This window comes from Mustela lutreola, chromosome 2 (genome assembly GCF_030435805.1).
Source record: "Mustela lutreola isolate mMusLut2 chromosome 2, mMusLut2.pri, whole genome shotgun sequence".
Taxonomy (NCBI): Eukaryota; Metazoa; Chordata; class Mammalia; order Carnivora; family Mustelidae; genus Mustela; species Mustela lutreola.
In genome coordinates, this window is record NC_081291.1 from 54,795,089 (window position 1) to 55,258,383 (window position 463,295).

Genomic DNA, 463,295 nt, shown 5'->3' on the forward strand with positions numbered 1-463,295 from the left:
CAGCTCAGACTTAAGGAGTGTGAGAAGAGCTGCAAAGTTACATGCAAATGGACATGGACACAGGCAGGGGTGAAAAATTGGGGCCATTTCTGCATCCATCCAACATACACACAAAAGGAACACAAAGGAGAAAGGCCAGCTCTTAACAATCTAGCCCATTCCAAGAGCCACAGTGGTTGGACTGCAGAGCTCCAGGGGGAAACAGGCTGCATGAGCCACACTCAAGAGGTCAAGCATCCCTTTATGGGCAGTGGAGAACTATGAAGGGTGCTAGGTGGCGGAGTGCTTTCTAATTTCACTTTAGAACACTTTGATGGCCATTGCCTCTCTCAATTCAGACATCTGGTCTGGAAAATCCCAACAATAAAGAGACTATAGGGAGAAGAATGCAAGTGGCGTTTTAAACCTGAATCCTCTGGGTGCCTGGGTGGCTCAGTTGGTTAAGTGTCTGCCTTCAGCTCAGGTCATGATCTCAGGGTCCTGGGATCAATCCCTACATCAGGCTCCCTGCTCCCTGGAGAGTCTGCTTCTCCCTCTGCCCCTCCTCCCACTTGTTCTCTGAATCTCCCTCCTTTCTCTCTGAAATAACTAAATAAACCTGTGTCCTGCAAATCCTACACCCTCCTCAGAGGTAAGCACTACTATTACCTTGGTGTGAATCCTTTCAGACCTTCTTCTGTACCTTCACTTACACACACACACACACACACACAGATACACACACACTCATACGCTCACACACATATTCTCTCTTCTCAGAAGAGGTGGCAGGGGAGCGTATTCCACAGACTCATTCCGGTTCATTCGTTTTCATCTTAAAAATTTATCTTTCTATCTAGGGGCGCCTGGGTGGGTCAGTGGGTTGAGCCGCTGCCTTTGGCTCAGATCATGATCTCAGGGTCCTGGGATGGAGCCCCAAATCCTGCTCTCTACTCAGCAGGGAGCCTGTTCCCCCACCCCCAACCCCGCCTGCCTCTCTGCCTAATTGTGATCTGTCAAATAAATAAAATATTTTTTAAAATTGTCTATCTATCTATTTATTTATTTAAAGTAGGCTCCACACCCGATGTGGGGCTGGAACTCACAACCATGACCGAGAGCCGCATGCTCCACCGCCTGAGGCAGCCAGGTGGCCCTCTGGTTCACTCGTTGTCTCTGCCATGCACTCCTCTACCAAGTGAGTGGACCATGGCTTATGCGTTCTCTCTTCCCCGGCTGCGGATTCTGGTTGTTCTGGACGTGCGTGTGAGCCCCCCATATCTCTCAGAGTGAGAGTTTCTCTCCGACTTCTCCCTGGAGCAGAGCTCCAGGGCTGGGACGTGGCCCAAATCTGTAGCTCTCCTTGTGTTAGATGTCACCGCGCTGCTTCCCAAAGCGGCTCCCCCTCCCAGCAGCTGTGATTTCTTGACGGCCTGGCTACCCAGCATCTGCATGAGAGAGACGTAAATACCTGTCATGCCAGCAGGTGGGAAAAACCACCTGTGCCTGTACTAATTCACCCATCGCTTCAAATGGCTGCACGGTATTCGGTACTCAGGGAGTACTTCAGCCAAACCTCGAGGGATTCTTCTGGTAGTTCTCTCTCTCTCTCTCTCTTTTTTTTTCTTTTTCCAGATAATGCATCAGTTGTTTCTTTTCTGACTAAGGCAATTCTAGGACAGAGAAGGGGAGTTGCTGAGTTCAAGGGAATACCTTTCCAAAGCAGGCTGCCCCCCAATTCCCTCTCCTGGTGGAGACACTGGATGCATTTCCTGCATCCTTACCTACACTGCCTTTAATTTTAGTCAGTTTGATGGAAAAGAGTATCTTATCGCTGTTTCAGTGTGAATTATCCTGAGTGCCAATGAGGTCAAGAAACACCACTTCTTGAGAAACCAAGGGTGGCAGTGGCCTGAGAACAGGAGCGGCATTGAGGTAAGTGGGCCTGGAGGCCTCAGTGGCTACTTCCACGCCTCAGGTGTGCCCAGTTCCCCGTCAGCCTCTCCAGGCCCTGTGGGGGTAGAGGACGCAGGAGGGACCGTCATCTCAGCGCAGATCGTTTTGCCATGGGAAAAGTCAAATGAAAAATCAACTGACTCACCCAAGGTCACATAGGAGTGGGGTGCCAAGCTGGGCGTCCACGCACAGGGCAATATTAGAATGCCCCATCCCAGCCCTCCTGCCCCAATCAGCAGCCCACACAGCCTCCCAGCCCAATCAGGGGCTAATTGGAATAGTGGGGCTGGGCTGTTGATATATAAGAGGAACGAGCAGCCCTGGAAGTTTCACGCCTTGGGAGGGGTCTGACCATCAGCGTCTGTGTCTCCGTCTACCCATGCAATGGCTCCTGGGAGCTTTGCCTCCAGCGACATCTCGACATCCTCAGTGTCCTCAGCCCCCTTGCCCTCCACAGTGGGGTCGTCCGGGCTGTCTGGGTCTGAAGAGCCAGGTAGGTCCCCGCAAGCCAGTTCCTTGGGTGTCCTGGACCCTCCTCGTGGCACCCAGCCTCCTCTCCCAGCCCAGCACCAGCTCCCACCCTAGAGGCTGTGGACTTGAGGTGCTCATTTGGCAGAAGAGTTGATGCCTGGACTTAGCAGGGGCTGGGGAAAGGAGCCAGGGTCTGGGGACTGAGGCTGGCCCAGCTCAGGGGAAGAGCGCAGAGCGAGCCTCCTCCGCCGCTGGAGCCCATTTCCTGTTGGGGGAGGGCTGGCAGCCACACTGCAGCTGAGGGCAGCTAGTCGGAGGAAGGGTTGGGGGAAACCAAGAGCAAGCGTTTGATGCTAGGCTGGGCCTTGGATTTAGGGCTGTGTCCCAATTTGCAATCAACAAACAATGCCTCAGGGTTTCTCTGGATATGGATAGGTCCATTCCCACCAGGAGCTCTTGGTCTGATGGGGAAGACTGCCTCATTAATGGATGCCATTTCATAATGTGGTACGTGCTCTGACGCCAGGAATGCAGAGGGCTGTAGGAGCCCCAAGGAGTCGCTAACCCACACTGGGAGGTCGAGGAGGGCTTTCTGGAGGTGGTGACCCCTGAAGGATGGTCGCCTTTCAGGTGGCCTTACCCAGAAGAAATGGGGGTGAGTAAAGTCTCCTTCAGAGAAGGTTGGAGGGTGGGTTCCAGGTGCTTTGGAGCCTGGGGCAGTGTTGCTCACCAGTCCTTGAGAAGTCAGGGCAGGTGTCCAAATCATGGTACTGCATGGGCCTTGAAGGATGAGTGAGGGTTACCTGAGGGACCATGGGGGACAAAGGCCACCCAGGCAAGAGAAGAGCACAGGCGAAGGCCCAGAGGTGAGGGGGTTGGGGCAAGCATCCGGGGAGTCACAGGTCCTCCTCTGGCCAGGGGCAGGGGGGCGGGTCAGGAGGAGGGGACAGCCAGGACCTGCCAGCTGAGCCTCCAAGACTTCACCAGGGCCTTGGGCCCTTTCCACTGAGGGCAGTGGGAAGGGCAGGGAGGAGAGGTGCAGGGGGAAGAAGGCTGCGGTCCTTGGGATGGAGAGGGGGGAAGTCTATGAAGAAGGGGTGGGGAAGAGAGAAGAAGGGGTGGGGAAGAGAGGTCCAGATGTCCTCCAGGTTCTTGCTTGGGTGTCCAGGTAGGTATGGTGGGTGCCATTCCTAGGAGAGAGAGGATGGTGGACAAGTTTGGGGAGCTAGGAGTTCTTTTCTGGTCATCCCAGGAAATAGCAGGCGTTGAATAATGCAGAATGAGAACTGCATTCAGCTTCAGGGAGTGGGGAAGAAAGAGACTTGGGGTGGCTCCCTGGGATAGGGCCTGGTGTAGAGGAGGCAGGGGAGGGGTTAGAATTGTCACTGCAGGCCAGGCCGAAGGACACCACAGCCGGGAGGGTGCAGACTTTCTTAGACACCCCATCCCCACTGTACAGAAGGGAAGACTAAGGCCCAGAGAGGAGAGTGAAACTCCCAGGGTCCTGGGTGTGGCTACCAGCAATTCCACCCATTCCCAAGCTTTTGGCCCAAAGTCCCCAGACAATGGGCTCTTCCTGACCAGGAGGCAGCAACAGTTGAATTGGATTAAGTCTCTACAGTTCTTTTGCCTTTTTTTCCCCTTCTACTTCAAAATGTGTTTTAAAAAAACATATTTTTTAGCCAATCAATTCCTTTTAAAAAGTCTTTCATTTTTGCAAATTGATCAGAAGCCAACATTTCTAATCACCACATTTAAATCGGGCTTCATATTTAAAACACTTTCATGCCCCTTATAGTGACCAGCAGCTTTTCTTCCCTTGATCCCATTTTCTTTTACAACTTAAAAAAAATAAATAACAGATAATTGAGATCTCAGGAATTCACATACCATTCAATTCATCCATTTAAAGGGTGCAGTGGCGGTTCGTATATTCACAGCTGTGTATCCATCTCCACAGGCAATTTTAGAATACTTTCATCCCCTTAAAATAAAACGTGTAGCCCTTAAAGTCACTGCCCCTCCCCACCTCAGTTGCTCCCAGCAACCACTAATCTACTTTCTGTCTGTGATTATCCCATTCTGGACATTCATATAAATGGCACCCAGCATGTTTTCAAGGAAGAACTTCATTCCTTCTTTCAGCTGGATGATACTCCATTTTATGGCTAATATCATGTTATGTTTATCCAATTCATTAGTTTATGGACATTTGAGTTTCTACTTTGGGCCATTATAAATAATGCTGCTATGAACATTCGTGTACAAATCTTCATTTGAATATGGGTTTTCATTTCTCTTGAGTTTACGTACCTAGGAGTGGGATTCTTTTGTAACTTCTTATGTATGGAAACTTCCGAACGCATGCAGAAATAGACTGAGTGGCATAGTGTGCCCCCCCCTCTACTCCCTTCCCTGCGCACCCATCGTCCAGCTTCAACACTTATCGGGTCCTCGGTACTCTTTTTTCACCTACTGTGTCATTTCATAGCAAATGCCAAGGTTATCATTTCACCTACAAATAGTCCAGCATTTATCTTTGTTATTTTTAATTAAAAAAAAATTTTTTTTTTTTTTTGAGGGAGAGGGGTAGGTGTATGTGTAGGGGGTGGCAGGGAGAGCGAGAGGGGAGGACAGAATTGTAAGAAGTTTCCATGCTCAGTGCAGAGCTCGACCCAGGGCTTGATCTCACAACTCTGAGATCATGACCTGAGCTGAAATCAAAAGTCAGACACTTAACTGACTGAGCCACCTGGGTGCCCCACCTTAATTTTTTAAAGCTATTTTTAATTGATATACAATATTATATTAGTTTTAAGTACATAACCATACAAATTCATTATTTGTATGCATAATGAAATGCCTACCATGATTAAGTGTAGTTATCCTGTTAGTGCTATCAAACTGTCTGACTTATTTCACTTAGCATAATACCTCCTAAGTCTACCCCATGTTGTTGCAAATGACAAGATTAGGGCTGAGTAATATTCCACTGGATCCAAGACTATGTCTTCTTTATCCATTCATCTATTTGTGGACATGAGTTGTTTCCATATCTTGACTATTGTCAATAATGCTGCAATGAACATAGGGATGTATATAGCTTTTTGAACTACTGCTTTTGTTTTCTTCAGATAAATATGCAGAAATGGAATTGCTGGATGGTGGGGTAGTTCTATTTTTCAGTTTTGAGGAACCTCCATACTGTTTTCCAGAGTGGTTGCATCAGTTTACATTCTCACCAGTAGTACATAAGGGTTCCCTTTTCTCCACAGCCTTGCCAACACTTGGTATTCTTGTCTTTTTTTTTTTTTTTTAAGTAGCTCCATGCCCAGCATGGAGACCAACACAGGGCTTGAACTCACAACCCTGAGACCAAGACTTGAACTGATATCAAGAGTCCGATGCTTAACCAACTGAGGCAAGCAGGCACCCCTATTTATTTCATGTCTTTTTACTATTAGCCATTGCAACAGGTGTGAGCTCCTGCCTTCGCTGTGGCTGTGATTTGCACTCCCCTGATGATTAGTGATATCGAACATCTTTTCCTGTGCCTGATGGCCATCTGTATGACATTGGAGAAATGTCTATTCAAATCCTCTGCCCTCTTTTTAATCAGATTGGTTTTTTGGTTACTGAGTTGTAGGAGTTCTTTATATATTTTAGATATTAACCTCTTATGGGATATATCATTTGCAAGTATCTTCTCCCATCCAATAGGTTGCCTTTTCATTTTGTGATGACTTCCTTCGCTCTCCAAAGATTTTTTTTTTTTTTAGTTTGATGTGATCCTAATAGTTTATTTTTGCTTCCGTTTCCCTTGGTATTTACCTTTCAAAGAAGAGAGCTTCTTCCAAAGTAACTGTGCTACCATCAGCAAACCCCCCAAAACATCACCCTAATGTCCCTGAACTTCTCCAATCTCACATTTATCTGTTTGCCTCCCCTCCCCCCGGTTGGCTCATTTAGGTCCTGTTCTGAGTTTGAACAAAGGATCCCACGTTGCATTTGCTTGGACGGGCTCTGCAGTGTCTTTATCTCTAGGGCTCCTTCCCACTTTTTCTTGTCCTCCTTGTTTATTTGTAGAAGAAGCTGGGCTGTGCATCCTCACAGGCTGGATTTCGCTGATTTCCTCCCTGTGGCCCTCTCGCCGAGCCCCTGGATTTCCTGTAAACGGGTAGTTAGGCTTAGACAACTGACCTGATGTATTTGGTTTTCTAAAAGGACTATTTAGTTCTTTCAGTGAGGCTCTAAGGAGTGCCCGGTGTGGGCCCAGCCTGGCGCCAGTCACTGGGAGCCAGTGGCCAGACAGGCAGCCTGCCCCCCCCCCCACCTTGGGCTGCTCACAGGCCAGCAGGTGGGGCTACCCACCTTGGGTGTATCTGATCCCCTCCACAGACCCCGCCATGTGGCATGCCTGGTGGGTGCTCTGCCAGGCAGGTCCATGGTCTGTCGGGCCGAAGTGGGGATCTGGGCACCAGGTGACGTGCCACTGTCTGCCCGCAGGCCCGAGTCGCAGCGCCATCCGAGGGCCTCGCCGCCACCCGCCTGTGCTGCGCATGGTCCTGGAGGCACTGCAGGCGGGAGAGCAGCGCCGGGGCACCTCTGTGGCCGCCATCAAGCTTTACATCCTGCAGAAGTACCCTATGGCGGACAGCCTCCGGTTCAAGCACCTGCTGAAGCAGGCCCTGGCCACGGGCATGCACCGCGGTTTGCTCATCAGGCCCACCAACTCCAAGGCCAGGGGCGCCACTGGCAGCTTCAAAGTGAGCCGAGTGGGGCTGGGGGAAGCCGCAGGGTGGGAGGGTCTGGGCCCCAGACTTTGAGCTTCAGCCCAGCTCCTCCTCCCCATTCCCCACCCCTGGAGGGCTGGCTGTTCCCCATCTTCTCTCCTTGTCTTCCTCCTGTCTTCTTGGAGATACCCTCTCCTCTAGGAGGGTGGTGCTGTGCCTCCGTCGAGAGCTCCAATTCACCAGCTGCATCTGCCTTCATCCCTGTCCCGTGTGTCCTATGACCCGGGACTATCTCAGCTGTGTCCTTAGTGCGCACAGCACCTGCCTGGAATTCTCCATCATGGACAAGGCACACCCAACCATGGGCTCTAGAAGGTCACAGGTTTGCACCCCACACTCTCTGGCTCTAAACCCCAGGTCTCCAGACCAGGGCTTGCACCTCCCTAAGCCACCTCATCCTCTTCTTTCAAAGAGAAGGGTCCTGGAGGGGAACCATCCAGGGATACCTAGAGCTGAGGGCAGATTGGGCATAAAATCCAACCCCAGCATGTGATTGTCAGCTGCAACCAGGGAAGTCTTGGGGACCTGGACACGGGGTCTGTCTTGTCATTACTGGGCCCCAGCACATGGCAGTTGCTCTAATGTAATCATAGAACACTGTGGAACTTTCTCAAACTACCATGTTCCGGTCCCTGTGGTAACCAGGTGGCTGAGGACAGCAAGTTCCTCACAGAACTCCCAGGCGAGGGTCAGAGCTTGGACACAAGCTATGGCAAGTCCAGGGGTACAGGGCAGGGGGGGTGAAGGAGAGCAAGACATGGGCACTGAGGGTGCATGTGGCTGGGTTAGGCTGCAGGACCTGAGAGCCCAACCGTAAAGTGGGCTGTGAGGAGGGGAGGCGAGGAAGGGAGCCCCGAGTGTTGTGGAGTTAGGAATGTGTGTGTGCTAGGTGGGGAGGTTGTTTCTGGTCATGATGATAATGAGATTTGGGGAGCAGAGGGAGTAACATCACTAGAGGCAGGCTGTAGAAGGATGAGGCTACCTGTTTGCCAGGGACCCTCACATACCCCTGCCCCTCACCTACTCCCTGATGGCCCCATTGTAAAGATGGGAAGACTGAGGCCAGTGAGAGACCAGAAGACTTGGCTGAGTTCCACAGGAAGTTGTGAGCTCTCAGCTCTCTGACTTGGAAGGTCCACCTAATCTGCCCTCAGCTCTAGGTAGGGAGGCATGGAGGTATGAGGCATGAGGTGAGGGGCAGGGCCTAGGTAGGGGGAGGAGGGGGGGAGTCAGAGCCATGGTGCATGCGAAGGTGTATGGGCTGGGCGGTCGAAGAAGATTTGTAGATTAGCATATCCGAGGATGGGTCTGGACTCACAATGTATGCTGCGCAATTTACTCCCAGGAGCCTGGTTTTGAGCCTTCCAGACTTCGGGGGCAGGAGGGGGTTTGCCTATGCCCTCCTGCCAGCCACCTATGCAGGAAGTAAGAGAACCTAGGATGTGTCTAGGAGACTTGGGCCCCCCAGCTATCAGTGGCAGCACCCCTCCTCAAAGAGCCGTACGGGGATAGAATGTGTCTTTGGCATCTGGCATCTGGGACGTGCTCATGCCCTTGACCACCTTCTTCCCTCTTTTGGTACAAGGCCTTCTTCTCTGAGTCTCGTGTAGTGTGTAGGGGTGCGAGACCCTGAGAACTTATGTTCTCAATTCCACTCCATTCCCTCCTCCACCAGTTGGTTCCCAAGCATAAAAGGAAAGTCCCACCCAGGAAGACATCCACCAAGACCGCCCCCAGGAAACCCAGTGAGGCCAAGGAGAAGGTGCCTAAGAAACCAAGGGAGGCAAAGAAGGACCCTTCCAACCCAGCTGAGGTGAAAAGGGGACCGAAGAAGCCTCGAGAGGCAAGGATGGCTCCTCCCAAACCAGGTGCAGCCAAAGAGAAGGCTCCCAAGAAAGGTGGCCAGACCAAAGACCAAGAGGCAAGAGTGCGTGAGGCCAGGAAGGCCTCTCAACAGCCAGACAAGGCCCCATGGGCTCCTCCAAGTGCCACTGGGCTCAGTGAGAAGTCAAAGGTCAAAGGCAGAAGGAAGAGCCAAGGTAGGTGTGTGAGGGGGCTGGGAGGAGATCCTGGGGACAAGGGTTTGTGGCAGCTGCTGGATATGAGGTGGGAGGGAAGGAGAGGCCTGCTCTGGGGAAGGGGTTCTTTAATACATGTGGCTGAGTGCTTGGCTTGACCTGGAGAATTGGAGAACTCATGGTAGCTGGGGGTCGGTGGGTAGGTTTAGGGAAGGGGAAACCCAGAGAGAAGAGGAGCCTGGCTCATCTGAGAGGAGTCAGGGGAAGTTTCCTAGAATAAGTGTCCTAGGGAGGACAACAGTCTGTGCAAAGGCCCAGAGGCATGAAGAAGGTAGAGATATTGAGGAAGTGCAAATTGTTCTGTGTGCAATGTGGGAAGTAGGAGGGGGAGCCTGTGAAAGGCAACTGGGAGTCTGGACCAGATCTGGAGGACAACAAAGATGTGGAAGGACTTTGGACAGGGAACAGCTAAGGTACAGAGTATTTTTAAAAATCTATCACAGCTGCCATATGGAAGGCAGCCTAAGACTAGAGACCAATAAACCAGTTAGGGATCTTTGGTGCGGGTGAATACAGAGCAAGTGGGGTGCTCTGCCTAGTGCCTTGCTCAGGGTGGGGGATGGTGTCCCACTGTCCAGTTAATTCCCCAACCATCCCATGAGAGAGATGCTGTTGGGCACCCAGGCTCAGAGACCTACTGAAAAAAAAAAAAAAAAAAGATACCAACTTCCTTGCCCCAGGTCATAGCCAATAAGGACTAGGGCCCCTGAACCTTCAGCAGCTCCTCCTGAAAGGGCTCCTTCCCACATGCTCTCACCTACCCTCTGACAGGTGGTGAGGCCCCCAGGAAGACAAAAGCTGGGAGTCAGAGTGTAAAATCCACGGTCCCTAAGGTAGGTCCTGCATGACTTCCATGCTCTGGATCTCCATGCTGAGCAGGCCAGAGCTTGGGCATCCTGCACCCGGCCCCTGGGAGGGTATAGGGGAGGGAGAATTTGTGGAGAAGAGAGTAATTTTCTTTGATACAAAGTTCTGTTCACTTCCATCTGGCCTTCCTGTGCTCTGAGGATCCTCACCCCTGTTTCCCACATAAGACCTAGGCTGAGGTTGGGGCCCCTTGTCCAAAGCCACCCAGATTTCTCCCCAGCTTGGAGCCCACTGGGATTTCAACCCTATTCTTGTGGGCTCTAAGCTATGCGTCCAACCCTGCCCTACTCTGTTCTTACTTATGGTTTGCTTTCTTTCATAGGGCAAGAATGGTGTTGCTTCTCCAGCCATAAAGAAGGAAAACCACATCCCTAAAGAGGTCATTGCCCATGTGGCCAAGGAGGGGTCCAAAGCCAAGGCCCCTGCTCGTCCCAGGGGTGGTGGGTCTAAGACGGTACCTGAACCCCTGGCCAGGAAGATAGAGGCCTCCAAGGGCCCGAGGAGGCCGGGCATGCCCACCAAGGCCTCATCATCCAAACTGGCCAGTAGGAAGGCAGAGGCTGAAAGCTAGAGCTGGGGTGGAGACACGGAAATCCTACCCGAGTTTTTATTCCCCCCCAAACTGTCACTCTATTTATTTCATTGTAACCTATTTATCAATAAAGACTTTTTTCCGTCACAAATCGGTGTGGGTGGAGGCTGAGGTCTAAGGATTTTGGCCACCTGCGGCTCGAATCCACATAGGAGAACCTTCCCTGGCGGGGGGGGGGACAGGCTGTATGACATAAAGGGCTGCTGTGGGGGTCCAAGCCATGTAGGGGCCTGTGGAGGGACAGGAGGGGTGTTAAATCCAGCCTGAAATCTGGATACTGCTTCTCAGGAGGTGGATTTTGGTCCTAAAGGATGAGCAGGAGACAGCCGAGCGGGGAAGGGCACTGTAGGCAGAGAACCCAGAATGTGCAGTGGGACTGGCCAGTATCAAGGAAGGAGGGGGTTTGTGGCTCTGAGAGGAACTCAGGATGGGGGGAGGGTGGGCGATGGGTGGATGAGGGGAAGGTAGATAGCGGGAGGCGGAGCTGGGAGGGTTATGGGCAGGGGAAAGATTAATGTGGTTAGTGTGTGTTTAGAAAGAGCCCCCTGGGGGTGCCTGGGTGGCTCAGTCAGTTGGGCACCTGTCTTTGGCTCGGGTCATGATCTCAGGATCCTGGGATCGAGTCCCATGTTGGGCTCCCTGCTCAGCAGGAAGTCTGCTTGTCTCTCTGCTGCTTCCCTTGCTTATTCTATCTCTCTCTGTCTCAAATCTGAAAGAAGAGTCCTCTGGCTATGGAGAGGACCATTCAACAGCTGGTTACTGAGCAGGGCCCTGCTCTAATCAACAGGAGGAGGAGAGAGTGCAAAGGCCCTGTGTTAGAAACCTGCTTGACAGGTGCAAAGAGCCTCAGGGAGTTCCATGGGGCTCGAGTCCAATGAAGAGGGATGGCAGTGGGAGATGAGATCCATGGTGCTTTAAAAACATGTGTGACCCTCTTCCCAGAGGGAGGTGGAGTCTGTGTCCCTGCCCCTTACATCTGGGCTCTGTGATTGCTTGAATAGTAGAATACCGCAGAAGGGACATTATTTTTATGACTGTCTCTGGGCCTAGACCTTAGGAGACTGGCTGCTTCTGCTCCCTGTGTGTCCTGTTTATTTTTGTTTTTGCTCTTGGAACTCTTCCACCTTGCTGTGGGAAGGTCCAGGCAGCCAGTGGAAAGGAACAGAGGTACCCCGATTTTTAGCTCCAGGTGCCATCCCTGACTAATCTGCCAGCCAGAGGAGTGTGCTACCTTGGAATCAAAATTTCTAGATGCAGTGGAGCTGCCTGGGCTGACACTGCATGACACAGGGACATGTTTTCCTTCCTCTCTGAACCCTGTCCCAACTTCAAATGCACGAGGAACGTATGGTAGAGCCGCCTTACCTGTGGTTTCATTTTGCTTGGTTTCTGTTATCTGTGGGCAGCCCTGCTCTGGAAGCAGGTGACCCTCCTGATGGATCATCTAAGAGTTGAGAATAGCCTAACACTAGGTCACAGTCCCTCTGCCCTACCCCTCGTGGCACCTCCTCGTGCAGACCTTGTATCCTCTCCTGTCACAAGAAGGGTGAGGACCATACAATAAGTTACTCTGCGAGAAAGAGCCCGCAGTCCCGTGATTCTGATTCTAGTACCTTATTACAGTTGCTCGATTTCATTACTACTTGCTGATCTCTTACTCTGCCTAATTTATAAATGAAATTTTTCGTGAGTATGTATGTCTAGGAAAAGACATAGTACATATCAGGTTTGTACTGTTTGTGGTGTCAGGCTTCCACGGGTGTCTCCCCGCGGAAGTGCGGGGGTGGGGCATAAATGTAAATGGTTGTTTTAAGCCCTGAGGACTGGGGTGGTTAGTAACGCAGCAGTAGGTCACCACACAGAGACTGTAGGCTAAAGCTAGATCAGGAAGGGTGTCGTCAGCCAGGGGAAGATCCCTGGGTTTCATTTTAATCATGAGGAGGAACCATTAGAGGCCTGTGAACAGCTGAGTGCAGCAGGGGACACGGGCAGCAAGGAGGCCCCGCCATGGTCCCGGTGAGGGGAGCTGTTCACGGAAGGAGGGCTTAGAAGTGGTGCGTTCTGAGTAGAAGTTTCAGCAGGGTGGATGGGGTCTGTTGAAGTATTGGGTGGAAGAAAGGGGTCACAGAAGAGTCCACAGTGTGGGGTGGACACAACCTGGTGACCCCACGGTGACCATTTCCTGGGGTGAGGACTCAGCCCAGGCAGGAGGCTGCTGAGAGGGAGCCCAGTCGAGGGGTGACAGCTGAGGCAGGGAGGGGCAGAGAAGGAAGGGGTGAGGAAGTGCGCGGAGGAAGGTAGGAGACTGGACGGGACTGGGGAAAGGGGGCAGACAGGGCACAGAGGGAAACCGATGTAGGCCAGCACGGAGCATTGGGCAGTTCCTTCCTGCCCCTGCTCCCTCAGCCCTGTCCTCACTGCCTCGAATCCCATGTGAGGCTTTTTCTAGCTGTGCTACCAGCTTCCCTGGGGTATCAGTAAGGAGGCTGCCAGCTGCGCCCCAAGCGTACTGTGAGCAGACAGCAGGGGCCTGGCTGGCGCTTCCCATGGAAAGGGTCTGCTTGTGCCCTTGCTTCTTTCACAGTTTGGTAGGAGGTTGAGGGAGGCACCTGGTCGGACTCCTGGGTGGCATCCCTGGGCCTTGCGCCTCCGTGAGCTAGGGGTGGGGGGGGACAGCCTAGGCGGGACAGCATCCAGCACCCAGGAAACGCGGCCAAGTGTCCTCCCTGCTTGAGGACATCATGCTGAAGTGTCCATGACCTTCCATGACCTTCAGAGAGCAAAGGGGCACCTGTTGCTGCACGGCAAGTCTTCAGGTCCCCAGGTAACTATGGGTGGCTCACAGAAGTTGCCCACCTTCTGTTGAGAAGTGATCCCCAGAAACTAGAGAGATTTCTTCCACGTGCCAACGTGTTTCTTTTTTTTTTTTTTTTTTTTTAAAGATTTTATTTATTTATTTGACAGAGAGAAATCACAAGTAGATGGAGAGGCAGGCAGAGAGAGAGAGAGAGGGAAGCAGGCTCCCTGCCGAGCAGAGAGCCCGATGCGGGACTCGATCCCAGGACTCTGAGATCATGACCTGAGCCGAAGGCAGCGGCTTAACCCACTGAGCCACCCAGGCGCCCTGCCAACGTGTTTCTAAACTTCAAGAAGGAACTGTGTGTTCGTCAGGCGTGACAACAGGCTGCAGAATATTTAATGCCACGAGAAGATGTCATGACATATGGTTGCATGGGGAAAAGGCAGGTTACGGAACGGTGCGTACACCCTGGTCCCAGATTTACACAGCCCACAGCCCAGGTGGGCACACGATCCGGGCCAGTGTTCTCTAGGACGTGAACTGTGGGTGGGTTAGGAGAGCTTGGATATCCTGACATTTCGGCAGGAAACATGTATTCATTCTAAAATCACACTAAAAAAAAAAAAATCCCTATGAAATGTGTCAATAACTTAAATTAGAAAATCTGCTGCTTAATGAAAAGGAATCAGTGCTCAGAATAGAAAATTTGAAAAGATAAAGAATCTGTCTCCACCCAGAAGCCCCTACAGGAAAAGGCTCTTTATAAAGCTAAAAATTGTTTGTTTTTCTTTTCTTACTTCTCTGTTCTCATTAATTCTAGAACTGTTATTTGTGGGATTTTGTTCGAAATAATATGAATTTTTCTGTCCTAGTTCTTGATAAATGGGTGCTTTGCTTTCTCCCCCATTATGATGGAAAAATGATTAACTTGAGTTGTTTCTAAGTTGGAGCTAGTTCTCTAATGACCTTTTCTTGGGGAACAGTGATGAGCCTCACCCCCAGCTCAGGCCCAGAGCCTGTTGGGTGGGCTGGGGGTTCTGTGGTCACGCTGACCCAAAGGTGGACTCTCCTGAGGAAAGGACTGCCCCTCTGGGAAGAGTCTAGGATTACACTGACCTTGGGGAAACTCACATTTCCTCACATGAAAAAAAAATGGGGTTTTCAAAATTGAGGAAATATTTAGGGGGCATATGTAAATATCAGTTTTCTTTCTAGGGCTGTCCCCTTGACCTCCCCATGCATATGGGGGCCATGGTGGCACCTGCCTGGAGGAAGCACAAAATGGACATGCAACCTGATTTAGGTTCCCACTTTGTTACTCCTTGGCCTTTGAGGATTCTTCCACTGTGCTGAGGATCCAATTCAACATCTGTAAAATGGGTATCATGTTCCGTTCCTCACTGGCCTATTATAAAGGTAAGAGGAGCAGGGCCTGCCCAGGGGTAAGTGGCACGTGGCTGCCATGACATCTTCCTGGAGGGCCCATGAGAGCCCTCCAAGCCCAGGAAGGTCAGCTATGGGCCAGGCCCGGCCAAGCTGACTTTGTCCCATTGAGCCCTGCCACTGGCTCCCCAGGGCTCGGTCTGGTACATGCTCCTTCTCATGCAGGAACATGGCTAAGGCAGGGCTCTACCCGCCGCCGCCCTTCTCCTTTTTACTACGAGCACACATTTCCCTCCTTGGCCATCTCAGGATAAAGGCTTGAGCCCACAGCAGGTTTTCCCATCAGGCTTTTATTATAAAGAAGGTTCCAGAGCGTCCCAGCCACCCCCTCCAGCCCAACCCCCACAGGCTTGGAGCCAGTCCCAGCACTGGCTGGGTGTGCTGCAGGGGGAGCCGGCCCAGCCACGGAGGGTGGCTTCTCACAGGAACAGAATGGGTGATATTTTTTTTTCATGGCCTTAGGTGTTGGGGGGGGGTTCTCTGCCAGGTCTGCCTGTTCTCTGGAACAGTCCTTTCCAGTGTTGTGGTGAGAGCCCCTGGGGACCCCTCCCCAGGTCCTCTGCACAAGCGGCAGCTATTCACAGTTGGCGCGTGATAAGTTTTTTAATATATAAAAGCTTTAAAAAAAAAAAAGTGGTGCTATCTTTAGAAACACTTCCAGCAAGATCAAGTAGCCCAGCTACAGCCTTGGTACAACATAAGCCCCTCTCCCTCCCTGCAGCCCAGCAGCGCTCAGCACCTGTCCCCTCGTGCTCTGCCCACCCAGCTGGTGGGGGAAGAGCCCACGGAGCCTGCCCATGGGCAGCCGCTCCAGCGACCGACATCTGACGCCGCCGGGAACCATGCGTTGCCAGGATCCTCTCTGGGTGATCAAAGATAGAGGGAACATTTTGATGGTTGAAGCAGAAACCACTCGAGGGCTGGCTCAAGGAGGCCTCCTCTCCGCCACATGGGATGAGGTAGTGTTTCTGGCTGGGGCCTGGGGGCCAGGGGCTCATCTCCGGTGGAGGGCCCTGGGCCCTGGGTGGTGGGGCTCACAGCAGCGGTGGTGGTGGCAGAGCTGGGGGGGTGGGGGCTCCATCCAGGCTGTGCTTGGGGGCGGGTGGGAGCCTTACCAGGGGTGGGCTGTGCCTTTCAGGTCCCCAACCCAGAGATCAGGTCTGGGGGCTGGTGGGAGGGGACAGAAGTGCCCAAGGGGCTCGGGGCTGGGGACTCCTCTGCCTGGCGCAGAGAAGCCCCTTCCTGCCCACCACCCCCCCCCCCCAGCCTCCCCGAAGCCGACCCTGCTCAGTCCTTCCCCAGCCAGAGTCCGAGGCACGGGGCACAAAGTGCGGTCACGGTCGTGTGCGTCCCCAGGCTCAGGCCTCGCTGTAGCACTCGTAGATGTTGTCCTCCATCAGAGCCACCACCTGCTCAAACTTGTGCTGCAGCTGGGTCCTCCGGGCCGTGGGGTTTGCCTCCAGGGCCGTCATGATCTGAGAGGGAAGCAAGGAACAGCTGGGTCCCAGCCCATGGCCCTGGCCCCAGAGGCCCCTACAGCCCCTGCCACAGAAGATGGGGGGACAACACTGCCTGATTGCAATAGTTGGCCACCGGCAGGTGAGTCCCTGAGCAGGAGCCTCTTCTGGGGCTTCCCTGAGCAGAGGGGAGGTGGGCAGGGCTTCGTGGGGATCACCGTGGGCCCCAGAGTACGTGCCTCCTGTCAGGGACCCACCTGCGGGCGATACCTCTTGGCGTATTTGTAAATCTCAGCCATGGCCACGTTGGTGTTGAACTCGTTCTGGTATTTCTAGGAGGAAGGAGGGGGGAGTGGGGAAGGGGTGGTGAGCTGACCCCTGGAGACCAGCCCAGCCTGGGGGGTGATACACAAACCCCCAGCTTCTTCCAGCCTCTCCCTGGAAGTCTGCGACCCCCAACCCCACACCCACAAGCCCATCCAGCGCCAGCCGCACCCGCGACTCCTCGGCCAGGTGTGCGTTCATCTCCTGCTCGCTGAGCGGAGTCATGTCATGGATCTGCTTGTAGTAGCGCTGCACGATCTTCCGGTACTCAGGGATCTCCTTGGCGTACAGGAGCTTGTTGGTGGGCGAATCCTGGGCAGAGAGGAGGGGCAGGGATGAGGTGGCCAATGGAGACCAGACAGACCTGTCTGCTTCTGGCCCAACCCAGGTCCCCATGGCCACACCAATAGCCCCATCATAGCCGGCTTCAGTCCAGGCCAGGGCTCTTCCTCCCCACCCCTCCCCAGGCTGCCCTTTGGCACGGAACTCCTGCCCTATTTTCTAGGACACTGTTGGGAATGACCTGAAGCAGGGGGACCTGCTTCTTTTGGGGGGAAAGTGCACAGGCTGTAGGCCAGCTCTGTGTTGCACACAAGCTGTTTCATTTGGATCCTTGCTTAGGGCTGTGGGTCTTGGTGGCTAAGGTTGCTGGAAGCCTGATTGCTGGCTCAGTGGAATATTTCCCACTGTAGGTTTCCAATGCCCGAAAGCCAAACGTGCCAAGTATACTTGCAAGGCTTTGTCATAGGCATCCTGTCTGCGGAGACTGTATGTGAGAAGTGAGGGCATTCTATTTCTCTCCCTCTCTCAGCCTTGGAAAGTCCGGGGCTGGTGGAGAGGCAGGGTCATGTACCCACCATCCTGCAGCGCTGGGTCTCATCAGACCATCTCCTCAATGTTCCCAGCATCCAGGCTTTCATATCTCCCTGCCCTTGGCCAGGTAGGTCCCTCTGCCTAGAAGACTGTTCTCCATCCTCTCCCCACTCAAAAGCCAGCCGGATCCTCTCCCCACAGAGGTCTTGGGGCTATCCCTCCTGTGTGCAGCTCAGAGGTCTTGGTCACCTGCCCCCTCCACCCCCACTGTTACTCAGTGACCACTTGCAGGGCTCCTGACCAGCAGGACAGCTGCTGGAGACTGGCTGGCTCTCAAGATGTCGCACCTGCCCACGCTGGTTTCCCACATGGATAAGGGTGTCCCAGGGTCTGGCTCTAGGGCCCAGATGGTGAGAGGTGGTGGTGAGCACAGCTGAGGCGGGTGCAGGTTTCTGACAAGGGCCAGGTTCTGGGAGACTAGACGCCCCAGCTGGAAGCATGCCTGAGCTCCTTGGGTCCCCCCCCCAAAAGATCCGAGACCCCGTGCCCCACTGTGGCCCTGTCTCCCCGCCCAGCCCGTGGGCAGTCAGCCCCGGAGCCGCAGACCTTGCCCAGCTGCAGGTCAGAGATGGAGCAGGCATCAATGAAAGCCTGAGCAATGACGGACAGGCAGGCATCAATGTGGTCCGTCTTGTCGATGTCGAAGACAAACTGGGGGTTTTTCAGGATGTTCACCCAGAACCGGAGAGGAAGGCTGTGGGAGGGGGTGATGGAGGCACCATGAGCCCACCCAGAGCATGGGGCAGCGAAGAAGTGGTTGCTGGGGGGGGGGTTGTCACAGGAGGGAGGCAGCCAGGCGCCAAGGACAGGCTTGCTTTCCCCTGCAGGCCAGAGAAGCTTCAACCCAAGATGGAGCCTCAGTTTGCTCATTCGCAAAGGGCGCTGAAGACCATCCCTTCTGGCTGGGGTGGTGGAGAGGCCCTGAGCCGAGGTTGCGGCCTGCAGCAGGCCAGGCTACCTGCACGCCTGCCCCCCAGCTCCTACAGCGCCTTCTGTTCTCACAAGGAAGCCTCAAACCCGGTCCTGGTTCTCATTAGAAGAACCCTCCCACCCCCGCCCTGCCTGGCAGCACACGGCTCCTCCTTCCAGCCCTTGCACGGCAGCAGGAAGTCCATATTAGCTGGGGCCACGGAGCAGCCAGAAAGGGCTGGGGAAGGGTGGGGTCTGGATTTTTGGCCTTGGCCTCCGGACGCCAGAGAAGATTGGCAAAACCCCCACCCCCAGGGCCACCCAGTGACTCAGCAATCTGGCGTGCATGGACACCCTCCCCACCAAGAGCTCAGAGAAGCCCCTGCAACTGCGCAGAAACTTCTAGGCTGTGTCACTTCTCCTAAAGTTCAGGCTTCAGTTCTCAACAAGTTGTGGGGTTCTACAACCCAGAAAGCTAAGAAAGACAAGCCTTAGAGGAAGGCTACGAACAGGGTAGGGGAGTCAGAGCATGTGAGTTGGAGCCTGGTTCTGCCCCTGACATTGGGCAGGCACTTCTCTGTGAGCCTCATGTTCTCATTTGTAGAAGGAAGCTGATGGTAACCACCTAAGGAGAGTGGAGGACAGAGAGGATGCTGAGGCCAAAACTACCATGCTTCTGGTTAATTCTTACAATTAAGGTGGATTATTTTTTATCCCTCCGGTTTTATAGGTGAGAAGAGTAAAGCACAGAGTGGTGAAGTGACTTACCCAAGGTCACACAGCTAGGAAGTAGCAAAACAGGGACTGAATCCAGTCAGGCAGGCTGAGAGACCAGGCTCTGAACCCCTGCCCTGAGCGCCATCCACAATGAAACAACAGAGCCACACATCCCTTCCTGCCCGCCCACGGCCCACACATCCGTGGCCCACCAACCTGTTGGTCTTCCAGATGTGCAGAGTGTCGGGATCAGAGATTCCCCTCTTCTCCGCCTGCTCTTCTAGGAAGTCGAAGAAGTACTTGACAGCCAGTGGGGGCTTGTCTTCTCGGATGCTCAGGATGGCCTTGAACAGGTCATCCAGAAACTTCTGCAGCGTGCCCTGCAGAGGAGTGAGGGGGCTGCCATCAGCCCAGGGCCACTTGGGGAGAGTGAGTGGGCAACTCTGTGCTTAGGCTGGTGAGTGGGAAAGCCGTGCACCATCAGGTTGGTGCCTAAACTCTCTGGTCCTTCATTTTCTTGTCTGTGAAATTGGTTAGCAAACTCCTCTTCTCAGGGGTATTCTAAGGACTGACCCAGATACTGAGGCAGAGGGGGGGAGCTGGCAGGGCCAGGGTGCTGACTAACCCCTCTGGGCCTCTGCTGCCCTGTCATGCTGGCTAATACAGAAGTTGTTTGGGGGCGCCTGGGTGGCTCAGTTGGTTAAGCGTCAGTCTTTGGCTCAGGTCATGATCCCAGAGTCCTGGGATCAAGCCCCAAGTCGAGCTCCTTGCTCAGTGAGGAGCCTGTTCCTCCTTCGCCCTCTGCCTACTGCTCTCCCAACTCTCCCTCCACCCCCAGGCACAGGCACACGGGGGAGGGGGAGAAGAGGCCAGGCCCACCTTGGTGGACAGGAGGCGAGTCAGGTAGATCTCTGGGAGCACCTTCTTGCGGTGGCTCTGCCGGTGGGACTTCTTGGGTTCCGCCAGCTCGTCCGTGGGCAACACCTAGGAGGCCGGGACAGTGGTCAGTCTAGTGGCTGGTGCCCGGCACCATCCTTGGCCGTCCTGTGGGAGGTCCTATCCCAAGACCCACAGGTACGGGGTTCCATCTGGTTCCACAGATGCTTTGTGGTGCAAAAGGGATGCGGGGGATTCTGGAACCCATCCCTGCTCTCCAATCCCTGGCCTTTCCCAGGGCCTGGGAATACTCTGCCCAGAGCCCCAGGGTGGCAGGAAGCCAAGTCCACACCCAGTGAGGGCGGGCACCCCCAGGGCCGGAGGCCGGGCACTTACCAGATGGAAATACTTCTCTGTGTCCAAGTCTTTCACTGTGAGAGGGAAAACACAATAAATAAACAAGAGAGAGGAAGGGGGGAGAGAGAGAAAGACAGAAATGGAGACGGAAAACTGGAGAGAGGCAGAGAGATCCAAAGCAATACCTAGAGAAAGTGAGAGAAAGAGAGACAGAGCAGTAAAGAGAAATAGGCAAGAGAGATCCACACACAGAACGAGACTGAGAGAAAAAGGCCATGAGAGAGAGATGACCACCAGGAGAAAGGAGAAACAGATGGGCATGCGGGAGACCCCAGAGGGGACAGGATGGCTGCCCTCACCCTCTCCACTGCCCAACCCAGAGCTCCTGCCAACCCAGACCTTGTTAACGGCAGGGAGAGACCCCAGATCATGCTCCTGACCTTAGCAGAAGACCCTGAGACCAAAGGAGCCTTGGACCCCATGCCTGGCAGCTGGGCAGCTAGGCCTGGGAGCCTGAGGGTGTGCATGGAGGTTGGGATGAAGGCAGGGATATAGCCCAAAGCCCTGATGGGCATGCCAGCCTCCCCCTCCAGCCTGGCAGCAGCCCAGACCTCTTGAAACCACATCCCGCCTTCTTGGGGCCTCTCTCTGGCTACCCACAGGATCCCAGCCTGAGGAGGCCTGGCGGCAGGCCTTACCCAAACAGTACTGAGGCAGAGGGGCCTGGCCCAGTTCTTGTCCCCAAACAAGGAGACCAGAGCCTGGCCCAGCCCTACCTCTCGAAGCCTCGGTTTCCCTACTAGGGCTGCTCAAAAGGGGCCAAAGCCTGGCCTGACCCCCTCCCCGTGTCCACCAGTGCTACCTCGGCCCAGTGTGTTGTCCTTCTTGTCTGTGAGGCTCATGGCCAGGGAGGCACCTTCAGGGATCTGACAGGAGGGGAGAGGCTGAGATCAGAGGTCAGAGGTTAGGGAGGGTGCAAGAGGGGGATGGGTGGGGCTGGGGACCCCACCTTATAGTGCGCCAGCGTGTTGAGCTTCTTGCGGCCATCTTCTACCACTGAGGTGTCATCCAGGTCCCGGAGGATATAGCTCTGTGTGCTCGAGGCAAACCACTCTGGGGACAGGGAACGGGGTGTCAGGGACAGGGACAGGCTGGAGGGGGCAGCACCAGCCTGGCCCACCCAGGGAGAGGCCTCTCACTCTCTCTGTGGAACCTAGGGCAAGCCTGCCTCTCTCTGAGCCTCTATTTTTCCATCTGTAAAATGCAGAAGAGGAAAAAGATCCAGAAGAGAGGGTTGTGGTGGGCACAGAGCAGGAGGTCTGGCAACGTCCTCACCCTTGAGGTTGTTAATATACTGTTGCTGATGAAATAAGAAAAAGTACCATGTGCGAAGGGGATCATATACTTTCCATGACTCTCACTGTTCTTAGGTACTGACTCTGCCCTTCCAGGCTCCGGGTGACTGAGTGCCTGCCCAACCTCCTCTCATAGCCTACCCCGGCCCCTGCATGCCAGACCCAGGGAACCCCCTGCTCTGAACAGTCAGTCACTGTGCCCATTTATCATCAAAACCTGGTGCTTGGAACAGGGCTTATGATCACAGAACAAAGGGCAGCTTTTTGGCCTAACCAGAACTCTTATTCATCCTTCAAAACCCACTCTAATTTCCACTCCTTGAGCACATCTTTCGTGAATACTTTTTACTGTTGTCTGCAACTTGCTCACTCTGCAGTACCCATCTCTCTGCCAGAGCAGGAGCTCCCTGGCAATGGGCACCTTGTCTGATCATCTCCATGTCCCCAGGGCCACAATCAGCGTACATTTCCTGAGTGAAAGGAATATGCAGCCAAAGCAGGAAAAAGTTCCCGCTGGAGTAGCCCAGTGCTGAGGCCCGTCACCCCACTCCTGCCCACCGAGGTCAACGTCCTCCGCACGTGGCCACTGAGAGTAGGGCACATTCTTGCAGAAGGCTTCCAGAATCTTCTCTTTCACCTGTGTCAGCGTGTCCGTGTCCATGGCCCGCACACTCAGCGAGTCCATGCCGCAGCCCTGGAAGGACACGTTCAGGTTCTGCGCAAGAGAGGAGGAAACAGTCAGCAAGCCCTTCCCATCCCTACCCTTGGCCCCAGGCAGGGCAACCACCTGCCCAGGGCGGCAGAGTCGGGATTAGAGTCAGGCTGCTCTAGGCATGTAGATCCCTCCAACACCTGCCAGCCTGGGAGGGGGCTCCCACCTGGCTGCCCAGCCACACAACTCACCCGGGGCTTGGCCTCAATGTTCTCCCGCAGCAGCCACTCCTCATTGAGTGTGTAGCGGGCCTTGCCTGTGATGGCATCAATGGAGCCCTTGTTGATCTGCTGCTTGATGGCACACAGGAGCAGGAAGAATGGCTCCCCAACAGTTTCCTGGGGTGGGCACAGGGCTGTCAGGGGCCGGGGCCCAGCCTGCCAAGCCCAGCCCCACCCTCCATGGTCCAGCCCTCCAGCCTCTGGCCATGACGTGGCCCCCATGTGGAACACTTTCACTGTCCCCCACCCCCACCAACACCTCCATGGCTGCCGAGGTAACACCCCCTCTGGGATCCTAGTGTCATTCTCCCCACCTCCCCCTGCCTCCTGTCCCTGACCCCCAATGTCTCTGTGGACTCCCAAGGCGGAAAACGACAGGCTGTGTGCAGGTACATTCATCTGGTCATCTCAGCAACTCTTGCCGGTATGGGATAGCATCCTCACTGCTGAGGCTCAGAGAGGACCATCAACCTGCCCAAGGTCACCCAGTGAGGAAGTAGCAGAGCTAGCCTTGGGCCCCGGATCAGCTGGCTCCCAAGTCAAACTTTAGCAAGTTTTGACTCTGCTAAACCACCCAGGGTAAGTTTAGGTGGAAGCAGAACACAGGATCTGGTCTCCAATCCCAGGCTGTTGACGGGACAGCGTCTTGGGCCAGGCTGGGCCTCATACTCCTGCCCTCCTACAAAGCCTTCAGACCAGAGTTTAGGGCCGCCTCTTCCAGGAAGCCACTGTGAACCCTCCAGTGGGGTCCAAGGCCTCAGAGCTTGAGGGCCACTGTGTGGCCTTGATTGCTCTGTATTTGCTATTTCCGCCTCCATCTCTTCTAAGCCTGGAGGAGTCTTAAGGGTTAGGACTGGGCCTGAGTTATGGTCTGAACACCGAGCGGGGGCCCAAAGGAAGACAAGGCAGTGGGGCAGGGGTGGGGGTTGACGACTGAGAAAACAATCTGGAACAAAGCCGCCTGAGCATGCTCTGGGCCTGCTCCCTGAGCCCCTTCCACATCTGTGCAAAGGGCGTGAGGACCCCTCCCAGCGGAGCGGGGCTACCCAGTGGCACTGGTCCTGGGGGCGGGGGTGGGCCGGCCCCGCCTCACCCGTAGGCAGCTGTACATGCAGATGGACATCCAGTTGGTGAGCATCTTCTCGACCACGGACTCCGTGCGCCGCAGCATGAGCTTCGGGTTCTTGGCAGCTGAGGCATCGATGAGGTCCACCAGCAGCTCCTTCATGATGCCCGTGTAGTACTCGAGCTTGCCGTGGAGTGCGATGGTCAGCAGCGAGGCCAGGCTGCACCTGCGGGTGGACAGGCACATCAGCCCCAGGGTCCAAGGCGTGGCTGATGTGGGGGCTCTGGCGTGGCCCCACGGACCTGGTGGCCCCACGTCCGCCTGGGTGGGCAGTGCAGCTCAAACCCATCTGCAGAAAGAGCCACTTTCTCTAATGTCCACAGCCACCGCTGTGCCTGTGGGCCCCCGCCTTAGACACCCAGGCCCAGGAGAGGGAGGCACGTGGGGGCCCAGAGCCAGGTGGACACCCTCTGCCCAGCAGGCAAGGTAGTTTGCAAACCACCCCCGGCATGGGTCCAGCTAGGCCGAGCCCCGACAGGCTGTGTGGCCTCCTGCGGGCACTTGCCCCTCTCCCAGAGCCTCACAGCCTGACCTGTCACGCACTGCGAAGTCCTTCTGCTGCTCCAGCGCGTGCACGAAGACAATGAGGAAGTGCTTGTTGTTGAGCAACGAGGAGAACAGGCTGATCCCCTCTTCCATGTTGGGCCGGCAGCTCTCCGGGATCTGCGGGAGCAATTGGTGCTGTCCGCAGGGGTGTGGTGCCTCTGCCTGGCATTGAGGGCAGCACCTACAATGCCCTGAATGGCTCTGTGCATGCCTCCTGGGATGGTAAGTTTACCACCTTTTCATGACAGATATCTCTTAACCCCCCATGATTGGGAATAATAGCTCAGTTGAGTTGGAAAGGGGGGCTCAGAGAATGTCAAGGGAGGTATCCCTGTGCCTAGGACCCTCTTGCTTTCCATTTCCTAGGCAGCAGGTGGAGTGGGATGTCCAGAAAGGCCTAATCCTCTCCCCTTGCCTCCTTGGCTTGAAGTCAGAACCTCTAACTAGCCTGAATGGGGTTATTCCATGACTGCCTCCTGGGATGGACTCACTGTCTTGCAATGACTGATTCCTCCCAACTCCCCACACTTAGGATCAGTGGATCAGATGAACAGGAAAGTGAGGCCTGGGGGGGTGGGGTGGCTCTGAGGCATCCCTGTGTGTGTGCACACACATGCATGGGGTACTCACCTTCCACTCTCCCAGCAGTGGGTGGGTCTCCTGCACCGGGGAGCTGCCCTGGGAGTTGAGGGTCTGGGAGGGCAGTACATAACGTTCTTCATAGAGGGAGGAGCACTGTAGGGGTAGACCACCCCCCAGCATCTCAGCAGGGCTGTGGTCTCCCCGGGCTGGCAGGCAAGGGCCGCTCAACAAAAGCAAAGGAAGAGAGGCAGCAGGCCATGCCCAGGGGCTTTAGGGATCCAGAGACACAGGGAGGGGTGGCCCAATGGGCTTTGTGGGGGGAAAGGAAGGAGTAGAGCCTTCCCTTTAGATGCAAGGTGTGCAATGCAAGAAGGCACAAGGCTTAAGATGAAGCAAGAGAAGCTGAGCAGAGAGTGGGGGAAAGAGCAGAGAGGCCAGCGAGGACCATGGGTGTGGCCTCGTTCGGGCTGCTGCGTGGAGAGCAGTGTGCACAGGGCAAGAGGCAGACCACTGCCACCAGCATACATGTTCTGGCTAGCCAGGGAAGGTGAGGACAGGGCAGTAGCCCCTGAAACACAAAGAGGGGTGGGAAGCTTGTGGCCAAGTCCAGTGGGCAGGAGAAGGAAATGCAGAGACCAAAACCCCTGAAAGGGACCCAGCACTGAGAGAGGCTGGTGGGGCACCAGGGGCCCAGGACAGCGTGGACCACCTCTGCTCATCCCCTCAGTGAAGGGAGAAGCAGGCCTTACACCCCAGGAGCACAGTGGGGTTAGTAGCCGGCTTCCATATGGACAATCAAACATCAAACAAGTAGAGAAGAAAAGTGAAGGGAGAAACTGGGCCACCTCCCTTGGCAGGTGAGGGCAGGTGGCCAAGGCTGCCGTGAGCGTGCATGCAGGTTACGCACTGCTCAAGGGGCCCATGGGGAGCCACGTCTTCCTCTAGGTTGGCATGGCTCAGAATGAGATCAGGGAGCCCCTGAGGTGGCTGGCAAGGGTGCGGGCTGACCTTAGGGAAGAAGGTGCGGGTCACAAAGTGCTTATACTCCAGGAAGGGGATGCCCTGGCTGCGGTTCAGCTCCTTGGTCAGATCAGTCATGTCCGTCTGCAGCTCCGCAAAGCCTGGTGGATTGGCCCCCGGGGAGCTGTAAGTGGATCTCAATCCCATTCCCCAGACGGCAAAGCCAAGGTCCACAGCCCTGCACAGTCCTCACCCAGTACCTTTCCGGATTTCCTCTCGGATCTGAGATTCCATCTCCTCCATCTGCAGCAGAGTCTTCTGCCAGTAGCGCTCCGCACGGCGGCTCTTGGTGCAGAAGACGAACAGGGCTAAGGGCGGTAGAGAGGCAGGTCAGGCCTGGAAAGCCCTTTAGAAAACATTGGTGGGCACATGGCCATGCACAGGACCCAGGCCTAGAGGGAGAGGTCCTGCTGGCTTCCTCTCCACCTGCTCTGGGCAGGGTGTGGGAAGGTGGATGGGTGCCCTCAGCCCACAGTCCTCTCCTCCCTGGTGGGCTGGAAACTCTTATATGGTAAAGGGTTTGAGAGTACCCAGGAAAATACTGCTGATGTCCCTTTCTCACAAATAGTTTGTGTTTAAGGGGTGCCTGGGTGGCTCAGTGGGTTAAGCCCTGCCTTCGGCTCAGGTCATGATCTCGGGGTCCTGGGATCAAGCCCCACATTAGGCTCTCTGCTCAGCAGGGAGCCTGCTTCCCCCCTCTCTCTGCCTGCTGCTCTGCCTACTTGTGACTTCTGACAAATAAATAAATAAATATTTTAAATTCATTATAAAAAAATAGTTTGTGGGGTTTTTAAAAAATATTTTTTTTATTTATTTGACACAGAGAGAGAGAGAGATCACAAGTAGGCAGAGAGGCAGGCAGAGAGAGAGAGAGAGAGGGAGAAGCAGGCTCCCCACTGAGCAGAGAGCCCGATGTAGGGCTCGATCCCATGACCCTGAGATCAGGACCTGAGCCGAAGGCAGAGGCTTTAACACACTGAGCCACCCAGGCGCCCCTAGTTTGTGTTTTAAAACAGTGGTAAACCTTATAAAATAGTGTGTTTTAAACCTTATAAAATAGTGTGTGCTTTAAAATAGTGGTAAACCTTATGAAATAAAGATGGTGGGTCAAACACTTATAAAGCAAGTGTTAAGGTAAGGCAAAGGTAGGAAAATTCATTAAAATATGATAATTAGTTAAGAGATACATAAAATACACAAGTAAAATGTGGTCATCAAAAATATAAAACAGTGGAGAGATGTGACTGGGTCTTGGTTTAAGCATCTTGGTTTAACCCAACTCTTGGTTTTGACTCAGGTCATGATCTCAGTGTCGTGAGATCAAGCCCTGCATCAGGCTCCATGCTCATTGCAGAGTTGGCCTGAGAGCCTCTCTCTCCCTCTCCCTCTGCCTCTCCTGGTCTTGCTCTCTGAAATAAATAAAATAAGTCTTAAATATATATATATATAAAACGGGGGGGGGGAGTAAAAACATAAAGTTCTGTTCAAAATTAACTTACTATCAACTTAAAAAAGACTGTTATATACCTAAGATATTATATATGAACCTCACGGTAACCACAAAGAAAGAACATAAAATACACAAAAGAAAAGAAAGAGAAAAGAGGAAAGAAATCTAAACACACCACTAAAGAAAACTATCAAACCACAAGGGAAGAGAGAAAGAGAAGAGAAAGGAACAGAGAAAAACTACAAAAAGAGCCGAAAAACAACTAATGAAATGATAGTACAGCTATCAATAATTATTTTAAATATAAATGGACTGAATTCTCCAAAAGACATAGGGTGGATGAGTGGATTAAAAATAACAACAACATCAGGCACCTGGGTGGCTCAGTGGGTTAAGCTGCTGCCTTCGGCTCAGGTCGTGATCTCAGGGTCCTGGGATCGAGTCCCGCATCGGGCTCTCTGCTCAGCAGGGAGCCTGCTTCCCTCTCTCTCTCTCTGCCTGCCTGTCTACTGTGATCTCTCTCTGTCAAATAAATAAATAAAATCTTTAAAAAACAACAACAACAACAACCAGACCCATCTATAGGCTGCTTACAAGAGACTCACTTCAGATCTAAGGACACACACAGACTAATACGAAGGGGGTAGAAAAACAAGTTTCATACGAATGGAAATGAAGAGAAAGCTGGGGTAGCAATACTTACATCAGACAAAATAGACTAAAACAAAGACTATAATAAAGACAAAGAAGAGCTCTACATAATGACCAAGCGGTCAATCTGACAAGAGAATTATAACATTTGTAAAGATCGATGCATCGAACATACCTAAACATACAAGGCGAATGTTAACAGGCCTAAAGGGAGAAATAGACAGCAACGCAGTAAGAGCAGGAGACTTTAACACCCAACTCACATCAACAGATCACCCAGACAGAAAATCAATAAGGAAAACATCATCCTTAAACGACACGCTGGACCAGATAAACTTAACAGATACATATAGAACATAACATCCAAAAATAGCAAAATACATATTCTTTTCAAGGGCACATGGAATATCCTTCAGATAGGTCACATGTTAGGCTACAAAACAAGCCTCAACGAATTTAAGAAGACTGAAGTAATATCAAACATTTTTTTCTGACCTTGTGGTCAGTAATTAATTAGAAGAAGAAAACAGGAAAAGGCACAAACATGTAGAGACTAAACAAAATGGTACTAAACAAGCAAAGGGTAAATGAAGAAGTCAAAGAGGAAATTAAAAAAATACAGAGAGACAAATGAAAATGAAAAAAAAAAAAAACCAGAACAAAATTCTTGGGACGCAGCAAAAACCATTCTAGGAGGGAAGTTCATAGTGCTACCTCAGGAAACAAGAAAAGTCTCAAATGATCTAACCTTAAAGGAACTACAAAAAGAAGAACAAAACACAAAGTTAGGAGAAGGAAGGAAATAAAGATCAAAGAAGAAATAAATGAAACAGACTAAAAAACAATAGAAAAGATCAATGAAACCTAGAGCTAGTTCTTTGAAAAGAAACAAAATCAACAAACCTTTACTTAGACTCATCAAGAAAAAAAAAAAAAGGACTAAATTAAATCAGAAATGAAAATGGAGAATTATAACTGATACCACAGAAATACAAAAGGTAAGAATACTATACAGTTGGCTACACCAAGTCAGACAACCTGTGAAAAAAAATGAGCCAATTCCTAGAAATATACAATCTTTTAAGACTGAATCATGAAACAGAAAATCCGAATAGACTGACTGCTAGTAATGAAATCAAATCAGTAATCAAAAAAACTCCCCTAAAACAAAAGTCCAGGTCCAAATGGCTTCACTGGTGAATTCTATCCAACATTTAAAAAGGACTTACTACCTATCCTCTTGATATAATTCCAAACAACTGAGGAGGAAGGAACAATTCCAAATTCATTTTATGAAGCCAGCATACCAAAACCGGACAGAGACATTACAAAAAAAAAGAGAACTACAGGCCAGTATCATTGATGAACCAAGGTCCAAAAACCCGCAACAAAATTTTACCAAACCGAATTCAACAATGCATTAGAAGGTTCATGCACCATGACCAAATAGGAGTCACTGTAGGGATAAGAGGATGGATTAACATCCACAAATCACACAACATGATACACCACATTAACAAACAAATGAAGGACAGAAATCATATGGTCATCTCAACAGAAGCAGAAAAATTATTTGACAAAATCCAACATCTACTTATGATAAAAACTTTCAACAAAGTGGGTATAGAGGGAATGTACTTCAACACAATAAAGGCCATGTAGGACGGATCCACAGCTAATATTAAACTCAGTGGGGTAAAACTGAAATTGTTTCCTCTGAGATCAGGAAGGATGCCCATTCTCACCAATCTTATACAACACAGCATTTAGAAGTCATAGCCATAGCAATTAGGCAAGAAAAAGAAATAAAAGGCATCCAAATTGGAAAGGAAGAAGTAAAACTGTCACTCTTTGCAGATGATATAATATATTCAGAAAACCCTAAGGACCACCAAAAAAATTATTACAACTACTAAACAAATTCAGTCAAGTCGCAGGATACAATATTAATACACAGAAATCTATTGTGTTTCTATACAATAATAAAGAGCTGAATAGAAAGCAAAATAAGAAAACAATATCATTTACAATTGCATCAAAAAGAGTATAATACTTAGGAATAAATTTAACCAAGGAGGTAAAAAAAAGGTGTATTCTGAAAACTAAAAGACATTGATGAGAAAAATTGAAAATGGCACAAAAAAATGGGAAGTTATACCCTGCTCATACATTGGAAGGAATTATTGTTAAAATGCCCATTCTACCCAAAGCAATCTATAGATTCAATGCAATCCCTATCAAAAAATATCAGTGGTAATTTTCACAGAACTAGAATCCCAATATGTAAATGGAACCACAAAAGACCCCAAACAGCCAAAGCAATCTGAGAAAGAGAACAAAGCAGGGTATCATGCTCCCAGATTTCAAAATATACTACAAAGCTATTATAATCAAAACACTATGGTACTGACATAAAACCAGGCACACAGGTCAATGGACTAGAATAGAGTCTACAAATAAACTCACACTTACAAGTTCATTAATCTTCAACAAAGGAGGCAAGAATACACAATGGGGAAAAGACAGTTTCTTCAATAAATGGTGTTGGGAAATCTGGACAGCCACATGCAGAAAAATGAAATTAGACCACTTTCTTACCCCATATATAAAAATAGAGTCAAAATGAATTAAAGACTTAAATGTGAGTCTTGAAACCATAACATGTTTAGAAGAAAACATAGGCAGTAAGCTCTTGGATATCAGTACTGGCAATATTTTTCTGGATATGTCTCCTCAGGCTAGGGCAACAAAAATAAACAAATGGTACTACATGAAACTAAAAAGCTTTTGGATGGTGAAGGAAACCATCCACAAAACAAGAAGGCAGCCTACTAAATAAGTGGAAGACAATACTGGCCAACGATATATTCAATAAAAGGTTGATCCCCAAAATACATAAAGACTCATACAACTAAAAAACAATCTGATTAACAAATGAGCAGAGGACCTAAATAGACAATTTTCCAAAGAAGACATGCAGATGGCCAACAGACACATGAAAAGATGTTCATCATCACTAATCATCAGGGAAATGCAAATCACAGCCACAACGGGATATCGCTTCACGCCTGTCAGAATGGCTGGTATCAAAATGACAAGAAATAACAAGTGTTGGTGAGGCTGTGGGGAAAAGGGACCCCTGGTAAATTGTTGGTGGGCACGTAAATTGATGCAACCATCATACTGTGGAAAATATTATGGAGGTTCCTCAAAGATTAAAAATGCAAATATCCTAGGGCCCAGCAATTCCACTTGTAGGTACTTAACTGAAGAAAACACAGTAATTAACTCTAAAAGATACATGCACCCCTAGGTTCACTGAAGCATCATTTACAATAGGCAAGACACATAAAGTTACCCAAGTGTCCACAGATAGATAAATGGATAAAGAAGTCATGGTGTATTGATACAGTGAAGTATTACCCAGCCCTGAAAAATATCAGGGCCATCTGTGACAGCATGGATGGACCAAGAGGGTATGATGCTACGAAGTCAGACAAAGAAAGACAAATGCTATGTGATTTCACTCACATGTGAAATCTAAAGAACAAGACAGAACAGAAACAGACTCATAGACTCCGAGAAAAATCTGGGGGTTGACAGGGGTGGGAGGTGGAGGATTGGATGAAATAGGTAAAGGGGATTAAGAGGTATAAACTTCCACTTATAAAATAAATAAGCCTCGAGGACCTAATGTACAACATAGGGAATATAGTCAATAACATTGTCGTATCTTTGTAAGGTGACAGATGGTAACTGAAGAAAAACACTGAATCACTATGTTGTATACCTGAAACTAATATAATAATGTATGTCAATTATAATTCAGTAAAAAAATGGTAAACAGTGACTTTCCCTGGGTGAGAAAATGATGGGTGATTTCTGTTCTCTGTTCTTTATCATTTTCAGTTCTTTCCACAATGACCAGGCATTAACTTGTGAAACATTTAAAAGATCAAAAATTATGAAACACAAAAGATTATACACCAGTATTATATCATAGTCCCTTTCTGGGGTAGGGAAGGGGGAAACACACAGACACACACACGCAGCCAAACCTTGTACAACTGAGTTTGAACTGTGTGGGTCCATTTCGACACAGATTTTTAAAAATAGATACCGTAAGAACTGTGTATTTTTTCTTCCTTACTACTTTCTCTTTTTTGAAGATTTTTAAATATTTATTTATTTGTCAGAAAGAGAGAGAGAGAAAGGCAGGCAGAGGGAGAAGCAGGCTCCCCGCTGAGCAGGGAACCCGATGCAGGGCTCAATCCCAGGACCCTGGGCCATGACCTGGGCCAAAATTCGCTGCTTAACCGAATGAGTCACCCAGGCACCCCTCTTCCTTATGACTTTCTTAATAACATTTTCTTTTCTCTAGCTTACTTTAAGAATGCAGTATGTAACACATGTAACATACAAAATGTGTTGACAGTAAGGCTTCAGCCAACAAGAGGCTACCAGTGGTTAAGTTTTGGGGGAATCAAAACTTACCTGTGGATTTCTGACTGTGCAGGGTCAGCACCCCAAACCCACATTGTTCAAGGATCAACCATATCACCTTCATAACCACTATTTTAACAGTGGGGCTGCCTACCAAATATGTAGGTTAATCTTCCCTGAACAACGCTCTTTTAAGTTTCCTCAGTAGCTCCTTAGCACCTAGAGGACAAGGTTCCAAGGTCCTGTGCCTGGCACTCAGGGCCCACAGCCTGGAGGCAGCACATCCTCCAGCATCTACCCACTTCTGCCTGGATGAGCCGTAGCCAGGGCACACCTGGTCTTTGCACAGGCTGTGTCCCCCGCCCATCATGTCTTTTCTCCTATGTGCCAGTCTTCAGAGGGGCTGGGACAAGATGGGGCAGGTCTGGCATGGCGTCATGAGAGAAGGGCTCCTTACCAACCACAGAGAGCAGCAGCAGGACACTGCAGATGACGATGGACACAATGATGGCCGTCTCACTGCCCCCCAGCTGCAGTGTGGCAATGGTCTGGTTGAAGTTCCCAACCTGGATCTGTATGGAGGTGGAGGGAGGGGCTGCAGCTTCCCTGGACTTGTGCCTTGGCTCTTCTCCTCCCTAGCACTGGGGCCCCAGGCAAGACACCTAACCTCTTTGAACTTCAGCCGCCACATCTGGAATGCAGAGATAACCACGCCCACTTTCCCCGAGTTGCCCTGAGGGCTATATGAGAGGCTAGAGAGGCTACGTGTTCAGTACACGGGGCTGTGTTCATTATTATAGCCTGGCAGGAGCCATGGAGGAACCAGACACAGGGCAGTTCACAGGCCCTGGCTGTAGCCCACCATATCTGGAGGGCTGTTCAAGGACCCAGGGAGCAGGCGAAGTCTGAGGACTCAGAGGGCATAACTGGGACCGGGGTGCAGGTGAAAGGGAGTTTTTCTGGTCAGAGTTTGCCCATTCCGGGCATCACCAGCTGCCTGGGAGGGAGGGAGCTCCCCACCCAGGAGGCATGCAAGCAGGTACAACATAGAAAAGGTCCCATTTCTGGGCCCTCTCTGCCCTCCTCCTGTTTCCCTCCCCTCTGTGACTCTGCATGGTGGGGGAGGCCCAGACTCCAGGGGGAGCATCAAGTCGAACAGGGACAACTTCTTTTTTTTTTTTTTTTTACTTTTTTTTTTAATAAAACTTCTTTTCAGTGTAACAGAATTCACTGTTTTTGCACCACACCCAGTGCTCCATGCAATATGTGCCCTCCTTAATACCCAGCAACTGGCTCCCCCAACCTCCCACCTCCCCACCCCTTCAAAACCCTCGATTATTTTTCAGACTAAGGGCTCTGAAAAACAGGGACAACTTCTTATGGCCTCTGAAGGTCCAGCCCCATCAGGCCTATCCCACACCCATCACTGACCTGGAGCAGGTCCCTAAGTGCTGGGGCCTCCTCTGTCAAGTGGGGATGTAAAGCTCTGCTTTGCTCCCCTCGCCTCATCCACTGAGCACAATGCTTGGCACCGGCATGGCATGTGGAGAAGGGGTTGGCACTCAAGCAGATGGGGCAGGGCTGGGGGCCAGGGCCACCTCCACCTGCGGCACTGTTTACTCACTGTGATGGGCAACTGGCCCTCGGCTGTGCCCAGGGACTCGTTGACAGAGCAGTGGATGACTCTGTCCGAGACGATCTGGATGTCACAGGCCACTTGGCCTATCTTGATCCGGTACTCGTGGCTCTGGAGGCCCAGGCTGTCCTGCTCCTTCTGCGGGAGCAGAGCGGGGGTGCTCACCAAGGGCTATGGCGGAGCCCGGCCCCGCCATGTCCTCCCCTGCTGCCTCCCCTGCACCCCTGGGCACTCACATGGATAACCAGGGTGAGCGGCTCCCCGGGGTGGTGCTTGATCCACTTCTCCCTCTTGGCCGTGGAGAACTGTGGGTCAGGGAGATAGTCGAGGCGGAACCTGCCGCCCCGCCGCGCCTCCTCGGGGTCCAGCAGCTCCTCGGCCACGGCCACCTCATCGGCGTAGGCCCGCCCGTTGATGAAGAAGTCCACGGGGGCAGATGCATTGCTCAGGGCCCCCGGGGATGGGCAGGTGATGAGGGTGGAGTTGAGAACCTTGCAGAGCTGGCAGGGGAGGGCCAGGGTCAAGGTGGGGGACAGGCAGACAGATATGGAGAAATGGAAAGAGATGATGGAGGTTTTGGAAGACAGAGAGAGAGAGAGAGAGAGACAGAGGCAAGGGAGAGGCAGCAGAGTGAGGCCTGGGCAGTCAGGGCCACAGGCTGCTCCCCACCCGCCTTGGCCCTGTGCCCCCTCACCGTGGGCTCCCGGCCAATGTGGTGCACAGCCATGGACACATTCTGCACCATGTGGAAACGCTCGCCAGCCACGGTGATGGTCCTGCCGCCACTGCGGGAGATGGCAAGCCTGTCAGACCCCCTGCAGGTCCAGAGAGCAGGCTCAGCCTGGGGTGGGGCAGGTCTGCGGTCTCACCTGACAGGGCTGCGACGGGGACTGATGGCCGTGATGACGGGGTTCTGCATATAGTGGAAGGTGAGGTTGCTGCGCACACAGCCCCGGTGCTCGAAGCGCACACACACAGACACAGGGGCTGGCAGGGTGCCCTCGGGCACCGTGCAGGTGATGCTGGTGTCCGTGCGCCTGCGGAAGGCAGTGCCATTGTCAGCACGGCCCCACCTCCCCCCAGGGTCACTCCTGCCTGTCCCATCCCCCAGGGCAGGAGCCTGTGCACTTGGCTTGGGTTCCAGGCCTCCTCGGCAGGGCCCCAGCCTGGGCTTCTGACCCCTTGCACAGAAACCTGTTGTTTCCCTATTTCCACCACCACACCTTTGCTTGGGCTGTGCTCCCCACCTTCAACACCCTCCCTTCTCCTCAAACCGTGCCTGTCCTTCCCAGTTTTCCGCCCCATCCCACATCACCCAAGAAGACTTCCCAGAGTTCCTCTCTCAATGACCATCCCTGCTGTGGAGTGATTCTGAAAATACTGATTTTTCTCCCCATCTCAGATGTTTCTATTTCCTGTGGGAATATCTGCTTTCCCCTGCTGTGACTGTACTGCACTCTTCTTGGTAGCCACAGCAATGCCCATCCTTGGGGCCTGGTATGCAGTAAGTACATGATAAAGACAAAGGCATTTCACCAAGAGGTTATGGACCACACCCCTGCTGGCAGACACATCAGAAGATCTGAGAATGTGTACAATCATCACCATTCTCACTGCAGCTGTCACTTATGAGGTGCCTACTGTATGCCACAGTATTACTCATAACTACTGTTCTTACCAGATGAGGAAACTGAGGCTCAGAGAGGGAAAGGGGCTTGGCCAAGGGGACACAGCCAGTGGAGACTCAAGTGATCCTTGGTGCAAGGATGTCCTTCCACCCCTCTAGCCCCCCAGCCTTCCAGTTACCCTGGGCTAGAAGGGATGGCCCAGCCCAGGGGCTTACACGAGCTCTGTGCAAGGCTCTGTGTCATTCACCAGGACTTGGAGCTCAGAGCCCACATGGAGGTCGCTCCCGTGGATTGTGATCCTGGTGCCCCCAGCCTTGGGGCCCTTGTCAGGCTCCAGGAACTGGACCAGGGGCAGCTGTGGGAAGAAGAGAGGTGGTCAGGCCTCAGGCCGTTCCCCAGGTGTGTGCCTGGTGGGGTGGGTGGGAAAGTGGACATGGCCTCTCTTACCACATAGGAGAAGCGCTCCCGGGACTTTCCCTCCTTGGAGGCATTCACTGTCACCACATCTGAGAATGCCCCTGGCGCTGGCCCTGTGGCACACACAATCCTGGGGGGAGGCGGCTTTGGTCAGCGGAGCAGCCCGAGGATCTCAGGAGCTGGGTATCCTCCCTCGAATAATGTCCCCCAGTACACCCTGATGGTGTGGGAGCGCCCCACATTTGCCCTCAGCTATCAGCCCTGCCACTTACAGTGGGCGCAGCCATGTGGCCAAGATACCCAAAGGCATTACCCACATCAAAATACTGAGACCATTCCCTGTCACTTGGCAAACAGCCATTCTGAAACCCCCCATTGTCACCCTGATGCTAGGCTCTTCCCCAGGACTCTCCCACAGTTCTGCAACCCTATGAAAAAGGGGCTGGGTAAGATAGTCTCTTTGGACCCAAATGTTCTCCAACCATGAGAACATTGGCTAGGCTGGGAGACTGATGGTCTTTCTGCAAGCTGGCCTTACAGTCCCCCAAAAGGAAATCCAGCTTAGTCCCTGCTTTTGCAGAGCCCCTCTGGGCCGACCCACAGCTGCAGGCCCAGACCTTTGTACCACACGGGCAGCCCCACGCTTTGTTAATTGCAAGGTTTTTGTTGTTTTGTTTTTTATGAGTGCAAGGCTTCTGTGGAAGGGGAGCTGGTCTAGGGGCACCTGGGAGGGCTTCCCAGAGCAGCAGGCACTGAAATGTGAACCTGAAGGGTAAAGACGAGTGGCCGGAGCAGAAAAGGGCAGGACGCACAGGGAGGGGGAACAGCTTGAGCAAGGTCCAAATGGCGGTGGGCCATTTCTGGGGAGCTGCCGGCTGCCGAGAAGATTGGGATGGCTGAGGGGAGGGGGAGGGCAGAGCTATGGCTGGCACTGTTGGGGGCGGGTTGCTAGAGGTCATTCAGAACCGCCCCAGGGACTGCCCACTACTCACTCCTCGGACACTGTGTATCTGTCAGCCAGGGGCTCACAGGCCACGCTGCCAATCCACACGCCATGGGCCACGTCGCTAAGCCGCCGGCCTAGGTTCCTGCCTCGGATGGTCAACAGGGTCCCGCCATCCAAGGGGCCACTCAGGGGCTCGATCTGCCAGGTGACAGAGGACGGATGAAGTTCTGAGGCTGGGACACCAGCAGCCTTCCCCTCCTCCATTACTGACCAGGGGGAGGCAGGACCATGCCCACCTGCTGCTCAGGAGAAGGTTCTGGTTCTAAGAGGGCTGGGACCACCGTTCACTTGACAGGTCCCTGGGACTGCCAGGGAGGGTGTGCGCGTGGGTTACTGAGCCCACATGGGTGTGGGGATGAGAGTGTGTGTGCACAAAGTCAAGGATACTTGGATGGGGTGGGGGGTCTCCTGGGGACAGTGAGGTCCGCTCCCAGATGTCTGACCACAGGATCTTGCATCCCAGCCAGAGCAGGGCACCTGACGCAGGCTAAGTCCGTGACAATCCTGACCTAAGACTTTCTTTCCTAAAACTGAGGCTCAGCGATTATTACCAGTTATTACCACCCTATCGGCAAGGTTTCCCTGACCTCACTATAAAAACTATACGCAAGCCCCAGTGTCTCTGCTATTCCAGCCTCCCCCCTTTACTCTGTTTTTCTCCATAGCGCTCACCATCTTCTATATACAAGTTATTGACTTCCTTACTTATTACTGCCCACCCTGCTCCCCAACGACACCATGAGCTCCAGGTCGAGGGTGCCGTGTGTTGTGTTCATGGCTGTGTCTATGGCACGGAGGGAGCCCAGCCCCCAGCAGTGCTCAGGAGGTCACTCTGCACGCCCGGCCATGTGAAGCACAGGAGCCACAGGTCTGAAGGCCCAAGCAAGCAGCCGTGTGTGTCACACAGGCAGGCCCGTGGGCACGATGGGCCCCCATGGCTGGTGGGGGGTTTACTTACCGCACGGATCTCAGGGGCAGGGCAGGTGCCAAGCAGGGGCTGCAGGGGCCCCCGCAGGCGGCAGCCGTCACTCCACACGCACAGATGTCCCAGGTCCTCCCGACCCAGGCACTGAGAACAGTCAGGGCTGCCCATGGCGCAGTTATAGACCTCCACTGGGATAGACAAGGGGGCAGCATGGGTCAGGCCCCTGCCCCATGACCACAGTGCCCTCAGCACCCTCCCTCTCGCAGGGATGACCCCCCCCACCCCTGCCAGAGGTGAGTCCTTGTCCTCCAAACCCTACAGGGCCTGCACTCAGCACAGTGCAGCCACAGCCTCATTAAAGTCTGTCCTCACCACAATTCAGTCAGCGGGGAGCTCTTTACTAGCCCCAATGGACAGATAAGAGACTGACAGTCGGAGGGGAGAAGTGACTTGCCGAAGGTCCCACAGCCCATGAGTGGCCGGGCCGGGATTCACACCCAGGCCTGAGTGGGACTTTTCACCCACCACTGAGCAATGTGGGCTCTGTGGGCGCCAGGGCCTCAGACGCTCGGAGGGGCCCAAGAGGGAGCACAGGAAGGGTTCTCCAGGGCCTTGGGTATTCAGGCTGGTGCTGGGGTCTCTCTGGGGTCTTCATGGTGGGGATGGGGGCCCCCATGTCCATCAGGGGTGGCCGAGGCTCCCCATGGACAGGTTCTTGGGGAATTGATTCAGTCCATGTAGGAACAGCAAGGACACCGGCCACAATCTGGGGGTGCTATGTCCCAGACATAAATGTAAGATCTGTGTGCATCATCTCAGCAAATCCTCACCAAGCCTTCCGTGAAAGGGTCTGTGCCTCATGTCCCATGGGAACGATGAGGCTCAGAGAGTGACGGCTAAGCAGGGGCCCACAGCTGCACAGCCGTTAGCACAGAGATGCCTGGCCCAGAGGAGCTGCCCAGTGAATGAATACTGAGCCAGTGACCAAGTACAGATGGGCAAGGCTCGGTTCTGAGAACCTGTGTGTTAGGGAATGACAGGACAGGACATCTGTGACTGTGCAGTGAGCACTCGCTGAGTCCCCCAAGGGAGAGCCCCACCCATTAAGACTGAATCCCCTGTGGCCACATGGGGTAGATGGGGGCCCCCACCTGTCATGGGGGCAGGGCTGTCCAAGTATCGGGCTGGCTGCCCCTTTAGCTGGAGGCTGAGTGGAAACACCTGGCTCTTCTGGGTCGTGTGCAGCTGCCAAAGGACAAGAAAGAGCATGAGGGGCATGAGTGGCATCTAGGTCTCTGCTGGGGGAGGGGATGGTTGTCCTGGAGAGAGGACAGGGCAGGGATGTTGAGGATGGGGGGATCAAAAAAAGGAAAGGAATAACGTGGGAAGGAAGGAGACAGCATCTGGATTTGTGCAGGCCTCCCCCCACACTCCTACCCCACCCCCACACACATCTGAGCCATACCACTCACCACCACTTGGTTGCAGTGTACAGTAGATTCATTCACCCACATGGCTTCAAAGATCTCCTCTGGCCCGAAGCTACATTCTAGGGCTGCGCCCTGGAAGACATGGGGGCGCCGAGGAGTGTGGGATCAACACTCATTACCCTCTGCCTCCATCAGTAGCACGTCATGGCCTACTGCCCTGAGGAGTGGGCTGAGTCCTACTCTCAGGCCCCTCCCCGCCGCAGAATGTCCTTCCTGGTCTTCATATCCAATGTTTAAGGGAGACAAGGAGTACATGAACACCTAGAACATTGGCCTTGAGCTCTCCGTGCCATTAAAAACCTTACCAGCATCCCCCAATGGCCTAAACCAAAGGCCTTTTACTCAGCTCATAAAGTCCTGACTCTTGAGCATGGCTGGCATTCAAGGTTCAACCCAGGGAGACTCCACCTGCTCTTTGAACCGTAAAAACCCCCCTCCTCTCTCCCACATGCTGATGCCCAAGCCATGGCAGGATGCTTTTTGACATGGCACAGGCCGCCCTGCCCCCGGGCCTTTGCCCTGTCCATTCCTCTCACCCAAATAACTTATCTCCCCTTTACCCACCCAGCGCAACAACACAGCCTTCAGAATGCAGTTCAAATGCCCCATATTGCAAAGATTTCCCAGTCCCTCCCCTTAAATCAGGTGGATGCCCCTCATTTGATAATTCATTCATTTGGCAGGGGGTTGGGTGCCTGTGGGGACTCTGAGAAGTTCCTAAAGCCTTCCCACACCCTGTATACTGAGGACCACCCTTATCCCCCTCCCCAGGTTCTGTTTACACTGGTGTGTAAACCCTGGGGAGGGTTGGGGCTGTGTCTCAGCCCCTGTGACACCTCCAAGGGCAATGGAGTTCAGCGAGTGAGCTCAGGTTCCATCGGTTTGCATCCCACACTCTGCTACTTCCTAGCTGTGCAACCCTGTGCTAGTGGTCCTCCTCTCTGAGCCTTGGTCCTCTAAACTTGGCAATAGAAACAGGCTTCCCTGCTCTGTAGGGTTGCTGGGGAAACAGGAACTGATGTATCTTTAGTGGGTTGCACACTGTTGGTGACTAATATATGTGGCTCTTAGTATGCAGGAGGTGCTCCACACATGTTTGTTGACTAACTAAACAGGGCCCAACCCCCCAAACTCATCTTGTCCAGCAAAGGCGTCCAGGAAACAGTATCGATGAATATTTGCTGACTGAACAAGCCAGCCTCGTGGCAGGACTTCCTGTTTATGTCCCTGTTGTTAGCAGATGTGACACCCTGAGGAGAACACAGGTAAACAACCCCCTACCTCACCCCCCCACCTGCCCAGTCTCCCCATTCCCAGGAAGGTGGCTGTTGAGCTCATCTGCCCATGCTGAGGTTGGCAGATGGTGGTGGTGGGGGGGGTCTGTCCTCTTGAGTCTCTGAACCCAGGTCTTAGCCACTCAGGACAGCAAGCCCAAACTGTCTTGGGGCTCCTCAAGGGGTAGGCCCAGAAAACAGGCCTGCTGCAGAGCCCAGGTAGGGGGCTCTGCTTGCCTCTACCCTGCCCTTCATGTTCTAGAAGCAGGCCCAGGTCCAGGAGTGCCGGGATCACTTAGGCACACTGAGGGTAGACACGTGTCCCCCAGGATCCCCAGCTGGGAAGCAGCAACCAGGATCCAAACCCAGGGCTTGGGCCTCCCCCTGCTGGGCTCCCATAACCCCAGGGAGTAGCACTGTCCTCCACACCAGCCCAGGCCCCTTCTTGTCCCAAATGTGGCAGGGTGGAGTCAGAGGGTGCCTGCCCCCCACAGAGCTCTGGCCCCAGCCACGAGGCTGCCTGACACATCCCAGATGCCCAGCACGTGGACCCCACGTGTGACAGCTGTCACAGGCCTCCGCTCCCCCTTGGAAGCAACAGATGGTGACTCCCCAGGAGCTGGGGAGGGGGATGGCTGGCACACTTCCAGAACTCGTCAACGCTTCCCACCCAAGACACTCTTCCAGGAGGGACCCAGAAAGGAGCTGCATCTCCTCCTCCCCATGTGGGGGATGGGGAGGGGAAGGCAGATGGCAGGGAAGAGCACTGTCTCAGGAGTCCAGGGCTGGGGTGCAAGTCCAGCCCTACGTCATGTATATCTACTTCCACTTTCCAGGTCTCCTTTTCCCCATTTGGACAGTGGGGAATGGGGCACCACAGGGCCACTCTTCGGGCAAGACAGGCCAGCCAGAACTGAGGAAGTGTATCCAGAACCACATTTCAACCTGGGGCAGGGTGGGCCGGAAAAGGACCAGGTCCACCTGTGGGCTGTGGCCCAGCTCTGTTGGGAGAGCTTTGGAGGGTAGGAGAGTCTGGGCGTCCCCCACCAAAGCATTTCCATATACAGTGGGTCCTGGCCAGAGTTTCCCTCAGGAGCTGTTAGCAGCCTGCCGTCCCTTGGACTGGGCCCTCACCACCTACTTCTCATTCCTCCAACCCCCTGCAACCACCCTGGGCCTTTCTCAGACAGAACCTGGAAACTCAGAGACACAAAACCAGAGTGTGGGTGGAGGGCCCAGAGTATGGGTCCCCATCCAGGACGCGTTCTCCCCAGCCTCCCACCCCGCCCGGGCCTGGCCCCCACCTACCTGGAAGGCAGCATTGGCCAGACGCACGGGGATGCTCTGGGAGCTGCCTGTAGGCACGGGTGCCAGGGCTGAGGGCAAAATCTGGGGGCAGTCCTGAGGGCTCTGCAGTTAAAACACAAGGAGGAGAAGGTGACGCAGGAGCGTTTCAGAAGGGACAGGACTCCCCGCAAAAGTGCCTGCCAGCCTGCGAGGTAAGAAACACCAGGAATAAACTCACAACAGCTGCCACCCTAGAGGGTGACGCGGCACCTCCCACATACCATCTCATTTGATCCTCAAGACAAGCATAGGGGCAGGAGACTTTACTGACCCCATTTTACAGATGAGGAAACTGAGGCACAGAGCAATGAAATAAACTGCCCAGTGAAGGAACCAGTGCCCCCGTGGCTGCTCCGGGGCTGGCCTCCCTCCCCATCTCTGAGCCTCATCTCTTCTGACTATAAAATGAGGGACTGCACCCACTCTCTAAGACTCGGCTTCTGGGCTCACACATGTTAAATGAGTCAGAGAAAAGAAACTCCAGGCTTCTAGATGTCCCGTGGGAAACGGGCTCTGAGGACCCTGGTGCTACCAGGTTCCACACCCCTCCCCATAGCCTCAGGCAAGAGTCACAGCCTCTGGGCCGAGGTGCCAGGCCCCCAGAGTTCCAGGGCAGGCCTGGGCATCAGCATTCCTGTGTGGGCAGTACAGCCACTGAGGCCTGGTAGAGCAGGAGCTACCTCCAAAATGGAAGGGATGGAAGGAAGGAGGGCAGGTGGTGATATACCTGAGTTCAAAGGGCAGAGCTGGTCTTTGAATTCCTACTGGCTGCCTCCCAGGCCAGAAACAGGCCTGAACCTGAGTCTTAGGGTGAGGGGCAGAGACCAGGGGTAGGGCTGTGCCCACTCTGCTGCCTTAGTGAACTCACTGAGCTTTAAGTCTGGAGTCCTCACCCTGAACTAGGCTCTCCCGACCTGGGGGTCCCTGTGGGCTGTGTCCTGACTCCTCACACGCCGAGCCCGACCGCCAAAAGCCTGAGAGAGAGGAAGACCGAGGACCCAGCAGCAGTCACATCGCACCAAGGCCTGATCACTCTCCAGCCCAGAGGGCTTCCTGCTCTGCCTTCCTCCTGCCCAAGTCTGGTTGGGGACAGACTTGGGGACACCATGATCCACGTGTGTCCACCTTGGGGTCACCCAATCAAGGCAACGGCCTCTGGGGATAGACTTGAGAGACCTCCCTGGGGGTCTTTTCCCCCTATTGTTAATCAGACAGGGAGCTCCTTAAAGGGCACTCCAGGGACCCAGCATCCCACCGAACCTCAAGGTCAATGGGTGCTCACCATGTCAGCATCAGTGGAAGCCATGAGCTCACACAGCCCTCACAGTGCTCCTGGCTGGTTCTGAGCACTCCACACTGTATTGACTCACCAAATCCTAACTCCCAACAGCCCTATGAGGTAGGCACCCATTTTATGGAATGGGCAGCACCGGAGCCCTCCTGGTTATCCCAACCGTTTGCTGACCACCAGGCCAGAAGCCTCGCCTGGACTGGTCTGTTTCCCCAGGAGTGGCGCCTAGTGCAGACCGCAGAGGCCTTGGCTGAAACAGCAGCGTGGCCAGGCCAGGGCGAGGCCTCCTGGGCGATGTTTCTGGAGGGCCAGGAGGGAGGAGCTTGTGTCCAGCTCAGTGGGAGCGCACACAAACCTCTGTCCCTCTGAGCTGCTGTCTGGCAGTCTCGTATGTAAACCCCATGGAATTTCAGAGAATGGAACCCACATGTTTGCAATCAGTCTGCATGGCCGCTGACAGTTCTGCCTTGCAACTGGCTGGGGGCTCTGTGCTCTGTCCTCCCAGCTCCACCCCACCAGTGGGTCAGTGGCTGACAGGAGGGGCTGGGGAGTGAGGGTCAGAGGGGCAGCTTCCACAGGAGGCTCCCCAGAGGGAATGACATGGGACTACCCCCAAGGGCCTCCCATTCTCCTTGATCCCAATCTATGATCCCATGGCCACTTTGATGTTTGTAACCATTCTATGGAGTGGAATCAAGACTAAGGGTCCTGGCACACCTTTGCCCTCCTTCGGTACCTCCTCCCCACCCCACCCCGCGAGTTGGCTAACCCTCCATGGGGCCAGCTGGAGCGTCTGCTACTAGCCTCCAGCCATCTGTCTCCAAGTCTGGCTTGGCTTTTGGGGAACTTCCCCCACAGGCCTGCGGTTTGGGAAGACTGACTCTACTCCTCAGCCCCAGGGATAGGTGGGTGTCCCAGGCCTGCCCTGGCCTCAGCAATTGGTTCAGAGAGCGTAAGTGACCCTAGTTTAGCCAGTAAAAGTCAGCTGCGGGACTCGTATAGAACCAATAAGAGAAAGAAGCTCTTTTTGTTTTCTGGGGCTGCCAGGAAATCAGGAGCCTGCCCGGAGCTGCTGAGGCTGTCTTGGCTACCAACAGAGAGGGCTGCCAGAGCATGGAGCCCGTCCAGAGGGGCAGAGAGCCCCGACAACATGGTGGGAACCCCTGGGTCCAGCTGTAGCTGAAGGTGATGCAACCCCCAGACTTAACACTCATAAGTCAATTAATTCTGTTGGTGCAAGGCCAGTTTGAACTAGGATTTCCTCACATGCAACCAAAGGACAGGGGCCTCCCTGTCCCATTCCAGGCCAGGCCATGGACACGTCAAGAAGAGACTGGGTGGCTTCTCCCCTTTGCTGGAGTGCCACCTGGGGCACCGCCTGCAAGTTCAGGAAACCACAGCTAACTGCCCGCACTCTAACAGAGCTGAGAAGGTGGGACACCAGGAACAAGGACAGAGGCTCGGTCGGCAGTGCTGGGAGGCACCACCAACCCCGACGGAAGCCCAGCATGTGCTGGTTCACAGAGGGTCTCACCTGTCCTCACAATGGGACTCACAGACTCTCTTGCCGTCTCTCCCAGGCTCAAGGGTCAAGAGCTGGTGTCCCAATACACGCCTGGCCCAGGGGCCTTGAATCCACCACACAGGGTCCCTTCCTACCTCTCTGTACCTTCACGGCCCCCTAAGCTCTCTCCTGTCCCTACCAAACCACTCTCCTCAATGGCTCCTAATGAAGTTCAGGTTCACAGATGCAGCCACGCCACCGGAGGGGCCTGGCCTCCCACCTCTTGTCCCCTCCACTTTCTCCTTCTGGTGCCCACTAGGGAATGGGAAAATAACAGGAGACTCAGCCTCTGGCAGCTCCCCAGGGACACCTCCCTGGCCTAGCGCAAGCCCTACTGTCTCCTCCCAGCGCTCAAGGGGCGCAGGCAGATGTGCAAACCTCCCAGCCCACCACCTGACCAGAAGCATGGCGCCCGCACGGCTGAGATGTAATTAAGTGCCAACTTCAGTATCAGAGCCTTCTGCAGGCCTTGGGAGGGGCTGCCTCTTCTCTTCCTAGATTATCGTAATGCTCTAAGACAGGCCCTCTCTGTGCTCCCCACCCCAGTTGCTGGTCCCCAGATCAGAGGACCTGGGGGGGCTGGTTTACAAGATGCTGCTGCAGAAACATTTCCAGGCTGGCGAGCTCCTATGCATCTGTCAGGACCCTGCACAAAGGTCCCTTTCCCAGAGAAGGGCTCTCTGGCCCACCCAGTAAAGCGGCCACCAGCTCTTAGGTAGAACAGGGGCCTTTTAGGGAGTACCTACAATGGGCCGCGCATGGAGCTAACTGTACTCCCAGGTGCAGTTGCAGATTCCCAGCACAGCGAAGGAGGGCCATTTTAAAGAAGTAAAATGGACAACTTTACAGCAAGCAAAATAGGTGATGGGGGAAAAGGCACAGAGAGATTCAGTAGCTTGGCCAGGATCACACAGCCACAACACACACCTTGGGCTCTTGACTCATGATGGGGAGAGCAGAATTATGTCTAACTGGGTCCTGCCCACTGCCTCGTGCAGACTCAGGCATACAAAGGGTGCCCGACCAATGCTGAACAGACCATGATAAGGTGGGGTCCTCCTCACCCCACCACTCCTGTAGATTAGAGCACAGGACTCCGGCTGCCAATGCATATGCTGTATGTTCTCATTCACTGAGTCCCTGCTCCGTACTGAGCCCTGGCTGGGGGCTGGGACATGCGGACCCCAAATGAGAACAGGAGTCCCGGTTGGCCAGGACCAGAAACCTAGTGTTCACTGCAGAGGCCTGGGGGCCTCCCCTATGGTTTGGGCACAGGACACCCCTGGAGCTCTCCCCCAGTGCCAGAAGGCCCATGTTACTGTGTCAGTCCTTTGAGTTAAACTCCTGATGACTCTTCTGCAAAGCAGTTTTGAGGCTCAGGCAGGAGGTGCAGAGACCAGAGGATTCCAGGTGTGGGCCATGGAGCCCCCACCCCTTGCACCTGCACACTGATCTCTGCACCTGCTTGGAGGATTCCTGATAAGCTTCTCTGAGCCCAGAGTCAAGAGGCTGGGGCTTCAGATGCTCTGGGGACTGGGGCTGCTTCACTGGGAGGCATGCCCAAGGTGACCTCCTCCTATTAGGAACCAGGGTTCCCAAGGCCATACTGGCTACTTCGGTTGCACCATCTGAAGAATGGGGCAGGAACATCCCCTTCCTGGAGAGGAGCCTCAGGCAGGGACTCAGTGCCTTAACCTGACCCCTCATAGCTCTCATACAAGACAGAGTTTAAAGAGGGCATGAGCTGTGGTCTCAGAACCCTGGTACCAGTCTAGCCATCCCACCTGGCTGAGCATGATGGTCCCAGCCAAAGCCTCGGGAATCCCATTTGGTCATCCCTGGCCCGAGGCTGGGGTGGCCTTAGAGGCTTTTTGGGCAAAGGCAGGAGGCCACCGTGTGAATAAACACCGCAGAAACCAACCAGCCATGAGTTATGTGGCATTTTCATTTGTATTTTGCCCTGTCCCCCAACTCTCCCCACCAGGCCCACCCCGGTGCAACTGATTCAATCCAGCCACTCCAGAGCACCCAGGAGGGCCTGGATCCTGGCCAGCTGCAGGGCTCAAGGGACTGGGAGAAGCAACTGGACCTGGAAGCATGTGGTTCCTGAAGCCAGCTCACCTTCTCTGCCCAAGGAATCACCCGCCCTTGGGTCCCCAGCACCCATGCGGAGACCAAGGTGAGGGCCTTTCAGCCCAACTCCTGACCTGGGGAAGACAGGAGAACATGGGCTCCAAGCCAGAAGGGCTTAGACTCGAGGTCCCAGTCTGGTACTTCCTGGCCTCGGGGACAGATGCCTTGGATCCCGCAGGGTTGTTGAAAATGTTACAGGTGAAATTTAAAACTAGCCAGTCCTGGGGTGCCTGGGTGGCTCAGCCAGTGAAGCGTCTGCCTTTCACTCAGGTCATGATCTTCAGGGTCCTGGAATCGAGCCCATGTTGGGCTCCCTGCTCAGCAAAGAGTCTATTTGTCCTACTCCCTCTACCACGCTCACTCATGCTCTTTCTCTCTCTGTCCTCTCAAGTAAATACTTTTTTAAATATATTTTTTAAAAGATTTTATTTATTTATTTGACAGAGATCACAAGTAGGCAGAGAGGCAGGCAGAGAGAGGAGGAAGCAGGCTCCCTGCTGAGTAGAGAGCCCGATGCGGTGCTGGATCCCAGGACCCTGAGATCATGACCTGAACTGAAGGCAGAGGCTTTAACCCACTGAGCCATCCAGGTGCCCCACAAATACATAAGATCTTAAAAAACAAAAACAGAAACAAACTAGCTGGTAGCAGCAAAATGTGCAGAAAGGGACCCTCCTACTCCAGGTGGAAGTTTAACCAGGCTCAGACTTTCTGGAGGCAGTTGAGTTAAAGGTGTAAAAACATCATGGCCACACTTTCTCCCCCGAAGTGCCATTTCTAGAACTGGCCTCCAGGGATTAATCAAGGACACACACCATGCCTGGGCTATTTTAGAACACAAGAAGAAACGGGAAGTGATCCGTATATCCAACAATAGGGGATTGGTTAAATGTGCTGTTATGTGATGAACCCAGCACAGCTGTTAGATCTAGTGCCAGGAAGAAAATTTAATGACGTGGAAATGTTCTCAACATATTAAAAAAAAAACGGTAATGAAAGAGGCAGGGGGGATCCCCCTCAGGCCTGACTTACCGTGGGATTTGGTGAGGCCTCACACCGTGACTGGTTGGAGACACAGGCATGCTGCTGGGTGCACCAGAAACAAGGCCACTGTGCCGACAGGCAGCTGGTGCAGCTGGAAGACAAGGGACCCCTCACACACTCAGCTCCCCACCCTCACTTCACCCTTGCCCCCGGGAACTGGGACCCAAGAGGCAGATCCCAACGCAGAAGGGAAAGGTCGTCTTTTTTTTTTTTTTTTTTTTTTTTAAAGATTTTATTTATTTATCAGAGAGAGAGAGAGGGGAGAGAGCGAGCACAGGCAGACAGAATGGCAGGCAGAGGCAGAGGGAGAAGCAGGTTTCCCGCCGAGCAAGGAGCCTGATGTGGGACTCGATCCCAGGACGCTGGGATCATGACCTGAGCCGAAGGCAGCTGCTTAACCAACTGAGCCACCCAGGCGTCCCGGGAAAGGTCTTCTGCATCATCAGGGGCTTAGGCACTCTAAGATAGTGAGCTCCCCGCTGCAAGAGGTATGCAAGGAGCAAAGAGACAAGCAGGGCCTTTAGGAGATTAAAGTAAGTGTGGTGAAAGCCCTTCTCTCTGCCCCTGCAGCCTGAGTGCCCACAGAAGCCAGGCAAGGGTTTGCAGGTGGTAAATGAGCTGGCAAGTAAACAAGCAAGGATCCTATCTGCCTCCAGGACACCATTTTTCTTCCAAGGGTCTTCCTGATAGCAGAGACTCCACCCCCCACCCCGTGCCCCTGCCTACTGCCCAGGGGCACGCGCCTGACCCACTCACGCAGCATGGGGATACACTTGTCCAACGCGGCCACAGTCGTAGATGGTGAAATTGGCTCTGACGATATGCCGCCCGTTGACCCTCACAGACATCTCAACAATCACGTGATCTAGAATGGACCGGGGAAATGGACCGGGGGTACCAGGGAGAGGACAAAGGGGTCTGGGGTCTCCACCAACCTCACAGGCTATGCCGTCAGGACACCACCCAGTGAGCAAGGTGCTTACCCTGCTGGGGCGGGAACGGCGGGAACTGGGCCCTTGGCAGGAGGTTGCAGTAGGCGATCTGGTGGCCAAAGGCAGGGCCTGGGACCCGGGCCACGGTGCGGATGTCGTTGCCATAGTCACAGGCCATCTCCATGCCGCTGAGGCTGGGCAGGCTACCTGAGATCTGCAGGATCATGCCCTAGGGGCCAGGGCCCCTCAGCAAGGGAAGCGGGGAGCAGGCCTTCCCCCTCATGGCCCCACTCCTACCTCAACAATCCTGGGAGAAGTGAGGACAGGGGGCCAGGACTCTAGACCAGAGGGCTATATCTACCTCGGGCTCCCTAGGCCTCAGTTTTCCCAACTGCACAATGAAACGGACCACCTGATAACAGTCCAGGAGGCTTTGCAAGATCTGGTCCCCGAGACTCCTCTGACCCACTCCCCTGAGAGTCTCTTAAACCTACCAATCTGTTCTCACCACCTGGTAAGTTCCCTTCACTCGGAATGCTCTTCCGGGAGACCCACCTGACTCACCTACTTCATATCTTTGCTCAAAGGCAACATTCGCTGTATGAGGCCAGCTCCAACCTGGTCTAAAATGTCAACGTTCCTCCACTCGTTCCCCACTCCTCTCTTCTGCTTCCTTTCCCAACATCGTACTTCTCACTGTCTTGACAGCCTATCTTGCCTACTCCCTCACCCCCAACAAGCTTGTCAGCCCATCAGGGGCCGGGTCTTTGTCTTACTCAACGCTGCATCCCCAGAGTCCAGAACTGCACTTAGCATATAGTAGGTGCTCAAGAAGACATTTGATGAATGAATACATGAATGAATGACTAGATGGATGGATGGATGGAAAAGCCTATGCCCAGTCTGCCTGATGAGATAAAGCATGTGAAAAACTCTAACAGAGAATGATGGGGAGAGGGCTGCAGAGGAGCCCCAGGCCCCTGGCCGTTTAGAACCATCTGTTGATGGATGTAGGATACCAGCCTCAGAGAAGTCACTGAGGGCAGGGCCGAGGGGGACCCAGGCCTGTCTGTCCCTTCCTGCCCCCACCCCCATGCCATACTGCCTGGGATGGGTGGGAGGTGGCTGGAGCGTCTCTAGGCCTTCCCGGCCCAGGCGGGGAAGGGAGTCACTTGCCTCCAGACTGTAGATTCATCGGTTTCCGAGAGCAAGAAATAGTGCCCTGGCACTTGGTGGCCCCTCTGCCCTCTCCCCATACTGGGGCCGGGAAGAGGTGGGGGTTGGGGACTCACTCTCCTTCTACTCTCCAACCTGATCCCTCCCTCCTGAGACTCCAAAGCCCACCCACTTGAGTTCAAATCCTAGGTCCCCTAGTCCCTAGCTGTAAAACGGTGAACAAGTCATTTTCCCTCTCTGTGCCTCAATTTCCTCACGTGCACAGAGTTGTGGGAAGCCTGACAGAGGGGAACATCACGTGCAGAGCGAGTGCTGACATTCAGTGAGCACTCGGCAGAGCCCAAGTCATTCTCATTATTTGCCCTGGGGTCCTTGGGGCACCATGAGCAGGAGTCTCTACCTTGGGGGACTTGGGGGCCAGGTGAAAGGTGGCTTCCCACCCCATGTTGCCCCCGAGCTGAGAGCCGGCTCCCCCATGACTCACTGGGTACTCCTGGTGCACGTCGATCTCTGCAGGCAGGACTGTCATGGTGGGACAGCGGCCGGGGCCCTCGCTGGCACTGGTCCAGAAATGTGGCTGGTCGGAGTTGGCACAGTCCTGCTGCAGGGTGCACCTGGAGCGGCAGGGCACAAGTCAGGCCCCCAGGGGGCTCCTCTCCCCTCCCACCCTGCCGTGGCCCCCAGGCACAGCCTCTGCCCCAGGGAGGCTCACCGTGTCTCCAGTGCACACCAGCCACAGTAGGCATCGGCGGCCCCCACGCAGTCCCCACAGGTGGCATGCACGGCACAGGCAGCAACCTTCACCCGGGCCATCTGGAGGCAGAGGTGAGGGCCCAGCTCCGTGGGGCACCAGCCACGGCCAGGGTCCTGAGAAGCTGGGGAAACTGAGGCTCAAGGCTGTAACATGGAGCATGTGGGGCCACAGGGCTTCCCCTGCAGAGGTGACGACCACACTGGGAGGGGAAGGGCTAGCTGACAAAGGGGCTGGATGACAGAAGGTGCTCCTGCTGGGCAGAAGAGAGGAAGAAAGCTTGGGTGTCTGGGGACCCTGTCAGGCTGGGGCTCTGGCCTTACCTGGTGGGATGTCATCAGATAAAGGTAACCGGGGTCTGCTGGGTCGAACTGCATGACATGGTGCACGGGCTCCCCATAGGCCACCGTCACCACCCGCCGGCTCACCACCTGCATGCTCTCATTCAGGTTGATCTGGGGTGGGGGGGGCAGCAGGGTGTCAGGGGGACTCTGGTGCACCACGACAGGGCCCATGGCGAGGGACATGCGCCTGCGGGTGGGGACTCGACCCAGGCTTGGGGTCTCAGCCTCATCCTCTTTCCGGCCTTCCCAGGTGGGAAATCACGGACATGCGAGGGAGAGCTGTGGGTCAGACCTCAACACGCATGCCTCTGCTGGGCCCCCACCAGGAACTCCCTCCCTGAATGATGTTCCCCAACACATCCCACCGTGTGAATACATAGACACTTTACAGTTTACAAAAGATTCTCTGGGAGGCTGTCTGGCATCACGCCTAAGAGCAGGGACGTGGGTTTGAATTCTGGCTTTGACATTCACAAGCTGTGCACATGTACAAGTCGTCACTCCCCTCGTTCACAGCCACAGCTTCCTGACCTAACGGGACTCATGATGGCATCTGCCCCTCATGACTGTGGTGAGCACACACAGAGAAGATGCCTGCAAAGTGCTGATGGGGCCACACTTCTCATCCTTCCCCTCTTATACCCATTTCACAGATGAGGAGACCAAGGCCCAGAGAGGCTACAGACTTGGTGAGAGTCATATAATGAAGACACTTCAGGGGTACAACCCAAGCCCAGGCCTGTCTGACCCCACAGTCTAAGGATGAGGTGAAGGGGTGGGGTCCAGAGTCCTGGCAGGAGGAAGACCAGGACTAGTGGAGGCCTGAAAGGTCCTCTGCTTCTGAGAGCCCCCTGCGTGTCCTCCTGAGAGCAGAGCACCCACCAGAGCTGCATCCAGCCTTGTTCTTTTTCTGCTGGCCCCTCACATTCCCAGCATGCTGCTTTGTTGTAGGCCCTGCTGGGCCAAGCTGGGACCAGCAGTCTAGAAGCCTCCCTGGGCCAGCTGCCAGGGGACTCCTACTGCCTGGCCCTCCTCTGTGGGTGCCTAACTTCTGGTAGCTCCTTCCTGCTTATAGAATAAACTAGTTCTGGCATTCAAGGCCCTAACAAGCAACCCCAGCTTATTCCACCAGGTTCATTTCCACCGACTCAACCCAACTCTAGCGTTCTGGCCTCTAGGCCTTCATGCACACTGTGCTCCCTGCTGGAGTGTTTCCCTTCCTTCCCCTTCAGCGAAGATCCGTCTTCCTGGTGCCTCCTCCAGAAGAGCTTCTCAAATGCCCTCCACACACCAAATTGAAATTACTCTCTTCCCAGGCTCCCCCAGCCTGGGTTTCAGCCCCCGAGCTATAGCCCATCCTGGGGGACCTCTTGGTGGATTCTGCCCAGGCAGGCAGGGCCCCAGCTCAGTCTCTGACCTTCTCCTCAGGCACCCAGCAGACACTCAGCTTATTTCCACTCCTTCAAAGGTCTACTGAGCACCTACTGTGCTATAGAGCCGGGGCCGGGTGCTACGATTGAAGCCGAGAGCCGGGAAGCGCTGGTAAAAGACCGCGCACAGGATAAGGTGGTAGGTAAAGAGGTCTGGGTCAAGGGATCACATGCTGGGCTCCTGGTCAGCTGGCCCTGACTTCAACCAGCTCTCACTGTGTGACTTTGGGGCAGTGTTCTCATCTGTGAAATGGGAATCCTGGCACTACCTCCCTCACAGGGGACCGCAGACTCTGACCCACAGTCTGGGATGGTCCAGCTAATTTCCCCCATGACAGAGGAGGAGATGGAGGCTCAGGGTGATAAGCAACCACCCCCAGGCCACACTCCAGGGGCCAGGAGAGCCAGGATCTCCATTCAAGTATCTGACCCCCTAAACATGAGTCCCATGGTCTAAGGACCACCAATGCGGCTTCAAAGGCTGAGGAGGATGCCCCCCACCACCTCCCTGCTCCTATACCAGGCACCTTCCTCACCCCTGCTAGGGGACCAGCTGGGGTCCGGGGACCAGGCAGCCAGGGCTCCTATCCCCAGCCCACCCCCTGGCCCATGGCGTCCGCCTGGGCAGCTGAGGGAATTAAGTTATCGGATCTGAGTCAATTAGGCCAGGGCCTGGTACACCCTGGAACTGGGCCAGGCGGCCGACTTTCCTGACAGGCAGGGGTTGGGAGGGGGCCAGGAGGAAGCTGGCCCAGCCCCTCACCTGGGGGCCCAGGAAAGTCCTTCCCAGTCCACAATGGTAAGAGTCCTCTCACCTTTCCCCAGCTCCAGGAATCACTACCTCCAGAAACCAGTCATCTTGATGGGGGCGGCTGAGGGGAGGGGGAAACTTCGGAGGGAGGCCAGCGGGGTGGGGGAGGAAATGGCAGCGAGAGCCCCCGCTTGCCGGGCTGCAGCCTTCCCCTGTCAGAGCCCAACAACAGTCTCCAGAGGCAGGGCTTACAGCCCTCCACAGATGGGGAAACTGAGGCCCAGAGGGAGAAAGTGCACTGTCCAAGGTCAAGCAGCCAGCAAGTGGCAGAATCCAGAGACTCTGGTCTCTGCTTCAAAGCCCGAGTCCTAGAGACCCAGGAGAAAGGCCTCTCTCAGGCCTGGTTTCCCTCCTCTGCAGGACAGGGTGCTTCTTGTTATAAGCAAGAGTAGAAGAAATGGATGTGGAAAATGCTTTGTAAACTGTAAGGTGCTAGGCAAACCGGAGAGAATGAAGTCTTATCTCGGGCCTGTACAGGCCATGTGTACACCCTCCCCAGACTCAGCCTCCCCTCACCTCCTCCACCCCTTCAGCCTCCCTAGTCCTGGCCCCCAGCCCTACCTTGAGCAGCCGCCCACTGACAGTGCCCAGGAAGACCACGGTGTAGTTGCTGACCGTGGCCACAGCTACGGAGGAGAGGCCTGGGGCTCGAAACACAGGCGTGGCCTTCAGGGGCTGCAGGATGGACAATGGGTGCTGCAGGTGGGCAGCCCCACAGTCCAGTTGCTCTGGCTGCAGCTGGAAGAGAAGCAGGATGTCAGACCTTGGCTCTAGAACCTTCTCTGGCTCCCTGCCCACACTGGAGGTCAGGCCTCGGCATCAGAGCTTTAAAGTCCTGCGCTGCTTTATATGCCCAGGTTGGGGCTGAGGCCCAAACACAAGCAGGACCCCATCCCTGACCACAGGCTGACCCCTGACCTCAGCGTTCGTCACAGAGCTGCGCCAAAGACATGGTGTTTCAGGTAGGTACACAGCGTACAGGAAAAGTTATATGATGGAGGCAAGAAGAGCTGGCAGTGGGACAAGGACAGGAGGCCAGGGAGGTAAGGACAGGGTGAGGCCCACACACCCTCATGGACTTGGAGTTGTCCCTCCTGGCTGGTCATAGCCAGGCAGAGCAGAGGAGCCCACACCAGACCTCCCGAGGCCTCCCGAGCTTACCTGCTATCCAAGAATGTCCCTCCTATCTTGGCTGCGGGGTTCCCCAGGACCCCGGAGTTTCTCGGGTCCCCTGCTCTGACCCCAGCACCACCATCCAAATTCCCAGTGGCTCACCAGACCCCAGACTAAGGCCTCCCCACGCCGAGGTCTTCCCTTTCTCCCACAAGCATATACTCCCTACATCTGCCCACATTACAGATGGGTAGACCAAGGCAAGGTGTGTCCGAGTGCCCAGCCCTGCCATCCGCATCAGCTCAGTGCCACCCCAAGTGGCAGATCAGTCCCACCACATGTTGGGATGAGACAAATGGAGCTAGTGACCCCAGCTCCCAACCATTCCCTGGACTCATCCCTGCCCTTCCCTGGGTCTTGTGGCAAGGTTCCTTCTGCAATTTGCACAAAAATGCAAAACAGACCTCCAGGAAGCACCTTTGAGAAGATAATTGTGCAAATCCACAAGGATGCAGACAGGAGGATGGTTTAGAAGAGTGAACAGGGATACACGGCCTCAGGGTCCTGCAGGACTGAGCATGAAGATAATGGCACCTCATCCAGGAGCGCTGCCCCCACCCCTGAGTGACATCATGAATCCCTATGGATCAGGACACAAATATACCCAGCTGAGAAAAGTCACAGGACGTCAGAGGGCCATTTTGCTAACCCTGGTGCATCCACAATAAGGTAATAGTCATGACAGCAAACACAACAGGCTGTGTTTGGAGCGCCTGGGTGGTTCAGTCGGTTACATGTCTGCCTTTGGCTCAGGTCATGATCTCAGGATCCTGGGGTTGGAGCTCCCTGCTCAGTGGGGAGTCTGCTTCTGCCTCTCTGTGTGTTCTTTCCCCTCTCCCTCTCTCAACTAAATAAATAAAATTTTTAAAAAGGAATAAGAATAACAGGCTGCACTGACAGAGAACTGACATTGTACCAGGCCTGGGCATCAACTCCCTACATCCTGGCAGTTCTATGAGGTCCCACGTCACAGATGGGGAAACTGAGGCTCAGAGGAGAAGGAGCCTGCTCTAGTTCCCCAGCTGCAGTGTCAGGCCTCCATGAATGAAACTGGCAATGGGGGCACCTGGGTGGCTCGGTTGGTTAAGCATCTGCCTTCAGCTCCGATTATGATCCCAGAGTCCCAGGACTGAGTCCCACATCAGGCTCCCCGCTCGGCAGGGAGTTTGCTTCTCCCTCTGGCCCTCACCCCACTTGTGCTCACTCTCTGTCTCTCTCTCTCTCAAATAAATAAATAAAATCTTAAAAAAGGAAAGGAAAGGAAGAAAAGAAGAAAAAGAAAGAAAAGGAAGGAAGGAAGGAAGAAAGAAGGAAAGAAAGAAACTGGAAGCAGACTTGAGCCCCACCTAGGCACCCTAGACGTTGGGCCATGGGCAGCAGAGGCTCTGAGCGGGGACTCAGAAGGTCACCAGCATGTAGCATCAGAACCAGATTAAGGGTGCAGCCTTAGAGTCTTTTTGTTTTTTGTTTTTTGTTTTTTGTTTTTAATTTCTCACTTGTGCTTTTTGCAAGCCTAAGCTACTGATGATGCGCCCGTATGCGTTTGCTCAAACTCAGCTAGTTTTCAAAAACAAAAAATACCAGGTTCACCTATCCTCAGGTGAATAAACACTGTTCCAGGCCCCACAGGCTTCTAGGTAAGACCTGTATCCCACAGCGTTCTTGGGGGGGCTGGGTGCCGAGCCCAGAGGTGCGGTGGGGCTGGGGCTGCCCCTGGGCCAGAACCCTTGAGTGGATGGTCTTCCACAGGAGGGCCGGGTGTGATAAGACAAGTGAGTTCCCATTAGATACATCTCTCACCCCCCCTCCCAAGCAGTGGGAGGAGATCCTGGCTAGGAAACACTCCCGAGGTGTTAGCTGACTCCACTGCCATTTCAGATGGGACTGTCACTCAAATATTAAGAAGTGGAATTTGGGACAAATCATGCCTACCTAGGAGCCCCTTAAGGCAGCCTCTCACTTGGGAGGCTCTCCCAGCCCTTCTCTTCTGGGTCCACTCGAACCTCAACATGTTCCCCTGAACACAGCTGCCAAGTGAGCCCTTTAAAAAGCACAAAGAAGGGCGCCTGGGTGGCTCAGTGGGTTAAGCCGCTGCCTTCGGCTCAGGTCATGATCTCAGGGTCCTGGGATCGAGTCCCGCGTCGGGCTCTCTGCTCAGCGGGGAGCCTGCTTTCCTCTCTCTCTCTCTGCCTGCCTCTCCATCTACTTGTGATTTCTCTCTGTCAAATACATAAATAAAAAAAATAAAAAAAAATAAAAAAAATAAAAAAAATCTAAAAAAAAAAAAAAGCACAAAGAAGCCTCCCTAGGCTTGATACCCTCTGATAGTTTACATAATACTCTGAATAAACACTGAATCCTAAATCCTCCCATCAGGGGCCCTGAGCCCTTCTAAACCCGTCCCATACCCTCCTCACCGCCACTCCTCCACTCGAGCCACAGGAGCATCTTTTCTGTTCCTCCAACACTGGGCCCTGCCTCAGGGTCTTTGCTTGGGCTGTTCCTTCTGCCTGGACTGTCGTTCCCCAGACTGTCATATAATTGGCTCCCTCTTGTCCTGCAGCTTTAGACCTACCCTGCCTGACTTCATCCTGCGTGTGCCCAAGTGGGGGGACAGCTGTGTAAAGGGAGTGCTGGACCATTTCCCCCAGAAGCCTTTCCCAGTCCTGGGCCCACCCCTCAGCCATCCTACAGCAGCAGGGAAGAGGTGAGGGGGGTTCTGTCAGCAAGTAGGCAGAAGAGTGGACACTTGAGCCTGAGGTCTCCCATGGGGGATGCTTCTCCTAGGGTTACATAACTTTTCTTCACTGAATATGGATTACTTGCGTCATAAAATAATAAGCTGTTTTAAAATTAAAATTGTAAACCCTTGCCTGGAGGACATGATTTTCCGCCCTGAGCTCTGGGAGCGGGGGGTTGGGAAGGAAAGACCTGGGAGGCCCCGGATGACACCCTTAGGTCTTTTGGCCTTGGGCCCCACAATGGGGGACCCCAGCCAGTCCGGAAAAGCCGGATGAGGCACCCCGAGGAGGGTGATTTGTTGGCCCGGCGGCAGAGAGGATGAGGCAGGAACACGCAGCAAATCCAGCTCTCGCCTGCCCGCCCTGACGTTCACAAGCCATTAATTCTGTACCGAAGGAATTTTCTAAAAAGCCTTTTCTCCAACTTTTTTTTTCCTTATCCTAAAAATAAAATCTAAAAAAAAAAAAAAAAAAAAAAAATGTGTTAAAGGAGAAGTAACCCCCGTCAGCTGCTCTGGATGGTCTGTGCTCTGAGGGGAAGCTGACTCCGGACTGCTGGGGGATCACAAGGCTGAGAACCCACTGGAAAGTGGAAGCTGGGACCCATGCCCACGGAGCAGGCAAGAGGCGGGAGGTGCTTCCCCTGCTGGGGGAGGGAGCTGCAGGCCTGGGAAAGGGGGACAGTGCCCTTGGGGACAGGGCAGCCCTCCCAAGCGTGGCCTCTGCCCAGCTTGGTCTCTAGGTGCAGTTAGCTCCACAGCCCCAAGGTACCACCCTGACCGTCTGACGCTGCCTCAAATTCCTCCCTTAGCACCAGCCTTCCTTTAGAGTCTCACTTTCAAAACACAAATTCCCCTGGGAGCAGGGGAGGGCTGGCCTCTCCCAGCAGCCCCCTCCAACCGAGTAGAGGCACCTTGTGAAGCACAAAACTGGTTCACTCCTCCCTAGCATCAAACCCTTCTCCAGCTCCCAGCTATCCTCTGGATCAGACCTGGCATTCCAGGCCTTTGTGATCCGGTTCCAGCTGCTCAGGCTTCAAGTCTCGCTTTTTTCTTCTGTCCCACCCTCTACTCTGACCACATCAGCCTCTGCAATTCCTCCCATGTGGCCACACCTTCCCACCAGGGCCCCTGATCCTTCATAATGTTGCTCCCTTAGCAGACAATGCCATTCCCGCCCCTCTGCGCCCTCACACTTCCCCTGTCCCATCAGTCCCCCTTGTCTTGACCCACGCTAGTCCCTTTGCTAGACATGTCCAGGCAGCAAGTTCTTCACCAGCTTTCAAAGGTGTGATGCAGAAAAAAATCTCCCCTCCTCTGGACGGCACTGTGCTGGTTACCACTTTCATTTATCATGGTAGCATAAACACGAGCTTCTCCAGGGTGGAGACTGTGCTCCAGGGTGAATGTTTACTAAGGAAAGGAGACTAATTTTGACTAAAGTGTGATTGACTATATTCAGCTGCTGCTTTTCCAAACAGAGATCGAGAACACCACTGCCATGCTGACTGCTGGAGAACTAGAACATACACACCAACTGTATACCTACTGTGTGGCAACAAAGGGCAGTCAGGTGGTCAGGCCCAGGAAGCACCCAGCTACTACTTTTGGTTCCTCTAAGAATCTCCATGTACCCTTCTCTGAAATGGGCCGAGCAATAGCTAGCCACTGTCTCCACTTTCTTCTGAGAGCAAGACATACCCTCTTACTCCAGATAGCTGCCTCCTGGGGCCAAAGCTCAGCTCTGCCCACTTTCCCATTAAAACTCTGACATATTGATTTCACTACCAACTGTAATTGTGTTGCCTTTCTCGCCCCAGGAGGCTGGCTGCAGCAGGAACTTCAGGAGCCCAGTTTCTCAGGCCTCTGCTTCCTGCCTGCAGACCCCACCAAACCTCAGCCCCACAGTAGGTGGCATTCTGAGAAGAGGGAGAGGCGTCCATGGTGCCTGGGTAGCAGGCTTCAAGGCCCAGCGGTTCCATCCAGGGATAGAAGCACCGGCTTCTGGGGCTTTGTGCTCAGGAACTGAGGGCACTTTCCCACTTGAGGTGTTTGGCTGTTATCAAACCAAGGTCCCAGGAAAGCCAAGTTTCACCGTGAGGAGCTAGAAGCACACCGTCACTGTGGGTTGTTAAACAAAACAGGTGGGCTGGGACTGGACCAAGCCCCCTCTTCTTCACCCTTTACAGAGGCCAAAGGGAGCTTTTAAAACTGTAAAGCACTAAATGCAACATGGGAACCCGGAAAAGAAAAAGAACACTCACAGAGTAAAGTCTGAAGTTCAGTTGAGAGTAAAGTACTCATGATGGTTTCTTCGTTTTGACAAATGTATCATGGGAATGTAAAATCTTAGCAATGCTGAAAATGGAGGGAAGGATACATAGCAACGATCTGTCCTACCTTTGTAACTTTCCTATAAATCTAAAAATATTCCAAAATAAAAAATTAAAAAAAAAAAAAAGCAACCACAAACCAGTCTGTGTCCCCTCTGCAGCTCAACAGCCATCAATGGATCCCCAGTGCCCTCAACATAAACCTAGACTTTGCTCCTGGGCCCTCAAGGCCCTGCTCTATCTGGCCTGGCCCCCTGAGGAAGCCAACCCCTGCCTGGGAAGGAAATACCAGCACCTCCCAGTGGGTGATCAAGATGCTTATTTCCTGGAGGGGGAGGCGGGGAGAGAATGTGCAACCCGGCCACAGAACAGCATCCGAGAGGCCTGGCTCTGAGCCAGAGGGGAAACCAAGGTACAGAGAGGGGCAGAGACTTCCTCGGGACACACAGCACCTGAAAATCCCCTCCTTGACCCCAGGCTGCCTGAATGGGGGGTGGCAGGCAGTGGCCGGAGTTGGGGGGGTGGACCAAGAAGTAGCAATGGACATGGCAGCTTGTGTAGGCCCTTCCAGAGTTTCAGACACCTACCTCTATTTCCCTGACCTCCTCTCTGGAGGGGTGTGTCCCTCAGCCACAGAGCACTACATTTAACCAGGCCCACTGAGCGTCATCTGGAAGGGTTGCGTGAACCAGCCAGCCAAGCCATTCTGAGCATGATCTGTCTGTCTAGCCACAACTGGCACCCTGGGCTCTGCCACCAAGCTGGCGGCAGTGAGGAGGGACAGCCCTGAGGTCAGAGGCCCGACAGGATTGCAGACCTGCTGTGTGTAGGCCCCAAGTGAAGCTGCCTCACAGCCACACCCCTGTTGTATCCCCATGTTACAGATAGAGAAACTGAGGCTCCTGACATAGCAAGTCTTGTGGCTCATCACTCAGCATGGGATGCTGCTTCTACCTGAGCCTCAGTCTCCGCATCTGTAAAATGGGGACAATAACAACACCCTCCCTAGAGGGCTGCCACCAAGGGCTCAGCTCACTGCAGCCCTCAATATTGGCCCCTGCAGATGTTCAGTCAATGCTCCCCATTAGCTGGGAAGGTCACACGGAGCCCCCCAGGACCAGCCACTCCACCACATCCACCCTCATCCACGATGCACATTGGAAGCCCAGCCGAGGCCGAGGCCCACTCTGCTCAGGCCGGCCTGGGAACTCCTACCACAGCCGCTGACTCAAGCAGCCATTGTTTTGTTAGCTGGACACAGCCCCCCCCAGACACTCAGCTCCCCCTTCTTGAAGCTGTTTCTCATTCTGGCCCAGCCTGGCCCCATTTCCAGCCCTTCCCCCTGGGGTCCCAGAGGAGCCCAGTGTGGGATGGGCAGCCAGCGACTCTTCCCTGGCCAGGGGGAAGTCACGCCCGCCCGCCAGCTCTAATGGGGGGCAGGGCGGCAGAGCGCTGCGGCTCCAGCCCCTCCTTTCCCTGGAACAGTTTCTGTCCCAGCCTCTTCCCCTAGAGGGGATGTGGGCCAGGAGAAGCTGAGAGCTGCAGCTGCCTCTCTCTCGGGCACATTTGGCCTTCCTCCTCCTGGGGCCAAGGAGCCCTGGGGACTGGAACTCACACCCTCCTCCCATCCCCTGGGTGCTGGCCTCCGTCCCAGAGTCATCATATAACTGATTGTGGGCACAGCGGAGGGGACGGGGCAGGCTCGGAGGCCCCAGCAAACAGCTCTGGTCTGGGTCTTGTGTTGGGGACATGGAGGTGACACGGGTGTCCCTCTCTCTGGCTGCCCACATTCCAGTTCAGAGATCACCCCCAAGTCGGGAAAGGACAGCTTTAAAGTAATAACAATACAGTAGTATCACCAACACTATAATAAGTTGGCTTTGTGCCCCGGCCTGTAGAGCCTCATTTAACCCTGAGAAGATGGTGCTACTTTACAGCAAGAGAAACTGAGGCACAGAGCAGTGACTTGTCCAGGGTCACACAGCCAGAATGGCCAGATGTGAGCCTGAAACCTCGGCAGGCTGGCTCCAGAGTCCTTGCCCTTAACTCCAGCCTCTCTGCCCAGTGCCAGTGCCAACAGCTGCCGGGGGCCTGGCTGCATGGAGCTGGAAAGGCCTGGGGTGGCAAGGTAGGGAAACTGAGGCCTGTCAAGGGGACGGTCACTTCTGGAGGACTCCTTCACTGCAAACACAGATGCTGGACAGGCTTGAGAAGGGCACGGGGGCAAAGGTGACTGCAGAGCCTCATTTAGCTCCTTTCCTGGGCCAGGCCTCCACTTCAAGGCCTCTGCCCACTGCCCCCCCATTATTTACCGATCAGAGCAGAAAGCACTACATGATTAACGCCCCACTGGGGCCTCGCTGGGACTCATAATGGAGCTTCGAGCTTCCTCCCTCCTCTAGCGTGTGATTTATCGTGTTTCAGGGGAAAGGACGGCGGACGGGGAGGGGCCAGCCCCGCTGGCCCAGCAGATCTCTGATCTGGGTGGCATCAAGTGTCAGTGGGGGAGTGGGGGGTGCAGGGGCCCCTCCAGGCAGCCTGTTGGGTTCGGCACTGGCCCAAACACGGGCTTTGAAAAGAAGAGACTGGCCACACTCCGGGGGTAGCCAGCATCCAAATGCACGCGGCTCGCACCAGGAGACTTTCCAGGCCTGTCCCCACGCGGCACCGGCTGGTTTCCATGGCAATCCCCACACCGTTGTCAGTGCTGGAGAGGCCCACGGGAGTCACCTGGTCCAGCCACAGTGGGGGCCCTGGGACAGAGCCTCCTGCTCCTGCCAGCACCTAGCAGGACTGATAAGGGACCAGCAGTTCTGGAGTCCCTTCTAGAATTAGATCAACCATGCCTCACTCTTCCCCCAAACCCTTGCTGGCTCCCCACAGCCCACAGGAGAGCATCTAAATCCTTGGCCCGCACCCCAGACCCCACACACTCTCAGCTTCATCTCTGCCTGCTACCCAAGCCACGTTCTACCACATCTCTGGGCCTTGGGCAGATGGGCCTGGAATGCCTTCCCCAGCCCCATCTGCCCAAGTCCTTCTCCAACATCCCCCTCTTCCAGGAAGCCTTCCTGGACTCCCTCAAAAGAGGCTGGGTGGAATGCCCTGGTTGCAGCATATCTTCCAACATGATCTCCTCCTGGACTGTCTAGGAGCTCCTGGAAGGTAGGGGCAGATTCATCCCTTTCTGGGGGCTGCCATGTAATTGTGGGGCTGTGCCCCTTCCTCTACTGCCACATTCTAGCCTCCACCAGGCGCAAGGGCAGGCAGGAGATGCTGGGCTCTGGTGGGTGAAGGCGGAGGCAGCTGCAATCCTAGGGATGAGGCCCCATGCCCAGGACCACGCTGGGCACTAGGGCTCACTGGAAAGCTCTTGCTCCTTGTCACAGCAGCCCCAGCAAGGCCAGAGCGGCCCTGAGTGTCTGTTTCCTCACCTGTAAGATGGATCCATCCACCTCTCCCCACTGTGACCTTGAGGGCCCCTTTGGATCACACCCCTTCCATCAGTGTTTTGGGAGGAACCAAGGAGTAAAGGGGATGAGCACAGGCTCTGCAGCTAGACACCTGCTCCACATTTTCCCCACTGCGTGACCTGAGGCAAGTCATTTAACCTCTCTGGGCCTCAGTTTCCCCTTTCTGTAGATTAGGATTAACACTCATCTCATTCCATTTCCAGGGGGATTAAAAGATTAAAAGCTGTCCTGAAAGCGCTCTGCGATATGCCTGACACAAAATCCTGAGAAACAACAGCAGTAATAGCAATCCCACTGGGACTGGCAGAAGCCATTCCCTGCCAGCGAGCACTCCCTTGCCACCCCACAGCCCAACTCTGATCCTAAAACTGAAGTCCAGAAAGGGGACAGGACCCCACATCACCCAGGGCTCAAGCCCTTGGGCTCTTATTCCATAGACACCATGTCTGTTCTCCCTCCAGCAACCAGGGCACAAAAGCAGGCCTGTCTCCTGCATGTCCATGAAAACCAGCAGTCATGGGCCAACAAATCTGAGTCTTGTGGAGTATTTTTGCAGGGGCTGATGCTGACTCCCACAGCCTCTGGTGAACACCAGGCTGCTCCCGTTCTTCCCAATGCTGAACCCACTTTACAGATGGAGAAAAGGAGGACCAGAGAAAGTAAGTGACTTTCTGAGGCCCCAGCTAGGAAGGCACAGCAGCAGGATTTGAATCCAGGGTGTCGGTGCTGGGGTCCAGCACGCATGTACCCTCTGGGCCTGCCTGGGTAGGGCAGGTCCTAACTATGGGTATGGTCAGGACCAGACAGATCCTCCATCCCTTCTCCTAACAAAACCTGGATGGCACCGTACTGCCCTGGAGGGGAGGCAGCCTCCCAGCCCCAGTACTCAGCCAGCATTGGTCCAGGGATGGGGTCACTGTTGAAAGAGATTTGTCAAGTCATTGTTCAAACTGTCAGCATCCTTCACTTGCATACTTAAAGGGCCAGGAGGCTCACTCCTTCCAGAATCCAGAGGATCACATTTTTAGACATGAACACAACTCGTACTTCCCGGCCTTCCCCACTTCCTCAGAAGGCCTGACCAGCCCCAGCCTCGACAGATACCCCAGGCGGCCTCCCCCTACTCTGGAACTGAGTCACTGCCCCATCAGCTCCCGGTTGCCATTCAGGGCCTGAATGGAGGTGCTGTCCCAGAAAAGGGTTTGTACAAAGGGCCTTGCCCAAGTCTCCCTGGGGCAGGGTAAGTGCAGAACTCCCAGCCGAGAGCTCACAGCTAATACTAGCCATCGCCTACCATGGACTCTGGTGCCAACCAGCCAGTCTGCAAATCCCCCTTCTTGCTAACCAGCCATGTGACCCTGGGCCTCAGTTTCCCCATCTGTAAGATGGGGATAACAGTACTTCCTGCCTCGTGCTGGGGGGCTGTGAGATCAAACACACTGGTGCTCATGAAGGGCCAACACGGTGAACCCACTCAGAACTGGGAGCTCAGCAATGTTTACTATCCAGCCCGAGAGTTGACGGGGGACCTACCCTCCACACACCCCTCGGGCCCACCAGAAGCTCGGTGCCTGCCCCATCAACAGCAGGGAAAACATGCCCACTCTCTCCCTGTCAGCTGCTGCCTTCCTGCCTCTGAACTCACTCAGTTGGGGTAGCCCTGGACCCGCCCCCGCCTCACCCCTCTGTCTCGCCCAAGTCACCTTTAGGACCTGGTGTGCCTCCATCTTCTCCAAGGACCTGACCCCCTCCTCTGCACACTCCCTGCTCTGCTGGCTCTCTGACACATGCTGAGCACATTTTTTCTCAGATGTAGTTTTTCCCTCCTGTTACTAATACCTCTACCTGTCATTTCCTGGGCACTGCATATGAGATTTTAATCTGCCCACATCCTCGGAGAGAGACGCTGTACCATCTTACAGTGAGGAAGCATGAGGCCCAGAGAAGGTAAAAGATCACCCTGGGTCACACAGCATATGGGGAGAAGAATGGGACTCAACGGCTTATCCCTGGGAGTTGGGACATTCCCAGTGTGGGTTGGGATATTAACTGTCGCCTGGCCCAAGGCCTGTCTGTCTCTCTAGGCCAGAAGGGTATCCTGGCCAACAAAGGTGGAACCCCCTGAGTCCCAAGTGTCTGCTTATACCCTTGGCTGCAGGAAGCTCACTCCCAACCCCCAGCCCAACTCCAAATGTAAAGCCCATCTTGGAAGTTCTGTCTCCCTCCACCTCCACCCAGCATTTCAGCCCCTAAATTGGTTCAGAAAACGCCTTCTTGACGATGAGCACCCACCCACAGCATGCCAGTTTAAAACAGCCTGAGGGTTTTTTTTCCACCTTTACTATAAAAAGACACCTTGAAAATGCAGCATTGGCATTTCCTTGTTGGTTTTCTTTTTTACTTAAAAAAAAAAATACGTATATCATGGTCACTCAAAGGTTAAGAGGAAAGATTCTGGGCAGAGGATTAGACTCAGCCTGCCCTGGGGAGGCTGGCTGGGTAACCCTGTGCCTCAGTTTCCCCCATCGACAGCACACAGCAACTTCCTAACTGGCTTTCACCTCAGACATAAATTAAGGAACGGGATCCAAGCTACATGCAATAGAGGATAATTTTCGCACTTGCTTTCGCTCTCAAAATTGTGCAACGGCCCCAAGTATGCCAAAAATAATCAGGGACAAAGTTGGGGCCCTCCAAAGCCTGGCAGGGTGGACAAGTTTCCCTGCTTCTGACCTTGCACCTTGGCAGCTCCTCCCTTCTCCAGCAGATTCCTGGCTGGAAGGTGGCAGCGGAGGTTAAGGCTTCATTGTCATAAAGGTGGGTGGCCGAGGACAGAGTCCTCCAGGAGAGAAGCTGGGATGTCTGAGATCACTCTGAGCTAGGGGCTGGACCTATGGGGTCAAAAGAGTCCCCAAGCAAGAGTGGAAACCTGGGCTTCCAGAAGCCCACCCCAGCCACCTCACTTGAGGGTCAGATATCCCTAGAGGACAGGGTCCTGTCTCCCACGTCCAGCCCCCCTGAAACCACCTACTGCTAGAAAAGTCAGACCAGAGGGCTCTGTGAGAGAAAGATATTCCAGATGCCTGGAACTCCAACACCCCCAGATCAAATCGATTCTCCCCCACGGAAGCACCCTACCATGTGCTCTACTCCAACAACACCAACTTCCATCCTGAGGCTGGACCAGACTGGGCCGCTTCTTGTTCCTCCCTGTCCAGCCCCAGGATCAAGGCTGGACCTGCTGCCTCCACCGCCATGCCCAGCACCCACCACGGGGCCTGGCACACAGTAGGTGCTCAAGAAATATTCGCGAATGAGTGAGTGAAATGCTTGACTGGAAGACAGCACCACCCTCCAAACACTCTTTCTGCCTCTCATCTTCCCTCTCACTAGCCACTTAGGGACTTTGTAGAATAATTACACTAAAAATAATCAGAGTTCAGTTGACCTTTGAACAACGTGGGTTTGAAGTGTGTGGGTCCACTTATGTATGGATTTCTTACAGGACAGCACTGTAAATGTATCTTCTCTTTGTTCTGATTTTCTTCATACCATTTCCTTGTCTCTAGCTCACTTTCTTGTAAGGATACACACAACACACACAACACACAAACCACACGTCAATCACTGTTCGCGTGACTAGTAAGGCTCCCAGTCAACAGGAGGCTATTCTGAGTAGTTAGTGATGTTTTGAGGGAGTCAGAAGTTATAGGCACATTTTTGACTGTGTAGGGGGTTTGCACCCTGGGCCCCTGAGTTGTTGAAGAGTCAACTGTAATTACAAATATGTGTGCCTGGCACTCTACTAAGAACTTTACAGGTGTTAGCTCTTTTTTTTTTTTTTAATATTTTATTTATTTGACAGAGAGAGAGATCACAAGTAGGCAAGGAGGTAGGCAGAGACAGAGAGGGGGCAGGCTCCCCGCTGAGCAGAGAGCCTGATGCGGGGCTCAATCCCAGGACCCGGAGATCATGACCTGAGCTGAAGGCAAAGGCTTAACCCACTGAGCCACTAAGGTGCCCAGGTGTTGGCTCCTTTAATCCCCACAACTCTCCTGCGTGGTTAAGTACCTTCTTATTGCTCCTATTCGACAGAAGAGGAAATCGAGGTGCTCATTCAGCTCACACAACTCCTCTGGCTAAAACCCTTCATGGCTCCCACATCTCTGGGATAGAGTCCCAATTCCGTGATGCAGACTCCCTATACTTGTAGGCCATGCCCCCCTCCCCCAGCCACTTTCTCACATAGCCTCCCCCATCATCCCCCCACCGCAGGGACCACCTTCCATTGTTCTGGCGCTCTTGGTGTTTCCTATCTCCAGGCCCTCGCACAGGCTGTTCCCTCTGCTGGAACCCTTTTGTCTTCTCGTGCCAGCTTCATGTGGCTAAACCCTGCTCATTCATCCACCTCCACATTGATAGCCCCTCCCCCAGAAGCTGTCATGTCCCCTTCTGGGGCTCCCTCTGTCCAGGATCTCTTATTACCCAACCCTAGGTGCCTGGCCACATGTCTGTCCTCTGCTCACCTGCATGAGCCACGAGAGCAGAAACTGAGTCACCATTGGTCTCCAGCACACAGCGCCAGGCTAGGGCACACAGTGGGGGCTTAGGAAATGTCTACTGAGGCCTCCATCTGTGGCAAGAGGTGGGAAAGTGTGGGGTGTTTGCTGCTTTAGGAGCCAAAAGAGGTCAGGGCTGGCTGGGGTAGAGCCCAAAGCCTTGTTAATAAGCCCCCCCGGGGTAACAGCAGGAAGAGCAGGCAGCTACCAGGTGCTACTAGGGCCAGGCATCACGTGCTTCTCATTAACGCATTAATTTAGTCCTTGAAGCAATCCTTAGGGATTTGTTTTTAGTGTCCCCACTTAGTGGAGGAGGAAACTTGAGGCTCAAAGAGGTTAAGTCACTTGCAAAGGTCACACTGCTGGAAATTGACGGAGGAGGATTTGAACCAGGGTACAAGTCCAAGTTCTTGGCCTGTCACTGGGGAGCTGGCAACAGCCTGCAGCAGGAATAACCGTCCCCCGCCCCACCCCCACCCACAGCTACTCTAGAGACCCAGACCTTGTGGCCCTGGATGCATATGGGAGACATGGCCTAGCAGCCCTGTCCTGTGCCCACCAACTAGGCATGGGGAAGGGGAGAAGGGTGTGGGGGAGGACATAGGGAGAGTGGCTGAGGAGGGCCAGAAAGCCACCCCACCTTGGGGTGGGGAGAAGGCCTATGGCCACTGTCCCTAGGGCTGTGTCCCCGGAGAGGCCCTGTCCCTCTAAGGAGAAAGAAGCCCCAGCCCCCTTCAGCAGAGTGAGTCACTGCACCAGGCCAGGCTGGGGACCGTGGGAACCAGGCCGGTTCCTGCCAGAGGGGGATGGGGGATACTGCAGTGGCGGCCTGAGGAATCCCATGGATCAACCCACACCAAGGGCCTGGATGGACACACAGGCCCTGGAAAAGCCGAAGGCAGGCCCAGGGGCTGGCCTGACCTCAGCCTGGGCCAGCACGGTAGGGTCTTCCCTCCGTAGGACAGGGAAGACTGTCCCCACCCACCTCCTCTGGCCCTGAGACCCCCAAACAAAGCTTGTACCTCAAACACACCCCTTTGGAGGATGTGGCTCTGCTGAGGGGAGTGGTAGATGTCCCAATCACCGGACTGGGCAGCCAGCCCTGACCCGGCCAGCCCTTGTGGGTGGCAGTCTGCCCCGCTCACCCACCATGCCCTTTATCTTCAGGGCACCCAGCCAGCTGGTGGTGGGCAGCCTTGGGAACATGAAAGCGGAGAAGGAATCTGCGTTTTCTCAAAGCCCCAGTGTTGGGCACACCCACGGGAATAATTAATCTCATGAGATTTTCCCGCAGCCTGAAGACCATGGAGAAGGCATGGGGCAGGGCCACGAGGGGCCTCGCCCCAAAGAGGTCTCCCAAGGAAAAGGCTGAGTTCAGCGTCTTGCTTAGGGAGAAACTGAGGCTTCCTAGGTATTGAAATGGACTTCCCTTCCTCACACCAGGATGCAGAGTGTGGAAAAGACATAGGGTCCCACCTTTTAGGGCCCCCTGAAGAAAGGACCACTTGCTAGTGGGCTTTCTTGAGGGGACCTGCACAAAGTTCCCTTCTACACCTGTGTCATGTCCCCTGCAAGGTCAACATACACAGGGATCCTCCACCTGGGACCCTCATCTCTGTCTGACCCAGCCCAGCTGCCTGGGCCCCATTCCTGCCCAGCCAGTTTGCTGCCGAACCTGATTCCTCCCCATTCCCTCCTGAGCCCCTGGCCCCCTCCTGCCCCCTGCACATCCTAGTGCTGCACATAGTCCTGTTCATCTCCCTCCACTCCCCCCGGCTCCCGCACCTCCCCACACCAGCCACCTGAGAATCCTCCAACACACTTGCGTGCACACACACACATACACACACACACACTGAGTTCCACATCCATGAGGCAGAAAAGGAACAGTGGTACTAAGAACACAGATGAACACAGATGAGGCCAGACGGCTAGGATTCAAACCCTGCCTCTGCTGGTTCCCGGCTGTGTGATCTTGAGCAAATTATTGAACCTCTCTGTTCCTCAATTTCTTCATCTATAAAATGGGGAATCAGAGTAGAGCCTACCTCAGAGGGTTGCTGCGAAAACCAAGACAGTTACGCCATTTGGTGCACTTAGTAGGCATTCCACAAAGGTGGCTGGCTAGCCCACAGCCCCTAAGCCTGGTCTGTGCTAAGTGCTCAGTATATATGTGTTGAATGAGTGAATAAAAGCTGGCCTCAGGAACACACCTCTTTGCCAACCAGGGGTCTCCACAGAGTCTCTACTGATCCCCAAACACCTGTGTTCCCTGCCACACACATCCCACTGCATACTCAGGCCCACCCTGCTGCCCGTGTCCCTCTGGGACACTTCTACCTGCCCTACACTCCTGCATGACCAGCTCAGTGACACACAAATCTGGTGCATACACCCCCTCACTCTCTCCTTGCTGCCCCTCACACATACCTGCAGGGCCCTGGAGCACACCTGCATGCCTCCCTGCACAGCTGCCACACCCAAGCACACAATTGCCAACTCCCAGGGCAGCCCTGATAGGCTCAGGCTGCCAGCCTGGGACACGCTTTTGGGCGGATATGCACTCGCTTGCTCGGGCACTCTGCACACACGTAGGACCACTACGTGCACACCTGGCCTATATACCGGCCCTCAGCTCTCTCCAGCGCACATGTGTAACCTCGACCCCTCCCACACACCTATGTGCTCACCTGTAACTAAACACTCCCTTGAGTGGCAGCCGGCGCACACCTATACCATATTTGCACCAGTGCCCCCACCATGCCTGACACCTGGGTCCCAGCAAACGCACCTGTGGCCCAGAGTACGTACCTGAATCTCCACACACACGTCTGGGTGTCACACATTGCCCCCTGTGTCCCGCTCAGCACACAACCCGCCCGGTTACCTGCACGATCTCCCTCCCGTCCCCCCCGGGGCGGGCGTTCCGCTCCCTCGGCATACCTGGATGTTGCGCTTGCGCTCGCAGGCCGGCCCTGTGCCCTGCACCACGCTGTCGAGCACCGCCACCACGTCCGGTGCGGGCTCCACGAAGCAGGCGTTGCGCGCGGCGCGGATGGCGGCTTGCACGTCGGCGAAGCGGAAGGCGCACAGCGCTGCCGGAGTCGCGCGGGCCGCGGGGGACCCCTGCGGCCGCTCGAAGACAGCGAAGAGCAGCTCTCGCGCGGGGAAGACCGACACCAGGCGGCTGTAGAGGTCGCCGCGGCCCGCGCCGCCCGCGCACTGCAAGCCCAGCTGGATGTAGGATTCGGTGAGCTTCTTGGCGTCGCCGCCGGCGCCGCGGGGCAAGCAGATGCGCGCCAGCAGGCTCCGCGCCTGGCTCTCCTTGTCGCCCGCGCGCGCCTCGCTGTTGAGCGCCAGGTATGCATAGGACGGGGCGCCCGGCGGCGGGTCGGGCGGGTGCAGGAAGGCGCGCACGAAGCCCAGCTTGTGCTGCTCCTTGGCGCCCTGCTTGATCTTAAGAATGTTGTCGTCGGAGGGGTTGAGGTCGAAGGTGAAGAGCTTGGCCAGGTCGCCGCGTGCATCCAGAGAGCGGATGGCGATCTCGGGCGTGTTCTCGAAGCGGTGGTCCTCCAGGCTGCGGTTGCGCGGGAAGAAGGCGCTGCCGTAGCCGGTGTACGTGGCGCCCACGAGCAGGCGGCTGCCCCCCGTGCCGGCGGCCGGCGGCAGCACCAGCCCCACCGTGGACGCGTTCGGGTGGTTGGCCGCCACGTTGAGCATGCTGGGGAACACCGTGACGGGCTCTGCGGGCGGCGCGGCGGGCGGGAAGCGCACGGCCACGGCGGAGATGTTGCCCCGGCGCCGCAGCTGGCAGAAGCCCTGGTAGATGGACCCGCACACGACCACCAGGCCCTGGCCGGGATCCAGCTGAAGGATCTTGTTGTAGTTGTCGGTGAGGCGCCGCGGGTGCTCGCACGAGGCCTGAGGCAGCTGCGGGGCGTGACACAGCGGGCTGTCGGCCACCGGGCCCACGGCCGCCTCGGCCTCCAGGCTCAGGTTGGCGCCCGACAGCTGATAGAGGCGGTTGACGGCCGCCAAGTACACCGTCCCCGCCGCGCCGTCCAGGGCGAAGTTGTTGGTGGGCGTGGGCGAGGGGAACCGGCGTTGGATCTCCAGGGCGCCGGCCCGCGCCGCCCCCAGGAGCAGCAGCAGCGGCAGCAGAGGGCACGGTGACGGGGCCCGGAATGGCGAGCGCGGCGGCGGGGGGCTGGCCGCGGCGGCCCGAGCGCTAAGGGGTGCGCCGCCCGCGGCGCGACGAGCCATCCGGGCGTGCGCGGGCTGCGCGGCGCGGCGAGTGCATGGGGCGCGGCGCGGCCGGGAGCCGGGAGCCCGGAGGCGGCAGGAGGCGGGGGGCGGGCCCGGGCCGCGAGGCGCTTCCTGCCCGCGCCAGCGGCCCCCGGCCCAGGCGCCCCGGCCGGGCTCAGCCGCGCCGCGCAACCCGGGGGCGGGGCGGGGGCGGCTCCGCTGCGGACACGCCCTCGCGCCCCGCCCCCGCCGCGCCCCGCCCGACCGCGCCCCGCCTCCCGGGCCCCCCTTCCGCCCCCGGCCCACCTCCCCAAGCGCCCCGGCCCCCTCCCCCCGGCAGCCCGCCGGCCCCGCCCGGCCCTCCAGTCGCCCGGCCTTCGCTCGGCTGTCGACGGGTCCGGCCGCCCCGCGCCCTCCAGGACTCTCCCGCGCAGCGCCCGCGGCCCGAGGCTCGAGGCTCCCGGCGCTGCCTCCGCCTCCGTCGCTCTTTCCTCTCGCTCGTTCCTCCCTCTTGGCCGCTTGGCCTGTCTGGCTCGGGCTTGTTTCCTTTTTTCTTTCTTTCTCCCGGGTCTCTCTCAGTGTCTCCCTGCCCGTGTCTCTGTCTAACCCCTGACCCCTCACGGCCCCCCAACTCCGTGTGTGTTGTCTTCCCTCTTTTTCTCAGCCTGTGGCTCTTCTTCCCTCTCTCGGACTCCCTCTCGTTCTATCGGTTCTGTTACCACCACCCGTTTCCCCCCTCTCCCTTCTGTTTTTGTGTGCCTGGCGCTCCCCCTCTCTCCATGACTCCCTCCTTCTCCCGCGTCCCTCACTCCGCGTCTCTGTCTGCCCCCAGTCTCTGCCTTCCTGATCCACAGCCCTCGCTAACATACCCCATCTCACACTCAGAGGCTCTCCCCTAACACTCGCTTCCACCAGACGCAGTCCAGCCCTTCCCTGGGCCATTTGGGCACAGGGCACTGCCTCCTCAGACCCCACCATTGGCCCCCCAAAACTCAGCCCCATAAAGGAGGTTTTACAAGTGTCAGGGACAGTGGGACAAAAGCTCAAGGGTCAGACATGTAAATGAGGAAAACAGAGATTGAGGAACTATTTCAGGCATGTGCCAAGCCAAGGGGCAGGCTGGGCTGGGAGGGTGACCCAGAGTGAGGCTCTGGCCCTGGGGGAGAGGGGAGTGGCTCTGGGAGGCCCACCCTTGCCTCTGTGGAGACCCAGCCCTGTGGGCTGCTGCCCTTCCCCCCACTGCATCTTGCCAGGCACTTCCCCTTACTCAGGACTCTGGAAGGACCTAAAATCTTCCCAGACTTAGTGAAAGATCAGTCATGAGCCAGCTGGCACTCAGGCCTGCTTCTCCTTTCTTTGAGCCTTTCTTCTTTCACCTGGAACAGGTAGGCACTGAGGTCAGAGGCAGGCCGCCATGATTCTGAGGTCACAGAGCCCCTGGGAAAAGCATCCACAGCCTCTGGCCACGGTGGTGCCCGAGCAGTGCCCTGCCAGGCATGATGCCAAGTGCTTTACTTGTACTGCCTCACTGAGTCCTCACAGACGCCTTCTGAGGCTGGTGCCCTTATCATCCCACCTTACAGATTTGGAACCTGAGGCCCCAGAAGTGAAGGGACTGGCCCAATATGCCCACCTCACCGGGAGCAGAACTACCAGACTTGAAAGCCGGAAGCCTGTTGGCCTTGAGCCTCACCCAGATCACTCCCAGCCCCACGGCTAGCTCTGGCCGCTCAGAATCAGGGAGCTCCCATCAGAGGTCGCACTTCTGGGATGGTCTGGCCTCAGGATGGTCTTTCTTTCAGGATGCTTTCAGGATGGTCTGGCCTCAGCTCCTTTGTTTCCACCTGGCCATGAAGGAAAGACAGAGGGTTTCTATGTCCCAAAGGGTAGGCGGGAAAGGCCAGGTCTACTGTCCACCACTTGCCCCATTCAGCACTTGTCTTCCTGCTGCCAGCCTCTGGCACCACACTTGCTTTTTTATGACCCCCTTGGTCGCCCCCTCTAGCCACTGCTTTGGCAACCAGGAGTGTTCAACTGTAGGGAATCAGAGGCTCTGTTTCTGGTGTTCTGTCCCCCTTGGCTCAAGGCCATTCGAGGGACAGCTCAATAGGCTGCCCCCCCATCCCTGGATGGGGAGGGCTCCTGCTATGCCACCTGTGGGAGTGGACTGGGGAGCCCCACAGGGGTACTGGGGTGTCAGTGCACTCCCCACTTCTCCTCAGAGTCCCCCCATCAGTCCATCTGTCTGCCTCCCTCCCACTCCCCACTCTTATCTTTCTCTAGCCTTCCCCTCCCCATCCCTGTTTTTGTCTGTCTTCTAGCTCCTCCTGGTTACTCTCTCTCTCTTTGTCTCTCTCCCGGTCTCCTCCCCTCCTTCCACTCTGTCTCTTTGTGTGCATATCTCTGTGTCTCTGTGTGTGTGTCTCTCTCTGCCTGTCTCCCTCTCTATCTCCCACCCCTCTCTCCCTCTCTGGCCCCTCCTAGCTTCCTTCCTGTCTCCGTGCTCATCTTACTGCATCCTGCAGCTCCCCCCACTGAACCTTGAGGAAAATGCTCAATGTTGTCACAGCTCCTGGTTCCTGGCACTTTGGACAGAATCTACCCACAGAGCAGAGCACTGGGAGCTCGGGAGCTACCCTGGGCTAGGGGTATGCAAGGCGAGGTTAGACTGCAGAGGGCCCAGGCTGGGTCCACGTGTCCTCTCAGATTGCTTTGTTGACTGGGGCAAGGCACTTGGCCTCTCTGAGCCTCAGTTTCCTTGTCTGTAAAACAAAACAATCATAAGGGCATGCAGGCCCCTGGGAGGTTGTAAGGTGTAAACAACGCAACTATCAGCAAGTGCATTGCCAGGTTCATGGCAGGCACAGGGCAAACCACAGTTCCTTCCCCACCCCACACCCTGCAAAGAGCAGTGGCTCACAGAGCCCCACTTTCGGCCTCGAGTTCCACGGCCGCTGGTGGAGCCACTGTCCACCAAGGGCGAAGTGTGTACCCAGCACTGCGCTGCAAAATCTCATCCCACCCTCACCACCCACAGACAAGGCCAAGGTCATGAAGCCCATTTCACAGATGGAGAAACTGAGTATTAGCAAGGTGAGAACTTGAGCCCAGTTCTGTCGCCGGGTAGTGGGTTTCCTCCCCTTGGCCCATTAGCTGGGAGTTCCTTCAGATCAGCATGGGTCACATGGCAGACTCCTGGACCCCTCCCTAGCTGGGCAGAAGAGAGGAGGTGCTGATAACTTTTGGCGGAAAGAAGGAAGGAACAAGCAAGCAAAAGAACCCACACCTTCCCTGGCCTTGCTAAGATGTGGGAGGGATGTCCTCCCAGAGAGGATTTTAGAGGAAACTGAGGGGAGATGGAAGGACTCCAGGAGGGTGGTTTAGGTGACACCCAGCGTTAACTAACTCTGAATTAACTAGCCCGGACTAACCAATTCTAGACTGACGACCAGCTAATCCCAAATCACACCAAGACTTGGTTCCTTTCCAGTTTTTGTTCACGACTTGTGATCCTATCAAGGAGAAGTTCTCCGTTTGGGGCTAATGTGCCTTTAATGCCTCTCTTACATCTGTCATTGTCCATTTTTAATAGAGAAAAGGTCTTAAGCTGAGTGCCGTGGACAATAGGATTCTAGAATTTACTTAGAGATCCGTATTTTCTTTAATTTGCAATTATGTTCTGGTTTTGGCAAGTGATACTGGTTTCCAAGTACACTCATGATGTAAAAGCTTGCTTGATAAATGCACATATTGAAATTTTTAAAACGATATGCGTTGAAGACAAATATGGAGTAGGTTGTAATCCGTGCGGGACGACACACCAGAAAAATGGGCAACATGGATTTCATCCAGTACCTTCTTTAGATGAGGACATGGTGGGGCAGATGGGGCAGGTCCTTGCTCACTGAGCAAGCTGGCCCCCAGACGGCAGGTCTGGGCTCCCACTACTGCCTGGGCGGGGGCTTCCCCATCCTGCCCTGTCCATCCTCAGCGGAGCCATGAGGAGGAGGAAATGTTTTTCTTCTTCAATTGGAAAAAATAACAGTGGGGCCAGGGCTGTGCTGGGAGGGGTGCCTCCTGCCCCTCTGTCCCTTGGGCCTGGCCTAAAAGAATGCTTTCCCTGCAGGAAATGCTCCTGACGCGCGCTGACTGCCCTGAATGCTGCTCTGGTGACAGGAAGGTGCTGGAAGCAGAATCCTCTGGGACAGCACAGCACCACCAGCATGGGCCTAGATAGTGCTGGGAGCTATCAGTGCAGCTTCTGAGGGCCTTTACCCATCTTCTTTCCTCCTGAAAGGAAGCAGTAGGTTTTCTCATGCCTGTTTTACAGATGGGGGACACTGAGGGTCAGGAAGGTGCCATCACTCACCTATAGCTACACAGCTTACTGGCCTCCAAACCCTGTACTTGGCCACTGCACCCCTCTACTCCTTGCCTTGCAGCTGAGAGACCTGAGGTCCAGGCCCACTTCAGCCCCTAACCACCTGTGTGACCTTGGTGGTGCCACCTCTCTTTGAGCCTCAGTTTCCTTATCTGAAAAAGGCGAATATAATCCACCTCACAAGACTACTGCAAGGATAGAAAAACAGAGGCATGTCCTTTGCCCAGCCTGTTGGGAAGTATCCATTGCCTTTCCAGCTCTGAAACATGGGATTCTCTCCCTCAGACTCCTCAAACTGATCACCTGTACCTGACTCAGGAAACCCCTGCCAGACACAGATCATGGTATCATCCCCATAGTGGCTGCCACAGAGGGGTGCCTTGCTGGCACGACATCACCTTGTTTAATTAACCCTCCACCAGGTCTCCCCCCTACTCATTAACTGGAAGCCAGGGCTCAGAGAGGTCTAGGGGCCTGCCTGAGGTCACACAGCAAATAGGTGTGCCCCCTCTCCAGCCAGTCTTGCCCCTCCACACTGGATCGCCTGTCATTGCTACCATGTCCTACTGGAGTGGCCCGGGAGGGACCAGGGTGACCCTAGAGTGGCCTCACTGACAGGAGACACAGATCCCATCACACTAATGTGTTTAAATTACAGACGGTTTGTGCAGCTGGGGCAGCTTTGTGGACGCTTCCCCATTGCAGATGCCATGGAAAACTAGAGGGTTTTACCCCCTACCCCCCCCCCGTTGGTGTTTGGGAGTACACCCTCCCCTGCCTCCAGTGGAAGCCACCCTGGGAGTGGGGTGGGGAGGGTGACCCAGAAGGTCCGTTTCAGGGCTCAGGAGGGGTGGCCTGCCCTTGGCTGTCAGGATGAGCCCCTGGTCATCGCACTCTGTCTTTGTCTCCCCGTGGGGCTGGAGGAAATGATTCTCATTCCTGTGCGTGAGAGATGCCCTCTCCCAACTCTGGGCACATGCTTGCCCTCTGTGGAGCAGACATGGCAGGCTGGGGTGGGGACATGGGGCCCCCATGCACCCATCCCGGGCGCCTGGCCTGCCGAGCCCCCGCGTGGCCCCTTTGTGCTCTGTGAGTGGGATAATGGGCGGCATTCTCAGACGTCCAGTCATGGGTCTGGGCCTGTGAAAGGACGCAACATCTCCACACTGAGGCCTCTGTCCAGCGGCAGCCAGGGAGGGGCAAGCCGCCCCAGGGGGCCCCACCCACATTCCCAGGCTGCAGCCATACCCAGGGGACAGCCACCCGGGGTGGGACAGGCCTGGCACAGGTGATTCCTGAGCAGACAGCAGGTGCTCCATGAATGTGGCCCTGAGGCCAGGAGCCACAGCGAGGCAGGGAAAGCCCAGAGTTGAGGATGATGGGGAGTCGTGTGGGCTGGGCACCTACCGTATGCTAGACATTGCCCAGCCGGTCCTTGCAAAAACCCCACAGGCCTGTGCTGCTGATCCCATCTGATGGATGAATAAACTGAGGTTCAGAGAAGGAAGGCAGTAGCGTCAGATTTGAATCCAGGTCCATCTGACCCTGCTCATTCCAGCAGCTGTTGAGTAAGCACCTACTGTATGCCTTGGGGACACAGCAGTGACTATGCCCTTAGGCAGCAGGGCTGAGGGGATACATAGAGGACATTTGGACAACCAGGCCCATGGGAGCAAGCAAGCCAGGCTTCCCAGCGGAAGTGGCACCTGAGACAGGTTTATGGAGTGCTGAACATTACTGAGTATCCAACATGTCTCATGTCTTCATGCTGCAGAGACTGTGAAGCTCATGTACATAGGGGTAGACTGAGGCTCAGAGAAGGGAAATGACTTACTCTGGGCCACCAAGCTACTCAAGTTAGAGCTGGAAATTTCACCCAGGTTTGGCTATTCCCTCTTCAGGAGTCACCCAGTGAGAATGCAGGGGAATCCCGGGCAAGGCTGTGGAGTGTGTCACCCTCTGGTCCTGGGACCTGGGTTCAGATCCCAACTCTCTGTTTCCTATCTGCGTCCCTTCAGCTCTCTGGGTCTCAGTTTCCAAGCCTGTGAAATGGGTAGAAGCCTGTCCCTTATCTCTCCTGGCTGTAGGGATCAAATGAGATAATCCCTAGAGAGTGTGTAGCCGGCACCTGGCCCTTGGTAAATAATCAATGACATTTATTGTTAAAGACATTGATGGTAAGGAGGTGTTGGTCCTACAGTCCCCCTAGCTCAGACATTTGGAACGTCCTGCCCTTTCCCTGCCCAGAGCTGGCTTGGGTGTTTGTCAGATGCCCACTTCTCCCTGTCCTGCCTCCTCCCCCCTGCAGCCAGGGCCTCATCTCAAGAACCTTTTTCTACCTCTCAAACTACACCCTCTTCTGGGCTTCAGTTTTCCCTTCTGTAAAACGGGGTGATGCATCGGCCCCCTCAACAGAGCCAGCCAGGGATATTTGGCTGCTGCTCAGGGTGGGAGCTGGGTCTTTCCTCAGTGGCTCCCTGAAATCTGGTGCTCCTCCAGACACGTCCCCTCCCCCGTGCCCCCACCTCTCCCCTTGCTGAGCAAGTGCCTGATAGATAACAAAATAACAGTAACTGCCATTTCCATACCCAGACCACAGCCGAGCCCAGTTCTAAGCACCTTGCATCTATTCCTTTATTGAAACCTTACAACAGCCCTTCAAAGAAGCTGCCATTATCATACCCATTTAGTGGGGGGGGGGGGGGACTGAGGCACAAGGACATGCAGTGACTTGCCTGAGGTCAACAGCTGGTATTTGGAGCCTGGATTCCAGACTCCTTGTTCTTAATAACACAGGGTGTAATGGAAAGCTTGGCACAGATGAGCAGGGCCCGGTTGTACTGGCCCAGTGGCCTATACAAGTCTGAAAGGAGAAATGAGTGTCCTGGGGTGCCTGGGTGGCTCAGTTGATGGGCATCTGCCTTTGGTTCTGGTTGTGATCTTGGGATCCTGGGATGGAACCCTGAGTCGGGCTCCCTGCTCTGCTCTGTGGGGGGAATGGGGGGGGGACCCTGCTTCTTCCTACTTCCCCTGCTTGTGTTCCCTCTCTTGCTGTCTCTCTCTTGGTTAAATAAATAAATATTTTTAAAGAAAGAAATAAAGAAACAAGTGTCCAGGGAAGATGTGTTTCTGGTCCTGTTTTCTCGGTGAACTTCTGTGTATCCCTCAAGACCCAGCTCAGATGTCACTTCTGAAAAGTCTTCCCTAGCGAACTCCTAGGCATCCCTCAAGGCCTACTCTAAATGAACCTTCTGAGTGGACTTCCACGAGCCCTGAAGCAATAGTAGAAGTTCCTCCTATCAAATCAGTTACCAGTGTGAAAGCACCGTCTCCTCCAGTGGACTGAGTGATGCCTGGATCTTCCAGCGTGAGACACAGGGTCACTACATGGGGATGGACGGATGGCAGTAGCACCACCCTAGGACGTCTGCCAAGGAGACAGAATAGTCCTGTGTTTGGCTGGAGGCCCCCTCCCTGGGCATTGCTGGACAGACTGCCAAAGCTGCCTCCTGACCCTTATTTTGTCCCTGTGGCTACAAGGACCACCCACCTTCACAAGAACAGGCCAACTTGCTCTGCCCACTTCAGCCTGGAAGGCATGCTGGCCCTTCGAGTGACTCCTCACATCTGATTCCTGGGGCAGGTCTGCCCCCTCCATTCCACCTCCACACACAGGCAAAGCCCTGAGTGGAATAAAGCACAGGGAACGGAGCCCTTCCTTTCTTTCTCTCTTCCTCCCTTACTCCCCTCTGACTAAGCACCTACTGTGCACCAGGAATTGAGACTATTACAGGGACCCACAGACATGGTCCCTATCCTCAGCTCAGTCCAGGTGTCCCAGCTGAAGCTGGAGGACAGGCAAGGCCTGGGAGAGCCCTCTGTCCACACTGCAAGCTTAGGAAGCCATAGATGGTTTCAGGATGCCTTTCAGAAGGAGAGGGGCAGGATCAGAATAAACTGAGGGACACCAGGGCCAGGGCTTCTGCAGACATCCAGCCAGCTGATGCCAGGGGCCTGAACAGGGGCTAGTGGAGGCAGCGAAGGAAAAGATGACCTGAGGGCTGGGTAGGAGTTGGCTTGCCGGGCCTGGGGTACCTGGTGAGGGTGGCGGATGAAGTGAGGGAGGCTCCAGCAGGGGAGTTCCTGAGTCTTGGGCGTTCGCACCCTGGGGTGCCTCTTTCTGAGTCAGAAAGCACCGGGGAGGAGCTGGTAGGTGGGTGATCCACAGCTCATTTTGGGGGGTAAGCTTGAGGGGCCCCTCTTGGTCACAGGGAACTCCACAGTCAGTGCCCTGCCGCCTGTCTTATACTCCCGAGCTGGGCATGTACCACCCCAGGCTGCTGGTCTGCAAGGAAGGGCCTTCTCACAGACAGCTGCCTGAGAGCCTGGGGCCTGAGCCCACTGGCCCTGCCACCAGGAGAGAGGCACCAGGGGCCCCATGGGGCTGCCCTGTTAATGAGCTTCCCCACAGCCCACACCAGCCTGTAGGCCACCCTGTGTGGGGGTTCCTGGTTTGTGTGTGCATGTCCAGTGGTGGGGAGATGGGGACATGTGCAGAGATGTGAGGGGACATGCACTTAAGCAGGGGTGGGAGTGTGTGTGCGTGTGCGTGCCTGGGGTGCACATTGGGTTTGTATGTACAGAAACGGGGTTCAGGAACATGTGGGGAATGAGTGTACACCAAAGGTCTACTTGTCCCTTTGTCTGTGTGATTTCCGATGTGGAGGGATGTCCCTGGGGGCTGCTCTGAGATCATGATCTATGGCGCACAGTGGGGATTCAGGGCTTGGAGGACATCTTAGGTCCTGGTCTTGCTGTTCCATGAAACTCCATGATTGTTTTGACCAACCTTCAATAGCCCAATCTCTGCTTTGTAGAGTTCAGCCTGACCTTGGCTGGCCAGGCTTTGACCTTGGATGGTCTAGCTTCTGACCATGGGTGGCCAGCCTCTGGCCTTGGATGGTCCTGCCTCTGGCCTTGGGCAGTCCAGCCCTTAACCTTGGGCAGCCCAGCCTGTGAATAATTACTCAGCCCAGCCAGAGTCCCCTCTGTTGAGGAACTTGGAATTGGTTTTTTAGGGACTTTTGGGTGACGCCATTCCTCATCTTACACAAGAGCAACCTCCACTGACCACAGCTGCGTGTGTGTCGGCATGAGCCACCATCCTTTGTACTCCCCCCTCCCCCGCCAGAGTCTCTTACCCTTAGTCTGAATCTGAGACCCAAAGGCCCAGCAGCCCCCTTGCCTTACCCTCTTGTCTAAGTCGCCAGGGTGTCCCCAAGACATGGCTCTGGCTGCTTCTTCCAGGCACCCTTCCCAGACCTCCCAGCCTTGGTTAGACTTCCTCCTCTGGACTCCCATGGTGACTCGTGCTTCCACTGTCACAGCCTACACGGGTGACAATCCTTGTTGCTTTGGCTCCTGCACCAACCAGGGGGGATCTCAGGAGCGGGATCTTATTGGGGGCATATGTCACCAGGCAGAATGTTAGACTTAAAGCAGGCTCACAAGGATAAATGAATGAATGAATGAATGAATGAATGAGAGAGGAAATGAACAAATGTTCATCCATCAGTTCCTGGGCCAGTGCCCACTGCATACAGCTTGGGGCAGCCTTGACCCTCTCTTCACCCCACTCCCTGGCGTCTTGCAGATGTCCTCACCTGCGCTCACCCACCTGCCAGGAAAGGTCAACACCCCTTGCTCGGTCCTGGGGAGAGTTTGTGTGTCTAAAATGAAGGTTCTCCAGTGAGGATGTGACTTGGCTGGGTTAAAATGTATAGGGCAATGGTACCAGCCTCACCTCCATTCCTCAGCTCAGGGCCATGGCAGTGGAGGTCCTTGTGGGTCCCTGAGCAGAACAGTGTGGGAGGCTGTGGGGCTGGAGGGATTCCAGTTCACATTCTGCTTTGCCACTTCTCAGTTGGGGGACCCTGGTCAGAGCCCTTCTGTCTCCGAGCCTCTGTCTCCCCATCTGCCAAGGGGAGGGGGTTATGAGGTTGTCCCTCCTGGACTCACATGAGTCTTGTCACTCCTTGCACAGCAGAAAGTCAAGACCTACAAGGCCTGAGGTAGAAAAACACCTCTGGAGTAAAAGCAGCTGATATTCATTGAGGCCACCCGAGAGCTGACACTTCTCTAAGAGCATCGCAGGGATTTTTGTATTTACCACCTTAGAGGGAGGCACTTTCATTCTTTCTTCTACCGATTTTACAGAAGGGTGAGATGAGGCATGGCAAAGTTAAGTGACTCATCCAAAGTGTTGGAGCACAGGAGCGGCACAGGCCGGACCCAACCCCAGGCCCCCACTGCCATGCACACAAGGGGGAGCCTAGGAGATGCTGCCTGCTCTGTTCCTTCCTCCCACGCCTCCAGAGGTCACCAGCTAATCACCCTCCATCAGTTCAGGTCTCCTCCTCCCCCAAGACTACTGTATCCATCCAAGCCCCACCTCCTCCTGCCTGGATGCTTCCTCCCACTCCTTCCTCTTCCTCTCCCCAAATCACTTCTCCACGCAGCAGCCTGAGGGATGTTTTCACATTGTAAATCTGTTCGTGTTGTTTTTCCCTAACTTGAAACTCTGCAAAAGCTCTTGGAGTAAAGTCCCGTTCCTTGTCCACAGTCCCAGTGCAGCTGTCCTGCCACACTCCAAACCTACTCTTGCTTCTGCTGGTCCCCCCCACACCCCCACCTGGGTGGTTCTCCCTCTTGCCTCCCCACTCGACTTGAAGGGGTTGGACTCCCTTGCACCGAGCCCGCACAAAGCTCGCAGCTCACTAGTGACCAGATTTTTTTTTTTTTAAGATTTTATTTATTTATTTGATGCAGAGAGAGAGATCACAAGTAGGCAGAGAGGCAGGCAGAGAGACAGAGAGAGAGAGAGGAGGAGGAAGCAGGCTCCCTTCTGAGCAGAAAGCTCGATGCGGAGCTCTATCCCAGGACCCTGGGATCATGACCTGAGTCGAAGGCAGAGGCTTTAACCCACTGAGCCACCCAGGCGCCCCGTGACCAGATTATTTGATGGACGTCAGCGGACGACCCAAGGTCACGTCCTCACTTGTCCTGTCCCCTGATACTGCCCCATGGCCAGACCCTCCAACTGGGTGCTGCTACATCCCAAAATGAGTGATGGGAGGCTCTTTGGGCTGGTTTCATGTCCAGCAGAACCCAGACTGGGGTGATGAGCAGCAGGTGCCCAGGCCTGGGTGGGGGCACACACTGGCAGGGACTTGGAGCAGCTGCGTGGGGGAAGGAGTCCTATTTCCAGCTCCGGGAAACAGGAAGTGAGTCAGGGCCTGAAGAGGCCTGCCGGACACTCGGCACCTTGGGTGAGATTGATGAGCGCCTGGACAGAAGGGCCGGCCACGCCTAGGGAAGCAGGAAGGAGCCCAGAGAAAGAGGATAGGAGGGGAGACCCTCTCCCCAGCAGAATAAGCAGCCCTGTGGGGTCCCAACGGAAGGGGATGAGATCATCACAGATGCAGCTTCCCAGCCCATTGTCCCATCACACCTGGTGTGGCAGAAGTGGCCATGAGACCCAACCCCACAACACAACTGACACCCATCCTGGGTCCCTCCAGGGCGGGTGTGAACTTCTTGCACTTATTCCCCATCTGAGCACAAGGTCTCACTGGCTCTGTTTTATAGGAGGCCAGAGAGAGGCAGGGGCTTGCCAGGGCCACATCAGCAAAGAAGGCAGCATGAGATTTGAACCCAGCTCTTTGTGGCCGTGAGGATTTGCATGGAGATACAGGGGTGGGGAGAGGGAATTTGGGACAGAGCCGGTCCAGAGGCACCCATCAAGAAATTCCAGGGCAGTTGTCTGAGGCCATGGCTGGACCAGGCCAAGGTTCTAGTCCTGGTTCTACTTCTGCCTAAAAACAGAGCCAATCAGGTGCTCCTTCTGCTGGCCTCGATTTCCTGGTCCTCACTCAAGAGGCTTGGCTGTTCAGGCCTATTCAGGCCGGCACCAAAGTCAGGGGAGTAAGGTTGGGAAGGTCCTCCAGACCTGGGGCTTCCTGAACAGGGGGCCAGGGGACCCCTTCCTCCCTGAATTACAGTTTTGCCTGGATGCAGGGGGCACTACTTTGGGACCCTCCAGACAAGGGCACTTGTCCTTGTCTGGAATAGACACTGGCCCCCTCTGTGGCCAGTCCTGTCAGAGATAGGAGGATTCAGGGACACTTTCACTTCCTCAGGGGACCTGTGTCCCTGCCTCTGCATTCTCACTTCCCCGTCAGTGCCCACGGGCAGAAATGGGCACCCCCTGCCAGAAAAGGAACCGAGGGCTTCCGCAGCCTGGGGTCGAGCCCCAGGACGTGAGTTTGGACAAGTGGTACAGCTCCCTGAGGCTGTGCACCCCCAGGTAGTAGGGTCTAGGAGAGGCTGAGTCAGGCATGATAGATTCAATGCCTGGCTAGGTGGGGTGTGCGGAGGGCTGAAGATTTTCATGTCGGAATTTTCTAAGTCTCCTTAACAAATGTGTATTGCTTGCGTTAAATATAAACATGGGGCCAAAGCCATGGGCAGGGCGATGTGGATTCCGGTGGATTTTTACGAGAATCACAGACCAAAAGTGCAACACCTACGAAGGGAAGAGTGATGGGGGGTGGGGAGGGAGTTGGAAGGGAGGCACTCAGACTGCCCCAGCCCAGTCCAGGAGCTGTCACCTCCCCACAGCCCAGAGGGACAGACTCAGCTCCATCCGGCGGTGGGGACACAGAGTCACCTGTCTGGGGTCATGCACCCCAGGCCCTCCCCTCCCACACAACTTCCAGGGTTGGACTCAGTTTGAAAGGCAGCATTGGTGGAACCCCAGCTCTGCAACTTCCTGGCAAGTAACTGCTTCTATCTGTGCCTCAGTTTCCCCTGGTTGTCGTGGAGCATTAACTGGGGGAAGAGCCGGACCCATGGTGAGAGATGTGTAAGAGTGGGCTGCCATCTGACCAACACTGATCACAGTGTCCTGTGCACGCATAAGAGCCAGGCTGGGCAGGGGGTCAGGGGACAAGATACTTCGCATTGGGGCCCGGTGTCTGCGAGTTACTGTCCACAGACAAGCCCCCATTGATAATTCTGCCAGAAAGGTGCAGGTGTTTTTCCAGGAGCTACCTCCCTCTGCCTCCTCCCCCCATATTCCAGTCCTTCTCTCCTCACCAGACCTCAAGGCCACCAATGGCTCTTCGGCACAGGAAGCCCAAGCCGGAGCCCCAACACTCTGGACCCCCTTGTGGCCACCCAATGCTACCCCGGCATGACCGGGGAGAGGCCAAAAGGTTAAGTGAGGAGTCTGAGAAGAGGCTCGTAAATGCTGCCGTCCCAGTATGATTTACAGCAGGTTTGAGTCCCCCTCCCTGCCCATAATTCACTTCTATTTGCAGGACCCTTGCCCCTCTCTTGGAGGATGCTGGGAGAAGGCAGGAGGGGGTGGTCACGTTATTCTTAGCACCAGTAGCTGAATAGTCCGATATGATTTATCTGTCTGGGGCTCTGCTTTCACCCTCATGCCCTGAATCCTCCTGCCAAAGACCCCACCACCTGGGCACCAACCCCAGCTCCTGCCCTCACTTAGCTGGTTAAAACACCTGCAGCACGACCCCGAGGCCATAGGCTGGTACCAGTGAAGTTAGTCCCACCAGGTGGTGCTGTTCTCCCCATTTTACAGAGAAGGCAACTGAGGCACAGGGAGATCTCAGGGGCCAGAGTCACAGCACGAAGTTCCCACACACAAAGTCCAGCCCTTGTAAACTGTCCCATCCACATCCCCATCGTGCCTGTGCCGCCTACCCTGACCCTGGCCCTCCCATCTGAGTCTGACTCTCCTTCTGCTTTCTCCCCTACCGCCTTTCCCCTTCCAGATCAAAATCCCTGAGCAGACAGTGAGAACCACAGGGCAGGAGCTGGGCCCCCTTTCCTTGCTCAGCTCAGGTGGTATCTACCAGAGGGCCATCTTTAGGACCTATGCTGAGTTCAGAGTCTCCCCCGGAGGGGAAGGCTACAGTGGGGAGGGAACTAGGTTAATGACAGCAAGAAGGTGCTGACACCACTTTAGCTCTGGTGTGGGAGGTCAGGGAGGGCTTCCTGGAGGAGGTGATGTCTTGTCTCAAGGAGGCATAGGGGCTAGCAACCTGGACAGACACTGAAGTAGGGAACAGCTGGGCAAAGACCCAGAGCAGGAAGAAGCACATCCCATCTTTCCCTACTCCTTCCCTTGCCAAACCTCCTCCCTCCCCTTCCTTCTCTGACCTCCACCCACACCCATTCTTTCCTGGTGGCTCCTCCAAAGACCAGAAGGCGAGGTAAGAATCTAATCCCACAGCTCTCAGATGAGGAGAAACTGCTCCAAAGGGGGGAAAAAAACAACACACACACACATTAGCTCCATTGTTTCCGCTTCCAGATCCTGCCTGAAAAACAAAAACAAAAACCAAAATCAAACCCCAGCTGGGGAGACCTTATCTGGCAAAGTTTTCAACTAGTGGGGGTGTTGAATGGTGGATCCTCCCAGGCGCCCCCCACCCCCACCCCAACTCTGTGAGGTGGAGAAAGGGGACCCTGTCCCTCTTGGCCGCAGAATGGGAACACCCACGAGCCCCTCGAAGTGCATACCATAGCGGCTCCCAAGCAGCCACCCCTCTACATTCAGACACCTCGGGGGCTGGTCAGGCCACAAAGCTGGTCTTTCTGATCCCAGAACCTGGGTCTTTCTGATCCCAGAACCCGCTAGTTTGTCCACTTGGTGCCCCACTCCAGGGGCTCTCGAAGCTGTTGAGGTGGACTGTTGGCAAGGTCCCCTCCCATGATTCCAGCTGCCCCTGCTCACACTCCTGGGAAGGGGAGCTCACTTCTCACTACTCCCATCCTTGTCATTTATTTTACCTTGTCGAGAATGTCCACTCCAGACCCAACCCACGCCTGGTTCCCAGTCTCTGACAGGGACTCCAGGAGGCTCTGAAGTGACAGAAACAGGCCTAGAGGGGCACACCATGGGACACTTCAGAAAATAGGAATAAGAATAAGGGGGGCACAGGAGGGAAGGTGTAATCTGCCCCCCACCCCACACCATGGTCCTGGGGGATGGCGTGGAACCTTTCACTCTCATGCCCTATGGGCAGTGCCACCCTCCCTGGGGCCGAGCTCAGTCCTGGCGCTTCCCGTGTCCCCTACAGCCCTCTGAGGTGGGTATACTTAAGCCCATTTGATGGATGGGAACACTGAAGCCCACGCACTGTTCTGATGGTTCCAGAAGAGGCAGGGGGACCCCCCCCCCCCAGGGCAGGCCAGGCAGACCCCTATGCAGGGGCTGGGTGCCTCCTCCTTCCCACTTCTCTCCGGGTTGACCTCAACAGCCCCTGGTTGGGCTTTTCCCAGAGCCAAAGCCGGAAGCACAGGTCCCGAGTGTTTGTTCAGGCCAGGCTGGGGCTCCGGGCAGGCGAGGCGGAAATGGCCGCAAGATGTTTGTCCAAGTGGGGGCTCAGGCTGTGTTGCCAGGAGGAAGGAGGAAGGGCCAGAGGAGCAGAAGGGCCAAGTCAGCATGCCACATGGCCTGGTTCTTGCCTCCAGGCTTTGCCCTCCTTACCCGCAGGGGCTGAGCTGCACACTGTAGGCACATCGTGGATAAGCAATCATGCCTGAAGGCGCCGGGGTCTCCCTGCCCCCCAGGCCCCAACGCCAGCCCCCCTCCACTCCTCTTCTGCCCCCACTCCCCATCTATCCTTCAAGACCCCTGCGGCTCACCTCCCAGACACAACAAAACTCTGCCCCTGCCTCCCACTTGCGCGACCACCCAGGTCCAGCCACCAGCGCCCAGCCTGGATCATGGCAGTAGCTTCCTCACTGGGGTTCCCCTTCTCCCCTGGCCTTCTAGTCTTCCCTCAGCCTTGGTGCCAGAGGGATCCTATTAACATGCAAATCAGATCTTGTCTGTTCTGGCTCAGCATGGTACACCCAGGCCCCCACTTCCCTGGGAGCAAAAGACATCTGTTAGGTGCCAAATTATGTCCCCCGCCCCAAATTCTTAGGTTGAAGTCCTACCCCCCCCCCCATGACTATAGTTGGAGAGAGGGTCTTTTCCAGAGGTGATTAAGTTAGAATGAGGTCATATGGGTGGGGCCTAATCTAACAGGACTCAGTCCTTATAAGAAGAGATTAGGATGCAAGCGGGAACTCCCACAGAGGAAAGGCCTCGTGAGGAGGCCAAGAGAAGGTGGCCATCTGCAGGCCAAGGAGAAAGGTCTCGGGAGAACCCAAAGGTGCTGATATCTGGCTTTTGGACTTCTGGCCTCCAGAACTGTGAGAAAAGAAATGTCTGTGGTGAAGCCACGATACTTTGTTAAGGCAGCTGGAGCAGACCAAAACACCAGCTGACCCCCTCTACCTCGCCAGTTTCAGCCTCTTCTGCTCTCCCCCTTGCTCTCTGCTCTAGCGACCCTGGCCTGCTCACTGGTGCTTGAGCGCCCTAAGCATGTTCCCAGTGTGATGTAAAAGATGGGGTCTTTGAGAGGTGGTTAGGTCATGGAGGTGGAACACTCATGAATAGGATTAGTTCCCTTATGAAAGAGACACCTGAAAACTCCCCTGTCCCTCCTGCCATGTGAAGGCACATTGAGAAGGCAATCACTTAAGAGCCAGGAAGCAGCCTCTCACCAGACACCAACCTTGATCTTGGACTTGTCTTGAACTTGTATTTGTCTGGAAGGAATCTGGATGGCCCAGCAGGTAGGACTCAGGTTGAACCCCAACCCCCTCGCTTTTGACCTGGGGACTCAGGGCCAGTTCCTTCCCCAAGGGCTGGGAGTCTGGGAAGGAGTCAAGCACAGGAAATTCAGGGATGATGGGTCCCGGCAACAATCCACTAGGATCCGCTGGGCTGACTCTGGCCACAGGACCCATGCTTGCCCCTATACACTGTTTGAAAGGCTGGGAAACCACTGGGACTTCCTTTCACTTGCTAAAGGTGAGGGGTGCTCTGAGTGTTTGCTTTTTTGTTTAGTTGATAAACACTCTCTTGAGATAATTCCACAATCGCCAGAATGGCTGGAACTTACAATTGGCGACACGAAGAGATGACAAGGATGTGCAGCCATGGGGAATCTCACCCACAGTTGAAGTTTGTTTGTGTGTGAAATGGGGCAGCCCCTCTAAAAACCCATGTGGCAGTTTTTAAAAAAATCAGTATAGACTTAGGCAACTCAGCAGTCCTAGATACAGAAACATGAAAACACACATGCACACAAAAACCTGTACACAAATGTTTATAGCAGCTCTATTAATAGTTGCCCTCAACTGGAAGCAATCCAGATGCCCCATAACCGGTGAACAGATAAACCGATGGAAATACAGCCATACAGTGGAATAAAAAGAACCCTATTATTGATGGACACAAAAACATGGGGCGAATCTCAAAGCCGTTTCAAGTCTCCACACTGTATGATTCCAATTATAGAACATTCTAGAGAAAGCAAAGGTGTAGAGACAAAAAAAAGAAGAAGAAGAAAGTACCAGCGGCTGTCAGGGGCTGGGGTTGGGTTCAGGGACTGGGAAGGGGGAACCGGGGACCAGGGAATTTTCTGGGAAGCTGGGAATGTTCTATCCTGTTGTGAGAGTTGGTAACAGGATGTATACACGTGTGAAATTGATAAAACTTCACATTTGAGATCAGTCCATTTCCCTCTATGTAAATTTTACCTTAATTAAAAAAGGGTGGGGGGTGTTGAAAACCATGTCTGCCCTCGCCAGGCCTCCAGGTGGGCAGCGTTGGGAGCGGAGTTGGGCGGGAGGGGTGGACCCCTGGCCTCCAGGACGGCCGCCGTGGGAGGGTCGCAGGGTGTGGGTTGGGGCGGGGGAGCAGGGGCACCGGCTCTGCACGGAGGCTCTGGATCGCCGCCGGTCTGAGCCCGGGTGTTGGCGACCTGAAGCAGCGTCACCTCCGCGTCCCACTCATCCGCCCAAGCGGAGAAAGGCCGGACGCGGGCCGGCCAGGGAGGGCGGGGGGTCCATTGTCCATACGTCCGCTCCAGCTCCGCTCCTGCCATTGTCCCCGGGGTGGGATCCTCGGCCGGAGCCGGGATCGGGCCGGTGGGCGCGGCAAGGAAGCGGGCTGGGGGAGGGGTGTCTGGGTTGCGCCGCTGAGACTTGCGCGCCAGACTAGTGGTCGAGAGCCCCACCGCGGCCCCGGCTCTGCCGCTCCCGCAGCGCCCGATTCAAGCGGCAAGCTCGCGCCCCCCACCCCCTCCACACACACAGGGCGAGGCCACCATTAGCGCGCTGCCGGTCCCCTGCCTACACTCATTTTCCCCTTCCCGGACTTGGGCTCCTCAAACCACAGATGCTCCGGGAAGGGACACTCCCTCGCGGACGGTCACCTGGGAGCGAGGCCGGGACTGGGGATAAAGGAACCAGGGACCAACATTCCTGCTCTCTCCAAAGTTCCCGTTCTGTTCTAGGCAGCGTGGACACACCGGGAAAGCGCACAGACAGCGTCCTGTCTACAGGAATCCCCCTTCCAGGGAGAGGGAAGAGGGGTGCCCAGCTACAGGTCAACGACAAATAGATGAATGCATTCCTAGGGAGACTCTTGCGGGAGGGCTCGTGTAGTTGGGGAGTCGGGGTGAAGCGCTGCGCGTGCAAAGGCCCTAAGGCGAGAGAAGGTGCCGGGTGGGTTTGAGGCCCGCGGGCGGAGGCGCGTCGGGAGTGAGAGGTGAGGTCAGCCAGCGCTTTGTGCGAGCTCAGACTTAAGCGGCGTGGCCAGCCTTGAAGGTCAAATCTAGTGAGTGGACGGTGGGGCGTGGACCCCCCCGCTAGCTGAGAAAAGGAGGCAGGAAGACTTTGGTTCTAGTCAGGCTCTATCTCTTGCCCTCTCCGGGCCTGTTTCCTTCGGGGGAGAAAGCACGTGATCTGTGTTGGAAGCTCTGAAATTCCGACTTCTTTCAAACCAAGATTAGTGTGACTTCGTATTATTTCGCACAAGAATTATGCCACAGCTGTTCACAGGACAGATGGATTTAAGCGTGCAGGGAAATCAAACCGGCACAGCCAGGGACGCCCTAGGCGGGACGGGTTGCGGGAGGGGCGGCTGGACCCTGGGAGGTTGGGAACCGCAGCCCGACGCGGGGTTTTGGAAGGTTTCGGGCACGAAGGGTGCGCCCCCCATGCCAACCACAAGGGGACGACAGAGACCAGGCTTGCCGCATCAGTTTGTTTGGAAATTGATTGAGTTGCAGAAAAGTTGTGAGAATAATATAGAGAACCCTTGGATTCCCTTCTTAAACCTGATTCACCAAGTTTTAGCATTCTTACCCACTCTCTGCATATTTAAGACCCCCTTCAAGCACCGGAGAGTAAGTTGCAGACGTGTCACCGTTGAACCCTAAACCCTTCAGTGAGTACTTAACCAAGAACAAGGGTATTCTTTACACAACCACAGCAAAGTTTTCAAGATCGGGTGATTTAATCATGATGCAATACTATTATCTAACCTGCAAAACCTTATTCAAATATTGCCATTTGTCCCAAGGAGGTCTTTTTATAGCATGCTCCCCTTCCTCAACCAGCACCTCTGCCCACCCAGGATCCACTCCAGGGCATTTAGTTTTATTCTAATTAATTCTAATTAATTTTATTCTAATTAATTGAAATTTATTCACTAAGCTTTCCTGGGCTGAAGTAATCACCGTTCTTAACTGAATGACCCTTTGCAGGTCTGAAACCCTCTCCACTGAAAGTGCCAAGTTCTGGGCAAGAGGCTGGACGGGGCAAAGAATGCACCTATATTCTGTAATGGAATCTTTCTTTCATCCTTGGCCTGACCCATTTCCCCAGTCTCTTGGTCAAGGGGTCCACCATCTTCACCCACCACAGTCTTCAAATGGAGCATTGACTCTTTGAAAAAGTAGCTTCTTGTTTTGGGAAAGAAAGGCAAATGCCTCCAACCTGAGGCCAACAAAAGGCCGGTTGGAAGTCCTGCCTGGGTGTGGAGAGGAAAAAGGGCTGTAAGGGGTCCAGAGATGGGGAGAAAGCCTTTGCCAGTCAGGTAGTTCCCATGTTTTGCCGACAACAGGATGCAGGAGGGCCCATTCTCTTGTCAACCAATAGAGACTAAACATTTAATTTTTACTGTGGGAAATGTAAACATACACAAAAGCAGAGACACCAGTATAATAAACGCTCATTTACCTACCACCTAGTTGCAACAAAAAATAATGCTCGATGATGGATTACTATTGACTTGGTGTAAAACTCAAAAGAAGTTAAAATAATTTTAGTTACATTGCTCCAATACTACTTCCTTTCTTTCCTGTTGCCTATTTATGTGACAAGACCTCTAAGTGCTTATATATGTAAAAATGAAAACTAGGAAGAGATGAAGCCGGACACTGTCTCATCATGGATGTAAGGAATATTTATCCACTGGTACCCCAAACCAGGGAAATTCAATCAACTCATTAAAAATGCATCCAAATAACATTTTGTTTAATAATAAGTATCAAAATTTGTAACATATTCATATTGTTTTGATCAGTTGCATTCCAATACCATTTGTAATGATAACTTTCCAGAATGACAGTTTTTAAATACTTAAGTAACTTACAGAAAATTTTAACTTTTGAAACTTTACATCCATAGGCTTTACTACAGAGAAGTAAGAGCATGTGATACGGCAGAAGACTACAGTACCCTAGGCTGAAACCTTGTGGGGACTGTCGAATTGAGTTCAATTTCAAAATATTAATTAATATTCAACATATTCAAAAACAATGAGGTAAGGGGTGCCTGGTTGGCTCAGTCAGAAGACCTCTTGAACCTTGTGAGTTTGAGCCCCACATTGAGTGTAGAAATTACTAAAAAAAAAAAAGATAATAATAAACAAAATAAACAGTGAAGTAAAACTGCATTAATAAAGAAGTGCTTATGTGTATACTTTACTGTGGATGATGGTCAGTAAACAATCACTGTGCTCTTTAAATTCACTGGAAATATTACCAACAGCGATGAATCACAATGTCAATACTTAAAATATCCTGGCAAGTACATTCTTTACATCAGATTAAACTTTAAAATACTGTAGATGTCGATTTAAAATTGTGTGGGAAGGTGCACAGGGTTTCCAAATTCCTTTTGGGGCCCTCCTGTAAATTAGTTTGTGGTTCTCCAATGGGTGGCACCAGGGAGCTGGGGCTGGAGTATGGGGACCCATTGCATATGGGCCTTCCTCTAGACTCAAGTTCTCTGGTACTTGTGCCATTGAACTGGGAGTTCAATCACTGTCCATTTCATGCTAGATACCTCCCTTTCCAAAGCTGGGAGCATCCTAAAGTGCCCTCATGGGATATGTGTCATCGGCTCCAAGAGCCCCAGCCATCATCTATCCACTGAGGGGCTGGGAGGTTCCTGAAGAGAGGAACCCAGCCCCTCCCAGTGTTCCCCTCATAGTCCGAGGGTGGGGGGGCCTGACAGACGTGTAAATGCATAACCACACTCAGTATGTAGTTGTTGCAGAGGCCCAGTCCAGCTGGCCCTAGCAGGAATACCCAGAAAAGGAAGTGAAGACCACTTTGCTGGTCTGTCTGTGGCACGTGGCAGGGGAAAGGGGTTGATCAAGGAAGTCTTCTGAGAAGAGGTGCTCTTCGAAGGAAGAATAAAAATTTCCCAAGTGGACCAAAGGATGAAGAAGCAGTGGGAACAACAAGTCCAAAGCTGTGGAGGAACATCAAGTGGCAACATTCTGTCGGGTGTAACAAAGGGTACACATGGGAGTGGGGCTTCCAAGTAATCACAACACTAGTTAGATTCCTTGAGCCTGTGCTGTGTCAGATTCTCTTCTAGGGACTTGGATGGGTTCATTCATGAAGCCCTCATCACCTCATGAGACTGGTGTGTTATTACCTCTATTTTCCAGCTGAGTAGAGAGTCAGTGAGAGGTGAAGTGATTTGCCTGAGGTCACCGGGAGTCAAACTTGGGCAGACAGGAAGACAGGCTGCCTGCTCTGCCTACACTGGATGCCTTCACAGAGACTTTTCCCCAGAGGCTCCATTGTTCTCTCCACTGACCGTCAGTCTTTGCAGGATGAACCAGGGCCCGAATGTGCTCTGTTGTTCTGGTACACATGCCAGATTCCCAGGGGTGGCAAAGATGCTGTTGTCCAGCTGCGGCCGGTCTGGGCTGAGCCCGGTGGAAAGCAGTAGGATGGGCCCCATGGTGAACCTGCAGCAACTCTGCTCGACCCTGGTGTGTTTGTTGAACTTCGGGAATCTTGGCTTCCTCTGCTTTCAGCTGCCCACTGAGCAGAGGGCAGACAGGCAGGACTGGGGCTCTGTTTTGTGGCTTTCTCTTTCTTCTCACTCACTTATGCCTTTTAAAAATCAAGGCCTCATCTTGCCCATCAGTGCCACCATTTTTTACCTGGCTTACCTTGGGCAAGACCCCAAGTCTCCCTGGCTTAATTAGCAAGATAACATATATATTGATTGGACCACATGAAATTGCTGAGTTTTGTTAAGCCAAACACAATTATGGAGTACTGGAAATTTCTCATGGTTCCATCTACTTGTATCTAATAGGAATGCTGGGAGGATTAAAAAAAAAGATGATTCATAATAACGTAGCTCCTAGAATGGATGAGCACCAGACAGAGTGAGCTATGTGTCCATATAGGTGTCCTGCCAGAGTGCGGGGCTGGTATTAAAGGCATAGAAGTGAGTAAGACGTGGTTTGTGTCTTAAGGAGTTTATGGGAGACACATGAATAGACGGTTAGATCAGGCCCAAAGGGGGGTTAGTTTGAATTATGCTGGTTTATCTTACATGTCAATCCAGGGCGAGGATAGATGGTGCTGAGGGTAGGAGTAGCTGGGGCCAGTGCCCTTGGCGCTGTGGCATGTGTGGTCTCCCCTCTTCTTGCTGGCTTGGGGTCTCGCTGCCAACAGCTCTTCATATGAACTTCACACTTAGCTGCTCCTATGACCCCAAAACTAGGACTGACCCTCTCTTGGGCGTTAGCCGGACAGTCCCAGACTGAGAATAATGGTGTCATGCAGCCAGCAGGGCTGAAGCTAGGTGGGGGTGTGGTTCCACAAGGAAGGGTATTGTCAGACAATCCCTTTAGGGGTCAACCTTTGCAATGCTCTCCTGGCTGCAGGTAAAAAAAACCCAACTCAAAGAGTTTTAGCAGTAGAAATTTAGCAGCTTGTGCCATTGTGAGGTTCAACAGATGAAATGGCTTTAAGCATGGCTGCATCCAGGAGTCACACTGGTTTCATGAAGAACCTATCTCTTGTCTCCTTTGTCTTGGCTTTGTCTCCCTCCCTCTTGACTTCATGCTTAGTTAGGCAGGCTGAGCTTGGGACAGCTCTGGGCACAAAGGACTCTTGTAGAAAGCAAACCTACAGGTACAGCCCTTCTTTCCCAGCGCAGCCTGCAAGAGCCTCAGAACTGACTCTCACTGGTCTGGCTAGATCACTTGTCCATTCCTTGAGCCAGGGGACATATGGGGTTGGTTCTACTTTAACCAAGGGGAGTGAGAATGGGGAGAGTGTTTCCTGAGAGCAGACTCAGTCACAGGACGGGATGTAGTATGGTAATACCACACATACACCAACAGACATCATCGGTGAGGTGGGTGCTGTAACCGCGACGGCAGCTAAAGTCGGGACGTTCGAGTGTATGAGGGAAGTCAGGGCAGGCTTCACAGGGGAGTGGCAGCTTCCGCCCTCCAATATTACACACTGAATTACCACATGACCCAGCAAGTCCACTGCCAGGTGTGCACCCCCACAGAGCTGAGAACAAATACTCAAACAAGTACACGTACACGTGTAGCTGACTTGTGGAGCAGCTGACTTGGAACAGCCAAAAGGTGGAAACAACCCAAGTGGCCACCGACTAATGAATGGCTCCACAAAACGTGGTCTGTTCACACACCAGAATATTGTGCAGACATAAAAAGGAATGAAGTGATTGATGCCACGTGCTACAATGTGAATGAACTTTTTAAACATTACGTTAAGCCACCATAGCCAGACACAAAAAGTCGCATACGGGATGATTCCATTTCATCCCTCTAGCCTGCACCCCAGTCCTTTAATCATCACCTTGATGATTCCATTTAAATGAAACATCCAGAATGGGTAAATACTCAGAGATAAGAGTCCAGAATGGTGACTAGAGGAGGGTAGAAGGGGGAATGGGGAACAACTGCAGACTGGCTATGGGGTTTCTTTTTGGGGTGGTGAAGCTTTTCAAACCAGATAGACAGTGGTTTCACATTATTGCAAGTGTACTAAATGACACTGAATTGTTCACTTTAAAATTTTGGTCAGTTTTATTATCTGAATGTCATCTTAATTTAAAAAAAAAAGGAGCATTTGACCAGAAATAATAAAAAAATCAAAACAGAAAATACTGTCTACTATCTGGTGTGTTTATAGATGGAGTTTGAGGGGAGAGGGGGGTGGTGAGTGGCCGGCAAGCGCAGATGAAGCAAGACTGGCTACAAGTTGGTAACTGTGGATTTGGGTTCATTACACTATTCATTTCTTGCCTACCTTAAATTAAAGAAAAAGAACTTGCTAGGCAGACAAATGAGGAGGGGGTGGTGGTGTCATGGCAAGGAAAGGGAAAAGCACAGGCGAAGGGGCCCGAGGAGTGAAGGGGCACCAGGCAGGACCCAAGGAGGTGAGACACCCCAAGTTCCAGGTCACACAACTAATGGGAGGCAGAGATGCCTTCTTGCCTTCTTTCCCCCCCTTTCTTTTCTCCCTTTCTCTTTCTCTCCCTTTCTTCCTTTCTCCTTTTTCCTTTTTAAAAAATAAACATCTTGATTTTTAAGGAGAAAGCGCTTCAAAGCTGTTACATCAGCAATCACGACATCCAAGCACATACCTTACTTATTGGTGGGGTCCCATTCAGAAGCCATGTGATCTTATTTTGGACATAACTGAGTCAGGATGTATGGGATCCCACCCCACAGAAGATGAGATGCAGTTTTTAGAGGGAAATGGAACCCTTTTAAGGAAGGCAAGCACTTGGGCAATAATGAAATGTGACAGCCACAGCCTGGGTTGAAAGGCTACAGGTAGGAAAGCTAATGAGAAGATGCATTAGAATAAAAATACATACTCATCAAGGAAATGCAAATCAAAACCACAGTGAGATACCACTTTACACCCATAGGATGAGTATAATTAAGAAGTCAGATAATAACAAGTGCTGGAGAATGCAGAGCTTGCTGGTAGGAATGTAAAATGATTCAGCCACTCTGGAAACAAGCTGATGGTTTCTTAAAAGGTTAAACATAGTTACTTTATGACCCAGCAATTCCACTTCTAGGGAAACGAAAACACATGTTCGTTCAAAAACTTGTGCGTGAATGTTCACAGCAGCACTACTCTAATAGGTAAAAAGTAGGAAAAAACCCTAATATACAATGATGAATAGGAATGTGGTAAATTCATATAATGCAATATTACTGAGCAGTGAAAGGAATAAAATACTGAAACATGCTACTCATAGGGACGAAACTTGAAAATAGTCTAAGTGAAAGAAGCATCTCAAAGGACAAAATATTAAAGAATTCCATTTGTATGAAATGTTCCAAGCAGGCAAATCTACAGATAGCAAGTAGATTAGCGGTTGCTTCATGCTGGCAAGAATGGGAGAAGAGGAGGATGATAGATGAGGGATGCAGAGTTCCTTCTGGAGGTGATGAAAATGTTCTGGAATCAGTGATGCTGGATGAGCAACTCTGAATATACCTTAGTAAATATACCACTGAATAGAGAACACTGTAAATGGGTGAATTGTGTGATTATGAGAGTTCTATCTCAGTAAATTTTTAAAATTTTATTGCTAATAAAAAAAGAAAAAAAAGGTGGTCTGGGTTGTTTTAGTGCAAGGGCAAGAGTGTCACACTAATAATCCAAGTGTGGGGACACCTGGGGGGCTCAGTTAGTTGGCATCTGCCTTCGGCTCGGGTCGTGGGATCCAGGGGTTGTGGGATCGAGTCCCGCACTTGGCTTCCTGCTCGGTGAGGAGCCTGCTTCTCCCTCTGCTTGCTGCTCCCCCTGATTGTGCTCGCTCTCTCTCTCTCTGACAAATAAATAAATAGGATCTTTGAAAAAACAAAATAACCCAAGTGGGCTCTTCTGGGCTGACAACCTGATCATGGCTATTAAATGGATTTCAGCAGGAAGTGTGTCATATGTTTTGGAAGATACCTACTGAAAATGAGTAAGAGAAAAAAAAGGTTCCAGTGCTTAAAGCAGTGTGAGTCAGGGGCTCAATTAAAAGGAGGTTATCAAGGACTCCCCGGGCAGGCAGAATGACACTTCGGGTGGTTCAAACACTTGTGAGGTCAACTTTTAACATGTATAAATTACACATACTCTTTAGTTTAATTGTCTGAGAAAAAGGTTCATTGCTAAGTCCAAATTTTATGTTTATTCTGAGAAGCAAATAAATCAATAAATGAAAAATTGAACTACCTTATTTGTTTTTTAGGGCATTTAAAATGGACAAAAGCATCATTCCTTGATATTTGAAATTCCTACATTTTATACTTGAAATATCAACTATTAAAATACATTTTCTTAGGGGCACTTGAGTGGTACAGTTGGTTAAGTATCCAACTCTTGGTTTCAGCTCAGGTTGTGATCTCTGGGTCATGGGATCAAGCCCCGTGTCAAGCCCTCTGCTCAGCGCAGAGCCTGCTTAAGACTCTCCCTCTCCCCCTCCTCGCCATTCTCTTTCTCTAAAATAAATGAATAAATCTTTTTTAAAAATATGTTTTTAAAAAGGACATGAGAAAATTTTAAGCTGCCTGCAACTACTTTTCTCAGATAACCCTTAGAGGTATAAGCCTTCAATCATTACAGCAAATGAGTAACTAAATGGGATAGAACTGTGCTACTTTATTTTTCTTTTGAACATTGGTTTTTGAAGTACCAGTGATGTCTTGATGTGCTCTGTAAGAATTCTGACCAGCTGAATACAACTTGCAGATCTCTTGAATAGCACACTGAGAAGTGGCCCCATTATCATCCTCTTAATGCTCCCATTAATGTGCTATATATGGGAACACCATGATACTTTACCTAATTTTTTCTTTTAGATCAGGAAATAATTCATACAGAAAGAGAACAGAATGACCATGGGCCCACCGTCATGCAGACATCCTGTTACATTTGCTTCAAACCGCTTCCCTGGCTTCCTGCTCCCACCCCTCTTCCCGTATGCATAAGCCTATTATGGTCATATCCAGATCTCAGCTGCAAATCTCCACTTCATCCTGTCTCAATATTTAACCCTTTCAGTGATTATGACCAATGCTCCTAAGGAGATCATGGGCTGGGCAACAAGTGCTATGAATATCATTTTATTGCTGGAAGAGAACTAAGGTAACTTTATAGTAAGGATACTGGGGTCTAGAAAAACTGATTTGCCTTCTCAAGGCTACACAAAGCCTGAAATCCACATATCTTGATTCATTGTCCAGCAAAATGGAGGAGTAGAAACAGTATAGGCTCTAGAGGCAAACTCAGCTGAATTCAACTTCTGACTTTGCCATTGATGAAATGACCTGTTCATAGGGAAAAACCCAAACACTTATCTGAGCTTGTTTACACTGGCAACATGGAAATTATACCAGCTCCTCTTCAGAGCAGGTATAAGAACGGAAAGTAGCAGAGGTAGGACTGTGCCTGGCACAGAATAGGAATTCAATAGTGGTTTTTAAAAAGGTTTTATTTATTTATTTGACAGGGAGAGATCACAAGTAGGCAGAGAGGCAGGCAGAGGGAAGGGGGAGGCAGGCTCCCTGCTGAGCAGAGAGCCCGATGCAGGGCTCGATCCCAGGACCCTGAGATCATGACCTGAGCTGAAGGCAGAGGCTTTAACCCACTGAGCCACCCAGGCACTCCACAATAGTGATTTTTGAATTCCACTTTTTAATGAGCACCTGTTAATTATCAGGCATCATTCCTGACACCGAGAACATAGCCATGAACATGACAATGTCCCTGCCACCATGCTGGTTAAGAAAACACTTGTAATGGGGCGCCTGGGTGACTCAGGGGGTTAAGCCTCTGCCTTTGGCTCAGGTCATGATCTCAGGGTCCTGGGATTGAGCCCCGCATCAGGCTCTCTGCTCAGCAGGAAGGCTGCTTCTCCCTCTCTCTCTCTGCCTGGCTCTCTGCCCACTTGTGATCTCTGTCTCTCTGTCAAATAAATAAATAAAATATTAAAAAAAAAAAAACACTGGTAAAATCAATAGCCAACTGTATGAACATCTGTTTGCAAGTAGTTTTTTTTTTTTTTTTTAAATCCCTAGGGCTGTATTCCTTTTTGTTTGGGTTTTCTTGACACATACTGATTTTTCCATTCCCCAAACCAACTCCAGAACAGGGCTGGCCAGGGATTACCGAGTCTGGTTACTGAGCCCCTCGTCAGGTGAGAATGGGCGATAGGATATATTCTGAAGAGATCCAGAGAGACAGGTCCCTGTCCTCAAGGAATTCTTGGTCTATTATATTAAGACCATTTGTGGAGCACTTACTTGAGGTCAGGTGCTGGGCAAGACACTTTACAATTATTTCATTTAATCCTCAACCATCTCTTTAAGGTATGGTTTTCTTTTCCTTTTTTTTTTTTTAAGGTTTTATTTGAGAGAGAGAAAGAATGAGCGCACACAAGCAGAGGGGAGGAGCAGAGGGGAGAGGAAGAAATAGACTCCCCAAAGAACAAGGAGTGGATACAGTGTGGGGTTTGATTCTAGAACCCTGAGTTAATTACCTGAGCTGAAAGCAGATGTTTAACCAACTGAGCTACCCAAGCACCCATTGCTGTTGTTGTTGTTTTTAAAGTAATCTCTGAGCCCAACGTGGAACTCGAACTTACAACCCCAAGATCAAGAGTCGCATGCTCTACCGGCCAAGCTAGCCAGGCGCCCCTGCTGTACTTTTTTTTTTTTTTTTAAGATTTTATTTATTTATTTGACAGACAGAGTTCACAAGTAGGCAGAGAGGCAGGCAGAGAGGAAGGGAAGCAGGCTCCCCGCTGAGCAGAGAGCCCGGCATGGGGCTCGATTCCAGGTCCCTGAGACCACGACCAGAGCCGAAGGCAGAGGCTCAACCCACTGAGCCACCCAGGCGCCCCCTTGCTGTACCTTTTAGTAGTCTCAATAACTGCTGAAATGAAGTTGTTGTCTTCTTCTTCCTTTTTTTTTTTTTTTTAAGATTTATTTATTTGCAGGAGAGTGGGGGTGGGGAGGGGAGGGAGGGAGAACCTGAACAGGCGGAGCAGCAGGCAGAAGAAGAAGCAGGCTCCCAGCTTAGCAAGGAGCCTAATGTGCGACTAGATCCCAGGAGCCTAGGATCATGACCTGAGGCAGAGGCTTAACTGACTGAGCCACGCAGGGGTCCCTGAAATGAAGTCTTCTAAAGGAAAATCTGATTGGACAGCTTAAACTGAAGTTCATCAAGGCAGAAGACTAGATTTTCGTTTAAGATTTTATTTATTTGGGGCGCCTGGGTGGCTCAGTGGGTTAAAGCCTCTGCCTTCAGCTCAGGTCATGATCCCAGGGTCCTGGGATAAAGCCTTGTATTGGGCTCTCTGCTCAGCAGGGAGCCTGCTTCCCTTTCTCTCTGCCTGCTTCTCTGGCTACTTGTGATCTTTCTCTCTCTCTCTCTCTCTCTGTGTGTGTCAAATAAATAAATAAAATCTTAAAAAAAGATTTTATTTATGTATTTAATTGACAGAGAGACACAGCAAGATAGGGAATACAGCAGGGGGAGTGGAAGAGGGAGAAATGGGCTTCCCACCGAGCAGAGAGCTTGATGTGGGGCTCGATCCCAAGACCCAGGGATCATGATCCCAGCCAAAGGCAGATGCTTAGCGACTGAGCCACCCAGGCACCCAGAACACTAGATTTTGTCAAGTACTCTTGCTCTAGAACTGAAGGATTCTGATGCCAAAAGTAACAAAAGTTTTTTTTTTTTTTTAAAGATTTTATTTATTTGACACAGAGAGACATAGCAAGAGAGGGAACACAAGCAGAGGGAGTGGGAGAGGGAGAAGAAGGAGAAGCAGGCTTCCTGCCCAGCAGGGAGCTGGATGCGGGGCTCAATTCCAGGACCCTGGGATCATGACCTGAGCTGAAGGCAGAGGCTTAACCGACAGAGCCACCCAGGCACCCCATGTTTGTTTGTTTGTTTTAGGTAAGAATTGAGATCTGAGAGTGCCTGGGTGGCTCAGTTGGTTAAGCAACTACCTTCAGCTCAGGTCATGATCCCGGAGTCCCGGGATTGAGTCCCGCATCGGGCTCCCAGCTCCATGGGGAATCAGCTTCTCCTCTGACTTTCTACCCTCTCATGCTCTCTCTCACTCTCTCTCTAAAAATAAATAAATAAAATCTTAAAAAAAAAAAAATTGAGGTCTGAGCTTCCTATATCCTCAGTTCTCATACATCAAATAACAATTTGAAGCTCCTCCTATTATAGGATCAAAAGGCAAAAGACCAAATACCTTGGGCAGCATTTCTCCCTCACCCGACTGACTTGGAACTCATGAAAAGGAGGCTACTGGTTTCTTTTGAAATTATGACAATTGGGTGCCTGGGTGGCTCAGTGGGTTAAGCCACTGCCTTCAGCTCAGGTCATGATCCCAGAGTCCTGGGATCGAGTCCCACATCGGGCTCTCTGCTCAGCAGGGAGCCTGCTTCCTCCTCTTTCTCTCTGCCAGCCTCTCTGCCTACATGTAATCTCTCTCTGTCAAATAAATAAATAAAATCTTAAAAGAAAAGATGTTAAAAAAAAAATTATGACAATTATTTTTAAATACAAGGCTGGGTGACTACACCCCCCAAGAACTTTGATGAAACTTCAGCATGGCATTCTAGATTTCTTACAACCTACCCTCCCCTCCGTCCCCCCCACCCCCATCGTTTTTAACTTTGTTGCTGATTCACACATTGTGCTAGGCAGCCTGCCAAGTCACTCACAGCTCATGGCTGGAGCCACTCACCTCCGGCTTTTTCACTTCCACACTTTAATACTGTTTCTTCAACTTGCAACACCCTCCTCACTCACCTCCACTCATCCCATACTCGTCCTCTGCCATCCCAGATACTGCTGCCTCCTCCACTGAGCCTTTCCCAACTGCCCTGTCAGAAGTGCCTCCTCCTCTCCACTCCCACACATGGCCTCTGACTCTATTATAACATGTATTTCATTCTACCCAGTTCCTTTTCTCTTAGCCATCTCCATAGCCCAGTCCTGCCCACAATGGCTGTCAAATGCTGCTGGATGAGTGTGGGGCTGAGCTGAACAGGCTGAACACGCTACTACTGTTACACCTCTCCACACTTCCCCTCTGGCAGCAAAACAGCCTTTTGACCACCAAGCCTGGAAACCCAGGCTTCCAGAAAGGCCAGTAGATGGGCTTTATTTGGGTCTAGAGCCCCTTCTAGGGCAATCCTAAAGAAGAAAATGATCTATTATAATCTGGTATTAGAAATATTACCAACTCTTCTCATTTCTCCACAATGGACCTATCATTTTCTTTTTTAAAAGTTTTGATATCTTTAATTAAAAAACAGACAAATGCATTTTGCATTAGAGAGATTCGTACTTTATAGGCGGCAAGTGAGAAGGCCTCCACACTTGGAGTGACTACCTGGGGACAACTCAATGTGCAGTTTCATTTCTAGAGACTTACATACATTTACACAAACAAGAATATTTTTGCATGAACAAGGAGACAGTATACTTACTATTCCACAACTGGCTTTTTATTTTATTTTTTCATTTACTGTACTGATTTACACATGGGGCTGAACATTTTCTTCTGAAAGTTTATTGACCATTCATTTCTTTTTCTCTGAACTACTTCTTCATAACCTTTCCCTACTTTTCTGAGTTGTTTTCTTCTTGGTTCATATTAACTTATACTCACATTGTAGACACTCATCTTTTGTTATCTATGTTGCACAAACCTGTTTTCCAACATGTTCATTTACCATTTACCATTACATGTTCAATTACCATTACATTACCATTTCCTAACAGTATAGTTTTGGGCAAGCCATTGAACCCTGGGTTCTCTCCTTACCTAGACAATGAGGACACTGCCTGTGTGTGACTGTGAGAAGTGAGAACTGCATGCCAAGTACTAAGCATTATGCCTGGCATTCAAGAAGTACTCAATAAATGTTAGCCACTCTTCACTACCTAGACTCGAGATCACCAGCTGGCTAGGTTTAGACTTGCCCAGCATTTAAAACCAATACACTTGAATCCTTTAGATGAGACATACATTCTCTGGTTGGCCATACACTCATGTGCCTCCCCAGTCTGTTTTCACAACTGCTTCTCAGATCTGTTACCAGCCTTCCACTCTCTCAAGTTCTTAATGAATGAAAATAAAGCAGGCTTTGAGATTATTATATATAATTATTATAATCAGGCCTGCTCTTTGTACCATTAGGCACTGCATAACACTTGGATATATTGTTCACAGTGTAGCCTACTATAGCGTTGGGCAATGTACAACCTGCACATCTGTACATGGCAGCCTGGTCCACATTTCAAGAAATTTAGGGCATTCTTACTGTGATTTAAAAAGCTTTCACAGGGGGCACCTGGGTGGCTCAGTGGGTTGGGCCTCTGCCTTTGGCTCAGGTCATGATCCCAAGGTCCTGGGATGGAGCCCCACATCGGGCTCTGCTCGGCAGGAAGCCTGCTTCCCCTCCCTCTCTGCCTACTTGTAATCTCTGTCAAATAAATACATAAAATCTTTAAAACACAAAAAGCTTTCACAGAGGCTCTTTTTATTTTCACAACACCCACTAGGTAGGATCAAGGTGGGAATGACATCTCTAAGTACAGATAGGGTAGGAGGCAGAGCTAGTAAGCCAGAAGTGTGGGCCCAAATTTCTCAACATTCAAATTGTAGTTATGAAGAACCAAGTCATCAGGTCCCTGCTTGATATCCTGTCAAAGAAAGGTAAGATGAGAGCTTCTGGATTTCCAGAGGCTTCCCAGAGATCATCAAAGAGAAACCGTATTAAAAATGACTGCCCCTAGGGCTGGCTCAGTCAGTAGAGCATGTGACCCTTGATCTCAGGGTTGTGGGTTCGAGCCCCCAACTGGGCACAGGTATTACTTAAAAAAAAAAAAATTACTACCTCTGGAACAAAACCATAGATGGGATTTGGCTACATAAAAACCCTTACATGTATCTAGAACTTCAGATGTCAAAAATTTTACAAAGTGTATCTATATATCCACCACAACATTTGTTTATTAACAAAGCCTTGTAAGAAGGGACAGGGATTAGGGAATATAATCAATGGTATTGTAGTAGCATTGTACGGTGACAGTTGGTAGCTACACTTGTGAGCATAGCATAACATACACACTTGTCGAATCACTATGTTGTGTACATAAAACTAATGTAACATTGTGGGTCAACTGTATTTCAATAATAAGAAAAAAGGAGGCAGGGATTATTATATCCACTTGGGGTTGTGAGATGAATTTGAGGTGGGGGTATACCTCTAAAAAACTCCCTCCAAAGAACTAAAAGGCAGTCTTACCTACCAGTTGAAAGGAATTGTGGCAAAGTGAAATGATTGTGGCAATCTGAAATGATGGGTATAAAATCCTGGGAGACAGAGACAGTCACCCAGCTATCAGTTATGGTTTCAAGATACTGACTACACGCACGCACGCACACACACACACAGTTTCTAATGTACAAACTAATGGAAAGATTTCAGACTGACAAACTTGTCATGGAAACTGAATATGCAAAAATAAGGAGCAAAATAAACCCGAGTCCAACCACCTCGTTAATAGCTGAGGTCTTTATTTCAATTTGTATGTACAGTAAAAGTGCTGCTGAGAATATGCAGCAACCAGACAAAACAATAAATGTAATTCTCTCTCAACAATTAGCAGCTTAAGATCTATCAACTACAGTGTTAACGTTCACGCGTTCACAAGTGTCATTTCTGTACTTTTCAATTCGTGCAAGTGAGTTTTTATTCTGACACACTTTGATAAAACACACTTACAGTCTAGTAGTCAGTCCTACTGAGGGTATCACCTAGCATACACAACACACAGAAATGTTAACTCTTAGAGCCACGTTCAAAATCCCCAGTTTCATTTGGGGGTGGGAACCATAAATTTTGCCTGTGTCAATTTGTCGATTATAATATTTGGTTTTGTTTTGGATGCATATTTCCCAAAGCTGAAAGGCAGCTCCTCACTGGAACTTACATGAAATTCAGCATTTCATCTGACTGTACCTCAAAGGAATATGAAGTCAGAAACAAAACCAAATGCAGTGAAGACCACATAAAAATATGCTCAGTATTAGGGCATGGCTAGCAAGGAAGGCTTGATCCCAGTGTTTTTCTTGGTATCGGATTTTTACCTCAGTTGGGTGGCGAGGGTACAGGGGAGAAAGGAGACCCCAGTCATCGAAGTGTAAAATTTAACCTACTTTTTCTTCTTAGGGAGCCAGTGGAGTAGAAAGCCTTCCTTGCTAGGATGCACTGAGTATATACCAAGGAATTGAAATTGGAGCAGACAGAAGTGCCCTTCAGTTGAATCATAAAAAAGGTAAAATGTTAGTTATTCTACAACCTGAACAAGAGTCACCCAGGCTACCACAGCCAGCCTCAAGCACCAGCACTAACAAGTAATCCAGGAATGCTTTATTTCAAAGGGAATGCACGTATTTTTTAAAAGAGAAGAAGCATTAAAGCAAGGGGGAAATTACCACTCACAGAACAATTGTTAAACAACCATTAGAGTGAGATTATAGAAGAGCTTTGACTAGACCAGAATTTGGGAACAGCCACAGTGCAAAGAAACACAAAGGCAACAGGTGTGGGCAGCAGGAAGTGGGGGAAGGCATGGAAACAGATGCATGGTTACAAATAGCATTAAATGCAGACAACTGTTGGGCCTGGTGAAGAATCAAGGGACAAGACAGCGAGAAAGCCATTACTGTGACTGACCTAGCCTGAAGCTCCTTCCTAAGATAGTTTGAGAGAGGATGGTGGACAGTTAGCACAGGCCTGTTTGGCTGGGAGCTCAGGGGGCTGTCCAGAGGCGAAAACCTTCCTTTGATAGAAATTGTCCCATGGCAAATAGGAACAATTTCAATCCATCTATCACAGTGACTTCTAGTGCCTACAGAACTTAGTAGCCTCTACACGGTTTAGGGGACTCAAAGGTTCTTAGAAAAACTAGAGGATGGTGGCCATAGCCTCTGATAACTTTGTGGGGCTCTCTTCCATACTCGAGTGATTAAGCTAGAGCAGAAGGTTAGGAGAAACTATGCTAGTTTGACAAGGTCACGGTGTCCTTTGGCACTCCTGCCTAAAGTCACTGCAGTATTTTTAGGCAAAGTTAACATTTAAAATACATAGGCATGGGAACAATTTGTTTTTGGCCTGAACGTGAATTGGTTCCAATTATTTTTTAATAGAAAAATCATCCCTGTGGTCCCTGCTCTGGGCACTAATTTTGAGAGGTCAACAGAGCTAACAGGTTGTACTACAATCATCTGGGGATGGAGTGAAGATTGGGGTACCTGAGTTAAAATATCAAAATGATTATGGAAACAACATGCTGACTCTGAGAAGGCCAGCCTGCCAAAGCCACAGGAGGCTGGAGCTGTCATGTAAACCATCCCCTCAGACAGAGAAGGCAATGCTAACCTAGTTCCAAAAGAATTTCCTGGTGTGGGAAGAATAGGCAAAGCATGCTTTGCTATTCTCTTCAGGGCTATTATGTGCCCCTTGCTCATCACTTGGTTGCACAGAACTGAGGCCAAGACGGAACAGCATTTGGGATTCAATACTATGAATATGGAAAGATTAACCAAGCTTTCTAGATATGCTCTAAAAGCCCAGTTCCATCCTGGTAGAACTGGTTACAGCATGGGGAAGAAGGCTCAGTCCTTTTTTTCTAAACTGTCTATAAAAGTCCACTGAGCATAGGTATGTTAGTAAGTCAGTCTAGATGAATAGGAAGTGGATAACAATTTACACCCCAAACTTGGGTCCTTCTAACCTGACAGATCCTTTTCTGTTCTTTAGGGAGAATCACCTTCAGTTGATTCTCTCAGGCAGACAGAATAAAGCTTTGAAATTAAGGATGCTGTGGCCAAAATGCAGACGAAAGATTCCACATCACTTTGGTTTCAGTAATCAGGGGGTGTTAAAAATAAATTAAGGAAACACAAGGAATTATGTATGACTCTCATAATATAGTCTCAATTCTTCCTCAAGACAATCGATCCCAGTCCAAAGTCACTGGGTGAACATTTTCTTGGGGCAAAAAAAATCTCTATCCTATCATGCTGGTTTGTGGAAACAGCCTCCTGCTCTCCCTGCACACCCCTTTCCTCTCCAACCAAGCCAAGCCCATGAAGTGGCAGGTGGGGGTGGCAGGACACCAAAGAGCAGCAGGAGCCAGAGGAGGGAGTCTAAGCTGCATCTCAAAACAAGGGCTTCAGAGGAAAGCATTTATAGCAAGTCTTCCCTTACTCAAACTGTTTCAAGACAAGAGGGAGCAGCACACTTAAATATCCACACATTTCTTCATTTAAAAACATCACTTCTTTATTTCAAAGGAAAAATAAAAGACCCTCCCAACCCTTTCCAAAAAAACCCAATAATAATAATAACAATAATAAAAAATCCTATTAGAAACCATAAGGAAGCACTGAGAGTTTGAGTATTACATTCTTCAAGTATGCTGTTCGGATTTTTTGTTTTTTTAAGTTGGTGACTATACACATATTTAAAAAAACCTTAAAAGTGCGGCCAAGGGATTTTGCTTCAAATTAAGTATTTAGAGGGCTACTTCAAAATACTGTAGTAGGGCTTTGCAGTGATCCTTTGGGGGCATGATGCTCTCACTTTTGTATCCTAGCAAAGGTTAAGGGACCAGGTTCAAAAGTGATCATACTTCCAGGGTTAGCATGAGTGGCCAACTTGGGTGAGAAAGCCAGGGAGACATCCATGTGTTCTTCCACGGACAAGGACAATCCACCCTGAATCCAAAAATTCAGACATGGAATGTGGCAGGATTTCACAGTAAAGTTAGTCTGGGAGGGGGAGAGGTGGTGAGCCCAGACGAGGCAGGGTGTTAGGTTTAATTGGTTTCCCCTAATAAGGTTTTTGCATCTTTTTAGTGGGTTTTAGTGCAGTCCTTCAAGCCACAATTTAGAATGCCCTTCAGTGTGCTCCAGATTGTTGGTTCATAGTAAAGGACTGTTTAAGATTTGCATCCCAAGGAAAATCATGCTACATAAAAATGATCCAAGATTTTTGCCCAAAAAACTTCTTGGATAAAATCTAAAAAATACTATTGCAATTGCGTCTCTTGAAGAAAAAAACATTATTCTAAATGTAAACAGATTCACTCAACTCTTTTGTTGTTGTAGAAAACTTCAGAGTAGGTAAGTTGCTGTCTAATTCTTCGCTGCATGCACTCGCCAGAGGGTAGGGGAGCACTGCTTTCTTGTGCCAGCATCATCTGGGGGAGGAGAAGAACCGTTCCACATAGCTGAAGAGGGCATCCCAGTGCTTCCAGAGAAAGGCAATGAAAACCACAAGGAATAAAGTGCTGAACGTCCTGTTGCGAGTTTTCATGAGAGGAACCACGCAGTTGGCTACCGTGGAGACAAAGACCAAAAGGACCGCCATGACTGCCAGAAGGATGTTGATGAGTTTGCCCAGAAGGTTCCGGGCAGTCGCATTCTCCAGCCCTTCCAGCTGTACCACCTGCTGCTGCTGCTGCTGCAGCTCCATCTTGGAGATGCGGGTCTGGCACGCCTCCAGGGCCTCCTGTGGGCCAGAACAGGGAATAGTTAAGCCTTCTGCTTACACTACTCTGAATAGACGACATGCACTTTGGGCAAGCCAGACGCATCTTGAGCTATGCCAATGATTTTAAATATGTGAGAGTCTTGAATACGAAAGGCTCAATGCGTAAGTCATTATTCCAGCAATTATTATTCACCTAAACTGCCCTCCATGGCATTCCTCATGGGATGGCTCACAGGAAGTAGCAGCCACATTTGGAATTGGTCTTGAACATTTTAATAATAAGACCTCAAGTATATCATTTTTTTTTCCATTTAAAAATTACTCATTTAATTGCACAGGACAAGCATACTTCAACACTTCAAGGAGGATATATAGTCTCTCTTGATATTGTCCTTAAATCCAGGTCTTGGCCTTGAAGTAATACTGTCACTTTGACATGTGTTCATACTTTCACCTATGTTTAAATACATACATATTTAAGCCTAGGGAAATGTATGGAATTATTTTTAACTTCCTATCTTAATATAAATAGTGTCATACTATAGGAACTAATGCGTAAGTCCTTTTTTTTCTCACTCAACAGTGGGTCCTGCCGATCCTTTCCAAGTCAATGTGTAGAGATTTACCTCATTCTTTTTAATTGCTATGTAGCATTTTGTAGTACAGATAGATACTCCTACAGTTTATTCAGCCAGGTCCCTGCTAGAGAGATTTAGGTTACTTTCAACTTTTTCACCGTAATAATGACATGGTGAACATCCTCTGGACATCCTTGTATGCACTACCTGTTGTTTTCCAAGTGAAGTAAATCACAGACATCAGTGTAAATAAAGGGCTCTCTGATCTGTCTTCATAAGAAGAATATACTCCCCCTACTGCCGCTTTAAAGGTTGATCTTTGTAAGGGGGACACTATGCCCAAACACTAGACCAAACATTGTAAGTGATATGCTCCCTTCGAGCCATGATTTATATGAAATTAACCCTCAACATTCAGAGGACAGAACCTATTTCCTTAGCTATGGTCAGGTATGCTCCAAAGTTCAGCAGTGGTGGAAGCCCTAGGTTTTTCTGGTCTTGGTTTCAATGTATCCTGGTTTCCTGTGATTTGAGATGAAGGTGAAGCAACTTCAGACTGAAGCAAGCTAAGGAATGGACAGTGAATGCCCAGAATGATCATGGGAAAAAAACTAAAACATAAACAGAATTCCGGAGTCTGGAGAAGATGGCAGCTGGGCAAATGATCCAGACATTCCCTTAATTCTTTTAGGCTGTAATACAAGACTCCTGGACCACTTCCCTTCCCTAAGACTAGCTTATTTCAAGATACTTCTTTGTGAAACCAGCAACTGTTCCCTTAGAAATACCTCCCAACTGGAGTAAGAAAAAAGTTACATATTCTATTTCCTCATAGCATTAACTAGAGAGCCTTAAACATAACTGCCTCATGTGTTATTTTCGCAAATGGCCTGGCAATGTGCCTGTAAAAGGTTTGAATTTGGCAACTAGGATAAATGCCTCCTTTGCTATAGCAGAAGACAGACAAGATGGCCCTGAGTCTTATCAGAGCAGCTCCTGAAGTGATAACCAAAGGATATAATTAATGCAGGTGGTCTATATACCGAGACCTGTGATCCTCAGAACATTTCCTAGGAACACAAGCAAGCACCCTACATGGTACAGCCTTTCAAGAAATGCACATCATTTGAAGGGTAGGTATATTACTTGGTATAACCTTCTCTTGATACTCTACAGTCCTCATCTTTTTTCCTAAACTTTTCATTATTATGGTAAAATATGCCTAACATTAAATTTTAACCATTTTAGAGTGCACTATTCAGCGGAATTTAGTAAATTCATAATGGTGTACAACCACCACTTTCATCAAATTCTAGAACACTTTCATCACCCCAAGAAGAAATCCCCTATCCCTTAGCTATTACTCCCTATTTCCCCTTCCTGCAGCCCCTGGCAACTAACTGCTCAGCTATTTTCTGTCTCCATAGATTTGCCTGTTCTAGACATTTCATGTAAATGGAATCACATAATATGTGGTCTTTTGTGACTGGCTTTTTTTCACTGATCATGTTTCCCAGATTCATCCATGTTATAGCATACATCAGTATTTTATTCCTTTTTCTTCTTCTTCTTTTTTATTGTGGTAAAAGACACGTAACATAAAACCTACCACCTTAATTAACCTTTTTTAAGTGTACAGCTCAGTGGTATTAAATCCATTCATAATGTGGTGCAGCCGTCACTACCATCCAACTCCATAGCTCTTTCCATCTTGTAAAACTGAAACTCTATGGTCATTAAACAAGAACCCCTCATTCCCTTCAACCCCCGGCCCCTGCCAACCACCATTCTACTTGTTGTTAGTCTTTTGCTTTTACAAACGCGAGCCTCTGTGCTAACCTGGATGTCCCGGGCCCGTTCATAGGACTGATATGCAATTTTCTCTTCCATGCTGGCCAACTCCTGCTTCAAGTTTAAGATTTCATTCTGATGGAGTTCCGTTAGGTCATTTAGTTGTTCTTCTAATCGTTCACATCTAAGAAGGTGGGGGGACAGTTAGAATTTAATGCATTCTATATTTTTCCTGGTATAATTCACATATAATCCCCAAAACCCATTCTGCAAAGGAAGAAAACAAAAGCACAAAGAAATTAAGTCAGTGGCCTGGGATAAAAGGGCATGCTAGTGGGGACAGCTCTTAGTTCCTGGAATGGACAGCTTGTCACAAGGCCATATCATAGCAGCAACATGGTTCTTCCACAATCTTCTCAACACACAGTATTTGCAGCAATGCCAGCAGCCCTGGTTAGCTTGGAGCATACTTATAATAAATGAGGGAGTTCTTACTCCATTCTGAACAGCAAAGGGGAGAGGCAAAAACTAGAATACAATTAAGAAGGTTTCGTCACAAGATAAATAGCACATAAATGAAAACTGACCTTCTAGCATCACCAGTAGCTTATCCTGATACTGGACAGGTCACTCACCTGGATGTTCATGGTTCAGAGACCTTCATCCCCATGGCCAAGCACAGTGTCTAGTAGGACATCTCAGTCAACAAATATTTACTGAGAGTCTGCTGTGTACCAGGTATGTTCAAAGTACTGGGAATACAGTGTGGTAAGCAACACAGAATGCCTGCCCTCAGCAGTTTACATGCTAAGATGTATGTGTGTTGAGGGCAGGGGGCAGAAAAACCAAGACAACTGCAGGTATGGATAAGTAAAATGAAGATCAATAGGGGTATATATATGACAGAGTGCCCGGTGGTTGGTTAAGCTGGAATAGTCAGAAGAACTCTTCCCTGTTCAGTGTTCTCCAACGATGACAGATGAAACTTGAATGATGATACAAATGGACTTATGAAGATGTGGGGGGAGGAGTATCTTAAAGCAGAAGGAATACCAAGTATCAAGTTCTCAAGATGAGAACTAGCGTGGCAGGTCTGAGGGACACAAAATAGGCCAGTGTGGCTATAACTGAGAAAAAACCAGGAAGAATGGTGGGAGATAAAGTTCCTTGGGAGCAGGCCATTTAATTCATCTTGTATCTCTAGTACTTAGGGCTACCTATGAGAAGGTTATCTACTTAAAGGTAGAACCCGGGCTGGGTACCTAAGGACCAGTAGGGCTGAAACAAATTTTAAGGACAAGATCAGAGATTTTAGGTAGAAAAAGAACATGGGTAAAGGATAGGAGATAAAAATGGAAATCTGGCCTTAAGAGGTAAGTATGGGAGTTGGATTTCTGGAACAGATAGTAAATGGGCCCAAAGCAGATTGCTGATGGGGGAGGGATGACATGAGGAACATAGCATTTTAGGAATATGGGTTATGAAGAGGAGAAGAGGACAGACTGGGGTAGGCTGTGTGTGGGAATTCCAGGAACCAGACAAAGAGATACGTAGGTAGGAGGATAGTTGAACACTATACATTAAAACAGACTAGAAAGGGAATAATAAACACATCTCTGGTTTGTGGTGAATAAAATGTAAATCTCTCAGTCAGATAGAGGGCTCAGGTCGACAGGAGAATACACTACTAATGAACACTACTGGGGCAAACACACACCCAATGCTCAAGAGACTCTGTATGAAAAAAATAAATAAATAAAGACGACATTTAAAACTACCCTCCCTTTCCTTGTTTTTAATCTCACATACAGCATACCAACTTTTAAGGAATACAACAGAAGTTTTCTGTTTAAGGTAATTCTCATACTGCAGCATCACTGATATTCTCCCTCCCAATAATTATATAATGATTATATCCTACACTCCATTCTTTCTCTAAGAAACAAGTATTTTTATTAAAAAGGCACAATCTAACTCTTTTCACTGTATTACTGAATCCTACTGAGTTCTCCTTTATTCTTAATAGGCATCTGTATTATTTTCTCTAGCACTGAAATTCTGTTACTGAAGTGACGGAACAGATCAAAAAGTGTTTCCACCCGTTACCTGTAACTCAGGCCGTATTCTCTGTGACTGTCTTTTCACTTCATCTGCTGCCTAGGGCATGTGCTCAGAAACAGGCACCACCTCTAGAACTGATTTTCTATCAAATTTTAAGTCTACCAACTGCCATAAGAATATGTGGACATACTACTGCCTTTTCAGGTTCGTCCTATTTTATTTAAATAAGCTCACTATTCTGTGCTGTTTTTAGGGTTTGATGACTTCATCATTCTTTCTCCTTACCAGAGATGGGACAGAGGCTTTATAAAGGGAGTGTTCCAAACTCTCAATCCCTTGAGATTTAAGGGAAAAGTGGGGCCTAGAAGCAAATAACCCTCCTAAGCTAAGGATTGATGCTGGGTGGCAGGAAAGGGAGCATGGCAGTGGTGACAATCAGTCTGCTGATGAGAACAGACCCACCTGTGACATTTTCACATGTGTTCCATAATTTGTATAGTATTTCAGGAATGTTGGAGAATATATGATATAAACATGGCTCATGCATACCATTAAAACAGAAAAGTAACAGCAGCTGCTGCCATTCATTTAGTGTATACTATATATCCAAATTAATTTTTTAAAAGTTTATTTATTTATTTGGTGGGGGGAGAGGCAGAGAGAAACTCAAGCAGGGTCTGTGCTGAGTATGGAGCCTGAAGCAGGCTTGATCCCAGGACCCTGAGATCATGACCTGAGCCAAAACCAAGGACAGCTGACTGCACCACTCAGGCGCCCCAATCGAAATTCATTTTTAAAACTCCAAGAGGGTAGTAGGTATTATCTTCACTTTACAGATAAGGAAACTGAAGCTCAGAGAGGTAAAGTGACTTGTCTAAGGGCACACAGAAATAAAGTAGAGCAAAGATTCAAATCCATGTATCCTGACTTTAAACCCAAGTTTTTAACCTCTGCACTGTGATGCCATTTTGAAACTACTGAAGAAGCCCAGATGAGCTAAATTCCCTTTTGTAAGTAAGAAATCTGAGTCATGTCTATAGTTGATCCAAATTACATAGCCACACAGGGAGCTGGACCAAACTACAGAGACATGATTGTTTGGAGCCTGATGTCAAGGTGGAGTCAACAGGAGGAGGAATGTAGTAACTCTATGTACCTAGAATCAAAAAGAGGATAATAAGAAGTGTTCGGGAGGATGTGAATAAATTTGAACTCTCATACAGCTGGTAGGAATATAAATGGTGTCTCAAGCTTTGGAAAACAGTTTGGCAGTTCCTCCAAAAGTTAAATATAGAATCACTGTATCACCCAGAAATTCCATTCCAGGTATACACTGAAGAGAAATTAAAATGTATTTCCACACAAAAGAGTGTACACAAACATTCACAACAACATTATTCTTGATGGCCAAAAAGTGGAAACAACTAAATGTCCATCAACTGATGAATGGATAAATAAAATGTGGAGCAACCGTACAATGGAATATTATTTGGAAACGAAAAGAAATGAAATAATGACACACGCTACAAGATACATGTATATATCTTGAATACATTATTCTAAGTGAAAGACACTGGTCAGAAAGGACCACAAACTGCATGATGCCATGTATATGAAATGTCCCAAATAGATAAATCTATAGAGATAAGGATTAATGATTGCCAAGATCTGGGTGTAATGGGAAGATTGGAGGGCAATAAAGATGCCCTAAAACTGATTATGGTGATAGCTGTATATATCTGTAAATACACTAAAAATCACTGATATGTATACTTTCTTGTTGTTTTTTAAGATTTTATTTGAGACAGAGACAGAGAGAGAATGAGCAGGGGGAGGGGCAGAGGTAGAAACAGACTCCTCACTTAGCAGGGAGTCCCACATGGGGCTGGATCCCAGAACCCTGGGATCATGACCTGAGCCAAAGGCAGACACCTAACTAATTGAGCCACCCAGGCACCCCTGATCTGTATACTTTCAATGGGTGAATTCTATGGTATATAAATCATATCTCAATGAAGCTGTTAAAAAAGATTATGGATGTCTGCAATTTACTGTGAAATGCATTTAAAAAAATGAGAGGAAGGCGGCACCTGTGTGGCTCACTCAGTTAGGTGTCCGACTTGATTTTCGCTCAGGTCATGGTCTCAGGGTCGTGAGACGGAGCCCATGTTGGCCTCTGTGCGCAATGCGGAGTCGGCTTGAGATTCTCTCCCTCTCCCTCTGCCCCTTCCCCCACTCTCTCTAATAAATAAATAAATCTTTTTAAAAAATGAGAGGAAGGATGGATAGATGGGAAATTATGTGAGAAAACACAGCAGAATGTAGAATCTAAGAAGTGGGTGGTATGAGTGCTCACTGTATAACTGTTTTCAACTTTGCAGCATATTTGAGGTTTATAATAAACACTAGGGAAAAATGATTATAGCCAGGAAAACTTGGGTTTGAGTCCTAGGTCTGCCTCTCTTAAACTGTTAGTTAAGTTAGCTTGCTTTTCCAAGCAAGTTCCTTCATCTATAAAATGAGGGTAATCATTTTAATCTTTTATATTCATGTCAACACAAAAGCATTGTTTAAAAATGTCAGTTTGTTCTCCTTTCCATCTTCACAATGTACCCAAACATAATGGCCCTTTCCTTCCTTCCTTCCTTCCTTCCTCTCTTTTTCTTTCTGTTTTACTTATTTATTTGTCAGAAAGAGAGAGAGAGAGAGAAAAAGCAGGGGGAGTGGCAGGCAGAGGGAGAAGCAGATTCCCTGCTGAGCAAGGAACTGGACCCAGGACTTGATTCCAGAACCCTGGGATCATGACCCAAGCAGAAGACAGACACCCAACAGACTGAGCCATCCAGGAATCCCACATAAAGGCCTTTTTGAAAATGTTTCTACTCATTAAAGAAGGCATCACTTGAAAACATGCTCCCTGAAAGGAATTCAAGGGCAATTTCAAAAACTTTTTAGCCAGCCAAGTATTTCCTGTGGTGACTAATTCATGGCCTTAATCTCATTTTAGGCTCATTGCAGTCCACATCACTGTGCTAACTATACAATAAATCCAAATATCTCACACTCGATTTTACAGGTCTCAAAGATTATCACTATCATACACCTCCCTATACATCTAGAGCTGTTAAAATCAGTATGTTGCGAAGAGAAGTATACCACAAACATTTGAAGTATTGTTTGAAAGATAACATAGGCTCCCTTAAAAGAAGGAATCTTAAACTCTGGAGGCTAGAAAAGATCTTAGAAATCTAGTTACATCTCTTTCAACTGAGGAATTATTTCTATGACACCCCTGACAAGCATTGAATACCTCCAGCGGCAGGGTTTCATTTTTCTTAAGGCAGTGTTTTTCACTATTAGAGAAGTTCTTTTTAAAACTGAGCTAAAACCTAGCTATTTGTAAGTCTCACCCCACAGTCTTTGGAGCCACAAAAACAAGCTACTCCCTTGCCTGCATTACCTCTGCTACCCGCATTCAGCAACAGGAAGTAGTTTCCCCATATAATTCTATAGGACAAATCCCTGGTAAAGTCTTAACTGCGCTTGCATCTGTTAGTGTCATTTTGAACTCAGTCTGCTGATGGTGGTTTCTTTCAGCACTCTCTCTGTGCACATATTTGTAAAGATAAGCCTGTCTTCTATTGTCTTCATCCTGGGTGAAGACACAGAGGCCCAGAGAGAGGGCAAGGCCAGGCCAGAGCTCACAGGTTGCTACGAGAGAATATTCCAGCCCCTAGGCTAGGCAAGGGTGACATATACTTTGATGTGCATTATAAAAGACTGGGTGAAAAGACCTTTCTGCCCCACCTCTTCACCAAACTATCAGCAGTAGCAAGTCCATGTCGGGGGACCAAGGTTTAAGTTAGCCTATTCTGTCATTTTATCTGTGTTTAGGAGTCCCATAGCTACACATCTAGTTGAAAAGAAAAACTGCATTCACATTTGTGTTTTATTTTTCTAATGTTTCTGTGAGCAGCTACTGACTGAAAGGGACAAGAATAAAGTGAGCAGAAAGATGCCAAGTGCCAGGCAGATTAAGGTACAAAATATGTTTCTTCCCCCAAAGTTTTAACACTCCTTTTTTTTTTTTTTTAAAGATTTTAATTTTGAGTAAATGCTATACCCAACATGGGGCTCGAACTTAACTCTGAGGTGAGCAGCCACATGCTCTACTGAGCTAGCCAGGTGCCCCAACACTCTTAATATGCTGTTGAAATGCTATCCTTGAACCCCACGTTCTTTTCTAAATTTTAGATCCAAATTGGTGTAAGACATTCAGATTTTTTTTTAGTAAATATAATTTTAAGTCCCTATTTAATTAGAAAGTGCATTACTGACTTCTTTCACCCATTGTTCGAGTTTTTCTCCCCCTTCTTGAAGTATATCCTTTAGTATTTCCTTCAGCAAAGGTGTCCATGAGTGGTAATTTTTGTTTACATATGTCTGAAAGTTCTCAATTTCACTCTCTTTCTTGAATAATAAATTAGGTGGACCCAGCATTCTGAGGTCACAGTTATTCTTCCCTGGCACTCTGAAGGTATTATTGCTTTGTCTTCTGGCAGTATAATCTCTCGCTTGTTTGGTCCATTTCACATTGAGTTTCTTTCATCATCTGGATTTCCCTGTGCCATCTGCAACTTTTGTTTGACAGTATTTTATGGAGTTCCCTCCTACATGTATCTCTTTCAGGTTCCTTTCTGGACTATTTCATGGCTTTGGGTTGTGATAAAATAGGTTTTGGATACTTTCACTTGTGAATACCTAAGAGGATTTATTAATAACACTTCAGGCTGTCCCTCAGATTTTTATCTGTTTGTAAAGAGGGAAATTCTGTAGTTATGCAATACTATATGTAAGTATGTAACACTGTATATGAATCACAGAGTACTTACAAAAGTCCTCAGCACTTGTTCCCAACATTCTTGAACCTTATTATAAGCCAATGTTTATCATAAAATGGTCACTAACATGACAAAGGTTCTGGAAACTATTTTCACACTGGATTTGGTTTTTCTTTAAAAATTTTTTTCTTGGGCACCTGGGTGGCTCAGTGGGTTAAGCCTCTGCCTTCGGCTTGGGTCATGATCTCAGGGTCCTGGGATCAAGCCCTGCATTGGCCTCTCTGCTTGGCGGGGAGCCCGCTTCCTCCTCTCCCTCTGCTTGCTGCTCTGTCTACTTGTGATTTCTCTCTCTATCAAATAAATAAATAAAATCTTTAAAAAAATTTTATTTTTTTCTTTAAAAGATTTTTTTTTTTTTAATTTGAGAGCACACACACATAGGAATGGGGAGTGGAGGGAAGAGGGAGAAGCAGACTCCTTGCAGAGCAGGGAGCCCAAGACAACGGCTGGCTGCAGGGCTGGATCCCAGGACCGAGATCATGACCTGAGCCAAAGGCAGACAGATAGCTTAACCCACTTAGCCACCCAGACACCTCTGTTTTTATCCAATTTTTACCAGCTGATAATCTGCTCAGTCTGGGTTTTGGTTTCAAACCCTGGCTGTGCAACCTACCAGTGTGGGTGATCCTGTGAAAAGGCAATCTACCTACTCCAAAGGGCAACTGTGAAGTTGAACAGAAGTTAGACGTCAAATGCCCTGCACAGAAATGGAGCTCAGTGGGGAAGATTCATCACGGGTATATATTTGGTTTCATTTTTGTCTTTTACGATCTTCCCAGGTCCCTCCAACAATCCCTAGTGAGAAAGTTCAAAAGGACTGCTTGTTGACCTCAAGTGCTGTGTGGCTCCAACATTCAAGGCTTCCCCCTTCTGACTTTTTCCCCCTCTAGTCCTCCACTTCTTTATCTATCACTATACCCTCAATTTTACATTTTCTAAAATCTTCACTGTTCCCGTATACTTTTTCCTGACATCTCACAAATGGGTTTTCTGGGTACATATTCTGTCCTTCTCAAAAAGGACAAGAGAGGCACAAGCCTCTTTTCTTACTTGCTCATCAGGAGGGCCAGCACATACAAACGGGTTCCTGCTATTTCCCTGACTCAAGTTTGCCAAATAACTAAGTCCATTCACTGGCCTGTTCCAAACTTTCCTTCAAATTGATGAAACTGTCCTACCTACCTTCCTTTCATGGTATGTGTTTTGTATGTGCGAGAGGGAAAGTATCTCAAATAAATTTCATCGGATCTTTGCAAATCTCTGGAGAGAGCTGAATAGAAACTGCTAATCCTCACTATGTTCCTGTGGAAAATGAAGTCCTTCAGAGATTGAATAATTTACTCATGGTTACATGAGAAATTAACAGCAAGACTTCCTCAAGCTGAGAATCTTCTCAAATGAGAAAATACACTACTGTTCCCAGAGATAGTACTTAAAATAGTGAAATAGCATTTGGGTAAGTAGAATGCACTCCATTTCCCTACAGATGAAAACAGACCAACAGGTTAGGAGACTTATTTATCAGAGAGAGTGGGCGAAAGAGCAAGCACAGGCAGACAGAATGGCAGGCAGAGGCAGAGGGAGAAGGAGGCTCCCGGCCGAGCAAGGAGCCCGATGCGGGACTCGATCCCAGGACGCTGGGATCATGACCCGAGCCGAAGGCAGCTGCTTAACCAACTGAGCCACCCAGGCGTCCCTCACATGTGATTTTTTAAAATCAAGAACTCTAAGGGATTTTTTAATCTATTGATATGATGCCAATTAGAGCTCTCTGGACATGCAGTTGGGGGGGGGCAATTTTTGGTCCTACAAGTATATGATTTTGGCACATGCTTTCCATGAGACTCCAGCTGGATCACAGAAGAATATAAGATTAATACTCATTTTGAGACTTTTTACTCAAAAGTCCTTCCCAAATCATTATAACTCAAAGAAAACTTAGACATTTGAATAAGGTTTGAGTTTAACTATTAGTGAACAGAAAGCCTTAAGACTGTGAGATCTTTTTTCAGTATAGGTTATGTCATATTTGGCATGTGAAATCCATCTCCCATCACCAAGCAAAATGTGCTTTATTTACAAGATATAAAAAAGACATCTAGATTTTGTTGTAGGTAAACAATTAATAAATAATTGAATAAGTAATTGAATAAAATTAATAAATAATTGAAACATTAATAAAATGTTTCAGCCACTGGAGGTCAACACAGTAGTCAGCTTAGATTAAAGATAAGCCAGGGCTCTTTTGTGTCAAATTCCTGATGAATGAGAAACTGGATGAGTGTCAGGCTGGGAATGTTTCATCAAGTGCATCACTCTTTGGGTGTGGCTTCAAAGTTCGGAGCCATCTCTGAGAGCCGGGATAGGGAAGTGTGCTTCCCTAATTGGGCAATAGGTCAGTAGGACAGGATGGCTGAAGAATCTTGTAGAGTAGGTACTGAGAGAAACAGAAAGAACCAGATCCCAGGGCTAACACCAACAGGAACCTGAGGCAACTTCTGTCAGGGTTTGACTAGAACAGACACAGCTGGGGTAGAGGTATGACATGTGGTGGGAACTTGAATATATTCCTGGCTGAATTGGGGAAAGTGGATGTTCCTTCTTTACCTTTTGTTACGTCATTTGTGTTGAAGCCTGAAAAGAGGCTAGGAAACACTGAACTAGCCTGTAGTTGGAAAGGAAAAAGCACAGCATCAATCCCTGAAATGTTCAGGGTAGGCAGTACATTACCTTAAAGACAAGAAACAGCAGATGCCTATAGCATAGAGGGAATAAATAAAAGCCGGGGGAGAGAAGGTTTCTAGGCAATCTGAAAACTTGGTAATGACAGATTTCTTTCTTTCTTTTTTTTTTTTAATTAACATATAGTGTATTATTTGCCCGAGGGATACAGGTCTGTGAATGGGCTTACACACTTCACAGCACTCACTATAGCACATACCTTCATACCACATACCCTCCCCAAAGTCCATAACCCAATGTTCATAACCCCTCCCGACGGCAACCCTCAGCTTGTTTTGTGAGATTGAGTCTCTTATGGTTTGGGTAATGACAGATTTCTAATATCCTGTCACACTACACACCATACTAGGTGCTTCACGTATATTATTATCTCCTTTAATAATCTCAACAACCCTGTATAGTATTTATCGTTATCTTGTTTTATTTATTTATTTAAAGATTTAATTTATTTATTTGACAGACAGAGACCACAAGTAGGCAGAGAGGCAGAGAGAGAGAGAGAAGAGGATGCAGGCTCCCCGCTGAGCAGAGAGCCCAACCAGGGGGGGGCGGCTAGCAGGCTCCCTGCTGAGCAGAGAGCCCAACACGGGGCTCGATCCCAGGACCCTGGGATCATGACCTGAGCCAAAGGCAGAGGCTTTAACCAACTGAGCCACCCAGGTGCCCCTTATTATCTTGTTTTTATAGAGGAAACTGAGGCTCAGGGGAATTACACACAGTCATACAAAAGAGCTGGCAAGTGAATGCAGGTTTGTCTAACCTCAATCACTTACTGAAGTGAGTAAGTTTTCTCTTCCTCTCCTCACCTTCCCTTCCATTCTTCCTCCTTTAACTCTTCAGTGGCTATGTTGGGAAGAGCACATCTGTAAATCTCTTTTATGGAAGGTCTTACTTTTCCTAAGAATGTATCTCAATTGGGCTTTATTTCTCTATAGGAGCTAATTTGATCCAATATTTTCAAGTTTCTATTTCAAACTCATTGTCCAAACCTAGTCTACATATACTCTGAAGACTCTCAGATCAATTTATAATTGACACAGGTCTAACACCTGGAATAAAGGGGCCCAAACAGCGTCTCTGGTGATATTTTTCTTTTTTAAGATTTTATTTATTTATTTATTAGAGAGAGAGAGAGAGAGAGCGCGCGCGCGCACGCATGAGAGGGGAGAAATTCAGAGGGAGAAGCAGACTCCCCACAGAGCTGGGAGTCTGAAGCAGGACTCGATCCCAGGACTCCAGGATCATGACCTGAGCCCAAGACAGTTGCTTAACCGACTGAGCCACCCAGGTGCCCTGATCATATTTTTCTAATGTCTAGTGATGGTAAAATAAAACAGTATTTAACTGATCATTTGTTTAGTTAAAACTCCAATGGCTTGCGCCTAACTGGGTTAGCCTAGCTACCTAAAGTTGTGCTGCATGTGACAACTACTCTGGTGACTGCCTTATTCCGTATTTTTGCTCTTATGACTCAGGGCAATTTAAAATATCCCTGGGCTTAATACAAACAGTATCAGAAGCTGATTTCCAAAGGACAGCAATCCCCTTAAAATAGAAGCTTTTAAAATGGCACACTGCTCCTCATCAGGCGGAGGGTTTTTAGCCTGCCTACCTGACACTGCCACACACGGGTAGCAGCTGAATAGGATTCCCAGCCAGATTCCTGAAGGCAAAAACTACAACAGGAACCTGTAAAACTGTCAATGAATGTTTTCCTATTTCTCTCCTATTTTCAATATATTTTGCCACAACTCAACTTTTTCCTCTGGTAGCTCAGTAATATATTATACACCCTATGGGAACAGAACCAGTGTTCCAGTTTTTAGCAGATTAAATATATGTTAACAATTTTACTGTGTGACTTGGCAAAAGTCACTTTATCTTTCTGGGCCTCGGTGTACGTGTAAAATGAGATTAAACTAGGCATTGAACGTCCCTTCTATCCCTGAAGTACTACATGAACACAGGTTCTACTAATAAACCTGCGATAGTCCTTTAATGGAATGTATAAACTACCTACACAAGTCAGCACAATCCCATCACTAGAAAAACTGTCTAAACCTTGCATCCTTCTTTCCCAAAATACATGCTCTCACTCATATCTGAGAACCCAACAAACAACTCAAAGACTAAATACCTAGTTCCTGATCAAAGGTTGAGGTGGAGCTCACATCCAAGCTGTTACATCGGCTTCCTGGGCTGAATGCCTGTGGGTGCTGAAGACTTACTCAGCCATGGTACAGTTTATGGGGGTGACGAGAGAGATTGTGCTCCACAGGCTTCTGAATGTTTCTTTAGAGTAAGTAGACGGTCTTGGGTAAAAATCTTAACTTGGATTTACTCACAGGTAGAGAGCAATAGAAGGACATTAAGTGAGTGACAATACTGAAAAGGGACTCTGCAAACTGGGAAATAAGGGTGGTAGTGAAAGTTTCCTTAGTAGGTTTCCCCTATTACCGACATTGCTGTAGAAAACCTTCCAGAGTTTGTGCAGTTGTAGATTTTTTTTTTTTTTGCATTTACAGAATTTTATAAAGTATGTTAGGAACAGTGGCTCAGCTTTTAGTGAAACACACTTTGACCTGGAAATGGCCCAATACCCGATGTAGTTAATGGTTCCTAAAGCTAGACTATAGGCTAGTCTTTGAATCAAACAGACTTCAGCTAGACTATAGTCTTTAGATCATAACAGGTTTCTGGGTTGAGCCTGGGGGAAAAACCCTGTCCTGAAATAAAAACAAAACAAAACAAAACAAAAAACCACTGGCTTTGGATTCACATTATTCCTGGCTTTACCATTTACTAAGTAACTGTTTGGCAAAATGTAAAACCTCACTGGGCCTCCATTTCCTCACCTGTAGAATGAGGAAAATACAGTCCACCTAAAGGGCTACCATGAGGATTAGCAAACATATGTAAGGTATCTAGCATTATGCACACCGCAGGAGTTAAGTAAACGCTAAGCTGTAGTGTTTTCCTCCCCCTCATTTAAATAACAAGCAGCAACACTGTACACAGCCTGCCTCCTGTCAACTCACATATCAGTAAAATAAACTAAAGCACAGAAAATAAAGTGAAATGGATCTAGAGCGGCCATGTATGCTTCAACTGGTTCTTGGTCACAGAAGAATCCCTTAAGTCAATCCCCAGCTAGCCTACTTTCTTCTTAGACAAAAAGCCAAACCTACAACAGTGCTCAAATAGAAATTAGTAAAGAGAGGCTGTTGCAGGCAGCTTAGTAACAGTGTGGAGATAGGGAAAGGAAAAAGAACAAATTTTATAAAAAAGCCAGACAAAAGAACTTTAAAGAGCAAGCTGTCTTGGACTGTTTACTGCATAGGCACATAATCATACTACTCTCACTTACCTGAGAGCATCACTGAGCTCGAACACCACTGTACTATTTCCAATCAAGTTAAGATTCAGTGTGCTACTCTATTAAAAGAAGGTAGGGCACCGGGGTGACTCTGGGTTAAGCCTCTGCCTTCGGCTCAGGTCATGATCTCGGGGTCCTGGGATTGAGTCCTGCATCGGGCTCCCTGCTGAGCAGCAGGGAACCTGCTTCCCCCTCTCCCTCTGCTGCTCCCCCTGCTCATGCTCTCTCTCCTTCTCTCACTTTCTGTCAAATAAATTAATTCTTTAAAAAAAAAAAAAAAAAAAGAAGGTAGAGACATTCTCTAAAAATGCTTAAAATGCAAAAGAAAACCTTTGATGCTTAAGAATAAGCTTCAGGGGCGCCTGGGTGGCTCAGTGGGTTAAGCCGCTGCCTTCGGCTCGGGTCATGATCTCAGGGTCCTGGGATCGAGTCCTGTATCAGGCTCTCTGCTCAGCAGGGAGCCTGCTTCCTCCCCTCTCTCTCTCTCTCTCTGCCTGCCTCTGCCTACTTGTGATCTCTCTCTGTCAAATAAATAAATAAAATCTTAAAAAAAAAAAAAAAAAGAATAAGCTTCAATGTGTGGGAAAACTTAACTTATATGAAATGGTCCCTCTGGACCATATACTTAACAAAATTAAGTATATTTACTGGTCAAAAACATGTAACAGAGGAGAAATTTCTAACTGCTCTATACATGGAAATATATGTAACAAAATAGCTAAGTGAAGCAGTTGTGACATTTCTGGTGCCTTTAAAGGCTTGCTTTCTTCAAGATTCCACTTTAAGGATAAAGATAATTCTAATAAATAAATAAAATCTTTTAAAAAAAAAAGGAAAGATAATTCTAAAGTTTAAGTGATATGACAAAAGTCAGATTACACATTATATGTCTTCCCTGGCTCTCCAAGTTTTACCTCTGTTTTTGAAAATTCTTAAGTTTTCTTTATTCTCTATTCCATAAAACTAATCATTCACTCACCACAGAGAACCCAAAATGCAATGAAAGAAATGCACTTCTCATTACCTCACAAGTGGTTTGGACTTGATTCTTATAGTGAGGTGATAATTACCAGCTAAAAGTTCTGTCCTGTCCCTGGATTATTTTAAATTGGTACAAAGGTGGGCCTTGGGAGACCCGTTTTTCCTCTCTGATTTTCTCGTATTGGTCTACATCTGACTTGAAGACATAACGAGCTATGAATTTTAAGCTCTGAAAGAATTTAAAAGCTGGAATGTTTTTAACTGCCCATTCAAAATAAAGGGGTCAAATCAGGCAACTGGGTTTTTTGTTTTTTTGAGCATCTGACTGTGGGAGGCCTGGGTCTCCATGTTTAGGGGGTCTCCTCTGATAGCAGCAGTAGCAACTGCTACCTAACATCAATTGAGCAGTCACAGGACCAGGCACTGAGCTATGTGCTTTACATAAAGTATTCCATTTCGATGTCACGATAACTTTATGAAGGACTGTTACTACTCCTATGTTATAGATGAGGAAACCAAGACTTCGAGAGGTTTAGAAACCTGCCCAATTTTCAAGGTTAGCAAGTGGCAGAACTAGTATTTGAACCTGGCAGTTAGCTTTCATGCTTTACAAAAGATCAGATGTTTTATTTTTAGAGTCCATTTGAATATTTGTTAGATTGTTCATGACTTTAGATATTGTCTTTTAAGTATATGAAAGAATATATAAAACACTGAAATAAAAAATAGTAATATGTTTGCTTTTAGAACTACATTTCTCTCTTCCACACTCACTTTTCTTCTCCCTTAAAGTCTTAAGTTAGAATTGAATGACAGAAGAATAAAGAGGCAGGGCTGAATTACTAATATTTTCACCATCTGAAAACAGCATGCTACTGTCACTTCTCTCAGAGGTTAATGGATACCCATGAACAATTTATTTCAAGCCCTGAGATTATCTCATAAAAACAAACTTAAGAAAAAAAAAATCACTGTTTTTTTTAAAGAGGTGAAACGGACCTTAAGAGATCTTCTGTTCAACCCTTGATATTACAGAAGTAGTGAGGATTCTGACGAATTAGTATTTGGGATAGGACCAAACCCAGATCTTTCAAGGCCTGCCCTGACCTGTGGCTTCTGTAAAGCTGGCCCTTAATCTCTATCAGTGAGGTGGCCAGTGTCTGGCTGACAGTTTGGATCTGAATGAGTACTCTGTGGGGGATATTATTTCTCTCTGCATGGAGTAGAAACAAGGTGGAAAAACATGTTTTTAGAAAACAACCAACATGAATATGGAATATAATATGAAACAGAAGACCAGCTTCTCTACCCTTAGCACAGATTATGACTCAAAGCAGTTAGCCCTTTGAGAATTCTCTAACGACTATTGAAACATTTCATGTTTAAGTCCATGCCCATTCAAACATTTGCCAATTCATAACAAAGGTAACAGACGTGCTTATCTGGATCTTCTTTCAGTCTAATCTCTCTACACCAATTGCTCACATAAGTGTGCTTAAGGTCAAATTCCTACAGTATTCATTACATTTTAGCCAGGCTATATATTTGATTCTTCTTAGATTTCTTGGATTCAGAAGGTTATAGATCTTTTGAAGTCAGTGTAGTATAGTTATAGGTTGCAATGATTTGTGGTTCTGTGATTACAAATAAATAGGTGGGATGCCTTAGAGAGCTTGGGCTTCATGTCAAAGTCCTAAAGTGCAATGGAAGACTGGAGAGCTACAGTAATCGTCATCCCTTGACTCCCAGTGCTTTATTGGTGTATGATCTCAGGAGTCATTTAACTTTGCTGTGCCTCTATTTTGCTCTCTGTGATAGAACTATGCAGGTGTTATATGACATGTCAAAAGTGCTCTGGATGCTATAAAAAAAGACACTCTACAGAGAGCTTTTAAAGCCACCTTCCCAGAGCCAAAGTCAAGGGAACTGCAAAAAGAAATAATTCAGAATTTTAATTCCATATAACTTACCTATATCGCTCCTCTTGTAAGGCCTGCATTATTAATGAATAGTCTCTCTGATAATGTTCCTTGAGAGTCTCAAAGGATTCCTCTAGTCTGGCCTGTGTTTCCCGGATCTCCTGGATCTCATGTAGTAGTGCATCAAATCCTGAGCTCTGCATGTCCAGGGTGTTTGTTTTGGAGCTGGACGCTCCTACAGCAATGCCTCCAGTGGTGCTGTTGGCTCCCACTGAGCCTGAAGTGGCACTAGAACAATCTTCCTCACTACCATATTTTGGGCTTGATTGAAAGTTTGAAATCACCCCCAAACCCTTTCCCCCATCATCCACTTGCCCTTCCTCTAAAGAGTCCTTCAGGTTAGGGATATTGTCTGCACTGCCAAATTTATTCCGAATTAGTGAGGCAATCTCTCTGGGTTTTGAGACTACAGCCCCTGCTGCCGAATGGGTCGCTTGGGAGAAGCTAGAAAGTCCACCTTTGACACTGTCCACCACACCTTCGCTGAAGCCAGTCACCTTTGCTCCCACATCCTTCAGACCTTGGTGCATGTCCCTGAAGACATCCTTCGGCTGCCGGGGAATCCCATTCTGCTCCACCTCTCGGAGCTTTCTGTGGTAGTGCTCAAGCTTCTTTTGTAGCTGGAGGATGGTTTGGGCAGATTTCTGGTTCTTCTTCTCAAAGACCTGCTTGATGCGGGCAGCCTGCTGCTTGTCTGCACTGTTGGCAAGCTTTAAGTACTCAGCAACGTTGTCGTCCCTGGCTGTTTGTGCAATCTTGATCTGTTCTGTGAGCTTCAGGATTTTCTGCTGCAGGTGAGCAATCGCAGCCTTTGTGCGCTGAGGGTCTGGTGTTCCATCCACAGAGTCTGTGTGGATGCTGCCATCGGTGCTGGAGGCCACTGCACTGGAAGTCTGGGCGAGGCTGCTTACTTCCAACCGCTCGATCTAGTGTATAAATGAGAAGTGGATGTTAGAAGGAGCCCAAGAAGACGACCTCTCCAGAATAACTAGGCCAAATATATTGAAAATTTATCTACTCTCAGACCTCCGCACCAATAGTTGACCTAATTCCTCCCATCCTATACAAGCCCCATCTCCCTTTTGGATACTGTCCTTATACAAGTATACTTTGCCTTACACAAAAAAGACATATGAAAAAAGATCTGCACAAGATGTAAACTGGGGGTATTCTTCCTTTGTTAGAAAATTTATTACAGTATTTTTTTAAATAACAAAGCTCCCCTAGTTGTTTATATTTTTTTAACAAAGATTTTATTTACTTGAGAGAGAAAGAGAGAGTGAGAGAGTGAACACAAGCAGGGGAAAGGCAGACAGAGAGGGAGAAGCAGACTCCCCACTGAGCAGGAAGCCCCAATCGGGGCTTGATCGCGATCAGGGCCTGAGCTGAAGGCAGACGCTTAAGTGACTGAGGAACACAGGTGCCCCTGCTAATGGCTTTATAGCATGACTTCATTCACAAACATTCTTCACACACACTTTTGTGAAACAGGTACATCTGCATTTCAATTTAATTACATGAAAATCATTTTATTATTCAGACATTGCTATAATTCCAATCCATGCTCTCAGATTATGGTCATCCAAAATGCTGGTGAGAATAGGTTATTTTACTGGCTAGATATAAAAATCCAATTTTTATCACAGTGTCTTTTTACCCAAAGTATGTCAAGGATAATGGGATTATTCTCTCTCTAATAGGGACACTCAATTGGTAGCTGGAGACAGGTGAAGGTAAGAATGAGAAGGTATTGCTCCAAGTGCCAAGGTTGAATGTGGTATACATTATTATTATTATTATTATTATATATTAGGGTTAATATACCAGGTCACAAGTAACTATGATATACCTAGGCGAGAAAAGTGAATACTCAGGGGGAGAGACAGTAAGAGGTAAGAAGTTAATCAAGTCAGCAAGTAAGTTCAGGCCTTCTGGAGCTCAGCTTCTTTGAGTTCTATTCAGTTTTTTTTTTTTTTTTTAGTGAGACAAGGGACTGCAAAACACAAACAATGACTATCCTTCATATGGGTGAGCGACCATTCGAAGGAGATGAAGAAAAAGACAAGTTCCTCATATGTGAAAACTGAAACTATCCTATTTCAAAGCCATTAGCCAAAGCTAGAGAGAGGTCAGGTTTCCCTAACTCAGGAGAGAAAAACCCTCAGGTTTGGCTTGTCATGAACTGGAGTAGGGCTCACGCAAAAAGTCTGTAGAAACTGCTCTCTACTAAGCAGTAGCAGAAATAAATAATAAAAGAACCATCTCGGGACATCTGGGTGGCTCAGCTGGTTTAGCATCTTTCTGTCTGCCTTCCGTTCAGGTCATGATCCCAGGTTCCTGGGACTGAGCCCCACATCAGGCTCCCCACTCAGCAGAGAGTCTGCTTTCTCTCCTTCTGCCCCTACCCCTGCCCTGCTCTCTCTCTCAAATAAATAAATAAAATCTTAAAAAAAAAAAAAAACCCATCTCAGGGTAATAAAAATGGCCAGTATGAGTGTCAAATTATAAATTTACCATCTTGGAAATTAAGATCATATCCCTTTATTTGGTCCTCATTCCAAAATCTATAGCCAGCAGCAATCTGATAGAAAGAACTGTATAGGGGGGTGGGAGATCGGGGTACCAGGTGGTGGGTATTATAGAGGGCATGGATTGCATGGAGCACTGGGTGTGATGAAAAAATAATGAATACTGTTTTTCTGAAAATAAATGAATCAATTTAATTAAAAAAATTAAAAAAAAAAGAAAGAACTGTATATAGGTTACCCTCATATTTTAGAAGTGTGAATTACATTTTTGTGATAATACACCAAATCTGAAATATTCGTGAAATACTGGTAATTAACTTGTCAGTCTTTTTTTCACCTCAGTTTTATCTCCTCAGTTTCCCATCTGAGAAGGAATTATGGTGATCTCTAACTCCAAAAATATTAGTTCATTAGTGGAAAGTTCATTACTGGAATTAATGTATTACTACTGATGTGAATAAAAACATATTATTTCTTTTTCAGATGAACAAATGAGAAATAATGTACATTTAAATAAAATCAAAAGATAATTTAAAACTGAAATGAAGAGCAAAATGACATTATGTTCATTCCACTAATTAAAAAAATGTCCAGAATAGTTTAGGGACTAGCACAATAATTCTTTTGTATAACTTCCTCCATCTGCCCCATTAATTTTAGGTACAAGCTAATAAGCAGTGAAAGGACCAGAGGGAAAGCAGCAGAAAGGAGAATGAGCCAGAGTTCCAGAAAACCACGTTGCCAAAAGTTGAAAAAGGAGCTCCCGGAAACCCACTTTCTTCAGTGCCTTACAGTCACTCTCTTAAGTTGTACAGGGTTTCCACTATGTGACTTTCTTTCTGAAAGGGATTTCAGATCCCACAACTGTAGTATGCAATAGATCAGATCTCACAACTACAATATGTAATTCAGGGTATAGTATGTACCCTGATTATGTATTCAGTTAACAGCTCAAAATATACCACAGGAAAGGAAAGCAAGTACAAAGTATCACTGATTCAAGACTACAAGCTCATGTATTATCTAGTTTTCTTAGGTTCTTTGCTATTAATTTGAATATCATCTTACATGTAGTCTATTGTCTAAAGAAGTGCAGATACAGAAGTCAAGTTTAATTATTACTCAGGGAACATAAATATGGATCATACTGGTGAAAATATAGCTTTGGTACTAGAATCATAGTTTTATTATATTTCTAAATTTGAAAAAAGAACAAAATTTCTATGTAATTTTTTACAAATCATGACAGTTTAGTTCTGATTTTACTTCCCTACACAGTGGCGGAAGAAGTAAGCCAGATTATCTTTAATCTGACTTCTGCCCTACCTAGGCTGTTTGGGGCCACACTATATTCCACCAGTATATGACTCCCACTTAGAGTCATCAATATCCCTGCAAGAGTACATCTGACAGAACCCACTGTTCTCAGCCTCCAAAGAAAACTAACCCACAGCTTCAGCAGGAGGGTAGTTTAACGCCTGAAACCATGAATCACTTGATGACTCAGTGACTCTTCCAAATTTTGGCAAGCACTATCCTTAAAAAGGAAGGAGAGAGAAGAGGCAGAAATTGTGAGAGGCAGGGAGGAGAAATAAAAGAGAGGAAGAGGAAGAGAGGTGGCAAGAAAAAGATAATACTGAACTACAGAATTATAGCACAGGGGCTGTGAATACCCTCTGGGTATCTTCTGAGCTATGAACAAAAGCTTTCAGAGACAAGAATATTTAAGCAGTGAGTTATACATGCACCAACTGAAGAGTGGTTCTCTTTTTCAAATGCCTTTGCTGGCATGTTAGGCATCTACATATAACAAAATAAAATTAGATTCCTATCCTCATTCCAGACAGGTAACTAAACTGCAGATGTTAAAAGCAAATTTTACAACTTTTGGAAGGCAGTATTGGAAAATACAGCGGGGAGGATTTTCTTAAACATATAAGAAAAGGCACAAATCAGAAAAACAAAATTACTGACTATGGCTACATTTAGTGTAGTAGTGAAGCATAGAATCTGGCATGAAACTGCTTGGGTTCAAGTCTAGCTTTGTTACTTACTAGTCATGCGACCCTGGCTGGGCAAGTTAATTAACTTCTGCATCCATTTCATCAACTGTAAAATGGAGAAAATACTAATACCTATTTCAGAAGACTGTTTTGAAGATGAAATAATAAACATAAAAACACTCAAAAAATAGTCCTGGGCACAGAGTAAGCAGTTAATACTGGCTATTATTTTTGTACCATTCTAGGTGATTATTTTAAAAAATTCAAATGTTAAAAGATTCTAGAATCTTTCACATTTCAGGCATAATCATAGGAGACAGAGTCTAAACCAAAGGAATAATGGGAATAATTAATTCAACATTACAGTAAAAATAGTAATAGTCTCCTTCCTTCCTTCCGCTTTTTTTTTTTTTTTTAGTATTAGTCAACTTTCTTGACTGTTGATCTTGTGGCTAGGCAGCTGACTAGCCAGCTAGCTAATCTTCCAAAGCTCATAACAACCTTATGAACAGACATTGCTATCACTAATTTACAAATCAACTGTGAGTTACTTCCTACTACCTTTATAACAGGGCAGTTTGACAACAGCAGCAGCAGCAGCAATATCACCTACTCAACAGGGCTTCATGTGATCATAGCCTGAGGGCTTTCATGAGTGATCATACCCCCCAGTACAGCAAGTCCCAGTCACTCAAGGCTGGGGATAGAAATAATTTGTATAGAAAAAAGAGAGGCCCAAAACCCAGGTAAATATACTGTGACTACTTATTGTTAGCTACGCAATGTGCTCCACAGCTAGGGGTCTGGTCAGAGCCACTGTTCATTATCTAGCTGTTGCTATAAGAAGCAGATAAGGTGCTTTGCCTGTACTTTGTCTTTTCCTATTAAGAATTCATTTGCCAGAGGGTGCCTGGCTGGTTCAGTCGGTAGAGCATACCACTATTGACCTTGGGGTTATGGGTTCAAGCCCTATGTTGGGTATAGAGATTACTTAAAAATAAAACCTTAAAAAAAAAAAAAAAAAAGAATTCATTTGCCAGGCTTAAATTATCTATTAACAGACCTGAATTAATTGATCAGAAAAAAACCCAAGAGAAAATTTAAACAGCAACGCCTCAAAACACCAATTAATCAGGAGCAGAGTAGAGCCAACTCGAGAACATTTCACAAAGTTTTATAATGGCTTAAAATTTTCATTTGCAAATGCATTTTATTTACTTTCTGAGTGTATGAAAGTGTCAGAACATGGGGGCACCCAGCTCTGAGAACAATCATATGAAGAAAAACGGTGGAAAGAGCAGTGACAGGAGTAGGACCTGGGTTCAGACCTGGTTTTGCCACCTTACTAGCTAGGTGTCTTTGGGCCACCTTCTTGTTTCCTTGAGCCCAAGTTTCCTCATCTATAAAATGGGGTTATTTTCTCATGAGATTCTTTGAAAAAGTGTTATTAAACCTATGTTAAATCAGATTATGCCTGCCAAACATGGTGAATGTTCAAGAAGTCACCCTTTTTCTATTCCTTACTTGGTTCATTACTCAAAATCCAAGCATATATTTGTAACAAGAAGAGATTCAGAAATCCCTGACTTGACATCACTATCTTCAATAAATGCCAACAGCCCAGTCCTGTCTACTTAGCAGAATGAAATAATTTTATCTATGCTTTATAGAGTATCGGCTCTCTTTCAGGAAATCTCTGCACCATTTATTTATACTAAATAATTCACATCACTTTGGAGAAAATGAAGAAGGCATTTTAAGGTAAAAGAAGGAGGAGGTGGAAAGTGGGGAAGTCTTTGTAATTAATCTGAAAACAAACAGAATCTGGACTATTTTGTTTTTTCTGAAGGTGGATCTTTACCAAGGCCAATTTCATTGAATGGGTTGTGCACCAGCTTTTGCAAATTCACACTCAGGCACCTGCAGACCCAGGTCCACTGTTCTTCCAAAATTTCTACCTCACAGATATGAGGCCATGGTTTTGAACCAAAACTGGAGTGTGTGGCTTAATTCAAGTGCACTTAGTGGGGGCAAAAGGATAGAATGTTTGATTTTGGGGAGACTACCCCCCCAAATCCAATACAAATCGTAATCCCTAGAGATTCATAATGCTGGTCTTAAGAACGGCACAGAAGTCTATCTTTTTCTTCTTCTTCTTTTTAAAAAATTTATTTGTTTGACAGACAGAGATCACAAAGGCAGAGAGCCCAATGCGGGGCTTGATCCCAGCACCCTGAAATCATGACCTGAGCCGAAGGCAGAGGCTTAACCCACTGAGCCACTCAGGTGCCCCCAGAAATCTATTTTCTAATCAATGATAAAAGATGCTCTGGTCTGTCATATAAAGTTCTATTTTTCTGCCAGGCAGATTGTATTGAGAAGGTACAACAGAAGAAAGAGTACTGCCTTGGAAGTTACACAGCTCTGCCTTTGAATTTTGTACCATCATCTCCTTGAGGTTTGCCTTTGCCAACATCCCCAACACCTTACTCTTAACAAAAAGAAAAGAAATCCCACAGTCTATCAGCACTTTCTGCACAGAGTTATATATTCATTATGGTAAGACTTTTCATCTATTTCCAGTGTCTCACTGTAGAAATGACATGCTGTTCCCCTCTCACAGTAAGCACAACTCTGTTGAGCAATTCTCTTATGTGTAATTCAGATTGACGTTTAGTCTGCGGTGGAATGAAGAGGAATCTCAAGTGGGAGTTGCAGAAAAGAAAAATGAACTAAGTTCCACTAGCCCATAACCAGCAAGCTTTTCCTCTACCCATTCCATTTTTACTTTGGAGCTAAAAATCAAGATTTGACATACAGTCTTAAAAACAGACCTTTTTACTTGTCACAAAGGCTTTTTCTCACTTGATAAATAATCTTTGGACAGAATGGAGTATTTCCTGTAAGTTCTAGGGATCACTTTTTCATATTTTTATACAGAACTCTTGTTATATGCAATAAAAAGGCAATAAAAATAAAAAAATAAATAAAAAGCAATAAAATAATGTTTTATTGCTTAATTTTAAAAAGTTTAAAAAATAAAAATAATACTCATGATGATAATCCTGGCCACTTTTAAATCTGGCATGATAGTCTAGTTTCTCAAACTTCCTTTGTGACAAAGAACACTTAGGCCCCACATGTTTTTCTATACTCAGCACTCTTCAGGCCCACTTTTCATAAAGAACAAAGTTTTAAAATCATCATGGGTGATACCACATGTGAAAATGAGTAGAAGACATGCTCACTGAAATGCGAATTCTGATGGAGTTTGCTCACTATAGTTTTGTGGCTAAAGATCCTACCACATGTCTCAGCAAAATGATTAAAAAAAAAAAAAAAAAAAAAAAAAACCCGTGCAATGGATTCCTTGGGAATAACATAAACCTTACATTTAAATCCACATATGCTAAGGGTCACAACTGTAATTTGGTTCTTCTGACATGGCATGCTGTTTCACACCTCTAGGCTTCTCTCCATATATTCCAGGGCATGTTCTGTTCTTTTCTGGCTAACTTCTACTCATCCTTTAAGGCCCAGTTAACATGTAACCTCCTCCAGGATATCTTTCCTGACAATCTCCCTCTCCCAGCTGGATTAATGGCTTTCTTCATATTCCCATATAAATAAACATACACCTCTCTCAATGTCCTTATTACATTATGTTGAAATGATTGTTTGGGTGTCTTGCCTCTACTGACCTAAGTTCCTGAGGACAGGGATCAAGTCATATTCCATCTTTGTACTCCAAGAAGATAGCATAATGCTTTGTGCAAAGATACCCAGTAAATGTTTAATATAAATGTTCACTAGCATCTCCTTAATATGATCCTCCTAGATCTCATATGTCATACAAGTGACTGAGCCTATGTTACTACAAATGGAATAAACGCCAGTATTTTTATAAGAAAAACAGCTTCCAAGAGATGATACGCCTCCCTCCAAGACTGCTGAGGAAAAACCAACTGTGTTGAATATTAGCTTAGGTTATTAACATCCTATCTGGCCCACCCTGCTCCAACCCAACTGCAAAATATCCATTATAGGATCTAGGACTGCTACTTAGAAATGCTTTGTCACAGGAGGGCTGGTTTCCTGGCTTACGTGAAAGACATCATTGAGGATTAGCACTGCCAGGCTTGATGTTTGGACTTAATGGATTCATGTGAGCCTGGTCAGATGATTTACTGTCATTTTAATAAACCTTAGCAGAATGTCTCCTATATACAGACAGGGCCTATGTTAGGCACTGGAAGTACAGGGAGAAAGCAAAAAAGCAAAAAAGCAAGCACTTAAGGAAAGTCTGCAATCATAGTAGTGATGGTATAAGTTGACAATAACATGCTGCTTTGTTATGTTTATTAAGTCTTATAAGTACAGTTTCTTTGAGAAGGAACCTAAGAGATCATCCAGTTAAGAAAATCTGTTTTATAGATGAATAACAGATTCTGAGATATTTCTCCCTGACATCTAAAAGAAAAAAAATAAGTAACATACAATGAAAATAAGGAGAGGTGCATTGTTCAACTTAACCAGGGGGTTTCAAGTATCAGTTCATGTATGCTACTGGAAATATCCAACCAGAGACTTCATGCCTGAACATCAAAAATGTCGTATGAGGATATACTGATTGACATTTGCAATAAATGATCCAAGTTTCCTTCTGAGATTATAACTTGTTAAAAAGAAATAGTGATTTGAGCTATGGATTATTCAAAAATCATTCTTACATGACTTCAGAATGAAGAATGATTAGTCTGAAGCACACAAATTGGTTAATACTAAATTTAGTATCTATTTTCCGAGCATGCTCCAACCAGCAAAAGGTGACAAAGAAATGTTTTCACTGCTGAGGATTTAAAAAAAAAATCCATGTGTGGATTAGCTGATTTGTAAAATTTGCCACCAATAGCTCTCCTTTACATGGTAATTCACTACAAATACTTTTATGACACAAGTTTCCTTAAAACAAAAGATTTCTAAAGCCTCAGCTTAATCCTATTTGTTTCACTCAATTTTGATAAATTGCTAAAGCAATGAAACAATTTGGAAAATTCCACAGGGTTTGTGATAACCTGGTTATCCCTCAACTTTTTTGGCTTGTTCAGTAGCTTAAAGAATAGAGACTCTAGGGAAGGGCTATACATCCCTAAATACTCTTCTTTCTCTTAAAATGGTCTTAAATACCATTTCTTTGTTGACGACTTCCAAATGTATGCCTCTAGCCCATACCTTGCTTAACTCCAGATCATATACTCAACTACCTACCTAATATCTCTTCTTGGAGATGTCTAACAGTCATTTTGAATTTACTACATTCAAAACTTAGTTCCTGATATTGCCCAAACCTGCTCTTCCTGCAGTCTTCCCCATCTCAGCTAATGGCTACACTTCATTAATCCACATAATCCAGACAGTCTGCTTACAGAGTCTATGCTGATACCCTCTGTGTATACTACATTGCTCCAGCAAATGTTTTGGGTTCTAGTTGCTAAAAAGATGCAGAATCTGACCACATCTCACTGAATCTCCACTACTGCCACTCTAGCAAAAGCCACTATCAACTCTCGCTTGGACTACAGCAATAGGCTCGTAACTATCACTGGAATAATATTTTATCATCAGTATTTTATCATCAATTATTTGTACAGCAGCTAGAGTGATCCTTTAAAAATGTATCAGGTCACAACAGTTTTTTACACCTAAAACTTGCTAGGGGCTGTCTGAATCAGAGTAAGCCGAAGTCTTCACAATGGCCTGAATAACCATGATCTGGCACCTGTCAGATCCAGTACCTCCTGGACTATAACTCCTACTATTCATTCCTTTACTCCACTGCCACCTACTAGAAAGGTCTCCCTGCTGTTCTTGGAATGTACCAGGCACGTACCCATTCCGAGCCTTTTTTTTTTTTTTTTAAAGATTTTATTTATTTATTTGACAGACGGAGATCACAGAGAAGCAGGCAGAGAGAGAGGAGGAAGCAGGCTCCCTGCTGAGCAGAGAGCCTGATGCGGGGCTTGATCCCAAGACCCTGGGATCATGACCTGAGCTGAAGGCAGAGGCTTTAACCCACTGAGCCACCCAGGCGCCCCTCAAGCCTTTTCCACTTAGTGTCTCTCCTGCTTTTCCTCAGATGCCCACAGGGCTTACTCCATCACAACAGCTTTTCTCTAGCATAACCTTAGTAGCATCTCTTAGGTGTCTCCGACATCCTCTAAGGATGCCAGTCCTTCCTGTCTTGGCCACTTTTTTTCCACAGGTAATAAGCAATAGCAAGATTTCAGCTTTTCTGATAAATTACAAATAAAGTAAAAGTATCTAATGAAAATGACTAGTTCAGGGATTTTGCATATGAAAAGAAGAACATTTCTCTGATGTATCTAGGTATCTGCAGGGTAAAATGGAGGGACAACCTAGAGAAAATTAGGAGTATAAAAATGGAAGAAGGATATGGTGCTATGATACTAAAGAAGCAGACTATACAAAAGACTGAGGTTTCTACTATTTAATTCATTTTGTAATTATCCTTTATTTTCCTTATATAAAGCACTGAAAAAAGGTGAATCTCTGCTCTCAAGAAACACATGATCTAGTTGGTTTGAGACGTGAAAATGTTCGACTGAAATACAGGTCCAATTAAGTAAATGATATCGTACATATGAAGGTTAAGTACCTGAACACAGAAAGGACCCACGCATTCAGAAGGCGGCAAAGGGGGGTATGCCTGGGTGGCTCAGTGGGTTAAAGCCTCTGCTTTCAGCTCAGGTCATGATCCCAGGGTCCTGGGATAGAGCCCCGCATGGGGCTCTCTGCTCAGCAGGGAGCCTGCTTTCCCCTCTCTCTCTGCCGACATGTGATCTCTGTGTGTCAAATAAATAAAATCTAAAAGAAAGAAGGAGAAGGAGAAGAAGAAGAAGAAGAAGGCGGCAGCGGCAAAGGGAACAGAGATTTCTTGGAGGTGTTAAAGAAAAAAAAAAGAAAGAAAGAAAGAAAGAAATGAGGGCACCTGGGTGGCTCAGTGGGTTAAGCCTCTGCCTTTGGCTCAGGTCATGATCTCAGGATCCTGGGACTGAGTCCTGCATTGGGCTCTCTGCGTGGCAGGGAGCCTGCTTCCTCCTCTCTCTCTGCTTGCCTCTCTGCCTACTTGTGATCTCTCTCTCTCTCTCTCTGTCAAATAAATAAATAAATAAATCTTAAAAAAAAAAAAAAAAAGAAAAGAAAAAGAAATGAGCCTTGAAGAAACAAGTTTTTGGTAAGGAAAGGCATTTTAGGATGACAACCCAGTATGAACAAAAGCCCATAAGAAGGAAATGTACTAGCTTTTTAAAGATAGTTGAATAGGAGAGCCTAGGTCGGTTAGGCACCTGACTTCGGCTCAGGTCATGATCCCAGGGTGCTGGAATTGAGGCCCCTGTCAAGCTCTCTGCTCGGTGGGGAGACTGCTTCTTTCTCTGCCTACCACTCCCCTGCTTGTGTGCTCTCTCTTAAATAAATAAATAAAATCTTAAAAAAAAAGATAATTGAAGGGTTCATGAAGCTATAAATATAGGGCTCTGTTGGGAGATCAGCTCCCAAAGCAGGTCTAAACCACTGTTTTGCACTTTATTCCAGGGATATTTCTGAAAGCTTCTCAATGGTAATAGTCTCCTTTGGAATCTAGACTTAAAGATCCACAAGCTACCTGACAATACCAAAATCTATATATCCAAAACCTGAACACCATGATTCTCTTGTAAACCTGGTTTTCTTACAATGTTCTCTATTTCAGCAAAAATACTACTATTCATCAGGTTACTAAACAAGCCAAAACCAAAACCAAGCCCAACCAAAGCCAAGGAATAATTCTTCACATCTTCTGCCTTTTACCCCTATTCAACACTAATCCTATCTATTTTACTTTCCAAATTTCGATCAAATTATAATACTCTCCCATCCATCTCTACTGCCACAACCTTAGGACAAACTCTTGTCTCCTCTCTCCTGGAACACTGACTGATCTACCTGCATTCAGTCAGGCTTTCAGTTAAGCTGGAGAATTTTTTTTTAAAAGAAGTCCTGGGGTGCCTAGTTGGCTCCGTCAGTAGAGCATGCGACCCTTGATCTTGAGGTGGTGAGTTTAGGTCCCATGCTGGGCATAGTTAGTTTATTTTTTTAAAAGCTGGTTTACTTAAAAAAAAAAAAAAAGAAAAAAGAAAGAAAAAGAAAAAAAAAAGGTAAAAAGAAGTCCTTTTTTTTTTTTTAAAGATTTTATCCATTTATTTGACAGAAAGAGTAAAAGCAGGGGAAGAAGCAGGGAGAGGGAGAAGTAGGCTCTCTGCCTAACAGGGAGCCGGATGTGGGCTCAATCCCAGGACTCTGGGAACATGACCTGAGTCAGAGGCAGATGCTTCATTGACTGAGCTACCCAGGCACCTCTGAAAAAAGAAGTCCTAAACCACTCAATGCTTAAATTCTTTTAGCAGCTTCCCACAATTACAATAAAGAACAATTACCTGAATATGGTCTATCAAGTCAGTCCTATGTGATTAGGCCCTGGATCTATTTCTCTAGATTCATCTTACAGCATGCTTCCCCTACTCTAGTCAAACTCGCCTTTTTCAACCCCTGCTGCTCATCCTTTCTTCTCATAGCAGGGCCTCTGTAATACTGCCTACTTAGCCCTTCTTCAACTTTCAACCAGACACTTTGCTAGGTGTTTGGTATATACTGATGAACAAAACACGGTGTCTTTGCATTCATGAGGCTTAATGGTTGAGTGGAGAAAAGGAGAGATGGATGAACCAGTAATTAAAAATGTAAATTGAGAGAAATACTACAAAGGAAAAAAGAAAACAGAGTGATGTGAGAAAAGGAATAAGGAGGGGAAACCTACTCAGACTGGAAGTCAGAAGAATTCCTGAACAAGGATTTGAATTGAGGTCTCAAGATAGAAAAGGAAGTTACTTTAACCAGGCTATAAATGAGGAAAGGCATTATTACTGTGAGTTTTATGTGCCAAGAGAATACAGAATTTGGCATTTCATCAAAATCCAGATGAAAATACAGAATTAAAGCAATTCCAAAAAAGAAAAAAGATTTGTCCATTCACATCTTAGAATTCACTTGGTAAATAATTGAGACTATGTTACCAAAAAGGCTTAAAGGAAGGAGAAGGATGCTAAGATAAGAAAAGATAAGTAAACAGGAAGGGGCCCACCTGCCCCTAATAGAGTATATGGATAACTGTATTTACAAGGCTTATATAACCAATGAGTCAGCAAAAAGTCAGATGTCAATGGGTCTCTTCTGTGCCCACTCTAAGCAGCTGGCTCTCTCTACTGGTTTAAAGAGGGGTCCAAGAACGAGATCTCAGGTTAGACTATAAAAACAATCAACATATCTTCCAGCAATACTTGCATAAGATAGGGTGAGGAAAAGTAAACCTTCAGGCTTGGAAAAAGCCAAGATACAGATCTAACTTAAAGTAGATTAGAGCAAAGTGATTCCTGTAGGATTTCACAGATCTAATGCAACCCATTTCTTTAACTTGTCATAAAATGCTTGTTATAGATTCCAAAATCAAGACCCCCAAATCTGCTGAAAACCTTCATTTTAAAGAGAAAAATGTCCTTATTTTCTTGTGGCCCATAAATATTTCAGGGTTACTTTCTACAACTATCTTTTCTCTAATAAAGGCTAGTATGTATTAATGGAAACAGAAAAACTTTTCATAATGACAGAATTGGGTCTGGCAAAGAAAAACATACAAAATAGAACATAAAGGGATTAAATCACAGTACAGGCAAAGAGATACAGCACTAACAACCACTTGATATTGAACAGCAACGATAATGAACCCAAGACAAACACCCACCAACGCACAGCTATGAAAATAGCAGACTCTTCATTTTGCCTTCCTCCACCTCCATACTTATGTTCTCAGCCTATTACTGTTCCAGTGGCAACAACTCAAAGCAGGGAGCTTTTCTCTTTTCCACCATTAGGCCATAGGGAAAGCTAGGGGAAAAAGCAGGGCGGTGGGTGGGTGGGTGGGGGGAACTGTAACTGTTCAAAGAAAAGAAAGGATATCTGTTAGTCAGCATTCTTTGCTCTGGAAATTCCTGGTTTCTGCCTATTCATGGACATCTGAGAAAACTTGATGATTATCTCTGAAGGTCACAACTGAATGATCAAAAATAATGTTTTCCTTTTTGGCTCCTTGGGTCATCCCTCTCCCTCAAACAGCATTCTGCAAAATGTTTTTGTTATTGCTAAGAGGCAATTCTATGTAGCTGATACAGAAAAGTACAAATAATAGTTAGAAAAAATCCAAGAATCCCTCCCCACCCCCTGCCCCCCAAACACAAGCAATACATTTATCTTACCAAAACCCCCTGTCAGGCAGTCTGCTGATTTTGCTTGCCACAAAGCTCATCCTTCATTGTGTACTGCCAGACCAAGCTTGGACAGTGAAAACAAATCACAACCTCTCTTGACTATGTGCTCTTTCCATTTGTCCCAGCTTCCAAACTGCAGAGGAGCTGTGGCATAGTCTGTCACGGCTGCACATACTTGGTTTCCGAGAATAACGCTGTAAATGAGGACAGCTACCACTGGGAATGCATTCCCCTACCAAAGAGCGAGCTGAAATGAAGCTTCTAGTGGATTCCCTGGGCTTCTCACCTTCACAGCCTCAGAGAAGTGCCTTTCACAGAACAGGCAGGTACAGCCGCACCACATCAACATCCCCGCATAGCCAATCCTCCGCAGTGCCCACCTCAGACTATGTACAGTTCCGGTTCTGTCTCGTCCATCAACTCTTAAAGCTTTCTACATCTGGGAGCCTGGGAGGACTCTGTGCTGAATAAACAGAAAGCTTCTGCCAAACAAGCATCGTGTGTGTGTGTGTGTGTGTGTGGTTTGCTAGAGCTGCTAATGCAAATGAATAGTTTTACTCTGAGAATGGAGATCACAGACAGTATCTGCCTCTCTTCTGGAGCTGTGAGCATCTTTTATAAAAAACAAAAGCATCAAACTGGTTGAATTTAAAGCTACAGGGCATGAATTCACCATTCACATCTTTAGTTTAAAACCAGATAAGATTTACAAATAGCTTAAAGAAGTTTAAAAACATTCTAAAAAAGTGTTTAGGTAGCCTGCTTCAATAAATACAAAGAAAAAACAATCCACCCATGTTTGGATAAAGGATTCAAAGACTGCTGAAACAATTTCTATGCTTTCCTAATATATCTTCTCTTATTTTTTATTTAAGATTCACAAAATAATTTAAATGAAAACTGAGCAAGAAAAAACTGAGCATGAGATGCTAAAGTCTTATTCACTATGGATGAAGGGGAAAAACACTTCTGAAGGAAAAGTACTGGAATTGTTTGAAGTCTACACAATAGATTGAAACACCACAAAGTTAAGCCCAGGCTCGGCTCCCGCATCATATACTATTTACTGAATACCCATGATACTGTATGAAAGAACTGAACATCTTAAAGAGACTGTTGCTGCACTGAAAAAGTCACTTTGGGATTTAGACAAACTATCAAATTTGAGTTTTATTATTTCATTTGTAAAAGCAGTTCTGTGGAATGTGCACAAAAAGAACTTCAGGGATATAAAATATAGTGTAGCACGTGTAATGTATAATATGTAGAAACATTTCTCGGAGGTTAATACCCAGAAAGGGATCGGATAAGAAGACAATTTGATAAAGGTCAGTGCCTAAAGCTGTGATAATTCTGTACTTCTACTTAAGTATGGAGTTGGAAGCTCAGCCCAGCACAGGTCAAAGAAGGTCTTTCCATCAGCATTCACCAGCTTCACATAACTTCCTTCATTTAAATCAGATGAAGCCCTCTGAATGAAATCTGAACCACCTTAAATGAATTTGAAGAAAATTCTCAGTTGAAACCATAGCTCCAGAAATTCCTCTTCTATCTCTAGAGACACAGAATTCTGGCCTTGACTCTCCAGAACAAATTAATAAAGAATTTAATGACTAACACAAATTTTGTCTTTGCTTAAAAATTAAGTTGCAAGGTTTCAACAGAGTATTTGTTTCTACAAAAACAACAGAAAAAACAAGCCCTAGTGTCAACACCAGTGAATGTTTGCTTAACTCTCTTTATTACTATTTTTAATACATCTCCTTTCATGACAATCATGGTTATTTTAGAAAATTTTGAAAACACCAGTGGGCATAAAAGAAAGCAAAAATTATTTGTAATCTCACCACTTAGAGAAAACCAAACCAAACACTAACATAAGGTTCTTTGATTTTTTAAGATTTTATTCATTTATTTGACAGAGAGAGAGACTGAGCATATGCAGGGGGAGCAGCAGAGGAAGAGGAAGAAGCCGGCTCTCCACTGAGCAGGGAGCCCAATGTGGGGCTCGATCCCAGGACCTTGGAATCATGACCTGAGCCAAAGGCAGATGCCTAATGACTGAGCCATCCAGGCAACCCGACGTAAAGCTCTTCTATTCTCATTTCCTACCACTGGGATTTTTCTTTTTTAAAGATTTTATATTTATTTGAGTGAGTGAGAAAGAGAGCACGTGCATGTGTGGGGTTGTGAGGTAAGAGGCAGAGGGAGAGGGACAAACAGACTCCACACTGAGGACAGAGCTCAACACTGGGCTCAATCCCATGACCCTGACATGACCTGAGCCGAAATCAAGAGTTACGACGGTCATTACCAACTAAGCCACTGAGGTGCTCCCTCACATGCTTATTTTGCAAGATAGTTATTATTCATTCCCTCCATCCAGTTTTCTCCCTGAAATGCAAGTTATAATTGATATAGGTGGCTAGAACTATAGTAGGAGCGATAGTGATAGAGAAATACTAGTCCTTTTGTTTTCAAAGAAAAAGAACATTTTTGTCCCAAATTGAAGTGGCAGTCTGTTCCAAAATTTCAAAAAAGGACAAATCTTAGAAAGTGAATTTGATTTCCCTCGGTTTATATTACTGCCATCTGAAAAGAAGCCATGAATATGTTCAGATTTTGGCAAATGTGATCAGTTTTGATGAGCTTACTTCCTTGACTTACAGATTAGTGCCTTCATCTTACAACATGAAGATTATTTTTTATCTTTTGTGTAATTTTACTTCATAGCAGAGTAACATTCTGGCTTTATGTTTGATTTATTATATCCTTAATGAATAAAAAACAAAACAAACCAACCTGAAAAGAAAAAAAAGTTCTTTATTGATGAAAGAGCTAATATTATTTACAATTTTATCCCTTTAACATTTATTATAATGTTTTATTGCCATTTTGGCCAAATAACCAAGTACCATTTCTCACCATGATCCTGTCTTAATCAAAGATTCAAATCTCCTTTGCTGACTCTTTTGATTTCTCTTTCCCAAAAGTGGATCCAAAATCCAAAAAAATAAAAACTTTTAGAATAACTTTTATACTAGGCCCCCCGGGTGGCTCAGTCCTTAAGCACCTGCCTTCGTTCGGCCCCAGGTTCTGGGATTGAGTTCTCTGCATCAGATTCCCTGCTCAGCAAGAAATGTGCTTCTCCCTTTGCTTCTCCGCCCTGCTTGTGCTCCCTCTCTCACTGTGTCTCTGTCAAATAAATAAATAAAATCTTAAAAAAAAAAAAAGGTAGTATCTTAAAAACAAACAAACAAACAACAAAGAACAAGACTCTTAGGAACATGCTTCTAAGCTGGTTATCATTTAAGACGACTTTAAGACTATACCCCTACACTGCGTCAGGATGTCTAGGATGCTTTTTAGTCCAGAAGCAGATGTTGCACGGAAACAGACTGCTGACCCAAGTTCCATCTGAATGAAATGACAAAGGGAAATTTTTTATTGTAGTTATTTGTGCAGAATATAGTTGATGTTACCTTTATGTTCTATTTTTTGTGGCTATATGAGGAAGTCCTTTCCCTTTTTCCTTAAACTATTTCCAAGACACATTTTAGTAGATTCTGTTTTTATGATCTGAAATAAAATATTAAGTGGTATCTAATTTTCATTGATCCTCAGCATTCAGGAATGTACTGAGTTTTCCTTAAATTTTTATGGCAATACAGTTATTTTGCATAGGCTTGGTAACACTCCCATCTTCTTTTTATCAGGCTATAAGTGGGTTTTGTAACCATATGTACCTGTAATGTTATATCTGAGACTGATTTTCATTTAGTCAGACATGAAAAACCACATTAAAGAACAACAGTCAACTTCATATATGGCACAATGCTTCCAAAAAATCCCCCCTAAGAAAACTGACCTGATACTTGGTTACAGGGTCCTCTGACTTACAGATGCTGAGCAAGGTCACTTACTTCCACACTGCAAGCCTTAGAGCAAATGCTGGGATATTTGGTATTAACTAACCTCAATTTATCAGTAAAGCAGGTGAAATTTAGTGAGAGAGTTTCTTGGGCATGGTTGCCTAAGCTTGGGATAGTAAATGAAAAAGGTGTTCAAAAGTCCAAGCTAAGATTCTTTTTGAAAACTTCTATACACAATTTTGTAGCTCAAAACTAACAGCTCTGGATTTGCAAAGAAAACTCAATGATGTCTGTATGATTTGAGCATTCTTATTGTACCTACGTAAATACGTCAAAAGTAATGAGACCATTTTATGGTCAAATATAGTCTTTGAAAATTATTTATGATCAATCACAAGAGAGACAAGAAACTGTCAGCAAAAGCTGTGAAAGACTAAAATGATAAAAATTTCAAGTGTCCTTTCAAGGGAATGTCCACTATTATCTACTGGATCCTTTGGGATTATGGGACTGCAAAAAAGTCTTCAACTTTGACTTTGGCTAGGTTACTCTGCAACTCTGTAGAAATGGAAATTATCTATGGATGGTGTTGGTGATGCAATGCAAATGAATTCTGTCTTGTAGGGAATATAAATTTCCTGATTTCCTTAAGTCCAGTTCTCATTTGGACCAATTTTAACACGCTACCAGTTCCTAATAATTGGTTAATTAGTGAGTTAAAAAAATCTTTGTGCATGTATTCATTTGGTATGGGAGTCATAATTTTACCTTTAAAAACAACCTTTAACATTTGGATCCTTACCTTTTATTTCTCAAAGCATCTAATTAAAAAGCAATTGTACAGCTGGAATTAACAAGTTACAGCCTTCTGCCTATTTTTATAAGGCTCTTACAAAAGAGCTAAGAACTATTTTTACATTTTTAAAGAGCTGTAAAGAATAAAAAACATGTAACAGAGCAAATGTGGCCTTCAAATCCTGAAATATTTATTATACAGCCCTTTACAATAAAAATTTGCCCATCTTTGCTTTAGATCAAAATCATAGCATGTCAATTGACATAGACATTTTATTTTTTTTATTAAAGATTTTATTTATTTATTTGACAGAGCGAGATCACAGTAGGCAGAGAGACAGGCAGAGAGAGAGAGAGAGAGGGAAGCAGGCTCCCTGCTGAGCAGAGAGCCTGATACGGGACTCGATCCCAGGATCTTGAAATCATGACCTGAGCCGAAGGCAGCGGCTTAACCCACTGAGCCACCCAGGCGCCCGACATAGACATTTTAATATGAGTGACCAACTAGACAATATAGAAGAGACTGAGGATTAAGTCAGCATTTTAGCAGCAGCAAAGTTACGTTAGGACCCAGATTAAGAAAATAGGCTCCTTAACTAAAATACTATTCAGAGATGTATCAGGCATACTGTATACGGAGAAACTGTTTAATACTATTTTTTCATTATTTTTCAGACTTCTCAATACTAATTAAAGTTTGCTTGAATGTGTCCTTGAACAGAAATAAAATCAAATATGTTTCATTAGAATGCAATTAATGCAATAAATTTTCATACTGTTGAATAAATACAATATAATTTGGACATTAACAGATTAAAAAAAATAATGTGCTAAATTCAGAATTTATAGACAAGAAAATATTTTTCCCCCAATAATACAAATCTAAGAATTTTTATTGTGTTCAACACTGCTGAGTACTGGGGGGTGTGCTGAAAATTTCAAACCTCTTTAATGTGCAACATAAACATATATAAAAGTGAGGAAAATGAATCTTGTATACTCTTCACCCAACTTCTATTATTAACTCATGGCCTGCACTTCTCCTTCCCCTGCAATTATTTATACGCAAATCCCAGACAAAAAATGTTCTTTATAAAAACAAAGGCTAGGGGCGCCTAGGTGGCTCAGTGGGTTAAGCCTCTGCCTTTGGCTCAAGTCATGATCCCAGGATCCTGGGATCAGGCCCCATCAGGCTCTCTGCTCGGCAGGGGGCCTGATTCCTCCTCTCTCTCTGCCTGCCTCTCTGCCTACCTGTAAACTCTGTCTGTCAAATAAATAAATAAAATCTTAAAATAAAAAACAAATAAACAAAACCACCACCCCCCCCAAAGGCTAATTCCAGAGGCTTTCCTATATTATTAAAGCCTATCTTAGCTGTCAGAACTTATGAATACACTACTTTATTTTTTGGATAAAATGCTTAATGTTCTCCTTCGCTTTTACACTTCACTATATTTTATTCTTGAAGGATCTACTGGGGTATAATGTCCAAAGACCACGAACTTTGTTCTGTTCCTAGACTGACCTTGATGTGGATGCCTAATGACTGGTTAAGTTTTTCCCAAAGTGGCAAGAGATGGAAAAAGTTGAGTCAAAGAAGAAGAAAGATAAATCTAATAAATCAATTATCTCTCGTCACAGATGGCAAAGAAAAGATTTGCAAGCAAGACTGTGAAGTTAAGGGGCACCTGGGTGGCTCAGTTAGTTGGACATCTGCCTTCGGCTCAGGTAGTGATCCCAGGACCCTGGGATCCAGCCCTGTGTTCAGCTCCCTGCTGTTGAATAGGAAGACTGCTTCTCCCTCTCCCACTCCCCGTTTGTGCTCTCTGTCAAATAAATAAAATCTTAGGGCGCCTGGGTGGCTCAGTGGGTTAAGCCGCTGCCTTCGGCTCAGGTCATGATCTCAGGGTCCTGGGATCGAGTCCCGCATCGGGCTCTCTGCTCAGCAGGGAGCCTGCTTCCTTCTCTCTCTCTCTGCCTGCCTCTCAATGTACTTGTAATTTCTCTCTGTCAGATAAATAAATAAAATCTTTAAAAAAAAAAAAAAAAAAAAAAAAAAAATCTTAAAAAAAAAAAAAAAAAGACTGTGAAGTTAAAATGTGTCACATCAGCTGGCTGTGCATTTCTTAATGTCTCTTCTGCCTTCTTCCACCAAGCCACTAGTTCGGCTAGCATTAACCTCCCAGTGGGATTCAGTAAGAGGTAGGTTTTCTTTAACTCCAGCGGCTCTCCTTGTATAAAAGCAACCCCCCATATCCAGCCAGTGGCTGGAGGAGCAACAAATGACAAAGCAAGGAACTGGTAAGAAGTTTAAAATCTCTTGAGATGAGTACGGTCATATGAACTTTAAAGTACTTTCTTTTACTGCTTAGAATGAATTAGTTCAGAAAGGAAAGCAAGAGAGGCTTTTGTTTAATGTCAAAGCCAATATCAGAATCATGAGGTTTCAGGAAGGAAGAATTTAAGCATTGACCTTCTTTAGAAACTAACTAAATTACCTGTCTAGTTACCTGAGACACTTAACTTAAAAAGTACAATAAGCAGAGAAGGTTGCTCATATAGGCTCTGCCTATCTCAAAGGAATCATGTACTACCATGTCATCTACCAGCTGAGGGGCTCAAAGGCGCTGTGGGGAGTTGTTTCATAATTGCAAAGCATCATAAACCCCTGATAGGAAGATAATCCCCTTACTCAAGGAAGAGCCATGTAACCCACAAGTATTGCCTATAAAGCAACCAACGCAAATCATACAAAAATTTATTTCATAAAATAAAATGGTATAATAAAATAATATTTTTTATGTCATGAGACATAGTATAGAATAGTGGTCTCCAACCTGAAGTCCACAAAAGGGTCAAGTTGTTTTTAGGACTTCTAAAGGCCCAATGGAAAGTGTACAGTCACCCATAATAAAGTTGTATAGGCAGATTAAAATGAGAAATATTTAATTTTGTCTGGGATTATGACTACTCCAGGTAATGCCTATTCTTGTATCATTCAGAAACGATGACTGGAAAAAAGAGAGAGAGAAATAAATAAATAAATAAATAAATGACTGGCTCTTAGCCCTTGATTACTTTTCTTTTTTTGAAAGGAAAATAACATATGGTGTTTGTAAACAAATATTTCCAAAATAGCAGACTCATGAGGAAAAAATATATAGTCTTCGGTGGGACCAAGTTGATTTTAGTTCCTTCAATGTTAAAAAAACCTCAAAACCAAAACAAAACAAAGAAACAAAACAAAAAACTCAGAAATTAGAAAATATAAAGTAAATCATTAGAATTTGCTCAAGCATATTTTTTGTCTGGAAAACTACCACCTGGAGGCAATATATAGATAATGTTGTATTGTTTTAGAAAATGCTTTTCACCACAGTGAAGAGTTCTCTTGCTATACTTCATGAATGTCAGAGCTACATAAGCCATCTCTTGAAAATCCTTACTTGATCTATTTTATACTTTCCAAATCCCAGGTGAACAACAGACCATACTGAAGTTCTAAGGAATGAAACATAAGCATACTGTTCACATTCTCAAAAAATATGAAAACTGCTAAAAATGAAGAAAAATGGCATTCAGTGGGCCATTGGTCCATGTAAGGAAAACAGTAATTTATCTCAAATTATTTTTTGCAAAATATTACTAGCCACAGATGGTGGGGTAGAGGGGGTGGGCTGCAGGAGTAGGTGGGAGGTACATATGAAGCTATTACTTTTTAAAGTAACCTGTTCATTATTCTTTGCTATTTAATTTTCCACTAAACTGCACAGAGTCCTAGTGGTTCCAAATACTCTTTAAGAATAGCCAAATGACTCTAAAAAAGAGATATAACCAAGAAAGAGCAAGAAGCTAGATGAAGACATGATACTACAGGTATTGACTACTTATGAAAACATAACTCTTCCCAAACTTCTTAGTTTGTTATTAAAAAATAGACAAATGGTCAATTTCTCATTCCTTTACCCTTTCTCTTAAGAAACCATTATGTTATATTTCTACATTATAGAAACCACTATAGTATGCTATCATTAACACCATTAAGCTTAGACAACAGACCTTATTATATCCCTAAGCTGAGGTTGGAAGGTTGCTAGTCTGCAGAGGAGATGGAACTAAATCTTTGCATTGGCATCCATCGGTTGTGGACTTGTGTGATTTATGGAGCTTAAATCAAGGCTTAGTACCTATGAAACAGGACTGGCACTTGCAGGGTTAAGAGTTAGAGATGAAAAAACAGAGAAAGCATAAATAGGATAGTTGAGAAAAGAGATGAACTGTCAAAGGGGAATGAAAAGACAGTAAGTATAATATTTAGCTATTAACACCAGAACAGAGCATATACTTGATAAAAACTGAAATTTAGGACAGAAGACAGAAAAATTTCTCTCTGTTGTAGATTAGATGATTTCGGGGTTAATGTCCATTTGCCTTCCATTTCTTCCTGAGATACTATGTTTTAAAGGATTGTTTTCAGTTTCAGTAGTTTTAAGCTGAGTGGTCACAAGCTTGAAAAAGGTGAGAGGCCAGAGGTAAGACACTGAAGCATGGTAAAGACTGGAGTAAAGTGGTGGCAGAGGAAATGCAAAAGAAAAGGCCTAGTGATTCTTCTGAAGAAGGAACCAATAGGATCTGCTGACTATACACTGGAAATTAAAGAGAAGAAAGAATCAAAGATGAGGCCCAAGTTTCTAGCCTAAGAGAATGATGATGCACTTCCAACAGGGAAGATTAAAAGAACAGTTCTGGGGAAAGAAAATTATGAATCAAATTCAGATATTCTGAATCATAATAAGGAAAAAAAAATCAGAAATAGTTGGAAGGAAAGTAGAGCTGAAATTCTGATCCAAAAAAATTGTATCTCCAAGATATATTTCTGTAACTAGTGTCAATATTTAATAGATACCAAACATGAAACCAAATATTCATATGCTCTTCAGTTCAAATGTATTTACACTAAATGTAAATAGCACATATAAGTGAACAAGTCAAAGCAACTAAATTTTCTGAATTCCAAATTCCTATCAGGCTTAGAGTAATCAAAATGGCTGAATGAGAATCTGCAGTTCCTGAAAAACAGCACAAGCACAGGTTCACTGTCAAAGCTGAAGTTAGGAAACAACTCACCCCTAAACTAGATCAGTGCATACACAATAGATATATAGTAGTAGTGACTCTAGCCATAAAAGAGAAAAGAAGATAAGGAAGATAACATGATACCTTCTTCTGGGGTCAATAAATATGTTCTAATATAGAAAGTATAAAGAATTAATATCCCTTTGGATTCTAATTTACATACCAATGTTTCTTCAAAGGAAATTCCTAGCTATAAGAGGAAATGGCACCAAATGAGTGCTGTGCTGAAGGGCCTAAGTGTACTAAAGGCACATTACATCCCAGATGTCTGTACAGTTTGGGGTTCTCACTTTCTAATGAGGAAGGAAAAGGAGAAGAAGGAAGAATAGAAGAAAATATGCCTGCAGACTGTGCTCCCAGCCAAGGTTACTCTTGACATTTTGGCCATTAAGGCCTTCATGGGCTCTATGAACTAAATGCCAGCATCACTCCCCTCCCCAAGTCTTTGTGACAAGCAAAATACTCTCTCACATTTCCAAAAGCTGGGAAGGATGGTTGGGAGAAAAGGGGATAGGTTCCTGGACATCCTAGATCTGAGAGAATTTTACAATTCAAGAATTTTCACAAAAGATAATTCATTCTTTAAATATCTGCAAGACTTCAATCTTGATTTTACTTGTCTGAATCCAACAAAGATGCCTTCATGTTCACCAGCCTGATTTCCTTAGACTCAACCTATTTGAAATACTTAAAAACAAAACAAAACAAAAAACTAATATAAGGGTGTCTAGATGGCTTAGTTAAGGGTCCAACTCTTGATTTCAGCTCAAGTCATGGTCTCAGGGTTGTGAGATCAAGACCTACATCAGGCTCCATGCTACGCACGGAGCCTGCTGAAAATTCTCTCTCCTCCTCTCCCTCTGTGTACCCTCTCACTCTTGTTCTCTCTCTCTCAAAACAACAACAATAATAACAAAAAACACCAAAGCACTAATATAACAATAAAATTACTTGTTCCAAAGAAGAGAGAGGAGACCCTATTCTGAGGTTTTTGTATTCCATTGCAGAACACAACTTGTAAAGTGTTCGAATGGGTAAATTAACATAGCAGACCACTAAACTCTCAACAGTAAAATAAGGACCTATGGACACAGGTCAACAATCTGTGGTCCTAGTCAAGCTACTGATAAAATAAGGCTAACTAAAAATTATATAAGGCCAATTCATTTATGATTATTTTATGAAAATAAGGGGTGACTGCATATGGAAGGCTCAGCAAATATTTACTTCTGGTTCTCCAGAGCAAGGCAGACAGTGTAGCTGTATCAGTAAAAAATAAAACCATGTATCTTATCCCCTCAAATACATGCTTATATTATTTAAGTATAGCTGGTTGTGGCTGATACCTGAATTGGAATCTTCCATTTTTTGTATTCAATGTTTTACAGAACCACTTTTGATTACTAGGCAATATTTGTTTACAAATTAATTTTAATTCTCTAAAGATTGAGTTAATTTCTGAGCTTCTATAATCATGTAAAGATAATTACCAAAAAGAAAAAAAAATTCACAGAATTCTAAATTAGAGTTGTAGAAAACCTTAAAACAGTCTACCCCATGACTGAGTGAATTTATTAGAAATGTCTGAGGGACAAATTTCTCATATAAGGCTAAGAAGCAATAAATATGGAAGACCTCTGTTTTTAAGCCATTATTTAGAAAATCAGTATGGAATTGTTTCTAGTTTGTTCCTGACTAGAGCAGCCACTCAGGAAATAAACATCTTCTATCTTTACATGACGCTTTTTGAAAAAATAACTTTTATTTCCTTATGATTTGATAAAAATAAGTTTGTAAAACACCTGAAGTTAACATTGAGGAAACTGCTAAGGCTTTTTTAAGGTATTACAGAATTTGCAGACTGTAATCTAGGGAGTTAGAAAGGAAAAGTCCTAAATACAATTCCTAATAGCCCAGTGCTTGTTTTAACCTTAAGTGGAAAACTTTAGTCAGACAAATTCGTCCATAATCGATGGATAACAATGTTCTTTTAGTGTCTCTTTGTAAACAAAATTGAGATGGGGATATTGTTAGACATTTCATTTATTCTTCTCTGCTCTCAGACTGTTTCATGTTTTAATCATATTAACAACAATGTTTCTGATACAATATTCTAAGGTAAGGTACTAAGGTAATATTAATAATACTTCCTTTCTAGAACTTTAATTTCCAAGAATGACTAAGACCTCCTAATTCTAAACGTATTGCAATGTAACAGGAGCTGTGTCTGATTTAGGTTAATTAAGATCCCACTACGCAGCCTCTTTTTGGTGCAGTACCTAAATCACTTTGTTAAGTGTTAAGAGATTTGCTAGAGTACCTACCTAGTCATAGCATTTAATTTAGTTCCTGTTTGCTTTCTCTTCAACTGAAAATGGTGTTAAGAACAGTTGCCCTTTCCATAAATTATATAAATGTGGTACAGCTGAATCACATAATGTGATGACTTCTGCTCTTCATTTGAGAATACCAATGGATTCCAATTCATTGCAATGGCTCAATGGCTCAAATTTTTAATTATTCTTTTCAGCTGCTTGATATCTTCAACTCTGATTAATCACAGCAATCTCTTTCTCTTTCGTCAAGGATTTAAATGAAGAGGTTGAACGGAACAGGAAGCATCCCGCACCAAGCCATCAGAGACTCTGTTCCAGGGTGATATTTATTCTGAGTTAGTATAATTTTCATACCTTCATTCACTTACTCAGTTAGGAATAATTACTTATAATTTCCCCCTAAAGATATCATGAAAAACGCTGTTAAAGGCACTCCTAAAATCTAGATACACTGTGTTCAGAGTACCTCTCATCTACTAATATAGTAATCCTATTAAATAAGGAAATGAATTTACTTGGGGGTAACTTAAATTTAGAAAATCTGTTTAGTACCCTAGTAATTAGGGCTTCCTCTGTAAAGTACTTTTTTATGTGCTGCTAACCACTAGCCTTTAATGGCAACAATTTAGAGCTAAGCAGACTGAAAATCTGTTTTTCAAATAGTAGCACCTAGAAAACACGTTTCTAAACCCAGTTTTTTTTTTTAATTTTTTTGTTCTTTTAAATTTATTTGACAGACAGAGATCACAAGTAGGCAGAGAGGCAGGCAGAGAGAGAGAGAGAGGAAGAAGCAGGCTCCCTGCTAAGCAGAGAGCCTGATGTGGGGCTCGATCCCAGGACCCTGGGATCAGGACCTGAGCTGAAGGCAGAGGCTTTAATCCACTAAGCCACCCAGGCGCCCCTAAACCCAGTTTTAACATTAATAAAAAAGTGAACTTAACCATTACAGTTTACCTTAAGACTCTTTTTTTCTTTTTTTTTTTTTTTAAAGATTTTATTTATTTGACCGAGAGACATAGTGAGAGAGAGGGAACACAGCAGGGGGAGTTAGAGGGAGAAGCAGGTTTTTGGCTGAGCAGGGAGACGGACATGGGGCTTGATCCCAAGATCCCGGGATCATGTGTATTCATGTACATGATATTCATCTGAGCCTCCTAAAATGTGAAGATCTTGAGAGGTTATCCTGTGAAACAGGCTTATGTTACAGATGAGAAATAAAAGGTCTGGCATGTTAACTGAATTCCCCAAGTTCCTACCTAGTCATGTAGGGCTGGTACTATAAACCAGGTCTCTTGAGTCTCAGTCTCTTGCTAGTATCATTCTTCTTTTTAGAAATAACAATGCAATCTAGAGCCCTTGCCTCCAAGGTGAAAACATTCATGCTGATCAGTCAAAACCACAACCACCTGGTCAGTAAGAACCAATAAAATTTCTACCTTACTCTAATCCTGCTTTCATGCTCCCGAAGAAAATATTAATGGAGTACAGTTCTTTAGATCTTGCTTATTGTTTGAGGTATGAACTGCTGCTGCCTAGAGGTCCTGCACTTGCCATTACCACTTCTCTTTATCGAGCTCCAAAACTCAGAGGTAATCTGAATTATAATTAATTCAGTGGAGAATAACAGTCAAATGATGTAAGCAATTTACCATGGCCCATACAAGTGAAAACATTAGATAAACAGGCAAAAATTGGATTTTTTTTTCATAAAATGAACTATATTTGATAAAATATGCATGATAAAATGTATGCATGGTAAATGTAAACGCAATGATATAAAATATAAAAGCAGCTTCAGTTTAGGAAGAAGTATGTAATAAAAGTTCTCTCTTCCTTTCCTCTCTCAAATTGTGTGAACTCACTGGCAGTTTGGTTCTCCAAAATGAAAATGGACCTCTTAGAAATTAAAAGAATTCTCTGAAGACAAGAGTTCTGGTAAACTTTCTCCAGACTACCCACTCCCCCATTTCTTTCTTTCTTTCTTTTTTTTTTTTTAAATATTTATTTTATTTTATTTATTTATGTGACAGAGATCACAAGTAGGCAGAGAGGCAGGCAGAGAGAGAAGAGGAAGCAGGCTCCCCACTGAGCAGAGAGCCCGATGTGGGGCTCGATCCCAGGACCCCAGGATTGTGACCTGAGCCGAAGGCAGAGGCTTTAACCCACTGAGCCACCCAGGCACCCCCCACTCCCCCATTTCAATCTCACATACTAATCCATGTAGTCTTTACTTCTTAAAGATTTGTGTTCTAATTAGTGTCTAATTAGTATCTTCCTACTGTTGCCAATTTTGATCTTAATAGCTCTTTGGTGTGACTCATCTTGGAGTATTTTTTTTTTAAAGATTTTATCTATTTATTTGACAGACAGAGATCACAAGTAGTAGGCAGAGAGGCAGACAGAGAGAGAGGAGGAAGCAGGCCCCCCCGTGGAGCAGAGAGCCCGATGTGGGGCTTGATCCCAGGACCCTGGCCTTCAACCCTCTGAGCCACCCAGGCGCCCTTCATCTTGGAGTATTTGATCTCTCATTCTGAACACACCTCATCTCTAGTGACCACCATTAACAGAATAAATGAAAAGCCTTAATTTCCAGGAAACTTAAAATTTTCTTGATAACTGTTAAATAGGATAATATGGGATCTAGTTCCTTGTTAAGGAAGAAGGCTGCACCATCTTTGGGCTGGAGGGAGATATCAAAGATATTTAATGTTGTGGCACTTCAAGTGGGCATCAAAATAATTTCTTCCCATTTTTAAATGACAACACTATAATGTATTTCTGTATATCTTGGTAAACTTCTGTGGGTATACTAATAATGTAAATTCCATCAGCGTTATCAGAGAATGTGATGTTTTACACTTTGGTAGAGATTACCAAATTACCCTTCAGAAAGATTACAGCAATTTGCACTACACCAACAGCGTGACTGTGCCAGCTCTAGGGTATCGAACTTTTGCATCTGATTACTCTAAGTGAAAATAAAATCTTATTTTAATTATCAATTGCATTCCTTTAATTAAGGATAAACTTGAACTTTGTTTGATTTGTAATTTGACCACATGTATTTTTTTTGTGAGCTCTTCTAGATCCCCATAAGAATCTTCTTGCAATCAGGACATAATTAAAACATGCCTACATTTTATTTATTTATTTATTTATTTTTTATTTTTTTTTAAAGATTTTATTTATTTATTTATTTGACAGAGAGAAATCACAAGTAGATGGAGAGGCAGACAGAGAGAGACAGAGGGAAGCAGGCTCCCCGCTAAGCAGAGAGCCCGATGCGGGACTCGATCCCAGCACCCTGAGATCATGACCTGAGCCGAAGGCAGCGGCTCAAACCACTGAACCACCCAGGCGCCCCATGCCTACATTTTAAAAAAATATATTTATTTATGAGGGGATGGGGAGGGAGAGAAAGAGTGTGTGTGTGCAAAAGCAAGTGGGGGGAAAAGAAAGAATCTCAAGCAGTCTCTGAGCTGAGTGCTGAGCCTGATGCAGGGCTTGATCTCAAGACCCCTGAGATCATGAGCTAAGCTGAAACCAAGAGTCAAGTCCTTTAACCAACTGCCCCACATAGGTGCCCCAGAATGTGCCTAGATTTTTAAAAAATAGACAACAGAGGAACCACCAGAAATAAAAAGCCAACTTGAATTAAGCTTCTACACTCTCCAGAAATGATTCTCTATAAACTTTTCCTCACAGGTTTCCACCAAATATAAAATACTTTCTTCCACCCAGGTATCAATCTGAACAGTCTGTATTCTCTACTTATACACAGACTTCCTCAGACTTCCAACAACCACTACACTTTTCATGAAGAGCAAATGAGAATTAAATGACATATTCTAACCGTATTTCCTGGGCTTACACATCTCAAATTTTCCTATTTTACTTATCTGAAAACAGTAATCTGGATTGTTCCCCAAACTATATTAAAATCCAAGATAAGCTCCTAAATATATCTAATAGAGTCAAATAGAGGACTAATAGAAGACTTCTTGTATTTTAGGTAGATGCAAAGGCAGTTTGCACATGTACACTCACACATGTATCCCTCTCCTACCGCCTTCCCCCCTACATATGGGGATTAGAAATATAAACATGAAGATGACAATTATGGCAATAGAGAAGGGAGTTCTCTATGGTTGTATTTTCTGCCCTCTTGAAAATATATATTGAAGAGAAAATGTTTTCCCTCCTACCTCAAACCCTGTCCCCAGTCTACCTTACAACACACACATTCCTGTCCATGCTCAAGGTAACAATATATAAACTGAAGTCCAAATGAACCCTACCTTTAGTTTAAAGGCCCACTGTTATTTAACTGGAATCAAATTATGGACACTCCTTATTCCCCGGCTGAAAATACTCTCCCTTTTCTAAACTTGTAAACAATACAGCTTTTCTATTTTGTATCATCTTCCTATTTTTAATTATTTTTGCAGGTTTTCATATTTTCTAATACAGACCATTAAGTCCTTAAGTCAAAGATGTGTCTTATGCATTACTGAACTCCTGAGACCACCAAGCACAATACTTTTTACTGAATGGCCAGTCACTGTTTCATTCTTATAGCAGGTGAGTTAATATTTGTAAAGTGGTTTGAATAGTGCCTGCACATGTAAGTTTATTAAATAAAATAAAAAAATGGACCAATTTTCCCTTTCTGAGTTTTTCCCATCAACATGATTTTTCCTATCTCCCACCATAACCTTCTTTTTGATCCCATTTCCTCTACCAGTTCTCTGCTCCCTATTGAAGTAAAACACATTAAAATGGTCTAAAATTTAGTCTCCAAATTCCTCTCTTTCCATTCTCAAACTTACTCAACTTGTTTCAACCTCATCATTCTACCAAAAAAATGTTTGGGAAGATGACCAATTATCCCTACATTACTATATCCAAAGGTGAGCTCTTAGTCCTTACCTTACTTGACCTATCAGCATCATTTGACAGAGCTGCTGTTTCTCTCCCCCTATGAAGAATCCTCGATTTTTCTTATTCATCATGGGCCACTATTCCTCCTCCTGCTCTTCTCAAATAGGATTATTCAGGGCTTAGTTCTTGTTCCTCTACGCTCCTGTATTTACATTCATTCCCTTTCTTGTTAACTTCATCTAGTCTCTTAACTTTAAATACCATCTAAATTTGATATACCTCCTTCAATTATATTTTCAGCCCAGACCTCCTAAATTCAAGACTCATATAGTCATTCTCAGACATCAAACAGACATCTCAGACTTAACTCTTGCTCTTTCCCACAAAACCTGCCCCACCAGCAGACTTTATATCTCATTATGACAAATCCATTCTTCCAGCCATTGAGGCTAAAATCCTTGTAGGCATCAATTTCTCTTTCGTAACTTACATCCAAACCACCAGAAAATTCAGTTGGCTGTACATTCAAAATACATCCCAAATCCAACCACTTCTTATTATCTTCACTTCTGCTATTTTAGTCTGAGCCATGATCATTATCTTGTCTGGGTTACTAGAATGGCCTCCTTACTGGTCTCCCTGGCCACCGTATAATCTATTCTCAGTACTAAGCCAGAACGACCCTTTAAAAATAAAAGTCAAATCATGTCACTTCTCTGCTTAAAATTCTTCATTGTATTGCTTTTACATTCAAAGAGAAAGCTAGTCCTTAAAAATGGCTTCAAGGGGATTTCTGATCTGGCCTTTCTCTTTACAATTTGACTTTCTCATGCCTTCCATCAAAAAGTGGAATCAATTTCTCCATCCTGTGACACTGGGTTTGGTCATGGACTTGGCTTCAGCCAAATGAAACATCAAATGTGGCACAACAGAGACTTGAAATGTGTTTGTATATCGAGGCTTGCTCTTGCTGCACTGGGATCCCCAGTAGGCTTTACATCTCAGTTAATGAAAAGTCCATCCTTACAACTGTGCAGGCTAAAATCCTTGTACCACAAGGAGACAGTCTCCACTAACAGCCAGAACCAATTATAAGGCACGTAAGGGGGACCATCTTAGACCACCAGCTCCATCTAAGCCACCCAGCAATGATACTGGCTTCCACGGAAGACCAGCACAAAACCATCCAACTAATCCCAGCCCAAATAGCTGACTCACAGAACTGTGAGCAAATAAAATAGTTGTTTTAAGTCACTCAGTTTTGGAGTGGTTTTACAGTAATAGACAACTGAGAAACTCTTATTACATCTTTGACACCCCAAATCCTACCACTCTTTCTTCCCTCTTGTTCTAGTTATACCAACTTCCCTTCCATTCTTTGTATATAATCAGGAACACTCCTGCTTTTGTTCTGGCTGTACCCTCTACTGGGAATGCTCACTTCTCAGACAGTTGTATGGCTAACCTGCTTATTCCTTTTAAGCCCTTCCTCAATGTCTCTTTTTTAATAGGCTTACACTTACTATCTTTTTAAAAATAGCAGTCTACCCCCAGCCCTTCTAATCTCACTTACCCACTTTTATTGTTTTTATAGCCCATCCTTCTCTAACATACACCACAGTTTACTTATTATGTTTACTATGTGTTGTCATCTTCCCCAACTAGAATGTAAGGTTCAAATGTGAGAGGAGTTTTATTTTATCTTTTAAAAGTTCACTGTTTGGAGCCCCTGGGTGGCTCAGTCATTAACTGTCTGTCTTTGGCTCAGGTTCTGATCCCAGGGTCCTGGGATTGAGCCCCACATCGGGCTCCCTGCTGGGCGGGAAGCCTGCTTCTCCCTCTCCCACTCCTCCTGCTTTTGTCTTTGTTCTCGCGGTCTCTCTCTGTGTCAAATAAATAAATAAACTCTTTAAGGAAAAAAAAAATTAAAAGCTCAGTTTGATACAGTGACAGCTCAATGTAAATAACACTTGTTAACAAGGTAAAGCATCTATATATGACCAAGTGATTACACATGTATGTTCTGAATTGCCATTATAAATTCTGGGCATTTGTATAGAAAACTTAAGCAACATCAACACTGGTAAGGGATTGTCTGGACTTTCTCCATTACATATATGAGTTAAACATACAGATGTGTGGTGATGCAGGGTTATTAAGAAAGGAAAAATGGAATTATTCGTCTTTAAAACTCATCAAATCTGGAGATACTGTAATCTCATTTAAAAAACAGATGTTAAAGTTCAACATTGTCCCGCTTTCTAAAATTCTCCATTTATTACCTAAAGTCAGAAGCATTTCTCCCTCAAATCTTCCTTCAAAATATTCATTCTGTAGTTTAGAATGAACTCTTAACAAAGCATGTTACAATCTCATGTAAGGAGGACATATATGAACCCCAATCTATAGCAGTTTGATGTACCCACATAGTCATATTAAGAATTAGAGATGCAGAGCAAGTACTTCATTTTTGAATATTTTAAATCATTGTTTCAATGACAGCATTTTAGTTCACCAGAGTCAATGAATAGTTTGTTAAGTGAGAGGGAGACATGGGGAGGGAAGCAAGAAAAGTTTCATCTACAATCTTTTAAGCAAATTTTCTCCACTTATGAATTAATACAACCATGGAGAAAATCAATTAAGAATGTTTAAATTATATTTCATGTTCCCCACCTCCCTGTCGACTGTCAGTAGGGGGGAAAAGAGTTAATTTCTGTTTTACTACCAGTCTCCACCTCCTATCCTTTGAGGGCTCTCCCACGAATTCTTTCTTTTTGACCAACCCATTCAACCCGAGCTAGCATTCTTAATAAAATACAGATAAGTAAACTGACCTTTTATAACCCCAGAACAAACAGAGATGTGCCAAGGTTTTAAAATCCAAGATACAGAACAAACAGAAAAAAAAAGGGTACAAAGCAGAGCCACAAATCTCTTAATGAAGGCAGTTTTAAATTATTATCCATAAATCACAAGAGAGTAATTTAATATCAAATTTCAGAGTAAAAAATCTGGACCTTAAATCCAATGGCTCAAGGGCAAATAGTATTAATGTATATCTATCTTAAAATCAGGTAAAACTATAAAAAAATCTGTTTTGCTTTAGTATTATCTCTTAGAAAATAGATATACCATTTATTGGCTCATTTATAGAACCAATTCAAAAAATCACGGTAAAATCAAGATCTGACCAAGTTTTCTACTGAAGATTACAGAACAAATGTGAAAATGGGGGTTGTGTTGCATAAAGCTGGATCATCTTCCTATCCAGTTGTATCTCAGAAATTTGTTCTTCTGATCTGAAGACATAAACTTTAGCACTGAGATACGTGCACACTGCTTTACAATTAGGAAAATTGCCAAGTCTTTGGGAAAAATACAGTGAAAACAAGTAGCTGAATGATAAGAACCTTTGTTTTTAATGTGAGAAATATTTCAAATGGATCTAATCCAAGTTCTTATTTGTTATGCATGCCTAGCATCTTCAAATTTAACCCAAGCTTTTCCTAAGCTGCCAAAGGCAAATGAACTCTCTTGTTCACCGAAGGAAACACTTATTTTCTGATAACTTTTCTGCCTGAGAGAGTGAGGCTGACATTTACTCTGCACTGAAGCAGCCCATCACACAGGAGTCGGAACACTCCAGTATGATCTGAGCATGCCCACACCGTCAAAAGAGTGCTCTGTACATTCCGCCCAAATAGCTTTGGGCAAAATGAACAACTGGGAAACACATAACATGCTTCTTGATTATTGCAACCTCACACAAATCAGTCCAAAAATAGCAAATGCCCATGGCTGAGATCTACTACTGAAAAATGCTGAGTTTCAGCAGCTCAAAGCATTTCCTGTGTCTATCTATTCAACCAGCCCCCACTTAAAGCTGTAGAAATTATAGGATTAAGGAAGAGTTTTTTAAAAAAAAGACAGATACACACACATATACAACATACGGTTTCCGAGGAGAGTGAGGGTTCCATGCTTGTAAGGGAGAAAGAGGAGGAATATGCCGAATAACCCTCGGGTTTCTCCCAGATTTGAACATGCTGTACTGTGGCATGAGGTCAGCAGAGACTGACTCCAGCCCTGTGAGGCTGAATTCTACCCTGACAAAGCAGTATCACTGTAATATGAAGCAAAAGGATCCAGGGCATGTTGGCAGCTGTACAGAGTGGCTGTTCTAGAAAGTAATGGCAATTCTAAAACAAGAGATCTATGCTGTCACATGAGATAATCTTCAGCCCAGTTAAGCAATAAGCACCAAAAATACTTGAATCCTAAACACAGGCAGCTCAAAATATTAAAAGGTAGGAAAGAACTTTGCTCCTTAAACCTATTTTGTATCTGGAGGAGACGAACAGGAAGTGGGAAACTTGAAGAGCTATTGGTTGATTTGATTTATATCACTAATATTATATTGATCTTGGTCTGGGTTGAGGCACAGTCTTCTGGACACTGTGACCTAGGTGAGAAGTCCCAAACCTTCCCTGTTTGGGAGCAGGGAAAATATCTTGAAAATATATTTTTGGTAATGCATATACACCAAAATTGAAGATAAGGTAAATAATCTCATTTCTCACACATATCCAGAAGGCAAAGGTTGCACAAACCTAATGAACATTATTGTTTTTCTTTAGGTCACCAAGAATCCATGTAAGTGTACTTGTTAGAAATTCTACCCTGAAATAAGGGGAATACTAAAAAAAAGTCTTATGCAGGAAAAGGAGCCAGAACATGGTATTTCTGCCAAGAGAAAATATGAGACAGTGCACATATAATCCTTTAAATTTTGTGGTCTCCCTTACATTATAAAAGTTCTACTCCAGACCAGAAGTGACCCAATTGTTTAATAAATAAAATTTAGCCAGGAAATAGCAGTAAACACAGGATACAGAGACAAAACAAAACTGTATTAAAGTACTACCACAAGGTAAATTAAGTTCTTCAACAGTTCAGTATTAGCATAGATTAAACGAAGTTAGAATTTAATTTTTTTTAAAGTGGGCTGCATGCCCAACGTGGGGCTTGAACTCACAATCCCGAGATCAAGAGTCACATGCTCTATGGACTGACCCAGCCAGGTGCCCCATTAAACTAAAATTTTAAGTAAGTTGAAAATTTACCTTATGGCATACTACTGCTTAAAAAAAAGTCTTTCAAAATTCTCTGTTACTTACATAAAAAACAAACAAACAGCCAGGCATGCCACATAATGATCCTGATGATTAGGTCTCTTCCTGCTTTTCCCATTTTATCTCCTCTGTGTTCCATTCATTTGAACTACCCATTACTGTCATTTTACAGGAATAGAAATAGAAAAGCGGGAAGGTTAATAACTTGCTCAGACTTAAATGGCTAAGGCTAGGATTTAAACTACATATACAATTCTCACTCCACACTCTTACCTATTACGCAAATTATGTTTACAATAAGAATTCTATATTTAAGGAATCAGTAGAGACAGAATATGAGCACCCACAATAGAAAAGTGAATCACTGTAGGTTGGAGAAAAGTTTCAAAGAAAGAGGTAGAACTTAAACTGAGCTGTTCATTCAAATACTTGAGGCACTGTTCTGGAAAAGCATCAAAGAACAAACATATGCCTCCATGCTAGCTGGGGAAGATAGACAATAAACAAATATAATAAATATATATCCATTGGTGATGAGTGGTATGAAGAAAAATAGAGCAGTATAAACAGGACAGAGGATGACGGGCCTCTCGGATAAAATAACATCTGACCAGAGATCTGAATGCAAATATGCAGATATCTGGGGAAAGGTAGTCCAGGGAGAGACACCAAGTTCAAAGGCCTTGAGGCAGGAATGGATTTGGTGTGCACAAAGATTGCCAAGGAGGATGAGACTAAGGGAGGCTGAAACTAAGGGAGGTAAAATAGAAAATAAGGACAGAAAGGGTTGGTGGATGAAAGCGGACTGTGTATGACACTGTAGGCTACTGTAAGGAAGTCAATGGGAGTCTTGAGCAGAGTTAGGAAAGGTTTTAGGTTTTAACAGGATCACTCAGAGTAAAGAACAGACAATGCTGGAGTTAAATGAGGGCTGGGGCATGGGAGAGTGCTTAGGAGACTATTAAAATAGTCCACACAAAACAACTTAAGTCAAGTACCTATGGCATGTTATCTGACATCCACTGAGGGAGCAAAAAACAGGTTATTAACAAATACATAATGCGAGTAGGGTGGGAGGGTAAGGAAGAAAGATATAAAGGCTTTTCACTTACAAGATACACTAGTTTTAATTTTGTAAGTATTAGGTCACCAATATTGGACTTAAAAAGGAGATATACCAGATTTGATTATTTATAGGTTTCTAGTTTCCAATCAAGGTTTTTTTGGATGTATACTTGTACCTGAACACCTAATAGGTGATCTTACCATTTCTAATACAATTTTTCCATTCATTAAGAATTGTACTTAAGATGTAATTCAACATCTTACTAAGTTTAGGAAACTTAAAAAATAAGTTGATTAAAAATAATCACCAGGGCACCTGGGTGGCTCAGAGGGTTAAGCCTCTGCCTTCGGCTCAGGTCATGGTCCCAGGGTCCTGGGATCGAGCCCCGCATCGGGCTCTCTGCTCAGTAAGGAGCCTGCTTCTCCTTCTCTCAGCCTGCTACTCTGCCTATTTGTGATCTCTCTGTCAAATAAATAAATAAAATCTTAAAAAAAAAAATTAAAAAAAAAAATCACCAAATAGGAGAAACTATTACTGGATAGTTTCAGAAGAGGTGGTTTTAAAATACTGGATATTCAGCTTTCCATATTAATAAAATTTTGCTTTAGATAATTTTACAGGGATTTCCGAAAGAACAATTTACTTTGAACATGAGGTTTTGTGTTGATATCTAGACTGTTGAAGGAAATTTTGATTCCTGTTATAGGATATACAGGGAAGTGCCCAGAGAGGTCATTATCAATTGAAAAGGAATAATTGTATGTTTTGGAGTTCTGAGCTTTTTTCTTATGATCTAAACAGAAAGTCAACAGAAAATACATTTGAGAGGGCAATAAAACATTTCTTTGGTGGCTTTTTATTCCACCGTGAAGCTAGGAGACATGAACTAATGTTTTTTATTTCCTTCTATGAACCAGAACAGGGACAGAAGGAAGAATCTGATAAGTTATATAAACCTGTACAGATATAGCACTATATAGCTTCAGCCTTTAGGCCAAAAATGTATAGTCCATTAGTAGGGGGACAAAAGAAGTTCAGCATTCATCATACCTCATCTACAAAGGAAATATGTGACTAAAAAAGGGATGAAGCTGTTACACCCCTAAATTACTCTCCAAAGTCCAAAACAAAATTTTTTGAGAGGAGAGACGGATCCTGTATTAATTTATTAAATAAGTATTACCATGTGCCAGGCCCTGTTTCTGGCATTTAGGGAGGAAACAGTGAATAATATGAACAAGTCTTGCTTGCTACTGACATTAGAGATCACTTGCATTTTCTAGACTACAATATTTCTCAACATTTTGTAAAAACTCACACCCCTCTTCAGTACCTTCTCATTCTATATACTATGTACTCTCCCCAGCCTAGAATCTTCGTTTTGATTTCTGTAATTTATATTGCGGAAACAAGAATTGTACTGACTTCTCCCCTCCCTTGCAAGTCATACATCTCCATCAGAGAGCCTGGTCTCTAAAGCCTTCTAGGGATGTTATGAAGCACTATTCAGATCAAACACCTCATTTGTGGTATGAAAGCCAAGATACTGAAAGAAGTGAAGGGTGCGGTAGTGGCCAGATCAGATCTAGAATCCATCTCTTCTACTTCTCTGTTTATGTTCTTTCTACTACACCATGCTATTGTCCTCTTACCATCTTTTTCCTACTTCATGCATTCACTCCATAGTAATCTGATTTCTTGTGTTTACCACTGCTTAAAAACAAAGGAATAAAGAAATGAGCAAAAAACAAAAGCACCCTCAATTTCTGCAATACTCATTTTGTAGGCTGTTTCTGGTTTAGTATTTGTGCCTTATATCTTCACTACATAAAAACCTCATGGAAGCTTTTTGTTTTGGACAAATTACTTCTTCGGATGCTATCTGACTATGTGTTCAAAAAGGTTCCTTTCTATTCCCAAAATTAATCCCAAGGTTGTCTGCAGTGCTATGTGAGCTCTTTTGTGTTTTTTTAAAACTGATATAATCAATACATATAACATTGTATTAGTTCTAGGTATATAACACAATAATCTGATATATGGATATGTTGCAAAATGATTATCACAGTAAGTTAATTAACATCCATAACCATGTATGGTTACAAAAAAATTTTCCTTCTGATGAGAACTTTTAAGATCCACTCCCAGCATCCTTCTTGTGAGTGCTTTTGGAGCCCCATTCCCTATACGGAGAGTCAACTAATGATAGAGTTATGGGGGAAAGTAATTGGGTGCACAAAGAATAAATTCAAATCTCTCTCAAGATGTGGGTCTAGAGGGCACCTAGGTGGCTCAGTCAGCTCAACAGCTGCCTTCAGCTCAGGTCATGATCTCAGGGTCCTGGGATCAAGCCCCCATCAGGCTCCCTGCTCAGCAAGGAGTCTCCTTCTCCCTCTGCCCCACCCCCCACCTCGTGCATGCGTGTGCTTTCATATAAGTAAGTAAATAAGTAAATAAATAAATAAAATCTCTTCTAAAAAGATGTGGGTCTATAATCGTTGACACTTAAAGGAAAACAGCACACTTTCAACATACTTCAATCACAGTTTACATTTTTTTAAGTAACAGACCATCTTTAATTTCTCCCTCTTAGATACTGGAGTCTCAATGTTTTTGTTGAAGGAGTATGGATAATCTGGAAGGAAAGGTTTTTTGTTTTTAAATAAAACAAAAAGCACTCACCATGTGTGAAAGACATTAATTTGGAGGCCCCTAATGAGCCAGCACTCCTCATATTAATGCCCTGTACCTTCCTACGCCGAATCTGGGTTTGGTGACAGGACTAGTACAACAAATGGGGCTTTAGTCAGCATGATGCAGAGACCTGTTAAGTGCTTGGAAACTGGAGACTGTTCTTTTGAACACTCCATGGAACCCACTGGCCATTCTGCAAAAAAGCCCAACCAGCCATATAGAATACTAAGAATGGAAGAATCAAGGTTGCTGGCCAAATGCCAGAGCTAAATTCTAAGCCAATGGCTAATACATATTACTAGTCATGTGAGTGAGGCCATTTGGACCTTCTGGGCATCTCAATATTCCAGTCAACACAAAGGAAAGCAGAAGAACCACGTGGTCAGTCCACAGAATCATTACATAAAAATAAGTTGTCACTTTATGCCATTAAGCTTTTTAAAAATGTTTTAAATTAGCACTATAAAATTAACTTTTCAGACATATGTACAGTTCTACGAATATTAAAACAGGCATAGATTCACGTAACGATCAGCATAATCAGAATAAAGAGCAATTCCATTGCTCTAAAAGACTCCCTTGTGAAAAATGTTCAGCATTACTAATCACTGGGGAAAGCAAATCAAAACCACAACGAAATACCACCTTAAAACAGTCAGAATGGCTAGTGATGAAAAAGGAATAAGTGCGGGTGAGGATGTGGAGAAAAGGAAACCCTTATTTACTGTAGTGGGGCGGAGCGGGGGGGTGGGGAGGAGGCTGGCAGTGTGTAAACTGGTATTACCACTGTGGAAAACAGTATTATAAATAGAACTAAGGAGGTTCCTGGGTGGCTTAGCTGTTTGAGCCTCTGACTCTTGATTTTGGCTCAGGGCTATGGGGTCAAGCTCTGTGTAAGGCTCTGCACTCAGTGCAGAGTCTGCTTGTTCCTCTCCCTCTGCTCCTCCACCCCCCTCAAATAAATAAATAAAAATCCTAAAAAAACAAAAACAAAAACAGAATTACCATATGATCTAGTAATTCCACTACTGGATATTTACCTAAAGAAAACAAAAATACTAATTCAAACAGATATATGTACCCCTATGTTCACTGCAGCATTATTAACAATAGCCAACATAGGGAAGCCATCCAAGTGTTAAATGATCAACAAATAGATAAAGAAGATATGGTACATAAATACAGTGGGATATTAACCATTAAAAAAAGTACAAAATCCTGCCATTTGCTACAACATGGATGGACCTAGAGGGAATTTTGTTAAATGAAATAAATCAGACAAATATCATATGATTTCACTTATATGTGGAATATAAAAACCAAAATGAACAACAACAACAAAACCCAAAAAACCAAACAGACTCTTAAAATACTCTTAGAGAACAAACCAGTGGTTGCCAGAGATGAGGTAGTGGCGGGGTTGGGGTGTGTGTGTGTGAAACAGATTAAGGGGTACAAAGTTCCTGTTATAAAATAAGTCACAGAGGGCGCCTGGGTGGCTCAGTGGGTTAAGCCGCTGCCTTTGGCTCAGGTCATGATCTCAGGGTCCTGGGATCTAGTCCCGCATCGGGCTCTCTGCTCAGCAGGGAGTCTGCTTCCTCCTCTCTCTCTCTCTGCCTGCCTCTCTGCCTACTTGTGATCTCTGTCAAATATATAAATAAAATCTTAAAAAAACAAAAAAAACCCTACTTTAAAAAAAAATAAAATAAGTCACAGAGATGAGAAGTACAGTATAGGAAATATAGTCAATGATACTGTAAAAATTGAAGGGTAACAAATGGTGACTGCACTTATCACAGTGAGCACTGAGTAATGTAAAGAACTGTCGAATCAATATGCTGTACACCTGAAACTAATGTAACACTGTATGTCAGTTATACACCATAAATAAATAAATAAATAAATGGCTCCCTTGTATAGTCACACCTAACTCCATCACTAATGCATAATCCATTCTTTTCACCATGATTTTTTCTTTTTTGAGAATGTGATATCAACAGAATCATATAGTATATAACTTTTTTTTTTTAAGATTTTATTTATTTATTTGACAGAGAGAAATCACAAGTAGACGGAGAGGCGGGAAGCAGGCTCCCTGCTGAGCAGAGAGCCTGATGCAGGACTCGATCCCAGGACCCTGAGATCATGACCTGAACTGAAGGCAGCGGCTTAACCCACTGAGCCACCCAGGTGCCCTAGTATATAACTTTTGAGATGATTTCTTTTACTCAGCACAACGTCTGTGACACACATCCAGGATACTGTATGTATCAATAGCTATTTCTTTTTATTGTTGAGTAGTAGTCCACTATATGGATATGCCACAGTTTGTTTATCCATTCACTTGCTGAAGGGCATTTGGATGGTTTCTACTTCTTGGCAATTATGAATAGAGCTGCTCTAAACAGTGGCATGAAGAATTTTGTGGAAATGTAAGTTTTCACTTCTATAGGTTAAAAACCTGGGAATGGAATTGTTGGGTCATATGTTAAGCATACATTTTTTTTTTTTTTTAAAGATTTTATTTATTTATTTGACAGAGAAATCACAAGTAGATGGAGAGGCAGACAGAGAGAGAGAGAGAGGGAAGCAGGCTCCCTGCTGAGCAGAGAGCCCGATGCGGGACTCGATCCCAGGACTCTGAGATCATGACCTGAGCCGAAGGCAGCGGCTTAACCCACTGAGCCACCCAGGCGCCCCTGTTAAGCATACATTTAACTTAAAAAGAAAATCACCAAAATGTTTTCCAGAGTAGATGTACCTTTTTCCTTTCCTATAAACAATGCATTAGGGTTATTTGCCTGTGTCCTTGTCAGTATCTGAAATGGTCAGTTTTCATTTGTGCCATTAGACCAGTAGTATCTCATCCTGGTTTTAATTTGCATTTCCCTAAGAGCTAATAATGCTAAATATTTTTCATTTATTTATTTACCACCATACATCTTCTTTGGTAAACAGACTATTTAAGATATTCAAATTCAACAATTTTTCAAATGGGTTGTTTTATTCCTGGTCAGTTTTGACAGTTTTAAAAATATACTCTGAATATATGGTCTTTGTCAGATATGCGATCTGCAAAATTTCCTTCCAGGCTATAGCATGCCTTCTCACTCTCTTAATAGTGTTTTTCATCATTAAAACAAATTTTTTTTTAAATTTTGTTAAATTCCTTTTTCCTTTTTATTTTTTAATGTTATGAATTGCACTTAAGGTGTCATACTTAAAAACATTTTGCCTCATCCTTTTCTATGTATTCCTATGAAGGTTTTATGTTTTACAGATGGATTTATGAATTATTTTGAGTTAATTTTTATATAAAGTGTAAGATCTACATAGAGGCTCATATTTTTGCATGTGGATGTCAAATTTGTCCAAAATCTTTTTTAAAACACTAGCTACTTTCCATTGAATTATCTTTGCATTTTAATGAAAAATGAATTGGTGATATTTAGTGGTTCTATTTTTGGACTTCCTATTCTGTTCCAGCAATCTATCCTTTTGCCAATGTGATACCATCTTGATTACTGTAGCTTTGTGATAAATCTTGAAACTGGATAGGATTAATTCACTCAGCTTAACCTTCTTTCACAAAATTGATTTGTCTACTCTAGTTCCTCTGCCTTTTCATATAAATTTGAGATAATCTTGTCTATAATTACAAAAAAATTTTGCTAAGATTTTTTTACTGGAATTGTATAAATCTATGAAACTGGACAGAAATGACATTTTTAGAATGCTGAGTCCTCCAATCCATGAATATATCTCTGTATTTTTTTATCTTTAATTTCTTTCATCAGTGTTTTACAATTTCAGCATAGAAATCCTGCAATATGATTTTTATACTTATACTTCAGTATTTTTCTCTTGACGCCAACTGTTCACTGCAAGTATATAAAAGCTCAATTGTTTTGTGTGGGTTGGCACTGTTCTCTTTAGATCTTGCTAAACTCACTTATTAGTTTTTAGAATTTTTTTCTGGATTCCTTGGGATTTTCTATGTAAGCAGTGCCGTAGCTATGAGCATAGACAGTTTTATTTCTTCTTTTTCCATCTGTATGCCTTTTATTTATTTTTCTTGCCTAACTGTACTGGCTAGCACTTCAAGTACAATGTTAAAATAGTAGTGGTCAGAGAGGACATCCTTGCCTTCTACCCACTTTTAAAATTTAACGATTCAGGGTTAACCATTATGTATGATGTCAGTTGCAGCTAAAAATTTTTTTTGTTAGCTGCCTAATCAGTTGAAGAGATTTCCTTCTACTCCTAGTTTGCTGAGAGTTTCAAATAATGAATGGTTAATAAGTTTTGTCAAATGCTTTTCCTGTATCAAATGAAATATGGCTTTATTTGGGTTGTCAATATTGTGAATTATATTGTTTCATTTTCAAATTCTAAACTAGTACTGCATTCCTGATACAAACTATATTTGGTCATGATATATTCTTTATATACATTGTTATGTTCAATTTGTTAGTACTTTGTGGAGTATTTTCTCACCTATGTTTATGAGAGATATTGGTCTGTTTTGTCCTCTTGTATAGCTTTTGTCTGGTTTTGATATCAGAGTAATGCTGGCCTCATAAAATGGAGTTCTTGTCTCTCTTATTTTCTGTAAGAAATCACAGAGAGTTGGTATATTTCCAGAAATGTGTGGTAGAATTTGCCAGTGACTTTATGTAATTTTTTTTCCAGAATGTTTTGAACTACAAATTTCATTTCTTTAATAGTTCTAGAACTACTCAAGCTATCTTTTCGACTTAGATGAGTTTTGGTAGTTCACTGAGAATTTAGTCTCCTCCATTAAGTTGCTGATTTATGTATTTCAAGTTGTTTATAGTAGTTCCTTATCATCTTTCTGATGTCTGTGGGTTTATAGTGATATCTTCTCTTTCATTCTGGACTTTAGTTCTTCATATCTGCCATCATCATCTTGCTAGAGATTTATCAATTAAAAAAAAAATTTTTTTAAAGATTTTATTTATTTGACAGACGGAGATCACAAGTAGGCAGAGAGGCAGGCAGAGAGAGAGGAGAAGCAGGCTCCCTGCTGAGCAGAGAGCCCGATGCGGGGCTCGATCCCAGGATCCTGGGATCATGACCTGAGCCGAAGGCAGAGGCTTTAACCCACTGAGCCACCCAGGCGCCCCTCAATTTTTAAAAAAAATTTTAAAAAGATTTTATTTGAGAAAAAGAGAGAAAGAGAGAGAGCGCACGTGAGCAGGGGGAAGAGAGAGAAGCAGGGTAGGGAACCGGATTTGGGGCTTGATCCCAGGCCCCTGCGATCACGACCTGAGCCAAAGGCAGATGCTTAACTTACTGAGTCACCCAGGTGCTCTGAGATTTATCAATTTTATTAATCCTTTTTATGAGCCAGCTTTTATTTTCACTCCAATGTTCCTTCGTTTTAAGTTCCATTGGTTTCTACTCTTATTTTTATTACCTCCTTCCTTTGCTTGCTTTGGGTTTATTGGTTTTTTTAAAAGATTTTATTTATTTATTTGATAGAGAGCGATCACAAGCAGGCAGAGAGGCAGGCAAGAGAGAGAGAGGAAGAAGCAGGCTCTCCACTGAGCAGAGAGCCCGACAAGGGCCTCCATCCTGACCATGACCTGAGCCGAAGGCAGAGGCCTAAACCACTGAGCCACCCAGGTACCCAGGTTTATTGTTTTTACACTTCTTCAGATTTGTTAAGGCTGGTGCTTAGATTGTTGATTTGATACCTGTTTTCTTATGTAAGTTTTTAATGTTATAAATTACTCTCTACTACTTTAGCTCTGCCCTCTGCTCAGGTCATGATCTCAGGGTCCTGGGATCCAGCCCTGCATCGGGCTCTCAGCTCAGCGGGGAGTCCCCCCCCCCCGCCCCACCTCTGCCTACTTGTAATCTGTCAAATAAATAAATAAAATCTTCTAAAAAAAAAAGACTGATTGAAAGCACGCATGCAGTGGGGAAGAGGAAAGGGAGAGAAAAACTGAAGTAGACTCCATATTCAGTGCGTATCTGAGGCAGGGCTCCATCTCACAACACTGAGATCACAACCTGAGCCTAAACCAAGAGTCAGACGCTTAACCAAATGCGCCACCGAGGCGCCCATCCCCCAAATTTTTACTATGTGTTTTTAATGTTTTCAATTTCTCTCAGCTCAAAATACTTTCCAATTTCCTCTGAGACTTTCTCTTTGACCCATGAATTATTTAGAAGTACGCTATTTCACATCTAAATGTATTTAGGTATCTTCCTGTTATCTTTATGTTATTGTTTCCTAGTCTAACTCTCCTATGGTCAGAGAACATACCTTATTTCAATTCTTTTAAAAATTTTCAGGTTAGTTTTATCATACATGATAGGGCCTATCTTGACTGGTACCCGGGGACTTGAAAAAATATATATTCTGGGGCTGTTTTGTTTAAAGTGTTTCATACACATCAACAGTGGAAGGTGCTACTTGGCTCTTTTTTCAAGATTTTATTTATTTATTTGAGAGAGAGAGAGAAAGAGCAGGGAGAAGGGGTGAGAAAGAACTAGAGTCCCCCTGCTGAGCAGGGAGCCTGACACAGGGCTCAATCCCAGAACCCTGAAATCATGACCTGAACTGAAGGCAGATGCTTAACTGACTGAGCCACCCAGGCACACCTAGTTCTTTTATATACTTGCCAATTTTCTGCCTACTAGGTTCTATAGATCACCGAGAGAGGAGTGCTGAAGCCTCTAACTGTAATTATGGATTTATCTCCCTTTTCAGTTCTATCCATTTTTTTCTTCCAGTATTCTCAAGCTCTCTTATTAGGAGAGCATTTAATATTTTATGTACATATACAGTTTTAGAGCTGTTATGTTTCCTTGGTGAACTATTTTTAATCCTTATGTATTATCTTTATTTCTAGTATTTCTAGTAATTTTCCTTGCTCTGAAGTCTACACTCAAGCTTTTTTTTTTTTTTTTTTTTTAAAAAGATTTATTTATCCTAGAGACAGAGAGAGAGAGAGACAGAGTGTGTGACTGCACGTGCAGGGTGAGGGGCAGAGGGAAAGGGAGAGAGAGAGAATCCACACATAGACTTTCTGGCTGAGCATAGAGCTCAGGGCAGGGCTCATCCTAGGACCCAGTGATCATAACCCCTGCTGAAACCTAGAGTCAGCTGCTCAACTGACTGAGCCACCTAAGTGCCCTGAAATACACCTTTCTCTGCCCCTTTTCCTGTAACTTATTTACATCATTATATTTGAAGTAAATTTTTTAAAGAAGCAGGAGATAATCAGAGTAGTTTTTTTTTTTCATCCACTCTGGGGGCACCTGGGTGGCTTAGTCAGTTGAGCTGCCAACTCCTGGTTTTTGGTTCAGGTCATGATCTCAGGGTTGTGAGAATGAGCCCTGCAACTGGGTTTCACACTCAGCATGCAATCTGCTTGAGATTTTCTCTCTCTCCCTCTGCCCCTCCCTGCTCACACTCTCTTTCTAAAATAAATGAATAAATCTTTTTAAAAAATCCACGCTGATAAGCTGTCATTTACTTGGCATGTTTACATCATTTACATTTACTGAAATTACCAATATGTTTGAATTCAGGTCTCCAATTTTATTATTTGTTTTCTGTCTGTCCATCCTCTGTTTTTCATTCCATGTTTTTTTCTCCCTTCTTGGTCTCTTCTGGGTTATCTGAACAGTTCTTAGTATTTAATTTAATTTTTTATTAACATATACTACTCGTTTCAGGGGTACAGGTCTGTGATTTTTAAGTCTTACACAATTCACAGCATGTACCATAGCACATACCCTTCCCAGTGTCTACCACCCAATCACCCCAACCCTCCTACCCACCATCCCCCTCCAGCAACCCACAGTCTTAGTATTTCATTTTAATCTACTGGGTTTTTTACTACATATTTTTGGGAGGCCAGGTTTTTTTTTTTTTTTTTGTCGTTGCTCTAGGGATCACAATATATACATGTAACTTTCACAGACTACTTAAAATTAACATTTTACCACTTTAAGTTAAAGTACAAACCTTATCATCATCACCATTTTAGGTTCTTTTACCCTCTCTTCATACGTATTATGTATTTATATATAGTGAAAATCCTATTATTGATTTAGAATTCTTTGCTTTCTACTGTTAATTGAAGAATTCAAGAGAAGTATAAATATTTTACAGCAGGATCTAGTAGCTGTAAATTCTTTATTTTATCCTCATCCGTGAGAGATACTTTTGCTAGACATAAAACCTTAAGTTGATACCTCTACCACCAGCACTTTAAAAATGTAATTCTACTTCTTTCTGTCATCAAGATTTCTGATGAGAAATATGAAGTCATTTGAACAATTGTTTCCCTGTAAGCACTACATCCTTTTTCTCTGCTTTTGAGATTTTTTTTTTCCCCTTTGGTTTTGGTGTCATGATAGTTTTAGTTATTATGTGTTTGGGTGTGGGTTTGTCTTTATCCTTTTTAGGATTTCCTGTATCTATAAGCTTAAATCTTGAATCTATAGGTTTAGGTTATTTGTCAAATTTGGGAAGTATCTAAGCATTGTTTCTTCAAATAAATTTTCTGCACCACTTCTTCACCTCTCCTGTTGGAACTTTAATGACATGAATCTTAGACCTCTGTCATTATCCCACAAATCCCTAAGTTTCTCTTCAGTTTTTTTTCTCAATACTCCCCCAAACGACAATTTCTACTTACTATTTTCATGTCTATTTTTTCTCTGTCATTTTTTCTGCTGTTGATCCTATACAGGGTTTTTGTTTTTTCATTTACTGTATTTTTTGGTTCTAAGTTGCTCATTTGATCCTTTACCTCTTTTATTTCTTTGTTGAGACCTTTTATCTTTCTATTCAAGAATGTCTGTCCTTACTTGCTGGAATATTTTTAGAATTGCTGTTTTAGTTTTTGTCAGCACTATGTCTGTTTTTTTGGCATTGGCATCTTTTGACTGACTTTTTCCAAGTCAATTGATTTTCCTATTTTTTTCAAACGCCAAGCAACCTTTTTATTGTATCCTGGACTGTTTGGACATTATTATAAGATTTTATCTAGGTCATCTTAAAATCCTATGGAGAATACTGATATTTTTCTTTTAGTAGGCAATCAACCCAGTTTTCTTCAGGCCATAGTTTCTGACCAGCCTTCTGTGGATTGTGGTTTCAATTAAGTTTTTAAAGTCTTTGCAGTGGTATTTCGATCTGTCCCATATGTGTACCACTTGTTGCCATTCTGGTACCTAAGCAGTGGTCTAACCCATACTTCATTTTTCAGAGAGTAGATGTTATTTGGGGTTGAATTTCTACATGTACAGCACATGTGTAAGCCTAGGAGTTCATAATAACATTTTACTAAAGAGTTTATTTATTTACCTAGCTTCTCCCTTTCAAAATCTCCCCAGTATTTTCTGGTTCATGAGAGTTCCCCTTTCCTTCACATAGCCAGAAAGCTTGGGTTTTATTTACTTCACTCTCACACAACTTCCACAATGCCTGTGTCTGGAGCCAAGCAGCTGAAGGAGAGAGGAAAAAAAGCAAATGGGGATATTCTACCTTTTTGGGACTAAAGCTCCACTAATCAGAGAGAAAGTTTCCCTGCCCCCAGGGCTTTAGGCTCTGGTCAGACCCCAATCTGCTGCCACCACAGAACCTCTTGAAGTTCATGGCACAAGAGGAGAGAGAAAAAAAGGACAATAAGAGGTTTCTCTACTTTCTCTGAGCATTAGGAATATCACCTTCTTATTCCTTGCACCTGAGCTGATGGTTTCTCCTGGAGTTCTCTCTATTAACATTGGTGCCCACTTCTGTGTTTTAGGCTGTGCTGAATTCAGGCCTGAGGATACCAGAATGGGAGAAATCTGAGTTTAACCTTAGTTCTACAGCACTTCAGGATCTGCTTTTCTTTCCTAGTCTGCCTATTACAATCTACCTTTCAGAATTTTCAAATAGCTGCTCTATGACAGGTTTTAAAAACTGCATTCAGTGGGAGAGACTGGGTGAAGTGTACCTGCTCCATCTTACTCAGAACCAGAATTTTACACTACTAAGTTTGGAGGTGATTTGTTACACAGCAACAGATGACTGGTACAGAATCCAACTCAAGAACCAATTATGTAAATGCAATGCACATTAAAAAAACACACATTCTTTACACATTTTTTCTAGAAAAGTCAGCAGATAATTATCAGTTAACTATTAATTACTACAACTAATTAAGTAGTGGAATATTCTAGGCTTTCTTAATTTGGTTCCTAAGAAACAGATTCAGTTTCATTATTGGAGTAATCAAAATGATAGCAATGAAAAACTGCGAACACTTGTTTCTTAGAAGTGGGTTTATTCTGCCGTCAGATGTAATTTGTCAATAAAGGACTGGACATCTCATTCTTTCATGCCCTTGCTAATCATCAGTCAGAAGAACTAAGAGAATCATGGAGGAAATTGGAATGACAAGGATGAATTTGGAAAGTGAAAACATCTTATGAGAAAGATGTTTTCTAAAAGGTTTTTTATACTCTTGAAAATAAAAGTATTTTACCAGCAGGCAGCATTTCATTCAGAATACCCTACTAAACTACATAATCAAGAATAAGATGTTTTCGGGCGCCTGGGTGGCTCAGTGGGTTAAGCCGCTGCCTTCGGCTCAGGCCATGATCTCAGGGTCCTGGGATCGAGTCCCGCATCGGGCTCTCTGCTCGGCAGGGAGCCTGCTTCCTCCTCTCTCTCTCTCTGCCTGCCTCTCTGCCTACTTGTGATCTCTGTCAGATAAATAAATAAAATCTTAAAAAAAAAATAAGATGTTTCCTGAGGGAAAAATCTGGGATATCAATCAGCTCCACTGTCTCTTCATAAGCTCTGTCCAACATAAGCAAATTACCATGAATAAATTAGCTGTATAGATACCATTTCACACCCACATTCAGGCCAAATTTTCAAGAGTCTGTAAAGATGTGGGGTAACAGGAACTTTTAAACACTGCTGATGGGAGTTTAAATTGGTAGAGTCATCCCGGATAACAATTTGGCCATGTCTAGTTATATTAAACATGAATATATTGCACAACTCAATAATTCAATTTCTAGATATATATACTAGAAAAACCCTCTTGCATATGTGTGCAGGGAGACATTCTGAAGAATACTTATTGCAGCACTTGTTTATGAAAAGATGAAATAATGGAAATACCCTTTATACCTATTAATAAGAGAATCAATCTAAGTTGTGGTATATTCACCCAAAAAAATACTTATAACCATTAAAATAAATAGAACAGAATCGTATATCTCAGTGTGAGTAAATTGCGAAAGGATGAAACTGGGTGAAAAAAGAAGTTATAGAATACTATGTATTATTTATGAATACATGTATACATAATAAAATTACATAAAATATGTTCATGAAAAATACTAAATTCAGAATAGTTATGTTCAAAGAAGGGGGAATGGATTGAGGAGTGGTACACACAAATTAAATTTGCTTTCTCTGAAGCAAATACAGCAAAATCAGAAGTCTGAAAAAGCCTGGTAATGGTCCTTGGACACTATGTTATTCTCTTTCTGTTTGTTTGAAATATTATAAATATGACAAGCAAAAAAGAAAAAATTATGAGAATATACATACCAGTTACATTACTGTGTAAGCAGTTACATGAAAACTCATGTGTTTAGTGAAAAAACATTTTTTAAGCTTTTATCTGTTTGTCTTATTATCCTTTTCTTCTTTTGTGCCATGAACCTCAGAAGCACAAGCAGGGGAAACAGCAGGTAGAGGGAGAAGCACTCAATCTCAGGAGCCCAGGATCACGACCTGAGCCAAAAGCAGACCCTTAACCAACTAAGCCACCCAGGCATCCCAAAAAAGTAAGATTCTGACAATACATTAGCCACACACACACACATACAATAAAGACTGTTTAGGAAGGCTGAGGAGCTCCTAGGTGGCTCAGTTGGTTAAGCATCTGACTCTTGATTTCAGCTCAGGTCATGATATCAGCTCTGTGAGATCAAGCCCTATGTCAGGCTCTGAGCTGGGCCTGGAGCCTGCTTAAGATTCTCTCTCCCTCTGCAACCCTCCCACCACCTCCCACTTGCATGAGCATGCACACACACCTCTCTGTTACAAAAAAAAAAAAAAAAAAAAAAAAAAGGATAGCTAAGAGAACCAGGGGCTATGAAGGTTTAAGTACATTTCAAAACGAGAGCAAAATGAGAGCAAGTGATGTGAACATGTGTAAGAACCCTAATGACCAGGCTAGCTTCTGCTATGTCTTAAGTAACGATCTCATCAATCAAGAGTCTAAGGAGAGCTAAGCTGTCTTTTTTTTTTTTTTTAAGATTTTATTTATTTATTTATTTGACACAGAGAGAGAGAGAGAGATCATAAGTAGGGAGAGAGGCAGGCAGAGAGAGAGAGGGAAGCAAGCTCCCTGCCGAGCAGGGAGCCTGATGTGGGACTCGATCCCAGGACCCTGAGATTATGACCTGAGCCGAAGACAGAGGCTTAACCCACTGAGCAACCCAGGCGCCCCAGAGAACTGAGCTGTCTTATGATCTCTCTGCTTTCCCTAGCTATCATCTGCTACAATACAGTAAAGCAGGTTATTTGGCATATGTTGTAGTTGGGCAGTGGTTCTACTCAAAGATGCGGACTGGTAGAAACCTATCTACTACCTGAGGGTGCTTTTCGAACCTCTGGGAAGGGTACCATAGACTGAGTAGGGCCAAAGGACTTGCTCTTGCCTGTAGAATTCAGGTATACTACAGCCAGAGCAGCAACTATACCCTTTTGTGCTAGCTCTTATATGACTCAGTAGGGAAGGGGGTAGGGAATGTGTCTTTCTAACCATATAAATGATCCAGAAATCTGCCAAGTCATCTAGGCTGAGGCTGCAATTTCTTACAAGGAAGTGCGGGCAGGTAACATGCTCCAGAGTCTTTGTTCATTTGGTACCTACTAGCAAAAACGCCAAACTATCTATTGTACTGACTCCTCTGCAGTTATAAATGTAACTGGCAGGATATGTGTAGAACCCCCAGGAAGCCTGCCAGAATGCTACACTGCAGTCATTCAGGACAGATAAGACTGTAGCAGTTATTTTAGCACACAGTTGTCACACTTTAGACATATCCCCTTATGTTAGTAGTACAATGTTGGGCAAAAATAAGTCCAGGCAGTTAAATCACTGTGATAAAAATTTTCCTCCTTTAAAATATGAGGGTTGGTCCAAGTACTGATAACCATTCTTTTGGGTTTCGTGTTTTGTTTTTGTTTTTTCCTAGGAGTGAAACACATGGCTTTTGCCATATGCTTTTTTTTTCTTCCAAGTTTTTATTTAAATTCTAGGTAGTTAACATAGAGTGCAATATTAGTCTCAGCTCTAGACTTTAGTGATTCATTACATAGATATAACACCCAGTGCTCATCACAACAAATGCCCTCGTTAATGCCCATGACCTGCTTAACCCATGCCCCCACCCATCTCTCCTCCAGTAACCATCAGTTTGTTCTCTATATAATAACCATTCTTTTGAATTCTGAGCAGCCTTTACTTTCAGTTACAAAAAATTTCAAAGACAGAGAGAAAGAGAATGTTATAATGAACAGCTATATATCCACCACCTAGATTCAACACTGTTTACTACTGTATTTTGTCTTTACACACACACACACACACACACACACACACACACACACACACACAGCTAAACCACTTAAATTACATGATACTCCACACTAAAATACTTCAGCATCTCTATACAAAACAATTTTTTTTTTAAAGATTTTATTTATTTATTTGACAGAGATCACAAGTAGGCAGAGAGAGAGGAAGAAGCAGGCTCCCTTCTGAGCAGAGAGACCGATGAGGGGCTCGATCCCAGGACTCTGGGATCATGACCTGAGCTGAAGGCAGAGGCTTTAACCCACTGAGCCACCCAGGTGCCCCTATACAAAATTTAAAGCCATTTGCCTAAATATCTACAATACCATTATTCTGCCTATTAAATTTACCTCCACTTTCTAATATCATCTAGTACCTAGTGATATTAAGAGATTAAAATATATACAAACTTCCTAAGTGAAATAAGTCAGAGAAAGACATGATTTCACTCATATATAAAATTTAAGAAGTAAAACAAACGAAGAAAAAAGACAACAATAAAACAGACTCTTAAACCACCAGAACAGACTAGTGCTTATCGGAGGACGCTGATAACCTCCTTGGGGGGTTGGGTGAAATAAATAAAGGGATTAAGAATACTCTTACTGTGGGGGCACAGTAAGGTCAGGAAAACAAAAAAACAATCCAACTCCATAACTGTACTTCTTTTTCAAAAGAAAGAATTTTTAATTTTCACATCCCACTCAGATGCTCCATTAATTAAGAATACCGAGGACTGGAGTGGATCTCTATATTTTATTACACCATTCTGTTGCAATACCAATTACTTCAAAATCTACCTTACTTCCCAAAAAAGTGAGATGACTTGTAAAATTTATGCATTTTTTATAAACTCAATAAAAATAATGAATAAAGGACAAATATCTTAGAGGACAGGGAGATAAATAAATGAATTAGAAATATAAACTAAGGTTAGTTACTGCAATTGACTACTTCTGAATTTTCTGACAAACACAGCAAAAATGAAAATACACCATACTTTTTCATTAGCTATATATAAGTGCTTAAGAAATTATCAGTATACTTAATTGGAGGAGAAATATGCATGTGAACTCTTTTATAAGAAAAACTAACAAAATTTTAAAAAATGATTTCTACAAGAAATGGAAAAGCATTCTTTGCATATGATTCTGACATCCATTTGTAACAAAAATCAAGGGCTTACTATAAAATTATAGTTCATTGCTTCTTGGCCTTTTGGCTAATAAAATCAAGTGTAAAGTCAGAGTTCAGTGAGTGAGTTTCTACAAGGCCAGGCCTGCAGGTTCCTAGTAATCTGACTTGATATGGGAGAAGGCTAGGATAATCTAAGGGACACATGTGGCATCTCCCCTAGCACACTGTTGCCAAATATCAAGGATCTAATCTGAATTTTTGACAGAAGTATGTGATCGACAGAATACATTATAAGGTTGAGCTCACGGGTGAGTGGTCTGGCAATAAGTGTATAACCTCCATGTATTAATAGCCTATGAATTTTTTTTTTTAAGATTTTACTTATTTATTTGAGGGAGAGTGCACAGGAGCGGGTGGGGGGGACAGAGTAAGAGGGAAAAGCAGGCTCCCCACTGAGCAGGGAGCCCAATGTGGAGCTTAATCCCAGGACCCCAGGATCATGACTTGAGCAGAAGGAAGCTGCCTAACTGACAGAGCCACCCAGGTCCCCCTAACAGTCTAAGAATTTTACCCCCTGATTCTGTTTCCTTTCACGCCAAACAGGTTCAGTATCCTGTGTTTATAAGGCGTGAGGAGTCTGGCATCACCTTATTGCATAAAGTAATGAAAAGAGGAAAGATGCTGGAAACCTAAGCATTCTAACTTCAGATCCCTGCTTTTTTTTTTTTTTTTTTTTTTTAAAGATTTTTATTTATTTATTTGACAGACGGAGAGCACAAGTAGGCAGAAAGGCAGGCAGAGAGAGAGGAAGAAGCAAGCTCCCTGCTGAGTAGAGAGCCTGATGCGGGGCTCCATCCCAGCACCCTGGGATCATGACCTGAGCTGAAGGCAGAGGCTTTAACCCACTGAGCCACCCAGGCGCCCCCAGATCCCTGCTCTTAAACACTACATAAGAGAGGGGCAAACTAAACTTAGCAATCATATGTTTAGTTGCTTCTTTTCCTACTCTCCATCATTTATTAAATGCACACATGGTGGCAAAATGAGCATTCAGCATCAGCTTTTGCTAAAACAATGTTTCTCATCTCAACTGTCTTTTCTTCAAAATCCCAGCCCTGTCATTTCTGAGAAGCAAAGCCGTGTAAATGAAAAGAAATCAGACCTTTGTGATCTCTGATACCCTTATTTCACCTTCAAGTGCTTTAGACTGCCTCACAGAGAGTATGGGCTCACTATGTATTAGCTGTCTTTCTTGTCCATACTTTCACCTTAGGTATACTCTTAGAGACATCAATCACCATAAATTCAGAAATCGAAAGTTTGCAAATCAGAATTAAGAGTTCAAAGTCCTTTACTCCCCTTGTGCCAGCTGATGACATCTCCAACAGCTCAACTCCATCAAAGAGTAGCAGGTCTACTGCTTGATAATTGAGTAGCAGCAGGATAACAACTAAAGCTTGAACTTTGTACTTGTCGTCAAAAAGATAATGGCACAGGATAAATCAAGGAACAAGAAATCGTTCTGCTCCTTTCTTGTACTCCTTTTGGTCTGACTTATATTCCCAAATAATGTTTCTCAACTCAACCATGGGGAAGATAAGATGTGTGTAAGGGGTAGAGAGGTAAGAGCTATGGAGTACTTAAGAATACCTAGTTCCCCAACATCTGGAGCTTAACCACAGGCATTTTATTGGTGGGTGAGGAAAGTCTACAAAGGGTATGAATAGGGAATTAATTCTAAGAAGTAACCCCTTTATGGTTTAAAGCAAAGTCTATCCACATCTATAAGCTGTAGTATTATTCTGGCCTCCTATACTTACCTCTTCTTTCCATCTTGACTTCATTACTTCACTGGATGGTGTTCTGTCTTCCCTCTGTCTTTGGCTAAACTATTATATGACTGTGCTTTATAACATCTAGCTCTTCTAGGATTTATAGATTAATCAAAAGGGATATACCTTTGACCTTATTAGCATACGGCTCTGTTCCACCCCACCCTCTGAAATCACCTATCTCAGGACTCATCAGCCTTTTGGAATTATATTTTAACCTTTCATATAATTTAACAATTTATTTTTCTAATAATTTAAATCTCACCGGTGCTACCCTCCTCCCTTCCCTTCCTCTACCCATCAGGATCTATAGCCTTTCACACTAAAGTCAAGGTGGTGTAAAGAAATCACGGCTTAGTCAACCTTCTACTTACCGATTACTAATTGTATAATTTTCACAATTGTATAACTTTCACAACCACTGAACATTAGTTTCTTCATCATCAAGGTAAGAATACGGCACACCTTATAGAACTGTTCTGAGTACAAACACACATACCATCAGCTGCCTGCTACTACTATCACATGCAATAATCCCCAAATTTCTATGTATATGGCCCTTTACAAGTTTTCAAAGTAATTAATTAGAGACATCATCTCCATTTTACAAAGTTTGATGCTTACACAAAATCCTGAATGTGGTAAAGCCTCAGTAAATGTCAGCTAGTATTCTTTTTTTTTTTTTTTAAAGATTTTGTTTATTTATTTGACAGAGAGAAATCACAAGTAGACGGAGAGGCAGGCAGAGAGAGAGAGAGGGAAGCAGGCTCCCTGCTGAGCAGAGAGCCCGATGCGGGACTCGATCCCAGGACCCTGAGATCATGACCTGAGCCGAAGGCAGCGGCTTAACCCACTGAGCCACCCAGGTGCCCTCAGCTAGTATTCTTAAGGTTAAATGACTTATTCAAGGTTACATACATAACATAGGCTAGGATTAGCACCAAGGAACTCTGACTCTTCACTAACTTCTTTTCACTACTTTACCATTCAGTTAATTGCTTCTACTTCTTTGCTTTCGTGTCATTTGGAGTTAATAAAATTATGAATTATATTTCTCATGCTCTGTTCTAACTACTTTTATTTTTTTCATATTGGGTTTCTTTATTTTATAAATTTACAGTAGTTTTTCCAACTTAAACTTCTTCCAAAATTCCTCTATACATTCAACCTAATAGCGGAAGATATCATGACTTATTTCAACAGAAGAGGTTGAGACTATGAGGTCATTTCTTTCCCACCTCCTTTTTTTTTTTTTTTTTTTTTAAAGTAATCTCTACACCCAGTGTGGGGCTTGAACTCAGAACCCCAAGATAAAGAGTCATGATTTCATGATCTACCACTATAACTGGACAAATGACATATTCAAACTTCTTCCCGACAGATGCCTCATCTGTTACTTAAGGTTTCTAACTGTCAGCTACAGGCACATGACTTTGTGATCTAAATATCCTGACCTCACACTCTTCACGTAATTTACCTAGAAGACAAATTAGAATACTTTTATTTGTGCCATTTACATCTGTTCTTCAAAAGCAGTGCTTAAGAACCATTTCTGTGCCAAGACAACTCAAAAGAGAAAAGAATAGTCTTTTTAACAAATGGTACTGAGGTAAGTGACTATCAACACACAAAAGAATGAAGGTGGGCCCTTCCTAACACCATATATAAAAACTCACTCAAAATGAATCAAAGATCTGAATGTAAAAGCTAAAACTATAAAACTCTTAGAAGAAAATATGGGTGTCTTGGATTTGGTCAATGATTTCTTAGATATGACATTGAAATCATAAGGAGCAAAAGAAAAAAATATATTACATAGACAGTCAGAATTAGAAACTGTTGTGCTTCAAAGGGTACCACTAAGAAAGTGGTGAGACTGGAAAAAAAAAGAGAGACTGAAAAAAAAAATTTGTAAGTCATATCAAAGACTTGTACACAGAATATATAAAGAACTATTACAACTCAGTATTAAAAAGAAAACTTGATTAAAAATAGACAAAGGTCCTGAATAGATATTTCTTTAAAGAAGACACACAAATGGCCAATAGCATCACTGGCCATTAGGGAAATGCAAATCAAACCCAAAATAAAGTACCACTTCATACCCTCTAGGATGACTATAATAAAGGAGATAATAACAAGAGTTGGTGAGAATGCAGAGAAACCAGAACTCTCATAGACTGCTGATGGGAATGTAAAATGATGCAGTACTTTTGGTAAACAGTCTGGGAGTTCCTCAAATGATTAAACATAAAAGTTATCATATGATATAGCAATTCTACTCCTAAGGATATATCCAAGAGAAATGAAGACATATGTCTACACAAAACTTGCACATAGGTATTTATAACATTAGATATTCAGCATTACTCATAAAATCAAAAAAGTGGACACAACTCAAATGTCCATCAACTAATGAATGGATTGAGTGTGATATACCCACACAATGGAGTATTATTTGGCAATAAGAAATGCTGGTCTATACTACAACACAGATGAATCTTGAAAATAGTGTGTTAATTAGAAGAAGACCCCATATTGAATGAATTCACTTAAAATAAAGCATCTATAACAAATCTATAGAGGTAGAAACTAAGTTAGTGGTTGCTTTGGGCTGGGGTGAACAGAGAGATTCGGCAGTAATGGCTAAGATGTATATGGTTTCTTTTTGGAGTATTAAAATGTTCTAAAATTGATTGTGGTGATAGTTATAAAACTTTGTGACTATAGTAAAAGTCATGCAATTGTGCAATTTCAATGGGTGAATTATAATGTATATGAATTCTATTTCAAGAAGCTATTAAAATTTGTTAAACTTATTTAAAAGCTGTTAAATCTTTAAAAATCACTCCTCCATGGAATCTTTTTTTCCTTTTTCTTAAAGATTGTATTTATTTGACAGACAGAGATCACATGTAGGCAGAGAGTCAGGCGGGGGGGAGGGGGTGTGTGGCGGGAAGCAGGCTCCCTGCTGAGCAGAGAGCCCGATGCAGGGCTCCATCCCAGGACCCTGAGATCATGACCTGAACTGAAAGCAGAGGCTTTAACCCAGTGATCCACCTAGGCGAACCCCTCCATGAAATATTTCTAACAGGACTTGGTTCTCTCACCAGCCACACCAACTCTTGGGCTCCATACAGATTTACTACATAGATGTACTTGATTAGAGACAATGATATAAACTAAAGAAAGCCCTAGACAAGGTGAGAAGAAAATAGAGATTGAGTCCTGGTTTTGGCACCAATTACCTGTGTGGAAAAGTCTCACTAGGGCCCAGTGTCCTCATCTCTGAAGGCTCTTATGATAAAAATTCTTGGCTAAATCAACTGAGAAAGATCTCGTACTCTGAACAAATTTAATGAGCAGTTAAAAATTCTAGGGCTGGGGGCACCTGGGTGGCTCAGTGGGTTAAAGCCTCTGCCTTCGGCTCAGGTCATGATCCCAGAATCCTGGGATCAAGCCCCACATCAGGCTCTCTGCTCAGCACGGAGCCTGCTTACTCCTCACTCTGTGCCTGCCTCTCTGTCTACTTGTGATCTCCGTCTGTCAAATAAATAAATAAAATCTTAAAAAAAAAAAAAAAAGACAGAAAAAAGAAAAAAAAATATTCTAGGGGTGGGACTATCATAAGGGATGAGGAAGGAATTAACCATTGCAATAGAAGACTTCTCTAGGAAAGTGTCACCTGTACTCCATGATAACTGCTACAGTAAATCTGTGGATTAAGCAGAATTCCCCTATATATTTATATAAAATATTCAGACAAAAAACTAAATCGTAAAATCAGAAGACAAAATTATAGTCACATTTCACAAATGACACTGTGCAGTATGTGTGACTAATACCAGAATTAGGAAAACTTATAAACCTCAGTTATGCTGCAACACGCCATGGATCCTTTTAGATAAAGAAATATCTCTTCACCTTAAACAATGTATTACTATTTTCATTACAACTACTACTATCAAAGCCACCAATAACGACCTTTGTATGTACTGTTATTCATATATTTTACTTTAATTTAATCTGCAAAATAACCTGCATTCTAGTTATTTATTTGGCTTCATTTTTAAAGCTGAGAAAATTAAGGCTCAGAGAAGGTAAACTACTTGCTTACTTTCTCTATTCAACTGATCTTTGATGTTCTCATAGTCTGACCAACTTCAAACGACAACCCAAATGCCAAGGGAGATGTCTCATTTTATTCTACTTATCCTTAGGAAGGCAGTAACCTTGTTAGTTTCATTTTTTTCCCTATGTCTTTAGAGCCACATTGTGACAGGAACTCAACAAGATGGCATGGCTTATAAACCACATATAAGACTCATACGGTACCATCTCTGGGTACTGGCTCCTGTACTCTCTCACCCTGGTATGCCCAGCTATGTCTCTTTATCCAAGATCACTCTGATCTTCAAGGCTCAAATGCCATTGCCCTCATGAAACTTTGCATTCCCTTTGTGGAGATTCTCTTCCTCTTCCCAACTCTCACAGTATTTCATGAATGAATAACTCTGAGCTAAATCCTCTGATCGGCACTGAGTTAGTTACAAAGATTTACTATGTTTTTCAGACCAAGGAAATTAATTATATGTACATTTCAGTCAGTGTCTAAAAACTGGCAAACAGGTTAATCTGTCTGCAAAATGCCCTGTCCTGCTAAAGAAAAAATCATGACTCACAGCTTCAAATATAAACATAATTAATAGTGTGAGAGGCATTCTCAAGTTCAGTTTCTAAACTCTAAGAAAAACTTAAGACACACAATCTGGTTGCTATTTATTAACTTATTTTTCCAATTCAAATTTTTAAAAATACCTTTACTGTTTCATAAAACCCAAATCAAAGCTTTTGTGTTTGATAGGTTTCAACTGCCAAGTTTCATTTGTTTTAAAAAAACAATTACAATATAACAGCATCTAATGAAACTGTTCACAGTGAAAAGCCTCTTTAATTCTAGTGACGCCAAAGAGTATGACTTTAAAAGAGTTTCTTATAAATTACCCAAGTTTCTAGATTAGTTGATTTCACTAATACTGTGTTCCATATACCAAGTTGAATGCAAAATGAGTACTTACATTGCTGATACTTAAATCTTACAATTTCACCTTTTAACTTTAACAAGTAGGTGTCCTGGGGTAAGAGAGCTCGTAATTACAGCCGTTTCAGAGGAAGATGTAGGAGGATGCAAAGAGGCTGATTTGCTGTAGGGAGTTCTTTAAAAATTTATTTATTTGAGAGAGAGACAGAAGCAGAGGGGAAGGGAGGAGGGTAAAAGAACCTCAAGCATAGTCTATGCTAAGCATAAAGCCTGGCCTGGGCTACATCCCACAACCCCAAGGTCATGACCCCAACTGAAATCAAGAGTCAGACACCCAACTGACTGAGCCACCCTGGTGCCCTATCTTTTAACTCTTTTCAAGGATCTTTAAGAGATTTCTCCATTATCACCCAGAAAAAATGAATATAATTTCTTAGAAAATATATACTTCACTGTCATGAGCCAAATTAAATTAAACTGGATTTCAAGGCACCAGCTACCACTGCTAGAGGCACTATGCAATCTACTAGTAAAATTCTTTTATTGGGGAGTACCAAAAAAAAAAAAAGAGGAAAAAAAATTTCCCAACAGTTTAAAATATGCATTTATATTTTTTAAAACTCACTCTTCTCTTTGGCTTGTATGATGAGATTCTAAAACATTTTGTTGTCATGTCCTGCACGAACTCCACACCTTCTCTGGTGGGCTCTTAATAAGAATAACACCAACAGCATCTCAGCTCCAGTGCTAAAGCAGAGCGCTTCACTCCGCAGCTCAACTTCTGCCAAGAGCAGCTTCACATTTCTCTAAGCCTAGTTGTTTCCACAAGAATCCTCCCCTTCAGAGCAAATGCCCTGATGGGAAACCCTGTATGTCTACAGCTGTGGTGTGTAGCCTCTAGGGCAGCGTTGCCAAACATTCTGGACCCTAAGGGTTTTAGCCTCTTTCTCTTTCTCCATTTCAGTAGCACAGAACACATCGTTGCTACCGAAGGAGAGAGATATTGCTGAATCGCTCTTCTTTTTGTCTATTTTTAAAAATCAGTGAAAGGGAGGAGAAGAAATTAAGTATTCCTCAAGAAGATTTAATACAGATACATGTAGTTTTAAAAACTTTTAATTTTTTCTAACATGCACACTGATGATCACTGTGTAATATCAAGTATTAGAAAACCAGATACCAAATTGATACCACTAACAGACTCAATGAAAGTAAGACAATCATATTTACACGTATCCTCATTTGTGAATTTGCATAATATGGGTTTTTTTTCCCATAAGGATATGGGAGGCTAAGGAAACTCAATAAAATATTGCCAGCAATCTTACAAGAGAACATTGATGACAATAGGGAATATCTGAAATAATTACATACTCACTAGTTTTAAAATTAGAGGAAGGCACACCAGTTTTATAATTCTGTACACTGGGTTCCCTCACCTTCTTTTTGAGAGAGAGGGAAACAGAAGCCAGTCTCTTGTGTTCAACATTACATCACCAGCACCCTGTGCAATGCCCAGTACATAGCAGGCAACTTGGTTGGAGATAATGTTAATGGAAGAGTAGAAACACTTGCTTCTTTCTTCCTGGGCCTCTTACCTTGTAGCCCTGGGCAAGCTTTTTAATTTGAGTCTCAGTTTCCTCATCAGAATATAGGAGTGATCTTTACTTTGAGTGTTGTGAGAATGAAATGGATTAATGTACCAGAGCTTTTTCTTCTGAGCACAAAAGGTACTCAATAAAATATTAATTCCCCACACATGTAAAGCTTAATCTAAAACCTAAATTTAATTCTGTAATACATGCTCCATTAATGTTCACTGCAAAAAAGATTCTTAAAGTTGAATTTATAGAGGACTCTGGGGTACCCATTTTCTTTTAAAAAATATGATACGATGGTTCAACCTTTTTTGGGTCAAATACTTGCTTTGAGAATGTGATGAAAACTATGCATTCTTTCTCCGGAAAAAAAAAAAAAAAAGGTACACACACACACACACACACACACACACACACACAGATTTATGTATAATCCTAAGAAACTCATGGACTCAAGATTAAAATCCCTGCATCTGACTTTTTTGCTTTGGATACCAGGGAGCACAGGGCCTGAATTATAATTCAACTTTATCAGGTAGACCATCTATGTTCTCCTTGCCCTTTCTTTAAAAACGTCTACTAAATGCTCAAGGGAGTTTTTGTGTATATAACAGGTATACTTAAAGTATTTTATTTTAGATTTTTTAAAAAGATTTTATTTATTTATTTGACAGAGATCATAAGTAGGCAGAGGGAGAAAGAATTCCAGTGAGAGGGAGGCAGGGAAGTGAGAGGGAAGCAGGCTCCCTGCTGAGCAGAGACCTGATGCGGGACTCGTTCCCAGGACCCCGAGATCATGACCCAAGCCGAAGGCAGCGGCTTAACCCACTGAGCCACCCAGGTGCCCCCTATTTTAGATTTTATAATATTCAATTTATAAAGCTGCAAATTCAAAAACCAACGCTTTTCCTTAAGCTTGTAGGACTGACTTAAAATCACATCATTCTTTCCAAAGCGTACAAAATTTTGGCAATCACTTTTTAGACGTATGTTAAGTAATATCTGGTCCCAGTTATCAACTGAAATACCTTTATTTTCAAGTTACATTTTAAGGTGTAATTTTTATTTCATTATTTTTAAATTTTAAAAATTTGAAATATTCCAATCCAATACCACAAGGTTCATAGTCTTCTTTCCAAATTTGGAACTCTTCTCTTATAGTGAAAAACCTGGATTCCATTATCCTCAATATATCTACTTATTTTATCCAGCCCCTACCTTACTGTATGTAACCCATCTCATATCTCTGCAGCCACCTCCTCCCTGGTGTGGGCACCGTCCTCATCCCACTTTGGGTTCTGACATCCTCATCTCACTTGAGTACATCAGCCCATTATGGATGCACTGTTCACCCTATTTTGGCTCTGACACATTTTATCTGGACAGAGCATCACCCCTTCCCCACATATGTTTCCTAGGCTGATGAACTGCAGTATCATCCCTACCCCCACTCAACTCTTACAGTGGCCAGAACATTCCTCTCTCTTATAAAAATTAGGAAGCAACCTTTAGACTAAAAAGTCTGGAATGTCCTTGGAAGTATCTGGGAAGAGGACCTGAAGAAAAATGAACTTTATACAATTCTCACATGGGATGAGATTTGGAATTGCATTGTTCTGAATATGTAGGAAAACAGTCTTACTTGGCACTCCAAGGGAATGAACAGGTCATACTAGATAAACCTAAAGAAATTTTGAGCACATTACCTAAAGATACCCTGTGGCAAAGAGCCTATGGCAAACCCAAAGCCAGATCTGTCTCAAAACTGTATTAAAATAAATGGCCACAACATTATGCCATCTCTCTGGTATTATCATTCAGTTCTTACCTCCTACACACAGATAAATGAATGAGATTTGTTTAAAAAAACAGAAGTGCCAATCAGGAAGTAAATTAACTTTTAGGTCTAATTTCATATGTTTCATAAATCACTACAACAGCTACTGCTTACTAAATACCTACTATGTACCAAGACCTGTACTAGGTGCTCTGTATGCCTAGCAAATGTGCATTTCTACAACCCAATGAGATCCTTGCCAAAAAAAAACAGAGGTTTAGAGAAATACTTACCTAAAGTCGTCTTAAAAAAAAAAAAAGTTACTCTACATATTTAAAATATACTAGTAAGGAATTTCAGTAAAAATCAAATCTCTCAAGTCTAGTGAAACTGTTCAAGAATAAAAGACCTCTGGGAAGTGGTTCTCAAATATCAAATATGAATAATTTAAGTGCTAATGCTATACAGAAAAAATCCCAAAGAAGAGTCAGTCTACTACTTATAGTTAATGCTATTAATAAGATGAGAATAAACTACTGCAGTTGTAATATAGGCATTAAATACAAAATCCTTCTAGCCAACTAGGAATACAGAAACCAGAATAGGAAAAACAAAACAAAACAAAACAAAAACCAGTTTGGGGCTCTGGCATTTTAAGACAGGTACAGGATGTACAGTTTTGATCTCTTAAAAGGAAAAAAAAAATCTTCAGTGTTTGAGAGAGGAAAATCGTAAAGTGTTTTAATATGAAAAGTAAGCTAATTTGGTGTTCTTGATCTCAGCTCATAAGGCATTTAGATTAACCCTGAATTTGGTTTGCCAAGACTATTTTAACTATCATTATAAAAGTTTATTCTGGAGTAATAAAATCAGGTAATAAGGAGAAAGGAGTATTTAATATGTAGCTACATGATGTTTTTCTCATGTGTTTCTATGTACACAGAACAAATACTTTATCTCAATAAGGCAAATGAATGTTCCATAAACACACACACACACAGAGGGACAGAATGAATCCCGCGCTTAGACCATCTCAGCTTTCTAATGTGATGATTTTATGATTCAAATATTTTGCATACCTACTAGTTGCCTGTTTTGAATCTTGCAGCAAACCTCTAAATGTTACCTGGCTCTCCATCAAGTCACTTTTTTACCAGGATACAAGTACTACATTATGATAAAGCTTTTTAGAAAATAAACAACCTGCTCCAACTGACAGCTTCACTGACCTAGAGGACTATTTTCTCTTGTATACAAGAAGGGTATTTCATATGTCTCTAAGTCTTTAAAAATATACATAGCCTTTGAACCAGAGTGTCCATGTTTTTAAAAGCTATTCCATGGAAATAGATCTAAGAACTTGAAATTTTTATAGAAGATGTAGAAAAAAAATCCAAAACTTTGTAACATATTTTCCATCTTCAACATTCAAGTTGAAGTCTCTGTAAAACTCAAGCTGCTTGTCTTCTTCTATTTATCCTTGGGGCGGGGGTAAGGCCTTAAGTACCCCTTGTTCTGAAACCTAATTGCCTTTGCATGTATGAGAGGGGGCAGTAGAGGTTATTTATTTAACATGCATAATTTAAAAAGTTTGCACAGATTTAGATGGAAGTGACTGCTTTCACTATAAAAGGACTATCTGAATCTTTACTCCTCAACACAGCAATCCTCTATTACCCAACTGTCAGCAGTAACCAATGCCAGTTCTCTAGGTTGCATTCTGAAAGGAGGAATGATCTTATCAGCAAGAATGCTTTCCCCATGATCCTCTGAGTTAATATGACTCTTTCCTTCATGCTTGGAATTGGATTGTTAAACCCGTCAGCCATTATATTAATATCCCCATATTCACTGGCTCAGAACTGTCAGGGATTCATTACACATATCCCAGCAAAGGATTTAATAAAACAAAAATAACCTGAAACAGTCATTAACCACCAGAATCAATCAGAACTATGTTCTCCTTGGGGGGTTATACTTTAAAGCTTCCATTCTGAACTGAATATATCCCAATTCTTCAGCCATTTGGATATCATCAGTGATTGGTGATAAGGTATACTAATAAAGTTAATTTAATGCACTAAAATAATAAGCTCCAAATGTCTGTATCAGAAAAAAAATCAATTTATAAGAAAAAAGCACCAAAAAAAAAAGAGAGAAGTTTTTAAAAAAGAATAGAGAAAGTCACCTAAGACACACTATAAATTAGTAGCCAAATATCATCTCTCGAAAGAGGGGACAGTTTCATATTTTTTGTCAAATGATTACCTAAAAATGTACAATTTTCCAGATAACTCAGATTTTTTATCTGAAATCCTAAATACATAGAGCCAATTTTTCAAATTATGACATGAAGAAAAAGAATGAATTTAGGAAGGCAGTAACAAAGATATTGCCATCTCTAGTGCAGTTTTTTATAATTCATATCAAAAGATATTCTGGAAGTCAATTTTACTTTTAAAAAGCAACACATAAGCAAAATTGCTTAGGAAATTAAATCTAGCAATATATAAAAAAGATAATTAATACATTACAACTAAATGGGATTCATTCCAGGAATGTTAGGCTGGCTCAACACATGAAAATCAATTGATGTAATTCACCATAGTAATAGGCTGTATAAGAAAAACCAGATGTCACAGCAAGAGATGCAGAAAAAGCTTTCATTAAAATTCAACATCTGTTCATGATAAGCCTCTCAGCAAACTGAGAATAGGAAGAAACTTCTTAAACTACAAAGGGATATTTATAAAAAACCTACAGGTGGCATCATACTTAATGATGAGAGAATGAATGATTTCTCCTAAAACCTGGAACAAAATTAGTCTTTTCTGATAATTCTTATTCAACACTGTACTAGAAGTTTTAGCTAATACAAGAAAGAAAAGAAAAAGAGAGAAGCAAAAGGCATTCAGATTGGTGGGATAGAAATACTTCATTCATAAGTGACATATCTATTTAGAAAACCCCAAAGAATCTACCAAAAACAAAACAAAACAAACAAACAAAAAAACCCCAAAAGCAATGCACAAACCAACAAAAATATACCAGCTCCTTGAACTAAAAAGGAGGTTTAAGTTTACCAAGGTCACAGGATACAAGGTCAATATAGAAATGTCAACTGTATTACCATGTGCCAGCAAAGAACAACTGGAATCTCAATTTTAAAAAATACCATTCACAATAACATCAAAAAAACCCCCAACAAATGGTGCTGGGAAAAAAATCTTTATAAAGATTTTACTGATTTATTTATTTGAGAGTGGGAGAGGAGCAGAAGGAGAGGGACAAGTAGACTCTGCCCTGAGTGCAGAGTCCAGTGCAAGGCTGGATCCCACAACCCCTGAAATCACGACCTAAGTCAAAATCAAGAGTCAGATGCTCAACAGACTGAGCCACCCGGAAAAAAATTTTTTTAAGAACTTTGATACAGGGCACCTGGGTGGCTCAGTTAAGCATCTGCCTTTGGCTCATGTCATGATCCCAAGGTCCTGGGATCGAGCCCAGCATCAGGCTTCCTGCTTGGTGGGAAGGAAATCTGCTTCTCCCTCTCCCGTTCACCCTGCTTGTGTTCCCTCTCTTGCTGTGCCTCCCTCTGTCAAATAAATAAATAAAAATTAAATTAAAAAAAAAAAAGAACCTTGACACATACTTTTATCTTACATAAAAATTAATTCAAATGGCTCATAGGCCTAAATATTAAATTCAGTTTTAAAAACTGTAAAAAAAAAAAAAAAAAGGGAAAAATCTACTGGACCTTAGCTTAACAGTAAGGTTTGACATGTAGCATGGAAAGCACAAACCATTAAAGAAAAAAGCTGATAAATTATACTTCATTGAAAACAAGTATATTAGATATTATCAAAGTTAAAAACTTTTGCTTTGCAAAAAGCAATGTTAAGAGAATAAAAGGACAAGTCTTCTGTATTTGCTTGGTAGAAAACATATGCAAATCACATTTCTAGGACCTTTCTAGAATATATAAAGAACTGTTAAAAAGCAACAATGAAAAAAACAACCCAATTTAAAAATAGGCAAAAGAGGGGTGACGGTCTGATTCATTAGGAAGAGCATGTGACACTTGATCTTGGGATCATGAGTTCAAGCCCCATGTTGGGTATAGAGATTAAATACATACCATAAATACACCAACAAATTTATAGATAATAAAAATGGGCAAAAGATCTGAAAAAATACTTCACCATAGTAAATATATGGAAGGCAATCAAGTAAAAAGATATTAAAATCACTACTGAAAATGCAAATCAAAACCAACAGATATCACTACACACATGACAGAAGGGCTAAAAAAAAACACAGAGTACCAAATGCTGGTGAAGATGTGGAGCAACAGGAACTTTCATTCAATGCTGGTGGGAATGCAAAATGGTACACTTTATAAGAAACTGTCAAACTGTCTCCAAAATTAAACACGGATTTACCGTATCACCAAGCAATCAGGCCCCTAGGTATTTACCCAAATGAACTGAAAAGTCTCCTTATAAATATTTGTAGTAGCTCTCTTTATAATTACTAAATAATGGAAGCAACCAAGACATCCTTTAATGGCAGAAGAGGTAATCAAACTATGGAACATCCATACAACAGAATACTATTTGATCCAACAGGCTGGATGAAATCTGGGGGTACCTGGCTAGCTCAGGTGGGTGGAGCATGCAACTCTTGAACTCAGGGTTGTAAGTTTGAGCCCCACATTAGGTGGAGAGATTACTTAAAAATAAAGTCTTAAGAAAAAAGGATGAGTGAATCTTAATGTCATTTTATTAAATGAAAGAAGCCAGACTCAAGGGGCTATATATTGTCTGATTCCTATGATCTCTGGAAATGGCAAAACCATAGGGATGGAAAGCAGATTAGACTGCCAAAGACTGGTAGAAAGGGAAGTGGTGGATTAAAAATGGAGGTGGAGGGGGAACATTTGGAGTGTAGAAACTGTTGTGTACAGCACTGACAGCTATATGACTGCATACAATTGTCAAAATTCATAGGACTGTACACCAGAAAGAGAAGACTTTAATGTATGTAAACTTAAAAAAAGAAAATCAAGAATGAAAAACAAAAACAAAAACAAAAAACCCAACCAGGCTATGTGTATCTCAGAATGGAATGAAGACTGTGAAAACTGAAATCCAACTGCATTACAAATACATGATCATCCCCACTGAAAGGAAGGCAGTTGGGGGGAAGACCTAAGTAACACTGGAAAATGGTATTTGGGCTAGAAACTATAAAACCAAAGACAAAAGAAACTATATAAAATCTATACTTCAGTCGGTAAATTTGTTTCTCTCACAGGTAGGGAGATTCATAATTCTGAAAGTGCTTTACAGGCGTACTATGGATGAAATAAGTAAAATGGATGACGGATGGTTACATTCAGATGTCTCACTTGTCAGGTAGGGGAAGTTACAAATAAGCCAACAGGAAAGGCTAGAATGAATCTCATCACACTGGATTAGAAGTGAAGACCTCAGAATGAATGCATGTTCTCATGTTTAGCTTAGAAATTGTACAGAGGGAATAGATACAGAAACAATTACAGATATGTGTATACCTGGGTTAGTATATAGCCCAGGTATACACATATATAATAGTACATAATATAATACATAAAGTATGTATTTTCTAGGTCTTTTAGCTGAGATGCAAGGACACTCCAGTAGCAATAAGCACACACAGCTGGCACTCAGACCTTGCTTGCTAAATCCAATGAAAGAACCCAAGACTCCTTGGAGAAATGGCTGATTCCTAGAACTGGGACAGGGGAAAAATAAGATGAGTCTGGAGTGTCTTAGAGTATCACAAAGTAAAAAGTGCTCAAAAATCAAAAGGATAAGGCATGTCAAAGGGACACAAAAGACAAACTGAAAAAGCTTCCAGGCGCCAAAGCTGAAACAATTAAGCAACAAAATAAATAATGATAGTATTGGACTAAATCCAAAGTATAAAATGCACATACATGAGTTTATATGATATGAACAAATGACTGAATGAGTAATTAGGGAGAAGAATCACATCTTTTGTATTGAAGAATCCCAAATATACATAGATAATACCCCCCTCCAGGAGGTAGAGGCCTCATGTATCTTGGCCTTAGCAACTCAGTCTTGGAAAAATAAAGGGGAAAAGAGTAATTTTACAACCAAGAAGCTGACATACACTATTTTAACTAGGTAACCAAAACTTAACATAACCAGCGACACCATGTGCTCTTTGGCATTCTCTTTAACCTTTGAGAAGCTTAACAATAGTCTGATTAGTGAGAAAAACAGACAAAGTTAAATTGAGGTACAGTCTATAAAATACCTGATGAGTACTCCTCAAAACAGTAAAGGTCACACACAAACACAAACCTCCCCCCAAACAAAAAATGAAAATAAACCACACAACAAGTAAAGATTAAGAAACTGTCATAGACAAGAGGAGACTAAGGAAATAGGACAAGTGAGTGCAATGTGCTATCTTGGATTTGATCCCAGCAGAGGTTAGGAGGGAGTGTGGGGGGAGGGAGGGCCATTAATAGAAAAAGTGGTAAAATATGAATAAAATCTGGGCTTTAGTTAACAGTAATGTAGCAATGTTGATTTCTTAGTTTAGAAAAAATGTACCATAGAAATGTAAGAAAATAATGTTAGAGGAAACTGAAACACTTTGTACTATATATTTTTTACTTTTCTGTATTTATCTATTCCAAATAAAAAGTTTGCTTTTTAAAAATCAGTAACTCTTAGGTCTGACATAAAGCCTTTCTGTGACACAAATCAGAGGTGTAAACTACAGGCAACAGTAAAAGTTAAGTTTTTTAGTAGCCACTTATTCATTCATTCATTCATTCATTCACTCAACACTTACTCACTGCTACATGACATGCTGTGTTAGGTACTTATAGAAAAATGAGTAGTACTCATGTCTGGATATAGAAGTGGTGGATTAATAGGAAACTTTTTGTTGGTGTCTTACAATGGGAAGGATCCTCTCAATTAGCAAAGCCTTAACAGAATCACAAGAGGAAGTAGAGATATTAGAAGTTATAACAAATACAAGGATGAAGACATTAGTATTTTAGCCAATTCACTTCAGTTGTCTCATATAGAAAATAAAATTAACAAGAGTGTACCCAGACTGAAGTTAGAGACTTGTATCAAAAGACCCTGAAGGCCCCTTAAAGTGGTTCTATGGTTCTATTAAATATTCAGATCTAATATTTTTTTTAAAGATTTTATTTTTTTAAGTAATCTCTACACCCAACATGGGGCTTGAACACACAACCCCGAGATCAAGAGTTGCATGCTGTACTGACTGAGCCAGCCAGCTGCTCTCTTTGTTTCTGTTCTTAAAGCTACCACTCTGGATCTATCTAGACAACTCTAACAGAATCCTAACTGGTCTCCCTGCTTCCAGTTCTGCTCTTCATACAGCCACTAAAAATGAACCTTCTAGAGTACACATTATCCTAGGGTTCAAGAGTTTATATGAGAATATGATCTGGTGTCTAGAGTTGGGTCACCAGACCTACTTAACTAGCTATTAGAAACTCATTTAATACCTAAAAGCTTAAGGTTCCTTACCTGTAAAGTAGGGGTGCTTTCCTCACATGGTTCTGGGGCTCACATAGGATAAGGAAGTAACAGTATTCTGTAAATGTTCATGATGATGATTATTTTGAATATCTCAGGACTACAAAGTCAAATTTAAACAATTTATCCTGGCCTTTTAAGCTTTCTTTTACTTAGTTATATCTTGCTTATTACCTGTATCTCTTGGACACTCCTCATTAATCACCTATACAATCTTCTATCCATCTAAATCCTACTCACCTTTTAAGAATCACTGCAAATGCCTCTTCACTCTCTCATGAACTCTAGTTCTTCTTACTGATTTGTAGTAAATGTCTTCAAAAATAGTTTTCATAATTTCCCTTCCCTTAAAAACCTACAGGTTTCCCAACACCTTTAGCATAAAATCATGCCTATAAATTAGACTGACTGAAAAGACAATGGCTTGTTTTGTTGATCTTAGTGAATGAGCCCTTCTGAAATGTAATTAAAGAGAATAGTTTTACAGTTTATTCTTGTTTTTTATTTTAATTTAGTTGAGTTCATCCATTAGTTTCCAAATGATTTCATGTTGTGTCCTTCCAAATGAACAAATCTGTGTGGTTTATTTTCAGTTTCTGAAAATTGTGGTAAGAAACTCCTAACATAAATAATGATACAGATATGTATCATTACCATCTTAATCATTTCTAAGTATACAGTTCAGTAGCGTTGAGTATATTCACACTGTTGTGTAACAGATCTTCAGACCTTTACCATTCTGTGAAACTGAAATTCTGTCCCCATTAAGCAATACCTCCCCATTCTTCCTTGTCCCAGACCCTGGCAACCACCATTCTACTTTCTGTCCCTAGGAATCTGACTCTTCTAGGAATCATGCAGTATTTGTCTTACTGTGACTGGCTATTTCAATTAGCATAATGTCCTCAAGGCTCATCCATGTTGTTGCATGTATGGGAATTTTCTTCCTTTTCAAGGCTAAATAATAATAGTAATAATAATTATTATTATTTCCTTTAATGTATATACATTAGTCCCCCCACATCTGCGGTTTCACTTTTCTCACTTTCAGTTACCCACATGCAACCAAGGTCCTGTATTAGATGATCCTCTTTCTGATGTATCCTCAGAATGTCACAGTAGCCTAAGTGATTGCCCTGGTTTCATCTCACTACATAGGCATTTCATCATCTCACATCATCACAGGAAGAACAAGGGTGAGTACAGTATAATAAGATATTCTGAGAGAGAGACCATATTCACCTAATTTTTATTGCAGTGTATTGTCATAATTATTCCATTATTAGTCATTGTTAATCTTACTGTGCCTAATTTATAAATTTAATTTTATCATAGATATGTATATTTATACTATACAAATATAGTATATAATGGCTCAGTGCTATCTGCAGTTTCAGGCATTCACTGGGCGTCTTGGAATGTATCCCCTGTGGATAACGGGAGACTACTGTACTCACATTTTGTTTACCCATTTATCCATCAATGGATATTTGGTTTGCTTCTACCTCTTGGCCATTGTGAATAGTGCTGCTGTGAGCACAGGAAGTTTGATGTTTTATGTGGTTGAAAAACCAATCAAACAAAAACACTTAAATTTACTTCTCTAAAATACTAGCTCTTTCAATTCTTGCCCCAATATTATTTGTAACTGTCTCTAAGTTCCACACTTGGAACCTGACATATAAATCATAAAAATCGCTACTTTAATACTTACACTTGTCTAATTTATGACCATTTTTGAGATTTGATTTTTAAATTATATTTTACATACAATTCCAGCAAATGTCACATTTCTCACCCTTTAGGGTCAGCCTGAGTGTGTCGTGAAGACTTCAGAGACAATATTCCTATATCTCCTACTTTCCATTTAATTTTATTATTTAAGCCTTAGACGAAGAACAGAGCCTCTAAGAACAGATAAAAACAGCCAAGATTACCGGGAGAATGAGGTCAGATTCTTAAACTTGTCCTCAAAGAGTATTTGGTATGCTTTCCTTTCCCAACTTTTCATTTTAAAAAATATCATGCAGTGCTCAAAACACTAAGTGAAAAAGAGAGAAAACACATTATTCTGGCAATTCGATTCTTATAATACTCTGAGTAACTATGCCAAAGAGCAAGACAAGAGAGGAGAGAAGAAAAGTTAGTGAGTTTCCCTTTTTCGTCACCACTACCACAGCAGCTAACCTTTAGTGAGAGCTGGCTGTTTGCCTGGGCTTTATTTTACAAGCCTGTGTGATCTGTACAACAACCCAATAAAAAAGTTCTGTTATTAACCCCATTTTACAGATAAGGAAACTAAGATGTAAAGATACTAAAGAATTTCCCCAAATCACACACCAAAGCACTAAAATTTTAACTCAGACCCTGATTCCAGACCGTCCTATCTTAACCATTATTCCACAGAACCTCTCCATTTGTCTATTTTCTTCTCTCATGTTCTACTCTTACGTCTTTTACATTCTTCAGATGGATGTTGGCACAACAGTTTATCCAAAAAGGTACATTAAAGTACAAAAATGGTACATTAAAGTCTTCAAGATAATGAGGATACTTTTGGTGAGGTGGTGGTGGGAGCTGCCACAGTCTAAGAAAAAGGAAAAGTTTAGATTGGTTTTTTGTTTTTGTTTTTGAAGGCTCCAAGGAGCTTCAGCAGGTTAAGGCCATGAGATGCCTTTCCTTTTAGGGGTTTCTAAATTCCTAAATTAATCTGAGTTAAAAAAACTTTGTATTTTAGCTAAAGAATATCTAAGATGTTTATTCTGTTATCTTTTTAATACAAATTCAGTATTCTTCTATGGATAAGTATTTTTATGCCATTATCTCAACCTCATCAAATAATGCCTTCAACAGTTTAATTATATTGCTTGATCACACGAACTCTGCTACCTTTTTTTGTTACTCTCTCCCCTCTTCTTACTTCTTTTCTGAGAGAAAATATCTAGAGTTTCTAGATATCTTACATGTTGAGTGGCTTCAAGTGCTCAAGGAAACACTGAAAAACACTGGGACACATGGGTGGCTTAGTTGGTTAAGCATCTGCCTTCGGCTCAGGTCATAATCTCAGGGTCCTGGGATCACACCCCACATCGGGTTCTCCCTCTTTTTCCACCCCCGCCCCCCGGATTATGTTCTCTCTCTTTCTCTCAGATAAATAAATAAATAAAGCCTTTTAAAAAATGTTATTATCCTTATCTTGATTATTTAATATTTCATAAATTACATTCAGAACATAATAAGCCAGACACTGTGGTAGGTACTACTCACATATTTAATTTACTCTTTATAACCATCCCCGGAATTATCCCATTTTAGAGATGCCATCTCTAGTTAATGTACTATTCCCTCATTCATCCATAACAAAGGATGACAAAGTTTTTCTGTAAAGATACAGAATGTAAGTTCTTCAGCTTTGTTTTTGTGAGTCATATAGCCTCTGTCCCAACTACCCAACCCTGCCCATGCAACACCATGCAAAGCAGCCATACCAATACTTGCAGGAATAGGCATGAAAGCAGCCTTACAGACAAAAGGTAAATGAAAGGGCCTGGCTGTGTTCCAACAAAACTTTGTTTACAAAAACAAGCAGTAAGGCCTGCTATAGTTCACTGACACCTGATCTTAAAATCTTGAGTTCTGCAGTTCAGAGACAGAATCATATTGACTCATTAAAATTTAGCTGTCCTGGGGCGCCTGGGTGGCTCAGTGGGTTAAGCCACTGCCTTCAGCTCAGTTCATGATCCCAAGGTCCTGGAATCGAGCCCCACATCGGGCTCTCTGCTCGGCAGGGAGCTTGTTTCCCTTCCTCTCTCTCTGCCTGCTTCTCTGCCTACTTGTGATCTCTGTCTGTCAAATAAATAAATAAAACCTTAAAAAAAAAATTTAGTTGTCCTGCTCCCCTTTGATGATTAAGCAGCTTCCAGAATTTGTTCAAGGTTCAGCGCAACATGAAATCTTGAACTATTCACTCATCAAAACAGTTACTGCAGACCTCAATATGACAGGCACAATGCCAGGAAAAAAGCACAAGTCTTGGCCTCACAGAGCTTATGGTTTAATGGCAGACATGTACGTAGACAGACCATTATTATAAACAGATGGATACATACAATGTGATGTGGGACTACAGAGAAGGACTATACAATTGAGAAAAGAAAGGCAACTTAAGTCAGAGAAGGCAGTCAAAGCAAAGCAGAGAAATTAAAACCCAGTTAAGTTCTGGGTTCATAATCCAGCGATGAGCTAAACAACTAAGCCACAGAGCCCCAAGTATTTTAAACTGACCGAACTGTATAGAGATTTGTGTTTTGGGGTATCAACATGTACCTTGTAAGAATTTTAGTAAAGTACCAGGCTTATTACTTTTTTTTAACTGAAGTATAGTTGACACACAATGTTATATTAATTTCAGTTATTATTTAATTTTACCCAACCTATTTAACATTTTTAATAGACGGTTTAGAATAAAAAACAAAAACAAGATAATTAAGGATAAGAAAATATGTATCATGTAAGAAAGTAGAGAAATCATTCATAAACTTAGACTAGAGTATTACAGTACCTACTTAAAGTTCAAGTCAAAATCTTCCTTGTAGATAAAACTAAAAGCAAAACATGATGAGCTACTTATTGCGTAAGTAAAAACTCTTAGGGATTCTTTATCAAACTGGAGTGCTTTTTTTCTTCCACATTTACCATCTCCACTGTTTTTGCCATATCTATAAAGGTAGCATTGTTACTCAGCTCCTGATTAATGGAGAGCAAGAAGCCCTGATGATTTGCCAGGCCTCAAGATAAAAATTACAAAATATTTTCTCCTCAGACATTATTTAAACATAACCAGCTATCATGGTAAATAAAATGGGGCCACAATTTCCCTGTCTCTACTCACTGATATTCCATACAAGTCTTTGACTATTTCCCCACTGCTGTCATATGATTAAGTGCTTCCTTCTAGTTTGGTTGTGTAGAATAGAGCAGAATTTGTCACTTCCCCAAAATAACAATATATTAGATGCTATAGGGAAAGGAGGCAGATACAGTTCTTGTCAACAGAACTGTAATCAACAGGTGGGGGAGAAAACTTTATTTTAAATGGAATTATAAATTACTTAGCAATCCACAAAGAAAATTATCCTTTTCAGATAGTCCCAAATGAATTTTTAAATGATCTCTGGTTGGCATAGCCCATTTTACATGAAAGGCAGGAAAAAAGGTACAACACGCAACAGCATTACTGATTCTATTCCAAAATGTCAAATACTCAAAAAACAAAACAAAAACCTGGGTCTGTATTTAAAAATGGGGGTATTTCAAGAGGAAAAATAACTACTACACATGATACTGAGCAAGAGTTTTATTAATGATACCATTAAAATAGCACCTAAAGAAATCAGGCACAAATTATTTTTTTTAAGATTTTATTTATTGATTTGACAGAGATCACAAGTAGGCAGAGAGGCAGGCAGAGAGAGAGAGAGAGAGAGGAGGAGGAAGCAGGCTCCCTACTGAGCAGACCCTGACTCAGGGCTCGATCCCAGGACTCTGGGATCATGACCTGAGTCGAAGGCAGAGGCTTTAACCCACTGAGCCACCCAGGCGCCCCACGCACGAATTTTTTAAGTGAGGAAATGGGAATCTATTATTAAAAAAACAGCTATGTCTTTAAAACTCTAAGATATGGAGGAAAGAAAAAGAGTAGGAAAAAATACCTTTAATATTGATATTTTTCAGCATAAGATCCAGTATTTATTGGCAAATAACTTTTTATATTCATAAAAATAATAACTGGTGGTAGGGGAGACCCTATAGTCTGAATGCATATGCCTTTCACCAGAATTCGTGTGTTAAATACTAACCCCCAAGGTGGTGGGAAGTGGGGTATTTGGGAAGTGATTAGGTCATGAGGGGTGGAGCCCTCATGAACTGGAATAGTGCCCTTACAAAAGCACACTAAATAGAGGGCAGAGAAAGCTTCCCTGCCTCTTCTACTATGTAAGGTTGCAGTAAGAAGATGGCCAATCTATGCGGGAAGCAGGTCCTCACCAGAAACTCAATCTGCCAGCACCCTGAACTTAGACTTCCTAGACTTCAGAATCATGAGAAATATATTTCTGTTATTTATAAGCCACTCAGTCTGTTATAATAGCCTGAATGGATTAAGACTGAGGGCTTTATGGTCATCATTGCAGTTTTCAAGATTTTTAGAATTCTAGAAAAAGAAGAGTTTACTTGATTCAATACCTTTTTATAAATGATGTCTACAACATGGTCTGGCAAGTCTGGATTAACTACAAGTGATGAATAAAACTGTAATTTTTTGTAATTAGCAACACAGACTATGAGAGAGGCATCTTCCAGATAACTCAGAATTCAAAGGAAAATAGTATTATGCTGTTAGAGAATTTCTACCATAGGCCATTGAAGTCATGAGGATTTCAGAGGGCTCTGGGTTGCAGAACTGAACTATATTTGTGAATTTAGTCAGCATCCAATGAATTTTCCTAATTTTCTAAAAATAAGAAGAAACTGGGCCTTTACTGAAAAAGTTTGGGGATCTCTTATTTCTATTACTCTGAAACTGAAGAAAATATATAGGAATTATCACCTGTGTAGAATATTTTGAGAGGAATTTTCCTGGACTCTCATTCAGGCATACTCTAAGCCAAATTTATTTGGGGGTAATGTGTTCCTTAAAAGAAAGCTCCTTACAGAAAGCTTAAACCTCTCCCACCCAGAGTAAAGACTGAAAGGTAAGGATGGGTTACTGATAAGGAGCAAAGAGAAGGAAGGCAATGTAATAAATTTCTTCCTCTTCCTCACTTCTTTGGAAATGGCAAAACCAAGTCAAAATAAATTTCCTATTTGATACAACCACTAATCCCTATGTGAGCTGGAATTTCTTGGTAAGTCTAAGAGTAGACGGAGAGAAACAATGAGAAAGCAATGCTCTGATGTGCTGGGATGCCATGCCAGAGTCCTAACTAAATTCATTCATTCAAATATTCATATACATAATCATCCACACATATATTTTAAGTTTATGGCATTTTTAAGATTCTGTGCTAGCATGTGTGGAAAATACAAAGGTGACTATGTTGATGAAAAGAACCCCACTTCCTAATTTTAAAAATGAATAAATATCTCAATTTGTTTGAGGTGTGTTATACTTAATAACAGATGCCAGGGCACAGCTCTCCTTCATAATCTAGTTCAAAAATACTTCATAACAAAATAAAATTTTAGAAGTCCAAAATTCAAACAACTTCAGAAAATCATTTTTAAATGCTTACACATTTAGGAGCATCTGGGTGACTCAGTGGGTTAAACATCCAACTCCTGATTTTAGCTCAGGTCAAGATCTCTGGGTTCTGAGACCGAGTCCTGCATTGGTCTCTGTGATGGGCATGGAGACTGCTTAAGATTCTCTTTCCCTCTGCCCCTCCTTACCTCAAATAAAAAATGCTTACATATTGGGGCGCCTGGATGGCTCAGTGGGTTAAAGCCTCTGCCTTCGGAAAGGTCATGATCTCAGGGTCCTGGGAAAGAGCCCCGCATCAGGCTCTCTGCTCAGTGGTGAGCCTGCTTCCTCCCTCCCCCTCCTCACCTGCCTCTCTGCCTACTTGTGATCTCTGTCAAATAAATAAATAAAATATTTTTTAAAAAATGCCTACATATTTAGACATATGGACCTTAATGTGTCTGTGAGTTTATTAGTAAAAAAAACCTAAAAAACAAAAAATAAGCTTAGTGAGAAGTGTCTAGAGAAAGGATTTAAGCAATATATGTAGGTATTTTGTTTTCATTTATCATAAATCCTACTGATAAAATGTTTCTTCCCCTCTCTCATTGTCCCCTACCCTGAGAAATATGACTACTCATTCTTTTTCTAACTCAGGAATAGGATTTGGGGCTAAATTGCAAAGAAAAACATGGATCTGTTCCTAAATGAAATTAATTTGTCCCACATGAGAAGATCAGGATAAAATACAACACTGCTATTTACTTAGTTCAAAGTATTTCTACTCTCACATTTAGAAGAGTCAGGCAGGCAGGGTTTCTTCATCTGTAAAATAAAGGGTAAGATTATGTAATATTTAAGGTCTCTTCCCCGTCAAAGAGACTACGATTTTCTCTTTTATCAATACTTCTGAAAGCAGGCAGAAAGAGCTGTACTATGACTTGCCTGGGGCTAAACAGAAGCTTGTCAGCAAGGCTAGGGTTCCTGATTCATCCCTGCATTCACTAGTGATACAGAAAAATCAGACTCAGCTCTCATGTAATGCAGTTCACAGTCTAGTAGGGGAGGAAAGACAAGTGAACAGTAATGGACGTGACAAGAGTTTTAGGTCCCAAGCCAGGAGAAGGTAAAGGGGTAAGACCTGGGAATTTTGTCTTTTCTTCTTTCAAGGCCTTCATATCTCTCTGCCAAATATGATTATCTTATGAAGCAATGTAGGTTAGACCTCATACACTTATGCTCTTAAATTAACATCTGGAAATGATGTAAAGTTTCACATTTTTACTCTTGACCAGAGGTAAAAATGAGCCAAGAATAATTAAACCATATTTCTCTTCTACCACATATACTATTAAAGGGAAGAGAGGAATTACAATACTTATTTTTTTAAATGCTCTTCATTATTAATAACAAATTCTCCCTGAATCAAAGCAATGAAGAATATCTCATCTACTTTTTCCCTTAGCAATTAAAGATTTTTCTATAAGGTGATGACTACCTAAAGATTATTTTAGACAATATACTCTTTCTCATTTTATTATGTTTGTAATGAATTCAAATGAGCCTATCCTAAACTGCATTTTTGGTGCAAAATGGAACTTTTATTACCTTTATATTATTAAAGGGGAACATGCTGTCCTTGGCAAGCAAACAATTTTCTCTGAAGCTGATAACTATTTGGGGCTCCAAGGGATTCTATAATTATCTCAGGTCCAACTAAATGAAAGAGCAGAAAGTTAAAACTGTAGACACATTTTTTTGAGGCATTTTATCAAACATCAGTTTGATAAAATATTTAAAATTTGTAGCTAAGGAGTGTTTTGATAGTCTTTAAATTTAAAACCTTATCAATTTAGAGAATCTGGAGAGTGTGAAAATTTCCCCACATCCACAGGAAACACTCTCTGAATTTGGGCTCAGGGATACTACCACACAGTAAAAACTGAATTTGCAAACGCAATCTGCACACTTGAAGAAAAAGCTGGAGTATGATCAGATTAAAACTAAATTTCTAGGGGCGCCTGGGTGGCTCAGTGGGTTAAAGCCTCTGCCTTTGGCTCAGGTCATGATCCCAGGGTCCTGGGATCAAGCCCTGCATTGGGCTCTCTGCGCGGCAGGGAGCCTGCTTCCCTTCCTCTCTCTCAGCCTGCCTTTCTGCCTACTTGTGATATCTGTCAAATTAATTTTTTTAAAAAACCTTTAAAAAAAACAAAACTAAACTAAATTTCTAGTCCCCTAAGCAGTCATAATTATCACTCTAATGAATATGAAGAAATGTAAAAACAAACTATTACTGGCACTGCCTTTAGGAGATTAGATGAATCAATTCAGAAAGGGTTTTGGAGGGGCAGGGGTAGGAGGTTGGGTGAGCCTGATGGTGGGTATTAAGGTAGGTACGTATTGCATGGAGCACTGGGTGTGGTGCATAAACAATGAATCTTGGAAAAAAATAAAATAAAACTGAATACTAAAATAAAACACAAAAGTAAAAAAAAAAAAAGAGAGAGAAAGAAAAGAAAACAAAACACATACTATTAGTTTTCTGTCTTTGTGATACTACCAGAATACAATTTATCAAAATCTCTAGATATCTGATGCTCTTCTCTTGAATACCTCCCTAATTCTAATGGTTTCCAAGTAGATTACTCTCAGAAATCAGCCTGATCACAGTGAGAATCGTGGGAAGGGCAGAGGAGAAGTATTTTAAGGTAGTATCTGATCTTGGCTTAAAGAATGGGTAAGATTTGAATAACATGATTGGGGTGGGCTGGGAAGGGAAAGGGAGGATAAAGTGATCCAGGCTGTAAGAAAAACCTAAGTGAAAAACAGAGTGAGCAAATACAGAGCCTACATAGTAAACAAAGAAAAATTCAATTTGGCTGAACATTAGACTCCCTGGCTAATGAAGTTAAGCTAACTAGTGCTAACTCATGAAGAGGCTTAAGTAAGTAGTAAATTGAGGAATGTGAATTTCACTCTGAGTACAAAAGGAGCAGTTGAAGGTTGTATGGAAAGAGAAAGACAATAGGAGACATAGTTTAGAAAGATTTATGTGAAGTTTGGGCAAAACAGATTAGTGAAAGACAAAGTTGGAGATGGAAGCGGGGAAGAGTTATAAGGCATTGTAACTGTCTTAAAAGAAGCGGTGCTGGCCTGAATTAGATTATTGGACAATGTGAACAGGTAAGAAAGTACAGATATACGAGACATTTCAATTATAGCAGTACAATAACTCCTCAGGTGTACAGACAAAGAAGACAATATTAAGAATGTAAAAAATACCTGCAATTCATTTAAAAGAAAAAAGGTTATTTTCCTTCCGAGATAAAGAGATCTACAACCATATAGAGATTCAGTCATAGGGGGAAAAAAATATAAATAGTCTAAAAACATATGAAAAGATGCTCAACACTGCTCACAATAAATTAAAATTACACCAAGAAACCATTTTTCACTAGATTAATACAAATTAGAAAGTTACAACCTACTAAGTTGGTAACATAATAATGAATCAGGCACTCTCAGATACTGTTTGTGGGAATGCAAAATAGCGCAATCTCTTTGGTAGGAATACAGAAGCTAGCAAAGTTATTCTCATTTCTAGCAACCAAGCCCAAAGACATACTGGTAAAGAATATGAAAAGGTGATTTACTGCAGCAGTATTTTTAATAATAGTAAAAGCCCAGAAATAACTCAAATGTCCAAAAAGACAACGCTGGATGAATAAACTATAGTCTAAATACCATGTAGTTTCACAAAGGAAGGAGGATTGTCAACATATCTTATTATAGTGAGGTCAAGTTAAAAACAACAACATCAGTTAATCAGAAGAGTACACTAACATTTTTCTAAGAAGGATGTATTCAGGAGCACTTGGGAGGCTTGGGTTGGTTGAGTGTCCAACTCTTGGTTTCAGCTTGGGTCGTGGTCTCAGGCTGTGGGTTTGAGTGTGGCAACTGTTTGGGATTCTTGCCCTCTCCACCCTCCCCCACCCAATCACCCGCACCTTCTCTCTAAAATAAATAAATTAAAATCTTAAAAAAAAAAATAGCGTGTATGAGTACACATGTATGTTTGAATATGGAGGTAAATATATTTACACATTTGTTTATGCTTTTTAAAAGAGGAAAGCTAAGGGGCACCTTAGTTGCTCAGTTGGTTAAGCATCTGACTCTTGATTTCAGCTCAGGTCATATTTCATGTTCGTGGGACCAAGACACCATCGAGCTCTGTGCTCAGTGTGGAGTCAGTTTGGGATTCTCTCCCTCCCTCTCCCTCTGCCGTTCCCCTCAATCAGCATACACACAGACACACACACACACACACACAGAGTCACTCTCTCTCAAAATGAATAAATAAAATCTTGAAAAAATAAAAAAAAAAGGAAAGCAAACTTCCCCAACTCCCCCTAGGTTACTTGTTGAGGGAAAAAATAGACAGGTGGAAGGGACAATTAAAGCAACCAGACTTCTTTGAATGTATCTTGTTTTGCAGATTTGACTTTGGAATGCTATATATGCTCTATGTAAGTATAAAATCAAATTAAACCAAAATGGAAAAAAAAACTCCCAAAATGTTTGAAATGAAATCGGCCTGTGTCAAGTTTGTAAATTAACAACACAGAGAATTATTTCAAGTGACTTTAAAACATATTTTTACCTTAAAGACAAAAATACTACAAAGAAATATTGTGCTATTTTCAGTTGTCATACTGGCGTACACAGAAGCAATGAGCATACTTAGTGTTTAAAATGGTACTGTTTCCCACCAAAAAGAACCAGGGATCCCTGGAAGAGCATAGCTGATTCTAGGTCTGGAGAAGAAAAATTTCTTGGCTTTTCTGATTACATAAGGATTACTGGGGCAATACAATGTCAAAAAGTTTATGGGCCACTTCCAAGAATAACATTATTTAGGGCACTGGTCAGTTTATTATTTAGCCAGAGGTACTGATTTATTATAAACTATATACATTGAATATTCTTTCTATAAAAACATCATTACACTGAATAAAATCTTCATATTAAAAATGCCATGAATGTTCTATTAATATACTATCTTTCTTACCACAGATCACCTTCAACAAATGTATATTAAGAATCAAGGGACAGGCCACCTGGGTGGCTCAGTGGGTTAAAGCCTCTGCCTTCAGCTCAGGTCATGATCCCAGAGTCCTGGGATCATGTCCCGCATCGGGCTCTCTGTCTGTCTCTCTGCCTACTTGTGATCTCTCTGTCAAATAAATAAATAAAATCTTAAAAAAAAAAAAAAAAAGTCTAGGGACTCCTGGGTGGCTCAGTCATTTAAGCATCTGCCTTCAGCTCAGGTCATGATCCCAGGGTCCTGGGATGGAACCCCATATCAAGCTCCCTGCTGGGTAGGGAGGAGCCTGCTTCTCCATCTGCCTGATGTTCCCCTTGCTTGTGTTCTCTCTGACAAATAAATAAAATTAAAAAAAAAAAAAAAAAAAAGAATCTTTAGAAGCTGTAAGTGAAATAAGTCAGATAAAGACCAATACCATATGATTTCACTCATATGTGGAATTTAAGAAATAAAATAAATGAGCAAAAGTGGGGGAGGAGGGAAAGGGCAACCCAAGAAACAGACTCTTAACTATAGAGAACAAAGGGAGGTGGGTGGGGGGAATGGATGAAATAGGTGATGGGGATTAAGGGGGGGCACTTGTGATGAGCACCAAGTGATGTATGTATGTGTTGAATCACTGAATTGTACACCTGAAACTAATATTACAATTGTACGTTAACTAACTGGAATTTAAGTAAAAACTTAAAAAAAGAAGAATCTAGAAGCTGAAAATATGATGGTGAACATGGAAGATAGTGCCCCTACCTTTATGAAGCTCAGTCTAGTAAAAAACAACAGCAATTCAAAATACTGAGATGGTACCTTAGTGGGAGGTAGTAGAGGGTGCTAAGAGAACATAAAACACGGGCAACTAAGAGTTGGAGGATCAGAAAGTCTCCCTGAAGACATGACATCTAAGCTGATACCCAAAGAACATTCAAGAGTTTTTGTATGTTGCTTGTTTGTTGGGGAGTGAGCAACAAGAGGGTTAGGAAAACAGACAAGTGTAATGAGAACTACAGTGACTCTCTGAGCAACAAATGGTAATTCAGTGTGGCTGGTAGAGCAAGGGTGAAGGGTGAAAGAATAAGGCTAAAAGAGGCAAGCAGAGGCCACGTCATAAAGAATTTCTACAGATTATGTTATGGGAGTTTCAACCTTATCCTCAGGGAGCCAATGAAGAATTTTCCGGAGAGAAATGTCTTCCTTCAATCTGTCTACAGCATCTAGAATGGATTAGATAGGGGTAATAACATAGGAAGCAGGGAGACCAGTTAGAAGCCTGATACAGAAATCCAGGTGTGACACTGGATAGAGACAGGTACATTTCAGGGATCAAGTCCTGCACCCCGTTGCCCGATGAGTGGGAAGTCTGTTTCTCCCTCTCCACCCCCCCCTTGCTTGTATTCCCTCTCTTGCTGTCTCTCACTCTCTCTCTGTCAAATAAATAAATAAAATCTTAAAAAAAAAAAAAAAAAGAATCAATGGCTTTTACTGGGGGTGGGGGAGGTATGCGGGAAAAAGAATTAGAAATGGAAGATAATGCCTAGGCTTCTGTCTTAAGCAAATGGGTTCATAGGAAGTGACATTTAATAAGAAACACTAGAAAAGGGGCACCTGGGTGGCTTGGTTAAGTGGCTTTGGCTCAGGTCATGATCTTAGGGTCCTGGGATCAAGCCCCGCATTGTGTTGGTCTTCCTGCTCTGCAGAGTCTGCGTTCCCCACCCCGCTCCCGCTCCCTCCACGCACACACACCCCAAGCAACCCCATTCCCAACCCCATCCCCTGCCCACGCTCCTGCACCCCCCATCCCCTCCCCACCCAACTCGTGCTTCTTAAAAACACTGGAAAGGAAGTAAGTTTGGGGGAAAAAAAGGGAGAGGAAAGGAACTTCAGTTTTGACCATGTTAAATATTTGGTGACTCTGAAACAACCCAAAAAAGATGTCAAGCAGGCAAATGATTCTTTTTCTCATTTTCCGCATTAGAAAATTGTCAGGTTCACCTTCAAAATATAGCACAGATCTGTCTGCCACTCTTCATTACCACAGTTAACCACCCTACTCCAAAGCATTATTATCTGTCTCCATCGTCTCCATGTATTCACTTCTATTTTCTAGTCTTCATATGGTAGCCAGAATGGTTTTTTAAAAATAAAAATCAGATCATGTTAATCTCTGTTTTAACCCCTGAAGGGTTTCCGATGAATTTTGGAATAAAAACAAACATCATAGCCAAAAAATCCCTCCATATGTATCCTTTTCCATCTTTTATTAATTGCTCTCACCCCAGCCCTACCTACACTGACCAAGTTCTCCCCCCCTTTCCAGAGTTTCTCTTTTTCATCGGGGAGCTAACTCACTTTTCTTCATTCCCCTATCCTCCTGCAACCCTCAAATCTTGCTGCTTGTCTTCAGACCTCAACTATCACCTCTTCAGAGTTCTTCCCTAACCACGCTCCATCACATTACCTTGATTTACTGTCTTTGCAACACTTACTAGAATTTATTTATTCCCTTCAACATAAGGGCCACGAAAACTGAAACCTGTTTACCTTTTTCATTGCTATACTTTGTGTAGATGGTATACAGTTGACAAATGTTTGCTGAATGTATTAACAAATACATGAATTTTAAAAAATGGAACTGAAGCTCAGCTCACAAGAAAAATCTTGGCTGGAGCTATTTATTTGGGTATCTTCCACATGTGAATAAGAAATAATGTCAGTAAAATAGACATTCCCCATGGGGAGTCTAGAGAGAGACTTAAAGAGGGCTTAGAACAGAGCACAGAGGACATCAACATTTAAAGGATGAGCAGAAGAAAAGAGGCATCCCAAAAGAAGCAAGAAGCAAGGGCCAGAGAAAAAGGAGAAAAAGCCAGCTAATATTCCCAAAGCACTAGATGCTGTAGAAGGACATTACTAAAAAGGCTTTAAGGTAAAGAATGTATTCCCTGGAGTCAGATATATAGTCAACAAACACTTCTTAAGTGCCTACCATGTACCAGGAACTATGCTAAGGAGTTGGGATATAGGAATATAAAATTAAACAAGAAAATAGATGACACACTACTTAACCACTGTTCAAAGACTGACACAATCTTCCCTAAATATGCTATGAGGAGCAAGTCTCAATTTGAATCTTAATTATCACAACTGTTGAGGATTAAATGAGATCTTGTTCATAAAGTGCTGAATTTAATATCTGCAATACAACAGGCACCCAATAAATCACACCTACTGCGATAAGATGATCTTCCCTTCACTGATGAAAAAAAGTAAAACAAAACAAAACAAAACCCAGTATATTATAGCAATTTACAGTAATCTTCCTAGGGGAATTATCTGAGTTAAAAATCTGTATCTATTCTGAGAATACTAAAATAAGTAAAAGGGGGAGCCTGGGTGGCTCAGTGGGTTAAGCCTCTGCCTTCAGCTCAGGTCATGACCTCAGGGTCCTGGGCTCGAGCCCTGCATCCAGCTCTCTGCTCAGCAGAGAGCCTGCTTCCCCCTCTTTTCTGCTTGCCTCTCTGCCTACTTGTGATCTCTCTCTCTGTCAAATAAATAAATAAAATCTTAAAGAAAAAATAAATAAGATAAGCAAAGGGATGGGATTTTTATGGGGAACTACTGAGAGGTACCATCTCAAGGTTTTTTCTAACATTCCAACATTCCATTCAGCACAGGCCCAGAAGTATTTAAGTGACTTAAAGTAGGTCAACAGACTCACAGACTTCAGTGCACAGCTGCTTCTTTAGCTTCTCCCCTGATCCCAGATATGACTCAAAGAAATACCACATAACTGCCTTCCCCTCAAAAGACAGGCTCTTTGGGGTTTTCTTATTCTAGAACAAGACTTCTGGACTTTTCTAAAAGTAGACAGGTTAGAAGCACATCACAGCCCAATTATATCTCATCTTTTGTGCTTTATTTTGTTAGATTATATTCTTTAATTATCCCCATGAGTATCAAGAGATCTGCCTGTTTTTAAATAAAGAACAAAAGTACACTAAGCTGAAAGAACACAAATTCCTCTGAAACACTAAACAAGAAAATGCCAGAATACTTCTCACTTAAATTACAATTGGGAACATGAGGCTGAAATACCACTGATCAATAGGAATCTTTATTTTGCATGCTATGCAATCCAACCCCCAATCCAAATGCCTCCTTCCTACCAGCACACACTACTTTCCATTGATTTCCCTCTACTTTGGTTGTTGCCTCAACTCTAGCGATCAAGGCTCCAGTGATTATCTTCTGGCCAAAGGAAAATTATTTTCTTTGTTTCTCGTTTGTTCTTCTCTAACAGACTACTAGTTATTTCGTCCAGACCATGTGGGCAGCAGGTCTACAGGCCTTCTGCCAATCATATATGCTTAGCAAGCAAAAAGTAAACAAGACATTCTTCTAGGCTGAAATGTTCTAAAAGCAAACTGCAGCATTTAAGTTTCTGAATATTCTCAGGTAGTCTATGTACTAGACCGAGTACATTAATAGACAAAGGTCTGGAGTAAACACTAATTCAAAATTTAAACACAGATCTAAGTTTTCCTTTAATATTAAGACCAAAGAACATGAAATTGGAAAGTAAGTGATATCCTCTGTTAAGGCTAAAGATACTTTTTCCTTTTCAGCCTTCAGTGAAGGTAGAATTTCATAATATCTCATCTCTTTGCAGTATAGGACAATTGCTACTTTCTCAAGATAATATGGTCCTTTTTAAAAAATTATTAAAACTGCTTAACTCCATCCTAACGGGTTTTGTTTTGCTGTTCGTGGGTGGTTTTTTCTTCTTAGACTCTAGCATTAAACAACTATTTTTTATTTGGCAATTTATTCTGAATTTAATGACATATTAGAAATACATCTTCCATCATAATATACAGAGACTACCTAGCAGCAATAAATCAAGTAAGTGGTTGATCAGGAATGAGTTGGTAGGAGAAATTAAATACCAAGATGTAATTTCCAGCTTCAAACCCTTGTCAGATTTTACTTCTAAGGCATCACTATAAAATTTAAAATCCTCTTATATTTTAACTTCATTTTCCACATAGGGCTCAAGCCAAGGAAGTCTCTTGAGATAACTTTTTCTATAAAACAATCATAATATAAAATAATCTTTGGGTCCTTAACAATCTTTTTTTTTTTTTTTTAAGATTTTTAAAATTTAATTGACAGAGATTACAAGCAGGCAGAGAGAGAGACAGGGAAGCAGGCTCCCCGCTGAGCAGAGAACCCCATGTGGGGCTCGATCCCAGGACTCTGGGATCACGACCCAAGCCGAAGGCAGAGGCTTTTAACCCACTGAGCCGCCCAGGCACCCCTTAACAATCTTTTTTTTAAAGAGAGAGCACGCACGTGAGTGGTGGGGGTGGAAGAGCAGGGGGAGAGGAGAGAGTTCAAGAAGGGTCCACGCTCAGCACAGAGTGGAGCCCAACGTGGGGCTCAATCTCAAGACCCTGAGACCATTACCTGAGCTGAAATCAAGAGTCGGACGCTTAACCAACTGACCCATCCCAGTGCCCCCAGGGTCAGTCTTAACAATCTTAAATTTTTTCTCATCTTCCAGGTTGTATTCTCATCACCTGTACTCACCATTTCACTAAAAATTCTCTTTCCAATATGGTATCCTATTTTAAAGATGTAAATAGGTATCATTTGTGGTATATTTTGGTGGTGGTGGGGAATCAGAGAAACCTCTCCCCTTGAAACCAGCCCAGCTATGAGATATAATTCACGTATTATGGCACATTTAACTTCCCATAGTAGTTGGTTCTTTAATATCATGGTAAATATCCTCAAGCAATGGTGGTTGGGTAATTATTACAAAAAAACACACACTTTTCATGCTGAAGATTTGCCTCTCTGAATTCCTTTAGGTCTTAGTGGATAAATGGCCTGAAGAACAGGAAATATTATGAAGTCCTACCTTTCCAAGTAAAATGCCAATCACACCAACAATCTACATCTTGAACCAAAACAACAATATGCAATAAGACAGGAATCTTTTTAGAAAAAAAAAAGGTTTCATCACTTAATAGTTTCAGTAGACCTAAGGACTATTTCTGGCACCAAAGATGATATATCCTACAGGTCAATTACTTCATCTCCCAAAGCAGCAATAAGAGGAAGATAATACCACTTTGGCACTTTTATCCTTTGTCATGCCAGAACAGTCATTCAATGACATTTCTGGAACCAAAATAAAACTTTGGTCTGAGTTCACTGCCTCTTTCAATTCAATTTCAATTTCAATACAATTGCATATCATTTCAATTCCTTTTTCACTGCCAGGTTTCTCAAAGAAGATGCCCACACTTACTAATTCCATTTCTCCATCCCATTTTCTACTTTTTATCATTGTTATCTAGCTTCCATTACAATCTACTGAAATTTCTCAGTAGAATTTTTGTTTTGCCAACATAATGGGAAAAGAAGTAAATTGAAAGGGTCAGCAGAGAACTTAGGTTCAAGCCGTGAACTTGATATTTATAAGCTCTGCATATTTAAACATTTCATTTCACATCAGCGAGCATCACTTTCCTCACTTGTAAATTGAATGGATTAGAAGACAATCTCTAGGATATTTTCCTCTACTAAATCTACAGTTGTATGACTAAGTTCAGTCAATCTTCACTTTAATTCCTCTTTGGCATTTGACATTCATCACCACCTCCACTCCTTTATTATCTGCTCAAAACTCACACTCAGGGGGTGCCTGGGTGGCTCAGTTGTGAAGTGTCTGCTTTCAGCTCAGGGCTGAAAGGGATCAAGCTCCATGTCAAGCTCCCTGGTCGGTGGGAAGCCTGCTTCTCCCTCTCTCCTCCCTCTGCTTATGTTCCCTCTCTCGCTGGGTCTCTGTCAAATAAATAAATAAAATCTTAAAAACAAAACAAACTCACATTCAGACTCCACTCATGACTTTAAGCATTACCTCTAAAATTACAACATGACCATTATCTAACCAAAAATTCTCTATTTCCAAATGCGAAATCTCTCTACTTAGCCAATCTTCACCAAATACGTAACATACACACTGGAACTTGCACCCAAACCAACAAATGACCCATCAGCTTGACCCAAATCTCTTATTTTCTTAACAATTAAATTCCTCATTACCCAGAGTCTTGGCTTAAAATCTGGTCTTCCTTCTTTCATCTCAGTTTCATTAAATTCTGTTGATCTTTCTTCTAAACAATGGATAGTCTCCCTTTTTAAATTTCATCATTCATGCCTGGATTACTCTAAAAGCCTACTACTTGTTTTCTCAATCCTAATCTGTTCATTCTCCAAATTATTCAATATTCTCTTGCACTGTTCAATATGGCAACCACTAACTAAAGGTAGCTATCTAAATAAAAAATTAAGGTATATTTAAGATTCAGTTCCTAATTCATACTAGGTACAGTTCAAGTGCTTAACAGACATATGTGGCTAGTGACTATTATGATGGACAGCACAGATATAATCCCATTCCCACAGAAAGTTCTATTGTAAGGCTCTGTTACCTTAGACAAAATTTCTTAGCACACTATTTATATCATGGGTTTCTTTCTACTTAAGTGCATGGCCTAGATTATTAACATTTCACTAAATCAGTTGGAAATATTTATTCTGGCATCTAACCCCTCCAGACTTGGCTTCATAAGATATCTTCATACATTTTCTTTGCTAAATCTGTTGGCCAAGCAGTTTTCACTAATTATGTAGGGCACTATGCTCTCATTATTACATTCATTCCTTCAGTAAATAAACGGGGGAGATACTTACAAGTTTGAGGGATACTGAAGAGAAGAAAACAAATAATAATCCTTGGACTGATTCATTGTTCCCTCTCCTCTCACTGGTTTTCTGCCCTACTGTCTTTCAAAGCCCATCTCCTTCAAGCTCTCCTAGCTTACCTTTCCCTTGTTAAGCTCTCAGAGCACTAGTATAGGCCACATTTGCACACAATTAAATAGAGATTAGTTTTGTCTTCTTTCAAGCTTTGTCTTCCCCACTAGAATTTAAGTTACTTAAGGAATTTGGCATTTAGTACCCAAAACAAGAGATACTTCTTTGTTAATGTCTACTGAAGAGTTTTAAGAAACACTGAAATCTTACGTATCTACAAAGTGGGACAATAATTATTTGACCGATCTATTTCATAGGATCAAATTGAGTGAAAGTTGTGAATAACTTGGATTTTTTAGATTTTTAAGAAATCTCTATACTCCATGAGGGGGTCAAACTCAAAACTCTTGAGATCAAGAGTCACATACTCCACCAACAGAGCCAGTCAGGCACCCTTAACTTGAATTTTTCTTGTTAGCAAGAAGAAATCTCTAGGGTTTTATTACAAAAAAAGAGAGAAATAAAGACTAGGCAAAAGATTTGTTCTGTTTTGTTTTTGGTTTCATACAAGGGAAATGACAAAATCACTTCAAGAAAGTTAAACACTAAGATTTCTGTTTGATAATAAAACATAACATTCCATGGAATATAAAGTTTTTCATTCAGGATGGCTTTTTTCTTCCATTTTGTTTTCAAAAAGTGTTTCATTCATGTATTCAATAAATAGAAACTAGGCATCTACTATATTCTAGGTGCACAGGACACATTAATAAACAAAACAGACAAATCCCTCCAAGATTTACATTCTTGAGGGAGCAGGAGAGAAAAAGATGGACAAAATAAATGGTAAATGATATAGTATATATGAAGTTAATAAATGCTAGGGAAAAAAATAAAACAAGGGGATATAGTGATTTTAGAGTGCTCAGGGAATGTCTCACTGAGATGTTGGGAGAAGATGACTTTTAAGGAAAGATGTGAAAGCAATAAGCAAATGAAGGATGTAGCTATATGGAGGAAGAGCCTCCCAGGCAGAGGGTAAAGCACATTGCAAAGGTTCTGAGGAAGGAGTATGCTTAGTATATTCCAGGAACAGCAAGAGGACCAGTATATCTAGACTGGAAATGAGCAAATGGGTGAAGAGAATATGATGTCAGAGTTAATGGACAGACAGACTGTGTAGGTGACATAGGGGAAATGAGAAAGGAAGACACTGAGGAGGTTTTGTTTTTTTTTTTAAGATTTTATTTATTTATTTGACAGACAGAGATCACAAGCAGGCAGAGAGGCAGGCAGAGAGAGAGAGAGGAGGAAGCAGGCTCCCCACCGAGCAGAGGGCCAGACGCGGGGCTTGATCTCAGGGACCCTGGGACCATGTCCTGAGCTGAAGGCAGAGGCTTTAACCCACTGAGACACCCAGGCGCCCCAACACTGAGGAGTTTTGATCATAGGAATGACATCATCTGGCTTAAGTTTTATTAGTATCACTCTGTCATTTATGATAAGGATAAACTCTAATGGGGCAAGCTTAGATGCTGGAGGACTACTTAGGAGGTTAATGCAATAATACAGATGAAAGACAATGGCAGGAGAGACCAGAAATAGGAAATTCACCAAAAAAATGAATTTAAAAATATGAATATCTATAATTCAAGAACCAGAATAGGTTCCTAGTTTATCACCATTTCTGATTTTTAGATTTGTCTGCTATCTAGGGAAGAAGATAACATTAGCAAATATTCAACAAATATTTATTTGGTGTTTACTATATGGCAAGTCTTATCCAACATGAAATTATTCTGCAGCAGAAGGGAGGCTGGAGTAGAAGTGCCCTGGGGTGGGTATGGTGGCAGGAGAATGGGAAGAGAAAGAAGTAGACAAGGAGACTAGCCACTCTTTTTTTTTTTAAACTGTTCTTTATACTTAACTTCATTCATGAAGTGAATACTTATTTAGCACTTACCAGATACCAAATACTATTCTATGTTCTTGCACCTGAACAGAATAAGTCGGTCATCCTTATCATAAAGTTTACATTGAGGGGGAACACAAAAGTAAGAAAAATATATAATGTATCAGGTAACGTTAACTACACTGGAGGGGAAAAAAGAAAAGAAACTAAGTAAGGAGATAAAAAGAGTTGGGGGAAAGGTGAGGGTATAAGTAGTAGTTTTGCTATTTTAAAGAAAGTAGTCAAAACCTTGCTGAAAAGGTGACTTCTGAGCTGTTACCTCAAAGATTACAAGAGCAAACCATGCAGATACAGATCTTCCTTGACTTATGATTGAGTTACATCCCAATAAATGCATTGTAAGTTGAAGATACTTCAAGCCAAAAATGCATTTAATACACATAACCTACCAAAAATAGCTTAGCTTAGCCCACCTTAACTGTGCTCTGAATGCTTACATTAGCCTAGAGTTGGGCAAAATCATCTAACACAAAGCCTATTTGATAATGAAGTACTGAAGAGCTCACGTAATTTACTGGCTATCTACTGTACTGAAAGTGAAAAACAGAATGGTTGTATGGATACAGAAGAGTTGTATCAATTGTTTACTCTTGTGATTGTGTGACTGACTGGGAGCTACAGCTGCTGCCACTACTCAGAATCATAGAAAAGCATCATACTGTGTGTATGGCTAGCCAGGGAAAAGATCAAAATTCAAAATTCCAAGTACAATTTGTACTGAGTGTGTATGGCTTTCACGCCATCATAAAACTGAAAAATCATAAGCTGAACCACCTGTATTTGGATGAACAGCTTTATAGGCAGAAGGAAGAATAAATGCAAAGGAACAGAGGAAGAACTGTGATACATTTGAAAAATAGCAAGGAAGGGGTGCAGCTAGAATGATATGTGTAAAGGAAATGAGTAGTAAGAAATGAAATAGATGTTCATCTTTTTTTTTTAAGATTTTATTTATTTGTCAGAGAGAGAGCACACAAGCAGGGGGAGTGGCAGGCAGAGGGAGAGGGAGAAGCAGGCTCCCCACTGAGCAGAGAGCCTGGATGCAGGTGTTGATCCCAGGACCCTGGGACCTGAGCTGAAGGTAGATGCTTAAACAACTGAGCCACCCAGGCGTCCCAGTGTTCATCTTTATATACCCATTTACTATGTTCCAAGTTCCTTCCAAGTCAGAATATACATAGAATGTATATTATATATGCTAAAATTTCTGAAGTCCTAATGGTTGGGTGTTATCAAATACAATGACCAATAACATCCTAAGACTCAAAACTCAAATCATCATTCACCATTAACCACTGAGTAGAATGGGTCACATTTCTAATTTTGTCCAAAGAGAATCTGTTGAGACTAATCTTTGTGGCTAGTTTCCTAAGTCTCTAAACAAATATGCCCAACATATGCTATACCAAAAAGAGAACCGGTGTTTTTTGTATAACTTCATTGTATATCTTCAAATAATTAAAAGGCAGGGGAAGAATACTAGACAAGTATATTAAGAGTCTGCAGTTAAAATTCCACATACTAAGCGATAATATTAAATGATCCACATATATTAACTCAAAGATAGTTTTATAGATTACCTCTCTGTTCTCTCCATAGAAGTTAAGCCATTTAGGCTGGAACCCCATTACCTTGGTTAAATTTCCTCATAGAAAATAAAAACTAACTCTCAGATTAGATTTTTGAAAGGACGTTCATATTAGAACTCCCTAAAAGTAACAGGTATTAAAATTTTCAGTAAAGACAAAGTGATGTGCTTCTTATAAAGCACTTGAAAGAATAAATTGAATGGAAATTTTCTGTGTTACCACAGGCCAAGTCCATCTGCCTTGTCTTCTTTTTAATCAATATGTTTTGCAATAGGATTCTGTTACAGGTTCATATATAAAGCAGAAGCTAAGTTCTATCTAACCCCAGGGTGTCCAAAAGAATTAATTTTTCTTTTAATTTTCTCATGTAAACCAGAATGATTAAGAACAAATCAGAATATTTCATAATATTAAGTATTACATGCATCTTCTATATACAGATATAACAAGTAAAATGTGTTCCTGACTTTATACACCATCCTTAAAACATGCTTTCAGTATAGTATGATTAACTTAGCCTAAACAAATTCATTTAAATAATTCTTAAAAGGTTAGTGATTCTATACTACAAACTTATGTGTTAACCATGTTAACAACAGTTATCTTCAGTCTGTGAATAATAGCAGAATGGTTGGGAGAAAGTACCAAATCCAGAAGAATATCATCTTTCAACCATTAACCTTTAAGTAAACTATTAGCAATGATTTTCACTGAAAAATAATGAGCCTGAAATTCACTTCCACATTTTGAAGTTTTTGTTCTTGCTGTTCATTTGGTGTTTGTTTATTTTTTGGTTTTCCATTTGTTTACTTAGGCATGTGATGTACCTTATGATACAGGAAGCAAAACAGAGGGGTACTTCTTGTTCCTACATTCCCCCCTTGTGATCAAGTTCTTACCATTAAATATAGTTTTTTTTCTTCGTCTTCTTTTTTGATTCTATTTTATTTTTAATTCTTTTAAATCAACATATTATGTATAATTGGTTTCAGAGGTACAGGTCTGTAATTCATCAGTCTTATATAATACCCAGTGCTCATTATATCACATGCCCTCCTTAATGTCCATCACCCAGTTACCCCAGCCCCCAACCTCCTCCTCCTCCCCTTTAGCAATTTGTTTCCTATGAACTTTTAACACGTTTGACAAGAGCTATTATTTCAGAAAGTTATGTATGTGGTAAACAGTTTTAAAAAGCAAGTCTATCTCCCACACTCAATGCAAGTGTCCCAGATCCTCTTTCCAGAAGCATTCATTGTTACCTATCCAAAGATGGCCTATATGAAAGAAAGGGAGGAAGGAGGGAGGTGGGTTTGTGTGTATTTTAAACTATGGTTTTAAATAACAATCACTTCTTTTCAAAAATATTTATGGATAATAGGGCATCTGGCTGGCTTAGTCAGAGAAACATGCAACTCTTGATCTCAGGGTCATGAATTCAAGCCCCATGTTGGCTTGAATTAAATAAAAATAAATAAAAACTTAAAAAAATACTTATGGGGGGCACCTGGGTGGCTCAGTAGGTTAAGGATCTGACTCTTGGTTTCAGCTCAGGTCTTGATCTCAGGGTCGTGAGTTCAAGCCCCATGTTGGGCTCCACACCCAGCATGGAGCCTGCTTAAAAAAACAAAACATAACAAAACAAAAAATTTATAGAATAACAGAATAATGAAAATGCCATCACCTTAAATTCTTAAATCAATATAGTACTTTACAGTTTTCAAAGCACTTTCAAGTGTATCAGCTCACTGATCTTCAAAACTAACAGCCTTTGGTAAACGTATTTCTACCTCAAAGAATCATCTAATTGAGTCATTTACTATATCCATCTCTCTCAGGTAGATAAAATTCAAATCAACACCAAATGAGAGCAGCTGTGTACTTAAGAAACAAAAAAAGCAACACACTTCCCAAGGAGGTTAACTATCTTCTGTTGGTAGCATATTTCAATTTCTTGAATCTATTGTCTGTAACTTACTGTTAATTTTTAAAATTTAAACTGCCATCAATATCACAGAAACATTTCAGAGTTACCATATATCTATTTCTAAATTAGTTTCTCTATTTTGGACTATTACTGCCAATATATTTGAATAAGAAAGCTATTCTCTATTCCTTACCTATTCTCATTACATCCATAATATACAGAATTGGTCTTATTAAGGGTCTCGTTTCATTAACAGAAGAGCAGTTATCAGTCTTCCTATTTTGATTACATAATACATAAGAACAACCCTTCAATACATGACACCACTACCTGATTTAAGGAGGGTTAATAATTCACAGGAAGACATAGCACTTAACTTCTGGCTAAATATAAACACCAAACATCATATTTCCAAGTATGAAACCAGTTGATGTCTGAAGTAACAGAGACAAAATAAAAACAGCATAAAAAGAGACATTGCACACATTTCCATGACTTAGTAGTCATCCAGTACAAAACTCCCTTGCATATGTTTCTGAGGTTGTAAATTACATATAATACTTCACTGTACCCATATAGTACTTAACATTAAAAAGGGTTCAAAAACTTATTTTAAAAATTGTGGTAAAATTTAAATAAAATTTGTCACTTTAGCCTTCAAAATACTTTTAAAAGACCCTACGTAAGGAAGTGAAAGATCCCTCTTCCTTTTATTGATAAGAATACAATCAGAGAAAAAATTAAGTAAGTCGTATATATTATCCCAAGACATAAACCCAGTGCTCACTCCAGCAGCACAGACACCAAGTCAGAAACACAAAAGAAATCAGAAAGAAACTCAAAAGAAGGGATGTCTGGGTGGTTCAGTCATTTAAGCATCCAAGTCTTGATTTTGGCTCTGGTCATGATCTCAGAGTTGGGAGATCAATCCTGGTGTCGGGTACGTGGAGTCTACTCTCCCTCTCATGTTGCCCCTCCCTCACCCCTCACACATGTCCACTCTCTCAAAAAAAATTTTTTTCCAGAGAAACTATTTTTGAAAAAAGGGTTTTATTATGAATTCAAATTATGATCAAATCCTCCCTAAATCTTAAGTTTATGTTAATACAAAACTGATAATAAATAATAGGACCCTATGAAATGTAGGAAGGACAAGAATAACATTTTTAGATAATCATATTTTCAAGGGCTCTCCATGTCTGGATCAAGTGATTTCAATAAATCGGTGGGAGAACTGGGGAGGGACGACCCAGAAGTCCTATTTCTCAGCCATTAATCTCTTCACAGGCCAACCCAAGATATACTGATATGATTCTTATATGTTTTTCACCATATGAAAAAATTTTTTTAAGATTTTTACTTATTTATTTAAGAGAGAGCACAAGCACACACACGAACAAGAGAGGACAAGAAGGGGAAGCAGCAGAAGGAAAGAGAGAGGCAGGCTCCCTGCTGAGCAAGGTTCTTGATGGGGGACTCTGACCCTCGAATCAAGACCTGAGCTGAAGGCAGATGCTTAACAGACTGAGCCACCCAGGTGCCCCTGAAAAATTGTAATATAGTAAGAGAAATCATTCAAACCAAGTAGGAAAGAAATGTGGTATGAACTGAAAAAGAATCAAGTCATCATTAATTTGCTGTTATTTTAATTATCTTTGATATGGAGAGTACCTTCTGTGTTGCTATACCTATCCTAAGAACTTAGGCCTCCCATGAAAATATTAAAAACAAATGTGAACCCCGAACTGATAAAACTATTTGTTTATTTATTTACTGAATATTTTATTTATTTATTTGACATAGAGAGAGAAAGAGAGAGAGATTACAAGTGGCAGAGAGGGAGGGGAAGCACGCTCCCTGCTGAGCAGAGAGCCCGATGCTGGGCTCGATCCCAGGACCCTGAGATCATGATCTGAACGGAAGGCAGAGGCTTAACCCACTGAGCCACCTAGGTGCCCTGATATAACTATTTAGATCCGTATCTGGAAAATTAAAGTCCAAGTTATCTTAGAACAAACTGTACAGAATTTATCTTTCATTTTAGAGGGATCAGGAAACCTATGTTCACATTTTCTTACATATGCATAAAAAAACAGTTGAAGGATAAATAAGAAACTGGTTACCTAAGGTGGCAGGGATATAAACCAGTAAAAAAGACACAGTTGGAAGCAAAATTTCAGTTAGGTAATTAAAAAAATAAAAAAGATTTATTTATTTGTTGGTAGAGAGAGAGAGGATAAACGGGAGGAGCAAGGGAATTGGGCTTGACCTCAGGACCCTGAGATCACCACCTGAGACAAAACCAAGAGTGAGACACTTAACCAATGGTGCCACCCAGGTGCCTCCACAATTTGGTAATTTTTAATTCTGGACTTATGAAAATCATTACCATTCAAAAGTAAAAGAAAAGGGTATAATATTTTACTGGAATAATCTATCTTAAAACCACTTCTCAAAGCCTCCTAACTTTTATCAATACCTGCTAAAAAACTGAAGTTCTTAGAAAAAAGGAAAAAACTGATTTTCTATTACCCACTTAAAAGATAGGGGAGGGAAGGTTAGAGCCAAAGTGACTTAAGACCTTCTGGATGTGTAATTCATTATATTTCATCTCTTAAAAATTATTATAGAAACTTAAGAGTAACTTTCTCTCTTTAACAGAAGTTCTTTAAAAGGCAATATAGTCTAAAGATTCAAATAAATGCATACAGTAAACTTCATACTACATTTAATATGACTTTATTAAATGAGCTATCTTATTGAAATCAATATTCCTCTGGCCAAAGAAAAAAAACTACAATTGCAAGAGACACTTAACCAAGTTCGACTGGTAAATTAAAACCCTATCGGACACTAATTTCAACTGCAGGGGAAAGAGCTGCTTTAAGGAAGTTACCCAAGTTAACTTACTATACTGTTTTCTATAACCATGTATAAATATGGAGAAACATGAGAGATGACAGTAGGATGACTAATATACCAGAAGCTTAGGAAGACAGTTGGTGTGGGTAAACAGAATAGGTTTGGAACTAGACCTAGTCTGAACCTGACTCTATCTCCTGATTTCGACAAATGACTTAACTTCTCCAAACCTGTTTCTTTAAAGACAAAATGAAGCTGATACCACCTAACTTGAACATTTGTTAGGAGAATTACATGGTAAGTCCACATAGGCAGGTTCCAGACTATTCTGACTAGCTCATACAGAGGATGCAGGGCAGAAAGAAAGATTTCCTTAGTGAATATTTTTTGAAGTCACATGTGAGAAAACCATGCAGAAAGAAAATAATCTAAAGTGGCAAAGAAAAGAGAAATTTTCTGGGAGTCAGGTAACTAGGATCTAGTCAAAAAGAAAGGTAACTAGGATCTAGTAAAAAAGAATTATGGAATATCTCTTTTTAAAAATGAAGATTTTTACTACATCTATTTCTTAATTCACTTGCTCCTTTTACAAGTTAGGTGTGAACATTCATTAGCCTAGAGGAATCATTTGAATACTCTAGGGCAAATATCCATGGTAAGTAAACACGGCTATCAAACTTAAGATAAAAAGAATCTAAATTGGGTATTAGGTTTAAAATCACTGCAAACATTTACATTTTCTTTCACAAAACTTCAACAGAATTTATACATGATCACATGAGTATCCTTTTTGTTAAAATAGGAAATTGCTTTTTATTTTTTTTTTAAAGATTTTATTTATTTATTTGACAGAGAGAGATCAGAAGCAGGCAGAGAGGCAGGCAGAGAGAGAGAGAAAGAAGCAGGCTCCCGGCCGAGCAGAGAGCCCGATGCGGGGCTCGATCCCAGGACCCTGGGATCATGACCTGAGCCGAAGGCAGCGGCTTAACCCACTGAGCCACCCAGGCGCCCCGGAAATTGCTTTTTAAAATAAAAGATCATCTTCAGACAATTCTATACTTGTGGAATATTATTTCTTATTGGCAAAAATACTTGTTACTATAGTTGGAATCATAGAAAATTGCACGCAATTTCTAGTCAACTGTTTTTGACCTACAAAAACCTAATTTCACTTTCAGTGTTCAATGTGTGCCAGAAATACCATATACTGGGTTAAGACAGGTCCTGTGATCTCAGGTAACATATGGGTTTAGCTGAAAAAAAATAGAAGAGAATAGAATAGAATGCATTCACTGAAATTCAAAAAAGAAAACTTATTGACTTAACTATTCATTTCTCTTTCATATTTCAGCACCCATACAGACTGAAACAATTAAGAATATTATTTTTTCAAGGCATTACTGAATATATTCTATATTAAGGCCATTTGACAGAAAACCAATTTCCTTAGAATGGGTCCTAAACATACAGGACCTAAAAACCAAGTTAAAATGGAGGGGAGGGATGACAGAAAAAAAGAAATTAAAAGAGGTTACCTCTTTGAATATTTTTATATGATATACCTTCTATTTCTTCATGTTATAGAGAAGATATGCTCCTAATTCCCCCGAAGTGTCTTTTCTATAAATCACTACAGGGTATATAATATATAGTAAAAAGTGAAAAGCATAAAAGTTCAAAAAATAATTTGGGGAGAAATATTGGGAGCAAAATACCTAGAATGAAGTTATTTGCTAATTGGAAAATTATGGCTGGCTCTGAACTATTTCAGGCACTCTAGTGCAGAAAAATTACTGCCTTGAGAATCTACATATCTGCTTTTTAAATGTACTACATATTTGGAAGTATATAAAATAGAGGTTGTTCAAAGAGAAACAAAAATTATTCTTTTTAAACTGTTTAGAAGAAATTTGGGGGCTTCTTGGCCCACTACCCCTAACACACATAGCTAGAGTTGGGAGAAGAGAAGCAAGGGAAATTTATTTTACTACTTCTAAAAAGTCCCTGTTAGGCTCAGCGATCCAAGAGATGAAATTTGTTGTGTGGATGGACACAAGAGCTTTCTTTGCTCATTTCTGCCTGAGTGCACACATTTTACACTGAGGTCGCCTATGAAGAACTAAAAGGTTTTCCCTTAAGATAATAACACATTTCAGGATTTAACAATTCTGACTACCAACCAAGAAGTGAAGAATGCCTACTGATTTACTATTCGTTTAAGTTTCTGCCTGCAGGGAATGAACTGTGACACAATTCAGCCACCAACTACTATCTTTTTAGAATAGGCTTTTTAAAGAACAGAATTATTTTTTGAAATAAAGCTCAACTCTCAGCACACCTCTTTCCAAACGTGTTCCTGCACCAGTTAAATAGAGAGCTCGATGACTGGGTCGAGAGAGGGCTGGCCACAGCAGGGCAGATTGAGAAAATCCGCAGCCCCTCTTCCAGGAGAGGCTTTTTTTAAAGTTTGAATTTCTTAGGTTAAAAGAACTTTTCCCTCAAAGCTGCACAAATGGAACCTGCTTTTCAAGCAGAACTCTATAAAAAATTGCTTCATGAGCCTTCTGGTTACTGCTTTTCACACACTCCTTCATTAACTATGCAAATTTCTTTTAACATTTTTATGCAGGTATTGCTCTTTGGACTACTTTATGGACATTTTCCCCAGTTTAATACTAAATTTTATAAACAAGCACCGATTCCACAGACCAATAAGGCTTTCTCATCTTGGTCAACAAGCTGCCAGATTAATTGCTAATTAAAGATGCACTTTTTCCCACTATTCTTTTTCATGCACACACACCCCCTTGGAAACTGTATTTCAGAAGCAAACTATAACTTTCTCCAAATTCACAGATGACAGCTTTGGTCTTAGGGGAACAAAATCTGTAGTTGCCAGTGCAGTCAGCCTGAAACCTTTGTGTCTGTCAGAGGAAAGAACAAAAGGCAGCGCTTCCTCTCCCAGCCCCTCCTTAGCTCTGGAGGAAGGCAGGCTTGACAGTACAGTTCTAGAGAGAAAGGAAACCATGCCGAATCTAGTGAGAGTTTCCCCTAAACAAACACACAAAGCTACCCAAGCTACCCACCTTGGATAGCTGCCTCCTGAGGCTAAAGCGTTGAACCATGGTCACCCTGAGTAATCTTCAGACAAAGCAATCCACGAAGGGAAGGGTTTTGTTTGGTTTTGTTTTTAAAAAACAGCTTCTTGGAAAAGTCGGTGGCAAAACATTTTGAAGACTATCACAGAGGTCCAAAGAATGTCCCTGGGAGTCTTAGCAAACTTGGAACCACTTCATTGTTCCATCGGGAGATACTGCAAAGCCTACGTCCGAGAGGGCGGGCAGACCGCGGCAGGGAGGGGCAGAATCCTGGAGCTGCTTCGCCCAGTGCCAAGCTCGGTTAGCACTTCCTGTGAGTCAGCCGAGAGGGGTCCAGAGTGAAGGACCACCCCTTCTCTTTCCACCAAATCCTCAGCCTAGGATGCCGCTCTGGTGCCACCTGAGACTCCGGGGCCAAACCTGATATTCTGGTCTGTGTGGGGCGAGGAGTGGCGCACTGGGGTTAGAAAGCATCAGCCTCAAGCGGAAACCTGGCAACTGCAATTCTTCCCAGGCTAAAGCCCTCCCAGTGGAGGAGGTCCCCTGCAAAGAGTGACGCCCCCCTTCTCAACCTCCCCCTCAGGTAATCTGCTGGGTTAAATGGTGTGAATAAAAGGAGGTGGCAAAAAGCCCCTGACTGTACCAGCTATGCTCCCAGGAGACTCCTCCCACCTGGGCTCGGCAGCTGTCCGGCTTTGTCTAAGGTAATTGGCCAAGCCTTTCCCCTTATTCACCAGGAGGAGTCCCGCCTCAGGAAGGAATGTCAGGTGCAGAGTGGCATACTTCGAGGGTGACTTCAACTTCGTTACAGGGTGACTTCAACTTCCTTACCAAGTTAAAGAAACTAAGGCTGCCTCCTGAGCTAATTTACTGCTCTCAGAACGATGTAATTTTAAAGTCTACACACATAACAAAAAAAAACCCCAGCTCAGAATGAATAAATGTAGGTAAAAGGTATGAAAATGACAATCCTGAGGCCAGCTGCAAAGATAAAAAATATTTTACTATCGTTTGCCAGTCTCTTCCTATTTGATTCTGCTGCCAACACCCAAGGCTTCATTTTCCTGAAATTTCCACTCTACATGCTCATCTCTGAATTGTTCATTATTCCTAAATGATTTTAAAAACTGACCAGGGCAGAACTTGTTGGCATATATGAATTTTCCTTGCGCTAGTGATTCTCAATTCCCTGTAAGCATGATTATGTTACATATAGCCTTTGCTGGAATAAACCTACTATGTGAGATCATTGTGTTAGACATTTCACATCTACTATCCTATTGATTTCTTAACACCCCCCCCCCCAGAAATATGTATTAATATCCCAATTCTTCAGATAAGTAAAGCAGGAATATTCTAAGACATCAGTATTATCATTAGGAAATCATACAGTGTTACTAACTTTTCTCTTTTTGGTGAGAAAACTGAAAAATGAATTTCAAAAGACAGATCTTTTATACAATGGTTATTCTCAACCATGCCCTTGTCACACACTCCATTTTCCAGTTATCATCCAAATATAGTGCACAATTTTTAAAACTTCATATAATAAAATATCACACACATATTTCACAACACCTTAGGAAGCATACAAAAGATTTACCTACGTACCAGATTCGAGTAAGTAACAGGATGCTATAGCTCCAAAAAATAATCACTCTGACCAAAATATATCTATTTTTACATATAAATATATATTTATATATTACATATAAATATATAGAACCCACTTTATATATAAAATATATATATTCTATATAAAATATATATTTATATATTTACATATATACATATATAAAGCCCACTTTATATATATATTTTTGCTTAGTGATTATTTATATATAAATTATATATAATTTATATATCATATTTATATATTTATATATTATATATTCATTTATACATAATATATATTTATATATTATATATTTATATATAAATTTTATTCCAAAAACCTTAAGTGGAGAATGGTTGAACATAATGAAACTATTTGTGAAATTCCAAAGCTAAGAAAACTTTAATCAACAACTATGACTAAAAGTAAAGTTCCCTCATATCAAGGTTCAGAATACGCAATGTAACCTAATATTTAAACTGACTGAAATTTAAGTCCAAGTGGAAGACAAGCTGACAGAGAACCCGAGTTCTGTGTGTTTTCTGTTTTGTTTTATTTTTAAAAGCTAAGAATACCAGTACTTCCATATTTTTCCTACACAATGAAACTGAATACTCAGAAAATTTCTCCTGGTAATGAAAACCTAATGAGATGCCGGTGTGGAAATACTAAAATTCCTTACAGAAAGACATACTGTTTTGTTTTTTTTTTTTTAAGATTTTATTTTATTTATTTAAGAGAGAGACAGTGAGAGAGAACAGAGCGAGGAGAAGGTCAGAGGAAGAAGCAGACTCTCCATGGAGCTGGGAGCCTGATGTGGGACTCGATCCCGGAACTCCAGGATCATGACCTGAGCCGAAGGCAGTCGTCCAACCAACTGAGCCACCCAGCCGTCCCACGACATACTGTTTTAAGTATAAACATGAATTGCTTCTGATATAATCAACTGGAATCCCAGATAACTGCTAGACTGCAAAGAATTGCAAGAGTCTTTCTAACCCACCATCCCAAAGAAAGGAAAGAGGAAAAGGAATTAGAAAAAACTGTCAAGTCCACACACCTAGATACACAAAAAATATCAATCGTGAATTGAACAGGATATATATATCCTCAAAGTCCCTGATATATATAAAAAGATTCACGGATGAAACAAATAGTGTTTTCATTCTAGGAGGAACTTACTCATTTCTTACCTATTAATATAAGGATAAACCTCTAATTGTTCAAATGCAACAAGACCTGTTAATAATCATTTCAGTGTATGACTGCAATCCAATCCTTGATGACAAAGAACTGAAAAGATCGTCAATAAATAGCTGTTAAGAGAAAAATTAGAATCTCTGAATATGATCTATTTTGAGGTGTGGGGCAGCAAAGGATGACTGCAGTAGACCAAGATCAAAGTTTACAAAAGAAGAGCTAGAAAGGCAGAAGTGTATAACCTAGAGAAATATCAACAGCTCTGCAATCATTCTTTTATTACTCCAAGACCTGAATAAATAATGTCCTTTCAGTAATCTGTGATTGAAAATCCACAACCCCCTTACTCTATGCAGAAACAGACAGGACCTGTCCACAGGGTTCTTAATCTTTTTTGGATTACACACTCTTTAGGGATCTGTTAAAAGCTATGAACTCAGTCACTGGAGTGAGGACATAAAATTTATGAATGGACATACACAGTGTTTTCGACACAATTCCAAATAGTCAATGAATTCCCCTAAAGCTTGTCCAAACACCCCATTTTAAGAAATTGGTTAAGTTCCCTTGGGGTGCCTGCGTGGCTCAATGGTTAAGCACCCAACTCTTGATTTTGGCTCAAGTCATGATCTCAGGGTACTGAGACTGAACCTTGGGTCAGGTTCTGAGTATGGAGCCCACTTGAGATTCTCTCTATCCCTCTCTCTGCCCCTCCCTACTCTCACAAGCTCTCTCTCAAACAAAAACAAAAACAAAAAAACCTCTTGACCCCATCATAACTAAAAAAGAGATGAACATCAATCACTAAGCAATCCTTAGTCAGGTCAGCATGACCTGACCTCTGCTTTCTACCAGAGTTAAGAGTTTTAAGTAGATTTAGGAGCCAGAAAAAAAAGTCTGCCTTTAACATGTTGGCCCCAGCTCCCCTTACATTTTCCTTATTTGTTTGCCAAATAATAATCTACTTCCAAAGCCACAAATAATCTTCAGTAAATGGCATTTTATTTGCTTTAGTTTTTATTATCTTTGTAGAAAAAATATTTTACTCTCCTTATTTTATCTATCATATATAACCCTACACTAGGAATAAACACAAGCAGGCAGAGAGAGAGGAGAAAGCAGGCTCCCCGCTGAGCAGAGGGCCCGATGTGGGGCTCGATCCCAGGACTCTGAGATCATGACCCGAGCCGAAGGCAGCGGCTTAACCCACTGAGCCACCCAGGCGCCCCATATAAACACATTTTAAAATAAATTGATATTAAAATTGTATATTACTGAATATCATGCAATACAAACTATGCTTTTATAGAGAAGTAAACTAAGGTTCAAAAAGATTTTTTCAAACTTGCCCCTAAATCACAGAGTTGGTATTAGAGACGGAACTGGAATCCCAAATACAAATTTCACTACATTGCTACTTCCATTACATCATGCTTCCTCTTATTCTTAACAATTTAAAACGCACTAAAAAACAAACGCTACTTAAGATATTCATGCAATAAAGTTTTTCTGAAACTGAATAATTATTCTTTTTTTTTTTTTTAATGTTACCCTTTACACTTTAAGTTGAGTGAGTCTCCTTGAAGCTTGGCACAACTGAAGAACTCTTACACAGAGTTATATTAAATAAATCATGTTTAAACATCATTGTGGATTTTAACCAGAGTCCTGTAATAACCCAGAAGTAACAGGAGCCAGAAGTAACAGTGCCAGCTAGCTATCAGTCAATAAAACTAAGCCTACGAATTGAATAGGCTTTCATTAAGCAACACATCATTTCAGAAAGCCCCCTTTCATTCACGCACTAAACAATTATTCATGACACCCTTTACTTTTAAGGAAGTCACAATCTAGTAAGGAAACAAAACTTAAACAATTGTCATTAATATGGCAAGTGCTATAATACCAGGAACAGTAATGACAAAAGGAGTGATGAACTTTTATGGGAAAAAGAAAGTCTTAAATCTGGAGTCTTTAAGGTTGGAGAGGTATTTTGCAAATGGACAAAAAAGGGAAAGGGAAAGGCATTACATAAAGCAGAAAAAATACAAGTTAAGGACACAGAAATGTGATTCTAGTGGTAGGTAAAACTTTGTTTTTCACAGTAAAATGCAATATGTTTTTAGCCTATAGTGTTCAGAATATTTTTTGTGGAAATATGTTTGTGGAATGGGGCTGTAGGCTGTAACAAAATTCAGTTATTCCTCCTTTCTAAACTGCACATTATTTGCCACTTTTATATAAATGGCCCAAATGGGAAGAGCCCAACATTAATAAATAATAATGTGATAGGTTCTCTCTTTATAGAAGCTATGACTCTTTTAGTTACTGCCTCCCTTTAAAACAAGGAAGAAGGAAATCTACTTTCAAAAAAATTAGTAAATAATGCTGTTAGCTTTGAACTCCTCTGGCAACTAAGGTCCCTTAAATGATAGGAGATTACTATCTTGCAAAAACAAATTTCATTTGGCAATCCCACAACAGGTAACAATACAGATACCACATTTTACCTACATAGAATGGATTAAGTAATTTGTGTAGTTATTTATAAAGGTCCAAGCCACTGTCAATATAACTAACCCTGATGGTAGTACATTTTACTAAGTAGCAAAAAGTTAAAAGATGATAATGATCAAAAAATCTGAATACCTCTTGTATTTAATTCCATAAGTAACTCATTGTGATAGCTGATTTAAAGAACAGTTAAGGGGCGCCTGGGCGGCTCAGTGGGTTGAGCCTCTGCCTTTGGCTCAGGTCACGGTCTCGGGGTCTTGGGATGGAGCCCCGCATGGGGGGGGGGTCTCTGCTCAGCGGGGAGCCTGCTTCCCTCTCCCCCTCTGCCTGCCTCTCTGCCTACTTGTGCTCTCTCTGTCAAAAATAAAATAAAAGAACAGTCAATCACATCAAATAGCATTTTTATTTTAGTGAACTGGGCATGGCTCTTTCAAATATGCTAAACTAAGGTTGTCCCCTTCTATATCAGCAATATTTTAAGATTTGCATTTATTTCCCCCCAAAAAAACTCATGCCGTGCATCACCTGCAGTAAACACATACATGGAAGAACAAAAGAAGAAAAGATAGAGAAGGGAGAGGAAAAAAGTGTATTATATGAATACCAAGTGGCAAAAAACTAACAAGACTATTATTTACTATGTTGCAAAGAACACTCAGTAAGATTATAAATATAGAATAATTAAACACCACAAAAACAAGTCCTTAAACCAGTTTACAAGGTGTTCCAGGTGCTGGTCCCTGCTTTCCCTCTCTAGATATCTCATTCTACTTTAAACTTAATTCCAAATTTCAGCTTAAAGGTCCGTACCTTTTGGAAAGCCTCTTCTATATCAGCCCTCACCAAACCCTTTCTCCACCTTACCAGTTGATTCTTTCTTACAACACTGTACAGTAGTCTCCCCCTCATCTGTGGAGGATTCTTTTAAGACCTCCAGGGGATGACTAAAACTATGGATAGTATTGCACCCTATATATGCAATGTGTTTTCCTAGACATACTTACTTATGATAAAATTTATAAATTAGGCAGTTAGAAATTAATAATAACCAGTAATAAAATATAACATTATAACCATATGCTGTAATTAAAAGTTATATCAATGTGATCTCTTTCAAAATATCTTCTTGTACTGTATTCACCCTTCTTGTGAAGATCTGAGATGATAAAATGCCTACATGAGATGAAGTAAGGTGAATGATGTAGGCATTGTGACATATCATTAAGCTACTACTGGCCTTGGGGCACCTGGGCATCTCAATTGGTTAAGTGTCAGACTCTTGATTTCGGCTCAGGTCATGATCTCAGGGTCATGAGAGCAAGCCACACATCAGGCTCCCTGCTCAGCAAGGAGTCTGCTTGAGGGTCTCTCTCCCTCTGCCCCTCCCCCCAATTGTGCATGCTCCCTCTTTCTCTAAAATAAATAAATCTTAAAAAAAAAAAAAAAGCTACTACTGACCTTCTGACTATACATCAAGAGGATTATCTCCTTCTGGGCTACAGTAAAAAGCAAAACCATGGTTAAGGGGAACTGCTGTATTGTAATCTGTTCCTCTTCATCCCCTTCATCAAAACATAAGTTTCTTAGGGGCAGGGACCCTAATATGCTCATAGGGGTATTCTGATACCTACTAAGTCCTTAAATATGTATTGAATAAATGGTTTCAAAATATAAGGCAGTGTTCAATGGCCCTATACAAATTCAAAAGTTTCTAAGACATTCTGGAATTCCTTCTCTCTCCCCTCAACCATCTCCCATACCCCCAAACTCTCTGATCTTTCTGCCTAATTAAATTTTACTTACTCTTCTATTCCATTCTTGTAAGGATTAATTTTATTAACCATTTGTCAATTATTTCCCATTTATGGAGTACTTTTTGTGATTTAGTACTTTCCAATAAAAAATTTCCTATGAAAATTCAGAAAATAGAGTAAAATATAAAGAGTAAGAAACTTTGTTCAAAATTGTCACACACAGAAGTAACTATTACCATGTTTTAATGGATTTTCATCTGGGATTCTTCTCATTCTTTAATAAGTAATGTATGAATGCTTAATAGTTGTAGCCACTATTATCAGTTTATCCTTCTTTTACAATGAACTTCTACTACTTACCTATAAAAGTATGCAGTATTATCTTCAGTTAGCTTGGTTTGTTTCTTAACCCAACTAATATCATAATTACATATTAATTAGAACTTCCTTTGCTATGGTCTGAATGTTTGTGTTCTCCCAAAAGTCATATGTTGAAATGTTAAAGCCTGATATTAAGAGGTGGGAACTCTGGGAGGTACTACATTTATCAGGCTTGATTAGTGCTCTTGTAAACGAGATCCCACAGAGCTACCTAGCCCCTTCCAACATGTGAGGACACAACAAAATGTCTACAAACTGGGAGAGGGCCCTCATGCTATGCTGGCACCCTGATCTCAGACTTCCAGCCTCCAGAACTTTGAAAAATAAAATTCTATTGTTTATAAACTATCCAGTCTGGTATTTTGTCATAGTGGCCTAAACAAACTAAGATACCGGCTTTTAAAAATTCAAGAATTTACTCAGAAAAATTTGTCGGGATATACGGATCTCTACTGTTGTTACATAATATTCCATAGTACAGACAGAACAGTTTATTTAGTTTAGTTTTTTATTTAGTTTATTTTTCTTGATGACAATTTAAATTATTTCTCATTTCTGCTAGTAGAAACAACAGTGCCATGCACATACCTACTTTTGGACACATGATATTTCTTTCTCCAGGACAGATACTAAGACATGACCCTACCCATTCAAACTCATTTTCTTCAGAAGACAACCCTGTCCACTTCAGTTCACTGTCATTTCTGCTTTTGTATAACTCATAGTGATAGTTCTTACACTTTGGTATTTGCTATTCAGGTCCTGTACTGTTATTTAGTTTTTTAAGCATTAAGCATAGGATTCTATCTTGTATTTTCTGTATGCTGATTGTATAGTATCTTAAACAGAGCAGACAGTAAGTATTTATGAAATGCCCTGAAAATCTTAAAAGAAACATTAATCTTGTCTGATAGGATATGTAACTGTCCTATTACCTTATTTCCTTATTCCAATATAAAAGATTATACAAACTCTAACACTGAACTACTACTGCTTTAGATTTCATTTTCTCCATTTGTAGACCTCACAAAGGAGAAAACCAAATGCCTTACTCAAGTCCAAAATCTAACTCCCTTTTAATTTCATGTCTCATGAAGAGAAACATTATCTGGCAGAACTTATACTTCAAAAAAATTGATACTAGGGAGACTTACATCAACAAATTGGCAGACTAGATCTAGGCCTTCCTTCTCCCATAGAGGCACTAAGTTAACAATATATGGACCAAAATACTGCTACAAAAACTCTAGAGAATAGGTGAGAAGCTATTGCGCCCACACATAACATGATGAACAAGACACGGTAACAGTGAAACTTGTGGTGTCTGGTGCACACATTCATGCTACTTCCCCTGCAGAAAATAATATGGAACAACCTGAAAGAAACACCCCATCCAAATGTTTCTCCCTCAGAAACACAAACAGAACAGACTAAATGTCCTATATTCTGGTTGTCTGAGGGCTGCCTGAGGGACTGGTTTCTGTCTTGGCTGACTCAAGCACGGAAATGACAAGAATAAGAGTTGAGAAGGTGCTGCAAGTAATAGGTAAGTAGCACCTTAGAGCTGCATATCTGTAGGCAAATACCAGGGGGGAGCTAAGATCAGAAATGGTTCGAGAAGTTCTAGAACCTCGAGCTAGGCTGATTAGTGAAGATATCCCCACGCAGAAATTTAGTATGCAAAGACTGGTTATTTTTTCAAATGTCCAAATCCCAGCATCCCCACCCCTCAAAAAACAAAAAGAGAAAAAGCAAGCAAACAAACAGGGAAACGTGGTCCAATTAAAGGAACAAAATAAACTCCAGAAACAGGCCTTAAAGACCTATCTGAAGAAACACAGACCTATAAGGTGCCAGACAAAAAAATTTAAAATAAGTCATAAAAATGTTCAATCAGCTAAAAGAGAACACAACTAAAAGAAAACAGGAAAATGATGCATGAACGTAATGAAAGTTACCGACAAAGAGACAGAAACTATACAAAGAAAAATTCTAGAGCCAAAAAATACAATAACTGGATGGAAAATTTCACTGGAAGGGCTCAAGATCAGAGCTCAACAGGCAGAAGAACCAGTGAACTTGAAGGCAGCTCATTTGAAATCAGAGTCAGAGGAGCAAAAAGAATGAAGAAAAGTAAACAGAGCTAAGGGACTAATGGGAGGGAAACTATCAAGTTGGAAAAAAAAGTATTATATATATATTATATATATATATAAATGGTCTCTAGTAAAGAATAATACATGGAAAATATAGTAACCTGTACTACTATAAATTTGGTGCATAGAATTTTAATGACAAGAACAAAAAAACGTATAAGTCTATGTTAATGGGTATACAATATATAAATATGTAATTTGTGTTCCTGGATGGCTCATTCAATTAAGTGTCTGCCTTGGGCTCAGGTCATGATCCCAGGGTCCTGGGATTGAGCCCTGCATTGGGCTCCTTGCTCAGCAGGGAGTCTGCTTCTTCCCCTACCTGCCAACTCTCCTTGATTGTGCTTGTTCTCTCTCCCTCAAGTAAATAAAATCTTTAAAAAAATATACGTAATTTGTGACATTAATAACATAAAAGGGAGGGTGGAGCTGTGAAGCAGTAGAGCTTATGTGATTTAAATTAATGGTTTAAAAAATGCTATAACTTTAACATGTTTTATGTAATTTCAGTGATAACCAGAAATAAAGTATCTACAGAATATACACTAAAGGAAAAAAGGAGGATATCAAAGCACATCACTAGAGTAGTCCCTCTTTATAAGTTTCAGTTTTTCAAGGTTTCAATTACTGTGGTCAAGTGCAATCTAGAAGATGATCCTCCTTCTGATGTATCCTCAGAAGATCAATAGTAGCTAACTGCTACATTACAATGCCTTTGTCATTCACCTCACTTCATCTCATTGCATTTTATTATCGCACATCAGCCCGAAAAGAAGGATGAATACAATACAGTAGGACACTTTGAGAGAGACCACAGTCACCTAAATTTTATTATCATACATTGCTATAATTGTTCTATTATCGTCATTGTTAATCTCTTACTGTGCCTAATTTACAAATTAATGTTTATCATAAGTATGAATGTATAGGAGAAAACAGTGTATTTTGAGTTCAGTACCATGCACAGTGTCAGGCATCCACCAGGGGTCTTGGAATGTATCCTCCACAGATAAGGGAGTACTAATATACAAAAAATAAACAAAACACAAAGGAAAGCAGTGAAAAAGGAGAGGAGAGACCAAATAACAAAACAATAGTTAAGTCCTTCCCTATTAGTAATTACTTTACATGTAAATGCATCTACACAAAACCTAAATATGGACATACAGAGACGCTTTATTCATAACTGCCCAAACTTAGAGCAACTCAGATGTCCTTCATTAGGTGAATGGGTAAACTGTACTATATTCAAACAATGGTATATTATTCATGATGAAAAGAAATGAGGTACCAAGCCACGAAGACAGAGAGAGAAACCTTAAATCCATATTACTAAGAAAAGAGGACAATCTGAAAAATTACAAATTGTACAATTCCAACCACAGGACATTCTGAAAAAGGCAAAACTATGAAGACAGTAAAAAACAAAAACAAAAACAAAACAAAACAAAAAACTGTGGTGCCCAGGGGCTGGAGGTGGAGGCGAGGGAAGGGATAGACAGGCAGAACACAAGATTTTTAGGGCAGTGAAAATATTGATACTTTAATAGTGGATACATGTCATTATACATTTGTCCAAACTCACCACGTGTACAACACCAAGAATGAACCCTGATGCAAAATATGGGCTTTGGGTGATTTTGATGTGTCAATGTAAGTTCATCAATTGTTACAGATGTAGTGGGGGATGTTAATAATGGAGAAGGCTATGCATGTGTGGGAGTATGGGAACTCTCTGAAATTTGCTATAAACCTGAAACTGCTCTAAAAAAAAAAGAAACCTTTTGGGGCACCTGGGTGGCTCAGACAATTAAGTGTCTGCCTTTGGCTCAGGTCATGACTCCCTGCTCAGTGGGGAGCCTGCTTCCCCCTCTCCCTCTGCAGCTCCCCCTGCTTGTGCGCTCTCTCTCTCCCTCCTTCCCTCTGTCAATTAAATTAATAACATCTTTAAAAATAAATAAAAATGAATAAATCTCAAAAGATCTAAATGGACTAAAACCACAGGATCTAACTATATGCTATCTACAAGCAACTCACTTTGGAGTTAAGAACATACATAGGCTGCAAGTGGAAGGATAGAAAAAGTCCATGAAAAGTGTAACCAAAAGAGAGTAGAAATGGTTATACGAATACCAGACAAAATAGACTTCCAATCAAAACCTGTAACAAGAGACAAAGGAGGATATAATGACAAATAGGTCAGATCACCTAAAGAAATCTAACAATTATAAATATTTATGCACCAAACCTCAGAGCTCCTAAATATATAAAGCAAAATGAAAGAACTGAAAGGAAAACTGCCAGCAACACAAGAGATTTCATACTCTTCTTCCAAAAATGGATAGAACAATGAGATAGAAGATCGATAACAGATGACTTTAATAACATTATAAACTAATTAGAATGAAAAAACATAGAACACTTCCACCCAACAACAGCAGAATATACATTCTTCTCAAGTGCACATGAAACATTCTACAAGACAGATCACAGGTTAGGACAACAAGTCTTAACAAACTGAAAAATTTTGAAATCATACAAAGTTATGCTCACAATGGAATGAAATAGAAGGAAAACCAGAAAATCTACAGTTGTATGGAAATTAAACAACACACTCTTGGCCAACCAATGGGTCAAAGAAGAAGTCACAAGATAAATAAGAAATACCTAGGGACGCCTGGGTGGCTCAGTTGGTTGGACAACTGCTTTCGGCTCAGGTCATGATCCCGGAGTCCCGGGATCGAGTCCCGCATCAGGCTCCCAGCTCCACGAGGAGTCTGCTTCTCCCTCTGACCTTCTCCTCGCTCATGCTCTCTCTCACTGTCTCTCTCTCAAATAAATAAATAAAATCTTTAAAAAAAAAAAAATACCTAGAGACAAATGGAAAAGAAAATACAACATATCAAAACTTACTAAGTATAGCAAAAGCAGTGCTAAGAGGAAACACTGCAGCAGTAAATGAGTACATTAAAAAAGAAAGATCTTAACCTAACTGTGCACCTAAAGAAACTAGAAAAACTAAATCCAAAGATGGAAAGAAATAATAAAGATTAGAGCAGTAATAGAGAACAGAACAAAAGAAAAAGATCAATGAAACCAAGAGTTGCCAACAAAGTTAACAAAGCTTTATTTAGCTAGACTATGAGAGAGCATGAGAGCCAGCATGTGGGTGTGTGAGCAGGAGAAAACTAAAATCATAAATGTAAGCAGGGACATTACAATCAAGTCTACATTATAAAAAGAATTATAAGAGAATACCATGAAGAACTGGTAAGCCAACAAAATGGCTAAGAAAAAAAAATGCACAAATTCCTAGAAATACACAATATAACCAAGGCTGAATTGTAAAGAAATAGAAAATCTTGAGGCATCTGGGTGGCTCTGTTGATTCAGCATCTGCTTTTAGTTCAGGTCACGATCCTCCCCTGCAATGGGGGGGTCCCTGCTCAGTGGAGAGTCTACTTCTCCCTCTTCCTCTACCCCTCCCCCTCTGCTCATGCTCTGTCTCTCACTTTCAGTCTCCCAAATAAATAAGTAAATCTTAAAAAAAAGAAAAAGAAATAGAAAATATCAACAGATCAGTAACAGGAAAAGAAAATTAATCATTAATCAAAAGGTCTCAAGAAAGTAAAGCTCAGGATCAACCAGATGGCATCGATGGAGAGCATTCCACCAAACCTTAAAAAAAATTACCATAGATCCTCCTAAAACTCTTCAAAAAAGCTTAAAAGGAGAGAACACTTCCAAGTTCATTCTATAAGGTCAGAATAATCCGTTTCCTCAAGCCAGACAAAGACACTACAGAAAAACTACATTACCAATATCAGTAATGAATATCAATGTAAAACTCCTCAAAAAAATAATAGCAAAGTGAATTCAACAGTACATTAAAAGGATTATACACTACAACCAAGTGGGACTTATTCTAGGAATGCAAAGTATTTCAACATATGAAATGTGATTAATGTAATGTAAAATTAATGTGATAATGTAAGAAGGAAAAAAATTACATGATCCTCTAAAATTGATGCAGAAAAAGCACCTGGCAAGACTCAAGACACTTTCATGATAATAACACACAAAAACATACAAAGGATTAGAAGGAAACTACCACAACAGAAAAAAATAAAAAAGCCATTAATGGAAAGCCCACAGCTGACATCATACTCAATGGTGAAAGACTGAAAACTTAAGACCAGAAAATAAGGCAAGGATGTCTGCTCTTGCCATCTCTATTCAACATAGTGCTAGAAGTCCTAGCTAGAGCAATTAAGCAAGAAAAATAAATAAAAATGAATAAAAGGCACCCAAATTGGAAAGGGGAAAAAAATTATATCTGTTCACAGATGACATGAATTTATATAGAGAAAACCCTATCGATTTTACACAAAAAGATGTTAACACTAATAAATGAATTCAGCAAAGTTGGAGGACACAATATCCACACAAAAAAAAATCAGTTGTGTTTCAACAACTAATAATTAATAATCTGAAGAAATTAAGAAAATAATTCCATTTAAAATAGCATCAAAAAGAATAAAATATTTAAGGGGCACCTGGGTGGCTCAGTCTTGGTCGAGATCCCTGGGTCCTGGGATCGAGCCCCCGGTCGAGCCTGCTTCTCCCTCTCCCACTGCCCCTGCTTGTGTTCCCTCTCTAGCTGTGTCTCTCTCAAATAAATACATAAAATCTTTTTAAAAAAGAATAAAATATTTAAGAATAAGCCTAACCAAAAAGAAAGACCTGTACACTGGAAATTACAAAACACTGGAGAAGGAAATTTGAAAAGACACAGGTAAAAGGAAAGATATCTTATAGTCAAGGATTGGAAGACTTAATATCGTCAAGGTGTCCATACTACTCTAATCAAATTACAGACTCAACAAAGTCCCTACCAGTATCTCTGTGGTGTGGTTTAAAAAGTTTTGTTTTGTTTTTGTTTTTTTTTTTGCAGGAACAGAAAAACCTACCCTAAAATTCATATGGAATCTCAGAGGCTTCAGAATAGACAAAACAATTTTGAAAAAAAAACATAGAGGACTCATATTTCCCGCTTTCAAAGCATTTTACAGGGGTGCCTGGCCGGCTCAGTCAGGATAGCATGTGACTCTTGATCTCAGGGTTATGAGTTCAAGCCCCACACTGGATAGAGAGATTACTTAAAAATAAAATCTAAAAACAAGACAAAACAAAAACCAAAACACTTTACAAAGATGCAGTTATCAGAACAGTACTGGACCGGAATAAAGACAAAGATCAGGGATGCCTGGATTCCTCAGTTGGTTAAGTGTCTGTCTTTGGCTCAGTTCATGATCCCAGAGTCCTGGGATGGAGTCCCCCACCAGGTTCCCTGCTCAGTGGGAAGCCTGCTTCTCTCTCCACCTGCTGCTCCCCCTGCTTGTGTGTATACACACACTCACTCTCCCTCTCTGACAAATAAATAATCTAAAAAAATACCAAAAAACAAAGACCAGTAAGACAGAATAGAGAATACAGAAATAAACCTTCACGTATATGTTCAAATAATTTTTTAACACAGGTGCTAAACCCACTCATTGGAATAAAGAACAGTCTCTTCAACAAATGGTGCTGGGAAAACTAGATGGTCACATGCAAAAGAATGAAATTGGAACTTCATCTTATACCATATAAAATATTTAACTCAAAGGAAACAAGAAGCAGAAAGAGACTAATATAACTTTATTAAACTTAAAGACTTTTGTGTAAAGCAAACATCAGAGCAAAAAGGAAATCTCCATAATGGGAGAAAATGTTTACGAATCATGTATTTAATAAGGAGTTAATATCCAGCATATGTAAGAACCCTTACAACTCAACAACAAAAAGCAACTTTTTAAAAAGTGGGCAAAGGATTTAAATATTTCTCCAAAGATAATATATAATGGTCAGTGGTCAGTAAGCTAAGAAAAGATCCTCAAAATCACTAATCCTCAAAGAAATGCAAATCAAAACTATAATGAGGTTATCACCTCATACCCATGAGAAGGGTTACTAACAAAACAACAGAATGTAAGTGTTACTAAGTATGTGGAGAAATTGGAACCTTTGTGCATTGTTGACTGGCTCATAAAATAGTAGAACTACACTATCAGTAAAATAATAGAATATGGTATGGCAGCTCCTCAAAATATTAAAAATAGAAATACCATATAATTCAGCAATCCAATTCTGAGTATATACCCAGAAGAATTGAAAGCAGGGTCTTGAAGAGGTATTTGCACACCTGTGTTTATAGTGGCACAAGTTACAAAAGCTAAGAGGTGGAAGCAAACCAAATATCCACAAAAAGATGAAAGATTTTAAATGTGGTTATAAATCAAAGGAATATTATTCAGTCTTTAAAAAGGATATCCTGTCACATGCTACAAAAAAGAGGAACCTTGAAGACTTCACGCTCAGCAATATAAGCCAGTCAGAAAAACACTAAAAATGCATGATTCTACTTTTATGAGATATCTAATCAAATTCAAAGAAACATCAAGTAAAATAGTGGTTACAAGGGGCTGGGGAGAGGCGGTGAAGGGAGAGTTTTATAATGGATACAGAGTTTCAAATCTGCAAGGTGAAAAAGTTCTAGAGATCTGTTTGCCAACAATGTGAATATACTTAATATGTCTAAATGGTACACTTAAAGAAAGTTAAATTGTAAATTTTGTTATGTCTGGTTTACCACAATTTTTTTAAAAAGGGATACTAATTATATTTCTATTTCTAAGTATGCGCCTTGATTCAGCACTTTTATTTCCTTAAACTCTTCTCTCCTTTTCTTGCATTTAGGGATGTAAATCAACCAACAGATGTCTTTTTCCAGGAAAATGGGTTCTTCTCTAAATAATAAGACATTCTCTCCAGATAGAAATGAAGAGTTTTTACAATAACACATCACTGCAGAGCTTTAAATAGCCAGTACCAACAACAACAAAAAAAGGCTTATTGTCAAGAATCCTTATAAATGAACAGACAACTACTCCTTTCTGGTTTGTTCTTTAGAATACCTTATTACTTATTATCACATGATGTTAAAAAAAAGTCTTTAAAAAGGAATCCGTTTCTTTAGTCTTCATTTACATTTTACTGCTCATAAGCTGGCATTTTTAAAAGAACAATTACATTAAAAATAACTGCAACACTAAATGAAATAATTATAATTCTGAAGTTTTGTTCTCTCAAGTGGTACCCCACACAATTATTTACAATGCCCAGAGCATGTTGAATATGACAGTACCACAGTCAGAGAGACAAAGGAACAACTCTTCCCTCACAGACTAAAGAAACATCTCTAGCAGTAAAAAATGAGAACACTGGTCCATAGAAAAGACCCAAAGACCACACATATGAATGACTGGCAAACTAAGCAACAAAAGAAGGTTGTTCAGGATTATTCTTTCTATTGAGAGAACCACTTTAGCATTATGCAATGTCATTCTTTATCTTTAGTATAAATACTTCTTGCCTTAATATCTAAGTTATCTGATATTAACATAGCTTAATCATCTTTCTTTTGGCTAGTATTTGCATGGTATTATCTTTTCCTGTCTTTAGTTCCGTCTTGCTATTTATTTTAAATTTATCTCATGAGTTCTTTAGTCTTTTCTTCCTGCTTCTTTCCTATTAATCAACTATTTTTAATATTCAATTTTATTTCTTCTATTTGTTATACATTTCTGTATTGGTCTTTTAGTGGTTACCCAGAAAATAATAGTACACATTCCTAACTTGTTATAGTCTACCTTAACCACATTCCAAACAATACAAGTCCTTAACAACAATATGACTCCATTAATTCTCCATCATTTTTGCTATAGTTATTTTATTTCTACAATGTTTTAAACCTCTCAACAGTCATAATTTTAAAGCTCAACTATTGGGGCGCCTGGGTGGCTCAGTGGGTTAAGCCGCTGCCTTCGGCTCAGGTCATGATCTCAGGGTCCTGGGATCGAGCCCTGCATCGGGCTCTCTGCTCGGCGGAGAGCCTGCTTCTTCCTCTCTCTCTCTGCCTGCCTCTCTGCCTACTTGTAATCTCTGCCTGTCCAAACAAACAAACAAAAAAAAGCTCAACTATTAACTTAAAGAAATATATGCAAATTATATACAAAGTCAACAAAATTAACCAATACTATTCCAGCTATTGATATTTACTGAAATCCTCTACAGATAATACAGCATGGCAGCCAGGTCTTCAGGTAGTGTGTGTTAGTGTTCATATCCACAGGCCTTGTGTACCAAAATGGCACTCCACAGAATTTATAGCCTCTTGGTTCAGTAGTGTGGAATTTCTAGAACATAAAAGAGACTCTGATGCAGCTCTAGAACCTAGAAGTTACACTAAATGTGGACTTCAACTCTCCCTCTTATATAGCATTAGGCTGCCATTTTATTCATCCTTTCCTCCCACTGGAATGTTTCCAAGAATGTTACAGAACAAATTTCTAGGGGAACCTAGGTGGCTCAGTCTCAACCGTCTGCCTTCAGCTCTGGTAATGATTCCCAGGTCCTGGGATGGAGCCCCGAATTGAATCAGGCTCCCTGCTCTCTGCCCCTTCCACTGCTCCTGGTCTCTCCCTCTCTCTCAAATAAATACAAAGGATGCCTGGGTGGCTAAGTTGGTTAAGCAGCTGGCTATGGTTCAGGTCATGATCCCAGGATCCTGGGATCAAGTCCTGCATTGGGCTCCTTTGCTCAGCGGGGAGCCTGCTTCTCCCTCTGCAGGCTCTGCCTCTGGCTTCCCTTGCTTGTGCTCTCTCTCTCTGATAAATAAATAAAATCTTAAACAAACAAAATCTTAAAAAAATTTTTCTACATTAATCAGAAGGGTCTGTTAACTAAACTGCTGAGGTTCTTTAACTCTGTTATGCTGAATTACACAAAATTACCATTTCTTAAGCTCAAACTGCTCAAATTTTGTCAATGTCACATGGTCACAGGGTTCAGTTAAACTTAATCAAGATTTCCTTCACCTGTATCAAGATTTGTAGTTTAATTTCTAAAATCATATTTTATTTAAGAGAGAGAGAATGAGCACAAGCGAGAGGAGGGACAGAGGGAGAGGGAGAAGGAGACTCCCCGCTGAGCAGGAAGCCCAATGAGAGGCTTGATCGCAAGACCCTGAAATCACCTCAGCCAAAGGCAGACGCTTAACTGAGTCACCCAGTTCCCCCTAAAATCAAATTTTAAAAAGATTATTCTGTCAACACTCTAGGCCAATGAAGTTCATGTTTGGCTATTCAATAAAGAGAATTTGAGACAGAAGATAACTACAAAGGTGATTTTGCTACAGAAATGCTGTCCAGACACACCAGGGTAGCACAGTCAGTTAAGCCTCCAACTCCTGATCTTAGCTCAGGTCATGATCTCAGGATCATGAGATCAAGTCCTATAGCAGGCTCTGTAACAGTATTTGCCTTTCTCTGTTGGTATAATGCCCTCAAGGTCCATCCATGTTGGTACATATGACAAGATTCTGTTACTTTTTATGGCTAATATTCTTTATATGTGAAATACACACACACATCACATTTTCTTTATCCATTCAATCACTGATGGACAGTTAAAGTGTTTCCCTATCTTGGCTTTTGTTAATTTCAAAAATGAATGTTTTTATGACTTCTACTTTGAGAACAAAGAAGACTTTAGAGGGCATATCTATATCAAAGTCTCTCAAGTTTCTATTCTAATAAAAGCCTCTTTAAAGGGTAATTAATGGAGTAAACATGAAAGACTGAAGACACTTACCCTGGCTTTCTACTAAAATTAAATAATAAAGTGCATATATCCACAAAGGCAGAGAAAACTATAGAGGACACAGCAGTAGATAAGAGATGTCAATAAAATTTTGGAAGGTGAAAAACAGATGGTTCAGTAATAAATGACTTAGCTTTCAGCTTTTCTCAGGTCAGGTAAGTGTTTGGCAGGGTAGTAGGGGATGTGAGGAAATCAGTAAGAACAAGCCAACTTATGCTAAAAGTACAGAAATGTCAGGACTTAGACAAGTATTAGGGGCTCCTTTAAAAGCAAGGCCATAGAGTTAGGCATGAAAATAGAAGAACTGATTAAAATTATTTATAAAAAACAGTCGGATCAGCAGATCATTCTTCTAATACATAGGTGATCAGTCCAGAGGTGCACCTTCTGATGAAACTGAAACAAGGGACCAGAAAGATTTGAGACTGAGAAACTCTACAGGCACCTGAGGGCTGAGGACTGGGGTGAAGTACCATTCTGAGGACAGGATTAAACTGACAGATGAGGATTTCAGTCCTCTTCCCAGGTTTCTAGAACACATGCAGCCAGGCTTATTACCACTGCCATCATCCACCCACCCCCAAAGGCAAGAGTTTGAACAATTCCTCTAGAAAAATTGACTAAAAAAAAGACCTATACACACTGACAATTGGAGGGGCCTCTAATAAAAGGAATCTTTGACTAATTACTCTATGGTAAAAACCATGAACCTACAAAAGTCTTCACAAAGGACAGCTTCCCAGAGCATTTTAATGCCTCTCTCAAGAAGATAAAGCCATGGATGACTAGACTTTTGAGAAAAGCTTCTAACAAAGAAGACAGAGACTTAAAAAAACAAAAACAAAACAAAACAAAAAAAACCCAGAAAAAAAGAAACTCCAAAGAGAAAGAAACAATATAGGAAGCAAAAGATTTTCAGAGACAAAAGAAAACAAAATCTATAAAACAAGAACAGGATATAATGAAAAAAGTAAGTATTCATAGAAGAGGAAAAAATATTTAAAAATTGAAAAGAAAAAATATTTAATAGAAGGACTGGGAAATAAGTTTTAAGGAAATTTCCCAGGAATTAGAATAAAAGAAAGAAAAACTAAAGAGTACATCAGGAGATTCAATCTTTGACTAACAAAAAGAGCACAAACTAAGTACTGAAAAAGATTAAATAATGTAAGTGAAATATGGCTAGATGCAATAACACAGATCAAACTCTGGCATGTTATTTTTGAATAAAAAGTAAGTCATACAAGACTACATAAACCATAATACCATTTTATAAAGTCCCCAAACAAGTACAACTAAGAATTGTTTAGTGTCACACACACACACATAATTAAATACCTTTTTAAAATTAACTACCTTTTAAAACTACCTTTAACTACCTTTTAACTACACTTTTAAAACTACCTTTTTAAAAGTGAATGAAATACAAAATTTTGGACAATAGGAGAACCACATATGGTTCCAAGAGCATGGCGATGGTAATGTTCCCATGCTTAAATTGTGTGGTCAGTTAAAAGGCATTTGTTTATTACTGTGTATCACAGCTTACATAAAGTTTTTAAAATATGACTGCAATTTTATATAATAAAAATTTTAAACAAAAACAGCTTTTCACCTGTCAGATAAGTGCTTGGCAGGTTAGTAAGAGGTGTGGGCAAAATAAATTTTTGGTTTTGATGGAATAAAAATTAATACAAAATAGATCTCTAAAACAAATGTTTCAAGATCCAACCTTCAAGTTTTCCAGATTAAAAGGACCCACAAGTATCCAGCCCAACAAATATCAACAAGACTCACACCAAGAACATCTTTGTAAAACTTCAAGACAATAAAGAGAAGACTTTTGAAAATTCTAGAGAAAAAAAAAAAAAAGATGCTATCCAAAGGATCAAGAATTAGTATGGCATCAGATTTTTCAATAGCAATACTAGCAACCAGAAAATAAAGACACAATGCTTTAAAAATTTTATGGGGAAATTATATCCAACATAAAATTCCACACCAAGTCAATGAAGTATTACAGTAAATGAAGTACTAGAGTAAAATAAAGGAATTTTGAAATGGGGCATAATTTTTCTTTTTCTTTTCCTTTTTTTTTTTTTTGTAGAGAGAGAAGGTGTGCATGAGTGTGCGCACGTGGGAGAGGAAAGAGGGGAAGACAGAGAATTTTAAGCAGGCTCCACACTCAGTACAGACCCCAACAAGGGGCTTGATCTCATGACCCTAAGACCATGACCTGAGCCAAAGTCAGGTCAGACACTTAACTGACTGAGCCACCCAGAAGCCCCGAAATGGGCATATTTCTAAAAAATGATCTTCTATGCATCCTTTTTTTAAAGGCTCCGGGAGAATGTGCTTCATGAAAAGAAAGGAATAAAGCAATAAAGAACACAACATTAAATCAAAGAAACAGGGAATCCATTATTTATTAACAGATGAAAGGATTCCCAGGACAGAAAGTGTGCAAAAGTCTTACAGTAATCCGTTCAAACTGGAGAAGTGAGGGCATCAAGAAGAGGAAACTGAGAATACACAATGTTTTTGAAAGTATTCAGAGTATCTGTAGCTCTTTCAGAACTTGGAAATGACCCAATTATAGCTAGAAAGAATAATCAAAATTGAAGCAATTAACTCCAGAGACAACAAAAAACTATATAAAAAGGAAAATATAATCATATTGTACTTAAAAGGTTCAAGCTGTTGGAACACAGCAAAATTTGCAATCCACAATGTGTCTCTTTGGCATGTGGATGATTCTAGGCTGACTATTTTTAAGAATCAGAGGTCACAAAGGAACTTTGGCCTTTCCCCCAAAATGCCTAAAAGAACTGAGATAGAGAACCTGCTCCAGGAAGGGAGCTATCACCACAAGTAACTGCAGTATAACCTGAACTTGGTATGGTAGACAGGGAGGGACTTAGCAAAGTCTTGTTTGTTACAATTCCTCTCTATGCCCCACTGGATCTGTATGATCTAGCATACGTTTGTTCAGCAATTACTCTTTTTCATCTTCCTATGAATTGTCTTCCTTTCCTTTGAAGTCCCAGACCACTACCCACTTCTCCTTAGTTCTGGATGGTATGTCTCAACTGCCTGCCTTCCTATGGGCCTCATATTCTTATGGAGCCACCTTACTTAAATAATCAAGTATGATTTTCTCCTGTTTATCTGTCTTATGTCAATTTAATTCTTAGACCAGCCAAAAGAAAACTCAAAGGACAGAGGAAAATTTTCCATTCCCCAACAACATAAAAATATTTGCCCTGACATATGTAAACAGTTTATCAAAATTTAACTAAAATTTTAATAAGATGTGGGCAGGAGAGATAAGAGAACTTAATCATCATCTTCATGATAGAAAATCAAAGATACTATCTACAACAGAAACAAATAGCACAAGCATGTTATTTAGAAAAATATTTAAATAAATTCCAATATAAAAAGTTAAAAGTTTAAAAATGGTTGCCTGGTAAAGGAAATAGAATATAGAGTTCTGATTGTTAGAACTCTGTAGTGGCTGCTGCTGCTTTTTTTTTTTTTTTAATGTTTTAATGAAAAATATAAAGCTTAAAATAAATTTTCCTAGGGTTAGATATGGTGAAAAAAACTTTAGAAGAGCTCTAAGAATCTGAAAAATGGTAGTATATGAGTCTTATGGAAACTCCACAAAAAATTTAAGCAAATTCATAAGCAAGCAGTTTTGTTTTATACTTCTAATTGTGTTAAAAAGCAAAGAGATGACTTTTAAATTCTTGGTTTCAACAAATCTCTGAAAGACTGAAGACAAACTTCTATATCTGAAATAATATTAATTTCTTAACTTAATTTGTTCCTATAGCTTATTGTTGGTGTAAGGTCACAATTCAGTCTTCCTTTGTCAAAATGCTTTTCAGTGTTTCCAGCTGTGATTTCGAAAAAACAGTACAATATAGAATTGTGAAGCTACAAACAACAAATGGTAAGAAATAAATGCTGAAACGAAGAAAAAAAATCCAAGGGTCCTTGGAGGAGAGAGAAAGTCTCTATAGAAAAATACAGATTTAAAACATTCTATCACACAAAAAAAGGAGGACTTTGACATTTTCACTTTGAGCACATGATATGTAATAAATATACAATTTGCAATAAATATTTTTTAGTCTTCTATCTACAGTTATTGACTCATAGCTCCCCAAACTCTTGGAATTTCTAAGCATTAAGAGCAAAGGGAGCATCTTTTGTTACAATATTTGGTCTTTTGTCCTTAGATCCCAAAATAGCTTTGAAGCGTAACAGGGATATATTATTCAAAACAAGCTCCCATTCAAGCACACCTGATTTTGTTTATGAGGTGACTTGTGGAAAGCCCCTAGTTAACCATAGGCTGGAAGAGGGGTGCTAAGGAAACCAACTATATAATTAGAGTTGGAACTTTCAGTCCTACATCCCCTCGCCTCCAAGGAGTAGAGAGGGACTGAAGATTGTGATCAATCACCACAGGCCAATGATATAATCAATCATGTCTATGCAATAAAGTTCCCCCCAAATCCCTTCATCATGGGGTTCTGAGAACTTCCAGGATGGTGAATACATGGAGATTCTGGGAAGGAGACACACTTAGAGGGCATGGAAACTCTGCCCCTCTTCCCACAGACCTTGCTTGCCCTTTGCCTCTCCTGGCCCTTCTGGAGTTCTATCTTTTTTTTTTTTTTTTTTAAAGATTTTATTTATTTATTTGACAGAGAGAGATCACAAATAGGCAGAGAGAGAGAGAGGAGGAAGCAGGCTCCCTGCTGAGCAGAGAGCCGGATATGGGACTCAATCCCAGGACCCTGAGATCATGACCTGAGCCGAAGGCAGCGGCTTAACCCACTGAGCCACCCAGGCGCCCTGGAGTTACATCCTTTTATAATAAACCTGTAATCTAGTAAGTAAAATGTTTTCCTGAGTTCTATAGGCCACTCTAGCAAATTAATAGAGCCCAAGGAGTAAGTGGTAGGATCATCTGATCTATAGCCAGCTGGTCAAAAACACAGGGGAAAATCTGGATTTATCAATGGCAGTTGAAAGGGGAGGGGAGGCGGTCTTGCAAGTCTTTGCCCTTAATCTGTGGGATCTGAAGCTATCCTCAGATAAGGTCAGAATTGCATCAAATTGTGGGACACCCAGCTGGTATTGCAAAGAAGTGCTTAGTGTTGGGGTGGGGTGGGGGGGACCGCACATCTGGTGAGCAGAGGTAAAGCTCAGTGTATGCTGTAGTATAGGAAGGACATAGAGGAATGTTTTTTCCATATATAAACATCAATTCCTCTTGCAAAGATTTGCTTTTTTGCCAGTTTCAACAGCAGCTCATCCTTTTTTACCTAGTGTTTAGGTAAATCTTACTAAAAGAAAAAAAAAATAACTACTCAGTAAACGTAATCCATACGTGACAAAGGGTAACCACTTTAAATAAGAAAATTTTTTAATTAATTGATTTTATTTAGTAAAAACACTAGAGCTACAAATCCTTGTAACAATGAAAACAAGATACAAAAGCCAAACTTGTCTTGGATTTCTGTGCCAATCCACAAATCTCTGTACCCGAATGCAACAAAAGATAAGGACACAGAACTAGTAGCAAAAAACAAGGGGGGATATACATCCCAAACCAGTATGTAGACCCAAGGCAGTTAATTTATACTGTGGCCTAAATCTCCTGAGCTGTAATCAGATCATAAAATCTTTTTTTTCCATTCTCACAAAGCTCAATTTCTGACAACAGAAAACAGCCTGAATTCCATCTTTTTGCCAAGAAACTTAAGCACGATCACCTTACACTTCAAAGAGCTCTGGGGGAACATTTCTTTCTTTTTTTTTTTTTTTTAAAGATTTCATTTATTTATTTGACAGAGAGAGATCACAAGTAGGCAGAGAGGCAGGCAGAGAGAGAGAGAGAGGAGGAAGCAGGCTCCCTGCTGAGCAGAGAGCCGGATGTGGGACTCGATCCCAGGACCCTGAGATCATGACCTGAGCCGAAGGCAGCGGCTTAACCCACTGAGCCACCCAGGAGCCTTGGGGGAACATTTCTAAGAAGAATAAATTAACCTCACAAGTATTTATCTGCTTAAACTTAATTTGACTCTATGGTTGGTACAACTCATCACAAATTTTGTAAAGGCACTGTGACACCCAAGGTATTTGGAAAATGGAAAGAAGCTTATCAGAGTAGTGTTTCCAATCATAAACATCAGTTTCAATAACAAAATGGGTAGATTGTTTTCTTCAGCTGTTTTGCATCTTTGTACCAGATAACAGTTAAGCAAAAGAAAACATGGACACTGTTCTTTAACTCTGAAGAATGTATAGTTGTATCCTAAACAATCTACAATCACTGAAAATGAGCTCAGTGTTGTTGAAAAGCCTCTAGTGAGCTGAAGACAGAAAACAATGTTTTCTATAATGATATTTCTACTGCTACACTATGATAGGGTGATTATTTAGATGTGTATCTGCATAGCTGCTTAACATATGAGACTTTTATTAATAAGCCAAGCATATGCTCCCTAGGACTGTACTATGTTCTATAACCTTCTATTTCACTAATGTTCTAGAAAACACTTCCCACAGAACATCCATATAGAGTAGGTTATATGGATCTTCAGTTCCTGTGATGTACTACTCCATTATTAAGATTTCTATAGAGAAATGCTCAGAAATAAACAGATCAGAATTAGGCACTCTTACTTTTATGGCCATTCATTCTGTGATTTTTATATTTTAAAAACAAAAGTGCTACTGAGAAGGAAATCTCAACAAATGCAGGATTAGCCATTTAAAAAAATCTCAAGTTCTGGTGATTCCAGCATCTGACATTCTTAGACTCACTGGAGCAGAAGGACTTCTGCCTCTTTGTGAACAATCAGAGAGAACAGGGTATTTCATAAACCAGGAAAGAAGAAAACCACCGCCACAACAGAGAAACCTAAGTAGGTACTCTATAGCACAATACTCAATCACGCATAATGAAAAAGCTATTAAGTTTACTGCTGGCTTATATCTGCTACCTGGATTTCACAAAGCCATTCCCTCACCAAAAAGAAAAAAGGAAAAGGAAGAGGGGTACTGGATTTCACAAAACTATCCCCTCACCAAAAAGAAAAAAGTAAGGGGTGGTATGGATACTAAAGTTTTTGTTTTTATGGTGAAACAATTTTAAGCTTAAAAAGGTGAAGCTATTCAATTGTACTGCAGAACAAATGATTTTTAAAAGATTTATTTATTTATTTATTTGGCACAGAGAGAGAGAGAGAGATCATAAGTAGGCAGAGAGGCAAGGGAAGACGGGGAAGCAGGCTCCCCGTAGAGCACAGAGCCAGTGGGGCTCGATCCTAGGACCCTGAGATCATGACCCAAGCCAAAGGTGAAGGCTCAACCCACCGAGCCACCCAGGTGTCCCAGAACAAATTATTTTTAATGAAACAGTACTTATATCTTTTAGAGGGAATTTATTTACTAAGTCATCTAAGATACTATACACTTTGAAATAATTGTTCACTCTAAACTTGCTTTCATATTCTCTTTCTCCCTGTTTCTCTTTTACTGGCATAAAGAAACAGAGTAAAAGTTGATAAAGTTATTTTTGGAATTCCTTACTTACATATTTATTCTCCCATATAGTCAAGCTATAGGCTTACAAGAGGCCTTAAAACTTTTTCCTATGTGGAGACAGCTTGAGAATCAGAAATCATCAAATTTCTAAAGAAGACAGCAGGAGAAGTCCTGAGCAGAAGGTCTGGATGTAGAAGTTGAACAATTTCCTAATGTAATCCTGTTTCTGATCTTCATTCACAGGCTAAGTTTCTTACAGTGTTTTAAATTTAAAAGCTCCACCTATGAATTCCTATCTACAGTCACAGAATTTAGGAGTATCAAAGGCTGTTTAGTCCAGCTGGGCTCCAAACTGGAATCACAGATATTTCCTACAACATGCACGATATGTGGTTCTCCAGCTTTTGCCTGATCTTCCCAAGAGAGCCTACCTCAAATTGGACAGTTCCATTGTAATATCTGGTCTTATATTGTGGTTAGCATCACATTCCTAAGGTAAATATAAATGATTTTCATTATTATCCAAAAGTTCTTTAGAGGAAAGTTATTCTAATTTTTAATCTTGATCTAAATATAGGATACATACACCACAATATGTATACAAGATAATCCAACAGACTGTGATAAGAAAACACTACAACTTCCATTTATATTACTATCTCAACCTTTTTTTGTTATATGATGCATGTAATTTATAGAAATAATTATACGTGCAAGATTTATAACATAAAAATATCTGAGATACATTAAAGGTGTGGATGAGCAAAATAATTTGGAGGCCAACTACTCTAGACAGTTAATGTCCTTCCTTTTATTATTATTTCTTAATATTAGGTCATAGGGAACCTACCTATATGATTATGGATCCAAGGTAGATATTAAATGCTCATCAACACTGTATCATGAACCATATATAAATAAATATTCAGCATGAGAAATTAATGGCACCCAAATAAGCTTTCAAAATAAAAAATAATAAACATTCTTTTTTTTTTTTAAAGATCTTATTTATTTATTTGACAGATCACAAGTAGGCAGAGAGAGAGAGGAGGAAGCAGGCTCCCCACTGAGCAGAGAGCCCAATGCAGGGCTCGATCCCAGGACCCTGGGATCACAACCTGAGCCGAAGGCAGAGGCTTAACCCACTGAGCCACCCAGGCACCCCATAAACAGACTTTCTTGGCAAAAGAGTACAGAGCAATGGATTATTCAGCTCTCCAACAAGTCTACTGTGCACATGACAGCTGTGTGGACACATATACATACACACACACACACACACAAATGAACCTATAAGGATATCTTTCATTATCTTTCCAAACTAAATTGAAAAGTTAAACCTAATTTGACTAAATTAACCTACATTTATTTTTTTCTAAGATTTTATTTATTATTTATTTGACAGACAGAGATCACAAGTAGGCAAAGAGACAGGCAGAGAGAGAGAGAGAGAAGGAGGCTCCCTGCCCAGCAGAGAGCCTGATGCGGGGCTCGATCCCAGGACCCTAAGATCATGACCTGAGCTGAAGGCAGAGGCTTAACCCACTGAGCCACCCAGGTGCCCCGAAAATTACCTACATTTAAAGGCCTAAACAGGATTCCTCAGAATACTAATATTGGAAGTGATTCTAAGAAGATACCGAGGTCCATTTTAATTAATGTTTAATTTATACTGTTGTCCTTGAAATTAGCTTTTCAGTTATAATGCTATTTAGAGCATACTACCAAAATGCTTCAGTAGAGTCAGATATAGGAAATGCTTTAAGTTATAAAAGAAAATGTTCATGTTACAAGTAAATTCTAAAAGCAAGGCAAGGGAATGAAGACTGAATCTCTGGAAAGCTGCTGTATCTAGGGTCCTTTAAAAGGCAAGCACATTGGGCGCCTGGGTGGCTCAGTGGGTTAAGCCGCTGCCTTCGGCTCAGGTCATGATCTCAGGGTCCTGGGATCGAGTCCCGCATCGGGCTCTCTGCTCGGCAGGGAGCCTGCTTTCCTCTCTCTCTCTCTCTACCCGCCTCTCCATCTACTTGTGATTTCTCTCTGTCAAATACATAAATAAAATCTTTAAAAAAAAAAAATAAAAAAAAAAAAAATAAAAAAAATAAAAAAAAAAAAAAAGGCAAGCACATTTACATTAAATTAGGTTTTCAAGGTACCTCTTATTTAAAACCAAAACCACCTTCCTAAACAAAGTAAAAATCCCATTATTTACTAAACATAAGAGTTTGCAAAGTTCAGAATTTAGGCCAACATTCATGAAGAGTTTCATAACCTGGCTAGTAATTAAAAATAAGACTTTGGGATTGTATGAAGAGGTATATACATCCCTATGTTCACTGAAGCATTATCTACAATAGGCAGGATTCATAAGCAACCTCAGTGTTCACGGATAGATGAATGGATAAAGAAGATGTGGTATATATACAAAACAGAATATATGCCACAAAATAGAATGGAATCTTACTATTTGCACCAACCTGAATAGACCCAGTGGGTATTATGCTAAATGAAATAAGTCGGACAGAGAAAGACTACCATATGATTTCACTTATATATGGAATCTAAAAAACAAAATACACAAAACAGAAAACTGACTCACTGATACAGAAAACAAAATGCTGGTTACCACAGGGGGAGGGGTAAGGGGGGCAGGCAAAATAGATGAAAGGGATTAAGAAGTACCAACTTTTAAGGACGGAGCCTAGGTGGCTCAGTCCTTAAGCGTCTGCCTTCGGCTTGGGGCATGATCCCGGGGTCCTGGGATTGAGCACGCATCAGGCTCCCTGCTCGGTGGGAGGCCTGCTTCTCCCTCTCCCACTCCCCTTGCCTGTGTTCCTGTTCTCACTGTCTCTCTCTCTGTGTCAAATAAATAAATAAATAAATAAATAAAATCTTCTTTAAAAAAAAGGTACAAACTTCCAGTTATAAATAAGTCATGGGGACATAATGTACAGCATAGGGAATATGGCCAATAATATTGTAATGACTCTGTATGGTCACTAGACTTATCATAGGGATCATTTCATAATGTAAGAAAATATCGAATCACTGTAATGTGCATCTGAAACTAACAGGATTTTGTAAGTAAATTATACTTCAATAAAAACAAAAGAATTAGTTCCATAACCTGGTTGATAATTAAAAATAAGACTTTGGGATTACATTAGTATTAACCAAGAAAATTATGTTTTGTTTTGTTTTGAAGATTTTATTTATTTATTAGTGAGAGAGAGCATGAGCGAGAAAATTATGTTTAAAATATACTGCAAGCAGTAAGAATCACTAGTATAATACAGAAGAATTAGTGTGTTATTTCATCAAACGTTACTCTCAGCAATACAGAAGATATCAGCAGAGGGCTTCTAGAAATCTTCCTAGTAACATCCTTCCCAAGTAAACCAGGAAATGAATTAATTCCCTGCTACTGATATTTGCTAAAATGATTTATGTTCAAATTAATTGCCAACATCTGATTAAGATTCTATTCTAGCTCAGAAATCAAATACGAGAATTACTCTCCAACTAAAAAATTTCACATCCAAACCAGGAAAGCAATATTCAAATGTCAAAAACTGCTTTCCAGATTACAACTTGCACTGTAAGATCAAATTTTTCTAAGCCTCCATGAAAGTGCCAATACTATTTTTTTAAAAAATCTCTGTAAAGTATAAGATCATGACATCACAAATGACAGGTAAGCAACATTTATTATCTTACCTCCCCTAAGAGAAACTAAATGGCTAACAAGAATTTCTTCCTCTTTGTCCCCTACAGACCTAGACCACTCCCCTGTCATCACATCTGATTTCCTGACAGACACTTTAGTGCAATCCCAAAGACGACTTCTATTGCAGTAGGCTGAAATTTCTATTATTCTGAGCTGGGAATTACTGTTGTTTTTTTTTTTTTTTTTTTAAGATTTATTTATTTATTTATTTGACAGACAGAGATCACAAGTAGGCAGAGAGGCAGGCAGAGAGAGAGAGAGAGAGGGAAGCAGGCTTCCTGCGGAGCAGAGAGCCCGATGCGGGGCTCGATCCCAGGACCCCGAGATCATGACCCAAGCCAAAGGCAGCAGCCCAAACCACTGAGCCACCCAGGCGCCCCTGTTTTGTTTTGTTTTTAAGACAAAACCTCTTTGGATTTCAAGTATAACCAAACAGACATTAAAGAAGATAATGTTAGGGTGCCTGGGGTGGCTCAGTTGGTTAAGTATCCGACTCTTGATCTCAGCTCAGGTCTTGATTTCAGGGTCGTGAGTTCAAGCCCCATTTTGGGGTCCATGCTGGGCATGGAGCCTACTTTGAAAAAACAAAACAAAAATAAAAAGAACTGAGCAATGACTTAAAAACAGAAATTCCTGAAGATCTAAGTATAAAAATGACTAGATTATTAAACACCCCACAAAACTCTTGATTATTCTCATTTGATCATGTTCATACATTAAATAATACTACAAATATAAAATAAGAAAAAGTAGGTTGCAAGTGTAGGAAATATTAAGTGACATTCCCCACCTTTAACACTACATTAGAAGATATAATTTGAAAGCATCTAACTCTTAAAAGCAAATATTTTAGAAGTTCTTCAGAAAAGTCTTTTCTAACATTCCCAAAGTTACTAAGCACCTGTCATGCTTAATTTTAATTGCGCTGAAATAAATTCTATGGATTTCACCAAATGAAAGTTAAAGATATGAAAAATAAGTCAGACTGCAAAAGGGTAAAAAATTTCAAAATGGAGGTGTATACATTAGAAGAACCAAACAGTACCTTAGAATTAGGAAAGTAATAAACAGCTCAGTTCTAGTTCCTACCATATCCATTTCTGGGCATTATGTTGTTCTACAGACTAATTTAAGAGGATTACTAAAGAACTAGAATAACCAAGAGTTGATAGACCAGTATGACTAAGTATTCAAAAACCATGATATGGAAGAACGCCCGTGCTTGCTTCAGCAACATATATACAAAAATGGAACAATACAATTGATTAACATGGCCCAAGCACAAGGATGATATTCAAATTTCTGAAGCATTCCATATTTGTCATGGACTTCTGGAGTCCTTAGTGAATTGCTGAAACCTCAAATTTAGATATAGATCTAAAGAATCTACCTGCTGTGTTGTTTTCCAGTGGAGTCCAGGAGGCTCCCAGTTCATTCAGTATCCCAAGAATCCTGACTCGCATAGCTAGAAAGTATTTTTAAGCCACTCTTTAGGTCAACTTTCTCCTTGACCTATCTATTCTAGACTATTATGGATGGCAGCTATGAGGTTATCTTAGCAAAACCCACAACAGTAGTAGTGATCAAAAGCACAACTTCTGGAGCTAGAAAGGCATGCTTCTGATATCCAGTAAACTTCTAACCAACTGTGTGAATCTGGTAAGTCATTTCAACCTCAACCTTCTGTTTTCCTCACTTATAAAATAGAGATAATAGAATTTCACAGTACAGCATTTATACTAAGGATTCGCTATTGCATTCTAGCACTTAGAATGCTTGGAGCACTAAATATTTGCTGAATTAAAAAATAAAACAGAATATCCAGGGCACCTGGGTGGCTCAGTCAGTTATACACATGCCTTCAGCTCAGGTCATGATCCTAGGGTCCTCGGATAGAGCCCTGCATTGAGCTCCCTGCTTCTCCCTCTCCCTCTCTGCCTGCTGCTCCCCCTGCTGGTATACGTACTCTCTGTCAAATAAATAAATAAAATCAAGGAAGATAGGTAGGTTAAGTAGGAAGGGAGGGAAGAGAAGGGGGTGGAGGGGAGGGGAGTGGAAGACAGAGCAGGGCAAGGGAGGGTAGAGGAGGAGGGAGGAAGCCCCAAGGATTAGGAATTATTTACCTAGAAAAGGGATTCTTCAGAAACACTTTCTGAAAGAAGCCCTGGAGCACCTGGGTGGCTCAGTGGGTTAAGCAGTGGCCTACAGCTTAGGTCATGATCCCAGGATCCTCGGATAGCGCCCCACATCAGCAGGGAGCCTGCTTCTCCCCTAACTGCTCTTCCTCCTGCCTGTGCTTGCTCTCTGTGTCTCTCTTGCTCGCTCTGTCAAATAAACAAAATCTTTAAGAAAGAACGGGAGGAGAGGGGAGGGGAGAGCAGAGGAGGGGAAGAAATCCCCCTCTGTAGAGGCAATATATACGAACTGGAAAAATACAATTTAATATAGATTTCAGTTTAATATATTAGATTTGTCTAACAGAGGAACCTATAGAAGAATGGGCTTCTTTGGGAGATTCTGAAAGGGAAGATAACCACTTGGGGAGAATGTTACAGAGAGCGAATAAAATAACTGTAGAAGTCCCTTCCAACCTAAAACATTGTGTTAATGAAAGGTCAAAAAGGTAAGTGGAACTTCCTTTAGGACAATGCACCAGAATTCTTGTCTTACCTGTCAGACAGCTGTAGCAACTTGGCAGGGGCAAAACCCTAAAAGCAAAGAATTAAAAAGAACCATTGCTAAGGTACCCAGGTGGCTCAGTTGGTTAAGCATCCAACTCTTGATCTCAGTTCAGGTCTTGATCTCAGGGTCATGAGTTTGAGTCCTGTACTGGGGTTCTTAAATAATAATAATCATAATAAATTTAAAAAATAAGAATCATTGCTACTACTGGGTTACCTACCCAGTCAGATTACCTGAAGGGAAGATAAATAACCTTGTACTTCCTACTTTAAAGCCCTGTTTTGAGGTTAAGATTAGTGGCTTCTGGATTTCCCGCAATTTCACTGTAGTATTTTGACAGTGGATGTGGAAAGCAATCGAAAACTTCTACTCCTATATCTAAATCTCTACTTATTCATTTCTACTATAAGAGCTAATTATTGGACTTCAAATCTTATTTTAATTGTTAAGACAAATTGTTTAATTTTTTTTCTTTAGGTGTTTCAGGAAAATTAGTTTCCTTAGATGTGGGCATCCAGTTGACGTGTTTTGGCAGTCTAGATCTTTCTAAGATCTTCTATACCCTCTGCCTTTCTATTACACACACCCTTCACACTAAGTACATGATAAAAATGTACAATATTGAGGCATCTGTGCTATAGAATGAGCACAAAAAATTAGATTTAGCCATGTACTAGCTCTCTAGTCTTAAGCAAGTTTAAAATTTTCCCTAAGCTCTACTTACTTCATTTGTAAAAAAATAAAAATTTTTAAAAAGGGAGATCAGAACTACCTCAAAAAGCAGACATGCAATGTAAATTACATCATATACATAAACAAGATCTTGCATACATTAGATACTCAATAAGCTGAGTAGGATCCCACATAATACATTAAAACAAATTCACCTCCACACACACACACACACACACACACAAAATCCCTGCAAAGATCACTACCAACTACATGGAAAAGAGTCTCAATTACTGAATGAGTCACTAAAATTCAATATTCTCAGGGCAGGTTTCTTGGTACCTTAGGGTAGTAAGAAAGATGATAAGAGGGATGGTTCTTACCTTCATTCCCATTACTTAACTGCAATTCTCCAACATTATTTTGTGGTTAGTGTGAGACTACAATGAGCTCTCTTCCACCCCACCCTCAACTTCCCAATGCAGAAAGAACTTCACAGAGACTGTATATTTAACTGGTTATCTCAGTAAACAGAAGCAGCCTTATCTTAGGCCCTGTAAATAATTACTCCATTTTCTTATTATTTTGTTTAGGTATGTGAGAATCCAGAAAGTCACTGCTCATATTTTAATGATGAATAGTATTAAAATAACTCTAAGAAATCATTGCAGTACTTTATTTCCATTATTACTCATCTGAAAAAGAAGACAAGAATTATTTAAAAGTAATAGCATAAGAAACCAAACAGGTAGAATGAAATCAGTCTTTGTCACTATTCTTAGATTTCTGCCCTCATTCAAACAAGCTGATCCAGTTGCTAGCTGAGAAAGGAAAAAAAAAAACCAAACAACTTTATTTTCTCCTTTTCTTGTCTCTTGCTTGACAGAACTGGTATTCTTCAATTCTCTGACAAGATCAAAAAGATAAAAAGGCAAGAATGCTAATAAACACAGAATTAGAGGGGACACAGGGATCTGGAACCAGTATAATTCATAACTAGCTGTATAACCTCAAACAGGTTTTAACATCCTTGGGCCTGTAAAATGAGGAGTTTAGTTAAGACTGTCCCTAAAGCTTAGCAGTCTGAATCTTTGCTAATCACTTCGCAACAGCCAGGACCTACTGGCTGAAAATCATTTGTGTTGCAAGGGACTCATTTTGTAACCCAAAGTTTCTAAATTCTTCACTTCCTCATTATTACAACTTTGAAATCTGAGTCAGGGCTCCTCATCCCTGTCAGATGTTACTATGCGTTTTTCAGTTCTTGATAAATATTTGACTTGATCTTTGGCTGGAAGTGTGAATATTCTTATACTATACAAACCAATAAACCCTTGCTAACTCTTTTTACAAAGAGACTTGTCATAAGATAAAAATTATTTTGAGGTGGGGAGAGGCAGAGGGAGAGAGAAAGAGAGAGAATCTTAAGCAGACCCCATACTCAGTGTGGAGTCCAATGCGAGGCCCAATCTCACAACCCTAAGATCACGACTTGAGCCAAAATAAAAAATCAGATGCTTAACCAACTGAGCCACGTGCCCCAAGATTAATTTTTAAAATCAAACATCTGTTATATATCTAAAATGATTCTATTTAGGAAAAGAGTATTTTCAAAGTCCATCTATATATAAAATAAGAGACACAAATCAATGTGAATATATACTGTGACCCTAAAGTATGAAAGGACCAAAGTGAAACCTAGTCTGCTTTTATTGACTGACAAGATCACAAGTCATGATGTAGTATCAAAATAAGTCAATTTTTAACAAATACTTGCTAAGTCCAACATTGTGCTAACCTGCCAAAGTTGCCTATCTTTCTTGAGATAAAATGTTGTACTATGATCTCTGGAAGAAAAAAAAAATCAATCTGTTCTACTGATTACCTTATATAATACATAATCCTGGTCTGTCCTTCTGTCTAGATTATCTATTTATCTACCTATGAGTCTTTGGAAACTAATGGCCACAAGAGAAGACAATTTAATAGTGTTATGGATAAACAAAAGAGTAACGGGACCCTGGATGCCAAAACTACCTCCCACAACTAAGATTCAAGGCTACTGATAAAGTACACAAATCCCTTGTGAATAAAAGGGAAAAGCAGAAGTGAGGTCATGTATTATGCTCCCTTGGAGATCTAATTACTCTGAAGTCTATACCTGTTTAACAATGTAAAGGAAAAGGAGGTTAGATCTAAAGTGAAGAGTGAACTCAACATTGCTTTATGTTGAGCCTTCATCACAAAAGCTGCTGTTCTAAAAAGAGGAATATAACTCATATTTTTAAAAATATAACCCAAAGAAAAAAAGAAAACAAAACAAAACCTTTTAGAGGCATCCTTAAGATAACTTTGTAAAACATATTTACCAAGTTCAAGAACACCCTAGGTATACCTTCAATTTCACCCTTATGACAACCACATTAAATGTCAATATAAGATCATTAAGCATAATCAAAATATCTCTTGGATCACCACATAAATAACTATATTAAAAGAAACATACACATTCTGGACCTCTGAACTAGGGTCAATAAACCTAAAGGTTACTTATTTTGGCAAACACGTTTTGCTCTATAAGGTACCTTTAACAGAAAATAACTAAAGAGCTAAAATATATCTCCATATCTGGCTTATTCCTACTTTTCCAAGTTCATATTATTTCCTTGACAAGAAAAAAATATCCCCTTGACAGTGTCACCTACCTGACCCTAAATACACAGAAAACAGAGATCTCTATTGGTGCTCCTCATAAATTTTAATTTTTCAGCTATTTTGTAGAAAATGGACATTATCTTACTACTTCTCCCAAACAAATCTTTAGGTCTTAATTTTTTTTTACCTTTAAGATTTTAAAATTCTAACTTCATTAAGTCTTACCTAAGTCTTCTATTATCTATTCATTTCCATAGTTATCATTTGTTTGATATTTACAAATGACACCCACTATGACTATATCATAGTCATCATACTTAATCTAGCTCATATCCTAATGATATCCTGTGCTAGTTACTTCTCAAGTCATAATCCTTTATTTACTAATATCTTGTCCACAGGACAGCGAGGACAGACACTTTCACCTGCTGATCTTGGCCTAGGGGCACCACCTGGTGGTTAGCAATAGGCACTACCTCTCCCACCACCTCATTTCTGCACTTGAAGAACAGTACTCCTGAGTTTCAGGTTGTGCTCATAGAGCAGCTAATTCAATCTTAGAGATCTCCCTTTAGGGAGTGCCTGGGTGGCTCAGTTATTTAGATATCCCAATCTTGATCTCAGCTCAGGTCTTGACCTCGGGTGTGGAGCATACTTAAAAACAACAACAACAACAAAAAACAGGCTTTCATATGAACAGAGCTGGATGCCATCCTGCTGTGATTTACCAAGGAGGCAGAATCCCTTATTTATAAATTCTAGGTAAACTTCAAATTCTAAATCTACATATTATCTTAATAATTTTAAGAATAAGATTGAGAATGAGAAAGAAAAAGGGGTTTGGAGAGCTAACCCAAAGATGGACTTCAGAGGGGTGCCTGGGTGGTTCAGTGGGTTAAGCCTCTGCCTTCGGGTCAGGTCATGATCTCAGGGTCCTGGGATTAAGCCCCGCATCAAGCTCTCTGCTCTGCGGGGAGCCGGCTTCCACCTCTCTCTCTGCCTACTTGTGATCTCTCTCTCTCTGTCAAATAGATAAATAAAATCTTTAAAAAAAAAAAAAAAATGGACTCCAGAAAGCAGCAGGCACTGAGCTCTCTGTGTCTCAGCCAGTGTTGGCCTTCCACCTTGTGGAGATATGGGCCCAGGAAAGCAGCCTGAAGCTGCTTCTGCTCCTGATTTGCCAGCCTAGAGGCAGAAAAAGCAGCTGGGACAGTGCTACATGGGACCTCCAGTATGGGGAAAGGCAGTGCCTTTCCCTTGTCCTCTGCCCAGAGCTGTCCACTTCTGTTTCATGGAAAATCCATATGCAGACCTGGAAATCATGATTCTGTCAGGTTGATTCAGTCTTTTCAGTGTGAAATCATCCCAACATTTGGGCTCTCGGCCACCAAACAGAGAGGATTACCAGAAGAGTAATTCTACCTTTCCTTTCCACCCTACCTGCCTGTCCCAACCCCTTCCAGCCAATATTACAAAAAAATTCTCCTTCTCTCTGTCCATACTGTAAGTAGCCCACAAAACTTCCCTAACTACAGCCTAATAAAATATACCTTTTTTCCTAAATTCACCTATTAACAGGAATATGATATAGTGAGCTCTGAAGTGATAGTAACCTTAACAGAGAACTAGGATGACTAACTTTGAACTTTCCCTTCATTAGCTTCCAAAGTTTGCATTACCTTCACATTTCCCTTTTACTAAGCTTATTCTTTCTCAGAATTAATGGCAAAAAAAAAAAAAAATCTCATTTATTATTACTGTTTTATAAAATAAGGAGTATTTAAACAACATTAATTAGTATTTTTTCACTGTTTAGTCACCACAGTAATTGTGAAATAGTGTATAATATTTCACCTAGATTTTGGAGGAATGGAATTTGGTGGCCGGTCTAGGAATCTATAAACCATTTAAATTTTTAAATTTTTTTATAAACATAAAATGTATTATTAGCCCCAGGGTACAGGTCTGTCAATTGCCGGGTTTACACACTTCACAGCACACACCATAGCACATACCCTCCCCAATGTCCATAACCCTACCACCCTCTCCAGACGGCCCTCCCTCCAGCAACTCTGTTTGTTTTGTTTTGTGAGATTAAGAGTCTCTTCTATAAATCACTTTTTTTTTAAAGACTTTATTTATTTATTTGACAGACAGAGGTCACAAGTAGGTAGAGAGGCAAGCAGAGAGAGAGAGGAGGAAGCAGGCTTTCTGTGGAGCAGACAGCCCGATGTGGGGCTCGATCCCAGGACACTGGGATTCTGACCTGAGCCGAAGGCAGAGGCCCCAACCCACTGAGCCACACAGGCGCCCCTATAAACCACTTTTAACACTGACATTCAAAAGGACTTTTCCCATAGAAATAAACAATTAAATCTTGTTTCAGAAGCTGGTAGATGCTTACACTACATGATGCTTACACTATGCGCGATCTCTCTTTCTCTTTCTCAGCTGAGCTCCCTGATACCTTAACTGTTTTTTTTTCCTATTTCATTCCATCTTGAACATAACTATTTTTAAAAATACATTTCACAGAGGTCTCCCTCTGACTACCACTTCATCTGCTTGTACTCTGTCAAATAAATAATTTAAAAAAAAAATAAAACAATAAAAAATTAATAAATACGTACATACATTTTCAATATGCAACCACCTTTCAATCCATACTGAGGGCTTCTTATTTCCAATCACATCATCCAAATTAGTTTTGCAGTTATAATACTAAATCAAACTCCTCTCCCCTAAAGAGAAATTTTAAAAAATTGGCTATACATAGTTATACACTCTTCCAATCTTCTCTTATTACTTCCTCTAAATGCTTTTCTAGACCTCATAATGGTTAGAGACTTAGGGTGCTAGGTAGGAAATAAAGATAACTAATACATGGTCCTAGCCCTCCAGAGACTCACAACTGGGGTTTTTGTTTTGTTTTGTTTTCTCCAAGAAGAATAAAACTCTAAAGTACATCTCAGGCACCTGGGCAGCTCAGATAGTTAAACATCTGACTCTTGGTTTTGACTCAGGTCATGATCTCAGGGTCGTGAGATCAAGCCCCATGTTGAGCTCTGCTCTGGGCATGGAGACTGCTTGGGATTCTCTCTCCCTCCCCCTCACCTCCTATGCGCGATCTCTTTCTCTTTCTCATAAGCAAACAAACAAGCACATCTTAGCTATTTTGAAACTTGAAATTCACATTATGTTGTCTTAAGATGGAGAAGATCTCTTCTTACTGTGCCTCATATTCCTAAGACAACCTCCAAGGAGCACATGCTCTATAAAGTCCCTATCAGTAACACAAACCTGTACTTAGCTCCCCCCATCTCTGAACTTCTATGGCCCTTGACTCAGTAACATAAGATTTTATATTGTCCTCTCTATTGAAGCTTTTAACCACAAGGATGGGTTATAATTATGTGGTAGATACTAACCAACTCAGATCTTCAGGTGGCCAAACAGAGCCTAGTGGGACCAGATCAACTACCCTGGCTATGAACATGTCATCACTTTATCTTGCTGTGCTGGACAGATATTTTAATATTTTAATTTTCTTTTTTTTTTAAGTTCTTTTTTTAAAAAATATTTTATTTATTTATTTGACACAGAGAGAGATCACAAGCAGGCAGAGAGGCAGGCAGAGAGAGAGGGAGGAAGCAGGCTCCCTGCTTAGCAGAAGCCTGATGCAGGGCTCGATCCCAGGACCCTGAGATCATGACCTGAGCCAAAGGCAAAGGCTTTGACCAACTGAGCCACCCAGGTGCCCCGATATTTTAATTTTCTATGTGTGCCATGAAAAAGACTATGAAGTACAAGTTTAATTTGTGGCATTTTCAAATTAGAAGTGACTTATTATAGTACAATGACCTCATCTGAAAAATGAAGGAAATGAAACCTATGGAATTTAATTTGTTTAAGGTTACACTGGTATTTAATAACAGAAACAAGTCATTCTCAGAATCTATAACTGAAGGCCCCTGACTTTTGGGCTTGATTACACCACATCACTCTGCTTCTTCAGTTGCCACTTACATAAATCATAAAACTTGCCACCCCACAAGACTGTAAGCAATTTGAGAATAAGGCTGTAACACAATTTGTATGTAGCTCTCATATCTCTTAAAGTGCTAATCTCCAACTCAGGAGTACTTAAGAAATAGTTATTGGTGGAATAAAAAATCTTCAGTATAAAGAAATGTCCCACTTAATGAAAAAGACAACTTCAAGTTCCATATTTAGAAATGTGCCTGAATAGTATAAGTATTTATGTATATTCAAATGTGTACATAAACAGAATGTGAAAGAGTGGACAAATATACTTTGGGAGAAAAGGTACTTGAGTACCTGAAATTATACCTGAGAACAGGCAACTGACATGACTATTCTAAAAACCACATATATGGGATCTAAGTTTGTTAAAAACAAGACAACTGGCTCAAAATGGAGTCACATACATTAAACCCCACGTTATCAACCTGAGAATCTAATTACAGTCACCTCTCCCAGAAAGGTGCTCTTTAAACCAACAAATCAGGAATTACCTGATCAGGATTAGTTAGGTAATCTGCCTAGTAACTCCTGAGATTTCCCTTCAGGGAAGGCAACACCATAATATCAATCCAATTTTTGCCTAGTGAAACATTCTTGTATCTGGTCCTTTCTGTCTATAAAACTTTGTATAGCTCTTCAGAGCTCCTAAATTTGCTATAATGGACGATGCCCAAGTTGAGAATTGTTGAATAAAGCCAGTAAGATCTTTAAATCTTAACCAGCTGAATTTTTCACAATGTGAAAAGCATTAGCATTTAAACCATACAACATAAATTTAATATACATAAATGAAATCCTTAGCAAGACCCATTCCAAAGGTTGTTCCTCACCTATCTGGCATGCATAGATAAGAGGTTATAACTGATGGCCTTGATGTGCATTACCAACCCCTCCCCCCTTAACAATGCCAAGAAAAACCAATTTCACTAAAATTTATTTACAGCAGCAGCTTTTAGAATTTTTCCCTTTGCTCTTCCCTCTGCCCAGCTTGCTTTTCCCCCTAGATATTTCTTTGGTTTCCTCCCATCCTTCAGATACTTGCCCACGTATCAAGAAGTGCTTAAAATTTCCTGCTCTAGAATTCATCTCCCATCACAACTGTCATATTGTATAAAGATTTCTCACACTATCCAAAATACAGCATTCATATGAAAATTTCTGTAAGCTGAATGATGTAAAGCAAAGAAACAATTACCATTAATTTATGTGAAAATATTTCTGATCATCCCCAGACTCAAAAAGTAACCTCTTAGGCTTTTCGGATACGCTAGGACATATCTTAGTAACAGATGCACAAAATAAATTGAGATAACACACAGATGCTAAGACACAGTTCAAAGCTATAAGAGGTTAATGCTGAGATGCTGAGTGTGGTTAAAAGGAAAGGAGTTTGGCAGTGCTACCTTTACTGCTAGAAATGTGCCCTCTGTAACTGCTCGCTGCAAAAGAAACACTGAATGCTACTGTCACTTTTCACCTTTGTTTGTAAAACCAAAATTCCTCTTCAGATTTTTTTTTCCATTAGCCAAACAAGCATTAACATAGGTCTTTCATGAAAGCAAAAGCTTAATGTGAACTTTTGAAAAGCAGGGGATAACTATTTTATTTACATTTTTATTTACCTCCTCTTACTATATAGTAAGCTCCACAAAGACAAATATTCTTTTTTTTAAGATTTCATTTATTTATTTGACAGACAGAGATCACAAGTAGGCAGAGAGGCAAGCAGAGAGGGGGGGGGGGGGACAGACTCCCTGCTGAGCAGAGAGCCTCCATCCCAGGACCTTGAGATCATGACCTGAACAGAAGGCAGAGGATTTAACCCACTGAGCCATCCAGGTGCCCCACAAATATTCTTTATTTGTTTTATTCACTCATATATTCTTAGTACCTAAGACCAGGGTAGACAAAGTATGGACCATGGCCCAGATACTGTGCAACACAGCCATACCCAGGTATCCATTTACACATTGTGGGTGGCTGCTTTCATGCTATAATGCAGAGCTGAACAGTTGCAACAGAGACCAGACAGTAAAAAATACCGCTATTTACAGAAAAAGTTTGTAAAGCACTGACCAAAAACAATGTTAGGTCAAATACTCATAAACATTTACTGAGCAAATGTATGAAAAACAATAGGAAAAAAAAAACTTTTCTGATCCCACAGTGCTTTAATAACAGATATAAAAGAAGAGCACTTAAAGAGAGACATCACCATGGAAGCTTTCAGTGTGCTCACCCAGGTTTGCATTTTCATCTGTATAGTTAGTTTTTCATATCCTACACCATGAATTCAAAGAACAAAGTTGGCAAGAGCACTAAAATTCAGATAGTTAAGTAATAAGCTTGCTTAAAATCACTCAGCTAGTAAATGCCAAATCCAGGATAGAAGTCCTTTTCTTCTTAAATTGTTTTCTGTTATAATCAAGCAAATTTTAAGGTGATAATTATTTTCTACTCTTCAATTTGAGGATTAAAGACTCTCGAATCTGACTTAATAATCTTACAAGTAATCTGAGTGTTTCAAAGTCTGACTAACCACAAAACAATGATTATATGTAAAAAACTTGAGGGAACCAAATTAAACTATTCTGAATTTGAAGGCCTCCTTTCTACCCTGATTCTACTGTCCGTTTCTTCCCTTGGTGTTACTTTATTGCTAAACATTAACAGCATCCTAATACTGAGGCACACTTATATACTACACTGAAATGTCAAAACACTTACTCAAATAATCTCAATTTAGGGGCGCCTGGGTGGCTCAATGGGTTGAAGCCTCTGCCTTCAGCTCAGGTTGTGATCCTGGGGTTCTGGGATTGAGCCCAGCATCAAGCTCTCTGCTCCGCAGGGAGCCTGCTTCCTCCTCTCTCTCTGCCTGCCTCTCTACCTACTTGTGATCTCTCTCTCTGTGTCAAATGAATAAAAAAAAAAATCTCAATTTATACCATAAAATGTATACTGACTTCAGGACCACTATGAATGTTACCATTGCTTTAAAACATGGCCTATCTCTAGCCTATAGGCATGAAAACAAACATTCCATAGCCATCCTAAGCTTTTATTTTTTAAAAAATATTTTACTTATTTATTTGTGAGAGAGAGAGAGTACAAGCAGGGAGAGCTGCAGGCAGAGGGAAAAACAGGCTCTCCACAGAACAAGGAGCCTGATGTGGGACTTAATCCCAGCACCCTGGGATCATGACCTGAGCCAAAGACAGATGCTTAACCAACTGAGCCACCCAGGCATCCTTTAAGCTTTTATTCTTTCATTGGGTCTTTCTTCTATTGCAATAACTTAATAGTTTTAATGAGATATTTTATGTTCTTGCATAAAATTTACATCAAAGCTCATTAATCCTTTTTTTAAAATTTTATTTATTTATTTATTTGACAGAGATCACAAGTAGGCAGAGAGGCAGGCAGAGAGAGAGGAGGAAGCAGACTCCCTGCTGAGTAGAGAGCCCGATGTGGGGTTCGATCCCAGGACCCTGGGATCATGACCCAATTGGAAGGCAGAGGTATTAACCCACTGAGCCACCCAGGCGCCCCTCATTAATCCTTTCTTCATAGAGAACCCTTCTCTTGCTAATCAACTCGACTTGCCCTCTGGGAAAATCCTATTCAGGGCCTTCAAAAGGATCATTGTTATTCTCTTGTTTTGATCTGACAGCTCTGTTCAAGGCTGCTAAGACCCTGGTTTCAGCCAATCATCATTTCTGGCCTAGATTCTACAAGAGACTCCTACCCATTCTCCTTCTAGACTCCCCGCAGTCTACTCACGTGGCAGTCAGAGTGATTCTTTAAAAAAATAAGTCAGATGGAAGTACCTAGGTGGCTCAGGAATTTAAGCATCTGCCTTCGGCTCAGGTCATGATCCCAGGGTCCTGGGATGGAGCCATGAGTCAGGCTCCCTGCTCAGCAAGAAGCCTACTCCTCAACCTCTCTCGCTCCCTGTTTGTGTTCCCTCTCTGGCTGTCTCTCTGTCAAATAAATAAAAAGTCTTGGGGGAAAAAAAAAAAGACAGATTATTATACTTCTGCTCAAAACACCCAATGGCTCTGCATTTCATTTAGTCCTTACAATGTTTATGAAGCTCTACCTGATCTGGCCACCTGTGACCTCTCTGATCTATCTCTTACTATGGTCCCCTGCTCACTCAGCTTTTTCACACTGGCTTCCTTGCCATTCCTTTGACAGTCAGACAGGCTCCCACCCTCAGGTTACTTCATTTCCCTTGAATACTTATCCCCCAGACAGCACACCACATGACTAACTCTTGCATCTTCTGAAGTCTTCACTCAAATATCACCTTCTTGAGGAGGCCTACCCTTATCGTTCCACTTCAATCAAAACTGCAACTCAGGGGCACCTGGGTGGCTCAGTGGGTTAAGCCGCTGCCTTCAGCTCGGGTCATGATCTCAGGGTCCTGGGATCGAGTCCCACATCGGGCTCTCTGCTCAGCAGGGAGCCTGCTTCCTCCTCTCTCTCTGCCTACTTGTGATCTCTGTCTGTCCAAAAAAAAAAAAAATATATATATATATATATATATAAATATATATATATATATATATATATATATATATATATATATTCTTTAAAAAAAAAACAAAAAACACTGCAACTCACCTCCCCTCCATACACACTCTGGATCTCTGTTCTCTCATTTTATTTTTTTCCATAATACTTATCATCTTACAACATAAAATTCATTTATTATATTTATTGTATGCTATCTCCTTCAATACAAAGAAAACTCCATAAGGGCAGAAATCTCTGCCTGTTTTGTTTTCTGAGGTACCCAAACTACCTAGAACATTGCCTAATACATAGTAGTATTGAATAAATATTGATGATAGAATGAATGAAAGCTTACTCCATTTCAAAGATTTAGCCATGTACTAAACTCACTAATTAGATCTCAAACTCACTAATTAGATCTCCTTTCTTGTTCTCTATGTCTAAGTACTATTCACTAATTCACTGAACATATAAACCAAGGGCAGAAGCCTTACTCATAGGGAATATAAGATACCCTGTCCTCACATATCTCTTGTCTTCACTTCTACCATCAATCCCTTGATTTAAATTACTGTTCTCTCTCACCTGGACTGCTATAATAGCCTTCTGGCTCATCTACCTGCATTCAGTCTAAATCTACTCCAATCCACTCTTCATGCTGTAAGCACAGTGCTCATCTATAATCACAAAGTTCATATTACACTCCCCCTGCCCCCAAGCCTTGCTTAAAATTCTTTGATGCTACTCATCCTTCTTAGGTGGAGAAAACCTGCTTAATGTTGTCTGCAAACCACTGTATGAACTGCACCTACCTACCTCTCCAGCCTTAACCAGTATTCACTCACATGCATGCACACACACCAAGTATATACACCTGCCATTCTATCCTTCATATGCAGCAAAACTCCTCCCTTCTTAGGGCCTTCGTACCTGCAACTCAGGTACCTCATTCAGATAAACGTCAGTTTATCCTGTCAATCTCTTTCAACCACGTCCTCGGGAAAGTCATACCCTGCCTTTCTTAAGTAGGTCAACTGTCCCTATGACAGGCTCCAGTAGCACTTGTCACAGCTGAAAATTTAGACTTGTGTTGAATGATTCTTTAATATGTGTCCCCATCTGATTATAAACTCCATGAGAGCAAGAGTCACATCTGGTTTTGTTCACCATAATATCCAGTGCCTAGCACATATCAGATCATATATATTTGCTAAATAAAGGACTAAAAGTATTAACCATAATATGGAAATACAAAAACTGCAGAAGAATAAAAACTGTGGGAAACAAGGGCTAGGTTCTGTAGGAGGCAGGGAATGGCGTGAGATAAAGAAGTCCACATGGCCTAAATCGTGGAAGGCCTTGCATGTCATTTTAAGGAACTTTCTTTACTCCTCATATAACGGTGGACCCAGTGAAGGTTTTTAAGCAGTGGAAATGGCACAATTTGCTTTGTTTTAGGTAGTTCCCAGAGGCTGCATGCAGCACATAGAAAGGATCTGAGAGGGCAATGAGATGATGGATGGAGGCCCAATATAAGGCACTAACTTAGGAATGGAGAACAGGAGCCAATTTGGGGATTGTCTGATTGCGGACTGAAAGAGATCAGAATAACTCCTAAGGTTGCCAGCGTGGGTGACTTGTGACTTACAAAGTCAGATCTAGTGATTCTCAAACTCATGGGTTGATTGCACTAGAATTATCTGGGAGCTTGATTTAAAGTGGGATTTTCGGGGCACCTGGATGGCTCAGTTGATTAAGCAACTGCCTTCCACTCAGGTCATAATCCCAGGGTCCTGGGATCAAGCCCTGCATCGGGCTCCCCACTCAGCGGGGAGCCTTCTTCTCCCTCTCCAACTCTCCTGCTTGTGTTCCCTCTCTCACTTTCTCTGTCAAAAAATAAATAAAATAAAAAATAAATTAATAAATGGGATTTTCCAGGCTCCATACCAGACCTCCTAAATCAGAAATTCTGGGAGTAGGGCATAAAAACTATATTTTCAACTAATGTTCTAAATGATTTCTTCTGTATCCACATAAGTTTGGAAACAACTAAGAAAACATAAAAGAAGATAAAAAGGTTTATGAGAAATGATGATGAATTTAAATTTGGAAATGAAAAGGTTGAATTACCTAGGCAGATAACTAACAGACAAGGAGATAACTAATTCTGAAGATCACAGGTTTCCAGTTGGAGACCAATTTTTGGAGGAAGCTGAAAATATGACAGCATTTAAGTTCACAGAAGAGTGAAAAGAGTGGTATAGTTACGGCTAAAATTTCAAAGGATACAGTACTTAAGATGCAGAGAAAAGGATTTGCTCATTATTCAAAAAATACCTTAAAATGCTATTTCTGCATAAGATATTTGTATGCAAAATGGTGTCCTACTAGAAGTCGGGAGGGATATCAAAGCTAAGATGTAGCACCTCTTACAAGCCGTGTGGACAGTTCTAGGCCTTCTCTCAACACATCAGCCAAAATGTCACAGACCTTATCATTCAAGTCCATACACCTTGAAAGAGTGCATGTTTACTAAGAAAACACTAATTACTTTATTCGCAAGAGTCTTTAACATAGAAGAGTCTTTAACTCACTCTCCATTACCCACACCAACATCCTCAAGCTCTTCTTTCAAAGCTTTCCCAGATTCCTCTGGACAGAATTAATTACTCCTTCCCTAAACACACATTTTTATATTGCTTGTGGCACTTAACACATTCTATCTTATCTTATATATGGGGGCAGCAGAGTGTTAAAGAAAGAGAACTAGTCTATAGAAATCAAAATCTTCACTCCTTATTTACAAGTTGTGTGACCCTGAAATCAAGTGTTATGTACCTGTGTGTCCACCACAGCATTTATCAGAATTTACCTTGCATAAAACAAACACTCAGAAGTTTGGTCAAATATGTTGAATAGATGATGAGAGAAAAAAAGAGACAAGTTTATACTCTCATTCCAAAAAGGACCTGAGGCAGCTGACATGAATTTTTCTTTGACCACTCTATTAACTATCCTGCCAATAAATTTTATTTTCCTTGTTCATTCCCCTTTCTGAAACAACCCTTTCTTCTATCCCCCACGTACTCACATATCTAAATCCTATTTCTCCTGTAAGATCCAAATCAATGCAGCTACCTCCTACTCCTCCTCTAAGCTTTCTACTCACTTCAAACCAGAAGGATCTTTCATCTTCTCAACTTGTCCCTACACTTATACAGATACTCTTTTATTTGTTTTGTTTTTAAGATTTTATTTATTTATTTGACAGAGAGAGATAGCAAGAAAGGGAACACAAGGAGGGGGGAACTGAAGAGGGAGAAGCAGTCTCCCCACTGAGCAGGGAGCCTGCCAGGAACTTGATCCCAGGACCAGGGGATCACCACCTAAGCAGAAGGCAGATGCTTAACAACTGAGCCACCCAGATGCCTCCAGATAATGTTTTATACTGTTTGTTATTCCTCCAACTAGACTGTAAGTTCACTGAGTCTAGGATCAGAAATTTTTCAGATACTCCGGAGAACTTTAAAGGTGAACAGCAGGTAATAGGAGAAACAATCTTATGTAGTAGCCATTTTTTAAAAGTCTGAAGGATTTCAGAAGGATCTGAAATAAGATCATCTTTGTGTAAGAAATGCTAACTACAAATTTTCATAAATTTAGTGCCAATAAAAAATTTAGTGCCAGTAGCTGATTGTTTCTATCATATTATCCATATAAAAGAAGTTCACATTTTAAACTACAGAAAGTAAAAGTACATTTTTGGATCTCCCAAATACTCAGACCAATATCCAGCATATTAAAATAGAGAGATCATCTGTTATTGCAGGTAAAAGCAGCTTTTGAATCAGATAATGCCTAGAACACCGTAGTTACTAAAACATATCTCATCAAAATGTAAATATAAATGGCTTACATTAAGTATTTAAGTTCTGAAACCATGGTATACTCTCTCTATGCCTCTGCTACTTCATCAAAAAAAAAAAAAAATAGAGATGCTTTAGAATTAAGAATTTGGAATTAAACAGCATAATGTGTTTAATTTTTTTTTAAGATTTTATTTATTTATTTGATAGACAGAGATCACAAGTAGGCAGAGAGGCAGGCAGAGAGAGGAGGATGCAGGCTCTCTGCTGAGCAGAGAGCCCGATGCGGGGCTTGATCCCAGGACTCTGGGGATCATGACCTGAGCTAAAGGCAGAGGCTTTACCCACTGAGCCACCCAGGTGCCCCAATGTGTTTAATATTTTGCCTGCCACATAATAAGCACACAATGAACATAACTATTGTTATCATTATTACCACTCCTAAATATCTCTTGATTAATAAGTATTCCATGTAATATTCTACATAAAGGAAATCACACTGGAAATTTAAACATTTTCATTTATCTCCTACTCAGTATATAAAAGTAGTTACCATAAACTATGGTATTACAACAAACTATGTTATAGTATTATGTAATCAATAAAAATCTATAAAAGAATATTTGCGGGAGCGCCTAGGTAGCTCAGTCAGTTAAGTATCCAACTCTTGGTTTTGGCTCCGGTCATGATCTCAGGGCCATACTGGGCTCTGTCCTCACACAGAATCTGCTTAAGTTTCTCCCTCTCCCTCCCTCCACCCAGCTCTCACTCTTTCTAAAATAAATGTTAAAAAAAAAAAAAAAAAAAGAATTATTTACGGATATCCAAAAATGTTCAAGATAGAATGTGAATAAAAAAGACATAAAATTATGCATTTAGTATTAAGATTCTGGTTTTACATTCTTTAATTTTTAAAGATTTTATTTATTTATTTATTAAGATTTTTTATTTATTTATTTGACAGACAGAGATCACAAGTAGATGGAGAGGCAGGCAGAGAGAGAGAGAGAGGGAAGCAGGCTCCCCGCTGAGCAGAGAGCTCGATTCGGGACTCAATCCCAGGACCCCGAGATCATGACCTGAGCCGAAGGCAGCGGCTTAACCCACTGAGCCACCCAGGTGCCCTTTATTTATTTATTTGACAGACAGAGATCACATGTAGGCAGAGAAGCTGGCAGAAAGAGAGGGGAAGCAGGCTCCCTGCTGAGCAGAGAACTCAATGCGGGGCTCAATCCCAGGACCCTGAGATCAGGACCTGAGCCAAAGGCAGAGGCTTAACCCACTGAGCCACTCAGGCAGCCCATCTGGTTTTATTTTAAAAAGCTAATCTTAACGAAACTAAATTAAAATTTTCTCCTATATATTTTTTCATATTTAAGTAAGTAGTATATTAAGAAAACATGCCAAATATTGGCAATACTTATTTTTGGTTTTTCCTTCTTTTATTTTTTTATATTCAATGTTTTCTACATTAAACATGGTTTTTTTTCAATTCAAAACATTTAATTTTCAAATCACAAAGAACTTACAGAAAAAACTACCTTTGTGAATATGAAGATGATCCTTCAAGTGATACAATTTGATCAACTATATATGGCATATATTTATTTATTAAGTGCCCATATATTTACTTTTTAGAGGAGAACACATTTCAAATATTGCAGCAGACTCGATGTGTAATAAGATTTTTCTATGGAAAAACACACTCACTGGAAAATCCAAAAAGGAAGGGAATAAGAACCTTCGTGTTCAACATGTCATGATTGTTCTACCCACGTCTCATTTCTATCATGAGGTCAAAACCATGCTTTTTACATATTAGGCACAAATAATATTTGCCAAATCTGAGTTTTTTAAAGATTTTTATTTATTTGACAGAGATCACAAGTAGGCAGAGAGGCAGGCAGAGAGAGAGGAGGAGAGTGGGCTCCCCACTAAGCAGAGAGCCCGATGGGGGGGCTCAATCCCAGGACCCTGGGATCATGACCTGAGCCGAAGGCAGCGGCTTTAACCCACTGAGCCAGCCACCCAGGCACCCTCAAATCTGAATTAAAAAAGAATCTAGCTTAATGGCCAAGACACTACTTTAAAAACTAAACTGGTTATGTGGTAGATGGCTAAGGCAGACACAGGTGGCTTTCAAACACAATGGATATACTGGAAAATCAATTCCACATTTGTCTTAGGGTTATGTATGTACACAGGTACATGTACATGCACGTCTATAAGAATGTTAATATATATGGACAGAAATAGCAGTGTACTGGGATGCCTGGGTGGCTCAGTTGGTTAAGCGATTGCCTTCGGCTCAGGTCATGATCCTGGACTCCTTGAATGAGTCCTGCGTCATCTCAGTGAGAAGTCCACTTCTCCCTCTGACCCTCCCAACTCATGCTCTCTCTCTCTGCCTCTCTCATTCTCTCTCAAATAAATATATCTTTAAAAAAGAAAGAAAGATCAGCATACTTAAACAATTATCACCAGTATTAAAACATTTTATCCTCAGACATTTGAGTTTAAAAAAAAAAAAAAAGACAAAAATACAGAAGCCACTGGGGTGCCTGGGTGGCTCTCTGGGTTAAAACCTCTGCCTTTGGCTTAGGTCATGATCCCAGGGTCCTGGGATCAAGCCCTGCGTCAGGCTCTCTGCTTAGTGGGGAGCCCACTCTCCTCCTCTCTCTCTGCTTGCCTCTCTGCCTAAGTGTGTGATCTCTGACTGTCAAATAAATAAAATCTTAAAAAGAAAAAAATACAGAAGCCAGTATTTAGAATTTGAAACAATCTCTCTCTCTTACTAACATACAACAGAGTAGGTCTCCAGACTAATCTCCACTTAATCAACTTGCTGTATCACTCTTAAACTTTCCATTTTCTCTGAAAGATATGCAGACTTTATATTCACAAGATAATCAATGTTCATGGCTGGTACACTTTCATATACATCATGCTCCCACATCATTTTGTTATATTCACTATAATTAAACGGTTTCATTAAATACTATATAAATCAATAAGAGTATAAAAAGGGCTCTTGTTTCATAAAAACTAAGGTGCTTTGGAAAGACTCAAGAAAAGCACATTTTTTAAAAAGCATAATTTTTTAAAAAATGAAGTTAAAGTGGGCAAGGCTTTCAAGAGATTATTAAAATCTAAGAGTCTGGGGGAAAAAAAATCTAGAGTCTGTCTCATGCTGCTTCCCAAGTGTTACCAGGTTATCACTCCACTTTACAAAAATTTTTAAAATAGAGATTATAGTCCATGCAATGAGCACAAGAAAGGTATAGAAGCCTAATCAATAGGTTTGTATTTTAAAAAGTTAAGGCATTGGTTTTAAGTTAAAGTAATTAAAAATAGAACTACCATTGGATCCAGTAACTGCATTCCTAGGTATTTCTTCAAAGAATACAAAAATACTAATTTGAAAACATATAGGCACCATGTATATTGCAACATTATTTACAACAGCCAAGTAATGGAAGCAGCCCAAGTGACCACTGACACTTGGATAAATGGATATAGAAGATATGGCATATACACACGATGGAATATTATTCATTCATTTAAAAAAAATGAAATCTTGCCACCTGCAACAACATGGACTATCTAGACAGGATAATGCTTAGCAAAATAAGGCAGTCAGAGAAAGACAAACAGCAAATCATTACACTCATACATGGAATTTAAGAAGCAAAAGAACAAAGGGGGAAAAAACAAACTCTTAACAATAAAGAACAGTTGGTTGCCAGAGCGGGGTGGGGAGATACAGGTGAAACAGGGAAAGGTGGTTAAGAATACATTTATCTTGATTAGCACTGAGTAATATATGGAATTGTTGAATCACTAAATTGTACACCTAAAATTAATGTAACAATGTATATTAACTACATTGGAATTAAAATTTTAAAAAATCAAATTGGTGGGTTTTACTGTAAATACATGTATTAAAGAAACAGTTTTTTAAAATGTTCTCCCTTGACTCTCTATGAAGTTATTGTCGTTGTTGTTGTTTTAAGATTTTATTTGAGAGTGAAGAAAGAAATCATGGGGACGGGGGGACACAGGTACAGAGAGAGAGGGAGGGATAAGCAGACTCCCTACTAAGCAGTGACCCCAACTCAGGGTTCAATCCCAGGACCCAGGGATCATGACCTTAGCCGAAGGCAGATGCTTTACCCACTAAGCCACCCCTCTATGAAGTTTTTCAAAACAATATAAATGCATACAATATGCTTTACTTATAATTTTCTTTTTAACATAAAAGTCTATAATCCCAGAATCACTAGTAAAAAAAATTTCTTAAGGACGCCTGGGTGGTACAGTCAGTTAAGCATCCAACTCTTGGTTTCAGCTCAGGTCATGATCTCAAGGTTGTGAGATGGAACTCAGCATCAAGCTCCGTGCTCAGCATGGAGTCTACCTGAGACTCTCTCTCTCTCCCTCTGCACCTCACCCCCGCCCCATGCTTGAGCATGCATGAGCATGCTTGCTCATTCGCTCGCTCACTCTCTCTCTCTAAAATAAATAAATCTTGGGAAAAAAATGTCTTCATGTTCCCTGGTACAGATTAATCTGAATTATATAGCTGCACTGTTTTTACTGTCAACATTTTTGTCCTTTGTCAAAGACCAAACATCTTTTTTATTTCGAAGATAACTATGATGCACATAAATTATGTATTACTTTTCTGCATTTATACCTTTAATTTTAATGATCTAATTTCTTTATTCTCCTGATTCTGTTATTCTGGTAGATATGTTATCTGGATAGGCTTAACTTCTTGAAGTGATTTACTGTCCATTACTTGTTTGCTTGTTTTTAGTGTCACATTTAAATAGGAGACGTTTAAAGGTACGTGATTCAATATTTGGATTTCCAGGCAAAATGTCCAGTAAAATAAATTTACCTGTGCCAGAAACAAACACAGAATGAAAGCAACTGACCAATCAAAACCTGAAGAAATACATAAAAGTAAAGCCAAAGAGAGCAAGATGGCAACTTATAGGGCAGACCTGGGCCATAAATGTGTTTGACTTCCATAATATGTCAAAAATCAAGAGAGTACTAAGCTTTCAAGTTTCTCTTGAAAAATAAGAAGGCCTGACAAGACTGGGCTCATAGTCCTGAATCACAACAATCAGGTAAAGCTAAGAAGATACTGCCCCTTTAGACAGCACTTAAACTCTTCAGTTTGTCCAAGTCACATGACATGAGTTCACTCATTGTCATTACCTGCCCCACTACATGTACGTGTTTTCAAACCCTAGAGCTATTTGCCTCAGCTAACCATAACTAAGACATGAAGTGAAAGTTATATGAAAAGAGTTTCCCCTAAATTTGTTAAGCCTAGTTGTCCCACCCAGGCAAACCTAAAAAACCTGTTTATGAAGAGTAAATTATAGGGGCACCTGGATGGCTTGGTCGGTTGAACGTCACTCTTAGTCTCAGCTCAGGTACTGATCTCAAGATGAGATAAAGCCCCACGTCAGGTTCCATGCTCAGTACAGAGTCTGCTTGACTCTCGCCCACCCCCTCTACCCCTCCCCCCATTCATGCACTCATGGTCTCTCAAAAAATTTTAAAAATCTTTTAAAAAGTATAAGAATGCATATGCTCTGCTACAGAATGTAAATATATATTGAATGCTGATGACGTGATACAGTGAAAATTACAAGCAATTTAGTATCTATCTGTGCTTTGCACAGAAAAACCCAGATTCTAGAACTTTTTTTGCCTTCATTAATGTTAGAAAGTCAAATCATGTGCAAAACCAAAACAAGAACAAAGCAACTTTGCTCCTCTACCATAAAACTAAGCCTTTTAACATAAAAAACTGAAGCAAAAATTTTAGCAAAACAGTAAAATAAGATATACCAATATGTTAGGAAGCAAACAGGAATATAATTGTAAGCATCCAGTCATTAGTCAGAATAAATATTTTTTTAAAGATTTTATTTATTTATTTTACAGAGAGAGATCACAAGCAGGCAGAGCAGCAAGCAGAGAGAAAGGGGGAAACAGGCTCCCTGCTGATCAGAGAGCCCAATATGAGGACCTTGAGATCCCAGGACCTTGAGATCATGACCTGAGCTGAAAAAGTAAAGGCTTAACCCACTGAGCTACCCAGGCGCCCCAGCCAGAATAAATATTATCACCTCATTTATTTAATGAAAAGAATAAATAAAACTATTTTTTACCACAACTTTGAGGTACTTGCTGAGATATCTCTTTTTAGTTACCGAAGATAAGTGCGGAGAATCCTAGCTCGAAGAACTGTAGTTTGGAGAAAAAGGAAATCTAGCAGACTTACCCGCTCTGCAGTTGCCTCATCCCCTGGCAGACATGCAGCAGCAGCAGCACAAGCTATTTCCATCATAGCAGAACTGGTTGGAGCATCAGTTGTGGATGAAGACCTGGGTCGGCCTGACTGCATAACAGTTGCCATCTCCTGGCCAGATTTCCTGTTGATTTGGGGACTTCCCTTTGGGGCCTCTGGTTTGCCCCGCCTACTATGTAAGCTCGTCCCCCTCTTCATCTTGGGTGGCACTCGGATCTGCTGCAGGACACGATTCAGAGCTGTGGGGTGGGTGGGGACACCATCAATCTCAGCACATGCGTTCTGGCTTTCCAGATCCATTTCAGGTTCTGGATCTGCCTGAATTTGTTGCACATCGTGTGGAGACACTGATGACCTCCTGCGCTGGTGCTGGAAGAGATGCTTCAAGCCTTGGCCAATCACATTAATGTTCTCCAAAGCATTGTGGGTCATTTTAGACAACTTTTGTTCTGATTCTGTCTGCTTTCTGGCCTCTGCATCTTGGGATTTGCCTCCAGGATCAGGGTCCTCATATAACTGTTCACTGCCTGAAGGCTCCATCAGTAGATTTAATACGCTTATTTGCAAACTCAAAAACTTTATAATACACCAAGACTGTCAAATTAGGTAGGCATTTGCTTCAACAGTAACTACACATGCAGCTGTGAGACGGAGGCTTCATGCCTATCTAATGTTAAAAAAAAAAAAAAGAAAGAAAGAAAGAAAAGAAAAGAGCCTCTTATTATAAATCCATGCAAAATCTCCAGTGTTAAAGAAAAACATGCCATTAGCCAAACATATAGGCACTATCATTAAGCAATCTTTAACCAGAAGATTAAAAGACAGTGTTCTAGATGGTGGGTAATGATTATTTTCCAGAATAGGAGAAAAATCTCAGAAACAAGTACACAGCATATGAAAACGCAATGTTTAAAAAAAAAATCCCTACAAGTTTCAATATATGAAGAATCGGATACTAGAGGAGTCATCCTGGAATGGAAACCATAATAACAGTTGAGAGAACAGCCATTACTTGGGAAATCAAGAGGGAACAGACCATTCAATAGGTACAGTATAGCTGAGACAATTTAATTCCTCTCACTCATAACCACAGTTAATTATCCATATGTTGAAACTCAGCAAAGTAAATTCAAAGAATAATAGGGAGAAGTGGATATCCTATCCAACTGTATATGGATTTTACTGGAAAAGAGGAATTTCTTGGTATCATTCGTATTTATCAAGTTCACTGGTAAATAGGTATGACACATTAGCTCTTTGCAGAAGAAAATGGAAATAAAAATCTTGTAAGCTGAATTCTCTGCTGAAGCACAAACGATAGTCTGGCACCATCTGAGCAAATGATCCAGACAGAATCTGTCTTCAGAGAGACTAGAGTTTTTGCTCAGTACCAGCTATCAGAAAAGAGATTTCAGACTCACTCCAGAGATGCGGAACAAGAGGCAAGATAGTTTACATCTCAAACAGACAAGTGTTGGACAGTTGGGAGTTGGTCCCCGCCCCACCCTACCCTACAAAAAAAGAAGAGATTCAAAGATATCCCTTTCTCTGAATAGTATCATCTCTGACAGAGTTTATCACATATCCACACAAATTCAAAAGCAAAGAAATAACACAGTAACTGGGTGTGATGGAAGAGCAGAGAAAAAGAAAGGTTAAAATGCAACCACACACCAATATTAAATGCAGGAAATTAAAAGGAAGCTGAAACTAAGAGATATAAAGTCGACGTAACTGCCACGGTTATGGAAATCACATGCAAAAAAAAAAAAAAGAGGAGGGGAATATAGTAGGGATGAGGTTTTTCTTAATGGAAAGAAATAAGTAGTATTTTTGTATTGAGTTTTTGCAAATATATAAATTTGTATTAATGCACAGAACCTGCTAGAGAGGACAAATTATGGTATAGGAAGTTATTTCCCTATTTTCCCTCAACCTTTTTGTTCAACAAGCTTTAAAACTCCCTTCACTACCAAGTACTTCGAACAGCCTAAGTCACTACAAATGAGGCCCTCTGGTGGTCATGTTCTCGGGATATGGTGACTCCCTGCCACCAAGTAGCCATCTAAAAGGCATAAATTAGCTAGATTTAAGAATTCACTGTGAGGGGCTCTGGGTGGCTCAGTTGGCTTAGCGGCTGCCTTCAGCTCAGGTCATGATCCGAGAGTCCTGAAATGGAGCCCTATATGGGGCTCCCTGCTCAACGGAGAGCCTGCTTCTCCCTCTCCCTGCTGCTCTGCCTACTTGTGCTTTCTCTCTGTCAAATAAATAAATAAAACCTTTAAAAAAAAAGAGAGAGAGAGAGAGAGAGTTCACTATAAACACAAAGCTGCTGAAGTTGAGAGGGATAGGCACGCAAACCTGCTAGAATCTTCCTCATGGTAACTACTCTAAGAGGACCCTCTTAACCATGTATATGGTACTGTCACTGTGGCTCGGCTGTCTGTATTTTTTCTGGCTCGGCTGTCTGTATTTTTTCAACTACTTCCCCACCTCCTTACTTCTTCATGATTCAGGAACATTAAACATTGTGACAGACTTAAAGACATTTGTCACTCACCAGTACCTTCCTGCTTTTTAAATATCACAAAATTCTTTGCTCCCAAATATCACAAAATTCTTTGCTCCCAAATGAATAGCAGTTGAGAGAATGGGAAATTTCACTGCCTTTTGCTCAAATTATTTGTGGCCACGCTGAAATCCTGCCATACCACTGGGGCTTCTTACCCTTGTCCTGATTGCCTACTGCTTTTGTTTTTTTTCTCTTCCCTTTGGGGGAGCCAAGAAAGAATCCCTTAATCCTTATTAGGTTAATGGCTGTCTTGGTCTTTATTGGAATTTTCTGGGGCTCGTTGAGGGCAAAAATGTTGCCAAAAGTACATGTATTTAATTATACTCACCTTCCCTCATGAGTTCATAGAGCAGACTAATATTTATTGAATTACTTCCATTCTGCAAAGCATCGAGCTCCTCAGAGAATAAGAGCTATGTAACCAAGATAATCCAGTAACTAATCTCTTGTGCTGGGCAATTTAGACCCTAAGAAGATGGGAGGATGTGAAAGCAGCAGACTGATAATAAGGAAGTAATTTAGTATTTTCCTTATTTGTATTGTATTAGCTAAACAATAAAACTGACTTTGTTGTTTTTGAAACAAAAAGTATAAAATCAATTCCTCCATGAGATTAAAAGATACCACGATTAAAGGAATGGTATCAAGGTTACTATTTGGAAAACCAAAAGACCTACTTGTCTTGTATATAAAGTTTTTACCAGTAAACTTGTTTCTTTAGGCAATGTTATAAACGAATCAAGCAGGCATCTGCTTCTTATTTTAAAAAAGGAAAACATAGTATATTTTAATTATCAATAACTTCATTTGAGATTTCACTAGCAGTTGTACATTATTTTTATTTTCAAGTAACTGAAAGTGATGATTAATTACAAATGAAAAATGCCAGCATTCCTAGGAAAACCTAGAAATAGTTGTCAAGTCAAAGCTTACACAGGCCATCTATAGAGCTGCAAAGGTTATATACTAGAAAAGTAATGAATTCTGGGATTTGTAAAGCCAAGATATTCCTTAATTATACTAACCAGCAGAGGCTTACTTAGCATGGAACCCTAAAGAAACCTAAATTGAGCTTTAAATATCAAGTTGTAAGATAAGAATTTTGAGAAACAAACAACCTGTTGCATTTTCTCTACAATGTACTAGTACTTAAACTTGTAGCTATCATCTGCATTATTGCTATGATATCAATACAAACAAGTAATACGGTCAAAATTTTGAAGCTTGCTAAAATTGTCTGTAGGCCAACAGGAAAGCTTTAAAGTTACCTTTCAACAATACGCCAAATATTAAGGAACATGAAATACTGTGCTCAAAATACCAGTGATGATGTAATAGTTAACTAAAAACTGCTGACAGTAAGAATGCAAGCACTGAATGAATTCAGTAATGCCAAAATTTTTTAGGTCTCCTAAGGAAAGCCCTTTTAATTTTGACCCTTTTCCTCCACAAGCAAGCACATGGGATGCCCTACACTGCATACCCACTTCTCATGACCTTTTGTCTTAACTATCAGAGAGGCTGCCCCTGGTTCTGCTGTGGATCGTAAGCTGGGGGCTCTGACCTGCCTGAGTCACAGTGAAAGTGCTTGTTGTCAGTTGCATATACATCTGTGAGTTAACCACTATTTAAATGATGCTGCTTTTCCCACTTTTTTCAAAGTACAATAGATTTTTGAAGTTTCAGGTAACTGGAAAATTTTCAATTTTTGCATTTAAAAGTGTTTTGGAAAGGCTGAAACAAAGTGCAGACATACAAAACTAATCATTTTTGCTTTGCAAAATTACACATTCTGTAACCCATTTATATTAACTTCAGGAATACTTATTTGAAATATTTTTTTAATCCCTTTAGGGCTTCTGGCTTCTGTCCTATCTTTGTACATTCTAACAAAGTTCTGTGGAATGCTTGTGATGGTATTTTCTATACCATCAAAATGTACTGCACTGAAGACTAAAGACAGAGCACACTTTTTTGGAGGCTTGAAACAAATTTTTTTTTTAACATTTTATTTATTTATCAGAGAGCGAGAGAGCAAGCACAGGCAGACAGAATGGCAGGCAGAGGCAGAGGGAGAAGCAGGCTCCCTGCGGAGCAAGGAGCCCGATGCGGGACTTGATCCCAGGACGCTGGGATCATGACCTGAGCCGAAGGCAGCAATAAAAAGGCAATTTTTATAATTTTTTTAATAATAAATACCTATTTTGAAAAAAAGAGGACTCCTATTTTCTTCTTTAAGACAGGAAATTCAAATGAGTAACCAGTTGCTCAGTTTATACAACTTTCCAAATAATATATTGAGATACCTGGTTTAATACAAACAAATTCAACTGCGAAGTTAAGTGTACTTCCGTATGAAAGAAATGTTGGCTTGTCTTTTATTCACTCAGCTTCTCTGAAAAGTAAAGTTCTTAAAGTTCTTATAAGTAAACTAGAAAAAGTAGACAAAAAGAAAAGGGAGCAAAAGGGTATGGGGGAAAAAAGGGTATAAGGAGAAGGAATACAAAGTAGGAAAAAGAAAAGGTAGCTAGCTACTTACAGAGCAGGCATTTCAGAGAACTTGTTAAATTATCAGAATTTTTAATAATTTTTCTAGAACAGTTTCACCGAAGACATATTACACCACTACTTCATAGTCAAGAAACAAGCTACACTGAATGAATATCAGAGATAAGTTTAAAAATTGTTTTAAAAGTCTGGCAAATGTTTAGGAGGGTGCTTTGGAAAACCATTCAAATTATATACAAATTATCTTTTTTTCTTTTTCTTTTGATAAGGTGATCAAAGTTTTTGTTATGGCTATGAACCAAGTTATTTTACTAACCATTAAGAGTTTTATATACTTGCCTTTATCACTCTTCCTCAAGCACTTCTAAGGTGTACAGGAATCCTTTTAGGACAAGCTGAAAAGCAAACATTAAGAATTATAAATTGAAAAACTGAGTGGGGAGAAGCTATTATATTTACATAGAAAAAAATGAGTTTATGTATAACAAATGTTAACATTTATCTTTCACTGGTAGGTGTAGGGTAATTTTTTCTAGTATTTTTCAGTATCCTCTAATTTTTTTGAAAATATAATCAAGAAAAACTATAAACAACATAGAAGATACTTTAGAAAAAAGAGTGTTAACTTGTTAGTACTTAAGGAAGTACACATGTCATTAAGTAGCAATGAATAGATTTACACTATGATACTGAATTAGGAATGGCGATTAATTCTAATCTCAAGTAACATGAAATGCAAAACAAGTACATAAACAAGACAATTTTATATGCAAATATTTTTTCAAGTACCTTGGAATTCTATATCTGCAATTTTGTATTCAAAACGAACTCTAAAAACTATAACTACCATGAACAACTGAGAATCAGGAGGCATGAGAATTCAAACTTTTGTGGAAAATGATCTGACACAGCCACTACCAGAGAGGCAATTTAATTAGACAAGTATTTGGGGGGCATTTGCTATGTTCTTAGCATTACACAAATGAAAGCATATCATCCTGCCCTCAAGGAACTCACAATCTGGGACATAAAGTAAGATTTACATACCTGAAACTTAAGGAAAATAGCACAAAAGAATATCATTAAAGCTAAAAGGTGTAAGGAAAACTGCAATTACCATTAGAAGATCAGTTAAGATTATATTTGTTTGGGAAAGCTTCATTATGAGAAAGAGGCTTAAACTGAGCTTTCAAGGTTGAGAAGATGAGTAAGCAGGAAAATTATGGACCAAGACTACCAGCTGGAAGACCAGTAAACACAGTATGTTTGGGAGCCAGTAAAGTGGTAGATGGGGGCACCTAGGTGGCTCAGTAAGTTGAGTGTCTGTCTGCCTTTGGCTCAAGTCATGATCCCAGGGTCCTGGGATCGAGCCCCTCATTGGGCTCCCTGCTTCTCAGGGAGCCTACTTCTTCCTCTCCCCCTGCTTGTGCGCACACATACATGAACTCTCTCTCTAAAATAAATAAGTAAATCTTTAAAAAAAAAAATGTGTACTGGTGGTTACACATTTCCTGAGGCAGCTGAAGAATGGGGTGGCTGGTGGGTAAACATGAGGCAGGACTTCCTATCATATAATCTTTTGTACCTTTTGAATTCCATGTCTTATGACTATTATTATGTATTGAAATATAAACATTTTTTAAAAAAGAATAAAATACATATTTCAATCTCTAGGGTAAACATTTGAAAAACAGTAAAATAGTATTTAATTACTATGTTAAATAGAAAGAAAATACAGAATTAAAATGCCCAAATGAATGCAAAAAAAGAGCAAAAGAAAAATCACAGAACAAGTAGAACATATAAAAAGCAAAATGTAAGAGGTCAAATCTAAACCCAAATATTCCAGTAATTACACTAATGCAATCAGATCAAAAGATAAAAATAATTACACTAATAAAGAACAAAATTCAACTATTATGGTGTTCACAAGAATCACACCTAGGATACAAAGATAGAAACAGTTAAAAATGAAAAGTATGGATGGGGCGCCTGCCTGGGTGGCTCAGTGGGTTAAAGCCTCTGCCTTCAGCTCGGGTCATGATCTCAGGGTCCTGGGATCGAGTACCGCATCGGGCTCTCTACTCAGCAGGGAGCCTTCTTCCCTTTCTCTCCCTCTGCCTGTCTCTCTGCCTAATTGTGATCTCTGTCTTTCAAATAAATAAATAAAATCTTAAAAATAAAAAATGAAAAGTATGGAAAGGTCATACAAAAAAGAAAAGCCTCTCTAGTCATATTAATAGTACTCAAAGTAGACTTTAATACAAAAAGCATTTGTAGGATTCAATGTGTAACTTATCAGTAAGATATAACAAATTAAAATTTGTATGCATGTAGTAACATAGCCTTCAAATATATAAAGTGAAAGTTGGCAGAATTACAAGTAGTAAATATATCAATATAATTGTAATAAGGAAACTTTTAATACCAGTAGCTGACAGAACAAATGACCCAGAAAGAGGGAAGAAAAAGATAAAAAGAGATTTGAATAGCATGATGAACCAGACCTACACTACTAAGTAAATGCAGAATAAATATTGAGTACTGAGAGATCATTTATCAAAACTGATCATATACTGAGCCCTAAGGTAAGTCTCACAAGTTATTCTCTGACTACAATGTGGATTCCTAATGTTCAGCAAAAGGAAAGAGCCACACTCCCCCTTCCACCCTCCATTTTCTCCTGATCCAACCTTTAGGCAATACAGCAGGGATAGGAGGTTGGACAAAATGGGTGAGGGGGAGAGGGAAATACAGGCTTCCAGTTCGGGAATAAGGCATGGAAATAAAAGGCACAGGATAAGGATACAGTCAATGACACTGTAATAGCAATGTAATGGGACAGATCGTGGTTACACTTGTGGTCAATGTAGCATAATACATAAACTAGTCAAATCACTAAGCTGTACGCCTAAAAATAATGTAACACTGTACGTCAACTACACTCAAAAAAATATACATACTTACATACATACCCTTTAAAAATACAACAGGGAGCAACATAGAGGCTGCACAAGCTAAAACCCTGGAGGGAAAGCTTTCTTTTTGACTAAAGGAAATACTGTGGAGTTAGGAGGACTTAAACCACAAATTTTGACAAACGGCTTAAGACTGAATGTGGGCTAACGTGAGAGCCTAAAGCCCCTGGTGACTACAATGGTAAGAGTGTTCCCAGCTGAGGCTTTTTCTCCAAGAACCTGAAAAGAATCTTTAATGCAGGGGGGATCTGAGACAATGCAGAAAAAGCTCCTCAACTTGCCGTCACTCACCCCTATGGAGTTAGAAGAGTAGAATAGGCAATGCCCATCAGCCCAGACCTAGTTCCCCCAATCTCCCTCTGGAACAAAAGGGTTAATCTACAAAGAAAAAATCATCAAGGCCTGTAACCCTGAGAACACTGGGTGAATTCCACTATAACTGGGGGGGGAAACAAAGATGAAGAATACTGGCACTCAATCTTCACAATCTAAATTAACAATGACCTTTATGCAGTCTTTAGTTGAGAGAGCTCTAAAAACCTTAGCTAGGGGAATCTGGGTGGCTATGACTCTTTGTTTCAGCTCAGGATATGATCTTGCCAGTCGTGAGATCTAGGCCCGAGATGGGCTCCATGCCCAGTGTAGAGTCTGCCTCAGAGTCTCTCTCTCTCTTTCCCTACCTCATCTCCTCCCACCCCTGCCCTTCTCTCTCTTGATAAACTAATGAGGTTTTTTTTTTTTTTTTTCAAATCTTTAAAAAAAAAAACAAAACAAAAACAAAAAACACCTTAGGGGCACCTGGGCGGCTCAAGTCATGAGCTTAGGGTCCTGGGATCAAGTCCCGTATTGGGCTTCCTGCTCAGCAGGAGTCTGCTCCTCAATCAGAGAAAGACAATTATCATATGATCTCACTAAGAGGTGGAATTTGAGAAACCAGGCAGAGGATCATAGGGGAAGAGAGGGGGGAAAAAAATGAAACAGAACAAAACCAGAGAGGGAGACAAACCATAAGAGACTCTTAATCTCAGGAAACAAACTGAGGGTTGCTGGAGTGGAGGGGGATGGGAGGGATGGGGTGGCTGGGTGATAGACAATGGGAAGGGTATGTGCTATGGTGAGCACTATGTATTGTGTAAAACTGATGAATCACCTTCCTGTACCCTTGGAACAAACAATACATTATATGTTAATTATTTTTAAAAATTTTAAAAATAAAAACAAATTTTTAAAAATCTTTAAAAATTAAAAAAAAAAAACCTTGAGGGAAACTGGGTGGCTCAGGTCATGATCTCAGGGTCCTGGAATCAAACCGTGCATCAGGCTTCCTGCTCAGCAGGAGTCTGCTTCTTCATCTCCCTCTGCTCCTCCCCCTTGCTCATGCTGCTTCTCTCAAATAAATTAAAAAAAAAAAAAAAAATCTTGAAAAATTAAAAAAAAAAAAACTTGGCCAAAATAAGAGCTAACAAAATTACCCTAGATATTGCAGTTGGGTAAAAAGAACAAGGGGAAGCTCTACCCAAGGAAGTGGCATGTAAAGTTTTATGAAGGCCAAACTTCTGAGACCCAGGTTCTAGTACCTGGCTAATCTGAAGCTTAACAGACCATCACAGAACTCCTCTTACCCTTCATCACCATGCTAACAAGCTCTAACAATAACAGTGAAAAATAGCTGCAAGAGACAGACTCTGAGAAACAGCACCAAAGTAAAATCCAAAGCCAAGCAAGGAGATAAAAGACACTTGGGAGACAAGGGACAGTAGGAAAATACGAAGTCTCTGGGCTCCCACGGCGAAATAAGTATCAACTCTGGTAACCACAGCAATAATAAATTTCAAACACAGCCCAAACCCCAACAAGTTAACACAAATTCCACCTTAAAGGACTAGCAGAAGGAAATCTGCAGTCTTCTCTAAGCATATAAAATATTACTTCAGGATTTCCTGTCCTATACATGGTCCAGCATTCAAAAAAGAATTATAAAGTATGCCAAAAACACAGCTTGAAGAAACAAAGCAATCATCACAACTAGACTCAGATATGACACAGATTTTGGAACTATCAGGTAGTTTAAAACATGCTTAATATGTTTAAAACTGTAATGGAAAAGGTAGTCAACATGCAAGATCAGATAGGTAAATTCGCAGGGACATGGAAATCATAAGAATCAAACAGAAATTTAGAAATAAAAACACACAAATAAAAGATTATTACTAGACTTCAAACAGCTGAAAAAAGAACCAATGAACTTGAAAAGATGCTAAGAGAAACACCCAAACTGAAATGTAAAGAAGAAAATATAGTAGGAAAATAAAATAGGAGAGAATATATAAGAAATGTGGGAAATTATCAAACAGTGTAACATACAGATACTTACTTAGAATGTCAGGAGAAAGAGAGAATGGAGAAAAAATATTAGAATGCCCAAGAACTTACCAAAATTAGTGATAAGATACCTAATTACAGACTTAAGAAACTCTAAAAACAAAGAAGATAAATATGTCTTCCCCCAAAAATACTTGCACCAGGGCATATCACATTTAAATCGCTAGAAGGCATTAAACTGCTGAAAGGTAGCCAGGGAAAACATATTACACACAAAGGAAAAAAATAAGATTACAATAAACTTTCAGTCAGAAGTTTTTCAAGTTCAAAAGACAGTTAAGTGACAACTTGAAATGCTGAAAGAAAAAAACTGCCCAAACAGCACTCTACATCAAGTGAAAACATCCTTCATAAATGAAGAAGAAATACTCTCCCAGACAAACAAAAACAGAATTCATTGCCAGCAGATTCACCCTGTAAGAAATATTAAAGGTAGTTCTTTGGGCAGAAGGAATATGATAAAGGTGAGAAGCTTGGATTAATACCAAAAAAATGAATAAAAAGGTAAAATAAATGATCTTCTTTTTCATATTTTTAATTGCTCCCAAATACAATTGTTTAAAGTAATGAACAATGTACTGAGTATTTATAGCATACACAGCAAAATATGTAACGACAGTGAAAGGAAAATTTAGGAACATACACTATTGAGATATATTCACTACATGTGAAGTGGTATCATTTGAAAGTTACTCAGGTTATTTTTTTAATTAATTTAGTCTTAATTTTATTTTTTCACTGTTCCAAGATTCATTGTTTATGCACCACACCCAGTGCTCCATGCAATACGTGCTCTCCTTAATACCCACCACCAGGATCACCTAATTCCACTACTGGGTATTTATCCCAAAGACAGAAATGTAGTGAAAAGAAGGGCCATATAGTGTATTAGTAGTTTCAGAGGTAGAGTTCAGTGATTTATCAGTTGCATAAAACATCTCATGCTTATTATGTCAAGTGCCCTCCTTAATACCCATCACCCAGGGGCGCCTGGGTGGCTCAGTGGGTTAAAGCCTCTGCCTTCGGCTCAGGTCATGATCCCAGGGTCCTGGGATCGAGCCCTGCATTGGCCTCTCTGCTCAGCAGGGAGCCTTCTTCCTCCTCTCTCTCTCTCTCTCTCTCTCTCTCTGCCTGCCTCTGCCTACTTGTGATCTCTGTCAAATAAATAAATAAAATCTTTAAAAAAAAAAAATACCCATCACCCAGTTACCCCATCCCCCCCACTTCCCTCCAGTAACCCGCAGTTTGTTTCCTATAGTTAAAAGTCTCTTATGGTTTGCCTCTTTCTCAGTTTACATCTTATTTTATTTTCCCTCCCCTCTCCTATGATCCTGTTTTGTTTCTTAAATTCTTTTTTTTTATTTCTTTTCACCGTAACAGTATTCATTGTTTTTGCACCACACCCAGTGCTGCATGCAATACATGCCCTCCCTAATACCCACCACCTTGTTCCCCCAACCTCCCACCCCCCTTGCCCCTTCAAGACCCTCAGGTTGTTTTCAGAGTCCAGTCTCTCATGGTTCATCTCCCCTTCCAATTTCCCTCAACTCCCTTCTCCTCTCCATCTCCCCATGTCCTCCATGCTATTTGTTATGCTCCACAAATAAGTGAAACCATATGATAATTGACTCTCTCTGCTTGACTGATTTCACTCAGCACAATCTCTTCCAGTCCCGTCCACGTTGCTACAAAAGTTGGGTACTCGTCCTTTCTGATGGAGGCATAATATTCCATAGTGTGTATGGACCACATCTTCCTTATCCATTTGTCTGCTGAAGGACATCTTGGTTCTTTCCACAGTTTGGTAACCGTGGCATTGGGGTACAGATGGCCCTTCTTTTCACTACATCTGTATCTTTGGGGTAAATACCCAGTAGTGCAATTGCAGGTCATAGGGAAGCTCTATTTTTAATTTCTTGAGGAAATTGGATGCACCAACTTGCATTCCCACCAACAGTGTAAGAGGGCTCCCCTTTCTGCACATCCTCTCCAGCACATATTGTTTCCTGTCTTGCTAATTTTGGCCATTCTAACTGGTGTAAGGTAGTATCTCAATGTGGTTTTAATTTGAATCTCCTTGATGGCTAGTGATGATGAATATTTTTTCATGTGTTACTCAGGTTATTTTTAAATGAATACTGTAAAACCAAAGGCAACCACTAAAAGCCATTTTTTAAAAATGTATTTATTTATTTAAGAGAGAGAGAGAGAGTGAGTGCAAGCAGGGGCAGAGGGAGAGAATCCTCAAGCAGACTCCCCACTGAGCACAGAGTCCAACATGGGGCTGGATCCCATGACCCTGAGATCATGACCTGAACCAAAATCAAAAGTCGAATGCTTAACTGACTGTGCCACCCTGGCACCCCTAAAAACCATTTTAAGTAAGCAAAAATAAGTCAGGAGGGAGGATATAAGAATACTAACAAAAATCTCAATTCACACTACACAAGGCAAAAGAAGAAAAAACAAAGAAATGCAACAAATAGGGGCACCTGGGTGGCTCAGTCAGTTAAGTGTCTACCTCTGGATCAGTCATGATCTCAAAGACCTGGGATCAAGCCCCACATGGGGCTCACTACTCAGGGGGAATTCTGCTCCACCCTCTCCCACTCTGCCCCTCCCCCTACTCATGATATTTCTCTGTGTCTCTAAAATAAATAAATACAATCTTTTTTTAAAAAAAAGAAAAAAATGCAACAAATGGAAAATAGCTCACAAGATGGTAAGTTTTAATCTAACTATATTAATAATTACTTTAAATGTGAATGATCTAAAAACACCAGTTAGGCAAATTGTCAGACTGGATGAAAAAGCATGATCAAGTTAAATGCCATCTACAAAAGCCCACTAAACACAAAGATTAAGGTAGGAAAAGATAAAGCAACAGAAAAAGATACCATATACTCATCAAAAGGTTAGTAGAACCAAATCAATTTTAAAGTAGACTTCAGAATCAGAAAGACTGTCAAGGATAAGAGGGCCACTACAAAATGATAAAGGGGTCAATTCTCCAAAAAGGTATAATCATCATAAATACATCCGCATCTAAAAAAAAAAAAAAAGAGCTTTGTAAGAAATGGCAAAAACTAATGTATCTAACAGGAGAAACAGACAAATCCATAATTATAGTTAAAGACTTTCAACTCAATAACTGTTAAAACAAGTGGACAAAAAATCAGGAAGTAGACCTCAATAGTATTACCACCTAACTTAAGTGACATTTACAGAACACTTCACCCAGCAACTGCTGAACATACATTGAGTGTATATTCTTTTCAAGTGTACTTTATACATTCACAAAGATATTCTGGGCCATAAAACAAATCTTTTTTTTTTTTTTTTTAAAGATTTTATTTATTTATTTGACAGAGAGAAATCACAAGTAGATAGAGAGGCAGGCAGAGAGAGAGAGAGAGAAGCAGGCTCCCCGCTGAGCAGAGAGCCCGATGCGGGACTCGATCCCAGGACCCTGAGATCATGACCCGAGCCGAAGGCAGCGGCTTAACCCACTGAGCCACCCAGGCGCCCCATAAAACAAATCTTAAAAATCTTTTTTTTTTTTTTTTTTTAAGATTTTATTTATTTGACAAAGAGAGTAAGCAAGAGAGAACACAGGGTGGGGGATGACAGAGGTAGAGGGAGGACCCAAAGCCGAAGGCAGATGCTTAACTGACTGTGCCACCCAGGTACCCCTTAAAAATCATTTTTTAGGGGCGCCTGGGTGGCTCAATCGTTAAGTGTCTGCCTTCAGCTCAGGTCATGGTTCCCGCGTCCTGGGATCGAGCCCTGCATCAGGCTCCCTGCTCAGAAGGAAGCCTGCTTCTCCCTCTCCCACTCCCACTACTTCTGTTCTCTCTGTCACTTTGCCTCTGTCAAATAAACAAATAAAATCTTTTTTTAAAAAATCATTTTTTGGATCCCAGGGTCCTGGGATCAAGCCCTGCATTGAGCTCTCTGCTCTCTTCTCTCTCTGCCTGCTTCTCTGCCTACTTGTGATCTGTTTGTCAAATAAATTTTTTAAAATAAACTTTAAAAAATCGTTTTTTAAAATGAAAAAAGTACATTCTCAGACCACAATGAAATTATATTAAAATCAATAGCAAAAGATCTGGGAAAATTTCCCCAAATATCTGGGTATTAAACAATATACTTTAAATAATCCGTGGTAAAAAAAAAGTCTAGGAAAAAAAACTTTTTTAGACAGTGCACGAGCAAGCACGCTGGGGAGGAGTAAAGGGAAGAGAAATCTTAAGTAGCCTCCACACCCAGTATGGAGCCCAATTCAGGGTTCAATCCAGGGTTGAGTTCAAGCCTCACGCCTGGTGTAGGGATTACTTAAAAATAACATCTTACCAAAAAAACCAGAGCAGAAATCAATGAAATTGAGAACAGAAACACAATGGATTAAAATCAATGAAAGCAAAAGCTGGTTCTTTGAAAAGATCAATAACACTGATGAACTTCTACTTCTGGCCAGGCTAACCAAGAAATAAGAAAGATAAATTACCACTAACAGGATGAAAGAGAGAGGACATTACTGAAACAACAGCTATTAAAAGGATAATAAATACAAGGAACCCCTCTAGGACCCTAAGTCTGACAGCCTAGACGAAACGAAGCAATTCCTTCAAAGCTGACACACAAACTACAAAAACTATACAAGGAGAAATAGATACCAGAATAATTGTATCTAAACAGTGAATCTGTAGTGGTAGCTCCTCAAAAAAAGGAAAACTCCAGACTCAGAGAGTTTTACTGGTTAATTCTACACAATCTCTTGCAGAAAAGAGGAGGGAACATTATATTTCATGAGGCCAACAATACTAAACCAAGACAAAGACATTACCAAAAAACTACAGATCAATACACCAAGCGAACATATACATAAAAACCTCTAACAAAATATTAGCCCCAGCAATCCAAACCTAACTGAACACTAAAGAAAAGCAATGAGTGTAATTCACACTATCAGATTAATAAGAAAACCACATGATCATAACAACAGATGCAGTAAAAGCACTCAACTAAAATTCAAACTTCTATTTATGACACTCTCTTAGCCTGATTATCTATGAGTAGATAATGAGTAGATACTCATTATCCTGAGTATCTATGAAAAGTCTACAAAAATCTAGAAAAATAATGTAGGTTTAAATAACACACTGTCATGAATTTAGGAGTGAATGAGGATACAGGAATAGACATGCAGAATGTGGACTACTTGTCATGTTAGCAACCACACAGTTTATATTAGTTATGTCTATACAAAAAGAACATAGAAAAAATGTTTTTGAAACTTACAAATCCTATGCATATAATGCAGATGGAGGAATAAATTCAGACAATACCCAACATTAGGGTTGTTTTTTTCAACTTCATTTTCAGGAACATACAAATCAAATTCAAGGTGTGCACTGGTAGTTTTTACCTTGTATTCCTGCCTCTTCCCTCTTCTTTTACCATTCCTGAAAGGTGTCCGTAAGAACAACCTTGGTTAATTCTGCCTTGGTTCTAATACTACTTGTGCTCTTAAAATCACCTGCATGTTTTGATCTGCATCCCAAAATATGGTATAAGAAGGTAGCTGATATAGAATCTTTTATTTCAGCTTTTGATTTAACTCATAAACTAGCAAGAATGAAAGCTCTTCACCCTCAAAGTACTTCCTTCTTTGATGCTACCTATGATATAAAAATTAGATCCCTCCCTTTATTCTGAAGACATATCCTGGTCCCTCCAGAAAAGAAAAATGGAGAGAAGAGAAGATGTTTATGAGGCTATTCAGCACAGGTACCCTGTTTTAAAAGCAAACCTGTATTATGAATCACAGTGTATTTAGAATGTTCTAGAACTCCTATATGTGTCAGGCCTTAAGTCTCATGTTGTATGTGTGTGCGCGTGCGCACGCATGCCTGCTAAAGATGTATAAATAACAGAGAATGAAAAACAGAAAAATCATTTTAACAGATAAAAAACTGAGGGAGAATATCCTGATGAACTACAGATAATCTGTACATCTGTCTGTTTATAGATATTCTCACCAACTCCCAAAAAGATTACTCTCTACTCCCATGGATAATTACTATCTCAAGACGAAGGCGAGGAAAGACAACCAGCTTTCCTAAGAAGCCTGTAATTCCCAAATACTTTTTGAAATAAAGATAAATAAATACTATAAAGTATAAATCAGGTATCTATTATCAAAAATGAATAGTTAATAACCAGTAAAGGGGAGGAGGTAAATCCTTGCCACTGAAGCTGAAAAAGGGAACATTTGATCACCCAGTCAACTCTCACTGATACAGATTGAAGCACTTTAGGGTTCCCAGAAAGAGTCCTGAGAAATGTCCCCAAAAATCTAAGAATGCACAATGGCAAGAGTTCTGAAATATTAGGGGGAAATAGCCTGAAAACCCTAGAAAAACATCATGAGACATGTGAGGAAAATTGAAGGGCAGGGAATCAGTGTCTCCCAAATACTTTGGTGTGAGGACAACGAAAAGGGGGGGGAAATTTTCTCTTCTGTATATTCATTTCAAACGAAGAAATTATTTTAAGTTTCCTCCTGTGGCAATCCTCACTCTCTCCCCAAAAAAATCTATAAGAAATTTAAATATCATATACTTCAAGTTGTTTTTCATTTTCATCACAGAATACTCTGAACAATGTCAGCTACCTCATACTTACCTTTACAAGGGACTGCCTTCTGAGAACCAAGCATAGAAAAGACTATCAAAATAAAATTCCTGATAACCTCAAACAGCAGAGGAATAAGAAACAGAATAAATGACCAAATGAAGAAAATTCCTGTTAAGATCATTAAAAATAAAGAAAAAGCCAAAATATTGGGCACCTGGGTAGCTCAGTCGGTTAAGCATCTGCCTTCAGCTCAGGTTGTGATCCCAGCGTCGTGAGATCCAGTCCCACAATAGGGCTCCCTGCTCATCAAGGAACCTGCTTCTCCCTCTTCCTCTACCCCTCCCCCCGTTCGTGCTCACTCTCTCCTTCTCTTTCCCTCTCAAAATAAATAAATAAATAAAATCTTTTTAAAAAATGCCCTTGGTGAGGAAGACAAACCATAAGAGACTCTTTAATGTCACAAAACAAACTGAGGGTGACCTGGGGGAGGTGGGTAGGGAGAGGATGGTGGGGTTATGGACATTGGGGAGGATATGTGATATGGTGAGTGCTATGAAGTGTGTAAACCTGGCAATTCACAGACCTGTACCCCTGGGGCTAATAATACATTATATGTTTATAAAAAAATTTAAAATTTTTTTAAAAAATGCCTTTGGTATGTCAAATTTTGTTCACCTGCCCCAGAGCCAATCTTAAATCTCTCTAGAAAAAATGAAAAACACACAGTTTAGAAATAAAACTTAATCATGTTTTTCAGGTTTAAAAAGTCTCCAGTTTATGCTCTTTCTCCTTCACTGTAGGTCATCTGAGATGGTTTCAATGGTAACACATACTTTATGCTTTGCTACACTGAAAATTTATTCAACAGTTATATTCTTGAAGTCATTATTTCTTCTCATGCTTCTATTTTATAAGGGACAACATTTTTCAGCCACCTCCTAAGGGATTTAGCAACATCTTTTCCCAAGCCAATCATTTGCACTCAAAAGAAAATTTTCTGTTGACTTCCGTGTTTTATACATCACTACTGACCAAACGAATCAATAAGAAACCCAGGAGTTGAGAAAGACATAATCAAGTAAGCTCAGTAGACATCTACCAGAGGAGATAACATCCTCTCCTCAGTCACACAGTTTTACCAAACTTCCTGGTATTACTCCATAAATACGGCCAAAGAAAGAGGACCTTACTAAAAGCATGGGGACTACAAAGAACAGGTAGGTACAGCACCTTGGCTTAAGCGACTTCGCATGCAAACCCAAAAATACAAAATACTAAGAAACAGTGTCACATAAAGGTGAAAAATAGGATCAAAGTGAGAATGGCCAGTGAGCACCTGGTAGTAATTCAGGGATTCCTCTCATAGGTTATATTTTATTTAAAGTCTTCTACTTACCACCTGACTTTTAAAAATTGTTATATGCTCGCAAAAATGCTTAGAAATCTCTAGCACTTCCAATTCTAAGAAACTTTCTCTTAATGAAGATTCCTTCAAAAAGAATAAAGTGTTACATAGTAATTTTCCAAAAAGGGGTCACATATATTTATGCTAGAAAACAGATTCTCCTAGGCTAATGGACATTTAATGGGATATTTGTTTTTTTTAATGCTGGACAAGACTGTCTTATTAACAAAGAGACAATTTAGCACAGCGGTTAAGACCCTGGTCTTTGGAGTGAGCCAGTTACTTAAAGATACTTACTAGCTGTGTATCCTTGGATGAAGTCCTAGATGACAAGTCTAACTTTCCTCATAGATAAAATGGCAATGAGACTTACTTCCTAGAGTTATGAAAATTAAATATAATAATGCACAGAACATATTTTTTCACAGTTCCTAGAACTAATAATTGCTCCTTAATGGTATCTAGTAATAACAATAAGAATAAAAGAAAAAAATTAAAATACAGTGTTCTCCCCCTTTCCTACAGACCACCCTCACGCCCTCTCCAGCATTTCTGCTGCGCTCAACCCAACCACAAGAAACCACACAAGTATATTAAAAACACCTAAATATGATAACCAAGAAGTTACAAGCCAATTAAGAATTCTAAGTTTCTGGAGCCTGGCTCAGTTGGGTAAGCACCTGCCTTCAGCTTGGGTCATGATCCTGGGGTGCTGGGAATAAGCCCCCACTGGGCTCTCTACTTAGCAGAAAGCCTGCTTCTCCCTCTCCCTCTGCAGCTTGAATTCTCTCTCTCTCAAATAAATAAATAAATAAATAAATAAATAAATAAATAAAAAGAATTAGAAGTTTTTGGCCCAAAACATACCAATTATATTTCCGTATTTTTTTAATTCTATTTCACTTCTCATTAATACCTTAACTAGATAAATTCAACTCAGGCAATTCAATTCTCTTTTTGATCTAAACCTAGTATTTATATATTTAGTGAGCTATAGAAATCACTCTTCAGGAATGTTCAGGCTCGGGCACCTGGATGGGTCAGACCTGCCTTCAGCTCACGTCATGATCCTGGGGTCCTGCCACTGAGATCTACATCAGGCTCCTTGCTCAATAAGGGAGTCTGCTTCTCCCTCTTCCTCTGTCCCCCTCTATGCCCTCTCTCTCTCAAATAAATAAAATCTTAAGGAAAAAAAAAAAAAAAAAAAAAAGAATGTTCAGGTAGGGGCGCCTGGGTGGTTCAGTCCATTGAACATCACTTTGGCTCAGGTCATGATCCTAGAATCAAGTCCCACACAGGGCTCCACATTCAGCGATGAGTCTGCTTCTCCCTCAGTCGTTCCCCCTCAAATTCCCCCTCTCTCTCTCTCAAATGAATAGACAAATCTTTAAAAAAAAAAAAAAAAAAAGATTGTTCAGGCAAAGAGGAGCAATATTTTCAATAGGGAGCATAAAACATTCTAAATGTTCAAAACATTATTATTTTAAAATATAATTATATGGGCACCTGGGTGGCTCAACCGGTTAAGCTTCTGTCTTTGGCTCAGGTCATGATCCCAGGGTCCTGGGATTGAATCCCCCACTGGGGTCCCTGCTCGGCGGGGAGTCTGCTTCTCCCTCTGCCTCTCCTCCCACTTGTTCTCTCAATTCCTCTCTCAGATAAATAAAATCTGAAAAAAATGTAATTATATAGCTTTCAAGAAGTGCACTTGTCATGATGAGCACAGGGTGATGTATTTAAGTGTTTAATTACTATACTGTATACCAGAAACCAATATAACACTGCATGTTAATTAACTGGAATTGAAATTTAAAACTTTGGAAATATATAAATAAAATATAACACCTTAGATTAAGTATCAGATTAAATTTAGATTAAAATATCAGAATTCTAGGCCAAGAATATAGGTACTAATTAAAAGTGCAGAGTCTTTTAAAAATTCTAATAGCAACATCACCAAAAAGTACCAGGTTCTTACCAAGTTTGCTAGGACTCATAAAATCCAAGAAAACACCGTGTAAAAATTAAAAAATCTAACACGAAAAGAACAATAGTAGTAAATAACAAAATAACTGACAGACCTCAAGCAATGATTTATATGCTAATCATTATATTTGAAAGCATTAAAGAAATGTTACCATGTTCTACTAACTCCATTATTCTGCTAGTTCCATTACAGTTTAGAGGAATAATAGATATAAAATAAACTGTACCTATTTAACATGTATACACTTTGACAAATTAACAAAATATTTATATCCATAAAAACCATCACCATAATGAAGAAAACATTTCCATCAGTCCCAAAGGTTTATTCTAATTGTCCTAGTACAATTTGTTGAAAAAAGTGAAATTCACGGAATTAAAATGACTACACTTCCATTCTATTTAACTCTTTCCCCTAAAACAAGTCCCTGGCTTAGATTTCATGGAACATCATTATCAACATTCCCTTATACATACACTCAAATTCCAAGGTCACCTTCTTCCAAGAACTCAAACAATCAGCAAAACCCCAATCTCAGATAATTTACCTCTGCCTGTCTCATATTTGAACTCTTATAGGAGAAAATGACAAGAAAAAGTCATGCTTCCAAGCTTAACAATGACATTACAAATTAATGTCCACTCACCTCAAATGGGCATTTGATTCTGTAACTCTCTTGTACATTCACTCCCCCATTCTCACAGAGGATGATTTCATACTTGTTAACTCTCTTCAAATCTAACATACCCCTCCTATCCTTACTCCCCTAATGGTGATCAGGAAAATCTGTGTTCTAAGGTGGCCAACCAGTCCAGCTGGGGAATCTCAGCCCCAGCCCCAAGGCCATTCTGGGTTTCCCTCCTGCCCTGCTAGCTGCAGGCCCAAGAGAGGCACAGATAAAGGAAGTAAAAGTGTATAAACTACCTCCTTTGTTTGCACTCAGGGCTCAGAGCTTGGGGAGACTACTCCCCTCTGAGCCCACCAGCATTAAATAAACTCCTATCCCCAAGGTTTCCGAGTGCTGCTTTGTTCTTCCATTGGGCAATCCAGTCCAGGGTCCGTAACAATGGCTTACCTTCTGGTGTCACTGAAAAACTAAGTATTTGCACATACTACTACCACATCTACTTGTCAACTGGCATCTGAGTCCATACAATCAGGACTCTCTACTGCTAAGTAAAGATGAAGTGCTGGTATTCCTACCATGGTCAACTGCTCTACTTACACACCAATTCAAACATATCAACTATAAGCAGTTCTCTCTTCTCTCTAATCCATTTTTCTCCCTCTCTATTGAATTAATTCCCATCAGCATACAAACATGCTACAATTTTTCCCACTAAAAGAATATACCCCTTGACCATACAACCACCTTCCAGCGAAAGTCTCATTTCTCTGCAAACTACTCCCCTCCCAAGTTCCCTCAAAAATAATATAGCTATTTGGATTATCTGATGGTGTTCAATTTTCTCTTCTATAAAATGAAGATACTGGACAAGAATTCATCTCTAAATATCTCTAGAATATTCTGGGGCACCAGGGTGGCTCAGTCATTAAGCATCTGCCTTCAGCTCAGGTTGTGATCCCAGGGTCCTGGGATGGAACCCCGAGTCGGGCTCCCCGCTTGGCAGGAAGCCTGTTTCTCCCTCTCCCAATCCCCCTGCTTGTATTCCCTCTCTCGCTGTCTCTCTCTGTCAAATAAACAAACAAAATCATTTTTTTTAAAGATTTTATTTATTTATTTGACAGGCAGAGATCACAGTAGGCAGAGAGATAGAGAGAAAGAGAAGGGAGGAAGCAGGCTCCCCGCTGAGCAGAGAGCCCGATGCGGGGCTCGATCCCAGCACTCTGGGACCATGACCTAAGCCAAAGGCAGAGGCTTTAACCCACTGAGCCACCCAGGCGCCCCCAAACAAAATCTTTTTAAAAAAATAAATAAAATCTCTAGAATATTCTGTATACATCAGCATCTGACATATCTTTAATGAAAAGGAAAATAAATTAGTTGTGTAGCTAAGCTATGAGAAAAATACTTACTAGCCTAATGAGGAAGAACCATGAAAAGAGTCAACCAAGTAACTCAAAGTTTGGAAACTTCACCATAGGGAAGAATACAAATTATTATTGATCACAGGAAAGAGAAAGATAACTGATCTCCTGAATTACAATCTGAGAGTTCATCTGATGGTTCTTAAAAGTATTTTACTTCTTCCAAAGGAACGAAAAGCACTGACATGGATGAGAATGCCCACCAAAGCAAGTTAACCACAGGAACTTTTCCAGAACATCGTTAAAGAAATGCAGTCAACTACCTGTTTTAACAATTTTTTTTCAAACCAAGGAATAAAAGTCCTAACAGATCTCACCTAACTTACAACCAATTAGAACAGCTGTATATTTTCCTAAAGAGTCAAAACTACAGTGTTCTTAGGCACCCCAAAAAGGAACAGCAAACTAGAGAAAGTAAGAAACACCAAAGAAAATAAACTGCATATACAATTCAAATACTCTGGGTAAACAAAAATGTTCAAACATCAAGTTTTTTTTCAATAGTTATTTGTAACTTCCACCCAAAATGTTAGTCATTCCTCTCAAACTGAAAACACCAAAATTTTTTTCAAGTACATGCAAAATTTTAGAAAATTATACATTTTAGAGCAAGAGTCTTAGCAATTACCAGCCTAAACACTTTCCCCATGAGCCCATAATTCCCTGGAGCACAAAGAACTTCAGTGACTTGCCTGCTGTCATACAGTTTATGATGTCTGCTGCTACATCAAAACCCAAGTTTCAAGAGAGGATTCTGGGAAGATGGCAGAGTAGGAAACACTAGGATTATCTACCACCTAGATAACAACTGCATGAGCAGAATCTGTCTGATGTAACTATTTTGGAACCCTGGAGTCTATTTAAGGCTTGCAAGTCCAGGAAGAGGCTTAGACTGTTAATTGCAGTTAATTTCAATCAATTTCAACTCTTAGCACAGTGGCAGCTACCCAGCCCCCACCTAGCCACATGGAGGGCAGCTGTGCGAAGTTCTAAGAGCAGCCTGCACATAGCCTGTAGGAGCTAGGGTAGGAAAAAACAAAACAACACAAAACCCTGTTCTCCAAATTATCAGGGAGCTATGCCCAGATCACTGATTGTTGTTTCTGACGACAGATGTGGCAATGAAGCAGGTGCCCATCTTTGTTGTACTTCCTCACCTCTAAGCTGTCACGAGGCTATAGCTATAGTAACTTCCAGCTATAGTAACTTCCAGGGCATTTAAAGGGCTGGTGTCATTTTCCTTCCTCTATCATTTTTCTCTTTTTCCTCTACTGGGAGCCAGACACTAAGAACTAAGACATTCAAAAGCAACCACATATATAGGGAAAAGCACTGCCCCAGAAAAGAACTGAGAAGACCTTAAATTTTCACCTCAGGATAACCCCTGGCACAGAGAGCCTGGTATGGTAAAAATAATTAAAACAAAAAAACAGCAACCCTTAGGGAAGTGGGAGAATTGGATTTCAAGAATTACCACACTACTTGATTCAAATGTCCAGTTTTCAACAAAAGGATCACAGGCATACTGAGAAACAGTAAAGCATGACCTATTTAAAGGAAAAAAAGAAAAGAAACTGTCCCTGAAAAAGACCTAAAGGCAGAGCTGGAAGCAGTCCTGGGATCAAGCCCCACCTTGGGCTCCATACTCAGTGTAGAGCCTACTTGAGATTCTCTCTCCCTCTCCCTCTGCACCCCAACCTGTGCACTTCTCAAAATAAATAAATAACTCTTTAAAAAGGGGGAAAAAAATAAAACAGTGATGCTTGGGTAGTTCAGTCGGTTAAGCAGCTGCCTTCGGCTCAGGTCATGATCCCAGGGTCCTGGGATCGAGTCCCACATCGGGCTCCAAGCTCAGTAGGCAGTCTGCTTCTCCCTCTACCTACTGCTCCTCCTGCTTGCACTCTGACTAAAATAAATTTAATTAATTAATTAATTAATTAAATTAATACCCTACCATCCAGCAATTACATTACTAGGTATTTACCCAAAGGATACAAAAATACTGATTCAAAGGGTTACATGAACTGAGATGTTTATAGCAGCATCATGAACAATAGCCAAATTATGGAAAGAACCCAAATGTCCAGCAGCTGAATGGATAAAGATGTGGTATATCCAATGGAATACTACTCAGCCATAAAAAGGAATGAAATTTTGCTGTTTGCAATGATGTGGATACAGCTTGAGAGTATTATGCTAAGTGAAGTCAAAGATAAATGCCATATGATTTTCCTCCTATGTGGAATTTACCAAACAAAATAGATGAACATGGAGGATAAAGAAGAGAGAAAAGAGGCAAATCAGGAAAGACTCTTAACTGTAGAGAACAATCTGAGGGCTGCTTGAAGGGAGGGGAGTAAGGGGATGGGTTAAGTGGAATGATGGGTATTAAGGAAGGCACTTGTGATGAGCACTGGGTGTTGTAAGTGATGAATCACTAAATTCTACACCTGAAACTAATATTACACTGTATGTTAACAAACTGGAATTTAAATAAAACTCAAAAGAAAAAAAAAAAAAGCTTTATCATAGGTATGTGTATATATAGGAAAAAAATAGTAGGTATAGAGTTTGGTACTAAACAGATTTTCAGGCATCCACGAGGGGTCTTGGAACATATGTCCCAAGGATTTAAGAGGGGACACTACTATTTATAGTCATTATAAAGAAATCTCTTTACAACTTACATGAAAGCATCTCCAAGATGCAGCACCATGTTAAAAGAGGCAAAATGTAGAACATTTTGTATAGTATGCTGACTTCTGTGTAAAAGGTGAGGAAGGAAAGGGAGAATATTTATACAAATTTAGTTTGTATAGTAAATGCCTTTGAAAGGGTTTATAAGAACCTAGTAACAGGATTAGAGGGAGATATCTTATTGTATACCCTTTGGCACTTGTTAAATACAATCTTTCATGATTAATACTAAGACATTTTTTGCCTTTTCCACTTTCATCTTCTCATGAGGATAACATGACATAATGTGGTCATGTTCCTGGGGCTAATAGGATATAAGAATTTGCCTTCTACTATGGCAGACATTAAAAAAATTTGTAAAAGTGTAAAATAATCCCACTCTTCTCATTAAACTATAGCTGTGCTATTTGTTAACATGTGACTTTTTACTTTTCAAATGAATTAAACATTTTAAAAATCTGTTTTAATTGCTAATACAGCAAATATCAATAGATATAACCCAAATAAATAAAGCCTTTTTGGGGTCCTCAATAATCTGAGTACAAAGGAGGCTTCCCACTAATTTAAAAACCATTGGTCTAACTCATGAAAGTCAAGGATAGACTGAGAAGTCACCCCAGATTAAAGCAGACAAAGGAGATATGAAAACTAAGACATGTGTGACTACACTGGATCCTGAGCCGGGGCGGGGGGGGGGGGCGCCGTGGGGAGGGCGGGGGACGGGGATGAGATAACTGCAAATTTAACCAGAATCTACAGATTAGATAACAATTTGTATTGATGTCCATTTCCTGATTTGATAATTGCACCATGATTAGTAAAATGTGAACTTTGTGGAATTTGGGTGAGAATTTGGAGAATTTTTTGTATTACTTTATTTTTTTTTTTTTAAGATTTTATTTATTTGATAGAAAGAGAGCAAGAATAGAAAGGAGGGGGAGAGGGAGAAGCAGACTTTGCTGAGCAGTGAGACAAATGCAGGGCTCAATCCCCCAGAACGTGGGATCATGACACAAGCCGACAGCCGACACTTAACTGACTGAGCCAACCTGGTTCCCCTCTTTGTATTAGTTTTGCAACTTTTTATTTTTTAAAGATTTCATTTATTTTTTCGACAGAGCAAGAGAGTACAAGCAGGGGGAGTGGCAGACAGAGGGAGAAGCAGACTCCCCACAGAGCAGGGAGCCCAATACAGGGCTCAATCCCAAGACCTTGGGATCATGACCTGAGCCAAAGGCAGCTGCTAACCTACTGAGCAACCCAGGCATTCCCCCACTTTTTTAAAAAGATTTTATTTGTCAGAGAGAGTAGTTTCGCAACTTTTTTTTAAAACTAAAAATTATTTCAACAAAGTTTAAATTCTTTTTATGAAAAAAAGTGATCTTAAAAAACTGCACAAACTAAGTATTGGAGATGATATGGAGCAAATGGAGCTCTCAGACACTCCCAGTGAGAATGCAAAATGGTACAACCACTTTGGGGAAAGGCATGGCAGTGTAGTAGGCAGATGTGATTGAGTCAAGGATTTTGAGGCTGGGAGATTATCCTGCATTATCCTAGCGAGTCCAACATGATCACAAGGGCCCTTTTAAGTGAAAGAGGAAGGCAAGAGAGTCAGAAATGGGGACGCCTGGGTGGCTCAGTTGGTTAAGCAGCTGCCTTCAGCTCAGGTCATGATCTCAGCGTCCTGGGATCGAGTCCCACATCGGGCTCCTTGCTCCGCAGGGAGCCTGCTTCTCCCTCTGCCTCTGCCTGCCATTCTGTCTGCCTGTGCTCACTCTCTCTCCCTCTCTGATAAATAAATAAATAAAATCTTTAAAAAAAGAGAGAGTCAGACATGGGACAACAGAACCAGAGGTTGGTGGGATATGACTGCAGTTTTAAAGACAGAAGCAGGTGATAGGGACACCTCGGTGGCAAAGTCATTGAGCAGGGGCCTTCAGCTTGGGTCGTGATCCCAGAGCCCTGAGATCTAGCTCCACAACAGGCTCCTTGCGCAGCTGGGAGCCTGCTTCCCCCACCCCCTCTGCCTGCCACTACCCCTGCTTGTGCTCTGTCAAGTGAATAAATAAAATCATGGCAGGGGGGAGGTCAGGAACCAAGAGGTATGGGCAGCCTCTAGAATCTGGAAAAGGAAAGGAAAGAGATTTCCCCCTCAAGTCTCCAGGAGCAGAGCCTTACCAATATCTCCATTTTTAACCTAATGTAACCCATTTCAAACTTCTGACCCCCTAGAAGTTAATAAATATGTGTTGTTTTAAGCCACTAAGTTTGTGGTCATTTGTTACAACAACAGGAAACTAATACAGCAATTTTCTTAAAAAATTTAACAAATACCTACCATATGACCCATCTATTCCATTCCTAGGTTTTTACCCATGAAAAAGAAAACATACAAACACGCAAAGACTTGTACACAGACATTTATAGCAGCTTTATTTGTAATATCGCTAAACTAGAAATATCCCAATGTCCAGGGAAATGGATAAACAAATCCAGACAGTAGTATACTGTTCAACAACAGAAAGGGGAAAAAAAAAAAACCCTATCAATACATGCACTAACATGGATGAATTTTAAAAGCATTAGACTGAGTGAAAGTAGCCAAGCAAAAAAGAATACAGACTTTATTATTCCATTTCCGTAAAACTATTTATATAAAATGCATTTATATGTATGTCTACATATAAAACTAATCTAAAGTGGTTAGTTATAGTGCCTGTGGCTGGAATCGAAGGGAAGAATAGATTGTAAGGGTTACAAGGGACATGAGGAAACTCTTGGGGTTGATGAAAATGTTTATCTTGATTATGGTGATGGTTTTAAAACTGTATACTTGTGGGGCACCTGGGTGGCACAGTCAGTGGGCCATCTGACTCCTGGTTTTACCTCAGGTCATGATCTCAGGGTCATGAAACTGAGCCTCAAGTGGGGCTCTGGGCTCAGCATGGAGTCTGCTTGGGACACTCTCTCCCTCCCCCACTATCCCTTCCCCTGTGCTCACTCTCTCTCAAATAAAAATAAATCTTACCAAAAAAAAAAAAAAAAAAAAAAGCATATACATACATGAAAACTCATTAAACAATTTAAATATGCGCAGTACACGGCATGTTAACTATACTTCATTAAAACTACAAAACAAGGAGTGCCAGGATGACTCAGTGGGTTAAGCCTCTGCCTTCGGCTCAGGTCATGATCTCAGGGTCCTGGGATGGAGCCCCGCATCAGGCTCTCTGCTCAGCCGGAAGCCTGCTTCCCACCCTACCCCCGCCTGCCTCTCTGCCTACTTGTGATCTCTCTCTCCCTATCAAATTAAAAAAAAGAAAAACACAAAAACTATAAAACAAATGTAATGAAGTGATAAACATTAGTTTGGGGGCATCTGGGTGGCTCAGTAGGTCAAGCAACAGACTTATCCATGATCTCAGGATCGTGATGCCGCAAGAGTCAGGCTCTGCGCTCTGCGCTCAGCACAATCTGCTTGTCCCTCTCCCTCAGCTCCTCTCTCTTCTGACTTTCTCTCGCCCTCAAATAAATCTTAAAAAAAAAAAAAAAAAAGAAAGAAACGCTAGTTTTGAACATCTACACACTCAACAGTGAGCCCAGAGTTGTGAGACAAGAAGGAAAAAAAACGCAATCAGTACGGAATAGGAATTAAGAATCTAGGCATTGAATAAAACAGCCCTATATTTGAGTATTAGTTTCAATAACTACCAGCAAACAGAGTCTTGACTAAGCCTCAGTCTCATTTTCTATAACAACAGGATAATAATATCAACTTCATATGGCTGTTGTAAGGATTAAAAGAAATAATACATAAAAATCATGTCAGCCATCTAGGAAGTACCCAATTAATAGCGGCAATAGTAACTATTAATAGTTAATATTAATAGCAATAGTTTCTTTTTTCTCCCAGAATCTAATAGACTGCATGTTTCTTTACAGGAGAGGTCTATTTAACTCTTGATTTATATACAATTCTGACAAGTTTATTTATTTTAATAAAGGGAGGATTATAAGCAGTGCATACAAATAAGAGAACTTGGAGCAAAGGAGAAGGAAGAAAGTATTGCATTAAAAATTAATTGATGGTCCTAATGAAAGCCCTGAGTTAACAAGAACAGATTCCATTATACATAGAATACTATCTTTAAAAGGGTGAAAAAAGGGGCGCCTGGGTGGCTCAGTGGGTTAAGCCGCTGCCTTTGGCTCAGGTCGTGATCTCAGGGTCCTGGGATCGAGTCCCGCATCAGGCTCTCTGCTCAGCAGGGAGCCTGCTTCCCTCTCTCTCTCTCTGCCTGCCTCTCTGCCTACTTGTGATCTCTGTCAAATAAATAAATAAAATCTTAAAAAAAAAAAAAAAGGGGTGAAAAAATTTTTACTACAAGGCTAAAAAGGAACACACATTTTAGAAAAATTATTGTTCTAGAACAGCTAATTTCTTTCAAAATTATACTTTTCAAGAGGTAAACTTTACTAATCTGGAAATACTTATATCCCTGTAATTCCCCTCAATAATGAGCAAATGAAACATTAAGATTAAAACAAAATAGATTTTCTGTAGCTCTAAATAATTTCTTTTGCATAATCCTCAACAATTCTAAAGATATAAATTTTTTCAAAGCTGAAACAAAATGGTATACTGAAAGTATATGTTTATACAAAAATTTTCAGTATTTCTTAAATGAAGTAGAATTTTTTTTAAAGATTTTTATTTTATTTGAGAAGGAGCACAAGCAGGGGGAGGGGCAGAGGGAGACAGACAAACAGACTCCCTGCTGAGCGAGGAGCCCCATGAGGGGCTCAATCCCAGGACCCTGACATCAAGACCTGAGCTGAAGTCAAACACTTGACTAAGTGAACCCAGGCACCCCAAATGAAGTAGAATTTTAAACATGCAATACTTCTGCTACTATGGCTCACTCACCTACTAATTATGGGTCCTTGAGCTATTACTTAATTTATCTCTAAGGTGTGGATTAAAATATTTCTCATTCCACAGAGTTATTGTGAAGAATAAAAGACTCTGTATGGAAAGCACTCTACACAGTGCCTGGCACAAAATAACCAAACACTAAGTGTTAGCTGGTATTACTTTTTTTTTTTTTAACTACTGATGAAGATATACCATATCATGGTCATAAATTAAATTTAGCAGAGTAAGATTTAGGAAGGATTATATTTAATATACACATATGCACATATATACACATATATGAAAATGTATATAGACATACATACAAGCACATTAGAAAGAACTACATTTATTGCAGAACTGTAAATTCTATCTAATTAACATTCAGATTAGGTAACATTTCAAGACTACTGGTATCTACTGAAATGTCTGTTATTTTTTTTTTTTATTAAAGATAGGTGTAAAATCTGTAACAAAGTCTAAACCCTTAAAAAAATGTAAAAGGATCTCCTACCTCCTCAATTGACGTTCTTCTACCTACACTGTTCAAATATGTAATGTCTTACTCTTTTGTATATCCTTTCTTACAAAGCAACTAAAGTTACAAATGTTTGAGTGCCTTAAAAATGTAAGACACTATAATATCTTAGTCCCTAAAACCAAAGGAAAGCCTAGTTTATATCCAACACACATGTTAACAATATCTGCTTAGGCCAGAGCTAAAATACAGATACTTAATTTCCCATTTTGTCTTCCTATAACACAGAGTACATTCGTGAAATAACCTGCATCGAGAATATGGCATTTGCTGCTGAGATGAAGCAAAAGTTCAATCACTAGATAGCATTTGCAGAAAATTAAACGAGTGAACCTAAGACCTGTTCAACAGTGGGGTTTCTCGGGGTTGTTTTGTTTTGTTTTGTTTTGACCCCTCCCAGAGCAACCTAAGCAACAATTTTCCAAACTGTATTCATAATGCATCCATTCCCAGGTCACTACTCAGAAGCATATAAATAAACCACTGCACAGCTGGAGCCAACCAAACCTATTTTGACAGATCCAGGCCAACTAATTGCAAAGATTCTAAATATGCACTCCCACGGGCCTAGGTAGCACCAGCCCTTGGCTCCAGCATATGTTCCTTTCCTTCCTATATGCTAGTTCTGGCTTTTGAGGAAAAAGAAATAAAGCTGTCAGTTGAGTGGATCAAACATCCAGCAGGGTGAGTAGAAAAAGACTGTCCTATAAATTCTGTCCAAAAAAAATCAACTCAGTTGAAATGGAGGCAAATTAGCTATAAAAGAAAACATAACAAATTCAGTATAATTAATCTTTTAATTTAAGATTTATTTATTCGTTTAGAGAAAGAAAGAGAACATGCACATGTGCGCACAAGCGCAGGGAGAGAGAGAGAGAGGGAGAGAGAATCTCAAGCAGACTCCCACTGAGTGCAGAGCCTGAAGCAGGGCTCGATCGCACGACATTGAGATCATGACCTGAGTGGAAATCAAGAGTTGGACATTTAAGCAATTGAGCCATCCAGGCGCCCCCCACAATATACTTAATCTTTTTAAAGATCAAAAGAATAAGAAAATATTGAGATCTACTTCATCGCATTATAAAATGGACTAGCATAAATACAGAATATAACACAAAGTCAAATAACAGTTTATGTTGATTCCATTAGACAACATGCTTCTGAGCAATAAGGTAATTTGCACACTTTGTAAAATTCTAGTATAAAAACAGAAGGCATATTGAAGGGGAAGACATTGATGGGGATGGGGAATATAGTATTAATTAACTGCAAATCTCAATTTAAAACATAGCCTTAATTATTTGTCCACACACAGGAAATATGAGGAGAACAATATTTCTGGAAAGCACTAAAATTACTGATTCAATCATTCATCCAACAAGTAATCATCCAATACCTACCTATTCCTTGGTTAAAACTGTAGTATATAACCTATAAACCTGTAAAATTATAGGTGTAAAAGGATAAGAAAATTACCCATAAGCATACCTATATGGAAAAGCAATTTCCACACAGGTATCTTAAGAACAAAATAATACAAACTAAACACAATATAAATCTAAGCCAAGAGTTCTCTCCTTCACTAATGTATCTTTTAGCTATCACCATAAGGTACTTCAAGTTCTATACATCTAACACCTAACTCATGACCTTCCTCTAAAAAAAAAACTTCCTCTTTCAGTACTCCCTTTCTCAATGAAAGGCACTAAGTTGCTTAAGCCAGAAACCTCTGAGTCCTCACTCTCCCCCTCATATTCTACCCATCACCAAATTCTGCTGTCTCCTAAATATTATTGAATGAATTCCTTTCTATCCTTTCAACCGATACCACTCTTGCTAAGTAAGCTAACATCACCTCTCACCCAAATTAGAAAACTTCCTAAGCAATAGCCTGCATCCACTCTGGTACCCCTTCAATCCATTCCCTTGCAATAAAAAATGTTCCCATCAAAAGCATGTATGACCCCTTCCTTTATTGTTTAAAACCCTTTAATGGGGGGGGGCGCCTGGGTGGCTCAGTTGGTTAAGCGACTGCCTTCAGCTCAGGTCATAATTCTGGAGTCCCGGGATCGAGTCCCGTATTGGGCTCCCTGCTTGGCAGGGAGTCTGCTTCTCCCTCTGACCTCTTCCCTCTTATGCTCTCTCTCTCTCTCTCTCTCTCTGTCTCTCTCAAATAAATAAATAAAATATTAAAAAAAAAAAACAAAAAAACCTTTAATGGTTCCTCATTCTTCTTCTTAGAATAAAGGCAAAAACTTCTCAACATTATCTATAAAAACCTGCATGGGCAGGCTTAACTCTCCAACTCGAAGCATGTTCCTTCTCCCTCTGGCTCTTGGTTCTCAGGCTATGGTAACCTTAATTAAGAGTCCTCATTTTGCCATTTTCCCTTCGACCACAGGACCTTTGCACCTACTCTTATTTTTGCCTGGACAACCATCCCTCCTCTCTCTGCCAAGTTAACATCTATTCTTCCTTTAAATCATAGCACAAATATTTCTTGAGGATGCAGTTTCTAATCTGGTCAAATTTCATTAATATCTTCATTTATCCCACTATCACAGTTTTAAGTTAGCATTTAATTTAGTATTAATACTTATCCCCTCCATTGAGCTACAGGTTCCATAGGTGATGGTATCACATTAGGTTGTGTTACACATATCCCCAATGGCTGGGTAGTTCAATAAAACCATACAGCACAAATGAACAAAAATATGAACGAAGTACAAGAATCACTGAACAGCATCTAGGCTAAGTCAAAGTTCAGTTGCCAACAATCACAAAACATTCAATACAGATCATGTTCCCACCACCATAATCCTTACTATATTTAATTTCCTTTAGCAAGGTACCGTTAGCAGGAATAATGAAGTTTATTTATAAGAGTCTTCTTCTACTGACTTCCTATTTAAATGAGAAAACCATCAAAAAGTCAAACTCAATTGAATACTCTAAAATACAGCAATCTAAATTGATCAGTTTTCATAAAATCACTGATTTTTTTCACATTTCATTGTCAATTCCTAAAGCAAAGAAAATCTCTAGTTTATCTTGAATCTGAGACTCTTACTCAACTTATCTCAAGACAAATTACTGAAAATAAAAGTCTACTAAAAAATAACACTTAATTTAAAACCTCTAGACACTTAAAAAAATGTTCAGTGAGAAAAGCAGAAGAATGCAAGGCAATGTTTGGATGAAAACCCTTTTCCACCATACAAAACAAGAAGACAGACATCTTCCCCATGAATTTTGGCAAGGTCAATTCCTACCCTTATTCACAAAATTCTTGGATAGCTTCCTTGGCCTAAAAAAAACCCCACGCTATTTCACAGTGACTGAGTAAAGCCCGAGTATGGAGATGGTTACTTAGGGGACTTGCTTATTTTGATGGTAAGCAAAACAGTTCCCTATGGTGTTTCAACAATTCTAGGTCATAAAAACAGTGGGTATTATAATTCATGACAAAACAAAAAGCAAATAAAGATACCTTGTTATAAGCAGAGTCTACAGTATCAGAAATTGTTAACAATTTAGGAATGATAAACATCTATCAAGAAATTATGAGAGCTTCGGGCACCTGGGTGGCTCAGTGGGTTAAAGCCTCTGCCTTTGGCTCAGGTCCATCATCCCAGGGTCTTGGGATCGAGCCCTGCATCAGGCTAAGCAGAGAGTCTGCTTCCTCCATTCTCTCTCTCTGCCTGCCTCTCTGCATACTTGTGATCTCTGTCAAAATAAATAAAATCTTTTAAAAAAAATTATGAGAGCTAAAGAAACACTAGTTATTAAGATTCCAAAATGGCCAAATGACTTAGCATGAAAATTTAGTAACAAACCTTCCTCATTCTCCAAATTTTTAATCTCTTCAAAAAAGGTCAACAAAAAGCTGTCAAAGCAAACAATCTAGAACTATGATTTTATTCTCCTGAGAGAAATTGTACATTCTGTTAAAAACAACTATATCAATTCATAATTGATACATCATCAATGCATGATTTTTCTTAAATTTTGGGCATTACCACTTTTTTGATAGAAAAAGAATGAACATGTGGCGCCTGGATGGCTCAGTGGGTTAAAGCCTCTGCCTTTGGCTCAGGTCATGATCTCAGGGTCCTGGGATCGAGCCCCACATCGGGCTCTCTGCTCAGCTGGGAGCCTGCTTCCCCCTCTCTCTCTATGCCTGCCTCTCTGCCTACCTGTGATCTCGGTCTGTCAAATAAATAAATAAAATTAAAAAATTTAAAAAAAAAAAAAAGAATGAACAAGCAATAAAAAAGTATTAGTGGTCTCATTACACTGCTGGTAGGAATGTAAAATGGTGCAGCCATTATAGAAAAGTTTGTCAGTTTCTTATAAAATTAGACATGCAGTTATGATACCTAAAATCTCTCTCCTTGGCATTTATCCCAGGAAATGAAAACATATGTTCACGTAAAAACTTGTATATGAATGTTCACAGCAGCATTATTGATAATACCCTAAACTGGAAATATGAATGTCTCTGAATAAGTGAATGTTTAAAAAAACTCTCGTAAATCCATACCATGGAACACACTTAGTAATGAAAAGGGAGAAGCAATTGATATTAATACATGTAACAACTTGGATAGATCTCAAGTGCATCATGCTTAGCAAATAAAAAAGCCAATCTCAAAAGATCATATGACTTCCATTTATACAGCATCCTCAAAACAACAAAACTACAAAGATAGACAATTGATTATTGGTTGTCAGGGGACTGGGATAAGGACTGTATGGAGGGAGTTTCCCAAAATAAAACAATGTTTTGAATTTATACAATAAACATTAACTGCCCTTGAACTTTAAAAAGTTTTAACTCTGGCCCTGTCTCCAGTGAAATTATTTGGTAACTTTCCCCATTCAACTAGCTGATTCACTAAATAAGCAGCAGCTAGTAAGGCAAAACATGGCAAAGAGGTACTTCTGTGTCTGAGTCATTAAGATATTCTTACAGGATGTTTAAGAAGGACAGACAGGGAGGTGCAAAGTTAAGTCTCAAAACCACAGCAACTCCATTCTTAGCTGGTTAACACAACATCGGGCTGTCAGCACCAAACGGAAAGTTTCTGCATAGAGGCCAAGAATGGCACACTGACAGTGGGTGTTAACCAAAAAATAAAGTCAAATGGACTAAACATTACTGCATTTTGATCCTAGACCTTGTTAACTGATTAAAAAGCACACCTTACTTGAGTAACCGTTTTTTTCAAAAAGCAATAATACCATATTAAATGCACACAATTTCAAAAAAAATTAAAATGTAAAAAAAGCATTCCTTTAAAACTGACAAAGTGGGGCTGGAGGAGGAGTCTGCAGTGGCTCAGTGGGTTAAGCATCTAACTTCGGCTCTGGTCATGATCTCAGGGTCCTCAGGAGAGCCTGACTCTCCTTCTGTCCCTCCCCCTGCTCATGTGTGTGCTGTCAAATAAAATTTTTTTAAAAAATTGACAAAGCAGGGGATTTAGGAAATAGCTCCAGTGTACATAACCAACACCTTTCATTTATTCCTAATTTTTCTAACTCAGAGTTGGACAAAAACAGTACTCCTAGACTTTACTTACCCCAAAATCTGTCTGGTATTTCTAGAGGCAATTAAATATAATATTTACAATTAACATATTGCTGAAAGCTAATAGCAGTAATTTTTGCAAAGATGTGCTAAGAATGTAAGCCTGAGCACTACCCAAAAGGAAAAGTTTCAAAGTACTGCGGCACCAACCATCGTAACTAATTTGCTAATCTTCAGCTTCCTCACAGGTTACCTTAGTACCTACCCTCACAAAATCATTATGAAGATTAAATGTTAAATACTTTTAACAGGGTCTGGTATGCATGAACATTAATAAAGGGAAACCTCATTAAATTGGAGTCAGGAGGCCAGTAGGGGGAGCTCTCATTGGCCTACCACTGGTAGTCAATTGCACACCCAAGAGGAAGAGGTACCTTGCAAGCCCATCACTATCCCAGCAGAAGGTTTTTCTCCTGCTGCAGAGGATAATAATAAATAATTATTTATTGAGCCAATGAGAGACTGAGACAACCCAGCCAATGAAAAGCCACTACACTTTGAACTCCCACTGGACTTTCTACTCCAATGGACTTTTTGTTTTTAACAGCGCTCTCACTCTTCCCTGTCCCTCTATAAAGGAGTTGAGATTCTCTGCTATTCCCAAATAAGTCCATTTTTGCTGGTAAAATAACTGAGTTTTCTTTTTAAGGTTAACATGCAGAATGAGTACAATTTAAGTATTAACTAAAAACAAAACAAAACAAAACAAAAAACTGGGAGCCCCTGGGTAGTGCAGTCAGTTAACAGCCATCTGGGGTAATGATCTCAGGTTCTTGAAATCCAGCCTGTGTAGGCTCCAAGCTCAGCAGAGGGTCTGCTGAATTTCTCTCTCCCTCTCACTCTGCCCCATCCCATGTTCACGCACTCGTGCGCACACACTCTCTCAAATAAATAAATCTTTAGTAAAAATTACTTTAGGGGCACCAATGGGTGGCCCAGTTAGGCGTTTGCCTTTCAGCTCAGGTTATGTTCCCAAGGTCCTGGGATCAAGCCCCACATTGGGCTCCTTGCTCAGCACCTGCTTCTCCCTCTCCCTCTGCCCTGACCCCCACTCATTCTAACTTTGCTCTCTAATAAATAAAATATTTTTAAAAATAAAAATAATTATTTTAGGAAATGCTGGGCACCTACATAGACAGGTGCAGCAGCATCTTAACTCCTACTAGGAATGCTACAGCAGGTGTTTCTCATTACCCTGGGCACAACAACCTTAACTTCTTTGATGGGAGTTTTTGCCACTCCATTTTTTTTTTCTCAATTTGGTAAGAAAAGGAAATCACCAATCAAGCCTAATTATAAATTTACAAGAACCTGGAAGAATCAGTAAATTGAAGACAAAACACAGTAATATGCAACTACTATTCTTTACAGATTTAGAGACCTCTTTTTATAGCATCACCTCATATTTGTATACCACATTGTAGTTTCAAATTCCTTCTTTTTTTTTTTAAGATTTTGTGTATTTATTTGACAGAGATCACAAGTAGGCAGAGAGGCAGGCAGAGACGGGGGGGGGGGGGGGGAGCAGACTCCCTGCTGAGCAGAGAACCCAATGTGGGACCCGATCCCAGAACCCCGAGACCATGACCTGAGCCAAAGGCAGAGACCCAACCCACTGAGCCACCCAGGCGTCCCTCAAATTCCTTCTTAACACATTATCTCATTTGATCCTTACAACAATCCTGTGAGATCCTTGCTGTTACTTCACATTTTACAGATAAGGAAAATGAGGCTTAAGTGATATGTTGAAGGTCACACAACCAGCAAGTAGAAGAGCTGGAATTTAAACCTCTCAACTACGCGACCACAGCTGCCTCTCTAAATGGTGATAAGTTTTACAATGCTGACATTATAATTTTTTGACCAGCATCCTCCATATTTCAGCAAATCATTAACAGCTTCAAGGCATAATGAAAATTTAGAGTAAATACAAGAATCACAGGACTTTAAGAATCATTTTAAAGTAATCTCTTTATAAAAAGAAAATGTTTCTAGTAGTCAGGATAAAAAAATTTTTTTTTGTTGTTTAATGTTCTCATGTTTCAATGCCTGCAAGCATTTGTGGAAATCAAGGGGCTGAGGAAAAGAAGAAAAAGATTAAAAAATACAAACCCCAAGTTACCCTCTGTTATGCCTGATTACCTCCTTGTTTCCAATTTATTTGTTGAGAGAGGGGAAAAAGACTCTTATTGATAGGCATACTTCAAATTTAAGATTTTTTCTGATAGTCCACATAAAAACTTGTATACAAATGTTCCCAGCAGCACTGTTCATAACAGCAAAAAAGGGAGTCAATCAAAATGTCTATTTACTAATACATAAATAAAATATGGTATATCCATAAAATGGACTCTTATTAGGCAATAAAAAAGAACTGACACATACTACAGAATGGCTACACTATGAAAACATGCTAAGTGAAAAGAGCCAGTCACAAAAGACTACATTTTATTTAAGTTGATTTATATGAATGTCCAGAATAGGCAAATCCATGGAGACAGAAAGTGGTTAGCTTACCTAAGGCTAAGACAGGGGGCGAAAATGGGAAAAGACTGCTAAATATGTACAGAGTTTCTTTTTGGGGTAATGCAAATACTCAGAAAATGGTTGTACAACTCTGAATATAATAAAAACCACTGCCGCGTACATTTTAAATGGGTAAATTCTAACGTATGTTAAATATACCTCAATGAAGCTAATAAAACAAGATGTTAAGAAAGGGAAATAGGTACTTGGTATACAGAAACTCTGTATATTATCTTTGCTTCACTTTTCCATTAATCTAAAACTCCTAAAAGAAATAGATAAATTAGTAAATAAAATTACATAGTAAACAGCTGAAGTATGAGGTGCAGACTAAAGTAGCACCGCAAAACTTTAAAAAGATTCATACACAGTGTCTCAGACAAAAAAGTGAATAAATATTAGATGTAAAAAATGAGGTTAGGCCTTGTTTACAGGGTTACACAATAGCACAGGTAGAGGAACAAAAGATCTCACAGACCTGGAAAAAGTTCATCATTTGGCTAAACACCTTCCTCTTCCCCTACCTACATACAACTTTCCAAATAAATTTACTTTCAAACACCCCAAAAACTTCTAGAAACATGTCTACACAGAAAAGAAAATGCTGGGGCACCTGGGTGGCTTAGTGGGTTAAAGCCTCCGCCTTTGGCTCAGGTCGTGACCTCAGGGTCCTGATCTCAGGGTCCTGGGATCGAGCCCTGAATCAGGCTCTCTGCTCCACCTCTCTGCTTCCTCCTCTCTCTCTCTCTGCCTGCCTCTCTGCCTACTTGTGATCTGTCTATCAAATAAATAAATAAAATCTTAAAAAAAGAAAAGAAAACGCTGGGAAACAACACTGCCACCTTATCAGTGTAAAACCACTTCCCATTCACTATGGATCAAAAGCTTTTATTAGAAAAACATTTTAAGGGCGCCTGGGTGGCTCGGTGGGTTGAGCCGCTGCCTTCGGCTCAGGTCATGATCTCAGGGTCCTGGGATCGAGTCCCGCATCGGGCTCTCTGCTCAGCGGGGAGCCTGCTTCCTCCTCTCTCTCTCTGCCTGCCTCTCTGCCTACTTGTAATCTCTCTCTGTCAAATAAATAAATAAATCTTTAAAAAAAAAAAAAAAAAAAAAGAAAAACATTTTAACACAATTGTGCCTTATACTCTCTATAGATCAGACCTTAGAATAGGGTTCAAGACTCAAATTACTGATAAAATGTAAAGGATGTCAAGATTTGTCATATTGGCTTCTTAAAATAATATAACACTCAAATTGTTTAAAAAAGGATATTGACCAGAAAGAGCATAAAGAACTTTCTGAGGGAAGGAAAATATTCTACATCTTAATCAGATTGGTGTTTATAATTATATATATATATATAATTATATATATATATAATTTTATATATATATATATACAGCTACATGCATATGCAAAAATTCACTGAGCTATGTATACCTCTTAGACGTGTGCATTTACTGGAAATTATACAGTTTTAAAAATGGAATTTAAAAAAATAGTATTCCACAGAATTATCTCATTATCCCAAAGCATATGATGTAGTAAGAGTCAGATTTTCATCTTCTTTTAGTAAAAAGAATCAAGCAGAGATAAGTAAAGCAATCTTCTCTGGTATCTCAAAATCAAGAAGAAAAACAGGTCTCCCAAGTCTGTTCTATCATCAATCTAACCTTTGTGCTTCAACGACAATGACACTGAATCTTGAGACTCTTCTGAGAGAAAAGAGGGCAGAACCAATCCTAGTTAAATCAACATACTCAACATCTCCAAATGCCATATCCTTATTCTCCAAAAAGAAAATTATTTTAAGTAAATTCTATGCCCAATGTTGGGCTCAAACTCAAGACCCTGAGATAAAGAGCCACATATTCTACCAACTGAGCTAGCCAGGCACCCCAAGAGAAAATTGTTTTTATCTAGAACTGGTTATGAAATAATACAAAGAATGCAAAATAAGTTCTCGGGTTCATACTCCCTCCAAAAACTATCATGATACGACCTTGTGCTTCATTCTGCAGTTTTTCCAAGGGAGTTCTAAGGCACCATATTCTCCTACCTTAACTTTTGGCCATTTACATGTCTAGCGTGAGAAAGTAAAGAGTGGACAGGTTAGGCCTCAACGGACTGAAATGGCTTTTATTTCAGTTATAAAATTTTGGCATAGGACTAGATCTGAGCAGCCAACTATTTATTTAATAAATAAAGGAAATAAATCCAAAAATAGTTGAGACTTGCCCTAAGATTTCACAGCTAAGAAGTGGCAGAGTCAAAGCTGAATCCAGCCTTCCATTCACCATACCACACCTAGACCTCTGCCCAGTTAGAAGCAGCATACTATCTTACCTAAAGTGTTAATTACACTCAGGGGGAAAAATAGTTCATATTATCCAAATTCTCATGCCCAACTGTCTCATGGCACTAATATTCTAATTTATAACCAGAATTACAAATTAATTATCAGAATTATAGCTGTCATCCAAGTTAGAGTAACTTCTTTTCTCAGCTGTAAAATTCCCTTGGGATTCATATCAAAAGGTTATTTCGTACATAAATAAAGCAAACAGAGAAGGATGGTTTGTTTTTTTGTTTTATTTTTTATTTTTTTTGTTTTTTTGTTTATTTTTTGTTTGTTTTATTTTTTTAAATATTTTATTTATTTATTTGACAGCGAGAGCGAGAGAGAGATCACAAGTAGGCAGAGGCAGGCAGGGGCGGGGGGGTGGGGGACAGGCTCCCCGCTGAGCAGAGAGCCTGATCTGGGGCTCGATCCCAGAACCCTGAGATCATGACCTGAGCCGAAGGCAGCGGCTTAACCCACTGAGCCACCCAAGCGCCCCCAGAGAAGGATGGTTTTATTTATTTCTTTTTTTAAAGATTTTATTTATTTATTTGACAGACAGAGATCACAAGTAGGCAGAGACACAGGCAGAGAGGAGGCAGAGAGGAGGAAGCAGGCCCCCTGCCGAGCAGAGAGCTTGATTCGGGGCTCAATCCCAGGACTCTGAGATCATGACCTGAGCCGAAGGCAGAGGATTAACCCACTGAGCCATCCAGGTGCCCCGAGAAGGATGGTTTTAAAGAATATATGCATCAAGTTCTTCATAGAATACCATCTTAGTTCACCAAAGACTTTCATACAGTCATTTATCCAATCAGCAAATATTGAAATGCCTACTAGATGTCAGGCACTGTATCAGACCTAAGGAAAACAAAGATATAAGGGACTTTGGTTTAGGTAAGCAGACAGAACAGATTATGGTAAGGATTATGATGGGACAGCCAAGGTGCCACTGAAGCCCAGAGAAGCAACATCTACTCTAATCTGGAGGGTCAAAGAAGTCAGACCAGCTTCTTACTCTCCCAAGCAATAACATTTGCTCTAGAAGCTCAGGATTCTCACTCTTGAAATATACTTTTTTAAACACTGGTCTCTTATTGACATAAAAGTCTCCAAAACCTATGTCTGAGAAAAAAAAAAAAAGAGCCACACACACATAAAACCAGCATTACAATATTAACCTGTTTATGTAAAATTGTGTTACATTCATATACCCATACGTGCATATATTTTCAAGGGACATGTATGGAAGGATATTTACAGAAACTTTAATGGTAATCATTCCTGTGGGTTACAATTTCAGATTGCTTCGCCTTCTTTAAACTTTCCTGCATTCACTTTTTAAAAATACTCTTTCCCACCCTAAAGGGATGCCTGGCTGGCTCAGTCAGTGGAGCATGCAGCTCTTGACCTCAGAGTCAAGAGTTCAAGCTCCAAAATGGGTGAAGAGATTACTTAAAATAAATTTTAAAAGAATACTGCTCTAGTTGTTTATTCTGCTGTAACCAAGGTGAATAGAAGAGGGCAAGCACACAGACCAGAGATGAATAAACTATCACTGTACTTAGATCAACCTGCCTCCCCTATTCAGAGTATTATTTGTCACACGGGGGACACTAATGCAACACACTTGGTACCTTTTATTTACACTTCTAGGAGGGCCACTTTTGGGACAGTTTCTGGAGAAACAAGAAAGGTAGATGGGGACCAAAAATAAATAGGCTATAATCGCAGTGCTAATGTGTTTAGACTTCATTCTGTGGATGACAGAAAAACAGAGAGGTTTTCTAAAGACAGTCGGCTCCACTTCTGAACAAGGTATCTGGTAGCAGCTAGAATACATAAACAGGAAATGACATAAAGACAAAGAGATGTGCTGAAAAGTTGTGGCTCTATGTTTAAAAAAAAAAAAACCTAGAGAAATGCAAATTTTTTCAGCACTATCTCTGGTGGATGAGAACAGAGGCAGTCTCCTACTTTCAGTGTCATACATTTCTATAATCCTTGCACTTCTTAAAATAAGTGTGTATTATATTTATAACCAGAAAAAATAAGAATGACTTTCACAATAATTCAAATGGGATGCAGGGAAAATGATGAAAGCCTGGATTATAAACTCTATAAGGGCAAGAAACTGATCTATCTTATTTACCACTATGTCCCAAATACCTCGTACAGTGCCTAGCATATATTAGGTGCTCGATAAATGTGCCAGAATAAATGAAAGAATAAATGAGTGAACCAATGTACATCCTAAAGTTTCAATAAAGAAGAAACATTTCAAAAGTAAAATACACATTTGCTGGTCAACATAAAGAGCAAGAACAGAAAGAAACTAAAGATAACCCAAGTTTTACAGACTAGTTGGCTAAGTGAAGGATGAACCATTAATTAAGATAAGTAAAACTAGAGGTGGCATAAGTATACAGGAATGCAAAGAGATTGTGACAAAATGTCAATGAATTTGGTAGAAGGCACTAAGTTTCAGGAACCAGTAGGGAGTGTAGGCTGAAGATGCAGATTTGGGAGTCATTCATATGAAGCTACATCAGCGATCAGAGCTATCAGAAACCCATTACTGACTTTGATCTTCTTAACAGCAGAAAAAGAGAGGCAGATCAAAATAAAATACACCCACTATTCTGGGGCCCTTATACCCTGACTTTTTTTTAAGATTTTATTTATTTATTTGAGAGAGAAGGAGCACAAACAAGGAGAGAGGGAGAAACAGACCCCCTGCTGAGCAGGGAGCCTGACCTGGGACTCTATCCCAGGACCCCGGGATCATGACCTAAGCCAAAGGCAGACGCCTGACTGAGCCACCCAGGCACCCCTATACTCTGATTTTTGCCCCAATTCTTAAACCTAGATTCTGAAATAAAAAACACCTTGGGCTTCCAGTCTTCATCTCTCATTTGCTTCCTAATAGCATACAAAGGCCCATAGCTGTATTTTTACTATTTGCTACAAAAAAATTCTGGGCTTAACAAATCCAGGCCAGATCAGAAATCCAATACACTTGGCATTATTTACCATAAACATACAAAATTCATATGCTGGTTTTATTCAATATTAACCACTAGCAAACTAATATAAAGTAATGGTTTGTCACTGAATTTTTAAAGTTTTGGATTAAAACTTTTGAAAAAAATTAATGTTTTGGGAGAGTACTCTTTATCAAAAGATGTTTACAGATGTTTATTCACACACTGGGACAATAAAAGTTATTTTTGAGTATTTTTTTCTTCTTATTCCATGACTACAACATGATACTTCCAAATTGTCCTCAACTATGCAAGTCTCTTCCCTCTCCAGCTCATTCTATGAAATCAAGTCTCCCCATTTCCTTTGTTTTAGTCCCACCCAGAGAAATCCATCCTCCCGATCTCAAACTGCCTTTATCTAAAAACTAATTTCAAAAGGTCAACAAATAGGTTAGGCTAGTCTCATAAATGTAGAGATACAAAATATAAGACTAACTTGTCTCCATGCTTTTATTCATGTTATTTTCCATACCTGCAGTGTAATCTAACCCTTTTTTCCAACATTTATCCAAATAGAAGCCGCAGATCATATCCTTCTAATCACTTCAGCACTCACCTAACCTACTCTCTACCTTCTTTAAATTCCTATAATACAAATTAATGGCCTTCAAAAGTTAACTATGGGGGTGCCTGGATGGTTCAGTCAGTTAAGCATCTGCCTTCAATTCAGGTCATAATCTCGGGGTCCTGAGATCAAGTCCCACATCACCTCCCTGTTCAGCAGGGAGTCTGCTTCTCCCTCTCCCTCTGCCTACCTCTTTCTCTGTGTCAAATAAATACATAAAATCTTAAAAAAAAAAAAAAAAAAAAAAAAAAAAGTTAACTATGTTTTCCTCTATCTACATTGGGAAGTAAGCTTCTACATTGGGAAGTTGGCATGCAATGAATACTTATAAATCAATGGTGGCTCTGAATCTGTATCTTAGATTTTTGGCTTCCCAGCCCTCCTTTGCTTCCACAGTGCCATATACCAGAAATAAAATATATTATTTTGATTTTAATTTTACTAACAGATATTAGACTATCTTAAACCTAAATTTATTTTATTTTAAACTGCCAGGTCTGTCACCTTATTTTAGGACCATAAGAAAGAAAAGCTTAGGGACACCTAGGTGGCTCAGTCAGTGAAGGAGCTGCCCTCAGCTCAGGTCATGATCCGATGACCCTGGGTTGGAGTCACACATTAGACTCCCTGCTGAGCAGGGAGCCTGCCTCTCCCTATTCCTGCTGCTCCCCCGCTTGTGCTCGCTCTCTTTCTCACAAATAAATAAATAAAATCTTTTAAAAAAAAAATCGTAACTGTTAAAACACTGTAAAAGAAACCATTATTTTTGCAAAGTAAAAAAAAATTAAACTCTAAAATCGTATTAGAAGTTTGACAATCATAATACTGTACACTTCTTCAGTGTATTTACATTCTTTGCCAAAATATGACATAAAACACAAGGAAAAAAAATTTTCTTTGTAAATTATTTTATTCAAGAAGGTGGGAAAAACAGACATGGGCTGAGCTGAGCCCCGAGTCTCTAAAATTATGGAACACTTCACCAATTTGCATGTCATCCTTGTGCAGGATCCATGCTAATCTTCTCTGTATCATTAACATGGGGGAAATTCTTAAAGTCAGTCAACTAGCCAGCTTTTTTTTTTTTTTTAAATAAATATTTTATTTATTTCAGCAAGAGAGAAAGCACAAGTAGGGGAGTGGGAGAGGGAGAGGCAGATTCCCGTTAAGCAGGGAGCCGGATGTGGGACTCCATCCCAAGACCCTGGGATCATGACCTGAGCCAAAGGCAGCTGCTTAACCACCTGAGCCACGCAAGCCAGATTTTCTAAACCTATCTTAAGAAAACAATTTTCTTTTTTAATAACAGTTTAATCCAAACAATATGGCACATGGCACTATTTAGGGATATGTATGACAGGAAAAATAATCATTCTATGAAACTCCCATTCTATCTTCTTTGGGTAGATGTTAAGAAAGCTAGTAGTTGATAAATACCTAGTCCCATCCTAATATGTTTAGAAAACCCAAGGTAACTCTCCCAGAGTAAAGGAAAAACATACAGCCAAGCAAAATAACTGAAGTCTGTGACTTCAGTCATTGTGGGGTGGGTTATTTCACACTTTCTAATTCAGCTTATCTGGTGACTGACTCTGTGTATGCTTGTTTTCAAGAAACAGACTTAAAGGCCATACTTAAAGTAAATTTTTGAAAGTAAGGCCAGGAATGAACTGAGTCACTGAATCTGAGCTAGAAGGGATTCTTAAAAATTTAAAGATGAGATATTAGACTCTAATTAAGTCACACAGGTAGTTGGAAACAAAGGTTAGAACCAAGGCTTCTAACTTCTAGAAAAAGTTATTTATTAAGTGCCTAATATGATGAAGAACTCTGCTAGGAGATAGACCAGTGCCCACTCCTGCTTACCAAAATACTTTCCATGGATCTTCAAAAACATTTAAAACATCAATTAAGGCTGGGGCACCTCGGTGGCTTAATCAGTTGAACATCCACCTCTTGATTTTGGCTGGGGTCATAATCTCAGGGTCGTGATCTCGGGGTTATAGGATCCAGCTCCACATCAGGCTCCTGTTCTGTGGGGAGTCTGCTTGAGTTTCTCTCCATCTGCCCACCCCCTGACCCCCATTGCATTCACATGCTTGCTTGCTCTCTCAAATAAATAAATCTTTAGAAAAAGTAGTCTAGGGGTACCTGGGTGGCTCAATGGGTTAAGCCTCTGCCTTCAGCTCAGGTCATGATCTCAGAGTCCTGGGATTGAGCATCAGCATCGGACTCTCTGCTCAGCGGGGATTCTGCTCCCCCCCCCTTCTCTCTGCCTGTGTCTCTGCTTACTTGTGATCTCTCTTTCTCTCTGTCAAATAAATAAATAAAATCTTAAAAAAAAAAAAAGAAAGAAAAAGTAGTCTACATTAAGGCTTACATTCTAAGGAAATTTCTGTATTAGGAGAAAGCAGTGTCTACATCTCTAAAAAGCATGTTAAAATAAGGAGGTAAAAAGGGGCACCTGGGTGGCTCAGTGGGTTAAAATAAGGAGGTAAAGAAGAAAAAAAAAAACTTTAAAGTGGTAAAGAACTTAAAATTTCGCACAAATTACCTTTCTTGTCCTGATTGTTGTTTATCATTAAAAAGAATAAGACCATCAAAAAATCTCTACCCAAATCTCATGACCCAATAGTTTAAGAAAAATGAGCCTTATTCCTGTTGGAAAAATGATCTGTTTTTGTCACATCACACTGAAGAATTAGCTCTGTCTCTGGATTAGAGTACAGCCAACTGAGGACAAAAGTCTAGGCAGAAAAAGAAACAATACTGGAATTTGATAAAGACCACTCAGAAATACAGCATTTAGGTGTTTCAATAGCACCTTTCATCTAAAAATCTCAAAACAAATATTATTTACATTACCAAGAATCAAAACGGTGGCACCATGGCCCAATAAAGAAATAAATCAATGACCCAGAGGGAATTCAATACTAATGTTCTGAAATTTAGCCCTCTGTTCTAAAAAACAATATCTAGTTACAGTTTAACTCTTGAACAACAAGGGGGTTAGAGGCACCAACAACCTGCAGAGTCAAAAATCTGCATATAACTTTTGACTCCTTAAGAACTTAACTACTAAAAGCCTACTGTTGACTGGAAGCCTTACCAACAATATAAATTCTGATTAACACAACTTGTGTACGTTATATGCGTTATGCATTATATACTGTATTTTTTTTAAGATTTTATTTATTTATTTGACAGAGATCACAAGTAGGCAGAGAGGCAGGAAGGGGTTGGGGGGGAAGCAGGCTCCCTGCTGAGCAGAGAGCCCAATTCAGGGCTCGATCCCAAGACCCTGAGATCATGACCTGAGCTGAAGACAGGCTTAATCCACTGAGCCAACCAGGCGCCCCTATATACTGTATTCTCAAGATAAAGTAAGCTAAAGAAAAGGAAATACTAAGAAAATGATAAGAAAAAACACATTTATAGTACTATAATGTTTTTATCAAACACACAGAAAAAACCCACCCACGTGTAAGCAGACCTGCATTAAGTTTACACCCGTTTTCTGAGGGTCAACTGTGTTTGGATGTTGTCCCTCATTCCAGGCAAATAACTCCTAAAACCCTTGGAATTTTATGAATGACAGGAGTGTGCCTTTTGTTATTCATAACAAGTCTTTCAACCACACTGCAGTTTATGCTAATGAGGTGACTTCTGGTGGACCCCTACATAGCTCAAGATGGGAACTGGTTGTCAGAGAGACAAACCACAGGATTTGAGGGTTAAAACTTTCAGGCCCCACCCCTCAATATAGGGAAAGGGAAAGGCTAGTGAATAAGTTAACTACCAATGCTGATGATTTATTTATTACCCCATCATTCCTAGGAAACAGAACCTTCTCAAAAACCCCTCAACGACAGAGTTTGAAGAGCTTCTGAATGAGTGATCACACTGATGCAGAGAGAGGGCAGGGAAGCTCCCCATACTTGCCCTACACATCTCCCCACCTGGCTGTTTCTGAATTGCATTCTTTATAATAAGACTGTAAACATAGGTAAAGTGCTTTTCCCAAGTTCTGAGTCATCCCAGCAAATCACTGAATCTAAGGAGGGATCAGAATTTTTACAAAGCTGGAGAAGAAGTACAGGTGGCCCAGGACTTGCAACAGTGGGGACAGTCTTATGAAACAGAGCCCTCTTAACTTGAAGGATCTGACATTTTAACTCCAGGTACACAGTGTCAGAATTGAATTCAAATGTAGGACTAGTGTCACAGAATTGGAGAACTGGTTCCGGTGTGGAAAAACCCACACATAAGTAGTTAATTCCAGTGTATATTTATAAAACTTAAAGAAACAAATGGATTTGTTGATACCATCTCCCAGCTTACCTTGCCGAACATGTATAAAGAGAAGACCCCAAAAATTAAGTTCTGTTGTCAGAATAGTTGCTACTAATAATAATTTGTAATAATTATATATCATGGGGCATCTGTGTGGCTCAGCTGGTCAAGTGTCTGCCTTCGGCTCAGGCCCTGAGTGGGGCACTCTGTTCAGCAGGGTATCTATTTCTCCCTTTCACTCTCCCTCTGTGCTCTCTCTCTCAAATAAATAAATAAATACACAATAAATAACAAAATAAATAAAAGTGAAAACCTCTACTTAAAAAAAATTTATATCATCCGAGGCGCCTGGCTGGATCAGTCAGTGGAGCATGTGACTCTTGATCTCAGAGCTGTGAGTCTGAGCCCCACACTGGTTGCAGAGATGACTTTAAAAAATAAAATCTTTTAAAAATAATAATTTCATGCCATTTCTATGCCAGGCATTAACCTTAGGGTAAATTATTTCCAGTATATACAACTCTGAAAGACAGATACTGCCCCCAAGAGCAGATGAGAAAATTAAATCTCATCATTAATTTTTCCATTGCACAGCAAGTAGCAGAGAACTAAATCTACACTATGGCAACCTTTAGTTTCCATTATGTAGTATAAAATTATAAACTCTCTAACAATCCTTAAGAATATGTCCTAAATTATGCTCTTGAAACACTAATTTTAAGGCGCAGTAAGGGGGTTGCCAGGTTTGAGGCTTTTGAGTAACAGCACAGGCCCCACACCTCTTGGTGCTTAACTGGAGCAGCATCCTACTCATTCTATCACAGAAAAGCCAGAGGAAAGAAATGCTGCGCCTCTTTGTGGAGCCATACCTTCCCCCAGCTTTATCAGTCTTCAAGCAAGTTTCTACCAGCCACTTTCCTGAACATCTGGACAACAAAGCTGCTCTTGGGAGCTGACCACAAGTCCAAGAAATTCCCAGGACTCCTAGAATGTTTGTATGCCAATCTCCAGTTTCAGACCCACACACAAGTATTTACCACAGCTTGCCCAACAGAAAGCTATTTAGGAAAATTTATAAGCATCCATAACACAACTGGGACTCCTGGGAGGGAAAGCAAAGAACTCCTCTCCCACTTTTGTCTCACAATCTACAGTTAAACCACCTACCCCAATATGGCAAATGAACTGCAGAACAAGAAAACAAAACAAAAGCAAAAGCAAAACATAACAGGAAAGGGAAAGAGGAAGGGAAGGCAAGGGGAGGGGAGAGGGAGGAAGGGAGACAGGCAGGGAGGCCAGCAGGCAGGCAGTCAGACAGACTAGCCTTAAGAAATGCTGTAAAGGGGGCACCTGGGTGGCTCAGTCAGTTAAGCGTCTGCCTTCAGCTCAGGTGATCTCAGCGTTCTAGGATCTGGTTTCAAGCCCCACGTGCTCTGCTCAGAGTGAAGCCTGTTTCTCCCTCACCCTCTGCCCCTCCCTCCCTGCCTATGCTCTCTCCCTCCCTCTCTCAAATGAATAAATAAAATCTGAAAAAATAAAAATAATTTTTTTCAAAAAGAAATGCTGTCAAAAACATAAAAATAATCCATATACAGACATAGTATTCTAGTTTTCTGCTTTATACACTTTTTAAAAACTACCTTTTTTGGCACTGTATTCTCTTGCTGGTTGGAAAACATTTCTTGATTTTTCTTTAGTTATCGAGGAACTAAAGTCGGGGCGCCAGGGTGGCTCAGTTGTTAAGTGGCTGCCTTTGGCTCAGGTCATGACTCCAGGGTACTGGGATCCAGCCCCCAGTTGGGCTCCCTGCTTAGCAGGGAGCCTGTTTCCTCCCTCTCCCACCCACCATGCTTGTGTTCCCTCTCTGTCTCTCTCTGTCAAATAAATAAAATCTTCAAAAAAAAAAAAAAAGAAAACAAACAAACAGGAACTAAAGTCAACAAGAATTTTCATTACCTTTTCACTGTTACCAATATTAGCACAAAGGAGAGAGTCTACTTGAGATTAGAAAATCTTTTTTTTTTTTTTTTTAAGATTTTTATTTATTTATTTGACAGAGAGAAATCACAAGTAGATGGAGAGGCAGGCAGAGAGAGAGAGGGAGGGAAGCAGGCTCCCTGCCGAGCAGAGAGCCCGATGCGGGACTCGATCCCAGGACCCTGAGATCATGACCTGAGCCGAAGGCAGCGGCTTAACCCACTGAGCCACCCAGGCGCCCGAGATTAGAAAATCTTAAGAGCTGGGATGGACAAGAAATATCATGTAGTCCAAACTGCAGAACACCTGTATCTCCAGAAGACAATCATCCAACCAATACTTGAATATCTCTAATGACAGAGACCTCATAATTTTGTCAATTCCACTGTGAGACATGTTTTACTGTGCAAAAGGTCTCCACCATGGGATGAAATTCATCTCCAACATAGTTTCTAACCACTGTCTATCCTCTGAAGCAATAAAGAGGAGTCTGCTTTCTCTTGCTTAACATAATCCTTCAAATATAGTTAAGTTTCCAAGTATTATCTTCTGTAGCAAAACAGCTCCTGATTCTTTAATTGTTCTTCATTAAATATGGTGCCTAGAGCTCTCTCAGTATTCTAGTCACATTCATCTGAACAATTTAGATTACCCACTGAAGTGTAAAATCCATAACTGGACACAATACCCGGATATAATCTGACAGTATAAGAACAAAGGGACTATTACGTCTCTTAATTTAGCACTATATAACTTAATTTAGCACTGTACATCTATAAATAGTCATCAGTGCATCAATGTTACCTCTTTTCACAGCCCAATCATACCATTAACTACCTCAGACTATTGTGGCTCCAAATGAAAAAATTACAGTTTACAGAAAAGCAAATATTGTTTTTACATAGATAAGATCTTCACCCTCACTCAAAAAGAGCAATGTAAAGTTTTTTATATGGTTAAAGTTTTTAATTTTAATTTCATTTTAATTTTAGTATAGTTAACATACAATGTTGTATTAGTTTCAGGTGCACAATACAGCAAATCAACAATTCCATTTATCACCCACTGCTCATCACCAGTGCCCTCCTTAATCCCCATCAGCTACTTCACTCATCTCCCCCACCCACCTCCCCTCTGGTAACCACCAGTTTGTTCTTGTTGGTTAAGAGTCTATTTCTTGGCTTGTCTCTTTTTTTTTTTTCTTTGCTCATTTGTTTTATTTCTTAAATTTCACATGAGTGAAGTCATATGGTATTTGTCTTTCTCTGACTTATTTCACTTAGTGTTATACCCTCTTATCCATCAGGCTGATGCAAATGGCAAGATTTCATTTTTTATAGGTGAATAATATTCTACTGTATGTATATTTGTATATATACAATATACATAATCACATCTTCTTTATCCACTCATTTATTGATGGACACTTGGGCTGCTTCCATAATTTATCTATTGTAAATAATCCTGCTATACACATAGAGAAGCATGTATACCTTTTAATTAAGTGTTTTTGTATTTTTTAGGTAAATACTTAGAGTAGCATAATTACTGGATCATATATGTTTAACTATTTTTCTTTTTTAAATAATCTCTACACCCAACGTGAGGCTCAAACTCATGACCCAGAGATCAAGAGTTGCATGCTCTACCAACTAAGCCAGCCAGGTACCCCTCTATTTTTAATTTTTTGAGGAACCACCATACTGTTTTCCACAGTGGCTGCACCAGTTTGCATTTTCAATGACAGCGCATTAGGGTTCCTTTTTCTCCACAACCTCACCAACACCACTGTTTCTTATGTTTTTTATTTTAACCACTCTGACGGATGTGAGATGAAAAGCAAATTAAATTAAATCTATAATGTGGGACGCCTGGGTAGCTCAGTAATTTAAGCATCTGACTTGGTATCAGCTCAGGTCTTGATCTCAGGATCATGAGTTCAAACCCTGCATTGGGGGCTCCATGCTGGGCATGGAGCCTATCTTTAAAAATAATAAACAAATCTATAATGTGATAACATTTTTTACCTATCCAAGTAGGTAACATATCTAATAAGGAGTGGAAAGAAGTACTACATAGATTGCTACAGGAATATAAATTGATTCCAATTCTTTAGAGAGTAATTTAGAAGTATCTATAAAATTTTTAACTATACCTACCTTTTCTTTGAAGCATGGATATTCACTGAAACTTTTATAATAGCAAAAGTGCTAGATGCTTAGTTGTCCATCCCACAGCCATTTCTCCCTTCTTCCTCATTTTATTTATTTATTTATTTGACACAGAAAGAGATCATAAGTAGGCAGAGAGGATAGAGAGGGGGAAGCAGGCTCCGCACTGAGCAGAGAGCCTGATGTGGGGCTGGATCCCAGGACTCTGGGATCATGACCCGAGCCAAGGCAGAGGCTTTAACCCACTGAGCCACCCAGGCGCTCCCCCTTCTTCCTCATTAATCAGAATTCACATTTGCTCAGGATGGTAATGTGCCCAATCCCAAGAGATGACTCATGACCAGCTGAAGCCAACTATGGCTATCATATTCTCTTTGCCAGGTAATCACGTTCCCAGACATGCATGGGGTGAGGGGCAGCAAGCAATATGACCCTCTCTGCAATGAGGCAGTGCTACTCAAATTCACAGCATTAGCGTCAAACGCAAGTGCATTAGTGATACAAATTCACAGACCCCACTAAAAACCTACAGATTTCAGAATCTCCGTCAGTGGAATCTACATTTTAACAAGTTCCCTAGGTCAGTCTTACAATTACTCCTAAAGTTCATGAAGCATTATTTAGGAGACTTTTCTGGGAATTATTTCCCTCCCCCCTTTTAAAACAACTGAGCCTTCCCATTAGAAAAATATTTCGTCCTCCATTTCCTGTTTCTGAATGCAGTTAGTTGTGCTGCTTAGAATTAAGGCAGTCATCCTACAACCATGAGGCTACACAGAGAAACTGAAAAAACAATACTGAGGATAACAGAGTTAAAGTGGGGGAAAACCTGGGTCTAATAAATATTACCAAGCTACCAAACTAGCTCTGAACCACCTATTTCCTTGTTTCTATTTACATGAAACAATTTAGAGTCTTTACTGTTTAGGCAGCTGTTAGATATTGCTACTGTTATTTACAGTATAATATATCTTAAGTGATAAACTTTGTATCTATCCATGGAAACTAATGTAGCTTAAATTCTAATGGAAATAAAGTAATTTGTGTCAATGTTTAACAAAGGCATAGTGTTCTATATTAATCTATTTCCTACAATTTTATTTCTTTGTGATTCCCATATGACCACACAATGTTAAGACAACCGGTACTAGTCTCAGACCACCAACAAGTTTTGGTCTCAATCTGCTACTTCATTCATTCCAACTAGAACATAAGCTCCAGTCAGGCAGAAACTTTAATTTACTGCATCTCCAGTAGCTAAAACAGAACCAAACATCTATGCAAGTATTTGATAGATATTTTTTAAATAAATAAATGAAGAAAAAGAGGTGTTCCATAAAGCCCGATTAAGTTGTATCTAAGCATAACTTACCTATTTTGGTTGTTTGCACAAGATCGTCAGGTTAAGTATGCTACAAAGATGGAAAACTTCTGCTAAGGAATAGGTAAGTATGAGGAGTTTCTCACAGTCCCCTTTGACTACCAATTAGTATTTAAAGTGTCTTTAAATACCTGTAACCTAGGAAAGAAGAGTAACTGAGAGCCTGATGGTTCCTAACCAACCCTTACATTTCTTCTTTTTTATCATAACTGCTAAGGATGATTTAAAAACCCTAAAGGCATGAAATAAAAATTCAGGAACTAAGAATCAGTGGTTTAGGATACCTTAAAGATTTCAAAGCACACTTTTGAATATTACTCTAAATGAGCAATTAATCAAACCAGTTGCTATAATAGTACTTAAACATCTTAAATCTTCTCCTATCCCAGACATTTATCTAGAGTTACATATTTTTACCTAAATACCACCTCATCAGGACTTAGGACTGTTTTACTGTTGGAAAAGCAACCTCTCCAAACAGATTTTTACTCCCATTGCCTCTGGAAACCATTCTTACCAAGATTACCAATAATTTCCACATTGCTAAATAAATGGTTATTTCTCAGCCCTCCTCTTAATTGTTTAGTATTTAACACAGTTGATAACAACACCTTCCTCATTTGGCTTCAGGATAACCTCACACCTGTCTTTCTTCCTACTTCCCAGGCTGATGCTGTCTCCTTTGACTATTCCTCATCTTCCTCACTTCTAGACTCTAACCTCTGGTCCACTCCAGAGTTAAGTTCTTCAACTTCTTACTTCTATCTCTATTCATTTCCTTGGTGACCTCACCCAGCCTCCTGACTTAAATATAATATTTTTGTCAGTAACACCCAGTGGCAAACCTCCAGCAGATCCTCTCTCTTAAATACCAGATTCATAAACCAACTACCTACTTAACATCTCTAATAAGTCTAGTAGGCATCTATAATATATGTTCAAACCTGAGCTCCTGTTCTTCCTTTCCAAACTTGTTACTCTTTTAGTCTTTCTCATATCAATAGTGTCCTTGCAAGAACTTGGAGCAAAAACCTTCAAATTGTCCTTAATTCCTTCCTTTCTTTAAGAGCACACAACCAACTATCAGCAAAATCAGTTGATAATACTTGAAAATTATATCCAGAACCAGACCATGTGTCACCACATTCACTGCCACCCCACAGTGCAAACTGTCTTCTTCTCTCACTTGGATTACAGCAATAGCCTCCTAACTGGTATTCCTGCCTTTGCCCTTGCCAAACCCACCACCAGTGTATTACCAGCACAGCAGCCAGAGGCATGATGTCAAAATGGAAAGCAGATTATGGCATGCCACCACCCAAAAATTCTCTGAAGATTTCCCATATCACTCAGCCTAACATCTAAAGCCCTACAAAGGACCAACAGTACTAGCAGCAACTGGGAGCTTGTTAGAAATGAACCATACCTCAAACCTACAAAATTAGAATCTGAGTTTTAACAACCACCACCTACATAAACCATATGCACATTAAAGTTTGGAAAGTACTTCCCTGAGGCTCCACAAGATAAGCACCTACCCTTCCAATTCTTGCCATTTCCCAAGCAAGTTTCTGTCTCAGGACCTTTGCACTTGCCTTCATTCATTTATCTGCATGGCTTACTCTCTAACACCTTTCAAGCTTTCACTCAAATGTCACCTTCTCTGTGAGCCATCTATGACCACTCAATCCCTCCCTTCAATATGCCCTATTCTTCTTTCCTGCTTTTACTTTTCTCATTAGAACTTGTCATTATGGGGCGCCTCGGTGGCTCAGTGGTTAAGCCTCTGCCTTCAGCTCAGGTCATGATCCCAGGGTCCTGGGATCCAACCCTGCATCAGGCTCTCTGCTCGGCGGGGAGCCTGCTTCTTCCTCTTTCCCTGCCTGCCTCTCTGCCTGCTTGTGATCTCTGTCAAATTAATTAATTAATTAATTAAAAAAAAAGAAAAACTTGTCATTATAAAATAATGGTTTCTACTTTTTTACCTTGTTTATTTTATCTCCCCACATAAAACATTAAATAACTGGGGTGCCTGGGTGGCTCAGTGGGTTGAGGCCTCTGCCTTCGGCTTAGGTCATGATCCCAGGGTCTGGAATCGAGCCCCGCATCGGGCTCTCTGCTTGGCAGGGAGCTTGCTTCCCTTCCTCTCTCTCTGCCTGCCTCTCTGCCTACTTGTGATCTCTGTCTGTCAAATAAATAAATAAAATCTTTAAAAAAAAAAATTAAATAACTTCCATGAAAGTAGAAATTTTTCTTTTTTTCCCCAAAGCCCAGAACCTAGTTAGTCCTCAATAAATATTTTTAAATGCATAAAATAGGGTGCCTGGGTGGCTCAGTGGGTTAAGCCGCTGCCTTCGGCTCAGGTCATGATCTCAGGGTCCTGGGATCGAGTCCCGCATCGGGCTCTCTGCTCAGCAGGGAGCCTGCTTCCTCCTCTCTCTCCCTCTCTGCCTGCCTCTCTGCCTACTTGTGATCTCTCTCTGTCAAATAAATAAATAAAATCTTTAAAAAAAAAAAAAAAAAAAATAAATGCATAAAATAAACAAATGATATTTCTCTTCAAAACACTACACAGTAAATTTTGTAAAATAGTCCCTTACCATACAAACCGACATTTTCTTAGCATCATATTCAACAAATCCACTTTTTAAAATATACAGAGCACCTACATGTAATTAGGCACTAGAAGCACTACTGCTCATCCATGATTAAGTATGGAAATGTAAAAATCTGATTCTTAACAGAGCTGTACCATCAAAAAGTCTGCAGAAATAAAAAGTGAGTCTTTGAGTAAAAAGATGCCTACAGCTCTTTGCAATGCAGTAACAAGCCTTTATAGTGATAAAATAGTCTTCCACACAAAATTTCTCACCTGACCCTCAACAACCCCATGAGGTTTGTGTAAAGCAAGTAATGATAAGCTGAATTTTGGAGATGCGAAAACAAACATACTCTATAACCCAAAGCATGGCAGTGACAATGTCAAAACTGGGATTGAAGTCTGTCAAATTTTAATCCAAAACTCTCCAATGTCAGGGGTACCTGAGTGGCTCAGTCAGCTAAGCATCTACCTTCGGCTCAGGTCATGATCTCAGGGTCCTAAGATCAAGTCCCACATATCTATCTCTATCTCTAGCTCTCTCTCTCTTTCTTAAATAATTAAGTAAAATCTTTAAAAAAAAAAAAATCTCCAATACCCTATCTCCTCTTACAAATGATACTGAACCAGCCTACAATATCATATAGCTACATATTACCCTAAAGATACTAAGCTTTCCTAGTGTCTATCCAGAATGAGAACAAACTCTGTTCATCACAGTCACAATCCCAACTTGAGGCATAAGTATTCAAACAGCTTCCTGTCACTTTTAAGTCTAACCCAGAGTCCAAAGACATTCAGGAAGAATGTAAGAAATGAGCTGCTATATCCACACATCAAGAAAGTTCTTATTAAATCATGTCAATAGTTAGGGAAAAAAGCGAGAATGAGAGAAAGGGAAGATGGAACAAGTGAATGAATAAGAATGAAGTTCTAGTAAGGAAAGAGTCAATGTTAAGTCATTACTGTCTATTGCTCTGAGTGCCTAAGTGATGCAGTTTTGCAATAGAAGGAAAAACGACATACCTCCTCAAAAATCTCAGCACAACAGTTTTCCTTTCTTTGCATAGATGAGGATGAACAGTTGTAATCCAAAGTATTTCCCAGAAAGTTATTTTTTAAAAAGACATAGAAACAGAAGATCCATATCAAAAGAGATCCAGCCTGGGAGGATGGAGACTGTGTCTTCTAAATCTTGTGATCAAGAGCAGCTGTTCACCAAGCTCAGCATCTGAAGAAAGGGCTAACTGTGGGTGTGTCCTCGAGAAAGTAACACCTGCTGGGACAGGGAGCAAGAGGAGAAATACTACTAAATGCAAATGACTGGCTGGCAAACAATTACCAGTTGTCAGACTGCAGAATTTTTTTTAATTGATATTAGTAACATTAAAAGATCACATGGAAGAAATACAAGTGGCCAAGCCCAGGTGGCACAGAGGTTATCAATAACAGCTGCAATCAAAGGTACACTTCAGCAGGTAATCCAGCTCTCTGGTTATTAATAAAATAAGCAGTACAGTAAAACAAAGTATAAAAAATTATTTCATGTTTCTTATAGCAAGATGATGCTCATATCTTACATCCAAACAAATACAGACAAATAATACTAGTTTGGCAAACAGACGAAGCACTCTGGAGCCTTATAAAACAAGAATTATAGAACAGATGTCTATGTCAGCAGATATCCATGTCAAAAGGAAATATAAAATAACATGCAAAAAAATGTCTAGGTAGGTCTGGCAGAAAAACAAAATCAATGTGGAAACCGAGAGACAAGGTTAATTCAACACATACAGTAGTTTTATATACCCTTTAATAGCTTACAGAATTAGGAATCTTTTATTTTGACAGCAAATTAAGATAATATTTCCTGATACCTGCCATGTCACTGCATTTCTGTCAAACTACAAATTACAGAATATATAGAAGACTGAAATGAAATACATTGAATGGGATTAAGAGCAGATAAAACAATGCAGAAGAGAAGATTTGTGAATGTAAAGACATAAAAGCAGAAATTGTCCAAAATGAAACCCAGAATACAAGAAAACTAGTAAAAAAAGGGCACAGCATCAATGAGCTATGGGACAAACTTAAGGAGCCTAATAACTTATGTGTAATTGGAAACTTGGCAGAGGGAAGATTTGAAAAAACAATATCCAAAAATGTTCTGCTAAATTTGATGAAAATGACAAACCTACAGATACAAGAAGCTCAACAAACACCATGTTCAAGAAACAAAGAAAGCTAAAACTCCACCAAGAAATAATTGAAATCAATTTCCTTAAATCCAGAGATAAGGGGAAAAAATCTTAAAAGCAGCCAGAGATAGAGCCCCATTTCAGGCTCCATGCTCAGAAAGGAGTCTGATTAAGGATTCTCTTTCTCCCTCTTCCTCTGCCCCTTCCCCTGCTTGCACACACGTGCTTGCTCTCTCTCTCTCGAAAATAAATAAGTTTTTTTTAAAAAAAAAGCATACAGAGGGATACAGAGTGGAGAAAATATCTGGAAATCATATATTTCATAAGTAATTAATATCCAGAATATAGAAAGAATGCTTGTAACTCAACAACCATAAAAAATGAACAACTCAATAGAAAAATAAACAAAGGACATGAACAGACATTTGTCCAAAGAAGATATATGAATGGCCAATTAATACATGAAGATGCTCAACATAACTAATTATTAAGAAAATGCAAATCAGGGGTGCTTGGGTGGCTCAGTCAGCTAAGCCTCTACCTTTGACTCAGGTCACAGTCTCAATCCAGGGATCAAGCCCTGCATTCCGATCCCTGCTCAGCAGGGAGTCTAGCCCTCTCCCCACCACTCATGCTTGTGCTTATGCACTCTCTCTCTCTCTCTCAAATAAATAAATAAAATCTTTTTTTAAAAAATGCAAATCAAAACCACAACAAAATATCAGCTCATACTCATTAGGATGGCTACTATTAAAAAAAAGAAGAAAATAACAATGTTAGCAAGAATGTGGAGAAACTTAATACCTGATGCACTGTTAGTGGAAATGTAAAACAACAGAGCCACTGTGAAAAACAGCATGGCAATTCCTCAAAATCTAAACATACAATTACCATATGATCCAGCAGTTCCACTTCTGGGTACAGACCCAAAAGAACTAAAAACAGGACGTCAAAGAGGTATTTGTACACTCATGTTCACAGCAGATCTATTCACAATAGCTAAAACACAGAAACAACACAAATGTCCACTGACAGAAAAATGAAGAACAAAATATGGTCTAAACATACAATGGAACAGTATTCAGCCTCAAACGGAAGTAATTCTGACACATATTACAACGTGGATGAACCCTTGTGACATTATGCTAAGGGAAGTAACCCTGTCACAATAAGACAAATAGTATATGATTCCACTTATATGAAGTACCTAAAGTAGTCGAAATCACAGAAAGCAAAATGGTAGGTACCAGAGGCTTCGGGAATGGGGAGTTGCTTTTTTTTTTTTTTTTTAAGATTTTATTTATTTATTGGACAGACAGTGATCACAAGTAGGCAGAGAGGCAGGAGAAAGCAGGCTCCCTGCCAAGCAGAGAGCCCGATGCGGGGCTCGATCCCAGGACCCTGGGATCATGACCTGAGCTGAAGGCAGAGGCTTTAACCACTGAGCCACCCAGATGCCCCAAATGTTTCTGTTTTTAAATTTTTATTTATTCTTTTGAGATAGAATGAGAGAGAGAGAGAGAGAGCACAAACACCGGGAGCAGCAGGCAGAGGGAGAAGCAGGGTCCCTCCCAAGCAGGGAGCCCAGTGCAGGGCTCGATCCCAGGACTCGATGATCATGACCTGAGCTGAAGGCAGTTTAACCAACTGAGCCACTAAGGTGCCCCCTTGGAGTTGCTTTTTTTAATAGGTACCCTTCACTTCTGCAAGATGAAGAGTTTGGGAAAAAGATGGTTGTGATGGTTGCACAATGATATGAATGTACTAAATACCACTGAACAGTAGAGTTAAAATAGTTAAGATGGTAAATTTTATGTTCTGTGTATTATACCAGAATTTTTAAAAACTGAAAGAAAAATAAAAGGCAGCTGAAAGAAAACAACCACATATTATATACAGAGGCATAAAGAATGATAGCTGACTTCTCACTGGAAACAATGCGGACCAAAGACAGTGAGGAAACATCTTTAAAATACTTAAAGAAAAATACTGTCAACCTAAAATTCTATATCTAGTGAAAACAACTTCTATAAATCAAGGCAAGACTTCTTTAGACATACAAAAGCTAAAAAAATTCATCAGCAGCAAAGTTGCACTACAAGAAATGTTGAAGAAGTCCTTCATTCAGAAGGAAAGGTGCCAGGAGAAATCTGGAACTATGCAGAAAAATGAAGAGCACTAGAAATAGTAAACAGAATACAGATACAGTATTTGACAAAGGCTTTTATTATAATGAGATAACAGATTCATCTACATTGTTAAAATATTGGGAGGGGAAGCACTAACAAAAACTTTCATAACACTTATCTTTCAAAATGCTTGCCTTCAAAAAATAAAGTACCCTGATTAATAGAACTAATTTCCTATCACAACATCCCTGTAGATAAAGTCAATATTACTTTTCAACAAAAAATTGTCCCAAGGTATAAGTTACTGGTCCAGTAATAGAGAGTGAGTTTTTAGACAAGTAAAATTAAAATACTCTTGGTTCCAGCCCAGTGTTCTACTACACAAAAGGTCTTGCCTACAGAGACATTCTTGGGATAAAGTATGTTGGTGGTTAATATATAATTTATCTATATTTTATTATCTCCAGGGAACCTCAAAGTCACTTAGAAGAAAGCTTATAAAGCCAGCAAAGAATGTTCCTTCAAGAAGTATGAAAAACAACATTAGATTTCAATGAATTGATCAAGCTACCCCAAACTGGCAAAAGAACACTTTTGCCAAGTCTTGCTGAGGAAAATGAATTTATCAAAGCAAAGGTGTGGAAGCAATAACTCCAAAACAAAGCTTCAGGGCTGAGTGCTAAAATAGGAAAAAGAAAACACTAATATTTAATGCCACTTTACTATAGTCCAAACCTCAGAGGGAATGTGGTTAATAAGAATAAAACCTTTATAATATCACTGATGCCAAACAGATTACAGAATGGGAATCCTGCCTACTATCCCTCTGAATATATAATGTTAAAAATAATTCATACACTCAGATTCCTTTAGACCACAAGCAGATCTTCTGATCCAACTTCACAATGAGTGACTACTTGCTACTAGGAAAGACAACTAAATGGTACAAAACATAAATCAGGATGTTCCCCTAACAGAATTCTAGGGAAGGCTACCTACTGTTGCCCCATCTGGACAAAAATTCTTTACAAAGACAACAGGAAAATTATGTGATTTCATTATTCACTGATAAATATCATGCCAAGAGAAAGTAGCATTCTTTCCTCACTTTACACCAAATAAGCCACTGGGTAATATAACTTCCCTTTCAACATGAAAATAAAATTTATCAAAAGCAGTATGTTATCCATCCAAAAGAACCTAAAACTTGTTCAAACAAAAAAAACTTTCCATGGATGTTCACAGCAGCATTATTCATAATAGCTAAAAAGTGAAAACAACTCAAATGGCCATCAACTGATAAATGAATAAAATGTGGTATGTCCAATCCATTATAATGGATTATTATTCATCCACAAAAAAGGAATTATGTTCTGAAATATGCTACATGGATAAACCTTTAAAATGTTGTTAAACAAAAGCCAGAAACAAAAGACCATATGCTATATAATTCCACTTAAATGAGATGTACAAAATCGGCAAACCGGTAGAGACAAAAATCAGTCTAGTGATTGCCAGAGGGTGGGAAGAACTGTTTAATATGAAGTTTCTTTTTGGGTTGATGAAACTGTTCTGGAATTAGTTAGTGGTGGTTGCACAACATTCTGAATGTTCTAAAAGCCTCTGAACTGTACATTTTAAATGGTTAAAATGATGAACTGTGTTAAATGAATTTTATCTCAATAGAAAAAATGTTTCCAGAGTGTTGGCGGTCTAGTACTTGCATCTCCCACTACTTAACAAAATGATGTGTTCATTTAAAAAATCATTCAAAAATACTTTTTAAAATTTAAAATATTGACATTCTGGAAAAGGCAAGGGACAGTAAGCAGATCAATCATTGCCAGGGGCTGGTATCAGTCAAGTTAAATAGGAGAGGGACAAATTTTTTAGAGGAGTGAAACTAGAGGACACCATAATGGTGAATATAAGAACACACTCTGTGTTAAAGCACAGAGAATAAGCCTTAATGCATGCAAAATTTTAAATAATCCTTTAAGACACAAAAGGGTCTCGACACAGAATGCAGAATATGACAAAACAACCTAAATCTATCACAAATATGAAACAACCTCACAAACCAGGTAGAGAAATAAAGTGCTGACCAGGTAATGTAGAAATAAGTGGAGTCTATAAGACTAAAGACAAAAGAAACCATCAATAAGCACAGTGTTCTACTTGATAAAATCGCTTCCCACAAGTATCCAGATTAACAATTCTGAACCCACTTCAAATGTATACTGGAATTGAAGAACTAAGAAAATGTATAGTGGAGCATGGGCTGAAGTGGAGGAGGTTAGAATGATCCATGTGGTAACTAAGGAATCAGAGTTGGAAACTGCAGTAGGAACTCATGTTTGGCTTAATATAGAGACAAACGGTTACATACAGAAAGATTTACAGATGTGTATATGCACAGACACACGTATCTCCTTGTTCTATCACTCAGAAGGCCTAGAAGTAACAATACTCAAGTCACAACTAGCACATCTAGCACCCAAAATCTTAGTTTCTAATACCACTTCCCAATAAAAGGAACTAGGACTCCTTAGAAAAATGGCTGACTATTGGAAGCGGAACATGATATATAAAAGATGAGCCTGGAGCATCTTATGTTGCCAGAAAGAAAGTACTCATTCACACATAACCGTGGGAGTATGTCAAAGGGAAGGGATACAGAAGCCAAGTGAAAGAGTTCCCAAAAGCCAAACCTCAAACAACTTGAGCAACAAAATTTATGTAGATACTCCACCCCTGAGGTGGAGCATAACTCATCACTCATTAAGTGTAGGCTACACACAGTAATGTTCTTCCAGATCATGGCACAGAAAGGGAGGAACAAAAGGGTAACTTACAGTCAAGAAAACAAAGACTACCACAAACTGGATGATGAAGGTTAACATCAACATCAGCAAGTGATATCACTAGCATGTACTCTTGATTTGTGATGAGAATGACACCTTACCTCTGTGGTCTTTCCAAAATCACATTACATCAGTCTAAACGATTAGAAAACCATCACACAAGAACCAACTGAAGGACATTCTACAAAAATACCTAACTGATTACCTCTGAAACTGCCAAGGTCATTAAAAACAAGGAAAGCCTTGAACTTTCAGAACCAAGAGGAGCTGGGAAGACAAAATTATGAAATATAATGTGGCATCCTGAATGGGATCCTGAAACACAAGAAGGGACATTAAGGGGAGGCACTTGGGTAGCTCAGTCAGTTAAGTATCCAAGTCTTGATTTCATCTCACTCATGTTCCGGGGTTGTGAGATCGAGCTCCACATCAGGCTTCACACTGAGCATACAGCCTGCTTAAGATTCTCTGTCTCGGGGCGCCTGGGTGGCTCAGTGGGTTTAAGCCTCTGCCTTCGGCTCAGGTCACGATCCCAGGGTCCTAGGATCAAGCCCCGCATCAGGCTCTCTGCTAAGCAGGGAGCCTGCTTCCCCCACCCCCTCTCTTTCTGCCTGTCTCTCTGCCTATTTGTGATCTCTGTCTGTAGAATAAATAAATAAAATCTTAAAAAAAAAAATTCTCTTTCTCTCTCCATCTCCCCCCACCCCTTGCTTGCTTGTTCTCTCTCTCAAAAAAAAAAAAAAAAAAAAAAAAAAAAAAGTGGGGGTGGGAGTAGCCATTAAGGGAAAGACTGTGGAACTCTGAGTATAGACTTAGTAATAATGTATCAATATTAGTTCATTACTTGTGACAAATGTGCCACACTAATATGTTAATAAGGGAAACTGAGTGTGGGATAGACAGGAACTCTGTACTATCTTCACAACAATGCAATAAATATAACACTGTTCTTTAAAAAAAGAAAGTTTATTTTCAAAATTATTTTTTTTGTGTTTTTTTTTTAGTTGTAAATACTGCATGCCTGAAATTTTACTCAGTGCATCAGGCACGAAAGATACCTGAAACATGGTTTTGGCCCTTAAGGAGTGTACTGTCTTGGGATGCCTGGGTGGCTCAGTCAGTTAAGTGGCTGCCTTTGGCTCAGGTCATGATCCCAGAGTCCTGGGATCGAGTCCCACACTGGATTCCCTGCTCAGTGGGGAATCTGCTTCTCCCTCTGCCTGTCTCTCCCCGTGCTTGTGCTTGCTCCATCTCTCTTTCTCTGACAAATAGTGAAAAAGAATAAATTGGTACGCTCATAAAAGTGCTCGCTTCGGCAGCACATATACTAAAATTGGTATACTCAAAAGAACAACCAGAGGATGAAGAAACAAGACTAAAAGAAATGAAAGAAATGAAATTAAGCCCTGAAAAGTGAAGACTTAACTGGGAGACAGCAGTGTTCAAATACTTTTTAAGAGTCATGTGACAGAACAGAGTTACATTATACAGCCATTTAACTTACTAGCTGACCTCCCAGTAAAATGTGACCAACACTCAAGGACATAGAGAGTGACAGCTGTTTGGTAAAGCCACAACAGGAAATGCCAATTTGGAAAGACAGGAAGTAGGTGGCCAAGTTCTTCTCTGCAACTTCTCAAAGGACAGTGTGCATATGAGCCCACTAAAGCAAAAATTTAAATCTAAATCTTGCAAACATTTATTGACCACTTACCATGTGCTTCCATATATATTATCTCATTTAATATCACAACACATTTATAAACATTTATCAGTGTAATAAAGGCTTAAAGTAAAAATACAATAAAATTAGCCCTGCAAGGAGCAGGAACACATTAAAATTTTCCACTATCCACTACTCTCTGATAGGGATTTGACAGCTGTTTTTAAAAAGCAAAGTTGTTTAAGGTCTACATATCTACATAATAATTTATTTCTTTCAGCTTCTTCCTTCAGTAATGCTCAGTGGCTCTCAGTTTGCAAAGCACATAAGAATAATATATCACTATACATACAAAAACATGCACACAATGCTTTTTAAGCATTTTAAGGGATTTTTTTAAGTATTTTATTTATTTATTTGACAGAGAGAGATCACAAGTAGGCAGAGAGGCAGGCAGAGAGAGAGGGGGAAGCAGGCTGAGCAGAGAGCCCGATGTGGGGCTCGATCCCAGGACCCTGAGACCATGACCTGAGCTGAAGGCAGAGGCTTAACCCACTGAGCCACCCAGGCGCCCCGATTTTTTTTTTTTAAGTAGGTTCCACGACCAGCATGGAGCCCAACACAAGCAAGGCTTAAACTCACAACCCTGAGATCAAGATCTGAGCTCAGACACTTAACCAACCAAGCCACCCAGGTGCCCCACAATTTAAAAGATTTTCAAGTGTAGTTTTCATTTTATATGATTTTTATTTCAAGTGCTGACTTCAGTTAGAACTGAATCCTGTGAATGAGGTGCAACCCCACTGCAGGTTCCTCCATGGTCACTGTTAAGGCAGCATCAGGGAAAAAAGGTAGAAAGGGTGAATCCTATTACAACATGAAGAACATTCTAACAATTAAAGCTAGGCTACCTCAAAGTAATGAATTTATGTCATCAAAGGTTTCAAACAGAAGCTGAAAAATCGTTGAGCACATTTTAGAAGAAAGCAATTGGATAGGAAGTTAAGATACCTTACGAGTCTTAGATTCTATTACGGGTAGACTTTTAAAACCTGACAGGAAGAGGGCAACCTAGTTAAGAACAAAATGAAAAAAAAAAGACAAAGCCAAGAATGACATGGTATGTAAAGCTCCAATGCTGGGGAACATGGGAGCAGTTCATTTCTACCTGCAGATCTTTGTACTTATTTCATTGGCCAGCAAAGTTCTTCCATCTTTTAAATCACAACTCAGATATCTTCTCTTTAGTGAGGCCTCTCCACGTCCCCCACCAGTCGCTCACTGGTCAAATCACCTGGTCTTATTTTCCTCATAGATGGTATCAGGAATCAGCAAACTTTCTCTATAAAGGGTCAGATTACAACCTACAGGCCAAATCCAACTTGCCCCATGTTTTAGTATAGCCCCCCCCCAAAAAAAAGATTATTCTGTGACATGGGAAAACGATATGAAATTCAAAAGCCTAATTAGAACATAGAAGTGCTTGTTTATGTACTGCCCATGGCTACTTTACACTAAACAACACAGTAGTTGCAACAGAAACTATATGGCCCATAAAGCCTAAAATATTTACTTTATGGTCTTTTACGGAAAAGGTTTGCTAATTGCTGATTTATAGCATTACCTGGAATTACATTTGTTTGCTATCCTCATTCTCATACACACAGAAAAAAGCTCAATAAAAAGGACCTTGTCTATTTTGTTCCCCACCATAGCCCAGTACTTAGAAAACCTCTTGCAACAAAATAAGAACTCAATAAATATTTGATGAATAAATAAATGAGTGATCCATAAATGTCATTCTGAGGAACTTAAACTTAAGCCCTCAGCCATTATAGGTTTTGTACATATATGACAGGCATAAAAACTGTTGCAGAAAAGGGGAACTATTCTAATTAAGAGAAGTTGTCTTCTAATTAATTCTAATTAAGACTAGTTGTCACCAACTAGTCCAGGTTACTGAGTTTCTTCATCAAATTGTACAGGGAATTTTTTTGCTCATAAAAGATTCTCTCAACCACTGGAAGGTGTAACAACATTCTGTCAGCTGCCTGTGCTGCTGTTTATCTTAAGATGCAAATACTCTGAGAAATCTAATTTCCTATACATAGTACACAACACCCACACCATGCCAAATCTTATTGCTCATAATTATAACACACCTTGATCACGTGCTAATGAAATTTTATTATTTAAGTTTTTCCTATGCTGATCAGCAATCTATTCTGTAAGCAACCGAAAACTCTTTAGAAATTAAAAGGTTACCGCCCACAGACCAGAAGCAGCTTTTAATTCTTCTACACTAGCCAGAGAGTGGGTGTGTGATTTCAAAAAAAATACAAGCCAACTCTGTTGGGAGAGGACAAGATATAGTTAAAATCCCACCTATAAGCATGGTTTGTTACAGGACACTCATAAAACTACCACCTACTCACAATACCAGTCTCACTATTCTAATCTACAAATTGGGGGGGGGGGGGGTATCTAGCCCCTGATGGAATCTTGTCATTAACATTTTCATAAGGTTCTTTCCTCCAGGCTTTGCAACAATTTCTATACACAGGTATTTCAAAGACAAGGATTTGGTCTAGCCAATCACTCCCAAAATTTAAAATACTGGTCAGAAGACATAAATATATCAAAGTTTTATTCTAAAGCCGGTACCTGCTTTCCAAGCCCTGAATTTCTTTTTTTTTTTTTAACTAAGAATTAGCCAATTTAGGAATGCAGATCTTTCCTAGAGATGCTTATAAGTATGTAAGACTTGTAACAACCATTTTGGATTAGAGTGTGTGTTTTCCTCTTCCTTTCCTCTGTGACAAGTCAGGATGAATAGGCAGCCCGCAAAAGCTTTGACTAGAATCTACCAACACTCATACGTATGGTGCCACCAAAGAAAAGGGGGAAAATTAGCCAACAGCTCCAAGTGGGCTGCTTCAAGAAACTCTGCTACAGATTCGCCTCACCATCAATGTTAAGGAATGTGCCAAATCAACAACTGGACTAACACTACACACACCTTTCCTTAGAATGAAAAAAAAAAAAAAAAAAAAAAAAAGCAGGGGGTTGCAAGCTATAAACGGATCTGTGGCCCTTCAGGGAAGGGGCAACTCACTAAGCCCCCTTATCCCTTCCTCAAAGGATTAATAAAAGGCACTCTTGGACCAACCCCAGCCACCCTCCCCAACCCACCTTGCAGCACCTATTTTCCCCCGTTCCCAGGGCAGCGGGCTTCCCTTCCTTCCCTTAAACGACAAGTTCAAAATCAAAACAAAAGGTGCAAAACTGGTTTCAGGTGGCAATGGCTGAGCCCTAGTGGCCAACTTCTGGGGACGCCAGGACGAGCGAAGGCTCGTAGGACCCCAGACCTCCCTCACAGTCTACTCCGAACAGTCCCTCAGGCCCCGGCCCAACTCCTCACACGCCCCTCCCTCCCCTCGGCCCCGGAGGGGGCGCGCTGGAAAGGGGGCGAAGAGTGGGGGTGGGGAGAGAAGCCCCAGGGTCGAAATGACAGCGGAACGAGCTGGGAAGGAAAAAGGCCCGGCGGGATGCTGGAGGACGAGTCCTAGGCCCGGAGCTCCAGCCCCGAACGGGGGCGACCGAGGGTCCGAACCGCGCCAGGCCGCGCGCCGGAGGCCCGGCCAGCGTCGGCGGTGCCGACCAGCCACGCTCCCCTCACGACTCTCCCTACCCGAGGCGGAAGGGCCGTGAGGGGCCGGGGCCGCGGCCGCCGCCAGCATCCGGGGCGGGGGCTCTCACTCACCGGCGGGGAGGGGAGGAGCAGCCGGCGTCTCCGCCAGTGCCGTGGCTCGAGCTCAAGCGCCGGCTCCTGCCGCTGCGGCCGCCGCGCCCGGTCCATCCCCCCCCAACCACCCCCCCTCCCGGCCCTCCCCCCGCGCCGCCGCAGCCGCCGCTACCGCCGCTGCAGCCGCCACTGCCGCTTCAGCCCCGGCGCGGGAGCGCGAACCGGCGCGAGGGGGCGAGAGCGCGCGCGCCCGCCGCCACCGCCCACAACCTCCGCCCCCAGCCGGCGGCGCACGCAGGAGGCGACGGCGGGCGCGCGCACGCTTCAGGGGGCGGGGACGGCCTCGGAAGGCGTAGCCCCGCCCACCCACGCGGTGGCTGGGCTGCTGAGAAGAATCGCCCGTTGTAGGTGATTCTATGCTGCTCCGGGTGGGCTCCTCCTGGCGCTAAGACCAAGAAACCAAGGCCTCCAGTCTGGCCCCTTCTGGGGAGCGAGGCTAGGGAGCGACGCAGGCTTGAGCGTAATTCCGGCAGTTATGCGGGATCACATACCTGTTCTTCCCTCCTTGATTGAAAGACCTGTCTGCCTTCTCCCATCTAGCAGGTTTTCGTCCGCTGCTGCGAAAAGGATCGAGATTGTTACCATTTACCGTCCAGTATTACCAGTGAAGGGACCGCAAGCAGCCATCGGCCTCTTTATGATCCCATTTTTCTCATTCAGTTATTTGTCCCTCACTTATGCACTGAGGCTTCTTCCGGATGGTAGGCCCTGTTCCACCTGCTGGGAGTAAGTTACGGAAATAAAGCCCTAGCCTCATGAAGTTAAATCTGGTGGAGAAAGACAACGTTAAAGGGAGAAACACAACATCAAAACTTGTTATTAGTAAGATGTCTTCTGGGAGGTACATGGTGCTAAGAGAACCTGAGAGGGTGGGGTGGAGGTTTAAAGAACATGCAGGCTGGAATCCAAAGGCCACTTTGAAAGGCACTAACAAGGTCCTACAGGTGAGAGCTTGGCATGGCCAGAACAGCGCGCTGAAAGACCATTAAGTGTGGGAAAAGGTAGGCAATAATTGAGGTAAGGATTTGAGACTATAATTTGAGAATCTGGAGAAGCCAGTAGGGATTTTTCATTACTTCTATTTTTAAACCATCGTTTGGATAGCAGTAGGAAGAGTGATCTGCCGGGGGCTCAGAGTTGGTGCAGAGGGCCAGTTAGGAGGCTGCTGTTATGGTCAAGGCAGGGTAAACTGGGGGTGGTAGAGAAGAGTGCTTCTCAGGGGCAGGACCTGATAGACAGGACCTGATAGACTGGATGAAGAGCGAAGGCTAGGGAGGTGTGGCAAGGTTGACTTTCAGTTTTTTTGTTTTTTTTTTTTAAAGATTTTATTTATTTATTTGACAGAGAGACATCACAAGCAGGCAGAGAGACAGGCAGAGAGAGAGAGAAAGAGGAGGAAGCAGGCTCCCTGCAGAGCAGAGAGTCCGATGCGGGGCTCGATCCCAGGACCTTGAGATCATGACCTGAGCCAAAGGCAGCGGCTTAACCCACTGAGCCACCCAGGCGCCCCTTGACTTTCAGTTTTAAGGTTGATGGGATGTATTAATGGACCTCAGGAGCAATGGAGGAGGCCCCTGAGGAAGCTAAAAATGGATTATAACCATGAAAGCTGAAACTACAAATTTGGGGGTGCCTGGGTGGCTCTGTCACTTGAACATCTGACTCTTGATTTGAGCTCAAGTCTTGATCCCAGGGTCCTGAGTTAAAGCCTGGTGTTGGACTCCACACTAGGCATGGAGCCTACTTGAAATAAATAGAGTAAATTTCTAGAAGAAAACATGGAAAAAATCATTAGTGATCTTGAGATAGGCAAAGATTTCTTAGGGTACAAAAAGAAATATTTCATAAGTAAATTTCATCAAAATTTAAAAATGTTTATCCTTTGAAAGACACCATTAAGAAAATGAAAAGGCAAGCCACAGATTAGAGGGAGAATTTGCAATAAATATATCTGACAAAAGACTTATATCCAGAATATATAAAGAACTCTTATAACTGAGTAATAAGAGAAACAATCCAATAAAACAATGAGCACAGATTTGAGTAAACACCAAAGAAAATGAAAATGACCAATACACAACAAAAAGATCCTCAACATCTTTAGTCATCCAGGGATTTGCTAATTAAAACCACCATTACCTACACTACCCTCTCATTAGAATAGCTAGAATTAACAAAGTCATACTTCCACCTAATGTAATACAACTAACCTGCATATAACCAAAGATACATAACTTCCCCAAAAAAGGATACGAAGTCCTTAGGTGATGTTCCCTTTCCGCTTTTGACATCCTGTAGCTTAATACTGCAATATAAAGTTAACTATCATTAAGACATCTCCATTGTGTAGTAGCAGTTAAATTTCTCCCTTGGTAATCAGGATCAGTCAATACAGGAAGTCTGTTCTTACATTAGTTTCAGGTGTGAAACATAGTGATTCGACAAGTCTATATACTATGCTATGCTCACCACAGGTGTAGCTACTATCTGTCACCATATAACACCATTTCAGTTCCATTGACTATATTCCCTGTGCTGTACCTTTCATCTTTGTGACTTATTCATTTCATAACTGGAAGCCTGTATCTCTCACTCCCCTTCACTCATTTTGTCCATCCCCCTACCACCCTTCCCTAAGGCAACCCAATTTAAGGTCTGTTCTCGTTTTTTTTAGATGCCACATGCAAGAAATCATATATTGGTCTTTCTCTGATTTATCTCACTTAGCGTAAGAATAAGGAATTCTTCTTTGCCTGTTGACTCAGAGACTTGAGATACCCAAAGTGACCAGGTGACAGTCTCAGCTTCCAATTGAAGAAAATCATTGTTATGTCTTCTGGTGGAAGCATTCTTCCCTCTGGAACCAAGACCTCTAGACCAGCAGAGCTTCTGGCCATTTCTTTTTCCAGACACACTGAGCAACCAGGAGCAGTGCTTGAAGTTCTGACAACCGGGAGGCTTTTCCTTCCTGAGCTATTATTCTTTAAGACTCTACCAGAATGGAGCTGTAGTAGCATGGCAGTCCATTTTCACCCAGTGCTTGCACATTGTACAGAACCTTTGTACACAAGGCTATAAACCAAGAATAAGGTTTCTCTTGCCCAGTCAACTGGTTGTAGGGAATGCCCCAGTGGACTGTACCTGTGGGCTGGGAAGAAAAGATAACGTACTAAGAGTAGGGGCCATGGGCTTTGGGGCCACTTCTTCGTACAACTTACTTATAACTTCAGTGCCCATTCAAACCCAGCCTCAAATATACCATTTCATTGACATTGGAATGTTGCCATTTATGCGCAACTTTATAGCCTGGTGGTTCATATAACACCCAGTTCATGATAGGCAGCTCAGGTCACATAGAAACTTGATGGCCCATGGTCAAGCATTCAGTCTACTAGGGCTCAGTAGCAAGCCAAAAGCTGTTTCTCAAAAGGAGGGCAGTTATCTGTAGATGATGGCAGGGCTTTGCTCCAAAATCCTAAGGTTTTGCTCTGTGATTCACTGTGATGCACTGCCACAGACTCTAAGCAGCATCTCTATTAACACTTGCAGAATGAGGCTCTGAGTTGGGTTTTCAGAAATTTTGGCCCTAAGGGTTTATTTCAAGGCAGATACAGAAGCTTTCAAGTCATCTATGCTTAGGTGGGGCTGGGGATTGAAAGCCTGAGCTCAACCTTTCCTTGCCCCACTTTCTTCAGTGTGGTTAGAAGCAACCAGCCGATCCCATTATATTCCTTAATATGACTATTCTAAAGTAGAAAATACATGGTCACTCACGACCTGTCCTTCTATAGGTATTTGATTAAGAGTATCCAATGCCTCACCCTGCTAGGGACTACCAGTCCCCTCTTTACCACTAAAAATAGTCCTCAGTGCCTTTAGACTTACACCAGGTTAGGGAGCCAATTCAAGAAAACCCAGAACCAATCAAGAAAACTCAGTCCTCTAGAACCACCTCCAGGACCAAAATCTGTATCCCTCAGGGTTCAGAGAAGCAGAATGAATAGAAGATAAGAAATAAGGGATTTCTTTGGAGAAATTGATTTATGCAATTAGGGGTGGGGAAAAGGGCTGGTTAAGCAAATTTGAAATTCATGGGCAGGCTCTCAGGAAGGGCAGAGTGGAATTCTAAGCAAGGACTGAACTGCTGTCCCAAGGCAGTATTTCCTCTTCAGGAGAAATTCAACTCTGTTTTTAAGGACATTCCACTAACTTAATTGGGCCAAAACAGGTTATCTAAAATAATCTCCCTTTCTTAAAGTCAACTGATTAAGGACTTCAGTCATATCTACAAAAATGCCTTCATAGCAATCCTTAGATTACTGTTGAATAGTGTAAAATAATTGGAGACTATAGTACAACTGAGTGGACATCTCAAAAAGATACCTCAAAATATAAGTATTTACCCAAGAGAAATTAGAACATACATCCACACGAAGACTTGTATGAGATTATTTATAGCAGCTCTACTCACAGTATCAAAACATTGGAAACAACTCAAATACCCATCGACAGGTGAATGGATGAACAAATTATGGTAAATCTATACTACTCAGCAATTAAAAGGAATGAACTAGGGGCGCCTGAGTTCTGACTAACCAAGTCAGTTGGTTAGACATCTGCCTTCGGCTCAAGTTATGATCCCAGGATTCTGGGATCAAGTCCCACATTGGGTTCCCTACTCAGCAGGGAGCTTGCTTCTCCCTCTCCCTCTGCCCTCTCCCTTCCCCACTGCTCATGCTCTCTCTTTCTCTCTCTCAAATAAATAAATAAAATCTTAAAAAAAAAAAAGGGTATGAACTTCCAGTACACTCAACTATGTAGATGAACCTCAAATTCATTATACTGAGGAACAGAAACTAAAAACAAAAGAATACATATTGGGCGCCTGGGTGGCTCAGTGGGTTAAGCCGCTGCCTTCGGCTCAGGTCATGATCTCGGGGTCCTGGAATCGAGTCCCGCATCGGGCTCTCTGCTCAGCAGGGAGCCTGCTTCCCTCTCTCTCTCTCTGCCTGCCTCTCCATCTACTTGTGATTTCTCTCTGTCAAATAAATAAAATCTTTTAAAAAAAATACATATTATATAATTCCATGTAAATTTGTAGAAAATGCAAACTAATCTAGAGTGACAGCATATCAGCGATTGTCTGGGACAAATATGGAGAGAGAGGTAAGTATAAAAGATCACCAAGAAACTTTTGGAGGTGATGAGAATGATCTGAATCTTCATTATGGCAGTGGTTTCATGGATATACACATATGTAAAAGTTGTGAAGTTTATAAATAGGTGCAGTTTATTGTAAGTATAATATACCCTAATAAAATTGTTATTAAAAGGAATTCATGGGGCACCTTGGTGGTGCAGTGACAAAATATCCAACTCTTGGTTTTAACCCAGGTCATGATCTCAGGGTCCTGAGATCGAGCCCCACATCCAGCTCTGCACTCTGCACTCTCCCCATCTTGTTCTTCCTCTCTCTCTTTCTCTTTATCTCTCTCTCTTTCTCTCTTGGATAAATAAATACATCTTTTAAAAAAATAATAAAGATTTCATTTAGGGTCATCTGGCTGGCTGGCTCAGTCAGTAGAGCACACAACTCTTGATCTTGGGGGGTTGTAAATTCAACCCCCACATTGGGCACAGAGATTACTTAAAAACTAAAAAATCATAAAAAAAAAAAAATAGGGGCACTTGAGTGGCTCAGTCATTAAGCGTCTGCCTACAGTTCAGGTCATGATCCCAGGGTCCTGGGATCCAGCCCTGCCTGGGGCTCCCTGCTTGGTGGGAAGCCTGCTTCTCCCTCTCCCGCCCACTCTCCTGCTTGTGTTCTCTCTCTCACCGTCTCTCTCTGTGTCAAATAAATAAAATCATTTTTTAAAAATCATGTAAAAATTCATGTAATTCATAGAAGATTATAAACAGCAGATTAGTGAACTGAAAGACTTCAGAAAGTATCCAGATTAAAGCACAGAACGAGAAAAGAAGGGAAAACACTGGAAAGAATTATCAGAGATACATGGGACACAGTGAAAGGTAGTGCTCCAGAATAGAGACTGTATAAAATGAGAAAAAATATTGGTGTGCTCCTGTTGAAACATTATATAAATGATTCTGCTCTTGGTGAGGTAATATCTAGCACTCAGATACTTACCCGGTTACTTTTAAGAGTGTAGAAATTGGAATATTGTTCATTTGGAAACATTTGTTAGCATTGTGGAAGAACATTTATCAATCAATCAATCAAATAACACCAGAAAAAACTATTACACATTACCCAGGGGATAAATATAAAACCCACTTATTAAAATATTAGCAGGTATTATAAAAGTTATATTTGGGGGGGGATACCTGAGTGGCTCTGTTGGTTAAGCATCTGACTCATGGTTTCAGCTTGAGTCATGATCTCAGGGTCATGGAATTCAGCCCTGCATTGGGCTCTTACTCAGCAGGGAGTCTGCTTGAGATTCTTTCTCTCCTTCTGCCCTCCCCCCAAAATAAAGAAATAAAAATCCTTTTCAAAAAAGATATATTTTGGGGGGCACCTGGGTGGCTCCATGGTTAAAGCCTCTGTCTTTGGCTCAGGTCATGATCCCAGAGTCCTGGGATTAAGCTCCACATCGGGCATGTTACTCATTATTTTAGATTCAATATCTAATGCCTGTACATAGCACAGATAATTATGATTCAACTTGTAGATTTCTAAACTCAAATACATTTTTTAAAACATTTTACTTATTTATTTGACAGAAAGAGAGCACAAGCAGGGTTAGCAGGCAAGTGCAAAGCAGGGTCCCCACTGAGCAGGGAGCCCAATACTGGACTCAATCCCACGACCCTGTGATCATGACCTGAGCCGAAGACAACTGCTTTAACTGAGCCACAAAGGTGCCCTTCAAATACTCCTTTTTTTTTTTTTTTTTTAAACTGGGCTCCAGGGCTAGCATAGAGACCAACAAGGGGCTTGAACTCATGACCCTGAGATCAAAACCTGAGCTGAGATCAAGAGCTGGACTCTCAACCAGCTGAGCCACCTAGATGCCCCAAACCCAAATACTTGTATATTGTGAACATTTGGGGGAATTTTTGTCACTCTAGCGAAAGTTATTTGAAAAATTTTTAAAGATTTATTTATTTATTTATTTATTTGAGAGAGAAAGAGAGGGAGATCACCAGTGGGAGAGAGACAGTGTGGGAGAGATGGAGAACTTCAAGCCGACTCCCCACTGAGCATGGAGCCTGACACACGGCTTAATCCCACAATCCCAAGATCATGACCCCATTGGAGACCAAAAATTGGGGGCACCTGGGTGGTTCAGTCTGATAAACGTCTGCCTTCAGCTCAGGTCATGATCTCAGGGTCCTGGAATTGAGCCCTGCATCAGGCTCTCTGCTCAGCCGGGAGTCTGCTTTCTCCCTCCCCCTCTCCCTCTGTATTCTCCCTCTCTTTCTCTCTTTCAAATCAATAAATAAAATCTGAAAGAAAAAAAAAAAGAAACAAAGAAACAAAGACCCTCAACGATTGTGCCACACAGGCACCCCAGTTATTTAAAATTTTTAATAAAAAATACAGACTCTGAACTTGACAAAAATAATTCAAGAAGCCAGAAATATAATAGTGGTACAACTATATGGGGGAGATGTATCATTATGATAGAAGTTCTTTGAAAAAAATATACACCATTCTATATATTTTTTAGCATTCTTTAAATCTCACAGTGAACAGTACAGTCAAAATCTTTAACATTACTGAATTTAAAAAACATCTTCCAAGAACTACATGACTGCTTTTCAGCTTCAGTTAAACATTTGGGTATATTGAAAAACACTGAATATAAATTTGAAACTACTGTTAAATATGTCATGGGAAAATTGAGTTGACACTATCATGACAGTAAAAACTCAATTACAAAGTGTGCAATGATCTCTTTTATGATAATATTAATAAAAAACACAGGTTCTAAAATACCGGGCAAGGCTCTATTTTCAGATATATCCAGTTCGAAATGTATTAGCTTAGTACTGACTTGGCATGATGCTTTCAGTAAAATGAATGGCTTAAATGAAATGATACAGAAAAGTCAATGTACCAAAAAAGGGTTTTTTTGGTTTGTTTGTTTTTGATGTACATAGACTCTCAAAAAACTCAAAGGGATTAAGAAGTTCTTCAAAGATGGGCACTGGTTGTCTCTGTTGAGTGTCTGACTCTTGATTTCAGCTCAGGTCATGATCACAGGGTTGTGAGATCGAGCCCTGTGTCAGGCTCCACACTCAGCTGGGAGTCTGCTTGAGATTCTCTTTTTCCCCCTCATTCTGCCTCCCCCCCAACTCTAAAACAATAAGTCTTTTACTTTATTTTTTTTTTAAGATCTTATTTACTTGAGATAGAGAAAAAGAGCACATGAGCAGAGGGAGAAGGAGATGGAGAGAAAGAAACAGACTTCCTGCTGAGCAGGGAGCCCAGTGCAGGGCTCGATCCCAGGACCCCAGGATCATGACCTGAGCTGAAGAGAGTTGCTCAACTGACTGAGCCACCCAGGCACCCCAATAAATAAATCTTTGAAAAAAAAATTTAAAAAGATATTTTTTGAAGAAAAACTAAATGAGAATACTTACAAAAAATAGATTATTGATTTTTTTTAAAGATTTTATTTATTTATTTGTCAGAGAGAGAGAGAGTGAGAGCGAGCACAGGCAGACAGAGTGGAAGGCAGAGGCAGAGGGAGAAGCAGGCTCCCTGCGGAGCAAGGAGCCCGATGTGGGACTCGATCCCAGGATGCTGGGATCATGACCTGAGCCGAAGGCAGCTGCTTAACCACCTGAGCCACCCAGGCGTCCCAGATTATTGATTTTTAAGCTAAGTTGCAGAGCCTCTTGACATTGGTTTCAATTTCTCCAACATAAAAAATATTAGAAAAAATTACATTTTTAATTTCTTTTTTATCCTGCATTTGAAACTGCAATGCCATTTTAAAAATATGATACTGAATAAAAATAATTACTTTTTTAAGTCTTTAATCTAGGTCCTTCTTATTCAAAATGTGGTCCCTGGACCAGGAGCATCAACATCACCTGGGAGCTTGTTAAAAATGCAGAACCTCGGGTGCCTGGGTGGCTCTGCCTTCTGCTCAGGTCATGATCCCAGGGTTCTGGAATCAAGCCCCACATTGGGCTCTTTGCTCAGCGGGGAGCCTGCTTCCTCCTCTCTCTCTCTCTGCCTGCCTCTCTGCCTGCTTGTGATCTCTATCAAATAAATAAATAAATAGTTTTTTTTTTTTTTAAGCAGAACCTCAGGTGAACCTGAGTGGCTCAGTCTGGTAAGCATCCAACCGTTAGTTTTTGGCTGAGGTCATGATCTCAGGGTCAAGAGTCAGACACTCAACAGAGACAACCAGTGCCCCTCTTTGAAGAACTTCTTAATCCCTTTGAGTTTTTTGAGAGTCTATGTACATCAAAAACAAACAAACCAAAAAAACCCTTTTTTGGTACATTGACTTTTCTGTATCATTTCATTTATTAATCCTGCATAGGACGCCATACTCAGCATGGACTCTGCTTAAGAATCCTTCTCCCTATCCCTGTTTCTCTGCCCCTCCCCCTGCTTGTGCATGTGCGCTCTCTCTCTCTCTCTCAAATAAACAAATAAATAAATAATTTTTTTTTTTTTAATGCAGAACCTCAGCCCTACTCCAGATCAACTTAGTCAAAGTCTTTATTTTAACAGGACCCCAAGGCAATCTGCGTGCATACTACAGTTTGGAAAGCACTGGTCTAAGTGACATATGTAATTTGAAGAATGGCAGTGAACATGAATTAAAACAACTATTAAACAATCACAATTAAAATTGACTAATGAATATTAGTGATAGTGTTGATAGGAAATGAATGCAGAGGAACTGAAAATCTTACATTGTTTGGTAAAATTTCATGAAACTTTCGTTGAAGTATTGCAATATCTTTATAGCAATAACATCACATTTCCAAATATGTCTCTCAGGATGTGCTTAACTGTGCTAATATGGGTAAAGAATATATCTTCACAAAATTAAAACTTAGTAAAAACCAGTTAAGTTCTAGAGTGGTCGAAAAAGACTGTCTCGGGGGCACCTGAGTGACTCAGTGGGTTGAGTTGCTGACTTTGGCTCAGGTCATGATCCCAGGGTTCTGGGATAGAGCTCCACATCAAACTCTCTGCTCAGTAGAGAGCCTCACTCTCTGCTGCTCCCTGCTTGTGCTCTCTCTCTCTCAGTCAAATAAATAAATAAATAAAATCTTTAAAAATCTTTCAAAAAAAGATTGTCATATCTTGATATATTAGAGCAAGTAAGAATTGTAACTGTCATAAGGAATTTTATTTCCATGAAAGGAAGCTAAGTTAACTGTTGTATGACAAATTATCATATGCTAGTGACTCTGAATTTCTAAATCTTGTGTTAGTTTTGCACTCTTACCTTGGGACCTTTGCTTGTGGTATTTCCTTACCTTGTATGCCTTCTCTCAGACTCTACTGACCTTGCAGGCAACAGCTAAAATGTCATTTTCTTAGAGAAGACTTCCCTGACCCCACAGACAAGGTCAGCTTCTCCCAACACACACCTAAACATCCTGATTTTCCTCCTTTAGAGCCCAACATACACATAATTTCCCCTTAAACACCTTTCTGGAGCTAAGCTCCACAATCCAGGGACTTTGTCTCTATTGTTCTGAACCCACTGACCTTTCATGTTTATCTTTAGGTGCTCAATAAATGTTTATTGGATTAATAAATGAATGAATGGTGACACTATTCATATTAAACATGGCCCTGCCTTATATTTGTACAAGGCTTTACTCTTTTTAGCACGTTTCTTTCTTTCTTTCTTTCTTTTTTCGTTTAAGACTTTATTTATTTATTTGACAGAGAGAAAGAGAGAGAGCACAAGCAGGGGGAGCAGCAGAGGGAGGGGTAGAAGCAGGCCCTCTGCTGAGCAGGGAGCCCAATGTCGGGCTGGATCCCAGGACCCTAGGATCATGACCTGAGCCGAAGACAGATGCTTAGCTGACTGAGCCACCCAGGCACCGGTAGCAATTTATTTCTGTTACCCTAACTTGAACCTCTAAAGACCCAGATCTACCTAGTTAGCCTCTCAGACCTAAAAATATGTAGATCTTCTACTTCTTAGATATGAGCTTGGGCTAGAGACGGAATACGTGCCTTCCCGTTGTGATTCTGCCACATCAGACCAGTGTCTTGGGCAAATTATCTCGCCTCTCTGTGCCCCAGTGGCCTTAGCTATACTTAATCCAGAGGTATACTGTGAGTAGTAAATGAATATACCATACTATCGTTACCAAATTCAGTAATTTTAACATTGATACAATACTTCCTAAATAGTCCATAATCCAGTGTTGCCAATTGCCTCAGTGTCTCTCTAGTTTCTTTTCCACACATCAATACTGAGTCCAGTCTGAGATCAGGAATTGCTTTCAGTTATCATGTCTCTTCAGCCTCCTTTAGTCTGGAATGATCTCTTGGTCTTTCCTGATCTTTCATTGTACTGTCATCATAGAAGAACACAGACCAATTATTTTATAGAAAGTCTCTGAATGTGGGGTTTTTTCCTGATGTTTCCTCATGAATAAGGTAATGCATCCCTGACCAGGATATTCTATCAGTGCCATTGTATCCTTCTAAGGGCATCACATTGTATCCTTCTAAGGGTGGCACGTGATATCTGACTAAGGCTTACCGGTGATGTTTATACTGGTCACCCAGTAAATGCTGTCTGCTTTCTCCATTAATTGATTTCTGCTTTTCCCTTTGCATTAGGCAAGCTGTGGGAGACATTTTTAAAGTATGCAAAAGGCCTGTTCCTCCCAATTCTTCTTCCCTCAATGCAATACCGATTAAGGATATTTGCTCAATCAGCCTTCACTATGGCTACTGTAAAAGGGTTCTTTTCCAATTCTACCTCTTCCTCCACATTTATCAGTTGACATTTTTTTAAAGATTTTATTTTTAACTAATTTTCGTACCCAATGTGAACTTGAATTCACTGAGATTAAGAGTCACATGCTTCACCACCTGAGCCAGCCAGGCTCTCCTATCAGTTGACATTCTAATATATTCCCCTCTCTTCACTTATTTTCTATTTCTTGTCAGTACGAACTCATTGATTCTGATTTCATTTAATGGATTATGACCCATTACTATCTATTTTTTTGTGGTAAAATACATATAACATGAAATTTACCATCCCCCTTTTTTAAAAGATTTTATTTAGCTTTTTTTCTTTTTAAAGATTTTATTTATTTATTTGACAAATGGAGATCACAGGTAGGCAGAGAAGCAGGCAGAGAGAGAGAGGAGGAAGCAGGCTCCCCACTGAGTAGAGAGCCCGATGTGGGGCTCGATCCCAGGACCCTGGGATCACGACCCGAGCCAAAGGCAGAGGCTTTAACCCACTGAGCCACCCAGGCACCCTTTATTTAGCTCTTTGAGGAAGACAGGGTTGTAGCTTACAGCGGAGCCTTGGACGTCTGGCTCCTACTCGTGACTCACCACCATTCACTCTCATGGAGGAACAAGTTGGTCAGGAAGCCATGCCAGAGCCATGGCCTTTAAAGGCACTGGGAAAACACCAGTGGAAGCAGGGGTGGTGGTTCACCCAATTAGACTACTCTCACCAACCCCACCGTAAAACCTTTGGAAAAGTTATGTGCTGACTTGATCAGAGGCACAAAGGAAAAGAGTCTCAAAAGAAAAGGACCAGTTCAGATGGCTACCAAGACTCTAAGAATTACTACAAGAAAAACTCCTTGTGGTGAAGGTTCTATATCATTACCAAACCTAGTCCTATATCCTTTGAACAAATCTCTATCATTTTTTTTCATTTTTCAGTCCTTTTTTTTTAAGTTAATAACACAGTAAAATGGATAGCAGCCTCATCGTGTATCTACCCTGATCCAACCCTGGAATGAGCCATTTCTTCAAAAAGCCCAGTTTCTGTTTAATGGGCAATGAAATACAGAAATGACCCAGATGATAGGTGTGTTCATTGCTGTGAAAATGTTATTGCTTATAGGCCCTTTTAACAGATATATCTGGGAAATAGAGATAGAATTAGAGATATGTGTATGTGTGTGTACATGTATGCATGACTGTGTAAATATATATACAATACAATCCCATTGGGTCCTTCCTTGACTTCACTCTTCGGGAATATCTGAACCTCAATTTCCTCAATTTTCCTGGAAAATGGTGATAATAATAATATTTATCCTACAGAGTCATTGTAAGGCTTAAACTTAAAAAGATAAGCCATTTCAAAAATATATTAGCCCAACTTGATCTATAGATTCAGTGCAATCCGCATCCCAGCATATTGTTTTGTGAATATCAACAAATTAATTTTGGTTTATATGGAGAGACAGAAGACCCAGAACAGTCAACATAATACTTAAGGAGAAAAATAAAGCTGGGGGACTGACACTACCTAAATTCAAGACTCACTGTAAAGCTACAATAAGGGGGCACCTTGGTGGCTCAGTGGGTTAAAGCCTCTGCCTTCAACTCAGGTCATGATCCCAGGGTCCTGGAATCGAGCCCTGCATCGGGCTCTCCACTCAGTAGGGAGCCTGCTTCCCCCACTCCCCCACCTGCCTGCCTCTCTGCCTACTTGTGATTTCTCTCTGTCAAACAAATAAAATCTTAAAAAATAATAAAGCTACAATAAGGAAGACAGTATGGTATTGGCAAAAGAATGGACAAATAGATCAATGGAACAGAATAGAAATCCTAGAAATAGGCCCATGAAATATAATTAACTTATCTTTGACAAAAAAGTAAGGGCAATTAAATGGAGGAAAAGATAGACTTTTCAACAAATGGTGCTGGAACAACTGGACATCCACTTGTAGAAGAAGAAGAAGAAAAAGAAGGAAGAGGAAGAAGAGGAGGAGGAGGAGGAAGAAGAAGAAAAGGAGTAAGAAAAAGAATCTAAATACAGAGTTTATATCCTTCACAGAAATTAACTCAAAATGGGTCATATGCTAAAGTCTAAAACACAAAATTATATAATTCTTAAGAGACAATGTAGGAGAGGGGCACCTAGCTGGCTCAGTTGCTGTAGTATGTGACTCTTGATCTCAGGGTCATGAGCTCAAGCCCCATGCTGGGTTTAGAGATTACTTAAAAATAAAATTAAAAAAAAAAAAAAAGATAACACAGGAGAAAATCTAGACGACTTTGGATACGGTGATGACTTTTGAGATACAATGCCAAAAGTATGACTCATTTATCTTAGTCCATTTGGGCTGCTAAAACAAAATAGCACAGAACAAATAGCTTATTAACAATAGATATTTATTCCTCTGGAATAATAAAATAAATAACTAACTAAATAAAATAAATAAATAAATAAATAAATAAATATAAACAAATAAAATAGAATAAATAAAATTTTAAAAGTTCTGGAAGTTGAAATCCAAGATCATGGCATCAGCATGGAAGGTAAGGACTGTTTTTCAGGTTGCAGACTTCTCTTACCCTTACATGGCAGAAGGGGCTAAGGAATCTCTTTGGAGCCTCTTTTATAAGGCACTAATTCCATTTGTAAGGACTCTACCATCATGACTTAAGTGCCTCCCAAATGCCCCACCTCCTAACAACCATCATCCTTGGGGGTTAGGATCTCAACATTTGAATTGGGGGTGGGGGGTTCAAACCATAGCACCATGAAAGAAATAACTGATAAACTGGGGTTAATGAAAATTAAAAACTTCTGATCTGTGAAAGACTCTGTCAAGAGAATGAGAAAAGAAGCCACCGTCTGGGAGAAAATATTTGCAAAACACGTAATTGAAACATATAGAGAACCCTTAAAACTCAACAATAAGAAAACTAATAACCTGGGCAGCGCCTGGGTGGCTCAGTGGGTCAAGCCTCTGTCTTCAGCTCAGGTCATGATGTCAGGGTCCTGGGATTGAACCCCACACAAGGCTCTCTTTTCAGAAGGGAGCCTGCTTCCCTCTCTCTCTCTGCCTGCCTCTCTGCCTACTTGTGATCTCTGTGTGGTCAAATAAATAAATAAAATTAATAAAACATTAATTTAAAAAAAAGAAAACTAACAACCTGATTTAAAAATGAACAATAGGGGCGCCTGGGTGGCTCAGTGGGTTGGGCCTCTGCCTTCGGCTCGGGTCATGATCCCGGGGTCCTGGGATCGAGCCCCGCATTGGGCTCTCTGCTCAGGGGACAGCCTGCTTCCTCCTCTTCCTCTGCCTGCTTCTCTGCCTACTTGTGATCTCCGTCTGCCAAATAAATAAATAAAATCTTTTTAAAAATAAATAAATAAAAAATAAAAACGAACAATAGATTTGGATACCTCATCAAAGATGATATACAGATGGCAAATAGGCTTATGAAAAGATATTCCACAACATCTATCACTAGTGAAGTGCAAATTAAAACAGTAAGATACCACTACCACACCTACCAGAATGGTCAAAATCCAGAACACTGACAACACCAAATACTGGTGATGATATGGAGATAGACATAGACAGTAGACAAACTCTCATCTACTGTTAGAGGGAATGTGAAATGGTAGAGCCATTTTGGAAGACAGTTTGGTGGTTGATGGTTTCTTACGAAACTAAATATACTCTTTTTTTTTCCTTTTTAAGATTTTATTTAGAGAGAGAGAGAGCGAGAGAGAGGAAACACAAGCAAGAGGAGTGCGAGAGGGAGAAGCAGGTTTCCCACTGAGCAGGGAGCCTGATGTGGAGCTCGATCCCAACACCCTGGGATCATGACCTGAGCCAAAGGCAGACGCTTAATGATTGAGCCACCCAGGTGCCCCAAAACTAAACATATCTTACCATACAGTCCAGCAATCATGCTCTTTGGCATTTACACAAAAGAGCTGAAAGCTTATGTCCACAAAAAAACCTACACACAGATGTTACGAGCAGCCTTATTCACAATTGCCCAAACTTAGAAGCAACCAAGATGTTCTCTGTAGGTGAATGGATGAACTGTGGCCCATCTAGACAATGGGATATTATTTAGCACTAAAAAGAAGTGAGCTGTCAAGCCATGAGAAAATATGGAGGAATTTTGATTGCATATTACTAAGTAAAAGAAGCCAATCTGTAAAGGCTCTGTATTATATGGTTCCAACTAAACGGCATTCTGGAAAAGGTAAAACTATAGAGACAGTGAAAGGATCTGTGCTTGTTGAGAGTTAGGGGTGGAGAGTGATGAGTAGACAGAGCACAGAATTTTTAGGGCAGTGAAAATACTTTGTATGATACTATAATGGTGCACATATATCATTGTACATTTATCAAGACTCAGAGCATGTACACCTAATGTAAGCTGTGGACTCTGGGTGACAAGGATCTATCAACTGAGTTTTATCAGTGGTAACAATCATACTACTCTGGGGAGGGATGTTGATAGTTGGGAAGGCAGTGCATGGCTGGGGGCAGGGGAAATATGGAAATTCTAACTTCCACTCAATTTCGCTGTGAATTGAAAACTGCTTTAAAAAAAAATAGAGGTGCCTGCCTGGGTGGCTCAGCTGGTTAAGAGTCTGCCTTCAGTTCAAGTCATGATCCCAGGGTCCTGGGCTCGAGCCCCACATCAGGCTCCCTGCTCAGTGGGAAGCCTGCTTCTCCCTCTCCCACTCACCCTCATCCCCACTCGTGCTTTGATTCTCACTCTGCTCTCTCTCTCTCTCTTAAATAAATAAAATCTTTATAAAAAATAAAATCAATTTTTAAAAATTAGCACAGTAAAATGTAATGTAAAAGTATTCAATAAGTGCTAGTTACTGTTACTTTAAATATTTAACATGTCTGATCCAGCTCTGATACGTAAGGATCCTATGATAGTAAGTGGGAGAGCATGATAAGGGAAAAAACTCTAAAAATATTCCCCATTCCTATTCTAAATCACCAGGTTTAAATCCCCAAACAGTGAAGGGGACACTAGGAAACAAAAAATAGACAGTGATTAAGTACTTAACTATGTGCCAAGCGACTTTCCCTGTATTTACTCATATTGTCCACACCACACCCTCCAAGAGAGCATCTGAGAGGCAGTACAGTCCTCTTGAGTCTTACAAATGAGTCTTCCTCATTTCTTTAAAAAAAATGGTTTTTGTACAATCTCATAGGGATGTTGTGTGGATTAGATGAGTCGAGCACGTAAGACAAGGGCTGGCACATAGCAAGTATTTTGCATTTGCTGCTACTGTTTTAGAGATGCGGAAACTGAAACACAGGTTAGATCACTTGCTCAGGGTCACACAGCAGAAAGGGGATTTAAACTCATGTCTTCCTGGATGACAGACAGTCAAGTGTATAGGCAATTACAAAGGTACTAACTGCGGTGATAAGAGAGCCTGGAGACTCCCCAAGGAGCCGGTTATGCAGGTCCGGGGCAGGTCTGGAAGACTTGCAGGAGACTGTACTTGAACTGTGGCTTAAAGCTTGGCAGGAGGGCAGGTGATGGAGGTGGGCGGGTAGGGATCATGCACAGGAACCCAGGTGAGACAGGCTGGGCAAGTGCCAGAAGTTTAGATTAGATGGGTCACAAAGCGTTAGGTGGCCTCTGACAGCAGGTGAAGCTTAAACAGAGCATGGGGACCAGAAGAAACTTTCAAACCCTCAAGATCCCTCTATTTTAGCAGAACTTGTTTTCAGACAAAACCTTATAATGATTCCTAGAACAGAAAACAGATGAAAGAGAGGAGCGGGATGACATGGGGATGGTTCCTCCAGAGATTCCCTCTACCCACCTCCCTACCCCGCTTACCTGCGACCTTCCCCCAACATCTTTGCAGAACCCCACAGAGCCACATTCCCCAATTTTACAAAGGAACTGAGGCCAAGAGGCAAGTGAATGGCCCACCAGTCCTGGATGACAAGAGCCAGAACTTAGGACTCCCAGCCCAGGGCTCTTCACCTTAGGATCATTTGAGGCTTCTCTGCCAGATAAGAATGCTGAAGCTGGTTAGGAACAAGTGGGGCGAGGACAGAGTGGAGCTCAGAAAACCACACGGCTTCCCTTTCTGGGACTCAGTGTTCCCATCTGTACAAAGGGGAGAGCTAGGAGACCGTCCATCCCTGGATCCTTAGGCCATTGACCTCTGTCACAGGACCCCTACTCCTGAGCCCCAGATCTTAGGCTCTGTCCTTCCTGATCCTACCCCCCCCCCCCAGTGTTGTGGGGTGGGGAGCCCTGGCGATGCCCGAGAACAGCCAGTGAGTGAAATACAAGGGCAGAGCCCTGAGCAGAGGGAGAGGCAGCTTGGCTGGCAGCGGCTGAAGTGATCGGACCTGGCAGCACATGGTATTTTTAGACCCCTCTTCTCCCGCCTCTGGGCTGGAAGCAGATTAGAGAAAACCAAAAATGAAATGACCTCTGCTTGGCCTGACAACTCTACCAAAGGGAAGGAAAGACTTTGAGAAAAAGCTGAACAGCTTTTGATTTATATCTGTCCCCTCTTCTCTCAGCAGGTGGGAGCAAGGCGAGGGCTTGGGGGCGGGGGTTCGAGGGGCATTGGGAGGGCCCCTCCTGCAAATATTTCATTCAGGACCAAGCATTTCTTCCCATCTGCCCTCACAATCTTGGGCATCTGCTGATGTCAGTGTCTGTTTGCTCAAGGTCTTGGATGACTCCCCAGTGTGACTGACAAAGCCCTCTGTAACCTGGCCACATGGTCCAAGCTTACCCTAACTCATCATCACAGACCGACTCAATAAACATTTACATTCCAGCTGTGTTCCCAGCATGTTCCAATACCAACTTGTTTAGCCCTCAAACAGCCTCACTTCTACAGAGGAGCAAGCGAGGTCACAGAGGGATGGACTGAACCTGCCTGTGGCCACAAGTAGCAGAGCTGGGACTCAAACTCAGGCAGCCTGGCTCCAGAGAACAAACTCTTGACCACCAAGCTATGCCACTTCTCCAAAGTCTGGTACCCTTCAGGCTATGGGACACCAGGCGCTTGCCCTCTAAAGTATCTATGGGAGCCTCCCCGCCCCCCCAGCCCTCCATGACCACTAAGGTCACCTACGTACAGTGGAAGCCTGTTGACTCCCAGTCATTAATTATAGAGGAATCGCTTGTCCGCCGCTTTCCTCAGCTGCCTCTGACCTGCTGCTCCCAGCTGTTCTGCCAGTGGCTCCAGAACCTTCTCACAGTGCTCCTCCCAAATTCCTCAGAGAAACCTGAGTTCAGGCTGAAATTCTTGCACAATTTTGCCACGAGCCTGAAGGAGTGGAAGGAAAACCGAAACCCAGTCAGCAGAAATCTCTGCTCTGGCCACGTCTTTGCCCTGGAGAACCCTGCCCTGAGGGGCCCTTCCGGCTGCTTCTCACCTTAGCCCTTTGCCTTGTACTTCAGGAGGAGGCCCTGACCTCAGAATCCACTCTTGTCTTCCCAGAGCCGCAGTTTGAGCAGGAAACCTAAGGAACAGCCCCACAATCTCTTCAAAGATGCCTCCTCCTTACTCCCACAGAACACAGCAAGTAACAGGTGGTTCCTCTGGGGCCACAGTTTCTTCCTTCCAGAAGATGGCTTTCAGTTCCTCTTAGATAAGTGCTTTCCCAAGTAGAAGAGCAGTCTTTGCCCACAGGGTAACTCTAGTGATGGGCTCCTATTATTAACAGCTTTTAAATTGGCATTCCCTACATCCCTCCTGAAAACATAGGTGACCACTGTAATGACCAAGAAATACACTCATGGGGCACAGTCACAAAAGTTTATTTTGTCTCCCATTACCTCTTTTTTTTTTTTTTAAAGATTTTATTTATTTATTTTTTTTATTATTTATTTGACAGAGAGAAATCACAAGTAGATGGAGAGGCAGGCAGAGAGAGAGAAAGAGGGAAGCAGGCTCCCTGCCGAGCAGAGAGCCCGATGCGGGACTCGATCCCAGGACCCTGAGATCATGACCTGAGCCGAAGGCAGCGGCTTAACCCACTGAGCCACCCAGACGCCCCTCCCATTACCTCTTTAAAACAGATTCAGTGGAGGCAGCTCTACCCCATCCCTGGGATACTCCTATGACTTTTCTGACTATTCCCATATGTGATAGTCCACTACCTGGATATTTGCTCAAATACTCCTCTGAGTGTTTCTGGTAAGAGCGTTTGGAGATGAGATTAATGTTTAAATCTGTGATGTTGAGGAAAGCAGATTGCCCTCCATAACATGGTAAGGCCTTACCTAGTCAGCTGAAGGCCTGAAGGACAAAAAGACCAACCATCCCCCAACAAGAGAAAATTTTCCAGTAGACAACCTTTGCCTTTGGACTTTACCTGCAACACATCAGCTTTTTCTGGTTCTACAGCAGATGGCCTTTGGACCAACTGGAACCCAGGCTCTCCTAGGTCTCCCAACTCCCAGCCCAGCTTGTAGATTATAATATAGAGGATCTCCCGCTGCTTTTGGTCCTCTGGAGACCCCTGAAAAATACCTCAAGTGAAAACAAATGAACAAACAAACACTCTACATCCATTGTAGGACCTTAAACACAGTCTCAGTTCTAAAGTTAGAATGTCCAGCCAAAGCTTCCAACTTTTTGAAAAATTACAGATGGCCCCTTCCTTTATTGGAAGGTGGGTAAGTCCTTCTTTCTCTTTTTCCCACCTTCAGACCTCCTCATCCATCTTGCTCAGGTGGTTTCTAACCCACGTGGAGCGGGGGGAGTAGGGATGGGTAGAGGGTGGATGGAGAGTGGAGATGTGGGGAGCGGGAAAGTCCTTCCTTGGTTGATCCTGCTGTGGGATGGGTTTGTGCTGACCTGTGTATAAAGTTGATTCCTCCCAGGAGGTGCTTTCCTAGATTCTGGGGACCCTGGAGAACATTCCACTTCACCTTTTTGATGTGAGCAACACATTTACCTCCTGCTGGCAACCCTTCCCAGCTTCTGTTTTTATTTTTCCCTCCCTGAAACCTGCGACACAAACCACATTGGATCTCTGTTGATGAGCCGTCACTCCTCCAGGTGTCCTCTGGGGCAGGACCAGGCCAGCTCTCCTGAGGGGCCCACAACTGATCTATGGAGAGTCCTCGAATTTACTCACTCCTCTAACAGCCTCTGGTGGCAAGGCTTCTTGCTCAGCCATCCCTTGGGGGCTCCTTTCTCTGTGATCCTTTAGATTGCTGAGGTGGGAGACAGAGACCAGGCCCAGTGTTCTTCCATCCTATAAGGAGCCCGTACTCCCTGTGCCCTGCCCTCAGGTAAAGCCCCTCAGTGCCCCCTGGGGTGGGGCAGGGCTGAGGGTAGGGCGAGTCAATGTCCTAGTCTCTCCAAAGAAGTTCACATAAATTTCTTTACTCTCCAGTAACTGGACAGTTAGATCCTCAATGCAGGTAGATCTTTTAGGATCTTACAAGGGTTTGTTTTTTTTTTTTTAAATTTTATTTGTTTATTTGACAGACAGAGATCACACGTAGACAGAGAGGCAGGCAGAGAGAGAGAGGGGGAAGCAGGGCCCCCGCTGAGCAGAAAGCCCATGTGGGACTCGATCCCAGGACCCCGGGATCATGACCTGAACCGAAGGCAGCGGCTTAACCCACTGAGCCACCCAGGCGCCCCTTACAAGGGGTTTTTGTTTATTTCCTTTAAACATTCTCATCTTAATCTAGAATGTCTTATTTATTTTATCTTGGCAACTCAATGCAATTTAACAGCCTGTTACAGACCAGAACATGTGTGTACACACACACACACACACACACACACACACAGAGCTACACACGTAAAGAGATGAAGAGCAGTCCATACACCTGAATTTTTGGTATGAAGAGGTCTGTGTGTATCTAGACAGGGAGCAGACTGAAGAGCCAGCTTTGGGGTAGAAGCCGAGGGCTCTGGACTCATTCTGGTACCTTCTCTTTTCCCATACCACTCTTTTACGTCTTCCCTTCCTCAGCATCCCATCCCCCCAAGCTATGCAGCTCCTAGGTCCAGTTAAAGGAGGCAAGACAAGCTGCGTCACATAATAGAGAATTTGAAGGTCAATGGTAGAGGCAGAAGAGCAGAAACAAAGGTGAAAGTTCCCTAAAACTCTTTTGCTATCATCAAAGACCAAATTCTTCTAAACTACCAAGCAGGGTCCAGCCCCACGCCTGTGAGCTGGTGCTGAGCAACTCATCCGATCCCATCTGCGGAGCTGGAGGTGATGCAAAGACAGGGATGGCTGGGTCTGTCCTGCCCGTCGCTGGATCCCTCAGAGTGAGTAATCTGGTTTGATGACTGAATAGGAAGCCATGGCCATGATCAGGCTCTGGATGGGCTGGGCTCCCAAGACTCCTATGTTGTTCTGTTCCCTCCCCTTCTTTGTCCTGCTATTGTGCAAATTATATCTTTGTACATTACAAGCCTGTTAGAATTTATCTCTCTCAGACACTAACTCAGGAAACAAGTGGGTGAGCCCTGGTGCCCAGCCGTGGCCAACTGGCTCTGCCCTAGGGAACCCCAAGGGGGCAAAACTGAAAGCATAACTCCTAGCTGGGTTTGCTAATACTGTGGCTGAACAAACTCAGATAAACCTGTAGCAAAAGAAGCCAAGAGCTCAAGAGATGAGGGTTTGGTAAAGAGAAAGGATGAGCTTTTGGGAAAGAGAAAGGGAGAGACTTATTTCGAGTGCCAGCTGCTAGGAGAAGGGGCAGGCTCAAGCCTTAACAGCTGATGTTAGCTGTCCCCAGCAAGAGGGATACCTCGAGTTTTATAAGGAGAGGTTGGGGGTGGGGCGCCTGGGTGGCTCAGTCAATTAAGGGTCTGCCTTTGGCTTAGGTCATGATCACAGGGTCCTGGAAAGGAGCCCCATGTCAGGCTCCCTGTTTGGCAGGGAGTTGAGGGATCAGTATGATGTGGGAAACAAAGGGAGAGGAAATAGAAAGTCCAATGTCCTTATAACCTGCCAGTCCATTGACAAATACCTGGGATAGGCAGAGAAGAACATTCCTCCAGAAAACTCTCAACTGTCTTAGTGTTTATGCCTTGCTAGAGGGAAAAACAACCTTAGCTTGACCATAGCCAGGCCTGCAGTATCCTGAGAGTCTTCTTTAGCATATGACTGTGCTTTTGTCCTTACCTCCCCCAACTCCCAAGTATATAATCAGCCATTCTTCAACCCCCGGGTGTAGCAGCTCTCTCTACAGGTGGGTTCTGTCCTTGAGCTTTAATAAAATCACCTTTTGGCACCAAAAAGTCTTAGGAGTTCTTTCTTGGTCATCGGCTCCAGACCCCAACACCACACTACTCCAAAACTACATCAGGTATGTGCACGAGGACAGGCAAAGAGTGTGTGATCACAAGTTGGGGGGCAGTAAGTGGTTAGCCTGGGATGGTGGGCATGAAAGGGGACGTGTAGGGTGTGGTCTTCTAGGCATTCCATTGCTATCAGGACTTTTCTGGCCTGGCAGTTGGAATGTTCTGATCTTTGTAAAACATCTTTGTGAATGCCTCAAGAAAGTGTGATAAGAAATAAGCACAATGGGTTTTAGTTAGAGCCTGAGTTAAGCAGTCTTGGCTATTTCTGGTCTTAATTGTTGGGGTCTATATTTGATCAAGAGAGCTCGCTGACAAGCCCATCAAATAAACTTATTTTATGCAACTGTCTCTTAAATTAGAAGTAAAGAGTTACAAACAAAAACGTTTAGGCTATCTTTTCTCTTTACCTATGTAATTACCTTTCCTGGTGGATTTGAGTTACTTTCCAGTATCCTTTCATTATAGCTTGAAGGGCTGTTTGATGTAAACATTAAGTAATAACTCTATTATACCCTCCTCCCAGCATCAGTAACCCCTAAACTACACTGTCTCTATGAATTTGACTACTCTAGGTATCTTATAAGTGGAATCATATGGGATTTGTCTTTTTGTATCTTATTTCATTCAGTATAATGTTACAAGTTTCATCTGTGTTGTAGCATGTATCAGAATGTCATTCCTTTTTTTTTTTTTTTTAAGATTTTATTCATTTATTTGACAGAGACCATGAGAGAGGGAGCACAAGCAGGGGGAATGGGAAAGGGAGAAGCAGGCTTCCTGCTGAGCAGGGAACCCGATGCAGGACTCAATCCCAGGACCCTGGGATCATGACCTGACGCTTAACGACTGAGCCACCCAGGTGCCCCAGAATGTCATTCCTTTTTATGGCTGAATAATATTCCATTGTACTTGTGACATAGTTTTGGAATGTTGGTGAGGTCTGGAACTGATGGCCAAGAAAGAATTCTTGATACCTCTTTGGTGCAAAAAGGTGATTTTATTAAAGCACAGGAACAGGACTATGGTCAGAAAGAGAAGCTGCACTGGTGTTGTGAGGAATGGCTGATTATATACTACGGGGTTGTGGGAGGTAAGGATTTAGGGAGGCATCCAAAAGGACTCTCTTTTTTTAAAAAATATTTATTTATTTATTTAACAGAGAGCACAAGCAGGCAGAGCAGCAGGCAGAGAGAGGGAGAAGCAGGCTCCCCGCTCAGCAGAGAGCCCAACAGGGGATCAACTCCAGGACCCTGGGATCATGACCTGAGCTGCGCTTAACCAACTGAGCCATCCAGGTGCTACCAAAAGGAGTTTCATATGCTGAAGAAGACCCTCAGAATACTGGAGGCTTTGCTATTATCAAGCTAAGGTTGTTTTTCCCTCTAGCAAAGCACTGGCATTAAGACAGTTGGAAGTTTCCTGGAGAATGTCACACATATCCCACCCTGGAGTGGGGGAGGTGGGGAGGGGGAGATTGCTGGGTATCAGCTAAGGCTTTGTCCTTAGCTTGCTGTCGCTGCCTCATCATGGGTATACCACATTTTATTCATCCATTCATCTACTGATGGACATTTGGGTTGTTTTCACCCTTTGACTAATGTGAACGGTGCTGCAGTGAATATTGGTATATGAGTATCTGCTTGATGTATGTCACTTTTGAAGGATAGTTTTGCTAGATATCGAATTTTTTGTCTTTTTCTTTCAGCACTTTGAATATGTCGGCCCACTGCCTTCTGGTTTCCATGGTTTCTTTCTTTCTTTCTTTCTTTCTTTTTTTTTCCTAAAGATTTTATTTATTTATTTGATAGACAGATCACAAGCAGGCGGAGAAACAGGCAGAGAGAGAGGGGGAAGCAGGCTCCCTGGCAAGTAGAGAGCCCGATGCGGGGCTCAATCTCAGGACCCTGGGATCATGACCTGAGCTGAAGACAGAGGCTTAACCCACTGAGCCACCCGGGAGCCCCTGGTTGCCATGGTTTCTGATGCAAAATCATCTGTATGTGTTGGAGCATGTTTTTCATGTTCCATCAGGTGGTTTACAATACTACGTTGGCCTTCACTTTCTGCTTAAGCAGAATCTCAAGTCAAACGGAGGTGAGAGATTAGGGGCTTTCTCAGGTATTTCCTAGGCATATGTGCATGGCCAATTTCTCTATGGGCATCTCATTCCCCAGCTTTCCTTGGAAATTTTTGGTCAGCTTCTTGTTTTTCCATTTCTGTTATTACTGCCTCAGGCAGCTTCAATGTTAAACTATTGTTGCTGATTGTTTTTGACAACTGCTTCCACAGAGAAGAAGCTGTTCACAGTGACTGGTGAACAGGTCAGATCAAATAAAGACAAGCTCTGGGAGTGGGGATTCCTAAGGAATTTCCAGACAGGTCAAATGACAACTCTCTAGAGATAGAGCTTTTTAGATAGCCCTGAACCCTTCTTCCCTTTGTAGTGGCTGATAAGTAACTGGTTTTTATGGCAATCATGATTGTAAAACTGTTGGTTTTCAAGGTTACTAAAGAGCTGGGAAGAGGGGACTGGGACAGAATAAGTTAAAATGTCACAAAGCTCACTATTTTGAGATTCTCTCTCTCTCTCTTTTTTAAAATAAATGTTTCTTGAATTGCTGTAAATCTTTGGTTAATTTCCAGAGTACTGGAAAAATAACTGGTATTATTTTTGCCAGTGTTCTTCTTGTTCTTTTTTTTTTTTTAAGATAGTATTTATTTATTTGACAGAGAGAGATCACAAGTAGGCAGAGAGGCAGGCAGAGAGAGAGGAGGAAGCAGGCTCCCTGCTGAGCAGAGAGCCCAACATGGGGCTATATCCCAGGACCCTGAGATCATGACCTGAGCCAAAGGCAGAGGCTTTAACCAACTGAGTCACCCAGGCACCCTGTTCTTATTGTTCTTATGGAAGACTAGATTCTCAGAAGCCTTTACTCCACACTTTTCCAAGTGCTATCTCTTTCCCCCAAAACTTTGAAATTCAAAGATTTTAAATGCACAGCCCAAACAAGAGTCTGTAGGTTGGGATGGTCTGTGGGCCATCAGATTTGTGGTCTCTGGCCCCCAAAATAAGTCCTCTAACAATATTAATTATTTGTAACACTTGAGGGAGGGATAGACAATGATTTCATAGAGTATGATCCAAGATTCTTTATGATATTCTATTTATGACTTTCTCTCTTTCTGCCTGTCAGACCACACACCTGGTCCTTGGGTAGGATCCATGACCATCATGGCCATTTCCAGTGGTCTGACCCCTGCTCCAATCTCTCAGGACCAGGTTTTTCTCAAGGGCCCCCGAGATGAGCAATGAGGGGCTTCCTCCCTAAGGAAAACTCTGTTCCAGGAAGAGATGTAGCCAGTACAGAGCCCGGAAGAATCCAGAACCCTTTCTTGGGTAGTTTCTCATCATTTGGTCAGCCCACTAGCCCCATGACACAGGTGGCACAGAAATGAACACAAAGGAAATGCTTTTTGGCCGTTACTGATTGGTTAGACAACTGGAGCCCTCTCCCTGACTTATATATAGTGAAGATGTGGCTATATAAGTGTTAGAGTGACTTATATAAGTTTACCTCAGTAAACATGAATGTTTGTGTATGTAAACATACGAATGTGTGAATGTAATTTAAGTAAATGAGTGGTGAGCATAAGATTGTGAGTATGTGTAAATGTGTGAGTTTACATATGTGTGTGAGTGTGTCTATTAATATTTGTGTGCATGTATGACTAAAAAATATATATGTAAGGGAATGCACTATGGGTGTGTGAATGCTTGTGTAAGAATGAGTATGAATGTGTATGAGGTTTGTGAATATTGGAGTGTATGTGTGGTGTATGAGCGTGTGTTAATTAAATGTATGTGTGTATTTGGGTACAATATATCAGCAAGTGTGAATATCTGACTTTGTGTGTGTAAATATCTGTGTGAATGAATATGGGGATATGAGAGTGGGACTGTGTAAATGCTTGTATAGTGTGAGAGCAGATTTAGGTCTATCTGAGTGAGTGTGTGACAGTATTTATATGTATGAATGTATATAACTGTGTATGTGGGTGAATGAATGAGTTTAATTGTCTGAGAATGGATGTAAATGAGGGTGTAAGGTATGAACATATGCGTTGTGTCCGTGCATGAGTCTAGTGTACATGTATGAGTGTAGGAGTGTGTGTGTGAGTGTATGTGTGTCTGGAGAGGCAGATGAGTGGTCAGTCACAGCTGGAGAGAAAGCTCTAGCTCTCCCATGGGACGTGGAGGGCAGGTGTCCCCACGCAGTTGGCGTTAGGTCACACACATCTGAAGTTCACCAGCCCAGGGCCAGCACCTATACTGGGCCCAAAGGACCCTTGGCCTCTTGTTCCCTGGTCACTCACACTCCTGAGGAGCAGGGCAGGGTTCTCGGGCAGTGGTCTCCTAGCTGTGGCCTTGTCTTGCCCTCAGAGTCAAAGAAGCCTGGAGTTTACAGCTCACCTTTGGCCCCATGTTTGTAATCTTCATAATGAGAGCACATCTTATCAACACCAATGAACTTTCCCCATTCGCCTCATGGCAAATCCCATGAGGCAGGAAGGGCAGGCATTTCTGAAGGTTGCTTTTGAAACCCTGCTTCTTAGAGCCTTGCTGAGTCACTTGTAAACCTGAAACTAGTGTAACATTGTGTGTCAACTCTCCTTCTATTAGAAGAAAAGAAATGAACAAATCGCGACTAACAGGGCTTTGCATATCTTATTCCCCCAGTCCTCCCCACAGCCATCTGCGTGATTTAGACAGACCTGACTAGGGGTCCTGGGAGTGGCTAGCTGCGTGACCACGGACACCAGGAGAGGGGGCCCTTCACAATCCTCTTCTGGAAAGGGCTGCCACGTTCCTCCTTTTTGAGGGCTTTACCCAGACCTCATCTCTTCAGTTCGTTCTCTCCCTCTATTAAATGACTCTTCCCATCAAATAATCTTGTTTCTTTTCCTCACAACACAATCTGTAACTATGTTACTCCTTAATTTGTTTGTTGATGCTTCTTCCTCCAAACTGCTCTGAGGCAGAAGCTGTCTGGTCTTGTCAGCCCTGAATCCACAGCCCGCAGTGCAGCTCACGGCTCAGACACATTAAGAGGTGCTCCATGAATAACCGTTAACAGACAACGAATAAACTCACATATATGCCACAGAGGTAAATACCTCTTGGAACCAGCTACCCACTGGGTCTTCCCTTTCACAAAGCTCAGGTGTGGCCTTTTCTGTCTTGAATTTTCCAGTCCATTGGTGGTAAGATTCTAGAACTGTACTTCTACAAAATTCAATTATTTGAAAACTCCAATTCTTGGTCAGAAGGCCCTCAGTCCCCTGAGCCAGCAGGGTTCTGGTTATTTCTGGCCTTATAGGGCCACCTGCTGGCTCTAGATGGATCTGCAGCCCCAGGAAAGGCCCAGTCCACCCTCAGGTTCCAAACCGGGAATGGAGTTGGAGGGCAGAGGATGACGCTAGTTGGTCAGGAATTGATAAAGTGAAGCTGTGACCATAGACAATTAAACAACAACAACAACAACCCAGCTTGGTAGCAAAATATAGGAAACCTCTCTTTTTCTCCCTCTTCCAATTTTCTTAAAGCATTAAAGTCCACCTGGGGCTTCAATTCTCAGGTTCCAGGGTTGTCATTTCAACCAAACTCTCTCTTCTCCCTTCCTTTAAGCCTGTTGCCCCTGAAGCCTTCCCCATCTCAGCAGTTGCTCAGGTGAAACACATGGGTGTCATCTGGAGAAGTCCTTGACTTCTCTTTCTCCTGTGTCGCACATCTAGTCTATCACCAAACACTGTCTGGTCCTCTGGTCCATCTTTTTTTTTTTTTTTTTTTTTTTTTAAGATTTTGCTTATTTGACAGACAGAGATCACAAGTAGGCAAAGAGGCAGGCAGAGGGAGAGGGGGAAGCAGGCTCCCTGTTGAACAGAGAGCCTAATGCAGGGCTTGATCCCAGGACCCTGGGATCATGACCTGAGCCGAAGGCAGAGGTTTTAACCCACTGAGCCACCCAGGCTCCCCTGTCTGGTCCATCTTTAAAAGATATCTAGAATCTGACCACTTCACACTACACTTCCTGTTCTTACCCAGGTCTGAGCCAACATTGTCATTCATCTGGAAAAGTGTCCTCTCTAGACATTTCTCCAAAAAAGATATACACATGGACAACAAGAACATGAAAAGATAATCAACGTCATTAAGTACTAGAGACATACACATCAAAACCACAATGAGAGACCCCTTTGCAGCCACTAGTGTGGCTATTACCAAACATCAACTGACAATAATAACAAAAGACCAGCTGGGGTGAGGGTTGCTGGGTGATGGACATTGGGGAGGGTACGTGCTATGGTGAGTGCTGTGAATTGTGTAAGACTGATGATTCACAGACCTGTACTCCTGAAACAAATAATACATTATATGTTAATAAAACAAAACAAAACAAAAAACACCAGCTGAGGAGGATGTGGAGAAATTGGAACCTTCACACACTGCTGGTGGGGAGGTGAAATGTTACAGCCACTGTGGAAGACAGTTTGGTGGTTTCTCAAAATTAAATAAAGAATTATCCTATGATCCAACAATTCCACTTCTGGGCATATACACGAGAGAATTGAAAACATGGAATCAAACAGATACTTACATCAGTCTTCATAGCAGCAGTATTCACAATAGTCGGAAGATCGAAACAACCCAAATGTCCACCAACAGATGCATGAATCAAATGTGAAATATTACTCAGACATAAAAAGGCATGGAGTGCGGACACGGTATAGCGTGGATGAACTTGGAAACATGACGCCGAGTGAAATAAGCCAGACACAGAAGAACAAATGCTGCATGATTGCATCACCATGAAATAACTAGATTAGGCAAATTCTTAGAGACAGAAAGCAAATCAGAGGAATCTGAGGTTACCAGGGACTAAGGGCAGGAGTTGTTGCTTAACGGTTACAGAGTTTTTATTTGGGAGGATGAACATTCTGGAAATAGTGTTGATGGCTACACAACATGGTGAATGTACTTAATGCCATTGACTGTACATTTAGAAATGGTTAAGATGGTAAATTTTATTTTAGATTTTATTTATTCAAGAGACAAAGAGAGAGAATGAATGGTGGGGAGAAGCAGAGGGAGAGGGAGAAGCAGACTTCCCGCTGAGCAGGAAGCCTGATACGGGGCTCCCATGCAGGGCTTGATGGGGGGCTTAATCCTGGGGCTCAATCCCAGGACTCGATCCCAGGACCCGAGGGTCATGACCTGAGCTGAAGGTAGACGCTTAACCAACTGGGCCACCGAGGCGCCCAGGTAATCTTTATGTTCTGTGTATTTTACCACAATTAAGTAACTGGAGGTGCGGGGGGCGGGGAGCAAAGCACAAAAAAAGGCTCCTCTCCAGTGTCCCTGTTTCTGCTCTCCCTTCACTCTCTCCCCATAGAATCTACTCTCCATGTAGTACAAGGGGGACCCTGTAAAACTGTAAGTCAGGTCACCTCGGGCCTCCGCTCAGAAACTCCTGCTATCCTGTCCCTCTCCAGAGTAAAACCCAAAGCCCCTGCTACAGTCCTGAAACCCCCATGGCCCTGGCCCATAGTCACCCCTCACTCCCTCTCCTGCCTCATTCCCCTCTCCACACTGGCTTCCTCACTGCTTCTCTAACTTGTGAGGCACACCTCACCCAGGGCTTTTGCACGGCTGTTCTCTCTGCCTAGAACTTTCTTGTCCCCATACCCACATTGTTTGCTTGCTCAGCTCCTTCAGGTCTTTGCTCAATGCCCCCACTTCAACAGGGCTGTCTCTGACCACCATGTCTGAACGGAAGAGCTCTTCACCACGCTGGCAACCCCCACCCCCCTCTCCTTTGTTTTTCTCTCACTGCCATCTGCTATATGGCATCTTTTACTTATTTGCTTATTGTCTTGTCTCCTCCCACATAATCTAAGCTTTAAAACTGGGGGATCATCAACCCTGATTGTTTAGTTTACCGGACTTAGAAGACAGTAAGGGTTCGTTAAATTCATGAATGCACAAATGTGTGCCTACATATTGATATGGGCAGGCTGTGGGGCAGCAGAGAGTGATGGGGACTGGGGGGGGGGGCGGTCACTGGAAAGCTCCAGTCCTGGTTAATTATCTCTGCTTGATTTTTTGTCAACAGGAAAGTATCCCAGCATTGCCTGATCGACTATTCAAGGGAAACTAGAAAATTGGATTTTTAAAGTCACATTCCCCGCTTTTTTTTTTTTTTTTTAATCTTTAATTTTGGGGGGTGAAGCTGCAGCGGGAATTTGCTCTGGAGAAAATGGAACCTGAAACAGCCCACGTGCTGTGCACAGGCTCGTGCACTGGGTTGGGATCCCAGAAACCTGGTGTCCAGCCCTAAAATGCCATTTACCAGCCTTGTGACCAGGCATCGCATTTCTCTCTCTGGGCCTGAATTTGTCTATAAAACAGGAGAGGTAGCCCCAGAGATCAAAAGCTAACCTTTGCTTTCCTGGGGAATTTGGCCCCCAGACATGTTTTATTTGACCCGCGTAGAGATATTTGAACTTTGAATTACTTGCCAACCTGTAGAAATCAGGAAATTTCATTTAAAACCAGATTTTTGGCCTCTTGAGAAATGAGTCCTTTTTTCTTTTATGGCTGTGACTGACTGGGCAAAGTTGCAGACACCTGCTTTAGAGGTCTCCTGTCCTTGTTGAGGCTCAGCCTATGTTGCTGCAAAGGCCTGAATCTAAGCTGCTGCTGCTTGTTTTTAAAGATTTTCTTTCTTTCTTTCTTTCTTTCTTTCTGTCTGTCTGTCTTTCTTTTCTTTTCTTTTCTTTTTTAAGATTGTATTTATTTGGGGCGCCTGGGTGGCTCAGTTGGTTGGACGACTGCCTTCAGCTCAGGTCATGATCCTGGAGTCCCGGGATCGAGTCCCACATCGGGCTCCCAGCTCCATGGGGAGTTTGCTTCTCCCTCTGACCTTCTCCCCTCTCATGTGCTCTCTCTCACTGTCTCTCTTTCAAATAAATAAATAAAACCTTAAAAAAAAAAAAAAAGATTGTATTTATTTGACAGATAGAGATCACAAGTAGGCAGAGCAGCAGGCAGAGAGAGAAGGGGAAGCAGGCTCCCTGCCGAGCAGAGAGCCCGATGTGGGGCTCGATCCCAGGACCCTGAAATCATGACCTGAGCTGAAGGCAGAGGCTTTAACCCACTGAGTCTTTATTTATTTCTTTGACACAGATTGAGAACACAAGCAGGGGGAGCAGCAGGCAGAGGGAGAGGGAGAAGCAGACCCTGCTCTGAGTAGGGGCCTGACACAGGGCTCAATTCCTGGACCCTGGAATGATGACCTGAACCAAATGCAGACACTTAACCGAGTGAGCCACCCTGGTGCCCCCAAATCTAAGCTTCTATTAGGGAGATCCCAGGAGGTTGGGTTAGGGTTGCCAGATTTAGCAAATAAAAGCATAGGAGGCTGGGTGTGGCAACCCCAGGTGAGACTGGGTATTTGCTCCTCTCTCCCAGGAGATTAGACTTGAAGGACCACACATTTACATGCAATCCCGATTTTTACCACCAGAGGGAGGCCGATCTGCAAAGTTGAGCTGAGTCTTCAGGGCCTAGAGGTGCTTGGGGCTAAGAAAGGGCAGGAACTAAGAGGAGGCGGAGGAGGAGGGGTTGGGGAGTGTGCCTGATTCAGAAGGGGAGAGGTCGTGGTGTGTGTGATCAGAGAAGACATCTGGAAAAGCAGAATCTTGAACCAGACCTTAAAGACCGGCAGAAATGAAGGGACCTCTAAGGGGGCCAGATGGCTTGAGCAAAGGCATGGAGGGAAGAATTAGTTTGTACTGGGGTGTGGCCGGGCTTGAGGCTTTATGATAATAACAGCAATTCTGAAATACCTCAAGCTACTGTTGTAGTCATGGTTCATGAATATAAGTGACAGAAATCCACCTCAGATTGACTTGAGAAAAAAAATTATTTTCTCACATAATAAAAAGTCTAGGAAAAGAAAACCTTCAGGCATGGCTGCATCTAGGAACTCAAATGATGTCATCGTGGATCTGCCTCTTTCTGTGGAGGTTCTGTTCTCAGGTAAGCTCCCTTCTCCTGGTGGCGGGATGGCTCCCAGCATTTCAGGGCAGACCCTCTACAACATCCTAGCCACCACTGAGCAAGGAGAGGACATCATTCACAGCAATTGAACCAGATGTCTTGAGAATGAATCTGATTAGCCTGGACTGTGTCATATGCCCAACCAGAGACTAGTTGCTGGAGCTCTGTTTGACATGTTCAGAGTCATGCCTCTTAGATGAGGGATGGGTCTGTTTACCCAAACCCTGGACTGATGTTGGGGAAGGGCATGGTCTTCTCAGAAGATGGGACAATGGGTGCCAGGTAGACAAAAAAAGAGAGTTCTCTGTACCAGGTTCTCACCCAAGTATGATACATCAGAAATTGTGGAGCAGGGAGGGGCATGAGGCTTCTTTTTGCTGTCTGTTCATTTCTTTGTTTTGCTTACGAAATGAATGGTTGCTTTAAAGCCATGTCCACAGTTTCCATCTTGGCCCAGACCTCCAGTGTGCCTTACGTAGCCAGCTATAGCCTGAACTCATTCATTTAATTCCTCGTTGGTGGCATCTGTATGTATCAGGCACTATGCCAGAAGCTGAGGGCATAGCAATGAACAAAAAAGATAAAGTCCTTGCCTTCCTGGTATTTATAATCTGGTGGGAGAGATGAATAAAAATAAAAAGACAACTAAATATGTAATGAGTCCAGTGGTGATTAAATGTTGCAAAGAAAAATAAAGTAGAATAAAGGAAGTGTGATTGGTGTGTGTGTGTGTGTGTGTGTGTGTGTGTGTGTGTGTGATATTCCATACAATATAGTCAGGGGGAGGAATATTTGAAGGTGGTGAGAAGTGAGCCAAGCAGAGATCTGGGGATGAGGATTCCAGGCAGAAAGAACAGCAAGTGCAAAAGCCCTGAGGCAGAAACGAAGTTGTTGTTTTCAAGGAACAACAGAAGTCCTTATGGCTCTCAGTGGAGGAGAGCATGTTTGAAGGAAAGGTCAGAAGAGTAGTGAAGATAGAAGCAGGCAGTGCAGGGCCTTGTGAGCCACTAAAGACTTTGGCCATTGCTCTCATGTGTGATCTGACTTACTTTTAAAAGAACTATCTGGCAGTCAGGCAGGAAATAGATCACTGGGACAAGGGTAGAAATAGGGAGACCAGAGGGGAGGCTGTTGCAGTTGGCTGGACAAGAGGCAGTGGTTACTGGACCAGGGTGATGTAGGGAAAAGGGTAAGATTCTAAATATATATATATATTTTTTTTAAAGATTTTATTTATTTATTTGACAGACAGAGACCACAAGTAGGCAGAGAGGCAGGCAGAGAGAGAGAGGAGGAAGCAGGCTCCCCGCTGAGCAGAGAGCCCGATGTGGGGCTCGATCCCAGGACGCTGAGATCATGACCTGAGCCGAAGGCAGCGGCCCAACCCACTGAGCCACCCAGGCGCCCCCTAAATATATTTTTGCAGGATAAGCCAGTAGGATTGGTCATTGGGTGTGACAAAGTAAGGAGACAAGTAAGGAGACAAGAATGACCCCAAAGTTTTTTGCCTGAGCAACAGTTAGGATAGAATTGCCTGTTGAGAGACAGAAAGACTACAAGAGGGTGGTCAGCAACTCTTTGAGAAACTGCCATGTGCCAGGGGTTATGTGTGTAAGCCACACTTGTCCTGAAGCTTGCCAAGAGAGACGGACAATAACCGCCAAATAAGTAAGTCAACAAGAAGATAGGAGTTGGAGGGAAGGGCCATACGGAAGACTGAGCAGATTGGTGGGAATGTGCATGTCTCTCTAAGAGCAACCAGGAACCACTGGAAGGTCTTCAGCAGAGTTGATAGAATCTGCTTTACTCTTGATTGGAGCACTCTGGTGCCCTATGGAGAACAGGCTGTTGGGGACAGAGGAGAGAGGATGCTGAGTAAGGGCTCTAGGGGCAAGATGGTGGCACTCGTGTAGGAGAGCTCTGACACAGCAAACCAAACTTTTTGGAGCTTGATGGCATCACTGTCTTGTCTCTAGGGGCTTAAACAGGCCCGCCTGCACTCAGGGACTCTCAAACCCCTGCCACCAGTCATGGGTGACTCTCACTTCCCCAATGGTCCGTGCATTGCCCTTTTATTTCCCTACAATCAGCTCCATCTCCAGGTTTTTTCACTTCCTTGGGAGCCATCCCCACTCTTGCTCATATCCTGCTGGTCCAGACCCCTCACAAGCCGGTGTTGCCTGCCCCTCTGGATCTTTCTTTCTGAAGCTTCCCCTGGGTTCACAGACAGGGGCTCCCACACTCACCACACCCTATAGCCTCATGTCTGGTTTTTGCCTCTCCATCCTCAAAAAACTCCTGGCCATCTCAATCCTTCTCCCTAAATCTTAGAGTCCAATCACACCCAGCGTGTGCACAGTGCATAACAGTTGGTACCATCCGTCCTCTCATGTCACGGCCCAGGGAAATCTGTCCTTCTGGTGAAGTTCCATCATGGCAGAAATCTGGCTTCCCCACTTCCTAGTTCGTGAATCTGGGCAAGGCCTGTCACTGTCCAGCACCTCAGTTTTCTCAGCTGTGAAATGGGCATCACTGTCATTGTGGCACATATGAAGGGCCCAGCACAGCCCCTAGTACATAGAAGTTCCTTGGGAACTGAGAATTCCCTTCCCCACAGTGAACAACCTGGACAGGAGTTGCAAACTCCTGGCCCTTAACTACAGTCAGACATGGACTGATTTTATTTGGTGGACATTGTGGCTTCTATAATCTCAATTTGAGTATTTGGGGAAGGGGGTCACATAACCAGAGGGCCAGAGACCATCCAGAGGGCCAGAGACCTCAATTGTGAAATCAATCTGAGGACACAAGTATTGTGACTCTTCTTAGATCACTAGCCATTAGTAGGGTTCTATATCTAGTAGGTGCTCAATGCATGCTTATTATTCAGGATGAAGATAACAAGCTAGGACCAAGAAGTCTTGTTCATGGCAATAAACAATGTCAGTAATGAGAGATCCTTGCTGTGAAAAATAAAGCTGGGTAAGGGGATAGCGAATGATGGGGCTGCTGTTTTACTTGGATGGCCAAGGAAGGCCTCTCTAAGGTGGTGACATCTGGGCCCAAGCTGGAGTAAACACAGGCAGCGATCCATGAAGCTCTCCAGGAACCATCTGGCTGGAGGGATAGCCGGCGAATGGTGCTGAAATGGGAGTGGGAGGCCGGGCACTGGAGAAAAACGTGCGAGGAGCCGAGAGGAGCAGACCGCAGAGTACAAGGGCTAGATTGTGTGAGCTCCTAGGGGCACCTGGGTGGCTCAGTGGGTTAAGCCTCTGCCTTTGGCTCAGGTCATGATCCCAGGGTCCTGGGATATAGCCCCGAATCAGGCTTTCTGCTCAGCAGGGAGCCTGCTTCCTGCCCCCCTCTGCCTACTTGTGATCTCTGTCTTTCAAATAAATAAATGAATAAATAAATAAATAAATCTTTAGATTGTGTGGGCTCCTGTGAGCCTGGTAGGCTTTGCCTTTTACTCTGGGGAAAGTAGGGAGCCACTGAGGGAAGGTAGAGGAGCCTACTGCTCAGAACCTGTTTTCCTTCAGTGGCACAAACACCACCTGCATGCATCTCCAGGTTTGCTCCTGCCCACTGCACAAGAGGGGAGCGGAAGGGAGGAAGGGAAGTTGTTCCCGATGGATTAAAGAGTGCTCCTGAGGTTAAAGCTCACTGGATGGACTTGGGTCACGTGCTCCTCCCGGGCCAATCACGGTGTGTGTGTGTGTGTGTGTGTGTGTGTGTGTGTGTGTGTATCTGTGTGTCTGTGTGTGTAGGGATGTGGAGTGTTCCAATTGGCCAGGCCTGGGCCATAAGCCCACCCCTGGTGCAAGGAAGAGGAGTCAGGCCTCCAGCAGTACAAGAGCTCACTGGGGAGGAGAGGTCACCCCACGGAGAGCCAGAGTCCCTTTCTAGAGGCTGCCAGATATGGGCAGTAATGGGCCCCTAGCAGTGCCACCAGCAATTTTACCCTCTTTTCAGAGGCAGAGCCTTGTGGTTCTCAAAATCTTTGGCTCTCCGGTGGGACTATTTGGATTCAAATCCCAAATTTGCCCCTTGCCTTTTAGGTGACCTTGACTCATGTCAAGATTCCTAGAAGCAGAGCCTGAGTGGGAGATTCTTGAGCAAGTTCCTTATTAAGAATCCGCTCTCTGGAGGAGTCTGCAAGGGACTGAGGGAAACCGGCTGGGGCAGGGGAAGAAGCTGGGCAAAGCTGTGGGTGTGATAGCAGTTTAGCTTGCCTGAACCTGGGGTAGAGGTGGGACACACTCTGAAACATGACTACACCTTGTGGTTGTGCCACCTTTTGACTAGGGTGTCCTAAAGGCTCTGTATTCCTTCTTTAGGGCAGCCATAACAAAGTGCCACAAACAGGGTGGCTTAATCAACAGAAGTTTATTGTCTCATAGTTCTAGAAGGCCAGGAGTCCTGGGGCAAAGTGTCAGTAGAGCCATGCTCCCTGTGAAACTTGTGTTTGTGGGCGGGGGGTGGGGGGGGTGGGGATGGGGGAGGGGATCCTTCCTCTTCTAGATTCTGTTAGTGGCTAACAATCCTTGGCATTCCTTGGCTTGTAGATGCATCACTCCACAGTACGTGGCCATCTCCTTGTGTGTCCTGTCTCTGGGTCTCTTTTCCCCTTCATATAAGGACAACAATCATATTGGATGAAGGGTGCACCCTATTCCACTATGGCTTCATTTTAACTGATTACAATGGCAATGACCCTATTTTCAAATAAGGTCCCATTCAGAGATACTGGGGATTAGGACTTGAGCATATATTTTTTAGGGGATGCAACTCAACCCATAACAGGTTCCATGTGAGAATGGCCCAGGCTTTTGTACCTATACTTCAAACAACCACTGCCCAAGGGCTGTCCTCTGTGGGGAGGGCTTTTGGGGTGATGGGATTCCCATTGGCCAAGGACAATTGTCAGGAGAAGGAGTAGCTGTGCTCTTTAGCAGGAACACTCACAGTAGTTGGGGGATGGGTTCCTCAGCCAGTAAGGGGGACCTGAGGGAGGGGCAAATACAGCATCTAGGCAGGCAAATTGTTTGACCTCTATATGCCTCAAATGGGTTTCCTCACTTGGAAAATAGGAGTTGTAGAGTGTCTCAGGGAGAGGTGAGAAAGTAATTCGCATTCCTAGAACAGTGCCTGACACATGGTAAGTGCTTCAGAAATGGTAGCCTGTGGCTGCCTGGGTGGCTCAGTCTTTAAGCGTCTACCTTTGGCTTGGCTCATGATCTCGGGGTCCTGGGATTGAGTCCCACAGCAGGCTCCGTATTCAGTGGAGAGTCTGCTTCTGCCTCTGCCCCTCCCGCTGCTTGTGTGCTTTCTCTCACTCTCTCTCTGTCAAATAAATAAATAAAAATCTTGGAAAAAAAAAAAGAAAAAAGAAATGTTAGCTTGTTATAACTGGTTACTTGGTCTGTGGTGGGTGTGACAGACTCTCTGAGGACTGGTGAGGTTCATTCTCAGTTCACAGATTGGTCCCTCCTCATCCTTCTCAGCTGACTCCAAAAGCCCCCAGAAGGGTTAATTTACCACAAACAAAAATGCAGAATGAACCCTTCGAGGCCATCCAACCCCATCGTCCAAAAAACTTACCCAGGTAATAAATGGGAGGCAATCTGGTGGTGGTGAAGAGAAAGCTTTTGGAATCAGACAGACTCAGGCTTGAATCCCTGCTGAGTGACCCTGGGTCAGTACCTCTGCCTCTCTCTGGGCCTTAGTTTCTTTGCCTATAAAACAGATCATCATTATAAGTACAGTTGAACCGTAAATGACAGTCTAAATGCTTAATAAATGTCAGCTGCTCTGTCGCACCAGCATTATCATGAAACATGGCGTGGATGTGGCCATTTCGGAGGGAGGGGCACTTAACCCAGTCCCCCGAGGACACCCTGGCCTGGGAGTTTTCAGCCCCAGCTCTTCCACCCCTGGCTCTGGCCTTGTGCGCTGGCTTCCATCTCAGCAGAGCCCAGTCCCCACCCCTGCCAGTCTGGGCTATGGTCCCACCAGGAAATCGATATCAGGAGGCCTGTCATCCACCTCCCCCGTGCAGTCGAGCGGCTTAATTGTGTGCTGCCGCCGCCAAGGCCTCGTTCGTCAGAGCAGTGTGGTTACGGCCGTGCTTGGCTGAGAGGTACATTCATTACGGAGACAGCTTTTATCAGGACTTCCAGAGGGACTGGGCATGAGGAGCAAAGCAAGCAGGCGTGCTTCATCCCCGGGGTGCTGCAGGCTTCCAGTCCAAGTTGCTGCCTTCACTCAGGGCTCGCTCTGTGCTGGGCCCCATCCTAAGAGCTTTGCAAAAATCAGCTCACAGCAGCCCAATGAGGCCGCTAGTGTGGGTACCCTCCTCCTTTACATTTTATAGGCGAAGCAACTAAGGCCTGGTATGATGGGGCCGCGTCCAAATTTACTCAGATGCACGTGAGCTCGTGATGACGGAGCCTGGGGGTTTAGTCCCTGCCACCTGCGGCCTCTCGGTGAGAAGGATGTTGGTAAGGATGACGTCAGCAATAATAAGAGCAGCTTCCTTGCTAAGCAACTGTCTGTCCCTCCTTCGTTTCACTCTAAGTCTCTGCCATAGGGATGAATAGCCCCATTTTATGAATGGGCCAACTGGGCTGTGGGGGGTGAAGGCCCTTGTCCGAGGTCATACAGGGGATCAAGAAAAGAGCTGTTTATTTTTTTTTTAATTTCTTAAATTAAAAAAAAATATTTTATTTTATTAAATATTTAATTTATTTATTTGATAGAGATCACAAGTAGGCAGAGAGGCAGATGAGGAAGCAGGCTTCCTGCTGAGCAGAGAGCCTAATGCAGGGCACTTTTATTTTATTTTATTTTATTTTATTTTATTTTTAAGATTTTATTTATTTATTTGACAGAAGGAGAAACACAGCGAAAAAGGGAACACAAGCAGGGGGAGTGGGAAAGAGAAGCAGGCTTATTGCTGAGCAGGAAGCTAGATGTGGGGTTTGATCCCAGGACCCCAGGATCATGACCTGAGCCGAAGGCATATGCTGAACAACTGAGCCACCCAGGCGCCCCTCTCAGTGCACTTTTAAACCATCAAGGAATCTTTTCCGAGCTCCCACAAATTAGAATGGGGGTGGGGGCTGGGGCAGGTACAAAAGAGGGAGGGAATGCCATGTCTCTGCCCTTAGGGTGTCAGATGTTGCTTCTGGCCCCAAGGCAGCGTTCTCCAGTAGTTCTCCTGCTGGCCAGGGAACTGGCTAGCAAGGCTGTTGCCAGGCACAGAAATTCAGGAGGCCTAGAGTGCGGCCTGTGAACTTGGTTTTAAAGAATTTCCCAGAGGATTTCATGTGTCCAAAGGCCACATGGGACTAGATTTTGGCACTAGATTTGGCACTCTGATCTTAATTCAAAAGTCTTATGAAGAGAATGTGTTCTTTTCTTTCTTTCTTTCAATATTTACTTGCTTATTTTAAAGAGAGAGTGAGCATGGGCAGGAGGGGAAGAAGGAGAGGGAGAGAGAATCCCAAGCATACTCCCCCTGAGTGCAGAGCCCACTTGGGTCTCAATCTCATGACCCAGAGATTAGGACCTGAGCCCCAACCAAGAGTTGGAGGCCCAACTGCTTGTGCCACCCAGGTACCCCGAGAACATGATCTTTATCCAAAGCCTCAAGGATATTTTAGTCATTTAACAAAAAAGTCAAACTAGTTTTTAAAATCGTAAAACCAACATGTGTTCACCTTAAAACATTCAAACAGTATAGGAGGGTGAACTATTCATTTTCACCTTCTCTCCTTCCCTTTCTGTCTCCTGGAGCTGCCCAGAGAAAACTATTCTTTAGTCGCTTACTGATCACCCATTTGGAGCCAAACACTGCATGGGGCTCTAGGGACAGCAGGGGAGGACAGAGCCACCATCCCTGTAAAGCCCACGACAATGACCTTGGCTTTGCTGAGTGCCTACCATGGCCAGGCCTGATCCAGATCTTTATAATGGTGCTGTGGGGTGGTACTATGATTATTCCCCTTTACAAAAGAGGGGAATGGAGTTGATTGTCCAAATCATGATTTCTGGAGTTGTCTGAATTTTGGTCTGTATTGGAAGCATCAGGACAAGCCATGCAGAAATGTAGACTCTTGTGTTCTCCACGCCCCGGCTTCATGGAACCGGACCAGGAGTCTGCATTTTGACACACACACACACACACACACACACATACACACCCCTCAGGTGTCTCTGACCCCTGCTAAATTTGAGAACTGACTGCCAAGACACAGTGGAAGAGATGGGACTTTGAAGAAGAGGCGAACAGCCTTCCAAGAAGGGGACGTCCTGGGCAAAAGTGCAGAAATGGGTGGACCCCCACCTCCAGCTCCAAGGTTGCTAGCCCTTAAAGACTCACCTCCTCCTTCCCAAGATGGAAAATTCTGCAAAAGTGCAGAAATGGGTGGACCCACACTGCTGGGGTCCTCCCAGGCGATGCTGGGAGGCTGGGGGGACTGAAATAGGGGCTGAGATGCTGGCGATGCTGGGAGGAACCCCACCTCCAGCCACAAGGTTGCTAGCCCTTAAAGACTCACCTCCTCCTTCCCAAGATGGGCAATTATCTCAGCCCCCAGGCTCTGGATGATCCCAGCTGCTTCTGTTATATCTTATTAGTCAAATGGACCATTAATTAAATGTGAGAATAATAGGCCCAGAGATGAAAAAAGAATTATAAAGCCCAAAGAAGAAAAGACCCTTCCCAAGGTTCTGCAGTAGTTAGAACCCTTAATCATTTGACAATAAGGAGGGCTGTCACCCTGATGTCTGCTAGGTGACTCAAGGCAGCAAACCTTCAGATGTGTGTATGTGCTTTTTTTTTAGGGGTGCGGTTCATAGAGATAGTGAGTGCAGGGAGGCAGGACCAACCAGGGTCACCTGGGGCCACCATGGGGATCAGTGAGGCAGGGTCAGAGACAGGCCATCATACTGAGATAAACCAGACCCTGTGGGAAAAGAAGAAAGTTCAAACTGTGTCTCTCCATCCCATCTCCACCCTCTTGCCAACTTTGCCTGGCAAACTCCTATTCAGTCCTCAAGGCCCAGCCCCAAAGCCTCCACCTCTGGGAAGCAGAGCTAATCCTTGCATCCCTCAGGCTGTGACAGTTTAGGGTTTTCAAGTTCCTACTTGTATGTTTCCCACCACCCACAACCAGACTAGCACACACCGGAATTGCTTTTCCCACCTCAGGCTCCTCAGCATAAGCCGCAGCCCTGAGCAGGTGTTGATGAACATTTATCCGAAGAACAAATGGGCTTTGCCAAACCAAACTGGGGCTGGTCAGCTCTGGCCTCAAACTCCTCCTTTCAAATTAAGTCTTGCCCCCACCTCCAGTCAGTATAAAACAAGTGGACAAGGGTCCTTTGAACTTCTTTAAGGGATGTTCAAGGTCTTTTGTGACCTCACTCTAACCTACCTCTTCAGCAGGGTTTTTACGAGTATATTCCTGGGAAACCTGCATCAGAATCACCTAGGATTCTGGGGCACCTGGGTGGCTCAGTAGGTTAAAGCCTCTGCCTTCGGCTCAGATCATGATCCCAGGGTCCTGGGATTAAGCCCTGCATTGGGCAATCTGCTCCGCGGAGAGCCTGCTTCCTCCTTTCTCTCTCTGTCTCTGCCTGCCTGTCTGCCTACTTGTGATCTCTCTCTGTCAAATAAATAAATAAAATCTTAAAAAAAAAAAAAAAAAGAATCACCTAGGATTCTGACCTAGACCCACTGAGTCAGAATTTTGGGGAGTCCAAGGAGCCTCAGTCTATAGAGAGTGCAGAGGAGTGGGAGGGGGTGGTGATGGGTGGTGGGTGGTGGGGTGCACTGGGCCCAGATGATGGGACTCTCTTGGAACTCTAAATAGCCACACCTCTCACCAAACCTCAGGCCTGCAGTTTTCCTCTTTGGTTATCTAAATTAAACACAGTGCTCCTAATGAAATAACGAAACCGATTACACGGTCTACTACCTCCTGACAAAGCCGCTAATTAACTCGGCTATCCTGGGAAGGCGCTGAGCACGTCCTATGTGGCCTACACCCCTCCTCCCCCCACCAGGAGCAAAGGGGCTTCAAAGCTGGCACCAGAGCTAGGCTGCAGGCTTGGGCCCCTCTCTGGCCCAGTTTCACCACGCATGCCCTATTGACTCTCAGACCCTGACACCTTCTCCCCTTTAGTCATCTGTCTCCAGACCGGCCCGCCTCTCGTTTCCCCGTTGGTAAAATCCAGCCTATGTCACCTCCTCTGTAAGACTTGCTATAACTATTCCTATACTTTCAGCTGAAGGAGCTTCTCCCTCCCCTGTGCTCTCACAGTGTCTTAAAAGAATCAGAGGAACAGAAGCTAACAGTCCCTAATCACTTACTGTGTGCTGAGTCTTCTGTTTCATGTCTGGACGCTCACTGCTCCGGGGCCCATGGCCCACTTCATCCAGCCTGGTGAGGGAGAAATGGGGGGTTGGCTTCCAAGGTAGCCTCATGTGATCCCCCGGTGCTCCAGGTTTGTGTCAGGAGCAGCAAAGTGATCCCTGTCGTCCAAGAGACATGGATGGGACTCAAGAGCTCCAGGCCAGGGGATCTTGCACTGAAGGCCCAGGGTCTCAGTGTGGACCAATGACTGTAGAGCAGGTGGGAGCCATAGCAGCACAGGGAAGAGAGGGTGTGAAGATTGTATTTTCAAGATGGCCACAAGCCCTCCTATCCCCCACTGCAAAGAGACGTTGACACACCTTTCATGGAGATGTGGAACCTAGGTTCTTTCCCCTTGAATGTGCCTTTTGGCTATAGCACAGGCATGCTCTGTAACTTCCAAGCTGTCCTAAAAGGTGACACAAATTCAGCCTGATTTGCTTAGGTCACTTGGTTTTGGAACCTAGCTGCGATGCGGTGCTGAGCGGGGCCCAGGTGAACTGGACCATCCACGTGAAGCTGTTACAGGCCACAGCCAGCTTCAGCTGCTGACCGAGGGAGGTTTCCATGTACCTCCAGCCTCAGCCACTGCCTGAGGGCAAAGCACAGGAGACCCCGCACAAGAACCAGCTAGCTGGGGGTGCAGGTGGCTCAGTTGGTTAAGCATCTGCCTTCCACTCAGATCATGATCTCAGGGTCGTGGGATCGAGCCCTGCATCAGACTCCCTGCTCAGCAGGGAATCTATGCATATTCTCTTTCTCCCTCAAATGAAGAAATAAAATCTTAGAAAAAAAAGAACCACCTAGCTGAGCAACTCTTTTAGAATTGTCCAAAAGAAAAACAGATTGTTATTATTTTAAAACATTGAGTTCTAGAGGGATTTCTTATGCAGCAATAGAAAACCAACACAGATGGGGACCTCTGGGATTGAGTCGTTGGGGCAGGGAGACTCTGAAATGACCAAGATGGAGTTTCCACTTCTTGGCAGAAAGGGAGTTTGAGATAGAAATGAAGTTCTAATGTAGAAATTCAAAATCCTTGTATATTTGGGTTTTGGACTAGAAGTCTGGCCCTTTTTCCAGCTGTGTGACCTTGGCGGAGTCACCTGTGAGCTTTCATCTGGATGGGGTAGGAATCCTCCAACATGGGATGGCCCTAAGGATTTAAGGAGAGACGGAGTGCCTGGAACTCGCCTGGTGCTCTTTGTGTGCTCACCCTGTCCTCCTTCATGACTGAACACAGATAGTGGAAGCCCCTGGCCCTCTCTCTTGCTGCCTCTCCATTTCCACTCCAGGGTTATGCTGACATCTGGACACTTGTATACAGATCCTCGAGACACATGTACTCCCCCTCCCTCTTCCCTCTCCCCCCTCGCTGCCGGAGTGAGCCGGGAGCCAAGAGCTAGCCGATCAATGGCCAGCCATGCCTGGAGGAGCTCTCTGCTCATTAGGAGAGCCCAACACTTCCATTCCCCTTGTCTCTAAGGACAGCTTAGCAAGTACCTAATTCAGAGCAGGTATGAAACAACCAGAAATCTGCTGCTCATCGATCGCCCTACCCCCAGCCCAATCTTCCCAGAGCCAGAGACCTGGCTGCTCATGCTGCTTCCTTTGAGGGCAGGGCATGGATGAAGATCTAGACCTTCTCCCCAAGGAGGTTTTGAGGCTTCCGGTCAGTCATCTATCTCTTGTGCCAGTCATTTAGCCTTAATAGTCACTGTTAGTCCAGATAACAATGACCCATTTACTGAGCACTGGTGTGATGAGCAGGCACTTTACAGGTCTATCTCCATCAACCCCCACCAAATCCCCACGGTTAGCCCTGCAGTAAGGCCAGTTTGATAGAAAAGAAAATGAGGAACAAATGAGTCACTTTTCCTGGGTGCTAGTTTGACTAGAATCAGATCAGTCTGACTCCCAGGGGTCCCTACATTCAAGGGGTGTCAAACTAGCCCCTAGATTCAAGCAGCATGTCACCAGCATTCGACAGAAGAAATGCTGTGGTTCTGATGAAGAGGTAGGCGAACAGACAGATTCATTCATTCCCTGAGCACCCATGACCTACCTGGCTCTGTTTCAGGTGAAGGGGATGGAGCAATTAACAAAAGAAAGTCCCTGCCTTCACAGAGCTTACCATCTAGGTGGCCCAGGGAGGTGATGTCACTTGCTGTGGTCACATAGATAGTAGGTAGCCATATCCATCTATGGTAAGTAAGTAAATGGACAGTAAGTAGCCATATGGATATAGCCATATTCAGCCAGAAGCAGAGAGGGATGGTCATGGGGAAGGTTCCATAGGATAACCCAGGCTCAGGCCAGCCAAGGCTTGGGGAGTGGGAACTACTTTGACAACAGACTGGTCAGCATTCTAATCCCATCACTACCCTCTCCTCACCTTGAAGCCCCAGGCAAGTCATGTTACCCTGGGCAAAGCCTCTGCTACCTTCAGGGTGATAGGGATGGTGAGGCCCGAGGTGAGATATCTGGGAGGGTAAATGAAATCTGGCTCTTCCTCTCCCCCTTCCAGTGAGGGTTTCAGGCTTCTTTCATGCATGGACCACCATGGCCATGGTCAACCCTAATGAACTTGGAAGATAATCTGGGCATACCTTAGCCAGATCAGTCATCTCTGCTTCCTGTACTCTTATCAGTTCATTCCTGAGCTCCCAGGACACAGAGTGGCAAGGCATTGGTGTAGATAGGCAGATGGATAGTAAAGGGTTACAGCACACAGAGCACAAATTTAAAAAAAAAAAATTAAAAGGCTAACTCTGGCAGTGTGTGGATAGATTTGAGAGGTGTCTATCTGTCATGTCAGCTATTGCCATAATAATGCAGCATAATGAAACACCCCTGAACTCAGTGGCTTAAAATGGAGATCATTTATTCTTATAGGTCTGCAGTTGGGGTGACTCTGCTGTCCATGTTTCTCATCCTTCATCTACCAGCAGTGTGTGAGTGGAGGCATGCTCTCAAGGCAATGGCAGAGGCAGAGGCCTAGAGAGCAAGTCTCAGGCTTGGAACTGGTCCACTTCTGCTCTATTCCATTGGCCAAAGCAAGCCAATGGCCCAGGCCAAAGTTAAGGGCCACAGAAATCCACTCTGCACAAGATGAGGCCTTGGCAAACGTGTCGCTGCAGGAAGGGGTGAAGAATTGGGACCAATTTTCAATATACCATGGGAGGTAATGTGTCTAGTAACAAGGCCTCTGTAGCCATACAGGCATGGACCAAAGTCATAGCAGTGAAAGTGATGAGAAATAGCTTTTGGATGACTAAATGCTCATACAAGTTGCTATGGATTGAATGTTTCTGTCCATCCTCCCTCCTGCGCCCCAAAATTGATATGTTGGATCCTAATGCCCAAGGTCATGGTATTAGAAGGTGGAGCCTTTGGGAGGTGATTAGGTCATGAAAGTGGAGCCCTCATGAATGGGATTAGTGCTGGTTATAAAAGAGATCCCACAGAGCAACCTCCTCCCTTCCACAACATGAGGACACCGCAAGAAGTCTGCAGTCTGGAAGAGGGCGCTCTCCTGATCAGACCGGCACCATGATCTCAGGCTTCCAGCCACAGCAACTGTGAGAGATACGTTTCTGTTGTTTAAAAACCACCCAGTCTGGAGCACCTGGGTGGTTCAGTGGGTTGAGCCTCTGCCTTTGGCTCAGGTCGTGATCTCAGGGTCCTGGGATAGAGCCCCGCATTGGGTTCTCTGCTCAGCAGGGAGCCTGCTTCCGCCTCTCCCTCTGCCTGCCTCTCTGCCTACTTGTGATCTCTCTCTCTCTCTGTCAAATAAATAAAATCTCAAAAAATAAAAACCTCCTAATCTATGGTGTTTTGTTATATGCGCCCAACCATACTAAGATACACCTTGACCGTTAATTTCATTGGTGAGAATTCATGCTGAATACATAACCTAAACTGTGCACATGTACATTGCAGTATTTCTTATAATAATGAAGGGCTTGAAACAACTTGAACGTGCATGAACTACAATCCCTGATCTCTAGGGCCTAAGGCATTGTAGCAAAAAGAGACTGGGGCTTTGGGTTTCAATAGGACTGAACTCAAATCCCTCTACCACTTGTGAGATGTGTGACCCTGGGCAAGTCACTTCACCTCTCTGAGTCTCAGTTGTGAATGAAGGAAAGGAAAAGTCATAATTTTACAGAGCAGGACAAAGAGAGGTCTCTGGTGTCAGGAATAGCTTCCTAGACAAGTAGGACTCAAGCAGGGGAAGGAGGGAAAAGATTTGCAGAGGGAGAAAGCAGACCCCCTCAATGGAAGGGAGGACATGCTTGGCTCAAGGCTTGGGGGCAGGGAAAACATGGCCTGTCGGGGTAAGTGGGGAAACTGTAGGGTTGGAGTTGAATTATTAAGGAGAGTGGTGGAGATGAGGAGGGGTAGGGTTGGGAGCTGGACCACAAAGACTATGAATTCTGGGCCTACAGTCAGAGCAGGGATGGGGGTCAGTGAGTTGTAAGTGTGGCTCTCCTTTGGGCTTGACACTTGCCTAATTGGTTAGAATCCAACGAGTGCTTGCCCTAAGATAGTCCCTTTTGGACCACTAGATTTTTGTGGGTGGGGGGGTTAAAATATAGTCCTTTGTGATGTTAATGGACTTTCCTTCCTTTTGGTTTTAGGGACCCAGCATACATTTGGTGCCCTGCCATTAAACCCTTTACTTGGCACTTGGCACCATTGTACCATTCAATCCTCACTGCCGCGGTGTGGTAGGGATCCCATGGCTCCCATTTTCTAGATGGGGTCACTGAAGCTCAGAGAAATGAGCGAAAAATCTTGTCTAGGTCACATAGCTCCTATCCCTTCCAGCAGGGGCGCTCTGCCTTCTCTTAGAGGTGAGCGCATGCGCATGCGCGCGTGTATTGTACCTGCATCCATGAGGCTGTTACTCTGTATATTGGGGCATATCTGGGGTTTCAGTGTGCCCTTCTGTGTGTCTTTGTATATAACTAACTCAGTGCGTGTCCCTATTGTGTGTTACTGTGGGTCGGCGTGTCTTGTATCTTCATCTAAGTCTCTGTGAATGTCTGGGTCCCCACATGTGTCTCTAAATGTTCTTATCTCTGTATCAAGGGCTCTGTGTGTCCCTGTATCCTTGTTGTGTGTTCCTATATGTGTGTTTTGTATCTCTGTATGTTCCCATGTGTTATCTGTGTGTCTTTGGTGTCCTTGTATATGTCCCTCTATGTGTATTTGTCTGGTTCTCTGGCGTAGGTGATGATTTTGTGTGTCTGTGTGTGTTCCTGTTGCATGTTCCCGTGTATCTTTCTTTATGTCTCTGTGTGTCCTTATCCGTGGTCTGAGTCGTCCTTATTAGCCTCCGTGTGTGTCTCCCTGTGTGTGCCGAGTGCGGGACATCTTCTCCGTCACCTTCCCCACACCCTCCTTCCTCGCTCATTCCCTTCCATCCAAGGAGATGCCTACCCTGGCCTCTGTGGCCAGCATGGACTGGCCTAGTTGCTGTGACCTGGCCAGAGCAGCTAAGCATTCAGCCCTCCATCCCAGCCCTGAGCAGAAGAGTCGGGGCTTTGTAAAGGGCACTAGAAACCCTCGCGCCCACAGTCCTGACCGCTGCAGTGACTCCATTTGTTACTGCGTGTGAACTGAAAAATGACTGTCAGTAATAGCGTGGGGAGGGTTTCTGTCTCTGCATGACGCCAGCCAGAATTTATTAAACTTTCTTTTTTTAATTTATTTTAATTTCCCCACCCGTTGGACTTGAGTGGCTCATCAATCACGGGTCGCCTCCGGTGTGAAGCCCATCCTTAGTGCAGCTGCAGACATCCGGCCATACCCCTCCTCTCGGAGCCTCCAAGGCTCGGATGTCCTGGACCCACCCTCAGGCTGCATCCCTGAAATAGCCAAGCTTGTCCTTTATCAGAATGTTGCATCACTGCATTCCTCTTTGTGGGACACTGGCTGTCACTGCAAATGGCTACACCTAGATTGGGGAAGAGGGGAGTTTAAGAGCATGTTTACCAGGAGGGGTCTTCAAGTTTATTGTCAAGAGACTGTTTAGAAGCCCTTGTGTTGGATCTCTCTATTCTTTCCTCCGGATCCAGTCAGCAGCCTTCCCCATCTTGCCCAACACCTGGGAGGCCAGCCCTTACCAATAGCTCCCCTAGTTTCCTGTTGGGTTTGGCTGATGGTGAGTACCAGAGGAGATCGAAAGGTGGGAGAAGAAAGAGGTTGCTGTCTTTAGTCCCCTGGCTCCCTCTCTTGTGGGGTCCACAGCAGAAGGTAATAGCTTCTGTCAAGACCCCCTCCTTTTAGTCCCCCCTTTCTCTGAACTCTGGTAACTGCTGCCTCCTGTTGCCCCTTTAGGCTCAGAATTGCTAGTGCGTCTTCTCGCACCTTTCCTGGGGACTGCACTACCCCTTATGCATTCTGCCCATATAAATAAATGTCCTTTCATGAAATTATCCTCAAACTAGCCAATCTGAGGATGCTACCTATTTCCCGACCAATACAGTCTTTCCTCCCAGACCATGAGCAGACACACTTTTGTTATTTTGAGTTAAAAACAAATGAACTACAATTGTTTCTTTTTTTAAGAAAAGGATTTTATTTATTTATTTGAGAGAGAGCAGTCACAGGAGGAGGGGGAGGGGCCGAGGGGGAGGGAAAGGGAGAAGCCAACTCCCCGCTGAGGACAGAGCCTCAGGGGCTCAATTCCAGGACGCTAAGATCATGACCCGAGCTGAAGTTAGACGGCCAACAGACTGAGCCATGGGTTAGGGTTAGGGTGCCCCACTATATTTGTTTCTGATGACAGAATTGTCTATGGATGAGGGTAGGGGGTTGGGGGCTGATTCCATCAGTTGAGTGGCTGCTCCCTGCTTCTCTCTCTCCCTTTGTCCCTCCCCTGCTCGTACTCTCTTTCTCAAATAAATAAATAATAAATAAGATATATTTTTTAAAGTTTTTCTTTATTTACTTGACACAGAGAGATCACAAGTAGACAGAGAGGCAGGCAGAGAGAGAGAGGGAAGCAGGTTCCCCGCTGAGCAGAGAGCCCGACGGGGGACTCAATCCCAGGACCCTGAGATCATGACCTGAGCCGAAGGCAGCGGCTTAATCCACTGAGCCACCCAGGCGCCCAATAAATAAAATATTAAAAAAAAAAAAAAAAAAACCTACTGGGCAAAAAAAGTCAGAAAAAATAAAGAACTGTCATTTACCAAGTCACCTACTATTTCAGGTGAGCATGACACCAGGCACATTCTAAATCTCCTCAAAACCCCCCTGGGAAGTACATTTTACTACCCCTGCTGTATACAGAGGAGGAACTGGAGGCTCGGAATGGTGATGGTAACTTGTGCACAGCCACATAGCAAGGGAGTGGTTAGGAGTGACAACCAGGTCTGTGAGATTCGGAGTCCTTTCTGTGTCCCTGCCCCCTCCTCAGAAGCCCTTGCTTATCTGAGCATCCTCATGACTGTCCTGAATTGCTCTCTAACCCCAAGGAAAATTAATTTGCTGCAGCTGGCTGGGCCTTCTGAGTAGCCTGGAGATGTACCCGGTCTCAGCCTTTGACATGGCCAGACCCAGGATGCTTGTGATAGATGGCATTGGCCCACCTCCCATTGTAGCTGTGGGCCAGAGTAAGAGCTGCCCGTCCTTGTGATTTTTCCCCTTAGAATCTGTGACCTAGATCTATGCTCACAAGTGACTCCTGGCCAAGTGCTGACAAACACATCAGAAACGGTGAGGGCTAGGGCTTGGTGGATCCGCAGGGAGGGAGGGAGTTTCTTGCACTTGACTGGCTCCACTCCTCCACTTGCATATGGGGGGCCCTACCCACTGAGTGCCTGTACCTGCTTCTCCAGCTTTGCTTATATAACCCATTCTTCAGGGCCCCAATCAGCCCCACCTTATACTTCAAATTTGATTGTACATCTCCAGGCCTAGAGACATCTCCCCACGAGACACATCATTGATGCTATGTATCTTGGCACATAATTGTTCTCTAGTTATTTACAGGGTATCTGTCTTGTCTCTCCACTACACTGGGAGCTCCATGGCAGGAAACCAGTGCACTTCTTTCTCACTCACTTACTCATTCATAGATTTACTCACTTACTTTTTCACTCCTTGATTGATTCATTCATTCATTCACTCAGTTACCTTAACCACTATTATCCTTAAAAGTTTTCTGGCCTTCCTCCTCCATTTGGCTACATATGGATGAGATAAGGGGAAATGACCCAACTTTTGGAAGTCCAGGTCAGATGTTCACAGGGCCAGACTCCATCCCATGACCCTGGCCTTGTGAATGGCCTTGACCTTCCTGTGACTTTTCAGAGACTCATGAGACTTTGGGTGACTTCTCTAAAGGAACACTACTAAATAGAATTGCAGCTCCCCCTATAAGGCGCAGACTACGTAAACAAGTGGCTGAGTGCTTGGTGAACCAGCAGGCAGGACAAAGCTTCCCACACCGTCCCCAGCTGGCCAGCTACATTTTCAACATCTGAGAGGTTGTGTAAAGCATTGAGTCAAAGATTTGGTTTTCCACTTGGTGACCTTGGGCAAGTTCCCTAACCTTTTGGATCTCAACTTTCTCATCTATAAAGTGGGAATAATGATAATGCCTACATCATTCACTTTTTATGAGGATTTAATGTAATAATGCTAGAAAACACTTTGCCTGAAGATTAGCATGTAGTAACCAATTAGTTGGCTGAATGTTTTAGATTATTATTACCTTCACCTTATAGAAAAGACAACTGAGGCCTAGAGATGTTAAGTGATGTACCTAAGACTCCCCCCCCCCCCTAATTAGAAGCAGAATTGGCACATGCACATGGGCCTTCTGTGTTTGAGGCAGAGGCTAAGGCCAGGGAATTTGCTTTGGTGCCCTGTGGCCCTTTTCCCCTGCCCTAGCATGGAACAAGCCATAACCCAGCTTTGGGATACCTTCCCTTGTTTCAGATTTATCTATTAGTCATTAGGTTGCAAGTGGCAGAAAGGGCAGCCCAAACTGACTTATTCTGTCATGAACAACCAGTGGCTTTCTACCTTCTGGTTCAACTAGCTTTATGGTGGCATCATTCACAAGTAGAATATTCCACTGAAGTGGCAAAAATGGACCCCAGCAGTGATGGACTTAATCCCACAACCCCAGCATGAAAAGAACACTTTTTGCAAAATAATTTCAGTGAAAGTGTCAAGTTTGAATCTCATTGGCCTTGCTTGACCATACTGATGTCCTTCCACCAGTCCCTGTGACTGGGGAGACTCACACCCTGACTGGCCAGTCCCAAGGCATTTACCAGGCCTACACAAACTGATCAGGCCCAGGCAGAGGAGAGTGATTCTCCTTTGTAAACATGGGGTCCTATCTTAAGAATAAAGGGGACTGAAGGCTGCCCAGACAAAAATAATGCTGCCTGTACAAATGGGAATAAGGAGATTTTCTTTCAAGTTTTTTGGTGAAAATTATTCATGATCACATAGAGAATATATCTGGTACACCTTTGGACCTTTGCTTGGGATTCCTTTTTTTTCTTATTGTCCTTGATATCCACCCCTTACCCTTCCCAGTTGTCAGCATTCCTCTTCCAACCCCTTCTCTCCCACCCCTCTCCTTCCTGAAATCACAGCCAGGATTTGAATCTATGACTCGATTCTAGTGAGATCCCAGTACAGAGGAGGAGATCTTATCATTCAGGATTACAAGGAACAGAGCCCAACTTGAGGTAAATGAGCTGAAAAGGGAGATTTATTGATAAATAAGAAGCCCAAAGTCTCAGGCTCAAGGCTAAGAGAGGTTCCTACAAGGGCTCGGGCAGCAGAGACTTTTTCACCATCTCATTCTAGTGTTGTTGCGGCCACTAGCATGTCTCCCCCCAACCCCCCCCCCCCCACAACTCTGGCATCTCTCCACCCAAGAGTCTGAGTCTTAGGAGAGAGTGTCCATAGGATGACCCCTTGCCCCGGGAATGGGCCTCTATGGCTTGTGTCCCATCAAAGCTGTCTTGGATGGGGATAAAGCAATTCCCCAGAAGGAAAGAGGGGTCCTTTTGCTAACTGGAAGTCAAAGGATAGATACAGGTGGCTAAAGCACCCTAGATTCACAAGTGGGTCCTCATGGAACAATGAAAAGGAATATTTGGACTTTCAGGGGCATCTTGTTGTACCAAACTGAAAGTCTCAATCAGGACCCGCTGGGCACCCAGTCCTCCACTTGTTGTTACCCTGACTCATGGCCACTGCTAATAGCTGATTAATACCCACTCCCCCACTTGCAATACTTGGGGCGTAGACTCCACGTATTCCGAAGACAAGCTCTAATTAGCCCGGGACACTGAGATAGAGCCTGCTGGGGCTGACAGCAAGATAAATATACCTTAATGGCCACGGTGATTTGGAGTTGGTTTTCATTTTTCTCTTGTAATAAGAGAAGCGGTGGTGGAAGTAGGGCTTGTTATCTCTGGCGGGCCTGATGGATGACGAGGTGTCTGACTCTCCAGCGACTGTGGCTCACAGGTGGGGCAAGCCATCTATCACTTGTCCCCACCCCGGCCCACCCAAAGCACTTCCATCCTCTTCAGAATTAGCATAGATCCTCCTGAGATGATTTCAAGATAAGCTTGATATTACTTCAAAAGTCAGAGTCTCACTCTTTCTCTATGACAAGCTTTGAGACATCTGATTCTGGATTGAAGGATGACTTTAGGTATTTCTTCCTTCAAAGTATTTTCTTTTTTAAAAAATTTTTATTTATTTATTTGACAGAGGTCACAAGTAGAGGCAGATAGAGAGAGAGGAGGAAGCAGGCTCCCTGCTGAGCAGAGAGCCCGATGTGGGGCTCAATCCCAGGACCCTGGGATCATGACCTGAACCGAAGGCAGAGGCTTTAACCCACTGAGCCACCCAGGTGCCCTTCAAAGTATTTTCTATTCAAAATAAAAGTTCCTTTAAACTTAGGGAGAAGAAGATGTAAGCAAAACGTCAAAGAAGATGTCGCAAAAGGAAGAAAGCATCTCCATATTCATCTCCATATTCATCCCCATCCTAACACATCAGCTATTTTCATCTGGGTACATTCTCTCATGTATGCTCATTACTCCAGTGGGGTAGAGTGGAAAAAGCTTTGGTGTAATACAGACCTGAGTTCAAATCCAAGCTCCTGGCTGTGTGACTTTGAATAAGTCACCTCACTTCTTTGAGCCTTGGTTTCTTTAAAAAGACCGAGTAATTCAGATCTGATAGAATTGTGTGAATTCAACAAGAAAATGTAATCAGGGCACCTAGTAGTTGGTTCCCATCCTCTCAATTCTTATCTGTTGTCCTCTCCAATATTTACATTTTTCTCAGCACCCACCCTGCACCAAGCAATGTGGAGACAAACAGAGACTCTGTCTTCAAGGAGACTCTATTCTATCAACACATGTTAATTTACCAAACTAGCTAGCAGTGTGAACAGACAAGTTTTGAAGAGGGTTCATGATTATATCATACTCATGGGTAGAACATTTGATTTAAGGCCATGTTCTCTCAACCAATGGGTCACTGGTGACCAACTGGGCCCTAGGATGACCCCTAGGCCCTGCCCCAAACTAAGCCACAGACATATGAGCCACACATGTCCTCATTGACCTGTATGCCTGGGCACAAGGACAGATGCCCATGTGCACCCCATATAGACAAGAACCTACACATGGATGCATACGTGTGCACACATACTCCCTACATTAATCTGTGCACACTGTACACAGAACACTCATGTGTATACACATACACAGAAGGTAAAAATGTAAATGAACGTGTGCACGCCATATAGGCATGGACTATATGTACGTACACACAGGCTCACAAGGACATGAGTAGTAGATGCAAAGACATGTGCACCATCAGAGGCACACACACATAGATGCACATGCTTTGTGTCAGCTAAAAGCATCAGACAGCATTCCCCAGAAATCATTCCTATGCAGCTAGCTCCATGCCAGCCCTGTACATTAGTGGGGTTCGTGCAGCCCCTGGTGCCCTCCCTGTGCACAAGCTCCACTCAGCAAACTCCAGGCCGGAAAATGGCTCTTTGGAAACCATCTGGACTGCATAGACCTTCAACTGACCTCTCAGTCCTCATATGGGGACACAGGGCCCTAGGTTGGTGGGAACTTCAGCTTGTCAGCCTAGACTGAGAGTGTAGAAGCCTGGCCTGGCCCGGGGCCCAGACAGGGTAGATTCTGACCAGTGTGTCACAGTGAGTGGTCAGCCTCAACAGTCCCTGGAGAGTATCCACCTCTGGACCACACTGCTCTGGGGAGGGGAGACAGGAGATAAAGCATCTCTGATGAAGAAGGGGAGAGGAAGCAAGTCCACAAACAACTTGGGCTCATCTGCTTCCAGTTCTGCTTATCCTGACTCTTCCCATCCTTCAGGGCCTGGCTTCTGCCCCTCTACCTCCAGGAGGCTTTCTCAGATTGCTCTGGCCTTTGGGTCTCTCCTTGTGCACCTCCAAGACTGCTCCCCATGTTGTCTGCTCTTTCTTCTGGTAAATATGCTGGTTACCTCATGTGTGGTGGTGGAGGGAGGCTGCCCTTATGGCCCTCTCAGCCAGAAAGACATGGCCAGGCAGCTTGTGTTCATTCAATATGGGATGAATGTATTCATTCATGTAAACATTCTTTACTGGGTACCAGCTATGTGCCAGGAACTTGAAAAAATAGCAGGGAACAAGAAGCTGTCCTTGTGAAGCTAGGGTTCAGGTGTAGAAGGTGGATAATGAATAAGACATGAGTAATAAATGCCAATTGAACCCAGTGATAAAAGGCTAGGAAGGAAGAGAGAGTGTGAAGAGGACCTATTTCAGTCAGGGTGATCAGAGAAAGCCTCCTGGCATTCCCTTTCATCTAATGAACTCCAAGACTTGTCCAACAAGCCATCTCTGCTCTACCGCTGGATCTGTCCCTGCTCCAGGGCTTTTGAAGACATGGCACACTGTAATGCTACTTATGCAGACATGTTCTTCTCCCCTCCTGGACTCCTAACATCTTTAAAACCATGTTCCCATCTGGACCCTCTCAGTGACCCTAAAACTCAACACATGGGGTCATGTTGAAGTTAATTAAATTAACAAAAGAACAGATGAAAAAAAGAATGAATGAATGAATGAATGAATGGACACTTACAGTAGGCTCTAAAGAATGAGTAAGTGGCAAGAGAGCAAGATGACGGAGGAGTATGAGACAGAAATATCATCAGGTTCCAGGAATTCAGCTAGTTATCCAACCATTCCGAACACCTACAAACTCAACAGGAAATCAAAGAGAAGAGGAGCAGCAATTCTAGGAACAGAAAATTGACTACATTCCAGAAGGTAGGACGTGCAGAGAAGTGAATATGAGGATATATACAGGACAGGAGACCTGGGGGGAGAGGCCAGCTCCCCGGAAGCAGTAGAGCAGTGGAAACTTTTAGAAGTCTGCTCCACTGAGGGATATTGCTCCAGAGGCTAAGCGGGGGGTGAAGCCCTCATGGGGACGGTGTGATCTCAGGACCTGTGGGGTCACAGAAAGACCTGGGGGTGTCCGAGGGTGGAAGAGCTCCCAGGTATCAGAGCAGGAAAGCTGGCTATGGAGATGGAGCCACGGAGGGGGCTCTCAGCTCAGGATTACCTTAAACCATGATCCAAGTCACAATTGGACCATTGCTCTTAGAGCAGGGACCCCACAAGTGGCAGATCCGGGGAGACTCACCTTCCTCCTCCTCTGGGAGGAGTGGTGCAGCAGGAATCTGCTGGGTTTGCAGATTCCAAATGGGGCTGTGCACCAGAGATAGAAATGTAGAAACACTCAGTCACAGACTGGGTGAGCTCAGAGTGCAGTGGGAGACCAGGGACACGGGAGGGATTGACTGCTTTTCTCTGAGGGCACACTGAGGAGTGGGACCCTGACTGCTATGCTCCTCCAGTGGAAATTGGGAGACTGCCATCTCCATTCTCCTCCTCCAAAGCTGTATGGAAAGTGTTCAAGGGAACAAAAGTTACTGAGGGCAAAACCAAGCAGAGTCCTTAGCCTGTCCCCTGGGAAGGGCAGTGCAATCCCACCTCTGGCAAAGACTTTTAAGAATCACAGCAACAGGCCCCTCCCCCAGAAGATCAGTAAGAACATCCAGCCAAGACTAAGTTCACTAATCAATGAGAACTGCGGAACTCCAGAGTTAGGGGAAAGCAACACATAGAACTCATGGCTTTTTCCCCATGATCCTTTAGTCTTTCAAAGTTAATTTTTTTTAATTTTATTTTTTTCTTATTCTATTTTTGAAAATTTTCCTCCTTCCTATTTTAACATTTTAAACTATTTTATCTTATTGATACCTTTTTATTTTTTTAAGATTTTATTTATTTATTTGACAGACAGAGATCACAAGTAGGCAGAGAGCGGGGGACTGGGGGGGAAGCAGGCTCCCTGCTGAGCAGAGAGCCCAATGTGGGGCTTGATCTCAGGACCCTGGTATCATGACCTGAGTCAAAGGCAGAGGCTTTAACCCACTGAGCCACCCAGGTGCCCCTATCAATACTTTTTTAAAGATCTTTTTTCATTTACATTGTTATAGTCATAGTTTCTCCCTTCATTGTATTTAACCTTATTTTTTTATACTTATAGGTTTTTTTCTTCTTTAAAATTTTGGGATACAATTTCTTCCAATAGATCAAAATATACCCTATATCTAGAGCATGGCTTTGTTCTAGTCTCCAGCCTGATCACATTGTCTCGTCATTTTTTTTTCTTTTTTCAACCAACTTCTTATCTTATCAATTCCTTTTTTAGAATCTTTTAAAATTTTCATCTTTACAGTCATATTCCATCCCTTCATTGCATTTACTCTTATTTTTGTATATAATTATATTACATTTTGGGAGGTAGTTTCATCTAACAGACCAAAATACACCCCAAATCAAGTGTGTGGCTCTGTTCTATACACCAGTCTAGTATATATATAAATATATTTTTTCCTTTTTCTTCTTCCCCCAGTTTTGGGTCTCGTCTCATTTGGTTAGTGTATATTTTTCTGGGGTCATTGTTACCATTTTAGTATTTTGTTCTCTCATTCATCTGTTCTTATCTGGATAAAATGACAAGGCAGAAAAACTCACCACACACACACACCCAAAAGTCAAGAGGCAGTACCAACGGCTAGGGACCTAATCAATAGAGGCTTTAGTAATATGTCAGAACTAGAGTTCAGAATGATCATTATGAAGGTGCTAGCTGGGCTCAAAAAAAAACATGGAAGATATTAGAGAATCCCACTCTGGAGAAATATAATCCCTTTCTGGAGAAATAAAAGAACTAAAATCTAACCCAGTTGAAATTTTAAAAAGCTATTAATGAAGTGCAATAAAAAATAGAGCCTCTACTGTAGAATAAATAAGGCAGAAGAGAGAATTAGTGATATAGACCAAATGATGGAGAATAAAGAAGCTGAGAAAAAGAGAGATGAACAGAGCACCTGGGTGGCTCAGCTGGTTAAGCAACTGTCCAGCTCAGGTCATGACCCGAGTCCCAGGATCAAGTCCACATTGGGCTCCCAGCTCCATAGGGAGTCTGCTTCTCCCTCTGACCTTCTCCCCTCTGATGCTCTCTCTCACCCTCTCTTTCTCAAATAAATAAATACAATCTTAAAAAAAAATTAAAAAGACAAACTACTACTGGACCACAAGGGGAGAATTCGAGAGATAAGTGATACCATAAGACGAAACAACATTAGAATAATTGGGATCCTGGGGGCGCCTGGGTGGCTCAGTGGATTAAGCCGCTGCCTTTAGCTCAGGTCATGATCTCAGGGTCCTGGGATTGAGCCCCGCATTGAGCTCTCTGCTCAGCGGGGAGCCTGCTTCCCCCTCTCTCTCTGCCTGCCTCTCTGCCTGCTTGTCATCTCTCTCTCTGTCAAATAAATAAATAAAATCTTAAAAAAAGAGAGAGAGAATAATTGGGATCCCAGAAGAAGAAGGAAGAGAGTAAGGGCCAGAAGGTTTATTGAAGCAAATTATAGTAGAGAATTTCCCTAATTTGGCAAAGGGAACAAGCATCAAAATCCAGGAGGCACAGAGAACCCTCCTCAAAATCAATAAAAATAGGTCCACACCTCATCACCTAATAGTAAAACTTGCAAGTCTTAGTGACAAAGAGAAAATCCTGAAAGAAGTTCAGGACAAGGGGTCTGTAACATAAAATTGTATAAATATTAGATTGAGAGCAGACCTATCCACAGAGACCTGACTGGCCAGGAAAGACTGGCATGATATATTCAGAGCACTAAATAATAAAAATATGCCCAGAGCCCAGAATACTATATCCAGCTAGGCTGTCATTGAAAATAGAAGGAGAGATAAAAACCTTCCAGGACAAACAAAAATTAAAGGAATTTGCAAATACCAAACCAGTCCTACAGGAAATATTGAAAAGGGCCCTCTAAGCAAAGAGAGAGCCTAAAAGTAACAGACCAGAAAGGAACAGAGACAATATAAGATACCTTACCGGCCATACAATGGCACTAAATTCATATCTTTCAATAGTTATCCTGAATGTAAATGGGCTAAATACCCTAATCAAATAACACAGGGTATCAGAATGGATTTAAAAAAAAAAAAGACCCATCAATATGCTGTCCATAAGAAACTCATTTTAGACCCAAAGTCACCTGCAGATTTAAAGTGAGGGGCTGGGGCTCATGGGTGGCTCAGTTGGTTAAGCAACTGCCTTTGGCTCAGGTCACGGTCCGGGATTGAGTCCTGCATCAGGATCCCAGCTCCATGGGGAGTCTGTTTATCCTTCTGACCTTCTTGCCTCTCATGCTCTCTCTCACTGTCTCTCTCTCAAATAAATAAATAAAATCTTAAAAAAAATAAATAAAGTGAGGGGCTGGAAAATATTTTACCATGCTAATAGACATCAAAAGAAATCTGGGGTGGCAATCCTTATATCAGATAAATTAGATTTTTTTAAAGATTTCATTTATTTATTTGACACAGAGAGAGATCACAAGTTGGCAGAGAGGCAGGCAGGCAGAGAGAAGGAGTGGGAGGAAGGCTCCCTGCTGAGCAGAGAACCTGATGCAGGGCTCGATCCCAGAAGCTGAAGACAGAGGCTTTAACCACTGAGCCACCCAGGCGCCCCTCACATAATTAGATTTTAAGCCAAAAACTATAATAAAAGATGAGGAAGGGCACTATACCTACTTAAAGGGTCTGTTCAACAAAAATAACAATTTTAAATATCGAAGCCACCCAACATAGGAGCAGCCAATTATATAAACCAATTAATAACAAAATCAAAGTAACACATCAACAATAATACAATAGTAGTAGGGCACTTTAACACCCCCCTCGCTGAAATGGGCAGATCATCCAAACAAAAGATCAACAAGGAAATAAGGACTTTAAATGACACACTGGACCAGATGGACATCACAGATATACTCAGAACATTCCATCCAAACAACAGGATACACATTCTTCTCTAGTGTACATGGGACATTCTCCAGAATAGATCCCATCCTGAGTCACAAATCAGATCTCAACCAGTACCAAAAGATTGGGATCATTCCGTGCATATTTTCAGGCCACAATGCTCTAAAAGTAGAGCCCAACCACAAAAGGAAAGTTGGGAAGAACGCAAATACATGGAGACTAAAGAGCATACTACTAAAGAATGAGTGAATCAACCAGGAAATTAAAGAAGAATTTTAAAAAGTCATGGAAACAAATGAAAATGAAAATACAACTGTTCAAAATCTTTGAGACACAACAAAGACAGTCCTGAGAGGAAAGTATATAGCAATACAAGCCTTTTTCAAGAAACAAGAAAGGTCTAAAGTACTCAACCTAACCCTACACCTAAAGGAGCTGGAGAAAGAACAGCCTAAACCCAGCAGGAGAAGAGAAATAATAAAGATCAGAGCAGAAATCAATGAAACAGAAACCAAAAGAACAGTAGAACAAATCAACAAAACTAGGAGCTGGTTCTTTGAAAGAATTAGTAAGATTGATTACCCCCCCAAATTAATAAAATTGTGAATGAAAGAGGCAAGATCACAACCAACACCAAAGAAACACAAACAGTTATAAGAACATATTATGAGCAACCATACCCCAGCAAATTTGACAATCTGGAAGAAATGGACGCATTCCTAGAGACATATAAACTACCAAAACTAAACCAGGAAGAAAGAGAAACCCTGAACAGATGCATAACCAGTAAGGAAATTGAAGCAATAATCAAAAATTTCCCAAGAACCAGGGCCAGATGGCTTCCCAGGGGAATTCTATCAAACATTTGTTTTATTTTTTTTTTTAAGATTTTATTTATTTATTTGATACAGAGAGAGAGAGATCACAAGTAGGCAGAGAGGCAGGCAGAGAGAGAGGGGAAAGCAGGCTCCCTACTGAGCAGATGTGGGGCTCAATCCCAGGACCTTGAGATCATGAACTGAGCCGAAGGCAGAGGCTTAACCCACTGAGCCACCCAGGTGTCCCTCTACCAAACATTTAAAGAGATTTAATACCCATTCTCCTGAAACTGTTCCAAAAAATAAAAATGGAAGGAAAACTTCCAAACTAATTTTATGAGGCTAGCATCACCTTGATCCCAAAAGCAGACAAAGATCCCATCAAAAAGGAGAATTACAAACCAATATACTTGATGAACACAGATGCAAGAATTCTCCCAAAATACTAGCCAGTAGTATCCAACTGTACATTAAAAGGATTATTCATCACAACCAAGTGGGATTTATTCCTGCTGCAAGTTTGGTCCAACATCCGCAAATCAATCAATGTGATAGAATACATTAATAAAAGAAAGAACAAGAACTATATGATAGTCTCAATAGATGCTGAAAAAGCATTTGACAAAGTACAGCATCCTTTCTTTTTTTTTTTTTAAATTTTATTTATTTATTTGTAAGAGAGAGAGAGTGAGAGCGAGCACAGGCAGACAGAGTGGAAGGCAGAGTCAGAGGGAGAAGCAGGCTCCCTGCGGAGCAAGGAGCCCGATGTGGGACTCGATCCCAGGACGCTGGGATCATGACCTGAGCCGAAGGCAGCTGCTTAACCAACTGAGCCACCCAGGCGTCCCACAGCATCCTTTCTTGATCAAAAAACTCTTCACAGTGTAGGGATAGAGGCTACATACCTCAATATCATCAAAGCCATCTATGAAAAACCCACAGTGAATATCATTCTCAATGGAGAAAAACTGAGAGCTTTTACCCTAAGGTCAGGAATGCGGCAGGGATGTCCACTATCACCACTGTTATTCTACATAGTACTAGAAGTCCTAGACTCAGCAATCAGACAACAAAAAGAAATAAAAGGCATCTGAATAGACAAAGAAGAAGCCAAACTCTCACTCTTTGTAGATGACATGATACTTTATATGGAAAACCCAAAAGAGTCCGCTCCAAAACTGCTAGAACTCATGCAGGAATTCAGTAAAGTGTCAGGATATGAAATCAATGAACAGAAATCAGTTGCATTTCTCTACACCAACAGGAAGACAGAAGAAAGAGAAACTAAGGAGTCAGTCCCATTTACAATTGCACCTAAAACCATAAGATACCTAGGAATAAACCTAACCAAAGAGGCAAAGAATCTGTACTCAGAAAACGATAAAGTACTCATGAAAGAAATTGAGGAAGACATAAAGAAATGGAAAAACATTCCATGCTCATGGATTGGAAGAACAAATACAAATGTCTATGCTACTTAAAGCAATCTACACATTTAACACAATCCTTATCAAAATACCATCAATTTTTTTCCAAGAAATGGAACAAATAATCCTAAAATTTATATATAACCAAAAAAGACCTCAAGTAGCCAGAGGAATGTTGACAAAGAAAACCAAAGTTGGTGGCATCACAATTCCAGACTTCAAGTTCTGTTACGAAGCTGTCAACAGGGGCGCCTGGGTGGCTCAGTGGGTTAAAGCCTCTGCCTTCGGCTCAGGTCATGATCCCAGGGTCCTGGGATTGAGCCCCACATCCAGCTCTCTGATCAGCAGGGATCTTGCTTTCTCCTCTCTCTCTCTCTCTGCCTGCCTCTCGGCCTACTTGTGATTTCTGTCTGTCAAATAAATAAAGTCTTTAAAACAAACAAACAAACAAACAAAAAAAGATAGACTCAAAATGGATGAAAGACCTCAATGTGAGAAAGGAATCCATCAAAATCCTTGAGGAGAACACAGGCAGCAACATCTTCGACCTCAGCCACAGCAACTTCTTCCTAGAAACATTACCAAGACAAGGGAAGCAAGGGCAAAAATGAACTATTGGGACTTCATCAAGATTAAAAGCTTTTGCACAGCAAAGAAAACAGTCAATAAAACCAAAAGACAACTGACAGAATGGGAGAAGCTATTTGCGAATGACATATCAGATAAAGGGCTAGTATCCAAAACCTTTAAAGAACTTATCAAGCTCAACACCCAAAGACCAAATAATCTAATCAAGAAAGAGACAGAAGACAGGAACAGACATTTCAGAAAAGAAGACATAAAGATGACCAACAAACACATGAAAAAGTCCTCAACATCACTCAGGATCAGGGAAATATAAATCAAAACCATAATGAGATACCACCTCACACTAGTCAGAATGACTAAAATTAACAAGTCAGGAAATGACAGATGCTGTTGAGGATGTGGAGAAAGGGGAACCTTCCTACACTGTTGGTGGGAATGCAAGCTGGTGCAACCACTCTGGAAAACAGCATGGAGGTTCCTCAAAAAGTTGAAAATAGAGCTACCCTATGACCCAGCAATCTCACTACTGGATATTTACCCCAAAGATACTAATGTAGTGATCCGAAGGGAAACATGCACCCAAATGTTTATAGCAGCAATGTCCACAATAGACAAACTATGGGAAGAACCTAGAGGTCCATCAACAGATGAATGGATAAAGGTGTGATATATATATATATATATATATATATATATATATATATATATATATATATATATTAGAATACTGTGCAGCCATCAAAGGAAACAAAATCTTACCATTTGCAACAACATGGATGGAACTAGAGGGTATCTTGCTAAGTGAAATAAGTCAATCAGAGAAAGACAATTATCATATAATCTCTCTGATATGAGGAATTTGAGAGCAGGGCAAAGGGTCCTGGGGGGAAGGGGGGAAAAATGAAACAAGATGGGATTTGGAGGAAGACAAACCATAAAAGACTCTTAATCTCATGAAACAAACTGAGGGTTGTTGGGCAGTGGGGGTTAGGAAATAGGGTGGCTGGGTTATGGACATTGGGGAGGGTGTGTGCTATGGTGAGTGCTGTGAATTGTGTAAGCCTGATGATTCACAGACCTGTACCCCTGGGGCAAATAATACATTATATGTTAATAAAAAATAAATTAAAAAAAAAAAGAACGAGTAAGTGGCTTATAGGTGGCAGGTGGCAAGGAGAGGGGCAAAAACATGGAGGTGTGAGATGAGACAGTATATCTGTAAAATGAGTTTCATTGGCTGATGTTGGGGGAGGGCTGAACATGGAGTAAGGGAGAGCTGGCAGGAGAGGAGCCTAGATTGTGCCCACATTATAAAGGGTCTAGAACGCTAGGCTAAGGATTTGATCCTATGAGCAACAGGGACCCATGCAAGGTTTACCCTCCCCTGTATTCCTTGGCACCTATAACATTGTCCAGATGGAGCTGGCACTCAGTAAATGCACATGGAATTGAAGGGTCCTGGGGGGAATGGACTGAGTTAGCACTTCTTTGCCAACAGCTGGGCAGTGACCAAGGGTGGCCTAAATAGAATCAGAGTAGTCAGCTGCCTGGAGTCCTCTTGGCACCCAAACAGTGCTCTTCCCATCACGGTATTGGAAATCCCTGCATTAGGGAGTCATTTATTAAGGGCTTGATGTTATTTAGCGGTAAGCCTTTCTAGACTTTCCAGAAAAGATGATACCCTCCTGATGGCAATTTACTGCTAACAAGACCAGAACAAGTTTCTGGGGTGGGGATAAGGACATGGAGTATAAGGCAGAACTTAGTGTGCCACCCAGAGTTTGGCCACTTCCAGTTTCTTTAGAGAAAACCCTGTCCCAGGCAGTGTGAAGGAAGGAGAGGGGGCAGGACACTGGTCTTGAGGTTGTTGCTGATTTGGTGAGGGACTCAGAACCCTTTCTTCTCTCTGAGTCTTGGGTTCCTCATCTGTGCAATGAGGTTGTATGGGACCTGTGATGTTTAATCTGCTCATCATTTAGCTTCCCTTCTTTAGTAGCTGGACTCCAAATATGCCTTTGGAAGACCACCTCAGTCCATGCTGTTCAGATGGAGCTGACCCCATCCTCTAGACCAATCTGAATCATAGTCATCTGTTCAGGAATGTGCCTGTGACCCAGCCTGGGGCAATGAGAATTGACCCTGGGACTTTCGGGAATGAAAAGGGCCCTTCTGCTTTTAGAGCAACTCAGCTGGGACAATGTGATTCCAGGGATGCCTATGGCTACTTCTCTACCTTTGAGGACAGACAGCCTGAGAATGAAGCCATCTAGAGGAAAGTGGAGATAACAAATGGAAAAAAAGAGACAGATTCTTAGTGACATCATTTGAGCCTCTGGATTCTGCCATATCTGAAGCTAGTTCTACGTCTTTATGTTCTTGGTTACATCCACCAGTACATCTCCCTTTTATTTTGCCTGAGCCAGTTTGGGTTGTGTTTTTTCTTGCCTGTCGCTGGTAAGGAGGATCATCCAGGAGGGGTTCCTTCTTTCTGATCCCTCGGAGAAAGCCAATTTGGGAGGTGCCAGCATGTGGCCACGTGAAGTGAAGGAGATGAGGGAGACCAGGGATGGGGTGGTGCATGGGGTAAGAGAAGACACACCCAGGGCCCCACAGAGCACACTCATTTCAGGGGCAGGGAGAGCAGTAGGAGACCCCAAAAGGAGGAGGGAACAAACAGGATGAGAGAGGCAGGAGAGTTGCACAAAGCAGCAAGAGTTTCTTGGAGGTTCCTCACTGGCTTGGCTGCTTCCTTCTCGCCCCCTCTGTATGCTCATAACTCAACAAGCAGCCAAACCAGTAGTGAGAGAATAAATCAGGTCACAACTCTCCCCTGTTTTAAACTTCGTATTTCCCCACTGCCTTGAGAATAAATTCCAATCTCCTTACTCTCCACAGCCAAGAGAGTCCCATGAGATCTCACTGTTTCCCACCTTTTTCTTATCTTGTACATCTTCCATCCCTATCTGCACCCATCCTGTGTCCCGGGCCTAGAACCATGCTTAACAATTATGCATATACTGGAACAATTTTTAGAATAAGGAAATAAATCGGTGATAGAAAGGAGAACTGAAAATTTTCCAGTGGATTCTTCATCAAGGAATTGTTGCTCAATTGGATCAAAAATCTCCAGTGGAAAGGGGAAGGGGAAATCTGGTTCAGAAAGATTTCTGGGATGAGTTTCTATGGAGAAAAACAGATATGAAACGGATTTTTCTTTCTGGAATTTTATGATCTTGGGGAAAAGAAGACCTTCACTATTTTGACAACAGAAGAAGAATAGGAAAAAAAATTAAGTATATAAAGGTACCACCTTCTGTAATTAAAAAGCCACCATATCATAGATTCTCAAAACTACACATGTGATAAAACTGCATAGAACTAAGTGCACACACACACACACACACACACAAATGCCAACAAGTAAAACCAAGAAATCTGAATAAGATCAGTGGCTTGTATCAAAGTCAATATCCTGGTTGTGATCTTGCACTATAGTTTACAACATGTAACCATGAAGAGAAGCTGGGTCAAGGGTACCCACAACCTCTTTGTATTATTTCTTAGAACCACATATGAATCTATAATTACCTGGATATAAAGAGTTTAATTTTAAAAACCACCGTGAAAAAAATTAAAATATAATTTCAGGGGGACTACCTCGAGCCCTTCTGCAGCTCAGGGTTGAAAAAGACCCTAAAATATCCTGGAGACATCTCTGAACAGGGAGCAGAGAGACTTTGAGAGAGAGACAGGGGAAATCAGGGAAGGCAGAATATTTTATTAGAATTATAATTAGAACCCACCCTGAGACTTCCTGCAGGAAGGGGTGTGTGTGTGTGTGTGTGTGTGTGTGTGTGTGTCTTAGGGTGGGGATGGGCAAACAGGCATTGGGAGTTACAAATTAGTGTACAAACTCCCCGTTAAATTATCCCATTATTCATTTTCAAAAGCATAGCTATATTAATCTGATAAGCAAATACAGTCTTGAGAATGAAGCACATTTGTATTATCAGAGGAAAATATGTGCGACACAATGACTTAGCTCCATGAGAGACCAGAGCAGGATCCTGCCTTGTTCTGCTTGGATCCCTGTTTTAAAATGTAGGTTTTATTATTATTCAGGTATGGTGAGACCCGTAGATTAGGATACCGCTGGCATTGAAGAGTTAGCTATTACTTACAGTTCCTAAAAGGAAGGGCAAACCACCTCAGACAAAGATGCACAGGGAAGCACCAGGATTCACTAGGAGGCAGAAGAAGCAGGGAGCAGGGGGGGAATCTAGGCAAGTGGCTTTGCTGTGGTTTCTGCCTGAAGGAGGAGGAACAGTGGAATGAGGAGGCAGGGTAAGCAGGTTTAGGATTGGCTGATTTGAATAATTTCAGGGGCTCTGGGGCTTGGGGACTGTCCCTAGCTGTCTGGTACCTGGCTTTGGGTGATAAGGGCGAGGGTACAGTAGCCCAGAGTGTTGTGGGGAAGTGGGCTCCGGACTGGTTAGTTTGCATATGAAAGGTGAGTCCTTTACGAGCTCTAAGAATTGGCTAATCCTGGGAAAGGCAGCCTCTCCAGAGTCAGCCAGACCCCCTCTGCCCCCGCCCCTCCGCCCTGGCTCAAAACATTAGAAACACAGGCAATACAGTGCCCAAGGTCTAGAACAGGTCCTGGTACTTTCTAGGGGCTCAGTGAATATTTGCCGAGGGAAGGAAGGTAGAGAGGGAAGATGGGAGAGAGAGAGAGAGCCTTACATGCCTGTACCATCCTCTCTGGTCCCTTGGGCAATGTGAGAACTCTCCTCTCCCCTCCCTAGCCCTCTAGGCATTGTCCTCCAGAACAGGCAACTCAAATCCCTGATTACAGAAATGCATCCAATGGGCTCACCAGGGGGCGATGTTCCAGCCAACTCGCCCACCAGGCAGCTTTTCTTTTCTTTCTTTCTTCTGTTTTCTTTTTTTAAGATGTTATTTATTTGACAGAGAGAGTACATAAGGTACATAAGGACGAAAGGGAGTAGCAGACACCCTGCTGAGCAGGGAGCCCATTGGGCTCTATTCCAGGACCCCATGATCATGACCTGAGCAGGAGGCACTTAACCAACTGAGGCCCCCGATCCCCCGCCCCCGTAGCTTTTCTATCCTTGCACGCTCACCACTCCTTTCCATCCCAGACTCAGAGGAGATTTCATTGTTACTTCGTTGGTGCTGTTTGTTGGTTTGTAGATGGGTAATTCTGCAAAGCGAGAACATTCAAATGCACTAAGGACTGAGAATGAACAGCAAGCTCCCCCCACCCCCCACTGGCCTCCCCTTCCTGAGCTCCCCAGTTTCCTGCCTTCACTGTCCTCCCGCATCCCTCTGGAGAGGTCTCTGCTGAAGGCTATAACCATCCATCCCTCCTGCATGTACAGGATACACACATCATTCTCTGCTCGGCTCCTTTCACCTAACAGTATCTTGGAACTTACTCCACATCCATACATAGGGAATCGCCTCATGCTTCAAAGCCAGAACAGTACCCATAGTTTTGGGTGGGCCCTAATTGATGTAAGAAGATCCCTCATGGGGTGCCTGGGTGGCTCAGCAGGTTAAAGCCTCTGCCTTCGGCTCAGGTCATGATCCCAGGGTCCTGGGATCGAACCCCACATTGGGCTCTCTGCTCACCAGGGAGCCTGCTTCCTTCTCTCTCTCTCTCTGCCTGCCTCTCTGCCTACTTGTGATCTCTGTCTGTCAAATAAATAAATAAAATCCTTTAAAAAAAAAAAGAAGAAGAAGAAGAAGACCCCTCATGACAGACAGACAGACATCCAGGCTGTTTGCAATTCTGGCTTCTACAAACCCTGCAGCACCAGATACCCTGTGTGTACATGTCTGCAGGACGTCTTGCAGAAGTTATGCATGTGTTAAATTTTTAGGTTGCCCTCCCCAGAGAGTCTATCAATTTACACCTTCTCTTTACATAGGAAAGGAAACAGGTCTGACTGTCTGTCTGATTCAATGCCTAGTTAGGACAGCAATTCTTCAAATCCTGGAGTCTAGCTGGGAGATCAAGCCTGGGGTTTCAGGTCTGCAATCTACCCAGCCAACTTTCTGCCCCCCTTCCAGCCACCTGGGGTGGGGGTGGGGGGGGGGACTGGAAGTCAGGAAGCAGATCAGGTCAACTCTATCAGGTCATTATCTATCTCTATTAGCTTCCTCATCTAAGAGTGGGGAGAGGGCTCTAGTTGGTGATCTGAACTTTCCCTTCTACTTCTAACTTTCAAAGTCTTTCTGCCTCCCCAAGCCTCTATGGAGTGGGACTGATAGTCTCTACCTTGTTTATCTTGCCAGGTGATGTGAAGATCCAGTGATATGGTACAAAGGAGTGATAATTAAACAATTTTGGCATCCCTTGCTAGAACAAGGCCTGGGACATTCAGCAGGTGCTCAGCTAAAATGAGAGGTTGAAGAAATACTACATGGGGAAGCCTGCTAATGTTGAGATCGTCCAGAAGTAGGAGATGCCTTCACTGATGTTGTTCCCTCTGCCTAAAATGAGGCTCCCTCGATGCGGGCCTGGCTAACTTCTGTGTCTCCAGGACTTACCAAGGGGCCTGGCACACCGTGGGTGCCCCTTAAATGTTTCAGGGTGGAGGCTGTGCTCAGGACTAGATGTGGCTGTGTTCTCTTCCAGTGTGATCCTGGAGAGTGATAATCAGGACAAGCCCCTTGTCACCTACTTTTCTCCTCCCTGCATCTCCTTTCCTCTGCCTGGATGGGGTATGCCCCAATAGACTTCTGGTCCAAGGGCCACAAAATCCAGTGTTCCACCTTGGTGAATGAGGTAAGCATGCTCAGCTCCAGCTGGCTGTTGTCAGGAGAAAATGCAGATCCACTCTTTTTCAAGAGATTTTCAAGAGAAGCCATACAAACAAATTTTTCTTGAGTTCCCTTGGTGTTTAAGTGTTAAGTTATTCAGGTATTTTTGTTTTTTGTTTCCAAATCCCTGTGGGAGTCAAACCATCTGTGACTTAGTGATGACCCCAGGCTACCAGTTTGGGAATTCTGAAAACTGTCCCTCTCTCCCACTGTACAGATGAGAAAATTGAGGCCAAGGGAGCAGAGCATCTGCTGGAGGTGATATGGTCAGGATGAGAACCCAGGTCCCATTTGTCCCCTACTTTCTTCCTCTGTCCCTTCCCCCCTTCTCTTTCTCCTTCTCTCTCTTTTTCTCGGCTCTGTTTCTGGGTACCTCTTTCAGTCTTTGTCTCTATCTCCTATTCTCTCCTGTGTATCTCTTTTCAACTGTGTGATTCTCTCAGTATCTCTGCGCCTCTCTATGTCCCCTCCAGGACTGCTCTCCTCGACAACAAACCTTCGGAACTGGGTGCAGAGGCGACCCGGCATCATCACTGCCCCCCACTCCCCAGCCCCCAGCCTCGGGCAAGCGCCTAGCCGCTCCCGCAGCTCTCGCCGCCCCCGCCCCAGATTTCCGGTGGAGCTGGCAGGCGGCAGGCGGGGTACCCACGGGGCCCGCTGCCGTCAGCGCCCCTTCCTAGCTGCCGCGACCCCTCCCCGCTGACCTCACCGACGCGGCCGCCCCGCGCGGATATAAGCAGCGGCCCCGCGGAGAAGCGGGCAGCCGACGCCCGGGTCCTGCCAGCGCTCCCGGCCTCCTGCCCCGCCGACTTTGGACTCCGAAACTCCGAACTCGGAACCCCAGCATCCCGGACCCGTCCCGCGGAGCTGTCGCCCGGCAGGTAACCACCTCCATCCCCTCTCCCCACGCAGGAGGCTTCCGGGAGCACTGGGAGTGGGCCCTCTCTGCCCGTTGCCGGGGGACCCCGGGAGAAGCCATGGCTTCTGTCCCCCGAGCACCTCCCGGAGCGTGGCGTCCGCACCCCCGGTGCTTCCACGGCGCGGGCCGGGAAATTGACCGGGCACACTGGTGGCGTTCGCTCCTGCTCACCCCCGTCCCGGCGGCTGGAGCTGCTCGGTGCTGGGCGTCAGTAGGGTGGAAAGTTCTCCATCCCACCCCAGCCTGGATGGCCGCTGTAGGTCCGCGCCGGGACGTAGCGGTTGAACTGGACAGTCAGGGCATCCGGCGTCAGAGCCTGAGAGTTAGAATCCGAATCCAGGTGTTAGAAGCAGATTTTTCGCGTTGGACTCGAATCTTAGCTTTCGAGTTTCAGTCTCACCTTAGAAACATTTTTTATCGTTGAAACTGGGGATTTTAGAGTTAGAACTGGTGTCTTAGCGTGGCCATAGAATCTGACATTAGAAATGGAATTTGGAATAGGAACGTTGACACTGGAATTAGAGACACTGGAAAGGAGCGCTAGACCAAGAATGTGGCGCGGGGAAGGGTCTTAAGCCTGCGACGCGGCTTTGTGGCCGTCGGGCGGGGCTCTCTAGGTGGTTACACGCCTGGCAAGCCAGCCCTGCGCTCAGCGACACTGAGGAGTAGCGGTGACGATGGAGTTCCCACGGCTTCCACGCTCGCGCAGCAGAACTGGGCGCGTGACCAGTCGCTCCAAGCTTCTCCATGGTTGAGGACACCCAAAGCTGCAGGGCCACCTGCCACCATGGTGCCACCCTATGGTGGCAGGTGGCCTTGCCCGCGGGAGGATGTATGAATGTTTTGTGACCCAGGTTGGGGACCCGCTGGGACAGGAAAGTTGGGAAGATGGTGCGGACTGGGAGAGGGGTGCGGGGCGCTTATGCTTTCTCTCTGTCCTCCCAATTCCAGACGCCGCGATGCCCGGCGCTTGGTTGCTGCTCGCCGTGGCGCTGACCCTGACCGTTGCTGGTTTTCCGGGAGGTCGCGCACAGCCGGAGGTGGCCCAGCAGGAGGCAGCGATGGCCGCCGAGCATGCGGGTGTGGACGACCTCCTGCGCCAAGCAGAGCGCCTCTTACTCCTCCGCGAAGATGTCCAGCGGCTGCGAGGAAACCAGGACGATCGCGAATCTGGTGAGGGCCGGGCGTGTGTCCCTCCGATCAGAGACCCTGAAGAGGGCTGGAGGAAACCACGATGCAGAGATGGGGAGAGACTTGGTCATCCAAACTCTTGCCTTTCTGAGCTTAGAAACTGTTGACCATAACCTTAGCAGGATCATGAGTTGACCCTTTCCTGAGATCAGATTTCTCTTCCGTGTCGGTCCTGGAATATTTCACAGAGAGCCGACTTTCAGTGGGGAAGATTCTGTGCAGGGGAGAGAGAAAAAGTCTCTGTATGTGACAGTTTTAATTACTGCTTACTAGGTGCATATATGCCAGGCACTGTTCTCAGGTGGTCAAACACCTTATCACACTATTTGATCTTCCTAGCAAGCTCTTAGATCCATACTATTATTACCCCTCATTTTGCAAGAAGAAAACTGAGGTTCCGAGAAGTTAAGGGAGTTGCTTATGGTCACACAGCCAGGGAGTGGCAGAACTTGGACAGGAGCCAGAGGTCGTGCCTTTGACCATCTGTGCATGTGCGTGCGTGCGTGCGTGTGTGTGTGTGTGTGTCTGCGATTTCTGAGGGGCTGTACAAGGCCGTGACTCTGGATGAGTGCTGCAGGGAAACTGCCTTAACTAGGAGAGAGACTGGAGGGGGGCTGCTCAGGGGCAGAAGGTCCCTCACTGGTCTCTTTCCTTCCCCAGAGTCTCAGATCATTCAACCCGACTGGCTCTCCAAGCGTCAGCATCCAGGCAAAAGGGAGGGGGATGCAGAAGAGGGGGTTGAAGAGGAGGAGGAAGAAGGTGGGGCTGTGGGCCCCCACAAACGGCAGCACCCTGGCCGGCGGGAGGATGTGGCTGCCTGGTCCGATGTCACCCAGCAAAAGCGGCAGCATCCTGGCCGGCACCCCTCCTGGCTGGGTTACACTTTCACCAAGAGGCAGCACCCAGGCAGACGGCTGGTGGATTCCAAGGCCCAGAGGAGCTGGGAGGCAGAGGAGGAGGAAGAGGAGGAGGAGGAGGGCGAGCCCATCCCTGAGAAACGCCAGCATCCCGGCAAGAGGGCTCTGGGAGGCCCTTGTGGGCCTGGGGGAGACTGTGGTCAAGCCAGCCTCCTGCTGGGGCTCCTAGATGACCTGAGCAGGGGTCGGGGGGCTGAGGAGAAGCGGCAGCATCCTGGGCGGCGGGCAGCCTGGGCCAGGGAGCCACTTGAGGAGTGAATCCAGTTTCCTATAAAGTTTAGAGTCTAAGAATGTCTTAAGCCCTTGTGGCCCTATCCCCTTGTGACCCCCTCTTTCCCTCCCCACCTTAGATCCCTGACCATACACCTGGGCCTCCCCCCACCCCATATACAACACCCAACTACCTGGCCTTGTCCTCCCGCCCCCTTCAGGGACATGAGAAAGCAGGCCTCTGAGTTTAAACTCCATATTACCCCAACTTTCCACTGTAGGCTAGGGGTCAGATCCCAGAGTCCCTCTCCTCGCACTCCCTCTGGCTGCTCCCCTTCCTTAACTCTGGCTAAAATGATCCTTTTGTGTCCTCCAAGGGACCCCCAGAGAGAACCAGGGTGACTCTGGATCTAGCAGACATTGAGGTCAGGGTGGGATTGAAGTTGTGATGTCCAAATCCAGTTTTTACCCTCACCTTCTTGGGCATCCTTTTGTGGGTGGGCAGAGCCCTGCCCCAGGGCTGTGCTCTGCTTGGGGAAGCACTGCGAGGAGGGGCATCCTGTGTGGTGCTCTGTGGAGGGTGTGAAAATAAATCTGTGCGGGCATATGGAAACCATCCTGAAAGCTGACTAGTATATAACCCCCTAGCGTCTTCCCCTGTCCATGATAATCATCCGAATGATAATAAACCATGCATCTATATAATCTTGGAAACTCTGTGGTTGTAGTTTTGTCTCAGTTGGTGTGGGTTTCTTTCTCTTTTTTTAAAAAAGATTTTATTTATTTATTTGACACAGAGAGAGAACAAGTAGGCAGAGCGGCAGGCAGAGGAAGAGAGAGAAGCAGGGTCCCTGCTGAGCAGAGAGCCCAATGCGGGCCTCGATCCCAGGACACTGGGATCATGACCCGAGCCAAAGGCAACTGCTTAACTGACTGAGCCACCCAGGCGTCCCTGGGGTTTCTCTCTCTCTCTTTTTTAAAATATTTTATTTATTCACTTGACAGAGATCACAAGCAGGCAGAGAGAGAGAAGGGGAAGCAGACTCCCCGCTGAGTAGAGAGCCCGATTCGGGGCTCGATCCCAAGACCCTGAGATCATGACCTGAGCTGAAGGCAGAGGCTTAACCCACTGAGCCACCCAAGGTTCCCCTGGGGTTTATCTTTTTTTTTTATTTATTTATTTTTATTTATTTATTTTTTAATTTATTTATTTGACAGACAGAGATCAGAAGTAGGCAGAGAGGCAGGCAGAGAGGGAGGGGGAGGCAGGCTCCCTGCTGAGCAGAGAGCCTGATGCGGGGCTCGATCCCAGGACTCTGGGATCATGACCTGGGCCGAAGGCAGAGGCTTAACCCACTGAGCCACCCAGGCGCCCCGAGGGGGCTTATCTTTTTAACACTGAGTGGGACGGGATTAGAACCCCTAAGTTCTATTGAGAAAGGGCATCAGGGACTCTGGATTTGTAATCTTCGTGGTTCAATGGCAGGAATCAGCAACTGTGTCATCCAGCAGCCACAATGAGAACAAAGGACCAGCCTGTAGTTGGGGACTCAAACCAGGGGCCTTCTGGGCCTGGGGAGGGAGGGAAGACAGGTGTAGGACAAGAGGGAGTGGTGGGGACTGGGGCAAAATGAAGAAACCAGCTAAGTGAAAACACCTAAATCCAAAAACTTCACCATTGTGTGAATCAAATAATATTAACAACAATACATACACAATACTTATTATGTGTCTGGCACTGTCCTGAGCACTTTACATATAACCTTTTTATTATTTTTTTAAGATGTTATTTTTTTTTTAAGTAATCTCTACACCCAACATGGGGCTCAAACTAACAATTCTGAGACCAAGAGTCACAAGCTCCACCAACTCTATATTAATTCTTTTAATCCTCACAACAGTCCGTCTAGGTATTATTATTATTATGCCCATTTCCCTAATAAGGAAACCAAGGTATAGAAAGGTTAACTAACTTGTCTGTGGCTAAATTTGGCCCACTCACTGCCAGTTTGCAATCTCTGATTTAGACTGAACTTCCAAATTTCCTCAGACTCTGAATTAAGCCATCATTTGTTTGGTGGCTGGATGAACTATTTGGGTTTTCTACAGAATGCTCCTGGCCACCTTCTTGGGCAGTGGAAGGAGGGAACTCAAAGGGTGTCTGAGCCCCAGCTCCTCTCCTTGGGGTGCTTGTGGTTCAGGTATGGTCAGGACAGAGGAAGACTTGGGATTTGTAAGATGCATTTACACCCATATTTTCAATATTACTTCCCCAAGCCCTCTGAAATATTAAGCATTTGATGGATTTGCTGATTTCTCTCACTTTTGGATGAGAGAACCAACAGAGAGACTAGGGTCTCACCCCAGGTGCATGAAGCATGCAGGGTTGGCATTCTCCTGTACCTGACTTTCCACTCCACGTGGCCACCTTAAAACACCCATTGTTGCCATCTGGGTAGGTGTGGCCCTAATAACATTCCCTCTGCTCACAGTCCCCTTCTGAAGGTGAGTGCTCTAACAGAGTCAAAATGGACCATTTATGCAGTCATTCCTTGGTACTCAGTGCTTATAGACACTTTCTCAGGGAATCCCATGATCACCCCAGGCCGGCTACCATGTCCACTTGCAGTTGAAGAAAATTGAGTTGCAGTTGAGTGTGGATAAGTGAAGCACTTGACCAAGGATATACTCCACCTCTCTTGCTTCCATACTTGATTGATGTGCAGGGTGTTTTTACCTCCTCAGATAGGGAAAGACTTGAATAGTGTGAGAAAACCACCCTCTCACCCATTTAAGGCTTTTACTTCTGTTCCTGTGTGTGATTGTACCAATGCACCATGACGGAAAGGATCTGGGCATTGGCTTCAGCCCTGGACAGATGATTAAACTAGTTTGAGCCTCAGTCTTCTCATCTGTAATATGGGCCCAGCAATCCCTACCCCTCCCTCAGAATTGTTCTAATGATTATATGGGATGGGATGACATGTGTACGGTCCTAGCACAGTGCATGACACCAAGTAGATTCTTGATAAACAGCATTTTGAGCTCTAGTGCCCCAGGATCAGAAGGTATTCAAAACTGAACCTTGTAGAACCACTTACTCCTCCCTTCATTCCCTAAACACACACAAAAAAAAGTAAAAAAAAAAAAAAAAAAAAATCAAAACCCCCCACACAAACCAAAAAACCCAAAAAGTAGTTACTAGGGCTTTATTGTGAGTCCATGCCAGGAATTAGGGATTTATCTTTAGGATAGTCTATGAGCTACTCCCCCCACATACCCCCTTTCCTTCCCACTCTCATACAGATGCCTTTTGCTCAGCCTAGGATGCTGTGGCAGAGACCATCCATGCACCTCCCTGAATTTCCCAGCCCCCCTTGCATTTGGGGAGAGTCACATGACTAGCCCTGGCCAATAGGCTGTGAGCAGACAGGTGTCACTCCCCAGTTGAGTCAGTTAGAGCCCATGAACCACCCTTGTCCTTTTCTTTCTGCCTTGGAAACCTGGGAGTCCACATGGCAGAACCCATGTTGGAAGGTTTCTGGGCCCCAGAGTCACCAGATGCAAGTAGGACATTGTGCACCCACATCAGACTTCTCATGTGTATTAAGTCACTAGTATTGAGTGTATTAATACAAGTAAACTTGTATTAAGTCACTGAGATTTCAGGGTTTATTTGTTACTGCAGCAAACTTAGCCAATTCTGACTCATACAGATGCCTCCTGCCTGGGCCTCTCCACTGAAATCCTTTTCATCTTTCCCTTCTCATACGTATCTGCCTCCATCAAAGCTGCCTATATTAGGGCCCAGCATGAAGCAGGTGCTCAATAAATACTAATTGAGTGGATGTGGAAAGCATTAGGTCACTTCTATTTTTGTTCCCCAGCCTGAATTCCTGGGGGTCCTGCCCTTAAGAGGCTCCCTATCCAGTGGGAGACAGACAAGCAAACAAATGATGACCACTTAGTATGAGAAGTGTTGATTTTGGTGAGGAAAGCATGCAAGAAGAGTGCAGACAAGGGGTCCTTGGGTGAAGCAGGCTTCCTGGAGGGGAAGTGTCCAAGCTAAGTCAATGGATGAATAAAAGAAAAGACATTTCAAACAGAAGAGAAGAACATTAACAAAGGCCTAGTGGGAAGAAATAATGTGTTCGTAGAGTTGGTAATATTTGAAATCCGAGGTATTTAGGACCCTCTTTCTCCTCCTTCACCCTATCCTCTAGCCCTGAAGGGCATGTGCCTCAGTCAGGCCTTGTGCCTTATCCAGTCCTCCCACTGTCCCTGCCCTTGTTCAGTCCAGTCCACACAGGGACTCAGACTGTCATGGCTTAGATGTGTAAGAAAGCGGTGTGTTTGGGTGTGGAATCAAAGAAGCCTTCGTGGGAGAAAGGGCACTTGAGTAGAGCTTTGAAGGATGAAAGAAAAAAATTTTTTTTTCCTGAGCATTTCCTTTGGGGCCATACATTCGGAAAAAGGTGACTGTAAATATCTGTTGAATGAATGAATTATCCATTATAGTCATACCCCAGTTGAGAGTAAAAGGAAATCAGGAGAGAAGTAAGATGACTTCTCCAAGTTCATGAGTCTGAAACTTGGGGATTGTCTTTATACTTCCCCTCCCCTATCACCCACATAGAATTTTTACCATATTCTCTAGATTTTATCTCCTAGACACCTCTCAAATCCATCACTTCCTTCTAGCTCCTGAGACACAACTCTGACCCTGGCCACCATCATTCTAGGCCATCATCATCTGGAGAATTCAATGGCCTCCTCACTAATCTTTGGCTTCCACTCTTGTCCCCCAAACCTACTCTCTATATACAGCCGGAAGGACCTTCTCAATATGCAAATCTGATCTTGGAAACCACCTTGCTTAAGACCTATCAGTGGCTTCCATTTCACCCAGGGTAAAATCCAAGTTCCTTACCACAACCACCGCGGCCTGCCCAATTGGCCTCTATTGTGTTACCTGCACACAACACAGGGACTTTGTTCATGGCATTCTGTCTGTGTAGAGCCCTCTTTTCTCCTACTCTTTGTATTACCTGTGTTTCCTTCTGTGTGTCTTCCTGCATTGTGAAGGTTGGAAAGCAAAGACTACATTTCCCAGACTCCCTTGCAGCTAGAGTCTTGGATGCGCAGTAAATTCTCCACATGGATGCTCTCATGTGAGATTTGGAAGGTCGCTTTGCCTATTACTGCTGAAAAGCAAGCCTGTGGTGAGGTGTGATATTTCTGCAACAGCTTTCCAGTGTCCAACCCCCAGCTTTGAAAATATCTAGAGTGTAGTTGTTGATAGCAGCTTTCTGGCCAACAGTATGGGGTTTTGTTTTGTTTTGTTTAAGAATTTACTTATTTATTTGAGAGAGAGAGAAAGAAACAGAACAAGCAAGGGGGAGGTGCAGAGGGAGATGGGAGAAGCAGACTCCCCGCTCAGCAGGGAACCCAACGTGGGGCTCCATCCTAGGACCCTGGGACCATGACCTGAGCCAAAGGCAGATGCTTAACTGACTGATCCATCCAAGCGCCCCAAGTATAGGTTTTTGTTTTTTTTGTTGTTTGTCTTCCTTTAAACAACCTTATTAGGTGTATATTTTACATATCTTAGAATTTACCTATTGCAGGCCAATAATTCAATGATTTTTAGTAAATTTTTGGCCATTTTCAGATCCCTGTTATAATACCTTTTACTATTAATCTCTTTCTATACCATCAGCCCCAAGCAACCATTTATCTACTTTTTCCTCCATCAATCTGCCTTTTCTAGGCATTTATACATATGGAATCATACAATATGTAGTTTCTTGTGCCTGGCTTCTACCCATTAGCACCTTTTTGAATTTCATCCAGGATGCAGCATGTCTTAGTAGTTGTCCCTTTTTATTGCTGACTGGTGCTTCAAGTAGTGAGTTCCCAAATGCAGTAATCCCAATCGTGGCCTCATTTCCCACCTTCCTGATTGGAAACAGAGGAAAACAGCTTCCCTGGCGGGTTGTTTCTGTGGTATTGTTATGCGAGTCTGCTCTTTAAGCCCTTGACAATTTCATAAACACCAAACTCCAAAAGTGATTCTCAAAACATTCAAGAACTGGGGCGTGCCTGGGTGGCTCAGTTAAGCATCTGCTTTTGACTCAGGTCATGATCCCAGGGTCCTGGGATCAAGCCCTGCATAGGGCTCCCTGTGGAGCAGGAAGCCTGCTTCTTCCTCTCCCTCTGCCTGCCTCTCCCCCTTGCTTGTGCTCACACACATTCTCTCTCTCTGTGTCAAATGGATAAATAAAATCTTAAAAAATAATAGTCAACAACTGGTCCAAGACAGACAGTAGCCAATTAGGACACGTGTCCAATTTCAATGGATGGATTTGGATACACCTGTGAGGCCACAGCAGAACCAGGAGCTGAATGCCAGCCCTACTGTGTGAATTCTCTCTGCTTAACATTTCCAGAATGGTTTCTGTTTGTTCAGCTGAATCCTGATGATTCACACTAGGTAACTCCTACATCTCCTTAACTGTCACTTCAGACAACACTTTACTGGGATGTGACACAGCATCCCTCCTGCCCCTGCCTTAATTACATCTGTCTCAGTTGGGTGCCCCCAGGACCAGACCCTAGACAAGGACTTGAGTCCAAATAGTTTCCTTGAAAGGTGGTCCCAGGGGTGCAAGTAGTTTCCTTGGAGGGTGATCCCAGGTACAAGCGGTTTCCTTGGAGAGTGAATCTCAGGAAGTGGTCCAGGCGTTGGAAAGTGTTTGGGAAAAGGGAGGGAAGTGCTTGTAGAATGAATTAGTGAGCAGGTTTTCCTTGAGAAATTGTAGACCAGGTCTCAGAGTTGTCCCACTCAATGGGATGGAGTAAGGAAGGTGGGGATTTGTTGATGATTCCCTTTGATCAGGGGCTGAGGGCTGCTCCTGGGAATGTTAACTCCCTCAGTGCTTCTAGCTTGCCCTGTGGGCTGACCCCAAGAAGGAGGCCATTGTGTTAGACTCCAGGATGCCATTATGTGTCCTGCAAAGGTGAGAGTTGAGGGGATGAGGTGAGCTACTGGAAGCATCGGCAGTCTTTTTTCATCAGAGGTTCCTCCTTCACCAAACTCTGTGCTCCATGAAGTGGGGATCACTCCAGCATCCCCAGCACCTAGCACAGTGCCTGGTGCAGAGCGAGGGATCAGCAAACATTTGCTGAATATTGAATATGAATGAAGTCCACATGTGCAAAGGTGGATCTGGGATTTGAGACCAGGTCTGCCTGATTCCCCAGCCCAAGGGTGAAGGTGGGGAGGCAAACGAATGTTGTAGGACGCCGTGCAGACACCACAAACCAGGGAACCTAGCTCCCAGGGGGCCATGGAGCTGAGAGCCTATGTTGTAACCCAGTGTAACCCAGTACCCAATTACTCTACCTTTTAAAACACTTTGAGGGACACAAAAGGGTCCTCTGTGCTGTGTCACCAAGATCCTTCTATGTGCAGCCCTGTGGACGGCACGTTCCATCCACCATTTCTACCCCCACTCGATGGACGAGAAACTCCTGACTCAAGAGTTAAAACGACTTGCCCAGGCCACACGATTACATGGATGGTGCGACCGGGCTCACCCGGGGTTCTGTAAGCCTGCACATGCTACAGTCCTTCCTCTCTCCTGGCTGTTGCTTGCTCGGACAGCTTTGAAAAGTTGGGGACTGTTTCTTCTAGGCGCCGCCTCTCATGAATTCAGCGAAGCTGCCTGTCCTGTTTTGCTGGGAAACATCTTAATATCATGACTTCCTCTCATATGTTCTTTAATTAATTCTTTCTTCGAACCTTATTTTGATTAATTAGATGCAATCAGAGGACCAGTTTGCCAAGAGACTCAGTTCCTGCTCGGGCCTCTTGGGTGGCAAGAGAACATGTGGAGTGTCTTGCCTGAAGGATGTTGGCAATTAGAGCCCATTTCGATCGCGCGAGTGCAAGCTGACTGCCTTGGAGAACATCAATTAGCTCAGTGGCTAAATTGTGCTGAGTTACAGGTTACCAAGGGGACCCATGGTCAATGCCAGGATTTAAGTGGCTGTAGTCTTTGGGGATCATCTTTCCTGAATTGCAGCCACGTTCTGGGCCTGGTAATTATCAGCAGGCTGATTAGGTCTTGTCCATTATGGAGAGTGACTTCCTAATTGCCAGCTGCTGGGGAGGAGAGCCTCCCGGCACCAACGCAGGTACAACTGGTCCAACACGGCAGAGAATGGCTGGCACACGTGGGGGAGGCTTCTTTGAGCCTGTGGCCAAAGAGATGGCACAGGCACGTGCTGGGCTAGGCACGGTCTCCTGTGGGAGGGGCACAGGGTCTCAGAGTAGTCCTGGAGAATACAGAAGTCCAGGCCATTCTTGGGCAGTTGAACATGATCTTGGAGGGGATGCCCAACCTGGGCCAAAAGGGGATCCCCTCCTAGTGCCAGGCCCTGAGCTAGTAATAGCAGTGAGCACTCATTAGTACTTACTATGTACCAAGCACTGCTCAAACCACTCCACAAGAAACAAGTTATTTAACCCTCTCTAAGAGGAGACTGAGTCACAGAGGTCAGGTGATTTGCCCCTTCTCTGGGATTTACATGGTGGTCCGCTTCCAAGTTGAACAGCTATAGAGATGCTGACTCTCATGTGCCATCTACAGCAGCTCTGAAGACCCTTAGGGTCCTAAGACGCTTGCAGGGCCTCCACGAGGCTGTCAATTTCCTAACTACATATCTGTGTGAGGCCAGGTTACCTTCTTACACTTCAACCAAAATTTAACCTGTTGATTAAATGCAGGAGCAGATAAGAGAATCCAATTGTTTTCTATTATGTCAGACATTTTAAAAAATACAAAAAATGTAAACCGATGCCACTCTTCCTCAGTTAATTGTTTTTTACTGGAAAACTGCATTTCCAGAGCACCTGGGTGGCTCAGTCAGTAAGTGTTTGCGTTCATCTCGGGTCATGATCCCAGGGTCCTGGGATTGAGCCCCACATCGGGCTCTCTGCTCAGTGGGAAGCCTGCTTCTCCCTCTCCCACTCCCCCTGCTTGTGTTCCCTCTCTCACTGCCTCTCTCTCTGTCAAATAAATAAATAAAGTCTTAAAAAAAAAAAAAAAGAAGAAGAGAAAGGGCCCCCTGGGTGGCTCAGTGGGTTAAAGCCTCCGCCTTCGGCTCAGGTCATGATCTCAGGGTCCTGGGATCAAGCCCCATCGCATGGGGCTCTCTTCTCAGCAGGGAGCCTGCTTCCTCCTCTCTCTCTGCCTGCCTCTCTGCCTACTTGTGATCTGACTGTCAAATAAATAAAAATCTTAAAAAAATACATAGTCTTTTTAAAAAGAAAAGAAAAGAAAACTATTTTCCATAAACACATTTTATTCATATTAACTTGTAATGGATTTATTAGGTATTTTTAAATGAGCAAATAAGCATTTAAAAATTCTCTATTTAATTTCTAATATAGGAATATCAGTAGATATAATCCATGTAATCAAAAGTTCTTTGAGGGTCTTCAGTACCTTTTTTTTTTTTTTAAAGAGGGAGAGAGAGCAAGCGCGATGAGCACTCACCAGTGCGGGGACAAGGGAGGAGAGCAAAGAGAGAGGAAGAGTGAGATCTCTTTACCTCCAAGCAACCTTGCTTACATACAGGGGAGCGCCTACACAGAGCAAAGGTCTTACCTGTTTTGTTCGCATCAGCCCAAGTTCCCCTTGACAAGGACATTTCTGCACAGAGAGATGCAGTGCCTCGCCTTGGTCACACAGCCAGGAGGAGGCCTCCTTCCTTCCCAGCTCTGAGCTGGACTTGGCTCCTCCCTACTCCGCCTCAGTAGGCCAAGGGAGGCTTATGAGAGCTCCAGAACTTCTCCCAGAATTACTGGCAGGAGGCGCTTTCTTTCCTCTCACGTACTGCTAAACTGGTAGACCATTAGCCTGGAGCTGCTAGAGGCCATCTTTCCACTGCCGACAAAGAACCTGGTTGAGAAGGAAGCCCACAAGACGACAGTGAGAGATGGAGAGACAGAGACAGATTTCTGGTGACTCTGGGCACCTGGATCCAGCCACATCAGACACCCTTGGCCTTCCAGTGTCATGAACCGATAAATTCCATTTTTTTCCTAGTCATTTGTATTTCTTCCTAATACAACACATTTTAACACAGTCTGTAACATTGCACTATTTAGACATGTTTTTGAGTAGGGAATACTCCTTCCTTTCTCCCACCCTACCTCCTGCCAACCACTTCCCTGGGTCACTGCTCAGGTTAGAGAGGAATGTTGGGCACAGCTCCAGTTCCCATGTAGTATAGTTTCCCTGTCCCCTCTTCCTTCAGAATCATAACCACTCTTAACATTTCCAACTAACATTTCTTAAGGCCTAGCAGGGCCCTCTTCTAGCCCTGGCTGTTGCCTGGTGAACTCCAGGTACGGACTGTGTTGGCCTCTGTGTTATCACCTGTTTGCTCTCCCTACCCCATTGTCTGCGATGCCTGCATCCGACTGGCTGATCTTTGCAGACTGCTCCACTTGGGTCCCCTCTCCTTTCAGATTCTGGTGTGGTTGAGGAGGTCCAAAGGAGGGAGACAGGAAGGTTTGGGGGAACTCTGCTCCTCTCCTTCCCAGCTGTGGTTTTGGCTTGATTCCTCCTGTGGCCACAGCTCCTGTGGGGCAGCTCACCCTGACTGCTCTTGCTCTCCAGGAGTTCTGGAAACACCGTTCTCCCCTTGCCCCTGCAGGCTGCAGGGTGGTAATGACGCCCTACTGTCACTCAGCTCGGGGTATTCCACTACTGTGTGTGCTTCACCCTGCTCTCCCCATAGAAAGTCCCCTCATTCATCTCTCTCTCTTGCTGTGGGTGGCTGTTTCCTGCCAGGGCCCTGATGGACCTAGACTTATTAATAGTCACAGTATTAGTACCATAATGGAGACAGAAGCCAATCTGGCTTACAGAATCATGGGAGACTTTAATAACCTCCTGGGGCCCATGGATACCAAAGGAAAATTATTATTATGTTTTTAAAAATGTTTTATTACAGCAGCTGCATTTACTGTGCCTTTGCTGTGCTGCTCACGGAACTCAGAACTTTGCATGTTGTCACATGGAATCCCCACAATGATTTCATCAGGGAAGTTCTGCTATTATTCTCAATTTACAGATGAGGAAACTGAGATTCAGAGAAGCAAAGACACCTGCCAGAGTGTCACATAGCTAGTGAGTTGCTAAACCAAGATGAAAAGTACTGTACGACCTCAGAACTCGGGCTTTTCACCGCCAAGCTATAGCTTGTGTTGACAGAGTCCCGGATCAAATTTCCATTTGAGATTCACAATCTACCTCCATTTCACCCTCCCAGGAGTCTTCTCTACTCTCACTTGGCACTGATTTTCAGTACAGCCGTCCCCCTGCCCCCACTGCCCCCTGACAGATCCAGCTCCCGCACCTGTGTGAGCCTCTCAAACCCAAGCCCTGAGCAACCTCTGGCATGAGACAGGTCTCCTCCTCATGGCCATTCCCCTCCTCTTATGGCCACAGCTGTAAGGGGCAACCAGACAAAGGGCCTGACTTGCCTTCTCAATGAGAGGTAGTGCTTGAATTAATGACAATAATAGAAATAGCTTACATTTAGTGATCACATTCAATGCCAAGTGTCCACACTAAGCACATCACATGCATTGCTTCATTTCACCCTCACAAACAGCTTTGCAATATAGGTACTACAGTTCTCCCATTTTCCATTTGGGCAAACTGAGGTTCAGGCGCATTAGGTAACTGGTCCAAGGTCAGGTGAGCAGCCCATGGATGGTCTATGACTCCTGTCTTCCTAACACCATGTGCTTAACTTCTAGGAGATTCTCCCACGGCTGAGACCCAGTTTCTTGAGTCACCACAGAGGGAGAAGTTCCTGGAGGCACGGTCAACAAGAATGGGCTGTCTCTCTTTATGTGGCTTATGAAGACTTGTGGTGAATTTGAGGTCCTATCTAAGGGGCTTTGTGGAGAAGGACAGGCACCAGGCTAAAGTCAGTATTAACTCCTAAGCTCATTCTGAAAAATAGCGTGGATGCTTCTTTGTTCAGAGCTTGGGTATCTGCTTCCATCTGTCACAGTAACTCCTGTTGATTCTGTATTTTAAATATCTCAGGAGATTTCTGGTTGAAGATAGTCAATTGGTCACATGTGTTTAGCTCCTTGTCTTCCCAAATGATCAGGGAAGATCTAAATATTTCAGGAGAACATCAACCTGCGCAAAAGACCAAGATAAACAAAACAAAACAGAAAAAATGACCCCAGAGAAAACAGAGATAATTCTGAAAACAGAATTATCAGTTATGTTAAAAAATTGTGTTTAAAAAAAAAGAGAGGGGCGCCTGGGTGGCTCAGTGGGTTAAAGCCTCTGCCTTTGGCTCAGGTCATGATCCCAGGGTCCTGGGATTGAGTTCCACATCATGCTCTCTGCTCAGCAGGAAGCCTGCTTCTTCCTCTTTCTCTGCCTGCCTCTCTGCCTACTTGTGATCTCTGTCTGTCAAATAAATAAATAAAATCTTAAAAAAAAAAGAGAGAGAGAGAGAGAGAGAAAGAAAAGAACCCTCTAATTGGTATCCTCAGAGAGATAAGATAAAATACAGCATCCATAAAACGGGTATAAGATGATACAGAAATGGAACAACAGTCAGGGAACAAGGAAAAACTTAGAAATTAAAAATATGATTGCCAAACATCTCAGAAATGCATCTTTTCCTCAATCTAGGGCAGATTTTCTCCTCTTTTCTTAGTCTATTGCTGTTACTGGTTCCTCATTGCTTCTTCTGACTTCTGAATATCCATCTTTTTGGCCACCAGGGTGATTTTTTAAAAACAGGAACTTCATTATACCTCCCTACTTAAAACCCCTGATGTCTCTTCATTTCCTTCACAATAAAAGCTTTTCATGTTCAGAATCTGTGGCTGACACTGTTAGTTGCCCTTTCAACAGGCATTTCTTCTCTTTCTTCCTGGTTGTGTTCATGTATCATGCAGCCATGGATCTCCCAAGAGGTGAATCTTGATGGAGCTAAGCCAGTCGTGGAGATTATATTCTCTTGTCAGTGATCTGTTTAGGTGTGTCTGTGTTGCTGAGTGAAATATGGAATGTCAAGGGGGAAAGGTGGGGGTCTTGAGGAAAGGTTTCCTTGTTGATAAACAGAGGCATTGTGGGAGGAAAAAAATCCTTCTTTTTCTACTTAATGTCATAATCGTCCTAAGGAATATCCGGAACTCTGGCAGCCATTTTGTGACCATGAGGGCACAGCCTGAGATGAAAGTCAACCCACAGGAGATGGCAAAGCAGAGAGATTTGAGTCATTGACAATGCCATCGAGCCATGCAGAATTAACCAACCCTGGAGCCACCCTACCTCTGGACAGCTTGCTATGGGGGGTAATAAAATTGACTCATTGTTTAAACCACTTCTGGTTGGGGTTTCCATTACTTGTGGCCAAAGTGTTCTAACTGCTACAGGACATAACATTTCAGCCTCATCATCAGCCACCTCCTAACTCTCATGCTCCCCACCCTTTGCTGTCACTTCCCTGTGTTCACTGTCCCCAAACATACCACATTATTCCTGCCTCTACATCTTTGCACCCGCTCTTTTGTCTTTCAGGAATACCCTTACCCACTTATCATTTAATAGTCTGTGACTTAACAACATTACTGCCTTTGGGATGTCCTTCCTAACACCCCTGGTTGTGTTGACGGACCTTCGTCTATGCTTCCAGCTCCCCATTCATACCACTGATCACCAGGGAGCATGTCTGTTCCCCACTGAACTGTGAGATCATTGAGGTGAACGCAATTATGTTCCTAGCACTTAGGAAGGATGCTTTTCAGGTCCTTTGTGGGGTTACCTTGTCCTGAAATGGCCTTCATTTATGCTTGTATATATGTATGGTAGAATGAGCTGGTTAAAAGCCAGGCTTTGGAGTCAAACAGACCTGGGTCTGTGTCTGAATTCAATCACTAACTTAGCTGTGTGACCTCCAGCACCTAACAGCCTCTCTGTATCCTAATTCCTCCACCTACTAAATGGAGATGGCAAAACCTAGGGTACCATGAGGGTTAAATGAGATAAAGCATGTAAACCATTTAACTCAGTGAAAGGTACGCAGTGAATTATTCATAAATGCCGGCCAGCTCTTGGGATGATCACTTCATTAGTTTGCATTTAGTTTTTGTTAAGGGAAGGTTTTCCAGCTTTCATCAAATTCTCAAAGGGGTCTGTGATCCAGGAGGGTCAAGAACCAGTGTTTGGGAGTAAAAGGAGCTGGGGTGAGAAAATCATGATAAGTGCTCACATCTCACCTTCGTAAGCGCCACCGGGGGAAGCACTGTGTAATTGCTTCTTCTGTGGGGTCAGGGTGGCTGCTGCCTGGTCTTCCCAGGTTGAGTTCTCCCTTTACCAGCTCTCCCTCAAGGCCCTGGGTCTCTGTGACCTCTGGGCTCTCCAAACGCCTCATTAGCGCCTGCTGAGAGCAGAGCCAGCCAGCGAGGCTGGTGGCGGCTGTGCGGAGAATGCTTTTCATTGGAGCAGAGGGAAGTGGCAGCTAGGGGGTGGGGAGGCGTGGCGCCGGGGCTACTGGCCCTTTGTGTCTGAGTCTGATGACTCAAGGAACATCGCACTTCCGAGGATGTCATTGTCAGCGCAAAGCAGCGACTTCGACCCTGTAGGCTGGCATCAACCTTCCCACCTACGCTCATGATTTCCAAGCTCCAGACCCCAGTCCTTTTCGGTAGCCACCATTGTGCCACCATTAAAGCTGTATTTACAATAAACTCGGTTTTTACTCAATGTTCCTCCTAGTGGCCAAGAGAAGGTGGATCCAAACAGGAGGTCCCAGCAAGCTAGGGGGAGAGCAAGGATTAGCCACCCCCTCCTCCCCCCATCTCCCTGCTCCCAGCCCATGCTGGGCAGAAATGCCCATTTGGTGTCAGACAAACTGGGGTGGAATCTGGCTCCACCTCCAGCTTTGGAGCCACGTGTCAAGCCAATCATTTTTATTCTCTGCACCCCAGGTTCCTCATCTATAAAGAGGAGGCAAATAATCATAGGTGAACCACCATTCTCCCTTACCTTGCAGAGAAATCATTTCACAGCTCAGCTTTGGTCACATCATTCTCTTGCTCACAGCGCATAGCAGTGTTCCCTTGGCCCTTTGTGATCTGGAAGTGGCCCATTGCTCCTGTCTTGGCTCCCTTCTCCTGCCCCCATCCAATCACACTGTATGGACTTTCTTTTCTTAGTCCACACAATAGTACTTTGCCTGGAATTCTTCTTGCCTATCCTTTTGACTTGGAAAATCCCAGCTTCAAACTCAGCTCAGTACTTGCTCCTCCAGGAAGCCTTCTGTGACTTCCTTCCACACTGCGTCAGGCCGCTCCTCGGGGCTCACACCCACCAGAGCTGGATGGTCCTGGCCCTAGAATCCTGGGGTTCTACAGAGCAGTGCATCTCAAAGTGTGGTCCAGCATCACCTGGAAACTCCTGAGAAATGTAAATTCTCAGGTTCCACCTCCAGAACTACAAAATCAAAGACTCTGGGAGTGGGACCCAGCACTTTGTGCCATAGAAAGCTCTCCAGGAATTGCTGATGCTCCCATTTGAAAACCCCTAGTCTAATCCAGTCGTCTGACACCATGCTAGACTTCTGCCCTTGAAGCACCCTGTTGCACTATTAGTGGCTACATGGCCCCAAGTCCAGCACCTGCTGCAGAAGGGAGAGGCCTGGGCCAAGTGGCTGTCTCCCCAGGGTGCCTCCCGATAATGGAGTTGTTACAGATGAGATTTCCCCCCATCACATCCCCTTCTCCCACTTCCTGGAGACACCGGCCTGATTTCACATTTCTCTTATTGGCAAAAAAGGAATCTCAGCACTTGTCTCATTTACTTCTCATCAGCCTCTCTTCCATCCAGTCCTGCCAGGCTGGGGCCTGCTGAGTTTGAGGATCAAACTACTGGTCATCTCCCACTGCAAGGAGTATATTGCAAATTTCATGTGGCTCCTTGCAGACACACCAAATGTTGCCTGGAAAAATACTTCTTGTTTTCCCTTCTCTTGGCCAACACTCTGCCAGTGTGGTTCAGAAAGCCGTGAAGGTTTTAGGAGTCCAAATGTTTTCTGAATTAGTTTCTCCTCCCATTAGAAAAGTTGTTTCCCTCTATCCTCCTCCTTCTACTTCTAAAATCCAGTCATCTTTCATTCTGGGAAGTTCTTCTTGGTGTCTAACCCAACTCTTTCTTGCTGTCTCTGGCTCTAAACCAGCCTGTAACGTATAAAGAACAGGTGTTTTATCCCTGTTTTACAGCTCTGGAACTAGCGCAGGGCCAGGCATACAGTAGGCGCTCAATAAATGTTAGCATAGAAAATGAACAAGAGACTAGATTAGTAATGGGAAGATTTGATGAGTGAAAATGAACATTTACTTGGAGGATTACGTTAAGAGTCTCAGATACATTCAAACACCAGACAACTTTATGAGATCAATACAATTTTATTCCTGTTTTAAATATGAGGAAATCAAGGCTCAAGGAGATTAAGCAATCTGCCTAAGGTCACACAGCAATTTTGTGACAAAACCAGTATGTGAAGCCAGTATTTGAGTTAACTGTTATGACTGGGGACTGGCTTCCTGGACAGTCCCTTGCGTGCTGCTTTTCTGAGCCTCTGACTCTCATAGAAGCATCTAGCCTTTGGAGATTCAGACTGAGTGGGGGCAGGTCAGGGGCAGAGGCAAATTAGCTCCATACTTGTCCTTTGATGAAGGCTCCTGAAGACCGCTGGGGGGAGGAGGAGGAGGAAGGCGTTCAGGAGCTAAGCACACTGGAGGCGGGCGCTGGCATCAAAGACAGGTGCCAACACGTCTGTGAGGAAGAGCCCCCCCTTCCCTGCTACCAGGCTCAGGCTTCTCTCAAAGCAAAGCTTCAAAACTAATGACAAGACAGCAAGAGACAGCACTTGCCTCCCCCTCCTGCCAACACACACAGTTGCTGACTTAACATGCCTCTCCCCACCTAAGCCTATCACCATTTCTAATATTTTATTGTATTTTTTAAAGTTAACCCTTTGAAGGTTTTACTTTTGAGAGAAAGAGAGAGCCTGCATATGCAAGCACAAGCAGGAGGGGGTGGTGGGAAGGCAGAGGGAGAGCAGCCTCCCCCCTGAGCAGGGAGCCTGAGGCAGGACTCAATCCCAGGACCCCAGGGATTATGACTTGAGCTGAAGGCAGACATCTAACCGACTGAGACACCAGGTGCCCCATTTTTAATATTTTAGATTTATTGAAGTAATAAATTAATGCATCACTTAAGAAATCATGTAATATACAGATACATAGAGCAAAAGTCGGAGTCTTCTGTCATAACTCTGCTCCTTGCAGCACCCCTCTTTCACAGTTTGGAGGTGGAGGCCCAGGGCACTGCCAGTGGGGGTGAGGAAGGATGCAGGGGAGATAATAAGAAGGTGCATTAATGGCAGTGTGACCACTACTTCAGGAAAATCCTTACAGGCTGCTCATGGGGTACATCCATTCCACACAGAACCTCTCAGGATGGACTGGGCCAGATGAGGAAGCTGGACTTCCAGTTTCCCACATCCCATACATGAGAGGTGGTGTTTCCCCACGTGGAAGAAGGGAATGCTTTAAAATGTAGTGGATTATTGGGACGCCTGGGTGGCTCAGTGGGTTAAGCTGCTGCCTTCGGCTCAGGTCATGATCTCAGGGTCCTGGGATCGAGTCCCGCATCCGGCTCTCTGCTCAGCAGGGAGCCTGCTTCCCTCTATCTCTCTGCCTGCCTCTCCATCTACTTGTGATCTCTCTCTGTCAAATAAATAAATAAAAATCTTTAAAAAAATGTAGCGGATTATTATTCAGGTATGGTGAGGTCAACAGAGGGAGAGAGGGCTGCCATTGGAAAGACAGTTTGTGGGGCACCTGGGTGGCTCAGTTGGTTAAGCATCCGACTCGTGATTTCAGCTCAGGTCGTGATCTCAGGGTGGTGAGTTCAAGTCTCTTCTTGGGCTCCCCTGGGTGTGGCACCTACTTAAAAGAAAAGGAAAAGGAAAAGGTAGTTTGCTACTCACAGTTTTCCCAAGAGGAAGGGGTACCCACAGGCACACAGGGCTATGTGGTCAGGGCTGTATGGTAACCCACCCAAGTCTGTTGGGAGAAAATGTGAGCAGGAGACTACCCTGGTTTCTGTGAAGAGGAACTGGGAAAGCAGGGTAAGCCTGTTTAGAATCTGATTTGAGTAATTCCAGCTGATAGGCTCTGGGACATGGGGGCTGTCTCCAGCTGTGTGGTATCCAGCCCTGGGGAGATTAAGGCAGAGGGCTAGTGGCCCAGGGTATAAGAGCCCATAGAGAAAGGAGGTAATGGTGAGGTGAGGAAACAAAGGCAAAAGAAAGAAAATAAAATTTCCTTAGTACTTACATTTCACTGACAAGTCCTTGAAACAGGCAAAGTGACCTTTTTCCAGAAACTCACCTGCCTGCATGTTAACACTTTATTAAGGACAAAAGGCAATCTTAGCTTAAAAGTGTCCTGACCTCCAGGATCATATGAGTCTTTTTTAACATAGAAAAATTCCTTTGGGGCGGGGGCACCTGGGTGGCTCAGCTGGTTAAGTGTTGGACTCTTGATTTTGACTCAGGTCATTATCTCAGGGTTGTGAGATTGAGCTCTTCGAGGCGCTCTGCGCTCAGCCTGAAGTCAACTTCAGATTCTTTCTGTTCTCTCCTTCCCCCTCCACTCCTCCCTGCTCTCTCTCTTCAAAATAAATAAATGAAATCTTTAGAAAAAAACTCCTTTGGAAATTTCCTTTGGTGGAATTTCTACCCCACCAAGATATATGTTGATAATAATCTCCCAAATGTATAGCATACTGAGATCCATTTAAGGTTTTATTATTTTTTAATTTTTTAAACTTTTATTTATTTATTTGACAGACAAAGATCACAAATAGGCAGAGAGAGAGAGGAAGAGAAGCAGGCTTCCCGCTGAGCAAAAAGCCCGAAGCGGGGCTCGATCCCAGGCTCCCGATATCCTGACCTGAGCCAAAGGCAGAGGCTTTAACCCACTGAGCCACCCAGGCGCCCCAAGGTTTTATTTTCTTAAAGATTTTATTTATTTATTTGACAGAGAAAGCACAAGTAAGCAGAGAGGTGGGCAGAGGGAGAGAGAGAAGCAGGCCTTCGACTGAGCAGGGAGCCGGGTGTGGGGCTCGATCCCTGGACCCTGAACCGAAGGCAGCTGCCTAACCAACTGAGCCACCCAGGTGCCCCTCGTGAATAGGTTTTATTCGACAATCATCAATGACCTTTACCTAACAATAGCTAACAGGGATCAGACCTGGTTGTCCAATTACATTTATACCATCTGGCAAACAATGAATACTTTTTAAATATAAGTATGCATCAAATATATTGCCTATTAAAAACTTACACTGGAAGAGTGTTCAATGTTTATCTGACATTTGAATTGAACTAGCTGTGTTGTATTTTTGTCTACTAAATCTGGTGATCTTGTTCTAATTCCTTCCCTGTTTCCCTTCACAGGTGTTTTCCCCTAAAAATCTCTTTCATGCCTCATGTCATATGGGTGCCTGTTTCTCAAAGAACCCCAACTAATACATGGTGAGAATTAAATGAGAGAAAAAACCAGAACGATCACAGAACAGCGCCTGGTCCCCAGGAAGTAAACATTTGCTCTCAGCAGAATAAAATATTTAAAAAAACAAAAACAAAAACAAAACACATTTCATGAGAGGTGTGTGTATTTGTTTGCATGTTTTTGACTCATTCTGGAGGACATCAGGATTGGGGGTTGCTCCAGAAAGCAAGTATGAAAGCGAGATTCACTTTTCACTGCATGTTCATCTTGTTTAAAACCTATCAAAAAAAACTAAAAAAACATTTAAAAATTATTTTGAATTGAATTATTCATTGCAGTTTTGTATCTTGGAGGCCAAATTGGGCAGGAAGCCTGAGTCAGAGGCCACTGTTCTGCTGAGATCCCACTTTGTTCTGAGAGGCACTAGCTTGGAGGTTGCTAGGGCTCCCACCAACTCCTATGTTTCTGAAGGCCCCTTTCCAAGGCCCAAGTTATTATGTCAATGCCAAACAATGACCTTTGATCCTGGAAGACCCTGAGGATCTCCCCACTCATCCTATCACAGTGCTCCTGACCCACCTAAGTTTTTCTTGGAAGGCAAGGAGATAGGCATGAAGGCAGGAGGTATCTCCTACCTTCTCTCACATTTTGCCTGCCAACAAAATAGGAAGCAGAGCTCATGTCAGGGAGTTGGGATTCCAGAAGGTCAGCATTCAAAGATCCTTAAAGGTCAGGGAGTGTAGGAAAATTCTCCCCAACCTCCCTGACACCTGTTTCTTCATACTATGTTTGCACACCTCAAGTGATGGGAACCTCACTCCCTCAAGAGCAACTTTCCTAACCCAAGCAACTCTGCTGGGAAGAAGAGTTTGCTCTTTTCACTAAGATCTGGTACTATGTGACTGTTCCCTGATGCCCCTGTGGGTCATTGCTCTGGGCCCCCAGACCCTGTGAGCTTGCTGCAGGGGACCCCTCAGGATGATTCCTCCAGCTCATTAAGTCTGAGGCCTTCTTGGTCTCCTACTTTTCCTGGGCACACTAACCCTAGCTCTTTTGTATGGTCCAGAACCTAGGAATGGGATGGAGAACCAACATGTCTTCAGACAGCACCTGCTGCATCAAAACTCAGAAAAAATTTGTTTTTCGGGCTTGCCCTGGGTGAAGCCTGAGGAAACCAAAGTGTCCTACACAAAGGGCAGCAGGTCTCCAGTGTCCAGAATGCCAGGGGCCCCCACCCCAACTCTGTGCCTCTCCTGCTTGGACAGCACTGACATTCTCAGCCAAAGTTAGAGTCTGGCACTGGCATTTGTATCTGGGACACTTCCTTCTGTTAACCCATTCTTTTTCTATAAAAAAAAAATGGGGGTGCCTGGGTGGCTCAGTCAGTTGAGTGTCTGCCTTGGGCTCTGGTCATGATCCCGGGGTCCCGGGAGGGAGTCCTGGATTGGTGGGGAGCCTGCGTCGCTCTCTCTCCCTCTGCCCCTCCCCAATGCTTGTGCTCTCTCGCACTCTCTCTCTCTCTCAAATAAATAAATAAAATATTTCTAAAAATACAAAATAAAAAAATAGAAAGTTCAGAAGATCCAGAGGTAGTTACTCTTACTACTTTCTTGTAGGTTCCCCTAGAGATATTCTAAGGATTTTCAGCATGCTTGTGCTGTCCTTGACTTGGGAGTTGTCCCCTCGCCTTCCTTGATGTGCAGTTCTGGAAGGTGGCCTCTATTTCCTGATCCCATGCACCCTTGAGCCCTCGGGTGACTCTATCCTGCTCCCTCCCTCCCTGGCTCTGCACAAAAGGATTTTGTGTGGCATATGGGTTTAAGTTTTAATAGTTTGGTTCTTATTTATGTGTGTATTAAAGGAAACAGACTTGTACATTCAATCCATTACTTCATATCTTCTTAGAACAGGATTAAAATTTTAAAGTGAGTAGTAGTCAGAGTAACAGGCAGTTTGTAGACAAGGCAAAATTGCTTGGGGGAACACACGACTACTCAGAAACCTGGAAATATTGCTGTCGATTATAGAAAGGGGGTGGGGTCCGGAAAGTGAGATCCTTGCTTCATGCCAGGATAAAGCCCACCTGCTGGGGTTGGTAAAGGAAGGCAGAGGCTCTGGGGCTGTGATTCTCCATCTTGTTGGACCTGGGTGGCTCATGGATGGTTCATGGGTGGCTTAGTCGGTTAATCCGGTTAATCCTCTGACTTCAGCTCAGGTCATGATTCTGGAGTCCCTCATGGGCCTCCCTGCTCAGTGGGGAGCCTACTTCTCCCTCTCCCTCTCTGTGCACTCTCTCTCTCTCTCTCTCTCAAATAAATAGATAAAATCTTAAAAAAAAAAAAAATCTTGCTGACCATCAGAATCACGTGGAGAGTATTAAAGATCTCGATGTCCAGGCTGCATTCCAGATCAATGGGAGGTTGCAAGACAAGCATCTGCCTTCTTTAAGTAGGACCAGGGACAGGTGAGTGGTTCCCAGAGCTCCCCACACCCCGCACCAGCCTCTGCCACCTCTCTCCAGAGAAGTACAATGTCGCAGGACCCCTGTTGGTGGGAGAAGCCCGCGGTCTCCCACTCTGGTGGGATTTACAGGACTCGGGGGGCTCAACTAAGTTCGGGGAGACGTTGGTCAGCTTACATAAGCTCTGCTCCACGCTCCATATTAGCAGTTAGCAAGGGGAAGCTATTTAAAGCAGGCGACTGGGAGGCATGTGGGAGGCCACTGGGTCTGGCACATGGGCTCAGGGCGCAGGCAGAAGATGATGCCCCAAATTCTGATCCTCAAAGTGCCACGCAGGCTACACAAAAATAGGAGCGGAGCGCAGTGGCCAGACAGCATGGGGGCGTGGAGGAGGCTCTAATTAAAATGCTTAAGGCGCTTGGTGATATTCTTATTTCTCTCTCATCCCTACGCACTCTCTTCTGCTCATGCAATTGAAGGTCATTCATAATTCATTAATTCAGCAAATAACTCCTGGGCCAGGTCCTATCCAGGGCACTGGGGGATAATAACACAAATAATAATAGCTTGCATTTATTGAATACCAACTTTGTGCTAGATACTGTTCTACGTACTTGTCACATGGTCTCACGCAATTGCAGGTGAAGAAACGCATGCACAGAGGGGTCGAAGAACTTGCTCAAGTTCTCACCAATAGCATGTGGCTGGTGTATGAGTAAGACAGCTTTCCTTCCTTCGAGAAGCTCACAGTCTAGTGGAGTGAAGGCCTGGGAAACTTGTGACTGGGGTCTACCGGAGATGAAGTGCCACCTCTGTGTCAGGGGGAGGGTGAAGGGTAGAGGGGAGGACAGACCTTTGAAGCAGGTTCTTTTTTCTTTTTTAAGATTTTATTTATTGGGGATCCTAGGTGACTCAGTCGGCTAAGCACCTGCCTTCGGCTGGGGTCATGGTCCCAGGGTCCGGGGATTGAGCCCTGCATGGGGTTCCCTGCTGAGTGGGGAGCCTACTTCTCTCTCTTCCTCTCCCCCACCAAGCTTGTGCTCTCTCTCTATATCTCAAATAAATACATAATAAATAAATCTTTAAAAAAAGATTTCATTTGACAGAGAGAGCACGCACGTGCTTATGAGCATGGAGGGGGGAGGGGCAGAGGAAGAGGGTAAGGAGAAGCAGGCTCCCCACTGAGCCGGGAGCCCAATGCAGGACTCAATCCCAGGACCAGATGATCATAACATGAGCTGAAGGCAGACGTTTAACCGATTGAGTCACCCAGGTGCCCTGAAATGGGTTCTAAAGGCTGACTAGGAGTTAACTAGGCTTAGAAGCAGTAGTAGAAAAGGGAAGGGCATTTCAGGCAAGGGAATGGCATGTGCAAAGGAGAGGCGGCAGGAAAACAGCACAGTTATGCCGTAAGTAAAAAGCAGTCTGATATGAGTGTGGGAAAGATACTATTCACTGCCTTAAACCTGTGTCTGGAACAGACCAGGAATGGCATCCTGCAGGAGGCTGGGAAGAGTGCTGAGGTCCCAAATTCTAGGTTCTCAGTTTCAAGAAACAACCAGTGTGCTTTCAGATAAAGGGAAAGGGAGACCTGGGTGTTCTCTTGTGTCTGCTCTGTCATGAGACGGGGTCCAGTGAGGAGGGGGCCCCTGGAGGCACCACATGGTTAGCCTTTGCCCTGTTTCTCATGTCAGCTTATTCAAGAGAAGACCTGGTTTTTCAGATGACCTGTCCCCAGCTTGGGCTCTGCCCTGGAACACACCCACAGTAGGGAAAAGAGAATGTACAAGAGCCTTTCAGTTGGGAGGACCCAGACTTCTGTGCTGGCTCCATAAGCCACTTAACATCTGGGAGCCTCAGCTTCCTGGTGAGTGAATTGGTGATGAATGTCTATCTTACAGGGTCACCATCACGCATAGGATAAAGCCAGGTGTCTGTATTAGACTGAGCACAAAGATGGCCACCGTCTCCATCCCTAATTCATTGAGTTATGTAACCTTAAAATTCATTTGTTGCAGTTCTAACATCCAGTACCTTCAGAATAGTGACTGTGTTTGGATATAGGGTCTTTTTTTTTTTTTTTTAAAGATTTTATTTATTTGACAGAGACCAGAAGTGGGCAGAGAGGCAGGCAGGGAGAGAGAGAGGGGAAGCAGGCTCCTGCGAGCAGAGAGCCCGATGCGGGGCTCAATCCCAGGACCCCGAGATCATGACCCGAGCTGAAAGCAGAGGCTTCAACCCACTGAGCCACCCAGGTGCCCCTGGATATAGGGTCTTTAAAGAGGTAATTATGTACAGACGGGATCATTACAGTGAACCCGATCCAATATAGTGTCTTTATGAGAAGAGGAAATTTGGACACAGACATGCACCGAGGGAAGACCACGTGAAGACACAGAGAGAAGGTGGCCGCCTGCACGCCAAAGACAGGGGTCTCAGAAGAAACCAATCCTGCCTGCACCTTGATCTTGGATTCCAGCCTCCAGAACTGTGAGGAAACACATTTCTATTGTTTAATTCACCCGGTCTATGGTACTTTGTTATGGCAGCCTACGAACTGATACCTACCCCTTTGTGGCTCCTCCCGGGAAAAGATGGGTCTATATCTCTTCACCCTTGGGTCTAGCTGGTCTTGTGACTTGCTTTGGCCAACACAAGGCTGAAAGGCAGCAGAAGTGACAGAGGGACAGTTCTGAGCTCACGCTTCAGGAGACCATGCCTGCCTCTGCTTGTTATCTTGTTGGGAACCAGCCTGGCCTGGCCTGCTGGAAGCTGGGAGAACACGTGGACCAGAACTCATTCAAAGCTGTTCTGCACCAGCCAATCCCCAAACATGTGACAGAACCCTGCTAAGATCAGCAGGGCTGCCAACCTGGGCAGTGACTGGTCTCAGATGTGTGAGAGGGCCCGATCGAGACCAGAAGAACAACCTAGCTGATATGCGGACTGATGAACGAGGACAAGTGCTTCTGTCACTGAGTTCAGGAGTGTTTGTTACACAGTACTAGCTGACCCCCAGAGCTTCTGTAACAAGGCACTCTCTCCCCAGACCAGCCTCCCAGTTCTTGGACCATGTGAGCCAGTGCCTGGCCAGAGGCAGCCTCTCTTTTTAGAGAAGATGCTTGTGCACCTCTGATTTTGACGCGTTGCCCAGGAATCAACACAGGGCCTTTAGGGTAGGAAGACTCTGTTGAGACTCTGTTGAGACAGTGGGGGTATGAGACGCTGCTCCAGGGTGGGGCCCAGCTGGATTTTAAATCTCATGTGGAAATTCTGGATTCATGGATAAAAAAGATGTGGGATATACATATATAAAATGCAGCCATCGAAAAATGAAATCTTGTCATTTGCAATGATGTGGATGGAACTAGAGGGTATTATGCTAAATGGAATAAGTCAACCAGAGAAAGACAATTATCATATGACCTCCTGATATGAGAAATTTGAGAAACAAGACGGAGTATCATAGGGGAAGGGAGGGAAAAATGAAACAAGATGAAACCAGAAAGGGAGACAAACCATAAGAGACTCTTAATCTCAGGAAATAAACTGAGGGTTGCTGGAGGGGAGGGGGGTGAAAGGGGTGGGGTGTTTGGGTTATGGACGTTGGGGAGGGTATGTGCTATGGTGAATGCTATGAATTGTGTAAGACTGATGATTCAGAAACCTGTACCCTTGAAACAAATAATACATTAAATGTTAATTTTTTAAAAACCCACTTTAATGAAAATTCTGGATTCAATAGCAAATTCTGTAGCATAGGGTTTAGGAAATTACCTGAATCACATAGAGTGAGGCAGAGGAGGGTTATTCCCCCAAGGAATGGAGATATTGCCAGTAGGAAGGGGGTCATGCCAGCCAGGAAAGGGGAACAGGTATCCGATCAACAGTAATAATGATGATGATGTTGAGAGGAGACAAAAGTTCGAGGAGTGGGGGAGATCTGCCTACCCACAGGGTCGGGGGCAAAGAGCCCTGAACATGTAGGGGAAGCCCTGGCCTCTCCTAGACTCTTCTCTATTTTTTCCTAATACATTTGGGGTCCTCTGCTCCTTCCAAGTTCACTGTGATTGGCCATGCTGGGTTGTCCGATCTGTTGGACAGAAGAGAGCTGGCTAGAAGCTTAGCCCTGAAGACAGCTGGGACAAGTTCTGTCCTCATGATTCAGAGAGAGATGCTGAGGCCATGAGATTTCCACTGCGATCTTTTCCAATCCGGGGATCACCTCCCTGGGCTTGGGTATCTATAGTTGATACCTGGGGTAGTCTCTTACACCAGCCTGGCAAAGTTGGTGACTTGACAGCCCAGGCGAGGTTCAAGCCTGAAGACTTTAGGGAGTGCAGACCTTGTCTGAGAAACTCTCTGAGGCGGAAAGGGCCAGCTGTCCACCAGAGAGGTGTGCCTCTCTACCGTGGTGTGTGGCTGCTGGAATGTAGCTGCCCAGCCTGGCCCACAGTTCCCAGCCCTCCATACAGCTGGGAGGGGTCGTGTGACTGGGTCTTACTGACCTTTACTGATAGCCCACTGTTCATCAGAAACCACAGGACTTGTGTTAGACGCACAATCCCAGGCCTCACCATAGCTCAGGGACGGGAAGGCTCCTAACAACTCCATTTTATGGACACGGAAAGGGCAACCGAGAGAACATCAGCAACCTTCCCAAGATACACATTTGTTCACTGAGTCCTTCCCCAAACATTTACCGAGACCTAGTATGGGCCAGAATGGTTTGAGGCTGGGGATACAGCAGTAAATGAGACCAATTGCCACCCTCCTGCCACCAGCATCCCAGGAGGGAGGCAGTCAGTCAACTCTGGCCCATGTTCCTAAGTGAGAGAGAAAACTACTGCAGAATAGGGACACAGAGAGTAAAGGATAAGAATGCTGGTGAACAACCAGCAACAGGGGGAGGCGAGTGAGGCACCCAGAGTTCAAAAAGGCATGGTCCTAGGAAGGAGTACCCTTTAAACTCTGCACCCTGAATGCCTTGCCTCTCCTGCTCCCAGCTCTGGCCTGAGATACGTTATTTTGATTGTGTGGTCAGGGAAGAGGTGACATGTGTGCGGGGGTGAAGGAGAAAGGCATTTAAGAATCTGGGAGAGGCACCTAGGTGGCTCAGTCTGTTAAGTGTCTGATTCTTGGTTTCTGCTCGGGTCATGACCTCAGGGTCGTGAGATCGAGCTCCGAGTTGGACTCCACGTGGAGTATGCTTCATTCAGATTCTCTCTCTCCCTCTCTCTCTTCCTCCCCCTCTGTTCCTCCCCACCCCCTCCTTACTGGTGTTCTCTTTCTCTCTCTCAAATAAATAAAATCTTTAAAAAAAAATCTTGTTAAGGAATCTGGGAAAAGAGTGTTTGAGGCACAGGACCGGCAAGGCAGATGCCAAGAGGTAGAGAATCATCTGCTTGAGAGCAGGAGCCTGAGGTGGCCATCGCAAAGGCACACCTGGGGTGGGGGGGGGTGGCAAGTCTGAGGGGCACTGGGGCCCAGGTCATGTAGGGCCCTGTGGACCACTGTAGGGACTTTGGTGGTCACCTCAGGAGTGTGCTGAACAGAGAAGGGACGGTACTTTGGTCCAGGAGAACCCCCCTCCACACACATACCCTATTGCACAGGGAGCAGAGGCTGTAGGGGTGTGCGGGGCAAGAGAGAGGCACCGGCATTAGGGAGGAGACTACAGCAGTCATCCAGGTGAGATGCTTGGGTGGCGGCTAACTGGGTAGAAGTGGGCATATTCTCCATCCACCTCAGTGCGAAAACTGACAGGATTTGCTGATGGATTAGAAGCAGTGTGAGAGGAAGAGAGGGGTCAAAGATGACCTCAAGGTTTTTGACCAGGGCACCTGGGTGAACGGAGGCACAGTTTCCTGTAATGAAAGGGCTGTGGAAAGAGCAGGTATGGTATGCAGCTCCTGAGAGAAAAGAACGGAGGATCTCTGTTGAAGGCAGAAGGTCGTCCAGAACATGGCTGTGTGTGGTGTCATCTGAGCTCCACACTGTCCGCAGCTGCTCAGTAGAGCCCCAGCAAGAGAAAATGGTCTCAAATTCAGCAGTGCAGAAGCTAAATGGGGGAACTGAGTCTTCCACCCCTCAGGGCTGGGGTCCTCACCTTCCTCTGCGGGACTTCAGAAAGGCGTCCAACAGGAACCAGCAGAATGAGCTTAAAGGCGCTGAGACCCTCGGTGGGCTGCACGGCTCTCACGTGGTCCTGTGGCGCCCCCTGGTGGCTCTCTCGGCTCCTCCAGCCCCCTGTTTACCCTACTGCAGAGCCCTCCACCTCCAGCTCCCTTTCCCAGAGACAATGATTCTTGGAATTTGTGATTCGAGACTTGATATGTATGCTTGCAGCTGATCCTTATCAAGAGTTCAGTATGTGCCAAGCACACTTGGCATTTTGTCATCTGCTTCTCTTCTCAGTACAGAAGTCAGAGGTCAGATCCTGTCCCTCCCTTTATCCAAACCTTTCCCAGGCCCCCACCTCACTCAGAGCCAAGGCCCTACAATAGTCTACACTTGATCTTAGCCAAAAGGCCGAGAAGCGATGGGGCCCTACAATAGTCTTGACCTGCCCTCTCCCCTTGAGGTCCCAGAACTAATTCCTCTAAGTATCTCCCTTGAGTTCTCTGATAGAGCTGTGTTGGCCTCATTACCTTTTTAAAATTGTGATAAAACACAAATAATATTTATCATTTTAATCATTCATAAGTGTACAATTCAGTGGCATTAAATACATTCACGATTTAAATATATTATATTTATTTACATATTATATCATAAATATATTATATTTATTTGTATTTATATATATTTTATATATATTAAATATATTCACAATAGTAGTGTAACTAGCACCACTATCTATACCCCAAACCTTTCCATCATCCCCAGTAAGAACTCCACACCCGTGAAACAGCAACTTCCCCCTCTGCCCCCCTAGCCTTTGGTAACCTCTGTTCAACTTTCCGTCTCTACAGACTTTCTTATTCTAGGGATCTCATATAAATGGAACCATACAGTATTTGTCCTTCTACATCTTGCTCATTTCACTAAGCATAATGGAAAAGGTCCATCCTTGTTGTAGCATATACCAAAATTTCATTCCTTCTTATGGCCAAATAATATTCCATTGTATGGATATAACACATTCTATGTATCTGTTCATCTGTTGATGGGCACTCATGTTGTTCCCACCTTTTGGCTGTTGTGAATAATGCTGCTATGAACATGAGTGTTGGTCTTATTTCTTTTTCTTCCATGTGTCAGGCATACCCCTGCCTTGAGGACTTTGCACTGGCTGTTCCTTCTGCATGCAGTGCTTTTCCTTAAGAAATCCACACGGCTCATTCTGCACTGCCCTCGGGTCTTTGTTCAAATGGTGCCTTCTTCATGATACCTATTATGATCACCCTACTAAGTACTTTGACGTAGAACTCCCCACCCTCTCTACTCTATGCTTTTTTCTTTTCTTTCTTTCTTTCTTTCTTTTTTTTTTTTTAAAAGATTTTACCCATCTATTTGATGGAGAGAGAGAGCATGCACAGAAGTAGGGGAGTGATAGGCAGAGGGAGAAGCAGGTTCCCCATTGAACAGGGAGCCTGTCTCCGGGCTCGATCCCAGGACCCTGAGACCATGACCTGAGCTGAAGGCAGACACTTTATCACCTGAGTCACCCAGGGACCCTTCCATGCTTTCTTTTTCCATAGCACTTATTACTTTCTAACATACTATACAAGACAATTATT

General features: G+C 43.3%; 5 protein-coding genes, 1 non-coding gene and 1 pseudogene across 15 annotated transcripts; 4 read left to right on the forward strand and 3 right to left on the reverse strand.

The window, feature by feature from the left end:
- Nucleotides 1-2,319: 2,319 nt before the first annotated feature.
- LOC131825531 (histone H1.8) lies at nt 2,320-10,813 on the forward strand. Its single transcript, XM_059165022.1, has 5 exons — nt 2,320-2,428; nt 6,913-7,172; nt 8,875-9,238; nt 10,049-10,110; nt 10,467-10,813. The coding sequence occupies exons 1-5, from the start codon at nt 2,320-2,322 to the stop codon at nt 10,713-10,715; spliced, it is 1,044 nt and encodes a 347-aa protein (XP_059021005.1). The 3' UTR covers nt 10,716-10,813.
- Nucleotides 10,814-15,253: 4,440 nt separating this feature from the next.
- Nucleotides 15,254-72,482, reverse strand: PLXND1 (plexin D1). Of its 2 annotated transcripts, none has more exons than XM_059161812.1 (36): nt 71,019-72,482; nt 54,359-54,535; nt 51,536-51,667; nt 51,174-51,274; nt 50,946-51,075; nt 49,337-49,514; nt 49,110-49,218; nt 48,342-48,444; nt 42,283-42,384; nt 39,683-39,772; nt 39,362-39,455; nt 38,244-38,398; nt 37,272-37,423; nt 36,310-36,409; nt 36,078-36,217; nt 35,104-35,271; nt 34,929-35,019; nt 34,471-34,734; nt 34,223-34,372; nt 33,056-33,170; nt 26,255-26,362; nt 26,043-26,155; nt 25,083-25,145; nt 24,439-24,569; nt 23,874-24,072; nt 22,751-22,897; nt 22,406-22,562; nt 21,502-21,605; nt 21,355-21,418; nt 20,532-20,566; nt 20,139-20,243; nt 19,476-19,639; nt 18,180-18,327; nt 16,932-17,072; nt 16,694-16,768; nt 15,254-16,454 (listed from the first exon to the last, which is right to left on the reverse strand). In XM_059161812.1, exons 1-36 carry the CDS (start codon nt 72,336-72,338, stop codon nt 16,338-16,340), a joined length of 5,742 nt encoding a protein of 1,913 aa, XP_059017795.1. In that variant the 5' UTR covers nt 72,339-72,482; the 3' UTR covers nt 15,254-16,337. The 2 variants fall into 2 exon arrangements, with proteins under 2 accessions (XP_059017795.1, XP_059017794.1); XM_059161811.1 differs by having other exon boundaries at nt 25,083-25,187; nt 71,019-72,481.
- Nucleotides 72,483-106,536: 34,054 nt separating this feature from the next.
- Nucleotides 106,537-359,378, reverse strand: TMCC1 (transmembrane and coiled-coil domain family 1). Of its 8 annotated transcripts, none has more exons than XM_059161815.1 (7): nt 359,236-359,378; nt 347,642-347,894; nt 294,878-294,933; nt 289,432-290,121; nt 128,943-129,877; nt 112,960-113,095; nt 106,537-110,560 (listed from the first exon to the last, which is right to left on the reverse strand). In XM_059161815.1, exons 4-7 carry the CDS (start codon nt 289,996-289,998, stop codon nt 110,246-110,248), a joined length of 1,953 nt encoding a protein of 650 aa, XP_059017798.1. In that variant the 5' UTR covers nt 289,999-290,121; nt 294,878-294,933; nt 347,642-347,894; nt 359,236-359,378; the 3' UTR covers nt 106,537-110,245. The 8 variants fall into 8 exon arrangements, with proteins under 8 accessions (XP_059017798.1, XP_059017797.1, XP_059017799.1 ...); XM_059161814.1 differs by having other exon boundaries at nt 347,642-347,891; nt 359,236-359,349; XM_059161816.1 differs by lacking the exon at nt 347,642-347,894 and having other exon boundaries at nt 289,432-289,697; nt 359,236-359,354.
- On the forward strand, nt 265,909-266,009 carry LOC131826232 (U6 spliceosomal RNA; annotated as a pseudogene).
- LOC131826171 (U6 spliceosomal RNA) lies at nt 335,158-335,261 on the reverse strand. The gene has a single exon (XR_009351463.1). It is a non-coding gene; the product is annotated as a U6 spliceosomal RNA (small nuclear RNA).
- Nucleotides 356,620-359,625, forward strand: LOC131825532 (uncharacterized). Its single transcript, XM_059165023.1, has 2 exons — nt 356,620-356,652; nt 358,987-359,625. The coding sequence occupies exons 1-2, from the start codon at nt 356,620-356,622 to the stop codon at nt 359,623-359,625; spliced, it is 672 nt and encodes a 223-aa protein (XP_059021006.1).
- A 71,186-nt stretch (nt 359,626-430,811) lies between these two features.
- On the forward strand, nt 430,812-434,162 carry TRH (thyrotropin releasing hormone). Of its 2 annotated transcripts, none has more exons than XM_059161823.1 (3): nt 430,812-431,100; nt 432,090-432,311; nt 432,990-434,162. In XM_059161823.1, exons 2-3 carry the CDS (start codon nt 432,098-432,100, stop codon nt 433,502-433,504), a joined length of 729 nt encoding a protein of 242 aa, XP_059017806.1. In that variant the 5' UTR covers nt 430,812-431,100; nt 432,090-432,097; the 3' UTR covers nt 433,505-434,162. The 2 variants fall into 2 exon arrangements, with proteins under 2 accessions (XP_059017806.1, XP_059017804.1); XM_059161821.1 differs by lacking the exon at nt 430,812-431,100 and adding an exon at nt 431,888-431,992.
- The last annotated feature ends 29,133 nt before the right edge of the window (nt 434,163-463,295 follow it).

Bases quoted from the DNA above. Each gene is read 5' to 3' on its own strand.
- LOC131825531 (XM_059165022.1), top strand. From the start codon at position 2,320: ATGGCTCCTGGGAGCTTTGCCTCCAGCGACATCTCGACATCCTCAGTG. The intron at 2,429-6,912 runs GTAGGTCCCCGC...GTCTGCCCGCAG, and splicing joins GTCTGGGTCTGAAGAGCCAG to GCCCGAGTCGCAGCGCCATC. The intron at 10,111-10,466 runs GTAGGTCCTGCA...TTTCTTTCATAG, and splicing joins TAAAATCCACGGTCCCTAAG to GGCAAGAATGGTGTTGCTTC.
- PLXND1 (XM_059161811.1), bottom strand. From the start codon at position 72,338: ATGGCTCGTCGCGCCGCGGGCGGCGCACCCCTTAGCGCTCGGGCCGCC. The intron at 49,219-49,336 runs GTAAGCACCTTG...GGTCCATTCTAG, and splicing joins GCCGTTCCCGCCCCAGCAGG to ATCACGTGATTGTTGAGATG. The intron at 34,373-34,470 runs GTGAGTGCCCAG...CTGCTCCCGCAG, and splicing joins CGCTCACCCTGGTTATCCAT to AAGGAGCAGGACAGCCTGGG.
- TMCC1 (XM_059161815.1), bottom strand. From the start codon at position 289,998: ATGGAGCCTTCAGGCAGTGAACAGTTATATGAGGACCCTGATCCTGGA. The intron at 129,878-289,431 runs GTAAGTCTGCTA...TTTATACACTAG, and splicing joins ATGAGGCAACTGCAGAGCGG to ATCGAGCGGTTGGAAGTAAG. The intron at 110,561-112,959 runs GTTAGCACAGAG...TCTGGCCCACAG, and splicing joins AACGGGCCCGGGACATCCAG to GAGGCCCTGGAGGCGTGCCA.
- LOC131825532 (XM_059165023.1), top strand. From the start codon at position 356,620: ATGGGAGCAGTTCATTTCTACCTGCAGATCTTT. The intron at 356,653-358,986 runs GTACTTATTTCA...TCGAAATGACAG, and splicing joins ATTTCTACCTGCAGATCTTT to CGGAACGAGCTGGGAAGGAA.
- TRH (XM_059161821.1), top strand. The intron at 432,312-432,989 runs GTGAGGGCCGGG...TTCCTTCCCCAG, and splicing joins CCAGGACGATCGCGAATCTG to AGTCTCAGATCATTCAACCC.